Genomic DNA, 528,678 nt, shown 5'->3' on the forward strand with positions numbered 1-528,678 from the left:
CTTCTGGTCCCTCCTACATTCGGAGCCAGAAGCCCAGCGGGGATGTGGACTGGCTGGGCGCTCTCCGGAAGCGGGAGCAGAAGCCCCAGGAGCAGGGAAAGAATGTAGGTTTAGGGGAAGCGGGCAAAGGGGGGCAGGCCGGGGAATGGGCCATTCAAGAACCGGGTTCGGCTGAGAGGCAGCCAGGCAGCCAGGGAGGGACAGCGACTCGGGGACCGGCGGTGAGGAGCTTCAAAGGGGCGGGAGCGTGAACCAGGCCAGGGTCAGCGAGCGGCCGCGGGGCCGGGGCGGAGAGGGCGCGGGAGCACTGGGCGGGGAATGTGGGGGTGTGAGTTGGCCCGCGGACCCGGCGGCCGCACGGGAGGAGTTGCGGGGGGGGGGGGGGGGGGGGAGAGGAACACAGAGAGAGGCCCGGGGGCCGCAAGAGGACTCGGGGGGCAGTGCGGAGGGGGCGCCGGGCTGCGGCCGGGCAGGGGCGCGCGGGGAGCACGGCAGCGGCAGCGGGTGGGGTGCAGGGCGGGGGGAGCGCGCATCGGGGGGCGGGGGGCGGTGTCGGCGCCGGGGGTGGGGGAGCGGGTTGGGCGGCTGCGCCGGCTCCGCTTCAGCCGCTGCCGCTAGGGCGCGGGGGGCGGGGGGCTCGGCGCCGCGAGCTCGGCCATTGTGGGAGCCGCTCCCCTCGGCTCCGCGGCGCTCCCCTCCGCTGCGCTCCAGCCCCGGACGCGCCCGCCGCCGCCGCCGCCGCCTTTGCTGCCGCCGCCGGCCGGTCTCCCCTGCTCGGGCTCCCAGGGTAAGGCGCGGGGCGCGGGGCTGGCTACAGGCTCCCTGCCTGTCCGCGGGGTGCGCGGCGGCGGCGGCGGGGCGCGGTGCTGGATGCGCCGGGCGGCCGCGCCCGAGTTCGGGCGGCCGGCGGCAGCGGGAAGGCGGGTTGACAGGCGTGGGCATCGCGGCCGCCGGGACCTCGCACCTGCAGCCCCAGCGGTCGGGGCGGGGGAGCGCCGAGCGCGCGGAGCGGGGGTCTCCCCGCGTCGGGCGCTGCCCCGGCCAGAGGGAGGCGTGTTCTCCGGGAAGATGGGACGCCGAACCCTCCCCTGCGGACGAGAGAGCTGCGGGAGCGGCCAGGGCCGGGCGGGGAGGACGCTTCCCAGCCTCAGGTCTCCACCACTGGCCCCGGCGCCCGCTCGGCCTTCGGTCGCGCGTCCGCATGGCGCGGCCCCGCTCTTTGTCAGCCGCGCGCGGCGGGCACGCGGACCCACCCGCGGCGCCCCGGGCTCCCGGGCGCGCCCCTCCCCCACCGCGGGGAAGGGGTGGAGGTAGGGTGGGGAGAGGGGCGGGGGGGGGTGGCCGCAGCGGGCCAGCGCCAGGCAGGTGAGGTTCCCGTCGCGCACCTGGCCTACGGCCTTCCGAGTGGTTTGGGGGCGTGGGCGCGCGCTCCTGTGAATCGAGGGTTGATGGAGTGACTCAGGTGACCGAGGGGGGAGGCGAGAGCCCCGAGGTCAAACAGGTGTTTGGGAGGGTCGGCAGACTGACCGGGGTGGAGGCGACGAGGGAAGGTCTCCCCGGGAGGGGTCTGGGACCAGCCTGCCTTTGTAGTAAATGGGCGTCTTGGGGAGGAATGGGCGGTTCTGGGATGAAGCAGGTGGCCTGAGAGGAGGGGCGTTTTCTTGGCCCCTGCCGACGCTAGGGAAGGAAGCGCGGCCTGAATTTCCCCTAGGCGGGGGCAGTAGCTTCAGCCCCCGACCTGGCTGTAAGAGGTAGGAGGCGGGCACCAGAAGTAATTGCGGGGAGGGGGTAGGTGCTGGATAAAAGGCAAAGCTGTGCCAGGACCTGGGTCCTTTCCTTTCTGCCTTCTGTGGCTGGATTCCTTCTTGATGTTCCATGGGAAGAGGGCCCAAATGCTGCTGGCACAGGAGGTGCCCTGGCAGGGCTGTTCCGTCCGCCCGAGGTTGCTTAGAGGCCTTCAGCCCCGTTTAATGTTTCTTTTGTTATCTCTTCACATTCTGTGCTTATGGTGGGGAACCCCGGGAGCCTGTCTCTGCCCCTTGCTGCCTCCATGCTGAGGTTCCCAGAATCCGGGAGGAGCTGTGCCCAGAGACCCATGGTGTCTGGCCATTTAGGCTACCTCACGGTCTCCAGACAGCCCTCATAAAGGAAAGGTGACAGTCTCCTGCCCTCCCTGGACCCTAGAGCCAAAGAGAGAGCTGGTTATCGGGCTGCATTTGGTCCTGCAGGGAGGTGGTAGCTGAAGGCATGCACCATCCAGGCTCTGATGAGGCTGTTGGGGGTAGTGGTCCATGGGTAGCAGATGGTTCTGGGAAGTGAGCTTGGCCTTGCTGAGGGTCGGCTGCCCAGTCTGGCTGGTGGAGCCCAGCTGGCCCCAGGGTGGTTATGTTTCCGTTCAGATCTCTCCACTAGCTAAACTGACCAGAAAAACTGACTTTCTGTGTCACCTCCCCCACCCCCATGCTGTGCCTCTTATTTCCACAACAGCCCTTGGAAAAAGCAAACAAACATTTTATCTAATGCCTCTTATGTGCCATGTGTGGTGCCAGCCAGTTTTATATTTGCATTTCACTATGTTCTTAAGACATCCTCTCAGGTGAAATAATTACCCCATTTTGCAGATGAGGCAGCCGAGTCCCAGAGAGGTGAAGTGACTTGCCCCAGACCACACCAGTTGTAAAGTGGCCAAGCCAGACTTTATCCCCAGGTCTGTCTTACTTCAAGTTCAGTACTTTTTCTATTAGATGTGCCAGAGATGGAATGGGAGAAATTCCTGTCTATTCTAGCTCATGCTTTGTTTCATGCCTGCTAGTGAGAGCGTGCCTTCGCTTTTTTAAAATACTTCCCATCTGCTGCCCCATTTTTATCCTTATAAACATTCCTGTGAGGTAGGTCGAACAGGAATACAGTAATAGATACTGTTCATTAAGTGCTTCTTGGACACCACGCACTGTTCAGTGCTTTACCTCCTTTGTGCCTTGCAAACAACCCTATGAGGTTTAGGTGCTATCGTCACCCCCATTTTATAGATTAGGATGCTGAGGCTCAAAGAGGTTAAATGGCTTCCCCAGGGTAGAACTTAAATCCATGTCTCTGGATCTATGGGTCTTATAAGCTCCAAATGTACCGAGTAACAATAATAGAGGTTACTGGGAATGGGAGCTAACTTTTACGGAGTATTTTCAGATCTGTGAACATCTTCAGGTATATTATGTCAGGGGATTTCTCTAAAGTCTTGTGAATTAGTTTTGCCATGGTTTAGCATCATCCCATTTTCCAGATGAAGCAACTGAGGTTCAGGGGGTAAAGAGGTCAGGTCAGGGGCAGAACTGGGACTAGACCCTCTGCTTCCCAAGTGTCAGTGTACCTTATGTGACCCGTTCCCGTTCCGTCTGTTCACTTGCACTCCTCTCTCCTACAGATCATCTCTCCCTGGGCTCCCAGGCCCAACCCCCCTGCTGCAGCCCCTGCCTGGGCAATGTCTTCCTCAGATGAAGAAACGCTCAGTGAGCGGTCCTGCCGGAGTGAGCGGTCTTGCCGGAGTGAGCGGTCTTACAGGAGTGAGAGGTCAGGGAGCCTGTCTCCATGTCCCCCGGGGGACACCTTACCCTGGAACCTGCCACTGCATGAGCAGAAAAAAGCGGAAGAGCCAGGACTCGGTGCTGGACCCTGCGGAGCGGGCCGTGGTCAGAGTTGCTGGTAAGAGAGGCCCCAGTGAGTGGGGTGGCAGGGTGCAAGGCAAGAGTGGGCCGCTGGCTGGGGGCGATAGGTGGAGGGGTCCTCCTCAGGGTACTCTGACAAGCCAGCTGGAGTCCGCTTCGGCATTCCTGTTGTTGGAAAGATGATGGCATAACCTTAAAGAAAAACTTGACAGGGTAGAATCTGCCACTGCTCCTCCCTGCGTGCTAACAGGAGACCTGTTTCCATTTTTGCATCTTCTCTGCCTCTGTCCCCGTGCAGTTGCCTTCATAGCTAGCTTACGTACCATTCTGGATCTGGACTTGTTTCACTTACTCTTCTATCCAAACGATTTTCCATATTACACTTTAGGCTTTACAGTTACCATTTTTAAAGGCTGCGTAACATTTCATGATTTAAAAAATCCTACTCACTTTCTACTTTTTCACCATAACAGACAATGCTGCAGAGAACATCTTTATGAATAATAACACTTGACTTCTGTTGAGTTATTTCCTTGGGCTGAGTCTTTGGAGAGGGCAGTTTCACTCACAGTGCTTTCTGAAAATGTGGTACCCACTTAGCCTTCCTGCTGGGCAAGGGCTGGGGCCACCTGCCATAGGAGATGTCCGCTTCTCCTTTGCCAAGTAGCCGAGCATGCAGGGCAGTGGTTACGAGGACAGGCTTCGAAGTCAGAGGGATAAGGTGCCGGACGGGTGGCCCTGCTACCGGCCAGCTGTGTGGCTCTAGGCAAGTCTCTTGTCCTGTCTGAGCCTCCCTTTCCTCGGCTTAAGAATGCTTCCCGTACAGAGCTGCCTTGAGGATGAGATGAGATAATGTATGTAAAGCTCTTAGAAGTTTCTGGCTCAGGAAAGGGGAGGGTTGCAGAGTGCTCCCTCTGCTGCTTCCTGCGAGGGCATCCAGGGCTGCCCCCGTGGGTTGTGCTCCACGTTTCCACAGGCAGTGGGGCCAGAGTGCAGATGGAAAGCTAGACGAAGCAGTGCTGGCAGCTAGTTCAGTGACATCACCCAGCTTCATTCCATCACCTAGGCCTGTCCTGCTCCCTCTTTTGTATCTCTAAAGTAGTGCCCCCTGCCCGCCCCTGCTGTGTCACCTTGCACCTGGACCTTCCAACCTCCAACTCACAGTTCTCCTCCTCCAGTCCCGCCCCTCCTCCATGTGACTAACAAGAGTATTTTGTTCTAACATGAGAACCTGATCCTGTTACTCAGCTGCCGATAAGCCTTCTTTGGCTCTTCATTGCCTGTGGAATAGAGGCCCCTCAAAGTCAGGACCCTCTTGAGCTTCACCTTTTGCCATCTCTGCTTCTAAGCACTTGCCACATTGAGCTGCACCTTGACCCTGAGAGGTGTGCATCTTGCAGGATCAGACCTCCATGCTTTAGCTTTCTTCTCTGCAAGGCACTGGGAACCACCTCCCCCTCTTTTAAGTGCCGCCTCCTCTGTCCCCAATGCCCCCCGGAGGTATCCAGAGCTCCCTCCTCCGCTCTGGTATTCATACTTTTCCCTCCCCTGTGTTCCCTTGTACAGTATGGCAATTATCCCCTTGTGGGGGAACCCGCCACTCCCTCAGGACTGTTAGCAATGCTGGACTGTGTCTTGCTCATGTTTTTGCCCCCAGCTGCTTGCATGGGGCCTTGTTCCTGTTTGGAGATCAACCAGCATTGAATGATTGAATGCAAGGAGCATTTCGAGGAGAATATGTGACAGATTGTGATCCAGGAACAGGCAGTGGGATGTAATGGAAAGCTAGACAGGGAGAGGGTTATGTGGGCTCAAATAATGAGGGAAGGGTTTTAGCAGAGGGTGGACTTGCAAGGAGGAGACCTGGCTGGAGAGTTTGCACTCCTTCTGTGGGCAACAGAAAGCCCTTGGAGAAAGGTCTTTGGTCCTTCTCAAGACCTTTGGGCCTGTGGCATCAGCCAGTCCACAGGGTTTCACAGCTGTCTCTAGGATGCAGGAGGGGCTTTACTTGTCTCCAGCCTTGAGAGGCCCCAGCTGAGGGTCCTCGGGATCCACAAAGCTCTCTCCTCCTAAAGGCAGCCTCCTTCTCCTTCCTTATGCCCTCTAGCCCCATCTTCCACCACACATACATACTTATAGGCCCTTTTGTGATGATTTCCCTTTCCGGTCTGCTCCTTGCTCCGAGGGGCCTCACCGGATGTTTTGCCTGCTGTTTAACATCCCAAGTCTGGAATAAAAGTAGAGTGGACTTGAGGGGGCTTAAGGCCCAGGCAGAGTCCCTGAGGATGCTGCTGGGTCAGATGAGCAGAGGGGTGGCGGGCGCTGTGCTGTGTCTCCGGCATCCATGCTGATCTTCTATTCAACCTGATCCTGCCAAATGACTGTCTTGAGGAGGGGGCTGGGCCGGTGAGGCTGAAAATGTGGAGACTGTCATGGTTAAAAATAACTCATGCGCTGCAGTTGGGCGTGTTTCGTTAGCAGCAGAGAAGAGGCGGGACAGCTGCTTCAGGGCCCGGCTGAAATCTTGCTGTGATTTCGGAACGTGGTGGGGACTCTACCAGGGTAATTTAGAAGGCAGCCTGACTTCTGCGGGGATTGCTTCCTGTGAGGTGCAGGAAGGGCATGTCTGGGAGACCTGGGTGCTCTGAGGCTCTCTGAAGTTAGAACTTTCATCCTGGGAGGAAATGAAGTCAGTCTTGCCCTGGAAGCCAGCTGTGGCCTGTGCAATTTTCTCCTCCCCACGGGGTCTGGGTGTGAAGCCAAGTGGGGGTGTCTGCATCAGTCTCACCACATGCAGAGACCTCCCCCTTCCCCTAGCCCATTCTGTGTCCTGTGCTTGGGAGGCCTGATGGGGGAACCTCTGCTGATCACACATGGCACACTGGAGAGGCATGTCAGAGCTGAGACACCTGCTGACCTCAGTCTAAAGTCAAAACAGGTTCTAAGGGCTCCACGTGTACTGTAACCCAATTTTTCCCATCCTCGTCTTTTCCCTTCAGCGTGTCTCTCTCTTCTTTGCCAGCCCTATTCCCAACTCCTTAACCCTAGCCACATTGCAACAGAACAATAGTCCCTTAACAAGAAAGCCTTGTTTCTGTTGATCAGTGTTTTGGTTTACATAGAGATTTCACAATAACTGTGTGTTAGGTAGGACGCGTGTTAGGATCTGAGGCCCAGAGGATTTACATGCCTTGCCTGTAGTCACACACCAGTAACTACAGATCCTCCAACTCCAGATGCATTGCTATTTCCATTTCCTTAGGCAACGTGGGGCAACCAGGCCAGGCTGAATCTTCTGCAGGTGACAATCTAAAAAGCTGAGTTGGTCTCAGATTCACCCGAGAGTCCTTCTGGTCACTTCTGGGAGAGGTCTCAAGATCCTGGCCTGTAGAAAAAGGCAGAGACAGAGATCTTGGAAACGTTGCCTCTTTGAAGCCCCCTGGCTCTCTATTGTCAGTGAACAGGAATAGTGATACCCTTACTTATTGGTGGGGGGCAGCAAGGAATGGGGGTGCTGTGGAAGGCACACCAGCAAAGGAGCATAACACCACAGGAGGGGAAAGAAGGCTGTATCTCTTGGGGCTCTGGGGAGCCTGGGGGGGGGCGGTGGGGGGTGGGGGAAAGCCGGGTACAGGACAGTGTCACAGGCTGTACACTGTACAACTCTAGGGGGCGCCATTCATACTTTCTGTCATTGTGGATTTGTAGATTTATTATGACAAGTTTCCTGCAGATGGCAGTAAAATGTCTGAAAGGAGGGCTCCTGTTTGGGCTAGGGGCTAGGCTGGGTCCAGGAGGAATTCACCATCCACCATCCTTCTAATATCACATCTTCAGGACCCTCCTTGTTCTTGGCAGCGATATCCAAGGATGGCTGAAGATGTGGTCCCCTCTTCATGGAGCTCACTCTAGTTGAGAGGAGGGCAGGGGGAAAAGAAATTACATTCTTGTGTGCGTTGTGAAAGAGGGGAGCGCAGGGACTCAGGGCTAAGGATTGGCCTCCCGGTTAACCAGTAGAAAGCATCCGTAGGATTTGTTCTTGGGGGCCTCTCAGCAGGTGCAGGTGAAATCACATCCCCAACTTCTGCTGCAGTGTGGCCTCCTCCAGGAAGCCTTCCCTGATCCCTGCAGCAAGACAGCAATTGTATCTCTGCCCAGCCCCGGTTTCAGTTGGCCTTGTATTAAAGTTCATTGTTTCTGGGTACGTTTCCCCCACCAAATCTGAGCTCAATGTGTCAGGAGTCCCATCATACCCTTCCTGGTGTTGCCCCAGGATCTCATTCTGAGAGTAAGGGCTTTAGAATCTAGAGGGCTAGCCCTCTAGTAAGGGCTTTAGAATCTAGCCCAGTGAGGGCTGGGCTTGCATGCCGGTGTTTGCCCTGCTTTCAGCGCCTAAGCTCAGCTGCTGGAGTCCCTCAAGGGCTTACTTCTGGGGAGACAGCCTTTGAAAGCACATGCGTGGTCAGAGGAAGAAGCCTGCTTCTCTGTGCCTGTGTGTCTCTGCTCCAGGATGGAAGCTCTGAGAAGGGGCCTCTCTGCTTGTTCATTCATTTGTTCATTCAATAAAAAAAAAAAATGGATTGGGGTCCCTGGGTGGCTCAGTCAGTTGAGGGTCCAACTTCAGCTCAGGTCATGATCTCACAGTTCGTGGGTTTGAGCCCCACATCCAGCTCACTGCTGTCAGCACAGAGCCCACTTTGTTTGTTTTTTTTTTTTTTAATTTTTTTTTTCAACGTTTATTTATTTTTGGGACAGAGAGAGACAGAGCATGAATGGGGGAGGGGCAGAGAGAGAGGGAGACACAGAATCGGAAACAGGCTCCAGGCTCTGAGCCATCAGCCCAGAGCCCGACGCGGGGCTCGAACTCACGGACTGCGAGATCGTGACCTGGCTGAAGTCGGACGCTTAACCGACTGCGCCACCCAGGCACCCCCAGAGCCCACTTTGGATCCTCTCTCTCCCTCTGTCTCTGCCCCTCCCTTGCTCGCACTCTCTCTCACAAATAAACATCAAAAAATAAATACAATAAATAAATAAATTTTAAAAATGGATTTAATCCCGGCTGGGTGCCAGGCACTGTGGAGACAAGTGGATCTGGAATCAGAAGACTTGCGCAAATGACTTCACTTCTTAGAGCCTCAGTTTCCTTATCTATAAAAGGGTGATGATATATGCTTTGAGTAATCATTGAATGAGAGTCGAACGTGTTAGACGAACATGGGTTAACATGCCTGTTACTGCACTTAGCGTGTCATTGTTGTAACTTCTCTGGGCCAACTAGGAGAGGCAGTGGAGTCTCCAGGAAGGCCTGTTTTCCCAGGTGAGCAAGGAAGGGGCTCCAGGCCTCTAAGTTCCGTCCCTTTCTTTTGTTCACACTAGGGCTTTGTCCGAGAGCAGATGGGAGTGTCTTTTCTCTGGCCAACCCATGTTGGGAAGAAGGGAACACAGGGGTGGGAAAGGGTGCCCTAAAAACGATTCCATTGAGAACCCTTATACCAGAGCCACCAACTGTGCTGGCCCCAGGCTTTTCAAACTTTGCCCCCCAGGAGGCTCCTCCCCCTTTCTAGCGTTTCTACTTCTTCCTGGCAGTACCCTCCCAGCCCCATCCCCTTCTGGAGCTTGGCTTCAGTAACGGGAGAGATGAGCCTGAGAGTCCCCTGAAAGTGGGGCAGAATGAATTGTAGCTACACACCACCAGCTCAGCACCAGCTCTCTGAAAGTAAATCTGGGTCACATTAGCTGCAGGGATGGAAAGTGACCACGTGGGCAGAATTTTGTGCAGGCAGCAGAAAAGACAGCCAACCAGTCTTTTCTCTGAGGCTCAGGGTCTTTGTGGGACCCCAGCTGGTGAGGGAAGGTGGTTGCCACATCGCAAGGTGTCGGCTTTGTGCCGTTGGTTTCCCAGCGTGCTTTTCTAGCGACTTCCCAGGTGACACGGAGACAGGTTTGGAATGGCAGTCTGACTCACGCCTTTCTGTTCAGGAGCAGCCAAGGACGGAGGGTAGGAATGTGGAGGAAGGACTGGTTAATTTGGGGGCTGCGGAAGGCTGTCATTTCTCTGTCCCACGGGGTTAGAGACCAGACGCCACCAGAGGAGCTGACTGTGCAGCAGAATCTAGGGCTGCACTGTCTTTTGTCCCAGCGGCCTTCCCCCTGGGAGGAGGACTCTGAGCCTATCTGAGTGTGAGTATTAATAACCCACCATCACCAAGTAGTGCGATCCTGAGCCTGGCCAGTTGCTGCGGCTGGGACCTGCCGTGATTTGGCCCCAGCCTGCCTGTTGCCACCTGTCAGGTAGAAGTGGGCCAGCTTCCTGGCTCTGCCTTGGCGCTCCTGCAGGAGCAGAACCGGCGCTCCTGGCTGGAATCTCTGCCCGAACTTACGATGCTGCTGCAGAGAAGGTCTGGAAGCCCCTGTAACTTGAAAACTCAGTGTGGGTGGAAGTTTCCTCCCTCAACTGTGTCCCACCCCTAGCCCAGAAGCTACCAGGCTTTTAGCCTTGTGGTCCAGGGAAAGGTTCTGTCTGGAGCCTGGGTGGGTGTGTCTCCCAGCATGCCTTTCCCTCCTCATTCTCTACTTACTCATTTCCTCCTGTGCTCACTCTTCCATTCATTCGCTCAAGGGCATGGCTTTGGGAGTCAGCTGGAGTCCCACTTCCAATTCCATCACTTGCCAGTTGGGTGAGCCTGGGAAATTACTAACCTCACTGAACCTCACCTTCTCACAGTTAAAATGGGGGAGCAGGAGTGCCACCACAGAGTCTCGCGGGATGGATTAAATGAGGTTGTGGGGAGTGAGGTGCTTGGCCTAATGCCTGCTATGTAATCAGCACTGGACACACAGTAACTGTTCTCACTGATATCATTCATTCACTTGTACACCAGTTCACTAATTCATGAATGCATCCATTCATTCCTTTGCTGATTCATCGATCATGCACTTATTCATTTACCAAATATTTCTAGAGCCATTTTGTGCTAGGCTCCGAATGGGTTTTGGAACCCCACTCCCTCCCGTGCAGGCAGCTAGGATGCAGCCCGAGCTGTGCGTGTTGCAAGCCCGGAGTTCCGAGAAGTTCTGAAAGGGAAGGCCTTTCTCCTGCTTCTGCCCCCACTGCTAGCTTAGCGCTGTGATAGCATTTGATCTGGGACTTGGAAAAGGAATAGGACTTTGCCAGGACAACCTGAAGAGAAAGGGCATGCCCCTGTTGCCGGTTTCTATTCTTGCTCTCCTTTCTTTGGCCTCAGTAGAAAGAAATGAGAGGAAATGAAGAGAGAACCAGCCGGTAGGAGTTAGGAATTAAAGCATTCAGAGGGTGGTTTGGGGATTTGAACTCGACTCTTTCCAGGAGCTCCTGAGAGCTGATGCCAGCTGGGATCCCCTAGTAAGTAATAGTTGGAGAAGCTGCTATGTAGTGAGTCCTAGATGTGTGTCAGGCATTTCACGTTACCATTCAGTCCTCACAGAGCCCTGGGAACTAGTTGCTATTCTCCCTGTGTTACCGAAGAGAGAAGGTAAGGAACTTCAGCGCTGCTGAATGTGTATGGCGCCCCCTGGAACACAACACGTGCAATGTGGCCTTTGGAATTGTTCACTGCTTCCTTCAGGTTGGCCTAACTCCAACCACCTGCATTCTTCAGAACCTTTCAAACATTTACTAAAGTTGTGAGAATAGTCAAATGAACCCCATCACCCAGATTCAAGAATTAGCAATTCAGGGCCAGTCTTATTTCACTCACACACCCCATTTTGGCCTCCCCAGTTACAGAGATGGAAGTTCCAGTAATAATGTCCTCTTGCCACCTCACTTTTTTTTTTATTAAAATTTTTTTAAAAAACATATTTATTTATTTTTGAGAGAGGGAGAGACAGAGCATGAGTTGGGGAGGGGCAGAGAGAGGACACACAGAATCCGAAGTGGGCTCCAGGCTCCAAGCCATTAGCACAGAGTCTGATGTGGAGCTGGAACCCGTGAACCGCGAGATGATGACCTGAGCTGAAGTTGGACGCTCAACCAACTGAGCCACCCAGGCACCCCGCCACCTCACTTTTAAGCTATTATATTGCTCTTCCCCCAGCAGTAAGTATGTTGGTTTATCTGCTCAGTAGTCCAAACTGAGCTGGAAACAGTCCTACTCCACACATTTCCCAGAGGCATTGTGCAGGATTGTGACTTCCAAATGCCAAGGCCCTAGGGGGTGGTGTGTCCCTTCCAGTGTTGCTTACCTGATCCTCTGGTCCTTCCAGCTTGAGGTTTGTACCCTGCTTCCAGAACATGAAGAACTAGGCTAAAGCATGCCTGTGTTCTCTGTTTGGAAATTTGATTTCTGAGGGTGGTGTCTGTTTTGCCTAAAACACTTCAAACCTTTGGAGCCTGGATTTGAATCAAGACCCTCCCAGTGTAATTGAGAAAGTACCCTGAAAATGGATTTCAAGGATTCGGTCTTAAAAGACTGAACTTGGGATGCAATAGGATTGAAGTCTTTAAACTCATAGAGGGAAGGAATTTTGGTCTTATGAGAGGGGCACGTGCCCCAGGCCTGACCCGACGCTGGTGAGCTGTCCCATGTGAGCAGCCACCACTCTCTAGGGCTTCTGTGGGATTTGTGCTCAATTTCCAGGCTGCCCGTCACAGCCCCTTTAGAGGTTTCTGTTCTGAGGTAGCATTGGATGGGGAGATGTTGTTTCCACTGGAGGGGTTAGCCACACCGCCTAATTTGGGGAACCTCCCAATTCCCCCAGAGTGCAGACTGCCTACAGCCCTGTTTGGTAGGAACCTCAGGATGAACAGGAAGGGAGGTGGGGTGTGGTTGATCGAGTGGGGCTCACATTAGGCTGTTCCTTTAAGAGAGAAAATAAAATGGTTATATTCACAGAAAGCCTGGGAGATAGCAGAGGGGCCAGGAGCTTTTCTAGCTGCTATTGGTATATTCTGAATGCCAGGATTGTGCTTAGTGTCTTATGTGCTTTATTTGACCTTATCCTTAAAAGAACTTTAGGAGGCAGATGGGCATAGTAGATGGAATAGAAACCCAGAGAGTTTGGTAACTTGCTCAAGGTCTCCCAGCCAGTAAGGGGCCACGCCGGGAACGGCACTAGCTCTGCCTAGGGCAACCCACTGCCTCCCCCATTACAAGGAACAGTAGTTTAATAATAGCTAACATCTGCGCAGCACTTCAAGGTTCACAGAGTGCCTTAACTCCCATTATCTCCACTGTGCCTCAGGAAGCCCCGGGCGGGAGAGGCATTCCACGCCCCTTTGGGACAGCTGCCTATCAGGGGTCCAGTTTCTGCTCATTTCCCCCAGTAAGGATTGGAGATTCTTTGGCATTAGCTCTGACAAGCCACGGGAGAAGGCCTAGGGAGAGGCTGAGGTGGAGAGACTTGGCCAGTTGCTATGGTAACCCAGATGGCTGAGTAACCATTTTGAGGGTTGCCATGGTGACGGGCCGCCTGTGGCAGGGATCTTGTCTTCCTGGGTGGCTGGCACCATCCAGACCTCTTAAATGAGTGATGTTACACTTTCTGAACAGAAGAGGGCAGCATGATGGTGGTCAAAGGCTTCCTACCACAGAGGGGACTGGGAAACTGGAGGCAAAGCTTAGTTAAGTATTTCCAGGGGCTGGATGGAAAGGGAGTTTGGGCTCCTGTTTGTAAGGCTGGTGGGATGGGTCTGGAGGCAGCTCTCCTGAGACTAGAACTGGATGATTTTCTTCCAAGATCTTGCCAAAGGATAGGGCTTAGGGCAGCCCCTTCAGTGTCTCGTTCCAGCTACTATTGGGGAATGTAAGAGGTACAGGAGACAGCTTACCCCTGCAAGGAGGAACAGAGCTCTTGCACATACTACTAGCAAAAAATTTATTTATAAAGCATCAATTAACACATGTAAATTAATGCAGCATGAGCCAAGCTGAAGAAGTGCTGGGAGTAAACCTTCTAGATGTTGGAGGAGGAACACTAGCAGAAGGAGAAATAATTTTCCACTTTCCTCTTTCTTCTCTGCACCTGAAACCATTGGCCACCGAGTGGACACTGAATTGGATTCTTAACTGTCTTGAATCACAGATCAAGCCCATACCCTCCACCCCCATATGTCCTCAGTTGAGGCATCCATGCCTTCAGCAAATACTTATTGAACATCTACTAGGTACAAAGCATTGTGTTGGGTCCTATGATGAGGGAAGATGAAATAGATGTTTCCGCCTCAACGAACTTCTGAACCAGGACGTTTAAAGGAGGCAGTGATGCATGCAGACACCCACAGTACATGTGGCTGGAGCGCCAGAAATGAGAGAAAGAAAATGTGGCTGGGATTTTTGAGAACAGCCTCTTCTACCTGGGTTGATTAAAAGTAACTTCATGTCGTTTTGGGTGAGCTTTCAAGATGGGTAGGATTTCATTAGGTGAAATTGGGAAGTGGAGGACATTTCCAGGCAAATGCTCAGAGTTTGATTCTAGGGGAACATGCTGCACACAAGGGTATCATCGGAGATCAGCTGATAAAGGAAAGATGTCAAAATATGGAGGACTTTGAATGCCAGGCAAAAAGGGATACTGTGAGAGACAGGCATATTCTCTTCTTAAATACTCTAGCCTTCTAGCTCATCAGAAGACACAGGCAGCTGAGTATTTTAGGGTCATCTGGTTCACTCATTCATCCATTTAATCAAAATTTTAAACAAATATTTAATGAGTGCCCTGCACGTGCCAGGTCATTTGCTAGATGCAGGTCCTGTGGTGAACACAACCGACAACAGTCCCAGCCCTCAGGGAGCTAATGGTTTAATAAGGATGAAAGACAAGGAACTGATAGCTTCAAGTGTGATGCATATTACCAAAGGGGAGAAGAGGGGGAGGGAGGATCTACTAATCCGGGGGATCAAGGCAGGCTTCTCTGCAGGAGTTTCAGCAGAGGTGTGAGTAGAAGTGAGCCAGACCAAAAGAGGAGAGCAGTGAAGGGTCACAGCCCAGGAGGAGAGCAGGTGGGAAGGCCCTGGGGCGAGAGAGCACATCTTTGAGAAGCTGAAAGAAATTGATAGTGGCTGGACCTTAGGGAGAGGGGCACTTGATGAGGCTTAAGTGGCAGAGGACACGGAGGAAAAATAGGGCTTTATTTGCCTGTATTACCCTTTCTCCCCACTAGATGGCCTTCTGAGTACATCTTGCTGCCTTTGGCTTCCTTATTGCAGCCTCCTTAGAAATGCAACAGCCGTCTGGCCATCAGGAGCAAAGGAAAATCATAGACCAAAAGGAGAAAGCCTCAGAGCTGTCCTGATTGTGTGGTCTGGCCATAAATTTAGACCATTGCTTGGAAAAAACCAGAAACCTCCCCTTCATAGGCTTCCTTCTTCGCCACCCCCCCCCACCCTCCAGCAGCTGCTTTGTTCCTCTATCCTTATAAAATTTTCTCAGTATAAAACAGAAACATCAGCCAAACATGTGGACTTCCCCTTTTCCATTCATTAGAAGAATTCATTACTTCAAAATCTCCTGGGAGCATTTAAATGCAAATCTTGTCAAGAAAGCTACTTGAGTCTGAGAAGCCCTCAGCCGCAACCCAAACCAGAACTTTCTTCCTTGATTACCATGTTTCTTAATAGGAATCTCAACCTCTTGCCCTTGTCCCCCACCCCACCCCCCCCCCCGCAAGTCCCCCAGGCCTTCAACAAAGTCTGATTCCCAGAACAGACTCTCTTTCCCTTCTTGCCCTTGTCTTTTTGCACTTTTGGCAAGCCTCCGTCACAATTCTTGAGGAACCTGCTTACAAAGTGGCACACGTAGCAGTCCTAGGAGGGGATTGAGGGACTTTTCTGTTTACTGTAATGAAAATGAGGCAGATGTCTGGGGGTGAGGGTGGAGGTGTGTGTATGTGTATTTGTGTCTGGGCCTTCTTAGCCCTACTGGAATAAAATAGTATAGGAAATGCAGATGACTCAGCACTGATACAGTCAAGGTCCCCAGAGTTAGCATTTCTGTATTCTCTGCTGTTTATGAAAAATGTGCTTATGCCATCAGTCCCAACTCCTTCACCCTGCATTTTCCACTGAGCCTTAAAAAAAAAAAAAAAAAAAAAAACAACCAAAAAAAACCCTCAACCTTATTCTCCTTCTCTTCTTAAATTGAGCTCATTAAGCAGCTGACACCAAAACGTGGACTAGCTTTTTTTAAGCACAAAGGATTAAACTGGAAGGAAATGAGCCTTTGTCCAACAATCCTCCCTGTCTGCCCTCTTTGGGCTCTTCCCTGTATAATTTCCAGTCCTAGAACTTGGACAGGCCAGCAGAACTTGATGGATGGAGAAAGATATGATTAATGACTTGCTCACCCGATTTCTGATCATGGTATGATGTGGAAACAACCAGTGTGCACCTAATGGTGAAAAGCATCATTTCTTCTTCTTAATGTGCTGAGCACTGGCCAAATACTTGGCACTACTCATAGCCTACAAAGAGGCAGGCCTCACCCCAGGGGGAAGAAGCTCCCTTTTAAAAATCTTGAGCATGGGAACTGAGATGGAAACCCAAGTCCTAGTTTTGCCTGTTCAATGTCCCATGAATTCTTTTTTTCTTTTAACCTGCTAATATGCTGCTTTGTGAGAACCGCCAGCTTGACTTTTTACCCACAACCACTGCCCCACCCCCCTGAAAAAAATCAAGTTAACAGACTTGATGAGGCTGGGGAGGATAATGGCTGGATGAGGGGAGATGGGGGCAGAAAGATCCCCTGCATTTACGAGTTCCTCATTCACAGCTATTGGCCCCCAGTGCAGTCTGTGAACACTGGGAGTGAAGGATACACAGATGAATGGACTGGCAGATGATACTGGGAACTCTCTTCTCAAAACGGTCCCCACTAAATCCCTACCTATATCTACTAGTTTCCTGTCATCGCTTTTCTTTCTCCTGACAGATTACTGGGCTTCCCTTTTCTTCTTCCCTGACCAGTTAGGCTCCAGGATCCCTTTCTTTGTTCCGTAACCATCCCGCTTTCAGTCTCAGGTCCCCACATTTCTCCCTTTCGATCTGGAAGTCTCTCTGTTCTGATGGCTGTCAGCGCAATAATCCTGTGGGGTCTTTTCCCTCTGTAGATCCACCCCACCGTGAGGTCAGAATCCCGTGTTCATTCCTCCCCCGTTGTCATTTCTCAGCCTCTGGCTCATCCTTGGCCTGGTTTACTTCATGGTGCTTGGCGTGCCCTCTCCGTTTCAAGTTCAGTCTCTTCTGTTTCTGGAAAACCCTTTGTTTCTGGGATTCCGTGTGGCCTCAGTGTTCCCTTCGGCCTCACGCTGCAGCCCCGTCCGGGTCCTGCCCCTGTCCTCATGCTGGCCGTGTCTAGCCCCGGATCTCTCTAGGTCTTTCGCTCTCTGCCTTCCCCTCAGTTCTCTAGGCCCGTCTCCAGCAGCTGCACAGGCCCAGCTCGGTCTCCTCCAGCCAGGGGGCTCCCTCCTTTGTCCCAGCGGCGGGTGTAGGTCAGCGCCGAACGGGGTGCCCGCCCGCCCTGTGGCGTCGGCACGGGGTCTCGCGGCCGCGGCGGCCCGCCCGGCCCTTCATTCGGACGCGCGTGGGGCCTCCGGCCCCGCCGCCCCCGGCCCCGCCGGCGGTGGTCCCCTGCCGCCCGCGACCCGCGTGGGCAGCCGGGGGGCCGGGCAGCGTCGGGCCGCTGAGGCGGCGGGAGAGGGGCGGGAACGGGCCGGGCCTGGCGCTCCTGACAGGAGGAGCCGCCGCCGCCGCGCCGGGGCGGGCTGAGGGAGGAGCGGAGCGAGGGGTGGGGAGGCGGAAACGCGAGCCGGGACCGGCGGAGCGCGAGCGGCCGGGTGCGGGCGGGCTGAAGAGCCGAGCGCGACTGCCAGGCCGGGCGAGGCGGGCGAAGAGCGGAGAGCGGACTGCCGGGGCGCCGCCGCCGCCGCCTCCCGCGAGTCGCACAAAGGGCCGAGGCTGGGGCCGCCGCCGCCGCCGCCTCAGCGCGCGGGCCTGGAACCGGCGCCCGCCGGGGCCCGCGGAGAGCGGCGCGGGCGGCCATGGCCGGCTACGTGCCGGGTCAGCAGCCGGCCAACCGCAGCCAGGAGAAGGAGTTCGTGCAGGCGTACGAGGATGTGCTGGAACGCTACAAAGGTGCGGCGGGCGGCGCGGCGGGGCCCCGGGGCTCGTCGGGGGTCGGGGACTCGCGTGGGGGGTGGCGGGTGGGCCGGGGCCCGGGCGGGGTCGCGCCCACCCCGGCGTCGGGGCCGGCCCCGGACCTGCTCATTCTCGGGCCGGCTTATTTGCGGAGTTGAGATAAGCCTGCGGGAGACGGCCCTTTTCCCAGCACGGGTTATATTAGCCGCCCTATTATCTGGAGGGAGGCGAGCCGGGGCGCTGCCTGCGGAGCCCCGGCGCGGCGGGGAGTTTCAGGGGAGGAGGAGGAGTCGGGCGCGAGGAGCCTCCCCGTCCGCTCCCCGTGCGGGGCTCCCGTCGCCGAGGCTCCGCCGGCCGCGAGCCCGCCCGGGGGCCCTCGCCCCCCTTTGTCTCCCTCAGTCTCCGCTCCGTCGCGTGGCGGCCGGGGTCGGTGAATGTGCACTTTTGGGGAGAGGCCTCCTCCCCGTCCAGCCCCGGGGGCTTCGAGCCGGTGGAGGCGGGGGTCTGCCACGGCTCCCCACCCCCCCTCCCCAACGGCTTGCGGTGGCCTCGGATTGCAGCCCGGAGGCGCTCTGGCTGAGCAGTCCCGCACACCAGTGCCTCCTGCAAGGTCTGGGTGTCCGCGAGAAAGTTTTGACAGACGGAGGGGCTGCGGACTGCGGCTCCCCAACTTGTCCCCGGCCGCCCGGGGGTGCCCTTCGCGCGCGAGGAAGGGGTGGGAGGCCTCGGGAGCTGAGGGCCCAACTCCGATCTTTAACATCCCAGGCCGGCGCTTTGTGTGGCAGCTGTGCTTTCACAGACTGGGAGATTTCCCCCAGAAACTACAGAGGCAGCACTTTCTCCTGCTTTATTCAGCGGGGCCCTTGTGACCGGGCCTCTAGTTTCTTTTCTTCGGAAGGAGAGGGAACTTCAGCTCCTATGACTGAATCCAGCATACTTGTTTACGACACCTACCCAGTGAAGGGAAACTAATGCAGAAGCTGTAAAACGCTCCCTCTTTTTCTTCCCTTGTGGCATTAGAGTCCTGCTGGAGAATGCACCAGAAAAGAGAGGCAGAGAGAGACAGAAATGAAATGAAATGCTAAAAGGGACCTGCTGAGGAGGTCTGCTTGTTCCCTTCTGCATCAGCTCCTGTAAGCTGTCCAGGTTTCCCTGCCTGCAGCAAGTTTTCTGTCAGCCCCCTGTGGTCTTTCTTTTTAAGAAATGTGGTTCATTTCAGAGCACAAAGAGGTTAGATTGTGCTGCTGAACTTCATTGAAAAACTGCTGCTAAGTGAATGGTTCCATTAAGTCTCCTTTGCAGGCTTTTGGGCAACCCGGCATTCTTTTTAGGCGGAGGATACTCTGGGCCTGTCTTGGGCTGTGACAGCTTTAAAAACTGGCAGGATTATAACTCGAATAAGTGAAGAAATCTCAGCACCTCACTGGATCGTGTTACTGGTGGCCTCCAGCTGAAAGGAAGTTGGATTCCTAGGAAATGAAACTAGGAAAGAAGGGGGAAGTAGGGCTGGTTCCAGGAGGGGCCTCTTGTGCTCAGTCCTTTTAACTGGCTCACTTAGTTTGCCTTTCCTCTGAAGGATTTTGGTCAGGTGTATAGGAATTTGATCCTTTGCAGGCACAGATCTCTTTCTTGAGGGGAAGAATGAGTCGAAAATGGTTGGCCATAATAAATTAACTCGGGCTGTTTGAGTTGTTGTGCAGGCTGCTCTAGGATAGGTGCAGAATTTCTCTTCCCCCCACTGCACCATTCTCACTGGGAAGTCTGGGTGGATTAGCATCCGGGCCTTTGTTACTTCGCTGTATGGAATTCTTGCATTTTCCAGATTTAGAAATCCCCTTACTGCCTTGATAGAACTCTTTACCTAAGCTGGAAACAGTGACTAGGAGTATAGTTTGGGAGAACAAAGACAGGAATTAGTTTTGGAGAGACTTGGGGAAATAGATATTGATGATGTTGGGGTTCTAGAGTCTCATTGGTTGGCCACCAGATTTAGTCGGAGCTCTCTCTCTGCTGCTGTTAATTGTAGTCACTTCATTCTACAAATGAAACAGGATTTTGGTATTCAGAAGGAGAACTAAAGTTTTCAGCTGCATAAACTGTCCCTGGAAAGGGCAAAGGCTAGAAGGGAAGTGATGCATTTGTATTGTGAAGGGAATAGAGCAGTATGTATTGCAGCTGTATTAGGAATGGTTGTCAGGCATGGATTTTCCATAATTATGCCTGGCAACCATTTCCCTGTATGTTGGTAGTGAGCATGATTTTGGCAGGATTAGATGATTCAGCATGGACATAAACACTCTCTCTCATTTCCTAAGTATCCCAAAGGCTCTTTCAGAGCCTGACTGTCCAGCAAACAGGAGATATTAGATAATAACTCTCAATCCTAACATTTCAGAGTGGGTAGCAACCCACAGAGTCAGGGTATCGTTCTTCATTCTTTCAATCCTTCAACAATTAATAAAATATCTATTACAAGTAACCCAGTGTTAGGCACTGGAAGTGTCAGAATAATGAATAAGATCTGGTTCCTGCCCTTGGTTATTCACATCTAGCAAAGGAAAAGACATATGCAAACAACCAATTATGATTCTATAGGTAGTAGAACAGAGATATGTATAATGCACTGTGGAAGCAAGAGGAGGGATGAATATTTCCACTTGGGTTCATTGGGAGATTTGACAAAGGAGGGTGACACTTGAGTGGGCCTTGAGGGATAAATGGGATTTAGTTAGATGGAGGAGGATGGGGAGGGGAGAAGGCAGGAATAAATATCACATGCAAAGGCTTGAAGGTACAAAGAGAATGGAGGGGTTTGAGGAATGGAATGTGACTAGTTGGGTATGACTCGAATTTTGGGAGCAGATGATACTGTAAAGGACTCAGAGTCAACTTATAAAGATTCTTTTATGGCTTTATTTCATGGGCAGCGGGGGAGTCAGTCATTGAAAGTTTTAAAAAAAGCGACAAGTATGCCAATTTTATTAATTCATAGTGGAGGACATACCAATCCAGTGATTGGAACACTTACATTGCAGTCTGAGGCACCCTTTTCCTTATACCATAGTGCTTATGAAGCTAATCAGATGGTTGCTTGGTACACATGGAAACAAAGGAAAGAGACATGTATTGTTTTGAGGAATATTTCATCCAGATGATTTGGGCCAGTCACAAAGTTTTCCTCTTGGTAGATTGAGGTTGTTGTGAGCACCAAAGGAAACTAAGAATAGTCAGAGAGGGAGGAGAACCAGGATCTGACTCTTCCTGGGATAGGGACAAACTCTACGGAAGTAGCCAGCTACATATGGGCATAGTTTTAGGTTTTAGAGAAGAGGTTTAGAAACAAATACAATCAGGTTTCTGGTGGTTGGTTAAGCAGGAAGGTAATATGTAAGTTGGTTTGCGCAGAATTAGACTTTTGTGTTTTCACAAAGCCTTAAAGAGTCTTTGCATGCCAGGCGCGGCAAAGAATAAAAGAGAATATTCACATTTCAACTTTGGTGACGTGGACTCTCTGGTACTTAAAAACGTCAGAGTTCTCACTAGGTGCCATGGGTTTTAAGAAGCTAGTTAGGACTGATTTTTGTTTACTTGTATCCCAAAAAAGAACTTACAGAACTCACTGTACAGAGAGGAGTGAAGGGTCTGTGTGTTATTTAACGTTCAAAACTAGCAAGGCAGCACAATATAGTAGAAAGAGATAAGGCTTTGAATTTCTTTAGCCTTGTGCTCCAGTCTGGTCCTGTATGACCTTGGAAAAGTTACTTAACCTGTAATCTGTGGGTTTCTCACCGTGAAAATGGGGATGATAATACTAACTCCTTGGGATTCATGAGAATATAAATGAGCTATTGGCATGTATGAGGCCATTCATATTTAGAAAAACTTCCATGGAGATAATACTTTACTTTTTACAACCTAGTTTCATATTTCTTATCTTATTTGATCTTTATAATATTTTGTAAGGAAGGTATTATACACATGGATAAATTTAGGCATAGAGACTTAAATTACTGTCCAAGAGCCAGGATCCAAGACTTCTAGATGAAGGTTTCCTATTGTATCGCAGAAGGAAGTTTTAAAATCAGAGCAGTGACTTGGGTTAAGTGAGATCATTGTGAAGATACTTTACTTATTTAAAGTTTATTTATTTATTTTGAGAGAGAGAGAGAGCATGTGCGCGAAAGTGCAGGGGAAGGACAGAGAGAGAGGAGAGAGAATCCCAAGTAGGCTCCGTGAGATCATGACCTGAGATGAGACCAGGTACCTTTGTGAAAATACTTTATTAATATCATTGTTGTTAGTTTTTAGCCTCTGAGGGGTAGCCCTTAAATGGCATGTATTTCCAGATCTCTCAACTGTGGAGAATTTCTTTTCCTTTTATTATGGGAGAGGTTTATTACTTTGACATTGAGAAAAAAAATTTTTTTAAGTAATTTCTATGCCCAATGTGAGGCTCGAACTCAGGACCCCGAGATCAAGAGTGGTGTGTTCCATGGACTGAGTCAGCCAGGCACTCCCACTTTGAAATTTTTATATAAAAACAATGTAATGCAAAGTGATAAAGTTTTGTTAACACATTGGTTGGAAAATATCTTCTGAGGCTTTAGTATTGTTTAACTAAATGACTCTCTGAAGCAACCTCTTGGTTAAATGTAAACTCAGGTTTTAAGTTCCTTTTTAGAACATAGCCCTTGAATTGGAGTGGATAGCTTCTAGACAGAACAATAGAATAATTGCTACTTCTGGACATGGACACTGTTAAGTCAGAAAGTGAGTCAAGTCTGTCTGCTGGGAAATCACAAACTTTGGCCACATTCATGCTGTTGAAATCATAAAACGTGTGCATGTGCTAACAGTGCTTACGGGAGCTACTGCCTTCGTCTTGGGTTGGGCTTGCTTGGCAAGTGACATAATACACGCCAGGGAAATGCATCTGCTGAGGCCTTATTATTCTGGTATTTTTCAGTGCCAATTTCAGGTTTAGAGATGATGGTAGAAAGAAAGCTGTTCCGAGTGTACATTCCAAGATCAAAGTTCACAAGTAAATAATTATGGGTTGCAAAATGAATTTGTAGCATTTTTTTCAGTGGTCTTGAAAACACCCAGGTTCTCCTTTTACTAAATAAGGTTGGCCCTTTCAGCCTCTGGTAATTATAAGTTGAGCCATGTTGTGATGAGGTTGTGTGGTGTGCTAAAGCTTCTGCTTTTGTTCTTCATGATTTTGATTGGAGTGTGAGCCTCAGTTGTCTTGCTTCTACCCCGGGGTGTTTGCTCATCTCTGGCCTGGAGGAGCCCTTTCAGGTCTGTTAGCTTGGTGTGTAACATCTGAGAATGGTTATTTCAACTTTCATTTGGTTACTTTTAATAAAATACTGTTTTTAATTCCAGAACTTCTCAATTCCTGGAATAAATTACAATGAATCTCTGATTCTTTGTCTCCAGCTTTCAGGGCTTTCCATAATTTGACTTACTCTGCATACCTAATTGTATCGACTATTGTCCAGCACAGCTCTCTGCTCCTTGTGGGTAGGTCTCAGTATTCATTCCCCCTAGATTCTCATATCTGTCCCCATGCCGTTCTGTCCTCTCTTCCTGGAAGGCCCTTTACCTTTATCTTTGATTATTCAAATCTTACCTGTTTTGTTTTGTTTTTAAATTAAAGCTAAGCATGGGACCTGTGTGCTCCATGCAGCTTTTTCCCCTCACTTTTTCAGAAATTCATCTCTCCTTCCTTGATCTTACAATGTCTACCTTACAGTCTCTTAACCTCTATTCTGTTTTGTATTATTTTTGCATTGCCTCATGTCTGTTAGAATCGTTTCCCAATGAAATTTTATGCTCTTTCAGCGTAGGGACTTTTTATAACTTCTTTTGTAAGTGGTTGATTGGCAGGGAGTTTCTCTCAAGAGAGAAGGGGCAATCATATGAGTACTTTCAAGTCATATTTTAAAATAATTTTCTTTTCAAATTATAAAAGTAATATGTATATTTAATGTAGAACATTGTAAAAAATACAGGAAAGTATACAGTTATAAATAATACACCTTCCTTATTTGTGTGTGTGTGTGTGTGTGTGTGTGTGTGTGTGTGTGTAGGGGGAGAATGGAGAGGGAGGCTGACCAACAGATAGATGTGCTCTGGCCAGAGAGAATGCAGTGCTCAAGGACAGGCCATCTGGGATCTGATACCCTCAGCTTGCTGTGGCTCCATAAATTTGTGTGGCAGTGTAAGTCTATTCTCATGGGGCACAAGCATTTATTTTTCTTTCTCTGTTCAAAATTTGCTTTCTTCTGCATAACCATGTGTCAGTCATCAAGGAGGTGCCAGTGATCAGGGATGATTTGCCTATGACGAGTTAATTAATTGGTCAGTCAGTATCTTTCTTTTGGGCAAGGACCTTGCCAGCTGTACTACTTACTGGATTCCCTCTTACCACAGCAAATTTCTATTGTGAATTTTGTTCAGAAAGGTAAACACAATTCCTTTGTGTTGATGAAAAGAATGAACTTGCTTGAAGGGTCTTTTGGAGCTCAGATGGTTTCAACCCTCAGTTGTGTTTTGGATTGAAACATAAAGGAAGGGATTTTTTTTTTTTTTTTTGGCTGTACTTTTTAGTTTGTGAACAATAGTAAATAAGCTCACATTGTACCTACTCGTACCTATAAGCAGATACTGTGTTGGGGAAAGTGGTAGTGGGGAGATGAGGGGCCACTGAGAAACATTAAAAGAATGATATGAGTGTGCCTGGGTGGCTCAGTCAGTTGAGCACCCAACTCTTAGTTTTGGCTCAGGTCATGATCCCAGGGTAATGAGATTGGGCTCCGTGTTGGGCTCTCCGCTGAGTGTGGAGCCTGCTTAGGATTCTTTCTCCCTCTCCCTTTCTTCCCCTGCTTGTGAGCATGCGAGTAGAACACTGTCAAATAAAAATCAATGAATGAATGAATGTATGAATGATATGGAGATTAGGGGTAGAGGGAGAGAAGGTCCTGAATGTTAAGATGAGGGACCATTATGAAATGGATAGGATTAACGTAGCAGTTGTGTAAATGATGGATGAGAGTGGAGCTTTATTCTCGAGGAGGTCACTCTTGTAACTGTGTCATGAGGTTAGATTAAGGGATGTTAAAGAGGAGAGGTGTATATTTGAGAGACATTTGGGGCAGGTACAGGGACTTAAGTTTAGATCCTAACATTGATAACTCTTTTTCTAGAAGATTTTGCCTGGAGAAAAAAAATTAACTATCCCTTATGCTAGGGTTATTCCAAAATAAAGGCCTCTTTTTTTTTTTTTTAATTTTTTTTTTCAACGTTTATTTATTTTTGGGACAGAGAGAGACAGAGCATGAACGGGGGAGGGGCAGAGAGAGAGGGAGACACAGAATCGGAAACAGGCTCCAGGCTCTGAGCCATCAGCCCAGAGCCCGACGCGGGGCTCGAACTCACGGACCGCGAGATCGTGACCTGGCTGAAGTCGGACGCTTAACCGGCTGCGCCACCCAGGCGCCCCAATAAAGGCCTCTTTTATCTTGTATAAAAATCTTTTGAAGATTTTACTCCATTTTGAACTTGTTAGATAGGGCTGTGCATTTGAACCTGTGACTCACAGTTGTGTTGCTGAGTCTTCTTATTTAAATTCACAATGCTGAGTGCCCCAGAATGCCACTTCTACCCATTCTCTGGACAACCTTCATTGTATGCTTCCAGGAATACTGGCCAAGAATTGCACAAGAAATCCTCTTAAATCTCTTCTAAAATCTTCAGTTATATCTTGAACTGCTAATCTCCTAGGGTGTCAGGGGGCTTGTTTGGAGGATCCATTCATTCATTTAATTAATAAACATTTATGGAATATCTACTCCGAACCAGGTAGTAGGCAAAGTGTTGAAGAAACAAAGATATTGTCCTTGCATCTCTGTGGTCTTACAGTCAAATGGGGAAAACCTTTTGGTAAACTGACAGTTACAGTCCATTTCAGGGAGTGCTATCAGGTAGATGCTGGTGTGAGGGAAGTGGAGGGATGTAGCCACTCTGGCCAGGGTGGGAGAGGGCCAGCCAGGGAAAGCATCCAAGAGGAAATGCCTGAGCTGTCACCTAAAAGATTCTGGACTTGGGGCCAGAAGTTCCGGTAAAGGGCATTCTGGGCAGCACGAACAAAAGTGAGTGGATGAAAGAGCTTGAGGAGAGGCAGTATGGGGTATTAGTAAGGTCTGGGTGTAGGATGTGAGGGAAGGAGAAATGGGAGGAGGTGGGAAAGGTGGGAGGGCTTGAAGTGTTGAGGGGCTTTGTCATACTCTATACAGTTTGGGCTTTATCCTGCGGGCTTTTGGGAGCCATTGAAGGATTTGGGGGCAAGGAAGACTATGATTGGATTTACATTTTAGAAATATTTCCCCTCTGGCAGCAGTGTGAAGGAGGACTGCAAAGGGGCAGGGCTAGTGACAGACCAGTTAGGAGGCTGTCATAATAATTTAGGCAGGAAGTGATTAGAGTTTAAGGTTGTGGAAGTAGTAATGTACCCAAGCGGACAAGTCAAGAAATGGGATTAAGGGGTAAAATCCATGGGTTTTGATGACTAACTGAATGTGGTATATGAGGGGAAAGGGAAGCACCTAGGATGACTTGGCAGGTTTCTGTGTTGAGGTTCTGTATGGGTGGGTGGGATCATCAACTAAAAAAGGGAGTATAAGAGGAAAAAGCTTATTTGCGGTGACTTGGCGAAAGTGTTGGTGCAGGGGAAGATATGGAGTTAGTTTCTGTGTGTTGATGTCGAGGTGGTCTTTGGGATGCTGGCAGAGGTGTCCTGCAGGTAAGGGGTGTAGCGCTCACGCATAGATGTGTGATGAGTCAGTCATCAGCAATAGATGAGTCAGTCATCAGCTTATGGAATCCCAGGAATGGACAAGGAGATTGCTGGGAGAGTGTGTACTGTGAGAAGAGGTTTGAGGCAAAAACTCTGGGGAACTGCAAGGGGAGGAGGGGTGGTTTGGGAGCAGAAGAGGAGGATCCCCTGAAGGAAACTGGCCTCCAAAAGAGAGTGCCCAGAGATGCAGGAGGAAGAGAAGTGAATTCCAGAAACAGTCTGTGTTGCACAGTGTCAGATTATGAAGAAGTCAAGCAAGATAAGGACTTTTGGCTCTAGAATATAAAGGTCACCTTTACTGGAGCATTTCCAGTGGGGTTGTGGAAAGTGCAATCCCGAAAGCAAGCAGTGGGTTGGGAAGCAAATGAGGAGTGCAGACATGGAGTCCATGAGCCTTGAAACCTGGACATTGAAGAAACAGGAGGAAGGCATTCTAATTTTTTTTTTTTTTTTTTTTTTTTTTTAGTTTATTTGTCTTTGACAGAGAGAGAGACAGAGCATGAGCAGGGGAGGGACAGAAAGAGAGGGAGACACAGAATCGGAAACAGGCTCTGGGCTGTCAGCACAGAGCCAGACACGGGGCTTGAACTCTCGGACAGTGAGATCATGACTGAGCCAAAGTCGGACGCTCAACTGACTGAGCCACCTGGGCACCCCCATGGAGGAGGGCATTCTAAAGAGGGGGATGTCGGGGGTGGGCAGAGGAGGGAGTTTTGTTTGTTTATCGTGACACAGGAGAGATGCAAACATGTTTAAGTGCTGTTTGGAAAAAATCAGTAGAGAAAGAGAGTTTAGTAAAATTCAAAGAACAGAGAATAATCCATGGGAGGGTGGGTTCAAGAGTAAAAAGAGGAATGTGTCTGCTGAAAAAGATTATAGAGGGAGGAAGGCAAGAATACAGGTGGTTAGCTAGCAGGTGTAGGAACTGGAGGGAATTTTCTCTGATGGAGAAAATTTCTCTTATTCTCTCTTTGAAGTAAGGGATGGAGTGATCTGCTCAGAGGAGGGGCTGTGTGTGTGTGCGTGTGTGTTTGTGTTTGTGTATGTATGTGTACACACTTGCATGTGCACGTTCCTTCCCTCTAGCTGCAGGCGCTCTCAGTAACCTGAGTGTAGATGCTGAGAAGGCAGACAGGAGGATTGGTCCAGGATCAGTTTTCCAGCATAGGAGTGATGGAAGAACAAGTGGTCCTTGTAGAATAAGGGGTCCTTCCAAAAAATGTAACTGCTTGATTATTCATTGTTTGTATTGCTGTCTGGCTGGCTTGTGTTTTGTTCCCCTAGCAAAATGATAAGCTTTTTCAGGGCAGGAATCAAATATGTAACTTTTGCATTCCTTTCTATCATTTAGTAAAGTATAGGCCAGAAATTGATTCATATATATATATACATGTATAAAATATGTATGTGTATGTGTGTGTGTGTACGCACACACACATACACACACACACACACACACATACGAGTTGACTTAATCTCACTTTAGTGGTCAGGGGCATTTTGATTCTTAACACAGAGGCTTTTCTTACCTTTGGTCTTTAATCCTCATCTTACTATCTGGTATGGAGAGAGCGGGGTTCATTGGTTAGAGAGGGAATTCCATGCTTAGCTGTGACATAAATCTCACAGGCTAGCTTCACTTATTCTCCCAGGGTAGTTGAGTTTAGAAACGTTTGTGCTTTCCATGAAGGCTGCAGGATTAGTATTCCCTAGTCTATTTAGACCAGGCTTGTGAAGACCAGGGTTCTTTGTAAGGCTAGACAGAGTGCCTATTGTCTCCACAACATGCAACCTCCTCCTTGTTTATTTTGGCAGGCAGGCAGCGAACGTGATGGATTTGTTCTCATGACTCAGAGTCCTCCCTGCCTTACCTTAACAGGTTCCTTATAATCACTACCTTTCAGATGGTGATAGTGTCCTTCAACATTTATCTGACCTTTATGTCTAAAAAGAGTATTGGTTACCCTTTCCTTTGTCCTCGACTTGCTTGGTTTCTTCACCTTTAGTCTAGAGTGGAGGATATTTCCTAATGTATTAGGTCCAGCTCAGAATTGGCATTATGTGCATCCTTGGGCTGTTAATTGGCCTACTCCCCACAGTGTGCTTGTTTTCTGCTCCTTGTTTTGTAAATTTGGACTCTGTTTCAGATGAATTTGACATGAGTCACTCCAGGGAGTGGAAGGTGTGTCTCCACTAATTCGGAGAATCTTTGATCTTGTTTCAGTCCCTGGTTTGGCTTATCAGGTACAGTTTCTCTCTATGTCCCGCTAGAGGTGTGTATATCTGCTTGTGTCCCTTGCCTCTGGTTTCACTAGTGCAGTGAATGGTCCACTTCGGGGGATGCATGCCACTTTGCATGTATGGATTCTTTCTACTGTCCTTGTCATTGCTGGCAGCAGAAGTGCCTCTAAGAGCCTCTTTGAATGTAGCAGAGTATCTAACACTGAATAGAGTTCATAAACCCTCTGTCTGCCCTGTAGGACTTTACAGTACAGTAAACATTACAAATGACAAAAGACAATAAGGAATGTGTAAGCAGTTGAATAAATAATGGAAGGTCATTCCTCATTTAGCTACCATTTTCACAGTAGAACATATCCCAGAAAGAGACCTAGTCCTAAGGGAAGGGAGACCAACAGAGACAAAATTATCTTCTGTTCCAACTTGGATGGCAGGCGAGCTGCCTTCCATGGCTCCTTGATGCCGGGAAGTTTCTCAGTAATGTCCTGTCTTGTCTCATGCAGGACCTTATTGCTGTGTTACCTTTCTTTGTGGCTGGGATGGGATCCTGACAGGGTCTCACTCTCCAGTGACCTGTAGCTGAAGTGGTAGGCAGGGAGAATATGCAGAAGACTTGTGTTCTCTGGTGCAATTATCTTTTTAACATTAGGAAGTGCATCCCAGACCTACTGCAAACGCTCCAGCCCTCGCAAACACCACAAATGAGCCATAAGCCCTGGGGTCGGGGTTGGGTTCGAAAGAAGCTGGTTTGGGCTGGTCTGGGACACCTCAAGGGTGTAAGTATGTAGGACCCATCCCAGCCTCTGTTGGTTAGTTTCCCAAATGGAAAACAGGGACCAGAGTAGTTTAGGTGCTTTGAGATCCTCACATCTTTCAAAGGACTTGTTCATTGTTTGTATTATTGTTACTGTTAACAAGTATGAAAACAGTATTCATGTAATACTGCCTTTTTAAGGAAGAATGGGGAACTGTCAGGGGCTGGAATTTCCCTCTACTGTCACTGTGAGAGAGAGGGAACATTAGATTCTCATCTCTTAGTCCTCTTCTTTCTGATCATCCTGTGGGTGGCTCCTGGAAAGGGGTGAGGCAGCTGAGGCCCTGGCAAGAATATGTTGTTGAGAAGGGATAAGAGGCAGTATCCAACATAGCTGTAGCACAGGTGGTATGTTAGCAAGAGAAGATAGATGTGGAGGCAGGATTCAGGGGGCTGGTAAAGGCAGAAAATATTTGCTGTCATCATTAGTTGCTTCCCTTTGCCTTTGCCTACATATGTTGTCTCACAGCAGAGCCAGAACCCCTGTGTTCTTTTGCTGTTCCTCCTTCTCCTTTTCTTGATTATATCTCATTTTCTGACTTATAAAGATGTGTAATACCCTTAATAGACTTGTAGTGATGTGGAAAGTTAAATAAAATAGTTCCAGAGATTGAAAAGCTAAGTGGTGATTTGATTACAGTCTTTAAGTGTAACAAGTGTTTTTCTTACAATTCATCATAAACCAAAACTGCCTGGGAGCATTTGTTACTGTGTGTTTTGTTACTTAACTTTTTGTGTGTCTTTGTCTGAACTTCCCAACCTCATTGTGATCTTGTTGAAGGTGTAGGTTGTAACGAATGAGATGCATATGATGCACTTCATGAATTGAACCACTTTGCAAATGGTGGTGGTGGTTATATTTTCTTTGTATTTCCAGCAACTTCAGGCACCCTCATGATGGGTTTTTGCATGTGGTTGTCCCACAGACAGCTGACACTTGCTGTATCCAAAATGGGTGCCATCATCTCCATTCCTTCTTCCAGACCTGCTTCTCCTCCCGTGTTCCCCATCTCCATGACTGCTTTCCCCATCCATCCGATTGTTAAAGCCAGAAACCGGGGCTTCGTGTGTTCCTCTCCCTCATGCTGCCCAGGCAGCGAGTCTTTTATCAAGTCCTGTTGGTTCCATCTCCATCTCTCTCCGTCTGTCACCTCCTCCAGCCTCATCACTAGTACACGAGCCCAGGGCCTTACTACTGTTGTGATTCCTTTTGGCAACTTAACCCTTTTGTCCCCGTTGGTCTTTCTTTCACACTCCTACCTGGAAAAAAAATCTTCAGAAGTACTAAACTAATCATGTCTCATGGTATAAGAGAAAATAGGTGTGGGGGCTGTATTAAGGGGGATGATAAAGACAAAATATTTATTGCTATCATGAACTGCTTCCCTTTGCCTACATATTTTGTCTAAGAGCAGACTTGGAACTCCTCCATTTATTTGTCTTCTTCCTTCCCCTTTTCTTGCGTACATCTCATATTCTGGTTTATAAAGAGAGATGCTGCTTGTAACCCCGCGGTGTTCCCATTGCCTATACAGTAAAGAGCAAACATGCAACAAAAAGTTTAATCCCTGCCTGCTTCTTGCATTTTTCACCTTGTCAGGAAGAAGCTATGTCCAGTTGCCTTACCACGCCAGGCTGGAGAATGTCTCTGTGTGCCAGTGTTGTTTCCCCTGCCTGGAATTTTTCTTTTACCTGTTAACCTCACCTGCCAGCAAATTCCAGTTTACTCTTAAACACAATTCAGACATTGTTACTTTTGGGAAGCCTTTCCTTACCCTTTCTTCCCACATGGTTAATCTCTTTCCTCCCTGCTACAGTCTTCTGATATGCATATCACAGTGGATTGTGGTTTGGTTGGTTTTATGATTATCTCCTCTACACACTTTAAGTTTTGTTCCCGAGCCTTAGCACAGTGCCTAGCACATATAGGTGCTGGAGAAGTATTTGGTGAGTGAAGATTGTGCACCCAGATTTGTTACAAATGGTCACCGCATGAAATCAGTCTACATAATACATAAGAGGATATGGCATTAAATACTAGTAGAAGACATTTCAGCAATTCCTGTTATTGGGGTAATAGCATTAGTTTGTTAGAATGGTGTGCCATTTTTGCTCTTGAAGAATTTCAAGAAATAAAGCAGTCTCATAGATGGTTTAATTCTTCATTTGCTAAAGATAGGAAACTGAACCAGATGTTCTTCGGAGGATCCTTTTAGATCCCTGGCTCTTGAATCTGAATGTATGGCTAGCTTTCATCTAGGAGTCAGTATGAGATGTTTCTGTGCTAAGTGCTTTGTGTATACTAAATATATAATCTATCCTTTTCAAGGGCCAAAGGCCAGTGTGTTACGGCAGATGGAGAATTCCACTGTGCAGACTATAATGTAGTTTTCTCATATGATCTTCTAAGTCCTATCTCATGAACTTTTAGAACTATATATGCCCTTAACCCCCCTTTCCCTTTTGGAATGTTATAGTTCTAATTCACCTTACTCCCGGAACTCCATATTCTACTTTGTTTATTGTCTCTCTACTAGAATGCAGCGTCATTGAGAGCAGAGATTTTTGTTGTTGTTGTTTGTTTATTAACTCTGGTATTCCTAGCACTAAGAAGAGCATCCGACATATAGTAGATACTCAATAAATAATTGTTGAGTGAATGAACTACAAATGATTGGTTCAGCTCACTCTTCTTATTCCTTGTAAGGGAATGAAGTGAGGCATGGAAAGGGGCAATAACTGGCTCAAGGTCACATAACTAGTTAGTGCGAAAGCCATATCTCCTCACCAGGTGAATGGTGTTTTTTCCATGAAATCATGCTTAATTGTAGTTGCATTTGATACTGATGTGCAGTATGGTCATAACTGTAACTGTGAGCAGAGTACGGGAGAGCAAACTAATATGGACTGAGCCCTTACTAAATGCCAGGTGCCTTATCTCATGTAATCATCACAAATAGCATCCTATGGCAGTCTAGTGACATGGGTAGATTTCACAGATGAGGAAACTGAGGCTTAAGGAACCTTAAATAACTTCCCTGAGGATCACACAGATCATAAGTGGCTGAATTGGGTTTTGAACTCAGGCCTGATAAACCCCACTTGGCAATAGGCCTTTTTAACCTTAAGGGGCTGTATAATATTTTGAATTTGTGGTCTGAATTGCTTTAAGATTTGCAAGTCAGACTACTTTTGAACCAGTCTGATTTGAATGGCTCAAGTAGAATTGCAGAAATTGTTTACCTTAAGACAACCCCATCTAACAGTGGGGTTGTGGGAATAGGGAGGAGTCTGTAGGGCTCTTGAGTAAAACAAAACAAAACAAAACAAAACAAAACAAAACAAAACAAAACAAAACAACCCAATTCCGTGCTGTGGGTAGTGCTATATACCCCCACTCAGTTATATCACATATAGTTCAAGTTCAGACTTCCTTTTTAACCCAGGTATCCAGGACCACTATAGGAAGATGATTATGTCACAATCTTGTGCAGTACAGCTGCTTCTGAGTGTGTTTGGTAGTGCTCTTATGCCCCCAGAGCACAAAGACAATGCCTAAAATGTAGGACAGGTAGAGCAGGAGAGGAGTGAACCCAGTTGAAACTAGCTGTCTGTGGTAAGTAGGCAGACCATAATTACCTGTGTTGCTCAGAGACCTGAGCTGATAATGGGGATGGGGAGAGGTCACACCCATTCTTTGGAGAAATGATGGAAGTAAATAACTCTTAGTTTCCAATTTATTCCAGAATCATTTGCTCACCATTCAGAGTCACGGTGGTGATGTGGACTTTTGAGTTGGCACCTTGTCACCCCAATCATCCAAGCATAAGGTTAACTTTTTTTTTTTCTTTTTTTTTTTCATTAGAGAGGTCCCCTTGGAAACCAGCCATTCATTTTCATCTCCCTGTTAGCTTCCTCTCAGGTAGCTTTGTGTAGCCTGCCTTAGAAAGGAGAGTAGGGACAGAACCAGGAGGCGAGAGGAAATTGATAGCAAGGTGGTAGAGAAACAAAGGATTAGTAGATTCCTCTGTCCTTTGGGAGTCTGGCCCTTTCAGGAGCTGATTGCTGAGATGGGAGTAGAGACCTGAGAGGAGGAGAGGTGGTAACGGGAAACAGAATAGTGTGGCACTCCATGGTCCTGGGAGGACCAGCATCATCTGCAGCATCTGGGGGCTTGTTAAAAATGCACAGCGTTAGGCTCCGCCCCAGATGGCTGAGTCAGTTTTCATTTTTGCAAGATTCCCAGATGATTCTGTGCACATGAAAGTTTGAGAAGCGCCAAGTTGGTGATTAAGTGGTTCAGTGCAAGGGACTTTGGAGTCAGACAGACCTGGGATTGGAACCTGGCTTGACTATTTACTAGCTGTGTGACCTTGTGTAAATTATTTAACCTCTCTGTGCTTCAGTTTTTCATCTGCAGAATAGGGGAACTCTCTAACTTGTAGGGCTGTTGGGGAGAGCAAATGAAATACTAGTGCATTTTTCAATTGATGATAGCTTAGATTTAATGAAATTTAGTAATGTCTCTAACATACCAGATACTGAGCCTGGCACAAAGTAAATAATAAGTGTTATTACTAATAAGTTAGTCAGGTTTATAGGAATAAAGAGCCTTTCTCTCTCTCTCTTCTGTCAGTACATTTGTCTGCAATTTTATAAAAGTGTAGTCAGCATGTATATATTCTTTGGTGTTTTGCTTAGCATTATTTAATAATAGCAATTGCAACAGTGGTAGTTAACACATATAGTGCTTAATGTGCCAGGCACTATTTTAAATACTTTATATATAAATTCATTCAGTCCTTAGAGTAACCATGTAAGAGATGTATTATTATCTCTATTTTCAGATGAAGAAATAGAACAGAGAGGTTGACTTGCCCAAGGTCACACAGCCAGTAAATTGCAGAGCTAAGATTTGAATTGAGGTGGTCTGATTCTAGCATCCATGCTCTCTATTTTCATGTCCTGCCATTGTTCTTAAATTTATGTGGTGTAATGGAAATCAGAAGACTTGGGCTGGACACCTGACCGCCACTAGCTTATTTGTACCTTGGTCACATCATTTTACTTCTCTCAGCCACTTTCTGTACTGTAAAAATGGGAGAGTTAGACATGATTTATAAGGTCTCTTCATTGATTCATTCAACACATAGTGATTAAAATAGAAATTTTGGTAGAAAATCGTATCTAGGGAATTGGTTCAAAAGTACTTGTTCAAGCAGGTTGGTGTAGTTAAGAACAAGGGGTTTGAATCTAGGCTCTGCCAATTCCTGGCTTTATGGTGCTTGGCAACTTAACCTTTCAAACACTGATTTCTTCATTAGTAATGGGGAGAATAGTTCATACCTTGCAGGGATGTTGTTAAGTTTAAATAAGATGATGTGAGTTGGCACCTAGCATATGTGAGGCATATGGTGGATCATCAACATACGTGAATTCTCTTTCCTTCTTTCTGTTCATCCAGGGATGGTTAGGAAAGCAGATATATCAGATTCAAACAGAGTTAGAATCTGTCTTGGTCCTAATGTGTTTTTTCCATAATGGTATTCTCACTGTTAGGAGATGAGAAATAGTAGAGAAAGAGGTGTACATATAGCCAGGTCTTGTCATTTAAAAATAACCCACCTTTTGATTTTAAATTAAAATTCATTTAAAAATATGTAGTCTAGGGGCACCTGGGTGGCTTAGTCGGTTGAGCATCCGACTTCAGGTCAGGTCATGATCTCACGGTTCGTGAGTCCGAGCCCTGCATCCGGCTCTGTGTTGACAGCTCGTAGCCTGGAGCCTGCTTTGGATTCTGTGTCTCCCTCTCTCTCTGCCCCTCCCTCGCTTGTACTTGGTCTCTCTCTATCTCTCTCAAAAATAAATAAACATTAAAAAAATTTTTTTAAATAAAAAATAAAAATAGGTAGTTTATAATAGTATAATAATAAAAAAAACATGACATATAATTTTCCTGGGGTTGCCATAACAAAGTACCAAAACCAGGGGGCTTAAACAGTAGAAATGTATTGTCTTACAGTTCTGGAGGCCAGAAGCCTGAAATCAGGGTGTTAGCAGGATTCATTCCTTCTGAGGGCAGTGAGGAAGAGTCTGTTCCAGGCCTCTCTCCTAGCTTCTGGTAGCCTCAGAAGCTCTTTAGCTTGTAGCTGGTGATCTCTGTCTCTCGGCTTTCATCATTTCTGTGTCTCTGTGTCCAAATTTTCCCTTTTTATACGAATCCAGCCTGATATTGGGTTAGAGTCTATCCTGATGACCTCACCTTAGCTGGATCAATTTTAAAGGCCTTGTTCCCAGATAAAGTCACATTCACAGGTCCTAGGGGTTTGGACTTTAACATCTTTTTGGGGACACAATTCAACCTATAAAAACAGAAGTTCAGCTACTTTCTTACCTGAAGAGAGGAGTATACATGAAATTAGCTTTTGCTGGTCTCTTAAGACTTATTACCAGGATTTTCTCAGTAGGGACACAGGAAGAGTTCAGGTTTAATCCTGGTCTTGCTAATTCTGCTCTTTGGTTTTGGCTACATATAGGAAAGAGCTGAGATGGACTCGGTTTTGTAGCTTCCATGGGTGATGTTTCACTTTTATGGGCCGAATGGATATTATTGTTATTAGTAGTAATAATAATAAAGTCCCATTAGTTGAGTTTTTACTGTGTGCCAGGGACTATGTTAAGCACTTTATATACATTATACCATTTAATTTGCAGAATGGCCCCATGAAGTTGATATTATCATCACTTCTTTTACAGAGGGGAAAATTGGGGCTCAGCTGGTGAAATAACTTGCCCAAGGTCACAACTAGGAAATGGTAGAGCAGGCATTTAAATCTAGCTCTGTGAGACTGCAGAGCTCCACCTCTTAACCATGATCTTAAACTTTGCCTTCACTTCCTTGAATACAACTGTCTGGCCCCAGTCTCTTTTTCTCTAAAAACTCCTGGTTCTGGAAGCATGCTGACTGAAGGGGTCAGGGAGGTGACCTTTACTTGCATTCTTGTGAGCTTTTATTGTTTGTGAGTGGGAAAGGGAGTGTGACTTCAGCTGACACTTTTTACCTAGTGGTTTAAGACTTGTCAAGGGGCCCTAGTCAGGTGCGGGACATTACGAGTTCCCTTAAAATAAAAATACTGTCCTAGAACCAAAGAGGAAAAAACATAGTTTGATTATGTTTGTCTAATTCTATTGTTACTACACACATGCTCATTGTAATAAATTTAAGCAGTACAAAAAAAGAGTAAAAGTTCTCTTTTCTAGTATCTATTTCTCTACTTTGTCCGACTGGTCAGGGTAACCAGTGTTGAAGGTTTAGTCTGTATTCTTCCAGCTTTTCCCTTGCTAGTCTTATTTTGGAACTGCCCCCTTCCCTCCTTTACTCCTTCCTATTGGTCATGTCTCCTCTTGTCCCATAACCTTACCTCTTATTTATTTTTGTTGCCATATATCCGGCTTACTTTTGGGTGCCCATTGGTAATTAGGATTTATGCGTTTGCCAGAGCCACCCTCTTTCCTGAAGAGTCTTTCCCCATCTCTCCTAGTGAAATCCTACTTATTTGTGGAGCTCGGCTCAAGTCCTCCTTTTCCCTTTAATCCTTTGTAAACCATACTAACCTGTGATCACTCATTTTGCTTCTGAACTCATAGAGTTAACTTAGAAACTTAGACTACTCATTTGCCCTTTGACCATGTAATGTATCGTCACTGGTATTTTATTATTTGCATTTTAACTTCCCACATATTTGCCCAATTAGATGTGCTCCTGGGGCTCACAGATTATGATTTATTCTTCTCTCTATTCCTTATTTTGCCTAGCACAATGCCCTAATGTTAGCAAGTATTCACTAAATGTTGATGTGGTGAGATCTTAATATTTAACATCCATTTAAAGATCAGGTGCTCAGAGCTGGAAGGCTGAGGAACACTTAACTGATGACATCATCTTGCCTGCCTGTCAGGATGGGGTGTGTGCCACTGAGAGGAGTATCGGCAGATGAAATACTTGTGCAACAGGTTCTATTTCCTCCTCTGGTGAATGGGATTAACACTTCACATCAGGGAAAAGAGATAGTAAGTGTAGGAGGAGGGCTGACAAGGGAATGGAAGGGAGGATGCTACATTGTTAGATATAGGGATATGGCTTTATTAAAAATATAAATAAAAGGATGGTGTAATGCAGAGAGAAGCTTCTTGGAACCAGTAGGCTGATTAGACAAGCAAGCTTCTCTGGTGCAAACCAGTTATTAATTGCCATTTATTTTCTTTGCAATTAAACTGTACCACCCAGCAACTTTCTCATTAGGGTGAGTCTGGAATAAGGGCTTAGTTTAGGATTATGAAATCTAAGAGAGATGCAGGATAGTTACCAGGTTAAAGGATGGGAATATTCCTTTCTCTTGTTTGTCTTATCAGCCCTATACCTTACGGGTTGCCAAGATCCCTCTGCATTTGCTAGTAGGGGTTGATACTGGAGTGATGTAAAACCTCTTATTTCCACACCTGCTACTTCCTTTAGCCTTATCTTGCTTTACTGATGCCCTTCTACCACATACACTAGATTTGTCATCTTTCCCATCTGTGAGGCCAAGGTGTGCAGTGGACCACCCTTCATTAGCTGTCCAGATCTTGATTGTAATCTGCCTTTCTATGCTCCACTCCTCTGCCTTCCCCAAATAGTAGGAAAGTGGAGAAAAGGAAATGGAATGTGATTGTGTTAAGTCCTCTGTGGCCTAGAGGGCAGAATGTTTTGATTGCTTGATTTAGGGGTCTTGGGGTCTCCTAATATGAAGATCTACTCTTTTGTTGATGGAAGGGCATCACTCCATTCTTCATTCTTTTGCTCTGAGTCATATGGACCCAAAGAAAGATTTGTACTGGGGAGTTGGTACTTGTCCCTGAAAGGGAAAAGACCACTCTTTGACTTGATTTTTTTTTTTTCTGTTATAGGATATCTCATTATCCTAAGATCAGAATTAATGGTGTTTTGAACAGAGTATGAATATATGAATATATCATTGTAATACATTTATAATGATTGGGCTTTGGGTCTTAAAAACACTCTTTTTAGGGGTGCTTGGGTGGCTCAGTCGGTTAAATGTCCATCTCTTGATTTTGGGTCAAGATCTCAGCATTCGTGAGTATGGAGCCTGCTTGGGATTTTCTCTCTACCTCTTGCTCTGCCTCTCCCTCACTCTCGCGCCATCTCTCTCTCTCTCAAAATAAATAAACTTAAAAAAAAAAAGAAAACATTAAAAATGCCCCACCCTTTTTTAAGTACATTGTTTTAGGTTAGGTGCCTCCCAGCTCTCTTTGGGATTATTTAGCTGCGGACTAATCTGGAGGGAGTAACAGTGCCAAATGACTTTTTGTAGATCATTAAACATTGTGACGTTACTGAGACTATCTTGGTCGGGAGAGTTTTGGTCCACAGGAATAAGGTGATGTCTACTTCTTTCTCTCCTTTCAGATAAATCCTCCTACGTGTCCCACTCTCTGGCTCTGGAAGGGATGATGGGGTGGTGGGGGGGTGGATTTAGTACATTCATCACATTGTTCAGGTCCTTTCCTGGGTGCGGTCCTGCAGAGCTTCCTCCAAGGGCTGACTCAAGAGTTCTCTTCCATTGTGGTGGTGTTCTTGTTTTTACACGTTGTACCAATTTACAGCCTTGGCATTTTGGGCAGCATCATTTGGAGGTGTTAAGTTGAGAATGAAGAAAGTAGGAATATTTTCAGAAGTTTCTTGAGAGAAAGGTTCCTTTCACTGGCACTAAATCTCTGTAGATGCTATGGCTCAAGGGCTAAAGAATTGTAAGCATATGCTCTTCTTTTTTGTTGTCCCCAGTTCCTCTGAATAACAGTTATTTGTTTGTCTTTCTGTCCTCCATGAAACTGAGCATCTTGAGAGCTGGGATGGAGTCTTACTCATCTTTATGTCCCTGATGTTTAACAGTGCCCAACTCAAAGCGCTTATAAATGTATGTTGAGTTGAATGAATAGTCGAAGGAAGCTTTAAAGGCAGACAGATGCATGCCTAGCATGTTGAGTCTGGAGACATTAGTATAGAGTGGAGATGGATAAAGAGAAGAATTTTTGTGGATAGGACACAGAGAATTTTCATTCTTAGGCAAGAATTTCTGGAGAAATACTTGTCTTGTAGTTTTCCTTCATGTGGGAAATCATTTAGAAGTTATGAATGTTAGTAACATCTGACTAGCTAATGACCTTGGGCAAGACTTCTAGTCACTGTGACCTTTGTAAGTAGGGACTAAAGACACCTACCTGCCTGTGCCTCCCAAATGGAGGGATTCAGCAAAGGGAGGGGCTCAGGATTAGATTGGGAGTGGGGAAAGAAAGCTTTGAGCCCCTGCTAGCCAGGCACTGTAGAAATATAAAGCTGTTATTATGATGATCACTGTTGGCGAACAAGGAAGTCTCAACCTCTTGTGTGCTGTGTAACCCACACCCAGCCAACAACCTCAGATTGGGTGGCTGTAGACTTGAATATTGGGATCACTCACGGCTGTTGCCAAATGCACCTTGTGGTTTCTCTGAGTCCTGTGCAAACATTGCTTTTTGGCTCTTTTCCTTCTGTCCAACAGCAAAGAATAGGAAGTTTGTGGAGATGTGCTTTTTGGTTGGCATTTGAGCATGGGATGCCTTTATTTTTCCCTTTTAACTACTAAATATCCTAACTAGTAAAGAGCTATAACAAGATGGGCCAGGTTTGGACATTCTTACCTAGGGAGTGACTGAAGCCTGAGGGGAACTAGGCTTTGCACAACCCTGTGCCTTGAGAAAGGAGCAGTTGTTTCCCTGAGAAAGGCTTGGATCCTGATCAGCTGATTTCCTGTCTCTACTGGGATGTGATTCCTCCCCTTTCCTTCTGGAAGAAGTGGATATTTTCTCATTTCCTGTTTGGTAGCATATTTTCTGAGTACCAGGAGACACTTGCTGACTATAAATCAGTTAGTTGGGATGTGGGCTGGGAGGGAGGCTGCTTTTGTTTTCAGCAGAGTGGCTTTTGTTTGAAGAATTCAAAGCCTATACATGAAGCCAAGCATCCTCGTCCCCCTGGCAGAGACATAGGACCTAAAGGGTTTGTTTTGAATCCCTTTCCTACCTGACCTGTGGTGATAGAGTCCCATCTCCCACTTGGATAAGAAGACCTTGGTCCCTCATGGGGACTTAGCTGTGGATCCCACTCTTACCACATCCTCTGCTCAGCCCTTTCGGTGCCTGAATCTGCTGGGGAGGCACTGTTGTCTCTGGTGGAAGTGACCCCACCCTTGGAATGGAACCTGGCAGGATGCCCCTTTGAGCCCTGACAGACACAGCCTGGACGGGAATCTGGCTCTCCAGATTTCCTGTCATCCGTCCTTAGGAGCAGACCCTGTAGCTTCCTCTCTGCTGGGTGGGAGCTGGTGGTTCCGGAGCAGCGCCACCTGCGGACCCACACAGCAGCTTCTGTGTTCCTAACCAAGAGCTGCCTGCCCAATCCTGACTGGCCTGTTCCCGATCCATCTGGAGTGAGAGCAGAGGACTAGAAGAGAGGACTGGGGAGGAAGGCATCACGATCCACTTTGCTTGTAGCAGAGCTCTGCTTAGTGTTTGGGGAGCTGGAGTTTAATTTCGCAGCATACTAATTCTTAGATTTTTTTCCTTTTTGGACCTTGGAGAAGTCCTTAAAAATTCTTACAAAATAAGACATTGCTTGGTAGGTTATGAGAAAAGTCACTTTTAGGTTCTGTGGTAACACAACTTTTTCTAGTTTGCCAGGGTTTTACATAGCTGGGTAATTGGTACGTTTAAAGTTCTTGGAGATCATCAGAGAAAGAACAGTCTTATAAATAGAATCAGTGAGCCTGTGCCTAACTTTTAACAGTAAATTTGTCCTTTTGTTGCTGACCGTGTGCCCTTTCTCCTTGCTCAAGGGATTTTCTGGTTTGGGGCTGTTTTACAGTATCAGATAAATTTCCCCTGTAGGGCAGAAAGCAGTATCTTGCAGTGGAAAGGATATAGGCATTGGAATCATGGTTCTGCTACTTACTACCTCTGTGACTTTGGACAGTCACTTAACCTCTCTGAGCTGTGCGTGCTTTTTCTACTTCCCCAGTAGCAAATGTTGGTGATAGTAACTATCTTGCAGGATTTTTGTAAAGGTTAAATGAGTGCATGTAAAGCTTGTTGCTTGGTACATAGTGGGTATGTAATTGGAGTCTTTATTAGAAAGAGTCATAATAGCAATATGATTTTAAAAATTGTGGTAAAATATACATAACAAAATTTACCACTTTAATCATTTTTTCCCCTACTTTAACAATTTTTAAGTGTACAATTCAGTGCCATTAAGTACATTTACACTGTTGTGCAGCCATTACTACCATCCATCTCCAGAACTTTATCTTCCAAACTTAAATTCCATACCCATTAAACAATAACTCCTCATTCCCACCCAGTGCCCCCAGCCCTGGCAACCACAATTCTACTTTCTGTCTCTATGAATTTGACTACTCTAGGTACTTCCTTTTTTTTTTAATTTAAAAAAAAATTTTTAATGTTTATTTATTCTTGAGAGAGAGAGACAGAGCCTGAGCGGGGGAGGGGCAGAGAGAGAGGGAGACACAGAATCCGAAGCAGGCTCCAGGCTCTGAGCTGTCAGCCCAGAGCCTGACGCGGGGCTCGAACTCACGGACCGTGAGATCATGACCTGAGCTGAAGTCGGATGCTTAACTGACTGAGCCACCCAGGCGCCCCTTGGTGCTTCCTATAAATGGAATCATGTAATATTTATTCCTCTTGAAACTGACTTCTTTGTATAATGCCTTCAAGGTTCATCTGTATTGTAGTATGTGTCAGAATTTTATTCCTTTTTAAGGCTGAATAATCTTTTGTATGTGTATACCACATTTTGTTCATTCATTCATTCATTGACGGACATTTGGGTTGCTAACAATGTGATTATTATTTTTCATATTAATATTGTTGGATTGATTCCCTACAGTTAGAGGTCCCTAAGCTGAGATGAAGAGGATGAAGTGAAGAGAGATATCACTGTTTTTGTGTTAATTTCATTTCTCTGGGTTTTGGTTCTGGGACCTATTTTTGGTAGGAGTCTGGTGGATGATGGTACCCATGTTGATAGTAGCCTGACATATGATGGATCCATTGGAGCCCACACAGAGGGTCCAGGCATGGTAGAGCTCTAGGGGGAAAATTGCTTCCTAATCTAATTTTTCCAAGGATAGAGTGCTTTGTAGTGCCTGTGGCTTACCAGCTTTGCCTACCTTCCTCTCTCCTCTGCTCTTACTATGAATGGGATTCTTGCTGTTACAACATATCTAGGTTCTCTCTTTTTTTTAATAAGATTTTATTTTTAAGTAATCTTTACACCCAATGTGGGGCTTGAACTTACAACCCCAAGATCAAGAGTCCCATGCTCTATGGACAGATCCAGCCAGGCACCCCTAGACTCTTAGTTTGTTTTATTTAAAACAATTTTTAAAATTTTTTTAATGTTTATTTTTGAGAGACAGAGACAGAGCATATTTAATTCTATGTTAAGTTAATAAAGATTACATTTAGTCTTATTCAATTATGATTGCATAAGTATGTATGACTAAAGAATTATGTTTATGCTTTGTGAAGGCCACTACAGGAGAGGATCTAAAAATGAATCTAAAAAAATAATCTATTTTAGAGAAACATAGCTTAAATACAAAGGACAGTAGGGGGCACTTGTATGACAGTGGAGTAAAGACATGCACAAGAGTGTTCAGTTTGATTTTTGAACTTTAACGTGTTGGGAAGTTAATATTTTTTTCCTTATGTTTTCTTTATGAAAACTGACAGTTGGATTTGAAATATAAAAATATTTGGCATAATCAACAAGTTTATTTACTCTGTCAACTAAAAATGGACTTTCTTTAAATTTTTAAAATTTATTTTCTTACTTTCAGTTACTCTTTGACAAGATACTAGGTTAAACATTATTTCATTTAATGATTTCAACATATAAAGCTTTAAAAATTTGTCTGAAACAATCTATTGGAAGCCTCAATTTCTGTATCGGCAAATTCTTACTACTATAGATTATGTGATACCTGTCACTCAAGGATCTTGATCAAATAATTTGTTGTACAAAATCAATGAGTGAAAACAAAACCAAAACAAAACGAATGTACTTTAAAAAAAATTTTTTTTTTTCAACGTTTATTTATTTTTGGGACAGAGAGAGACAGAGCATGAACAGGGGAGAGGCAGAGAGAGAGGGAGACACAGAATCGGAAACAGGCTCCAGGCTCTGAGCCATCAGCCCAGAGCCCGACGCGGGGCTCGAACTCACGGACCGCGAGATCGTGACCTGGCTGAAGTCGGACGCTTAACCAACTGCGCCACCCAGGCGCCCCTAAAACGAATGTACTTTATATTGTGTGTCAATAGAGGTACCAACAAACACTTGAGAAATGGCTAAAGGGTTGAATCCTTTGCTCTTCATTTTGTAGCTGGTGTTAGATGAACATAGCTTTCTCTTATTTGAATAATGATGTCGAAAGGTCCTAAAGGCCAAAACAATTAGTTGTGAGCAGTCCTTCTCCTGAATTCTCTATGAGCAGCTTTGATGGGGAATAACAGTATCATTTTCAGACTGGCCCATGCACAAACTACATAATTAGAGGTATTCCATTTTCCACACATACGATATAGCTGGCTCTTAATCAACCCTTGAAAATGGAGCAGAGGGCGTGCTGAATACTTCAGACTCACAGATAAATCCTAAAACTAATTTTAACCAACTGTTCTATCATTACTCCTACTTGAGTTACCAAAAATGTTTGTAGGGGAGAAAATGAACAGATTTTTTCCCTTTTGTTTATCCTTTACCTACCTTTTAAATGTTATCACCCATTACTCTTTACTCTTTATTCCAGCAGAATGAACTAGTACCCTGTGTCTTCCTGCTTCTGTGCTTTGCTCAGGCTGTTTCCTCTGCCTGGATTTTCCTTCCATTTCTACATCTGATTTGTCCCTCCACATCCATCTCAAATACCACTTTTTTTGGTGCAGCATTTCCTAATCTCTTCAGCTGGAAATCATATCATCTTTCTGAATTTATATAATATTATTGAAAGAAATTCACTTAAAAGTAATAGTAATAATAGCTGACAGCTTACATTCATATAGCCTTTTACAAAATGCTTTTCATATATATTAGCTCTTTTGAGCTTCCCGTATAGTTTGTCCCTTCTGCTTTACGTAAAAGCTGAGGAAACTGAGGCTCAAGGAGGTTAAATGACTTGCCTGAGGTCACATGCAGCTGGAACTAAATATAAATCTTATGACCTCAAACCCCATGTTCTTTCTACCAAACAATGCTATCTTATGATTCTTATGTCTTGCCACTGTATGCTATAGTTACTTGTGAAAATATCTTATCTGGTGCACTATTTTGTGCTGTCCTTGTTCTCTGTGACCTTTATATCTCATAGCACAGAGTATTGTGCCCAGTAAGGCATCAGTAAACATTTGAAAGGCTGGTGAGGAGTCAGGGAGATGTTCCTGAATGCATTTACGTAGCACAGTGCCCAGCACATAGATGCCTAATACATATTTGTTGGGTTTAATTGTAAAATGGATGAAAGACCATGTTAATAAGAGCCTATATGGCATTCACTTTATAAATGCTTTGCCTGATATTAACTCATTTAATCCTTTCAACAACTAAATGAGGTAGGTACTGTTTTTATTTCCATTTTATACTTGATGAAACTGAGGAACAGGAAGGCTAAGTGACTTGCCCAAGGCCACACAGGTGGTAGGGAACGGAGTTGGGGTTCATAGTGACAGGCGGTTGGCACTGGAATCCGCATGCACTCCTAACCATTATGCCATAATCAGTTGTTCTGAATATTTTTACACTATTAAGTTCCTCCTGGACTCCTGTCTGTCTTGGGTGTGGCTCAAATAAAGAAAAACAGAAGCAGCGAAGCTTGTGAATGTACTGCAGAGAAGTGGTTCACATCAGAATCACCTGGAGGGCTTGTTAAAACAGAGACTGCTGCGCCCCACCCCCCAGTTTTTGATTCAGTAAGTCTGGGGTAGGGCTTGAGAGTTTGTCATTTCTAACACGTTCCCAGGAGATGCTGCTGCTGGTCTGGGACCACTTGTGTAGAGTATAACAGTTAAGAGCATCGACTGGAGCTAAGCTGCCAGGATTTGAATCTCAGCTCTGCCATTTACCGTGAGCCTGGGCAAGTTTGTAAGCCTGTCTGTGCTTCAGTCCTCATCCGTAAGGTGGCTATGTTGATAGTACCTACATCATAGGATTCTTATGGAGATTGAATGAAATAATACATGTAAAGTGTTTAGAATGGTTATTGGCTTACAGTAAACATGCATTGTTAACTATAATAATGGTGATAAGACATGATTTTATAGTCTAGTAACAAAGACTAGACTTACATTGAATAAATAATAAAAATAGTGTGAGATCAGGTTATTAGTTCATGTGGTTCTGACTCTAAAGTACCTTAGAGGTGAAGTGTGCATATGTTGTGGCGCAGGAGAAGCAGTGGGGGATCAGAAGGAGGAGAGGTACGTGGGACTTGAAGATAATAGAAAGTTGTATAATCAGAATTTTGAAAAATTGGCATTATCAATGGTTTGGGTTTTACAGCCAGAGAATTGGAGGGATTGACAGGGTGAGAGACAGAGAGAGAGAGAGAGACAGAGACAGAGGTAGAGAAAGAGAGAGATGTCTGCACTTTGTTTGCCAAGAACATAACTAACTCCTTTTCTCATTTGTCTGTCTTAGAGTTGGTAGCTGGTCTGACGGTGAAGTTCCTGGCACTTTGCTCTTTGTGGGGAACAGTGACCAAGGAAGTGGTTTGCTATTGGCTTCTGAGACTGGGCTCTGCAGCCTTGATCCTCCACAGCTGATTCACATACTTTTGATTCTTGCTGAGAAAGGCAGTTGTTGGGTTTGGAAGTTTTCAGATTCCAGAGCCAGCTGGACAGCTGACCCTTGGGTAGCTATTTCCCAGACTGCCAGCCCTCTGTCGCCTCATTTCCCTGGGCCCCTTCTTTTTGACTTTGAAGCAATATCCTATATTTAGTAAACTAGCCAGTTAGAGGTTGGAGGAGGTTGGAGGGGGATGTCTCTCTCCCACTTTAGAATTCTGGGTGGATGGAGTATTTGGACCCAGGAACAAGCCATGTCCTGTTAAAAAACTTTAACCCCTTCTTCATCATCAGCCATGTTCATAGGTCAACTTACAGAGCTAAGAATGTACCTCTAGCTCATGGGCAAGGAGCAGTGTTTATTTTTGGGTGTCCTGAAGAAAATATTTGGGAAAGGAGTGGGGAGACGTTCAGACAGCTCCATTTATGGTTGAGCAATGCTTGGTATTCTACAGAAGAGACCATATGGACAGTGAGGAAGAGTTTAGCATTCTGATTGTTCACCTCTTGCCCCCTCCATTCAGGGATGGTTAGGGACACCTCATTAGCCATCAGAGTGGGACAAGTATTTCTTGGACTCACATGAACCTCACGCCCCCCCATCCTGGGCATCTTCTGCTCTCCCAGTCTGCTGAATCACACTACCTAGGAATGGCAGTAGCCAGGTTGCCTCCTGGAGCACCTGGAGCACTCTTGGCATTAATACATTGTTGACTGGTCTTGGTCTCCTAGACACGGCTTGGGTCTCTCCAGGCCTGCTGGAATGATAGGCTGGGTCTTAGCCCCCCCTCCAGCTTGTTCCACAAGGCACTGACCTACTTTTCAGAGACAATTAAGTGTTTGTGAGCAAAAGAAGGCGGTGACCCAAGTGAAGGTGAACCAGAGCTGCATTAAACAAACATTTGGAGTCACTTTTTTTTGTCTCACACAGCAGGGTCCATCTCGAGTTCAAATGGAATGGCTGACCAGGCTGATGTGGAGGCCAAATTCCAGATGCTTATCCGGATAGACATCCTTGAAATCTCAATCCTTCCGTCAGTGTACTTTAATATAAGAAATTACCTGTTGTGATCATTGAACCCTTTGTTTTTGGGTGAGAGGAGAAGGTTTGGAAGGAAGCTGGGGCTCTTAGAGCGAATTACCGTTATAAGCCCACAGCCCCTTTTGGTGGCAATATCGTGGCTCACCCACTGAGAGGATTTTGTCTTTCTTTTTGTAGAGGCTGGGATAATAGGCTGTGTGGGCACCTAGATCTTTAGGGAATGAGCAAGTAGCTTGTTTAGGTTTTCCTGTCCTTGTAAGACAAGCATTAGATTCAGGCTTTACAGTGAAAGGATGTGAACTCACTTTCCTACCTCAGTCTTAGATGTCACCTATCTTTTAGCAAACCCCATTCCTGCCTCCCTGTTGAATGTGATTATGTTTGATTTGTTATGCTTACTGTTGTCCTTTAGCAGTGGGGGAAGGGTCCGAGGCCCTGAGAAGGGCCCATGACTCCTGTCCCACATCAGCTGACTCCAGGACCCTGAGGGAATTGCTAAACTAGCAATTGGGCAGTTTCTTAAACTTTTACTTTCAACAACTCCACACACATGACAACTGCTATAATCTCCCAGTCAATAAGCAGAAGTTACTGATAATGCACCCAGATATCCAGGTCAATCTCAAAGTTCAGGAAGGAAGAAGGGTGGGAGGACTCAATCCTGCCATTCTCTCATTGGAACTCCTGACAGCCTTTGAAGTGAAAGCCCTGTCTGGAGAACTAGGTTACATATCAGAGCACGGCTCAGAAGTCAGCATGGCATCAATTTGGATTGTGTAAATGGCTGTTTCTAGGGGAAGAGTATTTGAGATGATGTGAAATTGTCCCCCCCCCCCCCCCCCCAAAAATCCCAGAGTCTGGTCACAAGCTTCATTCTTCTGCTTCTATTCCTTTATGCCTACAGAACCTGGTCTCTGCCTGTTTTCCAGTCTTTCAGCCTCTGAATGGTGCCTTTGCCTTCCCTACCTGTAGCCTATATGACAACACCTGTCCTGGCATCTCCAAGTCTCTTTTTGCCACACTTTACTTTCCTTTCCTCGAAGCTGGACCCAGGTTCGTTTTCTCTACCCAGCTACCGAGTTCTGCTGCATAGCATTGTGCTGACGGATTTCTTTACAGATTTACGAGCTCCAGCCACAGCTTGACTCTGAACACTGCCCTGAAGTCTTTCTCTTCTCTCCTGGTTGACTCCCGCTCCCTTTCCCTAACAGCATCCATTCCAAACTTTCTCCTCTCCTCAGACTTGCTGCTCCCCACCCTACCTTGTAACTCTCAACAAGTCAAGTAGTCTTGCACTTCCCGTGGCTCTGCCTCTCAGTGCACCTGTCATTTTCCAGTCCTCATTGCATTCTCCCTGTGTCATAGGCAGGCTTCTGGGCATGTACATGGCTTGTATTCTTGTCTTTCCCCACCTAGTGACTCCTTGTAAATATGTTCAGGTTTCCTCCATTCTAGGACAGAAATTCTTTTAAACTGGTCTCTTCTTCTTTCTGCCTTTTTTTTTTTTTAAACCACTAGTCATCTTGACCCCCGTAGCCGGTCTTGACCACCATCCCAACTGAAGTCTCCATCACTCATGGTGATCTACTTGCAGAGTTCCAGAGTCTCCTTCACTTCTCATGCCCTTTGACCTTGTCATAACATTTGATCCCCTATGGCCCTCTTTCTTCCGTGTCCCTCTGTGCACTCTCCCTGGATGAGTTTAGTGACTCTGGTGATTTCATTTATCAACATTGTCTGTATGGTGATGACTCTCAGTATCTCTAAGGGCTTTTCTCCGGGGTCCAGAGTTGTATTTACAAATAACTACTGCCCTTTTCTACTTCAGAGTTTGCAGATATTCTAATTGACATATGCAAAACCAAGGTCATCATCATCCCTCTTCTTTCCCCTGCCCAACCACACCTGCCTCTCTTCTTGTGTACCCTGTCTCCGACACCAGTATCACTCTGCACCTGTTTGCCTGAGCTAAGAAATTTGGGTTTGTTTTTTGTCTTCTTCATTCTCCATGTCTGATTAGACGCTACATTCTGTTTGTTCTAGTTCAGAAACATCTCAACATCCATCCTTTCCCATCCATCCATCCATCCTGGTTGGATCCACTGCCCTATTTTAGATCCTTATCATCTTTGGCATATTGCCAGTGACTTTTGCAGGGTCCAAAGTCATTGCATACTTAAAAAAAATTTTTTTTAGATACATTTTGCAGAACTACTCTCCATGAAAGTTGTACTGTGTGGTTGAGTCTTACACTTTATCTCTTGTTAAGAACTCCAGTGCTCACTGCTTTCTATTCCTTCACAGGGTGAAGTTCAGACTTCTTAGAATGGATATGATTCTCAGTTTCATCCCTTGTTTATACGGTTTCCTGTGCCTTGGATGTTCTTTCTGCTCCATCTGCCTCACAAACTCTTGTTCATACTGTAATCTTTCATTCCAGCTCAAAAGTAACTAACTTTTTATGGTGTTTCAGCTTCTTTCCCCCTACCTCAACCAGGAAAAATTGAACTTATCTTCTCATCTGAGTTCTCATGGTACTTTTTACATCCCTTTGTAATAGTACTTATTTTATATTATCTGTTTAATCATCTGGCTCCTTTACACCATGAGTTTAATGAGGGTAGACTTATGCCTTCTTCATCCTTGTTTCTTTGGTGCCATACACTTGATGGAATTTGGGTTGTATACAAAGTTTCTGCTGTCTCCACGTTTGCAAAGTCTAAAAGAGCTATGCTATATTGGATATTAGTTGTGATAGAATCTCCTCTCCTCTTTTTATTTCATAAAGTATCTGTGTTTACTGTATGAAAATTATGAAGCAATGAAAACTAGAAAATTAAAGTTGCCTAGGGGTGCCTGGCTGGCTCAGTTGATAGAGCATGAGAGTCTTGATCTTAGGGTTGTAAGTTCCAGCCCCACGTTGGGTATAGAGATTACTTAGAAATAGGGGCACCTGCGTGGCTCACTTGGTTAAACATCTGACTCTTGGTTCTGGCACAGGCCGTGATTTCACAGTTCCTGAGATCGAGACCTGCGTCAGGCTCTGCGCTGACAATGCAGAGCCTCATTAGGATTCTCTCTCTCTCTCTTTCTCTCTTTCCCTAGCCCCACTCACGTATTCTCTCTCTCTCTCTCTGTCTCTCAAAATAAATAAACATTAAAAAAAAGATTACTTTAAAATCTTAAAAATTAAAGTCACCTGAAATCTCATCACTTGGATAACCACTGTAAATGTTTTGCCATATTTTCTTTCAGATTTTTTTAAATTTATTCTTTTTTTTGGGACAGAGAGACAGAGCATGAACGCGGGAGGGGCAGAGAGAGAGGGAGACACAGAATCGGAAACAGGCTCCAGGCTCTGAGCCATCAGCCCAGAGCCCGACGCGGGGCTCGAACTCACGGACCGCGAGATCGTGACCTGGCTGAAGTCGGTCGCTTAACCGACTGCGCCACCCAGGCGCCCCTCAGATTTTTTTAATAAATATATATATATGTAACTATATATATATAAATATATTTAAGAATATATATAATATAAAAAATATATATATATATATAAATATATATATATGTAACTAGTTTTCTTTACTCTGTGGTGAATATCAGTGTCAAAAAATATGTATCTATATAACAATTTGTATTGTTAATATTCCATTGCATGGGTGTACTGCCCTTGAGCCGATACCCTATTGTTGGACTTTTAGGTACTTCTGCATTTGATGTTTTAAACAATGAGATGAATATACTTGTATATATATTTTTTCTTTGCACACTTAGCCACATTTCTTTTGTATAAATTCCTAAAAGTGAAATTGCAGAATCAAAATTCATTGCATGCTTTACAACATTTTAGATATATTTTTGCTGAACTACTCTCTGCCAAAGTTGTACCATGTAGTTGAGTTTTTATACTTCATTGAGATTTTTTTTCCTGTGGTAGGTTTTGCGTTGCTGTTGGAGATTTTATGTATTGGAATGATTTAATTAAGGTGGTGTTTTATGAAGACTGATGTTGTGCCACGTGCAACATGGATTGGAATGAGAAGGAGAGAAATCTGTTTTTTGGAGACCATTTCAGCAATTCAGGTGTGAGGTAATGAGGATTAGACAGGAGAGGACAGCTGTTGGATAAAGGAGAAGATGATGAAAGGCGGTGGGAAGAACTGACAGGACTGGATGGTGGGTTGAGTAAAGTGTGCCATTACTCAAAGTGGGAAATTAAAAGGAGGTATCAATTTGGGGAGGGAAGCTGTGGGTCCACTTTTAATAACCTGAGTTCTAGTTGCTGTGGCATGCTCAGGTGGAAATGCCCCGTAGGCGGTTGGCACTGTACCGCAGCAGTCAGAAGAGAGGCAGGGCTCAGTCATCTCAGCCTGTTTAAAGTCCTACACAATAAATAGCCTTTCCAGCATCCTCTCCAGGTGCCTCCTCAGATCTAAGCCAGACAAGACTGTCTTCTTGGAGAGCCTTCACTTGCTGTGTCTGCCGTGTGGCACTCACCCATTGGTCACAGCCCACCTCAGAGCCTTCCAGGAAACCTTCTTTGATCACCCCCACTGGGTATTAGTTCCTAATTTATTAAATGCTAGTGGTCATTTTTTTTCTGTATCTTTCATATTGTACTTTAGTATCCTGTTTGTACATATGCATTATTTTCTTCTACAATATTGGAAGCTTCTCGAGGTTGACAACTAACTTGAGTTGAGTATCATAAACTCCATTTAATCTCCCACATTACCAGCACATAAGGGTCCAAAAATATTTGGTGATTTGTGGAGTAAATGGAACCAGCTTTAATGTAATATTATTAATAAGTTGGATTGTTATCATTCTACACCTAACACCTAATAAAGTGCTAACACTATTTATGGACATTCTTCTACTTATTTTTCTTAAATATGCAGATATATTATGGGAGGTAAAGTGGAAAACAAAAGATGTTAAGTGTTTCCCCTTTCAGAGCCATGTTCTTTGTTTCCTCCAAGATTCTTAAGTGCAGTATATATCCCCTGCCCTTTAGTTTTCAACCCCCTCCACTGTCCTGAAATTGCTGTTGCCAAGGTCATTAAACTTCCTAATTGCCAAATCCAATGGGAATTTTTCAGCCCTAATCTTACATGACCTTTTTTGTGTACTTGAGACTATGAAATGCTCTGTTCTCCTTCCTGTGGCATCTGGGTGGCTCAGTTGGTTAAGTGTCCCACTTTGGCTCTGGTCATGATCTCGTTTGTGGGTTTGAGCCTGGCATTAGGCTCTGTGCCAACAGTGCAGAGCCTGCTTGGGATTCTCTCTCTCTCTGCCCCTCCCTGATTCATGCTTTCTCTCTCTCTCAAAATAAATAAATAAACTTCAAAAGAAAAGTTTTTCCTTCCCTTTTTGTGACTTTATCCTCTCCTGATTTTCTTCCTTCATTTACAAGTTTATTTTCCTTTAAATAAAGATGCTTTCGGGGCGCCTGGGTGGCGCAGTCGGTTAAGCGTCTGACTTCAGCCAGGTCACGATCTCGCGGTCCGTGAGTTCGAGCCCCGTGTCGGGCTCTGGGCTGATGGCTCAGAGCCTGGAGCCTGTTTCTGATTCTGTGTCTCCCTCTCTCTCTGCCCCTCCCCCGTTCATGCTGTGTCTCTCTCTGTCCCAAAAATAAATAAACGTTGAAAAAAAAAAATAAATAAATAAAGATGCTTTCTAGGATTTTGTCTTTGGCCCTCCACATAGTTTTCTTGAGTGATCTTATACTCATATTTTCTTTTTTTTTAATTAAAAAAAAAATGTTTATTTCTGAGAGAGAGAGAGAGAGAGCGAGCGAGCATGAGCAGGGGAGGGGCAGAGAGAGATGGAGACACAGAATCCAAAGCAGGCTCTAGGCTCTGAGCTTTCAGCACAGAGCCCGACGTGGGGCTTGAATTCAACGAGCTGTGAGATCATGACCTGAGCCAAAGACGGGCGCTTAACCCACTGAGCCACCCAGGCGCCTCTTATGCTCCTTTTTCAACTGCTGGGTCAGCTCTCTCTCCTGATCTGCATGCACGTATCTCTGAGTGTTGGAGGACTTCTTTTACATATCTTATAGGTGCCTTTTACTCAGCATGTTGCACAATGAATTGTTCATCCTCACCCCGGCAAATCTGCTTTTTTTCTCTCCCATTCCCAGTCACACAGGTGAGATATTTGGGAATCATTTGAGAATCTTCCCTCACTTGGTGTGTCCACCCAACACTACTCTAGCTCAAACAAAACAGTAATCACATGCTGTATAATTCTACTTGAGATCTCACACTCCTTCCTTTCTTCCCACTCCCAGGACTGTTTTCTTTGTTATGAGTCTATTATTTCTCACTGTGTAACTGTGATAGTGTCCTAACTGGTTTCTTTCCCTTCTGTCTTGCTTCCCTCATTTTCACAGCTGCTAGAATATCCTTTATGAACTTAAAATCTAATGATTAAAAAAAAATAGTCACTCGGCTTCCTATTGCCTTTAGGATGAAATGTGTTTTGTTTTTAGCATGGCATGCAAAGCTTTCATGTCCTGCCATTATTCTTCCAGGGGAAAGAGTACCCTACACTCTAGCTATGTCAAACTATTTTAAGTTCCTTAAATGCATCGTGCTCTCTCATGTTTCTGCTTTGCTTTTTCTGTCTACAGCACTCCTGTCCCCATCAATCCGGTTCTGTCTGGCCCCAAAGTTCCAGTTGCAGCAGCATCTCTTTTGGGAAGCCTTCCTAGGCTTCCATGTGCTTCTTTGCGTCCATGTACCTTTACCAGCATCAGCCGCACTGTATTGCATCTTGGTGCACTTGCTTGTCTCACTCACTAGATCATAAGATGCTTGAGCGGCGGTCCTGAACTCTTCAACTTCACCCTCAGGGGTGTACCGATTTGGCCAGGGCAGGCTTGTTGGCTGTATGAATGATGGAGTGAGTAGGTATGTGGTCAGTGGCGGTGCCGGGATTGGGATTTAGAATCTCGAATTCTTGGCTTTCATTTATTTTTTGACTAGGTAATATGTTCACATAATTGACTGTTCAGAAGGTCCAAAAAGATGAAAGTACAGTGAAAAATCTTTCACTCCAGCCATCCTTTCCCCTTCCCTGAAGACAATATTGTCCGCTTTTTGTGCCTTCCAGAGATGATGTGTGCACTTATTTATTTAAGAAAGTAATTCAGCAAATATTTGTTGAGCCCCTACTACATGCCAGGTACCATGCTAGGCTCTGGGGATAAACAGTGAAGAAAGTAGATAAAAATCCCTGACTTTCTGCAATCTAAATTCTATATATTTTTCTTCCCTCCTTTTTAAACAAACATAAATGAGAGGCTAACGTACACCCTGTTTGACTTTTCTTTGTTTTACTTATTAGATCTTGAAAATTAATCCATTTCAGCACATAAAGACCTTCTCTTTTTCCCTCTTGCTTATTATTCCATTATATGGATGGAATTGCTGAGCCTGCCTCAGATTCTGTCTCTGTCCCTCCCCTGCTCATGCTCTGTCTGTCTCTCTTTCAAATATAAAATAAAACATTCATTTGGCCAGTTACCTACTGATGGACACTCTTTTGTTATAAAATTCTGTAATGAAAAAGCTGTTGTACACTTATCATTTTGCAAATGTATATCTATAGGAAAAATTCTTAGGTGTGGAATTGCTGGGCCAAATAGTATACATACTTATAAATTTGATGGATGGTTTGATCCATGACTTTAATTTTTATTATGAATGTTTCAAGCATGTAGATGAGTATAGATAACACTATAGCAGATGTATATGTACCCACTACTCATTAGTTGTTGGCACCCCTATTGAGGTTTTACCTATTAAGTACTTTTAGCACTTCCTTAACATTGTGATGTTTTTCCACTGGATATTATCCTATTTAAAAACATTTTTTTAAATGTTTATTTATTTTGGGGCTCCTCGGTGGCACAGTCAGTTGAGCTTCCGACTTCGGCTCAGGTCATAATCTCACTGCTCGTGGTTTTGCCCCCTGTGTTGGGCTCTGTGCTGACAGCTCAGAGCCTGGAGCCTGCCTCAGATTCTGTCTCCATCCCTCTGCCCCTCCCCTGCTCTTGCTCTGTCTCTCTTTCAAATATAAAATAAAACATTAAAAGATTTTTTAAAAAATGTTTATTTTTGAGAGAGACAGTGCAAGCGGGGGAGGGGCAGAGAGAATGGCAGATGTAGAATCCAATGCAGGCTCCAGGCTCGGAGCTGTCAGCACAGAGCCTGACAGTGGGTCTCAAACCCAGGAACCAGGAGATCATGACCTGTGCTGAAGTTGGCTGCTTAACTGACGGAGCCACCCAGGCACCCCACACTGAATATTATCTTAGACTCAAGGTAATAAGTTTCTTAAGAACTCTTACCCTGCCATCCTGGAGTCAGCACTATACAGTCTGTCTTGGGCTTTTTTTGTTTGTTTGTTTTTTAATAACCTCATTTTTAGGAAAAGGCAGCTTCAAAGGAAAATTCCATTATGCTATTTTTAGTGTCTACAATCTGAGTTTTCAATAATGTTTATTTTCCCTCCTTCCTCTACTCAAAAGCAACATAGGAATGCTCTGGGAAGTTGGTGGCCTGTCGTCTTGGAAACTTGTTTTATTTGCTGGTGGAAGTGCTCAGGTGAATTGAGCCAGCAAGCACTTTTTCCCCACAGGTTTGTCAGAATAACTAAATACGGTGTTCCTCAGCAGGGGCCTACCTTTGTGTCCTCTGGATCCTGATGGATTTGATGAGAGAAGCTGTTCCTGGAGGAAGGGGATACTGTTGGTCTCTATTACACCTGAATGCCTGTGGCTGTGTCAGGAGACTTTTGTTGAAATAAAAGTCCTTCTCTCCTATCTCTCTGCTGGAGATCCATAACCTTGTTCCAGTAGTAGGTGACTCTTACCTCTGACCTTTTACTTAGGTCCCCCCAATGAGGCTTTTAGGTTACTTTATGATGTTGTAAATGTAGAAGGGAATTTTGGTCTCAGGTAGAGCTAGAATCCAAGGTCATGGAAGACACAGATTTACCTTAAGAGCAGGTATTTTTGCCTTCCCTCCCAATAGGTCAGTGCCTTTCACCTTGTCTGGTCTTGTAATATTACATAACCACTGTAGGGAGGAGAGGACTCATAGGATTCACCCATTTTTCCGCGAACCACACGGCCGAAGAGAAAAGGATCAAGGAGAGAGAACTGATTTGAGGGTGTGTGGCCTAAAGCACAAGGCCTTTTTAAGCTCATTGTCAGACCCCAAATCATAAGTCTGGTCCACACAAAGTACCTCCCCAAGCCTGGGGTAAGCACAGAGTGGGCAGAGTTTCTTGGACCTTTGCTGCCAGACCTGCACTTAGTTCCCTTTAAAGCCTCCCTTGGTCTTGCCATTTCAGTTCTCTCCTTCTAAGCATGAGGTCTGACTTCTTTTGTCTTCTGTTCCTCAGCCCTGCAGAGGCAGCCCTGGCCCTGGGGACAACTCTTTCTTCAGATGGCAAACTCATTTTCTCTCTAGCAGTCCAGAGGGACAAGGTGTAATTCAATCCCTTTCTCCTTCAGACACTGCTGCCAGGGGGAGACAATGAAGAAAGTGATCTTTGTTGCTTCCTGAATAGGACCATGAACCTGGCACCTGCTTTTGTTACTGACTTCTTAAGTCACTGGAGACATTTTTGCTGTCTTCCTGGGCCAGCAGCTGCTTTGGAGTAACAGGAGCAACTGGCCTCAAAGAAAATGGATAGATATATTTATATGAAGAGAGTTACCTTTCATGTTCCTAAACCTCTTGTCTTTAGGGCTGGTCTAGAGAGTGAGCAGTTGGAAGTCAGCTGTACCTTCAGTTGGACCACCTATGACCCTCATCTTCTGTGAATCTGAGCAGACAGATTGATTCCTTTTTTGTCCTGCTCTCCATCTCATTAGACTCTTGAGTTTTGCGTTCCCGGCACCTATAGTGCCTGCTGCGTGGTGAATACACAACAAATGTACACAGAATGAATGGCTGGGTGAATTCCTTAAACTGGCTGCTTAGGTTTTGCTTCCCTGACCCTGACATGAGGGGGCCTTGTGGAAGAAGGACCTCTGTTTTTAGAAGAAAGATTGCTTCAAAGGGATTTTGAAAGTTATTGATTTGTAGAGGAATTTTGGGGGACTGTGTGAACTCCAAGATAGGACTTTCTCTCTCTTCATCGGCCTAGAACTTTCTCCTCAGTTGTAAGGAGACTGCTGGAAGACTTGTCCTGCTGTTTCAGGATTTGTATCCTGGACCTGACTCAGGCCTTCACTCCACCCACCTGAGTTCTGGTGTCCCTGAGCCCACTCAAGGGCAGGGCAGGTGTTCTTTTTTAACTGCCATCCTGTCACTATAGAACCAGAAGCTCTAAGGACCACATCTCATGCTCTGTCCTCTGCACTTCTCGATCTGCCTTCATTCAGTCAAGTTCCACTTAGGTCTGAGGTGTCTGTGCCTTTGTAAGGGCTGTTGGAGACAGCAGGGCTGTTTTTCTCCCTGTCAGCAGCTGGCCAGAGAGGCCCTATTTGACTGCCAGATCCTGAGCCTTTTACATTGTCCATCTTGGTCTGGAACCTAGGGCAGAATTTCTCTTGCCACCTGAGGTAACACCTCACTATTTGCCGTGTGGGACCTATGAGGATAAAAGATGAACAGCCACAAAGAGCATGTAGAGGTATTGGACTGTGGTGCTTTGAAATGCTTTGATTCTGAGGAACGGTTTCTGATCTGCAAGAAGAATACAACTGGAGTCCAGGCTGCCCCCCCACCCTTTCCCCAAAGCCTCAAATTGGAACCATCACTCACTTTATAATTCCAAACATCCTTGTTTTTGTTTAATTTTTATCTGATAAAATGTTATTAAACAATTTCAATGGTGAAACACACAGAGGAAATGACAAACCAGCATGTGTTGTCTTTTAAATGCACTTAGTTCGAGTAGCTATTTTAAAAGTCAGTTTTTCCTGCTGTTAGATTCCTGTCGTCTGGACTGCTTTGCTCCTTCAGGTGGGAGGAGTCTCTGAGTGGGATTTTATAGTGGCGTTAAAGCAAGAGGACCCAGTTCTGCTCGGGCTAATTGATCATTCCTTTACATTCTTATATTCACCTGCACTACGTTGATTGCTTTCAGATCATGACACAGAACAGGTCTTAGAGATCAGTTCAGAGGTTCTTTACCTATGATTCATTGACCCCTCTCCACTTGTAAACAAAAGTTTGTATGTAGATGAATATGTGCCTTTTTCTAGGGAGAGTATCCTTAGTTTTCATCAGGTTCTCACTAGAGTTTGTGACCTAAACAGAAAAGAACAATTAGTGTTTTATAGGAATTTGGGGCTCCTGTCTGCCATAGCTAGTTTGTGGCAAAGTTGGATCTTGAGATAGACTCTGGAATCTAGGTATTTTGACTCTATAACCCAAGTACTCTATTATCCATTCTCTTCCTGGAGAAATAAGTGGAATAATGCTAGGAAACAGACACACATGATCTGAACTGTTGTTTAATGCTTGCCTTTCTCTGTCCACAGCCTTATTTCACAGATGAGGAATCCAAGGACCTGGTCTGTTGGACTAGGTGACCTTAAAGATACTGTGATTCTTACAGTAATGTACCATAGAATCTATATTTCTGTTAGGTTTTTTACTGTATCCCATTGTCTAACCTATGCCCTGTAAACATTAAGGTCCCTTTTAACTGTTGAATCTTGCCCATGAAATTGTTCTTTTGAGAAAAGGAACCATGTATTGTGTTGCCCTTGACTTCTCATAAATACTTAGATCTGCATACAGTGATTGGCTACCTTGTGACTATTGACTGACTGGTAGCATAAGAAGGCACAAAAGCCTAGGTTGGATATTTTTATTATTTAAAAATGTTCCCCTTTCTATTATCTTAGCAGCTGTTAATATTACTTAGCCTGATCTTTTTAAGTGGGAACACTCTCTTTTTTCTTTGTTTTCACAATGCTCCTTATACAGTTTCTTCACCTGCACCCAACCTGCATAATTGGGAGTTTTGTGCAACATTATGTCTGACACACTTTGAGTTCTACCCCAAGGCACTGAATGGCAGCCTGCATGGCAGGTTGTTCAGAAAACCTTCAGGCCTGGGAGAGGGGTGTCTTCTTTATGAGGGGTTGCTCCTCTGTGGTGTCTGACTCAGTTGATTGCCCATGGATTTCTAGAATGCCAAGGCTTTCATGGTAAGATGAGCCAGAGCACCAGAGTGTGACTTTTAGGCAGATTGCTTACCCTGTTTTCTCATATGTAAAATCAGATTTATAGTTATTTTCGTAAAGACATTTTCAAAGATGAACATAATGATGCAGATGAACCATTTTGAATTTCTTACAACGAGATACTATAGAAATTTCAGGTTTTCTCCCCCTTATTACATAATCTATGTAGCTTATCCGAAGAGCCTGTGATTACTTGGGGGGGGGGTCATCTTTTTGAGGCTAATTGAGTAGAAGGAAATTTGCAGCAGCTACTGACATCATTAAAGCAAAACCAAAAACAAATTAGCTGAGTGGAATAGTGCCCTGGAGTGGGAAGCTGTGAGGGTGGTGTTTGAACTTCACTTGTCCCCTAGTTATCTATGGAGAAGGTCCTGCCCCCCGAATTGTGCATTTAGCACTTAGCAAGTGGGCTTTACAGTTTAGCACTTAGGGAGTGGGCCTCACAGTTTCTGCTTTTGTCTTCCTGCCTTGGACTGTGTTGATAAGCAGCGTCTTGCCTGTGTATGGCTGTGTTCCATTCTGTAAACATCACTGCTGTAAGGGGAGTGCAGAGTTGGTTGTTTATTTTGTAAAAACCTGCCCCATTGCCATGTGATATTTGCCCAAGAGCTCCTGTTGTAGTGACATGCTTGTGGTGAGTGTGGCCCTTTAAAGGTTTCGTTCTCAAATGTTAGATGAACCCCTAACCCGTGTCCTAGAGTTTTAACCAGGGGAACGGTAATCCCAGTGGATCCTGGGCTGGAGTCTAGAGAGAAGGTGGCAGATGAGGTGGCAGATGATAGGCAGGGGCCTGTTGTGGTCTCCTTCCTCTTTTGCACAAAGGAGGGGCTGTCCTCTCCTGGGGAGGTATTTCCGCTCACTGCAACAAATGAGGGAGCACAAAGCCCTGTAATGTAATGAGGCTTCTCTGGTGACGTCACTTATAAATGTGGTCAAAGTCCAGTTCTTGGGGGCTAGCAAGCACGGGGGCTTAGAGATCAGTCCGTTCAAACGCTCTCACTTCTCAGCTGTCACTGTGCCATGCTGCCTACTTCTAGCCACTGAACCAACACAGCTGAGCAGGGGCATGAACGCCTACAAGTACCAGAAGTTCCTGGAGGGACTCAACAACCTTAGAGGTACAATGAGGCTTCTGGCTCCCTGCCTTTCTCCTTGCTGAATGTGTGAATACTTACTGTGTTGTGTGTTATGCGGGCGTCTTTCCTTTCCATCAGCTGCTCAGGAGCTTGGAAAACCCTCTTACTCTGAGCTGGCCATATTTTTGTGTGTGTTCCCACAATGACACAGAAAGGCTAGCATTGTAAGTGTGATGGTGGGTGACCAGGAGGGGATCGTTTCTGCTACTTCAGTAGCAGTCTGTTCTCTTGCTTGAATGTTGAATGGACAATGAAGAAATGTCTCCTGCTCTCTTTCTTTTCTTTTCTTTTTTTTTTTTTTTGGTTTGATAATTTACTTATTTATTTTATTTGTATTTTTTTTTTAGTTTCAAGTTTTTATTTAAATTCCAGTTAGTTAACTTATAGGGTAATACTGGTTTCAGGAGTAGAATTTAGTAATTCATCACATACATACAGCACCCTATGCTCATCACATGTGCCCTCCTTAATACCTGTCTCCCCACCAATCTCCCCTCCATCAACCCTCAGTTTATTCTCTATAGTTAAGATTCTGTTTTCTGGTTTGCCTCTCTTTTTTTTCCTCCTATGTTTATCTGTTTTGTTTCTTTTTTAAAAATTTTCATTTATTTATTTTTAAATTTACATCCAAGTTAGTTAGCCTATAGTGCAATAATGATTTCAGGAGTAGATTCCAGTGATTCATCCCCTATGTATAACACCTAGTGCTCATCCCAACAAGCGTCTTCTCCTCTGCTCTCTTGAGTTGAGCAGGGCTCAGGATACTCCCAGGGCAGTGTGGGTGGAGGGCTTTTGCCATCTGGCACTGCAGCCTCACCTAGGTGTAGTTGTCTCTTGGGCCAGGTTTTCCAGTCACCTGTGTGTATAGTGAGTCAGAGTCCCACCTGGAGAGAGCAGGAGTGGGGAGTGGTAGGGGGTGGGGGAGGAGGAATGCAAGTTGGAGGCCAGAGATGCCATGTAAAGGGTAAATCATTGACTTTAAAGGAGGTAACTTTTTTTTAAGTTTATTTATTTATTTTGAGAGAGAGAGAGAGAGAGAGAGAGAGAGAGAGAGAGAAAGCATGAGTGGGGAAGGGGCAGAGAGACAGGGAGAAAGAGAGAATCCCAATCAGGCTCTGCAGTGTCAGTGCAGAACCTGATGTGGGGCTCAAACCCACAAACCGGAAGATCATGCCCTGAGCCAAAGTCGAACGCTTAACCAACTGAGCCATCCAGGCACCCCTAAAGGAGGTAACTTTTTAATAAAATAATATTTAAAGAGAATAATGTCTGCTTTACATGATTGTCCAACTCTTTGCTGACCACAGATGAGAAAAATGCAGGCCTCTTTTTGGCTCTTAAGGAAGAAGATAGATGAAATCTTTTTACTTTCTCTTCTGTAATTCATAGATGATTTTGTTTCCATCTGCTTAGGAAGGTGCTCAAACCATCCCTCTTTCACCAGCAGTCTAGATTCTGGATCCAGAGCAACCATGGGGTGGGTGCAGAGAGAGTAGGAGAGGTAGAGAGAGGAACAGGGATGAGGGAATGGCGGCAGACCTGGACTCCCATCCTGCCAGGGTCTTTCATTATGTGTTGAAGAACTGTTTCTAAGAGAACGTATATGAGAAGAGCTTTGCAGGCTATAAAGAGATATACAACTGTAAAGTACTATTCTACTAATTTCTACCTTTTCTTCCTTTTTGTCTCCCTACCACACCATGTAAACATTTTTTCCCCCAGAACTCCTGAGAGCTTGAGCCAATCCCTTTTGGTTTGGGGCTCTGTAAGCTCATCAGGCATCAGGCAGGTCTTAGCAAGAATGAACCGCGTTAACTGTTGTTTCTCTGTCAAAGGCAATTTTGAGAGGGCAGAGGGAGTGTGGCCTTCTTCATCCAGAATCACGGGGAAGAGGTGTGAGAGGGGGACAGAACCCGTGGAACTTCTCAGGGACTCTCCTTGGGGCTTGTTGGGGCCTGGGTGAAGGGAGGTGCAAGAATGTACCTTTGTGCCATAGCAGAGAAGAGGTTCTCTTGCCCTATTTCCTGTCTTAGAGGGATCCTTCTATATTCTTGGGCATGATACCCACCCAACAGCAAGAGTCCTTTCCCTCCTCTGTTTACAAAACTCATGGAAGGATTATCAACCTTCATTAACTTGCATGTTCCTTCAGTAGAAGAAAAGATTTAGAGTAGAAACTCCTTAGTGTAGTTTTATTCCCTATTATCCTTGACTCCATTCTTCTGATAAAAGGCCAGAGCTTCCTGAAGATGGACAGATGGTGGGTGGAAACTACAGGAGATTTACTTATTTATAGAATTGGAGAATAGAACTTTTCTTTTTTGGTTCCCCTTTGTGTCAAGGGTTTAGATGAGCAGTTAAACCACATGAGGATGGCTGTGGCCTAAGTGAATCAAGTTTAGCAGTGACCTAAGTAGATTCCTGAGTTTCTCAGGAGACCACACCACAAATAACCCTGTCCTCCTCTGCTGTATGTGCTTCAAGAGTAAAGTGCAGAGGCGCCTGGGTGGCGCAGTCGGTTAAGCGTCCGACTTCAGCCAGGTCACGATCTCGCGGTCTGTGAGTTCGAGCCCCGCGTCAGGCTCTGGGCTGATGGCTCAGAGCCTGGAGCCTGTTTCCGATTCTGTGTCTCCCTCTCTCTCTGCCCCTCCCCCATTCATGCTCTGTCTCTCTCTGTCCCAAAAATAAATAAACGTTGAAAAAAAAAATTAAAAAAAAAAAGTAAAGTGCAGATATGACCAATCAGGGCACTTCTTGTTTTCCTCTCATGAAACATGCATGGAGGAAAGAGTCCTTTTTTACTCCCTAAATACGGCTTGCTTTGGTCCTGAGTGTCTTGTAACTCTCCTGACTTTCTCAGTGGGGCTGATGGAACAAGTAGCTCTTGATTTGATCCATTCAGGGATGGTGCACACTAGGAAGGGCTGTTTCTGCTTTTGAAAGAGGTTATGTTAAAACCAGCTTGGCAATCATTTATTTTCTTGACCCACCTAAAAAGTCCCCCCCTCTCCCCCCGCACCCCCCATCCTTTCTGGCAAGGAGTGAGTAAAGTTGCTAGGAATGAACAAGTAACAGACAAGATCCATCTATCCCAGGGAGTGTCCTGTGTGGAGCTGAAATCAGAGAAGAGAAAGGACCACACTTACAGTGGTGGCAGCTCACACTCCACTTTCCCACCCCAGATACTAGGGTTATTTTGGTTCTAGCTCTCCAAGATGAACTCAGAAGCATTTACTACTATGGGCATTAAACACGAGGATATACATATGTATATGTATATATACATATATACATATATATACATGTATATATGTACACACATATATGTATACACACATATATGTATATGTATACACACACACAGAGTTTAGTGTCTGGAATGTGGCCAGAGTTCACCAAATGTTAGTTCTAGACCTTCTTTCCCCTGTCCCTCCTAGAGTCTTTGAGTCAGGGTAAGTCCTTGTGCTTGCTTTGGTTCAGAATGAGCTGGGTCAAGTTATACTCTTGTAGTGCTTGTCACCCATTGACATGATTGGTTCCAGGTCTCTTCCTTGATCTCACTGGAGGACAGTTATCAAGGTTGAGACTGGAAGACAGTAGCATTAGTGATAATAGTAATAACAGTAAGCACTCAGCAAATGTTAGTTATGGACTGGGCCCTGATCTAAGCATTTTACATGTATTAATCCATTTAGCTCCTAAAATACTCACATAACAGGTGGCTTACATTGGTAAACCCAAGGCTTGGCTGGTCTGAGAACATCTGTCCTGCTAAGGCTTTCCTGGGAGTATAGCAGCCAAGATGACTGGTGCTGTCTGGGGACCAAGTGCCATAGGGGGTGGAATACCCACAACTACCCAAGTGTATGTGTGACACTCATGGGCACCTTATTCTCTGGGGGAGTACAGAGTATGGTGCTTTGAAGTAAGGACAATAGATCTTTTCTCTCCACACTAGCCTCCTTGAGCTGTGTCCTGTTTTCTCATCCTACATTCATGTGTATACACTGTGTAATAGTCTTTATAGAGTACAATGTATGAGATACAGCAGTTTGTCTTGTTCATTCACCCACAGAAAGCACCTGATTTAACCTTCCTTCTATCCCAGAACTTGAATCTTTCTCAGGTGAGAGAGATATCTGGAAAGAGGGCATGTGGTTGTTTTGATTTGGTCTTTATACTCATTTCTGGAATGTTGTTATAGGTCTTAGACAATTATTTCTCCAACCCTGGGTGGCCAGGCAGATAGTTAGATACAAGGCATTGCCTTTGTCAAACTGTTCTGTGGGCTGAGTTTCACACACTGTGTCCCCTGATTATGGTGAATGACCACTTCCCTTTTTCATTTCACCTCTATCTTTGTGTATTCCAGAGGAACTGACAGAAAGAGGTCATAGGCTCCCCTTTTCATTGAGTTACCTACTTTGCCTTTCTTGAGATGATTCAGCTTATAGCCATTCTTCCATTTAGTGTTGAAGGGAACCCAGTGGGAGAATAGAGACATTGTAGAAGTCTTTTGAAGTTCTGGTCCCCAATTTCTTGTGACTCCTTGGTGCTTTGACACCAGGATTGGGGCACAGTATATCCCATTGCTGTTGCTGCTTCTGGGCTTTAAGGTTTACTTCTCTGTTCTGCCAAAAACCATAGTTATTAAGTGATTTCTGCCCAGATGGATCTTTTCTGTGGGTATGACGGGTTTTACTATTGGCCCAAGTCCTGCTCTTTGGCAGAGTCCAGGCCTGTGCTGTGGACTGGCAATTGGGGATTAATAGGAAAGCAGATATGTGGTTAAGGTTGAATGATGAGAAGGTGGTTCTCTAGTCTTTGCTAAACAAAATTGGGATAGGTCTGTGAGATAATGACTGATTAAAAAAATTTTTTTTGTTAATGTTTATTTTTTATATTTGAAAGAGAGAGTGTAAGCAGGGGAGTGGCAGAGAAAGAGAGAGGGAGATCGAGGATCCAAAGCGGGCTCTGTGCTGACAGCAGACAGCCCAACGTGAGTCGCAGACTCATGAAGAGATCATGACCTGAGCTGAAATCAGACGCTTAACTGACTGAGCCACCCAGGCACCCTGATAATTACCTATTTAAAAAAAAAAACAAAAACAACACAAGTGTATCTCTGGCTACTTAGGTAGCTTAGTTGGTTGAGTGTCCAACTCTGGATTTCAGCTCAGGTCATGATCCCCCAGGGTCATGGCATTGAGCACCATCTCAGGTTCTGCACTGAGTGTGGAGCCTGCTTAGGATTCTCTCTCTCTCTCTCTCTCTCTCTCTCTCTCTCTCTCTGTCTCTGTCTCTCTCGTCCCCCTCCCCATTTGTGCATGCACGTGCTCTCTCTCTCTCTCTCAAATAAAACCAAAAGACACATAAAAAAAACCCAAAACAAATATACCTCAGTACTCACATACTTTCACCCTTCTTTTCACTCTGCATGTACTGTTTTGTTGCCTTTGCCTGGAATACCATTATCCTTCTCTCTTTATATAAAACATCTCTTCTTTCAGTGCCTAGCTCATTGTTACTTTCCCCCATAGTTCCTTTCCTTTCCTTGCTTTCTCTCTCGTCTCTTTCTTCTTCCTTTTGCATTTTGAGATAGAGTTCTCTTTTCCTCATCAGTGTTGCCATAACACTTTAAACGTACTGATTTTAGAGCATGCTTATAGTTATTAACTATGGTTATTAAACATGTTATGTTATAGTTACAGTTATTAAACATTTGATTTTCCTCCTAGTCTTTACTTCTTTGGCAAGTTTCCTGTAACTTCTGTAAGCCTCAGTTTTCTCATTTGTAAAATAGGGATAATACAACTTACCTCCCAAAATGTTGTGAGGATTACATACAATAGTAAGTGTGACATCTGGCACAGAGTCGGAGCCCAGAAGATGTTTTTTATACTGTTGCTAAAAGTGGGAACTAGACTCCTTTCTTCTTGTATCTTCTTCCCCTGGCACATGTTAAGCATGAAAGGACATTTGAAGAATTGAACTAAACTCATGTATCCAAATGTCCTTCAGTAGTCACCGTAGAGGGTTAAAAAAAAAAAACCCACAATACTCTGACATTGGTGCCTGTGCTGTGTACATTCACAAAACCCTTTTTGTGGTTTCTCTCTTCACCTCTAGATTATTACTCCCTTAAGAAACTACAGTTGTTTTATAGTCCTACTTAATTTTGGTCAAAAAACGATATTATCTAAGACTTAGGCTATTTTGAAACATTAAATCCAATCTCAAAGAATGAAAATATACTGCTCTTGAAGACATTGGAAAGATGGTATTACTAGTCTGGAGGCAGTTCCAAGTGAGGGGTTCCAAGTATGTTTTGGGCAGTGGCAACGTTGAGCAAGTGAACAAGGTGACTACTGACAAGGCACACACTCAGTTTGGTTTCTTAGCTGTGAGGTGTTTGTCAAGCCCTCTTTCTCATTCTCTTACTTTGGACATCCAGTGAGTAGGCCATACTGGAAGACTGTTGTTATTACCATGTCTGGGCATGCAGGAGAAGTCCTCATACCCTGACATGTACCTTTCAGAGATTGACCTTTTTTGGGGGGAATTTTCTTCCCCTCTTCAATGTGGCTAATAAAGAATCTCAGGAAAAAAAAACACTTTTTTTCTTCTGCCATTAAATAGATACACTATTTTGGCCTTGTAGAAAGCATAGAAAAATAAAAACCAAAAATCACAAAAATCCTACAACCTGCAGATTATTGTGTTCATAACTTGTGTTTCCATTCAATCTTTTTCTTTTCTTTTTAAGGTTTTCTTTTTAAGTTATCTCTATACCCAGTGTGGGGCTCAGACTCACAATCCTGAGATCAAGAGTCACCTGCTCTATGCACTGAGCCAGCCAGGTGTCTCCCATTTAATATTTTCCTATCCGTATATACATAACGTTTTGTTTTTATATGTTTGTCATTATTGTAATGTAGTTCTTTTTCTTGCTCTTTATTATTTTGTAAGCATTTTTATGCCTTTACCTGTTTGTTGAAATCATTTCTTAACAGCTTGTGGAATTTCCTCAAATGAAAGGACCATTTATTTAACATTTCCCACTTGTGGGGCATGTGTGTTTCCAATTTTTTACAGCTGTACTATGATAATCCACATCTTTGTAAATAAAATCTGTGCACTTCTGATGATACTTTTAGGATAGGTCTCTAGAAGTAGAATTACTGGTCCTAAAACATATATTCAAAGCTCTGGATGTTGGTTTTTAATTTTATTGCACTTCTAAAAGCTATTCAAGTTACGTGTAACACTTTGAATACCCCTCTGATAGCTCTTGGCCCCTTGTGCTCTAGGGATAGCACTGTCTTCAGGCTTGGTGGCCAACTGGTTCTGATATTTTACTGTGCAGTTAATTTCATCATGGGACAGGTGCCAAGTGTCTCTTTCACTTAGTCAGCAGCTCCCACATGTCATCATCTCATCACTGCACTGTTTTATTCTGAAACTTTTCTCCTAGCAACTCTGGACATTTAAATGGCTTCACTGATCCTCCCAGCCCTAGTACCTTTTCCTCTTGCACTGAGAGATACATCTGTGTTAATCAGGAAACGCAATACCAAGAATGACCTAATCATTGCTCTACAGAAATCCTGCATTGGAACCCCAGATTGGTCCAAGGTTGAGATTCTCTTTTTCTTTTCTTGCTGTTACTGAGCTAGAAAATCAGGCCAGGTTAACTTGATAGAATTAATTGGTTGACAAACTGCTATGTCATCACCCTTGCTTGTGGTAGGTGACTGCCTCAGAGAAATGGAGCTGGTGCCGTGTTTTAAATCAACATATTACAGTCAAGTGCAAATTGGCTTCTGTTACTTGGGACTGACAGGCTTAGGGTAGAATTATAGACTTGATGAGAGTTCAATCTTGTTTCTGACTTGGAGTTTACATCCTGGAGCAGACAATGTGGGCTTTCTAACTGATGATAGACTGGGGTGTTTGGAAATTAGCTTGAGGACTGAGAGAAGGAAGGTACACGTGTGTGCAGGGCGGTCAATAAAAATGTCTGTCTCTACAGCAGCCAGGATAGTGGAAAATGGCTTGAGTCACCAACAGACAGGATTGCATCCTCCACAGTGAGAACTGTCTACCCCTCCCATTCCCAGAGCCCTTAAGCGAACCTATCACAATGGGGTGATTCTCTCCAGTGCAAGGAATCTGGGAATCTGCATATTTCTGGGGTGAGGCCTGTCAACATCTTTTACAGTACTACGCACCTACTTAGACTTTGAGTAAATCCTGTAGTTTTTGGATGCATGATGGTTTTGTACACTATTAAAGTTTATGCCCTCCTTAATTGTGTGTGTGTGTGTGTGTGTGTGTGTGTGTGTATTTAGCTCTTTTAAAAAAAATCTTACTTTTTAAAGTACTTTTTACACCCAGTGTGGAGCTTGAACTCACAACCCTGAGATCAAGTGTTGCATGCTCCACCTAATGAGCCAGCCAGGTGCTCCTCTATTTAGCTTTTTAAAATAATTTTTATTTTTTCTTTTTATCTGAGTTGACACGCAATGTTACATTAGTTTCAGGTGTACAACTTAGTGATTTGACAAATTTATATGTTGTGCTGTGTTCACCACGAGTGTAGCTACCATCAAAAATATGGAATGCTTCATGAATTTGTGTGTCATCCTCAGACAGGGGCCAAGCTAATCTTCTCTGTATTGTTCAAATTTTAGTATATGTGCTGTCAAAGCAAGCACCTTAATTGTGTATTTTTTAGGCTTACTGCATGTTACTGGGCTAGAAAGGGTTATCAGTACAAGTTCACATTGGGGTTGGCTTCTATTGCTGCTGGTTTGAAATGCGTGGGGAATATGAGATTCCATGGCATAATGATCCGTACTCTAGATTTTCAAATGTGTGGGGTAGTTCTGTGTTTTTTGTTATGACAGGAGATGACTGTTACACTATGTCTTGCTCTCAAAGAGTGAGCCTGTATGTTAGCAAAGTATAAATTATCATTTTTCCCTTATCCTTGGTTTTGTGTTTTTTGAAGTAGTTATTAGTATTGTCCCCACCATTCTGCCACAGTTTCTTTTGGCAATTTTCCTGGAGAAACGCCAGGCTATATAGCTCTAATCGTATGTATTATTCATTACAGCAACTGTGGGCATGGACCCTCTGGATGAATATCAGTTGCTAAACAGTATCTTTTGCTCATTATGGAGTGGCAGGAACCTTATAGACTTCCTGGTTTGATACATCTTGAAATCCTTTGATTTGGAAGATGAGTTTTTATAATTTGTTATCAACTAACTGGTTTATTCCCTGATAATGTTCCATGCTTTCTGTCTCTCTCTCTCTGGAAGTGCCCGTATCTTTCCCCTTCCTTCTTTTTCTTCTTCTTCTTTTTTTTTAAATTTTAAACATTTTTATTCATTCATTCATTCATCTATTTTTTAGAGAGAGAGAGAGTGAGCAAGAGAGAGTGGGGGAGAGGGGCAGAGGGAGAGAGAGAGAGGATCTTAAGCAGCCTTCACGCTCAGCATGGAACCTGACTCAGGACTTGATCCCACAATCTGGGATCATAACCTGAGCCAAAATCAAGAGTCAGGTGCTCAATGGACTAAGCCACCCAGGCACCGCTCTTTTTTTTTTTTTTTTTTTTTTAAAGATTTTACACATCGGGCTCTGTGTTGATAGCTTGGAACCTGGAGTCTGCTTCAGATTCTGTGTCTCCCTCTCTCTCTGCCCCTACCCTGCTCACACTCTGTCTCTCAAAAATAAATAAAATTAAAAAAAAAAAAAGTCACATGCTCCATCAACTGAGCCAGCCAGGCGCCTCCTCCGACACTTCCTTCCTTTCATTGAGAACCTTTTGCCTATCCAAGACATTGAGGATACAAAGATTAATGACAATCCCTGTCACTGAGGGATTGTCAGTCTCTTGCATGGTCCAGTGGGATATCTATCCCCTCTATTTATCTGGTGCTATTTATAGAGATATGAACAAAGTACTGTGAGAGCAGAGGTGGAGTGATTACTAGGGGCAGCCTGGTGGGTGATGGGAAGACCTGACAGCATAATTGGTATTTGAGCCGAATCTTGAAGTTGGGTAAGAGTTTGCCAGTTAGGGGAGAAAAGGTATTCTGGAAAGACAACGGGTGTGCAAAGGAATAAACTCGTGGAAGTCTGTTTCCTCTGGGGAAGAATGAGAAGTGTTGTGAAGTAGGAAGCTGGGGAGAATAGGCAGTTGTTTAGGGTGAGAGATGAAGCTGGAATGGAGAGTTGAGTCTGTGTTATAAAGGGCTAAGCAATAATGTAGGCAGTAGACAGCACTAGATATTTTCAAGGCAGAGAAATGATATAAACAATCAGGGGCTTTTTGATAGGAGAGAAGTAGAACTCTGGCAGCAGTATGAGGTCATATAGAGAGGTAGGGCTGCACCTGAAGTGGAGCTGTATGTATCTGATTTTAGTTTGTCCAGGACAAAAGAAGAAGAGAGCAGGCACATGAAATCCTTCTAAAAGGGAGTTTGGTTTTAGAAACAAACGGATTGTATATTGAACTACAGTTGGAGTGGAGACACTTTTCCCGCAGCTCAAGTTGAACATGACCCTGTGTTGTGCAATGGTTTGTGTTTGGGTCGGTATTTCCTGGGACTCGTCAGGTGATGCACTTCGGCATGAGGCCCGTGGTGTAGCCGGGAGAATAGCAGCTCCAAGTGTGTGTCAGTGATAAGAGGGGAGAAGCCCATTTAGCTCTGCGTTGGGCTTCTGTTTCTTTGAAATTCTCTGGGCTGCAGAACCTGGCCCAGGACTCCCATCTTTTCATGACCCTTTACAGATAGCTTGGAGTGTGGACTTCATTATGTGTTGGAGTGTTGGCATTTGATACTGTCCGTGACCTCTCTGCCTATTCAAAATGTTCTTCTCTGTTAGCTTCAGTGAGAGCATTTCTTGGTTTTCCTTTACCTTATTGCTGCTTATGTGCCTTTGCTGAGTCTTTTCTTTTTTCTGACTCTACCTCTGGCAGTTACCTAAGGGGTGAGGCAGTGTGGTGAAGTGGGAAGACCAGGGCCTTGGATCCAGGCTGGTTTGGGTTAAAATCCAAGTTTCTACATTTATTAGCTGAGTGACTTGGGTCAGGCTACTTACTTTCTCTGAGCTTCCATGTTCTCATCTGTAAAACGGGGATAAGAGTGTCTCCCACATAAAATTATGAGGATTACATGGAATGGCACAGGTAAAATTCCTAACACAGCGGGACATGTAAATACACCATACAGACATAGCTGGCATTATGATGCTGCTCCTGACCTTTTTTGTTGTTGTTGTTCCTCTAGCCAGTTCTTCTGGCGTCAGCTTTTCTTTGGAATTGCAAACTCCCACATCTGTCTTCTACTACTTAAAATTTCTCAGTGTGTTTAGGTGTTATTATTTTTTATTATGGTAAAAATACATGTCATACCAAATCTACCCTCTTAACAAATTTTTACAAGTACAGCACAGCATTGTTAACTGTGTGCACATTTGTTGTGCAGCAGATCTCTAGAACTTTTTCATCTTGTGTGACTGAAACGCTGTGCTGGTTGAACAGCAACTCCTTGTCCCGCCCCACACCTCCATTGGCAACCACCAGTTTACTTTCTGCTTCCATGAGTTTAATTGCTTTTATAAGTGGAATCATGCAGTATTTGCCGTTCTGTGTCTGGCTGATTTCACTTAGCCTGATGTCCTCAAGTTTTATCTATATTGTAGCATGACAGGATTTCCTTATTTTTTAAGGCTGAATAATATTCCATTGTATGTATAAAAATCTCAATTTATTGGTCTGTTTTTCAACTGCCTGCAGGACATCTGTACTTGGATATCACTTTGAACTCAGTATTTTCACAACCAAGCCTAGACTTGGCTTTCCTTCTTGTTTCCCCAGTTTTGACAGTTGTGCTCACATTTTTCCACTGTCTTAGATCAGAAACCCTGGAGACATCTCTGGCTCCACTCTTTTCATCAACTCCCATTTTCAGTCTGTCATCGGGTCCTTTTGTTTCTTCAGAATTTCTCTTAAGTTTGTCCCTTTCTTCCCATTCCCTTTGCCATGAGTCTGGTCCAGTCACTCATCACCTCATGCCTCAATTACTGCAACTGCATCATATTTTGTTTTTGGTGCTTTCTGTTACCAAAAGTAGGACAGACCTTTTATTTTTAAATTATTTTTTTAAGCTTACTTACTTTATCTCTACATGCAGTGTGGGGCTCAAACCCACGACCCCGAGATCAAGAGTCGCTTGCCCCTCCAACTGAGCCAGCTAGATGCCCCATGACAGACTTTTGTATTCTGTCCCCACTCCGACTCTTCCAGGCTTATCGCACAGAATTTCCAGAACACACTTTCAGCTGAAGACAGATCCATCTCCTTTAAAAAAAATTTTTTTTAATGTTTATTTAGTTTTGAGAGACAGAGAAATAGAACCTGAGTCGGGGAGGAGCAGAGAGAGAGGGAGACACGGAATCTGAACTGTCTGAGCTGTCAGCATAGACTCTGAGCTATCAGCACAGAGCCCGACGCGGGGCTCGAACCCACGAACCGTGAGATCATGACCTGAGCTGAAGTTGGATGCTTTAACCAACTGAGCCACCCAGGCGCCCCAATCCATCTCCTTATTGTGTACCTTGAAGTGCCTCATTCATTCTCTACTGCGGCCATTTCTTAGGCAGTTTTTACCTAGAATGCCCTTTATACTTCACTGAAACCTATCCATTCCTTCCAGCCTCACCTGAGGCCTTGCTTCGCCATGAAGACTTCTCAGATTATCACTGTTCATGCTGATGTATCACTTTCCTGCATGGTAGTTTTGTCTTCCCATTGAAATTGTAAGCTTTTTGAAAGGAGTGTTTAATAGATGTCCCATTTCTGTAACTCTCATGGTACTTAGCCCATACCTAGCCAGATTTTAGTGCTCAGTACTGAACGCTGATAAGGTGTGGTGACCAAAGTGAGTTATTCTTTCATTTGATAGATATGTATGAGCACTCACCGTGTGTGCTGTGCTAGGCCCTGGGGTCTAGTGATAGACCGCACAGTGAGGAGACTACTTATCCTGTGCACAAGCACACAAAATATTGGTTGGTTGAGTGAATTTGAGGAAACCAGGTCAGACTGTAAGTGAGGACAAGTGACGAGAAGAGGGAGACTTTAGAAAATAGTCATAAATGAAACAATAATGTATTGAATGCCCTCTGATGTTGATTTATTCTGGGTATTAGGGATATACCAGAGAACAGGGCCAAGTCTCCTCCATTGTAGAGCTTATATTCTAACATTTAAAGGTACTTTTAGGGGCGCCTAGGTGACTCCGTCCGTTAAGGATCTGACTTCAGCTCAGGTCATGATCTCGTGGTTCGTGAGTTCAAGCCCTGCATCGGGCTTTCTGCTGTCAGCACAGAGCCCACTTTGGATCCTCTGTCCTAGCTCTCTGTTCCTCCCCTGCTCATGATTGTTCTCGCTCTCTCTTTCAAAAATAAAGGAACATTAAAAAAATTGTTTAAAAAAATAAAGGCATTTTGAAAAGGAACACTTAATATTGAGTGAAGCCCACGTGTAGGAGGTGAGCAGTGAAGGAGTTAATATGCTTGTAGGGCTCTAGGCTTTGTTGAAACAGATGGTTTCTCTTCCCTAGGGAGTGTTTTTAAGGGGGATTAGAGGACAGGGCTGAGTAGGGCCTGAGATCTCTCTCCTTCACTCCCTAGCACACACACACCTGCTGTTCCAGGGCCTGGTGAGCCATGTAACTTGTCTCCCCCCTTGGTGGGCACTTATTTGTAGCTTGTAAGTATGGCTTCAGGGCTGGTTGCATGCTTCTGACCTTTCTTACTTTCCTTTCCTTTTATTTATTGTCCAACATCAGTGAAGTTCCATTTTAATTTAACAGATGTTGGGACTTGTCTGAGTTCCTCTGGTTCATGTCTACTTTTACATAATTGTAATCCTGACCTATATATGTGTTTTTTTTCCAATCCAGTTTTTTTTTGGTGGCAAAATACACATAACGTAAAATTTACCATTGTAATCGTTTCAAAATGTACAGTTCATTGAGATTACATACATCTGTAATGTTGTGCAACCATCACGACTAGTCTAGCTTCAGAACATTTTCACGATTCCAAATGGAAACCCTGTACCTATTAAGCAGTCACTCCCCCATCCCTTCCCCTCCCTCAGCCCCTGGTGACCACTAATCTGCTTTCTGACTTGTCTATTCTAGATCTTTCCTATAAATGGAATCCTATAACATGTGGCCTTTTGTGTCTGGCTTTTTTCACTTAACATATACATGTATGTTTGCATGCCTGTTTCATGTAACATTGTAAGGATTTTTTTAATTTTTTTTATTTTTAGTGTTTCCCTATAGTCATTATAAGTTCAGTTATAATGTTGGTAATGGCTTCACTTAGCCATTCTCTTAGTTGTTGAATGCTTGTGTTGTTTCCAGGTTGTTGCTATATAAAAACTGCTGCAAGGGACATCTCCCTGACTATGCTGTGTTGTCTTTCAGAGGACTCTGTATATTGCACACCAGCTGCAGAAACACCATTGTCCTTGATTAGGATAGTGTGGCCTGTTATCCAACTCTGTGGGAGAACAGTCAAGTAATGAATTTTATATAGAAGTGAGCATTATACTTTGCAACAGAAGAGCTTGATCACCGGGGAATGGCAGGGAAAAGAAAGCTTTTTTTCCCCCTACTGTCTAGAATTCTCTGACACTGCCTCCACCCCCTTGGGTGTAGGAAGGAACTGATTATAGCAGTTGAAGATGAAATGTTTTATTCATTTATTCATTCAGCAAAAATGTGTGTGCCTACTGTAGGCCAGACATTTGAAACTTGCTGGTGGCTTGAGCCTGGCTGAGCAGTGCCTTTTACTCCACCTGCCTTTGATACTGCATGGGAGCAAGATGAGGGCCTGCTTCCTGGGTAGTCAAGAGAATTCAGAGTCCTAAACCACATGGGACCTTATTACCTCATGGTTTAACACCTCAAGGTTTTGTACCATTATAGATAACAATCACAGCTTAATTTGGGCTATTCACTCCAGGGGATTTCAAAGCTGGGCTGAGACTCCTCATACCTGGCTACTCTTGTTTCCCACTGTGACAGAGACCTGGCTGCTAGGAGATATGCCTCTGGGCCTGTGTCCTCATAGTGGTTTTATTCATAATATCCTGGGTAAGGTAGCAAGGGGAGGGGGCTGTTGCCTGGGTATAAAGGCTTTAGGCACTTTAGTATCATAATGCTACTATGCTTATGCAGTGGATGGGGGTGGGAGTGTCAGAGATTCAGAGTTTAGCCCAGATCTATCTGGGGTCAGTGCTGCCGGGGCCTTCCTGACTTCGGGCAGACTGTTTCCCCTCCTTTTTTCCCCCCTTACTGACCTATTTTTAAAAATAGTCTTAATTTCCCTTTCCCTGCTGGGAAAATATTGACTACTTAAGGCCATTCAGGGCCACACTATGCCTCTAAAACACAGTGCTAAGTGGAGAAAGCACTTGAAACAATTGCCAGATCTTAGCAGTTTACTTAGGAAAGTGGGGTGATTTGGGGTGAGAAGCACAGAGGCTAGTGAGAGCACCCAGAGTTAGGCCTCATCTCTGCCCTCATCTGCTACCACTTGTTGCTTTTCTTCCACTGTCAGAACTTGATCTGTTATGTGTCTGTATCTTCAGATGTATTTTTCTGCCTAGTGTGCTTGAAAAACTGTCAAATATTCCCCCTCTCAGGAAGGGCATAGAGGAGAGAGGGCCTAGACCATCAGGCGTAGTAGGGACTCTGTTCTCTCTCTTTCTCCCTAGACCCTGGACCAAGTCGGCCTGGAGTTACTGAGGGGTGGTGTGTTTATGTTTCTGTGGGCTGGTTTTACTGACTGAGACACAAAAGCCCAAAGCACAAGCCATTCCCACAAGCCTAACATTTTCATATTTCTTTCTCTGCCAAAGAATCTTTGGTTAGGGTTAAGAATAACTAGTCTGTCTGTGGAAATACCAAGGCCTTTTGTTTGCCAAAAGAAAAGGGCTTTTGATTAAGGCCTTCTTCACATTTTTTTCTTTTCCTTAAGCTGCTGTGGGAAGACTTGAAAGCCTGTGAAGGTACCGTGTTTGAGGGGTTTGGGGGGAGGAAAGATAGCTAAAGAGAACAGGAGAGACTTAATCAGAGACTTTTGCAGAAGTGGAAAGAAAGAAACAAAGGAAATGATAATATTTCTCCAATTTTTGGTGATTGCTTTTGCTAGCCTTTCCTTCTTCCTGTTTTTTATGAAATACATCCAAAATGAGAGTTCCCCAAGGATCTACACTGCTGATGACCTTGGATCCCACGTTGTCACTTAGTGTGTCAACTTAGCCTTCCCCTTTTGGCCAGAGTTTTTCAACTATAACATGAGGATTGTGATAGTGCCATTTTCATACAGTGGTAATGAGAAGTGAGTGAGGTAATTATGTAAAAAGTACTTAGAACAGTGCCTGGTATATAGTAAGTGCTCAGGAAATATTGACTGTTCTGTAAATATTACTACTACTGTCTACTACAGATGTTGAGTGTAGCTAGCTTTATTTTTCTGATTTCAAATGTTGCTGTGTAAGGCTATCAGTCAGACCTTTGTCTTTTTAGAATAAAAGGAGGTAGAGGTTCTCATCAGGCATGATCTTTTTGTCAGTCAGAGGCAAAGGGAAAGACTTATTCTCTATGTAGACACTTCTTAGAGGTTCAGTGTCTCCATAGTTGAATGTCAACAAGGATTCCATTTCATTAAGAGGAGCTTATATTATTACTCTCTGGCAAAACTGCTCTTATTTGTGGGATGGGCGTGGGTCATGACTCCAAGAGGTCATCTACTTTCTTGGTCTTTGATTGAGGGTAGTGAGGTTTCTCATGCTCCAGGAGAACCTTGAACTGAGTTGTAGAGGAGGTGCCCCTGGTCTTCCAAATACACAGTAGTGAGAGAAGCGGGAAAAGGAAATCTCAGTAGGGAAAGGGGGAGTCCTCAGGGCTGGTCTGGCCCTAGTGACTCTAGTACCAGGCTGGGGGAGTGTCATTAATGGCACGTCCGAGCAAGTGCCCAGCCACTCCATTTCCCTGGCCATCCATGAGAGACCTGCTGCGCTACCCATCTTAAGTCTCTGGGCTGTTTTGTAAGCTTGCCACTTCCTTTCCCGAGTTGCTGGTGTGTGGCTAGAGGGTGACACAGATATTTAAGTTGGTGGTCTCTTTCTTGGCCTTTTCTGTATTGTCTTGAGCTTTTAGGAAGGATTTCCATGTCTGCCCTGTCTTCCCCACAAGGTGAAGTCTCATCTTACCTCTTGCAGGAGATTAGATCCTAATGGCATCATATAAAGTGAAAATCCCAAAGAATCAAAATTGTCTTTGAAAAATACCTTAAATGACCCATAAATCAAAGTATATAAACATGGTTTTGTGTATATGCCAGGACAGAGTTAGAACACTGCATGGAGTAGTTGGCTTGTAGTTAGGGGGCATTTTATGGTAAGAAAATAAGTCTTCTCAAACACTAGAATCATATTCAGTATTCAAGGTGCTGGCAGTGTGAGACCACATGGGAACTGAGACTCACTGATGTCTCAGATTCACATCCTCTCTCTCATATTCACCTTGGTGCATAACCTGACCTTGGCATAAAACCTCACTGAATGGAGCCGTGAGCAAACCTATGTGTGTGTGTTTAAATTACTTCTCTCTCTGTGGTCAAATTTGTATAGTTAAACGCAAGTGCGTTGTGATTCTCCTGTATCCCTTATTTCTTGTTTTTTAAATCTTTGTTTTCTTCTCCTAAACCTGATTTCTAGCTCTCAGCAGTTCTTTTCTCATCCAGAATGCTGATTTGTGTGTTTGCCTTTTGCGTTTATTTGTTTTCAGTGTTCAGGATTCTTTCAAGGAGTCTGGGAGAGAGTGCGAGTGGCTGGGTGTGGGGAGACCTCAAAGAGTCTTCTTTTAAATTCTGTAGTCACAGTTTCGGCTTTCTCCACTAACTTAAGATTTTTATCCTTTTCATATAAGGCCTTTTCTTTCTTTCATTTTCTTCCCTTTTAAGGCCATTTTTCTATAGAAAATTCCTGCTTAGGGTAGGCCAGTTAGAAATGAATTCTCATTATACCCACTAGACTAGACATCACTGGTTTAGCTCTAGAGGTTTAGTTGGTTCGTGGATCAACCCCAAATTTACAAAGGTAGATGAGGAAGAGCCCACCCAGAGAGGTCAAAGGACACTTTCCTCAAGTCACCCAGCTGGTTATTGACAAGCCTAAACTATGACCTGGTTTCTCTGAATCCCAGTGCTTGCCTTTGAAGCCTTGGAGAGGAACGGTCCTTTGAAAGACCCCAGCCTTTGGGGAATTGTGAATTCTTTTGATTAACTTTATTTCAGTTCCTTTCCTTAACAAAAATGCCAAACAATACAAATGTCAAGAGGGTTAGGAATTCTATTTCAAAGATGTATTTGAGAATTACTTGAGAAAGTCTAGAAACTTGGAGGTATGTTATGATTTCCAAGACCAGGAATCACTGTTATTGGCCTGGGGATTTGAGAGAAGGGAAATTGGTGACCATAGTTATAGGAGGACCAGGGTTTGTTTAGGGCATCACCTGGAACCCAAAAGGGTAGTTAAGGTCAACAAACACTTGTTAAATTCCATTCTTTGAAAGGCACAGAACTAGGTGTTGAAAATACAGTCATAGGCATGGCTTTCAAAGGGCTCACACAGTCCTCTGGTCAACTTGAGAAAAGAAGGTAGTGTGTGTATTTGGAGAGCTACCTTAGCAAAGCCGTAATTTCTCTTGTCCTGATTTGGTCATAGAACTGGAGGAGATGGAGTTTCTGTTCATTGGGACCTTGGAAAGCTGAATGCTAGTTTGGTCTCAAATAGGGTAAGGTGGAGTTTTCCTAGTGTCTCAAGAGTCAGTGGTATTTACTCAGTGAAAGAGGTAGTTGGGGAAACATGGAGTTCTTTATACCTTTTCCTCCTTTTCTTTCTAATGTTCTTCCTTCTGGGAGCTCCTGGTAAATAGTAAAGCTAGGTAGTTTCTCATACTTAAGTTTTTTTTTTTTTTTTTTTAACTATTTCTTTTGAGCAGTGGGGACTATCAGAAATAAATAACTGAGAAGAAAAATGATTGTGAAAGATTGCCCTTCCTGCATGTAAATCAAACAGTAATCAGGCTTGAGGGAAGTCTATGCTGTCAGTATTTTCAGACATAGAGACAGAAGGAACTTCTGTCTAGGAGGGCCATATAGTTGTCCTGGTCTTTGTAACCCCACTCCATCCTACTTGTCAGGTTCTTTCAGCTTTTATTGGTTCAAAACATCACATTTAGCAAAGGTCAAAGCTGCAGCCCTTGCTTTCTCAATCCTAAGAAAATGGATTATTTTCAGCCATATGTTTCTTCTGTACCCCAGAAAAAAACCTAAAACAAAACAAAACAAAAAATGAACAACTGAAACCCTCCAATAAAACAAAAACTTCAGCAACCATGATTGGCTTGTAGAGCCTCAGGTGTTGGGCCACCTCATAGGATTTCTTATGCAGGACTTTTCCAGATTGATGACTAATGTACAAAGAACTGCCTCAGGCCCTGCTGTCATCATTTTGCTGTGCAAGGAGGACATCAGAGAAGGGTCCAGGAACCACCCCCCATGTCATTCATAACATTTTTATTGCTGTCTGAGAAGGGGATGGTGGTGGTCATGGTAGGAGCATTTGTGTGTGTAGAGCAAGGTAGGACTCCAAGCCCCATGCCCAGTTTCTAATTGGTATTGGTAATATACCCTTTCAGAGAGTCAGCTCTATGAGGTAACTTTGTGGAAACATCTCAGTTCTGTTCTGTGCACTGTTTGTTTTGCGATCTACCAGCAACTGTAGTGAATGGGAGAGCCTTTGCCTTCTGAAGTGCCCTTAGGCTGTTCCCAGTGACCCTCCAGTCTTAAGAATCAGTTGGGTGAGAATAATGCTGAAATCCTGTAGCTATTCGGCTCAAAAGAAAAGCTGCACTGCCATGGTGATAAAGCTCCCAATTGAATAAGGAAAACGGCAATTTCCAAGAATCTGGGTGGTAGTTATTTTAGTCAAGTTGAGAAATGGGATCACTGAGAAGGATTTCCGCAGTATCTAGGCTGTCAGGGAAACAGTTATTCCCCACTGCCTCCTATTTACAAATTCCAGGAGAGGAGCTTGAGGCCTCAAGGTTGTGTCCCTGTCTTCACTATGACGGTCCACAGAGGCCTTCCACCATACTGCTTTACAATTCACTGTAGTTTTTCCTTTTACAAATACTTTATATCCCATATATATATATATGGAGTGGGATTACAAAGACTATATATATATACATATATGTATGTATATGTATATATATCTTAGTACCTCATAGATGCTGCACATGCATTAACAGTCTTCCTGAAACCTGAAAATACAAGAAATATAAAAATACACACTTTATGAACCTTGGCTTCTGGGAAGCCAACTTGGGATTTCCCTTGTCTATTTGTCCTATCAGACTCCTTGAGAGGGATGGTAAGAACATTTCTCTCTTTTTCCCTCTCTGCAGTTCACCCAAATGGGACAAATTGTTGGATTCAATAACATTATTTTCCAAATGATTCTTAAGGCATGAGGGTCACTGAGATTTATTTTTAAATTCATAATCTTGGGTTGAGGGAAAGCAGTTGTCCTTACTGAATTCCCTTGTGGAGACTTTCAGCTGCCCAGACACCCCCACATCTTTACTAGGCACATTCCAGCAGTCTTAAAGCCCTGGCCCTCAGGAGTGAAATTCTGGTCTGGCGTCTCACTCCTGGAATCCTATCATGAGCCATGGCCATGCGTGGATTAGGTGTCAGATTGAAAAGCTGAAGGAACAGGTGGCATGTGAGCTTAATATAAAACTTCCGGCTTGGTAAAGTGGTTTTGGAGACTTATGCTTATTGAAAGTTTCCTTCTGCTTTCTTGTTTGCTTTAGCCATCTTTTGATGGTCTGCTTAGCTCGCTCCAGAGTTTTCTAGGAGCATCCTGGAAGCCTTCAGAATACAAGGAGTTAAACTGCAGTGAACTTGGAAAATGATTAAACCGTGATTAAGTGATATTTTAACTTCTGTTTACAGAGGAGAAATGGAAATCATCAGGGAAAAAAAGTTGGTAGTTTTGACTGAAGTCGTCTTATCTTTCTTGGCCAGGGCTGCCTGCCGTTTTTAGTTTCATTTTTAGCTGCAAGGTGAACTCCCCCCACACTTCTGTTCTGATGTCCATCTTGGTCTTTGGTCATATTTCTCTCTCTGTCTCTGCCCACACCTCCCTTTCTTCCCACCTTGACCTCTGCCTCTTTCCCTCCCTCCTTCATGTTATTGGTCTAGGAAAGCCAGTTCCACTCAGAACAGAGGTGGAATGGGACTCGGCTGCTCTCCTATGTCTTCTGTTCCTTGAAGGCCTTGAGATGAAGCATCGATAGGAGATTTGGGATATTTGGAAAGCCACTGGATGAGTGGAAAAATCACTAGATAAAGAATTGAAGATGCCGGGGTTGAATCCCAGCATTGCTGCTTATTAGCTGTATGATCTTGGATAAGTTACTTCATCTCTGTAAGTCTCAGTTTCCTCTTCTGTAAAATGGGGAGATAATTCCTGTTTGTAAAAGTAGGATTTAGAGAGGATTAGGGTTATGCATATAAAGATTATTCTCTAATCCTAAGAAAATGAGTTATTTTCACCCAAGAGGTATTTAATTATGTTTGAAAGTGGGAGCTTTGTAGTGTAATCGAAGAGGTCAGAGTTGATGGTAGCTAGTGGACTGCCTTTGGTTAGCTTTTTGCCTACGTAACTACATAATGTTAATTGTATAGTTTATATATTATAACATAAAGTTATACTACTCTTTGCCTTTATTCTAGTCTAGTAAATACAGTGGCAACCCAAAGGAGGGCTAGATAGGCCTTTAGTGTATCCCTTCCCCCAACCCCCTCCCCTCCTCCCTTACCCCAGCCACTCTAAATGAACACATTTAAGTGCAAATTGTTTGCTATATAAATATAGCACCAAGAGTTGCTATGATTGTGTCCCCTCTTCTGACCCAATTGTTATATATGAGTCCATTTTATTGAAAATGTCTGGTTCCCTACTGTGGTACTGATGCAAAGATTTATTTCTCTCAGAAATTATTTGTGGCCAATTTATATAAAAGAAGATGTAAAATAATCTCTGAACGTTTTATTTTGTCTCATTTGAGGCATTTCTCTACCTCATTGAGGTAGAGAAGTGGGTCATAGTTATTCCATCTTTTGTCGTTTACTAAAGTGGAATGAGCCAAGGCCAGTGGGGCCTGGCAGATCACAGGAACTTTGCTGTTCCTCTCAGACCTAGTTAAGCTCGGCTAAGTCTCTAGGTCTTAGAGTACTCAGCTGTTTTGGAAACTAGTTAAAAAGCATAATGTATGGCAATATGAAAGACACTTTGTGGCTTTCTAAATAGTATCTTTTAGCATTTTATTTCTTTTCGGGGGGGGGGTCCTTAAAATCAAGTATCTCCAGTGTGCTAAGTATTTGATAGAACATAAGGAAATTTAAGTATCAGAAAACAGTGGCTCAGATTGCTTCTTACCTTATATGTTCATGAACTGGAAGAGTTAATATTGTTAAGATGGTAGTACTCCCCAAACTGATGTACAGATTCAATGTAGTCCCCACCAAAATCCCTGCTGGCTTTTTTTTTTTTTTTTTTTTTTTGCAGAAATTGACAAATTGACCCTAAAATCCACGTAGAAATGCAAGGGATCTGTAATAGCCAAAATAATCTTGAAAAAGAAGAAAATTGGAAAACTCACATTCCCAATTTGAAAACTTATTATAGTAATCAAGACAGTATGGTATTGGCATAAGAATAGGCATATAGATTGATGGAATAGAATTGAGAATCCAAAAATAACCCTCTACATTTATAATCAATTGATTTTTGACAAAGGTGTTGAGACAGTTCAATGGAAGTAATTGTCTTTTCAGCAAATTATACTGGGACAAGTTCATATCCATATGCAAAAGAATGAAGTTGGACCCCTACCTGACACTATATGCAAAAGCTCAAAATGGCCCACAGATCTATGTGTAAGAGCTAAAACTATAAGAACATTTAGGAGAAAATTTAGGAAAAAAATCTTTGTGACCTTAGATTAAGACATCACTTCTTGAGTATGACACCCAAAGCACAAGCAACAAAAGAAAAGAAAAAAATAGATAAATTGGACTTGATCAAAATTAAAGACTTTAGTGCTTCAAAGGACACTATTTTTTTAAGTTTATTTATTTTGAGAGAGAGAGAGAGAGAGAGAGCACGTGCGTGTGTGTGCGCGCTCAAGTGGGGGAGGGGTAGAGAGAGAAGGAGAGAGAGAAAATCCCAAGCAAGATCCATGCTCAGTGTGGAGTCCAACATGCGGCTCAGTCTCGTGACATGAGATCATGACCGGAGCAGAAATCAAGAGTTGGACACTTAACTGACTGAGCCCAGCTACTGACTGAGCCCACTGAGTTCCAGTGTACTGTCCCCAGTACACTACTTAAAAAGTGAAGAGACACACCACAGAATGGGAGAAAATATTTACAAATCATATATTTAATAAGGGATTTATATTTAAATATATAAAATGAACCAATAGAATCTAACAGTTAAAAACCACACAACTCAAAGATGGGCAAAAGATTTGAATAGACATTTCTCCAAAGAAGATACACAAATGACCAAAAAATACATGAAAAGATGCTCAACATTTTTTCATTAAGGAAATGCAAATCAAAACCATAATGAGAATGCCACTTCATAACAACTAGAATGGCTACTATAATAAAAAAGTGAAGATGTGGAGAAATTGGAACCCTTATACGTTGCTGGTGGGAATGTAAAATGGTTCAGCTGCTTCAGAAAATAACTTAGTGGTTCCTCAAAAAGTTGCATGACCTAGCAATTCCACTAAGTATATATCCAAGAGAAATGAGTATGTATATCCACATAAAACTTGTACAACATATGCTCATAGCAGTATTATTCATAATAGCTCAAAAGAGGAGACAACCCAAATATCTATCAACTGATCAACAGATAAACAAAAAGTGTCATATGTATACAATAGTATAATATTCAGCAACAAAAAGGAATCAAGTATTAATCGATGCTAATATGGATCAAACTTAAAAACATGCTAAGTGAAAGAAGACCATTACAAAAGACCACATATTGTACGATTCTATTATACGGAATAGGCAAGTCCATGGAGACAATAAGTAGGTTAGTGGCTGCTGGGGATGGGAGAGGGTGGAATGGGACATGACTGCTAATGGATATAGGGTTTCTTTGAGGGGTAATGAAATGTTCTAAAATTACATGGTGGTGATGGTTGCACGACTCTGTGAATATGTCAAGATCCATCGAATTATTTGCTGTAAAAGGGTAAACTGAAGGGCGCCTGGGGGGCTCAGTTGGTTAGGTGTCCAACTTCAGCTCAGGTCATGGTCTCATGGTTTGTGAGTTCGAGCCCTGCATCAGGCTCTGTGCTGACAACTCAGAGCCTGGAGCCTGCTTCGGATTCTGTGTCTCCCTCTGTCTCTACCCCTCCCCTGCTCACGCTCTGTCTCGTCTCTGTCTCTGTCTCTCAAAAATAAGCATTAAAAAAATCTTTTTAAAAAGGGTGAATTGTATGGTATGTGAATTAAACTCAATAAAGCTGTTATTTAAAAAATTTAGGGTGATTTGTATGTATGAATAGTATTTTGTCAATTTGTGCTTGTCTCCTTATTCCTGCCATTGTGAATCTTGAAGTTAGAGCATCACTGTCTTGAGCACTGGGTAGGTTACTGTTGCCCCAAAGCCTCAAGATGAGAAATTTAGGTTTGCTATCACTTTATGTGGAATAGTTGATGGCACATTGTATAAGGAACAAAAGCTTTTAAGGCGAATGCCCTGAGGTTGAAGGCTTTCCAGGTTTTAAGTGTGACTCTCGGTGTCCTACGTTCATTCTTATTTATCTTCTCAACTCTGTGTTCCACTGGCATAGATAGCTTATGTTTTGGGTCACAGGCCTCCTTCCAGCTCCACCAAGAACCTCAGTTCTTTCATTTCTTACATTTTTTTCTCCAGGCTGTCGATCTTGCTCTGAGACACTCTTTCCTGGGAGGTGTAGAGACAGCAGCTGGAGGAGCCGCTGGGTGGCGCCCTGTCCTCAGAGGACTGACAAAAATAATGACTTGCCTGGAAGAGGCCTGGGCTTGTGTTGGCAGGAAGAGATGACTCATTTTTCATCAAAGGAATTTCAAAGAAGATATAATGACAGGATGATGTCAGAGGAGCAGGTGGAGACAGGAACCTCGATTGAGGCTGGAGGGAGGTGTTGAATTGTATGGTTGCCTGGGCAGTCAGAATGATTGACTAGCATAGATCACAAGAAACATCACCTGTTTTTTAGTTCCTTTCTCATGAGCCCTGGTGTGGGCAGTGCTGTTCATGAGCCTTTAGAGCATGTGGTCAAGTCTCTGCCTGTCTTGGGTGTACCGTGTTTATAACTGGGTGAGACATCTCATGACATCCTGTGCCAGTCGTGGATTTCTTTCACTCGCAGTGTAGTGTGGTCTTGCACTCTGTGTGTTAGCTCTATGGTTAGCAGTGTCTGTGTCTCGGAATTGAAACTCACATGCTCGTGGAGGCTGGAAGTGTGGCATTTCCCCTGATATTTTAGATACAGGAACTTGCCTAGATATCAGAAGGTCAAATCTCAGAGACTTGACTTTATTGCCAAAAGTACTCTGGTTCCCTCCAGTGTTGTTTTTTGTTTTTGTTTTTTTTTTTCAGTTTCCTCCAGTGTTTTGGCAAGACCTGGATCTTTGCTCTAACCTCAAATTTCTTTTTTTTTTTTTTCCTCTCTTTGAATTGGAGGCCCTCTGTGGTGTGTAGGGATAAAGCTGATAAGTGGGGGAAACTTACAGTCAGGAGAAAGGATAGTAATTTTTGGTATCTCTTCATATTGCAACTCACTAAAGTTGGTTAGGTATTCAGGCTTCCATTTATTTTATTTTATTTTATTAATTATTTTTTAGTAATTAATTAACTCATGACCCTGAGATCAAGAGTCAAATGCCCCTCTCCCACAACTGAGCCAACCAGTCATCCCCAGGCTTCCATTTACATTAAGCTTATAAAAGAGTGTTCCTAGTCACTACTATTATGCCTTAACACTTACCAGAGTCTGCATGATTATGAGATTGGAGGCTAAGCCAGCAGTTTTCAAAAAGATAAGAGAGGGTATTTATCGCTTGTATTCTGTGTCAGGATTCAGGTCTCCCAAGGAATATCTGGGGAGAGATGGCTTAGTAATATCAGTTGCTGTCTTTGTGCTTTATGAATCATTTATCTGGAAGTGGCTTGGAGTACTTTACGGTAGCATTGGACAGAAGATACTGCCTCTCTTTAAGATACACCATAAACAAGAAGAAAAAGTTAAAAAACAAGGCAAAACAAACTCCCCAGAATTGGATGGCATGGGGGAAAACATTATTTGGTGCTGTCTTGAATTGTTGCATCCTTCTGGCTGATTATCTGGCTGTACTCCTAGGTACACTGTGGAACTATAGCTGATCTTTGGAGGAAGGGTAGGAAGGATATGAATCAGGAGGGACTGAATCAGAGGTTTCTTAGAGAAGAGTGCTGGACTTCCCTGGGCCCTAGGTGGCAACATTTCTCCTCTGTGCTAGTTGTACTTCTCCCTGTATCTCTCCATGAAATAACAAATCATTAGAAGAGACTTTTAGCCTGACATGCCAGAAGACCGAGGGGAAAATGCTCCCAAGCATGGGTTTTATTTGGGAGCCCCCTGAGGGTAATCTATGATGAGGCTGTTTCAGAAGTCACCACCTGACTCACTGAGTCAGATGAGTCTGAGTGGAAGCAGCAGTCTTCACCGGAACATGTTCTTTATACCTGCCTATAATGTACAGATCTTCCCTTTCTTTGGTTATGGGTGAAATGCCTTTAATCATAAGGTCAAGCAGTGATAAGGGAGAAATGTTCCGACACAACAATTAACCAGAATGTTAAGGGAATCTATTGTGGGGATTGGGATTCCAAATATCTTTTTGATTTTTCCTTTTTCTTCTTCTTTTTTTTTTTTTTTTTAGTGGGAGGACTCTTTTAAGGGCTCATTGTTACCTATAGGATAAAATCCAAACTCATCTTGTTATTTAAGACCTTTCATAATCCAGCCCGACTTTCTATAAACTTATTTTTATCAAAATTATATTCTTATTTTAAAAGATCAAATATTACTATGAGACTTACAACAAAAATTACCTGGGGCGCTTGGGTGACTCAGTCAGTTGAACGTCTGACTCTTGGTTTCAGCTCGGGTCATGATCCCAGGGTTGTGGAATTGGGCCCTGCATCAGACTCTGTGCGTAGTGTGGAGCTTGCTTGGGATTCTCTCTCTCTTCCTCTACCCTTCTCCCCTACTCTCTATCTTAAAAAAGAAAAAAAAAAGAAAAATCTGTTTTGTCCCTCCCCATTTCTGAGACTGCTTCCAAGTCATGTAGAGGTTTTTTTTTTTTTTTTTTTTAGTATTTTCCACTACATTTCCTTTTTTTTTTTTTTTTTTAAGTTTATTTATTTATTTTGAGAGAGAGAGAGCACGAGCAGCGGAGGGGCAGAGAAAGGGAGAGAATCCCAAGCAGGCCCCATGCTATCAGCTTGGAGCCCTATGCAGGGCTTTATCTCATGGAACTGTGAGATCGTGACCTCAGCTGACATCAAGGGTTGGTGCTTAACTGATTGAGCCACCTAAACACCCCTCTTTCTTTTCTTTTCTTTTTTTAATTTTGTTTGTTTATTTATTTTGAGAGAGAGGGAGCATGAGTGGAGGAGGGAAAGAGAGAGAGAGATACAGTACCGGAAGCAGGCTCTAGGCTCTGAGCTATCAGCACAGAGCCCGACATGAGGCTTGAACCCACGAACCACGAGATCATGACCTGAGCCGAAGTCCTATGCTTAACCCCTGAGCCACCGAGGCCCACCCCCTCTTTCTTTTTCTTTAAAGTAGCTTCCAGCCCAACAGGGTGCTTGAACTCACAACCCCGAGATCAAGAGTCACATGTTCTACTCATTGAGCCAGCCAGGCACACCTCTACTACATTTCTTTCTCTCTCTTTTTTTAAGTTTATTTATTTATTTTGAGAGAGAGAAGGCATGTGTCAGGGAGGGGCAGAGGGAGAGGGAGAAAGAGAATCCCAAGCAGGCTCTGCACTGTTAGCACGGAGCCCAATGTGGGGCTTGAACCCACAAACCATGAGATCATGACCTGAGCCAAAATGGAGAGTTGGATGCTTAATTGACTGAGCCACCCAGGTGCCCCCTACTACATTTTGTAAATATACCCTTGTTTTACTGCTTCTTGATTTTTCATTTTTTGACATTATCTGTTGATAATCAGCTATAGAAAATTAGGATTTAGTTCTTTCATCCCTGCCCTCTTCCCTCTTCTCCCTTTTCTCATTGTCACACATTATTTCCATTGGTATTCAGTGTTTAGATTATTATGGTCATATAAATATTTGCTTAAAGGTGATCCACACAGTATTTTATAATTACATTTCCTTTCTTGACTTTTTTCCCCCTGGAATTAATTGCCTTATTTTATCACTTGTTTTCTGTGGCCCTAACTCCATGCTCTCCCATGGGGACTGTAAGACAGCTCTCAGTATGTTGGAACATATCAAATAATATACATATGTATATATTTTTAATAATCTTTGGAGAAATTCCCCAGGAGCTTTCTTTTCTCCAGTTCTGTTCTCCAACTCAAGCCTTGAGTAAAGTTGTCATTCTGGGACTTTTCCTTCACCATCATACTGGGAAATTCATTTACCTCTCTTCTGTGTTCAATCCCATGTTTCCTGTATCTCATGCTGCCATTTTTCTTGGTTACTCCATTCCTTCATTGGAATATACCTTAGAGTAGTTTCCTAAGAAAAGATACATGAGAAGTAAATATTTTTGAGACTTTGCTTATCTGAAAATGTCTTTATTCTACTTTTCATTTGATTAAGAGTTTGAGTATAGCCTTCTATTTGCAAATGGTGTTCCATCAGAGTTTTGAAGACGATCCTCCCTCTGCCTTCCTGTGCTGCTACTGAGAAGTCCAATGCCATTCTGCTTTCTGAATTTTGTTTGTGACTTATTTTTTTTTCAACAGCTCTTAGGATTTCATTTTTGTCTCTGGTGCTCTGAAATATTGTGATGATGTGCATTGGAGAGGATCTTTTTTAATTTGCTGAGTTGAGTTCTCCCTAGGTCTTTTTCATTTAAAAACACATCTTTCATTTATTAGTTATTTGATAATTTCCACCCTTCCATTTTCTCTTTCTGATACTTCTGTTAGCTAGATATTGAGCTAATTTGATGGCTTCTCTGAATATTTCCTTCCCTGTATTTTCTCTATCTTTGTCTTTTTGTTTTAGTTTATGGTAAAGATCCTCAGCAATATCTTCCAACTCTTCTTTACAATGGTTTATTTCTGCTATTGTATTTTTTATTTCTGAGCATTTAAAAGATCTTCTGAGTGTTCCTTTTTATACTACTTGTTCTTGTTTTATGGCACTATTACTTGTTAGTGCATTCTGAGGATATTAATTACAGTGCCCTCAACCCCCTCAATGTTTTCCTCTGCTTCTAATATTGTCTCTGTTTGTTGCCTTTTTTTTTTTTTTAAGTTTATTTATTTGTGAGAGAGAGTGAGAGAGAGCGAATGCACGCACACAGGGAAGGGGCAGAGAGAGAGAGGGAGAGAGAGAGAGAGAGAGAGAGAGAATCCCAAGCAGGTTGTGTACTGTTAGCACAGAGCCTGATGTGAGGCTTGAACCCACGAACCACGAGATCTTTGTGAGATCATTACTTGAGCCGAAGTCGGACGCTTAACCAACTGAGCTGCCCAGGTGCCCCTGTCTCTGTTTCAAGCTCCTTTTGTTTATTCATTTTGGTCTCTGTCTTTCACCTTAGAGGTGCTCTTAAAATGTCTGATGTTTCTTGGTGATCTTCATATATAAGACTTAGCTCTTAAAAAACTGAATGGAAGCCTAACAAGCTGACTTGTTGACTGGTGTGTTCTTAATGAATTATCAGGTAGGGGAGGTCTTTTTCTCCAGAGAGGAATTGGCCAGTCTTCTGTCTGAGGCCTTTTAAGCCTGGCAGCCAGAGCTCTGGGGTTGCCAGTCTGGACAGTGGGGCAGAGGGGAGAGTCTTGTTCATTATGTCAGATTTCACTGAATACCCTTGTTATTAGTGAAGCACACTTCTGACCTCATGTGGGCCTCACGACTTTGAACGTGTCTTGTATTCAGCCTCATCATGCAGCTTTCTACCCCTTGCCCCCAAGCCTACAGCGACCCCTGATGCATCCAGTTCCCCAGACTTTCTGGAGCCCTGCAGCAGTTTCCCTGGTTTCTTCTTGTTCCCCATTCTTCACAGGCACTTAGCAGAAAGATTAAGCTGAAATTTAAATTAGTGAACGTTGATCTATCCACGCTGTGGTTTTTGAAACTTCTGTTGATATTTTTTATTCTTTTCTGCGGGTTTGTCCTGTTTTTATCCCTTGACTGTCATTTTCCTGAGGCTTCAGAAAGAATGGAGATAAATGTGCATGTTAAGTCTGCCGCATAGAACCTAAAGTTGGCAGAAGTGAATCTTTCAAACTTCTTGCTCGTTCACTCTCAAATGCACAAACTCTGTGCTCTAGTTTTATTTCTTCTTTCTTGTTTTCATTTTCTTGCTCAGGTTATCTTTCCTCCTGGAATGTGTGCTCTTTTTGATTTTAGAATGTTGACATCCTACATGTTCTCCTAAACCCAGTTTATGTGCCTCATACAGGGAAGCCTCCCCCCACCCCCAATTTCTCCAACTGGAAACGACCATTCCATTGACTGCATTCCTAAATTTCTTGTCTGCTGAATTCTCGTGGTCTTGCCACCCTCATGACACAGCATACTGCCTTATGCTATAATTATTTATACACACGCCACTTCCCTGGTTAGATTGTAAGGTCTAAAAGAGTATTATAAGACCGCTTTGTAATTTGTTGTTGTTGTTATGGGTAACAACACAAATCCCAGGCAACTAGATATTTCACAGAACCACAGAAGTTTAGGGCTAGCAAAGAATGTAGAGATCTAGAATGTCACCTCATTTTATGAATGAATAAACAGATCCAGTGTGATTAAATGATCCTTTAGTCATATGATAAACTAGTCAGGACTGGAGATATCACCTCCTTTTCTAGTTCTCAAACTGCTAAATGTAGTGATAAAATCTGATATGTGTTTAATTAAATACTCTCATTAATACAGGGTTAGCCAAAGGACACTTTTTGTTTCACTCTTTTTGAAAATTTTTATACATATCTTTTTGATCTTAGTAATTAGGTAATTTTGTCATAGGTAATATCATAGGTAATTTTTCCTCTCCTTCCTTCCCTCCCTCCCTCTGTCTCTCTTTCTCTCTCTCTCTTTTCTTTTCTTTTTGATAAGTTAGGATCTTCAATATTATAAGTTTAGCTAAAAACTGAGCTGGGTAATAGTTTCATTCCAAGGCATGGAATTATAGGTAAAAGAAAAATGTAGGCAGCTATACTGAAAGTGCCCTGATTTCAAGGAAATTAAAAAAAATTAGTGATACTATGTATCAGGAGTGATTCTTTTTCACCTTTCACCTAACAGTAGAGTAGACCCAATTTAGTTGAGTCCTAGTTAATTGAAGTTTTGCTGTTTGATAATTCATCAAAGATTATTGCTCAAAGTAAATTGTGTCAAAAATTATTTAGCTCTTGATGGTCATTTTCAGAATGTTTGAGATAAGCTTTGGAGATTTAGATGCTCCAGGAATGTCCTTTGGGAGAAAGTTGAACTACAACTATTGTTCATTTAGGATTTGTTGAATATCAGATATGCCAGTCACTAATCAAAAACCCAGATGTCATTCTTTTCCTCATTTCCTCATCACCTACTTTGGGAACTTGAGGATAGACGATGGGCAGTTCTTTAGGCTGCTCCCTTTCTTTGAGATTTGGTTTTCATTGGGGTTTTGCCTTACAAATGAGGCTGAGTGATGGTAGATGGTTTGATACCGAGTCTGGCTTGCAGTCTCCACTGAGCAAGCTGTTGCTGGACAAGCGGTCTATGGTAGATGAGCCATAACCAATCTGTAGGCTGGGTTGGGCTCTGCCTAATGCTCAATACTTTTGGTTTTATCCAAAGTAGAATCTGTTGCCCTGAGATTTTAGAGAGTAGGGATTTATTGTACCCATTGGTATTTCTGCCTTCAGCTGTTTCTGCATTGCCACCTGGCTGCCATTAGAGGGAATTCACTATAGCTCTGAGTCCCTGCAAAGGACTGAGAGGAACTATCCCTGTTTCCAGGATGGAGCATGTGTTCTCTTCCCTTAAAACTGTTACCCAGATTTCCTTTTATGACTTGTTAAGTCAGAGGCAGCTGCTAGGATGCATTGGGGAAGCATTACTCACTGGGCACACATAGTGGCCCTGACTGCTGGTGAGGAGCCTGGGCTGAGCTGAGAGTGAGTCAGCTTTGCAAATGGAAAAATGCAGGGTAGTGGGGGGTAGGGATTATGTGCCAGTGACTGCTTCTTCTGTGTCTGTTCTTTTCTCTGTAAGAACTTACCAGAAAGCTGTGAATACTGGGGATCCAGTTGGGGCAGCCAATACGCCAACCAACTTTGAGGTGATGATGTGTTCATGAAAGGAGAGAGCTGACTACACCTAGCATCCCTGCCTTTTATATTATGTGTGTGTGGGTTTTGAGGCAAGCTTGAGCTTGTGTTATGAAAGTTCTATGTGTGCGAATTTCACTAGAGTAAAAGCAGTCACAGAATCTTTGTCTTCGTTATAAAACTCAGTCTTCTGTATCTGTCTTTGTCCAGTAGGGGTCACTGGGGGTTTAAGCTCTAAATGAGAGAAACTCACTAATCTTATGGTAGACCAATCATATTCCTCGTCTTTATTGTGACATCTTTGTATATTGAGCACTTTTTTAAATAAACATTAGAACAGAAATAAAAAATGCGAACTTGTATTAAGAAATTTGTAAATCTACTGAATATATGAAGAACAGATTATTCCAAATGCTAGGTGAGACAAGAAGCCAAAGCTGAGATGGAATTGGTTTTATAAATAAGGTTGGAAGAGACTTTTTTTGAAAAAGTGAAAGGAGACAAGGAAAGAAAACTGTTTATTAAGCATCTGATGTATACTTACCTACTACAACTCCTAGAAATAGTTTTTTTATTTTTTTATTTTTAATGTTTACTTACTTTTGAGAGAGAGGGAGAGACAGAGTGGGAGTAGGGGAAGGGCAGAGAGAGAGGGAAGAATCGGAAGGAGGCTCCAGGCTCTGAGCTGACAGCACAGAGCCCCACATGAGGGGCTTGAACCCATGGACTGAGATCATGACCTGAGCTGAAGTTGGACGCTTAACCAACTGAGCCACCCAGGCGCCCCCTGAGAAATAGGTATTTTTATACACGTTGTACATTTTAGGAAATATTCAGAAATATTAAGTGGGGCCCCTAGGGTCCCATAATTAGTGTTTTGTGGTACTACTAGAGGAGATCCTGTTAGGCACGTTTATTTGAGTTTGGTCCTTGGACCCTAGTGAGGGTTCATGAGAGCAGGTTTTATTAGAAGATAAGCAGGGCCTGGTGGTAGAAAGACCAAATGATTCTCATGTTGTGGATTAGGATTCAGAGCAGGCTCCAGGGGTCCACAGGTGTAAAGAAGCTGACAAATCTGTCTTTGTGTTCAGGTGACAAGTTTTTTCTCTTTGTCATTTAGGCTACTGCCAGGATCTAGAAAACCATCTCAGAGAGATCTAAAATTAGCCGTTTGTTTGTGTGCATAGCTTGGTTTCCATGGATAAATAGTTTAAGTTGGTCTCTCTTACCTACCTCTTATCTTGGCCCGGACTCTTCTTCTGAGCCTTGAGTATAGCTACCTACTAGCATTCTCAAGGCCGACTTGAGTTCCTGACCCTTTGTCAGCTGCATACCCGTTCTGCCCTCTTGTGTTCCAAGGTGTCTCAGAGAAACTAAAATGGATCACATGTTTCTTAGCCAGACCACACTGCAAGATGTTTGCCATTGAAACTGTTTTTATTTGGAAAAGCATTTTTAAAATGTGTTTAGGCTGGATAGGAGTCAGGTGCTACTCTCCATCATGAATTCACTTGTAATGAGAGATCTTTCTGGACAAAAATAACAATCCTTAGCGAAAGTCGAGAGCAGTCTCCATAGACAGGGCTTCTTTTCCTTGAATCTTCTCCATTTATAGAAGATACTGGCTACCAGAATTTCCAGGAAAAAAAATCTAATCACTCTAGATTTCATTATTACTTTGTTGGGGGGAAATGGTCTGAATCCCAAAGAGAGAGAGATTATTTAAAATAATAATATGGATATTAAGATGGACTAAATATTCTTGTCCTTTCTCGTTTTGAAGCAGTGCCATTGAAATCTAATTTGATTTATTTATTGAGTTGGTGGCTTAGAGCTGCTTAAATACCACATGTTTTGCCTTGACTTATCTCCTCACATTGCCCGTGGAAGGTGGCTCGTTACCCTGCTGGGGCATAAATGCTCTAATAGAGTAACAATAATAACAATGGCTAACATGAATGAGTTCATGTTTAATGTTTTTTTTTAAACAGTTAATAGTGAATGCTTATTGTGTGCCAGATAGTCCATGTGTTTTCTCACTTAATCCCCATTGTAACACCACAAAGAGGTGATTTTATTATCCCTATTTTACAAATGAAGAAACTGAAGATTAAAGAGATTAATTAATTGGTTCATAGACACACAGCCAGAAACTGTAAAGTCAGCATTTGAATCTGGGTTTGGTTAACAGACTGTTAAGTTTAGAGCCCTGTGCAGAGAGAGAGGCATTTTGGTTTTAAGAATGAGTATTCAGGGTGCCTGGGTGACTCAGTTGGTTAAGTGTCTGACTGGCTTAGGTTATTGTCTCATGGTTCGTGAGTTCTAGCCCTGCATCAGGCTGTCTGCTGTCAGCGTGAGCCCACTTCCGATCCTCTGTCCCCCCCCCCCCCCCCCCCCCGCCACTCACCAGATCTCTCTCTCTCAAAAAAAATAAATAAATAAAAATAAACATTAAAAAAAAAGGGGGTGCCTCTGTGACTCAGTTGGTTAAATGTCCAGCTTTGGCTCAGGTCATGATCTCATGGTTTATGAGTTCAAGCCCCACATTGGGCTCTCTGCTTTCTGCACAGAGCCCACTTTGGATCCTCTGTCCCCTTCCTCTGCCCCTCACCTGCTTGTGCGTGCGCTCTCTCTCTCTCTCTCTCTCTCTCTTTCTCAAAAATAAATTTAAAAAACATAAAAAAAAAAAAGAATGAGTTTCCTAGGGACACCTGGCTGGCTCAGTTAGTAGTAGAGCATGTAGACTCTTGATCTTGGAGTTGTAAGCTCCAGCCCCATGTTGGATGTAGAGATTGCTTAAAAGTAAAATCTTTTTTTTTTTTAAGTTTATTTATTTATTTTGAGAGAGAGAGATAGCGTGAGTGGCAGAGGGGCAGAGAGAGAGGGAGAGAGAGAATCCCAAACAGGCTCTATGCTCAGCATGGAGCCCGACATAGGACTCGATCTCAAGATAGTGAGATCAAGATCTGAGCTGATACCAACAGTTGAGCCACCCAAGTACCCCCAAAATAAATTCTTTAAAAATAGTGGCCCACTGTCTTTATGTCCTCCATTAAAAATAAAGAATGAGTTTTCTAGGTGCTACCCCAGAACATCACCCATTTTACTTTTCACCTTTACTTTTTACCTTTACTTTCATTTTTCTTTCTTTTTTTCAAGGGTAAGGGCCTAACTAAATTGCTGAGTTGGACAAGAAGGCCACCCAGAGTTTGGATGTTGGGGCAGAATCCATGTCTGGAGAGATTTCTAGAAGTGGAATTTTTGAATCAGTAAAGTGACTTCTTGCCAGCTTTAAGAAAAAGGAAAACCTGTATTTGTGTTCTTGGAGTTACTTTTTTCCTTAAACCCCCAGGTAGATTTGGAATTCTGTTAAAAGTGGTTCAGTTCCTCTGTTAGTGTATATATCTGCTGGGTCTGTCTGTCTAAAGAAGTATATTGAGTTTTTCCTGCCATAAGATGAATAGTTTTCCAGGCATTTGCTCTCTGGTGTATGTTTTTGCAGCCAAAATAGATTCATTCCCAAGAAATGCTTATATTTTGTGAATCTCCATGGTTTACTGGACCCTGTTTAACTCATTCCAGTATGTTTTGCCTTTATACTCCTGGCTCTCACAGTGCTCTTTGGACCCATTACACAAATAGTTGTTAAGTTAAGAGATTTCATATAGAGAAGCAGAATTCATCTAGCTTCGAAAACTTTAGTGAGAGAGCAAAAATAAGCACAAAACTATATTATAAAATAGAAAGTGCTAAATGTCATGAGAGAGAAACAAAATATAATATAATCTCAAGAGAAGGAGATGTTTACTTCTGACTGGGATGGAGGGAGTCACCAGGGAAAAATCTGTGGCAATATTGGCTTTAAGCTGGTCCATATGAATGGGATTTTGATTAGTGGGGATGAGAAGGAAATACATTCCAGGTTAAATGAGGAAAACACTGTAAAGCCAGAGAGAGTTTTTTGAATTTAATTTGCTGACAGTGGGAAATTGAAAGTTTTAGAATGAAATTACAAATGAACATTTATTGAGCATTTAAGATATACTGGTCATTATGCATGCTTCTGGGATATTAATCTCACAGTGAATATGGACAGGATTGGCAGACTGGGATTAGGCAAATTAGGCAAATTATCAGTTTACTAAAGTTTTATACAGTCTGAACAGTATTCAGAGATCTTTGTGGTCAGATGTGGCTTGTATGCTGCTCCTCCAAATAATGATAATAGTAGCCAATAATTATTGAGCACATACTGTGTGCCAGCCATGATCTAAGCACCTTAAACGCATTAGCTCGCTCTATGAGACAGGTACTGTTAGTGTCATCATTTTACAGATGGGGAAATTGAGGCTGTATGCGGTGAATTAAATAATTTGCCCAAAGGTGCTAATGTGACATATATTGTAAAGTCTGGATTTGAATGTAGGCAGTCTGGCTTCAGACTGAGCTTGTAATTACCACACTACTATAATGGCATCTAGGGTACTGAGCAAAAAATTTGGGAAAATTTCCTACCATTATTGTATTCACTGATACTTGAGTATGTAGAATATTCTTTGTAGGCATTCTGGGCCTTTGCATATTTATTGTTTTCATAATCCTACATTGCTAAACATTAGAGACAGGAGTCACAATGTCTCCTGATTAGCTACTGTGAAGCACATGTCCTCTGCCTATCCGTAGTTAGATACCTACTGGACTCATGGCAGGCGACAGATGACCAGAGCTCGGGGCCAGGCTTTGATGTCTGGATCCTGTCGTTCCCAGAAGCCCAAGGTTTCCATTGACAACAGCCACATACTAATCTCTACCACAGTTTTAATCTCAGGTATATCTGTTGTTTTTTTAAAAAAGTATCCTCTTTGTAAGCATTATTTTTCCAGATTTCAGTCTTTTATTTTTTTTTTAATTTTTATAAAGTTTATTAACTTTTGAGAGAGCGAGAGAGAGAGAGAGCATGTACACATGAGCAGGAGCAGGAGAGGGGTAGAGAAAGGAGAGAGGGAATCCCAAGCAGACTCCGTGCTATCAGCACAGAGCCTGATGTGGAACTCAAACCCACAAACTGTGAGATCATGACCTAAGCTGAAATCAAGAGTCAGATGCTTAACTGACTGAGTTACCCAGTAATCCCCAGATTTCAGTCTATTAAATGGATCTTGAGGCGCCTGGGTGGTTCAGTAGGTTGAGTGTCCAACTCTTGGTTTCAACTCAGGTCATGATCTCACAGTTTGTGGGTTCAAGCCCTGCATTGGGTTCTGCGCTGACAGTGAGGGGCCTGCTTGAGATTCTCTCTCTCTCCCCTCTTTTTCTGGCCTACCCCACTCACGTGCTCTCTTTCAAAATAAATAAATTATAAATGAATGAATGAATGAATGAATGACTAAATGGGTCCTAAGTTATTAGTCTGTATCTGCTCAAGTTCAGAGGCTGTGGATGTCAGTTATTTTGAGACCACGTATAACTCCATGGCAGCTTGAATAACAGTCACAGCGCCCCTTCTCATAGACCTGCTGTCACCTCAGTCGCAGACATGAAAGTGATTCTGGGGTGTTGTCTTGTTTTGAGATTTCTTGTGGGTAATGGCTGTGGGTGACCACCTTAAATTCTTGGGAGTGAAATAATCTTAAAGGGAGGCAGGTCTCAAATCTTAATGAAGGTTAGAGTCTTGCTTTTACAGGGCTTCTTTGGTGGTTTGGGGCCCTGCCCATTGGCTGTAGGGAAGGGATATCCTGGGGGGTGCTAAATATGACTTTAAAAGGCCCATTCTTTGTATAATAAATGATCTCTAAAAAAAACCCCAGTCACTCCCTCCTGCCAGCTTCTAACCACTTCCTATAAATGACAGCACACAGATCCATCTTAGTTTTGCTAAGTGAAAAATTTATTTTATTTTCACAGAGGCAGTTCCCCTTCTCTTCTTTACTCCTTCAGACAAACGTGCATATATAGAAAGCCTGGAAACAAAACTTATTACCTGTCATATGTAGAAAAATGGTTGTATCCAAGGTATAGCATGCCATCTTATGAAGAGTAAATTACCTTGGATACCTTCCATTGTCTTCTCTAATAATAATAGTAAGTTCAGAATATATCTTGATACTTGAATGCTATGGATTTTTTTTTCTTCAAATTTCCTAGGTGTTTTTGAATGGCACAAGCATGTGATCTAAGATAGTTTTGCAGTGAGGCAGAGAAATGGTTTTAACTTCGGGAAATAAAAATATGGTGAAGATATTTATAAGATTGCCAAAAGACAGTTGTATGAGGTGATACAGGCAGCACTAACAGTGTGATGTTCTGTGTTGAAGTTGAGATGCTTTCCTTAGAGCCAGGTCAGGCTATGTACAGTATGTGTAAAGAGGAAGTATTCCAGACATATAAATATCTAAATTGTTTAACTTCAAGTTAGTATAGTTAGTTTGCCAGAACATTTTAGTAAAGGGAGACAGTGTGATAAAATACACTGGTTTGAAATCAGACAGATAAAAGTTCAGATGTCAGTTCACTCTCTTACTTTGTAACTTTGGGCAAAATAATTTGAATTTTCTGAGCCTCAAGTTCTTTTTTATTTTTATCAAAAAATTTATTTAAAAAATTTGAGTACATGTGACATACAATGTTAGGAACCCCCTAACATTTATAAAATTATTTATAAATTTAATTTATAAAATTTGTAAATATACAAAATTTATAAGATTTATTAAATTATTTATAAGATGTCCTCATTTGTGGTATTAAAAATATATAATAATAAAATATTAACTAATACTGATAATATTATCAAGATTAAATGAAGTAACAGATGTGAAGATACTCTCTAGTAGCCACTTAATAAATGTTAGTATATTGCAGTATTAGTATAGTATATTATAATAAATGCCCTTTCATCTTCTTTGGCCATCACAGCTCCAGGGCTTGTCTATAGTAAGGGGTACATCATCATCATCTTTGTGTCCACTGTGTCTAGCATGATGCTCTGTGTTTTTATATTGAATGAATGCAGACACCTGGGTGGCTCAGTCGGTTGAGCAACCGACTCTTGATTTTGGCTCAGGTCATGATCCCAGGGTCGTGGGATTGAGCCCCACATTGGACTCCATGCCGAGCATGGAACCTGCTTGAGATTCTCACTCCTTCCCTCTGCCCATCTCCTCCACTTGCACACATGCTCTCTCTAAAATAATAAAATAAAGTAAAACAAATTGAGTGAATGGATGGATGGATGAAATGCTCTGTTTCACATGAGAGCCCTGCTCCAGAAGAGGCTCTGGCTTAGTTTCCACTGGATTGCGCTATTGGTTTTCCTTCCGTAGCCTTTATTCCTTTCAGCAAACACTAGTACATTTCACATGCCAAGAAAAATTCTCAAAAAAAAAAAAAAAGAAGAAAAAGAAAAATTCTCTTGATCCTAGGTCCCTCTCTCTGCTCTTCTTTACAGTAACATTCCTTGAGTTGTTTTTACTTTGTTGTCACTAATTCTTCTCCCATTCTTTTTTTATATTTAACTTAAAAAATCAGTCTTAATTGAGGTATAATTGACACATTATGTTAGTTGTAGGTGTACAACATAATACTTTGATATTTGCGAGGTGCCTGGGTGGCTCAGTCGGTTAAGTGTCTGACTTTCAGCTCAGGTCATGATCTCACGGTCTGTGAGTTCGAGCCCCGCGTCGGGCTCTGTGCTGCCAGCTCAGAGCCTGGAGCCTGCCTCAGATTCTGTGTCTCCCTCTCTCTCTCTGCCCCTCCCCTGCTTGCGTTCTGTCTCTCTCTCAAAAATAAATAAACATTAAAAAAATTTTTTTGAAAAATTTGATATTTGCATATATTGCAAAATGATCACCACAGTAAGTCTGGTTAACATCTGTCACCCTTGGGAATGCAAGCTGGTGCAGCCACTCTGGAAAACAGTATGGGGGTTCCTCAAAAAACTAAAAATAGAACTACCACACGAGCCAGCAATTGCACGACTAGGCATTTATCCACGGGATACAGGTGTGCTGTTTCGAAGGGACACATGCACCCCCATGTTTATAGCAGCACTAACAACAATAGCCAAAGTATGGAAAGAGCCCAAATGTCCATCAATAGATGAATGGATAAAGAAAATGCGGTGTGTGTATATGGTGTGTGTGTGTATACACACACACACCACACACACACACACACACACACACACACACATACATACAATGGAGTATTACTTGGCAATCGAAAAGAATGAAATCTTGCCGTTTGCAACTACACGGATGGAACTGGAGGGTATTAGGCTAAGTGAAATTAGTCAGAAAAAGACAAAAATCATATGACTTCACTCATATGAGGACATTAAGAGACAAAACAGATGAACATAAGGGAAGGGAAACAAAAATAATATAAAAACAGGGAGGGGGACAAAACAGAAGAGACTCATAAATATAGAGAACAAACTGAGGATTACTGGAGGGGTTGTGGGAGGGGGGATGGGCTAAATGGGTAAGAGGCACTAAGGAATCTACTCCTGAAATCATTGTTGCACTATATGCTAACTCATTTGGATGTAAATTTTAAAAAATAAAAAATAAAATTAAAAATAAAAAAGGATATTGACAAACCAGTACAAAAAAAAAAATCTGTCACCTTATAGAGTTACCAAAAGATTTTTTTTCTTGTGATGAGTACTTTAAAAAAAATTTTTTTTAAAGCTTATTTATGTATTTTGAGAGAGAGAAAGAGCAGGGGAGGGGCACAAAGAGAGGGAGAGAGAGAGAATCCCAAGCAGCCTCCACACTGTCAGTGCAGAGCCTGATGGGGGTCTCAAACTCACAAACTGTGAGATCATGACCTGAGCTGAAACCAAGAGACAGGTGCATGACCAACTGAGCCACCTAGGAGCCCCTCTTGTGATGAGCACTTTTAAGATCTACTCTCTTAGCAACTTTCACATAGGTAATCCATTTTTAGATTTTTAACTATAGTCACCATGCTCTTCATCATATCCCTAAAAATCCCATTCTTTCCTGAATCATTCCAGTCAAGCCATTTCTGGCATCAAAACTGCCCTTGTTAAAGTCATCAGCAACCTCCACATTGCTAAATTCAGTGGTCCATTCTCAATCCTCATCATGACACATTAATAGCTTTGACATGGTTAATTACTGCTTTTTTTCTTTAAGATTTTATTTTTATGTAACTTCTACACCCTACATGGGGCTCGAACCCAGAACATCAAGATCACATGCTCCACCGACTGAGCCAGCCAGGTGCCCCTAATTACTACTTCTTGAAACATTTCTCCTGGCTTCTGGGGCAGCATGCTCTTTGGTTCTCCTAACCCCCTGGCCTCTCTTATATGGTTCTTACTCTTCCCCATCTGATGTAGTGTTTCCAGCACTTAGTCCATTAAGTTGGTCTCTTCTCTGTTCACTCCCCAAGTGATCTCACTCCATTTCCAGGCTTCAAAACTCATTCTGGGTCTTTCCCAAAATCCTAGATTCATATAGTCAACTGCATATTCAAAATTCCACTGGTATGTCTACTGGGCATTTTAAATCTAATGTGTCCAAATGGGAATTCCTGCCTACCCGCACCCCCCCCCCCAAACCAAACAGCTACAATCACCAACAAACCCCAAACCCTCTGCTTCTCTGACAGTCTTTCCCAACTCAGGAAGTAGCAGTTCCATTCTTTCAATTTCTAAGGCCAGGACTCCTGGAGCCATGACTCTATTCTTTCTGTCCTCCCCCTACATCCATTCTATCAGCAAATCCTGATGACTCTTTCTTTATACCTTATCCAGAATGTGACCACATCTCACCAGCTCTAATACCACACTCTGGTCCCAGCTGTTGTTTCTCAGCTACCAGTTTTCACTTGGATTATTGTAATGGTGTTTTAACTAGTTTCCTTGCTCCTGTTCTTGCTTTCCAGTATCTGTTCTCAATAGAATAGCAAGAAGGATTCTTTTAAAACCCTAAGTCATGTCACTGTTTCACACAAAACTTTCCAAAAGTTTCCTACTTCACTTAGAATAAAAGCCAAAGTCTTTACAAATGGCCTACACAGCCATAGGCGACCTGATAATCTCTCTTGCTTCATCTCCTGACACTCTCCCCTTCTCTCTTTGAGCTCCAACCATTATAGTTTTCTCCATGTTCCCTGAACACACCAAACCTACTTTTGCCTCAGGGACTTTGCACTTGCTTTAAAAAAATTTTTTGGCTCCTCTTTTCTCTGGATAGCCATATGACTTGTTTGCTCATATTCTTTTTTAAATTTATTTAAGTTTGGGGCGCCTGGGTGGCGCAGTCTGTTAAGCGTCTGACTTCAGCCAGGTCACGATCTTGCGGTCCGTGAGTTCAAGCCCCGCGTCAGGCTCTGGGCTGATGGCTCAGAGCCTGGAGCCTGTTTCTGATTCTGTGTCTCCCTCTCTCTCTGCCCCTCCCCTGTTCATGCTCTGCCTCTCTCTGTCCCAAAAATAAATAAAATGTTGAAAAAAAAATTTAAATTTATTTAAGTTTATTTATTTTGAGAGAGAGACAGAGGATGAGCAGAGAAGGGGCAGAGGGAGAGAGGGAGAGAGAGAATCCCAAGCAGGCTCCTCACTGACCAGAGCCAAAATCAAGAGTTGGAGGTTTAACTGACTCAGCCACCCAGGAGCTCCTGCTCATAGTCTTTAGGTCTCTGCTTAATGCTCTTATTAGAGAAGCCCTCGCTGAACATAAAACTGTAAACTTGATTCTATTGGCACTCCCTCTCCGCTTCATCTCTTTTAGTATTTGTGTGACAAACATCTCCGTTGTATTTGTGTGACAAACTACTTGATTGTTTTTACTTTTTGTCTTCCCCAACCTGATTGCTGTCCCTATAGTTTTGCTGTTCTAGAATGTCATATGGGTGGAACTCTACGGTATGTAGCTTTTTGCGTTTAGTTTCTTTCACGTAGTATAATGCTTCTGAGATTCATCTGTGCTGTTGTAGTTTGTTCCTTTTTCATTGCCGTGTTGCACTCCATTGTATGGATTTGTTTATTAGTCCACCAGTTGATGGACTTTGGGCTGGTTCCAGATTTTCATTACTTTGAATAAAGCTGCTATTAATGTTCACATACAGGTCTCTGTGTGAACACATGTTTTTACTTTTCCTGGGTAAATCCTAGGCGTGATGTTGCTTGGTCATTTGGTATGTGTACGTTCAACTTTATAAGAAACTGCCCAACCAGAGCTGTTGTGCCCATGTACACCCCCACCAGCAGTGTGTGAGAATTCTAGTTGCTTCACATCCTTGCCAAGACTTGATATGATCAGTCTTTTTAATTTGAGTCATTCTAGTAGATATGTAGTGGTAAAGTGTTTTCAGTTGCTGCTGTAGCCTCCGTATCAAGTTTTCATTTGTAAGCAGGCCTTAGCTTTGTGGAAGGCATTGTTTCCTGCTGTCATTGAGTATCCTCGTATCCCCTCAGGCAGCTAGTGGAAATCAGGTGGGTTTTCCAACTCTGAAAGCACACTGGTTTTTTGTTCTCCTTGTTCATCTTCATCAGGCCTTGATGTCAGATCTAGCTCATGGAGCTTGTTCTGTATGTGATCCTCTCTGTCATGATGTTCAGGTCCCTCGCCTCCCCCTCCCAGGCCATGGGTGTGGAAGCGTTGCCCTCTGACTGGCCAGGGTACTCATGGACGCTTACAATACATCCTTGTGTACTTGGCCCCCTCCCCGCAAGTGGTTCCCTAGTAATTCTGTGACTTTTTTCTTTTGGCTTCATCCTGAAGTCTGGTGTTCCAGCCTGGCCGGGAATGGAAAGTTGAGTGTGACGTCCTCTGACACCCTCCCTTCTTGTAGAGGGGTCTGAGGTTTGTTTGTTTAAGCTGAACAGAGGATGCCAAAGATAGAATTTGAGTCAGCTCAGCACTGGCTTAGGCTCTCCTTTTCACTCTCCTGGTTCCTCCTTCGCTTTCCCCTCCCCCTCTAGCCAGTTGTTTCCTGGGCTTTGTCTGAGATACACTGTACAGTTTTAGCCCCATCTCGTAGTACTGCCTGCTGAAAAACAGTCAGAGGCGACATGGAGGAGAAACCGCCAGGAAGTTTCTGACAACAATGAGCTGCGGGCCTCTGCCTCTGCGCTGATAGTACGGGACAGCAGTAACCTCAGGAGAAAGGCATTCGGAGGCCTGCGCTAGCTGTGGGCTTGTGGCTAACTCTGGAAAGGAGGAAGGTCGAGCGTGGAAATGCCTCTCTTAGATTCGTCCTATTTGCCATCAACCATCTTTATTTTGACTCATGTTCTGGGAATTGCCGGTGTTCTGTACTGGAAGAGATGTGCCAGGGGCAGAGCAGGTAACTTTTGTACTGAAGTATTCTTTAAATCAATCTACTGTGGGGCTTTTGAGGGTGGGGTAAATGACGGAGGGCTTCCCAGTGGCTTTCCTTAAAGGGCCAGTACGTCTTCTCAGCCCGGATGCTATCGGACCTAGTATGTGTATAGATGTACTGAGGAAACAGGGCTGCCCTGGACCTGGACTCTTCCCTGTTCTGTGAGGCTGTCTGCTAGAGGGTGCTGGTTTGATGAAGTGATGTCTGGGCTCCAAGCTGAGGGAAATGGCAATGGTGCTGACTTGGGTCCTTAGAGAATCAAGCTCTTCCTTTCCTTCCTTTCTTAATCTTGAAGTGGCTTTTAGGTCTTTGTTTTTAACCAAAACCATACAGTAATTCTATCACCCTCCTCTGGGTCCTCTAGGTCTGATCTGAGAAAACTTGTGGAATTAGAGAAGTTGCTGGATTTGGTGTGTTTTTGGATGAGAAAAGGCAGTGGAGGAAAGGCCAGTGAGAGGAAGGGGTGAATGGTGTCCCTGCCTAGGTGCTGCCTCTGTTCTCTTTGATATGATTAAAACTGTTCCTTTCCCCTCAGGCAGCTGTATAGTTTACTTGTTCATCTAAGCCATCCTGTTCAATGCAAAGTAGTTAACTGTTCTTTTCCCCAGGGAGTCAGATCCTGATACTTAAAAAAAAAAAAAGCAGACCCCTCTTTCTTCTAGTACTTGCTATTAGTTAAATTATATTCCTTTGGCTTCTAAAAGCCCAGTGCTGGAACAGCCTCACGTTTGCTATTTCTAAGTCTCCATGGTTGAGGATTAATAAAAGTCTAACTTTCCCTGGAGTTCACCCTTGGATTTCAGTGCTTTTACTACTGTCATTGTGATCCACCTGCTACCTTCAAGCCAATGTATTGAGAACTTGTTACTTGGTATCTTACAAGTTAAGGTAGAGATTTAATGACTTATTACTTCGCTTGCTATTAAAAGTTCATGAATGCTTGACAGAATTAGAATTAGATTCAGTCATTCCCCAGTGTCCTTTCCAGTAAGTCCCAGAAATGCTTTTGACTAAATATCCAGATCCCAGCATGTGTCTATATCAGCAAAAACAGACATTCAGAAATATGTTTGCTTGTGTGGTGGTGTTTTTAAAGAGGTAGCCCAACGTAGCTTTCCTGGAATATAAGACTGTATTGGAGTTTAGAAAGAAAGGAAAAGGCAGGCATGAATTATTTGGCCCTATGTACTATTTCAGATGCAGTGAGAAAGTAATTATCATCCAGGCTGAGGCTGCTACTTCCCTTTCCCCATGCACTATGGTAATGACATTTCTAAACCACTAATTGATTGATATTTTTAAAGTTTACCTTCAGTATAAGATTTTCTCTGATACTTACTAGGCAGGCCCCTGTCTTTTAAGTGCTTTCTTTTTTATGTTTTAGTAATGTGAATTTCATAAATAGCCATAAAATGCATTGAAATAAAAAAGAAAAATACAGGGGCACCTGGGTGGCGCAGTCGGTTAAGTGTCCGACTTCAGCCAGGTCACGATCTCGCGGTCCGTGAGTTCGAGCCCCGCGTCGGGCTCTGGGCTGATGGCTCGGAGCCTGGAGCCTGTTTCCGATTCTGTGTCTCCCTCTCTCTCTGCCCCTCCCCCATTCATGCTCTGTCTTTCTCTGTCCCCAAAATAAATAAACGTTGAAAAAAAAAAATTTATAAAAAAAAGAAAAATACATTGTAAAAGCTTTTTATTTCTATGAGACAACTTTGGTTCTAGTACCTCATAGTTAATTGGGAATGTGCTGTGTTCAGTTTATCTGTAAAATTGGAGCAGGGGTTTTCCAATTGGTGACTATGGATACCAAAACTTATGCAGAAATGCTTAAGAGATTCTGTACCCATTTTATTTTAATTTCAATTTTGAGATGTATTTTATCTATTTAAAATATATTTAAATGGATACATTTATCTCAGGGCGCCTGGGTGGCACAGTCAGCTAAGCGTCTGACTTTGGCTCAGGTCATGACCTGGCGGTCCGTGAGTTTGAGCTCCACATTGGGCTCTGTGCTGACGGCTCAGAGCCTGGAGCCTGCTTCCCATTCCATGTCTCCCTCTCTCTCTGCCCCTCCCCCACTCATATTCTCTCTCTCTCTCTCTCTCTCTCTCTCTCTCTCTCTCTCACAAATAAACATTAAAAAAAAGTAACATATATGCTGTAATGTACTACCTTCCAAATAGACATCACCAGAATAAAGTTTCCCCATCATCTATCTCTGTATATATATTTAACTGCTTATAAATTTACAGTTTAATCAAAAAGTGAAGTTAGTATCTAGTATCTTTTCATCTGGTCTTTAAAAAAAAATTTTTTTTTTAATTGGAAGCATTTCACTATTGCAGAACATACTGCAGAATATATGTCCTGTGCCTGATAAATTCTGGGCAAGACTCAGTTGTATGGGCTCAGGTGCTCAGTCCATAGTGAGTGGGAAACACATTGGTAAGTGATGACACTGTAATATTGGCAGAGCATGTACTAAAAGTTTTTGTGCTTCTTGCCCTACATTTCTAGTCATATTTACATTTTGTAAAGAATGTACACAGTTTTAGATATTGAAGGTATTTGGCTTTGAAACAAATATTTCTGCTGTTCTTCAGGCTCTTGTATCAATTTATTTGAGCAATATCATGAGAGTACCAGGCACACTGTGAAACTGTTACTGTTTGTTGCTGTTTGTATGAACCAGTTAAAAAAGGCTTCACTGTATTTCATGACATAGACATAGACTGGATGTTGAGGCTATTATAACTGTAATTAACTGATCTCTAATTTTAATCAAAATTACTCGACTGGTTATTTCATTTAGCTTTAAAATAAGTAACATACATTTGAAGCCATAACATTGATTTATACTATTAAACACTGCTTTTATTTATTTTTTATTTTATTAAAAAAATTTTTTTTTAACGTTTATTCATTTTTGAGAGACAGAGCATGAGCGGGGAAGGGGCAGAGAGAGGGAGACACAGAATCCGAAGCAGGCTCCAGGCTCAGCTGTCAGTACAGAGCCTGACGTGGGGCTTGAACTCACAAACTGCGAGATCCTGATCTGAGCAGAAGTTGAATGCTCAACCGACTGAGCCAACCAGGCGCCCCATTTTTATTTTTTTTTAATACTGCTTTTATATATTCTATATGTTGAGTTGCATATAAGATTTGTTTGAAAACATGTTCTGTGAGTTAAAAACCACTAGGTGGTTTCTTTCTTTCTTTCTTTCTTTCTTTCTTTCTTTCTTTCTTTCTTTCTTTCTTTCTTTCTTTCAGAGAGAAAGAGAGTGCACATGTACAGAGAGAAGCAGAGAGAGAGGGAGACAGAGGATTTGAAGTGGCTCTGCCATGATAGTAGAGAGCCCCTTTCAGGGCTTGAAGTCAGACTCACAAACTGTGAGATTATGACCTGAGGCAAAGTCTGACACTTAACTGACTGTGCCACTCAGGTGCCCCTAAAAACCACTAGGTAATTTCAGGGTTCCTTCTAGTTCCTTGGTTCTAAGACACTGTGTTCTGGTAAACCCTCACTGTGTTTGTATAGATTTCTGATTTCTCCCACTCTTTTTTTTTTTTTCAATTTTTTTTAAGCTTTTATTTATTTTTGAGAGAGAGAGAGAGAGAGAGAATGCTGGAGAGGAACAGAGTGAGAGGGAGACACAGAATCCGAAGCAGGCTCCCAGCTCTGATCTGTCAGCACGGAGCCCAACACGGGGCTCAAAACCACAAACCAGAGATCATGACCTGAGCCGAACGAAGTCGGATGCTTAACCGACTGAGCCACCCAGGTGCCCCTGATTTCTTCCACTCTTAAAGTTGATAACAAGTTCTGTTTTTCTTGTAGAGTTGGAAAGGATCTTACATATTAACCAGTCCAACCTCTTAATCCTACCTTTATTAGAAGTCATTCTTCCTTTGCTTAAAGGTCTTTGATGGTACAACATACAGCCTATGGACTATTCATTGTGTTGGTAACTGGGGAGTTCTTTTTTAATTTGGAAATTGCCTCTTTTTTTTTTTTTTTTCCTTTGTAAAGCTTATTTACTTTATGAGAGACCATGAGCGGGGGAAGGGCACAGAGAGAGGCAGAGAGACCATCCCAAGCAGACTCCACACTGTTAGCACAGAGCTTGATGCAGGACTCGAACTCATGAACCCATGAGATCATGACCTGAGCCAAAATCAAGAGTCGGATGCTTAACAGACTAAGCCATCCAGATGCCCCAGAAGTTGCCTCTTTGTAACTTAGGCCCATTAGTCCAAATTTTGCCTAGCAAAGATCAAGTCTACTTCCTCTTCTAGGTGTCAGACTTACTTAGGTTTGAAGGCTATCTTTGCCAGCCCAGACTCTTTCCTCTTATTTACTATATATTTACTAACTCATTATTCTAGTATTCCCTTTGGACAGTTAACTCAGTTGTTTTTGCTTTGAAAATTTGGAGGCCATGTGTGCATGTGGAGAGGTGAGGGGAGTAGAACAGAAACATGGGGAAGGAATCACTGATCACTGTTCCTTCCTTTTCTTAGTTTTTTTCCTAGATGTTTATGAGTCCCTTGGTGAGCTCTGGTTATATAAGCACATGGCTTTTACAACCACATCCCTAAGTCACCATCTCTTCAGTGGATGTAAACAAGGTACAGGAAGACGTAGTTTATATTGAAGTCATATAATATCTGTAAAACAGCACTTTGCATTCAATTAGTATTTAGATTTTTAAATAGTTTTCGATACACCCTGTCCACACTTAACATTCGCATATATCATCTTGTTATTCCAAAAACTTCCTGTTAAAATAACCTATTTCCCCCAGACTCCTCCCCACTCCTAAAGCCAGAGTTACCTTTCTGAAATACAGAGCTTTGTGTGTCACTCTCCTGCTTAAAATCCATCAGTGCCTCTCCTCTGCTTTTAGAATAAAGTTCAAACTTTTCAGCATGACATGAAAGTGTTGTGGGGCACCTGGCTGGCTCAGTCAGTAGAGCATGCGACTCTTGATCTCCGGGTCATGAGTTTGAGTCCCACGTCGAGAGTAGAGATTACTTTTTTTTTTTTTTTAAGTGTTTTTATAATTTGCTCCCTGCCTATTTCACTAGTTCCATTTCCTGTCTTGGTCTTATAAGCAACTAGTACTCCAGAATCTTTTAAAAACTTGCAGATCTCTACCACAAATGCCCATACCATCTTTTCAGCTGGACTACTTGATACTTGTCCTTCAAGGTAAGTAGTTACTGCCTCTGGAAAGTCTTTTCTCCACTGAAGTAAGACTTCCTTCTCAGTGCTCCAATAGCATTGTGTTAGTGCTTCTTATTCAAACCTGTATCATCTTGCTCTTGTCTGTCTCTCCCCACTAATTAGAGGCTGTTAGACTGTAAGATCTTTAAGAACAGGGACTCTTACTCACCTCAGTTTCTCAAGTGTCTGAGACAAAATAGCTGTCAGCAAATGTTACTTGAACAAATAAAATGAAAAAATTATGATAGCATTAGATATAAGCTGTAGCATGAACTTGTCCTATTCATTTATGTATTTATAGGGCTTGCATTAGCTTGACATGTAATCTAAGGTAGGTGCTCCATATAAAATAATTGAATGATAGAGAGTTGCCCTGTGTTGTAGTTTATTAATAACTCATATTGTTATAGCATAAATGGGAAGAAAGCTTTATGGTTCCTTGAGAAGAACATTTGCCAAAGGACAAATGTGTCCCTCTCTAGGGTCTTGTTTTCTTTATCTGTAAAGTAAAAGGGTTGGACAATCCAGTCTTTTAAGGTTCTTTCCATTTTCAGTATCCCACTGGGATACTAGCTATAATTCCTGGATCTGGACCATGTGAAGTACAACCTAAGATTGTGTCACCTTGTTTTTTTTTTTTTTTTTAAAGGAGCTCCATTACACTGTTGAGTCTATTAAGCTTAAGTTCAGTTATAAAATGGTCAGAGACTGTCCATGGATTGCTGTTAATCTCCCTGCTACACACCACTGTCCCTTTAGTTTTCTTGAACTTCAGCACACGACTTACAGGTTTTCTAGTTACATTTTGTCCTGTGAGACTTGGCGTCAGTGTTGAGGTTGTTTTGAATGTTGATTTCTCCATTTATGACATTAGCTGTGCATCCTCCATTTATATTATCTGAAAATGTGTTAGGCATATAACAGGCACTCAGTAAATAAGTAAATGGTCATATATCAAATATCTTTACTCAGATGACAAAACCATCAGCTGTTTTAATCAAGGTGGAGCCTTTATCTTTTTCTTTCCTTAGCTATTTTTTCCAGATCTGTCCAGTGTAGAAAGACCACTGAACTTGGAGTCAGGAAATCTGAGTTCTAAGTCCTGGCTCTTCTGCTGCCTACTGGGAGATGTTAGGTCACTTATTTCCTCTGGACTTCAAATTTCCATTCTGAGTGAGAAGAATAAAGACTAAAGTCTCTAATTTTCTGTGATTCTGGCAGTGTGATCATCTGGCCTGGACTTGCATATAGCATGGAATTGTGGTTGAGAGTCTGGGTCAGACTGCTTGTGCTATCATTCAAGCTCTGCCACTACTGGCAGATTGACATCAATCTACCTGGGCCTGTGTTTCCTCCTCTGTAAAGTCAGGTTAATAATACTGCATGGTGGTTTCGAGTTAGTTTTTAGAATACACTCTGCACATGGTAAGGACTTTACAATTGTTTTTTCTTTGTTTATTTAAATTTATTTATTTATTAGTAATCTCTGAACCCAAAGTGGGGCTGGAACTCATGAGCCTGAGATCAAGAGTCGCATGTTCTTCTGACTGAGCCAGACTGACACTCCAAGGACTATGTAATTGTTTACTATCATCATGATACTTGTTTCACAAAAGATATCATTGAGGACATAGTAATTTCCTGTAGGCTGCAGGGACAAAATACAAATATTTGTCTTTACAGTGGGAATGAAGACATGTGAAAGAAGCCAATGTGGGAGTATATGAAAAGTTAGTGGCATATTATGAATCATTGTTTTACACATCAGGAGGAAAGCCTTTTGTGTCTGTTTTAATATTCTTAACAGTGGATGATTTTGGCATTTAAAGAAATGTATATTGCTTTGATTTTCTGTGATACTGTAAGAATGCCAGTAGTTGTAAATTCTCTAATATCTTTTAGCCATGTATGGAAATAGTGGCTTGAATCTCTTCCATTCAACATTTTATTTATTTTTAATTTTTATTTTTTCCCCACCCAGCATTTTACACATCTGTAGGTAGCAATCAGACTCACTTTTCCTGACTCTAACATCTCTGAACACACAGTGACCGATGACATGACTAAAAGTTGGGCAAAAAAGAAGGGGAATGGCTGGGGTAATCACTGCTCAGGCCTGTCTCCTCTGAATAATTAAGAGCTGACTGTCTTTTTTTTTTTTTTTTATGTTTATTTACTTATTTTGAGAGAGACCACGAATGCATGCACGGTGGGGAGAGAGACGGAGAGAGAACCACGAATAGGCTCTCTACTGTCCGTGTGGAGCCCAATGCAGGGCTCGATCTCACGAACTGTGAGATCATGACCTGAGCTGAAATCAAGAATTGGGTGCTTAACTGACCAAGGCACCCCAAGAGCTGACTGTCTTAACCAAAGTCTTCCTGCTGTCAGCAGTAGCTTCCCTTTTGAGATTCAGGACCTCCTAGGATCCTGGGAGGGAAGGCAGGTCTCCTGGTAGCTAGACTGACCTTGTCCCCAGGACTCTCTCAGTCCACAGTGCCTTCAGGGGAAATGGGTCTGCTTGGATGCAGGGGGAATGAGGAGAAGGTAGGTTTTGGTTCATCTTTTTCAGAACTTACCCAGTGATGATTATTTTGACTTTTAGAGACTGTGAAATTACTTAGTATTTCTAGAAGTTGCCCCACATATTCATTTAGGATATGCCCTAAATCTCCAGTTGGCTATAGTCAAATATTTTTATTTCTTTATCTTCCCAGGAATATTCCACGTTCTTAAATATACAGCTCCCACACGGCAGTGTAGTTGTTCTGGATTAAGTCCTTCCCACAGACAGCAGGGTATAAGAGGGGGGCATAGCTTTGGAGCTGGACAAATGGCTGTGTAATCTTGGTCAAGTTAGCCTTTTAAAAATATTTTCATTTCTAGGGGTGCCTAGGTGGCTTAGTCGGTTAAACGTCAGGTCGTGATTTCCCTGTTCATGGGTTTGAGCCTCAAGTCAGGCTCTTTGCTAACAGCTCAGAGCCTGGAGCCTGCTTCCGATTCTGTGTCTCTCTATCCCTCTGCCCCTCCCCCGCTCACATTCTCTCTCTCTCTCTCTCTCTCTCAAAAATAAACAAACATTAAAAGATTTTTAAAAAAGAAAAATATTTTCATTTCTGAGATGGAATTGATAATACCATCTTAGAGAATTGTTGGGATTAGATGAAATTATATTTAAAGTTCTTAGCACATCACCTGTGAACTAACAGTTACAGTAGATGCTCAGTTAATTTTAGCTTAGGTTATTGAGTGCCTTCAAAATGTGTGTAAGACCAGGATAGGAGGCAGAAGACTCAAGACTCAGGAAATTTAAGTCAGATAAAGGAAAAGGTTACTAAATACAAATCAGGAAGCATTTATTCCTTTTTCCTCTCTCTTCCCTATTCCTTGTGCCTTTCCCTTCCTAGTTCAAGGTAAATTCTAGGAGGACCCTTCCTGTCCCAAGATTGACTAAGGAGAGTTTAATAAGAGGAACAAACTGAGTAGAATTGTCGCAGGTTATCGGGGTGACTGGGAGCTTAGTCAAGGAGGGATAAGGTCAGCTGTGAGTCTCGTTATTAGTAAGTAGTAACAGGATTATTAGCACTTTGTAGGTGGGAGGGATGCCCAGTAGGGAGTGAAGAAAGCTGTCAGGGCACTGAGGCAGGTCATAGGGCTTGTGTAAACAGAGTGGCCTGCTAGGCAAGCTCAGTCTATTAGTTTTTACTTGCAGTCTTTGGGGCTAATCTCTGCAGACTTGCTTTCCTGGGCGTTGCCCCTCCCCCCCTTGCCTAGAAACAGGATTGGAAGTAGCATTAGCCTGAAGAAGTCATTCTATTTAGGGAGCTGGAGCAGAGGGCCAGTGATTAGGCCCTTATCTGCAGCGGGGCCTTTCTGCGTGGTGTGGGACTGGGATCCTAGTGGCCGTCCTGCCATCGGCGGAGGCTCGGCTTCTCTAACCCCTGGTTGGGTCAGAATTGTGAAGAAGCAATAGATGGGCCGGGCCATCCTAATGAAAAAGCCCTTCATTGTATTTCTTCAACATTCCAGTGTCTGGTACAATTAGCCAAGACTCAGAAAACAAGTTGGACAAACAAGCAAGCAGTCTTCCTCTGATGGATAAAGGGATCTCTGGCACCGCGGAGTTAAGTGTGCTGACTTGCAAAGACAGAGTGGGAGGGTCTGGGAAGAGGAAGGGGACTTTGGGATGACATTCCTGGCTGGATGAGAGGAAAGAATGGAGCAACAGGCAAACAGTGTTTTTGAAGTTGATGAAATCTGCCGGGCTAATCTACCTGAGAGGCTGGCTACAGCTGGGCTACTCTGTAAAGTAGGTGGAATCATTGACGAGAGACTGTGACTCTTCCCTTTGGGCAGCTGTAAGTGTGGGGAAATGAAGCTCCCTTTAGAATCTGGGAATCTGTTGGCAGCAGACAGTGAAGGGATTCGCCGCGTTGTAGTCTCTCCCATTTTGGGACCTTCTCAGTTGGTTAACGCTTCATAGGTACTTCTGCCTGAGGAGAGGCCAGCCCTAGGAGCAGTTTGTTGGGCAATGGATGCACTGTTCCTGACTTGGCAGTAAGCCATTCTACCTTGCCAGCTGTCCTGCAACTCTCTAAGATTCGCCAGGTCACAAGCTTCTGCTCTGCAAATGGAGGGTAACTCAAAGACCAGCCTCTTTCTATGTGCTCAGTCTTAGTGACTTGGCTGGACTTTTTCATATGAAGCTCCCACCTCTGTATGCTGCTGTTGGTCTGAAAACTCTGAGCTGGTGCCACTTTTGAATAGGATGCTGTTTGCCTGAAGACCTGAACCCAGTTTTTGGAATTGCCCTAAGGAGGAGCTTCCTCTCTGACCTCAAGGGGAGGAGGAGGTCATTAGGAAGTGGTGGGTGGAGCCACGTCTCTGTACTTCTGCTGTCTCTCCCTGCTCATCGAATAGCCCTTTGGCTATCTGTCTCTATTCACCCTGAAGTCTTTTTTGAGGAGCTGCAGAGGGTGCACAAGCCACTGTCTGGAGGTTCTTTGGAACACCCTCCTTTTGGGTGGGGTCAGCAGACACGAGAGTGCCATGTGGCCTAGTTACCAAGATGAGCACGAGTTCAACGCCCACCTGGTTTGCCGCATGTGCTGTATGGGTACGTGAAGTTTGTTCTTTGTCTGGGCCTGTGGATCCCAAAGAGCCCTTGCTCTCATTGACTCACAGGAATATATGGGCTTTGAAATCTTGCAGGTGTTACAAACTTCGGGCTTGTTAAAATGTGCAGGGGAATAGACTGTGGTGCCCTACTTCCTGGGGAACTTCTTAAGCTTGTAGTCACTGGCAGTTAAGAGCCTGAGCTTTGGGTGTGGGACTTTTTTATAGAGACTGAATTCATGCTCATGCTTCTTTTTGCCTGTATCAGGAAACCACTTTTAAGTTATGTTACATAGTTCTGAAAGTCCAGGGTATATTTTTAGCAGAAGTTGGTTACGGAGTCCACCTCTGAGCAGACTGGATGGTGGGGGGCGGGGTGGGGGCAGGGTGGGGAGGAGTCATGGCCTGGATTTCCTCTTTGGGGCTGATTGCTAATTCTCCATACACTTAGTCTCTTCTGCCAGTGGCGAGGAGCTAGGAAGACTTGAAGATGGTCTGTGGACAGGACCTAAAGAAGAGTTGGAGGCTAGGAGGAGTGTTGTGTAGGCTGCACTTAGATCTCCCTTGATAAAAGACTAGAGTTCATTTAAATAATATTCTGTGACCTTGAGCAAATGGCCTAGCCTTTTTGGCCACAGGTTTCTTTTGGCTTCCAAACTACAGGGTGCTGGAATGAGATATCAATTCATCACTTCTCAGTAAAATGAAAAAGATAAGGGGAAGGTAGTGTGCTTTTCATGGGCGAAACTCATTTAAAGAACTGTCCTTTACTTTGAAATTGCCCTTCCTACTTTTCTGATGTTAAAATGTCCTTTATTTTATGAATGAATGTTCTTAGGTGGTAGTTTGGTTTTAGATAATGCCTACTTAACAAAAGAAAAGGTTAACAACTTTATGTTAGGTTTTCTGATTTATTTTGGAACATTTATTGGTTGGTGAAATCCAAGTTTGGGAACTCCTGGATTGATCATCAACTTTGATAATCAAACTTTTGATTTTATACTGTCGAGTCTCTAAAGCAGAACAAAATTGTGACCCAAATAGGTTTTCACTAAAATGGAAATCACTGGCTGTTTTATCAAAGGGAGATGACAGAAGAAATCTCAGAAGGGGTGTAGCATAGCTAGGGTTCCGATTCTGTCTCCTGACTGGGAGGCCAGTATTGCTAGATATTTAAGTGCTTTCTGAGAAACAGAGGTGGTATTATAATAATGTTTGGGGCACATGGAGGGGCCGTTTTAGTCTGTTGTTTCCATGTAGTCTAGCCTTTTATCTTTCTGGTATCATTGAGATTTCCTCCCTGAGATCTAGAGGAAAGAGGCTCTGTATCTGAAAGTGCTTAGAGATAAAAGGGCCTCTTTTCTGTAATCAACAGAGAAGTATAAGGAAATCTAGAATCTTTATTGAATGTTTCGAAGCAAAAACGTTATTCTCTCTCATCCTACCTCTTTTAATCCCATGGCTGATAGTTAAAAGAGGGATTTTGGCATCACCTGTTTACTTGGGGTTCTTGCTCTACCACCAAATAGCTATATGAGGTGGGAGAATTGCTTAACCTTTCTATGCCTTGGTTTCTTCATTTGTTAAAAGAGGATTTAAATAGACCCTAACTCAGAGTCATTATGAGGAATACATGATATTCCAGCATTTAGCCCAGTGTAAGCTCTGCAGGTGGTTTTGATATGGCTGGTTCCCAAACTAAGATCTGGGAAGCATTGATCTATCTAGTCCAAACTCCTCACATTATAGATGAAACTCAGGTTCAACGAGGGAAGATGAGTATTCAGTAAGTTAAGAATCATAGGCTAGAGGCCAGCAAATCCAAGTTATAGGCCTGATTCTGCCACTGTGGCACTTTCTCCAAGTTCTTAAGTCTCACAGGACTGGGATTTCTTCATCTTTAAGATATTTTGAGGATTCTTAAACCTCTAATCTCTTTCTATCTGTGAAGTACTTAGTTTTTCTGAATGTGATAATCTAGTGAATTTTCAAGAAACTATCGAGCTTTTCTCCCTCTTCCCTTCTGCTTGTATGCCTCTCCCTCTATCTCTATGGCTCATTTCTCTTGCCACATGCTTAGTCCCAGATTATTTCTGTATCTAACTTCTGTCTTGTATTCTCTGATTGCCAATAGAGCAAAGAATTATTATTCATAAAGTTCCTGTTTGCCTGAGAAATAACATAAAACTTTAATTTTATTTTGAAGTTTCTAGAATTATCACTTCCTTAAACTCCCAAATCTCAATCTTCATTGAGACATAAGCCTGTACCAACCCTTGGTGATAGATTTCTGTCATGAATCCTATTACAGCTTTGGTTTGCACCTCCCTTCTTCCCGTTATTATACAGGACTATATTGTGTTGTCTCCTAATAATTTCATGATGGCAGTAGGTGTGGTGGTTAAAAGTCGGTGATAGATGTGAATTTGAATCTCCATTCTGCTACTTGCTAACTGTGTGACTTCTGGCAAATTATTAATAAGCCTCTTTGAGCCTCACTTTGAACTATAAAAATGAGGATAAATAATGCGTACTTGATAGAGTTGTGAGGAGTAAATCAAATACTAAATGAGACAGGCTTTGCACAGTGCCTGACACAGAGTACACACAATATCTAGGTCAGTCTTATCTCCCAAAGTTGACTTATATATGTCTGAGGATAGGAATCATTTATAATGCTGGTGCCGTTATACATTTTTGGTAAGCACAGTTTAATTGCTTGATCTCCATCTCATCTTTTCTCCTTTCCTCTCCTCTCCTCCCCTCCCCCTCCCACCCTCCCCTCCCCTCTCTTTTCCTCTCCTTTCTTCTCCTTCTCTCCCCTCCCTCCCTCTCTCTCCTTTTCTCCCTCCCTTCCTTTCTTATCGAAGCATAGTTGACAATGTTATGTTAGTTTGAGGTATATGATTCAATAAGTTTATACCTTATGCTGTGCTCACCACAGTGTATCTACCCTCTGTCACCATACATTACTATTACAATATTATTGACTATATTCCCTATGCTGTACCTTTTACCCCTGTGCCTTATTCATCCCATAGCTGGAAGCCTGTATCTCCCACTCCCCTTTACACATTTTGCCCACCCCCACACCCCACTCCCCTTTGGTGACCATCAGTTTGTCCTCTGTATTTGTGGATCTGTTTCTTCAGCCCATTTTCTTTGAGCTTACATTAAGTGGTTCAAAGTCTCCTGGATCCAGATGTGGCAAGAAGAATTTAGGAAAGCTGTAACTGTAGATGGGGCATCTGAATGGAAATCCATGCTCCCTGCTGAAAAGCAGCCTTTTTTCTTTTTTTTTTTTTTTTTAGAGAGAGAGAGAGAGAGAGAGAGAGCACAGAAGGGCAGAGGGAGAGGGAGAGGGAGGGAGGGAGGGAGCGAAGAGAGGGAGAGAAGAGAGAGAGAGAGAGAGAGAGAGAGAGAGAGAGAGAGAGAGAGAGAGAATACCAAGCAGGCTTCATGGCCAGCACTGAGTGTGGAGCCTAATGTGGGGTTGGGGAGGGGGCCTCTTTTGGACAACCACGAGACCATGACCTAAGCTGAAAGCAAGAGTCCGATGTTTAACCCACTGGGCCACCCAGGAGCACCCCTCCACCCCCCGCCTTTTTTGAAAAGTAGCCTTTTAATTATCATTTGGGAATACTTCTGTAGTCTGACTTTGAAAATCCCGTCTTAAAGTGTTCTTGTAGATAATAACCTTGGCGCATAGTGGGCTTTCAGTGTATATTTGTTAAATGAATGAGTATTCTTGAGTATCCATTGTTGTCTTAATTGTTTAAAGAAATTTAAAACATGGTTCTTGACTCCAAAGAGCTAAAGTTCAGATAAATTGGATTTACATATAGAGGCATCTAACAATAGGTTTTATATGCTTGGTGCCAAGTAAATTGAATAAACATAGGCACCTTGAGGCATCTAGAGGTGGCTGGCATAGCCAAAAAGGTATAAAGGAAGAAGTGGGATTTCAGTTGGGTCTTGTAAGGAGGCTCTAACTTAGATGATCCAAAAAGAGTGGAGGGCGGGGGCAGATGGTGAACAAAGACAAGAATGTGCAAAGTGTGTTTGGAAACAATGATATCAGAATGGTTGTAGTGAGGTCTTGTAGGGGAGAGCCTAAAGGAAAAGGTGGAAGAGTAGATTGTAAATTTCTTCAGGTCAGAGGCTACGTCTTTGTCTCCTCCAACCACCTAACATATAGTGAATAAAAACTAGACTCAAATATCAAAGGGTTGTAGCAGACTATGGAGTAAAGGGCCTGGACTTAGTCTTCTGGGAGCCACTAAAAGATTTTGAGTAGAGGGATAATATGGGCAAAGTGGTGATTTAGGAAGATTTGTTGAGAGAGGCTGTCTGCTGTACTTGCCACAGCCTCACCGGCAAACAGTTAGCTTCAAATCTGTATCCTCAATTTTGATTGCTCTTCTGAACTCTAGACCTAGGGTTCCAACTGTCAGCAAGAAGGTCTTGCTAACACTTCATTATTTTTCTTCTCCTTTACCCAACCTGTGCACAGCCAATCTGTGCCTCCTTCTGTTTTCCTAATCTCAAGACACTACTCCTCCCAGTTGCTAGAAACATTATTTGACCAACATTTGTTGACTAGAAACATTGGAATTGTTTTGAAACCTCCCTTTCCTTACCATATCTAGTCACTATTTAAGGGCTATTGTTTCTGCCTCTATTTTATCTTGCAGATCTTGACTGCCCTCCTTTAATACCTGCTGCCTCTGCCCTAATTCATGCTCTTAGATTTCTTTCTTGGTTTGTCATGGTAGACATCTAGCTTGTTCTTGTACCTCTTAGTTGTCTGTCTGCTGCAGTCTGGCCTTCAGTTCAGTGCCAGATTAATCCTTCCAAAACACCCTCTTGTTCAGAAAATCTCAGTGTTACTATTTTATTTACTGAATTAAGTACATACTCCTTCAGTTTTCTGGAGTGATTTAACCTCAGATGACCTTGCTAGCTACCTTTCTCATTATGTTGCTAATTGTAGGCTATGCATAGCTATACTGTTCCCTGAAACATATCCTCTGTACTTACACATGTCCCAATCGCTGCTCCTGCTTTTTCTTCCGTTCGGCATTCTTTTTTTTTTTTTTTTTTAACGTTTATTTATTTTTGAGACAGAGAGAGACAGAGCATAAACGGGGGAGGGGCAGAGAGAGAGGGAGACACAGAATCTGAAACAGGCTCCAGGCTCTGAGCTGTCAGCACAGAGCCTGACACAGGGCTCGAACTCACAGACCATGAGATCATGACCTGAGCCGAAGTCTGACGCTTAACCGACCGAGCCACCCAGGCGCCCCCCTGTTTGGCATTCTTTAACTCCTTTTTGGGTTGCCCAAATCCTAATTGTTATCCAAGGTTTAGTTCAAGCATCATGCCTTCCATGACTCTTCTCCTGCCCCTCTATCAGAATTAGCCAACTCTGTGATTATCAGCATCATGTTGTGTAGCTTGTATATGGTGTGTTATTTGCTTGATAATATTGTTAATTATTTACATATTGGTCTTTGCACTAGGTTGTAAACTTCGTGAGGTCAAGGCACAGGCCTTTTCTGACTATCTACTTCCCTTCTCTGTCAGCTCAGGTATCTCAGTTTGACATTTCCAGGTAGTTGGTGCTTCTTGGGCTTCTTGAACCATTTGTGATTTTTCTGTGGCCCCTGGGGAAACAAGCAAAAGCTATTCTCTTATTTGCTTTTTTAATGATTTATAATGCACTGGGACTATGTTATAGGCTACGTTGGATTAGAACACAGAGCTTTGCACTGCAAATGCAGGCTTTAATTCCAATTTAGGCCTATTGTCAAATTGTTTCTGGCAGAGTAGGACAGATAGACGTGTAAACAGTGATATCTTGTACCAAGCACAAGAGGAAGATCACCTCAACTAGTGTGTATAAGGGATAGGAAAAGCTCCTGGAGGAAGTGATGGTTGAGTTGAATACAGAACAATAAGTAATCAGAGAAAAGGGAACTATATTCCAAGCAGAGGGAACAGTAAATACAGGGGAAGATTACATTCGGCAAGAATGTTCAGGAAGGCTGAAAGAATTTTTATGAAACAGGAGAGAGGAATGAGTGGCAGGCAGGCAGCACATCATAATGGGTCTTAGATGCTGAGACAAAAAGTTTAAATATTATCCTGAATGGAGGCATCAGGCTTTGGAATCCAGTGGAGCTGAGTTCAGATTTGACTTCATTATCTACCTTGTGATCTCTGAAAAATTACTTACCCTCTCTAGGCTTTATTTTTCCAGTAAAATAATATTTAATTTTCAGGGTTGTTGAGCATTAGAAGCAATATATGTAAGGTGTGTAGCACATAAGCAGGTGTTCAATAAATGTTAACTGTTAATATTATTAGGAGCATACAGAGTCATTGAAGGATTTTAAGTCAGACAGTAAAGATTAGTTTTGCCAGAAAGATGGCTGGCAGCATTGAGAAGGATAGTGTCTTAATTTGGGCTGCCATAATAAAACCACACACATGGTAGCTTACACAACACACCTTGATTTCTCACAGTTCTGGAGGCTGGAAGTCCAAGATCAAGGCAACTGCAAATGTGTTGTCTGGTGAGAGCCCTCTTGCTGGTTCATAGACTGCTGTCTTCTCACTGTACCCTCACATGGCGGAGAGAGGACTGTCTGGGGTCCTTTTATAAAGAACCACCTTTTTATAAGGCTCCACCCTCTTGACCTAATCATGTTCCGAAGACCTCACCTCCTGATACTATCACAGTGGGGGGTTAGGATTTCAACATATAAGTTTAGGGGAGGAGATACAAACATTCAGTCCTCAACACATGGATTATAGTAGGGAAACCTGTTAGAAACAGAGGGAAAAGAAAAGTTCAGTTTTAGACAAATTGAATTTGAGATGACCATGAAATGTTTAGGAGGCAATTAGGCATATGGGAGTGGTATTTAGGATGAAAGCGTGAGCTTAAGATATGGATTTGAAAATTATCAGTTATGATTGAAAACATAGGAGTAGATGAAGTCATTCTGGGAGAATGGAGAGAACAGCTCTTCGTAACTTTTTTTAAAAGCTGTGTTTTTGGGGGGCACCTGGGTGGCTCAGTTGGTTAATAAGCATCTGACTTCAGCTCAGGTCATGATCTCGCGGTTTGTGAGTTTGAGCCCCTGTCATGCTCTTTGCTGACAGCTCAGAGCCTGGACCCTCCTTCGGATTCTCCCTCTCTCTCTAGCCCTTCCTCACTTTCGTGCTCTCTCTCTCTCTCTCTCTCTCTCTCTCTCTCTCAAAAATAAACATTAAAGGGGCGCCTGGGTGGTGCAGTCGGTTAGGCGTCCGACTTCAGCCAGGTCACGATCTCGCGGTCCGTGAGTTCGAGCCCCGCGTCAGGCTCTGGGCTCATGGCTCGGAGCCTGGAGGCTGTTTCCGATTCTGTGTCTCCCTCTCTCTCTGCCCCTCCCCCGTTCATGCTCTGTATCTCTCTGTCCCCAAAATAAATAAAAACGTTGAAAAAAAATTAAAAAAAAAAAAAACATTAAAAAAAATAAAAACAAATAAAATCTATGTTTTTCCCCTTCCACCATGCACATAACACCCACCTGTATCTTAAGAATACAGAATGAAGGAAAGAGGGTGAAGGATGAGTAAACATATAAGGAGTGAGCAGAAGAGAAGGAATAACCCAAAGAGGAAGAGGAACACTAGGGTAGAATGGAGTCTGAGATTCATGAGGGAGAGTGGGTTTAAAAGCTGAAGGAGGGGCGCCTGGGTGGCGCAGTCGGTTAAGCGTCCGACTTCAGCCAGGTCACGATCTCGCGGTCCGTGAGTTCGAGCCCCGCGTCAGGCTCTGGGCTGATGGCTCAGAGCCTGGAGCCTGTTTCGGATTCTGTGTGTCTCCCTCTCTCTCTGCCCCTCCCCCGTTCATGCTCTGTCTCTCTCTGTCCCAAAAATAAATAAACGTTGAAAAAAAAAATAAAAAAATAAAAGCTGAAGGAATGATCAGCAGTGTCATTTGAATTGACAGGAAGGTGATTGTGGAGAAAGCAGTTTCAGTGAATTTGTGGGGCTGGAGGCCACACAGGTCACATGGGGGACTAGGAGGAGAGGAAGTGGAGACAACATTGTCATCATACTTGTTCAGGAAGCCAAGGGGAAAGGAAAGAGAGAAGTTAAAGATATACAAGCTAGGGGATAATTGTTGGATTAAGGTTCCTGAGGGAAGAGAAGAGATGGGATCCAGATTTTAGGTGGAAGGACTTGCCTAAGTTACAGGAAGGACATCTCTGCCAGTGAAACAAAAAGAAAGAAAATTAGGGTATATTGGTAGCTCAGTGGACTGTAATGCCCTTAATAAAAGTTGGAAACAAGTATTAAATCCTTCTAATTAACTAATCCCTGAATGATTAATTGGTGCCTCAATATGTACAATCTTAGAATTTCCCAGTGGGCAGTTGGGTTCTTTGTTGTCAGTTCATAGCCTTTGGTGGGGCCAAGTTTATAAGAAGCATCAAAAATGTGGCCTTTTCTTTGATTGACTTGGGTACCTTTGAAAATTGTACCTTTGCTGGGCCTGGAATTAAATTAGGGATTTGTGTGTAGGAAGCCAAACCTAAAACTTATTTTAAAAGTTTCAAAGTCTGAGCTGTTTGGAGCATTTTGAAGGTATAATAGTTAAAGTTGCTCTTTGGCTTCCCTGATGAATTTCCTTGCTAAAAATATTAATGATCTTAAACCCCAGGTACTGCAGTATCCTTGTCTTAATGCTTAAATTGGAAAGAACTTGCATATAATTGATGGGTCTGCAACACAGGATCCTAAAAAAGAATCCTCCAGCTTTGGGGCACTGTTGTTCCATAAAACCCTTTTCTGAGGAGCTTCTGGCTCAGCTCTAAAGCAGGCTAGCTGGTCTTGAAAAGGGCTTGTAATCACGTTGCCCTTAGTAATTATGTTCAGAGTAAGTACTCAGACCTCTCACTCCTGAATTGAAAGTCAGTTTTTTAGCTATTAGAAACATGACTGATATGAGAACATTAGGTCTACCTAGCGCATTATTATCCTGTAAGGACTTGGTAGGTGAATAGAATAGCTTATGGATATAGTAAGATGGAATGAACAGTCTCCATCATGCCCGTTGCATCTTTAGGTCTAAAATAAAGGAGGCAGTGGACTAAAGAGAAATCCTATGAATTCCGCCTCTTTAAAATGTTGATTAGTTTAGGGGCACCTGGGTGGCTCAGTTGGCTGGGTGTCCGACTCTTGATCTTGGCTCGGGTCTTGCTCTTAGGGTGGTGAGTTCAAGCCCCATGTTGGGCTCCGCTCTGGGTGTGAAATCCATTAAAAAAAAAAAGTTGATCAGTTTAAAAGGACATTTGTTAACTTTTCCAACTATGTGTTAACCTGTCACAGCAAACGCATATAGCTTTTATGATAAAATAAATTCTGAAAAGAAAAATAAGAAGGAAAACTTGTGTCTCCAGGGTGAGAATTTTGTAAAATTAGAAACAGGCCACTCTTGGTTAAGAAGGTATTAAGTGTAGTGAAGCAGAATGGGTTTGGTAGTGGTGAAAATGTAGGGGGTGGGGCAGAACTTTCAGTTGGCTTTTTGTTTTCTCATCATGGCTGCATGTTTCAGCACACAGGTGACTCTTACTGCGCTGTTGGCTTTTTTACCTGTTGGACTGTTTTCTTGTAGGTAACTTGGCTGTGATTTCATTCTGTGTGTTTTGTTAGCCAGTCTTCTAATCATATATTGGCCAGTCAAGAAAGTTTTTGTTTTAGGTCACATCCTGCAGAGCTTTAGCTGTTAGCAGCTTTGGGAGATACAAAAAGTAAAGCATGGTCTCCTTCCTTAAGGAGTTAATTATCTCATGGGTGATGTGAGAGTAAGCATATTAAAAGCCAGGACTCTATATGTAAGTGCTGACTGAGTGATTAGCATAGTAAGAACCATAAAAATGTGTAGGACAAAGAGACTGTTGAGCCTGGAGTTGTCAAGAAAGGCTGCCAGAGTAGTTTTCTCAAGCATACATCTGATCATGTCATCTCCTATTTAAAATCTTTCAAAGCTTCCTCTTACCTATCTCTACCAATTTCTTAGTGGTAAAGTTTGAACTCCTTTGTTTGCAAGAACGGTCATGATTTGACCCATGCCATCCTATCTAGTTTTAAATCTCTCCACTACCTAATATACATCCTGTCTTTCAACCATCCTTGATTCTGTGCTCTTCTCTGAACATAAGCTCCCAGTTGTCTCCATGAATTTGCATTACGTGAAACTTCGTGTAGTAGCTTTGTCCCTTCCTTTTAATTCCTGGCTAACTTCTACTCATCTTTTAAGGTTTAGGTAGAGTCATTCATCTGGAAACTTTCACTAATTGCTCATGTTTCCCTCTCCTGTTCAGGTAGCTTAACCATTTCTCTTGTGTTCTTGAGCACTCTGTGCTTAGCTCTGTTATAGCATGTATCAAACTGTACTGAAGTTATTTCTCTTTTCTGCTAGACTTTTTCTTTTCTTTTCTTTTCTTTTCTTTTCTTTTCTTTTCTTTTCTTTTCTTTTCTCTTCTCTTCTCTTCTCTTCTCTTCTCTTCTCTTCTTTTCTTTGTAGGTTCCATGCCCATTGTGGGGCTTGAACTCAGGACCCTGAGATTAGGAGTTGCCTCCACCAACTGAGGCAGCCAGGCGCCCTGTCATCTCTTTTAAAGAATAGGGACAGTGACTTTGGTATCTATTGTCAGAGTCAAACACAGGCTCTTCTAGGGACCTAGGTCCTTAATAAAGACGTATTCAAAGAAGAAATGAGTAAATGAATAAACTAAATTTTAAGGAATAAATAGCATTTGGAGAGGTAGAGAAGGAGAGATTAGCATGTCATGAAGAGAAAATAGTGTGAGCAAAGTGTCAGTGATTTAGATGAGACTACAGTTGTAAGTGGATTCTTTTGTGATTGTTTTTGTTTCAAGTTTTTATTTAAATTCCAGTTAACATATAGTGTAATATTGGTTTCAGGAGTAGAATTTAGTGATTCATCACTTACATATAACACCCGGTGCTCATCCCAACAAGTGCCCTCCTTAATACCCATCACCTATTTAGCTCACCCCCCACCCACTTCTCTCCAGCAACCCTCAGTTTGTTCTCTGTAGTTGAGAGTCTCATGGTTTGCCTCTCTCTGTCTCTCTCCCTTTTTTTCTCTTCCCCTATGTTCATCTGTTTTGTTTCTTAAATTCCACATATGATTGAAATCGTATGGTATTTGTCTTTCTCTGACTGACTTGTTTCATTTAGCATAATACACTCTAGCTCCACCCACATCATTGCAAATGGCAAAATTTCATTCTTTTTGATGGCTCAGTAATATTCCATCGTGTGTGTGTGTGTGTGTGTGTGTGTGTGTGTGTGTGTGTGTGTATGCCATATCTCTATGCATTCATCAGTCAATGGACACTCAGGCTCTTTCCATAATTTGGCTATTGTTGATAATGCTGCCATAAACATTGGGGTGATGTGCCCCTTTGAATCAGTATTTTTGTATCCTTTGTGTAAATCCCTAGTAGTGCAATTGCTGGGTTGTAGGATAGTTCTATTTTTAACTTTTTGAGTTATAAGTGGATTCTGATTCAGTCTGCAGATGACACAGGTTTGGAAAGGATAATGAAGATGTTAGAAAACTGAATCAGCATCTAAAAAGATCAAAATACATTGGAATTACAGTGGTCAAATCTAATAAAGATCTTGGCTTTGAATACTTACAGGACTCTATTAAGTGAAAGCCTACACTTAAAAAAAAAAATTCTAGGGGCGCCTGGGTGGCTCAGTCGGTTAGGCGTCCGACTTCAGCTCAGGTCACGATCTCGCGGTCTGTGAGTTCGAGCCCCACGTCGGGCTCTGGGCTGATGGCTCAGAGCCTAGAGCCTGCTTCCGATTCTGTGTCTCCCTCTCTCTCTGCCCCTCCCCTGTTCATGCTCTGTCTCTCTCTGTCTCAAAAAAAATAAAAAATAAAATGAAAAGTTAAGAAAAAAATTCTAACAGTTCCAAATGAGAGCCAATAGGTAGAGTTTATAGTGAAGCAGATGATGACATTTTATAGAACTATTAAATCAATATGTATTGCCTTAGGAGGTAGTAAATTCTCTATTAAATCTTAAATATCAGGAATATTATAGAAGTATGCAGGATCTGGGCACACCTTTCAACCCCGAATAGATGATTCTTTATTGTTGAAGGGAATCATGTTTCAGCAGGGAATGACACTAGATAACTAATTCTAACTCCTAAGTTCTGTGGTATATAGCAGGAAGAGATCAGTGTTCTTGCAAGGCAGGAAAGGATTTAAAGCTGAAAAGAAGGATGTGAAGTTCAGACCAGAGACAGGGATGAGGTAGCCTTACCAAATGGCTATAAACTTAGAAACGTGAGCAGGTAGTACATTCACCTAGAAGTAGAGAGAGAGTGTTGGCATTATTTGGAATGGTGCCTATGTGACCCTTACTAGGTAGTCAGTTAGAAAGGAAGAACCAGGCAGCGGGGAGGGAAAACCTCACTGATGTTTGTGTGGATTGCTAGTGAACCAGAGTTCTATAATTCTGCCACTTTCTTCTCTGGAATGCTGACTGACTGGGAGCAAAAAATGGAAGAGTTGAGCAATGTGGTAATTCAGGTTTGCAGATTGTCACGGTGAACGTAGTGGTAGAAGGTTAGGCAGATGACAGTTCCTGGGGTATTAATGATGGCAGCTTTGAATTGCTTAACTGTGTTGTCTAGCATAGACTGGAATAATCTTAGATGCTCTTAAAGGGAATGGAGTGATGAAGGTTAGGAATGATTAGAGGTACAGAAGGTTGATAAAGATGACTGTTAAGTAGGTATGTTTGGAGCAGAAATGAGGCCCAGGAATGGCAGCGTGATGGCTGGATATGCACAGGAGATCAAGTAATTTGAGGATGCCACAGGGTGCCTGTGAAGATAATCAGTGTGAACTAAGTTGTTACGGAGGTTAAGGTAGATTTAGCATGTGGAGGGGGACAGGTGGCAGGGAGTGGTCCATGACAGCAAGGATGATTTGAATAAGGTAGTATGGGGATGGCATAGGCTTCAAATAGAAGAAAAAGAACAAGGCTGATGGATCAGTGGGGTGGAAGCACCCTGGGGAATTGGCGGGTGTGGTAGAAAGGGAGTCCTCTGCAGGACCAGGCCTCTGGAACAGTGATTGCCAAGTATTGGCAGTCATGTATTTGTTAAAGAGGTGCACAAAATGGAGAATGAAGGAGAATTTGCCTACAAAGAAGTGGCTCTGTAAGACTTAGGAGAAGGAAGGAGTGGGGGAGATGTGCAGTGTGGGTAAACTGAGCAGCTTTCTGACTTTGCCTGATTGGTAAAGGCTGGTGAGGAAAGTAGGACAGGAGAGGGTGGGGGCAGAGCATTGGTCAGGCAGATCAGTTTGCAGAGAGGGAGATGTGGCCACTGCTAATACAAGGGTCCCAAATGCCAAGGCCACTCCACCTCTTCTGCAGGTGGTATTCACAGCTTTGCCTTTATGGAGGTTGTTTTGGGGGAAGCAGAGAATCACTCACTCCCCAGAGGATTATGATGTTAAAGAGACTTCGCCACAATATGGTTTCTGAGGCATATGGGGCTCTGTCTCATCTGTAAAGCAGCAACATGGTCGGGACAGGGGAGGAAGTCCAGAGAGGCCAAATCTTCCCAACAACAAGACACTTTTCATGGGTCTATGGAAACTATCTTCACAGTCCACGGAGAAGCTGGGGTGTGGATGAAGCCGGGGTATGGGAACTTGTCCGGGCAGCACTAAGCCAGTGCCTTCTCTGTGTTTCCTTTACAGATGAACGGGACCGTGTTCAGAAGAAGACATTCACCAAATGGGTCAATAAGCACCTGATGAAGGTAGGACTCCTTCACAGATGTTGCACTGGCACCTCTGGCTGCTCTTCAGCTGGATTTATCAGTCTTGTCTCTTGGATAGTTCAGATTGCTTGTCATGTGCTCAATGTAGATACACATGTGACTTTTTAAAAATAACTAACATAGTCATAACAGTGTGGAAACTTGTACTGATCGGTTTCTTGGAGACGACAGTAATAAATGCCATTACCTCAGAAGGTTGAGGGTTGAGGTTGAGGGTTGAGGTTGCCGGGGGGTGATTCCTAGATTCAAAGAACACTTTGTTCCTAGCTTTATAAATTATCTTCTAAGCTCCCTTCTTTATTTTTTTTCTAGATTTGACCACTGTGTAAGGATGGGGAAGAGGGGCTTTTATTCTCTAAGTGTACAAATCGTAAATGTTTAGTTTAAGCAATTTTTACATGTGTATATACATTATAACCACCATGCAGTTTAAGATGCAGAGTACTTCCAGAATTGCTGGTGGGAGGGTTGGTGGGGAGGGACAGATTTTATTATTATTTTTAAATAGAGGAGAAACCTAGGCAGAGGCCTGTTATAATTTTTTTTTTTAACGTTTATTTTTGAGACAGAGAGAGACAGAGCATGAACGGGGGAGGGGCAGAGAGAGAGGGAGACACAGAATCGGAAGCAGGCTCCAGGCTCTGAGCCATCAGCCCAGAGCCCGACGCGGGGCTCGAACTCACGGACCACGAGATTGTGACCTGAGCTGAAGTTGGACGATTAGCCGACTGAGCCACCCAGGCACCCCAAGCAGAGGCCTGTTAAAAGCCCACCTCAGGGAGCGCCTGGATGGCTCACTTGATTGAGTGTCTGACTTCAGCTCAGGTCATGATCTCATAGTTTGTGAGTTCGAGCCCCACATCGGGCTTGCTGCTGTCATTGTAGAGCCCGCTTCAGATCCTCTGTCACCGCTTCTCTCTGTCCCTCCCCTGCTCACACTCTCGCTCTCAAAATAAATAAAAACATTAAAAAAAACACACACACACCTCAGGCTACGCAGTGTGACTAATATGGCGGTCAATATTTGAAAACAAAAGTTTTGAATATTGTATAATAATTACTCAAATAATTCAGAAAATTTTGAGTTATATTGATTACTGCTCGGGAAAGGTCACCAGTGACCTCTTAATTGCTGTATCCGGTAGCCTGGTTTTGTCTTTCTCTTATTTGATTTCTCTACAGCATCTGATACTGTTGACTAATTTATTATTTCTTAAAACCCTCTTTTATGTTGGTTTCTCCTATACTGCTTTTTCCTGAATTACCTCTTTCCTCTATGAATGCCTTTTTCATGCTTCTCTGACTGGCCTTTCTTTCTGACTTCTCCATGTTGCTGGTCCCTAGGGACCTAACCTTACCCATTTTCTAGTTTTGTTCTCTGTACTCGTCTTTGGCAGTCTCTTGTGTTAGTCACAGGGATCACTGGTGGCGCGGAATGCAAGAAAGCACAGGAAGAAAAAGAATACAAGGTGATCTCATAGAATCTGGTGTCTGGAGGCAGCTAGGCTTTACGAAAAACTAAACATTATCAGGCAGCTACTCTCTTTTTATGAGGCCTTGTGTTCTTTCACTTTTATTTCTTTCTGTATGCCTCCTGTGTCTCTGCATTTCTCCCATTGCTTGTGTGTAAGCTGTGGTGGTTGTCTCTCAAATGGTGATATAAACCCTTGTGGCTGCAGGATTCTGAAGACAATAGAAAATCTGATCGGCTGGGGTTTCTTTTTCCTCCATGGGTCAGGTGTCCATCTATAGCTCGGTAATCTGTAGCTAGGGAGATGGTTACATAAATTAAACATACCTCCTTAGGGCCACTTGTTTAATGGTAATTGCAGGTGAGGGCAGTTTTCAAACTATAAAGTATGGATAAGGACATAATGAGGGGTACCTGGGTGGCTCAGTCTGTTAAGCGTCTGACTCTTGATTTCAGCTCAAGTCATGATCTCTTGGTTCTCTCTAAGATTAAGCCCCACGTGTGGCTCTATGCTAATAGCGCAGAGCCTGCTCGGCATTCTCTCTCTGCCACTTATGTGTGCACACGCACTCTCTCTCTCTCAAAAAAAAAAAAAAGGACATAATAATAGAGCCATTTCCTGTATTCTTTCCTAAGCCAAAGACCGTGTACTAGACACGTTCATCTGGATGTCACTCAGACATATCTTATATTCAACACATCCCCAAATTGCTGAATATTTTCACTCACGTACCTAGCTGTCCAAATTAGGAACCTAGAATCGTACTATTTTCAGCCTGCCAATCATCCCCTTGTCACCAGCTCCAGTCACTCACTTCCAACTCAGAAAATGCTTGCATCTGACTTTTCCTCTCTATCTCCATGACTTCTGTTCTAGTCTAGGGCCTCTTCAGCTTGCCTTGACCACTGTAATAGTTCCCAATATTGTTTTCTGTAGTAACAATGTTGAGGAAAATAGTTTACTGAGTGCTTCCTGTAAAGCGGACATTCTGTACTAAGTCCCTTACATGCATTATCTCATTTAATCCTCACTGACGATTGCTGTAGACTCTAGTAATTTTCCCATTTTATCAATGAGGAAAATGAGGTTTAGGGAGGTTAACTTGTTCAAGGTCACATCACTAGAAAGAGGCAGAACTGAAATTTTAGAATTCAGGCAGCCTAAAGTCTAGAACTTGTGCTGTTAACATCAGTAATGGCCCCGGCTTCTGCCTACCTTTCCAGCCTCAGAGTGTTGAATTTCCCTCCTACCTCAGGCTCTTGCTGAACCATGTGCCATGCTATTTTATGACTCTGTATCTTTGCTCATGCTGCTTTCTCTGCGTGGAGCCTTCTCCAGCTCTGTTTTGCCTGCATAATACCAATTTAACACCTCCTCAATAAATATTTTCCAGAATCTCCCATATGGAATTGACTACCCTTTTCTTTGTGCCCTCACTGTATTCCTTACATACTTCTGTTACAGTATTTATATACATTCCATATTTTCTGTTTGATTGTAACTTGAAGGCAGATCTTATGTCTTATTTTGTTAGTGTCAGAAGAAAGAAGAAAGGAAGAGACACATGGAGAGAAAATTGCTATTCCCCTCTAATTCCTTCAGTGTGTACCATTTGCCCTCAGTTTGGTGACACAGAACTCTGTCATGATGCAGAACCCTTCCCAAGCTGGTTCCAAGCTGCCCAGCTTCATTTGCAGGCATTCTCGCCTGTGTGGCCTGTGCTTGGTCACATGATACAACTCAGTGCTCCCTAAACACTGTGTGCTTTCACACCTCTTTGCTTATTCATTTCTCTCTCCCAGGAATGCACATCCCAGTGTCCTCTGCCTGGCCATCACCCACTTACCCTTTAAGGCCCAGCTCCAATATCACCTTCCTGAGAATCTGACCTCCAGTCCTTAGACTAAATTAATTGCCACTCTCTGTTCCACACCACTTTGAAGTGATGCCTCGTGTGCTCACTCATTGGTCTCCTCCGTCGGTGCACTCACTGAGGGCTAGGGTTTGTATTGTACTACTTTGTCTACTACGTACTGCACCACAGATGTGAGAAGTACCCAGTATTTGTTGCCCTGAGTAATATTCTAATAGTGCTTTATAGCTTATAAAGCACATTCTTATCTGGCTTGATTCTTATAATAACTGAAGGAAGTAAAGGTTTTTAATCCTCTCGATGCTCACAACTAAGGTAAGTGAGAGTCAGAATGATAAAGTGACTTTCCCAAGATCATACAGCTGGTGGAAGGATGGAGCTAGGGATCACTCACAAGTCTCATGATGAAAATTACTTGTTCTTTCTACTAAATATGCCCCCAATTTATTTTTTCATGCCTCATATCTAACAATCAGAAGAACTGAACTCAGGCTTGTCCCTTAAACTTTGTACTTTGAATACAAATGCACTGGCTCGCTGCTGTTGCTGGTTGGACCTCTGCCTCAGTGCTGTGTGATGACAGGAGGCCCAGGGAGGGAGAAACCAGATGAATACAGCGGAGCATTGTTAGAAATTGGAAGCTGGCCAGAACTTTACTTCAGTCCCCGGCTATTTTTCATCTCTTCTCAGACACCCAGCCAAGGGCATTTCTCATCTAGGGATATTTCAGAGGGAGTCACTGCTAATCAGAATCACTGCTCCATGCTGGCATCCTTTGAACTTTGGTCTGAGAATTACAGATCGAGATTTGCTTTTTGTAGTTCAGGCATCCCTTGCTGTGCTCCCCAAGTACACCCAGATTAACGTGGCCATTGGCAAGTAGATGGATATAAGATCAAAGCAACCAAGCCTCCTAAGTTCTGGATTTAGTTGACCTAGGATCCCTTGGATCCCCAGCTATCTCTGTGGGAAACAGTTTGTTGTGGTTTAAGCAAATTAATTCTTCTTTCTTAGTTGAGAACACTGTTGGTCCAATCTTAAAAGAGATTTGCTAAGGCTGTTAGCATCTTAATATATAAGTAAACTAATTTAGAATGCAAGCCTACAAACCCAAGAGTTCTGAGCATATACTAGAACCATCAAAAGGAAAAATCTAGAGTTTTGTTATTTAAAAAAAATTTTTTTTTCAAGTAGACTCCTCACCCAACGTAGGGCTCGAACTCATGACCTCGAGATGAAGAGTTGCATGCTCTACTGGCCAAGCCAGCCAGGCACCCCCAAATATCCAAAGTTTTAAATGAGCGCGGGTCTTTCACAGGTAAAAAGTCTGGGACAATTATAATCTGTTTTTTAGCATTAGCTTTTAGGCTTTTCCTCAAGGATAAATTTGGCCATGGAATCAATATGGAATTCCCCTTACAGTTTAGAAATCTGAGTTCAGGGGCACCTGGGTGGCTCGGTTGGTTAAGCATCCAACTTTAGCTCAGGTCACAAGCTCCCGGTTCGTGTGTTCGAGCCCCACATCAGGCTCTGTGCTGAGAGCTCAGAGCCCAGAGCCTACTTCAAATTCTGTCTCCCTTGCTCTCTGCCCCTCCCCTACTTGTGCTGTGTCTCTCACTGTCTCTCAAAATGGAATAAATGTTAAAAAAAAAAAAAAAAAGAAGAAATCTATGAATTCAGGGGCGCCTGGGTGGCTCAGTTGGTTGAGCATCTGACTTTGGTTCAGGTCATGATCTCACGGTTCATGGGTTCAAGCTCCGTGTTGGGCTCTGTGCTGACAGCTTGCTCAGAGCCTGGAGCCTGCTTTGGATTCTGTGTCTCGCTCTCTCTGGCCCTCCCCCGCTCACTCTGTGTCTCACTGTCTCTCTCAAAAATTAAATAAAAACATTTAAAAAAAAGTTACTAGGTTCACTTTTACATACCCTGTACCTTTTATAAGTGTAGATGAGAATAAATAACATATTCTTCTCTTTAAAACTTTCTTCTCTGACCTGTTTATCATTCTTCAACATAGTTTGGGTCAAGGAAATTGAGCTGCTTGTGTTTCTTTTAAGTCTTAGAGGAAAGGTTTTTTTGATCAGGGTTTCTGCAGGTGTCAAAGAATACCACATGACAATCCTTGGTTCTCTTTGGGAAAGGAAGAGGTCCTCTTAATATGTCCTTTCTACCCTTCAAGCATCATGGAAGCCTTGTGAAGGGAAAGAGCACTGAACTTGGAGTTGGGAGACAGTGATGGACACTTCCCATATCAGTGATCTTATACAGGGTACCTAACTTGACCAGGCAACACTTTTCTCATCTGCCAGCTGGGAGTGTTAAAATTCCTTTGGGCCAGATTCTGATTCCAAGTACCCAAGTGCAGTTTGTTCCCTTTGCTAAAGCTACTCAGAAATTTGGGGAAGCTGTTTCATTTTCTGTAACTTCAAATTAATTTTCTTTTTTTTTTTTTTTTAATGGGCTCTACACCCAACACGGGGCTTGAAATCATGACCCTGAACCAAGATCATGTATCTCATGCTCTACTGACTGACCCATAACACCCATAACTTCAAGTTAATCTGTAAAGAACTGGGAGAGCAGAGCTTTCCTTAGCTTATTGATGCACAGGAATTGAGGAGGACTGGCCTCGGTGGACTTGATCCCTCAAAACATAGTCATTCCTTAATTTTTAAAAATAGCTATTTTGAGATTTAATTCACGTAGCCTACAATTTACCCATGTTTAAAGTATACAATTCAGTGACTTATAGCATATTCAGAGTTGTGCAACAATCACCACAATCCATTCTAGAACCCTTTCGTCATCCCCAAAAGAAACCCTGTATTCTTCAGTCATCACCCCAGTCCCTCTGTACCATCCCCCAGCCCCAGACAACCACTAATCTACTTTCTGACTCTTTAGATTTGCCTATTCTAGATATCTTTTATAAATGGAATCATACAATATGTGGTCCTTTGCTTTTTGTAACTGGCTTCTTTCACTTAACATAATGTTTTCAGAGTTCATCCACATTATAGCATGTATCAGTATTTAATTGCCAGATAATACTCCACTGTATGGATGTGCAACATTTTGTTTACCAATTTATCAATTGATAGACATTTGGATTATTTCCACTGGCTGTTATGAACAATGAATGCTGTGAACATGCATTCATTTTTTTTTTTTCCTGGACAGATATTTTCAGTTCTCTTGGATATTCACCTGGGAGTAGAATCACTGGGTCATATGGTAACTTGTGTTTAGCTTTTTGAGGAACTGTCAGACTGTTTACCAAAGCGACTGCACCATTTTATATTCCCACCAGCAATGTGTGAGGGTCTGTTTCTCTATATCCTCATCAACAGTTATAATCCATCTTTTTTATTATAATTATCCTCTTGGGTGTGGACTGGTATCTTACTGTAGTTTTGATTTACATTTTCCTTATGGCTAATCATTTTGAGCATCTTTTCATCAGTTTGTTAGCCATTTGTATATATTCTTTGGAGACATTCGCTAATGTTGACAGTGATCTTCACAGGGAATGCAAACAGGCAAAAACCTGAGTAGCTGAAGTTATTCACTCATCTTTTTGTTGACAGAATAGCATGAGTATTAGTTGGAGAAAAAGATACATATTAATGATTCCTGATCAGTCTTGGCTTTGTCTGACTGCCTCTAAAACATCTGATGCTTGGTCCACTGGACTTTTCCTTTTCCTTTTCCTTTTCCTTTTCCTTTTCCTTTTCCTTTTCCTTTTCCAGTCTTATTGAGACAGAGTTGACATACATCACTGTATGAGTGTAATGTGTATAGCACAATGGTTTGAGTTACCTATATTATGAAATGATTAGCAGTAAGTTTAGTTAGTATCCACAATGTCACATGAATACAATAAAAAGAGAAAGCAAAAAAAGAAAAAAAATTTTTTCCTTGTAATGACAATTCTTAGGATTTATTTTTAACAACTTTCATATATATCATACAGCATTGTTAGCTTTTTTTTTTTTTTTTGGCTATTGGACTTTTTCTTTTATCTTTATTTTAAAAGTTTATTTATTTTGAGAGGAAGAGGGAGAGAGTGGGGGATGGGCAGAGAGAGAATCCCAAGCAGGCTGCACACTTAGTGCAGAGCCTGATTTGGGGCTCAGTCTCTTCTTTTTTTTTTTAATTTTTTTTTCTAACGTTTATTTATTTTTGAGACAGAGAGAGACAGAGCATGAATGGGGAAGGGGCAGAGAGAAAGGGAGACACAGAATCGGAAGCAGGCTCCAGGCTCTGAGTGGTCAGCACAGAGCCCGACACGGGGCTCGAACTCCCAGACCACGAGATTGTGACCTGAGCCGAAGTCGGCCGCTCAACCGACTGAGCCACCCAGGTGCCCCTGGGGCTCAGTCTCTTAACTGTGAGATCATGACCTGAGCTGAAATCAAGAAAGAGTTGGTCGCTTAACTACCTGAGCCACCAGGTGCCCTGCTATTGGACTTTTTCTTAAGAGATTTATGGAAAACTTTAGAGGCAACTTGATATGTGCAGAAGAGATAAAGACTTTGGAATGGGGCAGAATTGGAGACCTGGATTTTATTGGCCTGACCGTTTACTAGCTGTGTGATCTTGGGATATGAATTGAACCCTCCAAATCCCATCTCTGTATTTGAAAATTTTCTAACATAGAAGCACTAGTGTTAGCTAGTACTTTATCCATCTGTAGGCAGAGCTGTGCCCAATATGCTTCAGAAACACTATTGTTCTCTGTTATTGAAAATTCTCAGGAAAAAATGCTCCCCTCCCTTCCCCCATTATCTCTGTCTATATCTATCTTTTATAGTTTTTCATAGTTAGTCATTATAACCAAAGACTGAGAGACAAAATAAACTCATTTCACCTAAGTTTTTTGTAAGGTGGTTGAATTTTGCTATTTGCAGGTGTAAAACATAACTGGCATTTTTAGAAGGAGATATTGAGGCCTTGATGTGAAATTAACTTTGTATTTCAAAATACCACCTTTTTCTTTTTAGTACTCATGGTATTTAGTGTCCTTTTGATAATATGATCTCACTTGGTCCTCATTCCTATTATTATTTATTTAAATAATTATTCAGTGCCCATTCTTGATTTTAATACCTTATGCTCAGGTCTTACCTATCAAAAATAAGTCTCTCATTGTCATTTCTCTTTTTAACCCTTAACATCAAGTACTTCATATTTTCCTACTTTATTTATTTATTCATTTTGAACTTCTAATTCTTTTTATTTTTATTTTTATTTGAGAGGGAGAGAGAGAGCAAGCGAGTGGGGGAGAGGAGCAGAGGGAGAGAGAGAGAGAGAGAGAGAGAGAGAGAGAGAGAGAGAGAGAGAATTCCAAGGAGACTCCATGCTTAGTGCAAAGCCCAATACGGAGCTCCATCCCATGACCTTGAGATCGTGACCTGAGTCACCCAGGCACCCCTCACTTTTTTATTTATTTTTTTTAACCCACCATTCATTTATGATCTGATTTCTAGTCTACCACTCTCTAGAAAACGATTCTCACAAAAAACACTGTTATTTGTAAGAAAACTAAAAAACGCTTTCTTGGTCCTTATCCTTGTCCTGGAGCATTTGATACTAGCAATAATCCACCCCTTCCTCGATCACCCTTTCTTGTTTTTTTGCCTACTTCTTTCACTGCCTTTTTCCACCCTGTCCTTTGTTGATTACTTTTCCATCTCCTGCCTTCTAATTTTGGCTATTCCCGCAGGCTCAGTCCTTAGCACTCTGTCTTCTTTCTTGCCCCTAACCCAGAAAGGCCAACATTTCCCATGTCTTTAGCTAGCACCTCTCTGCATATGACTTCTAAACTTAAGTTCTCAGCTGACCCAAATTGAATTCTGGTATTTTCAGCTGCTTCCAGAACATTACCGTTTGTAGCTCCTTTTCTACTCTTTTAATTTCAACATATTTATGGGGCTCCTGGGTGGCTCCCAGTCAGTTAAGTGTCCAACTCTTGATTTCAGCACAGGTCACTGTCTCACAGTTTGTGAGATCGAGCCCCATGTCAGGCTCTGTGCTGGCAGCTTGGAGCCTGATTGGGATTGTCTTTCTCTGTCTCTTTCTGCTCCTCCCCACACCCTCCCCCTCAAATAAATAAATAAACTTTAAATAAAATAAATTCAGTATATTTAAAATTGAACTTACCAAATCCATTCTTTCCAACCCTCATGACCTGCTTATGCAACCATGGTGCACCATGGTTGTGCAAGCTTGAAACCTTGGACCCACTTGATGGAGAGGTCTTGAAATTTTGGAGCCACTGGTGTGCTGGAGCTAGCTTACATGGGCTCATGAGAACTGAATACTAATTCTGTGAGTTGGTTGCTAAGCACAGCCATTATGAAATATTATATAAGCTTACAATGAAATAAGTTATATTTAAAATAATGGTAATAAATACTCAAAACACATCATCTCATAATTATTTTACTACATGTTAATATTTTCTATGCTCTTGAAGTTAATTATGTATGCTGTATCTCTGATGGAAAAGTATATAATGGTGTGCTCTTGTACATTTCTTCCTGACATCACTTTTAGTGATAGTATATTAGTGGCTGGAAATTGGTCATGGTGGGAGTATTTACATGATGGAAATCAACAAATGCTACAAGTCTGAGCTAGATGTGTTATTTTGTTTAGACTTAAAGTGGTGGAGAAAATGTTAATATTGCAGATTAAACCAAAAAGTGTGTTATACCTGTATTCACATTGTGAATAACACAAAAATTAAAGAAATGTTCCTTTGAAATTTGAAAGCTATTACCCAATTCATCATGAACCATTTTCTCCAACTGGGTAATCTACCCATCACCTTCCTACTCCTTTACTCACACAGGTACAAACACGCATCTTGCATGTTTTCACCTCTGTACCTTGTCTTCTGTGGTTTTCCATCTTCTGTCTTTCTATCAAAACATTTTCTAATCCTTCCAGTTCTTTCTCTTCCAGGAAGTCTCCCCAGATATTTCCAGCCTTTATCTTTTTTTTTTTTTTTTTTTTTTTTTATTAAGTAATCTCTGCACTCAACTTGGGGCTTGAACTCATAACCCTCAGATCAAGAATCACATCCTCTACCAACTGAACCATCCAGGCACTCCATAGCCTTTATCTTTTCGGACTCCCATTCTGTTTGGAATGCTAGAATATTACAATTGGAAATGACTATAGTACAGTTTTCCACTCAGATGTGGAAATCCAGTATCCCAGTCTCTGCTTGAAGAATTCAGTGACTAGAAACCCACGACTTCTGAAAGTAGCCCTTTTTATTGTTGTCTAGACAATTATTTATATTGAAAATTAATCTTCCTTATGCTTGCCACTACTAGTCTTCTGATTCTGTGTTGTGTCACCCCATGGAGTTGTCACTGGACTTGTAACAAACCAGAAAACCTATTTCTGCTTCCTGCAGCTATGTGACTTTAACTTCTCAAGGTCTCAGCTTCCTCAGTCCCTTCGTGGATACAAGAATAAACTTCATAGGGCTGTTGTTTGGTTTAAATAAATATAAAATAAGATTATGGCTGATTATAAAGCATAGTAGTTAATGGCAAAGACTAAATTCAGAAAGACCAACCTGAGGCCAGTTTTCCCACTTGTAATCTTGGGCAAGTTATTTAACACTCTGTGCCTCATTTCCTCACGTGTAAAATAGGAATAACACCTGCCTTATCAATGTGAGAGAGAGATGAGATAACGTGTACAGCATTCAGCATGGTGTTTGACATGGACCACATATTTTTCCAAAGTGAGATCTTTTTTCCCATAGTTTCAGTTCTAAAATTGGAATTATTTTTCTCACAAGGAAAATAACCCTCAAATTCACTATTAGAAATATTTGGTAAGAGAGGAGTTAAAATATAGGTACATCCTGTCAAACACTGGGTACCTAGCATTTTTGTTTCCTTTGCACTCTAGAAGGCTTTTCTGATTCTGACTGGACTCCTCCATCTGCATTTGTCATTGTATCACATTTTGGTCCATAATAATTCCTGAGAGGTTTCAGGATGGTTGACTCTCCATCTCCTTGTCCAGTCTTTCTTGAATATTGTTTAGAGTTGGCTAGAGTATGTAGTGGATCTGGCTTCTATTTTAAAAACACACATACATTTCTGGTAAGTGTTACCATTTCATATGTATTGTACTCCAAAACTGAAAATTCCTGAATTTTATTATTGTTTCACATTTCAAATTCTTTAATCTGTGTTTACCTAGAATCAAAAACTCTTGTGTAGATAATAAGAGATTTTAAGACCAAATAAAAATCTGTTTCATTCTCATGCACAGGTCCGCAAGCACATCAATGATCTTTATGAAGATCTGCGGGATGGCCACAACCTAATCTCTCTGCTGGAGGTGCTCTCAGGCATCAAACTGGTGAGCTTCTCTCTTCTTCTCATGAGTGACCTCGCCCAAACATGGCCCTGTTAATGACATACCAGTCCATCGTGTTGAATGCCAGGACAGTGGCCACCACTGCCTGCTCTCTGTTACTTGGGAGAAAGAAGTAGAAGACATTATTGGTGCACTTTGCTTCTAAGTCATACTTACAGTTTTAAAATGATGTAATTTCATCTTAATGTGAATTGATGTGTCATATTCTCATTTCTTGATGGAATCAGGTATCGGTTTTATACCTTTCATATGCATTTTTTTTCTCCTTATTTGTTCTTTATCTACTTGTTGGTACACTATTTCAGGAACAATAGATTCACATTTAAAGATTTTTTTTAGTGGGATGCCTGGGTACCTCAGTCAGTTAAGTGTCCAACTCTTGATTTCGGCTCAGGTCATGAACTCGAAGTTCCTGAGTTTGAGCCCCGCATTGGGCTTTGCACTGACAGTGTGGAACCTGCTTGGAATTCTCTCTCTGCCCCTCCCCTGCTCTTAGGCGTGCACTCTCTTTGTCTCTCTCTCTCTCTCTCTCTCTCTCTCTCTCTCTAAACAAATAAATAAACTTAAAAAAAATAAAGATTCTTTTTAGTAAGGCATATTTTTCTTTCTAGAGTTTTCTTTCTAGTCTATATAGGTGCTCCTATTTTCCCATCTGTTGTGAATTGTTTTATTTTCTGTATTCAGCTAAGGATATGAAGTTTACATTAAAAGCCCTGGTATTTAAGGGTGCCTGGGTGACTCAGTCGATTAAGTGTCCAACTCTTGATTTTGACTCATGTCATGATCTCACGGTTCATGAGTTCAAACCCCGAGTTGGGCTCTGCGCTGACAGCAGGGAACCAGCATGGGATATTCTCTCTCTCTCTCTCTCTCTCTCTCTCTCTCTCTCTGTCCCTTGCCCTCGCCCTCACCCTTTCCCTCTCCCTCGCCTTCGCCCTCTCCCTCTCCCTCTCTCTGCCCCTCCCCTGCCCACATGTGCTCTCCCTCTCTCTTTCTCTCTCAAAGTAAATTAATAAACTTAAAAAAAAATCCTAGGTATATAGAGTTATTTTTTCCAGTCCACCTCACTTTCTTCCTTCTTTGATTCACTGAATCTCAGAGGTTTGGAGAAGTACTGAAGTTGCTATCTGAACACAGTTCTGGATGCAGTACATTTGAATTCCTTGGATAATTAAATATGCCTGCCTACTCCCAAATGTGTTAAGTAAGCATTGCTTGTGGGAAACACCTATGTATCTAAAGACAAATCTGCCTGAGCTTCTTGGCTTATCAAAATAACCCCACTTGTGGGTTCTTTGTTTTCAGGGGGGTGGGGTGGACAGAGAGAGGGAGAGAGAGAATCCCAAGCAGGTTCCATGCTGTCAGCACAGAGCCTGACGTGGGGCTCTGTCTCATGAACCATGAGATCATGACCTAAGCCGAAATCAAGAGTCAGATGCTTGACTGACTGAGACACCCAGGTGCCCCAACATAGTTTTCATTTAGAAAAGTCCAGGGGTAAATACTGGAAACATCTCTGGGGGAAAACATGAACTGAAGTAACTCAAGCATTCATTGCCTTTGGTGAATTCTTAGTCAGCATTTGCTGTTTTTGAAGAAGGGAATTTAGCACATTAGATTTTGCTCCTTAAGTATTATTCACCTTCTTCAAGGATTGGGGCTTGGCTTCCCATGGGCCCTTTGTTTTGGTTTCGCATCTTTTTTGTCTTATGGTAGAATTACTTTTATGATTTTTCCCCCTGAGAGAACCTGAGTGGAGCAGGGGCAGAGGGAGCAAGGGAGAGAGAACCCTAAGCAGGCTCTGCTTCCACTGTGGGGGTACTCAATGTGGGGCTCGATCTCATGACTGTGAGATCATGACCTGAGCCAAAATCAAGAGTCAGATGCTTAAACTGACCGAGCCACCCAGGTGCCCCTACTTTTATAATTTTTAATGGACTTAAATTGACAGATGCTTTTATTAGCACAGCCACTACTGGCGAATTCCACTTCTTATCTGGCCCTCATTTATAAATCTCATAAGTAATCATAATGTCACTTTCACATTGCTGGACTTTAACTCACAAAGTTACATTTTGGGCAATTTGGCTGGGATATTTGATGAACTTGTAGGGATTTTATATTGAAAGTGATTCTTTTTTGGTGACGTTGCTTATAAAACCGTCTGAAAACACTCCAATCTAATTTCTTTGCCTAACCTTTGAAAACGTGCAAGTTGTTTATGGAGATATTCATAGCATATCATCTTTTCACTGAGAACTATCCAGATACCTCTTTCATGATTATTCTCAGAGTCTCCTTCTCCTTTAGTTGATTTACAAAAAGAGAGAATGGGCAGCCATGGAGAATTGAAGATGTGTTTCAGACTAAGTGTTCAATATAACCATGTGATCTGGTCTTGATATGGTTTTGCATGTTTTGGGTTGTGGGAGGGTATTTTCATATTTATTTTCACTTTTTAAAAAAAATGTTGCATTCATTTCCTTCTCATTTTTGTGTTGTGAATTTCCTGTGACTATGTCATGTTTTTGCCTTGGTTGGTGGCCAAAGGAGCCAGCAGGGCTGAAGACCCTCCGTCTCGTGAGCATGCCCTCCTGGCGCCATACAAACAGCGAAGAGCAGGAGGAGGAAGATGAGGATGATGTAGTAGGTCCTCCTGGGATGCCAGGATCCCAGCCAGCACCGCAGGGCCATCAGAGAGTCTGAGGTTCTCGAGGTCTCCAAGTACCTCAGTTACCAATCACCTTCTTCCCTCTGCACCTGGGAATTTCGGTCCCAAAGAAAGTGGTTAAAACTAATTGTGCCTCTTGCCACTGTTAGATGATCCTGGAGTGGGGGTTGTTTTGCTTATCTGAGAGTGGTTGGCACAGAAAGAATAATGGTGTTTGGAGGTGTCAAGTGCCTTTGTGACCTGGAGACCAGTAGCTTTCTTGGTGGCCTTGCTGTGTTGTCTGAGTCTGGATTGCAGAACTGTGGAAAGTTTAGTTGAAGGCATGACAGTTAATTGCTCACGGCTCCACACTTGAGACTAACTCTCTCCACCCTCTGTAGCCTCCAGGTTCTCACCACACACCATGTCATTTGTTTTCAAAACAGCCTGTAGTTTGCAAACCACTCACTGCATGGAGATACGCTGCTTTTGTCAATAATATCTCTAGAGGACAGAGATTTTAACTTGCATGTTCTTAGGGTATTTATTTTTGGTGGGAAGTACCAAGGAATAAAGAGAAGAGTGTGTGAGAAGGGCATTTCCTGTTTGTGGGCCCTAAATTATAGCCCATAATCTTTCTCCAGAAACAGGGATTAAGCAATATCCCTGTTTCCTGTCCTCTTAAAGTCATTTTTCACCTCTTTAGAATCTCCCTTCCCATTGCCTTAGACTCTTCACTTTGATAGGCTCTGTCATCCTCAAAGCCATGTTCACAAGTAGTTTAGCTGAAATGACTGGAAAGAGGTTCTTGCTAGAGGATTTTCCTAAACCTTTGACTTAAGAAGTTATCCTGTGGCCCAGAGGCGCCTCAACATCTCTGTAGATTATCCTCATTTGGGAGTGTTGTTTAGAAGTGTTGGGGGCACCCAGAGAAATGCTTCTCCCCTTATCTTTGCACGCATTTGGTTACTTTTTGTGTTTCAACCTGGGACGATGTTTCCTCTGTACAAGCACCTGGCCGCATAGCTACCTTATTCATCCACCTTTAATTAGTACCACTTTGACATTTACAAATGAGTTGGGTATATATAATCTAGTAAGAGTGATGTTTCAGTCCCAATTTTAGTAAAATAAAAGCAACATTGGAAAATGAGCAGGAGAAAAGGTTCCAGAGACAGATAGCCACCCCTTGCATGCTGTCACTGGGTACACTGATTTTAGCCACATTTGGATGGATAGTAGCTGAGCTATGGACAGGGTACCAGGGGCACGGGATGGAGATGAGCTTCTCTCCAGTGGCTTGTATGACATCTGGGACTGAGAGACTAGCAGAAAATACCTTTCTTTGGAATATCATTGTTGAGTGGCCCTACTCATCAAGGTTTTCATTGTTGTTGGTATTTCTTATTGAGGTCCAAGGTGACTTTTTTAAATGGACACCCATCTGCCTGGAAAATAGGTTTCTTCCTGATTTTTGTCTCTCGTTTTTGAGTTTTTCACTTGTTTATTGAGCATGTATAACTCTTCATTCCCTGGTTTAAAATTGGCTACCTCTAGCTTCTTTTGCCAGGTTTTTAATAAGGTTGGCTCTAATTACTGTGTAGTATGCAATTAGGACTTTCTGCCCTTTCCTTAAAATAGCATTTAACTGTGATTTTAGGAGCCACAGAGCCAGAGACTTTGTTCCCATTAACTGCACATCCAGAATCAGGTTCTGCCGTATATGGCCACAGAAGACCCTGTACAGGAGCTGCGGCACTGATTCGACACTAGTAGTCTACCCACACTGTGTGTTCTCAGGAGGCACAGTGGGAAACCAGCATCATGGAGGCCTCAGAGAGCACGGCGAAACACACACAGGCCTTGCCACTAAGGGGTGCTTTATGTAATGCTCCCCTGGCTGGCTTCAACCACGAGGAATTCTGTGTGGTCTTTCAGTCCCTGAAATGAAAAAGGATGGGGCTCTGCATAGGTAAACTGGTGTAGCTAAAATTACCATCTCTTTTTGTTTGTTTGCAGCCCCGGGAGAAGGGCAGGATGCGTTTTCATAGGCTCCAGAATGTGCAGATTGCCCTGGACTTCCTAAAGCAGCGGCAGGTAAGACACTTCCATGCTTTCCCTATTCTGCCATGGAGTGTTGACATTTGACCCTTACTTAGGAATGTTTTCAGTGTCCCTAGTGAGCCCTTGGTAATTGCTCCATCTGGCCCAGTCTGAGTCTTGTTTGCTAGTGAACGATTTCATTATGGCTGGACAAATCATTTGGTGGTCCTTGCATAGAATCTAAGGCCTTCCTGAATGGGAGAGTGTCAACAGAGAAGAGCAAGATGCTAAAGATGGAAACTTATGGACTCACCTAAGGTGGGGGTCAAAAGGAAGATGGAAAATAAATTGTCAAAGAAGATGGAAAAAAGTACCTGATCCAGCAAGAGGAGAAACCAGAATGCTACATGATCCTGAAGAGTAGATGAGGGGCTGGTCAGGATTGGCCATTGTGTTGGTGCCACATGAGGTCTGAGGCCGACAAGCATTGGTGACTTGAAAACAGTCTGAATAGAGCAGAAGAGCTCTTGGAGTTAGCGGGTTAGAGCAGTTTAGTGGGCCTGGATATAAGAAGGGAAAAAAGTTTTCCACGTGTTTTTACACATAGGAGGAGAAGCCAGTGAAGAGAGGCAGACAGGGATGAGAGTGAGGAGGAGTGCTGACAGTGACAAAATATCAGCCCTGGGAGATGCCACAGAGAGGTTCTAGCCCAGCGTCTTCATTTCCTAGATAAGGAAAGTGAGATCTGGCGGGGTGAAATGACCTGCCCCAGAGCGCACAAGCTAGAGCAGAGCTGGGACTTCCACCCAGGCCTCCTGCCATGGAGTTCAGTGTTCCTGCCACTGTCCATGCTGTTTCTACACACTGCCCCTCCCCCTGCCCCACCCCTGCTTTCTAACGGATGGAAACAAATTCAGGGATTGAGGGTGAGATCCTGAGCACAGCTGGTGTGGTTATCTTTGAAAAAGAAAAGGAAAATGCCGCTTTCTTTGACATACAGGGAAAAGGAAGGAGGAGGGATGAAGATGCAGGGGTGGGGTGGCGGGAAGGAAGATGGAAGAGGGGGTCAGAGAGTTTGTCTGCTTGGAGCCAGTTGAGTGGAAGAGATCGGTCTAGCTGTGGGCGCCAGGCAATCACTCAGGCCAAGCTGGACGTTGAATGGTATGCATATTTTTAGAGTTAGTTCATTTTCATCACTCTTATCAGTATTTCTCATTAACTTGGGAAATTCTTTCTCTGTGCTCCCAGAGCAGTTTACTTTCAATATAACATCTACTACTTTATTATTTCTCTGTTTGCTCTCATGTACTGCAGGCCCCGTGAGGACCGGAAATGGGATCTTCCTCCAGTTTTCTCTTCATCACCTGGCATAATGAATGGTCCTTAATCGACACTTAATAAATATTTGTTGAAATAAATTGACAAATGAAAAGTGGTGGGAGAATTAGAGGCAGTGTTTAGGGTACTGGAGAAAGCAGCATTAGAAATGTCTGTGTGTAGAGCTGGAAGGACCCTGGGGGTTCTTAATAGGCAAGGGAGAATGAGAAGAATCGATTAGCTACAAGTCTAAATAAGGACCAACGGTAGATTTGGTTATTATGATCAGACTAAAGTATGTGCAGATAAGAACAGCGGACTCAGAGAAGGGCAGGGAGAACTCTAGAACAGCTCTTGGTAATGGGGAGGTCTAAGATGTAGTTGTGTAGCTGTCCAAAGTAGAGGAAAAGCGTAAGTCCTCAGAATGGAGAACGTACATGAATTGTGCAGATGGGGTGATATTTGGGTCATTGAGATGAGTGCTAATAAGATCACCACTTTTAGGATTTAGGTGCTAAAGTCATCAAGGGTTAGTAGAGATTGGAAGGTTGTTTGCAAAGTAGACTTCAGAATGGAAGGGGCAAGCTGATGGGAGTGGGGCTGAGGAATGTGGACATGGCTAATACCACATCCTCCCAACTGTGGGTCAGTGATTGGTGATTAGAAAACTGTGTTCTCGATCTAGAAGAGTAGCCTCTCCTACCTGCAGTATACAGAAGAGGAATGGAGATACAGGTGTCTTAGTTGGTTCAGGCTGCTGTAACAAAAATACTATCATGTAGGTGGCTTATAAACAACAGAACTATATTTTTCACAGTTCTGGAGACTGGGAAGTTCAAGAGTAAGGTACCAGCAGATTCAGTGTCTGCGAGATCCTGTTTTCTGGTTCTTAGACCACAGTCTTCTGGCTGTGTCCTCACATGGTGGAGGGGCAGGGGAGCTCTCTGGGTTCTCTTTTATAAGGGTGCCATTCCCATTCATGTGGGTTTCACCCTCGTGACTTAATCACCTCCCAAGGGACCACCTCCAAATACCATCACAATGAGTGTTAGAATTTAACATATGAATTTTGGAGGGACACAAGGATTTCACCTGTGGTACCAGGTCACTGTTGGTGTAGGGGGAGAAGTGAGGTCACCAGAGTTCTTTAGAGACACATAGGTTTCAGTTCAACTGAAGAGATAAAGAGAGGCCAGCTCAAGGGCAGTTTGTCACAGTTGAACGGGAACTCCATGAGGGTCTGACAGAAAAGGCTCTCAGGGGCTGGGCTGCTTTTCCTGGTGCTCTCACAGTTTCAACACTGAAAGTCCCACATCCCGGGAAATCTCTCAGTTTCCAGCATGTGGGATAGCAGCAGATAGGGCCTGTGTGTCTATGCACATTGTGTTATTAGAATGAGATTTTACAGGTAAAAACAGATGCTAGTGGAGGCATGGGCAGGTGTGGATATCTTCAGCAGAGGAGGGAAAATGGAGGTGAGAACAGGCCAAAGAGTAAGGGAGAGGGGCTTGCTATTCCCTCCCATGGGAAAAAAAAGAAAGAAAAAAAATCAGCGCTGTGATGACTTAATAAAAAACAAACTCATGATACCATGTGCTTATAAGGTTGCCTTGCTGATAGGAATGCAAAATGGTACAATCATGGGGGAAGAGAGTTTGGCAGTTTTGTCTAAAGCTAAACATATACCATATGACCCAGCAGTCCCACGCCTGGGAATTTACCCTGTAGAAATGAAAGCATATGCTCATGAATCTAGGAGCTTTATTCATCACTGTCCCAAACTGGAAACAACCCGAATGTTCTTCAGTGGATGAATGGGTAAACACAGCATAGTCTGTTGATACGATGGAATACTACTAAGCAGTAAAAAGGAGCAAACTAGTGATACATGTAATAACAAGGATGGAGATCTCCAGGGCGCTATGCTGAGTGAAAAAAAACCCCAAAAACCCAGTATCAAAAACTTAAATACTGTCTGATTCTATTCATACGACATTTTAGAACAAGTAAGATGGGGAACGGATCAGTGGTTGGCAGGAATTAGAGGTGAAGTCAGGGTGTGACCACAGAGGAGCAGCATGAAATCACCTTGTCAGGGTGACAGAAGTGTTCTATTATTCTGACTGCGGTGGTAATTATGCATCAATACAGACATTCAGACTCATAGAGCTGTACTTGCGTACATATACCACACACAATCAGTTTAGTTGGATATAAGGATGAAAATCTGCAAAAATGAAATCAAAACCAAAAGTCCCAGAGCTCTGAGATCAGCTTCTGTTTGTTTTCCAGGTGAAACTAGTGAATATTCGCAACGATGACATCACGGATGGCAACCCCAAGCTGACCCTGGGCCTGATCTGGACCATTATTTTGCACTTCCAGGTAGGGCCTGTGAAGTTTGGGGTCATTGTTGCTTGGCTTGGATGTTGCCTAGAAGGAACTAGAAGATGTGTAGCCTTCCATGGTTAGCGCCAAGCCTTTCTTCTCTGTGTGTGGCCGTGAACAAGGGTGAGAGTAGAAGTAGCCTGGGGACAGAGCTATTGCGGCCTAAACCCAGAACTTCCTGATCATTGCATGCTGAAATGGGATTTTTCACTGGTTTGTGTGTTGGCCGGTTGTTAGAAGTCTGCTCAGTTGGGTCAAAACTGACTCTATGGGGACTCACAGTATGGGCCGTTTGATGCTTTTAGAAGGGTGGGGTGAAGGGTTGTAATCCTGCTTTGGTGTAGACTTTTCCTCATCTCTAATGATCTTAAAACAAGCCTGGTTAATTATAGCACTGCCTTAGTCAGTTTGGGGTTCTGTAATGAAATACAGGTGACCTTAGAGATATTGCAGATTTGGATCCAGACCACCACAATAAAGCAAGTCAGATGAACTTTTTGGTTTCCTCGTGCATATAAAAAGTTATGTTTATACTGTAGCCTGTAAGTGTGCAATAGCATTGTATTTTTAAAAAGTGTACAGACCTCAATTAAAAAATAGCTTATTGTTGGGGCGCCTGGGTGGCTCAGTCGGTTAAGCGTCCGACTTTGGCTCAGGTCATGATCTCGCGGTCCGTGAGTTCGAGCCCCGCGTTGGGTTCTGTGCTGACTGCTCAGAGCCTGGAGCCTGTTTCAGATTCTGTGTCTCCCTCTCTCTCTGACTCTCCCCCATTCATGCTCTGTCTCAAAAATAAATAAACGTTAAAAAAAATTTTTTTTAAATAGCTTATTGCTAAAAAATGCTATCATCTGAGTTTCAGTGAGCCATAATCACTGATCACAGATCACCATAACAGATACAATAATAATGAAACTTTTGAAATATTGGGAGAATTACCAAAGTGTGACACAGACACAGATGAGCAAATGCTGTTGGAAAAATGACACAGATAGACTTACTGATGCAGGGTTGCCACAAACTTTCAATTTGTAGAAAATGCAGTTTCTGTGAAGTGTAGTAAAGTGAAGCACAATGAAACAAGGTGTGCCTGTACCATAGATTAGGTGGCTTACACAACAAACACCTTGTTCTCATGGTTCTGGAGGCTGGAAGTCTGAGATCAGAGTGTCAGCATGGTCAGGTTCTTGGTGGGGGCCCTATTCCTGGCTGTCTCCTCACATGATCTTTCCTTGGTGCATGGGTACAGAGAAAGAGATCTCATGTCTCTTCATCCTTTTGTAAGCCCCAGCGTGGGGGCTCTGCTTTCATTACCTCATCTGAAACTAATTACCTCTCAAAGGCCCCCACCTCCAAATATATCACGTTGCAGGTAAGGGCTTCAACACGAATTTTGAGGGAGCACTAACATTCAGTCCACAGCAAGCACCTTAGCAGCTGGGTTTGTATATGGGCTGGTAAGCACAAGCTTGTTGCTTCCATCATACTCAAGAGCAGTGGCATCTTGGTAGTGTTCACATGGTCACATAGCCTTGTTGCTGCTCCATTCCTAAGAAGGGAAATCCTTTTCAAGTCTGGATTGCTGTTGGAAAAATACAGCCTTATTTTTATAAAAAGACCATCTTGAATCATTTTAGCTCAGCCAAACAAAGCTGTTTCTCAGACAGCTCCCCCATACACAGTCCCTGTATATGAAGCTGATAGATTAGAGGGAGCATTTTTTGAGCAGGTAAGAAAAGAAGGCTAATATAAATAACTCAAGGAATGGACTCCAGGGACCCAAGTGACTGTGATGTCCTAGTTGGGGCAATAGTGCCACCTGCTGGTTAGAAGCAGAACAGCAGATGTCCCAGCATTCCTCATTACCTGAGAAAATTGAGTTTGGGGCTTATTTCTTGTGGCTCTGGTTTGGAGCCAGTGCTGGCAATCTGGAAAGTGTGGAAGTAACATGTATTTTTGTGCCATCACAGGGTGTCTTTAAGCATGCTTTGGATATAGGGATAACCAGGAACATGAACTTGGCAGGTGTGCCTTAGCAGGGTGGGTGTAAGAACTTTGCTGAGCTTTCATGGAGCAGTAGAGGTATCCCCTTAGAGCCCTTAAGAACAGAGGAGTGTTGTTGTTGTTGTTGCTGTTTTTAGAGAAACTGTTTTGGCCGTTTGTATTTTTGCCACAAACTTGTCCCCACCGTGAGTCCCAGTGTCGGTCTCATAGATGTGAGATAAGAGGACTGTGTCTACACTATGTCTCTATTTATCTTGACTGTAATTCAATCTCTTTTTAAAAGGGAGACTCATAGGCCAAGGAATAAAAACTGAATTGGTTAATCAAAACTTTGCTGGGACAGAAGAGATGGAGATAATGGAACCATTGTTTTCCTGAACAGCTCCATCAGGAAAATGTGTACCTTCTCTTTCTTTAAAAATTAAAAAAAAAATTTTTTTTATGAGAGAGAGAGAGACAGAGCATGAGCAGAGGAAGGGCATAGAGAGGGAGACAACAGAATCTGAAGCAGGCTCTAGGCTCTGAGCTGTCAACACAGAGCCCGATGTAGGGCTTGAACTCAGGAGAACCGTGAGATCATGACCTCAGCCATGACCTAGGCCAAAGTTGGATGCTTAGCCCAACTCAGCCACTCAGATGCCCCTTTCTTTAAAAATTTCTAGGGGCACCTGGGTGGCGCAGTCGGTTAAGCGTCCGACTTCAGCCAGGTCACGATCTCGCGGTCCGTGAGTTCGAGCCCCACGTCAGGCTCTGGGCTGATGGCTCAGAGTCTGGAGCCTGTTTCCGATTCTGTGTCTCCCTCCCTCTCTGCCCCTCCCCCATTCATGCTCTGTCTCTCTCTGTCCCAAAAATAAATAAATGTTGAAAAAAAAATTTCTTATGAAAACCTTCAAATATTGATAAAAGTAGAGAAAACAGTGTGAAGAACTACCATATACCTATCACCTATCCCGACAGTTCTTAACTCATGGCCAGTATTATTTCATCTATATCCTAATCCACTCCTCAAACCCCAGTAGGTTATCTTGAAAGAAATCCCAAACTTCATGTAATTTCATCTGTATGTAGTTCAGCATATATCTCTGAAAGATAAAGATTTCTTAATTTAAAAAAATTTTTTAATGTTTATTCATTTGAGAGAGAGAGAGAGAATGAGTGAATGAATGAATGAATGAGCGAGGGAGGAGCAGAGAGAGAGGAAGACACAGAATCCAAAGCAGCTCCAGGCTCCAAACTGTCAGCATAGAGCCTGTCACAAGGCTTAAACCCACGAACATGCAAGATCATGACCTGAGCCAAAGTTGGACACTTAACTGACTAGGTCCCCCAAGTGCCCCTAAAGACTCTTAATTTAAGCAAACTAGTATAACACTGTAAAACTCAATAATTTCTTAAAATCATCAAGTATCTGATTAGTGTTCAGATTTCTCCAGTTACTTCATTTAAAAAAAAAAAAGTTGATTTCTATGAATCAGAATCCCAACAAAGTCTACATATTGCATTAAATTTTCCCTCCCCCCAACAATCCATTGAGGAAATCTGGTCTTTTGTCCTTTAAGGTTTATAAAGATGTTGATAGCATCTCTGTGACGTCTTCCATCCCTCTGTTGTATTGCTTATCAACTGGTGGTTTAGATCTAGACCTGAGGCTCAATCACGTTCAGATACCTTTAGGGAGGATGTGGAGGGCAAGGATGGTGATGTTGAGTAGTATACGTCTGCTGCTGAACATGTGGGTTCAGCTATTAGCAGCCTGATCATCCAGTCCCTATTACATCTTCACCTAATAGTTTTAGCAACCACTCATCATTGTTGCTAGTTCCACTGTTTCATTAGAAGTTGCAGGGGTGCCTGCAGGGGCTCAGTTGGGTAAGTAGCTGACTCTTGATCTCAGCTCAGGTCTTGATCTTAGAGTCATGAGTTCAAGCCCCTCACTGGGCTCCACGCTGGAGCCTACTTTTTAAAAGTTGCAAAATGGTGCTGCTCAAATTCCTTCATTCCTTTTTGATTATTTAGCTGGATTACTTCTATAAAGAAGAACTTCACCTCAGCAATTACCCTAAGAGATATCTCCTCTAGGAAAGGGCAGATACAAAGATCTCCCTCTGTTTACCAGTTTTCAGCATAATTAATTGGTTCCCTAAGATTCTCCAAAGATAAGAAAATGAAAGTTTTTTCATTTTTTTTCTTAGTATCACTTATGACTCCTGGGTTTTTAAATGTGTTCCAATAAAATACAGCTATCATTCTTCCTAATACTCAACTCCATCTTTGGCCAATGAGAGCTTCCTAAAGTGGACTCTGAGTCTTTTGGCATCATCTCCATAGTCCTTTTTGATAATCTCCTTTGTTTCTTGTGATGAGATGTTCCAGACTCTGTGTATTTCCTGCCCAAGGCCTGAAATTAGCAATTTCTTCCAGAAACTCTCATTCTTTATTGACCACAATCTGAATGCTACTGGGTTGGTCAGTTTTTCTGTGGACAGAGCTAGCTAATAAGTATATTTTCCTTATTTTAAAAAAACCATGAATTTATACCGCTATCTCTCAAACTTAAAATTACAGAGTTATTTTAAAAATTTTATTTATTTATTTTTAGTAATCTCTATACCCAGTGTGGGGCTTGAACTTATGACCCTGAGATCAAGAATCACATGCTCTTCTGACTGAGCCATCCAGGCACCCCCAAATTATAGTTTTATTTTAACTTCTTTGACTTTATATCTTTTTTACTCATGCTGAAAATCTTGATCCTAACAACAGTAACATATTACTTACTCCCTTTTCCATATACCTACATACATGTAGATGTGTGTACAATCACATAAATATATTACATGTATTTGAACCAAAACAGCAATCTTAGTGTTATTATTAACAATATGATTACTGAGAAGTTTGTAATTTTTCAAAAGTTTATTTATTTATTTTGAGAGACAGAGAAAGTGTGAGTGGGGCAGGAGCAGAGATGGAGGGAGGGAGAGAGAAAATCCCAAGCAGGCTCAGCCCTGTCAGCGCAGAGCCCCATGTGGGGCTTGATCATGACCCGAGCTGAAATCAAGAGTCGGATGGTTAGCCAACTGAGCCACCCAGGCACCCTAAGACGTTTGTGATTTCTTTATAGTTTTCATTGTCCTTTGTGTATATCTCCTAAGAATGTACACATAATTATATTTTAAAATCATTTGAAAAAAATTTCTGTGTTGTGAAGCTATTAATTCAGTACACAATTAGGTTCATTGGTTTTTATTTGCCTCCAGATTTTTAGGGATTGCTTTTCCCCTTTCCATTTTATTTTATGTTACATAGACCATCTATGTTGTTCCAAAGGGAAAATTTTAAAGTGCATGTGAGGTGTACTCAGAGAAGTCTAGCCTCCAGACCTGCCCTTTCTGTTGTTTCTTCTCCTTTCATATAGTTTGCTGACTGTTTTAAAACACCTTTTTGGTTGCCATTCTATTGTTTGTTTATTTTAGGAAAATAATTCTGTCCATTTACATTCCCCCCCTTTTTCCTCCTCAGCCTTAGGCAGCCACCAATCTATTTTCAGTCTCTATAGATTTGCCTATTTGGGGCAATTCTCATAAATGGGGTCATAGAATATGTACTCTTTTGCGTCTGGCCTCTTTCACTTAGCATTAAAATTTTGAGGTTCGTCTATATTGAGGCATGTATCAGTATTTCATGCCTTTTCACTGCTGAGTACTGTTCTATTATATATATGCACCACATATTTTATCTGTTCAGCAGTTGATGGACATTTGGGTCGTTTCCACTTTTTGGCTGTTATAAGTTATGTTGATATGAGTATTTGAGTACCAGTCTTTGTGTGAATGTATGTTTTTATTTCCTTTGGATATATACCTTGAAGTGGAATTGCTGGGTTGTATGGTAAGTTGATGGAAAACTTTTTAAGAAACTGCCAAACTATCTTCCAAAGTGGCTATACCATTTTACATTCCATCAGGAAGGTGTGAGGACTCTTACTTCTCCATATCCTCGTCAAGATTTGTTATTGTTTTTCTTTTGATTATAACCATCACAGTGGGTATGAAATTGTATCTTCTTGTGGTTTTAGTTTATAGGAAAGTGTATTTTTTTTTTAAATTTTTTTTTCAACGTTTATTTATTTTTGGGACAGAGAGAGACAGAGCATGAACGGGGGAGGGGCAGAGAGAGAGGGAGACACAGAATCGGAAACAGGCTCCAGGCTCTGAGCCATCAGCCCAGAGCCCGACACGGGGCTCGAACTCACGGACAGCGAGATCGTGACCTGGCTGAAGTCGGACGCTTAACCGACTGCGCCACCCAGGCGCCCCGAAAGTGTATTTTTTTAATGTTTTATTTATTTTTGAGAGAGAGAGAGAGGAGAGGATGAGTGGGGGAGGGGCGGAGAGAGAGGGAGACCCAGAATCCCAAGCAGGCTCCAGGCTCTGAGGTTTCAGCACAGAGTCTGACACGGGGCTTGAACCCACAAGCTGTGAGACCATGAGGTGAGCCGAAGTCGGATGCTTAAACCTACTGAGCCCCCAGGTGCCCCCAGGAAAATGTATTCTTTAACTGAATTCCTCAAACATTTACTGAGGACCAGCTATGAACAAAGTCTTAGGTAGAGTCTGTGGGAGATACAAAGTGAACTAGACACAGACTTAACCCAGGTTCAACTGAATAATTCAGAGAAGCACCATAAAATAGCTTGATAGAGGTTTAAAGAATCAGGGAGGTATGAGCCAGGGAGATGGAACACATATATACTCAATAATTAGCAGCAGTTACTGGTAGCAACTTGTTACAATTATTAACAGACCTTATAATTACCATGGCTTTTGACTTAGCACACTGTTCCCTGCCCTGTTACCTATTTTACCAGAAAATAAAATACTTTTGGTTTCGTCTGTCTTCTGCATGCATATTGGCTACCTGCTATTCCCTGTTTGCTATTTCAGCCTAGCTGAGTAACTACTTTGTTTTGTCGTGGGAAGCTCTGCTGCCAGAGTATTTTCTCAGATGCAAGTAACTACTAATTCCTTTTCTTTGCTATTCTTGATGGCTTGGTGTTTGTCTGTATTAGCTAAGTGTTTGGGAGTGTGGGGAAGTTCCCCTTCTTGTAAAGCTTCTGGTTGGCTGATAAAGGGTTATATAGAGGCTCCATCATCCTTGTCTCAAAGAGAATATGACGTGTCTCTCACTAGTTATGTATTATTGCAGTTTTCTAGTCTTTTATTATTGAGTGTCTATTAGCTGTTCTCACCAAGGACACCTGCTACATAAAGCCAAATAGAAATGTAGAGTAGAGCTATCAAATGTTAGGGGATCAGTAAAATAGTCATTATAATCTCTGTTGTTGGTGCTTATGAAACATTTCCCATACAACCAACTTTCTTGTTCCTTCTGACCTCCCCAAGTAAATACTGTCCTGAAGTTGATGTAGATGGTTCCCGTATATGCTTTTGTGTCTTTATGACAGATGAGGTATTCATAACGGTATGTGGTGGTGTTTATATGTTTTTATAGTTGATATAGATTCTGTCTTCTATATATCCTTTTTTTCCCTTGTTTATTTATTTTTAAGAGAGAGAAAGAGAGAGTACGCATGTGTGCAAGTGGGTTTTGGGCAGAGAGAGAAGGGAGAGAGGATCTGAAGCGGGCTCTGTGCCGAAGGCATTCATTGCTACAGTGAACATGTGTGTACATGTGTCCTTAGGTTTATAGGAAAGTGGGTTTTTTGGATAGGTACCTGGACCGGAATTATTAGGTCATACATACACTTTTCCTTTGTTTTGCCAAATTACTGTCAGAGCAGTATGTGATGCATAGTGTTGTGTTGGATAACACTACTGTTTTAACATTTATTTGCTGTCTGGATCTCTGCAGTAGGATGCCATTTTAACAGTGGATTTTGTCTCTTGTTCTCTTCTTTTCCTGGCTTAGAACAGGTACTCAATAAATATTTGTTAAGCGAATGGATATTTTATTAATTTGATCTTCTCAAAGCTGGGAGGTAGGTAGACCAGATAAATAGACTGTGATGGCTATTTTCCAGTGCTGGCTGTTCAGATGAGCAACTGAAACAGAATCCAACTGACATTTTTGGATTACACTTTCAGATCCTAATAATAGGATTTCCTGTCCCTTGGTTTTGCCCAGACCTGTATTAATGTTAGGATTTATAATTTATCTAAAAGATGAGTTCTGAAAGTCAGAATCTGACAAAATTAGCTTTCTGACTCTCAAATGTTTATTAAATACAAGGGTACGTCTAGAACTCTGAAATAAAAAAAAAATTCAGGGGAGTTAGGGTAAAAAGTGGTTTTAGCTGGTAGATGTGAGCTTTACACTTTTGTGCACTTTATGGCACTTAGTGGTTGGCCTATAGATGAGGCACCATTCATGTTTGTGGAGTGAACGAATGAATGAGCTTGTTCACTCTGGCCGTCTCCATGTAAGAACTGTGGGCAGTGAACAGTTACTTAGAAAAAGCCAAAACAGAAGACCTGAAGAATGTGCCCTAGTCTCTTCCTAGTCGCCCTTAGTCAGCTGCTTTGCCAGAAGGCGGCACCCTATGTTGAGAGCTCAGGTGAGGTGAGAAAAAAGGTGCAGGGTGAAGTCTTAGTGATCAGAGTTGACTTACTTAGTGAAATAGTGGAAGCAGAGCCTCTGTTAAGAAAAACAAACACCTGAACTTTGGGTCTTAGAACATATCTACTTTCTTAAGAGCCTAGTCAAGAAAAAAAGAGTATATTAGGACCCCAGTGGTGGTGATGGTAGAGTGTCTCCTATCTTGTTGCTTAAGTAACAAATGGGAAGAAAAGGGATTTACTGAAGACCAGGAACTAAGCCAAGCACTTTATAAGGCATTACCTCATCGGCCTTCTCTCACCCACTTCCACAGGTGGTAGTATCCACATTTTACAGGTAAGGAAACTGAACCACCTAGCAAGTTAGTTACTTAGCTACTAAGTTACTAGAGCTGGGAATTTGACCTAGGCCTCCTTTACTGAAAGCTCTGCTCCTTCCCTAGGCCAGTTTTCCTCTGGGGCAGAAGGAAATGAAGGCCCGATCTGTCCAACATGGGCAAGACGTTTAAAAAAGAAACGACTCCCATAAATAAATATGCCAAGTTCTGTCAGGCCCCGCTGTCAGCAGCAGTCAGATAAAGCAGCTGTCTCTCTTGCCCCTAAGTTGATCAGTTGCAGGAATTTGGTTTGCTTGTATTTCATGAAAAATATTCAAGCTTCGGCCCTGGGTGTGTACCTGAGAAGTTCCATAGTTTGTTCTGTTTGGTGGAGGAGTGAAGGCTGGTGCTTACTTAGAGAATTATACTATGATGTGAGAGTTTTTTGCTGATTACATGGTCTCCTGTAGTCTGAGTTTCTCTCCCATGCTGGTCTCCTGGTCTCGTTTCTTGCTGTGGATTATGATCACCATAAGATGGTGCTGCAGCTTTGCGCTCAGCTGTAGGAAAAGGCTTGGGGAGAAACACCTATTGCAGTGGAGGCAGATGGGTCTCAGTAAGCAGTTATGTAGGGGCTGCTGCCTTCGGGTTTCTTACTGCTTTCCTTCCGTGCAGGGCATTTTTCAGGAGAGGTGGGTAGCATTTACATAGAACCAGGCAGGCTATTTTCCTCTGCTGTGTGGTCTGGATCCTTTCAGTATAGAATAAACAGCTGCAGCAGGGAAGTACAACCTCTTTCCACTCCATCCAGAGCCCCTTAGGCTGTGGTGTTATCTCATCTGTGAAACACTATACTAAAAATTGGGGTGGGCGAATCCCATTGACATAACAGGGTGATTTTTTAGTCCAACTTTTTAGACCTTTAATTCAGACTTCCTGTCCTGCTGCAACTTGAGTAAAAACCATCTGGGACTCATTTTAGCAACTTCCTCTCTTACTCCCAGTGTTATCTGTTTGGGTCCTTGGCCCATGTGAGTCTAGTGGACAATTCAGAACAGTGGGTATCTTCCTGTTTTATTTAATTGAGGACAGACCCATCCCTGCCACAGTTAGAACATAGCATAACATGGAGTTGAAATTAACAATCTTAAATAGGAGTTCACGGACTGGCTTTGCCACTTATTAGCTGTGTAGCCTGGAGCAAATTAATCAACTTTCTTAAACCTCCATTTCTTTACCTGTAAAATAGTAGTTTTGACTCCATATGGTTACTGTCAGAATTAAATGAGGTAATCCATAGTTTAGCACAGTGCGTGGCATGTAGCAAATGCTGAAAAAAATGTTAGCTGGCGGCATCAGTGATTACTGGTGAACATTTGTGTAACTATTGTTCAGCAGAGGTGGAGCTTCTCTCTTGTATTTGGAAGCCGTATCCTTTTTACAGAGCCTCCTTACACAATACTCAAAAACGATTTCCCAGTGTCTCCTCTGTGTCATTGGCTAACAGAATTAACAGATCTCTCTCTCTCTCTCTCTCTCTCTCTCTCTCTCTCTCTCTCTCTCTCCTGTCTCTCTTTTTGGGAAGGCGAGGAGAGAAATAAATGCTGTAGGAGGCTAGATCTTTAAAGCCTGTGTTTCTTAACTGTGAGGAGTAGGTTCGGGTCTCTCTTCAGATTATAATTTGTTTAAGATAATTTTATTATTTCTGACCTGAAAAATTTGAGCATCTGTCTTCATTGCTTGATATTTTCTTCTGGGTATCTGGCAGAACAATTGAAATCTCTTTCCTTTCAGAGTCTGGGGGGCAGTGATAATGGCAGCGTCCCCAGCCCTGGTTCTTCTTGGCCCTTCCCTGCCAAGGTAGCGGCACGCTGGTTTGCTTTCCCCTCTTCCTCCTCCTCCTCCCTTCACGTTACCTTCTTCCATGGCCTCCCTTCTTTCCCCTCCCTTTTCCCTTTACTCTTACATCCCACCCCCTCCTCCTCACCCTCCCTAGTTTTTCCCCCCCCTCCCCTGGTTTCTAGCTCCTTTTTGCTTTCTGTTTGTGTTTCTGAGGGCAGTGCTCCAATTACCTCATATTTGGAGAGAGGAAGCTGCAGCCAATCCGGTTTCTGTCTGCTTTTAGGTCAAGTGATTTCTGAACTGCAGTGAGATGCTTTGAATTTGTCTTGTTGCAGCTCTGAGCCTGTAAGATGGCTGTCTGAATCGGCAGCGGCTGGGAGAGACAGAGAGGCGGGGAGGGAGGGAGAAAGAATTGGAGGGATTGCCGGCATAGTGCATGTTTTTAAATGTGCATCTAATCCGATGAAGCCAAGGTTGGGATTTCTCTGGGATCCCAGGACCGGCTTAGCTGCGTTTTTGATGAGATTAGGAGAGGAAGGCCATGGGAAATTCACTGGGCTGTGTTAAGGAGCCGAAAGATTCAAGAGCTATTCCGGAGAAGGCTCCCATATCTCCTAAGAAAAGGGTTCGGTTCAAAAGGAAGTGGAGGGGGAAGAAAACCCCTACTCCAGAGGTATCTCATGAGGAGGAACCCTTGGAAGGAACCACACTAATTGAAGAGACAGAAACCCTACCGAAGTTAACAGTGAGTCTCCAAAAGGAGGAAGGAGCAGGAGGGACAGAGCACCCCCCCTCGGACATTTTACTGCCTCGGGACTCAGCCCCCAGCTCAGGGATGGGTGCTCAGGGGATGATCGTGCAGGTGAAGGAGAGATTCCAAGGGGAGATCCAGACTGCTCACCTTTTGTTGGAGAATGAGTCATCAGTTGCCGGAGGGGTCTGGGATTCCCTGCAAGAGGGGAGGACTGTCATCGCTCACCTGCTTGATAACCCAGCGGAAAGGAACTGTGAGAAGTCAGTGAGCCAACTGGTGGAATTTCCGAGGACGGCGTCCTGCAACAGCAGGGCTGTGCTGCTGCCTTTGCAAGGGGAGACTGCAGTGGGGAAAGGAGGTGCTCAGCTTGGACTTCGGAGCGGCACCTTCCCCCCGCCAGACCACCCCACCGATGCAGGGTCTCCAGACCAACTTTCAGGGGTCCAGGGTGTGGGGTCAGGAACCGCGGGTATTTGCAGTGGCCCTCAGACAGGTGCCTGGATTGCAGAGCCTTCTGTCCCTTCATCACTGCCGGACCAGTCGAGAGGTCACAGATGCACAGAACCTGCCCATGTGAGTCGAGTGCCCCCCCAGGGTCCCAAACTGCCTACTTCTCAGAGTGATTTATCCATCAGCGGCAGGACTGTGAGCGTTTTGCCCTCCTCCTCTGGCTACGGCAGTGACGGGCCACACTTACGCGGGATCCAACCTAGAGACACAGAGCCTGAAAAGAGCTCCACATCCTTCTCCGAAGAGGATGGCACCCTTTCTTTGGAGGCAAGTCACACCCCACCATGGGGTCTGGAGGAGGTAGGTGGGCTACGTTCACATTTGGATTCCTGGCCCTCAAACTTATCAAAGTGAAGTGTGCTAAGAAGTGAGGATCCTGGTGCTTCTTCGCGGACTTACCCCCATGTTACGTACCAAGAGTTAGTGACTGGGTTTGGCAAGCGGAGTCTATTTCAGATCTGCCCCTTGATGCTTGAAACCAAGTCTCGTTGTCTCTGGGGAATCCCTGATTCCGGGTAACCACACAGCATAATTGCTCGAGCTATCTGGCGGGGTTATCTTTCAAAGTGCAGTGCTAGGTAGTACTTAACTTTCTCAGGCAGGTCTGTTTATGAGCATCCCTGCTACAGGAAGTTGTAGTGTGGTGGCTGAAGGGAGGCCTAGCTGAATCTCCTAAATGAGTGCAGAAGGCATAGGGAATGTGGCAGGGGTTCGGGCCAAGGCAGCTGACCCCAGTGTGATTGCTCTTCCCTGGAGAGTGATGTTCTTACGAGGGCTGATGTAATCCCACTCCTATGGGGACACTGCTAATGACAACACCCATTCGGTATTTGTATAGGTGGAGAGGGCTGGTCCTCCATGGGTTCCTAATTGCAGCATTAGAGGAAAGGGGCACAGAATTATCTGGAGCTTAACTCAGAGAGGAGGGGTTAGAATAGTTTGAAGGTTCAAGGCTAGAAAAAGTTTGTGTTCTGGGTGGACTTGTTTATGGCTTGAACAAGTTTTTGTTGTTATATTGAAGGCATAGGTGTCCGTGGTGATGGTGGTGGGCACTGTGAATGCTTCTAGGGTCAAGGAGTAAGTAGGAATTCAAGAGATTTGGACACAGTGAGGGGAAGGGGACTAGCAAGACAGTGGGCAGCACAGGATCTTGTATGTAAGTCTGTGATTGTGTAGGTGACTGAAGTTATTAATTCACCAATGACTAAAGAACTTTTGTTGGCATATCAGCTCCCTGTGGTAGAAGAAATAAAAACTTTAGGATCCCAGTGCAGCAAAAGGTGGAAGAAGAAATAGGGCATTTTCCTTGCCCAGGGATGTGGCCTCCGTTCCGTACTGGTGCCCTGCATATCAAACCCAACAGCATGAGGCTGAATAGAGACACAATGTCTTGTGCTTGATCTGTGCTTAAAATGTCCTCTTTGGGGATGAATTTCCTCCATCGATAGGCTCATGTCAGTCCCCTTTGTTATTATGGAGTTTGAGGACTCCCAACAGCTGGAAGGAAGGCCATTGAAAATATTTTTTATGGGGTACCTGGGTGGTTCAGTCGATTAAATCTCTGACTTTGGCTCAGGTCATGATCTTGTGGTTCGTGAGTTTGAGCCCTGCTTCAGGCTCTGCTGACAGCTCGGGTTCTATATCTCCCTCTCTCTCTCTGCCCCTCCCCCACTTGTGCTCTGTCTCTCTGTCTGTCTCTCTCAAAAATAAATAAAACATTTAAAAAAAAAGATGCTTATTATATGGTTGGGCAAGAGTCTAAGGAGACCTTAGGCTTTTCCGTATAAAAGTGTGTGTGGGTTGTGTGTGTGTGGGTGTGTGTGTGTGGGTGTGTGTGAGAGAGAGAGAGAGAGAATGAGGGAGAGAATGAGAAAGAAAGAGAGAAGGTGGGAAGGAAAGCAGTGGAGGCTGCTGAGGTGGAGTGTATGAGTATTTGAGCTCTTTGTATGGAGTGGATATAGAGCAGTTTTGCTATAAACTGCTCTTTTTATACCATTAGTATTAAAGCTGAGGTTTGGAGGCATCATAATGTTTTAGGAAACATGCTTGTAATTGTGACATTTTCAGAAAGTTTCGAGTGTAAAATTTTAAAGAACTCCTAATGAAAATCTATTCTTGATGATGGTCCATAGGCGATCAAGGCACTTCTATTATGGGATCTCCACAGAACAGCTCTGTGCAGAGTCTTAAAGAAAAGATTGGTGGGAGAAACCTTTTCTGTAGTTTGACAGTATTGACAGCAGTGTGATTCTTTTGCTGTTTTCAATATGTGAATCAAATTGGTATGTCATATTTTCTGGGCATCCCATCCCTTCGACCCTTCCAGAGCAGGCACAGCCAGACCACTGAGTTACAGCCCAGGCTGAAAAGTTCAGTGACTGAGCATCAGCTCAGATGGCTGACACATTTCTGAGGCTCCTTGCCCATCGTGTGAAGCAGGGACCACAGACTGATCATCCCGTATCACAGATAAGAAGTACCTTCTCAAGATAAGTGTGAAATCCCTTCAGAATGAAAGTCCTGTAGGCCAGGAGGCCTGAATCCCTCACTGATCTCTACAGGAACTTCTTCAGGGAGCTGCTCCCTTATCAGCGTGCTGTTTACAGGCCTCGAGGACAGCAGCTGCCAGGGAGACAGAAGCAGCGTGTTCTGACACTGCAGGCTTCCTGTAAACTGTGGGTTGGGACCCCAAGTGGGAGCATCTAACAGGAATGTGCATTCCCTCTGCTGAGGGTGATTTCCCTGGGAGGACATAGGGGTCAGAGGAGCAGCTGCTGCTGGTCACACTCCAGCTCCTTCCTAAAGAGGAGACAGCTGGCAGTTCCACAGACTTGATTTTTTTGTTTGCTTTTTCGTGCTTCTTTTGTTTCTAATATGTTAGAGTAGTAACCCTCCTCAGGAAACAGTTCAAGTTCTGGAGTGCTGCCTGTCCTTGGCATAACTTAGGCTTTATCGTCTCTCCTGTTGATTGCCCAAGGTGTATTGACGGACATGGGGCCAGGGTTGGGTTTGTTGTGGCTGGACACAAACTTCGCAGTGGGTTTTATTTCTTTTAGGGATAGAGAGAAATGGGAACGGACTCTGATTCTTGCCAAGTGTGGGGTTTATTTTGTTGTTTTTTGAAATTTTATTTATTTATGAGAGAGAGGGAGAGAGAAAATCCCATGAGATACAGAGAGAGTGAGAGAGGAAGGGAGAGAGAATGTGGAGCTTGAGCTCACAAACCATGAGATGGTGACCTGAACTGAAGTCAGATGCTTAACCGACTGAGCCACTCAGGTGCCCCGAGTGTGGGGTTTAGATAATAGAAGACAAATGGTCTACTTTACTGTTCACCTGTTATAGTTGATACTTCCCTTGTCAGGAAATAGTTAACACAGAAATGGGATGATAGGGACCAGCTAACAAAAATGGTTTTCAGTTTTCAGAATGATAAGTGGACTGGGATTTGGAGCTGGGTCGGAGTGTCAGGCACAAGCCTTCTCTCAGGAGGACTCCCTACTGCCCGCTGCCATCAGTATCCAGAATACCTGGCTTACTGGAACAAGGAAAATTACTGACAATCCCTTCCTCCTCCCTGTCTTGGCTCCCATGCCAGTCTCCTGTCCACACTGTTAGGGGGTTCTGTTGAATGAAGAACATGGCTGTATACCAGTGTCCTTGCCATGAACCCTTAGAGTCCATACAATTTTGAGTGATAGTAAGGTAACACTGTGGGCTAGAAGTGATGAGGAAATTGGTTGGTATATTATTTTCTGGGCTCAGCCTTTTCAGTTTACAAGTATCCCTTTCCCATGTCTCCTCTTTAATTATAGGGAATTGTTTTACTAATATTGGCGAGGAGAAAGCAAAATTAACCAGATGATCCTATTAGACGAATGTAGCAGTTAAAATCACAGTTAAGAAAGGAGCTTTGGTTGGGGCGCCTGGGTGGCTCAGTTGGTTAAGCCTCTGACTTTGGCTCAGGTCATGATCTCACGGTTTGTGAGTTTGAGCCCCCTGTCGGGCTCTGTGCTGACAGCTCAGAGCCTGGAGCCTGCTTCGGATTCTGTGTGTCTCTCTCTCTCTGCCCCTCCCCTGCTCACGCTCTGTCTCTCTCTGTCTCAAAAATAAACAAAACACTAAAAAAATTTTTTTTTTCTTTTTAAGAAAGGAGCTTTGGTTAAGAAAGGACTTTTTTCTTTTTCAAAAATTTATTACTACGGGCGCCCAGGTGACTCAGTCGGTTGAGCATCTGACACTTGATTTTGCCTCAGGTCATGACCTCATGGTGGTGAGATGGAGCCCTGAGTTGGGTTCTGTGCTGGGCGTGGAGCCTGCTTGGGATTCTCCCTTTGTCTCTCTCTCTCTACCCCCTCCCCAAATAATTGTTACAAAGAATCATCATGAGGGGCGCCTGGGTGGCTCAGTCAGTTAAGCGTCGACTTCAGCTCAGGTCATGAACTCATGGTTCATGAGTTCAAGCCCCACATCTGGCTCTGTGCTGACACCTGAGAGCCTGGTACCTGCTTTAGGTTCTGTGTCTCCCTCTCTCTACCCCTCCCCTGCTCATGCTCTTTCTCCCTCTCTCTCAAAAATAAATACACATTTAAAAAAAATTAAAAAAAAAAAGAATCATGAATTTTTAGGTGTAACAGTGGTGGTATGGTTATGTTAAAAAGAGTCCTTATGATTTAGGGACACCTGGCTGCCTCAGTCATTAGAGCATGTGACTTCTGATCTCAGGGTTGTAAGTTCAAGCCCCACGTTGGGTGTAGAGATTACTTAAAAATGATAATAATAAAAAAAGAGTCCTCATGTTTTAGAGCTACTTACTGAAGTATTTATGGAAGAAATGCCATGTGTGTCGGTTTGCTTCATAATATCAGGGGAGCATGAAGTGGGTTGAGTGTAGATGAAATAAGATTAGCTGTGAGTTGAAATGGTGGAAACTGGGTGATGGGTACATAGGAGTTCACTAGACTGTTCAGTTTCTTTGCGCATGTATTTGAAACTTTCCATTTCAAATGGTAAGAAAAATAATGGTAATGGTTGCATAATGCATATTCTGAAAAAGGATTAATATTCAGAATCTATGAAATGTAGTATAAGTAAGGTGGTTAGGAGTGTGGAGCCAGATCGTCTGAATTTGAATTCCAGCTCTACTACCTACTAGCAGTGAACCTTGGGGCAAGTTACTTAACTTCTCTGCGATATAATTTCCTTATTTGTAAATTGAGGATAACAGTAGTATATACTTTGTAGAGTCGTTGTGAGAATTTTATGAGTTAATACAGTGAAGCACAATAAATGGTAGTTGTTAGTAGTAGTATTTAAAGAATCCCTACAAATAAACAAAAAGGTAAACACCCTAGTAGAAAAATAGGGGAAAACCCAGGAATAAACAATTCACTAAAAAGGAAACCCAGATGCCTCATACACGTCTCTGTCACTAGTAGTAACCAACGATATACATATGGAAACAAGATAGTATTTTATACCCATCAGAAAATAAAACTCTGAAAATACCAAGTATAGATGAAGATGTAGAGTGATGGAAAAAATCTCTTCGTGCGTGAAAGTATAAAGTGGAACTACTGTTTGGAGAGCAGTTTACCAGCATTTAGTAGAATTGAAGGATGCGCATATTTTATGACCTAGGGTTTAGACCCTGAATTTGAATGCTGAAAGGTGCACCCCATGACTGTTGCCTAACTCAGGTGCTGGTAATAAACACAGCTGCAGTTAGATCCCTGTAACCAGCCAGGCATCTGTAATGAACAACCACACTATGCCCTCACCTGCTTCTTGGATGGAAGTTTTCAGTCCGATGCTGTCTCTGTAGTGGAATGAGGTCTGCTAGGAACTTCAGGACATGAGAATCAAGTATCTGTTTGCTCCCTACATCCAGTCCTGTTCTCTGAGACTTATATAGACTTACAAAGTCCAAACTCCTCAGTCTGATATTCTAACCCTCCATAATCTATCTGACTTTCTCTCGTGTCAATTTTCCATTTGAACGTACCTTTTTTTTTTTAAGTTTATTTATTTTGAGAGAGAGAGCACACATGTGAGAGCATATGAGTAGGGTAGGGCCATCGAGAGAGAGGAAGAGAGAGAATCTCAAGCAGGCTCCACACTGTCAGCACAGAGCCAGATGTGGGACTTGAACCCACGAACCATGAGATCGTGACCTGAGCTAAAACCAAGAGTCAGATGCTTAATCAACTGAACCACCTACGTCCCCCAAATCTACCTATCTTACCAGGTCAACCCCTTAACTACCTTTTCCGGTTTCGGCTTATTTCAACTTCCAGTCTTTGTTGGCATCTACCTTCTACCTAGAATTCTTTTCTTCTCTCTGTCCCTTCGATAACATCCTTCAAGGATGAGTTTAAATCACACTTCTTTAAGTATGATTTTTAATCCCTCTAACCCAGATGAATTTTCATTCTGCTGAGCCCCTGTATTGGATATTACTATTTACTATGTTATAGTTTTACTATTTACTATTTACTATTTACTATTTACTATGCTACAGTATGCCTTCAGCATAACTTTTTCATGTGACCCTCCCGTCCCCCACATATGGCTACATAGATGGTAAGATTTTTGTTTCCCTCCAGAAATTAGTCTTCAGAAAAGAGGAATTCTCTTTGTTAAGTTTTTCTTGTTATTGGGCCCCCACTGAAAATACAGCTCATGAAATAGGATGAATGAATTTGTGTCACCATCTGCTAGTTTAGTTGGTAATCAACTTTTATAGGAATCAACTGACATAATTGGTTAACCAAAAAAGACCAAAACTTAAGAAGGCTTTCATTACAGACTGTTGTTTTACAGACTATAAACCTCCTAATTTGAAGTGTTGGATGTAATTGTGTATAAGTCTTAATCACATTAAAAACTTTTAAAAAATCACTCACATCATTTATAAAAAACACAGCAAGTGTTCACATTATGGAAACCATAAATAAATACCAATAGAATAAATAAATGAAAAAAAAAAAAAACCTAATCCAGTGTTATGCAACTGGATTCTTGTGGCTGGGGATAGAATTTCCAGTGACAACATGGATTCAAAAAAGTGCTGTTGTGTCTCAGAAATTTGAGTAAGAAATGTAGGTGAAGTTTTCTAGAATATTCACTCAAAAAATAGCTTTAGTTGTTTTTTTTTTAATTAAAGTAGCTTTATTGATGAAAAAGACATTGATGTTAAAGATGCATGTGAAGAGGTTTGATAACATGGTTTTATGAAATGGAAAAGTAGAAAAAGCATTCTAATTTTTAAAAAGTTTTTATTTAAATTCCAGTTAGTTAACATACATTGTAATATTTCACGTGGACAGTAGTGATTGAACACTTCCATACAACTTCCCGGTGTTCATCACAGCAAGTGGCATTAATTCTAAATTAATGCATTAGATATATTACTTAATTTTAAATATGTGTATAGGGGCACCTGGGTGGCTCAGTTGGTTAAGCGTCTGACTTTGGCTCAGGTCATGATCTCGTGGTTCGTGAGTTCGAGCCCTGCCTCGGGCTTGGTGCTGACACCTCAGAGCCTGGACCCTGCTTCAGATTCTGTGTCTCCCTCTCTCTCTCTGCCCCTCCTTCACTCACACTCTGTCTCTGTCTCTCTCTCAAAAATAAACATTAAAAATTAAAATAAATAAATAAATAAGTGTATATATCTAAAAAAATTTCCCGAAGTTTATATATGCAAGAGGACCACAAATCTTCCCTTTCTCCCTTCCTCTCTTCCATCCATCTGTTGTCATTTGGAAAAATTGGGGAGTACCTTATATGGGGTAGCTTTATTTTAGCCAGATAGGGAGTCTGCCACCTAAATTCTTTCAAGGCAAGCATGTCTGTTTTTTTTTCTCCCTCTTTTCAACTGGCTAACTTCTACTTCTGTCTTGAAACTCAGCATAAATGTCATCTCAGAGAGCTTCTTCAGCATGCTCCTTCAGGTTAGTTGCTTATCTGTGTCACAGCATTGATCTGTGTGGCATATTGTCTCCCCTGCTAAACTGCTTGGGCTTGAGGCCCAAGGTTGTGTTTTTGTCTTCAGATACCAAGAACTTCAACACAGCTCCTAGAACATAGTGGTTGTCAAGAAAAATAGAATAAACAATTGATGTTTGACTTTTTTCTTTAAGTTTTTTTTTTTTTTAAGTAATCTCTACCCCCCCCCCCCCCCCCCCCGTGTGAGGCTTAAACTTACAACCCCTAGATCAAGAGTCCCATGCTTTACCAACTGAGCCAGCCAGGTGCCCCGGTGTTTGACTTTTTTATCTTGAGATGAAAGAACTTAAATGCAGCTCCTATTATATAGTGGTTGTCAAGAAATAACAGAATGAATAAATGGTGTTTGACTTTTTTTGTTCTTCTCCATGGTGCCTGGAATAATGTTAAACACAGATGAGATGTTGTTTAATAAATACTTACTGAATTATTAGGAACACCTTAAGTTTCTAGATACACTTCAGAGAAGGAATTAATTGAGCCTCGGAAAGCATGGGTTGAAAGAGACTTCAGGTAGACACGCATAGTCTCTAGGATGGTGTTGAGACTGTCCTCTCTCTCTACATGGCTCATTTTTAAAAACCCAGATGAGGGGGAGAGCTCTCTGACACTGAAGCCAGGTTTCTGTATTTGGAAGATTAAGGTAGAAGCTTCTGCATAGCCCCAAGGACAGCACTGTGTACATCACATGTGAACGTTACATGAAGAGATGGACAGAAGCCCAATGTAATTACTGAGATGGTTGTGATGAGAATCCTATTTTTCTCATCCAGCGCAGTCTAGGAAGGGCCCTAGTCCAAACAGGGTATTTTTCCTTTCCTTGAGGGATCCAGACATTTCCCTGTTTCATTATAGCTGTGTGGGAAATCTGAAGTAAAGCTGTTCAATGAACTATTTTCAGTGCAATATACAAAAATACTGTGATAGGATGCCACCAGAGAGATTGACTGATTGTACTGGGCGTAAAATACCCATTAACTAACTGGGATTTTAAAAAAATAAATAGCCCAAATACTCAGATTTCATCTTGTGTATTCAAATTGTATCCCTTTTCACTTCCACCTGTCCTGTTCCCGGCAGTGTTTTACCTTACTGTGTCTGAAGTGGCTGCAGTGGAAGTGCTGGGATCTGTCAGTGGTGAGTGGTATCTGGCCACTGAAATCAGCACATCCAAGTGTTGGTAAGGAGAACTGGAATAGAATTGGTATCAGGGAGGAGCTGTTGTTACTGCAGTCACAGGATGATAGCTTGGGTACCATGATCCATTGTTGGGCCCTCAGCTTTGCAACTCTGCTTTTTTTTTTTTTTTTTTTTTTTGGTACACTTGTTGACTGAGTTCTAGGGGATTGATTCACAGTGATCATACTGGCTAGAGATTAATTGATGTAAATCAATTAATTTACAGTATCAATTATAACTGCCAAGTGGTACAGTATTTGAATCGACCACTCTGTGCATTTTGTCGCTTTAGGATGTCTGTATCGTGAGCAAATAATAATGGAAGGTTGTCAGCTGAACATGGAGTCAGAGCAAAGAGGCGGTGGGTAGAGGACAGATTTGCAGGCTGATCTTACTAGCTGGCATCATCAAAGTTTGGTAGCCTGATTTCTCCTGTAGAAATACACCTGTCAAAGGGACAGGAATCCTGGATCTGCTGGTTAGGCCACCATTTCACCATCACTGTCTTGGAGGCAGCACTTATGGCTTTCCCTTCTCCAAACTCCTTGAAGGCCACCCATGCTCTTTTGTTCCCATAGCCTTTCTTAGGCATAGTAATATTTAGGAGTCTTCAGCTTTCTTGTGTACTCAATAAAGTATGAAAGTTCTTGGCCCTGTTTTTTTTCCCCTGAATTTTAGAGTATCTTTACCTGATTTAATCTTATCTGCTATGAGTTGAGTTTGTAAATTTAGTATTCAGAGACTTGAAAGTGCCTTATTGTTGATTGTTCCCATGTACTGACGACCAGGGAGGCTACGCCATTCACAGTGCTGCACCTGATGGAGACAGCTAAGAGACAGGTGTTCTGTTGACAAGCTTGTGCCTTCCCTGCCCAAAGCACCTGGCCCCCAAGTTGTTCTGGGCATGGTGTGTTATTATGATGGAAAGGAAATGCACATTCTCTAGGCATATTACCTACATCGCTTTATTTAATCCTTATAATGACTGTATGATAAAGTTATTGTTTTATCTTAAATATAGGGAAGATGGGGTGCAAGAAGCTTTGGTCATTTATTTATGTGAAGTCATGTTCCTGGTAAATACCTCCTTTCCAGTGCTTGTCCCTCTGACTCAAAGGCTTTTTCTTTTTCTTATTGATAAATATTGTTTTGTAGCTTTCATTATAAATGTAAAGTATGTTCAGTATTTAAAGCGTGAATAAAAGAAAAGTAAAAAGAGAATAAAATTATCCATAGTCTCACTCCAGGAGAGACAACCATTGTTGATACGAGCTCAAACTTGTTTGGTTATACTACAGACTGTTTTGAATTCGCTAATGAGTAAGTTTGCTGTCTAAAAAGTAGCCTGTTTCGGGATTCTATGTAGACCTTACCCTAAAATACATTTGTTTATTTTTATTGTTTTATTTTTAAACTAAATAATCATTAATTAAATGTGTTAAATGTCCAGCGTATAACTAACACAACACTAGGTGCAGTGGGTGATATACGGAAGCAACGTGATCGCTGAGTTTCAGAGTTGGAAGTTTTTCTTTCACAACATCCCCACTTCTTCTTGAACATGCCCTGTGTCGAGGAGCTCTCTCTCTCTTGGGGCTGCTCTTGAATTTTAGATAGTTCTGATTGTTAGCTGTGGTACTGGCTCCCCAGGAAACCTATATAGTCTTGGGGAGATAAGATCAAATGTATGAAATAATAGCCAGTAATTCAAGATAGTATTTAGTGTTATGTGGGAGTAAGAATTGGAGGAAGGCCATCATCCATACAAGGAAGAGCAAACAGAACTCTGTTGAGCATAGCCCTATGTCTGGGCTGGGTGCTGTAGTATATAATCTCGGTTATCACAGCAATCCTGAGAAAAGGTAGTAGGTATTATTCCCACTTTACAGATGTTATGACTGAGGTCCAGCTTACAGTTTTTGAAGTTGAGATTCAAACCCAGGTCTGCATGGAACCAAAGGCATGCATTTTCTTCTCTCCCAACTGTCCTCTCTCTAAGTAGTTCCTGTGCTGGATTTTGGGGGTTTTGTAAACTAACATGTTTTCTTCTTATAAAAATGTACATGATGTAGAAAATTTGGGAAAGAGAAATATCACCTATAATGCTACCACTTACGAGATACCTGTGATGATTCGTTTGGTGTCTTTCTCTCCTGTATTTACCCTTATTTACCCTCATGTACATATATGCATTTATCACATACCTTGTGTGCATGTATATGTATGTATATATATGTATGTACATGTGACTATATATTTAGATATTCTGTATATCTTTTAACAAAACCGCTATTAAATTGTTTTGTTTGCGTTCTTTTTCTTTTCATAACATACGGTGATCATTTTCTTTTGTCATTAAGATTTGCCAAAGCATACCTTTTTATAGTGCTACAAACAATTCCACCCTGTGTATGTGCTATTAATTTGTAACCAATCAATCCCTTATTAGAGCTTAAGCTCTATAGCTTTTTGCTGTAACATTTATCATATGTTGGTAAGCATTCTTGTATAAATTTTTTTGGTGTGTGTGTCTCTGATGGTTTCCTATCAAGTATATGTGTATTTTAAGACTTTTGATTCAAAACTTCATCTGGAGGAGTTAGGGCATGTGTATTCTCACTGGTACAATATGTGAGAATGTCCAGTGTTAGGTATTCTCTCCAGTACTAACTAATATCATTACAAAAAACTTTCCCTATTTGATAGGTGAAAAATGACCTCTTGTGGTTTTAATTTGTATCTCTGACTACCAAACAGAGTGAATATCTGTTAGAGTTGTCATTCAAAGTTGTACCAGCCTTCAATCTCCCTCTTCTTCTAAGAGCCATATGCATGAAGAAGAGAAGGCTAGAAGGCTTCTTCTTATTTATGCTAAAGTACCCGTGCCATATCTTTTGGCAGATCTCTGACATCTACATTAGTGGAGAATCAGGGGACATGTCAGCCAAGGAGAAGCTTCTCCTGTGGACCCAGAAGGTGACAGCTGGTTACACAGGGATCAAATGTACCAACTTTTCCTCCTGCTGGAGTGATGGGAAGATGTTCAATGCACTTATTCACCGATACAGGTAAATGCAGTGGGATTTCACTGTGCCTGGAGGAGCTTCTTCTCATCTTGCTTGCAATAAGTTATAATGCCACTTTTTCCCTGAACCAAGGATCAACACTCTGACTCATTTTCTCACTTCAAAAAGGAGTATGTATTGAATTCCTGCTACTCTAGGCACTGGGTACAAACACCAGGGAACAGAACCACAACAGCTCTTGCTTTCATGGAGTTTATTTATTAGGCAGTGAACAAAGAAATGCATTCTGTTATATGGTGGTAAGTGCAGTAGAGGGGTAGAGAGTGATGGGGTTTGTTGTACTTGGGACGGGTGGCTGGAGATGGCCTCTCTGATTAGGGTGCTGGAGCAGAGCTGTAAAGAAGCGAGCCACACAGTCCTCCTAGGGTCAGAGGGCTTCACTTGGAGGAAACAGCAAGTGCAGAGGGTCTGAAGTGGGTGCTTACTTGGAGTGGATGAGGAATAGCAGCTGGCTGGAGTGAGATGAGTGAGGAAGATAGGAATTTTGATGACAAAAATTAAAATTATTGCACTCTTAATGATCATAAACACATCCCAGCTTTCACCCTATACTGGCTTTCCCATAAAATCCAACCAACCTGCTGTTATGGGTTTAGGATGAGGGAGCACTGGGTTCCTGGCATGTAATTAAAAATGGGATTAGTATCTTTCTAAACGTCTTGCTTTCTCTCTCATGTAATTAGTGTGTTCCAGCTCTGGGTACTTCTAAGAGGTTTGCTTTGTGTGAACTTGTGTGATGTATAGGCCTTTCACGTGCCTTGGTGGACTTTTACAGACCTGATCTGGTAGATATGGAAAGGGTACAAATCCAAAGCAACCGTGAGAATTTGGAGCAAGCTTTTGAAGTAGCAGAAAGACTGGGGGTCACCCGCTTACTGGACGCAGAAGGTGAGAGCGGACTGGTGTTGAGTTTGTTTGGCTTATATTCATTGTCCTTCTGCTGGCAGCTCCCTCTGTTCTAAGAAATTTCTTTCCCTTTTTCTCTCAGATGTGGATGTGCCATCTCCAGATGAAAAGTCTGTGATCACTTACGTGTCTTCAATTTATGATGCCTTCCCCAAAGTCCCTGAGGGTGGAGAAGGGATCAGTGCTACGGTAAAAGAAAACTTTCCTAAAATACCTTCTGGCTTTGATATGTTTGGGCGGAATGCATTGATTAGACTTTGTTTCTCAAGCACTCACTGTATGCGGAGCACTTTTATACAGAGCAAACTGAATCCACATCATCTTTATACATGGTCATTGTCTTTGGTCCCTGGGAATGAGTCCAGATATTGCTAATTTTGTAGCATCCAGCATAGACTATTCTAGTGTCAGGAAATTGAATCCCATCTTGAGAGCCCTTGAGGAGCTCTGAAACTGGGACTCCACGCATTAGGCTGAACAGCTGTGTAGGCAGTGAGAGGAAAGGGATTTTATGTGGTTTGGGGTGGCCTGAACTACTGTCTCCTGTGCTTGTCTTGTGTACCGCTAATCAGAAGGTGTGTGATATCTACCTTTTGGCAATAGGAAGTAGACTCCAGGTGGCAAGAATACCAAAGCCGAGTGGACTCCCTCATTCCCTGGATCAAACAGCATACAATACTGATGTCAGATAAATCTTTTCCCCAGAACCCTGTTGAACTAAAGGTAAAGTCACAGACCTAAATTGTCTTTTATAAAGTTCAATGCTGGGATTAAGCCTCAGAGCTCGCTGCTGCTGGCTCCTGGGGTGAGGTGGTATACAAAGTGGGTCAGGTTGCTTGCATGCATCCATTCATTCACCAAATATTAATTTTGCAGGCACTTTATAACCAATATATACACTTCAAAGAAACAGAAATTCTGGCCAAGGAGAGAGAAAAAGGAAGAATTGAGGAATTATATAAATTATTAGAGGTAAGGAAACTTACCCTTTGTTGATTCTTGGGGTTTGCTGGTTTGCCTGATTGTTATTTCTTTGTTAGATTGCCGGCATGCTCTTCCCAACCTGCATTAATAGCAATATTCTCAGGGTGACAAATCAACATCACTTTTAGTCTGGTGTTGAAAATTTATGGTAAGTGGGTACCATCATCCATCTGTATTTTTGAAAGAGGCTTTTGAAAAATGACATTTATTCAGAAACACTGAGTTTTATGAATGAGTTTTCCTGTTTTTCAGAGGGAAGCGAATCCTCTCCCTAAGATGGAAAGGAGAGAGACTTCCATCCATATTTTCACTCCTAGAGAATTTGAAGCTGTAGGTTTGAGCGTTTGGCCTTTCCAGAATGGGAGTTAGTAAGAGGACAGGTGGATTTATGGAAAATGTAGAAGGAATGAAAAAATTTAGAGCAGCTAGTAGTCCCTGTATTTTGGAGATGGTTTCTTTGCTCTTACCTCGAGGTGAGGTACTGCTAAGTGCTCCGTTCTTTTCTCTTATTAGACAACAGGAGAAACTGCTGATGGCTGGGTAAATATGCAAGAAGCCATGTGTCAAGAACACGTAAAAGTGGGCCTGAGGGCACGGCTGTGTTTTCGGACTAAAAGAGTGTCTCTGGGATTTTTCAGGTGTGGATTGAGTTTGGCCGGATTAAACTGCCTCAAGGTTACCACCCAAATGATGTGGAGGAAGAATGGGGAAAGCTCATCATCGAGATGCTGGAGCGAGAGAAGTCGCTTCGCCCAGCTGTGGAGAGGTGGGCTCAGGGCCTGACGGCAACCTGATGTTACCCACCCGGGCCGCTTTGAGCCCAGCACGTGACTACGGTTTTTATCTTATTATAGGCTGGAATTGCTGCTACAGATTGCGAACAAAATCCAGAATGGTGCTTTGAACTGTGAAGAGAAGCTGACACTAGCTAAGAATACACTGCAGGCTGTGAGTGTCTGTGTTGTCTCTCCCCTTCTCACCCTGTGCGCCGATGGTCCAGATTCACGATTGAGAAATCCAGCTGTGTCACTTCCTCACACGCGGCTCCCTCAGTCCTCGTGGGTGGGGCACTGGCATTCTCCCACTCCTATTACTCCTTTTCTGTCTTAGGACGCTGCTCACCTGGAATCGGGACAACCGGTACAGTGCGAGTCAGATGTCATCATGTACATTCAGGAATGTGAGGGTCTCATCAGGCAGCTGCAGGTGGACCTCCAGATCCTACGGGATGAGAATTACTACCAGCTGGAAGAGCTGGCTTTTAGGTGAGGAGCATGGGGCTCAGACAGAGGGCTTGCTTATCGCTGAGGCTTACAGATCAAGAGTCTGGCACTGAATCTTGTAACTTGCGTCTTGGAGGTCCGTGTCTTGGTGGGGATACTACAGGTATGTGGGGCAGGAAAATTCTCATGGTGGAGGACACTTGCCCCTTATTGCAGGCCCTGCCCACTTAGTACCTGTAGGATTCCCTAATCACTGTGGCCTCTTATAACACCCACACATATTTCAGGGTGACCTACTGGGATGCAGTACCACATCTGGGTTAGAACTGCTGCCAATCGAACGCATCATTTTGTAGAGAAAACTAAGACCCATTGAGGGGATGGGCATCACCTAGGTCACACAGTTTGTACAGGACCAAGACTAAGACTCATGTCTTTTGGTCCCTAATCCATGTTTATTCTGTTGTACCATCCAGGAGTTACATAAACAGATACTGGTTTGCCTCCCTCCAATTAACACTGTAATTTGGCATTTGCCTCAACAACTCTGAACGACGAAGATGTTAAAACCACCTTGTGTTCCTATAACACTTCTTTTTTCAAAACACTTTTCCTGATATGATCTCATTTTTATTTTTACCTCATCCTTGTCAAACGGATAGGGAATATTTTATCTTAAAAAAGTGTGTTTCAGGGGCGCCTGGCTGGCATGCAACTCTTGATGTCAGGGTTGTGAGTTCAAGCCCCACATTGGTTGTGGAACCCACTTAAAAAAATGTGTATTATAGATTTAAGTGTCTTCCTTTTTTCTCTTCCTCCATTTCAGGGTTATGCGTCTGCAAGACGAGCTGGTCACCCTGCGTCTAGAGTGCACAAACTTGTATAGGAAGGGCCATTTCACTTCACTTGAATTGGCTCCACCCTCTACTTTAACCACTACTCATCTGAAGGCAGAACCCTTGACCAAGGGAACCCATTCTTCCTCTACCTCCTGGTTCCGAAAACCCATGACTCGGGCTGAACTTGTGTCTATCTCATCCTCTGAGGATGAAGGCAATCTTCGATTTGTGTATGAACTACTGTCTTGGGTAGAAGAAATGCAGGTGGGTGTATGTTCCAAATGCTTATGCAATGTGTTAAGGTTTACTGGACCCAGCAGCTTGTCTAGGAGTGCCAGGATGCTCTGTGCCCCTTGGGTAAACTCTAAATTATTAATGCTGCCTGGAACCCAAGCCCCCTTCTCAAATGTTAAATGGGTAGGGTCAGCTCAAATCCTCAAAAGTCCCACACCGGATAGCGTAGGCTTTTCTGATTGGAAGCCCTTTGGGAATCATTCCCTTCAGTTAACTGTACTCTAAGTGGAGCTCATGGGAGAAATTACAGAGTCTGTAAATCTCAGTTACCTTTTCTGAAACTCCCTCATCAGCAGAGGAGCTTATCCCTCACTCTTTGTTGTTGGTCTTCCCTCTGGAGTTTAAGCAGTGCTGTGCCTCACAGTTCTGAGGGGCTGTGCATGCATGTATTCCAGAATAGTGGTTCAAGTTCGATACTGTCCTTTTTATCCTTCTAATGCGTTTGTTTTACATGAAATTCTTCCCATGCCCTGATGGCCGATTCCCCATGTAGCGACAAATAAAAACATCCAAAGACAAGCTATTTAAACATTACCTGCCACTGGTCAATAGTTGATGCCATGAATGAAGTTTAATATTTTCAGATATTTCTTTCTTATATCCACTCTGATTGTGAAATGCAGAGCTTCATAATGGAAAATGCCTAAACTATAAAGTTAACCTTCAGCCTTTGGAAACACCTTTCTGGTTGGTGAATTCAGGAATCTATCCCGTAATGTGGCAACAAAAGGCTGCCCCTGCTGCAGGAGTTGGAATTTAGTCTCCAGCTCTTTGGGGTGATAATGGCATGTTTTCCTATAAGAAGCCGTGATGGAGATGGCTTAGGTGTCCTCTTGCCCAGTCTCCTACCCTCAGCCCCCTTGCCCAAACATCAGTTCTGAAAATTTTCTTTTTTTGCTGATTCACCAATGAAATACATATCTTTTCTTTTCCAGATGAAACTGGAGCGAGCAGAGTGGGGCAATGACCTGCCTAGTGTGGAGTTGCAGCTGGAGACACAACAGCACATCCACACCAGTGTGGAAGAACTGGGCTCAAGTGTCAAAGAGGCCAGGCTGTATGAGGTGTGTGCATTCAGAATCCATCACGGAGCGGGGTGCGGTGGGGTGGGATGGGTAACGGGGTAGCGTGCACAGTGCAGCTGTCTCTAGGGAGAAGGAGGCTCTGGAAAAGAATGAGAACCATGAGCAGCACTTTCCACCAAATTCCCTTTCCACATCAAGTGTCTCTTTTGCTCTTTGAAATGCCCTTATGAGCAAGGTATTTTTATTAACCCGTTTTTACTAAAAGGAGTAGCAATTCTGAAAGCTAAGGTCAGAATCAGTGCATGGTGGGTGCAGTTTCCAAACAGTCCTGCTCCAGAACCTCATCTTGTTTCCACTTCACCTCCTGCCTGTAGGGCGTGCTGGAATAGAAAAACTACTCAGTCTCTCCCTCACTCATTCTGTCTTCCCATTTGTAATTTCAACTTTCCCCTGCAAAAAAGCAGCCGAGTAGTTTGGGAATCATCAGGCATAAGTTTTGCTAGAAACCTCCCAGAGTTACTGGAAGCACAAAGTCTCTCAGCTGTGTTCACTCCACTAAACCGTCCCTCACTCATGGTTGCCCCAGGCTTTATTTTTTATTTTTATTTTTTAAGTTTTTATTTAAATTCTAGTTAACTAACAGAGTAATATTAGTTTCAGGTATACAGTACAGTGATTCAACACTTCCAAACATCACCTGGTGCTCATCATAAGTGCACTCCTTTTTTTTTTTTTGGGGGGGGGGGAATAAAAATATTTTTTTAATTTCTTCTTTCTTTTTCTTTTAAGTTTGTTTTTTTTTTAAGTTTATGTATTTATTTTGAATGGGGTGGGGAAGGGACAGAGAGAAGAGGGAGAGAGGGAGAATCCCAAGCAGGCCTTGCAGTTGTCAGCACAGAGCCCGATGTGGGGCTCAAGCCCACAGACCATGAGATCATGACCTGAGCCAAAGTTGGACGCTTAGCTGCCCCCACAACAAGACTCCTTAATCCCCATCACCTATTTAACCCGTCCCCCTACCCACCTCCCCTCTGGTAACAATCAATTTGTTCTCTAGCATTAAGAGTCTATTTCTTGGTTTGGCCCATAATTTTTTTTTTTTATTTAAATTCAAGTTAGTTAAAATACAGTGTTTCTCCAGGCTTTAAAACCTGACCCAGAGATCTGTTATCTCAACTCTGTTTCTGGGGTAATCAGTCCCTAACTATGTGCAGACATAGTTGAAAACATACTGTACATATAGTTTACTTACTCTTTCTCTAATACATCTTTATTTCATTTTTTATCAGGGAAAAATGTCCCAGAATTTCCATACCAGTTATGTTGAAACTCTTGGAAAGCTGGAGACACAGTATTGTAAACTGAAGGTGAGTTTTGACTCTTTTGTTCTCTTCATGGACTGTCTAGTTCCTTCCAAACAACTGTCTTCCCTAATTCAGAAAGTCTGCGGTTTGGCCCTGTTTTGGTTTTCTGCTTATTAGGTTATATCATTTACTGTGCGATTGTTCATATGTATTACAACATTTTCTCAATTTTCTTAGTGGATCAGAAATCACTGCCCCAGAAAGTTTAAATTAAGTAGAACCTGTCCCAGTTTCCGTGTCTTACCAAAGCAGTGCCTGTATATGCTTTGAGACACCAGAACAAAAAGTTTGAGGTTGGTAGGAAGGAGACTCTTCTTCTATCTGTTCTTCATTCCCATCTTTCAAGATTGTCCAGAGTAGGACAGGCCTAGGATCATTCTTTATTCAGGGAGCCCCACAGAAGCCTGGTGAGTTGTAACTTCTTGCTAGGATTGACCAGGGCTCTGGGAGTCCTGTGCTAAACTTGTACTAAATTTAAATTTGAGTCCATGAGGAGCACCCAGAGATGAAAAATCAAGGCTAAATTTATTTCCTGCATTATTCTTTGCTTTGATGTCACATGTGCTATCTTCTACAGATGAAAGCCTGGCAGTCTAACCATGTAATCCCTGCTTTGTCTAGGAAACTTCCAGCTTCCGGATGAGGCACCTTCAGAGCCTGCATAAATTTGTCTCCAGAGCTACAGCTGAGTTGATCTGGTTGAATGAGAAGGAGGAGGAGGAACTCGCATATGATTGGAGTGACAACAATCCCAATATCTCAGCCAAAAGAAATTACTTCTCTGTGAGTCTAGCACAACAGACCTGTCATATTTATGTAATAGCAGAAGGAGACAGAGAGAGGCTAATCTTTTGAGAACTTGGATTTCTGGATTTGCATTCTTCTGGGTAGAAATAGGAACCCCCTGCTTAATGCATCTGTGCATGTGAGGAGTGTACATGGAGAGAGGGGAAACCAAGTCCTAGAATGAATTTACTTAGAATGCGTTTAGAAAGGCAGTGTCTTGGACAATGAGAGTATTGGACTGCAAGTCGAGTTGTTTCAGAATAGCTTTGTGTTTAGGATGGTAGGCTTTGGAGTGAGAGACCTGAGTTCCAATTCTTACTTCTCCACTAACTGGCTCTGTGACTTTGGGCCAGTCATTTAATCTCTCTGGACCTCTGTGAAATGGGATTATAGTATCACTTCAAAGACTTGTGTAAAAGATTGACTAAGCTAATATGGGCAAAGCATTTAGTATAGGGCTTACTGTTGTTTAACTGAAGCATACTCTTGGCTTTTCATATATTCTGAATTCTGTTAAATTCATTTAATAATTTTTTGGTCAAATATCTTCATTTGTAAGACGGGAAGGGAAATTGAATATTGGACAACGACAACATTCGTTTGTTCTTTTTCAGTCAATACAATGGGGTTGTTTTCTTTCTAAGTGTATTTCCACATCTCAGCATTTTTAAAGATATTATAAACTCTATGCAAATAGGAAGCTTTCTTAAAAAAAATTTTTAATGTTTATTTTTGAGAGAGGGAGACAGGTAGAGTGTGAGTGGGGGAGGAGCAGAGAGAGAGGGAGACACAGAATCGGAAGCAGGCTCCAGGCCCTGAGGTATCAGCACAGAGCCCGATGCGGGGCTCGAACTCACGAACGGTGAGATCATGACCTGAGCTGAAGTCGGATGCTTAACCGACTGAGCCACCCAGGTGCCCCAAGAAGCTTTTTTATTCACACTTACTTTAGATACTTTTAAATTCCGTTAGATTTAAAGAAATATAAACTTCTGAGGGCCCCTGAGTGGCTCAGTCGGTTAAGCATCCGACTTTGGCTCAGGTCATGATCTCACCGTTCGTGAGTTCGAGCCCCACATCGGGCTCTGTGCTGACAGCTCAGAGTCTGGAGCCTGCTCCGGAGTCTGTGTCTCCTCTCTCTGTCCCTCCCATGCTTGTGCTCTGTCTCTCAATAAGAAATAACCGTTAAAAAAATTTTTTTAATAAAAACTTCTGACTAGAGAATAGCATATGATTCTTCTAAAGTAAAAAAGAGTAAATGCTCTAATGCAGTAAACTGTCTGAGAATGGAAATCAGGCTATGATAAAGATAAAAAGAAAGTGCTTAGAAAGAAGGGATCAAATGTGACAGCAAGGATCAGCACCCAGCTTTATAGAAAAGCTAGCATCTAAATTGGGTCCTGTAGTGTTAACAGAATATAAAACCAGAGGAGGGCACTGTAGGCTGAGGGAATAGTCTGAGCAAAGCCAGGGAGTCACTGATTGGGATCTCAGGGTGTGTCAGGTATGGGACGTGAACCAGCCACTCCTGCCAAGTTATCTCCTTCCTCTGTCTCCATTGCTCACCTGTGTTCCCCTGCTTTTTCAGGTCTGGCCCAGGCCCCATATCCTTTGTAAATCATTGTCCAGTAATTCTAGCATTTTTGCTCTTCGAAATCCTCTGGCATGTGCTATTTATTCCTCTCATTTTGGCACTAACCCTGTGTTGGAGGCTCCTTTAAAGTGGGGGCAGGGAACACAACTTTTTCTTTATTGCTCCTCTCCCCTTAATCGCACTTACTGCATCTAGTTGAATTCAACTTTCAGGAGTTGACAATGCAGCTGGAGGAGAAACAGGATGTGTTTCGGTCTCTACAAGATACAGCAGAGCTGCTGTCACTTGAGAACCACCCAGCCAAGCAGACTGTGGAGGTATGTGACTTGAGAATGTGTGAGGGTCAAGTGCTTAGGGTGGTCATAGTGGAAGCATCCAAATCAGAGACTTCGTTCTGCTGAAACACCTGAACGAAGTGTCAGTGATCATTTGTCTTGGATCTTCTCTCTTTATCCCAGCCCCTGAAAGACTACAAACAAAGGAGAATAGGAGGAGAAACTAGAAGAGAGATTGACTCCTATTGAACCATATCTTTTATTTTATTTATTTATTTTTTTAATTTTTTTAATGTTTATTTATTTTTGAGGCAGAGAGAGACAGAGGATGAATGGGGGAGGGTCAGAGAGAGAGAGGGAGACACAGAATCCGAAACAGGCTCCAGGCTCCGAGCTGTCAGCACAGAGCCCGATGTGGGGCTTGAACTCACAAACCACGAGATCAGACCTGAGCCGAAGTCGGACGCTTAACCGACTGAGCCACCCAGGCGCCCCTGAACCATATATTTTAAATAGGCATGCGGGCAGATCCTGTCTCTTGTTGGTGTGGTGCCTTTGCCCAGAGAAGAGAGAGAGAGTGGGGGAATCTGGGAGGGATTTATTCACGCGCAGGTTTTGCTGATCACTTACAGGTGACCCTTGAACAACATGGGTTTGAACTGCGTAGCCCTCTTATATGCGGATTTGTTTTCTAAATACTGTAGGATACTGTAAATGTATTTTCTTTTCCTTATGATTTTTTTAGTAACATTTTCTATGCTGTAGCTTACTTCGTTGTAAACATATAGTATATATACAGTATATGTACATGTAACATACAAAATATGTGTTTGTTGACTGTTCACGTTATCAGTAAGGCCTCCAGTCAACAGTAAGCTATTACCACTTAAGTTTCTGGGGAGTCAAAAGTCATGTGTGGATTTCCAACTGCACAGGGGTTTGGTGCCCCCATCCCCTCCATTGTTCAAGGGTCAGCTATAGCTGCAATTGAGTGTGGAAGAGGCCTTTTCTATGTAACCTATGTTGGATGAAAGACAAGCCTGTTTCTCATGGGAAGCACTCCGCAGATGCCTGTCAAGCATCTCCATGTATCTTCTGTTGGCCTGTCATTAGCAGAGTTGGACTTGGAAGAGAGCATTGCACATGTATGTTGCTAAACCCCTGCCCTTCTGTGCGTGTGCTTGACTCTTGCAGGCTTACAGCGCTGCCGTCCAGTCCCAGTTGCAGTGGATGAAGCAGCTATGCTTGTGTGTTGAGCAGCATGTAAAAGAGAATACTGCTTATTTTCAGGTATGTGAACTTTGTGTTTGTGTGCGTGTGTGTGTGTGCGTGCACACGTGCGCACGCATGAGCATCAGAGATGAGGAGAATACCCTTTTCCATTCAGGCAAGCAATTGTATGTACCTGTGTGTCCACACAAGCCTGCACATGGAAAAGGTAGGGTGAAAAACACATCTATATCAGTTAAACCACACTTTACTGTGTAAACCATCACTCCCAGAGCACAGCTGCTTAAAACTGTAATCCTTTAGTTAGTTCTTGACTCTGTGGTTTGGTGATTTGGGCTAGGCTCAGTTGAGATGAGAAAAGATGATATTCTTATTTTATGTATTTATTTATTTATTTTTAAATTTACATCCAAGTTAGTTAGCATGTAGTGCAACAATGATTTCAGGAGTAGATTCCTTAATGCCCCTTCCCCATTTAGCCCATCCCGCCTCCCACAACCCATGCAGCAACCCTCTGTTTGTTCTCCATATTTAAGAGCCTCTTCTATTTTGTCCCCCTCCCTGTTTTTGTATTATTTTTGCTTCCCTTCCCTTATGTTCATCTGTTTTGTCTCTTAAAGACCTCATATGAGTGAAGTCATATGATATTTGTTTTTCTCTAATTTTGCTTAGCGTAATACCCTCTAGTTCCATCCATGTAGTTGCAAATGGCAAGATTTCATTCTTTGTGATTGCCGAGTAACACTCGTGTGTGTGTGTGTATGTGTGTGTGTGTGTGTGTGTGTGTGTGTATACATACATACACCACATCCTCTTTATCCATTCATCCATTGATGGACATTTGGGCTCTTTCCATACTTTGGCTATTGTTGGTAGTGATGCTATAAACATTGGGGTGCATGTGCTCCTTCAAAACAGCATACCTGTAACCCTTGGATAAATACCTAGTAGTGCAATTGCTGGGTCGTAGGGTAGTTCTATTTTTAATTTTTTGAGAAGAAAAGATGATTTTCTTATCTTGCTTAGCCTGTGGATGGCTGCAGGCAACTGGCAGGCAGGCTAGGGGCTGGTTGGTTGCAAATGGCATCACTTCCACGTCTGATAGTTGGTGGGGGTGATGGGGTACAAGGCCATGACATCTGTTAGGCTAGCCTAGGCTTCTTCACGTTTGTCCCACAAACGACCAGAGAGAGTGAGCCCCAGTACACAAGCCCTTTTTTCTGCTGTCACATTTATTATATCATTGACCAAAGCAAGTCATGTACCTGGGCCGGCTTCAAGGGAAGACGTAGACCCTCCCTCTTGATGGGTGAAGCTGTAAAATCCCAGGACCATTTTTCTTTCTTCAGTCTATCACAAGATCAAGAACATACTCCTTATTTTCAGATGAGGATGGGAGGAGGAAATAAGCCGTTGCCTCTGTTTGGGTTTGCCCTAAATTAAATAATCTCGCTAATCATTTTGTAATCTTATCAGTGAATTGGACCGTTTGATCACTCAACCTCTAGGCTTTTCATGACACGCTTACCTCACAGCCAAGTGTCCTCACTAGCAGTGTTTCTGAGAAGGCAAAGCTGACTGACTTTTCTCTAGGGTTAAATAGGCTTTGTGGTTGTCATCACTAATATTTTCCCAGATGTGGTGTTTTAAGCCCTCAGTTTCCACTCGTGCGGATTTTGTAATGAAGTGTCATCAATCCAGGAGAGTAATTACAGTGAGATTGCTTTTTCTTGGTTAACATCTGTGTGTCGTGATGTGTTGAGCCTGAGATCCCGTTCCTATCCTCACAGTTCTTCAGTGATGCACGGGACCTGGAGTCATTCTTGAGGAACCTCCAAGACTCCATCAAAAGAAAATATTCCTGTGACCACAATACCAGTTTATCTCGTCTCGAGGACCTGCTCCAGGACTCCATGGTGGGTGTTGCCTCAGAGGGATGATTACTCCTGAGAAACAGAGTAAACCATATCAGCTGCTGCTGTTTATATCCTTGAAAGCTGTAGGGTAATGGGTCAGTGTTATAAAATGTGGCTCACATTCAAATAAAGTTTAATCCCAGTTTGTTCTTATTCTTTTTTTTCTTTTCTGTCCTTAAAGAAGTTGCTGATAAGATTCCTTTGGGTATGCTATTGAAGTAAAGGCCTAGTCCTCTTCCCCTGAACCACTTAGTGCCCACTATGCTTGTCTTTGCATTGTTCCTATTTTAATTCAAAAGTTGGGACCAAAGATGAGGTGTAAAGCATGAAAAATAGTGTTGAAGGGGATTAGGTGACTGACATCAAATTCTTTTTTCACTCTCTCATGCAAAGAGAATTAAAACAAAACCAAACCAATGAACTAGACCTGAGCCAAATTTTTCCTCTGTGGTAATTTTGTTTTGCCAAAATGAGGTATTAGAATATTGATTTTAATTAAGGATGATGTTAAAATCTTATGTAGATGTAATGCAATATTTGTCCAATTTATGTAGCAGTATTAACTTTGAGAAAATGTTTTTGCATCCGGTATTTACTCCAAATCAGTTTTATATTCATTTTCTCCAATGAATTATTCTTTCAGAAATGCTGATAATAAAATCAGAGCAGGAGTGTTTACGTGTATTGAATGCATATTACACAGAGTTGGCAGGACAAGGCCCCAGCTACGTCCCAAATTAAGATAGAAGAGTGTAATAGGGAAATTATTTTTTCTATATGAGAAGCCAGAGGATTCCCACATTTCAGTAGAAAATTATAAATAAGAGAACCAGAGAACCCAAAACATTTTTGTAGGTGAAAGTTGGGTATTTGTGAACATTAGTTGATTATTTATCGATTTATTTTTACACTTTCAGGTATTATTAACCTATGAATGGGTTCACATTCAATGTTTTACCCAGGCCAATAATCTGTTAATTTAATGAACTTGGAATGAAGGATAAAAGCCTGACTTTTTAGATGTTGTCTCTAGAATGTCTCTCTTGGAGGTACTTCAAGTTTGAAGGAGGAATATAATAATCCTTGGCTATTATCTCCTCCCTTCCACAGAGTACCTTCCTGTCTTAGGGTAACTTCTCTGCAATTGTTGTCATATCTTCTCGAGGGTCGCTGCTCTGTTCCCTCCTCTCCAGGTCAGGGGCATCGGGTTGGCGGCGTCATCTGGGCATGAAGTCACCTGGGTCTGCTCCTCAGCTTTTCCTCAGCTTGTCCGTCAGGTTCGGGAGCATCTGTCATGGCTTCTGGTTCTTTTCAGAACTTTTACCACGCTGAGCACTTGGTCTCTGGAGCTTGAGATGTTTGGCTGTGGGTTAGACAGAAATTGACATCTTTATTGCAAGGAAACGGAAATGGGTAGACCAGCTGTCAAGTACGGAACAGTGTGGCTGTCTCCCTGATATATTCCATTCCTCTTTCTTAACTAATAAGTTAAAGTTGTATTTCTTCCAATCATGCTCCCGGGGACAGGCACAGGTAGTTTATTTAAGCATTTCTTTTTCTTTACTTGCATATTCTTAATTCTTTAATGGCATTTCTTAACATTATTAACTCTTTACTCTCATCACATCTACTTCCATCCTAAGAAAGTCCTCTTCTAAGGACTTTATATACCTCAAAATGGGCTTGACACATCCTGGTAATACATGAAAGTTATCTTTTACTCTCTAACACAATTGGTAGTACATTGCTACCAATTTTGTGGACAGGAAGTTCATTAGTTTTTAAGATAATTGGGTTTGCGGAGACTTGAGAGTTTCAATTTTGCATGATACTTCTTTCAAACCATTCAAATTTACATGAGCATGGCACAGCAAGACCCTAAAAGGTAAACCCTGAATCATTTGTCGTGTCTCCACCAACAGCATTGCTTTATAAACTGTTGGTGGAAGAGCTAAGATCTTTCTCTAGAAAGTTTGACTCAATTTAAGAAAGTGAAATATTAGTAGTAGAGCTTGGGAGGTATGATTATTTAAAAATTCTTTAAAGAGCACAATTCTAGCTTCTCCTAAGCAGAAGGCAAGAACTGGCTTCTGCCAGTAAGAAAGCGAATAATAATAATAGCGACAGCAATGTTGTTATTATTGTTTTTAAATTTCCATGCTTTCTGAACCTTATTTGGGGAAATCCCTTGTTAGCTGTGTGTAGCTGTATTTGGCAGCTGGCAGTTCTTTTTTTTGTTTGTTTTTGTGTTTTCATTACTTTTGCATGTGGCTTCATGATTCATTGAAAAGGGCACAGGGAGAAAGCTGAACAATTTGAGTATAAAAGCACTTGGTAGAAGACAAATATCCTCTCCTTTTTTCTTTATCTTTGTGTTTCTAAGATGGCTCCACCAAGGATCCCTACTTAACTGAGAAATGACATTCTCTGAGGGAGTGGAGCACTCAGTTTTCTTTGTTGGCTCAGTCACCCTGAGTAGCAGCATTAATGTCTTTTTTGTGTTTCTTCTCACTTTGTAGGATGAAAAGGAGCAGCTTATACAGTCCAAGAGTTCCGTTGCCAGTCTTGTTGGGAGATCAAAAACCATTGTTCAGCTAAAGCCACGCAGTCCTGACCACGTGCTAAAGAGTACCATTTCTGTGAAGGCCATCTGTGACTATCGGCAGATAGAGGTGAGGAGGTGGAAAGGGTACCTCTGGCTCCAGAAGGAAGGGAGGGAGAAGCAAAACCTTCAGTTTAGGGTGTGATAGAGAAAGGTCTAATGTTACAGATTTTTGATTTTTTCATTAGAACTTAAACATTCTTTTAAAAAAGGAAAAAAAAAAAAGCCCAAACTCTATAATCTTGACCTGCTCCCTGCCTCTGTGATTGGTATCATCATCCACCCGATTTCCTAAGTGATGTCAGAAATGATACTTTGTAGCCCCTGAGCCATATCTTTGGCTTTTCCTCTCTTATACCCCACAAGTAGTAGCCATACCAAATCAATACCAACTTGCAAATAAATATCCCTTAGATTAGATATACTTCTTTCTGTCCCTGCGGCTTCTACCCTGATTTAGACCATAATTTCTTTCACTTGAATAATGGCATCAGCCTCCCCAATCAATGCATTCTCTATTCTTCTACCAGAATGATCTTAAAAAAAAAAAAAAAAAAAGAACAATTCCCTAGTTCTATTTAGATGGCCTAAATTCCTTAATGTGGCTTCAAGGTCCTGAATAATCCTTCTTTACCTTTCCAGGCAAGACTGGGTCATGTCCCTTCCATGCATTCCCTGGTAAATTGCATTTGACATACAGTATTATAACTCTTACCCCCACCAGAATATGAGGAATATCAGCCATGTTTGTTAGTTTACCATCTTACCATTCTTACATCCAGTGGCCCAGCAAAATTCCAGGCACATAATAGGCTCAGTAAATATTTGTAATGCGTAAGAATGAACTTCTCTGGCACTTTTCTGTGTCTCAGTATTTCTCTCTATAAAATAGGGATGAGGATGTTGGTTCCTTGTCTCCCAAGAGAAAGAATTGATGATTCCAAAATGCTTAAGCCTTTTCAAGGGATTTGAGTGGGATGACAAGAAGGGAGGAAGAGGGAAGTATCACAAAAGCAAAGTTGTGATTATTCATGTCCCTTTAACCTTTGCCCTAATGGCTGTAGATGCAGAGAGATTGTTTCTGGAGGTCTTAAGACAGTCTCCTTAGAACTTTCATATACTAGGTTACTTGACCTGTAATAAACATTTAACAAACACTTGCTTCCTTGATTTCTTTGATGTCTCAACCTTTCCTGTGTTGTATATTTATATAAGGTTATCTTTTCATCAAAATCAGGAACCCTCACTAAGGGATGTCAGATCTCCAAAATGATTTTTTTCTTAAGGATTTCATAGCTTTGGGGTCAGGCACCACATCATACAGGTTGTCGGTTTATCCACTAGCAATAACTTACAAGTTTGTCTCTTCAGATCACCATTTGCAAGAATGATGAGTGTGTGTTGGAAGATAATTCGCAGAGGACCAAGTGGAAAGTGATCAGCCCCACAGGGAATGAGGCGATGGTGCCATCGGTCTGTTTCCTTATCCCCTCACCCAATAAGGATGCCATTGAGATGGCCAGCAGGTAACTTGGTTCAGGGGCCACTCTGGACTGCCACATGTGCTGCTTGGCTTGAGTGAATTGATGGAGGGATGAATCTGCATTTGCAATCTTAAACAGAGCAGCCAAGTTTTAAAGTTTCTTTTGGGAAAGACTTACTATTAAGATAGCAAGTCTTGTACTTGCAGCTACATGGTAGGTTTTCAGTAAATGCTTATGTTCAATTCGGTGATCATTCTTGATCATAAACAGTTAACTCTCAGATTGATTTTTGTAGTGACAGTTAATTTTCTTCTTTATATTTTATTAAAGTAACATACATACATATTTTTTTAAGTTTATTCATTTATTTTGAGAAAGAGACAGAGAGAACCAGGGAGGGGCAGAGAGGGAGGGAGAGAGAATCCCAAGCAGGCTCCATGCCATCAGCACAGAGCCTGATGGTGGGGCTCAGACTCACAAACTGTGAGATCATGACCTGAGCCAAAACCAAGAGTCAGACGTTCAAGTAACTGAGCCACCCAGGCGCCCCTACATACATATTTTTAAAAGCTGAATTACACCATGAAGCTTGTAATAAAAACCAACTATTCCCTCCCCCACCCCAGAATTCTAATTTCCTAAGCCTGCTATTTTCAATCCTTTATTTTGACGTCACTGAAATTTTAATGGGTTTTTTGGAGAGGGAGCAGATAAACTAAATGGGTTTAAAGTCTCCTATTTAAGTGAAGTCCTGGCTTCTAATTTTCTATCTTATTCTTATATGTCACATTTCTTAATTTGAAATTCAAGGTAATGTGTGTGTTGAATATGTCTGTGTATGTGAGAGTTTAGAGTCTGTAAGTCTTCCTGAAGTTGAGATTGAATCAGGCACAGGATGCTTTAGAAAAAAACTTCTCCGGTCCTTCACACTGCAGTTCTTTTTTTGTTTTTTGTTTTTAATATGCCAGATAACTTTTTAAGTTGTTCTTAACTTTTAAACATTTTAGCAGTTTTGTGAATATATAGACCCAGTAATGTATTTTTAAGCATTGATATGGATTGTCGTTTTTCAACAATTCCAAATGGGGTTATTTTATCTCTACTTTTCTATATTACTTACCTTCACGGGTGTACCCTCTCTCTGACTTCTCGTGATCATTATATATACAGGTAACATTTATAAGACTGCTAAACATGCTGACATCATATTCATAATACCATTGTAAGTCCAAATTGTTTGACTATGTCAATTAATTTGGTTCTAAAGATTGCTGTGTTGTTAGTATTTGATTACTTGCCTTTCTCTGCTCAGCATATAAATCCAGTTCTGCTAAGACAATCACATTTTTGCCCTGAAAGGTCTCTAATGTGGAGCTCAGGTTTTAGAATAGCCACAGCCAGCTTCTCTATTGTTTCTAGGGTCGAACAGTCTTACCAGAAAGTGATGGCCCTTTGGCATCAGCTACATGTTAACACCAAAAGCCTTATTTCCTGGAACTATCTGCGGAAGGACCTTGACCTTGTAAAGACCTGGAACCTGGAAAAGGTAATTGTGAAAAGCCTTCCCTCAGGCTCACATCCTATTGGCAAGCTTTTTTCAGAAGGAACTTTTTTTCATTACTGTAAGACTCCTGCCCACCCAAAGGGAGTAAAGTGGAGTCAGGGATGTTTCAGAATTAGGGGGTCCTAGGAACGAAAAACAGCAGCCTGAATGGTTAAGGAAATTCCTGATGAAAACAAACAAGATCTCCTGTTTTCTTGGGCAACTAAAGACTTCTTCTCACTCTGCAGCTCTTGTATAAATGTATGTTGTACAGGAATAATGGTGAATTAACCATTAGTCAGGGTTGTGTACAATAGGGCACAGTGGGTGCTTCTGGGGTGCTAGTAATATCATTTCTTGATCTGAATGCCAATGACATGGACAAGTTCTTTTTGTGAAAAAACAAATGCAGTTACGGTATGTGCAGCTGATTTGTCTATATATTAAACATCAATAAAAAGGAAAAAGGGAGAAGGTATTATGTTCCCATTCTGTTGAAATTTCTTTTATTTCCTTCTCTCTGTGTCTCTCTTTAGCTTCGAGCCTCAGCACCAGGGGAGTGCCACCAGGTTATGAAGAACCTCCAGGCCCACTATGAAGACTTTCTGCAGGATAGCCGTGACTCTCTGCTCTTCTCAGTGGCTGATCGTTTGCGCTTGGAAGAGGAGGTGGAGGCTTGTAAAACCCACTTCCAGCACCTGATGAAGTCCATAGAGAATGGTGTGTGCCTTGGCAAGAGGGAGAGGAATGGTGGAATGAGAGCCCTGAAGGGTGCTGCTGGACCCTTCATATAGACTAGAAAGTACCACCTTTTTACCATTTGAATTGCTAAAAACTTGAGATAGGGAAAAACTTATAGAGATGAATTCTGAAAATTAGATCATGGAAGAAGAGGCCTTATTTGTCATTATCAGCCTGTCACATTTTCTTGTGGAGATAACATGTTTAGATCCTTAATGATGAGTGTATAATGCAGGGAATTTAGGATCAGGCAGAAGCTTCCCCCCATGTAAGGCCTTACTTTCATTTGTGGAATATCAGGCCTGTTGCCCTCTGTCTGAGGGTGAATCTATTATTCTCAGGTTTGTTGATTTCTGTTGTGGTGGTTAATGGTATTCTGTACTTGTGCATTCACAGAGGACAAAGAAGAAACTGTGGCCAAGACGTACATTTCAGAGCTGAAGAATATCCGACTACGCCTGGAGGAGTGTGAACAGCGGCTGATCAAACGAATTCAGTCTCCAGCCAGTTCTAGGACTGACAAAGATGCCCGGCAGGATAGTGCATTAAGGATCGCAGAGCAAGAGGTAAGCATCGAGCAAGGTGGGTGCTGCCTGCAGTGCACATGCTTTCATATGGAGCCTAAGACATAAAACAATAGACTCATGGCATTCCTTCTCAAGAGTCCTTCCCTGCAGCCTATAAATGCCTTTACCTGTGGCAAAGAATGATTTCAACTCCCAGTGTGTCGCTGAATGTTGATTAGTTTTCTACACACTTGGGAAGGCAAACTGGCAAATTGTTCTAAGCACTGCATTTGGGCTACATATTTTAAGACTGCGTAGTAGAGATGTTACTGTCTGCTCAAAGTTTTGGAAAACTTTGGAAGTTAAGTGATATAGTACTTAACTATAATGAGTTTCCTGAAAAAGTAAAATGCCATCAAAATGTAGGGCAGTGTTTCTGAAGTAAAAGCAGCAAATATTAATTGTTTTGCTATGTGCTCATAGGTATGTAAAGACAGTAAGCCAAAGTCCTTGCTTTGGGCTTATAGCATAGTTTAAAGAAGAATAAAAGGTTGAAGTCACAATTAGAAACTTGAGTATAAGAGATGTCATAAGATAGTACCTAGGATATTTACAGATTTCTAAGCAAACATTGCTATAGGAAGTTTGAGTATTATTAGACCATTTCTACTTGGGATGGTATGAGAGCTCTTTAAAGAGTATAGGGTGTGCCTGGGTGGCTCAGTCGGTTAAACATCAGACTTCAGCTCAGGTCATGATCTCACCATTCGTGGGTTCGAGCGCTGCATCGGACTCTGTGCCAACAGCTCAGAGCCTGGAGCCTGCTTCAGATTCTGTGTCTCCCTCTCTCTCTGCCCCTACCCTGCTTGTGCTCTGTCTCTGTCTCAAAACTAAATAAGCATTTAAAAATTAAAAAAAAAAAAAAAAAGAATATTAGATTTGACCTGGGAGTCTGAAGGAATGGAAAGGACTGGCTAAATTAGGAGTGATTTTTCTTACCCTTCTCAATTATTCCAAAGCGTAAAGAAGAGGATGAGTGGGCAGTGTAATTTTCAGTGGCCAAGAAGGATCTAATATGCCTGAATGAAGCATATCATATAAACCTGTAATTTTCATATTGAAACTTACTAGTTTTCTGTAGTCACCTGAAATCTGTTTGTCCCAGCAAAATAGAACATTCTAAGAAATGTTAATATTCAGCTCTTCTAAAGGATCTTCCTTTTTTTTTCCATTAACTTTTTATTTTGAAGTAGTTTCATTATACAGAAATTTTCTTTTCTCATATAGCCTTCACCTGGATTCCCCAAATGTTGACATTTTTCTGTATTTGCTTTGTCATTTTTTTTTTTTACATATGTATACATCATAATAATCTTTTTTGGAGTGCCTGGATGACTCAGTCAGTTGAGCATCTGACTTCAGCTCAGGTCATGATCTCGCGGTTCGTGAATTCAAGCTCCGTGTCGGGTTCTGTGCTGACAGCTCAAATCCTGGAGCCTGCTTCAGATTCTGTGTCTCCCTCTCTATCTGCTGCTTCCCCATTTGCGCTGTCTGTCTCTCTCAAAAATAAATAAACATTAAAAAAATTTTTTTATTTTTTTAATTTTTTTTATTTTTTATTTTTTCAACGTTTTATTTATTTTTGGGACAGAGAGAGACAGAGCATGAACGGGGGAGGGGCAGAGAGAGAGGGAGACACAGAATCGGAAACAGGCTCCAGGCTCTGAGCCATCAGCCCAGAGCTTGACGCGGGGCTCGAACTCACGGACCGCGAGATCGTGACCTGGCTGAAGTCGGACGCTTAACTGACTGCGCCACCCAGGCGCCCCTAAAAAAATTTTTTTAAATAATCTTTTTCTTCTTTTTAGAGTGAGTTCTGTACATGATACATTTTTACCCCTAAATACTTTAGTGTGCATTTTCAAAAATCAAGGAGAGTCCCTTATGTAACCAAAGGACAATGATTAAAATCAGGAAATGAACATTCATATAATGCTGTTATCTAAGACTTTATTAAAATGTCATCAGTTGACTTAATAATGCCTTTTTTGGGTATTCTCCACCCCCTCCAAATTTTTAGTATAGGACTCAATCCAGTACCTATCACACATTGTGTTTAGTTGCTGTGTCTCTTTAAATTTCCTTAAACTGAAATAATTTCTCAACTTTTTAATCATCTTTCATGACCCTAACATTTTTTTAAATGTTTATTTTCGAGTGTGCCTGCATGCACGTGCAGGTGGGGGAGGGGCAGAGAGAGAGGGACACAGTATCCAAAGTGGACTCTGCACTGACAGCAGAGATCCCCATGAGGGGCTTAAGTTCATGGAATGTGAGATCATGACCTCATCCAATGTCAGATGCTTAGCCAACTGAGCAAACCCAGGCGCGCCAACCCGACCCCTAACGTTTTGAAGAGTGCAGGTCATTTATTTTGTAGGCTATTCTTTTCTTTGTGTTTATCTGAGGTTTCTTCATGATTAGATATAGGTTACACATTTTTGGCAGGAATACCACAGAAATGATTGTGTGTCCTCAGCACATGATATCAGGAAGCATGTGATGTTGATTTGTCCCATTACTGGTGATAACTTGTATTGCTTGTTGCTCTTTTCCCCTTTGTAATTACTACGCATGTTGTGGGGGGATACTTGGAGACCATGTAAATATCTTGTTTTACATCACACTTTCACCAACTAGTTTTTTAGCAACTAGTGTTGATTCTTGACTGAATTAATTATTAGTATGACTATTGCCAAAAGGTGATTATCTAATTCTGTTGTTCCTTTTACGTTTTAAAATTTCTATTCTATGCCCTCCTCTCTTCCTTTTTTAAAAGTTATTTATTGGGGTGCCTGGGTGGCTTAGTCAGTTGGGCATACAACTTCGGCTCAGGTCATGATCTTGCGTTTGTGAGTTTGAGCCCCACGTTGGGCTCTGTGCTGACAGTTCAAAGCCTGGAGCCTGCTTTGGATTCTGTGTCTCCCTCTCTCTCTGCCCCTCCCTCACTTATGGTCTCTCTCTCTCTCTCTCTCTCTCAAAAATAAATAAACATTAAAAAAAATTTTTAAATAAAGTTATTTATTTATTTGAGAGAGAGAGCAAGTGGGAGAGGGGCAGAAAGAGAGGGAGAGAGAGAATCCCAAGCAGGCTCCCTGCTGTCAGTGTAGAGCCTGATGCGAGGCTCAGTCTCAAAAACTGTGGGATCATGACCTGAGCCAAAACCAAGGATTGGACGCTTAACTGACTAAGCATCCCAGGTGTCCCCTTTCTTCATTCTTTATGTCAGTATGGACTTATGGATTCTTATGTTAATGGTTTGTAAGTTGTTACTGTCTTTATTTTGATGTCAGAATTTCTCAAGGGGCTATTGAGAGCCCCTTCAAGCTGGTATCTATGTCATTTTAACATGTCCCACCATTCTTTGAGTGCTTTCTTATTTCTTAACAAAATGAGATATTTCAGGTTCATCTTGCCTTTGCCAGCCCTAACCCTGGAATCAGGCATTTCTCCAAGGAGTCCTGCTTCCTTTAGGTAGAGAATGCTATTTAGAAACCAAGATCTACATATAAGCATGCTCATTATTATTGGGGTGTCATTGTTTCTAGGCCTGCTCAGCAGATAGAGCTAGAAAAACACATACTTACAAACGCATAATGCACACACACATATAGGCACACCCAATGTTACACACATGCATACTTATATGTATACACATATATGTGTATAAGTGTGTGTATCAATATATTCACATAAATGTATCACAAATGTAGACCAATATATTTATCTATCAATTTTTCTCTCTCACACACAGACATAACTGTGAATTCATATGTATCTGTCTCCATTTGGTCTCATTCTAACTTTTCTCGTTTCCATATTTGTAACTTCCTTCCCTAAGACTGAGAAGCCTACTTTATGTTATTGCTCAGTTCTAGCATGTAGAGATGAGTAGGTTTAGAATTGCTGAGTCAATGCTACTAGAAAAATTCCACAAACCTACTAACTGGAGTTCAGTGTTTATTTATGGTTCCTTTTGTCTTTAGCCTGCACATTTGTCTATAGTCCAAATACTGTGTTCAGGAAATACTTGTGTGTGTTCTTCCCATTCTCCCCCTTCAGTGCTGTTTCACAGTTTATTCAACTAGTCTCCCACATATGGGCATTTAGCTTGTTTGCAGTATTTTGCTATTACTTCTTTGTTCAATTCTGTCTCCATCTTTATTGTGTGTCCTATTCCTGACAGCGTACCCAAGAGGACTTACAGCAACTGAGGTCAGACTTGGATACTGTTTCCACGAAATGCAACAGCTTTCTCCATCAGTCTCCATCTGGTTCGAGTGTCCCAACTCTGCGCTCAGAACTCAATCTGCTGGTGGAGAAAATGGACCATGTGTATGGTCTCTCCACAGTCTATCTGAATAAGTGAGTAGGCTGCAGGTTTGGATCCAGAGGGCAATGCTTTCATTGGAATGAGAAGGGGAAGTGCCTGGAGTGTTTCACGAACAATCCAGAGAGGTTGCAGATCTTGAAGAGCATGTACCCATGAAGAGAGACCTTGGCTTTCACTCCAAGTAACTGGAGTGGGTTCCTTGGGGTGCAGCAAACAAATGTCAGTGATACAGAAAGAGAGATGGATTTGCATTGTTAGGAGTATTTCTCTTTGGTTAGATAGCTCTGAAAAAAAGAAGGGACACTACACAATGAAAATTTTAAATTTTCAGTTAAGCTAAATACAGTCTTTGAAGATTTTCCCTCTATCCATCCATGACCTTGAGGAGTCACAGATCTTAGACTCTTCATAGTGTTGAGTGGGTTTCTGGCCTTATGTCATTTCTCCCATGAGTCCACCACATGTGTGTGTGTCCCAGTGTCACCTAGAACTTTATTTTGAATTGGCTGAAATTGGCAGCACATATATCATGCTTTCTTATTTTTATAAAACCCTGTCATCATCTAGTAATGGTAAAACTGATTTTAGCAGTACATCTTGTGAACCTCTCTATAGTGCTCCAAGTCTGTGGCCAAGCTCTTAAAATGTGTGTGTTAACGAAGGTGACCTTCCCCTCACAGGCTAAAGACAATCGATGTTATAGTGCGTAGCATCCAGGATGCTGAACTCTTGGTCAAAGGTTATGAAATCAAGCTGAGTCAAGAAGAAGCTGTACCAGCAGATCTCTCTGCTCTGGAGTCTCACCGGTCTACGTTACGGGTTGGTTGCTCTGAGTTTCGTAGGAGCTTGACTTAACATATCCATTGCTTTGGGTTAGCAGAGAAATGCAATTTTGGACAGCATGACAGTGATTTAAATTTGCATTTAAACTGGGCAGGATAGCATATTTAATATATTTTAATGTGGATCCAAAGAAGTTGGGACTGAGAAAAATATCTAGCTGGAAAGGGAAATAAATGACTGCCTTTCTGTTTTATTTCCTGTGATTTCCGTAAAATCACAGCTAAATCAGATACAATCAGTAGTTACACTTCTAAATTAGATAGCCAAGTTTCAAACACTAATTCTTTGCACATCTCTGTAATGTACTGCCTGCCCTTGGCCTCCCTGTGTGCATGAGGACTGTGGAGGCATTTCTAGCGCAAACATTATAGAGTTTGGCTTGTGAATCCCAGATACAACGCAGAGCCAGTTATAGGCTATGTCCTTGTTTGCTACCTTAGTCTGAGTCCTTTTTGGCATAGAATATATTTAACCTGTTGCTGTACTTGTCCTTTTATAGCACTGGCTCAGTGACGTGAAGGACAAGAATTCAGTGTTTACAGTCCTGGATGAGGAAATTGCCAAGGCCAAGGCAGTAGCAGAACAACTGAGTCGTCTGACTCCAGAGCGAAGCCTGGATTTGGAGCGCTGTCAGGAGAAAGGCTCCCAGCTGCGGGAACGTTGGCACCGGGTCATTGTCCAGCTCGAGACCCGGTGAGTGGTGACCTCACCCTTTTCTCTTACTAGGATTCAGGGACTAGGTTTTAAACAGAAAGCTGTACATTCTTATTTAAAGGCAGGATGTGATAGAGAAAGGTACAGATTAAATGAATTCTGGACAAGATGAATGACAGAAAATTGGGACCATCAACCCCAAAGCAGACCTGAGGCTGCATTTGGTGAAGCAGTGATGGTCCTGTTAGCGATGCTTCTCCTGTACCAGTTTTTATCTAGTTAAGCCATGACGACAGTGATGTTTTGGGATATAAACTGGAAGGGTGATAATCTTTTCTTAAGGCTAGATCTTGAGTTCTGGTTCTTGTTTTATTAGTTTTGAATCCAACTATGAGCCATTTTTCATAGTGGAGCTTTGCAGAATTTCTTGCTTCCACTTTCATTTGCTAATTCAGTGGTTTTTATTTCTTTTACTTGAAGTCCTGCTTCTGATGTCTGATTTGAATAGGAAAGACAAAATTACCTTACTGAGGTTAGGCTGGATAGGCAAATACAGAGAGGGAGGAGTTATAGTAACTCAAAAGTTTGGATTGATACTCTGTAATTGAATTACTATCCCAAGTCTGGTTGGACTCACAAAAGTGATATAAGAAACTGTTCCTGAAATTAACTGGAAGTTAGTATTTTCACCCATCTTTCCCCAAGAATTTACAGCGATTCCTAAATCATAACTGTGGTACTCCAACGGGTACTCTGTCATCAGGAGACAGAAGTGTACAGCCAGCACTATCTTATTGGCAATCCTGGTGATCCTTGGCAGCCTAGGTAAAAAAAATTGACAAGGATCATCATGGGATGCCAGGCTCCAAAGCAGTGTCCAGGGCTACCATGCAAAACTGGTTTCTACTTACTTTCACCCCACAGGGCACTGTTTACGTGCATAGGTCTCCGTTGGCATTGTACTACTGTTTCCCCAAAATAGATGAATCCTCTGTGATCAAGCCCAACTGGAAGAATGGGATAAGGAGGGAATTGCCCCATTTACTTTATTGTGTTTGTACCAAGGTGTCTAATGGCAGTTTCTTTCCCTATGCTCCTCCAGCCAATCTGAGCTAGAAAGTATTCAGGAAGTTCTGGGAGATTACAGAGCCTGCCATGGAACTCTCATCAAATGGATTGAGGAAACCACTGCCCAGCAGGAAATGATGAAGCCAGGCCAGGCAGAGGATAGCAGAGTGCTGTCGGAGCAGCTTAGCCAGCAGACGGTGGGTATAGCAGTAGCATGGTGAAAGTTGTGTGCAGGGGCGGGGGGTGGGGATGAGTTAGTTCATCATGGAAGGAGGTGAAAAGCTAGCAATTAAGCTTCCCCCAAATAGCAAGGTATTCTGAGACTCCTCTTCTGAAAATAGTTCAAGCAAGATGGTCTCAAGATGATACTGGTTTTGCACTTAGGCCAGACAGACTTGTAAGGTCCCTTTGAAACCTGAGTTTCAGAGACTATATATTGAAACCATAGGTGGACAGATTAAAATTATCTTGCCTCATTTTGTTTCTTGATACTGCATTTGATTTTACTAGGATTAGAACATGGGGCATGGAAAACCAGGAAAGATGTAACTGGACAAAAATTATTCAAAGTGGTTTTTACTTGTTAGTGTTTTGTTGTTTATCTTGTTTAACATCACAGTTTAGAGTATGAAGTCTGGTGTTAAATTGCTTGGATTCCAGTCCTGGCTCACTCACTCACTATAAGACCTTGACCAAATTACTTAACTTCTCAGCATTCTACTTCCTCATCAATAAAATGGATGTAGTCCATTATTTGTTTAACCTATCTCACTCATAAAGTTATTGTTGTTAAGGTTAAATGAAGGGATACATGTAAAATTTGCAGAGCAGGGTTTTTGAAGTGTGGAGTCCAGACTAGAAGCATCAGCATTACTGAGAGCATGTTAGAAATGCAAGTTCTCAGACTTACCCAGACCTACCGAATCAGAAACTCTGGAGGTGGCCTGGCAAGACAGTGATTGCCTCACAGGTGATTCTGATGTCGCTAAGATTTGAAATCTGCCTTAGAACATAATAAATGATCAGCTGTTTTGATGACAATACGGACAATGGTAATGTTGTGATACTTTGGTTTCCAGGATCTGTTTGCAGAAATCGAGAAGAATCAGACAAAGCTGGACCAGTGTCAAAAATTTTCCCAGCAATACTCCACTATTGTAAAGGTAACTCTACCATATCCCCAAAGGCATATAAATAATCTCTAGCAGAGAAAGATCTCCCTTGTCACTGTCGGGTTTGCTTTTGGACAAGTAAGCTTCTGCGGGGGGGGGGGGCTGGCCCAATCCTCCAGTTAATGCACATGTGTACTTTTCATGGCCCTACATTTGAGGATGCTCAGAGTAGTACCAGACATCAGCTCTGATTCAAGGAATCACACTTTAGATGATCCACAGGTTTTTTTAAACTTGCCATGTCAGAAACAGAATGTTTTGGATTTCCTCTCACATGTACTTCTCAGGTCTCGCCTATTTCAGGAGTGTCCCATTTTCCCACTTGCTGAAGCAGAAAACCCAAGAGTTACCCTTAAATCTTCTCTTTACCTTAAAGTTTATGTTCTGTCTGTGAACAGCTTGGCTTCATCTTCCAATATGTCCTTGATCTATCTCTTGTTACCCACCCACCTGTCCCCATTTCCCTGTTTCACATCTGAGTGAGGAATCTTCCTTAGACTCTTCTAATCCTCTGAGCTGATCTCTTGCTCAGCTGCCCCATAGGCTATTTTCCCACGTAGTAGCTAGACCCACCTTTTTAGAGCATACTGCATGTCACCGAATCTCAGACATTGTCAGTTATAAGCCACACCATTATCTTATACACTACCAAAAAAGAAGAAATTCTGCTAATTTTTTTTTTAAATAGATTTTTTTTTAACTTTTTTTTTTTCAACGTTTTTTATTTATTTTTGGGACAGAGAGAGACAGAGCATGAACGGGGGAGGGGCAGAGAGAGAGGGAGACACAGAATCGGAAACAGGCTCCAGGCTCTGAGCCATCAGCCCAGAGCCTGATGCGGGGCTCGAACCCACGGACCGCGAGATCGTGACCTGGCTGAAGTCGGACGCTTAACCGACTGCGCCACCCAGGCGCCCCGAAATTCTGCTAATTTTGCAAATACCATTGATTGTAAGACACATTCTAATTTTAGAGATACTAAAATGTGGGGGAGATGTGCACCTTACAATAGCTCAAGTATGGTAAATTGGATCACGTCAGTCACCTGCTTAAAACTGTCTAGTGACTTCATATCATACTCATAATAAAAATTTAAAGCCGTGTATAGTTTATGAGGCCATGCATGATCTGGTCCCCCTTCCCTATTTCTCTGATAACGTCTCTAAATAAAAATGACCTGAGATTATTATATATTTATTTGTTTATTGTGTTCCTTCCCACTAGAATGTAAGTTCCAAGGGAGCAAGGTTTTTTCTAACGCGTTCTCCACTATGCATATAGCACTCAGAACAATGATAGGTAATAGTAGTTGCTCAACAAATATTCTATGAATGAACCCATTTCTTTAGTTAATAACTAAAGACTTGGTATCACAAAGAATTGAGTTTAAATCCTAGCTTCACCATTTTCTAGGCTTAAAACTTTATGCAAGTACTTAGCCTCTCTGGGTGCCTGTTGCTAAATCTACAAAATGGAATCAGTACTTCACTGAATGGTTATAAAGATTACCTGGGATAGTGTATACATAGGACATTGCCTCAAACTTAAGATACATTCAGTAAATGGTAGCACCTGCTTTTATTATTGTTACCATTTTATTACTACTAATATTGTACTATTATAGTAGTAGTAATAGTAATAATTTTTTTTTTTTTTACTGCTGCTCTAGGCTGCTTAAGGAACTCATTCCGTGTTTTTCTCCTGCCTAGAGTTTTCTAAGTAGACAACAAAAAGCAGGGCATTCCAGTCCAAGGGAACTGCATAGTCAAAGGCACAGAGGAATGGAAATATAATGATTATAGGAGGAAATAGCAAATAATTCTGACATAGCTAGATGGTGTGTGGTACATAAGAAGCAGTGACTGTGGAAAATGAGAAGGGAAAGTTGAGGCCAGCCTATGAAAGGCCTTGTTCAGTTCTCTTGGCTTTACTTTCTATTCTTGTTCCTCAAAATGGGGTGTTAGAATCAGGAGCATCAGTATCATTGGGGAGCTTGTCAGAAATGCAGAATCTTTAACCTGCCAAATCAGGATCTCAGTTTCAACAAGATCCCCAAGGTGATTTATGTGCATGTTGCTATTTGAGAAGCTCTGCTCTAGATCATTAAAAGCTTTCAAACAGAGGAATGAAGTGATCATCATTATGTTTTAGAAAAGCTATTCTGGTGGCAGGATAGAAAAGAAATTGAGAAGAGAGTAAAGGCAGGAGAGTAATAAGAGGCTCCCTGGCACCCATCCATATGTGATAGGAAGGGGTCCTGGAGGAAGACAGCACTCTCAGGATGGCAGAGGCGATGTCAGCATAGCACAGCAACATGAGAAGAGCATCGGTTTAGGATCTCTCTGTTGCTCACCCACTGAGTAATCAGGGAGACGCACTTCCTGTCTCTAGGCCTCAGGTTCCCAATGTATGAGAGGATGAGGATGGTCAGCAAACTATGACCCACAGGCTAAATTGAGCCTGCACACTATCTTTCTGTGGTCCATGAGAAATAGCAAGAAAAACCCCCAAAACCAAAGAAGAAGAATACTTCATGACACATGAAAATTCTATGAACTTCAGCTTTCAAGTGTCCATCCATGATGGTTTATGATAACACCATCACACCCTTTCATTTACTGATTGTCTCCAGTTGTCCTCCTTTACAGTGGCAGAGTTGAGCAGCTAGGACAGAGCGTATGGCCTGATAGTTTCCACCTGGCCCTTTAAGCAAAAAAGTTTGCTAATCACTGGTTTAAGTGATCACCAAAGTGCCTTCCAGCAATGAAATACTATGATTCTGTTGCATGAGTTATGTTGCATGAGTATGTGTAAATGTGGTGAAATGTCTTCCTCTCCCAGGACTATGAATTGCAACTGATGACATACAAGGCATTTGTGGAATCACAGCAGAAATCCCCTGGCAAGCGCCGTCGCATGCTTTCCTCCTCAGATGCCATCACGCAAGAGGTGAAAGGGTGGGGAAAGGACATGCCACTGTCTTCCCTTAAGGAAAGATTTGTTTGTTGGGGCCCTGACAGTTTGATTTAGGGTTCACCTTTCTGTTGAGCATGTGATTTCATGAAAACTTCCTCTCATTTTCAACTATTTAAATATACTTTTCCGGCAGATAATTTATCTAAATTGTTTTTCTGAACCATAGTTCATGGACTTGAGGACTCGCTACACAGCTCTGGTGACCTTAACAACTCAGCATGTAAAATACATCAGTGATGCGCTCCGGCGACTAGAGGAGGAAGAGGTGAGGATGGTTGGGTCCTAAATCATTTTGAAAATAGAATTAAAAATCCTGTGTTTCCTCTTGCAAAATTTAAAGTGCACACACAGCCAATTTTCATTATTCACAGTAGTCATGTTTTGTGAAGTTACTATCACACCACATTAGGGAATACTGCACTCTTACACTTAGGGGAAATACAGGGTTAGGTTCCTGTGAGCCTCTAGTCACACATTTTTGTCAGTGAATAATACATAACCTTGTTTTATGTGTGTTTTTGTTTAAAAATACCTTATTTAATATATTTTGTTGATTCAGGCCAAGAGCACTGTACCTCACACCTAAATGAAGTTTATTTAACATACATTTTCTCTGTAAGGCATTCACAGCCTTCTTTTGCCTAGGAACATGAGATAGCACTTCAGCACTGTGCTTGCGTCCATTTTATTTTATTTTATTTATTTTTAAAATAAATCAATTATTTTTTTAAGTTTATTTATTTTGAGAGAGCGTGAGCATGAGTGGGGGAGGGTCAGAGAGCGAGGGAGAGACAGAATCCCAAGCAGGCTCTGTGCCATCAGTGCAGAGCCTGATGTGGGGCTTGATCTCACAAACTGCAAGATCATGACCTGAGCCGAAATCAAGAGTGGGACGCTTAACCGACTGAGTCACCTAGGTGCCCTGCTTGGGTCCATTTTAAATGGTGAAATCACCAAAAAAATTGTGAAAAAACATGATACTAAATAGACTGTGAAAACAATACTTGTTTATAGTATAAGAGCTGGAATGAGAAGGTACAGTGTCACCCTCAGCTGGGAACATTGGGCATATCTGGAAAAGACTACGAAATTGCTATAAGTATTGACTTTGGAGTTACAAATAAATTCTAGTGAGTAGAACAAATTCACAAATATGGAATTTGAATAATGAGGATTGACTGTATAATGTCCCAACTCTCCCACTTCCAAGTGTCTTCATTATAGATATATTGTAAATATGAAGAAAGGAGATATGAACAAAGATCCTTAATAAAGCATAATTTGTTAATGGGAAATAATTGGAAACATACAAATTCCATACAATGGGATGCTATGAAACTGTTAAAATTATGAAAGAGTTTTATTATATATTGTGTTCTTAAAGTAAGCTAGAGAAAAGAAAATGTTAAGAATATCATGATAAAGAGAAAATACATTTATGTAAGAACTGTATTTATAAAATAAAATGCGTGTATAAGTGGACCCACCCAGTGCAAACCTGTGTTGTTCAAGGGCCAGGTGGACACCAAAATTCTGGGGAATGAGATTAAAGGGATATATGTTATGCACTTCAGATTATGTGAATTTTTTATAATGAGTATATAATCTTATACAAATCTACGTCTTTGCAAAATAAGTTTCTGTATGTTGCTCACTTTTATAAAAGAAACGCTTTGGAAATACTAACTCATACCAATTTTTGCCTATGCAAATTAGCAAAAAACTTCCTTTATGTCATAACTATCTCACTTAATCTCTGTAGACTTCATTCTCTTTACCTGTAAATCTAAGAATCATGAAAAAAAGATGCTATATTTAAAGGATATTTAAATATCAGTAAATAATTATTGAATACGTTATGTTAAAAAAATTGTTCTTTTTTAGAAAGGTGCTAACCTAGATATGTTGAATTTGGCTACTAGTATCACACAGTTAAGCACCTATGAACAATGTTCTAGGCTGGGTAAATTATATTTATCTTGGGGTTATTTTAGCTTCCTACTGATTTAGGTAACTTTTGTGTCTCTATTTTAGGAAATCAGAAGTCAGGCCAGTTTAATAAGACATTGACCAAGATACTGATTTTCTAATTCCTGTTCTAGAAAGTTGTAGAAGAGGAAAAGCAGGAACATGTGGAGAAGGTTAAAGAACTTTTGGGCTGGGTGTCTACCCTAGCAAGGAACACACAAAGCAAAGCTACCTCATCCCAGACCAAAGAATCGACGGACATTGAAAAAGCTATTTTAGAACAGCAGGTGAGTAGAAGAGCCATCTGTCTCTTAATAATATGTAAGAATGCATTAGATGGAATAAAACAAATCACATATGGGCCATCCCAGGAATGATATTCTCAATAAATGTTAACTGCCTAACTTAAAGAAATTTAAGAAGTCATCCTATTTGTACTTTACCTTCTTAATCAACTTTATATAGCTTATTGGTAATAAAAATCTGACCTAAGCTAGGTTTTTCCCTAGGATTTTTAAAAAGTTATTTCAAATAATTTTGATTCTTTGATCTATTGGGTTCTGAGGCTATACTCTTTGTTTCTACCACCTAGGTTCTGGCAGAGGAACTGACAACCAAGAGGGAACAAGTCTCTGAGGCCATTAAAACCTCACAGATCTTCTTGGCCAAGCATGGTCATAAGTGAGTATTAAATGAGAAATTTTGGCACATGTAGGGGACTGAATCTACTTGGCTAAAACTTAAGGTCACAGGGAGACTGGAGAATTTAGGGCTGCAAGAGCCAGATTATGAAGAGCCTCATTGTTCGTGCTGAAGAGTTTGCATTTTACCTTGTTGACTATGGGGAGGAGTCTCTTCTATATGATTGGATTTTGTTGATGAAGATTTCTAGAACAGTTTTACAGAGAATACATTCACAAAGTGGAGGCCCGAGACCAGTAAAGAGGCTGTTGTGATAATATGGGCGAGAAATGTTGAGGGTGGAGAAGGGCAAGAATTCAAAAGTTATTAAGGATGATGAACTTACAGGGTTTGGTGACAAATGAAGATTGTCAGATATAACTTCTAGGTTTCTGGCTTAGGTCTCTGAATGTATGGTGATGTCACTAACCAAGATAGGGAATACACGAGAAGGTGTGGATTGAGGGAGAAGGCAGCTTTATTCTTAGATATTATGAACCTGAAGAGCCCACAGGACATAAGAGTGGAAATACTTAGAATGTATTAGAAGGTACCTCATATGTTAATTTATGCCTTACATAGTTCCACTAAAGTTGTCCAATGGGGAGGTGTGTATGTAAATTTAGAATTAATGAGAGAAGTCTAAAGTGATGCAGATCTGAGTCATCAGCATAGTAGAAACCATGAATGGATTAGTTTACAAGGGTTCAAGGGCGTCTTGGTACTTTTCAGCCTGTAAAGGAAGCCTTATAGAAATAGAGGGAATATTATGAGTAATACTTTAGAACCTATGAGAGAATAGTGTTCCAAAAAGGAGAAAGTGGTCAGAGGTCAAGAAAGACTGAGACTGAGATGTTTCTCTTGAATTTGGCAAGTTGGAAGTTTTTGATGACTGATGAAAAGTTGAGGCATGATGTCAGATTCAGTATGACGGGGAGTACATGAGGTGAGGAAGTTAGTGATAGCAAAATTAGACTACTCTTTCAAGAAGCTTAGCCATAGGAAATGGCGGTAATAATACAGTAAATAATTAGAGTAGAATATACAGTCAAGAAAGACCTCTTCTTGAAAGATCAGAGGAACTTAGCTCTGTTTATGGACTGAGTCTCAAGGACCAAAAGGGAGAAAGAGATTGAATAATAACAGGAGAGGGGTCCCAGAGTTATAGGAGAGGACACAATTTATCAGTGGGTAGAAAGTACAACCCTAGACCAGAGTCAAGACAGCTTTTCCTATGAGGTTTGAGGAAAAGGAGATTAGGAAAGGTGTGGATAGAGGTAAATATGTAAGGAGCGAAGCCAGAAGGTGAGTGAATTCGTGCCCAGTGGTCTGCAATTCCTTTTGAAATAGACTGAAAGGTTGTTTGCTGTGAGGATAGCTCCCTCACAGGGCAAAGGAATTGGGATTGACTGGGGCCTCCAAGAAGGTTGTCAGGAAGCTCTCAGGTCCACTAGAGACTGGAAACCAGTAGGATCTCCTCCATAGGGTCTCCTCCCTCCCCCCACCCCAAGACACACACACACACACACACACACACACACACGCACACGCACACACACACACAGGATATACTTAGCCTGCAGGCAGGAGCAGAGAAGTCCAGTGATTCTATTGATCTGGGGCAGGAGTTTCATCAGATTAGCAAGGACAGAGTGCAAGGCTAATAACGAGGAGCTAATAGAGACTATGGACTGTGGGGTCTGGACTACAAGAAGAAGATACTGAAGATCATAGGGAGGAATGATAGATTAAGAAAAAAGTGGGAGAGTTAAGGAGGGCTTAGGAAATCTCAATAAATTGATGCAAAATTCACCAAATCCAAGATTGCGATTACCTCTAGGGAGAAAGGTAAAAGAACAGGGTTGGTGACAAATGTACATGGGACTTTGAATATATCCGTAATGTCTTATTTCCATGAAAAAGATCTAAAGTAAATCTGGTACGATACTAAAACTTGGCAAAGGTGGATAGTTGGGTAATAGGTAAATGAGAGGTTATTTTCTCTTTTGTCTGTTTAAAGTATTTTATTTTTAGAAGAGAACGTTTTTCCCTAAAAGAGCTTCAATGTTTCATCTTCTAGGCTCTCAGAAAAAGAGAAGGAACAAATATCTGAACAATTAAATGCCCTAAATAAGGCTTACCATGACCTTTGTGATGGTTCAGCAAACCAGCTTCAGCAACTTCAGAGCCAGTTGGCCCAACAGACAGAACAAAAGGTACATTTAGTTTCTCTCTCCAAATAGGAAAGGTACCTTTTGAATGGTATGAAAGCAGCTTTGCTGATTGAGAATCATGTTCACTAGCTTTCCATGACCAATGTGACTTAATTTTTAACCTCACCATAGCAGCCATTTGTCTTGTGTTTCTTTACTGGGGTTCCATGATGTATTGGTCAGTCAAGAACACTAGAAGGCACTTATGGCCAACGCTGTAGACCTGATTTACAGTTTCTGTTTCTGCCATTTTATGGCAGACCGCAATTGAAGAGAATATAAATCCTATATTATATCTGATCACAGGGCAGCAAGATTACTCCTTCATGGCGTTGTCATTCAAAAGTTGACAGCCAGAAGTTCTGAATATTGGGAAGAAAAGGCCATGTACTTCTTCCTCCATATTTTTTTTCATAGCTACTAAATAAGTGAGAAATGTTCATTTTCCAAGCAAACTGGTGGATTGGTTGTACTGACTGAGACGCTGGTTCCCCTCACCCATGGTCATTCCATAGTGTGACATCTTTACCAGTTCCCACTCATGTTCCCTTCCCAGACCATAGGAAAATTGTCAAGTTCCTGCTGGTTGTCCTGAGTTCTTCCTGGATTTTTGTGTGTATATGTAAACTTACCATATTATATACATGTGTCTCTGGGATATATATGTGTTTGCCTGCTTATTTCCTATGTTGTGAAGCAATGGCCAAATTATGTGGGGCAGGTCAAAATTTAAGCTCATGTGGTTGTCAGATTTGGTCTCGATGATGCTCAAAATGATATTCAGACAAAACATGCTTTGACTCTGGTCCTTGGGTATGAAATTGGTGCATCAGGAGCTAGAGTTATAAAGATCACAAGACAGAACCAGCTATGATTTGTTTGAGAGTAGTTTTCCAGAAAGAATATGCTGGTTTAGCATCCTTATGTAAGGTAGCCCACTTCTAATGGCTTATTGCTTCACCATATAAGGGAGTATGTGAAAAGTTTTAACAATTGCTTGCTGAGAACACCCAGTTCTCATTTTGAAAGGTTAAAAAAGGGGGGGAAAAAGAAAGAAAGACAAGCTGCTGAGCACCACTACATTGAGCATGATGTGTCCCCTGTTACTGTTTGTGTGTTTCATGTGAAGTATTGTTCTGATTAACTGACATCCTTGCTTACAAGTTTCACTAACCCTTTGGAGTTTAAGCACAAATGCACAAAAGGGAAAAAGAGGACGACCTGTTTGGGGTTCTTTTTTACAAAAAAACAAACAGTCGCATGCTGGACGCTAACCCCAAGCTTACACTGTGTGTGCGATGCGGCTGAGCTGCTCCGTAAGGCTCTCTCTCTATCTGCCCAAGGCGTGCTGCGACTCTGGTAAGTAGAAGCCTTTTACGTTTCCTTTCCTCCTCTCCGTCTGTCTTTCTCTGCTTGTTTAGGTCAGAATGCCCATGTTTGGTGGGACTGAACTGGATTTCTCTGGATTATTGCCCGGCTCGGTGCTTCTTGCCTGTCCTTCAATCCTGAGAGTATTGGAAGGAACAGCCTATAGTCTTTTCTCTTTGTCTAGCAATTGGCTAGACTCCAGGTTTTTCTTCAATATCAGTATTTGAGGAATCTCACAGAAGAAATTAGAAGTTCTCAAAAGAATTTTTTCCTTTGTCATCTTGTCTGCTTCTGAACAGTCTTTACATGGATTTTATAAAAGGAATTTTTCATGTATCTCAAAGAGTCCTATGCTAGTGTGATTTTCCCTTCAGTCTCTATAGAACAAATACCTGGTAAATGCATATAATATACATTTGCGTCATACAAGTGGAACTACTTTCTAGGTTCAGAACACAGAAGGAGGATGGGGAACAACACATAATATTTTAAGTAGTGGTGAGAATTTTATGTTTTAGTCCATTATTTGAATAAATACAGTGAGATTAGGGATGTGAACCAAATGTGTTCCCTCATTTGCTCTCCATTCTTTGTCTCTTATACTGTGCCACTAATTGAATTTGAAATTCTCAGTGCATGCCTTTAAAATCTGGGGGCAAGTAGTTTAAAGATTTTAAGGATTTCCTTACTGTTTACCAATTTATTCATTAATTCAACAAATGTTTCTTGAACTGCCGGTACTGTTCTTAGACACTGAATGGGCAGGGTACCTGCTCTTACAGAGTTTACTCTCCCTGAGACAGAATGGAATGCACTATTTAGGAGGCAGGGAAGTGATTGGCAGTTGCTTCAACAACATCCTCCATGGATAAATCCTCCATGGATTAGTTCAAGAGTTAAACGAGGATCAGAAAGTAATACTGACTGAAGGGGGCGGACAAAATCATCTATAGGAAACAAAGATAATGAACATAAACAAGAAGAGGTAGAAAGTTGAAAGTAATAAAAGTAAGTGACAAAACACTTGAATGATTTAATCTTTTTTATTTTTTTAAGTTTAATTATTTTGAGACAGAGCAAGCATGAGCAGGAGTGGGGCAGAGAGAGTATCCCAAGCAGTCTCCACGTTGGAGCGTGGAGCCTGACACAGGGTTTGATCTCATGAACCATGAGATCATGACCTGAGCTGAAATCAAGACTTGGACGCTTAACTGACTGAACCACCCAGGCGCCCGTTAAACGATTTAATTTCTGAATACCATCATTCTGTGATAAAAGGCTTTCAAACAGGAAGGAGCCATTTTTAGGCTTTTTGGGAAGGGTAATTTTGGCAATGTGTAGATTTTCCTGCTTTACTGGACGTAGGACCTAACTCCTGAGTGTGATGCAGTCTACTGTGCCTTTCCTTCATGCTCTTCTGTGTCTGTTAGAGGAGGCAATTTAATAGCATGAGACTTAGAGTCAGGCCTTGATTTGACTCTGAATCTCACTTGTTTTGTGACCTTGGACAAGTTACTTAATAACCTCACTGTGCCTCATTTTCTCATCTGGAAACTAAAGATTAAAATAACTGTTTTCATAGGATTGTTGTGAGAAGTAAATATCAGTGCTCAATAAATATATTAAGTGCCCAACAAATTGTAGGTGTATCATGGAGGCTGTACTACCCATTTTAGCCTGGACCAGAAGAAAAGTTCCTAGTGGTTAGAGGCAAAGGTCCCCAGTCTGTTCCTTCCTTGACTTGCTACTTCTGATTCCCAGAACTAATTTAACCAAGAGCCATTACCTTGGGAGATACTTACAGTGGCCACTGCATGAGACTGCCCCAGCTGTGGAACAGCTGCTTGAGTGGTACACGTTGGGCTGTTTACAGAGCTGCACACATGTCATGTGGCCATTGGGCTGCTTGACTCTTCTAATCCTGTGGATTGGTCCTGCCGAACTCATTGGCAGAGGCATCCTACTTCAGGATCTTCTGCACAGGTTACAACACTGAGAAGCTGTTTTATAGGGTTGACTTTTCACTTTTGAGGAACTGGTAGATTTCTGGAAGAACCTTTGTGGTGATTTAGTCTTAGAGCTGACTTTTCACCTTCACCGCTTGCTACTTTGTAGAGCTTGTCACTCAGATATGCTTAATGCCAGCATCTGTCAAGTAATCTGTGAACTTCCAGCCATGTTCAACATTCTGCAGTTTAGAAAAACTCTTTTTTAGTATTAACGGTGCCAGGCTTCAGTGTTTCCTACACATTGGGGCTCATTCCAGGCTGGGTTTTTCTTGTGGTCAGAATTTGATAGACTATAGTTCTTTGAAGGAATGCTTTCACCAGGCATGCTTCTCTGATTCAGTTTTCTTTTTCGTTTTCCTTTTAGGGCTGCAGAGCTGTTGCTGGGGTGATTGACCTAGGCACAGTGGAGATATTTCCCATCTTCAAAGCCATGCAAAAGGGCCTCATTGACCAAGACACAGGCCTTGTGCTCCTGGAATCCCAGGTTATCATGTCTGGCCTCATTGCCCCTGAGACCAGTGAAAAGCTCTCTCTGGAAGAGGGTCTAGCCAGAAACCTCATTAATCCCCAGGTGTACCAGCAGCTGTGGGAGCTACAGGATGCCCTGTCCTTAATAAGCAGGCTTACTGAGAGCAAAGGGCTTCCTTCCGTGGTGGAAGCAATTGAAAAGAAAATAATCAGTGAGAGAATTGGACTAAAAGTGTTGGAAGCTCACCTGGCAACTGGAGGTTTCAGTTTCCCTCCTAACGAGGGCTGCGTCAACCTAGAGGAGGCTTTTCACCAAGGCCTTATTTCTGCAAGGCTTCACTCAGTGTTAGAGTCTTACTTGAAATCATCCAAGAATTTGATAGACCCCAACACAGCTGAGAAAATCAGTTTGCTAGATCTGACGCAGAGATGTATTGTCCACCAGGAATCAGGGTTGAAACTGCTCCCCGTCAAACAACTGGCAGGGGGAATGGTGAGCCTAAAATCAGGCCGGAAGGTTAGTGTTTTTCGTGCAGTTCAGGAAGGCCTAATAGATAGGCAGGTCACTGTCCGGCTGCTGGAAGCTCAGCTTTTTGCTGGTGGCATAGTAGATCCAAGAACAGGACACAGACTTACTGTAGAAGAGGCTGTAAGACATAATTTGATTGACCAAGATATGGCCTGTGCTATTCTCATAAGGCAGCTTCAGACAGGAGGCATCATAGACACCATCACTGGGCATAGGCTGACAATAGATGAAGCAGTGAGCAATGATCTAGTAGCTGCTAAGATTGCTCTTGTGATTCTGGAGTCCCTTTGGTCATTCATGGGGTTGCTGTGGCCTGAATCTGGAGAGATCCTCCCAATCACAGATGCCCTGGAACAAGGTATTGTGTCTACTGAACTAGCTCACAAAATCCTTAGTGGCCGACAACATATTAAAGCTCTGTTTCTGCCAGCAAGCACAGAGGTTTGGTCCTGGAGAAAAGCAGTAGAAGATGGTATGTTGGACAAAGATCTTGTCAATAACTTAAAATCCATTTGCATACCTGATGTGATGCCCCACATGCAATTAGCAGATTATTCAGAACGAAGCAAATTGAACATTAATCCTGGAGCAGTAGGTCTACCACACAGCAGGTGCCAAACTGAGGGCGTAGTAAGCCATGGTGAGAGGCTGTTGTTTCAGCTGATGACTCACAGCTATATTAATGTGCAGGATGGACAGAGGCTGCTCCTGGTAGATGACGAGCTGTTAGAGACACTGACAGCAAGAGGAGAATATCAGGCAAGTCCTCCAGAAGTGTTTGAAATTGGGCATCAGAGGCTAGAAAGTCCCAAGGGATTACAAGAATTGGTGAATGTCAAAACCACAGAAACATTCTGTGATGGACTGAGTGTGAAGCTACGTGAGCTCCAGATTTCTTCTCAGAACAAAGACTATCCCACTCAGGCAGATTGCAATGAAGCAAAAGGCAAAAGGACCACAATGGAAACTGAAGGTTCCTCAGTAGAGAATTCTGAAAGGGAGCTGTTTGTGGGGGAACAAAAAGTGAGAAATCCAAATGTTGATTCTTTGATGGTCCTAGATAAAGTCCAATCAGAGTTAAAAGGACAATTGCTAGGTACCAAAAAGGAAGAACTAACAGGAATGTCTACCAGAGAAAAGGTTAGCAGGGGATTTCTCCTTACAGTACCCACTGAGGAAGCTGAAGCTGTGACCTTGGCAGTAGGCAAAGAGCCTTTCTCTGTCGAGACACCGAAGGAAGAATGGCAGAATTCCAGAAAGGCTTCCTTTCTGTGTCAGACAGAACAAGCAAACACACTTGAAACTGAAATTCCAGGTGAAACTGGGAGGCTACTCCTAAAACCCCAAAGCGAAAAGCCACAATTTCAGATAAAGAAAACTCTAGACTTAGAATCAGAGCGAAAGTCTGAAGATGACATGAATATTCATACTCTAGATAAACAGAAAACCTTAAATAAAACATTTTTGGGTAGGGATGACCATAAACATAATCCAGAAGGACACAACATTGCAGGCGGTAGTACGATGACATTAGAAAAAACAGATGCAGAAGATCATGGTCATGAAACCTCCCTGCCATGCGGTCATCCTTCAGAATTGCTCCCGGAAGCTACCTTAAATACGTTATCTGCACAATTACTAGATGGTGGTATCATTCATGGACAAACAGGTCAGAAGCTCTTATTAAATGAAGCAATAGCCCAAGGTATTGTGCCCAGCCACACTGCCGTCAAACTAATGGGAAAGCTGAATATGTTTCGCGGCTTCTTTGACTCTCAGACCTGCGAGTCTTTGACTACTGAAGAAGTCATCGATGAAGGTCTGATGGATGAGAAACTATTACATAATGTCCTCAGGGCGGACAAAGCTATAAGTGGAGTCTTAGACCCCCGTAGCCACACACTCTGCTCTGTGAGGGAAGCAGTTGCAATGGGACTTCTTGACACACAAACAGCCTTGAGAATTTTAGAGGGGCAGGTGGTGACTGGTGGCATTGTTGACCTGAAACGAAGCAAAAAAGTTTCAGTAACTTTGGCCTCAAATCTTGGCTTGGTGGACAGTGCTGATGAGACAGAGCTTATAAATCTGGAGAAAGCTTCCAAAGGCAGAGATGCTGAGAAAACAGTCAGGGAGAGATTTATTAGCTTACAAATGGAAACAACAGGAATTCTAGACCCTGAGAGCAAAGCTCCTTTAACAGTCATGCAGTCCATTGACAGAGGACTTCTGGAGAGAGAGGAGGCTGTTCAGTTGCTGACCAAGCAGGTGGCGGATGGAGGTATCATTCACCATACATCTGGGATGAGACTTTCTGTTGATAATGCCTTTGAACATGGCATCATTGATGAAGATTTAGCCAAGCAACTCAGAAAAGTTGAGAACTTAAGCCTCCATCGCTTTTATCATCCTGAAACCAAGGAAACTATTTCCCTTTCTGAAGCCATAAAATTAGAACTTGTTAACCCAGACTTGAAAAGAGAAATCCAAGAAATTCAGGCTTTGCCTGGAAGCTTTGTAGATCACATTTCTGGCCAGAGATTGACCTTGGCAGAAGCTGAAAAAGAAGGACTGTTAACTAATGAAGCAATATTGTCTTCAGGAATGATGCATGGGATTGTAGATCCTGAGAATTACAGAATTGTTCCCTATTCAGAATTAGTAAAGAAATGTAAGATTGATATTGAATCTGGACAGAGATATCTAGAAGTAATTCCCTTCTCAGACATTAAAGATGGAGCAAGTGACAAAGTGCTTACATTGTCTCAAGCAACTCAGCTTGGAAAAGTGGACTTTGTATCTACACTGAAGGTTTTGGAAGCTCAAGCAAATACTGGGGGGATCATAGATACTGCCACAGGAAAAAGACTGACATTGGCATCAGCCTTAGAACAGAAATTAGTGGATGAAAACATGGTTAAAATTATTGCATCTCATCAGGTATTAAATGGAGGAATTGTTGACATATTTAATGATCAGAGAGTGACTTTAAAGGAAGCTGTTGAGAAAAGATTGATCAGTCCTGAACTGGCAGCTATGATCCAGATAGATCCTTTAGAGTCCTGCAATTACGGGGCTCAGATTGAAAAGCAAGATGGGATTGAAGTATGTGAAATAGAGAAGGAATTTCTAAGAAAGGAAATGTTAGTTGTATGTAATCAGACTGCTGGAATGAGTTGTGGTAAAGGAGCAAGTGAGAAATTATTTCAGATTGCAAGTCAGACTGTACAAGGAAAGGTTCAAACAAGAGTTTCTGATGGGGGGCAGGCCAAAAAGAGCATGGAAATTTCATTACAGGAAATGGAGTGGAAGGATCAAGATAAAAAGAGAGTTTCTCCAGATGCTGAAGAATCTGTCGGTGTCATAAGTCCTGGCGATCATAAAGGTACATTGTTGGGCCAAGGTTCAGTGACACTCTCTCGCTCAGAAGCTCATGATTTTAAATTCAAAGAGGTGGCTAGTAATGACGTGGAAAAAAACACAAATGAAGAGCAGGAAACAGTAGGAGCCCAAATAGAAATTACTTCCCATATGAAATGGTCTACGTCAGGTCCAGATTCTAAAGAGATAAGGGAAAACCAAGAAAGAATTATTTCAGAAGTACAGGAATCAGATTGTGAAACTTCAGGCAGATTGCTGAGTGAGCAGGTTATGCAGAAATCAATGAATACCAGAGAGAAAAGTAAGAGGAAGGAGAGGGAGATGAATCTAGAAGAAAGTGTTGAAACACACAAACCAGTTCTTTCCAAAGAAAAGTTGAATCAAGAAACCATTGTTACAGCTGACCAGGGATCCACTGTAGAGAATCCACCTGTGGAAATAGCCATTAGTGAAAAAGAAGCTGGTAGAGAGCTGGAATTTTCTATTATTTGTAAAGATGAAAACTCTTCCCCAATGATACCCAAAGGAATTTCTGTAAATCAGGATGCTTTAACATTCTTCAAACCCAATCAAGTCAGTGAAGGAGAAGTAAAAAATTTAAACCTCTGCCTAACTTTAAAAGCAGAAGAAAAATTTTCTCAAATTACTTGTGGGGCCAAGAGTGAACCATTCTCTTCTATGACCCCAGGACCTAAAGGATTACACTATCAGGAATTAGTTGGAAAGACCCAAGTTGCAGGCAGATCCCAAATTTCTGAAACAAACAAGCCTCTCCAGGGAACCATCAGACCAGAGACCAATGATTACCAAGATTCCTGTGTTACTTTTAAAACCAAAGAAACCAAAGATCTGATTCGCTCATCTAATGGATATAAAGAAAGATCATACCAAGAAGTACCTTCTGACTCAACAAGAACTCTTGAACTGGAAGAAAGTACAGTTTCTAGAGTAGACCCAAAAGAAGTCAGCTATCTGGAAGTCTCAGACAAAAAGGACTTTTATCATCAAGACAGCAAAAGTGATAATGAAATCTATGGAATTCTTGCATCTAAAATAGTAACAACTCAGGAAATAACTGGAGAGAAATTTCTAGAAATGTCCAGCCCTACAGTTACAGATGTAGAGGCAGCATCTTTTGAGGGCATAGTGACTCAGGGCAATCCCAGAGTCTTAGTGTCCCTTCTTCCAGAGAAACTCTTCAAAGATGTGTCTCAAAAAGAGAGGACAGGGCAACAAGATGCCGCCATTAGTCCCATTATTGCAGAGACCAGTGAAGAAAATCCAGTGCCGCTCATATACCCTACAATGAAGATGGATGAGAGGACCCCACAAGAAGAGCTCAGAGAAAGCCCTGGCGGTGAACAGACTGCTTTCACGACTACACCTGGTGGAAAGGGACATGAAGGTGTAAACCCTGAGCCCTTCCGAGCAACTAAAGTAAGTTTGCCAATGGTGTGTTTGTATATACGTATTTTATTTTATTTTATTTTATTTTATTTTATTTTACTTTATTTTATTTAAAAAAAAGTTTATTTCTTTATTTTGAGAGAGAGAGCAAGTGAGCAGGGGAGGGGCAGAGAGAGGGAGAGACAGAGAATCCCAAGCAGGCTCCGTGCCATCAGCCCAGAGCCCGATGCAGGGCTTGAATCCACGAACCGTGAGATAATGTCCAGAGCTGAAACCAAGAGTTGGATGCTTAAGCAGTTGAACCGCCCAGGCACCACCCCTGTGTGTGTGTGTGTGTGTGTGTGTGTGTGTGTGTATTTTAGATATAACTAGTTTAATGCTAAAACTCTTGACTGGATATTGAGTTTACATATGTATAATTGTGTGCATCCATAACAGCTTCAGGGACTAGATGATTCTCTAAGGTATAACTTAATTTATCATCATCTGTTTGTTATACAGCTGTTCGAAAATAGGCAGCATGTCTTTCCGAAAATCGTAAGGGTTTTAATTTAGAAACCAACATTGGAACTAATATGAAATATTGGAGCAATGCTATCTGAAGTCAGAATAGCTTTTGGAAGTTTCACTAAAACGATGCTATATTGATAACTATGAGTCTCTCCTCCCCAAAGAAATTAATAAAATCACTCTTTTGTCTGACAGTTGAAGGCAACATGTTTTATTTCATCCCACCCTATGTGTAGTAAAAATTCTATTTTGTCTATTGGTAAGACCCAAACTACTTTTAAAAGCATATTTAAAGGAGGATGTCAGATCTGAGTGAGTTTTCTTTTTGGTTCCACAGAATGTATTCAACCGGCAACTCTGCCTAGAACATGATGAGAAGCTGGTATCTTATCTGTCTCTATTACGAGACATTGAAATGAGGACCAAACAGATTCAACCTCTGGACCTAAACCTGGCAGAGCTACAGGATCTGCTGTGTCAGGCCAAGGTGGGTTGCCAGAGACTTCCCCCAGGCCCACCAGCTTGGGAAAATAGAGACTCTTCAGGAGGAAAAACATGTTCAAAAATACTAACCATTTAAAGGACCAAAAAAAAAAAAAAAAAAAAAAAAAAAAAAAAGATTGAAAAAGTAGAACTGGAGATCTCTGGAGAACACCAGGAAACACTGGTCTCCCAGAAACCAAAGCAGAAGAGACTCGAGGGAGGAGTTATGGAAGGAGGAAATACAGGAGGGGGACTAAGTACAGTGAGGACTGAAAGGGAGATTTAGTGCCAGAGAGTCATTGATGACCTTGATAAGAACAGTGTTAGTAAGATTGCAGGATATAAACAAGGTTGCCATGAGAACAAATGGGAGGTTGGAAGGTGGGAACAATTAATGTAAATCGTTCTTTCCAGAAGTTTGGTATGCAGGTGAGGAGAGAGGTAGGGCACTAGCTGGAGGGGGTACGCTGAAAGAGGAATGTTTTGAGTGGATTTGGGGGCCAAGAGAAAGAACCAATAGAAAAGGAGAACTCGTTAGGGGAGAGAAGTAATAACTGATGGCATGAGATTCCTGAGGACATAATTAGACAGTTTTGAGATGGGGAAACCTGGAGGTTAAGACTTGCCATAGGATTGGAGTCACAACAAGGACAGACTGTAGAAGCTGAGCAGTTCTCTCAATATCCAGAGTATGGTCTTGCATTGGGTGGCTGGAGAGCAGGTGAGGACAGTGCCCAGAACCACCAAGCTTTTCCACAGCTTATTTCTGGCTTTTTTGCTGAGGATCAGAATATTATAGACTGGCTGAGTGGGAAGGCTGGGTTGGGATATTTTATATTTTTTGGTTCTGCCCCCTTGGAATTTGGAGTGGAAGAGTCCTTCTTTCATTTGTCATATATATATATATATATATATATATATATATATATATATTTTAATGTTTATTTTTGAGAGAGAAACAGAGCAGGAGCAGGGGAAAGGACAGGGAGAGAGAGGGAAACAGAATCTGAAACAGGCTTCAGGCTCTGAGCTGTCAGCACAGAGCCTGATGCGGGGCTCAAACTCACAAACTGAGATCATGACCTGAGCCGAAGTCGGTGCTTAACTGACTGAGCCACCCGGGTGCCCCTCATTAGACTTATTTTGTGTCACCTTATATAAGGCTAATGACACTCTTGAAGAGGCATCATCTTGTAGCAGAAGGTGTACTACACTGAGTCAGGAAACCTGAATCCAAGTCCTGAGTCCATTGCTTATCAGCTGGGTGATCTTGGACTAAAATAAAATAAAGTAAAATACAAAAATAATATTTTCAAGTGCTGAGGCATCTCTTCTCTAAATATGGGATAATAATATCTGCTCTGCCTACCTCAAGAATTAGTGATTGTGGGAATCAAACGAATGTACATAAAACCTTTTTCTAAGCTATAAAGCATGTGCAGGCATAAGTGACAGAAAACTATGTCCACAGTTGATTCCTAAATAGCAAGAGTTCTAGCCTTAATTTCGGAGGTAACTCACTTTATCCCCTCAGGTATTAGACAGTGAGCTAAAGGATCTGTCCACCTTGGTGCATCAGCAACTAGAGCGTGTAAATCAGATTATCATCAGCCAGCCTCAAGAAGTTCCTGCTCAACTGTTGAAGGCTCTAGAGAAGGATGCCAAGAATCTCCAAAAGTCCCTCAGCTCTGTGAGTGACACCTGGAGTTCCAGACTATTCCACCTCCAGAGTGCTATGGAAGTCCAGAAGGTAGCTTCTTGTTTTTATTCACAAAGGCTCACAACGTCTGGGATGGCTCAAAGATTTTTATAGTCTAATTTGACATTTATTTCTTAGACTAAAGTGTTAAGTCAGCGTGAACAGCTAGACGGCAGACTTCAAGATCTGAGAGACTGGGTTGGCGATACCAATCTTATTCTGAACAGCAAAGAATATAACGATGACACCAATGCAGACAGCCTGAATCACTGTCTCCAGCGGTATGAGGTAGACTGTCCACCCATTCTCAAGCATGTTTTAGTTGTCCTTTGAATTGCGTCAATTTTATTTTCCTGCCAGGCAAACGAGTATCTATCTATCTTCGAAAGACTGGTTTTCCATTTTAGAAATAAAGTCTGCTGTGTTTAGTCTTTTAGGTTCTCATACCCTTGGAACCTCAGTCATTATGGTTATTTCTCCTTTCAGCTATTCTGTGAGGGAGAGTCTACAGAATGGTCTGTGATTATCAACTTCATCTTGTCTTGATAACTGAGCATCTAGTACCCATCCCTTGTTTCTAATTTTACACACACTAATTTCAGGAGAATTGTTGATCCATGGTTGAGAGCATGGCTTGGCAAACAAAGGGCCAGATAATAAATATTTTAGGCCTTGCTGGTCTTATACAAATGGACCTTTTCTGTAGCAGCCATTCACTTTTGCTGTTGAAACACGAAAGCAGCCGTAGACAGTACGTAAATGAATGGTCATGGATGTGTTACAATAAACTTTATTTACAAAAACAGATGGCAGACATATTTAGCCTGGGGGCTGTTGATTGCCAACCCCTGATCTCGACTGATGCTTTTCTTCTTGTTAAGCTTTAAATTAACTGATTATTTTTATAGGTCAGTGAGAGAAAGGTAAAGACTGAGATATACAAGAACTGAGGTGTTTTGGTTTTTTTTCCTCCCAACATTGTTCTTTGTTTTGGTTATACTCAAGATAATATCAGATATTACTCACAGTGGTTTACCCTCCCTCTGCTATGGATAGCACACTCCTTAAATTATTTCTAAAGTCAGAGCAGAACTAAAGATATCCCCTCCTTTTGTTCCTTTTCCCCAGTCCTAAGAGTTTATCCATGGTCAGGCTTCTTGTTTCCAACCCCATCCCTTTTTGTCTTGCAAGAATTGACCTGCCATCTTTGTTTATACCCTTTTATCCAAATATATCATTAGGGGAGTGAGTTGCAGACTTGCTCTGTTCACTAACAGGAGTATTTAAAAAAAAAAAGTGAAAAAAAAATCCTGTGACATAGTATATGGTATAAAAACACAGAGCGTCTCATGCACTGGCTTCCTCCCCTAGTTATAACTTAAATGCATGCCTTTATGGGAAGACAAACATGGTCTAAGTCTTGTTTTCCTAATGACAGTTTCCCAAATCCATTTGTCACAGGTGAAGAAAGATCCTTAGCTTAATGATAAATAACCCAGAAGTCCTTTCCGCCTGCTCTGCAGGACTGCTGACTACACTCAGTTTCAAAGTGATAGCGATGTAGATATCTTCATTGTCTTTATTGCAGTATTACACGGCTGATGATCACTAACTGTTTGTGGAAATTTTGCATGCTTTTCATTGCCTGAAAACAGATAAATGCTAGTGTTTAGGCAGGTTTTAGTGCTTTAAGGAAGCAATGGAACTGTTATATAAGAAGGTCTCGCTGTAGTCTTTTTTACACTTTTTAAAATGTATAAGCGGGGCGCCTGGGTGGCGCAGTCGGTTAAGCATCCGACTTCAGCCAGGTCACGATCTCGCGGTCCGTGAGTTCGAGCCCCGCGTCGGGCTCTGGGCTGATGGCTCAGAGCCTGGAGCCTGTTTCCGATTCTGTGTCTCCCTCTCTCTCTGCCCCTCCCCCGTTCATGCTCTGTCTCTCTCTGTCCCAAAAATAAATAAACGTTGAAAAAAAAAAAATTTAAAATGTATAAGCAACATCATTTACTGTCAAAATCATGGTTTAGTGAACCACAGACAAACTGAGTACTTTCTCACTTCTGGTCTCCCAGTAACTCACTGCTGGACAAATAAAAATAGATGTTTGAATCTAAGAAAATACAATTAGATCTATCTCAGACCGGAAATTCATGATATATTCTCCAAACATTAAAAAAAAATGTTGTCTCTAGATACCTGGGATGAACAGTAGTATAATTATATTAACATGAATAATTAAAAGCTTACTGCATTTGGAAATCAAAGTCCAGTAAAGGAAACCTAATTGTAAGATATGAGGAGTTTGGAGAGAGCAGAAGTGAGAGAGATTTCCTATGCTGGTTTGGCCCTAGAAATTATCAGTAGTGATTATTAAATTAACCTCTCTTTTTTTTTTTTTTTTAATTTTTTTTTTCAACGTTTATTTATTTTTGGGACAGAGAGAGACAGAGCATGAACGGGGGAGGGGCAGAGAGAGAGGGAGACACAGAATCGGAAACAGGCTCCAGGCTCTGAGCCATCAGCCCAGAGCCCGACGCGGGGCTCGAACTCACGGACCGCGAGATCGTGACCTGGCTGAAGTCGGATGCTTAACCGACTGCGCCACCCAGGCGCCCCAAATTAACCTCTCTTTAATGTTGACTCTGATTAAAACCAACAGATTCTACTTTGATAGAGAATTAGAAGTTTTGTTTTTATTTATTTTATTTCTTTCATTTCCTTTCTTAGGATTTGAAGCAGCCCGTGGCTGACAGGAAATCTCAGCTGGATGCTCTTGCTTTTGATATTCAGTTCTTTATCTCGGAGCATGCCCAGGACTTATCCCCTCAGCAGAACCGACAGATGCTGAGGCTTCTGAATGAACTGCAGAGGTCCTTCCAAGACCTTGCGGAGCAGGCCACAGCTCAGATGGATGCCTTGCAGGGCCGTTTTCAACAAATGGAGCAGGCAGTCCAGGTCAAGGTCAGACTGAACCAGCGGCTGGGCTCACTTTGTCTTTTGGGGTATCCTCTGTCTTTGAGATTTCTGGCCAGACTCCATCCGTCATAATTCTAGGAGCCTGCGTTTGCCAATTTTGAAATTTCACATCCTCCAGGCCAGTTTGGTTCTGGTCTAGGAGGCAGCTATTCTGGCTGTTTTTCTTGCCATGTTTTTGGTTTTATGTGCGTGTGAGAGAATACATGTGTTTACCTGTGTATGCATGTGCAAGTATTTTCTTTTTAGTGAGACTCTACCCTCACTGTGCCTCATTGTTTCTGACTTTCAAATGGAAGTTCAATCTCCAGCCCTAGTTTCTCCTCCTTTCTCCCCCAGGAGTCTTTTGAGGGCCATTAGGAACATTTAGGTACTCTGAGCTCTTGAGAAGAATGGTTTTGAAATGAGTTTTATTCTGGGGCTTTTCAAATGATTGACAGTAATATTCCTTGACCACTTTCAAACAGCTGACAAAGAAATTTTTATCAGAATCATATTAACTTTTTAGCACTTTAAAAATAATTATTATTTTCTAGCACCTTTCTTCACACTGTAATGCCTAGTGCTCATTCAATTATGGAAAACAGTGTGTAGAATCAAGGATGTTACATTTTGAAAACAAACCATCCTACCACACATAACCCTCTTGCAGAACTCAACATAATTGCATTAATGGTGACATCATAACCTAAAAATACCAAAATGATGCTTATGCCATTTTTGCTGTTTGAAAAGTTGGAATTCAGCAAGATGCTATTAGAATGTCATTATCACCAGCAATCTGTCTCAGGGTCGCCTTTATTAAATATCGTGCAAAGTCGAATTGAGCTTTTGAGTTAGGCCTAGAGGAAATTAGGTTGGTCAGTTCCGTATGTCCCCCATTACTGCTTACCTGCTCCAACTGCATTGAAATTGAAATAAAATACTAATGAAACCCTTTAGGTTACTTTCCAAATCTGAAAATTTGCCACATCCTCACTTGGGAACTTATATAGCATGGTGTAGTTTGTGGATAATTAACGCAATAGTATTGGTCTGAGCCAGTTTAAGATATAGCCCGGATCCAGGGTAGACCGCAGAGCTGCAGCAGGTGGTAGAACTGCATGTGAACATTCTCTCTGAGCACATAATTGATTCCACAATGTTTATTAACCTTGTTATTGTCAGAAATGCTCTGCTTCTCTCTATATTTGCCCTGAATGCATGTGTATGTCCGTGTGTTAACTTGTTTGCTTTGCTTTTTTCAGATTCAGTCTGCACCCATCCTAACCCATGAAGATCCCGTTTTACAGCTGAAGAGCTCTTAGGAGTTCTCTTCCAGAGCCCTTCTATTTGTCCTAAAGAGGGGGAGAGAGGGCCAATTTGGGCACCTGTTTGTAAGTGCAGGTGGCTAAAACACCATCAGAAGGTAGAAACTGGTGGAAAATGGTTCCAGAAGGATGGTCAGGAGAACACATCATGCTCAATGGCTCAATTAGGTGCTTCAGTGTCATGCAGCCAAGATGAGATCTGGAGAAAGGATCAGGCACAGAAACATATTCCCTCCCTCCCCCGGGGCCTGGCTTTTCTCTTTGATATCAGTGTAGATACCTAAAGGACTGAGAAAGTTGCTATTCTTGAGCAGTTTCCTTCTCAAAATAGCCAAGCCCCTCATGCCTGGCATGTAATCATTCCATTTAATGGGTGTCTACATCTGTGAGACATTTAATTTATAAAGTCAGCTCAATTATTAAGAAGCTCAGTTAGCTTATGAATTATCCAGTTCCTTGATTTTTTTTCTTCCTAATCCAATCCTTTTAATTTTCCATATTTTAACTTTGTATGTAGCATATCTTCCAGTTCTGGTGGAGGAATTGATTAAAACCACTAATTTACTATTATCACCATGATATGAATATCAATTTGAAGCATCTGGGCTCTCTGTTCTCCATTTCCAGGGATAATCCAGATAACAGCAGTCTGGCAAAGGAACTCCCAACCAAAACCTGGGAGCATTCTCACCTGAAATTATCCAAACTATTGACCTGGATCAACAGACTGTCCAAATGAGGGGAGCTTTCAGAATATGACTTCTGTGCTTTTTCCTATTCTAGTCTCTCACCAACTTTCCATCCTTAAGATATAACATTCCTGTTCCATATTTCAGGGAGTTATCTTCTATTTGTAAAAATGAGAATTATTAATTATCTCTCGGCCCCTTTGCATTTTAATTAGACCCTGCAGAAACAACAAAATACCTGTTACCAGAAACTGGACGATCTTTGCAACTGGCTAGGACAGGCAGAAAGCACATTGGCAGGCCACCAAGGTAGAGCCACCCAGCAGGATCTCTCCGCTTTGCAGAAGAACCAGAGTGACTTAAAGGTCAGTATGAGTTAATTCATTCTTCTCATTCCTTCAACAGATATTTATAAAGGCCTGCTATGTACCAGGCAACATAATGGTAAACCTCCCTGTTCTCTTGAAACTTACAGTCTCATGGGAGAGACAGACATTACACAGATCATCATAAAAACAAGCATGTAGTTATTAACTATGGTATGGATAAAGGAAAAGTTACACAAGAATATATAACAGCCAGACCCAATCTTGTCTAGGATGTCAGAAAAGATTAGTTTGAAAAAGTGTCACCTTAAACTGAGAAGCAAAGGGTATATAGGAGTTAACGCACAGAGGCATGGAAGGAGGAGGAGACTATGCCAAGTACAATGTATTCAAGAACTTAAAGGAAGCTAGTTTGGTTGGACTGCAATGAGCAAAAGGAAGATTAGTGAATGATGGGAGGCAGGATCCACATCCTGCTGGGCCTCAAAGGCCACATTAAGGATAAGGAGTGATGGGGCACCTGGCTGGCTCGGTTGGTAGAGCATGTGACTCTTGATTTTGCGGTAGTGAGTTCAAGCCCACGTTGGCTAATAGAGATTACTTTAAAAAAAGAAGAAGGAGAAGAAGTGATAACCAAGGAAGTATAAGGGAGAAACCAAGCCTTGACTCAGCTGGAATCCTACTGTCAACTCCTCTTTATAGAAGAATGATCTCTTTGAAGATAACTCATTGCAAAATAAACATCATGTTTGTGGGGAGTCTCCTCTTTTGTCTTCATCAAATGTTTGCTTAGAAATTTAAATTTTGCTTAGAAAATTAAATATTAGAAATATTTAATATTTAATTTAAATATTTAATTTAATATTTAATATTTCTAATAAATATTAGAAAATTTCTTAAGTAAAAAAATCTTAGAAATTATTTGCATTGGCTTAGACCTAAACCTTAAAGCAGATTATAGTGAGGGACACACATCTGATGCAGGTCTGTGTCATGCTAGCCATTCCATCTTCGCACTGTTAGCAATCTTAGAAGAAGTAACACTGAAGTCTCTACCATCCCTGTGTTCGTGTGTTAAGGATTTACAGGACGATATTCAGAATCGGGCCACCTCATTTGCCAGTGTTGTCAAAGACATCGAAGGGTTCCTAGAAGAGAACCAGGCCAAGCTGAGCCCCCACGAGTTGACAGCTCTTCGGGAGAAGCTTCATCAGGCTAAGGAACAGTATGAGGCTCTCCAGGAACGGACACGGGTGGCCCAGAAGGAGCTGGAAGAAGTGGTGACTTCAGCCGTACAGCAGGAGACTGAAAAGGTAACCAGACTGCTTTGATACTTGGTATTTTTCAAAAATGAAAATTTTGGTACCTGGCAAATAAGTAAAAGGTATATAATGAAGGGAAACTCATTGCCTTACAGAGAACAGAATTATGAAAAGGGGTTACTTTGGAGTTGGTCTGTGAGTCATATATGTATGTATGTGTGTGTGTATTTACAGTTTATTTGTTTTGAGAGAGAGAGAGCTTGGGAGGGCAGAGAGAGAGAGAATCCCAAGCAGGCTCCTCACTGACAGCATGGAGCCCAATGTGGGGCTCGAATTCATGAACTGTGAGATCCTGACCCAGGCACCCCAGTCAAGATTTATTTGTATAAGAATCATCCTGAAGGACTTTAAGTCAAGTATAGTTGGTGGGAAGTTCATATCACCTACCCCACCCCCCCAGAGAAACAGATTTTTTTTGTTATCTGTGTACTCAGTCCTCCAATTGAAAAATGTTGGAAAGAACTTAGTGAAGAAGGGTAGTACACTGAGGAAGAAAGAGCAAATGGCATATTTCAAACATGAATCTATACTGATGATCCAGCAGCACTAGGGGGAAGTAGGTGGGGGGGTCTTAGTGTGCCACAAGCTATCCCCAGGCTGCCCCTATAGATTCAATGCAAACTGTGGCACTGGTACAAGTCTAGGAGTAGGTAAAGTCTCAAACGGCTTTCTGCACCCCCCTCAGCACCGGCAGATTGAATTAAATCCTTTGCCTGGCCGCGGACTCTGACACTAATGGGGGAGGTGGAGAATATGGAAAGGAGAAATAAGTTACCTGAAGGGGAATTCTGAAATACATGAATGTTTAATAAATTAAAATACTTGAACAGTCAGATAATGGAATTTGAGAGGCAAATTTTAGAACTCAGTGCTCTGTGTGGCAGAAAAAAGGATGGGAGTAGTCTGCATTTCCCTTAGGGAAGGGCAGCAAGTAATGAGTGTGACTGTGCTGTTTCTGACCCTACCAAGCCAGGCTATCATTTCCACACACCTAGAAAGGATTCTGTGAAGCCTTGCTGGGAAGCCAGGATCAAATCCTCTATTAAAGCCCTTTTAAATCCTGAAATTTGCCACCCACCCCTGCCCCCTACTCACTTTTTTTTTTTTGAGCAGTGAGATACAGACAAAATCTAGAGATTGTTGTAAGTAATTGTTTTTCAACAGATTTAGAAGATGCTCATTCTTTTTTGTGGATGCCACGAATGTTTATACGTAGTCTTAGAGCTTCTCTTCTTCTTTAGCATAAAAGTCTCACCTTTTACTTAATTTGTTCTTGTATAGCCGAGTATCTAAGGTCTTCTTACTAAACCTCTTCTATGGCTTTCAGAGTAAAGCAGCAAAGGAACTGGCCGAGAACAGGAGTAAGATTGATGCTCTCTTGGATTGGGTGACTGGGGTGGGATCGACTGGCAGACAGATGGAGCAGCTGTCAGGAGCTGGCCTGGGGAAAGGAGCCATGGACACCACTGATGGCCACAGGGCAGTGAACCAAGCTCTGGAGGAGCTGGACAAGCAGTGCGAGAAGATGAAGGTGAGGATGTTAGCTTGTCCTCACGATGCCAGGGGCTCTCTGCCACCCCAGGCAAGTCACCATAACCTCCTTGCCCGTAAATTCAGTGCGTACTTCTCAGTTCATGCCCTCTTCGATACCTCAGCAGCTTTGACACCGTTGAAATACTGTGTGCCTTGGTTTCCAAAGCAGGACTCTGCCCCAGTAATCCCTTTTCCTTTCCTCTGGCCAACTTGTGAAATACTGATGTGCTTCCGGGTTGTTGCCTAAGCCTATTCTCATCTTTCAGAATATGCTTCCCTTGGGTAATTTCATCCACTCATGACACTTCACTTACTATTTATACTAGTGAATTCCAGTATGTATTTGTCTCCAGCCTTAATGCCTGTGCTGAGCTTCAAACCAGTACATAAATCCATCTGCCTATTTGTAACTTGGAACCACAAACAGCTGAACCTCAAAAACAGAGCTCCTGTTTCCTATAACACCCCTCCCCCAGTCAGATGTGTTCTCCTTCCTCTACTTCCACGTAATTGTCTGAACTAAACATCATCCTGGGCTCCTTTCTCTCTCCTTTCCCATCCTTGCTCTAAAATGCTATATCCCTGATCGAGCCTTTTAGTGGTTGCCTGTTGCCCTCAAGAAACCATTCCTGACTATTTATCTCTATTCCTTTATTCATTATTCAGCAAATATTGAGCACCAGCTATATGTCCGGCACTGGAGTTAAACCAGTGAACCAACCAGATGAACCATCTCCTAGAATATTAACTGGCATGTGCAGGCATGACTGAAAAACAGTATGTTTAGGGAACTCAGAAAACACATAGATTACCTATTTTAGTAGTGATATCTTCATAGCAAAGAAAATTTGGCTTAGCTAGAAATCTTCTATTGAATGGCCTTTGTGAGTCATTGCTGTGTTTTGTATTAGTAAGATTTTTGCCTCTTGCATGCTATTCTATGGTTGGAGATCCATTGTAGGGTGTCCCCCAAAGCTGTGGCAGTCTTTTAACAGCACAGAGCAGAAATGGGTCTGCTGTCACAAGGAATGTCCTGATACTTGTTGCTGGCAGTAGTCAGCCTGACCAAGGGGCATCTCCATCCCAGGAAAGAGACTGCCTTACTCATGGGTGGATGAGATGGGGACATATGGGGGGGTGTACAGACAAGCTATGGTACTGCCCCTTACTATTTACTTGAGAAGGAAATAGTTGTCACCCCAGCTTCCCTGAGGTGATGTTGGAAGCTGACACTGTCAGGTTGCTGATACAGGTTGAAACTGGACAATATTCCAGAAAAAATTAGGCTATTGTCCTGATCCTGGGTAGTTGCATAAACTATAGGTAGGCAGGAACACTGGCTGAACTCCCACTGTTGTCTAATAGACTCAGGAAGAACATTTTAAACAACAAAACAAAACAAACACAGCTCCCTAAAATAACTTAAATCCCATCAAAATAGAAAAAGGTCCACGTGTAACCATGTAGCTATAGCACATACAAATAAGAAATACAAATTACTTATGCTATCCAGAAATACATTTTACTCTCACTAAAATTTAAATTGTTTATTTAATGAATTAATTTTCCAAGAGCTTTTCTAGTTGGGACCGGCTTCATGGATATGTAAGTGACATATTTCACAGCTAAATATTTGCAGTTTTTATAGTGTCATATGTCTGGCTTATCCAACTTACTTTCCCCTTCCACTAATGTGAGTAGTTATCAGCTGGCCATTTGTACCTTCTCTTAGGCTTAGGATGGTTTAGTAAAGACAGCCAGATTCTAGTCTCAGTTTGTCCCTTAACTGTCTGGGTGACCTTAGTCAAGACATATAACATCTTTCTGGTATCCCTTATCCTAATATGTTTAATACAGATATTATATTGTCTGCCTACATTGCAGGTTGTGTCCCAAATCAGTTGAGATAATACATGTGAAATCTCTTTGAAAAATGTAAGATCTTGTATGTGTCAGTTCAGCTGGGATTAGTATATGGCATAATCCTTAGAGAGTGAGACATATTGGTGGTTTTTTGAGCAGCTGGAAAAGTGGCCTATTGAGATCTTTCTCTACTTCCAGCTGTAGATATAACCAAATTTTTGTGGTGTACCTGCTGATTGTCCTTTGCTTGGGGGGATTTTTTGCCAGGCCCATCACCAAGAATTGCTGTCTCAGCAGCAAAATTTCATCCTGGCCACCCAGTCTGCTCAGGCCTTCCTGGATCAGCATGGCCACAACCTCACCCCCGAAGAACGCCAGGTGCTAGAGGACAAGCTCGGAGAGCTAAAGGGCCAATATGCCTCTTCCCTGGCCCGGTCGGAGGCGGAGCTGAAGCAGGTGCAGACACTGCGGGACGAGCTGCAGAAGTTTCTGCAGGACCATGAAGAGTTTGAGAACTGGCTGGAACGGTCTGAGAGAGAGCTGGAGAACATGCATCAAGGAGGCAGCTGCCCCGAAGCCCTTCCCTCCCTGCTGAAGCGGCAGGGCAGCTTCTCGGAGGATGTCATTTCCCACAAAGGAGACTTGCGATTTGTGACCATCTCCGGACAGAAAGTTTTAGACACAGAAAACAGCTTTGAGGAAGGCAGAGAGGCATCAGCAACTGGAATGTTAGTGAAGGGAAAACTGAAGGATGCAACAGAAAGATACACTGCTCTGCATTCAAAGGTACCAAGAAGTTCCTGATGGCCTCTGGGGGAACAATCACAGCAGCCCTCACATAACTATGCATGGTTTCTGGGGCTTAGAATAAGAACCTCAGGACACAGTGAGTGAACTGATTTGTGTATTGACCACAGGCAGAATGTGTTTATGAGCTCTGCAAAAATGCAGAATGTGGAGGCCCATGGGCTAATGCCTGGTCCCAGCAGTATCAGGGGTATCATGTCTCGCTCTGGTAGGGAAGGTGGATGGAGGTGCTCGCTTTCTGTATCCTGATCAGCAGATGTGGGCTCGCAGGAGACATAGTACAAGGAAAACTTGAACCACATACACAGTCTTTATTCCTAGACAGAGCATCTAGGTAAATCCTTACCTTCTTCCCTATCAGAGAATTCCCGTTAGCTCCCAAGATGTATAATCCAGTCAGTTCTTCTAACTTGTATTGTGCATTTTGCCAACATCTCTGACCTCACCAAAAGGAACACTTTTTGTACCTCCTAGTCCCTGCCTTAGCCTGCAACCTGGTGTGCATTTCTTTGGTGGCTTATCATATAACTCACTAAATCTTCACAGGTCTATAATATAGTTGGGGTGAATAGTATGGATCAAACAGCAGAGGCCCCACTTGTAGAAGATGGTTGCTACTTATCTGTCCATGGAGTCCCCAGAACTACCCTCAATTGTAGTTCTAGTGAGATCCCTTTAACAAAGCCAGGCTTTTCTTTGGACTGTGCCTACCTACAAAGCTGCTGCCTCTAGCCTGCCCTTGCATAAATCTGCTTTCCCTTTTTTTCTCCCGCACAGTGTACACGATTGGGCTCTCACCTGAACATGCTTCTAGGCCGGTATCAGCAGTTCCAGAGCACTGCTGACAGCCTGCAGGCCTGGATGCAGGCTTGTGAAGCCAACGTGGAGAAGCTCCTCTCAGATACTGTTGCCTCTGACCCTGGGATCCTACAACAGCAGCTTGCAACAGCAAAGGTAGGCGGGGACACAGGCTGTTCTAGCACATGGGATGGAGCACCTACCACAAGATAAAGCAAATACTCTCATAGGTTAAAGGCAGTGGTTGGGATGCCTCGGACAAGATCTGGTTCCTAAAACAGTTAATTCTAACGTCTGTGGGTATGGATAAACAGCATTATTCTTCATAGCTCCAGCAGCATCATGCTAAGGAGCTCTCGGTTCCTAGAACCAGCTTTGATTACTCAGAGGTTTTACTTTTGGCTTTTTTCATGGACAAGCAGCAGTTGCAGGAAGAATTAGCTGAGCACCAAGTACCTGTAGAAAAGCTCCAAAAAGTAGCCCATGACCTCATGGAAATTGAAGGAGAGCCAGCTCCAGACCGCAAGCATGTGCAAGAAACTACAGGTATGAAGCAGCAATAACAAGAGTGCTCCCTTAATTCTTAGTATGTACCACTGTTCTGTAATACATCACACTATATCGTGCAAGTATCTGTGGTGCCCGCAAGGGGCTGAGGATACAACCGGCAATAGCTCACCCTCGAATGAGCTTTGTCCCTGCACCATTGACCGCCTTTGCAATCTGGTTTCAACTCCTCTCCCCAGGCATTCTGCCTTCTAGCCATGCCCTGCTTCTTTCCTTTCCCAAGTAAACTTGTCATTTCTTCATTACTTGACCCCTGAAGTTTTCCCTATGGTTTAACTGCTAACATGTATTGAGTGCTTAGCATGCGTGATGAAATCTTGCTCAAACTTCTAGCTGTACCTGAGAGGTTTCTTCCTTTGTAAAGTCCTGACTACCACCTCCAACCCCCAAAAGAAATAAAAGATAAGAAATAATTATTCTTCCTTCAGGCTTCTCTAGTACATTACTCTTACCATCAATATAGCACTTAAGATTTTATTTTTATGGTTAATTGTGATGTGCCTTTTGCTGCCTATGCTTGCTTTTATGGTCCTAAGTTTGCAGAAGGCAAGGACTCATCTTAATTGTCTTCAGTCCTCAGCATCCAGCACAATTTCTGGCATTTAGCAGGTGCTCAGTAAACAGTGCGTTGTGAATTTGGCTCAAATATAAATTCACTTGAAGCTTATTCTTTCTTTTTGTTGTAATGTCTGTTGTTACTGTAATTAATATGTGCAATTTAAATACATTCTTTTTAAAAGCACAACACAAAAATCGTGTCCACACTCTTCTTATGGCCCTCATTTTCCAGATTCCATACTCAGCCATTTTCAGAGCCTCTCCAGTAACCTGGCTGAGCGCTCTGCTCTGCTGCAGAAGGCAATTGCCCAATCTCAGAGTGTCCAGGAAAGCCTGGAGAGCTTGTTGGAGTCCATCAGGGAAGTCGAGCAAAACCTGGAAGAGGAGCAGGTGACATCACTGTCATCGGGAGTCATCCAGGAAGCCCTGGCCACTAACATGGTGAGACCAATGCCCCAAGAGTTAGCATAGAGGATGTATTTGCTGTGTTCCAGAATTTCATCACTTTGAAAAAGTATCAGAAGAATTCATTCCCGTGAATCTTCTAATAAGACTTAGCGATGATGATTAATCCACATAAAGATATTTCTACCCAATTTCCAAACCATTGTTAAGCTCGAGGAAAAGCAGTGCTACAGAGTCACTGGTGGAATAGGCTGGAGAACTAAGGGGATGGGTTGTATGGTATCACAGAGGCTCAGTTGCAATCCAACCTTCCTTGAGGAAGGGAGCATGTAATTATGAGAAGTTTATTGGTTTGTGGCTCAGATATCCTAGGATAAGTGAGCCAGGAGCTGACAGACACATTTTTGGTGACAGAAATTGAAGCAAGACATTGCTCGGCAAAAGAGTAGCTTGGAGGCCACCCGTGAGATGGTGACCCGGTTCATGGAGACGGCAGACAGCACCACGGCTGCGGTGCTGCAGGGCAAACTGGCGGAGGTGAGCCAGCGCTTCGAACAACTCTGTCTACAGCAGCAAGAAAAGGAGAGCTCCCTAAAGAAGCTTCTGCCCCAGGCAGAGATGTTTGAACATCTCTCTGATAAGCTGCAGCAGTTCATGGAAAACAAAAGCCGGATGCTAGCCTCTGGAAATCAGCCAGATCAAGATATTGCACATTTCTTCCAGCAGATCCAGGTGAGAATATATCTGCCAAATTGGCAGAACAAAGAGAAAAGAAGGGCAAGGAGGGGACCAGCACTCACTGAGCACATAATACGTCAGTCAGTGTACTAGAAACTTGACCTGCGTTATCTTAAAGAATTATCACAACCACCCTGTAAACTAGATATTGTTTGTCCATTTTTTAAAAACAAAGCTGAGATTTATTTTTCACTCATTCTGCATGTTTAACCCAGATCAGTAGGGCTACTTAGTCCGTCACGGTCATTTTCAGGGATTCAAGTTCACGGGAACTTCATCCTGCCATATGCCTTCATGACTACTGCTGCAACAGAGAGCAATCAATCAAATCCATTCACATTTCATTAATTAAGGCAGGTTCTATACCTGGCTTTCAAGGGGGTGGAGAAATGTATTCCTACCATATATGTAGTTGGTGCAGAGTTGGAAATATTTGGTGAGGAATATCACCTGTCACAGATACAGATACATATGCTGCTGGATTGCTAGGTCATAGCATATGTCTATGCTTAATTTGACCAAGTAGTGGCCACCTTGGCTCCACAGTGGCTGTACTTGCCCACGTTGCCACCTGTAGCACTTCAGCATTCCAGTATCCCCACATTGCTGCCTTGGGTTTATCCAGCTTTTTCCATGTTAAAGTAGGGTCTCTGGGTTTTGTTTCATTTCCTGTCCTTTTTGGATTTTGTTTTGAATAATTGCAAACTTACAGAAAAGTAGAAGGAATGCACAATAAACACCAGCATACTTTTTACCTACATCCTCCTCCCTCCAACAAGATTTCACCATTTTGCATTCCCACCAGCAGTGCATGCAGAATATGTTGTCAGCATTGGAATTTGTGTTAATCTCATTGAGAAAATATGAAGTTTCGATGTGGTTTTAATTTTTATTTCTTCTCTGATGAAGTTAAGTATATTTTTATACATTTAAGGGCTTTTATTTGTAAACTATTGGTCCATGGCCTTTACTGTTTTCTGTCAGGAGTTTGATTTTTGTTTTTCGGGTTTTTTTCTTCTTTCAACTTATAAAAGTTCTGTATTAGGGAGATTAATTCTTTTTATGTGATCTGTTGAAAATCTTTTTTCACAGTTTGTCCTTTGTCTTTTGCTTATATAGTGTTTTTGGCCATGTAAGGGGTTTTTTAATTTTTACACAGTAAACTTTATCACTTTTTACTGAACATGTATTTTTGGTCATAATTTGAAAGCCTTTTGCCACACACAGGTGAAGGAATTCACCCATGAATTCACTTCTAGAACTTGTATGGTTTCTTTCATTATTTTATATTTGAATCTTTTCACATTTTAAGTTTATTCTAAGATACAGTGCATAGTATGAATCCAAGTTGATCTATCTAGTTGTTCCCAATACCATTTCTCTGAAAAGTCCATCTTTTCCTCAGTGATTTGAGAACTCATCTTTATCATATATAGTTTATCCGTATAGGCTCAAGTCTATTTCTGGATTTTCTGTTCTTCTTTGCTGGTCTGTCTGTTCACAAACCATAGCGTACTGTTTTTTATTCTCAGGCTTTATGGTATGTTTTAGTATCTAGTAGGGCTAGTCTCTCCTTTCTTGCTTTCCTTCAGCATTTTTCATATCTATATTTGTATGTTTATTTTTCCATGTGAACTTTAGAATCAACTTTATTAGTCATAAGGGGAAAAGTTAGTAGTTTTATTTGGGTCATATTAAATTTATTCATGCATGCATATATGTACACATATACATACACACATATCTTTATGGATATCTTTCCATTTATTGAAGTATGCTTTTGTGTCTATCAGAAATATTTTAAGGTTTTATTCATAAAGCTTGCTATTTTATTGGATTACATCATTGTTTGATTAATTGTATTGATTCTCTTGGGTTTTTTTTTTTAATTTGTTTTTTAATGTTCTTATTTATTTTTGAGACAGAGACAGAGCATGAGCAGGGGAGGGGCAGAGAGAGAGAGGGAGACACAGAATCCAAAGCAGGCTCCAGGCTCTGAGCTGTCAGCACAAAGCCCGATGTGGGGCTCGAACTCACACACTGTGAGATCATGACCTGAGCTGAAGTCGGATGCCCAACCAACTGAGCCACTAAGGTGCCCCGTTTCTCTTGGGGTTTTATAAATACACTTCATATAATCTGCAAATATAGTTTTACCTCTTCTTTTCAAATTTTTATGCCACAGGTTGTTTTCTCTTACCTTAATCACGTTGGCTAATATCTTCACTACAGAGTTAAATAATAGTTGAGAGAGTATGTTTGTCGTGTTTTACAGAAGAGAGAAGCTATGGAAGCTCAGAGAAGTTTAATAGCTTAAGATCACAAGCCATGATTGATTTTCAGAAGTCTTTTTGACTCCAAAAACCTCCATTCTTTTCACTTCGCCATGCTGCCTCCCAAATCTTTGAACATTTATTTAAAGGAGACAAGACTCCTTTTAAATTCCTAGCCATTCTCAGGTGGATTGGAGAAATCCTCCATATTTATTGCTGTAGTTGATCCAGAGAGCCTCTTTTTTTGTTCTTTTTCTACAGATTAGAGGGAACTTGCCCCAGATTTAATATAGCTATCTTTTTTTTTTTTTAGAGTATACTTATTTATAATGATGAGAGGATTTTTACTACATTTCCTTATTTGCTTAACAGGAACTGAATTTGGAAATGGAAGATCAACAGGAGAACCTTGAGACTCTCGAGCACCTGGTCACTGAACTGAGCTCCTGTGGCTTTTCCCTGGACCTCTCCCAACACCAGGACAGGGTACAGAACCTCAAAAAGGACTTTACAGAGTTACAGAAGACAGTTAAAGAAAGGTGAGTTTTCATATATGTTGGTCAATTCGGGGAGCTAATTTTTTCTTGCTGTTGAATGAAATGCTTTTCTTTTCCTCCTTCAGTAGAAAATATGGCATCGGGCACTCTGCTACTGAGTCCTAGGAGTTGGAAAGTGCCTCTTTCAGGCAAAGCTATTCAATCTACTTGGTCCTTAGTGGTTTTCTTTTACTAAATAATGAATTCCTTCTCAGTGATGGGGCTCAGTTCCCCTCTGTACAATCAAAGGCCTAGGTCACCTAGACCCAAAAGAACAAATTTGGGACAGCAAGTAGGATTGTGGCAGGATTTGAAGTAAAGACAAAAATTAGAAGAAACTTTCCAGATGTAATTAAGGGTTATATTGGTCCTCTCTCTCTCTCTCTCTCTCTCTCTCTCTCTCTCTGTCTCTCTGTGTTTGTTTTGACCACATTTAAGTTGCTGTTTTGGAGGAGTGTCTGGATTCTTCTTTTAAGGCAAACATGGGGATATATGACAAGGGTAGCTGATTTCAGATTGCCTGCTGACTGTTGAAAAGCCATGATTCCATTAGAAAACCTCATGTGGGTTTAGGAGCTTGATAAGACTTCTCTTGGTTTAGCCATATATATAACCTTGATTAGGCAAGTGACTGCCTTGGGAAAGTGACCAGAGAAAAGCAGTTGCTCAAAACAGTACTGTAAGCAGCAGGTTATTTAGTGGAGAGGAGGGGGATAAAGGCCAGGAAGGCTGGTTTTTCCTATGCTCAGGGCCATTTAGCTGTATGAAGAACCAGGATCTCTGGCTTAAAGTCTGCCAGATGTGGCCACTTCCAGAACTTAATTTCGAAATTGAATTATCCTTTCTCCTTGGTTTATTTTATTCATTTGTGTGCGCAAGCTGACTTCTCTGAGCCTCAGTTTCGGCATCTTCCTTGCTAAGGGGCTTAGCATTTGAATTAGGCTTTGAAAGAGTCAACTACCTAAAAAGTGGCAGAGCTGGCCTTGACATCCAAAGCCTACATTCTTTCCATTGTATCATAGCACCTAAATAGCACGCTCCTTTCAGTTTCTCTGGCTTTCACTTTAGCCTGGGGTAAGATTGAGGACTCCTCTCCCCAGAAATGTCCAAACAAGGGCAACAGATTCCTTAGTTTGATGCTCTCTTACATTGTATGTGGTGGTTTAGCCAAAGCTGCTGTGGAAAAGATTATGGGAAGGAAAGGCCCTGTAAGGAAAAGTGCCTTGAGTCCCAGAATGAGTACAGTTTTAGTTCAAGTTGACTTCTTTACAAAGCTTAGTCTGGCAAGTAACAAAATGTCTTCATTGACAGAGAGGAAGATGCATCATCTTGTCAGGAGCAATTGGATGAATTTCGGAAGCTGGTTAGGACCTTCCAGAAATGGCTGAAGGAAACAGAAGGGAATATTCCACCTACAGAGACTTTCATGAGTACTAAAGAGCTGGAAAAGCAGATCGAACACCTGAAGGTAGGTGAACAAAAGGAGCTCCAGGAACCAGACTAGACAGCGGTTTGGAAGCTTGTGTGGACTGATCTCCCCCTGTGGTAGGGAAGTGGTGTGACAAGTCCAAGTTATCCATCTGCATCATCAGAATAGAAATCTCCCCATTTTCTTCATGTGATTCCCACCTACCCCTACCTCAGCACTGAGCACCAAAACATCTCCAATTTAAAAACCAAAACCAGGGTGCCTGGGTGGCCCAGTGGGATGAGCGTCCCAATTCTTGATTTCGGCTCAGGTCATGATCCCAGGATCATGGAATCGAGCCCTGGGTCAAGCTCTGTGCTAAGCATGGAGCCTGCTTAAGATTCTCTCTCTCTGCCCCTCTCCCTAGCACACATGCTCTCAACTCTCTGTCTCTAAATACATACATGCATGTATGTACGTCCACACCAAAACCACAAAAGTAACCTATGGGGAATAACATCTATAAAGTTTCACTGTTTCTCGGAGGCCTCTCATGCTGTGTCAAAAAGACAGCTTGTCAAAGTTTGACAGTTGTCAAAGTGCAGTCCTGGAGAAACTTACACTCTCACTGTGTGTTTGAGAATTGTTATATGTGAGCCAGTGACTAGATATATGGTCAGCAGGTTGAGGAAAGAAGAACTAGCTCCACAATTAAACAAAGGAAAGTTAGAATCAGATGGTTGGAAGGTACCTTCCAGAGTAGGATTAACCTTTCTCCAATCCCCTGCAGAATCCCTTCTTTGATTTAGTCATTCGACCTCTGCTTGCACCTCTAATACATCTCTTCTTTTTGTTGACACCAAGCCAGTCTGCCTCCAACTAGTTCTCATGCATTCTCTTCCTTTTCTTAGTAAAGCAAGATTTGTCTTAGGCCAGATGGCAGGGAAGAGTTTAGTTGCTTTCACAGAGAGAGCCAGGAACATTTGCTATAGGGAATCCCCCAGGGCAGAGGCTTCCTGATTTCTTGGTCCACAGTGCCCTTAGTGTTTCAAGAAATTTTTCACAGTACCTCAAGGCCAAAAAAAGAAACAGGAAAGGAAAAAAACCTAAAAAACCTCAACTTCCTACGTGGTTAGATCAAAATCACGTAATAGTAGTTGTTCACATGGTGCCCAACAGATGTCACTGTGTTGCCCTCAAACATTTAAAATATCTTGTGAGTCAATGCATCGTCTGGGAACTGAGGCTCTTTGGAATCAAGAGTGATTAATAAAAGAATTGAGAGCTGTGAATTGATAAGGCTCAGTTAGGCAGCATGAGCTTGCTAGATGTTCATGGCTCTGTCTTCCTCTGCTGCTCAGCAGCTTAAGGCCAAAAGCAAACTAAGTAGGGGCACCTGGGTGGCTCTGTTGGCTAAGCGTCAGACTTCAGTTCATGAGTTTGAGCCTTGCTTTGGGCTCTCTGCTGTCAGCATAGAGCCCAATTTAGATCCTCTGTCTTCCTCTCTCTCTGCCCTTCCCCTACTGTCTCTCTCAAAAATAAATATAAACATTAAAAAAAAATTTTTTTTTAAGGTAAACTAAGTAGATTGTCAGGGAACTTCAGTTGTGGAGGAAAGGAGTCAAAGCTGGGATAGTGTCCCTGCTTTGGAAGAAGTAAAATTCTGCTTCTGTGGCAGGCAATCCACCTCCAGAGACAACATGACCTAGTTAGAGTAGATGCCATTGTTTCCTAATTGTTTTCCCTGTTAGAGCTCTGACTGCAACCCCAATATAAATTTCCCTTGAAAATGCAAAGTGTAGCCTATGATTCTAGGTATTGCTGTACATCTCCATATGGAGCTCCTCATTTTACCCTCCAATTGCCATTTCCTTTTTATTCTTTACATGCATCCTGTTCCCTTTTTATACCTTTTGTCTTAAAGCTTTCCTCCTTCTACGCAGAATTAAGTGTGTCTCCTCTTGTGCTCTCAGACTTTACTGTCTATATTTCTGTAATAGCATTTATTCCATTATGGTGCAATTGATTATCTGAGCTCGTGGTTATAGGAACTGTGTCATAATCGTGTTTTTTATCCCCAGTGTTAGGCATGATGCCTGGCCTACAGTAAATGTTCAATAAATATTGGATGGATGGATGGATGGATGGATGGATGAAAAGATCCTGAATATTCCAGGATATCATTCTCCCATATGATGACTGGCTAAACCGATCTTGAAGTGGCTGAATACATGAGGATGGTCACTCAATGTTATCAAAACTTTAAGGAATATATTTAGAAGAACAGGTGTCCCAAAGTCACCAGATGTTACATTTAGCTGTCTGTTCTTTTAACAGGATCTTCTAGATGACTGGGCAAGTAAGGGAAGTTTGGTGGAGGAAATCAATTGCAAAGGCACTTCTTTAGAAAATCTCATCATGGAGATCACAGCACCCGATTCCCAGGCCAAGACAGGTGAGTGCAGGTTCTTAAAAATGTAGTGAATAAACATCATTCTTTGCTTTGGCCTTTGGTTATGACCCCTTATTTAATAAAACTCAGAATCAAGGTTGAGTATGAGAACAAAGGGGAGTGTTCCACAAAGCAGTCTTCCCCTTCAACCTGATCTGTTTTCCATTTGCTATCTATCATTGCTCCATTTTGCAGATTTCCTTCTTATGGTGGGAAAAACTAAAGGGACTAGTTAGCCTAAATGAACAGAGAAGGGTTAAAATAAGATTTCCATTTTGACGAATTTTCTCTCTTTTAAACATGTGAATGGACGGTTGTGCATCATCTTTACATTGGAGTCAGTCCTGGAGGGTATTAGCTTGATCTCTTGAGAGAGACACAGCATTTAGGGGTCAGTGTTGGCATACCAAGGACTGCCACACTTCTTGGAAGTGGACACAAAGATTATGCCCAGATGTATGAATAGTCTCTGGCTGCAAATTAAGTCTTTCAAACAAAATCTGTATGAGCTCACAATCACTTTCTGGTTGTTAATTGGGATCTCATAGGTTTTATTACCAAACTGTGTTAGTGCACCTCTATAGTCACTGACATAGTAAGAGAAAAGTTTATTTTTACCTCTTGAGAATGGCTACTTTTCTTTTGGAGTGTAAAGAACTACCCAGAAATGACACCATTTCAGGGAATTCGTGCTTCTTATATTCCAACACATAAAACCTCTAAGTCAGCAACTTATTAGTGTGTGACTATATCAGGAGTCAGCAAGCTTTTTCTTAAAGAACCATATAGTAAATACTTCAGGCTTGTGAGGCATATGGTCTCTGTCACGCTACACATCTCTGCCATTGTAGCACAAAATTAGTCATAGACAATATATAAATAAGTGGGTGTGGCTGTGTTCAAATAAAACTTTATATACAGAAATAGGCAGAGGGCCAGATTTGGCCAGTATAGTTTTTTTCACTTCTGGACTAGACCAGTGGTTGTTCAAATTTTTTATAGCCCTAGAGTCTGTTTAAGAATAATCTCAAATCGAACTCTACTACATAAAGCAATACAAATGGTATATTATTGGCATAAATTTCCCTTATAAATGAATTTATATCATTTATCTATTATGCAATCCATTGGTGAGGATACTGAGACTATCTTAGGGAATATAAAAATTTGGAAAAGGATTTCTGGATGACAGCTTTGTTATCTGATTTATTTCTCAATTTTGTTTGCCTGTATCATATCCAGAAAATGCAACTCACACAGATAAGTAGTTGTAAATGATAACAAATGTTTTAAAAAGTTCACTTTACAGTCTCAGAACACTCATCAATTAAGCTGAACTAGAAGCTTGAAAGTGATGTAATAAATTCTTGTTTCAAAGCTAAATCACCAAGAATTTTAATGAGGACTCACATTCTTTTCTTAAACCTAGAAAGTACCTAAAACTGGCATTGAGGACAAAAATTTGCCTGTAACCTGACATCACCATGATCTGAAGTGTTAAGAATTCTGTTAACAGGATTCCACCCTAATGAAAGCCTGATCTGAATAGATGCACCACAGCCTTCTTTATCATTTTCTTTAATGTAGCACTCATGTCCCATAAATGTTTTTCTTTGTATGAGGGAACATGTGTAGGTTTGACTATTGTAATGTCCTGGCAAAGAGCTACAGCTTTTCCAATCAGTGACGCTCAAAAAAGAAGTATAAATGTATGCAGAGAGGTACAGGAGCTATTTTATTCTCTGCCGAGAACAGCATAAATTGGTTAAGATGTGCTATTCAACATAATTGAACATGCGCGTTTTGTTGCCATTTCTAAGTGGTTAGAAATATATTCTGAATATTACACTTAAAACCAAACATTTACAGAGTCCCTAAAGCACCTCCTTGGGTGCTTTGAAAATCACTAGCCTGAGTGTTTTCACAGTTCTCTTCTATCTCTGAGAAGTCCTGAATATTCCAGTTCCTGACATTTGTGTAGCTCTTTTTGTTTTATAAAGTGCTTTCATATACACTGCCTCATTACCTCTCTCTAGTAACTCCATGAGAGCTAACAGGATAGCTAGTATTACCTTCATATCCTGGAGAAGATACTGAGGTCTATCCATAGACTAAGGCTCACATACCAAGTTGGTGACAGTCTTGGCTTTAATTACTAGTCCAGTTTCTTTTTTGGCCATCACCATACTGCAATGGAATATGATCTTTCTGTTTGATCCATTTTTTTTTCAGTGAAAATACAATCATGTTAACATTTAAAAGTTTTATAATTAACTATTTTTAATGTAACCTTATGTATAACTTTTTCTAGTGAAATCAGTGCATGAGTTTTATTCTGACCTTTTAATGTAACACTGTATCATGAATATTCTTCACATTTCTGTATAATCTTTATAATCACATGATCTGGTATTTATTTAATTTGGGACACTCCTGAAGCACCAGGAATCAACTTGGGGAGAACATAGGTGAAATTGTGGTAATTAGAAACAGAACCAAAGGCAGAATTTATGGGAATGCTTATGAGCTAGATTTATTGGCACTTAGAATTTCCACTTTCTGGTAGGGAAGGGGAGCAGAAAGTCATGAAAGAAAAGACAGAATCTTCCTTTTGAAGCAACATGAGAAGGCTTCATTTTAATATCTTTATTAAAAGAATGCTGCTTTTTATGTCCTCAATTACACTTACTGTTCATTTTTGTTATGTTGGAGGACATTGATGTTAAAGTTGAGCCTTTTGGCTTTATTATAAATCCTCATTGCAGAGTATGGCAGACAGCACAGCTATTCTAAAGACTTCATCATTTTACCAGTACTTGCTTCGCAAAGTTATAGCAGGGTCCAGAGAATACTAGTTGGAGATTGAGGAAGGGAATTCGGGTTTCCTTTAGAAGGGATTAGAAGCCTTCTATCTTCTGCCTACTGCTCAGAAGCCGAAACATCAGAGTTGTTGCCTGGCAGCTAAAATGATTTGTCTCTTTCCATGAGTATGTTGTCTTGTGCTGTGTTAACCTCCTGGTACCTGAGCTCAAAGTGAGTGCCAGAGAACAAATTCAGTGCCTGTATGTATTCCTAACACAAGTTTGTCTTGCCCTGTTTGTCTCCCTGTCCTTCTGCTCAGGTTCCATACTGCCCTCTGTAGGAAGCTCTGTAGGCAGTGTAAACGGATACCACACCTGCAAAGGTGAGAATGCCTCTTTGTTGGATGTGTTAGGACAGAGTTCGCGTTGGCATCTGTGTATGTTTCCGTATGTGTGAAAGAACTGCCAGGATGGGCATGAGGGTTAAAAAAAAATCTGGGGAGAAGCCACTGTGATCCTTCTTTGCTGGATTGCTAAAGGCTAAACAGGTTGGCAGCCAATGAAATAAAGGTACTAGGAAATAAACTGCACCACTAGATAAGAGCAAGAAGGAAAAGACCTGGAAGAAAAACATATGCGAATCTTTGAGTCCTAAAGAAGCCACACTAAAGGTGGTCTAGTCTAGCATTCAACCTTCTGGCCCCATGACTTCTCTGTAGTTTGAAGAAGAGGGAGCAGAAGAATGCCCCAGATCCTTTACTGCCTTCACTTCTGCAGTTCCCAAGTGTATTTAGCATTTCATTTCTATATCTGAGTACCTAATGTCAAAATCTGAAAGCAGATTAATGAAACATTTTTTGCTTTGTATATGTAAGCAAGAAATTTTATGTAATTCAGCAGGAACAGAATCTCTAGTTCACTAGAAGGAGTAGGAGAGACGCTTGATCCTGATGAGTAATTTAGCATGAGGAATTCAGGAGGATGCTTGGAGAGCTATCCCAATCTGATTTCTGTTTCTATGATGCTAGATCTGACGGAGATCCAGTGTGACATGTCAGATGTAAACTTAAAATATGAGAAACTGGGTGGAGTGCTTCGGGAACACCAAGAAAGCCTTCAAGCTGTCCTCAGCAGAATGCAGGAAGTTCAGAAGGAGGCAGGCTCAGTGCTGCAGTGGCTGGAATCAAAAGAGGAAGTCCTGAAAGCCATGGATGCCTCTTCATCTCCAACCAAGCCGGAAACAGTGAGAGCCCAAGCTGAATCTAACAAGGTACTATGTTTACATTAGCTGTATCCCAAACACTAAGAGGAAGGGGCTGTTGTACCGATGGTCCTGCCTGAGCCTGGGACCTGAAAGTGAGACATGCCCACCCACCCAGGCCATGAGGAGCCCTTTCAGATGATTAATATGCCTAATCTCTATTAGAGAACTTTCTTACCTATGAAGTTAGAAATTACTATGAATAAGATTCAGAAACAAAACCAGACCTGTTTACAGAAAGAGAATATCCCTCCTCAGAAGCATCAGCTCACTGAGAATGGGATCTGGTTTTCCATATGATGCTGTAAGCCAAACCATTCTCATCAAAGCCCCTTTCCAACTCCCGGGGGGATTTAAATATAGCTGTAATTACAGTTCATTCTTAAGGTAGACATGTAGAACTAGGAAAAATACCAGAAGAAATAAGACCATATGGAAAATCCTATAAAAAAATTCTTTTTGCCAAAATGTTTTATATTCTAATTGGGCATATCATGCCATCTCCTCCAACTACATAAATGTCCTTGACGTCTTTGTTGTCATCATCATCATCATATCTGACGGTTTTTGTGTATGGGGATTAATAATACCCTTTTACTGAGTTCTACCAATGTGTTGTACATAAAAATCCTGCCACTTAGATTTTCATTTTAAAGTAAAAATTGAAGCAGAAATGTTAGGTATCTTGAAATCACAAAACAAGTCACTGATGGCATCAGAAGTAGAGCCAATAATTGCAACCCAGTCTTCCAGTCCTTTCCTGCACACACACAGATTTCTTTCCTATCCAGAAATCTCATGGCATCCCTGCTGTTCTCTCTTCTAGGCCTTCCTAGCTGAATTGGAACAGAATTCTCCAAAAATCCAAAAAGTAAAGGAAGCCCTGGCTGGGTTGCTGATGACATATCCTAACTCACAAGAAGCAGAAAACTGGAAGGAAATGCAAGAGGAACTCAGTAAGTTATCACAGGGGGATTGAAGATTCACTAAATTGCTTATCTTCAAAGCAGATATAGAATTTCAGCACATCCTATAAAGCAGGACTTATTTTTAGTTAATTTTCAGAAGCAAGCAAGAGGCCCAAATGGGGTTAGAGATTGAGTCTGATTAAGGAAAGGATCTAGAGATTCCACTCGAAGTGTCAGATATTTGGCTTTCTTGGGCAAGTCAATCTGACAATCTTGTGATAAAGAGAGCATTGGTGATAAAAATGAAAAAATGGGAAATAATCTACTCACGGGAAGGATTAGGTGAATTATGCCACATTCATAGTATTAAACTGTAAACGATGGTAGTAATTATTTATTGACATAGAAAAAACATGGGCATAAAAGATGTTTATTATATAGTAAGAGTTAAAAAACAGGCTATAAAATAATCTATGTGTTGTGTAATATATACGTGCATTTGTGTCTGTATGTGTATATGTAGTTCTGTGCAGTTTTATCCCATGTGTAGTTTCATATAGCCGCCACCACAATCAAGTACAGAACTACGTTACTTTAGTTAAAATTAAATGAAGGTTATTTTTAACTTAAAAAACTTTAATGCTGCAGGGGTCATTTCCTGTAGTTGGTTAGGAACATAACTTAGGGATCAGGCCAGTGGCTGGTGAGCGTAAAGGAACACATTCTCTCATTTCCTCTCTACAGATTCCCGATGGGAAAGGGCCACTGAAGTGACCGTGGCCCGGCAAAGGCAGCTGGAGGAATCTGCAAATCATCTGGCCAGCTTCCAGGCTGCAGAATCCCAGCTCCGGCCCTGGCTGATGGAGAAGGAACTGATGATGGGGGTGCTGGGCCCCCTGTCTATTGACCCCAACATGCTGACTGCACAAAAGCAGCAGGTCCAGGTGAGCCACAAAGCTTACTGCTTTAAGCAAAGAAATGGGAGTCATGCGAATCTGGATTTGAATGCTGTTGTCAGCAAGTAGATTTCAAATGACCCTGGACTAGTCACTTAACCTTCCAGTGTCTCAGTTTCCTCGGTTTAAATGAGATGTTTGGGTTTTTTTTGTTTTTTTTTTATAGACATATAAATAAATATTTAATATTTAATAATCAAAGGTCATAAAGATTTACTAGCATAGTTTATTCTAAGGGTTTTTTTTTTATGAAATTTATTGTCAAATTGGTTTCCATACAACACCCAGTGCTCATCCCAAAAAGTGCCCTCTTCAATACCCATCACCCACCTTCTCCTCCCTCCCACCCCCCATCAACCCTCAGTTTGTTCTCAGTTTTTAAGAATCTCTTATGCTTTGGCTCTCTCCCACTCTAACCTCTTTTTTTTTCTTCCCCTCCCCCATGGGTTTCTGTTAAGTTTCTCAGGATCCACATAAGAGTGAAAACATATGGTATCTGTCTTTCTCTGTATGGCTTATTTCACTTAGCATAACACTCTCCAGTTCCATCCCCGTTGCTATAAAGGGCCATATTTCATTCTTTCTCATTGCCACGTAGTACTCCATTTTGTATGTATATAAACCACAATTTCTTTATCCATTCATCAGTTGATGGACATTTAGGCTCTTTCCATAATTTGGCTGTTGTTGAGAGTGCTGCTATAAACTAAATGAAATGTTTGTAAGGGCTTTATCTCATTGCCTGACAGAGGCGCCTGGGTAGCTCAGTTGGTTAAGTGTCCAACTTCAGCTCAGGTCATGATCTCATGGTTTATGAGTTTGTGCCCCGAGTCTGGCTCTGTGCTGACAGCTCAGAGCCTGGATCCTGCTTCAGATTCTGTGTCTCCCTCTCTCTCTGCCCCACCCCCACTTGTGCTGGGTCTGTCTCTCTCTCTCAAAAATGAATAAATGTTTAAAAAATTTTTTTAATGATGAACAGTCAATAACTGTATTATTAATATCATTAACAGAGGCAGTAAGATGAGTGGATGTGACTACATTGTAGAATCGTATTTTACATTTTTTTTTTAGGTGGACACAAAATGAGCAGCAGGCAAAAGTTTATTAGCGTATAAGATTAGAAAGTAAGAATAGTAGGAAAGCTCTCTTGAATGCCCACCGAACCTTATTTTACTTTTAATCCCCAGTGACAATGACCATATTACTTAATGTAATGTCTTATATCTGCTGGTTTCATTTAAAGATTTTTCTGTTACTCAAACCTCAAGAAAAAAAATTATTTAAGTACCTACCATCATAGAAATTTAGGTTGGCCAAGGGGCACCTGGGTGGCTCAGTTGGTTTAGCATCTGACTCTCGATTTTGGCTTGGGTCATGATCTCGGGGTTTTTTGGTTCAAGCCCTGCATTGGCTTCTGTGTTGACAATGAGGAGCCTGCTTGGGATTCTGTCTCTCCCTCTCTGTCTGCCCCTCCTCCATTCTCTCTCTCTCTTGCTCTCTCTCTCTCACACACACACTCTCTCTCTCTCTCTCTCTCTCTTTGTCTCTCTCTCTCTCTCTCCTTCAAAATAAATAAACATTTAAAAAATTGTTTAATAGAAATTTAGATTGACCAAATATGTCATTTCCAATGAAATCATGCTGAGAACATTTCTTCTTCTTCTTCTTCTTCTTCTTCTTCTTCTTCTTCTTCTTCCTCTTCCTCTTCCTCTTCCTCTTCTTCTTCTTCTCCTCCTTCTCCTCCTTCTCCTCCTTCTCCTCCTTCTCCTTCTTCTCCTTCTTCTCTTTCTTCTCCTTCTCCTTCTTCTTCCTGTTCTTTTCCTTCTTCTCCTCCTTCTCCCCTTCTCCTTTTTTTTTGTAAGCACCCAAAAACCTTTTCTTGTTCTACATCCTCTTTCAAATTTGTTCCATTTCTTCTTGCCATCCACCAAGTTCCCTAAATTAAGACCTAAAAGTAGTATTTGAAGGAACCTTTTCTTTTAGCCCCCTATTCCAGTGGTTTTCAGACTATTTGCTATCAACTGTTTACACTCTTAAAAATTATTAAAGACCCCAAAGAGCTTGTGTTTAAATATTGGTATCTATTAATATTTACTGTGTTAAAATACTGAGGAAGCTAAAAATATGTATTTGTTGGGATGCCTGGGTGGCTCAGTCCATTAAGCATCTGATTTTGGCTCAGGTCATGATCTCACAGTTTGTGGGTTCGAGCCCTGCACTGTCAGTGGGGAGCCTGCTTGGTATTCTCTCTCTCTCCTTCTCTCTTTGCCCCTCTCCCCGTGTGTGCTCGCTCTCTCACTCTCAAAAATAAATGAATAAACTTAAAAAATAAAATCTTTAAAATATAAATGTATTTATTAATTTTTTTAAATGTTGGTAAAACCATAACATTAACATAAGTAACATACATATTTTTTATGAAAAAATAACATTATCCAAACATAATAACTTTAGTAAGAGAGATATTGTTTTATGGCTTTATAAATCTCTTTGATGTCTGGCTTAATAGAACATTCTCATAGATTTTCATATCTGCTTCTGCATTTAATTTATTGCAATACCAGATGCCATATAGCCTATATGGAAAACTCCATTGAACATTCATGAAAGAAAAGTTATAAAAGGCAAATAATATCTTACTATTTTTATGAAAATAGTTTTGACCTCGTGTACCCTCTGAAAGGTCCTAGAGACTTCTGAGGACCCCTGGAGCATACTTTGAGAATTACTGTTCTAATCTTTTTCCATTCTAAATGCTACTACCTTAGGTAGGTTAGATCTCAGGTCTAGACCACTGCAACAGCCTACTAATGGGCTTCTTTGTCTAGTGCATCCTCCACACAGTTACCAAATTATCTCCTTAACTCACACATCTAAATATGTGAAAATGCTTTGCTGGCTCATGGCTGCCTATTGAACAACGTCCAAATACCCGCTCAGTGTCGTATATAAGACTTTCCACTATCTGATCCCAGTTTGTCTTGCCAGCCTCATTTCTCACTCTTCCCCCATATATCTAGGTTTTGTGCTGCACCAGGTAACTTCCTTTCCTTGAACATACCATATTCCTACAGCTCTGTGCCTTTGCTAATCCTAGGCCCTCCCCCTGAAATGCCCCTCACCAGTCTGACTCTCTGCTCATTGGGAAAATTCCTTATTTTGTCCTTTGCAAAGCCTTCCTGACTTCCCTCTTCTGCTTTTGTCATCTTCTATCGAATTAATCATCCTTACTTCTTGCTTTCACAGTGCCTTGTTCACATCAGTGTTTATCGTTTTTGCTTTTTTTTTTTTTTACATTCTGTTATGGTTCATTGTTTACACATCTGTTATTCCTTAAAGTCCTGTCTTATTTATTTTTGTACAGTGTGAGTGATGAATACTTTCCATAAATTATCTTATTTAATCCTTAAAACAGCCAAGATGAGTACTTCCTATCCTCATCTTATAGATAAGTAAGCTGAAATTTGGAGAACTTCAAAAACTTGCCTAAGGTTATATATACATCTAGTAAGTAAGAGAGTAAGAATTTGAACCCAAGCAGTACAACTCCAGAGCCCATAATCCTAACTCCTTGCTGAAAGAAATAAGGGATAGAAAAGAGTAAAAAGACATGCTCCTTGCTTTAAAAAAGCTCATTATCTAATCATGCTATGTTGTAATGTACAGATTGTTTATGCTGTTGGAATTCCAAGAAAGAAACTAGGAAAAACAGAGGTATTGAGAGTTGAAATGGCAAGCCCAGCCAGAGGTATAGCTAGCTGGCTCTGGGACCCCAGGTTTTATCTGGCAAAGCTGATGAGTGCCAATCCAGAAAACAAGGCCAACCTTAGTATCTGATGTTGAAACAGAGTATGACAAATAAGGAAAAGAAATAGAATAGGCACAATCAATGACCCTTGCAAAACAAGTTTTTATTAAGCAGTTGTTGTTGTTATAAATGATACTACATTTTCCTAGCAGCCTGGTCCTTGGAGTTTTCTGGTTTATTTTCCAAAGGAGTTGGCACTACTTGGCACAATCTAAAATCAGTTTTTGTTTTGACACTCTTTTTAGATCTGTCTTTTCTCTCTAAACATCTTGATGTCATTTCTATTACAGTTTATGCTGAAGGAATTTGAAACACGCAGGCAACAGCATGAGCAGCTGAACGAGGCGGCTCAGGGCATTCTAACAGGCCCTGGAGATATCTCTCCATCCACCAGCCAAGTACAGAAAGAACTCCAGAGCATCAATCAAAAGTGGATTGAACTGACTGACAAACTCAATTCCCGTTCCAGCCAAATTGACCAAGCTATTATCAAAAGCACCCAGTACCAAGAACTACTCCAGAACTTATCAGAGAAGGTAAAGGCAGTTGGACAGCGACTAAGTAGCCAGTCGGCCATCAGCACCCAGCCTGAGGCCGTGAAGCAGCAACTGGAGGAGACCAGTGAGATTCGATCTGATGTGGAGCAGTTAGACCATGAGATTAAGGAGGCACAGACACTTTGTGATGAGCTCTCAGTACTCATTGGGGAGCAGTACCTCAAGGATGAGCTGAAGAAGCGTTTGGAGACAGTTGCCCTGCCTCTCCAAGGTTTAGAAGACCTTGCAGGTAAGTTAGGGTACAGAACACACTGCTGACATTAGTGGCAAGCCCAAAGATTGACTTTGTAATAGTCCCAAGAATCTAGGGTGACCTGTAAACAGCTTTTGGACTCACACTAGTGTTACCCTATCCCTTTGTCCAGCTCCAGTGAGAAGTGCTATGGTCATCACACACTGGCTGAGCACTAGCAATATGGGAGACTTTATATAGCATAATCCTAGACATAAGAGCACTAATATCAATTTTGTCAGCAGGTAGAGATTCGTGCTCATGGATGTCCTTATAGGTGAAGCCACACACATACTTTAACTAATACTTATTTATACCATGCACATGCATACACACACATATACCATATTACAGAATTAGAATATGTTCTGGACTGCTTATGATGGCCTTGTACCAGAAGAATTTTGTACTCAGTGTGTTGCCTTTCTGTAGAAACATTTATGGCTTTTTATCAGCTTAGAAACAGAAGTTTACTTCTATTACTCAGGTGACCTTACAAGGTTGGCGTGAGGATTAAATCAGATCTAGTGTGTGAAGGAGACTAGCTCTGTGCTGCTTTTGTGGCAGACCCTCAGTTACCATGTTTCCTTCCCCTAAGAATAGACCGTATACTCTCAGCAAACATCTTAAATGCCATGTCCTGATCTGATTGGTTTAAACTTGATTTTCTCATTTCAGCTGACCGCATGAACAGACTCCAGGCAGCTCTTGCCAGCACCCAGCAGTTCCAGCAAATGTTTGATGAGCTGAGAACCTGGTTGGATGACAAACAAAGCCAGCAAGCAAAAAACTGCCCAATTTCTGCAAAATTGGAGCGGCTACAGTCTCAGCTACAGGAGAATGAAGAGTTTCAGAAGAGCCTTAACCAACACAGTGGCTCCTATGAGGTGATTGTGGCCGAGGGAGAATCTCTGCTTCTTTCTGTACCTCCTGGAGAAGAGAAAAAGACTTTACAAAACCAGTTGGTTGAGCTCAAAAGCCACTGGGAAGAGCTTAGTAAAAAAACTGCAGACAGACAATCCAGGCTCAAGGACTGCATGCAGAAAGCTCAGAAATATCAGTGGCATGTGGAGGACCTTGTGCCGTGGATAGAAGATTGTAAGGCCAAGATGTCTGACTTGCAGGTCACTCTGGACCCAGTGCAGCTAGAGTCCAATCTTCTGAGATCAAAGGCTATGCTGAGTGAGGTGGAAAAGCGCCGCTCCCTGCTAGAAATACTGAACAGTGCTGCTGACATTCTGATCAATTCTTCAGAAACAGATGAAGATGACATCCGGGATGAGAAGGCTGGGATCAACCAGAACATGGATTCCATTACAGAGGAACTACAGGCCAAAACAGGGTCTCTTGAAGAAATGACTCAGAGGCTCAAGGAGTTCCAGGAAAGCTTTAAGAATATTGAAAAGAAGGTTGAAGGGGCCAAACACCAACTTGAGATCTTTGATGCTCTAGGCTCTCAAGCCTGTAGCAACAAGAACCTGGAGAAGCTAAGAGCTCAACAGGAAGTGCTGCAGACCCTGGAGCCCCAGGTAGACTATCTGAGGAACTTCACCCAGGGTCTGGTAGAAGATGCCCCAGATGGATCTGATGCTTCCCAACTTCTTCATCAAGCCGAGGTCACCCAGCAAGAGTTCTTGGAAGTAAAGCAAAGAGTGAACAGCGGTTGCATGACAATGGAAAACAAGCTGGAGGGGATTGGTCAGTTTCACTGCCGAGTCCGAGAGATGTTTTCGCAGCTGGCAGACCTGGATGATGAGCTAGATGGCATGGGTGCCATTGGCAGAGACACTGATAGCCTCCAGTCCCAGATTGAGGATGTACGGCTATTCCTCAACAAAATCCAAGCTCTCAGGTTAGACATAGAGGCCTCTGAAGCAGAGTGTCGACAAATGCTGGAGGAAGAGGGGACTCTGGACTTGTTAGGTCTCAAGAGGGAGCTCGAAGCCCTGAACAAGCAATGTGGCAAACTGACAGAGAGGAGCAGAGCTCGCCAGGAGCAGCTGGAGCTGACGCTGGGCCGCGTGGAGGAGTTTTACAGGAAGCTGAAAGCCCTCAATGACATGACCACGGCAGCAGAGGAAGGGGAGGCCCTCCAGTGGGTCGTGGGGACTGAAGTGGACCTCATCAACCAGCAGTTAGCAGATTTTAAGGTAAGCCATGCCCTTGTTTTTTGATCTTTTGCCTTCAGTAATGTGTATTTCTTTTCCTGTAACTCGGAAACCCATTGGATATACATCTTAACTTCTGTTCCTGGGGTCGCTATTCTCGCTTCCATCACCATCAAAGCATACTGTCTGGAGACTTAACAGTCTTTTGGATTCTGGGCAATTGGTTTGAATGTTTTTCTGTTGTCATTTATTTCAGTGTTTATAACCAACTGAGGGTATAGAAAGAAATGTCCAAATGTTACTGCTTACTCGAGGATCTCCTCTTGTGATTTGTAACAGCAGCAAATGTTTCCCTAGGTCCATGTTTTCCACTTGAGGTGTGCGAAGTCATAAGATAAACATGGGGTCATCTTCATAAAGTGTTGATTTTTTTTCCTCCAATTTCAGGAGAAAGTTATTGATGCATTATGAAGTAAAGTACAAAATTCTCATGAGTTATTAAGATAAAACATAACACTTCAAAGAAACTTCCCACTTAGAGCAGGCGGGTAAGACGACACGCCAGGCCCCCAGGAGTATAAGTTCTTTGCCTATAGGAGAGTTTGGAAAGCACTGCCCTGACTGCAAACATGTTTTCACTCTTTGCCTGAGTCAGAATTTCCAGTCCTGAGATTTTGTGAGTCGAAATTAAAGCAACAGGGAAGAGGAAGATGGGAGGAATTGACTCTCAAAAATGCGATTTTGCTAGGTCAGGGACTTGGAGTTCTCAGGACTGTGTGTAGGGTCATGGCTCTCAGGATGGGAGCCTTTCGTCCTGAGTTTCCCCTGTTGTAAATGCCAAAAAGTGCCTTACTCCACTGCTGGAGACCCCTCTGCTGCTTTTCCTTCTTGGTGCACAGAGTGGATATGAAAAGGCTACTTCCAGCACTTTGTTTCCATCACTGGTGTTAATTATTCCCACCTACACAGTCATACTCCTGCAGTCAGAGTTCATTTGTTCTCCAAAGCCCCTGCCTGTCAGGATTTTTTCAAGTACAAATACGTTTGGAGAGGTGGGATTGACACCGGTCAGAGCCCCGCAGTCCTGAGAAAAGTTACAAGATTCGAGCACAGAAGGGTGGCTGTTTTAGAAGGGTCCCCAGCTTAAGGGATGTTCAACTCTGAAGTGGGACATTGGCTGAAGATCTCCTTACAGTGTTTGGAGACAGTGTAGTTTGGAGCAACAAGTCATTGTTTGGGGGATTCTTGAGGACCCAAATAAGGAGAGGATAGGAAGGGAAAATTCAAACCCATGAGCACATACGTTTTCCTCTTAGAAACTCCCGCACCTCCATTCCAGGGGCAGGTGGCCTTTCTTCATCACGTGTGTTTTTCTTGCCTTTGCTGTTGTAAGCGCCCTGAAAGCAGAGACTGTCTTCTACAGGCTCCGGGTTACTTAGAATTAACTATCTGACCAACTAAATGAATTTCTTAGAAACCTGAAGCTCATCCCTTTGATTCAAATAGTTGTATCAAACTAGATTCTGGTTTACATGGGAATTATTTTAAATTTTATTTGCCTAATCTTCTAAACACTACGTTGTGTAGAAGTTTTTCTTTATGAGTGCAGGTTAACATTATTAAAAAGATGATATTGTTCTTTGTGACAGTGATATCCTCAAGGGTATTAGAGACATTGGGGGCTGCTTTGTATTAAATGTTCCTAAATTATTGTGCAGTTTGTGTTGGGTATTGAAGTTCTTGTTTAGTGCCTCTTGGTGCATATGTGTGTAGCTTCCATTTCCCCCCGCTTACCCTGATAGCAGGGCTGTCTTCTCACTGCAGCTACTTCAGTGTTGTCATTGGGTTTGCCTTTTGCTGTCTATCCCTTGCTTCTAATCATCAGTGAGCTAGAAAATGAAGTAAACAAGCCTGTTAAAATTGCATTAAAATACAAGCTAGGATATAAAAAAGAGTCCACAGGCAGGTGTATATAGTGTTTGGATTTGAGGACAACTTTTCACTGTCCTTTTCAGTTAATCCTTAGTTGCTAGAAACTTTCTGAATTTTTTTTTTTCAACGTTTATTTATTTTTGGGACAGAGAGAGACAGAGCATGAACGGGGGAGGGGCAGAGAGAGAGGGAGACACAGAATCAGAAACAGGCTCCAGGCTCTGAGCCATCAGCCCGGAGCCCGACGCGGGGCTCGAACTCATGGACTGCGAGATCATGACCTGGCTGAAGTCGGACGCTTAACCGACTGCGCCACCCAGGCGCCCCGAAACTTTCTGAATTTTGATGTAGCTGGCAGATTTTAAGAAATTACTGGATGCTACCATATTTTATTTGTATCCTAGTATGTAGCTTAGAAATGCTCAGAGTTCAGTATCTGCTTAGCTGTTTATTATTGCATCCTGTTTCACTGATTTCTAACAATAACCCTCCCACCACCAATACTCTGGATGCGAAGGCTGGTCATAGGCAGAGTGTGTGTCTCTGCAGGGGACCAGTGTTGAAATGCAAGACTGGAAGAAGAGAGAGAAAGAGGGTGGCAAAGTTGTGCCCCTGTGTGTATCCTCCTCAAGTTGGGGGCACAAATCAGAAGCCTGGCTCCACATGTCCGCCTTATAAAGTCAAAGGCTTTGGGAAGAGTTTTTGCCTCCTCCCAGCAAAGGCGTTTGGTCAGGAGGGGAGGAGCACGCTCCTGGCTCAGCTCACACTGAGCTCATGGGAAGTGAAACAATGGGAGGGAAAAGCTCTGTGTGTCAGCTCCACGGTCCCCTGAGACTGAGTAAAGGGAAGGTCTTTTTGGACCCATTCTGAGGACTGAGTCATTTTCGTGGTTTGAGTGTTGAGTTCTGGGTTAATGTGCTGTATACCCAGCAGTGAATTAATCTTCCCTCATACCGGCAGCAGGCCTGATTTATAAAGTGTGACTCTGCTTTCAGATTCAAAGTGTTTTTATTTTCCAACGTTTTTTTTTTTTTTTTTTTTTTTTTTTTTTTTTTTTATTTTTGGGACAGAGAGAGACAGAGCATGAACGGGGGAGGGGCAGAGAGAGAGAGGGAGACACAGAATCGGAAACAGGCTCCAGGCTCCGAGCCATCAGCCCAGAGCCCGACGCGGGGCTCGAACTCACGGACCGCGAGATCGTGACCTGGCTGAAGTCGGACGCTTAACCGACTGCGCCACCCAGGCGCCCCCAAAGTGTTTTTAATAAGGAAAAACCAGAGATGAAGATGAACATAAAAAACAGCATTAGCTTTAAGTTTTCAGCTTTTTTTTAATTTTTAAATTTTTTTAATTTTTAATGGAATCACACTCTCAGTACAGAGTCTGCCGAAGAGAAGAGGATATGAGTCTCTGAGACACAAGTGTAGCATCTGCTGGGACTAATTCCACTGTGGATGGGTGGCATAGACCGATGAGTCAGGTCTGGGGACAGCCCTGGCTTACTTGGGACTGTGCAGTAGTGCTGAGAAATGCGTGGAGAGGCAGCTTGTGGGAAAAGTTATTTCCTCCTTAACGTGAAAAACTGAAAGTCATTATTCCTAGAAAAGGCTTTTAACTCAATTGCTTCTGAATAAATGAGAGAATATGGTCCACCAGGGTGGATCTGTCCGATGGGAAGAGAGTTCTCTTCCACTTTAAACAAGCAAAGACCTCAAACCTTCCTGCATTTGGCTTTATTGGGTTCTGCCATTCCAGAAATCTCAAATGAGAATATTGAGTACGTTTTCAGAAAACTGGGAGGAAGAGACTTTGGCTAATATCTTCAGGAAATTCTGTTTTCCTGAACAAGAGAGTCAGTGATTCTTGAGGAAAAGGAATTGTATGTGCATAACAGGACACTAACAAGAAAGGAGGGACCTTTATTTCACTAAAATTTAAGCCAAAGATCTGGTAACTCTGATGATAACAAGAGGCTTTCCTCATTTTGAAATTCCCTGTGCTAGCTTTATAGTGAAGAATTGAGATCGTTATGAGTTCAAGCCAACCCCGTCGTTTTACACACACCCGCCGAGAACCACAGTGGCATCTCCGTCAGGAAGTAGGTGGTGGCTTGGGCACTAAGAGCAGTATCTGGATGCCCTTCATGCACTCCGAGTTTCATATGTATTTATATTTACTGTGTACTCAGGTCAGGCTTCATACTCGGCCCTCTACCACTCACTCAGTGGTAAGAAAGAACAAGTGGGAAAAATGGAAACCTTTGTAGGGTCCATAGCTTTCCCACAAAAGTTCACTTCATTTAATGGTGTGTTGGAAGCACCCAAGCCTGTTGGTCTTCTCCTTCCTTGTCTTCACGGCTGGGCTGGTGGGAAATAGATAAGGCAGCAGGCTTCCTCAGGACTGTTTTCAGTTCTATTTCAGGTTGAGCAGAGCCCAGGGTCAGGAGTTACACATACTTACAGCCTTTGTCTGGAGACCTCAGTATCCCACCAGAACACCAGAACAAGAAAGCCTTGTAAACTTCATTTGATTTTTTTTTTTCCTCATAGAAAGCAAGTTTAAGCTTCGCTCTGAGCACACATGAGAACTCTAAGACAGGCATGGCCTGACATGGAGCTGAAGGGCTGCCAGTTTGCACAAAGACACTTCTTCCTTTCAAACGATTACAAAGACAGTATCAGCCCATCTACAGTTTTGCCAGTTAGATTCACTAGAGAATGAAGCAAATGAGGTCAGCATTATCTACCTGCCCTTGGAGAGAAAGGAAATCACACTTGCTGTGTGACCTGTCTATCACCTAGAGGTTTCAGTGTCTCCAGCTTTGCAGCAGCAAGGTAAGCTGAGTAGGCACCCCCACTCCTGCCTTGTGCTGACCCTTGGCCTGTCTTGGTTTTGTCTTTCTTCCTTAAACAGGGCTACTCCAAGAAGAACTACTAGGGTCCAAGGAAGTAAAGAGAATGCCCCAGAACAGGGTTTCTCAGCCTCTGCACTCTTGACATATGGGACTGGATAATTCGTTGTGGTGGGGGGGCTGTCCTGCACACTGCAGGATGTTTAGCAGCATCCCCGATCTCTACCCGCTAGATGCCAGCAGCAACCCTTCCCATAGACAACCAAAAATGTCTATCCAAACATTGCCAAATGTCCCCTGGAAGGCAAAAATCTCCCTCTGTTGAGCACCGCTGCCTTAGAAGAAAATTACCACCTACACTTGGGAAACTTGGAATTCAGCTGGAAGCAGCGCTGGCTGATTAAGTTAAATATTTATGTTGCAGACAGCCTTCTAATAATCTGATTAAGACTGTGTGGTAGCAGCAATTGCCTCTAAGTCAGCCTTCCTTTAAGCTGGGCCCCGGATTCCTGATTTTTGCTGGGACTAATCTGTGTCTGGTTTAAAATTTCCTAGGCACTTTCCCTGGCATCAGCAGTTTATTTTTCGTGGAGTTGTTGATGCAGGTGTTTGGTTGATGATGCATTTCTAAAGAGAAGAGGAACTTCCTGTGTGGAAATACTTCAGGAAGCTTCCTCATTCAGTGCCTTTAGGGGGAGACTGCAGTCTGTCAGTTGTTCTCAGCTCAGGAGCTCACAGTTTGGCTGCTGATGTTAATAACCCTTGGGAGATCACCTCCCAGACCTACCAAACCCCAAGAATTCCAGTGCTCCCTAATAATCCTCTCCACCCCCACTTAGCAACTGGGTGGGGAGAAGGTAAAGGCGTGTTTAAGGACTTTCGCTTTGCTTCATATTGAACTTTTCCCAGCCCCATTTTAAAGCAGCCCCATTAGTATTTTAAGTATCAGCATCACAAAGCAAAATCCCAGAATTGCAGTCATTACATCATCTTAAAGGAGACTCACACCTCAGCAAAGGCAGTAAAATCAAATGAAAGATCATCAAGAAAGAATCCATTGATGGATTTCACAAAAATTTGTGTGGAAATTTTGATAGCAAGGGAAGACTTTAAAGCAATGTAAGAAAGGACTGAGCAGTTTGATTTGAGTTTACTGAAATTCTTCACATATCATGTCAGCATGTAGCATTTGCAACTAAAGTTCACCATATGATTTTGTACACAAAGGAGGAAAAATATGTTTCCAGGAAAACTAGAATTTACCCCACACAGGCCTTGTATTCATTGTTAAGTATTTGATTAGTGAACACAGGTTGAGATAAGCACAGACTTGCAGAACAGGACTATTTCTCATTGTGTCTAGAAATGAATGGTAAACGGTCTTGGCCTTGGCCTGGTCCTCAGCCTTAGCGTCAGAAAAATCCTGGGCACTTTGAAGCTAGCTGGCTGGCACACGAGACACAGCATAAGCAGGGAGCCTCTAGGAAGTGTGATGAGTTGCTCTGAAGGACACTTTATTGTTAGGATTGTTTGGTTCACCAGGGATGAAATAAGTCCCACAGGGAGTCCTGTCAGGTCACTGCACCAAAGAGCTGTCTCCTGCCAAACAGATTCTTCCCAAGTCTCAGCTGTCCTGTTGGGAAAACCTAGCTATGGGAAGAATGTGCTCCCTCCCCACCTTCCTTAATACTTTGCCACTACCACTACCAAGTGCTTTTCAAATACCAGCCTCTGGTATTGGCGGTGGGAGATTAATGGGATACACTTATTCCTTAGGCCTTCATAAGCTGTTTTCCGGCTACTAGCACTGTGATTTGACATGTGGACCTTTCAGAATTTTGGCCACTCAGGGATAAGAATGAGTGCTACGTGGTAATGGTCCATGGATCCCTTGGTGGGAGGTAGGAGGAAGGGACTCCATATTCCTTTCAGTCCATCATCCTTACTGAGCACTTGCTCTGTGCCAGCCCTTGTGGTGGGACAATGTGTTATGAGAAACAGGCACCAGGGATTGCAGTGGCAGTGACGTGTGGTGCTGAGTACACCTAAAAGACACCTAAGTTGAAGTGAGCTCTAACCTCAACCCCCTATCAATCAGACATTTACAATCCCAGTTGCAGTTAGGAACACTGAGACTGTGAGTTTGTTATAGTGTCTTGTTCAAGCCACACAGCATGTTAGAGCTGGGATTGGAAAGGTTTGTTTGGCACCAAAGGTCATGCTTGACCAATAGTTCTCAAACGGGGGCAGTTTTGCCCCTTAGGGGACATTTGGCCATGTCCAGAGACAGTTTTGACTGTCACAATGGGAGAGGCTTCTGCTAGCATCTAATGGGTGCTAAACATTCTATAATGCAGAGGATAGCCCCTTACAACACAGAATTATTCAGCCCCTTTCTAAAAAGTTGGAGGTTTGATTTTTTCCCCCTCTTCAGATGCCATGACAGGTAAGAGTTAACTGACAACTCCACTGCCTGGCAAAGCTTCATGGTTTTTCTCCTTTTTTTTTTTCCCAAAAGTTAGTTAAGAAATAGTGTTAGTTCTGGGAATGACTATACAGATCTGTTGGAGAAAGTCAGGATCCTGGTGAACTAATTTGAGTCAGTGGCTAAAGAATTCTCTTAATGCTTGACCAGTCCCAGCCCCACCCTGCCGCAAGGCTCCTGCTGTGGAAATCAATCAGCTGTGTATCTCAGGCTGCTTCCTGTAGGGTGTGTTATGGAATGGCATCAGCCCCTGCACCAGCTGGGTGTCCTGATCTCAGTGTGATTTTATCAGACTCTGTCTCTTTTGAGCCTTGCTGTTTGGAACAAAGGATCCTCTGTTAGGAATGCAGAGAGCTCCTCTGATTGGACTGCTAGCGTGTACGTACATGGTTCCCACGGAAAAAACAGACATAAATTATGCTGTAGCCTTCTAGAACTTGGGCTTCCAAGTTGCTTTTCCCTTAGCTTCTGTCTGTATTTACCCTTCTTTCTGTATGTACTTATCCTTCACCCAGTTCAATGTAGGAGCCATCTGATCTGATGGATTAAATGATGGCATCCTTCAGAACTGGTCTGTATCCCTCTAGTCTTTTCCTTTTCCAGCCTTGGAAACCACATATTTGATCCTCACTGTTTTTTCCAGTCTTAATTCCTATATAGACCACCCATCCACTTGTCTCAAACACTCTTTATACATTATGCATATTTCTACCCATACCTGAAGGCTTGGTTCTAGTCCCATGTCTCCACAAAGCCTCCTTCCCAAGTTCACTACTTCTGTTCTCCTAAACCACTTAATATGTGCAACTCATTTGGCCTTTATCCTATACTGCCTAACTTTGGTGTTTTCTCATTATAGGCATTTGTCCCATCTTTGAATAAATTCATTTTTGTGTCTCTCGAAGTAGTTAACATGTTGGTGTGCACATAGTTGGAGATTAGTGAATTCTGACTGATTGGATGAGTGCTCTTTATTTCTCATAAGCCATGTGAGCTCTGGGATTCAAAATGCTGTCAACTTTGCAAGACTTGAGGCAAATCCTTGTGAATCCCAAAAAATTCTAATCCCAGCCTGGATTCTTCACCTCTCCTTCTTGCCTCTGGGCTCCCTTCCTTCTCTACTAGTTAGCATATGTTAAATAGCGGGATTTTATTTCAGACAAAGAAATTTGCTACCAAGCACACTTGAAGAAAGCCAGATTCTGAAATATTGGCTTGCAGTTACCCATCACTTTATAGTCATTGTCATTTACCCAATTAGTTCACAGGGAGAGTCTTCATACTTCATGCAATTTAGTGTAGTGAAGAAAATTGAATCTGAGTTTTAGTCAGAAATATCCTGCTTTGAGTTCTGGCTCTGTCATTTACTAGCTGAGTGACCTTGGGGAAAATTACTTAACCTCTCTGTATAGTTAACTTTATAAAATGTGAGCAGTGGTAAATCATACCTATAGAGTTTTTATGAGAGTTCAATGAAGTGATGTAGATGAAGGTACCAGGCATATATTAAGTGATCAATAAATGACAATCTTTTATTTTTAAAAAATTTATCTAGGTAGACAAATTAGAATATTATGAAATCTTTTTAATAAAAAGTTATGCCTTTTGTTCCTAGGGATAATTATTCTCCAGAAGATTTGCTGTAAGGCCCAGTACCAAATTAGATTAGCTTTTTCTCTTCTGGGAAAAATGAAAATTATGAGGATAAAGTACAATTAGCTCAATGGCAGCAGTGAAACAAGTGGATGGACAAACAGCTTTCCCAAACAGTATTTGTGGGGAACAAGAGTAGAGCTGGTTTCTAACCTTAGAGTAGCAGTATATAGGCAGTATAGGTCATGACTCCTAACACAGCTGTAAATATACTTTATGTACACATACATACGCATATATGTTTGCTTACTTATTCATTAACCTGTTAATTTATTCATTCATATCAAAATCCCACAGCCAGCATGTTTTTCTGAGACCATTTTGACCTTGGCTTATGTGCTCTACAAATCAGTGTTATTTTCATATCATTAACTAGAATTAACCAGAAGCCATTACCAGCTCAGTGACTTCCTCAGTAGCTCAGAGTTGCCCATCAGATCAGCTTTAATGATAACAGGGTCCTTGGCCTAATTAGCTTTTAACATAGACCATGTTATCTTCCCTTGTTGCCATACAATGGCAACTACCAAGTCAGCATCTTTGGAAGCTACGCCTCTTAATATTAATCAATCTTTAATTAAAACATTGAGGTGTGAGGAGAAAAGGTATCAGCTTAATTTCAGAGGAAAGCAGCTTAAAAAACAGAGATATAATTAATCTCTCTGCCAAGTGTATACACCAGATCCAGATAGTTTTACAGAAAAGCTTTAATTCTTCATAGTTTCCGCAGACATGTTTTTAATATTCAGTTATATGTATATATGAGTTAAGGGAAGAAGAAGCTAAGAATTCAAAGAAATTGAACTTCTATGAGGCCTCCTCCAGCTTGAATTCATTGCATCTATCTAAGTGACCCATTTAATATCTCTGTCATCTTGCAGTTCATTCCCAAAAGAAAAGCTCTGATTTGGGTCCAGTTCTTTACATGCAAACCTAATGTGGTTGTTTGTTGATTGATGGTAAGAATTGCTTTAGTAACAAAATGAAAGAGACAGTTTTCATAAATCTCTTCCCTCTGTATTATTTATCCTACCTCTTTTTCTAATATTGGAGAAAGGACCCCTATAGCAAGATTTCTTGACAATTCACCCCCAAGGACCTGTTTCATAGAAATAACCAAGCAATTTTGTGAAGTTGTTCATATGTGAAAGTTGTGAAGTCATGCAAACCTGGAACAGGAAAGACTGCTCTTGGTCCCAAATGAAAGCCTACGTGGTCACTTTCTCAGGAAAGCCTTTCCTAAACCTGCAGGCCACATCGGGCCCCCTTGACTGGTGCTGTCATAGTACTGCTCACTTTTCTTTCAGAGTGCTTCTTACAAGTGAATTAAAATGAATGTCGCCCAACCCCCCTCCCACCCCCGCACCCACCCCCCACCCCCCCCACTGGAATGTAGGCTCCTGACCACATCTTCCTCATCACTCTCTCCTTTAGTGCCTGGCATAATTTAGAGCACATAGTAGACGCCTGTAAATACTGAACAAATGAAGAAGAATCAAGGATACATCTTATGAAATTACTTGCCTTAAGAGGGCAGATGAGAAACCCAAGGGACAAAAAAGTACTGCCTAAAAAGACAGCATCAGAATAGCACAGTGCCATGGAAGCCAAAAGAACAGTCTCAAGAAGAAGGGAGGATGAATACTTTCTCATCACTGCTTATCCTTAATCCCCTAATGTGATCCAGCCCCCATCACAGCACTGAAACTGTTCGCTTAGAAGTAATCGCTGATGTCCTAGTTGCCAAGTCTAACTCATCCTCCTCCTCTGTTATGCGGCATTTAACATCATAGCTTCTTTTCTTTCTTGACATTGTACTCTCTCCATTCTCTTCTCTAGCTGCCATTCTGCTTTCTTTTTTAGTTTGTCCTTGTACTTCCCAAATATGTGGTTCTTAAAATTCTGTCATCTACCCTCTTCCCTTTTTCTACACTGTTAACCCCTAGATGTGCACCCCCTCACTCATCTGTGGGAGAAAGGTTCCAGATCTGTATCTTTATCCCCAAACCTCAATTTTTTGTGTGAAGGGCCTTTCTGGATACCTCCACATAGGTTGCCTTTGAGTACTTTATATTCAATGTACCCTAAATTGAATGTTAACTTCTTCAAATAGTTCTTCCTCTCTGCTTTGTTTTATAGGACTATTATGCCCTCAGTAATTTAAGAGTAGTGCTACGGCATTATCTTATGTTTATTTTCCCCTTAACCTCTACCTTCTATATGGTCAGTTGTGAAGTTCAAATATTCTGCCTCTGTGATTTCTTTCACAGCTCCCTTCCTCATTTTCACAAGTTCAGACCTTTGTTACCTCTTGACTAAATTATAAAGCCCTCCTGATGGCTCTACCTTCAATCTCCTGTATCTACAGTTTATTCTGCACATAGACCAATGCAGTATCATCAGCTACAAGCTCAAACCTTAAGTGCCCAGGTATTCAATACTATGCTACTTTAGACAAGTAAGTTTACCACCTCAAGTTTCATTTATAAAAAATTAAGAATTTGTATTTTTAAAATGAGATAATATTAAGTTATTAAATGGCATTTTAATGAGCATCCAGTCCAAAATTCTTAGGAAACTTTCCACACACCACTCAGTAACTTTCATGATCCCCTGATAAGTTTACATAAGTAAATCTCAATGTCATAAATGTTTTCTGAATAAAGCATAAATCCATGCTTGGCATTCAGGAGCCTTGCTGAACTGGCCTTGAGCTACTTACCACTCTTACCTCTCATTTTTCCCTTTCATACACCCTGTACTTAAGCCATGCTTACCGTGAGTTTGCTTCTTTTGGGGTCTCTGCCTCTAGGCTTTCACTTAGAAATCTTGTCTTCACAATCTCTGCATATTCACATCCTAGTGAGTAAATGTGATTCTCTCCATAAAGCTTAACCTGATTCCCCCTGCCTTCCTTTCTTCCACACTTCTGTCTGGTCTTTTCTAACTTGCAGAGCCCCATGCTTTTGTCATTACTACCTCGATGAGTGGCTAAAAGAGAGATTGATACACTGTCTTTTGGGAAGTCTGCAAGCAGGAAAGAGCTTACCAGGGTCATGAGAGTTCCTGCAGAGTGTGTGGAAAGTTTTCTCATGGGTTTGGCAATACATGCGAGCTCACAGAGCCTCAAAATCCTTAGTATCCCATTGAAAACAAGCTTCACATCATGCTTTATTGCTTAATGAGCCACGCTGTAGCCATCTTTGTATTATAAAAACACCTTAGAATGGTAGTTACTGATGCCCAACAGGTACAGACTAATACTGTGGAGTTTCCACTTGCCACTAAATAAATGCTTGTAAAGTCTAGTGAGCCTAAGATGAAAGGCATTTTGTAGATTTAAAATGTGCAAGATGTAACCAGCCTTCTGTATCCTCCTCTAATCAGAACTAATCCTCTGAGAGAGAGAGGCATATGAAAAGGCACTGAAGAATCTGAGGAAGTATGGATCTGGGGTCTCCAGATTGTCCTAGGAGGCTGGTAGTTTAAGAGTGGAGCAAAGGTGGGCTACCAGGGTGGTTCAGTCCGTTGAGTGACTGACTCCTTCCTGATTTTGGCTCGGGTCATGATCCCAGGATTGAGCCCCACATCGGGCTCCATGTTGAGCATGAAGTCTGCTTAGGATTCTCTCTGTCTACCTCTCTGCCCCTCTCCCCAGCTCGCCCTCTTTCCTCTCTCTCTCTCTCTCTCTCTCAAAAAGAGAAAAAAAGACTAGAGCAAAGGCAAAATGCAAGGTTCAAAACTTGGAAAGAGAGCAGTGTTAGGGTGTGAGGAGACTCCACCCAGCTGTCTTTAATTAGGAAGACAGCAGGAAGGGCCAGGATTGTTCTTTCTTCTAAGTTCACTGAAAGAAAACCTGATACCAAATTTCGTTCTTAGGAATTTCAAAATAAGTAGAGAATTCTTTGAACTCTGTAATCAACTAACTGGAAACTAATTTGAAATTTGGCTTCAGCACATATATTTGTGGTTACAGGAGTAGGGGAAGCATCCAAAGAGGTTCTCTGGAGCTCTCTGTTCTTGTCTTTTAAAAAGTTTACACACAGCAAGTGAAATGAACAGATGCTTTTTTTGTTGGAGCTATCAGGGTAACAAGAGGCTGAAAGCTATATCAGGTATTTATTTCAGTCACTGAGATGGCTATTGGCAGAGTTCCACATACCAAAACTAAAGAGAAACTCATGAACAGATTAAAAAAAAAATAAGACATGGAGGAAAGAGCCCTGTGCTTCCTTGTCTTGATTTCTTCCTAAACACATGCTGACGATAAAAAAAGGAGCAAAGCATTCAGATAGCACTCTCTGGCGTCTTTTTTTTTTTTTTTTTTTTGTAGTTGGGGAGAGAATTGGACAATTTTATGTAATCCTTTCTATAAGAGTGTGTTTGAACTTTGGGGAAATTTATAATAATCTCTAACACTTTAGTCAGAGGGTATAACTTAAGCCAATAAATACCTTAAATTTGAACTTCATAGTTGTTAAAATGCTCTGCTTATTTACATTATAACATGGAGCATTTGATGAGAATAATGAGAATAAGGTAGATAGATAGGTGTGGGGGGGAGGGGATTTAGTAAAGACTGAATTGGTTGGCACCTGACTTGGTGAGGAAACAGGAAAGGAATTTCTGGCCATGAAGTTTGTGATTCCACATCAAGATCATTCTTTATAATGGAATAACCACCCACCCTAGTTGAGAGCCAGAATTCCTCAGATTCTTCCAACCAGAGGGGCCCTGGCACACTAAACAGTCTGTTACGATATCTGAACACTTAAGTGAGTGTATTTGGCCAGGGAGACTTGCTAGTGAAACTGATCTTGCCTTCCCTGGGTTTTTCCAGTTGTACTGAATAATTAACAGAAAAATTAAGACCCAGATTCCCTGAAATGTTAAGTACCAGATCTGTAAGCTGATCAAACCTTAGAATCACAGTGTGTCATAATTAGAAAGGACCTCAAAATTCATCCTGAACAAACTGATAGAGGATTTGTAATTCTGTTTCCCTAAATCCTTGCCAAGTGATTGCTTGAATTTCTGCTCAAATACCTCCAGGGTCAGGAAAGTCCTCACTTTAGCAGACACTCTATTCTTTGAATAGCTGTGAGAAAGCTTTTTGTTGGTTCAAAATCTGCCCTTGGATCTTAGTGTGCCAATTTAAGGAGACATCCAAAACAAGCCTCCTTCCTCCCACATCCCAGCCCTCAGATATTTCACACTGATCATATTGCCTGGAACCTTCTCTAGGCCATCCATTCTTGGTTCTTTCTACTGTTTGTAGAAAGAGGACAAGGTTTCTAGTGTCTTGTAGTATAGGACCAGGAAGACTCAGGATTCTAGGGCAGCTTCTTTAAAACTTTTAAAACTAAAGAAAAGGTTAGGCTATCAAGACACAATCTAGTCTACAGTTTACAGATAGGGAGATAGTCTTTTGGATTTGAGAGGGCAGAATTGATCAGCAGCCTCTTTTAAAGTGAGAAATGAAGTGTAACACATTTTGCCAGTGAACGGTCTATTTTAGTTGCTTAATTTTTTTTTTTTTCAAGTAGCCTCACTCCCAACGTAAGGCTTGAACTCACGACCCTGAGATCAAGGGCCGCATGACTGCTCTACCGACTGAGCCAGGCAGGCGCCCCTTTAGTTGCTTAATTCTGATCACAGGCTTCAGCCCACACCTCATTTTTGCCAAGGACCTCTCTGGCTCCCTGAGTTAAGCCTAAGGCTCAGCTCAGGGTTTCACTGCCAGATCTCCACATGCCAACTATTGGCTTCACTCATTTTTTGTGTCAAGGATAGAAATAACTTTTCCATAAGTTTTACCATCTATATTGACCACATGGTTCAACAGAGATTCAGAAATTTTAATAGACTTTGTTGTTTTTCCTTCATAAAATACGAAAATGACCATCACAAAGGGAGCAGAGTATTGTACTCCTTGAGAAATGCAGCTGTCTCTGTTGGACAGTTTCCTGGGTTGCCCTTTGTACTTAACTGGTTTAACAGTCACCAGGTGATCAGATGGCTTTTGTAAAAGCCAAAAAGCTGTGGACAGGATTGTGGGCCACCTTTCTCCCGTATTTTCCGTTTTGAGACTTGAAATACAGACGCATGCCTTTGAGCTGGCCCCAGGGAGGCTCAGGTTTCCTTGGATGTGCGCCGCAATAAAGGAGCCCAGGTGTTAGGGCGTGGGTCTCTGCTGCCGGCATCTCCACCGCCCCACCTCTGCCCTCCTTCCTCAGTCTTTGCCACCTCTCATGTCTGCGGGCAGATAAATTCTGGTGGGAGGATGGACCAAGACCTGATGTACAGGAGAAGGAAAGAGAAGGTGCCTAGAGTTCATCCAATAACTTGGCCTCTGGGCCTAAGAGAATACGTTCGGACACCCAGAAAGTGCCGGGTTTAAGGCCAGAGTGTTGTTGGGCCCTGCAGGGGCGCGCTAAAGGTGACATTGGAGGGACTAGGACAGCCTTTGGTGATAGAGCTGGAGCCGAGAGCGATGCGTGCCGCCCGCCGCAGCCGGCACGACCCCGCGGGCAGATGGGGCCCCGAGTGGCCCCTGCCAGAACCCGCTGGCTGGGGGAGGCGGGGCGTCCCTTCTAGGTTCGCTCGCCCTTGAGCTGGGCTCGGAGCCCGGCGGGTCCGGACGCGGCGGGGGTGGCAGGGGGGTCGGGCCAGCGGGTGGAGGGCGGGGCTTTCCTTTGTCAGGGGATTTGCGCTGCGCTGCCGAGCCTCGCGCGGGTGCCGCCCCCCTCCTCTCGCCCTCTCGGGGGGGCGGGGCTCTCCCTCGGGCCCTGGGGCGCGGTGGGCGTGGGCTTGGTGAGCCGAGCGGCTGGCGCCGGGGCTCCCAGGCCCTGAACCGCGCGGAAGCCCCGCCCCCGCCGCCTCGGCCCCCAATCCTCTCCGCCGCACCCTCCTCCTCCGCTCGGGTCGCTCCTTCCCTGCCCCCGCCGCGGCTCCGCCTCCGCCCTCCTCCCCTTGGCTCTCCGCGTCGCGCTCCCGGGCTTCCAGGGGGGCTGCCCGGGCGGGGCGGCGCGGCGCGGCGGCGCGGGGAAGGGGGAGGAGAGCCGCTCGCCAGCCCAGCACTTGCAGCGAGCGGCGGGTGAGCGGGCCGCGCGGCGAGGGGGAGGAGGGCTCGCCCCCGCCCGGCCCGAGCGGAGCCTTTTGTTCCCAGCCAGAAGTTTTGCATGCCGGGACCGTGACAGCTGCGGGCGGGGAGAACGGCGGGGCCGCGGGGCCGGCGGTGGCGGAGAATAGAGGCGGCTGCTTGACATGCAGCCCACGGCGCGGCGGCTGCGGGCCGGGGACTGGCGGCGGCGGGGGAGGCGGCGCCCACAGCACGCGGGACTCAGCTGCCGGAGGGACAAACTAACTTCCTGAGCGCGGGACTGGAGGCCGGCGCGGCCCGGAGCCACCTGCCAGCCTGCGGTGAGGCAACCCTGGCCCTCAGGGCGCGCGGCATGGCGCGGGGGAGCGGGCCGCGCTGAGAGAGCCCTTCGACCGGCCCTCGGCCGCCGCTGCAGCCTGCCGGCCTTTCAAAGGCCCGGCGCCGGGCTCCACTCGCCTTGTTTTGCGGCCACAGCGCAGGGCTGTTCTGGGAGCCACAACAATGCCATGATGTTTTGGAGACAGGAAGCCCCAAGCTGGCCCCGAATGAAGGACTTCCTGTGTTTAAAGTTGCAGGAATATCCGCCGACCAGCCCAGTTCAAATGCAAACACCCGAACTAGGGAGGACGAATGGCTAATTCAGACCAGCTGGACTCTCCAGGACTGGAACTGAGGATAAAATGAAAGGAATTCTTAGGAGCTTGGGCCATACTTGAAGACTGGGAAGGCTGTGCCATTGTTACTAAAGGACACAGTCGGTATAAAGCTTCTAACTCTGGGTGAGAAGTGAGTGGAACTAGGTATTGAATAAGACTGGGCAATATCAAATGATTTTTTTTTTTTTTTTTTTTTTTTTTTTTTACTGACTGAATTAGAGCGGTGCTCTTAAAAACACACACAAGAGAAGCCATACAAGGAATTATTTTATATTTGTTGATTAAATTATACTGCTTATCTGTCTGCAACTATGAGGCTGTTAGCCTGTGAGGGAAAAACTGTTCCTCTTAGAAGCTCCCAGAATGGTTTCAGAGTTGGACTTGCAGGCTTTTTTGGAGGACAGATCCAGTTGGTGGTCCTGGGTTGTGAACTGGTAAAAGGATTTTTAACTTCTGCAGAATGCATTTTTGGGTAACCTGTGAAAAACTTTTAAAAGATTGATGTTTCATCTTGATTGAAAAAGTATGGGTAAGCCACTCAGCAGGCCAGACTGTTTAAGGCAGAACCCCACCTGCCTGGGGAAAGGAGAGGAAGAGGATGGCTATATAGAGGATTGTTATGTTCCACAGAGATCTATATATGATACAATGAGAATAAATGAACAAATTGACCAGGGGTCAAAGCTTAATCAGACTTCAAAAAGCACCATGGAAAAGATGGAAGGAAGTACTATATCCAGTAATGGTACCTTAGGAGCAGCATCTAATGTTTTTGAATCGAGAGCACCAGAAGGCAAAAAGCTGGATGAGAGAATAATATTTGATGCACTAAAGTTAACCAGTGATGTGCAGAAGTCAGCACCTGTTCCACCCAGAAGGCGACCAAATGCAGAACGCAAAGATAATGTTAACAGGAGATCATGGAAGTCTTTCATGCCACCCAATTTCCCAGAATTTGCAGAAAGGATGGAAGCTTCTCTCAGTGAGGTTTCAGAAGCCGGTGCTTCAAATCCTTCCTTGCAAGAGAAGAAGGAATCCAGTTCCGCATTGACAGAAAGTTCTGGTCATTTGGACAACAGGGAACCTCAGTCAGAGTCAGTGACTCTGGAACATGTGTCCAAATCCATAGATATTCCAGAAGTGCAGGATTTGAAAAACTTAAGTGGAGAGTGCCAAGACTTCAGATTGCAGCCGCCCAGTGAGCACTCTCCCCGTGAATTCCAGCCTCTAGAACCAGAAGCTGCAGCAGCAAGTGGTAACACAGATGTAATGCAGGAACACAGATTCTCAAGTGCAACCTGGCCCAGAGCCATGAAAAGTTTAGCTAAGGGAGCCTTCATTGAGAAGCAGCACCCCCTTGGGGACACAGCTTGCACTGTGGAAATGCCACCTCTTTCCCCTTGCCTGAGTGAGGAGCTGTTGGATCCAGGATTGCATTTTCTCATAACTCCCAGCCTGAGAGAGAAAACAGAGTCTGAGCTAAAGTTTGAGGAGGATGAGCGATGGATAATGATGGAAGCTGAGGAGGAGTGGGAGGAAGAGAAACTGTCAGAGAGAGGAAAGACTTTTCTAATGGCAGATGAGAAAAAGAACAGCCTGGCAGATATTTTTGAAGAAAAAGAACAAGCAAACACTGTAGCGGTGGCAGAGGATGGAGCGGATTGTTCAGCTGCTGTCATAAGGACTTTTGACCACCTAGCTCTCAGTCAGGTTTGCTCTGATGACCTACAGCCGGCTAAGAAACATTTGGCTTCTGTTCTCAAGGATACACCTCTTGATTACAGTTGTGTTTTCACAGGTGAGAGTGCTGTAGGTGAGCTGACAAATAGAACTGCTCAGGGGCTGGAGGGTCTTATTTCTGATTTAGAATATACTGTTGGTCCTATTGATTCAGAGCAGCTCTCTGACACAGATTCAGTGCAGATGTTTCTTGAACTTGAAAAAGAGTGTTTATGTGAAGAAGGAGTAACTCCTCTAGTTGAACTGGAGAAGCAAGCCTCTTCTGAAGGGCTGGCCCCATCCCAGGATGCAGAAAATTCACTTGTAATTAGTCATTTTCCAGGGACTGACTTAGAAGAGGAACACATAGGCCTTTTAAATGTAAGGGTGAAAGACTCTGATACTGGATTGGATTGTGAATATTTTAATGCCCTGGATTCTTCTCAGGTGCCTAATGCTGTGGAACTTATTGCCCACTCTGATACCGTGGGAGACACTTCCACTGTTAGTGAGGAGGAGCATGACAAAGTGCCTTCTAGCCCCAAGACTGCAGGGGAATTTAAGTTCAGAAACCCAGGAGATCTGGAGTCTCTGGGAAAGCTGGACCCAGGAGGATTGCCCAACTCTGATCATAGGGCTTCTCATCCAGAAGACTTACTAGGCTTTGTAGCTGAGCTGGCCAAAGAAAATGGCAATCTGTCCCAGGTAGACTGCAGTCACACTGAGGGGAATTTTGAGGAGTGTGTTGAGAGGGTCCCCCTCAGTTGTGCTTTTAGCTATGAACTAACAGATGTTACCTCAGTATCTGAAGTAGAGGTGTTATCGCATGATTCATATTTACGAACAGATGAGATTCATTTGGAAAGTGAAAAAGGAGCTATTAATCAAGAAAGTAACAATCTGGCTTCCTTGGGAACCGTGGACCCTTATGAATTGTCCAAGGAGAAAGTTTGGGATGAGGATGGTGAGGTGCAAGAGCTGGGTAATGAAGCCAAGCTTTCGGAGGACCAAGCCCCAGCACATTTTCACAGAGCCTTCACAGGACAGATCTTCCAAGCTCTCCAGAGGAAGTGCACAGAGTCAGATGGTCTGAATCTGCCCCTGCTGGTTGAAGGACCAAGACCTAGCAGAGATGGCTTGGAAACTGTGAATGAGACAAACCCCAAGCTGACTGTGGCATCATCAGAGGGAGGGGAGACAGAAATGAGAGATTCAGATTCACTGCTAAATCTCTTTCTAGAGGAGCAAATTACCAAGGTTAGTAGTACTGAACCAGTTTTGGAGGGATGGACACCCATCCCACAGAAGCCTGTCACCGCTGCCTCAGTGCCCACTGCAGAAGATGGTGCCCTAGGTGCTGCAGCGCTCCTCCCAGAGGCAGGCATCCCAGCTGCTGCAGCGCCTGCCCCACAGGTGGACACACCAGTTGATTCAGTGGCCACCACAGAGGCACATGTCCTAGTTGTTTCAGTGGCCACCACAGAGGAGGACATCCTGGCTGCTCCCCCAGCCGTTGCAGTGGCTACCACGAGAGATGATATTCCAGAGGGATCTGTCACCCCAGCTTCTGCAGTGCCTGCTCCAGAGGAGTCTATTAACCCAGCTGATCGAGTGCCCACCTCGGAGGAGCCTGCCACCCCTGCTGTTAGAGTAACCACCTCAGAGGCGCCCGCAGCCCCAGCTGCTGCAGTGCCCACCCCAGAGGAGCCTGCAGCCCCAGCTGATAGAGTGCCCACCACGGAGGAGCCTGCTGCTCCAGCTGATAGAGTGCCTGCCCTGGGGGATTCTGCCATCTCAGCTGCTGCAGTGTCCACCCTGGAGGAGCCTGCAGCCCCAGCTGCTGCAGTGCCCACCCCAGAGGGTCCTGCCACTCCAGCTGCTGCAGTGCCCACCCCAGAGGAGCCTGCAGGCCCAGCTGCTGCAGTGCCCACCCCGGAGGAGCCTGCAGCCCCAGATGATAGAGTGCCCACCCCAGAGGAGCCTACAGCCCCAGCTGATAGAGTGCCCACCCCAGAGGAGCCTGCAGCCCCAGCTGATAGAGTGCCCACCCTGGAGGAGCCTGCAGCCCCAGCTGCTGCAGTGCCCACCCCAGAGGAGCCTGCCACTCCAGCTGCTGCAGTGCCCACCCCGGAGGAGCCTGCAGCCCCAGATGATAGAGTGCCCACCCCGGAGGAGCCTGCAGGCCCAGCTGCTGCAGTACCCACCCCGGAGGAGCCTGCAGCCCCAACTGATAGAGTGCCCACCCCAGAGGAGCCTGCAGCCCCAGATGATAGAGTGCCCACCCCGGAGGAGCCTATAGCCCTAGCTGATAGAGTGCCCACCCCAGAGGAGCCTGCAGCCCCAGCTGATAGAGTGCCCACCCCAGAGGAGCCTACAGCCCCAGCTGATAGAGTGCCCACCCCGGAGGAGCCTGCAGCCCCAGCTACTGCACTGCCTGCTATGGAGGAAATGTTCCTTGCTGGTGCACCCCTCCTGGGAGATACTGCCCACACTGATTCTGGGCCTATCTCAGAAGAAGGAACTCCTGTTCTAGAAGAGGCTTCCCCTGCTAGAATGTGGATTAAGGGGGACCTTGAGTCCTCAGGATTTGAAATAAAAGAGGTGACTGGCACAGTGCTGCATGGGAAAGTGCCTCTGGCTGCAACTGATGAATTAAATTCAAATGAGGTAATTGTTGCTCATTTTGTTGGGAAAGGATCTGGGGAGTAAAGTGAGATGTGCAAGTTCCCTTGGTAGTGATTAGAAAGGGCACAGATAATCCTTTCTTTGGTTCTCTTTGGGGCACTGGACTATTCTGGTCTTTCTGTTGCATTTATGCACAAAATATGTCTTACTTTCATTTGGTGAAAAACTTTACAATTTGTATTTATAAACTGAGCCCAATAGTTGTTGGTTTGCATTTTGGAAAAGATTATTAGCTGGAACAGATGATTCTGCTTTTGAAGATTACAGTGACCATGTTCTGTCCTAAATCAAGAGGCTGCTCTTTAATAAGTGATGTCAGCAGTGAGGGAGGAGTGGGGGTGAGGGCTTTGGAGAGACACCTGAGATAGTTAGCCACTTGGCAAATTAGTTAGATGTCCTGAGTCTCTAGTTTGCGCATTTGTTAAGGCAGAACCCTGTGAGGATAACCTGATAACCCGTGGAAATCACTGCTGATATCTTCCCCCTTTCTCTCCCACATAGCTGTGCTGGTTAGTTGAAAGAATTCACCAAAACGGTTTGGGTGAAGGTGGTATCTAGATGTGTGAATAACAGCTTTTTAATACAAATGTGTGTTTCTTAAAGCCAGAATAAGGCATAATAAGGTTTATGAAAAATAGAGGTATTTTACCTATCTTGTCAAACTTTGTGTCCTGAAGCAAGTCACTCTTTTTCCTGGACCTCTTGTTTCCTGATCCATGAAGTGGGCTGAATGTCCTCCTGCATTCTGTCTGAGCTCCATGGTTCTGCAATTCTTAATGTCAGAGAACGGAAATGTGTTAGAAACCACCCGGAACAGTGTTCACATCCTTGAGCAGTCCTAGTCAAAGACTTTTAAGATTGGCAGCTTTCTACAGTTCACTGCCCCGGTGTCATTTGGGCAATGGTAAGGAATGAAGGAATTGGAAGTTTCATCTAATCTAATATAGCCAGGGATTACTGAGTACAGAGACAGAGGTGGTTTTGATTTTATACCATCCCTAGGGCCCCAAACCGTGCCTGCCTTGTAATAGGCATTCACTGTGACAGACTGAATGAATGAGTGATATCCATCTGAATATCTGTGGATGCTACAAGAAAGATGGGTTCTCACATCCACCCCATTGCAGAGCCTTTCAGGGCAGCTATGTCGGCTAGAGCACCAGTTAAATCTGCAGCTACCAGCGATGAAAAGTCATTTTGATTGCGGGCCACAAGTGGCCAACTTTGCTACAGATCCCCTGCTTAGCTGAGTGGTGGTGGTGTCCACCTTGGGCTTCACCACCTATTTTGTAAGGTAGCATCCCATCAAGCTTTCAGATTGTTGGACTGATTCCCTTTTCTGAGTTTTACTAAATTCGAAATTGACACTGGGATCCCAATAACTTGTCCAAAGTCACAGGCATTCTTGATTAAACAGAATATTTTTTGTATAAAGCCTACAGCAATAATCAATGAAATACAGGTGTTAAATTTGTAAAGAGCTGATCAAATCTGCCTAAAGGAAAAAAAGTCAGAGAAACCCTTAATATCAGTCTCAGATTCTCATCTACAAAATGAGTAAATGGGGCTAGGTAATTTCTGAGGATTTCCTCCAGCTCCAGGGGGGTAATCATTTATGAAATACTGCCTGATACAAACAACAGGAGAAGACAGTGGTAGCCCAGCTGTACAGTTGTCCATCTTTGAAGTATGGTTACTTTATGGAAGCAAGCAAATGCCTGTATTTGTGTACAAAAGAAATCTAAACCATCACCCCAGCCGGGACATTAACCAATAAGAATGTAGAGAGGCTATTTTGAAAACTTTTATTGAAACAAAACAAATATTATAGTGGTAACATGAGCATACAGATTTTTCTGACCAGTGAAATATTATTGAGAGAAAAAGTTTTTCCAAGATGAGAGATGTATGGATTTCATTTCTTCCCAAATGGTTCCTAGAGGCAACTGAACCTGTCATTTTAATACGTAAACACTTAGAACTCAGTAAGTGATCATACCTGAAATGTAGTTTAAACGCTGTGTGTGTGTATGTGTATATACAAATATACACATGTATACATGGTTAAAATAGATATAAACTTTCTAATAGCATTAACAAGAGAGTTCAGTGGAAGAAGCAAAATGCTAGAACTTATTTACTATCCCTATAGTGGAATTCAGACCCACTGAGAGCAGTCTGTGGTTATTTAAACCCTTTTCTCTTTTGCAGACTTCCTTAGTTTTATTTCCAGAGACTGGTTCAATGGAAGAAAAAAAAATCTTTGGTATAAAACTAGGGGTTCTATAACATTCAAAATTGCCAAGAAAGTCTTTTACAGCAAAAGTTGGGAAGCCTCACAATCTTAGTTCAGTGTTTGAATGCTCAGCTAATCAGCAGAACCTTCCTAAATTTGTTTGCCTTCCCTAATACCATTTCTATACAAGGATTCATTCATTCACTGGATAAATATTTATTGTGTACCTACTCTGTGCCAGGTATTGGGGCTCCTGCAGTGAATAGAATTGGCATAGTCCCTCCCCTTGTGGAACTTCTGCTACAGTAATGGAGGCAAATATTGAGCAAAAAGACACAAATACAGGGTTGCCTGGCTGGTTCAGTCAGAAGAGCATGTGACTCTTGATCTCGGGGTGGTGGGTTTGAGCCCCACACTGAGTGTAGAGATTACCGGGGCGGGGGGGGGACCTTTAAAAAAAGAGACACAAATATGTAGTTAGAAATCACAGCAAATGTTTTGAATGAAAAATAAAGGCTGTAATACATAATAGGGATGTTTCATTTTGATTGTGTCAGGGAAAGGATTTTAAAACTGAAACCTGAAGGATACCTAGAAATTATTTAGGCAGAGAGTCAGAGGGAAAAATATGCCAGGTAAAGGAAATGGAAGCTGGGAAGACTTTGGGATGTTAGGACTCTAAGAAGGCCAAGTGGCTAGCCCACAGTAAGCAAGGGTTCTGGAAGAGGGCCTTGAAGTAAATCTGGGGAGGTAGGAAGAGGCCAGATGATGCAGGGACTAAGAAGTTTTCAAAAGGATCTATACTTTAAAAACCATGAGAAGCTGTTGAGAGATTTTAAGTAGGGGAGCGAAAGGATTTCATTTACATTTTTAAAACATTACTTGCAGCTTGAAGATAGAGCAAACCAGTCTGCGCAGACAGTAAACATTCTCAACGTTGGGGTTTATAAATCTCAGATTTATTTTGTCTTATATTTTATTAGTTTGTCTTATGATTGGCATGAAATATAGAAAACACTGAATGGTTTTCAAAAACAAATCACTCTGGTTGCTGTATGTGGAGTGCATTATAGGAGATCAAGGACAGTAGAAAGGCCTGCTAGGTTACTGCAGTTGGCCAGATGGCTTGAACTGGAGAGATGTCACTGGATTTGAAGATGGTTGGATACAATATATATTTGTGTGTGTGTGTGTGTGTGTGTATACACACATGTATGTATGTATACATATACACACATATATGTATACATACGTGTGTGGGTGTGTTGGATATAGAATCAACAAGACCTGATAATGGCTTTTATGTTGAGAAGGAGGGAGAAGGAAAGGGGTGTTTATCAGGGTTGGCTTCTCGATTCTAGTTTGTACAACTGAGCAGATGGGGGCAGTAGTAAATTGTTGATGTAGATAAAAACAGTTTTTAGGGGAGAGGAAAGGGAGAAGTTTTGAGGTACCGTGATTTCATTCATATGCCAGTATTAAAGTACCTGGATGGGCATACACACACACATTTTAGCCATAAGCATCATGGTTAATATTTAAAGATGTGGGAATGGATGGAATTGCCAAGAAGAGAGCCCAGAACTGACATCCTTCCCTGATCCCCACACCCATAGACTAACATCTCTCTAGAAGAGAAGGAGGAAGAGAATAAAGGAAATTAAAAAAAAAAAAAAAAAGGATCAGGCAGGATAAAAACTAGGAGAATGTGGTATTACCAAAGATAAAACTGTTGTAAGAAGTTCTTTGGGAAATTTTCTGTTTTATGTCCCAGTTGCGTCTTACACTCTTGCAGTAATTTTTGCTAGTGTTCTGCTCTGGGAAATATCTGCCAGCTCTGGTTGGTTAATAACATGGCACAGCCCCATTGAAATACTGAGGAGTAGGAATTTTAATGCATCTAAAAGCACTGATTTTGCAGAACAGCTTTATTTGGGAGTTGAGAGAAGGGAGCAACTGTTTTTAAATTTACTTTAACATTCTGTTAATTTGTGTTCAAAATAAATACTTAGTATTTATTTAGAGGTACTCTCATAGATTTTTAAAACTCTGGAAAAAGATGAAACACCCATTCCCTCTCAAATTAATCCATAGAGTGGAGGTTGAGAAATGGAGGAAGGAATCCCTGATGTTTCTATAGGAAATGTTCATTGACAAAGTAAATGGAATTCCTTAAAAAAGAATTAATTCTATTATATGAAAGAGGTTACTAAGCTATTTAAATATATTTTACTTTTCTATGTCATTTATATGGCTTGTCCAATAGAGCTTCTTGCCAAGATGGAGATACTCTCTATCTGTGTTGCCCAGTACAGTAGGCACTTAGCCACACATGGCTGTTGACCACATGAAATGTGGCTAGTGTGGCTGAGGAACTGAATTTTTAGTTAAATAGCATTATGTAGCTGCTGGCTACCATACTGGAAAGCACAGAAAGAATTTAAATGCCACAGTATGAGACAAGACTTGCTTACTGGATAAAAGGGTGCTCTTCAGTGTGGGCTTGACATCTTCCCTCCTTACCTTTTGTTTTCTGCTTTCTTTGCCTTTCCAACCCCCACACCCTATCGCCAACCACCATTTTGTTGAACCCAAGCAACTTAAAACATGGGAGTTGTTTTTTCCCCCCTCTGCTTTGATTTTTCTGCAGTGAAAAAACATCTTTAGTAGAAAATGGAATCCTAGCACTTGCCTTTTCTGGGAACCCTGTTGTTGGGGAAACAGTCATTTTTAGCTGAACCGCCTTGTAGTGTTGCCTAACAAAATATGGTGTAATCAAATTATAGTATAAAATGAAGCCCACTGGTAATTACCTTTGTAACCTTCCTTTTTTAGTGTTCCCTGGGGCTTTTCCTCCCTGGTGACTCGCTTATCCAGCCATCATAACCCATTCTTTCAAGAATAAGTTTCCTGCTTCAAGTGTGAACTATAGCCTCATATAAGTCAAAATTAATCTTACCCAAATTTATATCTTTCTTTTACATTTTTGTCCTCTTCCATTTTATGTCATTCTTTGGCTTTAATTGACTCACCTATCTCACTGAAACTGAAGGAACATTTTATAGAAGAAAAAAAATAGAAATAAATCCACATTGGATCTATGGGGAATGTGTGGAATGTGGCTGATTTTATCCTCTGGTAATTGAGAAAAATCTGATCTTAGGGACAATTATTTATTTCATTCTTTTCTTTAATACCATTACAGTGTCAAAGTATTATCTTCTCTTTGTTTCCTTTTAGAACTTTCTAAGTCATAATGGATCTTATTAACTGCAGGGGAGAGAAACATGCATTGTTTGTTACACTTATTCACATTGTTTTAAAATTCCATTGTTTAATGGTGAACATGGGTAGACAGTATTATAATTTTAAAAATACTTTCTGTATATCTGCATCTCAGAGTATGAAGTTGGTAAGGACATTTCCCAATATTACTGGCCCGTTTCCCTTTGTAATCTCGGGAATACTGTCTCAAGATTATTAGCAGTGTGTGGTCTGTGGCCCTGGAACTAAGTGGAATTAAGTGACCACAGGGGGATTAAACTGTGAGGTTGGTGTTTTTCACAACATTAATATGTTTTAATTAATTGAATTATGAGTCCTAGTCAGAGAAGAATGTTGCATATATCAGTGGTCAGTTAAAGGTATTCCCCAAGGTATTTTTAATCTTAAATACTAGTCATTTGATATTACTCTTCTCTTTTAGGATTGATAGCACACTTTTATGATATCTTGAGGCTGATTTTTCTCTATCCTCTGTAGCTTTTTGCATTAAAAATTAAGCAAGCAGAAACCAACCAACCATGAGTCATTGGGTTAAAGACCTCTAAGTAGTGCCATAACTCTCTGTAATTGTCCATACGAGGATGTACTGAAATATGAAACCGCATGTTTCCTTGATAGTTCCCTATACAAATGGCTTGTTTTCTCTTTTTATTCCTGCTCCTCCTCTGTTAAATCATAAATCTCCCAAGAATGACCAGTCACTGTGTGGTATAGAGGGTCTGGTTGCTACCTTTAGATTAAAACTTTGGCATGTAATTATCTAGATGTTTCAGAAAGAACAGGTGGATCCTCTTCAGATGAAGCTACAGCAGGTGAATGGACTCGGCCAGGGGTTGATTCAGAGTGCCGGAAAAAACTGTGATGTCCAGGGTTTGGAACATGACATGGAAGAGATCAACGCTCGATGGAACACACTGAACAAAAAGGCGAGTGGCGAGGGGCTAACTCTAGTGCATTGGGAATGGAGGGCTTAGAAAGGCACATCTCGGGGCGCCTGGGTGGCGCAGTCGGTTAAGCGTCCGACTTCAGCCAGGTCACGATCTTGCGATCCGTGAGTTCGAGCCCCGCGTCGGGCTCTGGGCTGATGGCTCAGAGCCTGGAGCCTGTTTCCGATTCTGTGTCTCCCTCTCTCTCTGCCCCTCCCCCGTTCATGCTCTGTCTCTCTCTGTCCCAAAAATAAATAAACGTTGAAAAAAAAAAAAATTTAGAAAGGCACATCTCAATTGTAGGTTTCCCTGCAACCTGAATACAAATACAGATTCAGCAGTTGGAAAATATAATTAGGAAAGGGGGGTCAGTAGTCATTTAAAAAGCTCTCTCCTCTCTCACAACGAGCCCCTGCATCTGTGATACAGGTTGCACAAAGAATTGCACAACTGCAGGAGGCTTTGTTGCATTGTGGGAAGTTTCAAGATGCCTTGGAGCCATTGCTCAGCTGGTTGGCAGACACTGAGGAGCTCATAGCCAATCAGAAACCTCCATCTGCCGAGTATAAAGTGGTGAAAGCACAGATCCAAGAACAGAAGGTAAGTGAGAATGTTGGGACAGTGAACTGTAACAGCCGTAGGGAGTGGCAGACAACACATTGGCTTCTCATTTAGGAGTATATTCAGGAGTTTTAGTAGGAATCCATGAAAAGAAAGGTGAAAGTTGATTTGCATCATCTTACTTCAGTCTACCAATTTACTGTGGCACACATTGGACCGAACAGTAGTTCGGTGTATTTATTCGTGTATTCTACTCCAGTGTTTCATGCACAGCTTTTTCTTACAAGGTTCTTGGAGTTTTCAGGGTCAGCAATATTCTGAATAATGTTGTGTGTCATGTATAAGGTGCTGTCTGTATTTTTGGCTTGGTTTAATTTCCCTTTTAGTGCATTTTTCTCCTGATTCAAACTAAGTTCCCTATTAGTCGCATAATGACTGTCACCCCTCTATTTAAAAATGTAAGAGTGTGAAGTTTATGCTGGTGCTAGGAGCTATGCTGCATCTCACGTTTTTGCCTCTGGATGAAAAAAAAGCTACCATTATTCAACTCAGTTTAGGATTTGGTGGGGTGGGGGTTTGGGGATCTTTTGCTTGTATTTTCTTCCTTATTTCAGATTTCAAAGTGACATTGTGTTATCACTTTTCACTCTCCTTCAACACTGTGTGCACTAGTTGCTCCAGCGGCTCCTTGATGATCGAAAGGCCACAGTAGATATGCTTCAAGCAGAAGGAGGCAGAATAGCCCAGTCTGCTGAGCTGGCTGATAGAGAGAAAATCACTGCACAGTTGGAGGGTCTTGAAAGTAGGTGGACTGGACTACTCAACAAGGCAGCAGCCAGGTAAGGGCAAAGGGGTTTTGAGGAATGGGTCAGACAAGGGTTTTTTTTTGTCCAGTTTTTAACTTGAAGTGCTCTGTAAGGTCCTGGATGAGTCATAGAGAGCTCTGGAAGGTGTGTAATGGCTTTTATCTTGAAGAGGAATACGTTCTTGGAGATGATCCTCATAATCACAGTAGCTCTCAGGAAATGAGCCTCAGCTACTCCATGAATTTCTCAGAACTGGAAGATTCATTGCTCCGTGTTGCTGTTCTGCTGTGATACAATCATGGTTCCAAACCGACAGACACAGACGCCTACAATCCAGCCAAGTTATTTTCTGAGTTTTCGAAACAGATTTTTCCCCTTCATATTTATAAATAATACTTTTGGTACTTGGAATTGAAATTTACCATATTTCTTTTCTGATAGCTTATCCCAATATTAGATGTTTTTGCATCCAGGACCTAGTCTGTGATTCTGTTCAATATATGGACATGATGCATGAATAGGGGCGCCTAGTTGGCTCAGTAGGGAGAGCACACAACTCTTGATCTTGAAGTCGTGGGTTCGAGCCTCACGTTCGTGTGGAGCCTACTTTAAAAACATAAAAATAAGGGTGGCTCAGTCAGTTAAGCATCCGACTTCAGCTCAGGTCATGATCTCACGGTTTGTGAGTTCGAGCCCCACGTCAGGTTCTGTGCTGACAGCTCAGAGCCTAGAGCCTGCTTCGGATTCTATGTCTCCTTTTCTCTCTGCCCCTCCCCCACTGTGCTCTGTCTCTGTCTCTCAAAACTGAATAAATGTAAAAGTTTTTAAAATTTTTTTAATAAAAAATAAAAACATAAAAATAAAATATTAAAAAGAGAGACAGGTGCATGACCAGTCTTCAATAAGTGGCCAAAAATAAGCAGTATACTTTTCTCCTCTGAGGAAGTGCTTTCTCTCTCCATAGCTATACCCCAGCGTCACTTCAGCTTAGTATGTCACATGAAGGTCTTTTAGTTTATGCTGTCCCCAGTTTTAAAAAGAAATGCTCACCAATTATAAATCTCTATGAGAGTAGTATAGGTGATGAGTTATGGTTGTAGCCTTTCAGTTCTGTAGGTAGCCAGCAGAAGTTGTCATAATTCCCTCTTCTACACTGGCCCACAGTGTGCTGATTTCTTATCAGAGTTGCAAAGTATTGTCCCCCATATTTGTGAGAGAAACAAAAATGAAAGAATTCAGTTTATTTTTTTTAAATTACACTTATTTTTATTTACAGATAGCACTGCTTTTTTTTCTTTGTCCATTTTCATTAATAGTACCATTAGCCTTCCAGTTACCTGGGCGTAATCATTAATAGTATCATTAGCCTTCCAGTTACCTGGGTTTAAAACCTTAACCCTATTTTTTACCCTTTCTCCCCCACTCCTTTGTGTCCCACATCTATCAGGATGCTAAATTCTGTCCGTTTTACTTCTCTAGTGTCTTTTCTATTCATCCATTTCTCTAATTCCTACTCACCTGCCTCAGGTCGTGACTTGGGCTCCTCAATGTGAGGTAGTTTCCTAATGAACTAATCACTCATCACTCTATGGCCACTTACCCTCAGGCTTCCCCTTTGCCTTGCTCAGAAATTTAATGACTCCCTGTTGCCTATAAAACAAAATCTAAACTCTTTAACCCAATATTTGAAGCCTTCAGTTATTTGGCCCTAATCTACATTTCTGTTTCCACGTTCCTCCTCCTCATATTATTGGTAAAGTATACCATATACTTAGGTATCTTCTGTCAGTTCCTAATTCTGTGTCTTTACTGATAGTGTTGTGTCTTCCGTGACACAAGAGACAGAAAGCATGCTGTTTATCTTCTTCTATGAAACTTTTCTTTATTCTCCAAGGATGGAATACTTTCATTTTCCTCTTCACTCCTGTAATTCTTTGTACCTTGTATTGTCATTATTTTATATACTTATTTCATAGGCCCCATAAGCTCATTAAAGTGCTGATTTGTTTCTAATGTATCTTTTTATGACTCTTTCCTTCTGCCCACTTCCATCCTCCTAACCTAACACAGTTTCTGGGTCAATATTTTAAAGAGAAATACCAAGAGAAGCTTCATTTGTTCCAGATATCCTAAAGACTTTTATTTAGATTCTTTAATATTGGATTTTTTTATACCGCTGAATTATTTTTGCTCTTTGGTATCCTAAATGCTATTACATTGTTTTTCAAACTTTCAGATTCCAAAAACCAGAGATGAGTCAGAAAAACCTAGAAATCAGGGACAAGTTTTTTTTTAAGTTTATTTATTTTGAGAGAGCACAGAGCCCAACACGGGGCTTGAACTCAGGATCGTGAGATCGTGACCTGAGCCAATATCAAGAGTCAGATGCTCAACCAAATGAGCCATCCAGGGGCCCCCAGTTTTTTTTTAATGATATACTAGTTTAATAATAATCTTTAAGATTATGTGTTTTAGTTGTATTAATTGAAGATGTATTTTGAAGGCTGGCATAAACAAACTATTCTGTACTTCATACTGACATTTAAAAGTAGCATTCAGAGGGATGCCTGGATGGCTCAGTCGGAAGAACATGTGACTCTTGTTCTTGGGGTTGTGAGTTCGAGCCCCACTTTGAGCCTAGAGTTTACTTTGTTTAAAAAAAAAAGCTTCATATTCTTCAACATTAAAAAATAATAAAACTTAAAAAAATTAAAATAGTATCTAGAAATATGTTTTGCTTTATATTTAAACATAATTGAATTTCCAGATCATTAAAATGGTAATTCTTTACGTTTAAATCATTTGTTTCCTTTTTTTTTTTTTTTTTTTTTTTTTTTTTTTTTTTTTTTTTTTTTAGAGCGTGCACACAAGTTAGGGAGGGGCAGAGGGAGAGGGACAGAGCTCCTAAGCAGGTTCCACATTCAGCACAGAGCCTGATGCAGGGCACTATCCCACAACACCAAGATCATGACCTGAGCTGAAGTCAAGAATTGGATGCTCAACCAACTGAGCTACCCAGGCACCTCTAAATCATTTCTTATTAAAATAAATTTGTCCAGGGTACACAGCATAGAACCTGGCACAAAGTGGATGTTCAGTAAAGGTTTGTTGAACTAAAGTGCATCATATACCCAGACCTTTTTAAATGATGTCGCATTTAGTCTGTTCTTAATCATCCAAAGATATCATTATGGCCTTTTATTATTAACCTGTGTGCTAATCCAGTTCTTTGGTGGTTTTTCTTTCTCTTCTCTATCAGGCTTCCTCTCCCCTTTGTAATTAGCTGCCTTTAATCTGCAGCTTAGTATCTTGAAATCTAAGCTTAGTATGGATGTTATATTAATCAGGACTTAAAATTCTAAGTGAGCTGTGAAGTTTACAGTTCTTTTGACTGCCATGTGTGTTGGCAAATTCTGCTACTCTGAGGTCATTTTCTTTGCCTTAAATCTGGATTCAGAGTTATGTTCTGGTGCTTGAAATCGCTGGAGCTGGGGAAATGGGGAAGAAGTTCTAGCTCATAGTCTGCATTTGTTCCTCATATGCTCTCTTAACTCACAGTGAAGGTAGCAGTGACAGGGAGAAAGAGATGAAAACTGATAATTTTTTTGATGCCTTTAAACTTTATTTTGGTCTTATGTTCAGATGATGCATGTGCTCTGTCCCTTAGGAGAAAGAGCATTAGAAGGCCTGATTACAGTCCTCTTTGCACTGTTAACTACTCACTGGGTAAATTGGACAAATCTTTAAGCCTTCAGGGTTAGCTTTCTGTTTTGTCATAGTGAGATAATTATTCTGCCTACTTTACAAGGTTATGAGGCAATGCTTATGAAAAACTTTAAAACCACAAAGTGCTACGTGTATGTGTCGTGTTTACTATTGATACTTAAAATGTACCTGAAGATTGGTCTTTTACTGAATATAGTACTATTATCAGTCTTAATGTGATTTTTTGCCTGAGCAGCTTGTTCTGTATATTTGTGTAGGCAAAAACAGCTGGAAGATATCCTGGTTCTGGCCAAACAATTCCATGAGACAGCTGAGCCTATTTCTGACTTCTTGTCCGTCACGGAGAAAAAGCTTGCTAACTCAGAGCCTGTTGGCACTCAGTCTGCCAAAATCCAGCAGCAGATCATCCGGCACAAGGTAGGGAGGAGTTGTCATAAATTAGAACACAGCACTGCAGTCAGAAATCTCAGAAGTTAACTGCCTATAGCAGTCTAGAAGATATGTTTTGGGGGGGGTGGGGATATTTTAAAGTTTAATTTGAACTATGGTCAAATTATTCATTGACATAGTCACATCCTTGAAGTAAAAATAACAATTGACTAATAGGCTGCCATCAGAAAAAAAACAGCTTTTGTTCTCACTTTTTATATTATTTTTGCCCTTTGGTAGGTGAACTTTTTCTATTATTTAATTTATTAGATCATTTGTTATTCATTGTTTCATGTTTACTTTTCATTTATTTTGTTTCTGTTATTCATTTTTTCCATCTGGATTTCCAGGCTCTGGAGGAAGAAATAGAAAGCCATGCAACAGATGTGCACCAGGCAGTCAAAATTGGGCAGTCTCTCTCCTCCCTGACATGCTCTGCAGAACAGGGTGTGCTGTCAGAGAAGCTAGACTCCTTGCAGGCCCGATACAGTGAGATTCAAGACTGGGGCTGTCGGAAAGCAGCCCTGCTTGAACAGGCACTGTGTAACGCTAGACTGTTCGGGGAGGATGAGGTGGAGGTGCTCAACTGGCTGGCTGAGGTTGAGGACAAGCTCAGTTCAGTGTTCGTAAAGGATTACAGACAGGATGTCCTGCAGAAACAGCATGCTGACCACCTGGTATTCATGTTTTCCATTTTTATTGGTCATGTTACTAAGTTATGTTGTAATTCTGATTCATGTTTCTCTTCATTTCTTTCTCTTTTAATTCCAAACATTTCGACTTCATTTTATACATAAGCACATAGTTATAGACTTGTTGCTAAGGACTAATCTATTTTTTGATGAGTCCATGGAAATACTCGTACTTAACAAACTGAGTCAATAATTCTAGAAGATGATCCAGAGTACAGTCAGGGACGATCTCAGTTCCAACTCATGTTTTACATCATTAGATAATGTATCACTCAGTTTCCATCTGAGAAGTTTTATGAAAGAGAGTGTAATGTGACAAAGCCAGAATACCTAAATATCGCCCTAGGTTTGACCATGTAGCTGTAACTTCTAAAATATTTCTAGAATTTATGTGCCCAAATTCCAAGGATTATTTGTCATCTTAATGGAAAGAACAATTTTCTCTTTTCATCTCATTTTTATGAAATTTCTTTAAGGGTAGTAAAAATAGGCAAAGCAGTTGTTTTGTTGTTTTAAATAATCTAAGATTCTTCTGATTCATTGACTTCAAATATTAAGAATTTTTAACCATGATCCTGATTTAACTCAGCCTGTTCTTGCTGACTTTCTTCTCTTGAACTTTCTGAGTCTTGGTTTTGGACACAGTAGACATTTTTGCTGAATTCTACATCTGCCTTTCTTGGGCTCAGGTTTGGTACCAGTAGATTGGTAAAACTGATTTAATCCTAATCTCTTCTTATCCGGTGCAAGGGATTAGCTTGCCCATAAGTATCAGATTTAATTGTTTTTGAGTAATAAATAGGGTAACCAAAGAGATAAGGAATAACATAACTGAGGTATAAACTAAACTGGTATTTGTCTCTTTACTTTAAACTTGGTCTCCTAAAGGTCTCACCTTTCTTTCCCTTTGTTGTGCTGTAGTTTTAAGATTCATGCTATTCTTTCCTTTCAGGCTCTAAATGAAGAAATCATTAATAGAAAGAAGAATGTAGATCAAGCTATTAAAAATGGTCAGGCTCTTCTAAAACAAACCACAGGTACTTTGAAAAGTGCATCTCTCAGCACCTCTGCAGTCACTCAAGCACATGTCCAGGGAAATAAACATCCTGCACTAGCCACTACTCTTTGTATGTAGAAGAAGTTCAGTATTTATTTACTGGTTGTATTACCATGTGCTCCTGGAGGCTGGCAGCCTGGGGTCCTGTTTCCTGCTAAATCTTTTGAAAACTAAAAGATATTATCTCACATTTGGTTATAGATGATGACTCCCCCTGCTCTCCAGTATGTCCAAGGCCAGCATTCACCAAGAGGTGCTGGGACCATTTAGAAACACTTGAGTTGAATTCAGATCTTAATAATCTCAGAAGTGGCTTCTTTTTATCAGTTGGAAGGTTTATCTCCCACTTCCCATAGTGTGGGATTCTAGGTGAAATTGCTTCCATAGGGAGAGAGCATCTATAAAATTTAAGCTCATTTCGAAGAAAGGGGGATAAAGGAGACTCCCTCATATCCTCTTAAATATAAATAATTATGCACTGTCCCCACAGGTGAAGAGGTATTGCTTATCCAGGAGAAACTGGACGGAATAAAGACTCGCTATGCAGACATCACGGTCACCAGCTCCAAGGCCCTCCGAACTTTAGAGCAAGCCCGGCAGCTGGCCACCAAGTTCCAGTCTACTTATGAGGAACTGACTGGGTGGCTCAGGGAAGTGGAGGAGGAGCTGGCAGCCAGTGGAGGACAGTCTCCCACAGGGGAGCAGATACCCCAGTTTCAGCAAAGACAGAAGGTGAACTGAGTTTCACGCTGTAAAGGGAAAGAATTTTTTTTTACCTCTTCCAATCCCTAAGTTCAAAGGTTTAAGTGTCATCACCAACTGTCTCAACCTTAAATCTAAACCAGAAAGTTCTGCCTGCCTCCTTTCTTGTTTGCTCTTGTTTGCATGGACAGTAAGATTTGACATAAAGGCAGACTTATATAAGAGCACTTGTTATGGTCTGAAGGGGAAAAAAAAAAAAAATACTGAATCCCAGATCCCTGGGAAGTTTTCTTCATGTGTAACATTTTAAAATTGACTTCTGTAACTCATTCTCTAGAGAGTGCTTCAGGATTCTGTTTGATTCTCCTACAGGATCTAGTGCAGTTCTGGATGTGCAGAAATACTATGTAGGTACTTATTGACTTAAAAATGCCCTTGGCTAAAGTACTTTATCATTTCTATTGAAGTAAGGAGAAAAAAGAAAGAGGCAGTATTTGTTCTACCCAGAGATAGTGTGGCCCAAGAAGTGTTGCAGACAGTTCTAAGCAGCAGCTAAGCCTGAAGTCAGGCTGTGGAATGGTTGAAAAATCTAAGACAAGAAAAAAAATAAGTGGAGGAAGGAGGTCAGAGCCCTGCTGGGATGTGTGGTAGAGATAGCACTTTCTACCCAGCACAGCTGCTAATGTGCTTAATTTAGCAAGGAATGGCCTGAAAACTTTTTTTCCCTCCTTAGGAATTAAAGAAGGAGGTCATGGAGCACAGGCTGGTGTTGGACACAGTGAATGAAGTGAGCCGTGCTCTCTTAGAGCTGGTGCCCTGGAGAGCCAGAGAAGGGCTGGATAAACTTGTGTCTGATGCCAATGAACAGTACAAGCTGGTCAGTGACACTGTGGGACAAAGGGTGGATGAAATTGATGCTGCTATTCAGAGATCACAGCAGGTAATGTTTATTAACACCTCTACAGTAATGTTTTAGGCAGCAGGGATGTATGTGTGAAGCACAAAATTATGACCCACATAAATACAGGGTCAGAAATAAGGATAATAAGAGTAAGCTAAATCTGATCCAACAAGTTATTTCAGTGATTGGAAGTGATTGGATAAAGATATGTGAAGATGGGTCTCAGTTTGACCCAAAATATTTTTGTATTTATTATTTATTTTTGAGGGTGGGGGAGGGGCGGAGAGAGAGAAAGAGAGAATCCCAAGCAGGCTCCATGCTGTTCGTGCAGAGCCCAACATGAAGCTTGAACCCACTTGAACCTGCTTGAACTCTGAAATCATGACCTGGCCGAAATTGAGTTGGGACACTTACTTGACTGAGCCACCCAGGCGCCCCGACCCATAATATTTGACCGTTTTGAGCAGACGGGAATATGTGATAGAGTCTGTTTGAGCCCTCTTCTTAGCTACTGATCGGTTAAGAGGCAGATTCTGATAGTAGATAATATCTAGGACCAGAAGGTCCAAATGCATCCCATCTTAGTTTGACATAATCAACTGTTTTAGTATTAGCTGGAAGAGGGGAAGGAACCAAGAACTATAATTACTATCAAATATGCTAACCAAAATAGAGGTATCCAAAATAGAACCTTCTCAGTAAACACAGGTGTCCTATTTCCCTCGATCTTTTTTCCTTCCTGCTTTCTGGAAAAAGTTATTTGCTTTCCTTTGTAGCTGGATACGTACCTATTAATGTGTCATGGTGCAGAGTAAATATAACATGACTTCTTGGGTTCATAGTAATAAGCAAATACTTTGTGAACCACACAGAAGTTTGCTGTGACTCTCAAGTGCATCCCCAACATGTCTTTATTGGTATCCCTACCCTTGACCAGATACTTGGGTATGAGATTTATCATGCTTGGGAAAAGCCTACTTTCCTCTTTAAATATTGGTGTTTGTTGGCACAGTTGAAGAGAAATAATTGGGGGACCTCATTAAACAGTCACATAGAACAAGTTCTTAGTTTTCTTTGTTTCCACAGAACCCTTTAAAGGTTTGGTGTTCTTATGCTTCTTCAACTATGAGAGTACTTTCAAGTTAGCTTGACTCAGCTGTCTGTTGCCATGTTTAACCATGCGTTTAAACGTACGGCTAAAAGTGTATGGGTAGGAAACAGGATTGGCAGATGGGAGAGAGCACAGCCTCATAAAAGCATTGTGATTAGAAGTATAGTCTTAGGAGTGTCAATTTCCATTGTTGTTTCTAGCTGTAGGATCACTAATTGAATTCTATGACTTCTTTATAAAGAAGTTGAAATAGGATCAACTTCTATTTGTTGAAGTATAATCAGTTACAAATTATCTGCATCTTGATTTATGATTTTATGCAATTTTCCCCAGTTTTGGCTTTCCTTTGTAGAAATAAACCATATTAGTAAAAATCCAGGCCTTTCTGTGTTGAGGAAATGGTAATTCTAAGGAACATAATTTGTTCATTTTTCTTTAATATGCCTATTAGTATGAGCAAGCTGCTGATGCAGAACTAGCTTGGGTTGCTGAAACAAAACGAAAACTGATGGCCCTGGGTCCAATTCGCCTAGAACAGGACCAGACCACAGCTCAGCTGCAGGTACAGAAGGTAAGTGTAACACTGACATATCTGCTGTGCCCTGAGCTAGAAGAATCTTCACTGGTTTAGAGTAACTACGAGAGTTTCTGACTGCCACAGGTTGAATAATGCAGTTTCATGATGGTGGCTAGAGATTTAAAATAATTGGTAAGATGAGGAAGAGATTCTTTTGCTTTGTGAAGAGGGAGCAATAGGCCCATTAATCCAGGAAAGAATAGTTAGCAGTTTTCTGGATGATTTTTAGGATAGATGATACTTTTGTAAGCTACTAAAAGATAAGCATGGAAGATGTATGGATAGGCAAAGTGTCAAACTTTATAGAATAGTTTTGATGTGGCTTCATCAGAGTGAGGAGTTTTTCATAAATTGTGTCTAATAACATTTCAGTAACACAGGCTTGGGGTTCTCTTACTTCGTGACCTAACTGTAGTTCACTTTCAAAGGCTTTCTCTATTGACATCATTCGACACAAAGATTCAATGGATGAACTCTTCAGTCATCGTGGTGAAATCTTTGGCACATGTGGGGAGGAACAAAAAGCTATATTACAGGTGAATTGCATTTATTTATTTACCATGTTTATCTTGTCTTGATGGTGGTGAATCAGTACAATTGTGAAATGACAAGGTTTTTCCCCCTCTGTCACTGGTAATGGTATTAAAGTGCAATTTGATGTTCTGGGGGGAGCCATGTCCCTAACCCTATGTGCACAAATGTCCAAACAGTCCTACCAGAAGATGTGAAATACATTGCAGGTTTGTTTTCTTTATAACAGGGGAATTGCTATGTATCTTCAGTCCATAAGGGTCTTTGAGTTACCTCTCTAAGTATCTATGATAGATTTTTCAGACCCATATGCAGATATTCTTTCTTCAGGCCCTTGTAAATGATCATACCCATTTCTAAAAGGATTGGCCAAGAGACTTGTAGATCAGTTTTCCTTGTTCTTGTAAAAGTTATGGTTAACCACTGTTTCCTCCGAAATTTTCATAAATTGAACTACTCATTTTAAACATATGAAGCCTAAGTGTCTGGTTTGTGAAGACACTTTTATCAGAGGAGAAAAGACAAGTCAAAGTTAGTGGGCAGAGGGTCCATTTCAGCCCCTGAGATGTTCTGTCTTGAGCTGACCTGCCGTAATAATGCTATGTCTGAGGTTGTATGTCATCTCTAAGAGGTTATGCTGTGTCGTGCTTGCTCTGTTTGTCTTTGAAACTACTTTCATGTGTTAAGTCTAGAAACAGTACATATATATGATAAGAAAAAATAGAAAATTCAGTTAAGTATAAAGAAAATAAAATCAGTTGTAATTTTGCTCAATTAGTCCATTTCTGGACATAAAAAACTGAAGAAATTCTTTAATTTTTTATGGATATATACCTACATTTTTTCCTTAAAAGAAGGGTTCGTGATAGTAATAAGTTTTATATTTTGTTGTTCATAGGAAAAGACAGAGTCTCTAATACAGCAATATGAAGCCATTAGTCTGCTCAATTCAGAGCGTTACACCCGCCTAGAACGGGCACAGGTCTTGGTGAACCAGTTTTGGGAAACTTACGAGGAGCTCAGCCCCTGGATTGAGGAGACCCGGGCACTGATAGCACAGTTACCTCCTCCAGCCATTGATCATGAGCAGCTCAGGCAGCAGCAAGAGGAAATGAGGGTAAGGAGCAATCCAGGTTTTATGCAATGGCAGAACTCAAAATTGGCTCTACGCTTTATTTTAAAACAACATGTTTTTTAGTGCCTACCAAGTGGAAGTTCTGTGTTATGAAGTTAAGTCTTAATTGGTTAGAATTTTTGCGTGCACGCGCACACACACACACACAATACATACCTGAATTACTTCCTTTGTCCTTAATATGAATCCATTAAAGAAAAAGAGCATGGAGATGTCAGAAACCTGGGTACTGCAGAAATAAAGAACTAAGTAAACATCAAGGGTATTTTTAAATCTTTCCAGATATGGTGGGGCGTCATGAGACTTGGGATATGGTTGGGTGGCTTTTTCCATTTGGGTAAGCCCTAGCTGGAGTGAAGCAATGTCAGAAAGCATTGGCTGCATGGACTTTAGGGAAAAGGGAAATTTGTAGACACTTCAACTAATGCTTTTACCATTAAAGGTAGTTTTTAATGTCTCTCTTATTTGTGGCTAATGGCTTGTGCTTATTCTTTTCTCTGTATTCCTATACATGGATGGATATAAACTGGAAGCAGCCAGCAGTAGAGTCAAGGAGTGGTTGGATTACTAGAAAAGTTGCCATTTGTGCCTTGTCCTGCTTAATGTCCCTCAGTTTGAGGAGGGGGACAGATACTTATTTAACCATGCAAATTATAGTGCATGGAAGTATTTATATGTACAGAAGAGGGGGATTAAGCTTGTATCAACAGGGAGGGGGAGGAGGAGTGAGAGATGATGTGTCTGGGAAGGCTTCCTGGTGTTGGGACGTCTGAACTGGCTTTTGAAAATTAAGAGAATTAGGTAGTGTTAGAACCTAAGACTTAGATCGTTTTTTTTTTCTTTTCCATAAATGGTGCGATGCTGGGACTTGCTGGTTTTTAGCAATTCCATTTTTTCCTCTCAAAGTTGATACGAGCTTGATACAAAAATAATCATTTTATTTTCTTACATAGCAACTCCGGGAATCCATTGCTGAACACAAACCCCATATTGATAAGCTGCTAAAGATAGGCCCACAACTAAAGGAGTTAAACCCTGAAGAGGGGGAAATGGTGGAGGAAAAATACCAGAAAGCAGAAAACCTATATGCCCAAATAAAAGAGGAGGTGCGCCAGCGAGCACTGGCTCTGGACGAGGCTGTTTCCCAGTCGGCTCAGGTATGTGTGTGTCTTTAAGTCCTGTTCCCTTCAACTGCCCTTTAGTCTAAGCACGAGATCTCTGTATCAGGTGTGCCTCTGTGGTCTGGAATGTCTAGACCAACGTGCAGATGATATGTCATCAGTAGATCAGGAACCTGTGCCTATTACATTTTCATTCCAAGGAACATTGGTATACCAACATTATGGCTGGTTGCAGGGGGGAGGGGGGTGTCTCATCTTGGCTGGTATATACTGTCTGTTGACAGTTTTCTTGAAAACTTTTCTATTGTGATGAGTCTTTAGCAGGGATGATTTTGGATAAATTCACCTTGAAGCAACAAATGTGTCAAGAAAAGTGAGATTCCTATCAGCCTCTTACTTTCGAGATTTGGAAGACAGCACATTAGTTTTCTTACTCACGAGGCCACCAGCTAGCTCCTGGTGCAGAGAAAGATGCTTGAGTAGGGAGAAGTAAGAGCCAAAGAGAAACATAAACCACCAGCAGTGGAGTTTAAAGCATGTAACTACATACTTTTCAACTAATATATTGCTGTTAGTGGTATTTTTGTCATGTCTGGGTATTTTATTCCTATGTTTAGTGTCAATATTCTTGGTTAATATTTGTACTTACTCAAGTTTTTCCCCCCACCTTCCGTCCCATCTCTCACTCACATTGTGGAATGTGTTACTTTGTGTTGTTGCTGCCTGCTCCTGTCCTCCCCACATCGTCACATTTCATTGTTGTGTTGACCGCGCCCACCATTACAGATTGCAGAGGTAAGGTACCCACCTCTACTGGGATTAGGGGGTTCTTATGAAGCTGAGAATTGAGAAGATTTACCTTTAAGGAAATTGCCCTTTACTGTCGTGGAAGAAGTTTTATTAGTCTGGTTTATTATGCCAGTCTCACTTGGGGCAAAACCTAAAAGTGAGGGAGCAGCGGGGAGTGATTTTGTCAAGGAAATCCTATGTGTCTCCCCTGTAAGACACTAGAGTTAAGCTCCATTGCAATGAATCCAGAGTTGGTTTTAGAGAACTTCTTAAGGGGGCAAGAATATCTGCATTGCACCCTTTTCCCCCTTCTCTGCTTCAGATTATAAATGAAAATTTTATAATTACAATCATGTTATTCACAGTACCTGAAAAGCGGGAAGGTAAATTGTTCTTTTAGAATAAGGATAGATTTGGCCTTCTTTAATTACCTTTCATCATGCCGACCTTTTCCTTTCTCACTATTACATATAGTGGGTTATTAAATTGCATGCCAGGATACTTTTAATCTCTAAGTCATGTGGCATATTGAGTTCCCCATCCATTTACACAGTTGGTAGAGGGCCTCTAACTTGTTGGTCTAATCTGTTGCATGCAGCTGTCATCTGAAATGTTGACACACTGACTCTCACCAGTTTCATGGTCTTGTCCCTTCCTTGTCACACTAGTTGGGATCAGGGAAGTACTGTGACAGCACTAATGACTTGAGTCAATTTCTGGCATATTACTTGATATCTTTTTTTGTTTTGAAAATAAACGTTTACTTTCTTTTTTTGATGGGCCAGCACTGGTGTGCTATGCCCAAAGCAGTCTCTTAGGCAGACCTAACACTTGACAGCCATCGGGCTAAGCCGAATGCAAGTTACCAGAAAGAGTAGTAGATTCATAACCTGTTATTCCCTAACATTTCCCGCAGAAGTATGATGAAGTAGTATTGCTGTGATGGCTAACGTTCCAACATCTGTTTAGTTCCATGATAAAATCGAGCCTATGTTGGAGACTCTGGAGAATCTCTCCTCTCGCCTGCGTATGCCACCGCTGATCCCTGCCGAAGTGGACAAGATCAGAGAGTGTGTCAGTGACAACAAGAGCGCCACCGTGGAGCTGGAAAAGCTTCAGCCTTCCTTTGAGGCCCTGAAGCGCCGTGGAGAAGAGCTCATTGCACGATCTCAGGGAGCCGACAAGGACTTGGCTGCAAAAGGTGCTTCATGAATCTAATTATTATTAAAGAAAATCAGTAAAGTAAATTCTAGGCTGTGCTTACTCCAGCATCCCACCAGATATACTTCACTGAATGTAAAGGCAGTCCCCAAGTAATTGGAAAGTCATTTAGAATTCAGAACACATCTCCCCATTGAAACAAGATTACAATTGGTAGCTGGATTCCTAGGCCAGGAAACAGATGCTCTTTTAACCCCTAATATGAATTGCAGTGTCCAATGTAGGCGGAGCATAACTATGTTATAGAACACTTTCCATAGGAAACAGTGAGTTTGACACAGAACACTGGAAATAGAGTTCTCATCTCAGCCCCTTTAGAAGTTAGGTCTTTTGCACTTGAGCAGTACCTTTGTATTAGATGATAACACGTTTCCATGCCATCTCTGTGATCTCTTTATGTGGGAGACCACCATAAGCAGAAAATACAAATGTTGAAATAATAATAAAACAAAGGTAAAAAACTATCCTTCAGGTTATAAATTTGTAGAGCTTTTTAAAGGATAATTTCAGGGGAAAATGTGAGAACTGGGTGAAATTTCTGATGAAGTGGATTCAAGTATTCAGAGAAGTCCCATTCATATCTGTTGTTTATTCCCTCAGAAATCCAGGACAAATTGGATCAGATGGTATTCTTCTGGGAGGACATCAAAGCTCGAGCCGAAGAACGAGAAATTAAGTTCCTTGATGTCCTTGAACTAGCAGAGAAGTTCTGGTATGACATGGCGGCTCTCTTGACCACTATCAGAGACACCCAGGACATTGTCCATGACTTGGAAAGCCCAGGCATTGACCCATCTATAATCAAACAACAGGTTGAAGCTGCTGAGGTAAGACAGAAACAAAACCTTGTCTTTTATGTGTTTGTCCTCTAGAAAATCACTTTATCCAAGTATATTGTGTTAACTGCTTACCCAGGCCTACTCCTTAAGAGGTTGTTGTTATTGTTGTTGTTTGTTTAATAGGACTTTTTTCCACTTGAAAAAAATATGTGCTCGTTATAATAAAGATTTCTCTCTTCTTTATACATACAAGTTTCACCGCCTGGATACACTCCTCCAACCTCTGTAATTTTGATATAGGGTAGTTCCATCACTCAAAAGCAATCCTTTTATCAATTTTAAACTTAATTCAAATTAGTAGAATGTGCTTTCTGATTTTAGTTCTTTCCATAGTGTACGTTATTTCTCAGGTAAATTTCTTTTTTCAACTAAATTTCTTTAATGTAGAAAAATAGCAAATAGAAAAGAAAATAAATTCTGGATTCATCATCCAGAGATAACAATTGTTACTTTGACCTACCCTTTTCTAGTCTTTTTGGAGAGCCTAGTTTTTATGAAATGCATTTTTCATCTCATTTTGTCTCTTTAAGTAAAGTCCTGCCTATCTTGATATTTTGTCTTTTATTTCCGCCATTCTCCCCCCTCCTTGCCCCTGTCATTGCCAGTGCATGAACCAGTTTTTAGGATCTGGCACAGAACGGACTTTCTCCACAATTATACAGCCTAGCATTTCTATTATGTTAGTCTCTCAGCTCTGAAGTTGGTGACTTGTACTATATTATTTTAGCCTTGTTGATATACTTCCCCATGATAGACTTCTGGCTGTAGATCATAATCTCCTTGGTGGGGGCACCTGGCTGCATCAGTCGGTTGAGCATCCGACTTCAGCTCAGGTCATGATCTCAAGGTTTTTGAGTTCAGGCACCATGTCAGGTGAGCTCCAGCCCCTCTCTGGGCTCTGCACTCTCTCTCCCTCTTTCTGCACTTTGTGGCATTCTCTCTCCTCCCTCCACTCAAGCATGTTCTCTCTCTCAAAAAAAAAAAAAAAAAAAAAAGAGAAAATCTCTGGCAGCTGGAAGGATAAATGTTCCATAAATTATTAAAGCTCATTAGACCTTTCCCAGACTATTTTTTATGTATTGTTATATATATATAAATATATTCCATATATACATATTGTATGTGAGAGAGAAAGAGAAATAAATTGAGTCTGAAGTTTCACTGTTTATATAAGTGAAATATTAAGGACATTGAAAGGCTTCTGTGAAATTGACAGTTCTGTTCAACATCTGCTGTTGATGGGGGTATAAATTACATTTGCAAAGTTTGGGAAGTTCTGTTCTGCTTTCTGTTTTGGCTTATGATCTGTTCATTTACATGTAGACTATTAAGGAAGAGACAGATGGTCTGCATGAGGAGTTGGAATTTATTCGAATCCTTGGAGCAGATTTGATTTTTGCCTGTGGAGAAACTGAGAAGCCCGAAGTAAAGAAGAGCATTGATGAGGTATATGGAAAACTGGATAAGGAATTCAGATGAAACATTAGTGGACTCACACAGAAGAGGGTTATTAATTAAAGAATCTGTTTTTCCCCCAGCTGAATAATGCATGGGAGAACTTAAACAAAACCTGGAAGGAGAGGCTAGAAAAGCTTGAGGATGCCATGCAAGCTGCTGTGCAGTATCAGGACACTCTTCAGGTGAGAGGCCACACAGTGGCCACCATAGAAATAAGTTCCATGTTCTTTGTCATATTTTGGATCCAGCATCTGAGTGGATCACCTTTACAGGACTGGAGCATTTTCCAAACTAAGACAGTGCTGTTTTGATATTTCCAGCTGAAGCTTTCCACTCCTAGTGAGAAAAATACCTCCAAATTTCTACGATTCTTGCCATGCTCTTCATCATCATATTTATCCTCAGGGTGGCTGTACAGTGAAGCAGGCCTTATTGTGCAAGTCATTGCTTGCCAAAAGGTTCCAAAACCAAGTTACCTTGAAGCACAGCTTGGCACAGTAGTTTCACCACATCCTGAGCTTGCTAGGTGGCCATGACAAATACTCAACTGCTATTCACATTTAGTTTTTCCAGAGTTTAATTTATTTTGGCCATTATCCTGATAACAATGGTTCTGTTCTTAAATCCCCATATCACTGGAATAAAGATCATTATCCCTTACCTCTGACCCCCACCTGAAAACACAGACATCACAAGGTACTTTAATTTTTGTCCACTTATGTCAGCAGAGGTAATGCTAATTCTCTCCCAACTCCTTGTGTTCTTTTGGTTTTTGACTGTTTGTATTTCTGTCTTAGGCTATGTTTGACTGGCTAGATAACACTGTGATTAAGCTCTGCACCATGCCCCCTGTTGGCACGGACCTCAACACTGTTAAAGATCAGTTAAATGAAATGAAGGTTTGTAAATAGGAATGGCTTTTGAAGAAGAGTTGCTTATTTTTTGTTTCTAAAGATTTGGTTTGATGTTAACATTAGTATGTCTTTGATAGGAGTTCAAAGTGGAAGTTTACCAGCAGCAAATTGAGATGGAGAAGCTCAATCACCAGGGTGAGCTGATGTTAAAGAAAGCTACTGATGAGACGGATAGAGACATTATCCGAGAACCGCTGACAGAACTCAAACACCTCTGGGAGAACCTGGGTGAAAAAATTGCCCACAGACAGGTGAGGCAGATGGTAGAGTGCATCAGTGGACAATTAGTTCCTTTTTTCTAATTTCCTGACCAACATTCCCTTTATGTCTTTTTCTGAATAGCACAAACTAGAAGGTGCTCTCCTGGCCCTTGGCCAGTTCCAGCATGCCTTAGAGGAACTGATGAGTTGGCTGACTCACACTGAGGAGTTGTTGGATGCTCAGAGACCAGTAAGCGGAGACCCAAAAGTCATTGAAGTTGAGCTCGCAAAGCACCATGTAAGTGCCCTCAGTTTTCATCTCTAAGCCTGTTGCCTTGAGACCCAATATTGTCACCAGAAGCCTCTGGATATTGTGTGTACCGTTGGGAACCAGGCTTGATGATGTCTGTGGAGCTAAGTTACATTGTTCAACGTCTTTTAGGTTCTAAAAAATGATGTTCTGGCCCATCAAGCCACAGTAGAAACAGTCAACAAAGCTGGCAATGAGCTTCTTGAATCTAGTGCTGGAGATGACGCCAGCAGCCTAAGGAGCCGTTTGGAAACTATGAACCAGTGCTGGGAGTCAGTGTTACAAAAAACAGAGGAGAGAGAACAGCAGCTTCAGTTGACATTGCAGCAGGTGCGTGTATTGTCCAAGTTAGGGAGGTGGAGCTGTGCACATAACATCGGAAGAAAGCCTGTCTGAGTCAGTGAAAGGAAAACAATTTGGAGAATGTCTCACCAACCTTCCTTTCCCCACCCCAGCCCCTGCTCCATGTCTTAAGAAGATGGTTAATTCTGTGCTGGAACTTGTCTGGAAAGAATAGCTTTTGATTGAGTGATTCTTTTCAGATTTGTTTGTAGCCTTGTCTCTTTATTTACTATTCAAAGTTAGTAAATCTTTGCCATAACAAACCTTGCTCACAGATTCAGTTATTTCTTAAATCAAGTGAGGATCCCCCCATGTCCATGTTCAATAGTACTTCAGTCTGTTGATTGATTCATCAGGTTATATCAGACATCTATCATATATTACAGTGAAGTCCAAAGGATTCTGCTAGATTCCAAAAATAAATAAGTATATTGGCCCCGTGCTGATCCAGCAACAGAACAACCCTGTGAGCAACCCAGAATTCCTCCTTCAGGGTAGTTCTTCATGTGGTCATTTAGGAAGTCTACTTTTGAAGCTGAGAATTGACTGCTGACCTTACTGATGTGTCTTTTCTCAAAGGCCCAGGGTTTCCACAGTGAAATTGAAGATTTTCTCTTGGAACTGACTAGAATGGAGACCCAACTCTCTGCATCTAAGCCCACAGGAGGACTTCCTGAAACTGCAAGGGAACAGCTTGATACACATATGGTAATGGAAGCTTCTTGAAGTTGAACATAATCCCCTACTCAGAACTTTCTGAATTCACAGACCTGTATGTATCTAGGAGTCTACAAAGCAGCACATTTTTACTGACAATATAGTATGACCTTAAGGATTACTGCTTTTTACGTGGGCTTTTAAGAGCCCCTACCACAGGCAGCAGTGGTGACAGGGAAGCTTGACTGGAAATACATTGGTGAGCTGTTAAATTTTGAGTTGGTCAGTCAGTTGGCATAAGAATATTGACTTGAAGGTGAGAGCATTAAGACAAATATGTTAACATGGATATGTCTAAGAAAAGAGTGTTAAAGGGACTTATAGAAATCGATAGATACTGTGACAATATTTTTTTCAACGTTTTTTATTTATTTTTGGGACAGAGAGAGACAGAGCATGAACGGGGGAGGGGCAGAGAGAGAGGGAGACACAGAATCGGAAGCAGGGTCCAGGCTCCGAGCCATCAGCCCAGAGCCTGATGCGGGGCTCGAACTCACGGACCGCGAGATCGTGACCTGGCTGAAGTCGGACGCTTAACCGACTGCGCCACCCAGGCGCCCCACGTGACAATATTTTAAGAAAGGGGCTGAGAAAAAAAAGGCAACATAATTTCTAGGCAAATGTTTCAAGTAAAGGAGAAATAAATTATTGGGGTCTACTTTTGTGATCTCTGATCCTTAAGGAAATCTTCTTGATAACAAAATTATTTCAATTTTAGTGAAGAATGGTAGGATTCATTGCTTAGGAATTGAACTGAATCCAAAAGAAAGGGTTTTGATCAAGATGAGACCTTCCTGGACTTTTCCAACTGTGCTTATAAATCTGTGTGTGGGTGGCTTTCAGAGAATTGGCATTACCAATCCCTTTCTTGACTTTTTTTCTTTTTTTGGTAGGAACTCTATTCCCAGCTCAAAGCCAAGGAAGAGACTTATAATCAACTGCTTGACAAGGGCAGGCTCATGCTTCTAAGCCGCGATGATTCTGGGTCTGGCTCAAAGACAGAACAGAGTGTAGCTCTCTTGGAACAGAAGTGGCATGTGGTCAGCAGTAAGATGGAAGAAAGAAAGGTATCACCACAAAATACAGTGTGTGATTATTGGGCTTGAGTAGTTTGCTTGACCATCGCATGTAATTACCATCTAGTTTCTGTGAAGATTTTTCGGAGACCATTATATAGTACCAGAAGTTGCAGAACTGGTTATCGTTTTTGTACAAATCAAGCTATCTTTCCTGATGTTAAATTTCTATTTTGCATCCATATCAAGTTGCATTGATGGTACTGGTTTCTGCCAATATTTGCTTTTGTCGTTCATTCCTTTTTTTGCCTTTACCAGTTGAGACATATAAGGCTGTTAACTGCTGAGTGATGGACTTATAACTCATAGTAATCACTGATCTGTGTTCCTACTGAAAAACAAGGTCATGTTGGAGTCACTGGCTTGGGATTGGGAGGGTGGGAACAGAACATACAGGGAGTTGGGCTAATATTCTCCACAGGAATTTGGCAGTGTGCATATAATTTTACTAAAAAAATCAGAAGAGGGGTAAATTTTGTGACCTTTTCCCACTCTTCTTCAGAAATCAAATTCTCTTCAAAAGAAAAGTGATCAGGGATCAAGGCCTCACAACATTGTCTTTTATGAGTACCAAATTTCGGAGTATTACTCAGCACAGAGTTTCTGTACTGGGCAGATCTAATGTAAAATATGTGTTCAAATCTGTTGGCCATATCCATTCAACAGTTATTAAGCATGTATGTGCCAGGCACTGTGCTAGCTATATAGTGGAAGCAAAGGCATGAACCCTATCATTGTGAAATTTAATGGACAGAAGTATTCACACATATAAATGGATACTTTGAGAGTACCATTAATTTCCTAGAATTTTTTTAGTGTGAGATCTGATAATTCTGTTATATGAAGAATGACCAGAGACACTGAGTGTGGGGCTGTGTTCTAATTCTTTGACAGACTATCATCTAATTTCTGCAGAATGCAGAACTAAGACTAATTAAAGAAACTGAGGCAGATTCTGGCTCCTAATCAAGAAATTTCTATGTTTTCCCATCAGTGGAGCAAGTTGCCTCAAGATATACTTACCCATCATTGGTGGAACTGGTCAAACAAGGGCTTGGTGTCAGGGATAGTTATTTCTGATTTTGCAAGAACTTTACATTTTAGTATCACTCATATTCTGTAGTAAGTGTGTATGGTGTTATATTAAGGAATAAATAGATAAAATGATGTGGAAAGATTTCCTGTTATCTAGGAACTTGCAATATTATTAATTTCTAAGCATTTCTGTAATAAATTTGAGGTAGATTTTATTTTTCTCTTGGTTTGTTTACATTAGGTCTGTACGTTTTTCTAACATTGATAATAGTGTTTTTCTGTGTTACAAGAGTGACTTGAAAATATAAAGAAAAATAAAAACCTATACAGTATATATAACTCAGTTAACAATAACATTTGTAGTGTACATCTTGGGTTTCTATGAATATCTTAGATATATTCATTTTTAGCAACCTGTCATTATTACATGCCTGCCTGCTAAATGGACCAGGGACAGAGGCCATCACCTACGTGTTGTGGGTAGAGCTCTGGAGCTCATAGACTCTGGAATTGGGGTGCATTTTTGGGCAGTGGACATGCCCTGAATGAGCCATTGTTTTTGCCATTCTGATTTAGAGCAGTGTCTAAACATTTGTATCTAGTGTCACATTTTTGCTTAGAATATTATGGCTTTTTTTTTCCCCCTCACCTTTTCTGCTTGTAGCTTAAAAATGAGCTTCAGGGACACCTGGCTGGCTCAATTGGTAGAACACGACTCTTGATCTCAGGGTCATAAGTTGGGCCTAGAGCTTCCTTAAAAAAATAAAAATAAAAAAAGAATGAGCTTCAGCCTCACATTTTCAGATGCCATATTTTCTGAAAACATTTAAATAGAGCAATGTAGTGACCATCATCTTTACAGTAAAGTGCTTTTCATTCAGTTGTTTTTATACTGGAAAAAGTACATCAAAGGGAAGTGAGGCTTTGCCCAGAACTAGTTGCAGACCCTGCAGCTGTCACCGCTGAAGGATCTGTTCCCTTACACTTACTGAATAGCTCTATCCCTATTCTTTAATGTCCCAGGAAGTGGGGAATGGCAGAGAAAGCAACTTTGCTGCAAATTGTGCTCTTTCCTTTTTATACATACTTGTTTTGGTTTCAGACACTAACGTTAAATTGCCCCCTTGTTTGTAAACCGGGCATGTTTGGAGGTTAAGTGAGGCTTCCTCTTTAGAGATCATTTTTTTTAGTGTACAATTCACGCCTTTGTCCTGGAAACTACAATTCCTGAATTTGGCACTTTCTCTTTTGTGTTTTAATTAAAATTCAGTCAAAGCTGGAAGAGGCCCTCAACCTGGCAACAGAATTCCAGAATTCCCTGCAAGAGTTCATCAATTGGCTCACTCTAGCAGAGCAAAATCTCAACATCGCCTCTCCTCCCAGCCTGATTCTAAACACTGTCCTCTCCCAGATAGAGGAGCACAAGGTAACTGTGACATTACAATGTCGCCTGCCTTTTGAGGGGACTAGCTGAGAAAGAAGCTCCTCTATCTTATCTTCAGTTTAAAAAGAGCTATATTTTCCCCTCAGGTGTTTGCTAATGAGGTCAATGCTCATCGAGACCAGATAATTGAACTGGATCAAACCGGGAATCAGTTAAAGTTCCTTAGCCAAAAACAGGATGTTGTTCTGATCAAGAATTTGCTGGTCAGCGTCCAGTCTCGATGGGAGAAGGTTGTCCAGCGGTCTATTGAAAGAGGGCGATCACTGGATGATGCCAGGAAGAGGGCAAAACAAGTAAGTTAGGAAAGAAAGCTACCAATTTCTTGAACAATCTTGGGCTGCATGTGTAGAGCCTCTGGTATGATTTACATGAAAGTGTAGCTTGCATATTCATTCTTACTTTTTATATAATTGCAGTTCCATGAAGCTTGGAAAAAACTGATTGATTGGCTAGAAGATGCAGAGAGTCACCTGGACTCAGAGCTGGAGATATCCAATGACCCGGACAAAATTAAACTCCAGCTTTCTAAGCATAAGGTAAAGCGGTTCATGGCTCTTAGGTCCTGACCTTGGTATTCACTGAAGTTTGCAAAAAATGGAAATCAGAGCTAGTAAAAAAAAAAAAAAAAAAAAAAAAAAATTGGTTAATGTTGAAAATCAAGATGATGAAGCTAGCTGTCTTGTATCTACATAGGGTCTAACCATAAAAATCACTCATTTAAATAACTTCAAACAAAGTGATTGTGGGAGTAACCAGTTAAAACAACAAGCTTTTAGAAATTTTTGTGCACTGCTACATGTAGTATAAACAAAAATTTATAAATTTCTTTTTCTTTCTTTTTTTTTTTTTTTTTAAGTTTATTTATTCTGAGAGAGAGATAGAGACCGGGGTACAGGCAGAGAGAGAGAGGGAGACAGAATCCCAAGCAGGCTCCATGGTGTCAGCACAAAGCCCAATGTAGGTCTCAGTCTCATTAATCGTGCAATCATGACCTGAACCGAAATCAAGAATCAGATGCTTAACCGAGTAGGCCACCCAGGCGCACCCAAAATTTTTAAATTTCTCGAGGATAAGCTGTTGTTAACTCAAGAAGAAGTGACATCCATTACCAACCTGAACACTGAAAAATTTTCTTTGTTCCAAATCAAGACATCATCTTTTAGCGTGGATTCTTTCTGTTCTCTTTGGAAACAGGAATTTCAGAAAACCCTTGGAGGCAAACAGCCTGTGTATGATACCACAATTCGAACTGGCAGAGCCCTGAAAGAAAAGACTTTGCTTCCTGATGACACTCAGAAACTTGACAATTTACTGGGAGAAGTCAGAGACAAATGGGATACTGTTTGTGGCAAGTCTGTGGAGAGGTGAGTACGAATATTTGCTTTGTGGGTCTGTATGTCATCCTGAAACTAACAAAGACTGTTAATTGGATTCCATAAAATGGCAATAAAGCTAATGCATCAGTAACAGGTTTTGTAGCATCTCAATATCTCTGGTTCATTCAATGCAAGTTGTGAAGTTGAATAAAATGTATTAAAATTCTCATTTTAAACTTGAACCTTACCGTATTAGCAAGAAGGCCATAAACTCAAGCCAATAGCAACAGAAGATTAGTAACTACACTTCTCTTTCAGTGACTAAGTTGTGACACGGATGGCTGTGTCAGTGAGTTCTCTCACTGTCAAGCACTGAGCAAAGCCTCTGCACATAGCACCTCGTGTAACCATTGTAATACCTGCCCTTGACAGGGCAATCACTAATGAGCATGTGCCAAAAAGGGGCTACTAATCACTTAATCCACCTGACAACCACTGAGGTGGGCTCTGTTATTCCCATTTTACACATGAGGAAACTATCATAAAGAGGGTTTTTAACTCCCCCAAGGTCACTCAGCTACTAAGCAGCAGAGCTGGGATTTGAAGCTTTTGAGTTTGGTTCCATAAGTTGTACTCCTGTCCCTGGGTGCCCACTATGCTATGCTAAGTATTAGGATATCTTTATATTGTGCTCCACAATTTTTTGGATGAGGTGACTGAGGTTCACAGAGGTGAAGAGAAAGCCCAGGGTCACACAACTCCTGACTCAGACCATGGCTGAAACTGTCCTCCTCCACCTGAGTGGTGTAAGGTAATTAGCACAGAACTTGGGGCATTAGCGTGTATCCATATATATAACCATTGGACTCCTAAGATGCCAGAAGGGTATCTGCACTTGTTTCCTGTACTAAATCCATTCTAGAGAGCAGTTTGGTTCAAAATGTCTAGGCATAGCTCTTTGTCACTGTTTATCTGTTTCGAACCAGCCCAGCATGGAGGGCCCTGTCTCTGTAGAGTGCAAGCAGTGTTCCCTTCAGCAGTCAGAACTGTGAGCCAGTCAAAGAAAAGGGATCCCCCAAAACAGTGAGGTTTGTGTGCTTCTCTCAGGCAGCACAAGTTGGAGGAGGCCCTGCTGTTTTCGGGTCAGTTCATGGATGCTCTGCAGGCCTTGGTCGACTGGCTGTACAAGGTGGAGCCGCAGCTGGCCGAGGACCAGCCCGTGCACGGGGACCTCGACCTGGTCATGAACCTCATGGACGCCCATAAGGTGAGGGGCGGGAGCTGCGCCGCGTGGAGGCAGAGCCCTGGGTTCCTCCGCCTAAGCAGGCCTCCTGCTCCGACTCATCATCGGGAGAAAGGAAGTCTGGAAGAGCCTGTGTCTCTGCTTGTCAGAGAGACCACTCCTCGCTCCGTGTGTATCACTGGGATTCTGCATCAGTCACAAAGGATTCACCAACATTGCTTTGATTTGGATTTGGTGATGTGTACAATTTGTCTTGGGGTTCCCCCCTTCTTGTTTGTACCTCTCAGTTGAGTCACACAATGAATTTAAATTCAGGAGCCCCTCAAGATACCCATTTCCACTGACTCCTACAATGAAAATGAGTTCTTTTCTGAGCTATCCTTGACCCTCGCTAGCCCAGCACCTTGCACAGTGGTATTTAGTGTAACCCACACCTGTCATGTTGACCTCCATTATATCCTCTTGTTTTAGCACAAAGCATTCAGCTTTACTCGAATTTACAACAAACTCTTATTATGTGCATGGCAGAATGTGTTCTTACTTCTCCCACGATTCTGGAAATCTTGCTGTAACGTTACTACTGTTTTACAAGTTAGGAAACTGGGACTCCAGGTAAACAGCTTACCCAGAGCCACACCACTCATCTTGAGAGCCACCTCTTCTGATGGTTCTTTCTTACACATTGTCCTGCCTCCCTGTGCATAAAAGACACACGACTAGCACCTACCAAGGACAACTGGACTGAACGATTCCTTTTCTCTGTGGTTTGACGTCATGGGTTCAGAACATTTCTCAGCAAACTAATTCTTCTGTTTTTCTTTTCTAGGTTTTCCAGAAGGAACTGGGAAAGCGAACAGGAACCGTTCAGGTACTGAAGCGGTCAGGCCGAGAGTTGATTGAGAATAGCCGTGATGACACCACATGGGTGAAAGGGCAGCTCCAGGAATTGAGCACTCGCTGGGACACTGTGTGTAAGCTCTCCGTCTCCAAACAAAGCCGACTGGAGCAGGCCTTAAAACAGGTTAGAGACTTTTTTGGCGACAACCCAAGGGAGAGGATCCTAGCAGATTCATTCGCATTTCTTTATCAGGATCAGTTCCACCCAGTCTCGAATGTAAAACCAAACATTGATCTTCTGAATGTTCTACAAGATTTTAATGTTCACTCAGAGAAAAAAATTAATTTGGTTTTTAAAGATCTACAAATGAAAGATGACCTTTGTGGGGCCTTGATAGGGTCATCAGTGCCTGTGACACACAAAGGCGTTCAGGCCCAACCCTTTCTCTGACATTACCCCAATGTCCAGGACCTTGGCTGCAGAGAGGCTCAATCTGCTGTGCTTTGTTATTTCAGGCGGAAGAGTTTCGGGACACAGTCCACATGCTGTTGGAGTGGCTTTCTGAAGCAGAGCAAACGCTTCGTTTTCGGGGAGCACTTCCTGATGACACGGAGGCCTTGCAGTCTCTCATTGACACCCATAAGGTAATCCAGCCCCAGGGTGCAGTGACCCATGCTACCCACCAGGGTGAGGGCTGCCTCCTGCTTTTGTTTGGGAATTTCCAACCTCACGTGCAAAGGACTGGAACCAGAATGGGTCCAGATTATTGGTTTGGCAGGAATGAAAGGGAAGGGACTAGTGGGTTTTTTGATACCTTAAACATCATTCTTTTGTTTTTACAAAAGTAATATGTATTGGTTGTAAACAAGTGAAAACAGCGTGGTATCATATAAAGAAAAATGTGGGCTGTACCACCCCCTAGAATCCTCACCTGCACACAGCTTCATTTGCCTTTACTCACATTACCAGCGTCAGACACTGGACCTCTTACCAAGTTCTATATAGAATATATATATCCAGAATATAATGCAGTCTTGAGGGCCACAGTCTGTCCTAATAAAGTGGGAAATTAATCAGGAGATTTTGATCTGGGCTTTATATGTGGTATTCTGTTGCAGATTTTTTTTTTCAGTATTTTTTAAATATCCATAGTGTTTTATAGTTGTCATTTGTCTAAGACTGTATTGTTTATATGCATGGAAATGAATAAAAACAGGATTTTTTTTTTTTTTTTTTTGAAGAAAAACTAAGAATAGGAAGAGGGTCATGCCTGGTGTGGGATAGGAGGTACCTTTCTGGGTCCCTATACCTTGTCATCTGTAGCAGAGAAAATCATTGTTTTAATTTATTTGTTGATGCTTATTTATTTATTTTGAGAGAGTGAAAGCATGCTAGCAAGCATGAGTGGGAGAGCGGCAGAGAGAGAATCCCAAGCAGGCTCCACACTGCCAGTGCAGAGCCCAACACAGGACTTGATCTCACAAATTGCGAGATCATGACCTGAGCCAAAATAGAGTCGGATGCTTAACCGACTGAGTCACCCAGGAGCCCTGAGAAAGTCCTTCTTGTGTAAACCCTTCACCTTTTCACGTCTTTCAGAACTGGGAACAAAGTGCCAGAGACACCCAAATGCAGGCTTGAGGTCTGTGTTAACACATAGAGGAGGGAAAAATGCATTGAAATCTTTTCCCCCTCAGTGTAAACTAACAGTGTTGCTAGAGTAGATTTCTCAAGTTTTTGTTTTCAAATCTTTTTTGTTCAAGGAGTTCATGAAGAAAGTGGAAGAAAAGCGAGTGGATGTTAACGCAGCAGTACAAATGGGAGAAGCCATCCTGGCTGTGTGCCATCCTGATTGCATCACTACCATCAAGCACTGGATCACTATCATCCGAGCTCGCTTTGAGGAGGTGGGTTCCTGGTTGCAGAGGGGACAGCACGTGCCCCGTGAAGCGGGTTTCTGGTGAGAAAATGCTACTGAGCTTTCCCCACCCACCCCCAGATAAGGACTCTTTTCACCCACCGTGAATATGTCAGTAAGAATTAAGTTAGCGTTTTAGTCATGACTGTTTTCTTGGTAATGAGCAGCAGTCTGAGAGAATAGCGCTGGTGTAGTGATGGTTTCAGTGATGAATTCCAGTGGACATGGTTTGGTATTTTTCCTTCCTTCCCGAGAAGTCCTGTGTTTAATAGGATATTCATACTAGATTTGCTTCCAGGAGTGCTGATTGCTCATTCCAGCTCTGTCACTAGAGTAAGAGTGAGGCCTCTGGAGTATTCGAGTGTTCTTCCCCCTTAAAGTCATTGTTAGGATCAGATGGAAGAAAAAACTTTGGAAACAAAGGATGTGCTTGACTGAGAGAGGCGATGGATTTTCTTTCTCTCCCTAGGTCCTGACATGGGCTAAGCAGCACCAGCAGCGTCTTGAAACAGCCCTGTCAGAACTGGTGGCTAATGCCGAGCTCTTGGAAGAACTTCTGGCGTGGATCCAGTGGGCTGAGACCACCCTCATTCAGCGGGACCAGGAGCCGATCCCTCAGAACATCGACCGAGTTAAAGCCCTCATTGCCGAACATCAGGTATTGTCACCATGTCATGTGGCCGCGGTGTTTCCTGTGTTGCTCATGGAGCCCGTTTCCTTTGCCCTGTGTATTTGTTTTTAAATGGCTGCTTATCATATTCATACAGATTTAGCAGCTTAAAACAACACACACTTACTCTCTTGCAGTTTCCATGGGGCAGGAGTCTGGGCCTGAGTTAGCTGGGTCTCCTTAGGATCTTACCAGGCCAAAATCTAGATGTCAGCCCCAGCTGCAAGTTCTCACCCAGGCTCATTCAGTTGGCAGAATCTGATTCCTTGTGGTTATAGGACCAGGTCTCCATGTTCTTGCTGGCTGTCAGCCAAGAGTCACCATTAGCTCCCAGAGGCTGCCCTCAGGTCTCAGCCACCTGGCACGCTCATAGCATGGCAGCCTATGTCTTCACAGCCACCAGCAGGAGAGGGTCTCCTAGGTCCTTCTTTGGTATCCTGTGTGGCCTTCATTGCTCTGACTTCCTGGTTTTCCTCACTCAGCTGTGAGCTCCTTGGAGTCAGAAGCCTTGTCTTATCTCTTCAGGTTTCCCATACCTGATGAAGTAAGTGCCTTGCTCAGTTGTTTCTTGAAAGGAGTGAGACCGTGTACAAAGGCATCTGTGAATTGGTCTGTCCATCATGAGCTTGGGCTTTGTGAGTGAAGTTGCCTGATTCTGTCTCAGTCCAAGAAAACTCTTTAACTCTTTTCCCTGTTTGTGTCTGACAGATGTTTATGGAGGAAATGACTCGCAAACAGCCTGATGTGGACCGGGTCACCAAGACGTACAAAAGGAAGAATATAGAGCCTGCTCACGCGCCTTTCATCGAGAAATCCCGCAGCGGCAGCAGTATGTTTCTAGCCTCCTGTGTTAGGGTGTTTCCTTCCTGCTATTTGAAGATGACCACTTTCCAAGTCCCTATCAAAAAACTTCTTTTTGGGGCGCCTGGCTGGCTCAATCAGTAGAACATGTGACTCTTGATCTCAGGGTTGTGAGTTCAAGCCCCACATTGGTTGTGGAGCCTACTTTAAAATCAAATCAAAACAAAAAACTTCCCTATTTTTTCAAAAACTGTATTGGATTTGAACTAAAATGTTTTTTTGAAACTCACTTTTTGTATACCAACATGCAGTAGCTATATTCCATTTTCTTGGACTGGCATAATTTTGAAGTGGTTGAGCAGATTCTACTGCAGTGGCCTTTCCAGTGTTTTGGTCATCAGTGCTAGCTGTTTACGTTTGTCTTGTGTTAATTTAATTAAAAAGATAAATCTGCTCCTCTAGAGCCACTGCTTTTTTTGGTTGAGTTGACATTTCCTCAGTTCCCTGAGGACAGAATTGATTTGAAGATATGAAATAAGTACTTGTTGGCTGGGAGGGAAGATCAATAGTTTTGAAATGAGCAGTCCTAATACATGAATATTGCCCATGTTTTTTTTTCGCATTTACTTACCGGATACCATTTTAAGGGTCTCCTAAGTTAACACATATGGCACTTTCTCTCTGTGAACTGACAAAAGCAGCTTTTCTAATCTCGTAGTTATTTTTCCTTTTAGGGAAGTCCTTGAGTCAGTCCACCCCTCCTCCCATGCCAATCCTTTCACAGTCTGAAGCGAAAAACCCACGAATCAACCAGCTGTCTGCCCGCTGGCAGCAGGTGTGGCTGCTAGCACTGGAGCGGCAGCGGAAGCTGAACGATGCCTTGGATAGACTGGAAGAGGTAAGGCCCTGCCAAGCATCCTTTCCTGGAGGGAGGTGACTTAACCTTCTGAGGCCCTCTTACTATGTGTACCTTGACCTACTTCTCTAGAAGGAGAGGACAGACCAGGGTGAGCCAGTACTGTGTCCTTCAGTCCCCCTAGGAGAAAGCTCATGGGTGAGGAGACCACTCACAACAGAGTAGGTCATACATAGCACCTAGCTGTGGAAGGCAAGCAAGCAAGCGACCAGCCAGTCCATGAGGCTCTGGTCTGTGATGCGACCCTCCTCAGCACCTGGCTGTGGTCAAGAATCAGAAGCAGAACTTGGCTGAGTTACTTCCAGGTGTGCAGCTTATCACACTAACAACCATTATTGGGCCCTTTATGTAAAGGTGTAAGTTACACAATTAGGAAACAAGGGTAACTTTTATGACCTTGTGATTTCTCTGAATATTCACTAATGATGAAGAGCAAATCTATTTTGAAGTATCATTAACACCAACCTAAAAAAATCTAGTACTACACTTCCTAATTTCTAAAACAAACCTCTAATATCTTCTATATTTTTTTTATTTGTGCCTGTCAAAGCAGCTATGCCCGGAAGTGAGTGTTCTGTGTTTTTTGTTGTTATTTCTGTAGGTCAGTTGAGTTTTAAGCATATTTGGTTTTTGGCTTTTTCTTTTTTCCCTATTCCTTCCAACTTTGGAGTTTGAATGACCAGGGGGAGAACGGCTGCCCTGTCTCAGTCATTCTGAGTCTGTCTCACCAACGTAGTCCGAGCAGCTAAACCTCGCCTTGCCCACTGCTCAGGCCTGCTGTCCTCTGCCAAAGCCAAATATTTCACATGGAGGTCAGACGGGCAGTTTGCCCCCTCTGGCACCATTCCAAAGAAACATGCTTGCTGCACGCACGGGTTGGATTCTTAATGCTTCCAGCCAGAACTCAAATTTTCTCATCTCAGAAAATGATGGGAAACATGAGCCTTCCGACCCGGGCCTCAGTGTGACCACAGTTCTTTTCAAAAGCACATAAGTGAGGAGTGCTAAGGACTTCTCTTCTGGGATAGAATCCATTCCCTTACATCTGAGAAGGTGATCCTTCGAAAAGTGCAAAGGGAAAGCAAGGCTGGTTCCACCCATTCTTGTTCCGCGTGCTCCATATTTTCCATGGTGGTTGTTCAGTTACCGTTCCTCTCACTGCTCCGCTATACCACAGCTCATGTAAACAATCACAGCTTTAAGTGAAGGACCCAGATTGTGCCTTCACAAAGAGCACGCGGATGTCATTGTTGATGCCCCTCCGGAAGGCCTGCATGGCTTTACTGAATGTCTGAAAGTTTTGGTATGCTCCGGGCAGATTTGAGAGCCAAAAGAATAAATCGTGTTGACACCTATGATTTCTCTCTAGTTGAAGGAATTTGCCAACTTTGACTTCGATGTCTGGAGGAAAAAGTATATGCGTTGGATGAATCACAAAAAATCTCGGGTGATGGACTTCTTCCGGCGAATTGACAAGGACCAGGACGGGAAGATAACACGTCAGGAGTTTATTGATGGCATTCTAGCATCCAGTGAGTTCACTCATACTTCCAAACATGGGTCACATCTGCATTCCTTGCACTTGGTAGAAGCAAGCGATATTCTGGCTGAAGAGTCTTTCTGAAGTTAAAGCAATAGGGTTAGGGAGGAAGTAATGTACCTGCTTATTATTAAAATTGGCCTATCATTTTGATGGAAACAAGAATTTCATTTTGCTGGGAATAAAAAAAAAAAGGGTCTTGTTGACACAGAGTGGCAAGTAAAACCTGTTTGAGGTGTAGATTAAAGAGCCAACTTTTGTGAACGATGAGGTTCTAAGTAAAGTGTTTGAAATTCAAAATTTTTCATAATACCCGTTTCTGACATCTGTATGCAGCTTACAAAATATATGATCTCAATTATTTTTAGCAAGAGAAATAATTGAGGCATAAAGTAGCTAGGTGACTTGCCAGGGCCACAGAGCACATCTCACAGCTGTGCAACTTTACATGGGTGGCGAAGGAAGGCCTATCTGCAGAGGTGATATTTAAGGGAAGAGAGGCAAAGGGAACAGCAGGTTCCAAGCGCTGAGGTGGGCACGAACTTGGCATGTTCTAGGAATAGAAAGATTAATGTGGTTGGGTTGTCATGATCTAGGGGAGTGGTAAGAGATGAAGTTGGAAAGGTCAAGAGCAGCCAACTCGTGCAGGGCCTGGTAGGCCCTGGGTGAAGAGAGCAGATCTGACCTCTGATCCTAGAGGCAGCAGGACAGTGGGAAACCACCAGAGGTTTTCACCTGAGGGACCATCTGATTCACATTTTAATAAATCACCCTGGCTACTGTAAATATTCACACTTCTTTGGGAAGCAGTTTTTCAAGAGCCTAAGGTAGTTGTCTAAACAGAAAAAAAACTTCATCCTAGTCCACATTGTCACTATTCTGAAATAATCGAAGTATCCAGCAGTAGTGGAGCAGATAAGTAAATTCTCATGGTGGATGGTAGGCCTGTGGGTAGTTGTAATATCACATCTTTCAGTATACCTGAAATATTGCCTTTTTTTCTTTCTTTTCTTTTTTTCTTTTGAGTGGGGGAGGAGGGAGTCTATAATCAAAACACCAAAAACTTAACAGTAAGTAGTCTCTGGGTACTGTATTTTATAACATTATATCTTCTAAGTGGGCATATATTATTTTTGAGCAAAAAGCAAGACATAAATGTTTTTTCTTTCAAGAAGTATTTATATGCCCTCCAGCAAGCCAAGTAAGCACTGTTCGTTAAAATGTTCCAAATGTGATTGCTTTTCTCCAGAGTTTCCTACCACCAAGTTAGAGATGACTGCTGTCGCTGACATTTTTGACCGAGATGGAGATGGCTACATCGATTACTATGAATTCGTGGCTGCTCTGCATCCCAACAAGGATGCTTACCGCCCAACAACCGACGCGGATAAAATTGAAGATGAGGTATGGGAAATAACTGTATTTTGAGCACATGTTTGACCATAGTGGTTGGGTGCAATGACCATATCAGCCCTGTGACTTAACTGTCACAAGATCATTATTTGGAGTCCTGTTTGGCAAATTCCCATTTGGAGGATGATTCCCCAGAGTATCTCTGGCTATTGAGCTCTCTCTTTCAGTCTAGATGACTTTTTACTCAAATGAGTCACATCTGTGGTTCCTCCCATGTTCACAGACTTACCACACCCATTCCAGTTCACAGACACCATGTTGCCTAGAACAAGTCCTCTCTCAGTCAGTCCTGGGCATTCTATGTCAGTATCCAGGAGCATGTGGTCTTCAAATAAAGCATTTAAGGAGTAAAATGTGAAGTAATGTTTAACACGGTGTATACCAACCAACCTTTCTGCCTAGTTAAAAATTTTCTCCATGTTGAAAATCTCATCCATCACATTGAAAATAGCAAATTCATTAGTAACACATGGAGATCTCAGGATTTATTGATCCTAGAAAAGGAGAGGTTAGCGGGGCAGGTCTTGGGTATGGCCTGGAACACCCCAGGACTGACCTCTGGGGACTCTGAGGCTCCTAGGTTTAAATTTAAAACAGTTCATAGTTTGCTGTACTTGGTTTGATTTTGATGCATGCATATTAGCACATTTTTCTGAAGGAACTTGGAAACAAATGTATGACCAACAAATGTGTGACATGTATTAATTTGGAATAAAGGATAAATGCATGTCTCAAAAATCTAAAATATCTAAAACAGACATAACAAATAGCTTTCTGTTTACATGTAAAAATCTTTGTTTCTCTGAAGAGGAAGTCTTGTTTTATCCCTCACACTTTTCTTTTTTTGTTGTTCACAACCAATAGGTCACAAGACAAGTGGCTCAGTGCAAATGTGCAAAAAGGTTTCAGGTGGAGCAGATTGGAGAGAATAAATACCGGGTAAGGAAGAGAAAACTAGTCCTTTGTGGTAGTTGTTCCTCCTATATGGTCCTTCCAGGTGAAAGTAACCTGGCACACAGCTGACCAGATGGTCCCACCTTCCCCATACCAACGCTTGGAGGACCAGAGCCAGTAGGACTTAAGATGTGGTCACTCTCTGTAGGTTCTAGAGGTCAGGTGTCCTGCTGGGCTAAGCTTAGTGCCCTACATAGTCCCATCTGAAAAATACCGTCATATTTAGCTAACAGAGGCTTGTACTTGAGTTCCAGTATAGGAGACATATCGAAGTTCTCTCTTTTGCTGACCAAAGTCTTTAGGGAAATGGAGACACTTGTTCCATAAGATAGGGCAACAATTACCTGAAGACTGACGGATTACCCCAAAGTGCTGAGCATTGTGAGCCTGAGTGGCTCCCGAGTTCAGAGGGGGCTGGCGGAACTCTGTCAAGGTCCCAAAGGATGCTCTGTCTGCTCTGAGCTGATGCACTAAGGGGACACCAGCCTCAGTAGTCTTCCCTGGAAGGCTGTGCTGAGTGTGGACATAATTGACCATGAATGATGCTGTGTTCTAGCTTCTTTGGGGACCTGGCTTGGGGCATAGGAGGGATCTGAAACAGCACTTCTAAATATATTCAGCAGCTTATCTGGATTCTCTGAAGTCCTAAGGAAAATCTAGGATTGGTAAAGAGGGTTCAGATTGTACAGCTTTTTGTACTGAGTTAGAAACAGGGAATCTAGGTTCCATCAGTACATTAAAGTGTCTTCCAAGTACACCAAAACCACCCTGGGCTGCTCTTTAGCTGGCAAGTGTTAGGTGATTGTGCCTTGGATCCAGTCCAGGGCATCTAGTTAATAAAACTTTAAGCAATCTTGTGCTTGCTTATTGCTTTTTATTTTCTTGTTTTTTTAATGCCTTTGAGAGACATGAATTAACAAGAGCAATAGAGTGGAAAAGTTAGGTCTTAAATTAATTTGTAAAACCACGCCCCTGTGGCAGGAGCTCTCGAAGAACATGCTTGAAGACTGGTAACGTGATTGCATGATTTTTGTTCCTTAGTGTTAATTTGACAAAATGTTCTCTGTTTTTTTTTTTTTTTTCTTCCATTTCCTCCATCCTTTACTCTTTTGTCTATAGTTCTTCCTCGGCAATCAGGTACAGTGTGCCTTGCAACATTCTCCTCGGTGGAAATGGTCTGTGTAGCTCGTGCTGCCTGTTCTTTGCTGTGGGGAGAGGACATAATCTGAAGCATGCCTGGGTCACATCTGGTTGTCTTACCAAGTGGAGAAACTGCTAACAGGGCTGATACTGTAAAGCTGTCTTAGCAGCAGGATAGAAGTACGTTATTTTTTAAAGGAGATGAAATTTTCCATTTAAAATTAGATTGGCTAAAAATGGTATTATGCTGGACTGAGTTTGAAGTAATGTGATTCAGGGGAATTTGAAGCTGTGGTATCAATCCAACGTGTTTCCAAAAGCAACCTGGTCTTATACTTCTGTTTTGGAAATCAGAATACCAAACAGCACAGTTCTGATTTATACCAGTCTTTTGACAGTTAACACAAATTTTATAATGTACAATAAATCAAAAAAGTCTTGGGGTACTTAAGTACTGCATCTATTTAAAGACCTTATTAATATTTACTTGTATTTACATGTTTTATAACTATAAGGTGCCTGAGAACTATAGTGTAGCAGTCATGATTGGCCATAGCCTCAAGTGTGCTGATTATGTCCAGCCAGCCAAAATCTCAGGGATCAAATTAGACTTGCAAGAAAAGATTAAATGCTTTTGACTCCGCTTGGTAATTCTAACCATACAGATCTTTTGAGGGCTCTGGGGTCCTGTGCCTTCAAATGGAAGGAAGTTGCATGGGTAAAGTCTGTCTTGTGATATGAAGTCAGAACCACTAAGAGTTTATTTGAGGCCTTCAGTCAATATTAGGTTCTAGGTATTGCAATAGTCATTCACTCCAGTAACATTCTGGGCCAGTGGGAAGAACAGAGGATAGAAAGAAACTGGGTTTAAAATGTCATTGCATGAAAGTGCCAAGTCATACCTAAAAGTTGTACCTGTTTGCTAATAACCTGCACACACAGCCGGCAGGTCCTTGAAGTGACAGTGACCTCCTCCTCTACTGCTCCACTGACAGTAAGGGTCAGATGAGTTAGCTCCAATATTGGAAACAGAGTCCTGGAGTTCATTTTGTGCATGAGGCACCTGAGACCCAAAGGATCCCATGCTGATAGTCACACAGCTAGTGTCAGAGCCACTGCAAGAACCCAGGTCACTGTAAGGGATTTTCCAGTGAAGGGAAGGAAACAAGTTACTGTCACCCCAAGACATTTCTGGGGCCTCTGCCTCACTGCCCAGCTTTGCCAGGTTTGCACAGCTCCCCATTTTTAGAGCTGCTATGGCCCCTTCTACTACTCTGGCCTCAACTCCCCCCAGCCACTTTTGCTGCTGGCTTGGATCAAACCCCCTTTTCCTTACAGCTCAGCAGAAACAAGTTAGAATCTTTCAGAGAGCACTTCAGAAAAAAAAATTAGGACTAAAGAGGAATGAGTCAAGTGAAGTAATTCTAAGCACTGACAGATAAAGTACAGGGCACAGTAATAGAAGGATAAGGTACTTCTTGGAGTCCCTTCCTGACTCACTGTGGAGGATGTAGTGAGTTCCTTACTTCCTCCCTCTCCTCACCAAGCCAGAGAGAACCCCGACTAGTGACTCTGGCGTCACTGCTCTTGGTTGTGGTGGGATTCTCCATTCCTCTTGCGGTGCCTCCCCGTTTCTTCTGCTGGGCCAGCTGATGAGGGAGGCACCCTCAGAGGCCCAAGAGGCAGCTTCCTTCCCAGGACAGGACGTTTATTCCCTCACATCTCTGGGCACCCATTTCAGTGCTTTTTATACTACACCATGCTGTTGCTGTGGTCACTCTGTATAAAATCTTAACAACTGTAGATGAGAGATGTAGTCATTCGAAAATGGAGTCATTTTCAAAGTAAAGGATTGGGGAGGGGGGTAATACTTTTCAGTCACCTTGCTGCCTATATAAACAGTGCACTTGAGCCAGTGCAGAGTAATACAGAGAATTACTGCAAATATATTAATTTTCAGGGAGGTTGGTTATGTGCCTTTCTCAAACATCCTTTCTGGCATTTTCAATTTTTATGCCTTGTTTCTAAGTTGTGGTTCTCCTTTATAAATTTAAAAATGTGAATTAACTAATTAGTCCCTTCACTCCCCCGCCCCCACCCTAACCCCAGCATTCTCCTTGAATTAAATAATTTTAGGAATGCTATTTCTCCAACCAAATGTTTGATTTTTGTTTTGGGATCTCCGCATGATTCTCTTTTGTTGCCTCTTATTTTAGGAAGAGGGTAATTTATTATGCAGTAGGAAACTCCATATGTTAACGGGGCTAAGAAATAGGGATGTTAGGTGAGGAAAAAGGAAAAAATAAATATCAGAAAGTCATACTTGTCTTAATCTCTGAAATTAATTGTTGAATACTATGTAATCATGGTAGATTAAAATTTTATTTTCTTCAGCTAAATTTTTTAGTAAAATTCTATAATCATTTGTTTAGCTGAAGAAACTTTCTGCTTGGTGACCTCACAATTAGAGAATATAGAGGGCTTATTTCTGAAAACCTTGTGTGGAAAATCAGTTTTCCTTCTAAGCTCGTAATAATGATGGCTTTGCAAGGGTTTCCTTAAGGCTTGAAATAGTATTTGCTGTTCTTCATTTACCTTTTGAGCGCACTGTATTCAGAAGTTGACATATACTTTATGTCTACCATTTATGAAAGCAAACTAACGTAACAAAGAATTTTACTACTGGGTTTTAATTTGGGCAGAATGTTTAAAAGAACTGAGGTGAGCTAACATTTGTCCATCCTCTGCCCTGCCCCACAGTAGAGGCATGACTACCAAAAGCTAACTTGATCCCAACAGAAAGACACTGGTCTTTACCTTGATATCTCAGCTGTTCCGTATTTTAAATTCTTTTGTGAAAAATGCCAAATAGTTAAAATTCTCCTGCAGACTGTCAAACTGTCATGTGTCATGTCTGAATACAGTCTGCTCTGGGAAGAAGGCCTCGGCCTCTCTAGGACGCACTCACTCATCACTGTCCCCTTGGTCCTGCAGTTTGGAGACTCTCAGCAGCTGCGGCTGGTCCGCATCCTGCGCAGCACAGTGATGGTCCGAGTTGGTGGAGGATGGATGGCCCTGGATGAATTTTTAGTGAAAAATGATCCCTGCCGAGGTAAGGAACCTTCCTGAGCATAAATTACACATTAGGTACTCCCTCACCGCTGATCTTTATCTTTCATGCTTACACAAAGTGTTGGTAGTGGGTCTGTTTGGGTTTTCCTTTGTTAAGCTACTCCACCAGCACAGACTGGAACTTGAGGGTGCCTGAGTAGACCAAGAAGAGAAAGCAGGAGAGGTGGATGCTGTCAGGGGAGACAGGTTTTGAGATACAGTAACAAGAATTAGGAATTTATTGGCATCTTCCAGTGTTTCGGTTTGAGGTGTTAAATTAACACTAGCCTGGAAAGGAGCCTAATGAAGCCTCTGAAGTTCCTGGTTAGTGCTCCTGATTCCTATGCCGGAAACTCGGGGAGGGTGTTGGGCTCCTCCCGTGCAGGGAAGGACTGCATCTCCCATGGCTAGGAGAGGGGATAATGAACACCTAGCCCTCAGCGCAGATGCTTCTAAGACAGGTGATCACTGAAGCAAGACCCTGGGGTGCTGAACTTGAAAGGGTGGGCATGCCAGCCCAAAGGCAAAAGAAGATGGGAAATTTCATGCGAACGATGGCAGCTGCAGCTACAGGCATGTGAGGGCTGCAACAGAGGAGAGGGGATCAGGTTCCGGTGGCTAAACCCTCTTCAACTGCGGCCTTTCCCTTTTCCTGCTGGCCAAGCTGCATGTGGGTATACAGGAGGCTCCTCCACTGTCTGCCAGTTTGTCTTTCTTGACCAGTTTCTGCGTTTCCTGCTCTGTCTCTGTTTCTTTGTGTTTGTTTATTTTTTTATTCTAGTTCACCATCCTGGGAGTAAAATAAAGCGCTCTGATTCCAGCTCTTCGATTTCCAGTCAGTCTCCCATAGGTTGGCTTTTAAGCTTTGTCCCCCTAACCCACACCCCAGCCCACTGAGAATGGCTTTGCTTCTTAAACTGTGGTGCCTCTTGGCTCTGTGGCATCTGCTGCCTTTACGAATGCTTTGAAATAGCCAAGCCCTAGCTTTTCTAACTGTTATAAGTTGATGGAGCATAGAACCCTTCTGTTGAAACAGTACCCATGGAATTTGTTCAGAGTTTCTGTACATTTAACAAATACTTACATAGCTTTTTAGATGCCACACGCTGTTATAAGCAGTTTACAGATGATAACACATTTACATGGCTATGAGGTGCAGACCAATATTGTCTCCATTTTACAGAATAGGAAACTAAAGCACAGAAAAGTTAAATAACTTACCTGAGGACAGACAAATAATAAATGGCAGAACAGGATTCAGTTCCAAGACAGTCTGGCTCTAAAGTGTGTGCTCCTGATCAAGGTGCCATGTGTCTCAGAGGCTGGCATACCCACCACCTCCCCTTTGTGTGTGTGGATTGCTGGTTCGGCCTGTGTAATTAAATTGGTGAGGCATATTTATAAACCTGGTAGAAATGTTTACAGTACAGTTACATAACTTCTTTGGAAGTGATTTATAGTCCTATTTTGAAGTGTTTAGAGCTAAAGGGTGCAGTTCTCACATGAATTCAGATATGCCCATAAGTAGCTTCTTTTATTTTAACTCATTCTGCAATTACTCCAGTAAACAAAAATAATTTTCATTAATTAAAAAAAAGTTAATTTTAAAAGCACCTATTCTGATAAAAACTTGAAAGTGTTTAATCAGTTTTAGAAGTTACTATGTTGCAAACTAATTTCCTTGATATAAAAGTCCTCTTTCACGGTTTTACATCAGGAGCAGGAGCAATGTATATATAGGATTTTAACCATAACTCAGTAAGACAACATTATTTTTTTTCTAAACCTATTAGTAAGATTTTGGGGTTTTGTTTTTTTTGTTTGGTTCGTGTTTTTTTGGGGGGGTGTCTTGTGTGATTGGACTAAACAAATAAACAGAAGAGATACTGCATGTGACATTTTGGAATCTGGTTGCCTGTTTGCTGCCTGCTTTACTTGCTCTGTTTACAATAACTTTATGCTGATGGCCAAGGGGAACACTGCTTGCTTTGTCCTTACATTAATAGCTAAAAACTGGAACCCCAAGAAAGTTTGGGAGGGCCGTCTAGTACCTGTATTCTGTGGAAAATAGTAGCCTTTTCAGCATCCCTTGGAGAAAACAAGGTAAGGCTTTCCTGTATGCCTCTCCAGAAATGACCTCCTAGCACTCAGTAATCATCTCGATTGGGCTGATTGCAGAGTACAGAACTGCCCAGCAGTCTTAGTTATCATAACTCTACCAGTGACAGGATGAGTATTTCTAATCAAAAAATTGCACTAGGAGGTGAACACTTATGGGCTGTGGTGGATGTAAGAAGTGACTGGGGAGGGTGTGAATATCACAAAGAGGAGAGTTCTTGAAGCTATCTAGGATTCTGTGAAGATTCATGTGGCTTCGAGGAGCACCACTTAGGGTAGATTTTATATTCATTTGTGTTGCATTTCCTTGGCTGTCTAGACCATAGAGAATGTTAGACTGAGGATAGAACAAAATTTATGACAGTATAATACTAACACACACAGTCATTTGTTACCTCCTGCTACATAGCTGCTTAAAAAGGTGAGTGAGAGAGGCGCCTGGGTGCCTCAGTCAGTTGAGCATGACTATGGTTTGTGCTCATGATCTCATAGTTCGTGGATTCGAGCCCTGTGTCAGGCTCCAGGCTGACAGTGCAGAGTCTGCTTGAGATTCTCTCTCTCCCTGCTCCTACCCCACTCACTCTTCTGTCTCTCAAAATAAATTTAAAACAAAAAGTAAGAGGAGCGCCTGGGTGGGTCAGTCAATTAAGCATCAACTCTTGATTTCAGCTCAGGCCATGATCTCCTGGTCATGAGTTTGAGCCCCACCTAGGGCTCTGTGCTGACAGCGCAGAGCCTGCTTGGGATTCTCTCTCTCTCTGTCTCTCTCTGCCTCTCTCTCTGAAAATAAACTTAAAAAAATAAAGTGAGAGAGCTCTCAAACCGCACATTGCTTTAGCCAAACATACAGTGAAAATATTCAACTAGGTAGGTTCCCAACACTGCCAAAATTGGACGTTTCAGTTTCTGAATTCATCCATGGCAAAGGAGATCGTGATGTTTTGGATAGAGATGAAAACAGTGCCCTGCCTAAGAACAGATCTACTTTTAGGGTACTATATATGTTTTTGAGCACTAGACAAATTAGTTCCTCCAAATAAGTGGAGATCTAGAACACTTCATTCATGAAGATTTAAAAGACAATTTGGCTTAGAACTGATTGTTTTCCTTTTCTTTTTATTGTTGTAAAATATACATAACATAAATTTACCATCTTAACTATTTTCGAAGCGTTCAGCAGCATTAAGTACATTCACACTGTTGTGCTACCATCACACATCCACAGAGCTCTTTTTATCTTGTAAAACTGAACTTCCATATCCATTAAACAGGAGCTAAGAACTCAATTGTGACTGGCCAGCCTAAGTCCCTTAGAAAATGGTGGCCCCTTTGGTGTTGAAAAACTAGAATGGTTGCCTTCGGGCCCTGGTCTCCAATATGTGATCTTCAAAAAATTACAGTTAAGTGTTTTTGGAAAACACTGGCTTAAAGCTAAGGCAGGTTTCTTTACTGTAGGTCTCCCTAGAGCTCACAAAATGCTAATCTCATTAAGGCTCTTCCAAAGGGGGAAGGTGTTTATTAAGCTCTTTTTGTAGGAACCCTCTCAGAAAACCTTAGTTTGGGAAATTCTGCTGTAAACAATCGAAGACCATGGAAGGATTTGGGGCCATTTAGAGTTATCAGGTTTTTATTTAGAAATTCAGTTCTAGGGGATGAGATGAGAAATGAGACCAGTTGGAAGCCTGTTATATCCCGTGCATGGTGGAGGAGATAGCCCATGATCCACATAAGTGTAAGGAGGTTTGGGGGTGTGGGAATGCACTGGGGATTTGAGGAGCTTTAGAGGATAGAATCAGGAGGCCAAACTGCCATCAGGAAGGAGAGACCTACACTACCCCCCTGGTTTCTGGCTCTGATCATGCCTAATCAGTCACTGGGTATAAGATTCTGTGATCCAGCAAAGGGTCTGCTCACGGGACGTTTTGGAGTCAGGCACGACTGTATGATGGCAATGAGGTGTCAGGTCGGTGAGCTCATCGCCACCGGGTTCAAAAACTAAGAGGGAGAACAGGACTACAGACAGAAGCAGGGGACATCAGTGTTTGATAATGGGCGGGAAGGAGGAAAAGCAGGAGAGAGAGTGTCCTGGGAGCCAAGGGAAGAGAGTATTTCAAGACAAGAGCAGTTATCCCCCCACATGGAAATTACAACAGCAGAGAGGTGTTTTTACTTGTCAGATTATTAGATTTTTATCTGTACATGTGTATGTGTGCACATGTGAATAACAGCATTAGCCAGAAGGAAGTAATTTCAGTATACTCCTGCATTATTTGGAGAGTGTATGTTGGTATAAAATTTGGGAGATCAGTTGAGAAGTATCAAAAATCTTGTGTGCATCCTTTCTCCCCAGAAAATGCACTTAACAGAAATTTATCCTAAGGAAATCATCGATATGCACAAAAACCTTTTACAAGTAGTTTGTCACGACATTGTATATGATGTTTAAGAAATTGTAAGCAAATTAAAAATATAACTAGTAGGGTTGGTTAAATAAATTGATGTCCATATGATGAAATAAGGCCATGCAGCTAGTTGAAATTATGCAAGACCTGTCAAGCATGGAGGAATGCTCCTGATGTTTTTGTATTAAATTATATATGTACACATACACAGTTGTGCACAGGAATAAAGACACACCATCATTGTAAGTGATGTCCCTTAGGTTGTAAGATGAAGGAATTTTTATTCTCGTTGTACTTCTCTGTATATTTCAACCTTTGTACAGTTTAAAGCTATCAGTAATAACTTGGCAGAGTGATTTAAGTGCTGTGGTGGGGACGGGAGCCTGAGTGAGGTAAGGGACGAGTGGAGAACCGCTAGTGTAGATGAGGATGTGAGGAGCGTGGGGCGGGGAGAGAGCTCAGGTGGAGACGTGGCTTCTAGTCCCAGCCCTACCACGGCTCTCCTTGACCTCAGCCTTGTGAGTGCTTCAGTTCCTTTGTCTGTGACAGGGATGCTAACAGGTCCCTGGTGACAGTCAAGTGCCCTACTGCATGTGATCACATTCTGTAAATTGTGCAGTGCACGAGCAACATGATATCATATCATTACATTTTAAATGTAATGCTGTGGCGCTCACCTGAGGTCCTGCTTCAGAGTCTTCCTCTTGTATCACTCTGTTGTTTTTGTCTGGGGGAGCCAGTGCACAAGTAAACTGTTAAATGTTTACTAGGTTTAAATTACACAACTGAAGTTCTGTACAGCTCAGGGACATAAGCATTTCTTTTGGGGTGAATCCTCAGCTAAGTGATGATTTTTATTCATCACTATTATCTTAGTGCCTTTGTTGTGTGTCCACTGTTACGCTGGGCACTTCAGCAAACACAAAATAAAGAAATGTAAGTCCTGAACCCACAGTTATTAGTGATGAGAACTCTTACTGAAGTTCCCATGTTAGTGCTGAAGGAAATTCTCTTGGAGAATCTTTAGTGTAGACACAGGGGAAAACACTGAAGTCCAGAAAATGCATGAGTAGAGAACCCAGGGACAAGGAATGAGCCTTGAGGGGCACACGCTGTTGGGGCCTGAGGAGGAAGGAAACAGCGTTCATAGGCCATCGAGACAATGGGATCAGCCGGAGGAAACTGAGGCCCAGAGCAGGAAGACCTGGTTGGTAGCTGAGCCTAGATTGTAACTCAGGTTTTGATACCCACATTGGCCCTTTTAACCTGACGCTTTGATATGTTATGTAAACATAATATATTGAGAAGAACTTGATCTAGGAATTTGGTAATACGCTGCTTGGACACCCATGAAACCTGATTTAAAATCTCATTGTACCAAAATTCCTCAGTTCCCTTGAAGACCTGCAGGTTTGGGCAGAAGAGGGAGGTGGGCACAGGTACCTCAGATCTGCTAAACCCATGGTTCCTGGCCAGAGTGAAAAATCTTACTAGAAAAGAATGACAAACATTTTGTTTATAACAGTTCTTTTCCCAAGTTTCACCAGAGGTCCTGTTGTTCAGATCTATCTAGCGTATTCTAAAAAGTGAACAGTTTAGGATAGATGAAGGAGGGAGGAAGTTATTACAGGATAAACCCTTTTGGTGAGAAATAATCTAAGGACATATTCCAGAGGAATTATTTCTTTTAAATTAGCAGTGTCTTTCACATTTAACATTTACGTTGGTCATCCTTGGAATCCTCTGACCGAATCCAAATTTTAAGTTCTGGTTATACAGCTCCAGAAAGCCATGGGACAGCACCTGTTGGCCTTCAGAGCAGTTTCCAGATCGCCTCCCACCTGACATTCCTGCCACTCACCATTGTCCCTTAAGCTTCTTGTCGCTTTCAGTTTTTGATCTCACATTTCTCACTGGCAAGTTTTGTGCATGGTCTCAATCTTTCTCTCTCTCCTCCCACATGTTTACTTCTTAATGATTTTATCCCAGTCTTTTTACCATCCTGAGTTCCTGGACCACTTCCCTGAGGATTGTTAGCAACTGAATTCAAATAAGAGTCTGGACAATGTTGATTGCAATGATCTGTTTTTCTCCACTATCCTGCAAAAATCTGAGCGAAAAGTACACATGTACTATGAGAGAGAAAAGAGGGGTTTTGATCTAATGTCAGAGGTTTGTGCACTGCTGCATCTGCTTTCTTTGACCCGTTACGGTGTGCTTACCCCAGGGGACAGTGACATGGCAAGATCATTACCACAGAATGAGATGCTATCTCTTATATAAAATTCTTTATCATGGCAAACCAATGAGGCTTATTACTTCATTGCTATGGGTAAGAATCATGACAGACTGACAAATCATGAATTTATTTTAAAAGAATCCACAGATAGTACTAAATCTATAACTTATATAGCTGTTATCATGGGGTCAAGCAGCTGTATGACCATCAAAGACTTTTTTTTTTTTTTTTTAAGATTAACTGACATTGTGTGTGTGTGTTCCTTTTTAGCACGAGGTAGAACTAACATCGAACTTAGAGAGAAATTCATCCTGCCTGAGGGGGCATCCCAGGGAATGACCCCTTTCCGATCACGGGGTCGAAGGTCCAAACCATCTTCGCGGGCTGCCTCCCCCACCCGCTCCAGCTCCAGTGCTAGTCAGAGTAACCACAGCTGTACATCCATGCCGTCTTCTCCAGCCACCCCAGCCAGTGGTACCAAGGTATGTACTGACACCTCTCTTATGGCCTTTGTCCCTGTTCCCATATTTACAGAAGTTTGGTGTTAAGTGTAGCCTCTGAACGCCTCCAGCCAGGAGAGGAACATGAAGATATACTGACCAAGCTCTACCTAGACCAGCCTCTCCAGGCCCCAGTAGAGAACAGGACCTTTAAGATTTTACTTTGAAGGACATTATTAAAATATGAACTCAGATCGTTAAGTCAGAAACACTTCTTTCCACATAATCTCCCATCCAGAATTACTAATTTTGGAAATCCAGGCACTCTCTGTGCAGCTGAAGCCAGCGAATAAATTTGGTTGTTTTGATGGGTTACTTATGAAGTATGCTGTTGCCTTTCTGCCTGGTCCCTTTTATCCTGTTAAACTGATGCACGTTTTGTTTTGTTTTCTGTTTCTTTAAAATTCAGTGTCTTCTATTTATTTTTTGTGTTCCCAATTTGCTTCTTTTCTGTTCCATTTTCAATTGTTCCCATCCTTCCCTTTGGATTTCCGTTTCGCAGACTCCACTTCAGTTCCCTCGCTGTTATGACAAACCCTGGTTGGTAAACAGTAAAGCTGGCACCCCTGTCAGGGACAGCCATTATCCTGACCTCCAGCTGCCCAGCCCCGAGGTAGAGTATGGTTTTGCTGACTAAGGACACGGTCACGACGAGGCCCTCGCTAATGCCAAGAACTGGATCGGCTCCTCTTCCTGACACAAGTCCATGCTCTTTTCCATCTGTGTGGTGCTTGCTCTCACAGCCGATTCATCTAGTCAAGTGCTTTTCAGGGGTTTCTAACTCGGATTCACCAAAATTGGAGATAAACAAGAGATGCCTCAAACTGGATTAACAACTTGCTGCCAGTGTTTAGAATGATGTTTTTCCAGGGTGATGAACAATTGTCATTCCTGGTGATTTGTTGATGGATATTATTCATAAAACTCGGGCCTCTCGGAGTCTCCAAACCTCAGATACACAGACGAGTTATGAACACTTGAAATTCAACTACGGTGCATGTTCAGCAGTGTTCTATCTTTGCTAGAACAGAAGAGCGGCTGGCGTCCCCTGCCCTGAGCCATGTCCTCAGGGTGGTTGATACTGCCAAACTGGTGTGAGGGGCGGGTGCTGCCTTCTTCAGCCAAACACTGCATCAGCGAACACTGCTCCAAGGCTCAGATTTTAACTTCTGAATTTAAGTCACACGGATGTGTGACTAGTGGCCTAGTCACTTGGGTGTCTGAAGCCTTGATTTGAATACACATGCTGGCAGTTAAGCATGTTTGAGTGCAGTCATTAAAATGCCCAAAGCATTTGTGGAAGAGCAGTGTTTCAGAAACAAAACATGGGCTAGTGGCTTGTCTGATAGCGGGAAAATTTGCATTCTAGCTCCTGCTGGGAAATACTGGTTCCTTGTGCCTCAAAAGATAGCATTGCCTTCAGTCATGCAAAGCTTCAGCCCCAGAAGGCGAAGGCGGGAGATGTAAGAAGCCAGTGCCTGTGAATGGGCTGCTGCTTTGGGATTCATCCGCTCTGAGCTAAAGCTCCAGTTCAGAAATCTGTCTGGTTTAGAACATGATCTGGGGACCTCCTGCCACCAAAACCCCAGGACTCTACCTGCTTATCTTGCTTTCCTTCTTCCTTAATGGCTCCAGTTTCATGAAAGTCTCAAAAGTTCTAAAATTTTAAATGTATTTATAAAGTACAAAATGCTCACAGGATTCTAATAGATCAGCCTTTTTGTTTCATCTTAAGGTTTTACCTTTTGCTCATTTCGAGGTTTCATCTTTCCTTACCTGTGGGTATTTTCTACAGGCCGCTTCCCAACGTGGACTCCAGCCCAGGGCCTCCAGGGCTGCGGTCTCGCCAGCGGTATGCTCACGAGCAGTAGCTTCTGAAACTGGTGCTCCTCCTCCTGTGTGGGCCAGGAGCGTTTGCGCTTGACCGTTAATCACTTTCTGTCGCTTTTGCTTTTTTTCCCTAAATTAAATATGAGAAACACAGTGAAAACAGGTTGCTTTACTCTTCCATTTGTGTGAACATCTTAAAGGTCCTGGAAAACAGTTTACACAATTTATTTCAAAGAAAAATTAGAATAGTGTTATGGTATGAGTGATATTTAAAAGACTTAAAAATTCTTAATGAGGACTTCCAAATTAAGTCTACTACTGTCTTAAAAAAACAAAACAAAACAAAACACTCAAATGGGAAATGTTTCTCCTGCTGGTAGCAGTAGTAATAACGTGTATCTGTCCAGCTCTTTTTCCATTAGGAAGTGCTTCTACACATGATTTATTCATTCGGCAAGTTTTTATTGAGCCCCTCTTCTGTGCCAGACACTGTTTTAGGTGCTGAGGATGTGACAGTGAACAAAGTCCCTGCTTTCATGGAGCTTACACTTTAATACAGGCGAGACAAACCACAAACAAGGATATCTATCGTATGTCAGGTGGTAATGAGTGATATGCCAGAAAATAAAGCAGGGGAAGAAAATAGAAAGTTAGAGTGTCACTCTAGTAGTGAGGCAAGACCTCTCTGATGGGTCATTCAGCCAATCCGCCCAAAAGAAACAAGGGAGTGAGCCATACAGAAACCGGGTGGGAGGAACAGTGAGGAGACCATGGTGGCTCAGTGGATTGAAAAAGAAAGAGTGTGCTTGTCTGCAGTTTTTCCACTGAGGGAAATGGACTGAAAGATCTTGGTTTGACTGAAGTTCCTGCACCCATCCAGTGAGAGAGGTTGGAGTGATATTGGCATCTCCATATGAAATATTTAGAGCTAGAACACATATTTGAAATTTCTAGCCCCAACACTTCGACACTCAGGATTATTTGGATTTTTTTTGGCCATTTCTGGTGGAAATTTGTCAGGAACTTTCTAGTAGAAATATAGAAGACATTATGACATTTTGAATTGGAACATAAGACCTTTTCTGGGGTGGAATCCTCAAACTATATGACCTAGGACACTTTCAAAAATCTTTGTTTTCCTGGACTTTTAATTTGCTTTTCAATCAGTTAGGTGTAAGGAGGCTTAAATAGACCTTTTCAGATTGAGTTTCAAAAATTTCACCTAGTAAATAGAACTTGTTAAAAAAATTTTTTTTAAGGTTATTCCATCAACAGGGAGCAAGCTGAAACGACCAACCCCAGCCCTTCACTCTAGCCGCACATCCCTCGCTGGTGATACCAGCAATAGTTCTTCCCCAGCCTCCACAGGTGCCAGAACGAATCGGGCAGGTAAGTGCCTGCCCCCATCCATGTGCACTGGGGTGAAAGGGGAAGGGGAGTGGCCAGGCTTAGAACTGGGGGACAGCAGCCTCTGGGTGGTGCTTCACTGCTCCCCAAGGAAAGCAGATAATGAGAGCAGCACACAGATGTGATGTCCAAAGAGAGACCTGCAGATTTTCTGCTGCTCTTTCCTTTCCCTCCTGCCACTGTAGCTGCCTGCAGCCATGCCTTCTGAAAGCAGATGTGTCCACATCTAAAGCCAGGCCCCTGTTCTTGACCAGAAATTACTGTATTTGAGAGAATCTAAAAGGCAGGAGGGACCTCCTGAAGTGGGCTTTTCCTCAGAAGGTCACCCAGTGTTGGGGCTGGCAGTTGGATAGTAATTTTTCCAACATTCTGCATTTATTATAGCATACACTGGCAAGCAGAGAACATCAGGGAAAGATCACATCTGTTCACCTGTTGATATTCCCCATGCGAGTCCAGGAATTGGCCTCATTTCTGGCTTTCTGTTTGCCTGCCCGACCCCCCACCCCTGCTAGCAGGCTCTCCTCTATGCCCAGGTGACTGAGCAGCCCCACTCGGCACTACTCTGGGGGCACAGGAGGTCACTGTGCTGAGAGAAGCTGCTGTCTAATCCTCAGGAGGCAAGCTTCTCAAGCAGAATCACAAAGCCCGAAAAGGTTTCAGTGGCTGCTGTGTAGATGAAAAGATGGGGTCCGGAAAGGCTCTGATCTGCCCAACATCACACAGCATATCTGGTGGTATTTACATCAGAGCCCTAGCCTCTGGTCGCTTGTCCTCACCACCCCCCATGTTGTCTCTATTAAGTCTGCTGCTTTATTCTCAAATTCCAGACCCTAAAAAATCAGCCAGTCGCCCTGGGAGTCGGGCCGGGAGTCGGGCCGGGAGTCGGGCCAGTAGCCGGCGAGGAAGCGATGCCTCTGACTTTGACCTTTTAGAGACGCAGTCTGCTTGTTCAGATACTTCGGAGAGCAGCGCTGCAGGAGGCCAGGGCAGCTCCAGAAGAGGGCTAAACAAGCCTTCCAAAATCCCGACCATGTCTAAGAAGACCACCACTGCCTCCCCCAGGACTCCGGGTCCCAAGCGATAACACTGTACAAGCACCCCCAAGCCTCTATCCACTTTGAAGCCTGCTCCGTACATTGGGTGTATATTTATTCTGAACAGGAGAAGTTATATTGTTAAAAGTGTAAAAGAATAATTGTGTTATGAAGCTGCCTTATTTTTTTTCTTTTTGTAAGTTACTATTTTCATGTGAATATTTATGTAGATAAAATTCGCCTCCTGGTAACCCTGTAATGGATGGGGCCCAGAAATGAAATATTTCAGAAAAACAAGTGAAAAGGTCAAGATGAGAATGTGTATTAAAAAAAAAAAAAATGCCTCTAAATAGGGTTTCTGCGCGGTGCAGGGTTGTAAACCTGCTTTATCTTTTAGGATTATTCCTAAATGCATCTTCTTTATAAACTTGACTTGCTGTCTCAGCAAGATAAATTATATTAAAAAAATAATAAGAATCCTGCAGTGTTTAAGGAACTCTTTTTTTGTAAATCACAGACACCTCAATTAGCAAGAACTGAGGGGAGGGCACTTCTAATTGCTTTTTCCAATGTTTTTAATGCTGTGTGATTTTAGCTGAGGAGAGGGAACCTCCTCTAGATAATGTTTGCACATGATCAGCAGAAGGAGTTCATCGCAATACTCTGAATCCTGTTTCAGTACTGGGTGTTTAAAGGACAATAGCTGCTAGAATTCAGGGGTAAATGTGACTGTTCCGAAGATGTCAGAACATTGGGGTTTTTAAGAGTCCTGGTTTGTAACTTTCTATTCAACCCAGCCACCAATAACTCCTGTGCTCACCAGGACCCAGGCCCTTGGCAAGGGGACACTCCTTGGTGGCACTGTGAATTACAGATTTGTTTATCTGCATTTTTCCTATTTATTTAAATGGTCGATCAACTTCCCACAAACTGAGGAATGAATTCCACGAGCTTATTCTGAAAATGTGGACATAAGACAAACATTTGCTCGTCCTTTAAAGGAGTTCACCAGCACACTTGTTATCAAGTCCCGTTTGCTTCCGTCTTTTTTTGTGCGTAATAAAGTCAACTGACCAAGTGACCATGAAGAGGGGCTGTCTGGGGCTCCCGTTTTTTAGCTGCTGTTCCTCTTCAGCTCCGACCATGTTGCTGTGTAATTATCTCAATTGGTTTTAATTGAGGCAGAAACTGAAGCTCTACCAATGAACTGTTTAAAAACAAGACACACTTTTGTATTAAAATTGCTTGCAGTAACAAATTTGTATTTCCTGATTTTCTTCTCAACTATTATATATAACATGTTACTCTGGGTATGATTGTGTTTTAGATACTTAAACGCATTATTCAGATCAAAACATCTTGGTGGATAAATTAAGGAGCTCATTAACAGATTTTTTTTTCCTGTTTATTTCATCCTTGTTAATTTTAAAGCAACAAAGAAATAATCAGACTATTGTTAATGTAAATCTGTAGCGTATCTGCTCCACTTAGGTGATTACACAAATAGCAATATGTAAGAAAACTTCTGAAGTAGAAATCAAGAGATCCTGGGTTTGAGAGGATGGGGCTGATTTCCCACAGTATGCTGAGATATCTGGTTGAATGACAGAATTTCAGAAGTGGATGCCAAATTGGTCACCAAATCTAGCTCCTTTCTTTTGCAGATGGAGACACCGGGGTGGGAAAGAGGGTTATTTGCCTGAGATCACAGAATTAATAAATGGCAAAAAATGGACCTTGAATCAAATCCTTGATTCCCTACTCAAGACTGGCATTCCTATTTCCTCCAGCCCCTATTTGGCTTTATAATAATTAGAACAGCCAAATATTAATTCTAACAGAAGGAATTAGGCTAAGAAGTAAAGAAGACTTAAGAGGTAGGTAAGGGGTTCAAACTCAGGCTACCAGTGTTTCTGACCATTAGGCCATACTCCTCATGTGATCAAGAATTTGGTGAGATGCATAGGTGTTTGCCAAAGCTGTTTGAGGCCAGATATCTGGATTAAAAACAATCCATCCTAATGGATTCTGAAGGAAGTGCTTACTCTGTTCCCCCTGGAATTAAGTAACTTCAAGCTGCCAGAACTGTGTAGGATAGTGTTTTCACCCAAATTTACTTCCCCTCTAGGCCTCCTGGCAGTGGAAGCATATTTAAAACACTTGACCTCCATCCTTTTCAGATTCTAGACTGTGATCATTTGCTGTTGTTTTTACCAAGTAATTCCGATTTCTCTCAGCCTGTGCAACAAAGGTCACCTAGTAGTGGAATCTATACAAAGTGCATTTCCATTTAACAAACACCCATATGCAAGGCCATGTAGAGAATGTAAGGGTGCCAAAAAATTACAGTTCTGGGATACAGGTGCTAAACACGTGATACAAATTTGGTGTCTGCTGGGTAGCGCTACACAAGTCCCTGGGGTTTTCAATGATGCAGTAACAGCTGACCATTATTGACTGTGATAGGCCTGTGCTAAGTGCTCCGTGTACAAGCCAGCTACTGTGACCCCCATTCACAGATGAGAAACAGCCTGAGAGGTTCAGTAACGTGCCCAAGGTCACAGCATTACCAGGCGGCTGGGAAAGCCCTTGTTTGACACTATCTCTCCAGAAATCTTCCCCCCCTCAGTTCCCTTCCAGGGCCGGAGTTCCAGGATTCCACTCACATCCCCACCCCCACTTCCCAGCTCCTTGTCCTCCACCCATCCAGGCACTTTACCGGGCCCTCGGTGGGAGCACAGCCTTCCTTCTGCGTCCCGTTAAGACTGTATATTCATCAGACTGTCGCCCCCGTTGTGGGGGGCCCTTGGAGGCAGGGAACCGTCGGCTTCATCTCTGGCTCAGGCCAGAGCACAGAGCAGCCCACAGCGGTTGCCGCTGAACTGAATTTCAGGGAGACGCCATTTGGAATGACTGAAACCTGATGTTTAGGTTTATGGGAATTTGAGGCCTGTTGTTTAAAGAACACAGCTATCTCTGCTCACCCTTAATTGAGATCAGTGATTTCTGTTATAAGAATCCGCCCAGCCCTGGGCTGCTTACAGTCTAGCTGGAAGCCCAGTGTTGCACAATACACTACCTGAGGACTCCAGGCTAGATCTGAGGACCCGGAGGATGTGGTGTGAACTCAAAGGGGAGTGCAGAGGGCTGGCCAGAGAAGGACAGTGAGGAGGACAGGAGATTCAGAGACCCTGAACTAGCCTGACACAGGGATACCCCCTTGACCCTGCCCCTGCCCCAGTATGCACTCACCAAGCCCTGGGGATGCAGCCTGCTAAACAGCTTCTCCTCTGCCCTCTACCCCGTCACCAGAAAGGATCATGGTCATTGCCCACCCCATTACTGTACTTGCCTCCATCTGTGGGCCCTGACTCTAATCTTCATCCCTACAATCCATGTTCCCCTCTGCAGCGGACTCTGCCTTGGGCACTTTCAGTGGTGAAGCTGCCACATCCTTAAGGGGCTTATAAGCAGTGCGGAAATTTACCCGTTGGAAAAAAAGCAGACTAGGCATGGGCTTAAAGCACCAACAAATGATTGGTTCGATTTAGAATGTGAGAGAAAAGTCTTGATTTTTTTTAAAGTTTGAAGTGATGATGGGAATTTTTAAAGTTCGGTGGACTTCTTAGTTTCTTTTGAAGTTTCGTATTGAGTCCACACTGGGGCCACCATAACCATCTGTTGTCCGGAGCCCTCATCTAGTCTCCCCGCAAGGTCCTTTGGGTCCGTATCTTGCCAGCCGCTCAAGCCTCACCCTCACCTGGCCATTTGTTTCCCAGGCTTTCCAGGCTCCACTGAACAGCTCACCTGCAGGGGAAGTCCCTTAACTTCCGTGTGCCTCAGTTTCCTCATCTGTTAAAAGAGGGGGTTGAAACGGCATCTACTCAATATGTGCAAGCATTCAAGAAGTGACGCAGACCTTGCCTGGCACATGGTAAGTGCTAAGTGTTACCTGCATTATACTCCCTGGAGTCCTGTGGCCTCGACACCAGCTGTTTCCTCTGCCTGGAAACTGCTCTCCAGCTCTCCCTCTGCCCTTCCTGTCATCCCAGGCCGATTCCGTCCAGCCTTCCGAGCTCAGTCTAGGTGTCACTTCCTCCCAGCTCACCGCCTTAGCCATAAATGAATCAATGTAGTGAGAGGGCGCCCAGGAGGAGCAGAGTGTGCAGAAAGGGGCTGAGTCAATAACGAGTTTCCGTGTAGAGTCTTCTCTCTCTTGCAAGCCTCTGAAAGCCGCGACAATTAAGACGCGTAAAGGGCGGCTCCCGGGCGCTCTGAAAGGGCCCCAGAGCTCCCTGGCCCAGTTGGAGGCGGATGCGCGGCTCCCTCCTGCGGGAGGCGGGATCAGCACTGGGGGATCCCCAGGGCGCACAGCGAGAGCTGGCGGTGACAGTGCGGTCGCCGGAACATGGGGGGATGGGGGGTCTCGCCTGGGGCGCTAGCCAGGAGCACGCGGGAACCAGGTGGGTGGCACGCACGCTGGGAGCAGAGACTGAGCAGGTGTCGCGAAAGAAGCCTCCAATAGCGCGTGCAAAGGGACAGCGGGCAAGGAGCTGGGTGGCCAGCGAGGAACTGAGGTGGCGGCTGACGGCAAAGGAACGCGTCTCACTCTCCGGGCACGACTGGCACCTCGGGGCCTCTCTACCTCTAGACCCTACTGAGGCTTTTCTTCGTGTCGCGTGGAGCGACATTCCGCGCACTAAGGCGGGACTGCGGGGTCACTCCAATGGTGGGACGCAGGCCCCGGATCCCGCCCGGTCGAGAGTGCTGGAGGGCACGCCCTGCGGGAGCGCAGGGCCTCATTTCTCCCGACTGCCCCGCTACCCTCGTGTCCCCAGGCCGAGGCCCCCCGCCCGCCCGACGGTGCCGGCTGGGAGGGGAGCCCAGCACGACCCCGACGACCCGGTAGCTGGACAGGGGACCCCTCGCCGGACCCGGCCACCAACGAACAGCGGACGGCATCTCAGCGTCACCACCACCTGCTGCACCACCCACGCCCCACCGCCCCTTCCCCCTGGCTTCAGTCCGGCGGCCTTGGCCCCGCCCCGGGCCCCCATTGGTCGGGAGCGGAGGGGGCGGGGCCCGACGGCGGCACGCGGGACCCACGGGCGGCGGAGGCGGGCGCGCGGCGCAGACAGCAGCTCCAGCTGGAGAGGCGCCGTCGGCTCTGCGTCGTCCCGAGCGCAGACCGGAGCTCGCCCGCCGCCCCTGCGGCTGAGCGGGCCTCGGCAGCAGCCGACTGACGGCTCGGCCGCCACAGACAGATTGGCCGCCAGCCCCCGGAGGAGCCCCTGCCGCGTCCACGCCGCCCGAGCCCAGCAGGTGCTGGGAAACCGCAGGCTAGCGCCCCGTGCGGCCGACCCCGAGCCCCGCCCGCGGTTCTCCGTCCGCCGTCGGGGCGGCCGCGGCCCCGGTCCCCGCCCGGCCGCGGAGCGGATGCGCGCCCGCTGAGCGCCCGCCCGGCCCGGCCATGGCCGCGCGCCCCGGGCCGCTGTGGCTCGTGGGCCTGGCGCTGTGCGCGCTGAGCGGCGGCGGCCCCGGCCCGCGCGCCCCGGCCGGCTGTCCGGCCCGCCGCCTGGGCCCGCGCGAGCGCCGCGACATGCAGCGCGAGATCCTGGCGGTGCTCGGGCTGCCCGGGCGGCCCCGGCCCCGCGCGCCGTCCGCCGCCGCCCGGCTGCCCGCGTCGGCGCCGCTCTTCATGCTGGACCTGTACCACGCCATGGCCCGCGACGACGACGAGGACGGCGGCCCCCCCGAGCGGCGCCCGGGCCGTGCCGACCTGGTCATGAGCTTCGTCAACATGGGTGAGTGAGGCCGTCGGGGTGGGCGTCCGGGGCCCCGGTGACCATACGACCAGACCACCGGGTGGACGCGCGGGTGCGGACGGGTCCAGGGGACCGCCTTGGCCGGTGCGCGCCCCTTTGATCGCGGCCACGCCCCCACAGAGGGCTGGGAATGCGGAGCTCAGGGCGGCCGAGTCCAAGGGCTGTGGGCCCCGCTCACTCCGACAGACCAGACGCGAATGTGAGTCCCATCGATGTGCGCGTTTGTCCCGCCCCTGGAAACACCCAAGGGTAGGAATCATCTCATGTCGGGTGGACCGGGCAGTGCCAGGAAGACAGTGTGGTCCTGGGGAGACGGATGAGTAAACAGGCCGGGATGCTGCCACAGTGATAAGGGCAGTACTGGAGAAAGGGACAAAGTTCAGCGTGGAAAGCCCCGGTGACATCATCAGAGTGCCCAGAGCTGAGATGAGAGCCCAAGATGTCATGAGTCCACAGCAGCCCGTTCCCTGGCCAGAGCCCCAGCCCCTGTAGGTGAGGGTGTGGCTGTCAGGGCAGCCGGTGGGGAAGGAGTGGACTCTGAGCTCAGTGGGGCCGTCGGCGGTCTTGTCACCCTGAGCGCAGCACCTGGGACGTGGCTTGGCATGCTGTGAAGGTCCAGGCTGTGGAAGGACATGGTGGGCAGCTCGGACGCCCCTCCTTCTCCCACACAAAGCCCAGCCCTTCCTCTCTGCAGAAACTCTGTACAAGTCGTGGAGCCATTTATGGTTCGTTTTCAAAGATGTCTTTCCTATTATTAAATGCTCTTTAGTCTGCAGTCCTGACTATCTGTCCCCTATCCGCTTTGCCTCCTGTCTGTGGGGTCAGGGCTGGAGCAGACACCAGACTGGATCTGGGGGCACAGGGACTACAGCTCAGGCTTAGATGGGAGAAGACCTTTGCCAAGGCCAACAGCCTCCCTTCACCCACAGCGTCACTCTTGACCTTCCCGACAGCCCTGTTACCAGACATGATCTTCATCCCCATCTCCCCGATGAGGACTTTGAGGCTCAGAGAGACAATGTTATGCCCAGCATAGCACAGCCTCTCTGTGGCCCAGTCAGGACAGCAGGTAGCCCTACATCCACCTCCTCAAGGAGCTGATATTTCTTTCTCCTGTCAGGAGGGCAGGCTTTCAGGTTGTAGAGAGCTTCCAGAGGGGTTTAGGCAGAGAAACCCAGGGGATGGAGCAGCGGCAGGTCTTGTGGGGTCTTTAGCCATTTGCTTCCTGCACTGGGGCAGGCAGAGGGGACAGCCAAGGAGGCCTGTGTCCCCCCCCAACCCCGAGCTGTTGGGTGCCTGAGGTGAGGGAACAGCAGGAAGCGGCTGTTAACCTCTGCTGAGAGCCCGGTGCCAGGCACAGGACTTGGGCCAGTGAATGCCACCTTCCTGGTTAGAGGGCAGGGTGGGGGACGTGGGATAACAGAGACCATGTGCAAAACTGAGGCCTGTCCTCAGAACAAGCTGACCTGGGGCTCAGAACCAAGAGGGGCTGTAGATACAGTTATGTTGAGAATGTCCCCAAGGGAGCCATCCGTTAGTGAGTCACTGCCCGGCCAATGTCCTGCTTCCCCAGCATCCCATGGTCAAGGCGCACACGGCCTTGGTAGGAGCTGCTGTTGTGAATCAAGCATCACCCTTAGTTCAGACACATCTGATTCCTCTTGTGCCTCTGCTGTGTGGTCTTAGGCACGTCCCTTGTCCTCTTGGAGCCACAGATCCCTCCTTGTAAAGTGGGGCTCCTAGAGATCAACGCATCGTCAGGGTTGTTGTGTGTTCAGTTGATAGATGGGAGGAACAGAAAATCATGCCTCTGGTCGGTGAACCTGGGCCTGGTTGCTCCTGACTCCGGTCCCTCCCAGCTCCGGTCCCTCCCAGCCTTGGTTGGATGTGTGGGAATGTCCCACACTTCTTTTTTTAACCTTTATTTATTTGTTTTGAGAGGGAGGGGGGGGGGGAGAAGAGGGAGGGGCAGAGAGAGAGGGAGACAGAATCTCAAGCAGGTTCTGAGCTGTCAGCACAGAGCCTGATGCGGGGCTCGAACTCACGAACCATGAGATTGTGACCTGAACCAAAATCAAGAGTTGATGCTTAACTGACTGAGCCACCCCAAGCCCTTTTCATGGGCTCAGAGAGGTTAAATGGCCAGTCCAGGGCCACACAGCGCATCCATGACATCATCCAGGGGCTGTGGATTCCAGATGCCAGCCTCTTCCCACGCCATGTCTGTGTGTTTCACGAAGATCGAAGGCCTCTGACGCTGTGGGATTAACAAGCAGATCTTTGTTCAGTGGAAGCCCGGTCTGTGGGCGGGCCCAGCCAGCTGTCAGAGGGCCTCCTTTATTCTGATGTGCTAATTGCACTAGTACAACTCCTTCAATTTGAGTAGTTTTAACTGGTAATTACCTGGGCTGTGGGGGCGGGGGGATTAGACACCTACCAGGATTCTTTCCTTGTTTGGAGGCCCAGGCCCCAGGCCCCTGAACCACCACCGAGACTAATAGCAGAGTCGCTATGGTGTCAGCACCCACGCCCAGGCTCCCACACCTGTTGCCTCCAGCTCTACCTCCTGTTGGCCTCATCCGGGTCCTGAGAAGCCAGACCTGCTGCCTGCTGGGCCCCTGACCGTCCATGGCAGCCTGTGGGACCCAGAGACCTCTAGCCTCCCACAGGCCTCTGGCCCGTGGGTCAGGCCTCTGTGCCCAGGCAGGTGCTGTAGGAAGCCCGTGTCATGGCTGACAGTGTCTCTGTAGGGAGGCCAGGACTACGGTCAGAGCTGGGGCCCCTGCCTGGCCTGTCAGTGAGTCTCCACCTGTATGCTCTTGGCTGCCCTTGGTCAGGACACGGTAATGGGGTCCGATACCTGTCCTGGGTGTCCCCTGTGCTCACGGAGAGGAGAGGCCTGAGCTGGGAGGCAACACCCAGGTTCTTGTACCGCCTGGGCTCGCCACTGAGTCCTTCCTGTCCCAGGTCACCTCCCTTCCCTCTCTGGGCCTCTTTTCTCATCCAGTCCACAGCGATGGTGTCAGAAAACACGGGGCCTCCCGGCCCTGACCCCGTGGCTCCGTGTTGGAGGCACTTCCTCATGGCACCACCCCGTCCCCTGGGCTAGAGCGTGGGTCTGACTGGCTGCTCCCTGGGCGCCTCAGGCTGGCCCAGCCCACGGGGAGGGAGGAATGAGGCCAGAAAGACCAACTCCGCACGTTGGTCCTGGTCCTTCTCCACCTCGAGCCACTGGGCCAGCAGGTGCCGTGTTCCAGGTTGAGAAACTGAGGCACAAACAGCCCTAAAGGCAGAGGTCTAGCCAGAAATGCATCAAGCCGTCTTCACTTTTGTGGAGACCCTTCTCTGACCAGACTAATTTATTCCCGTGCCTCAGGCAGCCGAGGACAGGGGGTGTTGACCTGAGGCGCTGGATTTGGGAGAGGCAGGGCTGAGTGGGAATGAGGGACCTGGCCCACGTCCTGCTCAGCCCTGTGACCTTGAAGGTACTTCCTTTGGTTCTTTTCTAGGGAACTCTCTCATTTCTCACGAATTCACTCAACAGATAGTCATGTGGTACCTGCTCTGTGCCAGACATAGTTCTTTCTAGTTCCTGGGATAGGACAGTGAGCGAAACAAAGTCCCTCCCCTTGCAGAGCTGGCCTCCTAGTGGGGAGCAAGGAATAAATACTTAAGCCACAAAGATGGTTGTCTAGACCACTGGTCTAGACAGTGACCCCCCCCCCAGGGGGGCTCTGGAGCCCAGGAGCAGATGGAGAGTGGGAGGTCAGACAGGACCTGGGTGGGGGGCTCTAACCTGTGCATCTTGATGCCACCACCGAGTCTCAGTGTGATCTGGGCTCTCCAGGCCACCTCTCAGAGCCTCAGTTTCGTCCTCTGTAAAATGGGAGACACTCGTGTAAAATAGCCCACCCCGAAGGCTGTTCGGGGAGTGTGTAAGATGGCCCCTGGTGAGGACCCTGTGCTCAGAACCTCTGAGTCTGTCTCTTCATCTGCATCACACTTAAGGTCACGTCTTTGTTTTGAAAAGAGGAGAGTGAGGCTCAGAGAAGTTAGGTGGTTTTCCCAAGGCCACCCAGCAGGTCAGCTTCCTGTCTCCTCTGCTCTTCTCCTACATAGACACTGCCTCTCCGCCCAGACCTGGGCCTGGCCCACCATTAGGTACAGTAAGTGTTGCTGAATTCGACGGTCTTTGAATGTATGTTATAAACTGAGAATCCTGTTTTTAAAGTGGTTTTATTGTTTGATTATTACAAAATAAGATATGCTCATGATACCCTTCATACCACATTGAAACCTGTAACATGGGTGCCCCTGGGCATCCTTTTCCCACTAGCCCAGTGCCTCCAGGCAGTCACTTTTTGATTTCTATCACAATGCATTCATGTCACCTCTCTTTGGTCCCCTTATACCCGAAGCCCTACTATATATACTTTTATGTCTAGTCTTTCACTTAATATAATTTTTTTTGAGATTCATCCCTGTTATCTTCCTATCTTTAGTTCTTTAAGTTTTTTTTTTTTTTTAAAGTAATCTCTACATCCAGGTGGAGCTCGAACTCATGATCCCAAGATCAAATCAAGAGTTAGAGCCTCTGGGGGCGCCTGGGTGGCGCAGTCGGTTAGGCGTCCGACTTCAGCCAGGTCACGATCTCGCGGTCCGGGAGTTCGAGCCCCACGTCAGGCTCTGGGCTGATGGCTCAGAGCCTGGAGCCTGTTTCCGATTCTGTGTCTCCCTTTCTCTCTGCCCCTCCCCCGTTCATGCTCTGTCTCTCTCTGTCCCAAAAATAAATAAAACGTTGAAAAAAAAAATTAAAAAAAAAAAAAAAAAAGAGTTAGAGCCTCTGCTAGTGAGCCAGCTGGGCACCCCTGTAGCGCTTGTTTATAATTGAATTGTATTGCATTCTGCAAGTATACCACATTTGTCCATTTTTATTAGTGGATATTGAGTTGTTTCTAGTTTGGGGTTATGAATAAAGGTGCCCAGAACGTGCTCACGTGGATGTATTGAGCCTATATTTTAATCCTGGCTGTCCCACCTGGGAGCTGTGAGATGCTAGACAGGTTCCTATTAAAGTCTCTGAACCTCCTTTCTTTACCTTTAAGAGCAGGTGAATGAGGCCTATTCCCAGCACTGTGAGGGGGAGGCTAGCAGATGCTGGCAACAGCAGGAACAACTAACAGAGAACTCTGTTACATTTCACCTGTGCCTTTGCTCCTTTCATACCCTGTGCATAGAACATCCCTGCCACCACCTCTTAAAGGGGCAGGCAGGAGTTTCCCACCTCCACTCCTCTTCAAGAGACAGGCTCCTTCTCTGATGAAAGTCCCACCCCCCCATCGTGTGTATTTCTCTTAGGATTTGAGTCACTTTCTGCCAGTCTCATTCAGGGCCATGTCTCGCCCCTATTTTACTTCCTGGGAAACCATGAACGACCTGAGAACAGGGACAGATCTGAGTCTTTGGGGCACCCCCACCCCGTGCACCCCACCCCCTGCATGGCAGGCACTCAGGGCAGACTGGCAAGGTTGAGGGAGGACGATCACGGCTGGAGGCAGGGAGCTGAGAGCAGGGGCGGGAGCCTGGGCCTGGTCGGTGCAGCAGAGCAGGGCCGTCCTCACTGTCTTTGTGGAGGCCGACAGCGGGTCCGGCATCTCCCTGGGCGCTTCCTGGGACCTCCAGTGCCCCCAGGGCCCTGCCTGGAAGAAGGTGGCTTCAGCAGGCATTCTCGGGGGGGGGGGGGGCCATTGACAGGAGAACCTCATTGACAGGTGACCCCCCATCGCAGTATCACCACCTGGAGGGAAGCTAGGGCCACTCATTTTACCTCAGCTGCAGGTCTGAAAGTCCACACGAAGGGCCCTCACCTGACGTGCGACCCCTGGCAAGTCTTTGCCCCTCTGGGCCTCAGTTTCCCCATGTCTGCAGGGTTGCCCTGGAGGCCTTTCCAGCTCTGACCAAAGAATGTGCCCACCCCTGCCCACTGATGGGGCTCCTCCAGGGGTGAGGCCCAGGGCAGGGAGGTACACCCAATCCATCTCCTTACGGAAATCCATTCCCTACGGGAGAGAGGGATGTGTCACTGTGACCGCATCTTTCCGGAAAAGTCCCACAGTTCAGTTCTTCCCCCGGGTTTGCACTGGGGAATCGTATCCTTGCTCAATCTCCTCGGATCTATTTTTGGCCTTGACAGACTTGATGTGGGGGAGTGTGCGGGTGTTCCCTTTTAATTTGGGGTCTGAAGCCGTCGGAGGCCTGGACCAGCAATCATGAGTGCAGAACCATTTATGGAAACAGCTCTTGAAAAAAGCCGGTGATGAAAACTGACTAAAAATACCTTAGAAATGGAGCTTTGGCCTCCTCTGGGAAGCACCGAGATTTCTGGGTGGGAGGAAGAAGCCCTTCAGATGCAGACTTGGTAGGTGGTCCATTCTGCAGCCCCTTGGTGGGCCTGCACCGGCCATGGAGACCTGGGTCTTGTTTTAGGCCTGAAGGGGTGGGGGGCCCTCGCCCTTGTCATGAGCAGGACCAGCCAGACAGGACCCACACACCTGCCTCTGGGACCCTGGGGAGCCTGCCCTCCTCCTTAGCAGCCTGGCCATGCAAAGGGGGGCCAGTCCCAAGGCAAAGTGACAACGTGAGTGGCTTCTGATGGAGGCACACCGTGACACGGAGGCCACTCCAGACCGGCAGCACGGCCAACCCAAGGGGCAGCAGCTGCTGGATGCTGAGCCGCTGTCCCGGGGACCTTGGGAAGAACCAGCAGACACATCCCCTGTCTGGGCCCCCAGAACACAAGGAGCTCAGTGGAAGTTCACTGAGAGCTTCCCGTTTGCACCCCACATTGTGCAGTCCTGCCCTCAATTATGCACCATCCAAAAGGGCACATGGAGCAGAGATGGGGACCCCTGGGACTGGGGAAAGGGAGAGGCTGGCAGGCTGATCTGTGTGGGGTCGGAGCAGGACGAGAGGAGAGTGGCCTTTGGACCAGGCGGGATGGGGGCAACTCAGGAGAGAGCGCTCTGGGAAGGGTGTCCAGGGAGGGTGTTTGCAGCCCGAAGGCCGAGGAGGCCATGAGGTTGGGCCAGGTCAGCTCAGGGGGTCCTGGAACCAGAGCCTGGGCTCCTCCCAGGGGCCCTGTGGGGCTGGGGAAGGGTTTGAGGGCAGAAAGGTCAGATTTCTTTTTTTAATAGCTACTCTGAGCTGAAGGAAAAAGATGTTTTTTGGAGTCTTACTATTTGGTCAGAAACAAGACAGATTTAGATCATCCGGATACCTCTAAATTTTGTCTAAGTCACAAAAATACCCAAAGTTTTTGTTGGTGTTGGGCTGGTGGACTCAGGGTGAGGCATCTGGAGATCTAGTCCATGAGTGGTGAGTGCAGAGCCTCAGGCTTAGAATGTATTTGGTGACCGTGGTGGTCAAGGACATCTCCTGCACACAGTGGGTCTTTCCCACAAATGTGGAGAGCAGGGGTCATTTTATCAGAGGCTGTAGGAGAAGACCACAGATCCAGGAGTCCTGTGATTGTTTATTTTCCTGGAGCCACAGTAATGGAGTTAAGAAAGTAAAGTCTTTGCTTTCCCACGAAGAGCTTTGCAGAAAATTAGGTACCTGTGTAAACAGGGCTGGCCTTGTCCATCCCCAGTGGTGGGCCCATGCCTGCCAAACCTCGATGGAGCTGGCTGTCAAGAGCCTCTCTTGGCTGCTGGCTTCCAATCCACCTCACAGGGCCGTGGACTATCATAGCATCAAGAACTGGTGAGTTTTATCAAATTCTTCCCAGGTCACAAAGCCTCTTTGAATCCCTGGACAACACCTTAATCAACAAATCCATTAGTATCACTGGTAATAATACATATTGACACCATGTTGTCCAATTTGATGTGCACAGAAATGGATATCACTTCTGTAGTATTCTTCAAAATCCATAACTTCAGTCTAACGGGAAAGCATCAGGGGCACATGGGTGACTCAGTTGGTTAAGCATCCAACTTCAGCTCAGGCCATGACCTCACAGTTCGTGAATTCAAGCCCTGCATTGGGCTCTCTGCTGCCAGCACAGAGCCTGCTTTGGATCCTGTGTCCCCCTTTCTCTGCAGCTCCCCTGCTCTTGCGTGCTCTGTCTATATCTCTCTCAACAATAAAGATTTTTTTTAAAAGGAAAGAAAATGTCAGATAAACCAAAAGAGCTAGCCAGCACTCTTTAAAAGTGTCAATGTCATGAAAGAAAAGCAGAGTCTTAGCAATTGTTACAAATCAGAGGAGACCCAGGAGACCTAACAATTGAGTGCGATGTGGGACCCTGGGTTGAAGTCAGGTACACTTAAACGATGAATAGTGGAAAACCTGGCAAAAGTCTAGAAAAGACTATAGTTAATAGCACTGCGCGATATCAGTTTTGTGGTTTTGGTAATTATGCTACGGTCTGATTACGTACAATGTTATCATTAGCGGAAGCCGAGTAAAGCGTGTAGGGAAAGTCTCTGTACTATTCCTGCCAAGACTTTTCTCTAAATCTAAATCATCTAAAATTATTTCAAAATAAAGTTAAAGGCATCAAGTGACTCACACGCCCCTCCCTGCGTTTTCCCCAGTCCCATCCTGGTCTTGACATCCATCACAGCTGGTCACATACAGTCGTCTTGTTTGCTGCCCGCCTTCCCTGCAGCCCTATGAGCACCATAACCTCCGTGGGGGCGGGTCACCCTGTCTCACTGCCTGTAGCCTCCCCATGCCGTGCACAGCGCCTGCATCCAATAAGCCCTGTTTCCAAATGTGTCAAGTAAATGAATACATTTTCCTGGATGTCACCAGGAAAAATGAATGGAAAAAGTGAGCGTTTTTAGAAAGCCTCCTGAGCATGTGTAGTCAGGAGTCCTCTCCCACAGGCCCAAAAGTGAAATTATGGGAACGTTAGGAATCCCTGGCCCAGATGTTGCAGATCAGAGAAATAGTTTACTTCCCAGAAAGCTTGCTGCAGGCATCAGTGATCCCCCTCAAGGCCACCACAGAGAGATGATTCCTGGCAGGACATATCTCATGTGGCTGGGGTCCAGCACCCCCTGCCCCTCAGCCTGTCCAAATCTGCCAGGGGACCGGGAAATGAACTTCCCAACCCTGCAAGCAGTAGCAAAAAAAAAAAAAAAAAAAAAAAAAAAAAAAAAAAAAATTACTGGGAAAACCCAAGAAATCACGTTGTACGGACTTGGCCTTTCCCATAAATTCTCTCTGCAGACTATCGACGAGAGCAGGGGTGTGGGAGGCAGCAACAGGCCACTTCCAACTTGATTTTTGTGCCATTCTTTCAACATCAGATGGCGGAGGTCCACCCTGATATAGTGGAAGGAGCCCAGATGGGAGTCAAGACCCTTGGGTTCCCTCTCTCTGTGTGTATAAAAGTGGAAGGACAGTGTGTGCAGTGACCTCTGTCCTTGGAGCTTTGGTGTTCTGGACTATACAGCACATTCATAAAGGGTCAGTTTCTGCTTTTTGCCCGAGCCAGAGTAGCCTCAGTGGTGATTCTGAGGGGCTGCCTCTCTGTGCCTGGGCATCTTTGGGAGATTCCAGATTCCCCAAGGGGAAGTGGAGGCTGGGCAGGAAGGTGCACTATGAAGGAAATGCTCCTGAATAATACGTTAGAGGCACTGCCTGGACCATAATAACCAAGTACCTGCTGCAGTAGCAAACATGGCCTTTTGCAGGTACATTTGACCCTAGATCAAATGACCATTTTTCAGATGTGGATACTGAGGCCAGAGGATCAAGTACCTTGACAGGTCAGGCAGGTGAAAAGGAGGCACCTTAATGCCATCCAAATGTGTTTCAGTTGAATTGACATATTTTTATGTTGTATAATCTTTTATTTAGAAGAAGAAAATTGTATGTCCTCCTCTTCTCCCCCATGGCTCAATTTCACAAACCCACAATGGAAGCTGGGAACTGGGGTCAATGCAGGTACATGAGGCTCTCTCGACCCAGCACACCTGGCCCTCCAGGTCAGCACGGGAGGGAGGCTGCAGGGTGAGGAGCTGGCGGGCTCACGGGTTGTGCCCCGAGTCCCCAGATCCGGCATGAAATCAGCGTCGGGACTGCACACGGAGATTCCCAGTGGCCCCAGGACCCGCCCGTCAGCCACCACTGGGCCTTGGGAGCAGATACATTTATGATGCTCTGAGAGGACACAGGTGAAGGGTGTGACTGAGCCACCCTCCTTCGCTCTCCGTGCCGCACCCTGTGACAGCCAGCAGCCTAGACTTACGTCATCCTGCACGACCGGGATTACACCGCCACATAACAGGGGTGGTCTGTGCAGTCCTCGAGTGGATGGAAGTTGTCACCAAAGCTGTGCGTGTGTGTGAGTGTGAGTGTGTCTGTAGGGGGGAGGGGACATGCGTGTCCATATTCTTGGCGTGCATCGCTCGGTGAGGGTCCAGAACCCTGCCCTCCGCGCTCTCTGCCTGTGTGGGAGGACCCGCATCCGCTCTGGGTCATGCTGCCTCCGCAACAGCCTGGGCCATGGGTGGGCATTTGCCGCGTGTCCGGCACACTGTCAGAGGATGGACGTTCTGTTTCTTCTCCTCCTTGGCTGGGGATGAGAAGCCCGTCTCCTCCTGTCCAAATGTGCGTCCACGGGCCCCACCCAGCCCAGCTGTTTGTCCATCACCAGATCAGGTCCTCACCGTGAGGACGGGAAGTGCTCCCCACATCCGCCTCCGCCACCGGCCCGGTGACTTGTGGTCACTGAGCCCAGTAGCCAGAGAGAGAGAGTTTTTAAAAGACTCACAGACATGTAATTAAAATCTCAGTGTTGGGTTTTGAGGACGGCGCTGGGCGGCTCCCACCCCTGCTTTCCGGAAACACAGATTTGTGGTGTTTGAAAGTGACAAGAGGCTAAAGTAAGACGGTACTAAATATACTGTCCTGGGCACTTCCGGGCAGCTGGGGAGATGTGGGATCGACTCGCCACCCACAGCCTCCTGCCCAGACAGTCCAGCCTCGCCACCAGGCCGCCCTGGCTCCCCCTCCAGCCTGCGCTTCACCTGCCCCTCCACACATACCTTCCTCCCCACCCCAAACCACACTGCGCCCCTGCTGCCCAGAGCCCTGAACCCCAGCGGCCAGAGGCACAGCCCACGCTCCTGGGCCAGAATTCCAGCCCTCCGCAGTCAGGCCACAGCCACTCAGGGCCCGTCCCCCACACTGCTGCTCTGTGGACGCCCCAGCACCCCACACCAGTGCCTCTGGGGTCCCCTCTGCCTAGGATGCCTTCCCTGCCACCTTCTCCACCCGACAAGACTCTGTCCCATCCTTCAAGGCCAGTTCAGATGTCCCCTCCGCCGGGAAGCCTGCTCAGATCCCACCACTCCGTGGGACTGTCCAGCTTCCCCAGGCCCTGACCAGGTCTCTCCAGGAGCTGTCACTCCTACCTTGCTACTCCTTGTTCCTTTCTGAGTCTCCCTCCGGCACTCCTCCTTCCTTCCCTTGTCCCCAAACGGGGCCTGCCATCATTTCACCCTTTGCTGTGTTTTATGGCTGTTGTTTCCCCTGCTGGCACAATCTGTTCCTCAGCCCTGGAGCCCTAGGCCTTTGCTCAGGCTGGCCCCTTTCTTGTGCAGTGTCCTCCTCTCTTGACATATCCGCTCTCACCCCTCAAGCCCCAGCCCGTGTCAGCTGCAAAGGCTCCCCCTCCCCAGGCTTCCATGCATGTACATCGGCAGATTCTGGGCAGCCCCTGCCTCCGAAATGCACTGTTATGTCTCTGCACCCTTGCGTGGCCCTTTTCTGCCTTGGCTCTGATGTCCGTCTTCCCAGAGGAGGGACCTGACGTCTACTTCACCCTCGGGTCCCAGCGCCAGCAGGGAATGGGGATGGCAGGCCGGGTTTGGGGCTCAGGGGCCAGAAGTGAAGGCTGCTCTCGTTGAGCTGGTGTATGCTGGGTCCTCTGCAGACGCCTCACCGTGTAGCCCCACTGAGCCTTCTCAGCACCCAGCGGGCGGAGCCTGGGAGCAAGCCCCTTTGCAGAGGAGGGGGCCGTCACCACCCAGGCTGCCTCGGCCCCCAGCTCCCTCCCAACTCCGCCCACCCCCAGCCCGAGCCCAGAACACGAGCGACCGCCGGTCCCGTTCTGTCTTGCAGTGGAGCGTGACCGTACCCTGGGCCACCAGGAGCCCCACTGGAAGGAGTTCCGCTTTGACCTGACCCAGATCCCAGAGGGGGAGATGGTCACAGCCGCTGAGTTCCGGATTTACAAGATGGCCAGCACCCACCTGCTCAACGGGACCCTGCACGTCAGCATGTTCGAGGTGGTCAGAGAGCAGTCCAACAGGTGCCCGCCCCACGCCCCGCCTCCCGGTCGAACCTCTGTCGGTGTATCGGGCCCAGCCCCGGAGGGGACATGTCCCAGAGGCCAGAAGGGGAGCTCCCTGGAGAGCACACCCCCAGAGACAGAAAGATACTTGACCCCAGGCCTCGTGTCACTGTGGGGAGTGACCCAGAACCAGTCCTGCTGCAAGTCCGTGCCCTGCTGTCCTGGGGCAGGACCTTGGGCAGGTCACTGAGCTCCTGGGCCTCTGTTTCCACATCGCTGCGTGGGCGCAGTAACACCTTTGTGGGGTAGATGCAGTGAGATGAGGAGAGTGAGGCACCCGGCCCGAACCAGGCAGGCGCCCACTCGTGGTCCACAGGAGGGCCCTAGAAACACAGAGGCAGCTGTGCCAGCCCTCGGTTAATTGTTCTTTCGTGTCCACAGGGAGTCTGACTTGTTCTTTTTGGATCTTCAGACGCTCCGAGCTGGGGACGAGGGCTGGCTGGTGTTGGACGTGACAGCAGCCAGTGACCGCTGGTTGTTGAGCCGGAACAAGGACCTGGGGCTCCGCCTCTATGTGGAAACGGACGATGGTGAGGCCTAGGGTTGGGCGGCAGACCTTCTCCCCGGGGGCTCCTCTGGCGCTGCTGGCAGCCGAGAGGGCTGCAGCCCCCTCCCTGGGCCCTGGAGGCCTGGCCTTTCTCAGCCCTGTGCCTGGGGTGACGATCCCTGCCCCGCCGTGGGGGTCAGCAGGGTGCAGGGGCCAGGTTCCCGCAGCAGGGGCCCCCTACCCCAGTGCTCTCCCTCCTCTCCTTGTGCGGAACCCACGCTTGAGCTGCTAAGAGAGAGTCTGTGTTTTCCCTCTCCAGGAGCGACCTTGTAGGCTGGGAGGTCCCCTACTGGGCAGGGCAGGAGGGGAAGCGGTTACACCCTCAGACTTGATCAGAGAGGCCTGGGCTTGAATCCCAGCCCTGCAGTGCTCTCACTCGATGACCTTGCAGGATACTTACCTGCTAAGCCTCCGTTTCCTCATCTGTAGAATGAGGATCACACCTTCATTCGTTCCATAGGTATCTGGGGAAGAGCCTCCGTTATGGCAGGAGGTGGGATGGAGAGGCCGAAGGTGGGCACAAGATTGGCGTATCTGAGCTGCAGGAAGGGGCGGCCGTGGCTGGAGCAGGGGGGACCAGGGCAGATGGGAGAGGAGACTGAGAGCTGGCACGGCGCATTCTTTTTTTTTAAGATTATATTTATTTTTTAACGTTTATTTATTTTTGAGAGAGAGAGCGTGAGCCAGGGAGGGGCACAGGGGGACAGAGGATCCAAAGCAGGCTCTGCACTGATGACAGAGAGATGATGTGGGGCTCAGACTCATGAACTGAGAGATCATGACCTGAGCCAGAGTCGGACGCTTAACCAACTGAACCAGCCGGGGAGGGCCCCCAAGATTTTATTTGTAAGTAACGTCTGCACCCAACGTGGGGCTCGAACTCACAACCCTGAGGTTAAGCGTCGCATGCTTTACCAATTGAGCCCGCCAGGCGCTCCGGGCCCTCTGTGGGTAAACCAGGGCCTGGTGTTGGAGCGTGGGGGGTAGCTCACTGTATTTTATAGCAGTGGAGGATGGCAGGATCTGAAAAGAGCCCCCTGAAAACACCCCCCCTCCCCCCCAAGGAGGACATCACTCCACCCCTCAGTGTGACAACGCTTAGCGACCTGCTTCCCAAAGTACAGTCGGGACGGGGTGGGGGAAGTAAGTTCACAGAGAAAGCTGAGCGTGCTGCCTCGGCAGGTGATCAGGGTTCACGTGAATGTCACGTACCTCCCGTGTCCCCTTGACATGAAGGGATGGGAAGGGCCCTTCATCTCATGGCCTTCCCCCCAAAACCCACACCCCGTCTAACCGTGAGAAAAACCCAGACAAACGGAAACTGAAGGACGTACTGCAGAGTGCCCGTCAGGTCCTTCTCCAAACCGTCATAATTACAAAGCAAATCTGAGCTCGTGTGAGAGCCCAGAGGCGCCTGAGCAGTTGTAGCAGCTGACGGCCATGTGGGATCCGGGCAGGGACCCTGGAAGAGAGAGAGGACATGGGGAAGACCGGCGAGATCCGAATATATCGTGTTAATTTATCATATTGGTTCATCAGTTGTGACAAATCCACGGCCCTAACGTAAATGTTAACATTTCCCAGGGGAAACCGGCTCTGGGTATCCGGGGACTCTGGGCTGTCGGTGTGATTTTTCTGTAAATCTCAACTAGGATAAAATAAAACCTTTCTCCGTATGTATCCAGAACGGCCCGCCCCTGACGTGAGCAAGGAGGGTGGTGTGTGGGGGACAAGAGCGCCGTCACAGAGGCTCAGGAGCCACCCAGCATGCAGGTGGAGTGGGGAGGAGCTTGTTGGTAGCGGCAGAAATGGAGAAAAGTGGGCAGCGGAGGAATCACGGAAAATGTGGAGTGAGCCAGGGGCCCATTTTTAATAGATTTGTGTCTGAGTGAAAGAAGAGGAGGGGGCAGGTCTGAGGCAGCAACCCCAGAGCACTTTCTTTGGCGGTGAGGTCATTGGGAGCCCTGGTAGACGTCCAGATGGCCGGTCACCCAGGACAGGTGAGCGCGGGGGCGGGCAGCGCAGGTGTGGGAAGCGCGGCCGTCTGGGTGGCCTGAGGGCCAGGGGACTGGAGCAGGTCACCCGGGAAGGGGGTGGTGACAGAGAAGGAAGGGGACCACCCAGAGTTGGGGGTGTCCGACAGGGAGAGGTGTGCCCGGACGGGGCCCCGCGAAGGACCTCCCTTGCCCCCAGGGCTTTGGGCTGGACACTGGCGGCCTTGCCTCCAATCCCGAGGACTCAGGGTCTCGTCTTCCCCTCAGGAACGCTGCTGCCTCCGCAGCGGGCGGGGGACGCAGGGTCCGGAATCCCCTTGGGGGAGGGGCGCCTCGTTGTGGGCAGGGACGCCGGGGCCACCCGGTGTGAGCGTCACCGCCCCACGCACCCTCCCTGCTCTGTGACGCGGTGGTGGCGGCCGGCATTGGCCTGTCCCCCGCCGGTCTCAGTCCGGGGCCTGGAGCCGGAGCGCACGATGACCGTCCTCCAGAGGCTCGCGCGGGCGCTCGAGCACCGCATCCCCGCCAGCCGCTGGGGGCCCACGCTGGCCGAGGCCGAGGGCGGTGTGCGCGGCCTGGCCACCAGCGCTCGCGCCCGCGCCAAATTCTACGCGGATCCCGTGGAGGCCGTCAAAGACATCGCGGACAGGGCCAAGATCATGGTCAGCGGCTTCGGGCTCTGCGGGATTCCAGAGAACCTGATTCAGGCGCTGCTCCGCACGTGCGTCAAGGCTTGACCGTGGTCAGCAGCAACGTGGGTTGGACGATTTCGGGCCGGGCCTGTTACTGGAGGCCAAGCAGATCGCCCGCCTCATCTGCTCCTACGTGGGGGAGAACACGCTGTGCGAGCGCCGGTACCTGGCGGGCGAGCTGGAGCTGGAGCTGACGCCCCAGGGCACCCTGGCCGAGCGCATCCGTGCCAGGGGCGCCGGGGTGCCCGCCTTCTACACGCCAATGGCCTACAGGACCCTGGTTCAGGAGGGAGGCGCCCCCATCAGGTCCGTGCCCGACGGCCACATCGCCATCATGAGCCAGCCCCGAGAGGTGAGGGAGTTCCACGGGCACCACTATCTTCTGGAGTAGGCCATCACTGCCGATTTTGCTTTGGTGAAGGGGTGGAAGGCCGACCGCGCCGGGAACATCATCTTCAGAAAAAGCCCCAGGAATTTCAATGTGCCCATGTGCAAAGCTGTGGAAACCTCCGTGGTGGAGGTGGAAGAAATCGTGGATGTGGGGACCTTTGCCCTCGAAGACATCCACGTTCCTAACATTTATGTCGACCGCGTGATTCAGGGAGAAAAACACGAGAAAAGAATTGAGCATCTAGCCCTCAGGAAGGAGCACGATGAAAAAGCCGAGTCTGCAGATGACCCCGGCCCCCGAATTGTCAAGCGGGCAGCTCTTGAATTTGAGGATGGCATGTATGCCAATCTGGGCATAGGAATCCCGCTCCTGGCCAGCAACTACATCAGCCCAGACATGACTGTTCATCTTCACAGTGAACATGGCATCCTGGGCTTGGGGCCGTTCCCACCCAAAGATGAGGTGGATGCAGATCTCATCAACGCGGGCAAGCAGACGGTGAGCATTTTCCCCAGGGGCTGTTTCTTCTCCAGCGATGACTCATTCGCCATGATTCCAGGCGGGCACCTCGACCTCACCATGCTGGGAGCCATGCAGGTCTCCAAATACGGTGACCTGGCTAACTGGATGATACCCGGGAAGAAGGTGAAAGGCATGGGGGGGTGGGGCATGGACTTGGTGTCCAGTCCCAAGACCAGAGTGGTGGTCACCATGGCGCACTGCACCAAGGCCAACGAACCCAAAATCTCAGAGAAGCATACCATGCTGCTGACCGGGAAGCGCTGTGTGGACCGGATCATCACTGACAAGGCCGTGTTCGACGTGCACAAGAAGAAAGGCCTGACGCTGATTGAGCTCTGGGACGGGCTGACCGTGGACGTCGTCACAGAGCACGGGCAGCCCTTCGCTGTGTCACCGAACCTCAGACCCATGCAGCAGGTGGCTGCCTGACCCAGGGAAGGAAGCCCTGGTCAGAGGGTGTGTTTCATTTTCGCCACTGCCTCTCACCCAGAGGGGGTGTCATCACGCCTGTCCGTTCGTCTGACCGGTTCTCCTGGCGTCTCAGACTCGGCTACCGCCAGACAGACTATTCTCTCAAGAGGAATATGGCTTTAATTAAAAACAAAAGGAGATCTTTGGTGTTGCTCTTGCATGTTCTGTGAGTCCTGAGTTAGGTCTGGTTCCGTCGTCGGGCACTCAGACGCCCTCCTCACTGTGATGTTTACGTTAAATTCCTGCAGCTCGGATGATCCCCAGGAAGGAAGGCTTTCACCGAGGAGCCTTCTCTCGGGAATGAGCCACGAAATGTGGGGGGAAGTGATGAGGGAGGAGTAACCACCCCCGTATCCCCAAGGCTCCTTCCAGTGTCAGCCCCTGCAGCTGACCCCCCTCCCGTCCCAGCAGGGTCATTCCTGAGCGGTGCCTCTAACGTGTCCGGTGCATTTGTTTGTGGGAGGTGATGTCATAGATCAAAGTTTAGTCTCTGGACTGATTAGTTCAACCAACTTGGCCCGGGGCCCCAGGTCTAGAGCCCGGCTGTTTAAGGGCTGACCTTTGCCAGCTGAGCAGGACTGGGATGGTTTCACAGTGAATCAGACACCCGCTAATGGAATAGACACGTAGCATCGTGTACGTGTATGTCTGTATCCTGTATGAGAAGTGCACGTGTGTTCCATACGTACGTACGTACAGGTGCCTGTGTGTGTGTGTGTCAGGGTGGCAACACTGAGGTGATGTACAGGAAGTAGAGCAGTTGGCACTGTGTTTTAAGGAGCATAAAAGTCAGTAATCACCTCCTGTCATTTAGTTTAAGAAAATACCGTGGGAGGGGCTCTTAGGTGGCTGAGTTGGTTGAGCATCCGACTCCTGCTCCGGTCATGATCTCAGTTTCAGTTTGTAAGTTTGAGCCCCACGACTGGCTCGCTGCTGTCAGCACAGAGCCCACTGCACAGCCTCTGTTCCCCTCTCTCTCCGTCCCTCCCCCACTCACGTTTCCTCTCTCTCTCCCTCTCTCTCTCTGAAAAATAGAAACATTCAAACAAAGAAAAAGGAAAATTCCACAGGAAATGAGAATGAAGAGATCTACCCCTTTCTCGTCTTTTAATGAAAGCCGGGAAATAACCTAAATGTCTAAAGTTAAGCTAATCTTTAAACGTTATGGTACATTTTCTCAAAGGAATATTATACATTTGAAACGTTCATAGTGGAGACATTTTAACAGCAGTGAACATGTTTATGTGAAAAAGTTGGAAAACATACAGACTTCTTTGTTAAGATGGCCATTGTGTAAAAGTTCAGGTGACATGAAAATATTCCAGAAAGATGAAAATGATGTGTTGGGGTGGGCAGAGGTTTCTGAGTGATATTTCTTCCCCAGAGGTTACCTTACAGTTGCCCTTGTGTTACTTTGACAGTTAAGGAGTCAAGAGGTCATTTGGAAATACAAAGAGGTACAGGAAGTTGGTTTCATTGGTGGAGTCGACATTTCCAGGGATCGTGAGTGTGTTTCTCAGGGCATCCTCATCTCTTAAGCAGCTGCGGGGTCAAATCCCATTTTCAGGGGTGTCCCTCTTCCAAGCCGGAGGTCCCCATCATGTCCAGCCCACAGCCTTTTCTCTCTGTTTTAACCCACACACCCAGGAGTAAGACCTTCAGTGGGTAAGAACTTGGGATCTGACTGAACCGCGGCTCCAGGACTTTGGCCAGATGTCTCTGCCCCACTGAACCCGGGGTCTCGTTTGTGGATGTCAGGGCACAGTTAGTGCCCTGCTCTTGGCAGTGCTGGGCAGAGCAAGCCCTGGCTACGTCCTGGTGGCTGCTCTAATCTGCTGGGTCACAAATCCATCCACACCCCCAGAACGTATGGGGTGGAAGGGAGAACTCGGGCCTCGGAGCACTCAGATGGACATGGGAACCGTGGTTCTGCGAGCCCCCGGCAGAGTGGCTGTGACGTTTCTCAGCGAAGCATGAGGTCCAGGGGGACTGTGGAGACACATGAAGGTCACGCGTGTGAACTAACTCGAAACCTATAAAGTGCTTCACAGATGGCATTGTTCACCGTTATCGCGAGTAATGACCCTGTGTTCGCGACGCCCCCCTCCCTCCATCTCCCTCGGACCTGGGACTCCTGTTTCCAGAGGAGCAAACTGAGGCCCTCTGCCTCTGCACTCCTGGGCCCGAGCAGGCCCTGGCAGGAGGGTCCCCGCTGTCCCACGTGCACAGCCCCTGCCCGCGAGTGATCGCCCTCTCTCCTCTCTCCGTCTCAGGGCACAGCGTGGATCCTGGCCTGGCTGGCCTGCTGGGGCGACGGGCGCCGGGCTCCAAACAGCCTTTCCTGGTCACTTTTTTCAGGGCGAGCCCTGGTCCCGTCCGAGCCCCTCGGGCAGCGAGGCCCCTGAAGAGGAGGCCGCCCAAGAAAACCAACGAGCTGCCACACCCGAACAAACTCCCGGGGATCTTTGGTGAGGTCTGGGAGGGGCCTGGGGCGGGGCCCGGGAGCCACCTGGAGGGGACAGTACCCTCTGGGTCCTCAGTAGGTTCAGGCCGGGGGTCACCCTCCAGCACTGTTCTGTGGACCAGCCTCTGCCCTCTCCGTCCCTGCCACCCAGAAGTGCTTTCTCTGCCCTCCCCTGGCTCCCAGGGCTTTTTCCAGAAGTCTCCATCAGAATCAGGTGCCCCATCCTCCGGGCAGCACAGCCCCTGGGGACCCTGCAGGATGCACAACTGTTTATGCGGAGGTCTCCCCCGCAGACTGAGCCCCTCAGGATCAGGAGTGGGCCTGCCCTGCCCTCCTCTCCTCCACAGGGAGTCCGCCCTTTGGCCTCCGTGAGCCACTTGATCCTGTGGAATGGGGGCGGCAGGAGAGGTGGGATGAGGTCACTACAGAAAAGGAGCCACTGATGGCCCAGGGTCCCCTGGGCTGTTTACTGAAGCATCGGGAGGGCCCACAGGTTGGAACTCAGGGGAGGCTGGGGTGAGTGCAGGGTTCCTCTGTAGCTATCGGACCCACCTGGAGCCATCGAAGTTTCTTGAGCTGGGTCATGACACCAGCAGAGCTGCAGGATGGGCTTAATGAGATCAAATGCGTCTGTTTCACTGCATTCATTTATTCACCAAGTGTGCCCGGTGGGGTGTCCCCCTCCCTGGGAGCTCCCTGTGGAAGCTGCCCAGAGCAGGAACCCCAGAACAGACCTGGCTTCTGTCCCTGCAGATGACGTTCACGGCACCGACGGCCGGCAGGTTTGCCGGCGGCACGAGCTCTACGTCAGCTTCCAGGACCTCGGCTGGCTGGTAATTTCTGACTCCCCTCCTTCTTACGTAACGGTCCCCACCCGGAAATGATAGGTGTATCTCCAGGGGCAGCTAGAATTATGGGTGACTTTAATTTTCTCATGCATTAGGTTCTTCAGTGTTTTCTGAAGGGAATATGTCTTTCTTTTATAGTTAGAAGGTGCTTTTTGGTGAAAACCATGGAAATGGGGATAGTCTGAATCCTCAGCCAGAACATGTCAGGGCTGCAACAGGGAAACCGAGGCTGGGAGGGCAGTGTGTGTGCACGTCTGCTGGGACAGCAGCTCTAGAAGATGCAGTGGGGCGGGTGGGGAGGAATCCGATGCCCAGTGCACGTGAAGGGGACAGAGCTGTGCCCAGCCCTGCCTGCCGAGGGCCTCCCAGTGGACGACAGGCCTCTTGGGGGAGCCTGCCTGCAGGGACCCTAGGCTTGGCTGATGGGGCTGGGGCTGCAGGTGGGTAAGGGGCAGCCCTGAGTCGTCTTGTGCCGTGTGCTGGATTCAGGGGCTGTGTGTGTTTGGGGGGGCATCTGGATGGCACTCACTTTCTCCTCTTTCCCCCCCAGGATTGGGTCATTGCTCCCCAAGGCTACTCGGCCTATTACTGTGAGGGGGAGTGCTCTTTCCCGCTGGACTCGTGCATGAACGCCACCAACCACGCCATCCTGCAGTCCCTGGTCAGTACCGCGTCCATCCTGTCCCCACCCACGGGGAGAGGGCTCGTGCAGCCAGGTGGATGGAAGCGCCTGCTCGGGTCTCAGGGAGCTCTCCCCACCCTTCACTGTAGGCACACGCAGTTAACTTCCCATGTCTGTACAGGAACTGGTCCCTATGTGGCCACGTTCACATGTAGACCCCTAGGCATCTGAATCCACACACACCCGACTTACCCTGACTGTGCACACCCAGATCTGTGCCCTGCACACGCACATGTAAGGCATCATGTACATATGTGGGCACCCAGATTTACAAGACATGCTTGCTTCTGGTCAGACACCACACACATCACCATGTCCCCTGGCATCCTCGGCCTCCTGTCGCACAGACCCCTGTGGGGTGAGTGACAGGCATGTGCATTCAGCCACCTGCTGCAAGGTGTATGTGGAGAGCATTACAGGTGTGGCTTGGGTGAGGGGCTGGGCTTTGCCCCCACCCCCCCTTTTGCTCACCTTCCGGTTGTCTTCTTCCTGATCCTTAGTTCTTTGTGTTTCCCAAAGTAGGTATGCTACCAGTGCTGAGTCTGGGGTAACTTCACATGCTGAAAAATAGTTTCCATGAAGAGCACTGTTGCTGTTGCTTATAGCTAAGTGTTTTACTACAGCTTTGTAGAATTTACAATCTGGGATTGTGATACTCCCAGCTTTGTTTTTCTTTTTCACAGTTGCTTTGGCTATGAGGGGTATTTGTGGTTCTATTCAAATTTTAGGATTGTTCTAGTTGAAAAATGCTGTTGGCATTTTGATAGGGATTGCATTAAATCTGTAGATTGCTTTGAGTAGTGTGGACATTCTACCTATATTGGTTCTCCCAATCAGTAAGTATTGAGTATCTTTCCATGTTTGTTATCTTCGATTCCTTTCATCATTGTTTCATAGTTTTTGGAGTACAGGTCTTTCACTTCGTTGGTTTTTATTCCTAGGTGTCTTATTCTTTTTGGTACAATTGTAAATGTGGTTGCTTTCTTAACTTCTCTTTCCACTGCTTCATTATTAGTGCATAGAAATGCAACAGATTTCTGTACAGTGATTTTGTATTCTGTGACATTACTGATTGTATCAATTCTAGCAGTTTTTGGTGGAGTCCTTAGGGTTTTCTATATATAGTGTCACATCATCTCCAAATAGTGAAAGTTTTTCTTCCTTACCAATTTGGATGCCTTTTAACCTTTTTTCTTGTCTGATTGCTATAGCTAGGACTTCCTGTACTGTGGAATAAAAGTAGTGACTGTGGGCATCCTTGTCTTGTTCCTGACCTAGGGGAAAAGCTCTGTTTTTCAGCATTATGATGTTACCTGTGGGCTTTTCATATATGGCTTTTATTATGTTGAGGTATGTTTCCTCTAAACCTACTTTGTTGAGGGTTTTTTCATGAATAGATGTTGTATTTTGTCAAATGCTTTTCCTCCATCTACTGAAATGATTATATGGTTTTAATCCTCCTATTGATGTATTATATTGATTTACAAATATTGACCTATTGTTGTATCTTGGGAATAAATCCACTTGATCATAGTGAATGATTTTTTAAATATATTATTGGATGCGGTATGCTGTTTTTACATCCATATTCATCAAGAATATTGGCCTATAGTACTCTTGTTGTAACGGGTTTTTTGGTTTTGTTTTTTTAATCTGGTTTTGGAATTGGGGTAATGCTGGCCTCATAGCATGAATTTGGAAATTTTCCTTCCACTCTTAATTTTTGGAATAGTTTGGGAAGAATAGGTATAACTCCTTTTTGAGTTTTTGGTAGAATCCATCTGTGAAGCCATCTGGTCAAGGACTTTTATTGGGAGTTTTTTGGTTACTGACTCAATCTCCTTGCTGGTAACTGGTCTGTCCACATTTTCTATTTTTTCCTGCTTCAGTTTTGGTAGGTTATATGTTTCTAGGACTGTATCCATTTCTTCTAGGTTATGCAATTTGTTGGCATATAATGATCTTTCATAATCTTTTGTATTTCTGTGGTATTGGTTGTATCTCTTCTTTCATTACTGATGTTTTAAAATGTAAGCCCTTTTTTTCCTGAGTCTGACTAAATGTTTATCAATTTTATTGATCTTTCAAAGAACAAACTCCTGATTTCATTGTTCTGTTGTTGTTGTTTTAGTAATGTCTACACCCAACATGGGGTTCAAACTCACAACCCCAAGATCAAAAGTTGCATGCTCTACCAACTGAACCAGCCTGGTTTTTGTCTTGAGTTTCTATTTTATTTCTGCACTAACCTTTAATTCCTTCCTTCTGCTGGTTTTGCTTGTTCTTTTTCTAGCTCCTTTAAGTATATGATTAAGTTATTTGAGGTTCTTTTTTGCTTTTTGAGTAAACTTCTCTGCATTGCTAAAACTTCCCTCTTAGGACAGCTTTTGCTGCATCCCAAAGATTTGGGACTATTGTGTTTCTGCTTTCATTTGTTTCTATGTATTTTTCCTTTTCGATTTCTTGGTTAACCCATTCATTGTTTAGTAGTGTGTTATTTAACCTCCATGTATTTGTGCTCTTTCCAGATTTTTTCTTGTGGGTTTCTAGTTTCAGTGTTGTGTTGAGAAAAGGTGCATGATATGATTTTAATCTTTTTATTTGTTCAGACTTGTTTTGTGGCCTATCTGACCTATTCTGGAAAATGTTCTGTGTGTACTTCTAAAGAATGTGTATTCTGCTGCCTTAGAATGGAATGTTCTGAATACATCTGTCAAAACCATCTGGTCAAATGTGTCATTCAAAGCCAGTTTTCTTGTTGATTTTGTTAGGATGATCTATCCATTGATGTAAGTAGGGTGTTAAAGTCCCCTCTTATTATTGTATTACTATAAACTACTTCATGGTTGTTATTAACTGCTTTATGTATTTGGGTGTTCCCATGTTGGATGCATAAATATTTATAATTGTTATATCTCCTTGTTGGATGGTTCCATTTATGATTACATAGTGTCAAATTTGGCTGTTATAGTCTGTTTTTAAAGTCCATTTTGTCCCATATAAGCATCCTGACTTTATGCTCATGTTCCATTTTACTTTTAGTCTGCATGTCTTTAGATCTGAAATGATTCTCTTATGTAGGCAGATATAGGTGGTCTTTCCAACTGCTGCTTTTTTTAGTATCAGTTCCATTACCCTGGCTTTTGATTGTTTAGTCCAATTACATTCAAAGCAATTATTGACAAGTATGTATGTATTGCCATTTTGTTACTTCCCTTATGGTTGTTTTTGTAGATATTCTCTGTTCCTTTCTTCCCTTGCTCTTCTCTCATGATTAGTTGGCTTTCTTTAGTGATGTATTGGGACATCTTTAATTCTTGTATATCCATTATTGGTTTTTTAGTTATGACTGTTAGGTTTGTATATAACATTTGCTGCATCTAGCAGTCTATATGAAGTTGATGGTCACTTAAGTTTGAGCCCATTATTTATTCCTCCTCTGCCCCCACTATGATTTAGGTATATGGTATCATGCTTTAAATCCTTTTATTTTGTGACTCCCTTGACTGATTTATATAAATACTTATTTTTTACTGCTTTTGTGGTTCCTACTTTTTTTTTTTTAATAATTAAATGTTTATTTTTGAGAGAGAGAGACCGAGCATGAGCAGGGGAGGAGCAGAGAGAGAGAGGGAGACACAGAATCCAATGCAGGCTCCAGGCTCCGAGCTGTCAGCACAGAGCCTGATGCAGGGCTCGAACCCACAGACTGTAAGACCATGACCTGAGCCGAAGTCGGACACTTAACTGACTCTGCCATCCAGGCGCCCTTTAGTGTTTATTTTTGAGAGAGAGAGAGAGAGAGAGCGAGAGCAAGCGCATGAGCGGGGGAGGGGCAGAGAGAGAGGGAGACACAGAATCCAAAGCAGGCTCCAGGCTCTGAGCGGTCAGCACAGAGCCAGACGTGGGGCTCGAACCCACAACTGTGAGATCATGACCTGAGCCAAAGCTGGATGCTTAACCGACTGAGCCACCCAGGCGCCCCTGCTGCTACTTTTCTAATCTTACTTATGGTCTTTTCTTTCTACTCAGACTCCCCTTTAAACTTCTTTTAGGGCTGGTTTAGTGGTCATGAATTCCTTTAACTTTCATTTCCAGGGAAGCTTTCTCTCTATTCGGAATGATAGCCTTGCTGGATAGAGTACTGTGGCTGCAAACTTTTCCTTTCAGCACTTTGAATATATCATGCTACTCTGCAGTTTCTACTGAAAAATCAGCTGAAAGCCTTGTGGGGTTTCTCTTGTATAGAACTTTTTTTTTTTTTTTTCCTCTTGCTACTTTTGAAATTCTCTATCATTGCTTTTTGTCACTTTAATTTCTATATGTCTTAGTGTGGACCTCCTTGGGTTGATTTTGTTCGGGAACCTCTGTACCTCCTGGATCTGGATTTCTGTTTCCTTATTTCTCAAATAAATTTTCTGACCCCTTCTTTTTTCTCATTCTGGGATCCCTATAATACAAATGTTATATGTTTGATGATGTTGCTGAGTTCCCTAAGTGTATTCTCATTTTGCATAACTTTTCTCATCTGGCGAACTTATTTTCCACCACTCTGTCCTCCAGGTCACTGATTCATTTTCTGATTCCTCTGGCCTGCTGTTTATTCCATCCTAGTGTGTTCTAAATTTCACTTACTGTATTTTTTTTTTTTTTTTAAGAGAGAGAGAGTGCGAGTGGGGTAGGGGCAGAGAGAGAGGGACACAGAATCCAAAGTAGGCTCCAGGTTCTGTCAGCAGATGCCAACACAGGATTCAAACTCACAAACTGTGAGTTCAGGACCTGAGCCAAAGTCAGAAGCTTAACCGAGCCACCCAGGCACCCCTCACTTATTGTATGCTCTGTCTCTGTTTGGTTCCTTTTTATCTCTTTAAGGGTCTCACTGATGTCCTCCACTCTCTTTTTTTAAGTAGGCTCCACGCCCAATGTGGGGCTTGAACTCACAACCCTGAAATCAAGAGTCACATGCTCTACCAATTGAGCCAGGTAGGCACCCCTGATGTCATCCACTTTTCTCAAGTACAGTATCTTTATCATTCCTTCAAATTCTTTATCAGGCATATTACTTATCTCTGTCTTCCTTGGGTCTTTTGCCATGATTTTGTCCTGTTCTTTCATCTGGAATATATTTATCGGTCTCCTTATTTTGTCTCTCTGTTCCTGCTACGTCTCCAGCTCTTGAAAGTAGTGGCCTTCTGAAGGCATCCGGTAGTGCCCAGCAGCACAGTGCACCCCCCCCCGTTCGCTGGAAGCTGGTGCTTCAGGGGTGTCTTCTGTGTGTGCCACATACACCCTGCTGCTGTGACGCGTTTTCCTTCAGTCCAGTCATCTGCAATAGTTCTCTGATGTTATGGGCAGTGTTTGGTCCCTGTGGTGTTAGTGGGCTGGTCTGGGGCCACTCTGGGCTTGAGTTGAGTCATACTAGGCGTTCGCAAGATGCTGTAGCACCAAACACAGGGCTCTTTTCCTGTGTTGTCCCTTGAGAAGATTTTGTTGGTGGGCAGGGCCTGTTTATCAGACTGTCTGCCCCCAGTCCACTGCTGGGGTGCAGCCTGACTCATATGTGTAGTTGTCCTTCCCTCTCTCCGGGGAAGGAGTCTCTGAAGAGGTGCTGACCCCCGTCGGGGCTGCTCGCGCACTGCCACGTTTGTGGTCCCACATGGATGGGCTCCAGCCATGGGTGTGTTGGAGGGGGTGGATCTACGATGTGCAGTGTCTACAAGGTTTGCAGGTAGACCTCTGTGAGAGGGGACCAGCTGCCGTGGGGACCAAGGCCCAGCCTGACTGGAGGGGTGGAGCTGCCAAGGCTTGGGGTGCAGGGAGGTGGTGTCAGCAGGATTTGCACGACCGTCCTCTGCAGGAAGGGACCCAGGGTACTGGAGCTGAGAGGGGCATGGCTGGGGGAGGGCAGGGTGGCAAGTCAGGCAGGAGTGTCAGTGCTGTGCTGTTTCCCACAGGTGGCGGGTTTATGCTGGGGGACAGGAGGGAAACAGCACAGGCCTGCTCCCTTGTTCCTGGAGTCCCCCAGTGATCTCTGTCCCTGGGGCCTCTCTATGAGAGGAGTAAACAGCTTCCCCTCCCACATGCCCAGGGGGGTTTTCCAACTGCTGCTTCAGTGCTGTAGCTCTGCCTGCATCTTCTCCGGCAGGGACTCGGTTTCCTCCTGCTCTCCCAGAGCCAGACAGCTTCGTCCAGGTCCTGCTCGGCAGCGTCTGAGAGGGTGGGGGGCCCTGGGCTGCAGGACACAGGGATGGAACAGGTGTCCTCTTCTCTCCTGCCTCCCCACAGCCTTGGGCCTCCTTCGGGCCTGGAAGTGGGGGGCCCTGACCCGGAATTCTGTGTAAACTGCGGCTCGTCCTGCCAGTGCTTGGGAGAAATATTTTTAGGAAGCTGAAAATGGGCCATTCCTCAGGCAGGCTCTCTCCTGGCAGTAAGGCTGTTCAGAGGGCAGCAGGTCAGCACACCCCATCCAAGTTCTGCCACATCTGAGAGCCATGCGACTCTGGGCACCACGCGGGGCCTCCGTGCCCTCCGTCTTGGTCGGCCCAGAACAGTAGTTGCCTTAGAAGTTGTTATCAGGGGTGGCAAGTGCCTTGAGGAGTAACAGCACTGAACACGAGGATGGACCTAGGATTCTAGGTCTCTCCTGTTCTGTGATCGTTCACTGGCTCACAGCTGGGAGGGGAGACAGATGGCAAACAGCTAATGGGGACAAGATATGATCAGGGATGTTACAGGAGCACATGGGAGGAGCGGAGGGGACCCCAGAGGGGTGGTGCGGCAGAGGGACTGGGCACACCATGTGCTGGAGACCAGTGAGCGGGTCGTGGCCTCTGAGGGGAGTGAATGTGGAGGGAGGGAGCCAGCTGGTTCAGGGAAGGGGTGAAGGGGGGCAGGGTGGGGAACATCTACAGGTTAGCGCCAGCCCGGGCTGCAGAGGATGGAGCCGGGGAGGGTGAGCAGCTGGAGACTCCGGGGTCGGTGGGACCTGGGAGTCGTGGGAGAAGGCCGCGGTACTCACACCTGACTGCCGTCCCTCCCCTGGCCAGGTGCACCTGATGAAGCCGGATGCGGTCCCCAAGGCGTGCTGCGCCCCCACGAAGCTGAGCGCCACCTCCGTGCTCTACTATGACAGCAGCAACAATGTCATCCTGCGCAAGCACCGCAACATGGTGGTCAGGGCCTGTGGCTGCCACTGAGGCCCGGCCCCGCTGCTGCAGAGCCTCCCGCCTGGATCAGGCCCCTCTCCAGACGCAGGAAACCCTCAAATGCCATCACAGCTCAGGTGGGGTGGCAGAAAGGACCCCTACTTGCATCCCTGCCAGGGTCTCCCCAGGTCCCTCTGCCCCCTCCCCCCGATGTCTGTAGACTGGCTGGCCTGATGTGCGCAGCAGCCTCCAAGGCATGCTGACTGCACTGTCTTCAGCTCAGACATCCTGTCTTAGGACCTGTCCTTGGCCATCCCCAACCCAGACTGTAGCTGACCCAGGCCTGTCTGAGGAGCATCTGGAGTGTGAGCTTAGCTGGCTGGGCTTTGAGTGGGGAGAAGGGGGTCTATCCCTCTTTATAAGCACCACACTGGGAATTTCCAGGGCACAGAGATGCAGTTGTGCTCAGTAGTGCATTACTGGGCTCCTAACTTGGCCCACTGGCAGCACATTGGAAGAAGAACGAGCTGGATGAGCCTCATGCTAAGACTGAGGGTGACAGGGATGTTTTATGGCATATGTCTTCCCCTCCTTGGGAAAGTGGTATGATGCCCCCACCCCAACCCAGAAGCAAATAACCTTGGGGGCTTCCAGTTTCCTCTGCCTTTTTTCCATGTGAGGCTTAGCACTGACACAAAGTGAACTCAGTTTCCCCACACTAAGGAGCAACCCATTCTACCCACAGCATGGTGCTTGGGCCACCTCGGGCCAGGCACAGGGCAAGGAGGGAACTGTCTGTCTGCTAGAACCAAGGAGTTAAGAACAGGCTTCTCAACAGTCTATACCACATTGTGTGCCCAGAAGCACTGTGCTGTTTCTTGAGGCCTGTGAACCAAAGGTCCCTGTCCCAAGGGAATGGCAGGCAGTAATTAGGCTGACCTGGGTGAAGGTTCCCGAAAATCGTTATTCTCCTCAGAGCAGCTGCCATAGGCAGTTGGGAGTGTTTGTTTGATTTCTGACTTGCTAAGCCTGTAATTTACCTGCTGGAGCAGACAGAGTTCAGCTGCCCGAGCCCTGAAATACTGTGTCATTAAAAGCAGATCCTGGGCCCGCCCAACCCACAGGCACAGCCCAGCTGAAGCGGAACCACCCCTGTGCCCAAAGACGCGCATCTCTGCCATCACTCTGCACCCTGAGGTGGGGCCCCAGGACAGCAGGCGGGGCAGCAGTTGAGGAATCTGGGGCCCTGCTGCAGGACAGCAGCCCCTCCACAGGGACCTGGAAGGGACTGTGGAGCAAGTACAGAGGAAGAGACCCTCCCCGTGTACACAGAGGGCAGGCCCAGACTGTCTGCAAAGTGGGGAGTTCCCTATTAGCCTGGGGCTTTGAGCTCTGGCTGGCAAGGGACTGAATCACAAAGTGGCTGGAATGTCGGGAGACCTGTACTTTGGTTCCAACTCAGCCACTGATGGGTTTGGTGTCAGGATAAGTTCCCTTCCTGATTCAAGCTTCAGTTCCTCATCTGTGACACAAGGATATAAGCCTACTTCCTGCCTGAAACGCTGGCTGTCTCCTCTGTCACAGAGCAAAGACAGCCTGAGTGCCCAGCTGCTGTGTACAAAGGACATGAAACCCGCTACTTTGGGTCCTTAGCAGCTCTCTCCTCCCAGTATCAATGGCAGTGGAGGTTTGAAAACTTTTAACAAATGTCAGTATTTGGTCTCCTCAACACCTAGCACATAACGTGACATGTTTTGGGGATACCAAGAAAGCTTGTAGAATGAATGTTTTAAAGATGCAGACTGCCTTGTCCACTGGGTGTGCCGAAGAGGAATGTAAGTATCATGATCTGAATCCCTTTCTGTGCAATAAAGCTGAAAGTACATGGTCATGGACTTCCTGACAGACTTCTAGAACCTCCAGCCAGCCAACAAATTGAAACCAACCAGAAAAGGCCTTGGAGAAGGGGGAGAATTATGGATGCAAAGTCAATAAAGGGGCAGCCATCTTATTTATATGGTTGCCTGATACCCCAAGTTACGTTCAAGGCTGCACGTTAGAATACATAAGGGTGGTTAGCTCAGGCCCACTGACAGCAAAGTAAGTGCTGCCAGGAAGGGAGGCTGCAGAGGAACAGCCAAGTCTGGGGGCAGGGGTGCAGGGGGAACTGCTCTGTGCGCCTCACACCCAGCGCACCTCCACAATCAGAGCATGGTGCTGGCCCGGACGACAGCTCACCAGGCAAAGCCCTGTTCTTTTGTGTCTCTATGTAAAGAAATGGGTAACATGCTTCAAGAAATGCCCTGCAATTTCACAGGAAAGGAGGCTGTGAATAGGATATGGTGGGTTTTAGAGCCAGTAGACCTGGCATAGAATCCTGGCTCTGCCTCTTGTTAATTTGACCAAATTATGTCACCTCTAAGTTAGAAGTTTTTCCTCTGGAGTATTAGTACTGCCCTTGCAAGGCCATCGTGAGGATTTGGTGTGTCCACAAAGCACTCAGCACCGTGCGTGCATGGGTACTGAATGAATAGCATTTACTAGTGGTCTTACTTTAAATGAATTTATGTATCTGGGCCTCCCCTGTTAAAACCTTCCTGTTAAAACCCCCTCCTTCCAGAACATGTCCAGGAGGTGCTGCTGTGTCTACTTTAAAGCTGAGCTTTTCCTAAAAAATCTAACTTTGGTCATCTCTAGGGATGAGGTAGGGACTTACAAAATCCCCTGCCGGTGGGAGTCCTGGCGTGCAGGGACCTACCGTGACTTGGTGACCTGTGGAGCCGGGGCCTCTGCTGGGGACTGAGGACGGGGCTGTGTTTTGTCCCCATTTCCTCCCAAAGTCCAGAGTCCTACAGCTTCTGGGAAGCTGAAAGGGGAGCTTTCCTGGGGTTTCTCTTCTTACCATGAAGCCTTGAGCAAGCATTTGGACCTTTAAAAAGAAAAAAAAAAAGTTTTTCCTCACTTGTGTGCTAGGGAAATTTTTGAAAATAAAAAACATAATCCCAGCATAATCCCCAAAATGCATAATCCCAGTACACAGAGATAAGCATTGTTAATAATTCCTTCCAGTCTTTTTCTTTGACACATACATGTTTGTCTTTATATAGAACATCTGGGTATTTCATGAAGTCAGGATCATACTCTATGTACTGCTTGGTGATCTGATTTACTCGATCTATGATATATTGAAAATTTGTTATTAAATCTTCTTTGAAAACAGATCTTGCTGTAGCACTCCCTCTGCCCCAGTTCTGCCACAATTCCCTCCCTGGAGGCAGGTCTGGGGCCCCCATGACCCTACCATCGGGAGCACTGGCCCCGCATCAGGAAGGCAGGTGCTCTGGTCAGACAATACCTACGCGATCAGTAGGCTGATGGCATTGGGACCTGGCATCTCACCATTGAGGCTCAGGTCACCACCTACACAAGGGTTACGGGTGGACCCACATGATAAATTTTGGGGAAGCCCCTTACAGAGCACAGAGGGAGCAACTGCCACCTGTCAGGTCCCCATCCACTGGATTCCTGGCCAGTGTGCTAGTCCCACTTTCCTAGGGCAATCAGGGAAGCACAGTGAGGGACAGAACTCCCTCCCCCCAACAACCTCTCCCCTGGTTTCACAGAGTTGTGACCGGTCCTCCCTCCTGGGGCTTCAGGCCAGTCGGTTCCCCCTCCCCACATGTAATCCCTAGAGCCAGCCTTGTTGAGTATTTCAAGTACATCTCTTCTCTCCCAGACATCACACCAGCCCTGAGTGGCTGGCATTTTCCTGGCCTCACTGCTGCCTGTCCTGATAGCCATGACTGATACCAGTTAGAGGGATGCCTAGGTTAGGGAGCGAGGGTCCCTGCTGGGAATACTGCAGGCCATGATTTCAGTGACAGGAGCGGGCGCCAGCCAACCAAAGGGGTACAAGCCAAACCCCACCTGAAGGCAGAAACCAAGGTTGGCCCAGGATGCTAGCTAGCTAGAGAGGGCTAGCCTCCAACCTTCTGCAGAAGCTGTCCTGGGGTCACAGGCCAGCAGGCTTCTCTCCTCCCCTCCAGGCTCAGCCTGACTTCAACCCAAAATGAGAACCAGCCCTGCCCAATGGTTTCTGAGTGTCGAACCTTGATCTAGAGCCACTGGCAGGCGGTAGAGGAGCAGGTGGCAGCCTTGGACATTGTTTCTGATGGCTGATAGTTTCTGGTGACCAGCCTCAGCACATGGGACATGCTGGGAGGTGGCCCGGCTGGCCAAACACTGGTATAGGGTGAGAGGCCACACATGCTACAGACTGTGGCACCAGACTTTGATTTCCACTGGGGCTGGGGTATGGGGAGGATGCAAGTACCATTTTGGCTGATTTCTCGTGTTTCCCCAGCACCACGCACAGCGCCTGGTAAAAGGACTCTGGGCATTCTGCAGTACTACAATTCGGACTATTGGTTCAATGACTGAATAATAAGTGAATGGGTCACCAAGACTGATTTCAGGTGCCCCTTAGACTCACGACTAGGTATGAGGGCAGGAATAGAGCATGGCTTACCTAACTCACTGGCCTCATAGCAGAGGAGAGGACAGAGGCACTTTGGCACCAGCTCTGACCTCTGCTGCCCTACAGTAGTCTGCAAAGGGTATAGTCTTAGGGACCCAGCCCAGGTGGGAGGGAAACAGCAGGGGAGGTGCTCTGCTTTGTCACAGGAAGATGGGCCAGTCACAGCTCTCTGAAAATACCTGGGACCTGGCTGGCAGGCGGCCATACAAGAACTAGGATTTATTTTCCTAGAAGAAATGTCCAGGAGCCACATTGGCAGGACGAGGAGAAGCTGTGGCAGTAAAGGCCCAGAAAAGGCCACATACAGCCTGTCCACAATGAGGAAGGTGACCCCTGTGCTGGCCATGCCTGGGAAAGAGCCAGAGGGAGTCCAGGCCACACCTGCAGAAGAGTCGCTGTGAGCTGAGTCCAAGAAGGGCCACGACACAAACCCCTGCTTGCCGCAAAGGGGACAGACACCCTCAGGTGCTGGTTCCCAGGCTGACAGCTCCCTCCTGGATATGCAGGGGCAGTGCTGAGACTTTGCGGACTCACACGTACTCCCCACAGTTGGCAGTGATCACCTTCTGCTTTGGCTTCCTATCCTTGCTGCCCTGGGTCTTTGTGGGGACAGAAGAGGGGGAGAACCAAGGGAAGGTGAAGAGTAAGGACTGGCTTAGGGATACCTTCCCCATCTACCCACCCCTGCCCGAGCAGAAGCAGCCCTCCCTGGGATCTGCCACAGCCCCTCTCTCCAGCTCTCCCACAGGGCTACGCACCCAGGGCCCAAGTGGGCACCCATCTCAATCTGCTGCAAGACATCCAGGCCTTCTGTGACCTCCCCAAACACTATGTGCTTGCCATCTACCCAATCAGTCTTGTCACATGTCAGGACGAATCGGGAGCTGTTGGTATTTGGGCCAGAGCTGACCATGGAGAGCAGGCCTGGGGGAGAGAAGGAGCACGTCAGGCCCTACCCTTGGCTCGCTGCTGTCAGACGTACATCTGTGCAGACTGTTGACAGCCCTTCAACCAGGCAGGCTCAGACTCTAGGATAATACCATGTGGATGCCTTGTTTGCCACTCAGTTGATAGTGAAATGGTGAGCAAAGTTGCTTAAATCATTTTATACTGGTTTATCCTTTCTTTCACTCATTCAATAAATACTTGTATTGTCTACTTTGTAACTTAGCTCCTGTTGAGCCCTGGGGACATTGGTCCCAGCCCTGGTGCAGCTCATAGTCTAGTGGAAAAGAGTCACTCAAAAGATAACTGTGGATGTATCTCAGGAATGCAAGGCTGGTTTAATATCCAAAAAGCAATATAACACATTAACAGAATAACGCATAAAACCCACACTATTATCGCAATAGACACAGAAAAGGCATCTTACAAAACCCACAACTTCTCATGATAAAAACACTCAACAAACCAGGAATAGAAGGGAACTTCCTCAGTCTGATAAAGAGCACCTACAAAAAAACCACACAGTGAAAGACTAGATGTTTTCCCCCTAACATCAGGAATAAGACCAAAACATCTGCCCTTACCACTTCTATTCAATATCGTACTAGATGTTCCAGCAACTGCAATCTACAAAACAACAAAATGAAATATGCAGATGACATGATCTTGTATAAAGAAAATCCTACAGAATCCACTAAAAAACTATTAGGACTAGTTCAGCAAAGTTGCAGAATACAAGATCAACATACAAAAATCAAATTATTTTATACTCTAGCAATGAACAATCTGAAAATGAAATTAAAATAATTCCATTTATAATAACATCAAAAAGAATAAACCAGAATAAATTCAAAAGAAATATAAACTTATACCCTGATAACTATAAAATGTTACAGAAAGAAATTAAAGAAGATTTAAACAAATGGAAATATATCCCATGTTCATGGACTGGAAAACTTAATACTGCTAAGATGGCAATACACAAATTGTTCTACAGATTCAGTGCAATCTCTGTCAAAATCCAACTGGCTTTTTTGCAAAAATTGAGAACTATTCCCCAAATTCATACAGAAATGTTAGAGACCCAGAATAGCCAAAACAATCTGGAAAAAGAAGAGCAAAGTTGGAGGACTCACACTTGTCAAATTTGAAATGTACTATGGAGCTACAGAATACATGACAATGTAGAACGGGCATAGGACACATATATAGATCAATGAAACAGAACAGAAAGTCCAGAAACAAAATCCTTACATTTATGGTCAATTGATTTTCAAGAGGGATGCCAAGACAATTAAAAGAACAGCCTTTTTTTTTTTCTTTTATTGAGAGAGGACACAAGTGAGCGAGGGCAGGGAGAGAGAGAGAATCCCACAAGAGCAGAGACGGGGGGCGGGGGGGAGAGGGAGAGACAGAGAGAGAGAGAGAGAGAGAGCGAGAGCACGGCTCACCCAAAGCGGAGCTCATGCTCACCTGAAGCAGAACTCAAACTCACAAACCATGAGATCATGACCTGAGCCAAAGTAAGATGCTTAACCAACTGACCCACCCAGGCACCCAAGAACAGCTTTTTCAACAAATGAGGCTAGGACAACTGGACATCCACAGGCGAAAGAATGAAATTAGATCCTTTTTCTCACACTATACACAAAAATGAACTAAAAATGGATCAAACACCCAAATGTAAGAGCTAATCTTTAACACTCTTACAAGAAAATATGGGAGTAAATCTTCACAACCTTAGTTTAGGCAAAACCTTCTGAGTTATGATGCAAAAAATATACTGATGGAAGAGAAGAGAGATAAATTGAACTTCAACAGAATTAAAACTTTTTGTCCTTCGAAGCAAAACAAAGAAAAGTGAAAAGACAACCCACAGAATGACAAAAAATACTTGCAAACCATGTATCTGATAAGAGAACTACAGCTAGAATATTTAAAGAACTCTTGTATTTCAATAAAAAAGAGATAAATAACCCAATTTAACAATGGGTAATGGATCTGAATGGACATTTTCCCATGAAGATTAAAATATGGACAACAGACACATGAAAAGATGCTCAACATCTTGCTTCCATCAGTCAGAAGGCAAATCAAAACCACAATGAGACAGCATTTCACATCACTAGGATAACATAAAGAGAACATAAAAGAAATAATAACCAGTGATTGTGAGGATACAGAGAAACTGGAACCCTCATAGGCTGCTGATGGGAATGTAAAATGGTGCAGCCACTTTAGAAAACAGTCTGACAGTTCCTCAAAATATGAAAAAATAGTTATCCTATGCCCCAGCAATTCCAATTGTAGGTACCTACCCAAGGGAAACGAAAACATAGGTCCACACAAAAACTTATACATGAATGTTCACAACAGCATTATTCATAATAACCAAAATGTATAAACACAAATGTTCATCAACTTATGAATGGATAAACAAATTGTGGTATATGCACACACTGAATATTAATTGACAATAAAAAAAATTAAGTACAGATACATGTTATATCGTAGATGAACTTTTTCGAAAACATGCTAAGTGGAAGCCAGTCACAAAAGGCCACATACTGTGGAATTCTATTTATATGATAGTCCAAAATAATCGAAAGTCGATTAGTGTTTGCCTAGGCCTGGGGGACAAGGAGAAGGAGAATGCTAAAGGGTGTGGGGTTTCCTTTGGGAGGAAAATGTTCTAAAATTATTTGTGGTAATAGCTGCATAACTGAGTACAGTAAAAACCACTGAAATGTATACTTTAAATGGGTGAACTGAATGTATGTGAATTGCATCCCAATAAAACTGTTTGTTTGTTTGTTTGTTTTTTAAAGAAAATCATGCTATGGAACAGCAAAGCCTTGTGGCACGGACATCTGTTCAGCGAATGGAAGCACAAGACGCAATCACCTAAAAGTATATGTGTCTGTGTGTGTGTCTCTCTCTCACATGCACACGCACACACACATGTAACAGTACCATGGAAGGCTTTCTGAAGGAGGTGACATCTGAGTTTAAAAGAGCCAGGTTCGGCAGAGGCTGAGGGAGGGTACCTATAAGCTCATCTGTCTCAGTGAGAAAGCCTCCTTTTCATGGCTAGGGCTCTAGACTGCATGCTCCCTTTGGATGGGGACCATGTCCCACTCCACTCTCAATGATGGAGTTGATCAAGGTGCCTGACACATAACAAAACTGCCCTGTGAACATCAGTTTTAAATATTCAAATATTTACACAATTCTAGAATACAGTGGTGACCAATAAAGACTGGGTCCTGCCCTCATGAGGCTAATATTCTAGAAAGGGAGACAGAAAATAAGTGAAAGAATAAGTAACTTCATAATATAATCTCAGGTATTAAATATATGAAGAAAAATGAAGCTGACTAAAAAGAAGAGATGGCAGGAATGCCCATTCTAGACAGAGAGCAAGGGAGGTCTCTAAGACAAGGTACATGGCACCTGAAGGAAGTGAGGGGTGAACGCTGTAGATGCTAGAAAAGAACATTCTAGGACAGGAAGTAGAATGACCAAGACCCTGAGGGGGAGTAAGCTGTGACTGAGGAACAGCAAGACTGCCTTGAGGACAGAGGGAGGAGCAGCACATTCTGGGAGCTTGGGAAGGTTCCAGGCCTCATGCCAGTGGGTCCTAAGTGATGGGGCCCCATGGGAGGACTCTCAGCCAGACAGTAACAGGACTGGGTTTATGTTTGAAAAGGATGGCTCTGACTACCTTACATATTGGACCAGGAGGGGAAGATGCAGGAGTGGAAACAGGGAGACAAGTGTGAGGACTTGGTGCTGGTGAAGGAAGGGTGAAGCAAGGGCAGACGAGAAAGTGACTTGAAACACGTGGATCTGACCTATGTCAGATGGAGGAGAAGGGTCGAGGAGGGGTCCTAAGCTGAGCAAGCAGTTAGGGAGACGGTGGTGGCATTGCTGGAGACAGGGATGAGGAGAGGAAGGGTCTGGGAGAAAAGAACATGAGAGTCTGTGAGGTCTGAGACATCCAGGGGACGTCCAGGGGAAGGCGACAGGGAGAGAACAGCATGGAGGCTGACATGTGGACAGGATTCATTTACAGATATGACTGGAAACCCTGGAAAACCTGGGACAGGAAGGGATTGGCCAGAGCACTGGTTATAAATAGGGTAAGACTGCCCCCTCGAGGCTACTTGGAAACTCCAAGCTATGTTGCTCGTTGTCAGGAATAATGGGGGTGCTACTGGCATTAGTGGGAAGGGAACAGGGAATCCAGATGTCCTGCCATGTCCCATGTCAGGAAGAATTATTCTTAATCCTTTCAGACTTTCAAATGCCCTGAGAAACATTCATGTATTGGATAAAAATCTGTTTATAATGATTTGAGCTGAGAACCTAACTCCATTTTACATATAAATCCAAAGACTTATCTTTTGCACTGAATTTTTCCAGAAATAGACCTACTACATAAACCAAGGGAACATAATTTTTGGTTTCATTCAGAATTTTACCAGGGGATTTTCACCATGTCAGGAAATCATGTTACTGTGACCCTGCTAACAAAATACACCTATATCAGTCCACACTAACTATTGCTCTAGGCAGAAGTGTATGTTTAAATATTTCACATATTTAGTTGTGTCCAAGCATTTAAATACTGAAATACATACTATTTTATTGTAAATTACTTTCATTTTCTTTCATATTATAATTATTACATAACACTATTTAAAAAAATTTTTTTTAATGTTTATTTTTAGGGGCATCTGGGTGGCTCAGTCAGTTGAATGTCCAACTTTGGCTCAGGTCATGATCTGGCAGTTCATGAGTTTGAGCCCTACATGAGGCTCGCCGCTATCAGCGCAGAGCCCGCTTTGGATCCTCTGCCCACCTCTCTGCCCCTCCCCTGCTTGCACTCTCCCAAAAATAAATATTAAAAAAATATATATATTTATTTTTACTTAAGAGAGAAAGTGAGAACCAGCAGGGGAGGGGCAAAGAGAGATAGAGAAAATCCCAAGCAGGCTCCATCCTGCCAGTGCAGAACCCAACTTGGGGCTCGATCTCATGAACTTCGAGATCATGACCTGAGCCAAATTCAAGAGTCAGACACTCAAACGATGGAGCCACCCAGGAGCCCCACATAACACTTTTTTTTTTTTTCTTTTTACAAACTATGTGTTGGAAGAATATATTAGCTGTGACTTTCATTCCCACCCAGTAAAGAATCAGTTCTAAGAGGTGGGCACGAGGCTAATATGTTAAGAATCATTTAGTGAAGAGTGAGGGTAGAGAAGACAAAAAAGTGTTGAGCTCTGGGTCCCTGCAACCGTTCGGAGGTCAGGAGGGAGGAGACAGGAGAGACTTGAGACGCAGCAGCCAATAAGGATCTGAGTGGTGTGAGAGGTGGACTGCGGTGGAGGCTTTGGGAAGCCACTTGGATCCCCTTCAAGACCAAGACTCTCACTTTCTCACCTCCCAGGAGTGTGAGATGCTAGCAGCCCCAGGAGAAGTTCCACCCCAGTAAATGCCTTTGGTTGAAGAGAGCTGCTCACCCCTTCTGGGAATCAGCCAGAATTCATGACTGTCCATGTGAGGGTTCAGAGGCCTGGTTCCCAGGCCTCAATTCAGGACAACTCAGAAGGGCTATCCAAGCTCCAATGCACCCCCGGGACCAGCTGAGGCCTCTATGTGACTGATGGCATCTCAGTTACACTCTGCCTACTCTGCTCCCCTCATTCCCTTGCAAGAGTTGTCCCTGAGATGACTCTCTGCCTCCTGCATGCAATTCTCCATGAGTCTGTTTCCTAAAAATTCTGACCCAAAACAGCCAAAAACTGAAAAAAAAAAAAAATCAAGTAGTGATAATGTGAATATGTTTTTCAGAGCTGTAGCAATAAAAGCCAAAATAATCACCTGAAAAAAATGAATGTTACCTTTGGCAGGGTAGGAAAATTATGGTGAGGGGGAACAGAAGAACATCACGTTATAACAAACTTCAATGATTTTCTTTAAACTATGTGCAAATTATGACTTTGATAAACATTTTTTGAAAACACTTTTGAGGGGCGCCTGGGTGGCTCAGTCGGTTGAGCGTCCGACTTCGGCTCAGGTCATGATCTCACGGTCTGTGAGTTCGAGCCCCACATCGGGCTCTGTGCTGACAGCTCAGGGCCTGGAGCCTGCTTCAGATTCTGTGTCTCCCTCTCTCTCTGACCGCCCCCCATTCATGCTCTGTCTCTCTCTGTCTCAAAAATAAATAAACATTAAAAAAAATAATAAAAAAAAAGAAATACTGTTTTGTTTTTTGTTTTTTTTAAAAAATTTTTTTTTTCAACGTTTATTTATTTTTGGGACAGAGAGAGACAGAGCATGAACGGGGGAGGGGCAGAGAGAGAGGGAGACACAGAATCGGAAACAGGCTCCAGGCTCTGAGCCATCAGCCCAGAGCCCGATGCGGGGCTCGAACTCACGGACCGCGAGATCGTGACCTGGCTGAAGTCGGACGCTTAACCGACTGCGCCACCCAGGCGCCCCAGAAATACTGTTTTTTAAAAAAAACTTTTGATAAACATATTTAAAATATATGAATATTTAAGAAAATAGGAAGAGGTGCTTGTGGGGGGGGGGGGTGGGGCGCTCAGTCAGTTAAGTGTCTGACTTCGGCCTAGGTCACAATCTCGATGTTCCCGGGTTCCAGCCCTATGTCGTACTCTGTGCTGACAGCTCAGCCTGAAGCCTGTTTCAGATTCTGTGTGTGTGTGTCTCTCTCTCTCTCTGCCTTTCTCCAACTCGCACTCTCCCTCTCTCAAAAATAAACATTAAAAAAAAAAAAGAAAGAAAATAAGAAGCACACAACTGTGAATGTGAATAGTAGTTACCTCAAAGAGATGGGCTGGAGGTAGTGAGGAGAAAAAACTTTAGCTTTTAATTTATAACCCTAAAAATAGTTGTAACTTCCAGGAGAGAAAGCTGGCAGCCATCTCTTTAAGCAAGCAACCAAAGTTGACATCACAAATATTGGAACTGACATCATGCACTTCCTTACACTATACACTGGTAAGGAAACAGCATTCTTCTGCGGTGTTCCTGCCAAAACACATCACACCTACACCTAATCATGAGGAAGTACTAGGCAAAGATTGAGAAATAATCTTAAAAACGGGCCTGTCCTCTTCAAAGTCATCAAGATCAAGAAAGACAATGAAAGGGGCACCTGGGTGGCTCAGTTAAGCACCCAACCCTTGGTTTTGGCTCAGGTCATAATTTCACAGTTTTAGAGTTCAAGCCCCTTATCGGGCTCTGCACTCGTAGTGTGGATTCTGCTTGGGATTCTATCTCCGTCTCTCTCTGCCCCTCCCCTGCTCACACTCACGCTCTCTTTCTCAAAATAAATAAAACTTAAAAAAAAAAAAAAAAGACAAAAAACTGAAACACTGTTCCAAATAGAAGGAAACTAAAGAGACTTCTTTAGTGTGGTGTGTGAATCCTTGCCAGGGAAGAACAATTGCTAAAACTACTATAAAGGACAATACCGGGGTAACTGATGAAATCTGAATATGGGTTGAAAATTAGTAAACAGTGTTGTACTGATGTTAAACTTCCTGATTTTGATGGTCATACTGTGATCATGTAAGGGAACATTTTTTTTTAATTTAATTTAATTTAATTTATTTTAAATATGAAATTTATTGTCAAATTGGTTTCCATACAATACCCAGTGCTCCTCCCAAGAGGTGCCCTCCTCAATGCCCACCACCCACCTTCCTCTCCCTCCAATTCCCCATCAACCCTCAGTTTATTCTCAGTTTTTTGTTTTTTTTTTAATTTTTTTTTTCAACGTTTATTTATTTTTTTTGGGACAGAGAGAGACAGAGCATGAACGGGGGAGGGGCAGAGAGAGAGGGAGACACAGAATCGGAAACAGGCTCCAGGCTCTGAGCCATCAGCCCAGAGCCTGACGCGGGGCTCGAACTCACGGACCGCGAGATCGTGACCTGGCTGAAGTCGGACGCTTAACCGACTGCGCCACCCAGGCGCCCCTATTCTCAGTTTTTAAGAGTCTCCTATGGTTTGGCTCTCTCCCTCTCTAACTTTTTTTTTTCCTTCCCCTCCCCCATAGTCTTCTGTTAAGTTTCTCAGGATCCACATAAGAGTGAAAGGGAACATTCTTATTCTTATATATATATATATATATATATATATATATATATATATATAAGAACATATATATTCTTATATATATATATATTTGGGGCACCTGGGCGGCTCAAGTTGGTTGGGCACTGACTTTGGTTCAGGTTCAAGCCCCATGTTGGGCTCTGTGCTGACAGCTCGGAGCCTGGAGCCTGCTTTGTATTCTGTCTCTTCCTCTCTCTCTGCCCCTCCCCCACTTGTGCTTTGTGTCTCCCTCTCTCAAAAATAAACACAAAAAAATTTTTTTAAGAAAATATATACTCAACTATTTAGGAGTCAAGAGGTATGATGTCTTCAACTTCCTCTCAACTGGGACAGTAGGGGGAAGATACATCTATGTATATCAATTCAATGTAAAGTGTAGAGGGCAAAAAGTAAATTAATGAGTGGACAAAGGATATATGCATTCCTTGTACTATTCTTACAGAACTCTTATTCCATATACCCATAAGTCTACCAATACATTAAAACTACAAAAAAAAAAAATACAATTTATAACTTTCAACTGCCTACTCTTTCTAATAGTCCTAAGCCTTTACAGAACTTCGAAAATGTCTGCTCAGTCTCGTTAGTTACTAAATGTTGGGATCCCAACAGAAGGACTCAGATTAAAAGTGTTAAAGGCTCAGGATTCCAGGAAGCCCCCTCTCCGGCCTGCTCAGCCACCGGCATCCTGCCCAGAGTCCCGCTCACCTGCTGTTATGGGGACAATGTCTGAACGCAGAAGCATCTGGATGCAGCCAGCTGGCTTGTTCCCAATCTTGATGTCCATGTACACCTGAGGATTTGATGAGGCCTTTTTCGCAGCGGGATCCCCCTGGGTGCAGGATAAATCATTAGGCTGGACAGAACTCGACCCCCCAAGTAGGAGAGCAAGTATTCTGAATACACACCAAGAACCCAACAGCCGCAAGCAGGCTACAGCAAGATGCTGGCAGGGAAGGCCCTGGGCCGTGAAAGGGAAGGCCATGGCCGCAGCCCCCGGCCGGACACCCAGTGACAGGACACTTCAGCACCAGCTAACCTGAGCCCCACCTCGCAAGCTCATTCCCTCATCACACTTACCCTCAGACATGCCAGCTCGCTTCACCCTGCCCTGCGGTCACGGAACTTTCCTGGCCCATAGCACATAGCTCTTGGCACATTCAAACACCAGTTCAAGCCCACCCACCACACTCCTGTTACAGCGACCCACACCCTTCTCCTCCATGCCTACCCCTACAGATTCACAGTCTGGCTTCAATGGAAGCAGAAAGGGCTGCTCTCTGGCTTGGGCCTGACTGCTCAGAAGACTGAGGTTAATAAAAGACCTTCCATTTTACTTCTAAGAAGTCTGTGATTTGCTCATGATTAATGAGGAGGTTGGGCCTTGCTTTGTGCTCCAGGTGGACCAGGATGACTAGCTGATAAACACAACATTCAGTACAAACCCTACCATTTGTTTCATAGAGAAAGCTCTTTGTCTCTGACCTATTTGTGGTGTGAACTAATAGGTCAAGATATAGGTATTGAGCTATGAGGCCCAGTACTGGAGTTGTTAAATAACTGTCTATCCAGTGGGGGAGGGCTGGCCACAAACACGAGACACACACAGATCCCAGAGCTACACAGCCTCGGTTCAAATCTAGGCTCCGTCACTTATGAGCTATGTAATGTTGGATAAGTTATTTGATCTCCTTGTGCCTAGTTTTGTCACCAAGAGTTGGAGATAATATTAGCACTTACCTCAAAGGATTATCATTAGTATTAAATATTTGTAAAACAGAACAGTTGCTGGTATAGAGGAAGCAACATTTGAACATTTGTTAAGTAAATAATGTCAAAATAACGCTGTAAATGCAGGATAGAGGGTGCTACAGAATCCCAGAGGCAACAAAAGCCCGGAAGGGACACTGATCTCACTCAACTAGAGGATTCAAAAAAGGTTCCTAGAGAAGGCAGCAACCGAATTCAGCCATGAAAGATGAATGGGGGATGGCGAGACAAAGTAAGTTGGAAAGGGAATTTAGGCAAAGGAACTGCTTAGGTAAAAACACAGACACTTATAGGTACCTACAAATTCTGTCCTAGAATGTAAAATGTACATACAATGTGGAGAGGTGAGCAGGGTCTGAACACGGAGAGCCCTTCTATCCCCCTAAAGGAGCCCAGACTACTCCTCCTATAGATGAGGAGTCCCTAGACTGCTTGAGAGGAGCCACATGGTCAGCTCTATGCCTTAGAAAGCTCCCTCTGGCTGCTCAGGACAGGAGGAATCGGACCCAGGGTGGGAGACCAGCTAGGAAGCTACCATCATTATTCGTAGCAGAGATGACAGAGGCTACAGCAAGCCAATGCAGCAGAAGCAAACAGGAGAGAAGAGATTCAGGCAGGTGTAAAAGAGAATGATAGCAGGATATGGCAGTGCATCAGGTGTGGATTGTGACGAGGAGTCAGAGATGACAGCGAGGTCCCTGGTTTGGGTGACTGTGGAAGATGGCAAAATTTGCTAAGATTGGGTACTTGGGACAACCAGAGAGGAAGGAAAGAGGAAATCCACTTGGGACATGCTTTGTTGATTTATGGTAACTGGGAGACATGCAGGCAGAAACCCGTGAAAGTCAGGAGCAAGGTCAAGGTGAGGACTAGAGACCAGGAAATGAGCAGAACACTGAGTGCTGCAATAAGCTCAGACATGGGACACAGTGGCTGAAACTACAAGGACAACGGGCAGAGAGGAGTGGGGGGCTAAGGGAGGAACTTGGAGAAACACCGCTGCTCAGAGGGTGGACAGAGGAGAGGGAGCCTCCAAGTTATCCCCAGAAATGACGGTCAGGATGGTGTATCGAGAAGCAGGAGAAAGTGCCGAGGCAGGCAGCAACTGGCTAAGGACGGAGGGATTGAGGTCTCTCTGGAATCAGGCCAGGAATAGGAAGAAAGCAAGCCTGGGGCCAAAGTCTCAGCAAGGGAGCAGGAAAGGTCAGGAGGATGGCGGACACTGGTGAGGGGGAGTCCTCACTGTCCTTTCTCATCTCAGACCCCCACCTAGTTCAAGCAATCAAAAATCGGTATCCAAGCATGCATACCATACTTCTCACCTAGAACCCCTCACAGACAAGAAAGCCACGCTTCTCCATTCCATTCACCTGCCGCCACCTACATCAGGAGCGCCCTGGGTGGAAAGCACCAGCCCCTCCTGTGGAAGCACACACCTTCAAACCTCACCTCCTGGGTTTCCACTTTGGAAGGCTCCGTCCGACCCTCCTTCCTCTTTATTCTCTTCAAGAGTCTGCCCAGAAAACTTCTTCAACCAGTCATCACCTGACCACACTGAAAGGAAAAGAACTGAACAGATGTTAAGAAATTCAGGCTATTGGCCAGCTGTTCACTAGCTGTGCCCAGTTCTTCACTTTGTCAGCAGAATGGACACACCATGTGGCTCTCACAGGCAGAAGTTACCTCTCGGACAAGGGAAGCTGTCACTGGGAAACGTCAGGCCTTCAAGTCCAGCTCTCAGCAGAGGCAGATAAGAGTAACAAGGGAGGACTAAGCCGAGCCAAAAGGGAAGTTCCAACCACTGTCAAGGCCGAAAGGGCACAGTGTATGTCTACATCCCGGAGCAAGACTTTCACAGAGACCATGCCTCTAGCTTTGCAGAGAATCTCAAAGTCTATTTCCATGGAGGAGTTGCATTCTCCCCTCCCCTGTACACCACTCTACCCATGTATATACTCCCACCACAGCAGGAAGTAAAACAGGGATAAAAAGGCAACAGAGGCCAAAGTTGAGGATGTGATTGGGAATCTGTGATTGCCCCGCTTGCCTGGTCTGAATGAGCCTTCCTTAACACTCACTAGTTTGGCTAAACGGACACAAATTGTCCACCCAAAGAGTTCAGGTTCATTCTAAAATGACTGCAATACAACTCAGCTGCTTAAACCTTGTAAGGTTAATAAATGACCTTCCATTTTACTTCTAAGAAGTCTGAGATTTGCTCATGATTAATTCTATGCTGGGAGCCCACACCCAGCAATGGCAAGCTAAACACAAAACCAACCATAAAGTGTCCCTGAGCCACTACACATTTCTTTTCTTTCAACACCAACAGGAAGATCTGTGCTGGCATGATCTTTGAATCTGAGCTCAGAACTCTGAAATTATAAGGGTAAATGCAGTTACCATGTATTGAGTCCATTTTTAAAAGTCAAGATCAGCACTAAATGCGAAAGAAATAGTATTGCTGGCTGGTGGGGGACATGTTTGATGAAAAAGTAACAGAAAACATGGGTGTACAGGAATATTATCCAAGAACAACTGACACTTGGGTAGATAGGTTTTTTTTTTAAGTTTATTTACTTATTTTTAAGAGAGAGAGAGGGAGGGAGGGAGGGGCAGAGAGAGAGGGAGAGAGAGAATCCCAAGCACGCTCCCCACTGTCAGCATGGAGCCTGATGCGGGGCTCAAACCCACAAACCATGAGATCATGACCAGAGCTGAAATCAAGAGTCGTGCACTTAACTGACTGAGCCACCCAGGCACCCCAAGATTTTAAAAAAAGTTTTGTTTTGGGCCTTTTCATGAAAACTAAAAAAATATGAAATAGGATTCCTTAATTAGTAACATTTAAGTTATAATTATAGCTATGCTTTGTTCCTAGAAACAAAGATGAATCAAGTACTAATTTTACTTATAGCAATTAAGAAAAAGACTGAATGATAGCATGAAATACCCTTATTTCATATTTAATCATAAAGACTGATTATAAGACAAGAAAGGTTTATCATAAAGATAAAAAAAGGGGAGGGTAGAAACATGTAAGAGTTTTGTTGTAGGCAAAATAACACCCCCCCCCAATGGTGTCCACATCTTATTCTCCAGAACCCGTGAATATGTAATATTATATGGCAAGAAGGAAGGAAGGCTATCGCTCGTTGGTCTGCTGACCTTCAAATAAGGATATTATACTGGATTATTCAGGTGCTCCCAGTGTAATCACAAAGATCCTCTAAATGTGACAAGGGAGGCAGGGGAGTTAGTTTCAGAGTGACTCAGAGTGAGAAAGACTCACCTGGCCACTGCTGGCTTGAAGACAGAAGGGACCAGAAGCCGAGGAATGAGGTCAATCTCTACAAGCTGGAAAGAAACAGACTCTCCCGTAGAGCCTCCACAAGGAATGTAGTCCTGCTCATGCAGTGAGACACATTTTGGACTTAAGACTTCCAGAACTCTAAGATAATGAATTTGTGTTGTTGTTAAGCCACTAAATTTTGGTAATTTGTTACGGCAGCAGTAGGAATTTAAACCACTTTTCTTTGAAGCACTCAGCCTAACAAACCTTACAGGTTTTCTCTGGTTTAACTTTACTTAGAGAGAGCCACTTTTGAGCCATGGCTCAAAAGTTTACACTTTGTTGACTAGAGCCAACCACAGCAGTTTTCCATGAAACCCTGTCTTTTATGCCAGATTCACAAGTTTACCTTGCAATCCTTTTACACTTTATTTGCAGTATATTGCCCTGGACTAGAGGCTGGCAAACTTTCTGTAAACGGCTAGACAGTAAACATTTGTTTGTAATTTTTTTAATGTTTATTTCTTTTTGAGAGAGAGAGAAAACGAGTGGGAAAGAGACAAAGAGAGGGGGACAGAGATCCACCGTGGGCTCTGCACTGATAGCAGAGACCCCTATGTGGGGCTTGAACCCACGAACCATGAGATCATGACCTGAGCTGAAGTCAGACGCTTAACTGACTGAGTCACCCATGTACCCCTAGACAGTAAATATTTCTTTGTGGGTCAAACAGTCTCTACTGAATATGCTTTTTTTCCCTTTTTTTCCAAAACCCATTAAACATATAAAAAACTATTTAGCTCATGGGCCATACAAAAGCAGGCTGCAGGACGGATGTGGCCTGCAGTCTGAATTTGCTGACCCCTGACGTAGATACAAAAGTGTCAGGGAGAGGGGCGCTGGGGAGGCTCAGTCAGTTGAGTGTCTGACTCTTGATTTTGGCTCAGATTATGATCTCATGGTGCATGGGATTGAGCTCCATGTTGGGGTCTGTGCTGACAGCATGAAGCCTGCTTGGAATTCTCTCTCTCCTTCTTCCTGCCCCTCTCATGCTTGCTCACTCACACACGCACGCGCTCTCTCTCTCTCTCTCTCTCTCTCTCTCAAAATAAATAAACACTTAAAAAAAAACCCCACAAGTGACACCTGGGTGGCTCAGTCAGTTAAATGTACGACTTCAGCTCATGTCATGATCTTACAGTTCATGGGTTTGAGCCTCGCATCGGGCTATGTGCTGACAGCTCAGAACCTGGAGCCTGCTTCAGATTCTGTATCTCCTCCCCTCTCTCTCTCTGCTCCTCCCCCACTCATGCTCTGTTTCTTTCTGCTCCCAAAAGTAAACATTAAAAAAATTTTTTTAATAAAAAAACAAAAAAACACCAAAGTGTCAGGGAGAGACTCACCAACAAAGATGGTTGGCATTTATGCAAACATTTAAATAGGAAGGATTTCTGAATAAGAATTCATTTCATAAGTAGCCAGTTCACAGTAAATACTTTCAAATAATGACAACTTTTGCTTCCTAGATAACTTGAGACTGTGGAAACTGGAAACACAATATGCACCTGAGGGTCCCATGTACTGTAAAGTAGCATCAAAAAATAGCTTCAGTAAAAAGCAAAGAGTCTCAGCCATATCATGTTGTCGATTGCCGCTGTAGCATCCTGCTAAGAGAATCTAAGAGTTCATGTGTGTAGTCCAACTCTTCCTGTGGTTAGCACTCAAATAAAAACTCAGTAGCACACACATGGAAAAAAACCCCACACTTTCCCTCCTTCCCTCCCTAGATTATATGCATTTAACAAAGTGTATGTACTAACTGCTTATTAGAGCTGGTGATGTAAGGATGTGTGCTCAGGCACAGAAACCTAAAAACACACAGGAGACAGGAACCAGCAATGCAGGCTCTAGAAGGCAGAGACAGATCTCTGCAGGATCTGTCTTTCACATTCTGACTACATGAGGGGAGCTATGAGCCTGGCTTGGTGAGCCTTCCTTCAACCGGAACTTCTTGTCCCTTGGCAACTGTCACCACCAAACCAGGGTTTTGGGGGTTGAATCATATCCCCCAAAACTTCAGGTCTGCCCAAATTTCAGAATGTGACCCTATTTACAAATAGGGTCTTTGCAAACATAATTAGTCAAGATGAGGCCATACTGCATTAAGGTGGTCCTAAATCCAATCAACGACTTGTATTCTTGTAAGTAGAGGAGACACAGACACATGTGGGGAATAAGGCCATGTGAAGATAGGGGCAAAGACTGGACTGATGCAGTTATAAGCTACAGAATGCCAAGGACTGCCAGGAGCCACCAGAAGCTAGGGAGGGAAGGATTCTTCCCTAGAGCTTTCAGAGGGAGCATGGTCCTGCCAATACCTTGATTTAGATCTGCTAGCCTCCAGAGCAGGTACAGCTGTAAGAATAAATTTCTCTTGTGTTAAGCCAAGTTTGTGGTAGTTTGTTATGGCAGCCCCAGGAATCTACTACATCCACCCAAATGGAGAGTGGCACCTTTTGTAGCCAATGACAATAGGCAACACCAAATACTAAACAAGGAAAATTTCTTACCTCTGCCAATTCAAACTCAACAAGAGCAAATCCTTGGTGCTCTTCACAACAGCAGATCGTTAGTATGTGAGCAATAGAAGGAAGCATGCCATATCCAGACGCCATTTAAAAAAATGAAAATCTAGGGGCGCCTGGGTGGCTGAGTTGGTTAAGCATCCAACATCAGCTCAGGTCATGACCTTGCGGTTCACAAGTTTGAGCCCTGCGCCGTGCTGATGGCTCAGGGCCTGGAGCCTGCTTCAGATTCTGTGTCTCTCTCTCTCTTTCTCTGCCCCTCCCCTGCTCTCACTCGCTCTTGCTCTCAAAAAAAAATAAACATTAAAAAAATTTTTTTTAAATGAAAATCTAATTTTTAGGGTTTCCTTAGTTTAGTCAACAGGGCTTCCAGAAATATTAAGGTTATTTTGTTCATTTGAAATAAACATAGCTGAATAGTGAACTAAATTTTTAAACTTTGTAGTATCCAATTCTACCACAACAGAATTTAAGGCTTAAGTTACTTTCCAAGCATTTTAATAACTTGTTTATAAGACATACAGAAAGTAGACAAAGTTGTTTACCAATTATTCATTCCAACTGAACACCAAAGGAGGACAGAGCACTGACCTCACTACAGCGTTAAGTGATTATTAGTGAAGGAGCCTCATGCTTGTCCTCAGGAAAACATTATGTTAGCTGGCAGAAAGCAAGGGCAACAAGAGTTACTAATTTATAGAATTCAGGGATAGACGAGCCCCCAATGGCCAGTCTTACTGTTTTATTTAAGAAATGAAGAACTCAGAGAGGTATCAACCCAGAATTAGTGGCACAGCTGGTTCTAAAACTCCTATCTTAGAAAATTACAACCAAGGATCAAATAGAAATATGCACCATAACTACGATACCAATTTTTTTTTCTTTAAAAATTTTTTTTTTTCAACGTTTATTTATTTTTGGGACAGAGAGAGACAGAGCATGAACGGGGGAGGGGCAGAGAGAGAGGGAGACACAGAATCGGAAACTGGCTCCAGGCTCCGAGCCATCAGCCCAGAGCCTGACGCGGGGCTCGAACTCCCGGACCGCGAGATCGTGACCTGGCTGAAGTCGGACGCTTAACCGACTGCGCCACCCAGGCGCCCCACTACGATACCAATTTAAGGGAAACTCCCCCAGATGAGCAGAGTCCAAGGCCCTGCCACTGTTGCAGCTGAACTTTCCTGCTGCCTGCTGCTATTTAAAATCACAACGGCCAATAAGGGAGGTCTGGGCAGCAGGTGTGGTGGGGTATAGCTACCCAGCATGGGGGTGTGAAACATTACTCAGACCTTTCAAGATTTTTCTAAAACTAGCTTCCTACTGAATCTTACTATGCAGTTTATATATTAAATGATCAAATATCAAAGCCCCCAAATGGTTCCAGTGTGGAGAAAGCCTTTCTTCAAATCCAACAAACTGTCAATCTAAATTTCAGCCCATAGCCACACCAGCATCCTGGCCTTGTTGTCCTTGGAGCATTCCTTTTCCATCACCAAGATCATAGTCACGTTGACCTAGAGAGACATCCTCCTGAACTTCATTACATATCAACCGTAAACAATGCACATGACTTAAAATTCTTCTCAAATTCTTTTCCTGACATTAGGAATCTGAACAAGAGAGACACTGAAAGAACTCACCTGTTTCATAATCCAGGGAAAACTAATTATCCATGATGTCTCCAAACAGAAATAAAAGTAACACGAAGAACTTTGTTGTCTACCTCCTCTGCCAGCCCACCAGCAAAGAGGAAGTGCCTTCTGAACCAGTGCCCTCCATACTCTTGGTACAGATGCTCTGTTAGCAAGACAGCCACAGGGAGAAGAAGGAGTCCCCAGTCTTTTAGGTATACAAAATGACCGGTGAGGTACACTCTTCCCCTATCCCCCTTCAGACTTACATCTAGCCCTTGGTTACTGTGATAGGTTCACTGCCTCCAGTTTCACAATCTCTTCAATAGTTCCTAGAATGATTCCAAGAAAGTGCAAATCGGATCACATCACTATCCAGCTTAGCTTAATAGTCTCCAAAAGCTCACCAACGCCCACAGGACGGAGCCCAAATTCCTTGACACGGCATATAATAAGACCTTCATAAGGTCTGAGCCTTGCCGACCTATCTAGCCTTCCTCCCTGAACGCAAATCCCAGATGTTGGACTACTTCACCTCTCCGGGCTCTTTTCTTGCTGCTCTCCATTCAGGCCACAGCTTTATTCATGATCTTTCAAACCCAGCTTTGGCCTCTGCGCTTCAGAAAGTTTGCCCTCACCTCTCCTGATGGAGTGAGTGTTCATTCCCCAAAGCCCTCAGCTCGACCCTCATCAACATTGTCTATTTTATGGTCACATCATGAGGCTTGCCAGCCCGCGCGGTAAGGCTGTTCCCAAAACTCCCCAACTATTCGGTGAATTCCTTCCTCTAAGGGGTCAGGGCTGCGGAGTTTATGGAATGAATGGGCTTGAGAGTTTGGAATGCGGTCTGAGGTCACAATAACAGATCTTACCAACTCTCCGAGACCAAGATCATAGAGGGAAAGGGCTCTGGGCAGCGCCAGGACCAGCAGAGCCGTCAAGTCGCGGGCGCTGCTCACAGGCTGAGGGGGCAGAGCCACAAGAGAAACCCACGCTAGCTCGGCAACGAACAACACGGTCTTGTCGGCAGCCATCTTGCTCCCTGGCTCTTCCGCCGGAAGCCGAAACCAGGCCCCGCCCCCGGACCCGACCTCGCGCTCGCTGGCGCAGCCGCTGTGCTCCTGGCCAGTGGCCTGCGGCGGATGTTTGGAGGGCACTCAGAATAGAGATCACAAATACATAGCGGCATTAACTGGGGAAGTCAAGAAATAGAAGAATATACTTTAGATCCGGCCTTTATTTCTAATTATTTTAATGCCAGTGTAACATAAGTGTTATATTCGTCTCAAATGTAAAATATAGTGATTCAATAATTCCAAATATTGCTGTGTGCTCAAGATAAATGTAACCTTGATCCCCTTCACCCGTTTCACTCATCCTTCCACCCATCTCCCCTCTGGTAACCAGATTGTTCTCTATAAAGTCTGTTTTTGGTTTACCTCTTTATTGGTCTTTGTTTCTTAAATTCCGTATGTGAGTGAAATCCTAGGATATTTGTCTTTCTCTGGCTTATTTTGCTTAGCATTATACTCTAGTTCCATCCATGTTGTTGCAGACAGCAAGATTTCCTTCTCTTATGGCTGAATAATATTGCATTGTATATATACACGACATCTTCAGTCGTACATTTGTCGATGGACACTTGGGCTTCCATATTTGGCTATTTTAATAATGTTGCAATAAACATAAAGGTACGTGTATCCCTTTGAATTAGTATTTTCCTACTCTTGGGTAAACACCCAGTAGTGTGATTACTGGATCATAGGGCAGTTCTATTTTTACTTTTGAGGAACCTCCTTACTGTCTTCCATAGTGGCTGGGTTACCACTCACAGTGCATTAAGGGTTCCAACTTCACATCCTTGCCAACACTTCTTGTGTTTTTAAATAGGCTCTATGCCCAACGTGGGGCTCAAACTCATGACCCTAAGTTAAAGAGTTGCATGCTTTACTGACTGAGCCACCCAGGTGCCCCAAGTTGTAGTTCTTTATATATTTTGAATCCTAAGCCTTTTTTAGATGTCATTTACAAACATCTTCTCCCATTCAGATTGTCCTAGTTTTATTTCCTTTGCTGTGCAGATCAGGCCTTAGTTATTTAATTTAAAGTGAAATCAGACCTTCAAGAAAATGGGGAGCCTGCTAAGAAGAATATTCCAAGCAAAATGATACCTTGGGTAAGGCCCTGAGAAAAGACAGCCTGCCAGGTTTCAAGGAAAAGGAGAAAGTGTTCTGGAGGACAGTGAGGGCAAGTAGACTGGTTGACCTTGGCCAGGTGAGAATTGAGGACTAAAGGAACCACAACACACTTAGGACTCCAACACTTGCTTGCTGTTGCCACTCAGACCTAGCCACCAAGCCTTTTCCCAGTGCCAGAGGAAATCTTAGCCGCATAATCAACCGAATGTAGGAAAGGGGACCCACAAACCCCAGCTAACACATCCAAGGAGGAAGGGGCCGGGTTCTGCTGATCTCCCCATACAACCTTCATTCATGTGCCAACCCCAACCTGTACCCAATTCTCCCATGCTAGACTTCTGTTCCCTGTAAGTTAAATGGAGGTCCATTATAAAACTCCTCCCACAACAATGCAACGGGACAGTTCTGTATACCTGGCTAACTCAAAATAGTCTGTTTATAACCATCAGGAAAGGATGATAGGCTATACATACTAAAAGTTACTTCCAGTGATAACTGAATTTAACAGGGTAAAACTGGTCAGAGTGAAACAGGACAGGCAGTTTTATGGAGATTTTTTTCTTTATTGAGAAACTTAAGACTTGGGTACATCAAATAAAACCAATTTCTGGGGGAAAAAAATCAAAACCCACAATAGAAAAAAAAAGTTAACACTGTCTGGGCCATAGCAGAACCCAGAGAATATATTCTTTTAATTGAAAAATTCTAGGTGCTTCATAATTGACCTTTTGATACAAAATGACCTATTAAATTTCCAATTTGTGGTTCTTGGTGTTGAGGTCCATAGGACACGCTAGAAATCTTCAAACCTTGAGCTGAATTCCAGGAGGGGTTATTTGGCTTTTGAATCCTGAAAAGAAAAGCACCAACACAAATAAATACATAATCAGAAAAAGCACAGAGATTCACTGAAATCTCTGGCTTTATAGAAGGTATTGTAGAAAGCGGTGCTTACTGACATGTGGGATGGACGATTGTGTTGGGACTGTCCTGTGCATTGCAGGATGTTTTAGCAGCATCCCTAGCCTCTACCCACTAGATGTGAGTAACACATCTCCAGGTATGACAACCAAAATAGGTCTCTGTTGGCAAATGTCCTCTCAAAGAGGCACCCGTGACTCAGAGTCACCCACTTTGAGGCTATGTACTTACTATACAGCCCCACCCCGCACCCTTCCTGGCCATCCTGTACCAAAGTGATGGTTCACTTGCTTAAATCCCCAATGAAAAGTGTTCAGGCCTTTACCATATACCCTTTTCCCTTGCCTCTGCCTATTTGGTTCTCTCCTTCCTCCACCAGGAGAGGCACCCACCAGTCCCTGTCAGAGGTCCTAGTTAAGCTTCACTCACTCTGCAGATGGGGGCCATGGGCTCCAGGTCCAGGAATTGACTAAAACCACACCCTGTAACTGTAGTCAGGTGTGTCTGCCTCTCCCACCTTACACAGGGCCTGTGTCCGTTGTGTTCTCAGAGCTAAGCAGTGGCTTCACACGCAAGCTCACCTCACCAACCTTAAGCCAAACCAGGGAGATGTTCATAGAAATGAGGCTGTGGGATCAGATTATGACAACACCTTGTATATCCATCTAAACAAAAAAAGTCATTCTTGAAAAAGATCTAACCAGGTGCTCCTTATGGAGAAAACTGCCCTGTTTGCTCCTTATAATTTACAACCTGTTCTCTCTTTTCTCCAAATTAACTCCTTCAGATTACAGAAAATACTCGGGTGACAGCCTGCCCAAGTTATCAGGTTAAATAGCAGAAACATGGCTCTATATGCTGCCCCTAATCTTTTAGGAAGATCTTCACAAGTCAAAACCATTGCAAAAAACAAAAACAGCCAAACATACGGTTTTTCCTTGTCTAAGAGGTAGCAGCAGCAACAGCGCCCACCTTCTGGGCAGCTTCTTTCTTGGCATGATGAGCCTGTAGAACCGCCACAGCTTCATCCACCTGTGAGGAATCTCCAGGTGGTCAGTGACATCTGAGGAGAGGCCCTCCACCCCTCCCTGGTGCCCAGATCCAGTAGTAGGGACTCCTGGTGCTGCCTGCTCTTCCCAATACCCACCCCACAAGCAGCCTTCCGTTTCTCTGCTGAACCAGGATGCCAAGGCCACCCCTCGTCCTCCCAGGCGGAGCAAGTGAAAGCCGAAGGGTCTAGAAACCAGCTCACCTTGGAGCGGAGAGACTCAGGGGACTCCAGCATGTGCAGCAGCTCAGAGTTGTCAATCTCCAGCAGCATTCCTGTGATTTTTCCAGCCAGGTTTGAATGCATGGTTTGGATGAGTGGGAACAAACGTTCTCCTGGGGGAAGAATATTTAATTAAAAACCAGGTTGAATCCCAGTAAAGAATGGACACGGGTATCCAGGATAGTACCAGGTTCTGGCTCCCTCTTCTGCAAACACATGGGTCACTCACCCAACATCTGCTTCTGTTCCTGGGGGGGTGCTGCAGCCAACATGGAGGCGGTCAAGGGCTCCTGCCCCTGCACATGGACCGCAGGCTGGGGTGCCTGGGAATCAGGAGAGGCAGAAGGTTAGCATCAAGGAAAGGACATTTGATGGTCATGAGCCTGACCATTCGCTCTCAAAGCCTACTATGTGAAAGAGAGAGAGGTGGATGTCCTTGCTGCCAAGGAACTAATCGCGGTCTTGGGGAGGAAGGGGTTACATGAGCAACAGCAGGGTACACAGCATAAACAAAAAGCAACTACAATGAAAACAGCATGCAGGGCACCTGACGGTTAAGTGTCTGACTTAAGCTCAGGTCACAATCTCACAGTTCATGGGTTTGAGCCCCGTGTCAGGCTCTTTGCTGACAGTTCAGAGCCTGGAGCTTGTTTTGGATTCTGTGTCTCCCTCTCTCTGTCCCTCCCCTGCTTGTGCTCTCTCTCCCAAAAGTAAACAAAACAAAACAAAACAAAGGAAACAGCATGCTATTAGAAGAGAAAAGAAATGAGTAAGAAAATAAACCTACAAGTCTCAACAATTATCAAGTGATTCCATTTATAATTATATCCCACATCACTTTACTATACCAAATGTTTTTAATGTTTACTTATTTCTTTGGGGGGGGGGGAGGAAGGGAGGGCACATGTGAGTGATCAGGAAAGGGGCAGAGAGAGGGGATCCAAAGCAGGCTCTGTGCTGACAGCAGAGAGCCTGATGTGGAGCTTAAACCCACGAACCGTGAGATTGTGATGTGAGCCGAAGTAGGACACTTAACCGACTGAGCCACCCAGGCACCCCATATCAAATGTTTTTATTCTATCAAATGCTTAAGGACTACCAACATACACTGTCAACGCCAGTCACAACTCTAAAAGTAGGGCCCTGTAGGCAAAAGCTACATAAGCAAAGTTCTGAGGCATCTCCAATTTAGAGAGCATGAAGTAGGAGGAGGCAGCTCAGGGGTCACAAGGCTAAGTGTTAAGTGTGGCTCCTCTAAGCAAATTACTACTGAGTTCTGGGTCTAATCCCCCAACCCCAACTTAACATCTCTGAAACTGAATGTCTCCTCTGTAAAATGAAATTCTTTACTGCCTTAATGTACCAATCTTACAGAGAGGCTAAGCATCAACTCAGCCAGTGGAAATGAGAAGCTCAAAGAGCTAAGCGAGCACACATGTTGTAAAAAGGAAGGCAGAAGCACCAGCTGTTTCTGAGGCTGGGGCATTTCTAAGTAAATTATTATGGGGGGGAAGGCTTTCCAGCCCCTTTCCCTCACAGTAAAGAAAGCCCCTAAAAGGCAGCGTCATCATAGAAAACACAACACCCTGACACAGAGCAGGCATTAATGGCTGTTGAAGGAATCAAAGCAAAGACCTCTTTTCAACCAAATGCAAACAGGGCAGATCCTTTCAGCATTCCGTTTGGTAGACCTCACCTGCAGAGGCTGGATGGCAGGGTGAGGGCTGCGGACACTGGAAGCGTATTTATAAGGTGCGACAGCCCGAGGAGCAGCAGCAGCAACAGCAGCACGAGGTGCTAAGGTCTGCACAGCTGTGGGAACACCTTAGGAAAAGAATAAGTAAAATTAAAGCCAATCAGTCTGGGCAAAGACCCGTCAAATCCCATCTTTCCCCATTCTGTGTGCATCCAATACCACCTCCAGACTGGCAGCTGTCAGTCAGCCCTTGCTGGGCGGCACCAGCCCCACCAAAGTCCATAGCCAAGCGGTCCGGGCACTCAGACCCTACAACAGACCAGCAAATGCACATCAGTGTCGGCAGCAGAGGTCCAACTGGCCACGTCCCACGGAAGGAGCAATTCCAAAGCATGTTCACACAACACATCACACGTGGAGCCACTACTGCTACTTTCGAGGAACAGCCAACAGATAACATACAACTCTTCCCGCCTCTTGGAATACAGGACACATTCTGTAAACAACAGTTTCCTTCAATCTCCCAACCCCACCCAAAAGAATAGGCTGCCTCTGTAGTCATCCAGCTAACAAGCATCTATAATTAACCTTTTTCACATGAGTCACCAATGAGCAAAAAAATCTTAAGTCACCGACATAGCCCTAGAACTCCCATGGTTTCTCTGCTCTTTAAGTACCAACCAGAGCACACAGCTAAGATTACAGAACCAGAACTGGAACATGAGCCCAACGAAGTGACCAACTCTGGGCAGAAGCTAGTCAACCTGACTCCCTCCTCCCCAGGCCACGCTTCTCAAGGCCAGTTTGCTCACCGACTCTCTGAGCAGTAGTAGGGAGGCCACGAGAGGCCGGAGCATTACCAGTTGGAGCCAGATGGCGAAGAGCTGGACGAGGCCCAGACTGGCGTATAGCACTTGGCATTCCTTGGAAGCCTGGTGAAGACAAAAACTGTGCATCACTAATCAAGCATATGGACCACAACCTAGGCTGTGCCTCAGAGGGGGCAAGGAGGAGAGGCGGGGAGACCAGAATAGGTTTATCCTGGGTGACCAAGTCACCGTTCCCCACCACCTACCTTGAGGTCTCCCACCTTGCTGCCAGCGTGGATTAGGCCTCATCTGTGCTAACTGGTTAGGTGTGTAATATGGAGGTCTTCCCTGAGCCTGCAAGAAAGAGCATCCGAGCCCTTTTATTTGAAGGGCCTGAATCCACATGAAAGATCTCATCCTACTGCCAGGCCCAAGGCTAATTAAACAGAAACTCTCTACTCAAAGGCGGGGGTGGGGGGGGGTGGGGGGGGGCGGCAGCCGCAAGGCCAGTTAATGGGGATTCTTTTATTTTAACTCTGTGGGGGGCAGGGAAGGAAGAGGGAGGGAGAAGAGAAATATCTTCATTTTCATGGGTCCTAACTCCAACAGTCTGAACTCCAATATCCAAAACCCCTCTCCCCCACCACCACAGGCTGCCGGAGCAGTTGTCAGGGGGCAGGTTCCAAAGATCCATGAACACAAGCAGACCCACCTGTGGAACTGCTGGCACAAAGTAGCCACCGGCTGCAGGCTGGAACTGATTTAAGATGGCATTGGCAGGAAGTGCTCTCATTCCAGCCACCCGCTGCATATACTGGTTGGTCAGGTGAGCCTTTCTCTCTTCCTTTCTCTGGGCCAGGGCGACGTACAGCGGCTTGGAGCCCACGATGCGTCCATTCATCTCAGTGACCGCTTTGGTCGCCTCTTCAGGAGATGAGAAGCAGACAAAGCCAAACCCTTTGCTTCTCCCATCCTCCAACATTACCTACAAAGGGACCAGCTACTTAAGGAAAAAGTGTTCTATGTTGGGGGACAGCTATTAAGAGTCAAAAACCCTGGGTCCTGCTGCAAGAGTCCCCAAGTGTAGGATAAGGGTTCTCAGCCTTGTGCCACGATGTCCCACAGGCCAATTAAGTCACAACCTCTAAGGACAGGACCTAGGCATTTTCACTTTGTTAGATCTCCGGGTGATCCTAAAGTTTCCAAACACTATGACACAGCTAATGGTTAAACCAGGAACTCAAAAGATGTTTCCTGATACCTGAAGCATAGCTACCTTTGGCTACCCACTAGAAATCTGGGCAGTGTCAAGCTATTTACTTGCAGAACTCATCTGCTCAAGACCTTGGTGCACAAAACCTTCATCATTGCTTATCAAGGTTAGGATATGGTTTTGAATTACCACATGCGGGCAGGAATTACAAAACCAATGACCATCACCATTAATCCAACAGCAGAAAGATGGCCAGCTGGGAGAGACAGCTGGGATTCTCGTCCCAACTCTAATCTCTAAGCTGCGTGACCTTAACATTTACTTGCCCTCTGTGAGCCTCAATGTCCATGATGACCTCTAAGGCAAACTACCACAAAACCACATGTCTACTGGTTCTCTTCCCACATACAGCTAGTCATTCATGGATAGCTCTTTATCCTCACCTGAGAAGGTGACTTATTGCTTTCCCTGGTCTACATCCTCAGAAATAATCGGTAGCAACAGGACGAGGTATGCTTGGCACCATTTTGTGTCTTAGCTCGCTGCCTGGACAGCCTCCTGAGGTGGAGGACATGAGAGTAAGGATGTATATCAACCCAACATCTTTCTACCAATGAGATGGGCCAACACGGTGTATGAAAACATGACACCCTGATCTTGAAAACAGGGGCTGTGAAACTTGAAAGACCCGGTTCTTTTGTTCTTTTCCTGCCAACTTAAGCACTATGCTGATAAGCAAGGAGAGACCATCATTCTTCACACTGATGGAAGGCCAGTGAAGGAAGTGATAAGAGGGATGGGCCAAGGAAACAAGGAACCCGACAGGGTGGACTCTGGTCAACTCTGCTACAACTGATAATGTTCCTTTGACAACGCTCCCAGGTTGTGCACGACTTAAACTAAGGGCCAAGACAGGGTCACACCAAAGTCTTTTTACCAGACCACTTGGCCTCTTTCTCATCCCTGAAAAGACTCTGACACCTGCTGCACCTCTGCTGAGCAGGAACAGCGTGTGCCTCAAGGCTACAACCCAAAACTTTCACACGCCATCCACTCCCATCACACCCCCCCCACGGACCAAGGACGTGCGGCACACCATCCTCTAACGAGTGTACTCATGCTCAAGGACTCCAATTCCTTATCTCCACAAGGGGGTTCATACTCACTCACCCTGCTGTATCAGTTGATAGGACTATCAAAGAACACCAAGCAGACGACACACATGGCAAAATGTGGAAGAGTCATCTTTCCACTCCTCTTTGTGTGCCTTTAGCTTTTATAAGGCCAGGACAGAAGTTCCTAACCCCAGCTCCCAAGTCCTCAAACACCTTCATTCAAGGACAAAGTGTGTGGCAGAGTTGTAGAGACAGGCCCCAAAACAAATGGAAAACAACCCGTCTGGATTTCCTCTGCTCATACTGTTGCACCATCTGTCCCCACACCAGCACAAAGCAGCAAAGAATGGGAAAGATTCAGGTGCTTGAGGGGCGTTGGCAGGAGGGACTGCTCAGATTCACCTCCATACCTCAGTGCCTGAGAGAGATGGTGCCATTTAACCTAATGAAATTCCATTCTCCAGAGCACATACTCAGATGCGTAATATTGGAGGCCAGGAGGAATTATGCTAGATGAATATGATAGCTATTTTCAGCAACGAACACAATTTAGATTCCACTCCTTCAATGAAATAAAAAAAATTACAATTTCTACTTTCGATCTCCAAACCACAGTATAAAATACCTTAGCGCTGGTGATTGATCCAAAAGGAGAAAACTCTTTTCTTAACTTCTCATCATCAATGGTGTCATCCAAGTTCTTAATGTAGAGATTCACTCCCTGAAGCAGAGGGGCCACAGTTAATGCACATCTGTACCCTATAGATGCCCTGAGACACTGGTTCTCAAAATGTGGTCCCCAGACCAGCAGCAACCACCTCCTTGGACGCTTCTTAGAAAAGCAAATTCTCAGACCAGGACCCCAGAAATTCTGGGGCTCAGAAAGCCATGCTTTCACAAGCCCTAAAGGGGACTCTGATGCAGGCTCAGGGTTGAGACTCCTGCCGCAGTTTCTGAAGGGACCCTCAATAAGGGTTTGGAATGCTCTGACCATTGTCCCCAGCAAGGCTCTTGCCACCATTCCAACAAAAGGCAATCATTTAAGTAAAAAGAACCCACATGACTAAGAACAACAGACTGAGGCTTCCGGGAGTGAGTCCCTAAATAATACATCAATCTCTTTTGCCCTTGTTCTAGAATCACTGCTGTATCCGGTAAGTATATCCTTCCAAACCTGGGGATCTTGGGAGAAAGGAGAGGAAGAGGCAGTTTCCCAGTTCCCAAAGAGAAAGGCTGATAAACAGAAAGGCGCTCTTGTCGGGACTGCACAGTAAACCCTCAGTGGGGAGGCTGTGCTGAGACCACCTCTCACCTGATACCGACTAATTCTCTCTTGCTTCAGCTGTTCAAATTTCCGCTTTAACTCGGCCTGCCGTTCCACTTTCTTCTGTGCGCGGCCTACAAAAATGACTTTCCCACTGATTTCTTTTCCATTCATCTCTTCCACGGCCTAAAGAGGAAACACAGGTCTTAAAACCAAGACGTAGAGGCTGGGCCCTTGCCCTGGAGGCTTCAAAGTCCCACCAAACATTCGGAGAGAAGGAAATCTTTCCTACAGGGTTAAAAACTAGTTTAATTCCATTTCTGAAGCCAGCTAAGCAAATCCAAACTTCCTCATGAGTAAAAGGGGGTTACTACTTAAATGGATTATTGGTCCATATGATACAGGAAAAAAAATGGTAGTTTTATAAATACAAGCATGGCAGACATGAGCCAAGGCTGATAATCTGGCTGTAGCTAAGTCTCTCAGGTTCTCTTGTGGGCAGTGAGTGACGTATGTCAAGGGCCAGCACCATGCTTTATCTACAAAAATAGCTGCTGCCCTGTTATCAAGTCAGCAACTCCTGAGGGAAGACGGAGTCCCCTCACTAAGAATGGAAGCAAACATCCATCCTACTCTTTCAACCTACAGGGCCGAACAGCTGAGGTGACAGGCTACATGCCCGGTGCTTTGGGAACAGGTAAATGACGTATTACCATGTGAAGTCCCTCAGGCCAGTAACTGCATCACTACGGTACCCGGGCAATTCCAGTTCTTCTCTATTTACCAGCCAGGCCTGACCACACTCAGGGGCCACTTCCTGAAAATTTCTCCCCGACCCTTGTGGTACTCTCACCTTATTGGCATCCTCGTGTTTTTCGTAACTCACAAAGCCAAAGCCTTTGGATTTCCCACTGGGATCTCTCATCACCTTGACACTTAGGGTCTTACCTATTACCAAAGGACAGAACTATTAGTAACACCATCTCTACTGCAGCTCAAGGAGAGAAGCCTTCTCTAAGTGTCCAAATGAAGCCAATTCTTGCTGAACCCAGATGGGGTCCAGAAAGAGGCGCGGTGCCTGGTCTTCTAGTTCTGACCAAGCTACTGGAAAGGCCCTGGGGCTGGGACAAGGTAGGATAAAGCCAAGAGTCTATTCCTATCTACTCTGTGACCCTGTCACACAAGGTAGTTTACTTCTGGGCCTAGGTGCCCTTGTCTCTTAAACAACTAAGATCCACACGTTTTAGGTCTGGTGAACTGTGGAAGGGGGCACATGGGGCAAAGAAGCCCAACTTACCAAACTGACTAAACAGCTCTTTCAGGCTCTCATCATCCACCTCTTCCCCAAAGTTTTTGATATAAACATTGGTGAACTCCTTGGCTTTGGCTCCAAGCTCGGCTTCCCGCTCTTTTCGAGACTTGAATCTGCCCACAAACCTAAAAAGAAATCATAGGAAACAGTGACTACCCAGAAGAACAAATCAGGTTTCCAGGGGCCCAAAGGAATACAGGTTAAAGACTGACAGGAGAGGTTAAAACACAAGTCCCCATCCAACCACCAAGAGAGCAAGCTCAGAGATGCCCCAACTCCCCAGCAGAAAGAGAGAGGCAGGACTGTCCTGCAAGGATCAGTCCCAGGACTCCTGGCTCAGACCAGGGCTACTCCTACCACATCACACTGCCTTCATGAAGAAACCTGGTGACCATTATTAAAACGTTCATTTCTGTGCATCTATGTAAATGCATAGAAAAGGTCTGGAAGGATACAAACCAAACTGTTAACAGTGGTTAATCCTAGGGGTGAGATTGCTAGAGTGAACTATGAGGTAGCCTTTGCTTTTGCACTTCGCACATTCTGGTGTTTGCACTTAATGGGAAAATGTATCCACACACTGAAAATCTTTAGATCTCTTTCCAGTGATACCTTCGGAAGACTTGCCCATTGGCCACATACACATTATCAATGCAATCCATCCCCTAGTCTGTTCAACACAAAGGACAGAAATGATTTTTGCTTGTTATAGCCAAGACTTATTGTCCCTTCTCTCTCCCTGAATGGCTTAAGACTCTCTTGTCCCCATTCTGCAATAACCATACCAAAGCGAGAAGGTCTACTATTAACAGCGTCTTCTGCAATCAGAGATTTTTTCATTATAACCAAATTAAGCATTACTGTGGAGCCAGCCTTGTATGAGAAGGCCACTGAGTCATAAGTTAGCCAAGTGGAGATCTGGGGACAATTTGGCATCAACTCCTAGCAAATGACCCCACGGACAGACCTGAATCACAGGAAGGCCAAGGTCACATGGCTAGTACACAGCTCCTGGTCAGTCCAGGGCCCTCTCCACTCTGCCGCTGGCCAAGACCCCTGCTCAGAAAGGGCTCAGAGCTGCCTTCTAGCAAGCCCCAGTTGCCGATGCTCATAAAACCCACGGACGAATGATGCTTTTGAGGGAGAGGCGGCAGGCAGGCCATGGCTTGGGCAGGAAGCCCACCTTGGCGAGTCAAAAGGGCTGCCACGGCTCGGGCAGGGAGACTCACCAGCCCTGGAGTGGAGAGGTAGGAGCAGGCCACACTTGGGCCGAGAGAACCAGTAGCCGCCTTGTGTGTGCCAGTTAATACCGAGGTGGGGCCACGGCTGGCTCATGCGATGGCTGTTGCTCCGGACTGGGACACTCACACTTTGCGGTCATTGAGGAGCATGCCGTTCATCTTCTCGATGGCCTTGTCAGCAGCCTCTTGGGTCTCGAAGTGGACAAAGGCATAACCCTTAGAGCCGTTCTCATCACACACCACCTGTCAAAGACAAGGGGGGTGGCCACTTTAGCACCACTGGCATCTCCAGGTATCTGACAACCACATGACCTTCTCCTCAGAGTCTCCTGTGTCCGAGAAGCCGCTAGCCCATCCATAGTCAAAAGATAGGAGACTCCAGCAGATAAGGCTTTTCCTAATAGTGAGCACACTACAAGGGACCTAGTGATATTCCATTTACAAATGGCAGCCACTATTAGGCTGCTTCCAGTCCAAATGTTTTATTTCATTAAAAAAACATTGAGATCTGGGTGCAAAACCACCGTGCCGCAGAAAAAGTGATCAATGGCCAAGCCCACAATACAATTTCAAGTCTAGTAGGGAGTCAGATACCACCACCACACCAGTTGTACTAAATTCTCCACAAAAACAGGTGCAAAGGGAAGGAAGGAAGAGGATGAATTTATACTTCTGAGATGACTAAGTATAGCTGCCTGGAGACCAGAGGCACTGCTCTACTTCTCCCCCAGAAAAGATAAACTCTTCAATGCCCTCCAAAGGTAGAAAACAGAAAGGATATTTCAGGCAGAGGGAAGAATAAACAGAGAAACAAAAGCACCTGCTGGTTATACCGGGTTGTGACACAAGATTATCTACAGGGAACTTTTAGCCTTTGGAGCCATTTCCAGCCAATTACCATCGCCCAATATCCCATCGCCCAATTCCAAGGCTGCTCCCCATTTGGTATTTATCTTGTTTTCATGAGTCAATGATTATTCTACTGAAATCATTTAATCAATGCTTACCTTGCAAGACAGAATGTTTCCAAAAGCAGAAAAAGTATCATAAAGTGCCTTGTTATCTATAGATTTGTCCAGATTCTTGATGAAGACATTTCCCACACCAGATTTTCTCAAAGAGGGATCCCTCTGAGACCACATGATGCGGATTGGCTTTCCCTTAATCACATCAAAGTTCATGGTATCCAAGGCCCGCTCAGCTGCAAGAGAGAAACATATTTCGGTCAAGGATATAAAGCATCACTCCGTGCAGACAACTGCCACCATCCCAGGAACAGAGGACTCCCAAGACTTTTCAAGGTAATCACTGTGATAAAAGGCAACTCTATTAAAATTAAAAGGCATCAGATCCCTCCAGCCTGCGTTGCCAGTGAGGGTAGATGTTCTGGCCAGTTGCTCCCACTTCCTGGCACAAGTCTCCAGCCCTCTGGACCTGCACCCTTGTTGTGTAAAAGGGGTAGGCGAGAGCATCTAAATGGCCTTCTGGCACCAATATCAAGTCACAATTCCATACATTTGACCGAGCTCTATCAGTTATAAAGATCTGCTGCTGACCACCCATGGTGACACAGGTGGAACAGTTGTGATATTATCTATCTATTTCATAAAATGAGCAAACTTATGTCCAGGATGGCTAAACCGTGCAGCTAACTAGTAAGAAACTAATACTAGATTTTCTGATTATTTTTCAGTTAGATATTGCATCAAATTACCAACAAGCTGTCATTTAGTCTACAATCTGTCTGTCTAGGAAACAAGTGACAGAACAAAACCTGGGAACAACTGACTGGGGAGATAGCGCTATCCGTTTCTTGTATCTTCAGCCCACTTTCTTGTATTTTCAATTTCTGACAACAGAAACAGATTCAAAAGGCCTCAAAATGATAAATACTAATGGTCACACATGGAAATATTTTTATTATCAGGATGATAAAGATGAAACCGCATCTTTCTGCCTAAGCACACAGTGCAGTAGACTCTGCACCTAGTGGTTTCAGGGCCTTGTGAAGTCTTAATCTGAGTTCTGTGGAATTCCGGACTTCAAGTGCCCTGGTGCTCAGCCAAGTTTTCCATCCACTGCTTTGGGATGCTTCCTTGGCTTCCCAACAAACCCATGTGTGTACCAAAAAGGACCAGAAGCTAAAACGTACCATCACCTGTCAGCAGGAACGCTTCTCTTATTGGCGACAAGTTCCCAGAGCTGGTGGCCACTTTTCCTGACTTACGCGATGAAACCCCCAGAATCTCCTCCATGAACAGACTGCAGGGGGGGGGTAGTTCTCCTGTCTCAAGGAACCACCTCACTTATAACAGGGACAAAATTCCCTAACCCTGCCTCTCCACAAGCTCAGCTGTCCAGTCAGCCAAGGGAGTATCTCCTTTTCACCCCTTTCCAACCACCCTTCCCACCTTCTCAGGTGGCCTCATTGACTCTGGGAAGGAAAGAGGTCAGAGAAAGGGGAGACTGGGCAGCTCCGACTCAGGAAAAGTCCGGGCACAGAAGCAGTCACTTGTGATGGCTCTCTGCGATCCACAGCCCAGGACCCCAAACTGTGTCTGATTAGCAGCAAAGAAGCCATTTCAACACAGCTCCTCAGTGTCTTTCCAGACAGTGCTGCAGAAGGCAAGTCGGCTTAGCCTAACAAATCTGGCTGCACTTATTTATAGCAGGGAGAGGTCCTGCAGAGGCATGTGTTGGCAGACACACTGACCAATGGCTTCTGCTACTATCTCTAAGTGACAGGACTTTTGTTCACAAAGTGTCAAAAAGGCAGGCAACGGCCAATGTATCCACCACTCCCCCTAAAAAGGCCACACTTGGCCACCTTTGTGCCCTCCCTCTGGCCAGACACAACTCAGAGCACACAGAATTGATGGTATCAGTGCCTCTTGTCTCTCAACAAGTCCAACTCTCTGGTCTCAGCTGCAGCTCGGGCAAGTGACATTCTCTGTGTTTCATGGACAGTGAACAAAGTGTGGACAAAAATAGGGACCCAGAGATCCTTTGCCACAGAATGGCTTGTTTCCCCCAGTAATGGTGTCTACAGTTGTTCCCTTTTAATCTGAAGTCACGTGCAGCCCCTGATTAGGTTTCCTCTGGCCTCCCTCCGGCCACGCCTGCAGCATACCTCTTCACTGTTCCAAGCAAGGGCCCAGTCTGGGCTGGCGGGGCACTGCACTGGCAGTCCCAGCTGAGCCTCCCACCTCCTGCAGTCCCTTTGCCCTCTCTGGAGTCCCATTTTCTTCAAATGGGATGAAGGAAAAGGGTTTAGACAAGGGTAAGGCACTGTTCACAGGTGAGGTGATAATCCCCACCAGCCCAGTCAGTTTCCACAGTGTTTCCCCAGACTACCTGGCTACCCTTTCTCCACACTTCAGGGCTTTGTCCAGAGAGTAAAGGACCCTTCCACCCCAGGAGCAAAGCCGGAGACCCGGGAGCTGGTCTGGCACATGCAGCGCTGGTGGCGCCAATACAAGTCCCTGCTCAAGTAAAACCAACAGAATTGTTCTTCTCACTGCTTCCTACCTTCACTGAAAGGCCCCTTAGCACAAAATCAGACAGACTCAGTCCAGGGTCAAAGTAGGGGAGATGGCAGCAGCTTTAGAACCTAAAATTCTGGCAGGAATTGTGTTTCAGATGTTCTGCCTTTTCGGCAGGCCTGTGAGGGGCAGGAGCCCATACTCACTGACCAGACAAGGTTCCCACTAAAGCAGGACCATGCACACAATGGAATGACAGTGACTTCCTCCAAATCCCGTTTTACAGTCTCCTTGGGTTCCAACCCCACCGCCACCACTGATTAGCCCAAGGTCACCCAGTTAGCAAGCAATGGAAGCGAGATTGAAACTCCGGTCACCTGATGCCAGGATCCTCATTCTCAACCCCTGCATCCTGTGCTCCCCACCTCCATGGGGTAGACTCCTAGGGTCCCCTAGGATCTCACGAATTTGTGGATATAGCGTCTACTCACCGTCAGCCGGCTGCTGGAAGTTGACGTAGGCATAACCCAGGGAGCGGCGGGTGATCATATCGCGGCAGACCCGGATGGACAGCACAGGCCCCGCAGGACTGAACTTTTCGTACAGCATGGCCTCGGTGACGTCCGAGTGCAGGTCACCCACGTAGAGGGAGGCCATGGGGTAGCTGCTGGCCGCAGCGTTCATCTCCCCAGCCCCCACCACCCCGAGCCCCGCCAGGAGAACTTCTTATAGGGACCACACAGGACAAAAGGGGCTCTTCTCGGAGCCGTGGCCCGCGCCGCGGCTCACAGGTGGCAGACTGAAGCTAAGAGACGCCGGAGTAGCTCAGAGACACGGAGGACCGGAAGGAGGAGTTCAGGGACAGCTCGTTTGAGACTGCAAAACCGCAGACAAAAGGCTCTCAAAAACAATATGGCCCTCCCTGGGAGTTTGTAATTTGCAGCTGTCCTAGTCTGAAGCTCCAAATTTCAAAAAAGAAAAAAAAATAACGTATTAAAACGGGGACTCCCCTCCAAATTATAAAAATTCTTCAAGAGGCGACCAAATGGTGCCCACGGCGGCCTCCAGGACACGCGTTTCTCTATAAATATAGGCCTCGGGCTCCCGGCGGTTTAAGATTACAGCAGCCAGGGGAAGAGGGAAACCAAATCTTGGTCGGTGCCGACTCGGCAAGCCCCGGGGGCCGGGCGCGCAGCCGCCTCCCACGCCGGGCCGGCGAAGGGCAGCGCGGACACGTGGTGCGCCCGGGGCCGGCGCGCTGGGGGCGAGGGCGGCGGGCGCGGGGCTGCCACGCGGCGCGGGGGCGGCCGGAGCGGAGGCGCGTGGACGCGGGCGGGCGGCTCACCACCGGACCGACGGACGCCAAGGTGCGGCAGCGGCGGGCGCGGGCAGGCCGGAAGCGTGCAGAAGTGACTTCCCCGCGGGTTCTCCGAGGAGGATGCGCTTTTTCTTTCTCTCTCTCTCTCCCTTTTTTTTTTTTTTTTTTTTTTTTAGATTTTAAAGCGTTTTCGTTTTTTTTACTCTTTTCCTGTTTTTCCTTCAGGCTGCTGGGCCTGAAAGCGACAGAGGCTGCGGCGACCCGGGGCGGAGAGAGGCGGCCGGGGGAGCCACCGCTCCATTTATACCCGCCCGCCCCGGGCGCTGCTGGTCGAAGGGCGCCTCGCGACCTGGGCGCAGTCGTGCCCGCCCACTCGGCCCGGGGGCCCGAGGCGGGGCGGCCACGCGAGAGCGACCCGGCGCGGCCGCGCGGCGCCACAGCGACCCCTGGCGCGCGGAGGACCGTTCCGCTGGGGTCTCCGCCGGACCCAAGGGCGGCTTTCCTGACGGCGCGACTGTATACACCACCTGCCCCTCCGGGAATAGATAGAACGCCTTCAACCCACCCACACACGTAACGTCTAGGATCCGTGTGTTGCTTATTGTAAAATAAAGCTGACATGAAATAAGTATAATTATATAATAAGTGGTTCATTATGTAAATGTTTGGGTGCAAATACAGAAGACATTCTGATGTTTTCAGAATACTAGGACCTAGAGGGAGAGGTACCGAGAACCCGACAGCCACATCTGCAGTAATACCCATGGGTGATGGGATTAAGTGTTGGGAAAGCTTCCAAGGAACAAAATGCAATCATCCCTCTATTTACATGGTGGTGGCATTCCTGGAAATTTAGTTGACATTTAAGGGCGCAAAAATATTTCTGCTTGGGCGGGGGCAGAGAGGGGAATAGATTTGAAATGGGTAAAGGGAATTTAGAGGTACAAACCTCCAGTTACGAAATAAATCACGAGAATGAAATGTACAGCGTAGGAAATACCGTCAATAATATTGTAATAACTTTGTACAGTGACAGAGGGTAACTACATGTACAGTGGTGAGCATTTCATACCATATATAATTGTTGAATCACTGTGCTGTGCACCTGAAACTAATATGTCCACTACCCTTCAGCAAAAATTTTAAAAATAAAAAATACTTTGTTTCCACATAAAAAGGAATCCAGTGTAGACTTCAACAGTTATAAAAAGTTTTTTCATCCACGCGAGAATCTAGTAGGTCATTTGAAAGTCATGTGGTATATGGGACGAGTCTACATTATGTGGGACTGTCCCATGTGTTGCAGGATATACAACATCCCTTCTGCCAAAAATGCCAGGAACCACCCTTCTCATCGCTATGACAAACGAATCCAGAAATTAACAAAGGGCCCACAGACACTCCCATTGAAAATCACTGATTTAAGTAAAGCAATGAAGAAATACACATATTTGTGTATACATTCATCCAAAGCAGTGGTTAATTGGGGCTATTCTTTGCCAACATCAGTTATAGGTGCATATACCATGGTAGACAAGGCAGAGGAAGTCCCTCTCTCATGGAGAGTTAGTCCAGATGGTGTATTATATCAAGAAACATTTATGGAATACTCCTCTAGATAGATCCCCTCCTCAGGGAAGCCACTACCCTGCGGTCTGAAGTAGCCTGCCAACACTGTTAATCATTCTCACACTATCCTGTTTTGTTTTATTTTCAAGACTCTTATTAACTACCTAAAATTACATTGTTCAAATATGTGTTTACCTGCTTGATACCTGTCTTTTCCTCACTGTATATAAATTTCATGAAAGCAGGGACCTAGAACAGTGCCTAATAATGGCACACTCTAAATGCTCAATAAATATTTGTTAAAGAAAGGAATGACTAGTAGGCACTCATGAAAAAAGCCCACACAATCCCTGTCCTCACGCAGCTGGCTGTCCAGCGGCGGGGGGGGGGGGGGGGGGGGGGGGGCTTGCTACTTGTAGGACCTCGAGCAAGCAAGTTTACCTCTGATTCTCAGATTTCCAATCTGTAAGTAAACTAATAACAATATCACTTAGTAGGGTTATTGTGAGAATAAGCTAATACACATATATACACACGAGTCTTTTGTGTAAATGTTATTTTTATCAAGCTACACTTGTGCCGAGAAGAGAGGGGAGTTACCCTCATGAAGACAAGGAGAAAAGCACATGTAAAAGCCCTGAGAAAGAGTGGGTCGGAGCTGAGCCTGCAGGACTGTGGTGCAGTGGGAGGTGGAAAAGACTGCCTGCAGACCGCCTACTCTGGGAGACTTGAAACACTTTGGACTTTATCTGAGATCAAAGAGCAGAACTGAAGAATTTTAACCGGGAAGCGCCTTGGCTCAAATTAAATTTTTAAAAATACCTCTCTGGCCACAGAAAGGAAAAGGAGTAGCGGGTGGGGACAGGGAGACCTGGAAGTTATGGCCACTAAGATAGATAGTGGCTGTGGAGATAGAGAAAGTGGCTTGAATTTTTTAAAAATTTAGTATAATTTGTGATTAATTGGATATGGAAGGAGAAAGTATAGGTGTCACAGATGGTTCCCAAGGTTCTGGGAAGTCAAAGAAATTTCGATTCCCCATATCTAAACACAAGAGCATCACTTAATTGGTCTTAGAGGGGAGATATATGCAAAGTCACCAAAAAAAGCCACCTGGACTCCCGGCCTGCAAAATCCAAAGAGGACTTTTTCCAGATTAAAAGAAGCCTGGGAAGAGGCTGGACAAATTAGCAGGCCAGTCAACCTGCTGAATGAGAGAAGATATTTTCAAATGATATATCCAATAAAGAGTTAATATCCAAAATATGTTAAGAACTTAGATAACCCAACACCAAAAAAACGCCCAAATAATCCCATTAAAGATGGGCAGAAGACCTACATAGATATTTTTCCAAGAAAAAAAAAATAATAATACAGATGGCCAACAGACACATGAGAAGATGTTCAACATACTCATCATCATGGAAATGCAAATCAAAACTGCAATGAGATATCACAGTATAACCATCAGAATGGCTAGAATCAAAAAGACAAGAAATACCAAGTGTTGGCGAAGATGTGGAGAAAAAGGAACCCTGATTCACTGTTGGTGAGAATGTAAATTAGTGCAGCCACTGTAGAAAACAGTAGGGAGTTGCCTCAAAAAAATTAAAAATGGAAAAACCAAATGATCCAGTAATTCCACTATTGGGTATCTACCCAACGAAAAGGAAAACACTAATTCAATAAGACGCATGCACCCCTATGTTTATCATAGCATTATTTACCATAACCAAGTTACACAAGCAACCCAGGTGGCCCTTGATAGATGAATGGATAGAGAAGATGTGGCATATATGTACACAATAGAATATTACTTAGCCATAAAAAAGAATGAGATCTTGCTATTTGGGACAACACGGATGGATCTAGAGGGTGCCATGCTCTGTGAAGTAGGTCAGACAGAGAAAGACAAATATCACATGATTTCACTTATATGTGGAATCTAAAAAACAAAACAAGCGAACAAAAAGCAGAAACACACCCATAAGTACAGAGAATAAACCGATGGTCACCAGATGGTAGGGAAGGGAGGGGGCTGGGCAAAATGGGTGAAAGGGAGTGGGAGGTACAGTCTTCCAGCTATGGAATGAATAAGGCACAGAGATGAAAGGTACAGCATAGGGAATAGAGTCGATTGTGTTATGGTGACAGATGGTAGCTACGTTTGTGGTGAGCATAGCACAATGTATAGATTTGTTGAATCAGTATGTTGCACACCTGAATCTAACGTATCATGTGTGTCAACTATACTTCAAATCAAAACCAAAACCAAACAAACAAACAAAAACTTACCAGGCCAGTGATCTTAGAAAGAGGGCTGAGCACATCAGTCAAATCTGCCTTTGCTGGGACAGGAAAGGGTGCAGTTTTGTTTTGTTTTGTTTTGTTTTTTCCACTGGGGCGGACGCTACTTTTAGGTCTGTACTTGATGGTATGACATATCAAGCAAGAGAAAGAATATGTCCAGGGTTGGGAAGAGGAAGAGGATACAACTTCAAAGTAAGGAGATGCACACAGGGGTAGCTCTCTGCAGCTGAGGGGTTTGCAGTATAGCAGAGATGTAAAAGCTTTACCTTCCTGATTCATCCGTCATTCAACAAACTTTATGAGGCATTCCTAAGAGCCAGGCTCTCTCTGCTCTGGGTGTGCTGGGGACAGAACTATGAGATAAACATTCACAAACCAACCTGTCCTTATTGGGGAGAGAGATAGGAAACAAGTGTATGTATGAGTCTGTGTGTGTGTGCGTGTGCGTGTGTGTGTGTGTGTGTATGCGCATGTAAAATTTGTGAAAACTGCTTTGAATCTAGAAACTTTTTGAAGGTAAGAACAGGGGAAACCCAGCCCCATCCTCCTAGCAGATGGCCAACTCTACCTACAAAAGCTCTCTTCCTCATAAGCAACAAAGGTTCTGCCCCTCAGGAAGGAAGACCCTTCCTTGTGTACAGACAGGATCTTTGAGATCTTAGAGGTTTGTTCCAGGCACCAAGACAAGTTGTGAACTTCGGACATCGGTTGTCACATCTCAGGGCCTCCATATCTGTTTGATGATCTCAGTAAGCCCTTTAATGAAGATGGGCCTAGAATTTGACCACTGGAGAAAAGATGTTTTTCCTTTCCTGTCCTCCCCACATCGAGGAGAGCTGGGAATCTGCATGACCCCTTGCTGGCCTTTACAGTTAGTCAGAAAATGCCAAGAATAAACAACCATTTACTGAGCACTGACTATGTGGAAGACATCATTTTCAAACCTCAAACTAGGACTAAACGTGCATGGCATGGCCAAAGACCAGGGTATTAAAAGCTGGAACTGGCCTGAAAAATAAAACAAAAAACAAAAACAAAAACATCATCTGTGGAGGTCAAGGGTATAAATGAGGAGATTCACAACTGCTGTCTTCATGTTCAGGGCCCCAGGCTGGATGCCGGCTACAAAGATGGATAAGACTTTGTTCTTTCCCTGGAACTGGTCACAATCCTGTGGGAACAAACTGACTTCCAGATCAATTATTACACTCAGTACCTGTGGAGTTAGGTGCCACAGACAGGAGCCCTAGGCACTAAGGGAGTGGTTATCTGTACCAAGACTGAGGATCAAGGAAGGAGGAGGTGGTGATGAATCTGGGTTTAAAGGAAGATAATGTCTTAGAGGGTAGAAATAAAATGGAGGCAGGGAGAGAGCATTCCACAAACAGAAGTCCAGAGGTGGACAGGCCATTTATTAGCTTGGATAAGTCACTTCACATTCCTGGGCCTCAGTTTCCTCATTGATAGAATAGAAAAGACATAACATATGTAAACTTACACACATTGCCAGCCATAAGATAAGCACTTGACAGACAGTGGATTATACAATACTGTGTTATGACAGCATAACATTTTCAAGGTTGCTGTGAGTGGCCAATGAGGCTAGAACTTGTGTGTGTGTGTGTGTGTGTGTGTGTGTGTGTGTGTGTAGTGGGGAAGGAAACTGCAAAGTAGAGTTTGAGATTTTGCAGAGGTCCTTGAATGCCATTCTAGATTGTGGCATTCCCCAGAAGTAATTGACCCAATATTATTATTTGGAAATAATGACATTAACAACAAACCCTGCACAGTGCTTCCTACATGCCAGGCACTATTCCAAACTCTGTAGAGCAACTGGCCAAGATCACAAAGCTGGCAAGAGTGGGTCAAGACTTGAGTTTCTTCTTGCTCTAAATCTCATGCTGGCAAAAATAATAGTAGTAATAATGATGACTAACATTTATTGAGGCTTACACATATCATTTCATTCAATCCTCACAACAGTCATGGAAAGTCGGTACCATCGTCAACTTGGCAGATGGGGGAATTGAGGGTGGTGAGGAAGTTGTGTGACATTCGTGACCTGACCACTGGTAGCTGGTAGAAAACTGGGAGCCAGGTCACTCTTAACTCCTTCAAAAGAACCTACTGTGGGGGGTGTTCTTGATTGACAGCCGTTGCCCCTTTGGCTTCACCATCACGCTCACTCAGGGGCCACAGCCAATGATGGGCATGGTGGAGGAATGCACAGACTGTTCCTGTCTGGCATTAGACTCTTCTAATGGATATCCTCGCTCATGGACTCTCTGCCTGGCCAAGATTTCCTCAAACCTTCACTGAAGTCTGAAGCTCTTCCTTCCCACTGACCTAGCAGGTGTCAGACTTATGTCATGGTCTATAGGCTCTCCATGACTATTTCTGCTCCCATCCCCTTTATCCTTCACAGGCTTTTTCCCAATAAATCTCTCATACACCTAATCCCATCTTGGTGTCTGCTTCTTGGAGGACCCAAACTAACACATCGACCATATGCTCAACAATCCCGCCTCTTGCAGATGGCCCTTGAGGTTGACAATGCAGTTCATACCCACAAATTCATTTTATGTCGACAGAAAGTGTATTTGATCAATCAGGGTCTGAACACCTGGGAACAGGAACCTGTCATGAAAGTCTGATGGCCATAAGCATGGAGAGGGGCACCCAGGAGGGACAGGGATGTCCCAGGATGTTCCAGGGCAGCTCTGCAGGCTGGCAGCTTGGCTTCCTGACCCATGATCTGGTTCTGACACAGAAACAGACCCAGAGAAAAGAGGAGGCTTCAGCGGGCTCCACTCAGAGATGGACCAAATCATCCCTCAAAAATAGCCATCCATCTTTCTCTAATTCATACTCACCATGCTGACTCTTCACTTGAAATTTGATGTCTGGAAAGAATTCATTCATCGAGAAGAGGCGACCTTGGTGGCGCATAGAGTTAAAGCCACATGGATGTCTTATATGAGAAAGAGCCCCAGGGCACCTGAGTGGCTCAGTCAGTTAAGCATCTGGCTCTTGGTTTCAGTTCAGGTCATGATCTCACAGTTCATGAGTTTGAGCCTTGCATCAGGCTCTGTGCTGGCGGCGTGGAGCCTGCTTGGGATTCTCTCTCTGCCCCTCCTTTGCTCTCCCTCTCTCTCAAAATAAATAAATAAACTTTAAAAAAAATTTTAAAAGGAAAGAGTCTCAAATTCCCTGACCTTTAGTGAAAGTCCTCTACATCCCTCCATATCACCTGGGAGCTTCTTAGAAACACAGTATCTCAGGTCCCACCCCTCACCTGCTGAATTAGGATCTGTATTTCATCAAGATTCCCAATAAAATTGGGAAACCCCGGGGCACCTGGGTGGCTCAGTCGGTTGAACGTCCAACATCGGCTCAGGTCACGATCTCACAGTTTGTGAGTTCGAGCCCCGCATCAGGCTCTGTGCTGACAGCTCAGAGCCTGGAGTCTGCTTTGGATCTGTGTCTCCCTCTCTCTCTCTCTCTGCCCCTGTCCTGCTCACGCTCTGTCTCTGTCTCTCAAAAATAAATAAATGTGAAAAAAAATTAAAAAAAAAATTGGGAAACCCCATTCTATTGTGCCCCATCCACTCTGCCCTTCCCTGGTACTAGGTGATTTTGACATCCATACGATGCAATATTATTCAGCAATAAAAAGTACTAGTACATGCTGCAGCATGAATGAGCCTTGAAAATATCATGATAAGTGAAAGGAGCCAGTCACAAAAGATAGCACATTGTAGGATTCCATTTACATGAAATGCCCAGAAGAGGTAAATTGGTAGAGATGGGAAGTAGACTGGTCGTTCCTAGGACTGGGGGTGGGGAGAGGCTGAGGGGAAATGGGGAGTGACTAATAATGGGCAGGGGTTTCATTTTGACAAGATCAAAATGTATTAAAGTTGGTTTTGATGATGGTTGTACAACTCTGTGAATATATTAAAAACAATTGAATTAGGGGCGCCTGGGTGGCGCAGTCGGTTAAGCGTCCGACTTCAGCCAGGTCACGATCTCGCGGTCTGTGAGTTCGAGCCCCGTGTCAGGCTCTGGGCTGATGGCTCGGAGCCTGGAGCCTGTTTCCGATTCTGTGTCTCCCTCTCTCTCTACCCCTCCCCCGTTCATGCTCTGTCTCTCTCTGTCCCAAACATAAATAAACATTGAAAAAAAAAAACAATTGAATTATATGGTTTCAATAAGTAAATTGTATGGTTTGTGAATTACATCTCAATGAAGCTAGCATATATGTAAAAGAGTATCTGCCTCATAGAATCATTGTGAGGACTCAATAAAACCATGTGTGTAAAGCAAGATTAGCTACCATGGAGCAGACACAGACCCTGCCCTTGAGTAGCTCAAGGCTGTCATTTGAAAAAAATGACAAAGGCATAAGAAACAAAACCTCCAAAAATGAATGAAAAATTATTTCTGAATGGGGTACAGATAACATGTCAGGCAAATCATAAGAGAGAAGTAACTTGGCCTATCCATCCATCCATCCATCCATCCCTCCATCCATCTATCCACCCATCATCTGTCCATGCAATAATTACCTGACACCTATTATATGCTGGATACAGGGAACCAAGATGAATTGCATGGGAGACAGGCATGCAAACAAATACATTCCATCACAACATGATAAATGCCTTGGAGAGGACACAGTGGAAGTCCAAGGTGGGGGATGGGGTGGGTAATTAAGTGCCAAGGCCAGAAAACTTCTCTCCAACAGGGAACATCTGGGTCCTTCTTTTTTTCCTGACATAATTTACTTTCTCTTTCAAACTAAAAAGCAATTCTTGCTCGTTGAAACAAGCCAAACTCTAAGTAAGAGAATAAAGATTGTTAACCTTAAAAATAAAACTGTCAGTTATTTTACCAGCAAAAAAGTGAGGTTTGTTCAGAAATAGCAGAAAATTGCTATTTGGAACACTTGGAAAACAGCACATTCAGGAGAGGCTTTCTCTGAACTCTCCTTATCTGCCTAAAGACAAATCCTCCAAGAGGACTCAGTGGTAATCAGTCCTCTCCTGGGGAGTTTTGTCACCCAGAGAGGATTGACTCTTATCACAGAAGAGGAGACTAGAAGTAATGCCACACCCAGACAAACTTTGTCACAAACTATTCTCTCTCTCATCTATTCTTCTAAGGGACGCTTCATCTTTTCTAAAATGCATGTGCTCTCCTCTAAGAGGCCTGCATCCCCCTCCCCTTTGCCTATCAAAATGGCGTTTAAGCCTGAATATTAAGCCATCTCAGAGACTTACTTGTTTTTCCCTGGGTATCTCCTCCAAATGCCTGAGGTTTACCTGTTTACACACTTGTACTCTTCCCTTGTTAACCTGCCTTCTATCACAGGGGTCTCAGCCAAGAAATCAGAAGAGTAGGGGGAAAATCATTTTGCCTCCCTCACAAATGCAATGGAGGGTGAGGGAGAAAGAAACACTCCCAGGTTTCTAGTGTAGGGTAGTGGATAGATGGCAACAGTTCTGTGAAAGATGGGGACTCAAGGATGGAGGGAGGATGCCCAGGGAAGAGCCGGGCATACAAGTCTAGGTGGCCTTCAGAAGAGACGTGACGGGCCAATATTTGTCACCTGGACCAATGCAATAGCTTCTTAGTTGGCCTCCTCCTCAGCTCTTGTTGACTTCCAATCTGCTTTTCACACAGCAACAGGAATCCACTAGAAAATCCTTTCCTCTGCGTAAAACCCTTCAAGGTTTCTCACTGCCATTCAAATAACCTCTAGACTCTTTACTATGGCTTATGAGGCCCATGAGCTTAAGAGCTCACGGATGCCTTTCTCTCCAATCTCATCTCACTTTATGCCTTGCCACCCCTGCTCCAGCCACATTGCCCTTCCTTCGGTTCCTTGAACTCTTCTCATATCAGGGCCTTTGCACTTGCTCTCCGCTCTATTCCCCCAGGTTCTGACTGCCTGGCTCATTCTCATTCTTTAGGCACCCCTTTAAATATCACTTCCCACCAAAAGTCTTTGATGAACATCCTGTCCAGGCAGCGTCGCCACCACTTAACTCTGCCAGCTTCCTTCACAGCTATAGCACTGTCTGTCCGTTCTAGGAGGTCTATCTCACCAGACCATAAACTGCACCCAGTCAAGGGACCATTCTATCCTGTTCACCATTGTATCCCCATTGCCTAGCACAGTATCTGCCTTAGAGTAGGTGCTCCATACATTTTGGTTGAATGAACAAATGACCATATGTTTGTGAGCCATCGGCATGCGCATGACAGAAGGAGCCAGTGGAGGGGAGAAGAGAGAACACCGAAGCCTCATGGAAGGCCCACATGGAAGGGACAGTGAAGGAGACCGACAGTGTCTCCTTGAGAGAGAGAGAGAGAGAGAGCGCCTGTGCGTGAGCTGGGGAGGGGCAGAGAGAGAGAGGGGGAGAGAGAGAATCCCAAGCAGGGATTCTCTGAACTCATGAACCATGAGATCATCACCTGAGCAGGAATCAAGAGTCGGACCAAGAGTTCGAATCAAGAGTCGGATCGAGAGTTCGTTAAAGCCAGGTACCCGCACCCCCACCCCAGGCTTTTTAACTTTTTTTTTTTTTTTACATGGTAGTTTTTAAAGATGAGGGTGACTAGAGGTGTTTACTGCCGAAGGAGATAAGCCCATAGAAGAGACAGAAGATCTCAGAGGGAGTGAAGAATCGTGAGACAAGGTCCCCAAGAGAAGAAGGGGTGGGATCTGAAGCTCCAGTGGAGGACTTAGGCTGGGGCAGAAGAATGTGATTCCCTCAATTGTCCCTCCCCAGGAGGAGAAGAGTGTCTCCAGGCTCATCTGGAAGCACTCCACCCTGGCTTCCTACGTACACTCCAGCCACACTGGCCTTTTGGCCCTGTAGGACCTTTGCATTAGCTGGGACCTCTCCTAGGACTCACTTTCCCTGCACTTTTCTCATTCTCCAGGTCTCAGCTGCATTATCTCCTCCTTAGAGAGGCCACCTTCTGCAGTGGCTGCCTCTGTGATTCTCCTTTATGGCACTCTGCTTGTTATCTTCCCAGAATGCATGAAAATCTAGAATGTACTTCTGTATCTAGAGCACGTGTCTGTGAGGGCAAGAGCCTGGCAGGTCTTAGTCATGCTTAAGTCTTCAATTCCTAGCTCGCAGTTGCCCAAACCAGTAGAACCCAGGCATGGTGCCGTTTTTGGTGTTTTTTTTTTTTTTTTTTTTTTTTCTCAACCTCTCCCCCAACCACATCCAGCCAATCATCAAGTCCTAGATCCTGATCCCAGACTGACCCAGCTGTGCCTTCTACGACAACTGGTCTTAGCCGGGGTCTCCTCTCCGCTCCCCTCTGCTCTGTGAGTTAGCAGTCAGGGTTAATCTTGCTAAAGTGGGAAGCCAGACCTGCCACTCCCCTACTTCGTCCCTTCAGAATCTCAGCATTGCTTTCAGAACCAAGTGTCTTGACAAAGGCTTTCCAAACTGTCTGGCCCTGCTCTTCCCGCCCTCCTTACCCAAAGCCCACCCTCCCAGCCTCCGCCTTCCAGTATAGCGTCAGGCTTTTTACAACCTTCAAGTCTGAAATCGCCTGCTCTAGAAAGCCTGCCTTCCCTTCCTCCGTGGACGCGCGGAAGTGCTGGAAGTGCCTCCTTCCCACCGCAAGGGGGCGCTGGCGGGGGCAGTCTAGTTCACCGTGGTATCTCTGGGGTTTAGCCAGTGGCGGCACCTGCTAGAGCCCTCCTCCTACCCACCCCTCCCCGCTCCCTCATCCAAAAGCTGATGGAGCTGGAAGAGCAGGGGGCAGTTTTGCAAGAGTCTTTTTTTTTTTAATTTTTTATTCATTTTTGAGACAGAGAGAGACAGAGCATGAACGGGGGAGGGTCAGAGAGAGAGGGAGACACAGAATCTGAAACAGGCTCCAGGCTCTGAGCGGTCAGCACAGAGCCCGACGCGGGGCTCGAACTCACGGACCGTGAGATCATGACCTGAGCCAAAGTCGGACGCTCAACCGACTGAGCCACCCAGGCGCCCCTGCAAGAGTCTTAAAAGCGGAGACGTTCTGTTGTTTCACAGAATGTCGGGGTAACGGTTTGGAACAGCAATAGAGAAGGCCACTTCTGGTGGGGGGTGGGAGAATGGGTAGATAACAGGTCCTCAGGGAAGCAATGTCAGGGGAGTCAAGTCTTGCAGAAGGTACAAAGTTTGGGGGCAAGGCAGGCCCTGGAGGGTGGGTCCAGTGGCTAAGGGTGCAGATTTGGGGTCCATAGGTTTACAAGCCACCAACCTACAGGTGACAGAAACCACCTGAACCGCGGGCTGACTGAGGTGTCGTGGGAGCCCTTGTTGTTGGATTGGAGACCACAGGGCCTGACTGGATGTGACCCAGAAGGCCAAACTGCGGTCAGCCCGAACACGCTTGTGAAGCTGGGCTCTCATGGGTGCGCTGAAAAAGCTGTCCAAATTCCCAGCAGTGCTGGTGCTGATACAGAGGTGGGAGGATCACAGAAGAATCCGCTTATCTGGGAAGGCCTTGAATCAGCACAGGGACATTTAAAAAAAAGGAGATTTGGCTTCGGGTGGAGGGTAGGGCTTGTGTGGGGTGTGGGTGGGAAGGCCAAGATCCCCCTCCCTACAGATCCCCGAAGCTCCTCCCTGGATACCAGCAACAACCCCCTCAGCCGTCTCCCTCTGGCACCCTGACATCTACTCTATACGCAGCAGCCAGAATCGTTTTTCAAAAATGTAAATGAGACCGTGTCACTGGCCTCAACAGGCTGAAATCCTGTTACAGGCTTCCCATGGCTCTTAAGATAGGAACTGATAATAGTATTTTCCAAACTGCGGTGGTAAAGGGAATGATTGTAGGTGGGACATGGGGGAATTTAAAAATTTTTTTTAAATTTCAGCGTGTATTAGAAAAAATGTACGTGGTAGGTCAATCCTTGGGTTTCATGAATATTCTTGCTCAGGGTAAGGATACAAAGGGAGCCAATTTGAAGACAATTTTAAAGGGAATAATAGTACAAATGGAATCCCGTGAACAAGGTACCGGAACAGTAGAGACCCCTCTGCGGTCTCATCTGGGCCTCCCTGGCTCTTGCTATATGGCCTGCAAGTCCTTGAAGGTGTCACTCACCAGTCTGCCAGAAATGTTCCGGATGTTCTCCCCCAGCTCACCCCCCAACACTTGTCCTTGGGAACTCTGCTGCAGCGTCACTCTCTGGCAGGGGTTTTCTTGTGGTCAGGGGCCTATCTCACAGGCCCCGCTATTTGCTCTTCGCAGCACTTCCTGCAGCTTGTGAGGATCTATTTTGTGTCTGGGATTCAACCCACAGCCCCGGCTAGAATGCAAGCTTCTTGAAGCTGGGCTGTGTCTTGCTCACCATTGTACTCCCAGCACCTCGCACAGCACCAGCCACATATGAAGCACTCATTTGAATGAATGAGTGAATGCATGAGCAAATGAACAAGCCCAGGGACTTGACCTAGAGGCTTCTGATTGTTCACACCACCCACATTGTGGCTGCCCCCATGGAATTAGAAGGCCTTGGCCCTGGCCTTTGAACAAGGGGCCCCACATTTTCATTTTGTACAAGGTCTCACAAATTATGTGGCTGGCCCTGAACAGAGGGCTCAGGAAAATGGAAAGTGAGGACAATGGGGGTGGCATGGGGGAGGTGGATGACTCCTTCCAGAAGCATGGCTGAGAAGGAAGATCAATGGGGTTGCAGCCTCTCTTTCTTGACCTGGCCCTGGCTCTGCCATCACGGATCATGGACACCAGATCTAGGCCCTCTTACTGAGGGGCCCCAGGACAGAGGTGCAGGTGGGGTCATGGGGTTCTGCCCCAACTTTCCAAGTGTCTCTTCCAAGAGTTTCCAGCTGCTCCTCCCTGGCCTTGGGCTTGGCCTCTTGCTCCTGGCCTCTCCCCACCCCTCAGGGTCTGTTCTTCCCAGACTCCTTAGACCTCTAATGCCAGAACTTTGCTACAGGAATATATACACACACACACACACACACACACACACACACACACACACACTCACACACACGCACTCACACACACACACAGATATGTGTGTGCATATTTATATATATGGATTTAATTTTAAAATTATTGAAATTTTTTAAAGCCTGGAGAATAATGTAACAAACAGCCATGTGCTCATCACCCAAAATAATCAACTGTTAACATGTTTGCTCCAGATATATTTTTTGTATAAAATAAAGAGAACACTACAGATAAAGCCCCTTTGTACACCTCCTGGTTCAATTCCCCTCCTTCCCTTGATTCCCAGGAGCTGTTATTATTAGTCCAATGTGTGTCCTTCTAATCTATTTCTACAAACAAAACAGAGTGTGTGTTCATAGCAGCACTAACTGTAACAGCCAAAATGTGGAAACAACCCAAATGCCCATCCACTGATGAATGGCTCAACGAAATGTGGTATATCCACATAATGGAATATTATTAAGCAATAAAAAGAAATGCAGGGCCACTACATGCTAACTTGGATCAGTCTTGAAAACATAATAAAAGAAACCAGACACGAAAGGCTACATATTGTATGATTCCAAATCTACAGGGTAGGCAAATCCATTGAGACAGAAAAGAGATTTGTAGTTGCCAAAGTGGTTGCTAGATGGGGGGAAAGAGGAGTAAGTAACAAGTGACTGCTTAGTAGGCATGAGACCCCTTCTTGAATGATAAAAGTGTTCTGGAATTAGATGGTGGTGATGGTTGCACAACTCTGTAAATATAATAAACACCACTGAAATGGGGGCATCCGGAAGGCTCAGTCAGAAGACCATATGCCTCTGGATCTCGGGGTCGTGAGGCATCCCCACAGTGGATTTAGAGATTAGTTAAAAATAAATAGGGGCACCTGGGTGGCTCAGTCGGTTAAGAATCTGACTCTTAGTTTCAGCTCAAGTCACGATCTCATGGTTTTGTGAGTTCCAGCCCCACATTGGGCTCCAAGGTGAAAGTACGGAGCCTGCTTGGGATTCTCGGTCTCCCTCTCTCTCTCTGCCCCTCCCCCACTTGCGCTGTCTCTGTGTCTCTCAAAAAAAAAAAAAAAACTTAAAAAATTAAAAAAAAATAAACCTATCTTTAAAAAACCCCACTGAAGGGAGGGGGGATGGGCTAAATGGGTAAGGGGTCTTAAGGAAGACATTTGCTGGGCTGAGCACTGGGTGTTAAATGTAGGGGATGAATCACTGGAATCTACTCCTGAAATCATTGTTTCACTATATGCCAACTAATTTGGATGTAAATTTTAAAAAAATAAAATTTAAAAAATCCCACTGAAATGTACCTTTCAAAATGGTTAAAATGGTGAACTTTGTCATGTGAATTTTATCTCAATAATAAAAAGCCAGAACAGGATTTTAAAATATTTTCCTAGGAGTGCCTGGGTGGCTCAGTTAGTTGAGCATCTCACTCCATCCCCGATATCATCGGCTCAGGTTGTGATCCCAGGGTGATGGGATCAATCCCTGAGTTGGGTTCAGTGCTGAGTATGGAGCCTGCTTAAGATTCTCTCCCTCTCCCCCTCCCAACTCTCCCTCTCTAAAATAAAGATAAAATTCAATAAATAAATAAATAAAAATATTTTCCTGAGTTCTTTCATTCTGTGGATTATTTCTGCACCTTGTTGACCCATCCAACTTTATATGGATACATGTAGGCCTGGTTCTTTTTCTTTTCTTTTCTTTTTTTTTTTTTTTTTTTTTGCTAGTTGCCTTTTATTGGAGCACATGCCATATTTTCTTTTCCTCCTGGTGGACATTACAGTTGATGCAATTTTTCTCTACTAGCTGTGCTGCTATGAACGGACTTGACAATGTCTCCTGGGACACATTTGAGAGAATTTCTTTAGGGTATACAACTGCTGGATGGCAGGGAATACAAATTTTCAAAATATTGTCAAATTGCTCCCTAAGTGGTGGTGTCAATTACGCTCTCATCCACAGCATGTGAATTTCTATGAGTCCTTGCCACCAAAGCCTGTTATTATCAGACTTTGATTTTACCTATCTGATGGCTGTGCAGTTTCAATTTACAATGGTATTTCCTTTTTTTCTAGCTATCTTCTCTTTCATTGTTTCCCCTTTTTCCTTTTCTTTCCTTCTATCCTTGTTTTTCCTTCCTTCCTTCTTTTCCTTTTTTTGGTATTTTCTAGGCTCTTCTTGGACCTTTACACTTCCATGTGGATTTGGAATCAGTTTGACTAGTTCCATGAAAAACCCTATTGGGATTTTTCTTTTCTTTTCTTTTTTTGGAATAGTTCTGAAATCATAAACATATTTGCAGGTTACCTGGATCATTACTATATTGAGTATTCCCATCTATGAACAAATTATATAGTTCCATTTATTTAGGTCTTCTTTTACTTTTTAAAATAGACTTTATTGGGGCACCTGGGTGGCTCGGTCAGTTAAGCATCCAACTTTAGTTCAGGTCATGATCTCATGGTTCGTGGGTTCAACCCCTGCATTGGGCTCTAGCACTGACAGTGCAGAGCCTGCTTGGGATTCTCTCTTTCTCCCTCTGTCTCTGCCCCTCCCCATCTTGTGCTTTCTCAAAATAAGGAAATAAAAAAAAAATAAAATAGAATAAAATAAAATAAAATGAACTTTTTTTCTAGAGCAGTGTTAGGTTCACAGCAAAATTGAGCAGAATGTACGAAATTGTCATAGAACCTTTGCTTCCCCCCCACACCACTGTCAACATCTCCCACATCTGCACATCCCACATTGGAGTAGTACATTTGTTGCATCGAGTAGTCCCTATGTTGACACATCATTGTCATCTAAAGTCCGTGATTCACATTAGGGTCCACTCTTGGTGTTGAATACCTTATGGATTTTAACAAATGTACAATGACATATACCCATTATAGTATCACATAGAATAGTTCCACGGCTGTAAAAATCCTCTGTGTTCTGCCTAGCCTTATCCTCTCCTCCCCCACAACCCCTGGCAACCATTGATCTTCTCACCATCTCCATAGTTTTGCCTTTTCCAGAATGTCACATAGTTGGCATCACACAGTATGTAGCCTTTTCAGATTGGCTTCTTTCACTTAGTAATATGCATTTAAGTTTCCTCTATGTCTTTTCACGGCTTGGTAGATTATTTCTTTTTAGAGCTGAATAATATTCCATTGTCTGGTTCTACCACAATTTTCCATTCATCTACTGAAAGATATCTTGGTTTGTTTCCAAGTTTTGGCAATTATAAATAAAGCCGCTATAAATATCTGTGCGCAGGTTTTGGCACGGACATAAAATTTCAACTTATTCGAGTAAATACCAAGCAGCCTGATTGCTAAATTGTACTGGAAGAATAAGTTTAGATTTGTATTCCTTTACAAAGAAACAGTTGCATGATTTTCTGAGAAAACATCTAGCAAGTTTTTGTTATATATATTCCTGGATGTCTCATAATTTGTGTTGCCATTGGAAATGACATCCTTTTGATTATATTTTCTTGTTTCCTGTTGCTAATCCAATAAGCATTCACAAGAATGCTACTGATTTATGTAGGATCCTCCAGTATTCAGCAATCCTACTAAATATTCTTATTAGTTTAATACTTTGCATGTAGATTCCTTTATTTTCTAGATATAAAATAAATCGTATGCATCTAAGGATGGTGTTACTCTTCTATTTCTTAAACTTCATTTCTTTCTATTATTTTATTACATTAGCTAGAAACTCCAGTAAAATTGTGAGTAGAAAGCATTCTTATCTTGTTTTTTTTTTAATTTTTATTTTTATGGAAATGCTCGAGTTCCGGACTGCAGTATTATGCCTAGATATTTGGCAAATATCCCTATCAGGTTGATGTATTACCCTACACATCTTAATTTCCTAAGATTAGGAAAGAAATATGTTTAATTTTGTCAAATGATTTTTGCACATTTATTAAAGTGATCATATGCTTGTATTCTTCTAATGTATTAAGGCTCAGAATATAGGAATTGTTTTCCTAGTGTTAAACAACCCTTGCATTTTTGGCTAAAGTCTATTCTATATTTCTATAAGGATTCTGTTTTATGTTTTATTATTTAGGGGATTTGCATCTATAATCATAACTAAATTTGTTCTATAATGTTCTCATCTCAGATTGCCCTTGCCTGGGCTTGATGTCAAGGTTATACTAGCATTAGAAAAATGAGTTAAGTGGTTTTCCTTTTTTGCCATCCTCTAAAGGGGTGTGTATAAAACAGGGTGTATGGTTCAGGGTTCTCCAGAGAAACAGAACCAATAGAATGTATGTTTGTATTTAAACACACACACACACACACACACACACACACACACACACAGAGGGAGGGAGAAAGCGAGAGAAACTTATCATAAGGAACTGGCTCACACTTATGGAGGCTGAGAAGTCCCAAGATCTTTGTCAACAAGCTGGAGACCCAGGTGAGCTGATGTGACCCAGTGACCCAGGTCCACTCTGAGTCTGAAGGTCTGAAGGCTGGGAACCAGAGGAACTGATGGTGTTGGTATCAGTCCCAAAGCTAGCAGGCTTGAGCCACAGAAAAATCTGACGCTTCCAATTGAGTCAGAGGGCCAGAAAAGACCAGTGTCCCAGCCCACATAGCAGGCAGGACAAGATCCCTTTTACTCAGTCTTTTTTCTTTTTTTTTCCCTATTCAGCTCTTCAACTGATTGGATGAGGCCCACCAACAATGTAGAGGGCAATTTGCTTATTTGGTCAACCAATTGCAATGTTAATATCATCCAAAAATACTCTTAGTGCCCTTCTTTGTACACCTTCTTTGTACACCCTCTTTGTACACCTTCTTTAAAGTACACCTTCTTTGAAGGTGTGGACAACTCAACTGCAAAACCTACTGAGCCTGTTAAGTTTTTTATGTGTGTTTGTTTGGGTAGGGAGGTTGGGTAATTTATTTTTCATGAGGATGATTTCTTTGGAAACATTCTGCCTACAGGGACCACCATGGGCTAGTCTTTAATGTTTCCCTTTGAGGAAGCCTGATCTTCACTTACACCTTGAAGACTAATAGGATCTAGGAGACAAAAGAAACCAAGAATCGTGGGCTGTTTTATTTTGCAGAAACTACTGGCTTTGGGGCGGTACCTATGAAGTCATTATTTTTAACTGACCACTAGGGGGCAGTAATAGATCAAGAACGGGTACATATATTAAATCAGCTAACATTTGGTAGATTTTTCCTTTTCTGTTCATTAGGACGCTGAGACTTAGGGAAACCAACAAACTTGTCTGAGTCACGTATTCCAATATATAGAAAGTCTGGAATCTTAACTTAGGTCTGACTCCAAAACTTATTGTTTCTGGTATGGGTACAGTAAATAGTTACTCTAATTTCGTTCATATTTTCATTCTTTTGAGAGCAAGACAGAGTGGCTTCAGATTCAGTCTTTGGAGCCAGAGTATTTGGATTAAAATTCTGGCTCCATCACAGACTAGCTACCACCGTAAGAGCATTGTGCCTTAGTTTCCTCATCTGTCCATGGGGATATCAGGATTTACTTCATAAAACTTGCAAAAATGAAATGAGATGAGTCATGAAAAGTGTTTAAAATAGTGTCTGGCACTTAGTATTGATTTGAGCTACTGTTATTTTTTTTTTTTTTAATTTTTTTTTTCAACATTTATTTATTTTTTGGGACAGAGAGAGACAGAGCATGAACGGGGGAGGGGCAGAGAGAGAGGGAGACACAGAATCGGAAACAGGCTCCAGGCTCTGAGCCATCAGCGCAGAGCCCGACGCGGGGCTCGAACTCACAGACCGCGAGATTGTGACCTGGCTGAAGTCGGATGCTTAACCGACTGCGCCACCCAGGCGCCCCGAGCTACTGTTATTATTAACTCGACTAATATTTAGTAAAAGACTACTGTGTTCAATATCACTGCTGTAGGTACTGAGGATACAGCAACAACCCTTCCCACCCACCTTCCACCCCACACACGCACAGGCATCCCTGTCTCTTGCAGCTTACATTCTAGGGAGGGAGATCCACAATTAAAAAAAAAAAACAAAAAAAACCTTTATATTCTTTCAGTATGAGTAATGCAGATGGCCAAAAATAGAGCATGGAAGGGAGGGTAAGAAGTGCCAGGGCTAGAGGGGGGCTGGGAATTGAACATGGGAGAATTGAACACCTGTCAGAGGAGGTGTCACTAAATGACATCCAGCAAAAACCATAGAAAAGGAGGGAGGAACTTCTGGATATCCAGGAGTCATGGTGGATATCCTGGAGCAGAACATTTGGGCAGAGAGAAGAGTGAGGGTGAAGGTCCCGAGACAGGAAGGTGCCCGCCTTCAAAGAATGGCAGAGTCGCCGTGATGTTAATTTTATGTGTCAACTTGGCTAGGCCGTGGTGCCCAGTTCTTTGGTCAAACACCTTCTCGCGGTTGCTGTGAAGGCACTTTCTGGCTGTGATCACTATTTCAGTCGGCGGACTTTGAGTAAAGCAGGTTACCCTCTATGATGTGGGTGGGCCTCATGCAATCAGTAGAGGCCTTAAGAACAAAGACTGAGGTCCTCCTGAGGGAGAAAGCCGTTCTGCCCCCACACTGTAACACAGAAATTCTGCGCAAGTCTCCAGCCTTCGGACTCCAGACTACATCAACTCTTGCCTGAATTTCTATCCTGCTGGCCGGCCCTGTAGATTTCAGACTTCCTGCCCCCATGCGATCGGAGCCAATTCCTTAAAACGAATCTCTCTCCAAATACATAATGTGCATCCTATTGGTTCTGTTTCTCTGAAATAATCAGACTAATGCAGGCCAGGGTAGCACAAGAGGGCGGTGACAGGGAGAGTTCTGTGCAATGGGTCTAGGGTGAGGCATGGGGTGGGGAGCTGACGATGTGGGGCCGTGTGGCCATGGGGAGGGCTGTGGGCTTTTGTGGGCGAGGAAGTCAGCAGAGGGTGCTGAGCAAAAGACTTGCATGTTCAAAGCTGCTGGGGTTGCTGTGAGGAGAACGGGCTGTGGGGTAAAGGCACAGGGGGCCTGTGATGAGGCCACTGCAGGGATGCGGAGGAGAGACAAGACATGCTGATGGCTTGAATTGGATGACACAAGCGCTGGTGGTGAGAAGTGGACAGATTCTGGATTTTTTTTTTTTTTTTAAGTTTAGTTATTTGAGAGAGACAGAGACAGCGTGAGTAGGGGAGGGGCACGGGGTGGGTAGAGACAGAGAATCCCAAGTAGGCTCCGGGCTGCCAGCCCAGAGCTTGATGTGGGGCTCCAACTCACGGACCATGAGATCATGACCCGAGCAGAAACCAAGAGTTGGACACCTAACCGGCTGAGCCACCCAGGCGCCCCTGGGTGTATTTTGAAGGCAGAGCTGAGCTGACAGGATTTGCTGGGTGTGGACTGTGAGGGAATTAGGTGTCAAAGACAACCTCAACCTCGGGGCTTTCAGACAGAGCAGCTAGAAGGGCAGAGCTGTCCTTTCCTGAGACCCGGAGGATTTGGGGAGGAGTGTGTCAGGGAGGGGGCTGAGACTCAGAGGTTTGGTTTTAAGACATGTTAGTTTTGGATGCCTCTTAGAGGTTTGGCCATTGGGTGTCCACATCTGGACTTCGGGGGCTTGGGCTCAGACGCGCACATTTGAGCCCAAGGCTCAGGCTTGGAGCCGCCTGGCCCGCGACCACACAGAGAGGCCGGCAGCGCTCCGCCTGGGACTCGGGCCTGTGTGCTCCCCTCAGCATCTCACCATGGGCTATGTCCTGGAGCCTGCTGTAGCTCCCCACACCGGTCCCACCCAGGGCAGGCGGGTAATACCCACACCTCTTCCAGGCTGTTCTCTGCACTGCGTCCTCACACTGCAGATCACCGTTTCCACAGAAAACAGGAACGAGCCCGGAAAACCCCAAACCCGGTTACCCATTAACCCAGCCCTGAGCGAGGGCCAAGTGGACAGGCCTCATTTTCTCACCAGAGCCGGTTACAGTTAGTCCAGGGGAGGCACGAGGGTTTTAGCTCTTGCGCCAACTTCAGTTAATTCTGTCTGGCTCTGGGTAGTGCTGTCTTAACAACAGGGAAGGGACGTAGCAATTGACTAGCAATGTCTGTCAAGGGAACAGGATCCGGAAGTGGCTGTTCAGGTGTCAGGTATTTGTCATTCCTGGTCCACCTGCAGAGGCTTGTGGGTCTTTACTTAAAGGGGCCCGTTGCAGCACCATGCAGCTTCCTGAGACATTCAGGGTTGAGTCAGATGCTTTCAGTCCTGCCTGAATCAGAGAGAAGAGCCCCCAAAGCCAACACCTGTCACCGTTTCACACATCCCACCAGCTACATAATGAGGGCCTCTCAGCAGTCCTTTGGATCAGAGATTCAGCCATACAAGCAGGATGCGAGGCCCTGGTGAGGACATGGCTGGCAACCACAGCCACAGCTGTCTTCCTTAGTGGTCAGGCGACTTCCATGAACTGGAAAGTCTGTGGGTTTTTTTTTCATCTTCTTTTTTAGTTGAAGCACATCTTTCAACCTCAGGAAGGTGTAGAATTAATTAACTTCTGCTGTCTGAATGAAACTTTCTTCCTTAGAGGGCACCTGATGTGGGTATACAAGTTAACCCTAGGCAGATTTAGAATTAAATATATAGCATACTAAACCAAGAATTAAAACTTTAGGGGGCACCTGGGTGGCTCAGTCGGTTAAGCGTCCGACTTCAGCTCAGGTCATGATCTCACAGTCCGTGAGTTCAAGCCCCGCATCAGGCTCTGTGCTGACAGCTCAGAGCCTGGAGCCTGCTTCGGATTCTGTGTCTCCCTCTCTCTCTGCCCCTCCCCTGCTCATGCTCTGTCTCTCTCTGTCTCAAAAATACATAAAAAACATTAAAAAAATTTTTTTAACTTTAGCATACTATTTCTGTTTAAAGAAGCAATCTACATACATTAAGTTTTTTATATAAATAGACTAAAAATTTTTTTAATGTTTATATTTTTATTTTTATTAAAAAAATTTTTTTTAAGTTTTATTTATTTTTGAGACAGGGAGAGACAGAGCATGAACAGGGGAGGGTCAGAGAGAGGGAGACACAGAATCTGAAACAGGCTCCAGACTCTGAGCTGTCAGCACAGAGCCCGACGTGGGGCTCAAACTCATGGACCGCGAGATCATGACCTGAGCCAAAGTCAGCCACTTAACCGACTGAGCCACACAGGCACCCCTAATGTTTATTTTTAAGTGAAAGAGAGACAGAGTGAGAGCAGGGGAGGGGTAGAGAGAGGGGGAGACACAGAATCCGAAGCAGGCTCCAGGCTCTGAACTGTCAGCACAGAGCCCAATGCAGGGCTTGAACCTACAAACCGTGAGATCATGACCTGAGCCGAAGTCAGACACTTAACTGACTGAGCCACCCAGGCACTCTTATATAAATAGATTTTTAAGAGAAATTAAGTTTTCACCATACTTATAGGTTGGGTTTATTAGATTTACAAGAACGATCTAAATCCTCAGGAAACTTTTGTTTTTATCAGATAAGTGAGATGCGGAAGATCCAGTCATCTATAAATGCACTTTAAAATATTTGAAGACACAAGTTTGTTAAAGGTCCATTTGAAGCATTTGATAAAATCTGCTAGATCTTTTTTTAAATTAATTTTGTTTTTAGGTAGGCTTCACACTCAGCACAGAGCCCAACGTGGGGCTTGAACTCCCCACGTGAGATCAAGACCTGACCTGAGATCAAGAGTCAGACACTTAACCAACTGAGCCACCCAGGTGCTCCAGATCTGTTAGACCTTCAAACAAGATTTCTTTTTTTTTTTAAGTTTATTTATTCATTTTGAAAGGGGGAGGGGCAGAGAGAGAGAGGGAGAGAGAATCCCAAGCAGGCTCCACGCTGTCAATGTGGAGCCCAACTCAGGGCTTGAACTCACAAACAAACATACAAACAAAATCAAGAGTCAGATGCTTAACCGACTGAGCCACCCAGGCACCCCTTGAAACAAGATTTCCAAGCTGAGCTTTAAAGGTTAAGAAAGAACTAGTGTTTTGATTCAGTAATTTTACTGATAGAAATGAATTGTGGACTCTACAAATAAACTTTCTTTAATAAACCACCTTCATGAAACCACCCAAATGACCATCTACAGATGAATGGATCAACAAACTGTGGTATGTCCATACAGTGGAATACTAGTCAGCAGTAACAAAGGGAGGGACAACTGATTCACAGAATTTGATTGATGGATCTCTAAACCATATGCACAGTGAAGAAAGAAGCCAGGCTCCAACAGAAAGCAGATCAGTGTTTGCCAGGGGCTGGCATAGCACAAGGAGAATGACTGCCAATGGGAGCAAGGGAACTTTTGGGGTGATAGAAATGTTCTATACCACAATTTTGATGACCTGAGTGTATACACTGTCAAGACTCATCACATTGTACAGTTAAAATTGGTGAACTTCATTGTATGTAAATTGTACCTCAATACTGTTGCTCTTAGAAAATAATACTATTCTCAAAAAAAGAAAGAAAGAAAGAATATTATTCTCAAGGTCACTAAAACCTCCATATTCAACATGAGGAATGAAGCAAGATCACCTTCTGAGAATTTAATGGGAAGGGGAATGGGTTGTGAGGAGAGAGGCCAAGGAATAATGTGGTTATTGTAGAAAGCTGGAGAACCAGCTGGTGGAGAGGCAGAGTAGGCCCTCATTTGAAATTTCTGATTATGAATGAATCAGACCAATGACTTTTCTAGTTGATTGAATGACTCTTTTCCAACAGGTATAGAATAAGCAGGAAGTTAGTTGTAAACAAGATCCAGGTTTTGCCTGGTATATTATCTATTGCCATATAACCATTAGCACACAATTTCTGTAGGTCAGGAGGCCTGACATGGCCTAGATGGGTCCTCTGCTCAGGGTCTTACAAGGTTGTGATCATGGTGTTGGCTAGGCTCATCTGGAGGCTTGACTGGGGAAAACTCCACTCTCAAACTCATTCAGGTGGTTGGCAGAATTCATTTCCTTGTGCTGCCTGATGGGGCCCTGGCTTTTTGCTGGCTGTCTGTTGGAGACTGCTCCTGTGGCCCCAGAGGCCACTCACTGTGCCTTGCCATGTGGGCTTCTCCAACATGGCTACTGTTGGAGCCATGGCTGACTTTATCAAACCTGCAGAGAGAGTCCCTCTATCCATATGACTAAGACAGTCTTATATAAGATAAGGCAATCATTGGCGGGGGTGCAGCCCATCACCTTTGCCATATGATATAGCTTAAACATGGGGATGACACCCCTCACATTTGCCATATTCTATTGATTAGAACCAAGCCACAGATTCTGCCTGTATCTGTGGAGGGGATTTTACAAGGGTATGGACACCAGGAGGTGGGGGTCATGGGGTCCATTATAAAGTCTGTTCCCATACCTGGTGACTGCAGTGGAGGGAGAGGTGGGACAAGGACTCAGGTTATTTGAAGGGGTGGTTACAGATATGAGGGTCCATGAGCCCTTAGCAAGATAAGGAAGGAAGTGGAACCAGGAGGTGACCAATGGCTGGAAGGGGATGGTGGGGTCAATGATTTGAAGAACTCCTTGAGGTTGGAAGGGTTTTGGGTTTTTTTTTTAAGTTTATTTACTTATTTTGAGAAAGAGAGAGAGAGCCCACAAGCAGGGGAGGGGCAGAGAGAGGGAGACAGAGGATCCAAAGCAGGCTCTTCATTGTCAGCAGAGCCTGATGAGGGGCTCGAGCCCATGAACCATGGGATCATGACTTGAACCAAAATCAAGAGTCAGACGCTTAGTAGACTAAGCCACCCAGGTGCCCCAAGGTTGGAGAGTTTTTGCCATAGGAAGGCTGAGAGGGGGAGCTTGAAGGAGAGCACTTGGAGGCTGGAGAACTGAGTATTTGAAAAAGAGGATTCTCTACAGGAGCCATTTTTGATGATGGTGGGTTCTGTGGGTGTGGGCAGTTGAGGTCACTGGAATCAAAGGGGTCTCCATGGCCTCCCTGCTCCTACCCCTGTCCCCTTGCTGTCTATCCTTCACATGGTGATTCCTAATACATACACCAGATCATGAGTCTCCTGGACACTTAACCCTCCTATGCCTTCCTGACTCAGAGTAAAATCTAACACCCTCTCGTGACTTGTCCCCCACCCCTCTCAGACTTTATCTCCTTCTGCTCTCCCCTTGCTGTCTAACCCTAGCTGCACTGGCCTCTGGGAGTAGTCCTTGACCCTCCCTTTCTAAAACACCCTCTTCTCTGATAGTTTCATGGCTCCCTCCCCCTCCCTTCCCCTCTCCCCCCCTCCTTCCTTCCTCCCCTAGTGTCAGTTCAGATTGCTACCTCTGGCCTTCCCTGTCCATCCTATGTAAAACAGCACCTTTCCCTATCACTCTCTGTTCCCTTATCCACATCATCCTTCTTCCGCATCAAGCATTCCACCTATATATGTATTTGCCTAGGTGTTTATCATCTGTCTGCCTCTGTGAATCTGGGGATCTGTTTTATTTATTGCTGTATCCCAGCACCTAAATGAGTACCTGGCACATAGTCAGTACTCCCTACGTGTTGTTAAGAAAGCAGAGCTGGTTTCTATGTCCCGAGGGGTGGCTGAGTTGATACTGATGGGTCTGAGGCCAAAGCTTTGAGGTGTAAGCCAGGAGCTGTTGTGGAGGCTTGGGTACCTCCTCCTCTGATATGTGGAAGGGGTAGAAGATAGAGCACTTAGTAGGCTGTCGAACTTGGCAGTTAAGAGCTCTGCCACCTAACAGCTGTGTTATCTTGAACAAGTTACTCAGTCTCTCTGAGCTTGTTTCCTCACCTATAAAATGGAGATAATAATAGAAATAAAACCCAGACTGTGGAGTTGTGTAGACAGACTCAGAGCCCACATGTAAAGCACTTAGTACTGGGCAAGTGCTCAGTAATGTTTGGATAATGTTATGTGACTTGTGCACCTGCTTATGATCCAGGACTTTCTGCTACTGTCCAGACAAGCTTTGCCATTTACTATTTTTCTGATGTGGGGGAAAATTATTTTACCTCTTAATGTGACTGGGTTTCTCATCTGCATTACGGAGATAATAATTCCAGTCCTGGCTCCCTTGACCAGATTGTCGAGAGGTGTGAGTGGGATAATACCCTTGGAGGCACTTGAAATGTAACACGCTATACAACATAGGGCATTATTACTTTTCCTTCTTGTTGACTGGTTCCTTTTACGGTTGCTGGAGTTGTTCATTATTTTACAGAGGCTCTAACAGAACATCTGGGTGCCTGGGCTGGGGTGTTACACACTGGACTTCTTTGAACAGAGCAGGGCAATCCAGATCTTGCCCAAAGGCCTGAGTCAACCCTGACTTTAAAATGGCCCTGGGGCTCAGGGCAGGATAGGTTGGCCAGCTAGCTTTCTAAGATTCATGGGCTGAATGATACTCTTGCTTCTTTTTACTCTGACATGAAGTTAAAAAAAAAGTCCTGAGAGCTGGGGTCTTTGGAGACCCAATGCCTGGCCTCTTTTCACCTGTCACTGTGAAATAATTAATGAGGGCCCTCTCAGCAGCCCTATTCATGAGAAACTCAATTTCCACAAACAGAACTTGCAGGCCTATGTGGCCAGCCTTTCACCAAAGCTCCAGGTAGGCTGTGTCCCAGGCAGTCAGGAGAGAAGCAAGCAGGACAGGCAGTCTGGGTCAGGGAAGGTATGAACATCAATAGTGCCTCCTCCCCAGTGGCTGGGGAGCTGGGATGGTGACACTGTGACACACAAGCCCTCCAGGTGACACTGATCATTGGTTGCCTGGAACCCACTGGCAATCAGCCCTCCTAGTCTTACATTATGTTTTCTGTGGGAGTTCTCCAGAAAGTTGGGCCCAGTGCAGACACAATTCCATTTGAGGGTATCCAACCTACCCCTGTGGGATCAGAGAATTGTAGGTGGAGTCCCTATACCTGGTTCCTTAAACTCAAAGTAAATTGACCCCTGGACCATGTGTATGTGTGTGTGTGCACACACAGTAGTCAGTAGCTTACAGTGGCCCTGATTCTCCCATTCGTGTCAAACTCCCAGGCTGGAAGGTAAGGACCAGCTGATAGAGACTATCTGCCAACATCCATTCACATCTATTTCAGAGAACAGGGCTAAAATGCATTTCCCAGCCTCCTTTGCAGTTTGATGTGGCCAACCACCAAAGTTCTCACCAAGTGGATGGACATATATACACATGCTACTCTCAGGACTTGGCTTTAAGACTGGTCATGCCTCTACCAGACTTTCATTCCTCTTCTGCTGGCTTAAACCCCTGGAGACCTAGCATCAACCACGTAGGCACAATGCCCTAGGGGATGGCAGGGAATCAAGATGGAAGGAATCTGGGTTCTAGAATGCCTGCATTGGGCAGAGCTTCTTGCTGACTTGGAACATCCATCAGGCAGTGACACAAAAAATACATATACTTCTAGGGCACCTGGGTGGCCCAGATGGGTGAGTGTCTGATTTTGGCTGAGGTCATGATCTTGAGGTTTGTGAGATCGAGCATTGTGTCAGGCTCTGTGCTGACGGTGTGGCTCTTGCTTGGGATTCTCTCTCTCCCTCTCTGCCCCTCCCTACCTTGCACATGCTCACTCTCTCTCCCTCAAAAAAAAAATATAAACATTTTTTTAAAAAGAAAGAAAGTTCTATCTTCTTTCGTCCACTGTGTTATAGCTGGGCCTCTTTGTTACAGCAGCCAAGGCTTACTCTCACTAGCACAGGGGAGAAAAGCATGATGGGCTGAAGGCTTCTCAGGCTAACATAATAGTCCAGCCCACCAATCCTTTAAGGCCTGCCACTGGATGTCTCAGGCTTTGTATTACAGGACGCAGCTTGGGAACGAAGCAGTGCACTCTATTGGGTAAGACTGAATCAGATAGACCTTCATTTCCACTTTGGCTAGAACATTGATTAGTGTTGTAAAGTTTGGGTGCTTTCACTAACAAATTGAATCTCAACTTCCTCTTCTGTAAAGTGGGGCTAATAATAGTACTTTACTCCCAGGGCTATAGGAGGATTATATGAGATCATGTAAACCAAGGGCTCAAAACTGTTTACTGTTATTAATGCAATCAGCTGGTATCCAGGCCTGATTCTTCCTATCCTCCTTCCCCAGGAAGGAGGGAAGGAAGCTAATGTCTTGAGTTTTCCACAAAGTCAAAAAATACTCAGTGACTCTTAAATGAATTATAAATTTCCAAAGCATCCAACACAAAACGTTTCTTATGGATCTACTATGGGTCAGGGACTAGGAGGCACCTGGAGGACAGAGATGCCCTTGTGGAAATTGATTTCCACTTTGCTTCTCAGAAAGTATCAGTCCTTTCCAGGCTCACAAGCTGGAGTTCAGTTCACCTACTGAATAGAAATTTACGTTGACTAGTAAAGAAATCCCAACTCTTCTTCCCACCTCCTTATTGGATGTCTGGGCCCTGCCACACCCAGGTTAAATCATCATCTTGGGGCGGTGGCATATGTGTGGCTGAGTCAGTTGAGTGTCTGACTCTTGATTTCAGCTCAGGACATGATTTCAGGGTGGTGGGATCAAGCTCCACATCAGGCTCTGTGCTGGGTGTGGAGCCTCCTTGGGATTCTCTCTCTCTCCCTCTGTCCCTCTCCCCCACTCTCCCTTTCCCTGTCTCTCTCTAAAATAAAATAAAATAAAATAAAATAAAATAAAATAAAATAAAATAAAATAAAATAAAATAAAAAGCATCTAGGTGTTACCAATGAATAGGTAGATTTGAACCTGGAAACTCCTTCTCCCAGTCACTACCCCGAGCAGGACTTTCTTTTCTTTTTCTTTCTTTCTTTCTTTCTTTCTTTCTTTCTTTCTTTCTTTCTTTCTTTCTTCCTCTCTCTCTCTTTTTAAGTTTATTCTCTATTTTGAGAGAGTGAGTGAGCATGTGAGCGGGGCAGGGACAGAGAGAAAGAGATTCCCAAGCAGGCTCTGGGCTGTCAGCACAGAGCCTGACCATGAGATCATGATCTGAGCCAAAATCAAGAGTCAGACACTTAACTGACTGAGCCACCCAGCATCCCCCCCACCCCCAAGCAGCACTTTCTTAAAAGGTCTGACTTTGGCATTTGCCTTGGTATTCACCTGGCAGAACCTTCCATGGCTTGTATTGCCTATAAGCTAAAGCCCAAACTCTGCATGGCACCCAAGGTTTTCCCCAATTTGGATCCAGCCTCTTTCCATTAATGACACTAATGACTAAGATTGAGTGTTTCATATGGCACAAGCTCTGGGATGAGGGCTTTATGTGTGTTGCCCCATTTGATTTCCACTAACTTTAGGAGATGGTGACTTGGCTTAGTTGTCTCATTTATAAAATGGGAACGTTCCAAGAAAAGCATCCCCACAGTGTCCGGGGTGTAGGTACAACAGTTAATAGCCATTACTGCATCATCCCTATTTGATTGATGAGGAAGCTGGGGTTTAGGGGTGTTAAGTAACTTGCCCAAAACCACAACCCTGAAAAGTGACAGAGGTGGAGCCTGAACCCAGGAAGTCAGGCTTCAGTGCCCAGGCTAGCCTGCCTTCCCTTCGTTGCTGAAGGCCTGCACTCAACTTAGAACCAACTTGCAGGGCACCTGGTGACGTCTCCAGGCCTTTGCACATAGGTTCCCTGTGCTGGTAGAATGCCTCCTCTGGTAGCTGTCCCCTCCCCCGTGGCCACCCTAGGCAGAGGCAGACAGCCCCTCTGTGTCCCCTCAGCCTTCTCAACAGGCCTCACTCCACTCTCACCTCACCAAACTGAGAAGGAGGTCTCACACCCTCAGGGTGACAGTGTCCCCACACCTCTGGCTCCACCATGCCTGGTCTGGCACAGAGCAGACCTCTGCAAATGCTTGTTAGAATTACCGCAAGCCAAATCCATCAGGGCAAGAGTGGAGACCGATACCTGCTGGCAGGGATGCCTGCCTGCTCTCAGCTGTCAGTGTGCGCTCCAGAGCGAGTGCACTTTTCTTTGGCCAGAGCCTCCTCCCCATTTGCCAGAACTTCCAGTACCTTGGCCCCGTCTCTCACTTTGCTCTCCAGCCTCCCCACAAAGTCAGCCAGCTGGGAGTTCACCCCTACAGGGGCCCGTACCATCCAGCAGCTTGAGTCTGGAAGATTCCTCACCTCCCCAGTTTATTTATTCAACAAATATTTATTGAACACCAAATTAGAGCCAGGTACTGTGCGTGGCACCAGATACAGGGTAGAGAGCAAAGCACACATGGTCTCTGGCCTCACGGAGCTTACATGCTGCCGGGGGAGACGGTCAACCAAGAAGTAAACACACATGATGTGTAATGGCAAGTGCCCCATGAAGGGGAAGAATAAGGGACTTTGAGATAGATGAACTAACTATTCAAGCAGTCAGGGAAGCCTTCTCTGAGGAGGTGGGTTAAAGCCAAGGCTTGAGGGTGTAAAGAGCTCAGCCATGACAAAGGTAGGGGAAGAGCATTCTAGGCAAGGAAACAGCATATGCAAAGTCCTGGAGGTGGGAATAGGTTGAAATGTTGAGAAAAGGAAGGAAAGCCAGGGTGGCAGGAACACAGCGAACAAGATCAGAACTGGCTGGAAATCAGGTTGGGACCAGAAGAGGAAGAGCTTGGATTTTATCTCTGGAATAATAGGGTAATCGAGTAAGGGTTTTATACCAGAGTTGGTATGATATGATTTGCATGTTTAAAGCTCTTTCTGGTTGCCTTGAGAACAGAGTGACAAAGCAAGAGAGAAGCAAGGTGACCTTGTGGAGGGCAGTGATCTGGGGGCGGGTGAAGTGGCCACACCAGGGTGATAGCTGTAGGTTCAGAGAGAAGAGTATTGACTCCAGAGATATTAAGAAGTAGAATCTTTCTGAGGTTTTTAGAAGAACTAAAACAACTTTATTGGATGCCTGCAACAGCCCCAGCAATGGGGTAGGAGTTGGGGACACCAGAAAGGGTTGGGGATAGAAACAAAAGATGCAAGTCCTCAACCCCGGAAACAAATACATAGTCACCAATCCCCCCCACCATCTCTTGGGGGAGAATGAACCCAAGGTCAACTCAGATGCTGGAAGTTCTGGGCCATTTCCATCTCATTCGATGGTGTCAATGGACTCTCCTGGAGTTGGGGACTGGAAACATGGAAATGGGCTTTCCATATTCTCGGGCTATCAAGTTGCCAAACTGCAGGATTGTGGCACTGACATGGTGTCAGGGGAGCAGTGAGCCACCAGCTGGGATAGCCAGGGAGACGAGGAAGGGGAGAAGGGAGTCTCGGAGCAGAAGCAGCCCCTCCCGTCCTCTGTAAGAAAGGACAAGTCGGGCTCTGCCTTCTGTCCCCCTCTCCCCGCTCCTGGGAGCCTGCTGACCACCCTGCCCTACCTGTCGTCTCCCTCAGGAGCACTCTAGGCAGGTGACCCCCTCCTTAAAACGACACCCTCTCTCCCCACTGCTACACATCTCAGATGTATCCAGGAGGACAGAGATCTGATGGACCTAACCCTGAGGACTGAAAGAACACTTCAGCTCTTCATGCCTTCTTGAGGAATTTGCCTTTTTAAAAAGAGATTTCTGGGTCATTTAAATGATCTCTGCCCTCTGCTCTACTTCTCTGAAAGGGCCCTCTCCCCCAGGGTTTTAGCAAACTCTATTTCTGAGCCCAAGGACCTCCTCAATTTAGTCTCTGGGGAGGGTAGTTCCATCAAAGGGTGGGGGTGAAAGAATCTTGCCAGGGGTGACATTTGAAGGAAGTATTTAATAACCAGTGCAAATAAGCACCAAGGAATTGCCAGCTGGAGGACCCCATAGTCTTGGGTCTACCAGGCATTAACCAGCATGGGGTTCTGGGGGAAAAGCCACCCAAAGCTACCTGGGGCAGGGGGCCACTTAGAGGCACTCGGGGGATGTGAATACTTGCCAACAAGCACAGAAGTGGTTCCACATTTTTTACAACTGGTCTGGCAGTACTGGTCCAGCTGAATGTCAGTCCTGGGTCTGCCCCAATCTTGTCCAGTCTCTGCTGTTCCACCAGGAATGGTCACTAGGCCATTTTTTCCCTCTCTTAGGCCCAGGCGGAGCTGGGTAATGAAATGGCCTCTGAGCAGAGCCAGCTGCGCGGAATCCTGGGTGAACAGGATCTCAGGCCCTTGACCCACCGTGTGACCTTGAAGGGCCGAGCCGCCTCTGACTGTCCCTCCTCTCGCCCCTCCTTGCAGTTATTTTTGTCCAGCCTGACGGCCCTTGGCTGTCCCCACAGTCTGGGCTCTGTGAGCCGGATACAAACCAGGCAGCACAAACGTCTGGTGTGGAATCCCAAGAGGGTTCCTCTCTGGGCGCCATCACATGGGAACATGACCTTCCACACTGTGCACCCAATGGGGACCACACATCTGGAGGATGGTGACGGCGCGAGAGGCCGGGAGCTGGGTTCTCTTTGCTCAATCCTGGCTCTTGTCTGGGAACGCTGTCCCAGGCCTGCTGGTGAGAACGCCCTGTTTTGGAGTCTTACTGCTGCCCAGAAATCTCCCAGCTCTGTGCAGGGAAGTGTGGGTCAGCTGGAGGGTAGGTGTCTGCAGTGGGGAAGACGGCCCGAGCAGGCCCTGCTGGGCTCCTAATCCCCAGGCCTTGGCCGTGGTGCACAGGGCAGCTGTCCTGTGGTTCACTGCAGTGGGGTGGGCAGGGGCAGACAGGGGTTCTCCAGAGACAACTTTGTGGCCCCTGCTCAGTTACTGTCTCCGGAAGCGAGGCAGACACTACGTTCTGGCCCTGGGGGCCTGGGAAGGCTGCACCAGTCAGTCACTGCTCTGGCCGGGGGTCTGATCTCTCTAGGCAAGCAATCTGCCCGAGGCCACCGTGCCTTTAGGTGAAAGCTTTGTTCCCAGACCTTAGATTCATGCCTGCTGCCCCCTGTGTGCCCGGGGTGGGGCAGGTAAGAGTCTGGGCAAAGCTAGTGGGGGCCCTCCCACGACTTATCTGTCCAGGTAAGAAATGAGACGAGGCCTCTGAGATCACAACAGCTTCAAGAGAGCTGGGTGGACAAGCTGGGACAGGCAGTGAGGAGGGGAGATGGGCCAGAGGAGGAAGGGGTGCCTCTGATGGGTGAGGAAGATGCCTTCATAGATAGATGAGCCAGGCCAGGAAGCAGGGCAGACGATAGCACTGTTTTTAGAGCTCCTGGAAAAAGAACCCTCCTCACTCCCGGGGAGAAGCCGCCTCAGAAAGCCCCGATTTCAGTGATTTCAGAGACCCAGGAGTGGCAGAGCACAGCTCCTGCTGGCCTCCCAGCAGCCCCTGGGGAAGAAGGCCTGGGGGCAGGAACACCCACATAAGCAGGGGACCCCAGGATGCCAGGGAGCACGGGGGAAGAAGATCGCACGAGGGGTGCCATGTGGCTGCTCCTGGCAGCCCTGATGTTGGGGGCCACGGGGAGGGGGGCAGCGGGCCTCTCCAGGGGGCGGGCCCTCCGGGTAGAAGATGCCCCTCGACTGGGCAGCACATGCCTCCGGGCTGGCAGGACAGTACCAGCGGCTCTGCGCACAGGAGTGGTTCGGAGGGCGGGGATGGGGTAGACCAGAGAGGAGGCGCTGGGGAGGATGGGACCGGGCACTCTTCCCAGGACGGTGAGCTGGCTGCTGGGGGCTGACAGCCCTGGACAGCTATGGAAGAAGGACCAGGGCCAGGCAGGGAAGGCCAGGGGGCCAGCGGGCGTGGGAGAAGGCTCCATCTCAGCTGCGTAGCTGTTGAGGTGTGAGAGAAGACGGATCCGGACAGGGTCTGCACGGCTGCTCGGCCCTTCCAGCACCCCCAGGTACCTGATGACCTCGGTGAGGCACTCCCGAAAACCGATGCTCCGGAAATCAACTGCCAGGGCTCGGGCATCAAAGAATCCTGCAAAGTGAGGCGTGATGAGGGCATGCCAGGCGGGGGACAAGTGCTGATCCTGGGGTCAGGTCTGTGTGACCCTGGGCGTGTCACCTCACCTCTCTGAGCCCTCATCTGTAAAGTGGGAATAATCACCCCTTCCTGGGGTATCTGGGGTATGTTGTGAGGACCAAGTGAGTTCACTGAACTATGAAGCAGGATAAAATGTAGAGTATTGTTTTCATCAAAATTCATGATTAAGGCAGAGAAGAAACTTTGCGACCAAGGTAGTGTCGTTTAAGTGGACGCTTTGCCAGGTGTGACAGGCCTGCGCACGTAGAGGTGTAGAACACCCCTGCCTGCTGGTGGGGGCGGATGTTGGGAGGTGGCGGCAGCAGCGGTCAGAGCTTGGGGACTCCTCAGAGAAGGCAGCATGATGTCACAGTGAAGCCTGAGGTCTTTGGACCTCAACTTCACTTGACTAGCTGCCTGACTGTGGACAAGCCTCTTAATCTTTCTAAGCCTCAATTTCCTTGGCCGCAAAACGGGCATATAGTGACACTTGCTGTGAAGGTGAAATTAAATGCAACGGTGCACAGAAACAGTCAACGAATTCATCATTTACACCTGACCCTTGAACGACATGGGGTTACGGGCACTGATCCTCCCCCAGTGCAGTCGAAAACCTGAGCAAACTTTTGACTCCCCAGAAACTACCTAGAGTGAGGACAGCCAGAGATAACTTTTTACCGTGATAGCAATTTACTGGAAAGACGAACTGCTCACGCGGAGATGATTAGTGTCACATGGAGTCTTAAGCAGATACTCACAACACTTGAGCTCACCGCAAGAGCAACAGGAGGTAGCTAGGAAATTATCACAGTAGCACGGTATGTATAAACTACAGCGACTTTTATGCAATTAAGATTATAATGCATCTTCACATTTATATTTCTCTCCACTGCAAATGGCACCATGTGCAGTCTGTAAGTATTTGTATGAGGAAGTTTTGATAAGTTGTAACGTCAATAATAGATGCATGTCTATTTTACGGTAGCGAATGATAAAACAGACCAGCATCTACATTTATGTCACGCATTCATGACATACCTAACTTTTTCTTATGTTTTCCCAATATTTCTAGGCTATGTGGTGCATCTGCAATTGTTTTTCAAACTGTTGCAAATCTCTAAAAAATTTTCTAACACATTTACTGCGAACACTCTGCATAGAAGAGGACCTGTGCTACTCAAACCTGTGTTGTTCAAGGGTCAAGGGCATATTACTGGCCTGGCCCCTGTGGGCATTTGAGTCTGTCCCCTAGCCTGAAGGGCTGTCAGGAAAGCAGGACCCCGCTCTGGTCCTCAGCTGCTGCCATCAGGCTGGGACCCTCTCTTTGGCTGGTTTCAGTGAGGTCTGACCAGGTGGACTGCCCACAGAGGTATTTAATTCTCACTGCCTTTATACCTGCCCCGCTATCAACCACCTTCTGTGCAAAGACAGAATAGCCTCTGTGAGCACTGGCCTCATGACTATGGCAGCAAATATCCGGTCCCTGGTTCATGGCTGAGGCCCCCACAGAGGGACAGCTCTACGGGAGACGATGTTTGGAGTCAGGCCTCCTTGGGGGCAAGACCTTGTTGCATACTTAACTATGCGACTTTGAGCAAAACCCTTCAGTTTCTGTGTTTGCTGTTCTTTTTCAACTAACATTTTCTGAGTTCTTATTGAGTACTTAATTTGCATTATCTGATTTAATCCTTAGAAAAACCCTGTCATTACTCCCATTTCAGAGATGAGAAAACTGACGAATAGAGAAGCTAAATCGTTTGTCCAACGTAATAGAGCTGGCAAGTCATAGAGCCAACCTCGCAATTCATGGGATTCGAATCAACTCAATTCAGGATTCTAACCCAGAGGCGGTGCTCTAAGCCACATCTCTGTCTTCCCATTAGCCCTTAGCCAGAAAATGGTGATGGCGACAACCCCCAGCCTCAAGATTCTTATAGGAATCGAATGAGATAACAATGGTGAAAGCATTTTGAAACTACAAAATGCTGCCCCAAATATTAGTCACTATTTTTCTTTTAATTGGGTAACCATAAATGTAGTTTGAAGTATCTCCCCCACTGGTTGACCGAAATCAGAAGTTTTCACTGTTGGCCATGCATTCCTTTGGCAGAAGTTCTCAAAGCGACCACCTGCATCAGGGTCATCAGGCATGCTTGCTAAACTTGCAAATTCCTAACCTCCAGGCCAGACCTCCTGGCTCAGAATCTCCGGGGTGTGCCCCAGGGCTGCCTGCCCCTAGATGATCCTGCGCAGTTCACTGAAGCTTGAGAAGCACCAGGCTGGGTCAATTAAAATGCAACTGTCCCCTCCAAAGGTAGCAAGTTAAGGTTTTAGGACTCAGGTTCTTGTGTCAAGGTCTGTGGAGCTTTCCAGCTTTCTCGGTTGTGAAATCACCAAAATATACAGTGAGGCTTAGTCTTTTGAAAGCCACAGTTCCATGACTTCACCGTAATGCACCAGCTCAAAGTAACGGAATGAGTTACAATTGTATGCTACCACAATCCCACGACCGATCTTGAACTGTGAGCATGACATACGATCCCAGCACTGCTGAGGACACACTATTACCCCAGCACTAGCCCAGAAGGCACCCCAGTGAATATCTGTGGCTAAAAATCTCAGGCAGGCCCCACCCAGGGGTTCAACTGGGATCCCAGTGAGAATGAGTTCTTTCAGGCTAATGCTTAAGGAGGGTGGGGGCAAGGGTGGGGAAGCCAGAGGGGGGCTAAGGGTGGGGAAGCCAGTCTGCGTAGAAGAGCTCCTCCAAGGGCTAAGGCCGGAAGGAGTGGAGTTGAGAACAAGGTTGGGACACACGGGGACACTGACATTGGAGAGGGCGATACTGAAAGAAGAGAGACAGGCTTTGTGGCTGCTCCACCTGGACCTGCTTTAGCCCCACCATAGACTGTGAGCTCCATGAGGGCAGGGACCCCATCTGCTTTGCTCACCAGTGGATCCCCAGGGCCTCGCCCCCACATATTTGTTGCTTGAATGACTCATGGGAGAGAAAAGCATCAGTACCTGTCCCACCAGTGGCGTGGAGCATTTTCAAGTGATCCACTGTCATCTGCAGGACCTCGGCCTTCTCCAGCTTGGAGGAGCCCTGTGTGCGCAGAGGACAGAAGTGTGAAGGCTTCCAGCTGACCTCTCTCTCACTTCCCGGCGGCGTCAGCAACCTCACCAGCTCAAGGTCGTCCTCCCACTCCACCACTGCCAGCCTTTCGGCTTCTGCTTTGGCCAAGGCGCCCAGCCAAATAGATTCTCTTCAGGTCTCATTTTCGTCTGCCCGCCCGCTGCACTGTTGAGCGTCCCTCCTGCAATGTCCCCCCTTCCCTTGACTTCCACGACACCCCGTGTTCTTGCTTCTTCTTCCACCTGGCTCTTGCTCGCTAGACACACTCTCCCTGGGAGGTGTCGTATGTGACCTCCATGACTTAGTGCACCGTCACCGGAATGCCACTCCTGCGCGTGCCCATCTGCCTTCTAGACCAGCTTTCCTGGGAATCAACTCCACACCCACCACGCCCGAGATCTAGCTCATCATCTTAGCCCCACAGCGCTTGCTCCTCCTCTATTCTCTCTTGAGCAATGATTCCTAAGCATCCAGCATCACCTGATCTCCCAAGTGAAACCTGAGTGTCAGACTCTCCACGTAAGTTCTTGAGGGCAGGTACCAGGTCTAGGTCTAGCTGGGCCTGTGAAAGTTTGAGTGAACGAACGTCTGTGGAATGACTGACTTCTTCTCAGGAAGAAAGGCACATGACCCATGACCATGCCTTGGAGCACAGGGTAGAGAATCTTCCAGGCAGTCTGATTGGTTTAACTGTCTGGCTTCCACTGTAGTCTTCCTCTTCCACAGGTGCAACGGCAGGGGGCTCGCTCCCCGGGTAGCCTGTTCCACTTTCAAATGGCTCTGGGACTGTCAGTAGCACAGAGGGCTAGGGGGCTTTAGAACGAAACACAGTTCAGTGTTCCCATTCCGTTCTGCTATTTACTTAGCTGTGTGATCTAGTGCGAGCTACTTTACCTCTCTGTGCTTCAATTTCCTTACCCGTGCCATGGGCATAATAATCCCTACCCTTTGGGATCATGGGGTGATGGACACAGAGCCACAACATCTGAGACGCCACAGTAAATACAAATTTCCATTCCCCTTATCCCTGGCCAGTGACAGATATCAGTAAACAAAACCCCAGCACCTCAGGCAGCTGCCACCAATCAGTAAGACATGCCATGAAAAACGGACCTTATCTGCCACCTGCATGCCACCTTCTTCTAGCACAATCGGGAATGTCACACACCTGTTTCTCAAAGGCAGTGGGGACCAAGCGTCGCAGTTCAGAAAGGCTGCTGTTGATGCGGTCCCGGCGCCGTTTCTCTATAATCTAAAAAACAACGACAAGAATTTACTTGCAGCCACTTCACCAGTTTCCAACGTGCTTTGATGGCCACTGACTCATATTTAAAATATTGTGAAGGAGAGAAGTCTAGTCTTACTTTATGGAGGAGGAAACCGAGGCTCGGAGAGGAGCAGTGACTGGCCTAAGGTCACATAAGAAGGAAATGCAAAGCTGGGAGTAGAACTCAGATCTCTTGTCTTGGTCTGTTGGGGTGCTATTCAAAATGCTTAACCACTGTACATCAGGGTACCGAGCAGTCAGAACAGGGACACCAGCCCCCGCATGGGAGCAGTTCCTGGAGGTTCCCGCAGGTCAAGGTCACCTCCTCAGTCGCTGGCTCATGAAGAGGCTTTGCTTCCAGTCCGGAAGACCTTCCATTCACACTCATTCTCACCTCACCAGACTGGTAGCAGAATGCTGACAGCGGGGCAGACATTATGACCCCTATTTTACAGATAAAGATGAGGGCTGGAAGGAAGTGGTTTGCCTAAGTGAGTGGCAGGGCTGGTCTCTGCCACATTCCCGGTCTTGGGACTCCCAGGGCAGAAGCATAGCCGCATCCTGGGAGAGAAGGGGGTGCCGGGATAAGACGGCCAATAGCAAGCCCGGGAGCTTCCTTCTCTATCTCCCTGCCCTACCCCTTGGCACGCAGAGAGGAAATGAAAATTCTGGGCTCAGAGAGGAGAGACAGAAGGCTGGAATAAATAATAAAGCCTAACTGTGTGTCAGGTGTGGTTCTGGGCGCATTATATTAACTCAGTCGTCAAAACAGCCCTTTGAGGTAGGCACTGTCATTTTTTCAGTGACACAGTTGAAGAAATGAGGCACCGAGAGGTTGAGTGGCTTGCCCAAGGCCACTCCACTAGCCACTGGCAGAGCCAGAATTTGCACTCAGGCAGTCTGGGTGATATTTCCGACCAGGGTTCTCTGGGCTGGGCCCCTGGGGACCCAGGGCAAAAATTTGCCGGGCGTCTCCGCGGAGACAGACACTCACCCCTCTGCGTTTCTTCCTAGCTTGCATCTGCGAAGGGCTCGGGGTGGACAGCGGCCTGGCCATCTGGCTGCAGACGAAGAAGAGAAAGGCTGATTTTTCAGAGCTCAGGGACCATCTCCCTGGCCTGGGCTGACCTTGGAGGAGGCGGGGATGTGGGCGGGCAGAGCCCCCTCCCAGGCAGCCATGGTTTCCCAGGCGGCTCAGGGCTCCCAGGCCGGGAAGTGGCGCAGGGCAGGCGTGGGTGGGGGCCCATTGCTCCCCCCGGCCAAGTCCCCCCTGCGCTCGGTTTCCTGCACTAGGGTCGCGCGGCGGCTGGGGCCGCGGGGGACGAGGTGGGGAGGGCTGGGCTCTCGGCCCGACCCCCCTCGGCCTCGCCCCCTGCCCCTCGCCGCGGGCGTCGGGGAACCGCAGCCGGCCTCGGGGCTCCTGCAACCCGATCCCGGGCGGGGCGGGCGAGGGCGCGGGCGGCGGCGGCGGGGCAGGGCCGGCGGGTTGGGTTTCAGAGAGAGCCGCTGGGAAGAGCGTGGAAAGAGCAGATGCCGCCGCTTCCCACGGGCCGGGCGCGCCCGCCGGCCGCCCTCCGCCCCGCCGGCAGCTGCCGCCTCCTCCCACGCAGCGCGGCCCGGGCGAGGGGGAGGGGGCATCTGGGTCACAGGCCCCCTCGGACTCTTGGGATGCCGCGAAGGCCCCGGGCCCGCATCGCGTCGGGCCTCGCTTCGCAGGTCTGGCACAGGATGGATGTTTGCTCGCACCCGGGAGTCCCCGTCACCCGGAAGAGGCTCAGCCCCGGGGGGTCTTTCCTGCCCAGACTGACCAAAATCTTCTGCAGCCCAACTGCTCGACCCCCTAACGGTTTCCTGCTTAGAGGTTCTTCTGGAATGGAGGGGATTCGTAGAGTTACACTGAGGACCATTCATTTGGCCAACACCCTGGAGGCCCCATTCAAGTCCCGCGCTGGCCTAGATGCGCAGTCGGCCAGGTCCCAGCGCTCCAGACGCTCAGCTCCCGGAGTGGCTGGGGAGGCGGAGAGTGTGAGATGCCCTATCAACAGATAACTTTAGACGAGGTGACTCCCGGGCCATTTCAGAATGCAAAATGCCACCCACATGAACAGGCACCCATGCGCTTGCCTCGTCCTCCCTCTCCCCCTCTCCTGTCTCCCCTGGGCCCCCATCTCAGCGAAGGCACCCCATCTCCTAGGTCTACAAGGCTACCTGGCTACCACTTTTTAAAATTTTTTAAAAATATTTTTATTTATTTTTGAGAGACAGAGCGCGAGCTGAGGAAGGGCAGAGAGAGAGGGATACCCAGAATCCAAAGCAGGCTCCAGGCTCCGAGCTTGTCAGCACAGGGCCTGACGTAGGGCTTGAACTGGGAGATCATGACCCAAGCTGAAGTCGGAGGCTTAGCCGCTCAACCGACTGAGCCACTCAGGTGTCCCTTACCACTTTTGATTCTGCTTCTGTCCTCACCCGCTCATCCAAACATGCCCATTCTGTGTCTAAGACACATCTCACCTCTATCCTCCTTATCTCCACCACTGCTCTGAGGATCAAACCTCTATCATCTCTCACCTGGATGGCTGCAAGACCCTACAAACAGGCACAGTGCTCATTTAAACATACTTGCCACTCTCTTAAAACTCCTCAGGCTCTCAAAAATAAATAAACGTTAACATTAAAAATATATATATATATTAAAAAGAGCACATTAAAAAAAATATATACATATATATACATATATGTATGTATACACACACACACACACACACACACACACATATATATATATATATATATATATATATATATATATATTAAAAGGGGCACAGTCAAGTGTCCAACTTCAGCTCAGGTCATGATCTCACAGTTGATGGGTTCAAACCCTGCATTGGGCTCTGTGCTGACAGCTCAGAGCCTGGAGCCTCCTTTGGATTCTGTGTCTCCCTCTCTCTCTGCCCCTCCCCCACTTGTGCTTTGTGTCTTTCTCTCTCTCTCTCAATCTCTCTCTCTCAAAAATAAATAAATATTAAAAAAAAAAAAAAAAAACCAAACCCTCCTCAGGGCCTTCTCAATGCTTTTAGGATCAAGACCACTGTTTTTCAGGTGGCCCAGCTGGCTCCTGTCACCTCCTAGACTCAACTCTCTTTTGTTCTGTGTGCTCCAGCCTGCGGATGCCCTAACTTGTTCCTGTGGTTACACACACTGTTCCCTAGCCTAAAATTCTCTAGTGCACGCTGTCTCCCCACCTCCAAGCCCAAGCCCCTTTGCCTAGTACCTTCTCCCACTGTTCAGATCTCAACTCAGATGTTATCTTCCTGGGGGAGCCTTCTTGACATCTTCCCTCCCACTAGATAGCCCCTGCTCTACCCTCTCCTAGCCTGCTGCATTCACAGCACGTATTGCTCATTTGTTGTTTTTTGTTTATATGATTATTTGATTAATGTCTATCTCTCCACCAAGTGCATAAGTTCCCTGAGGTCACGAACCATGTCTGGCTCATTCACTATTGTAGCCCCAGTACCCAACAGTGCTTGGAACAGGGCAGAGCTCATGGTTGAGCTCCCTCCTCTTGCCCTTGTCCTTGGCATCACTGGGGAACAGAGAAGTGACAGCATAAAAGCTACCTGCTAGGCCTTTGTGGAATGGGCACCTGTGTGGCTCATGAGGAAGGTGCCAGCCCAAGTGACTACCCTCCTGGCATGAGAGGTTAGATCATCTTCGTCAGCTGCTCAAAGAAAGAAGGTTGCAGGAGAGTCCACATCAACATTGATCAAATCCCACTGCTGTGTCCCTGGCTTTGTCCAGCTACGTCTGGAAAAGGGTATCTCCATCCAGACATCTGGATGAGAAGGGCCGGTAAGAGGCCTATGAAGCTCCTGGGAAGGATGGCCCAGCAAGCTGGGTCCAGGGCTCTGATAGCCAGATCCTGAGGTCTGGAGGGCACCTTGTTTACAAAGCTACACTCAGGACAAGCCCCAAGAGTCAAGGGATACTAAAACATGGCCTTTGTCCCCCCCTAGGCTGGATAAGGAGTCTCCAGGGGTATTGGGTTAGCACTGCGCACGTCACTGCCCCTCAGCCTGATCCCTCCTCAGGGACCATCTGTCAGAGGCTGACGCACCCCTTTCAGGGCATGGTGGCTTTGCTATCTCTTTTTCCACTCACTCGGTCACTTGTTCTCTGCAGTATTATCCCTCTTCCCTGACTCCCATATCTCACAGCCAAACTTCACTTCACAGTTGTCTTGGCATTACTACATATCTTTCCCTCCTTCAAGCCTAACAAAAGCCCCATTTTACAGATGAGGATGCTGAGCCTTGGAGACCTAAGGCAGCTTGCCCAGCCTATGCAGCTGCTAAGGAGCAAAGCCAGCATGGGAATCCATGTCTTCTGGCTCCAAATTCAGCATTGTTTTCCCTCTTGATTCCTATTTCCTGTCTGTCTGAATAGCCCTCCAGTCCCCTTATCCTTAAAGCTCCCAAGAGCTCAACCAGAGCTCACTTCCAGGCTGTGATCTGGCCCTGACATTGGGGGGAGGTGTGAGAGTTTCTTGTCTGCGAGTCTGAAAATAAGGCAGATTTTCACAGACCTAGACAAGATCAGCTGACCACCAAGATCTGCTCCATGGGCCTCGAGTGGTCCCTAGCCTGATTTCTGAGGAGGTCTCTTGGGGGGCGGGCAGATTTCAAGGTGGTCTGGCTGCCAGTCCTGACTGCCCTCAACACCCATTCTCAGCTTCCCCCTCGGGAACTCCCCCCGTGGAACCCTTGCAGGTGACCCCACTCATTTTGCATCAGCCAAAGAAAGGCAGGATCACAATGTCCCCCAATGAAGGGATTTCAGGGAGGGCTGAGCCCCCTTGTAAAATAAGGAAACTCTGAGAGGGGAAGGGTCTGTTCCAGGCCACACAGCAAATTAGAGGAAATTCCAGAACTGGAGCCAAGTCTATTGGCTTTTAATCCAGTATTGTCACCCCCCCCCCCGCCATGTGTGTCACTCCCTCACGTGTGTCACGCAGCCAGTACTCCTTGTTCTAGACAGTACTTCCACATTCACTTGTCTCAGGTATTGCACAACAGCCTTGTGAATTAAGTAGTATTGGGGCTATTTCACATTAGGAAAAATAATCATTTGATAGATGGAGTGACAGAGACACAAAGAATTCAGAATCGTGCCTAGTAAGTCTTCAGACTTCTAGTCTTTTCATTAGACCATTCTGCCTCTTGAACATGGCATCTTCCAACTAAATGGCGACCCCTTCGAGAGCAGCACTTGCCAGAAGCTACCTTGGGCCAAATCAGGGAGCTGTGCCCTTTAGATACATTATCTCATCAAAGGCTCACCCTGTGAGGTAGGTTATTAGCATACCGGTGTTGTAAGGGAGAAAATGGAGGTTCAGAAATGCCCAAGTTAATGGTGGTGAGAATCAAACTCAGGTCTATCTAACTTCAAAGGCCACCATGTGCCCTAAATCATGTAGAAAAGATCCACAGACCTTGACTCAGTGCCTGCCATATGACAGGTGCTCACTGAATGTTCACAGAGAGGGTGAGGGGAGAGAGGCTATACTCTCGTGTGTCAGGAGGCTGGGTTCAGATAGGAGTGATTTTCTTATATGGGGCAAGATGCCATCACTAGGCAGATGCCCACAGGGACAACAGAATACACCCTGCTCCTTATTCTCACATCTCTGAGTGGGGGGGGGGGGGATTTGCGCCCTGCCTCTGACCCCAGGGAAGCTGGCTGCCCCAGTCCTGTGGCCCTTGCCACTGTTTATCTGACTTTCTTTGTACATGAAGCTCTTCTTCTCTGAGAGTTCCCCGAGGGCAGAGGCTTAGCAGGATACATCTGGGTCCCCCATGCCCAGCCCAGGGTCTGGGCCACAGCAGGCATCGTTCAACACTCCCTGAATTGAAGCATTGATGTCTGCTGGGGGGAGGGCCCTTTGGTGAGTGCTACAAAGAGGGGTCTATAAGTCAGCCTCTGCCAGATGTCCAACTGCTTTCTCTGCTCTGAGGGGGTCTGCTCCTCTAAGAATCTAGACAGTGTCTAAAAATGGGCTCTGGCTAAAAGCACAAAATGCTGTATAGGAAAAATCTACCCACTGATCCTTTATGCCATTGCCCAAATGCCACCGCCTTCAAGAAGCCCTCCCTGATGCCTCTGGTTATAAGTGACCCCTCCCTGCTTGGGTGCTCTCACAGCCCACAGTCTGTCTCTCCTTCTGTCTTCTATCCTATCCATGGTCTTTGTGTGACCTGGCAGGTCACTGGCCAGGCTGCAAATTCTTAGAAGACAGAGCCGGCTCTCTGGCATCGATTCGTCCCTCTGATTCATGAAGACCCAATGACATTGAATTTGAGACCCCCCCTTCCACCAGCAGCACATGGGGCTGGGCCCTTCCCTGCTGCTAGCAGGCCCGGACTCAGAGAATTGCTTCTCTAAATAGCAGTTTCTGCTAAACAATTTAAGAAAGCTAATAAGTTGCATAGGAAATTATATCATATACCCCAAAACCTAATTAATGTACAGGATGCAAGGGGGTTATCTATTGCCTTACCTCCTGTTATAAGCTATAAATACTTGGAAGCTGGTGGCCTTTTACAAGGATTTGTGATTGAGGTAGGATATCTTGGTCTCAGAAAACTGAAGTCATTGAAATTATGAAATGCCCTCAAAAACATCCCTAAGAAGGAGCTGAATCTTTCTTTCTTTCTTTCTTTCTTTCTTTCTTTCTTTCTTTCTTTCTTTCTTTCTTTCTTTCTTTCTTTCTTCTGAGCATGCTGGAGTGCCAGTGGAGGGGGAGGGAGAGGGAGGGGGGAGAGGGAGAGAGGGAGAGGGGGAGAGGGAGAGGGGGAGAGGGAGAGGCAGAGAGTGAATCTCAAGCAGACTCTACGCCTAGTGTGGAACCCAACTGGGGGCTCAATCTCAGGACGCTGAGATCATGACCTGAGCCAAAATCAAGAGTAGGACACTTAACTGACTGAGCCACCCAGGCGCCCCCTGAGTCCCCCTTTCAAATCTATTTTAGAGAGTCAGGTTTGGATGAGCCAGGAGAGATCAGATAGCCCTCTCTCTTTCCCACTCCATGTCCTCCTTTATTTTTTTGATGAGGAAACAGGCTCAGAAAGAAAAAATAATGGCCCAAGTTCACGTGGTGAGTTGGCGGCAGATTTGGGGCTGGGACCCAGGCCCACAGACTCCCACTCAGTCCCTGCCTCTCTTTCAGGGCTCTGGGTATCACATGTTGGGTGCCTGACATGAATTAAATACTTGCTGTGTGCTAAGCCCTGTGCTAAGCTCATAACATACACTATCTTATTGATTTTCCCAATAAACCTGAGATCGGTTATATTGTTTATAACCATTTTACGGACCAGGAAACTGAAGCTTAGATTGTTCACAGAACTGGGAGAAGTAGCAGAACTGTACAAGTGCAATTTGTTCTACAAGTCTGAAGCAAGTCAGAATATTTAGAGCTGAAATACATTGGCAGCAGGGTGTGCAGTAGAAAGAGTGTTGGAATTGGAGTCTCCGCCCTCTCACTGACAAGTCAGCTATTATTTTCTTCAGTACCAAAGCCTTAATTCCAAAGTCCAATTTGCTCAAGGGAGGGGAGGTTTCCCTTCCCCCTGGAAGCATTTTGTGTACTGCATGAAAAGTGCACCCAAGCTAGGGTAGAATTGAAAAAGTACGGCTATTCTGCCTACTCAGGCAGATTCTGGACCGGGGTGTGTGATACCAATAGTCTATGAAGGTTTCCTAAGATCTTCAGGGAAATCTCCTCCAAGAGCCTCAGCCTGGCACTTCCACGCAAGGAGGATCACCAACTGGGCACGGCATCCCGGAGCTGAACTCCACTTCCATCCCGACACCCTCAGCCCTGAATGGCCCAGAGCGCAGAAGATCCAGGCACTCGTGCGTGTCACGGCCCACGCTGCACAAGTGTCCCCGCCTCCCACCCTCACCCCTACCCCACACACACCTGCAGGCAGTCGCCCACACCTGCATCTCCCCGGGGCCATACGGAAGACGAGTCCTGGGCCCGCTGAACCCGTCCAGGCACTCCCAGTATCCCCATCCCGGCCCTCACCTCAGCTCGCCCTCGCGGCCCACGTCGATGGGTCCGTCGGACTCGCTGTCAGAGCCGCTCGGTTCCCTGGGCCGCTTCATGGCCAGCGCTGGCTCCAGGTCTCCGCGCGGCGGTGCGGGCTACCGGCCGGGAAGTCGGGCCCCGCCCCGGCCCCGCCCCGGCCCCGCCTCAGCCCCGCCCAGCCCCGCCCAGCCCCGCCGCCCTTTCCCAGGGCCCTCTCCTGCGCCGCAGCCCCTGGCGCCCCCGCGCCCCCTCGCCCCCGCGGTGACGCGCAGGCCGAGCCGTGGGAAGGCCCCGGGCGGTCACCGCCCCCTCCGACGGCTGGGAGGTCCGGCTCTGTTCCGCAGTCCTGGCCGCCGCGCGCTGGGTGGCCTTGGGCAGGTGCCCTTGGAGCCCCCCGCCCTCCCCGGGAAGCCAGGGGTCCCCGTCCGTCCCTGGTCTGAGCGGGGGCGCTGCGGGCGCTGCGGGTCTGCCCCAGTTTTTGCAAGCGTCGAGCCCACCGGCTCCTGCCTCCTGGCGTTCTGGAGGAGGCAGACACTTCGGGTTTGGTGAGGTTGGTGGGGTTGTCTGTGGCCTGATCTTCGACAAGAATCTCCCCGCAGCTTTTCCCATAGGGATACAAAGCAAGTGGAATGTGTGTGCTGGAGGAGGGAGGAAAGGCTCTAACATGAGAAGAGGCTGTCATCTCCGCCAAGAATGGCTGAGGTTGTGCCTGCGCCACCGGAGCAGAACAGCTCAGGCCAAGAGAACCAGACTGGATGGTGGGGGTGGTGGGTGTCCCTGGGAATCAGTTTCCAGTTCACCAGAGGCATTACTGGCCTGGGAGGCCAAGAGTGCCAGGAGAGGGCTCATTCTCCAAGCTGTGGCAGGGCCTCAAAAAGGGGGGTGGGGAGGTATTCTCCAGCCTCCCTTCCTGGGTCTCCTCAAGAGCAGGAAGGAGGAGATGGGAAGGTCTTGATGTGGTGGGTCAGACACCAGAGGTCTCTCCCCTTGACCTGCCCACAAGGACACAGAGGAAGCCACCCCTTCACTTGGGAGAATAGGATGTTCATCTGAGAATAACTGTGCTTTCACCCCCACAGCAAAACCTTCTTGGGAACACTTGGTTAGGGTAGTGTGAAATAACATTCCTGTGCCCCCTTCCACACACGTTCACAGACACAACCACGTGGCCAAGTACACAAACGCATACACACTCTGATACACGGGTAGCAGGAGCAGTTTGCACCTGCAGCCTGTGTTTCCTCTTCCTTAGGAGGCCCTGGTGGTCACCCCAGCCACACCTCTGGTCTCTTATTCCAGGTGCCTTCAAGCACTCACATGCCTTCTGTGGACATATACTAGTGGGGTGGAAATCTCAACCGACACAGAAGTTGCACAATCCAAGCACCACTATGCATTCCCTGGAAAGGCAGAAATCAAAGATGCCACCAGATAGCTGCCCTGTGAAATGACTCAGATTGCAAGGCCTGGCAGTGGAGCAGATTTACAGGGGAAGGTCAAGGGCTCTGTTGAGGGCATGTTCATGGGAGATGCCCCAGGTCCTCAAAATGGGATGCACAGTTAAAGAGGGGGTCTGGAGCTCAGAAAAGAGGTCTAAGCTGGATACTTAAATCTGGAAGTCATCATGTAATAGGTGGCACATAAAAGCTACAGGAGTGGACGGATTACCCAGAGAGAAAGTGTGGGTGGAGATAGAGCGAAACAGTTAACAGGGAGCTACTCACAACACCTGAAACTGTTTTGTAAGTACTAACTCATTTCATTCTGGACAGCTCTATAAAGTAGTAGTATTATTATCATCCCCACTTTACAAATGAGAAACGCTGAGAGGACCGGAAGTAAATGGAAGGACTGGAATTCAACAAGAGAATTGGGTTCCAGAACCAAACCATTAGGCTTTATTCCCTTGTATAGCTCTTAAACATCAGGCTCTGTATTCTGGTACTGAGTCTAGAGTTATGCCATCAATATAATAGCCACGAGACACATGTGGCTACTAAGCACTTGCAACGTGGCTGGTCTAAATGACTATGTGTAGTAAGTGTGAAGTACACACCAGAATTGAAAGAGAGAGAGAAAAGAAAGGAAGGAAGGTAGAAGGGAAAGAAGGAAAGAAATCCCACTGATATCTTTAGAGAGGGAGGCAAACCATAAAAGACTCTTAAATGCAGAGAACAGGGGTGCCTGAGTGGCTCAGTCGGTTAAGCGTCCAACCGACTTCAGTTCAGGTCATGATCTCACGGTCTGGTCTGTGGGTTCAAGCCCCGGGTTGGGCTCTGTGCTGACAGCTCGGAGCCTGGAGCCTGCTTCGGATTCTGTGTTTCCCTCTCTTTCTGCCCCCTCCCCCGCTCACGCTCTGTCTCTGTCTCTGTCTCTGTCTCTCTCTCAAAAATAAATAAAAACATTAAAAAAAAGTTAAATACAGAGAACAAACTGAGGGTTGATGGGAGTGGGTTAAAGAGGCATTAAGGAGGGCACTTTTCAGGATGAGCACCGGGTGTCATACTTAAGGGAGAATCACTTCAGGGTTCTACTCCTGAAGCCAAGACTACACTGTATGTGAACTAACTTGAGAATTAAAAAAAAAAAAAATCTCATTGATATCTTTAATATTGACTCACATGTTAAAATGATAATATATATATATATATTGGATTAAATAAAATATTAAAATTAACTTCGCTTCTTTTTCTTTTTTTTAAATTGGCTACTAGAAAAAATGTTGTATATGCAACTCTCATTATATTTCTATTGGGCAGTGCTAATCTAGTGCAGGGTTACTTGACCTTGGCACGACTGGCATTGGAAAACTATGGGGGGGGGGAGTTTGTTCTGTGCATCGCAGGATGTTTAGTAACATCTCTGGCCTCTACTCACTAAATGCCAGTAGTACCTACACCACTTAAAAATGTCCCTAGATAGTACAAAATGTCCCCTAGAGGAGAAACCACTGCTGGCTGAGACCACTGGTCTAAAGAAAGTCCAACATTTGGGCTTTGAGTGGAAGAGAAAGAGCTGCCAAAGGAGACTGGGAAGGAACAGCCAAGGAGGTGGAGGAGAGCCAAGGGGGGTGTTACAGCAGCCAAAAGAGTGTTTCAAGTACTTGGTCATGATCCTTTAAAATGTCAGTCAAGTCACGTCACTCCCTGCTGAGAACCATCCATAGGTTTGCCATCACATTCAGAATAAATGCCAACTGCTTACCATGGCCTCTACATAGGGTGACTATATAATTTAGCATCTAAACCTAGGGCACCCTTGAGAGTGAAAGGAGGCAATAGTAATAACTATGCCGGGCAGCCCAAGGCATGCAGATGTGTATGGTCATCCTAAGCTCTGGCCCCTGCCCTTGCCTTGCTCACTCAGCTACTAGAACCTTCTTGATGCTCCACCAAGATTTCAGGTTTGTTGTTACCACATGGCTTTATGTTTGTTGTTCCCTCTACCTGGAACCCTCTTCCTCCAGATCTTCTTAGATTACCTCACTTTGTTCAGGACTTTACTCAAACATGACATCCTCACAGAGGATCCTCCTGACCTCCTATCTAAAATAGCCACCAATCCCCTAGTCACTCTGTGTCCCCTCCCTCACTTCATCTTACTTTGCAGCATCTATTAATGTCACTGCCATTATATTATGTATGTTGATATATTTGTTTAAGTGATCCCTACACCCAGTGTAGGGCTTGAACTCACAACCCCAAGATCAAGAGTCACATGCTATACTGACGGAGCCAGCCAGGTGCCCTGATATATTTGTTAATTGTCTGTGTCCCCAACCAGAAGATAAACTCATTGAGGGTAGAGATTTGTCCCTTTCGTTCACTGCTGACTCTCCAGCACCCAGCACAGTGTCTGGCATGTAGTAGATGCACAATAAATAAATACTGGATGGCAGAATAAACTCATTTGAGAAGCTTGTCTGTGATGGCAGAGGAAGCTAGGACAATAGCTGGAGGGTGATGTAGAATCCAGGGTTCGTTTGCTTCTGCTTTTGTTTTGTTTTAAGATGGGAAAGAGTAGAGTATGGATCCAGTAGCAAGGACTTTTATGAAAAGGCTTCCAGCTTGACAATGGAGTTCCCGGGGGTGGGGATCATTTTTGTTGTTCATGACTGCGTCCCTTAATACCTAGGAAAGTGCCCAGCTCATAGTGGGCATTCTAAAATAGTTATAAAAGAAATAAATGAAGTAATGATGATGTTGATAACACAATTCTATTGCATTTACCCTATTCCAAGCATCGTACCAAGTATTTTGACATCTGTGAACTCGTTTACACCTCACAGCAGTCTTAGAGGTTACTGCGACTCTCTATTATAATCCCGCTTTTTTGAGACATAAGGAAGTTAAATAACTTCCCCGAGATCACACAGCCAGTAAGCGGTCGAGCTGGGATCTTACCGAGGCAGGCTGGCACCAGCTGGTAACCACTGCATCCTGCATCAGAGTGGGGGAAACCAAGCAGGAGACTCCTGCATCAGGCCAGGCAGTAGGGACTGGTTTCAAGGTGGAAGAAGAAGGAACAAATCCAAGTGATGCTGGATCGTTGTCTGGGTGACTGAGTGAGTAAAGGTGACAGGCACCAATGGGAACACAGGAGAAGGTGAGAAGTTCAGTGTGGCCATACTGTTTGTGAGACCCACGGAATACTGGTAGGAGAACCTGGAAAGAGGCCTGGCCTGGAGTAGACTGGAGACTGGTAGACTGGAAACCATGGGGGTACAGGAGATACCCAGGGCAGTTAGTGCAGAGCAAGAGGGAGGAGACCTGGGATAGAACCCTGGGGAGTAGCAGGGAACTCTGGGAACGCTGGGAAGTCTGGGAAGGGAAACTCTGGGAGGAAGGAGGAAAATCAGAAAGGAATGGAGTGCCAGGGGCCAAGGCCAGAGAAGACCAAGAACAAGCTCTGGGTCACCAGTCCAGGGACTCAAAGAGGAAGATGTGCAGTCACAAGGTCACAGAGGCCCTGGCCTGAATGGGTGGGTCAAGGCAGTGGCCAGATCCGTGGATTGGGAAGTGTCTGTGGGATGCAAAAGCAGTTTTGAAGAAGAGGCAGGTCCATGAGAGAGCCCAGCAGGGCCTCAGGAGGAATTTGCTTGCTGATGGAGGGGAGTCAGGAATAGGCAGAAGGGTGAGCCCCGGGGAGCCTCAGTGCAAAGGGAGGGAGGCAGAGGCGGGACCTCTGCTCTCCCCACTTACCCTGTCCTCCCTACCCCAGAGCTGAGTAAGCCGGGAGATTTCCAGAGGCAGGTATCAGCTCTCGTGATACTTCTCCAATGTCCGGCCCCCACCCTAGGTCACTGCCGTCTCCTCTTGGGGCTGGTATTCAGATTCCTGAATGGACATGGCCAGAGCTCCAGAGAGTTAGGTTGCATGAGACCTCTGCTTGGTCTGGCACCGAGCCTCTGACTGTTGGGTGGTAGCGGTATCTGGGGGGTGGATGGGTGGTGCAGAGATGCTCAGGGCAGCGGTTGGGAGTTACCAGTTGTGCGGAAATTTCTTTTTAAGCTTTTTTATTTACTTTGAGGGGGGAGGGGCAGGGAGAGAGGGAGAGAGAGAATCTCAAGTTCGACGTGGGGCTCAAACTCCCAAACCGTGAGGTCATGACCTGAGCCGAAACCGAGGGTTGGACGCTTAACCAACTGAGCCACATAGGTGCCCAGCGGTGGCAGTCTCTGGGACACAAGGGCAGGACGCAGGTCAGGTTTGCTCACGGTCAGTTCCCCTGTGCCTAGCAATGTCTGGCACTTGGTAGGTGTTTGGTAAGTATTGGCAGAGTGGGAGTGATGGGGAGGTCAGCTGGGGGACTCCTGAAGTCGTCTACCTTCTCTGTGGAGGAGGTGGTACCTGGCCTCTTGGGAAACAGTAGAGTCACAGTGGGCACAACCCGGAGCCAGGGTCTGGGGGGAGATGCCAAGGAGGGAGGGCTGGAGCACCTGGGTGCCACTCAGTCTTCCCTCACCCCTCCACTTGTGTCTGGGGACACTGAGACCCACAGAGGGGCAGAAACATCTGGAGGGCCTCACGGTGAGGCAGCAGGTGAGCCTGGATATTAGAGGCCTTCCTGTGCCTTGGTTTTCTTATCTGTAAAATGGGATGATAACACAGCTGCCCACTCCTTAGGCTTGTTATGAGGATAAAATGAGGTAAGATGCATAAAATACCTGGTGTTTAGGGTGAAAACTTGGAAATGTTAGCATTTGGGATAAGCCTTTGTCTCCATACATTTTCTCTCTGGGAGCTTCATCTGCTTTCATGGCTTTACCTCCTTTAAGCCAACTTTGGTTCCCAAATTTATATCTCTAATGCAGACATTGTTTTCAGAGCTTTGTACCCATGTATCCAACTACCCGGAGTCTTTTTCCTTATACTCGTGTTGGTCTGCCAATGTGCCAAGATCTTGAGGGATGGTGTGCCGGGCCTGCCCAGGGCCTCCCCCAGGCTCTCTGTGCCAAGGACCACTTCCACAGGGCTCCCAGCCCAGATGTCAAGCATCCCCATCAGCACTTTCCTGCTTGCTGTTCCGTCCTGAGAACCATCTGAGCCTCTTTGCCTCACCCCCTCCCTGACCCCTGCTCGTCCCAGGCCCTTCCTGTCCTCCCCTTGCCCTCCCCCCCTGCTCCCCTGGGACCTATCAGTGCTCACTCCCCACCTCCACAGCTGCTGCCACAGCTGGTCGCTGACGGAATGTGCAGCTGCTGAGAGCCACATGTGCGGAACAGGCAGTGCGCAGCTACCCCTGGGGCCAAGCGGGGGTGGGGGTGGGACCATCTGTCTGTGTCTGTTCATCCATCTACACCACACACACACACACACACACACACAGAGTCCTGCTCTCCTTCTCCAGGGAAGGTGGTGGACAGTATTGGTTTGGACCCCTTCTCTGTCCCTGGGCTGCAGAGTCCATGCTCCATCTACAGGGATCCAGTGGTCCCAGCTTGGGGGTCCCTGAGGGCAGACTGGCTGGGCTGGTTTAGCTGTCCTGGTGCCTGTATCCTCCCTGCCCCTGTGTGTAGGCAGCACTACCTCTGCCCCCCGCCTCCCCCTCCCCAAGACTGCCAAAGACCAGAATGGCGGCCTGGGTGATCAGAGCCTCCCTTGCTTTTCCAGACCCTGGGGGGTGGCCCGCAATGGAGGAAGCCAGAGGCCTCAGACACATTCCAGAGCCCCCTGGGCAGCGCCTGAGGCTCCAGAGGAGTCTCAGCCCTGGGGCAGCGCCAGCGGCATCTGTCCTGGTTCCCACACTCTGGCCTCTGGAATCTCCGCGAATTTCTCTTCCATGTGTGCATGATGTCAGCAGGACAAGGACGCTGGGAGTGGAGGGGAGGGGGGTGGACTGAGGACACTTTGCTCCCTGAAGTCAGATGGCTGTGAAGAGTGGAAACAGGGGAGAGTCCACCCAAAAAAGAAGGGGTGACTTGACCTCTTGCTCCCAAGCCTGACTGGGTCCCGACACTGCTCAGTACATTCCTCTCAGAGCCCCCTGCCATCTCTGGGGCCTCAGTTTCCTCATCTGTAAAACAGAAACAAGACTAGCAGCTACCTTCCTAAATGTAATATGAAGGCTATAAAATCTTGACCCTTGGGGGACGCCCTTCATGCTCTAGGCACAGCTCACCCTCTCATCACTTCCCTGACCTCTACCCCACTCCTGCCATTTTTCATATGTTTTAGGACATATAATATACGTTCATACTTCTGAGTCTGTATTCTGTCCATCTTGAAAGACTTTCTCTTTATCTGGAAAATTCCCACTCAGCCTTCAGAACTCAGCACTTGAGTCTGTCTCCAAGAAGCCTGTCCAGCCTCCCTTGGGCACTGCTACTGCCCCTTTGTACTTCTTTGGTGCCCTCTGTGGTAGCCTGATCTTCCTGTACTGCTGTTTACTTCCCCTGACTATGGCCTTCAGGAAGCTGTCCTTTCTGGGGCTGATGGCCACTCTCAGGAGCCCAGGCACAGCACCCACGACATGCGGGTGTCAGAACATAATCAGGACATGGCTGTATGCGTGGCCCTCACCCAGATGCTACCAGATAGAGCTCCCCACATATCCCCACTGGTCTGGTCTTAACAGGAAGAGGGAGTAGCATAGTCCTTACCAGCTGCCAAAGCATTTCTTAAACCCAGAAAACAGCCACAGTTTCCCTTCCCCTACCCAGGTCAGCCAAGTCAAAATCCTACTGTAGAGATGGGGAAAATTGAAGCCCAGAGAAGAGAAATTGGTAGTAAAGAGTATATTAGAATTCAGGGCTCCTACCCTAGTCTAAGGCTCTTAGGCCCTTTTCCCACCCCTAACTCCCTCCTGGAGGTTAGGGCTGGGAAGTGATAATGGGGTCAAGGCAGGGCCCCATTGGTTTGAATTGGATTCCACCATGCTCCCTGGTATTGACAAGGAAACCTCACTCTATTGCACCGTTAGTGATGATGGAGAATTTTAAGACCATCTGGCACAAGCCATCCTGGGGGTAGATGGGTGTGGGCCCTGGGGCCCAGAGAGGGTGTGTCAGTTCAGGTCTTCTAGGAGACATACCCTAAGGTGAATTAGAGGTGCAAGAGACTCATTAGGGAAACCACTTGTAAGGATAAAGGGTGGGAGCAGGGATGAGTAGGAAGATCCTTTTGAGCCTGACACCTGTGAAAGACAGGGAACAGGAAGGAGGACTGGGTAGGAAGAGCCTCACACTTCAGGACAGCTCTGACAAGGCCTTGGTCAGGCCTGGGGTAGAGATTCCCCATTAGGGGAGTCCCACAGCCAGCAGAAATAGCCCGACTCTAGTTTCTCCATTGTGCCCAGTCACTGACTGAGGGCAGCCCCGGGAGACCATGCTGTCTACTTCCTGAAAGTCACGGTGGATCTGAAGTTACAGCCGCTGGAGACTGTTCACTAATGACAGCCCTTGCCGCCGCTTCTCTTGAAGGCACAAACGAATGAGGTACCCTCCTGGCAGCTGCAGAGGGTCCGTGCTTTGCAAGGTCACCCAGCCCAGCAAGCAGGTGACAAGTTCACACTCCTGGGATGTGGCTGCACTGTCCTAACATGGGGGTGAGCTTTAAACCACTTGGATCTTCGCAGGGCTTCCAGGGGATGCTTTGCCAGAGGAATGAAAGAATGACGATTCAGAGGAAGTCAGGTGAAAACATGGTGTTTCAAAGGGAATAGCACTGAATCTAGAGCAACGGCCTGGCATGAAATGTCCTTTCCGCAACTACTAGTGTGTGTCCTCAGACAAGTTCCTTCTCCTCTCTAACACTTGGCTTTCACCCTTGCAAGATATGGAGGAGAATATCTCATTCGTGCTTCCCCTGCCCAGATCCAAAACAGTTGGGCAAAAGGAACAAGTATTTGTATCTCTGTAAAGATGGCTCTTCTTCTTACACAGGTGCCCATTAAAGGCCACTCCTCAAACTTTCCCCTTGGAGTAACCCAAGTGGCAGAATATCATTTGTACGATCTCTGAGGTTCAAGGGGACATAGCTCAAACTAACAATGAAAGCTCAAAAAATTTTTTAAATGTTTATTTGTTTTTGAGAGAGAGAAACAGCACGAGCAGGGGAGGGCAGAGAGAGAGAGGGAGAGAGAGAATCCCAAGCAGGCTCCACGCTGTCAGTACAGAGCCTGATGTGGGGCTCCGTCCCACAAACCGCGAGGTCGTGACCTGATCCGAAATCAAGAGTCAGACATTTAACCAACTGAGTCACCCAGGCACCCCCAAACCTCAAATTTTCTGGTGTGTGTTTCATCTTAAAAATATACAGGAGAGAGTTAGTATAGAGTAGCACTTAAGATACGGACAACTTGAGTTTAAATCAAGCTCTGTGAATTACTGACTATGGACTCTGGGTGAGTTACTTTACCTCTCTGAATCTCAGTTTCCTCCTTTGTAAAACAAGATAATAGCTAGTACCTACTCCATAAGGCTGTTGTGAAGATCAAATTAATTGATTTATATGAAGTGCATAGAAAATCTATTATATTTACTGTTATGATGTGAATCTGTCATTTATTCCTCGAGTTACTTGTTCATAAAAAAATTTTTTTAATGACTTACTGGCAAATAAAACTGACCACCAATAAGGAAAAGGAAAGAAAGGCAAAGAAGTAGAACAGTTAGTTCTCAGGTCTCAGCCCTCAGGTCTTTCCGCTTTGCAGGTTGAAAAGTGAGGGCACAACAGAGGAGATAGAATTATGTGCCTGATTTCTCCATGCCATTGTTCCAAGGCACAGTCACACTTCTTCCGTGTTGTAGGGATTTTGCTCCCAAATCCAGCCCAAGATCCTGTCAGAAAGTGGAGGATTCAGTTAGGGCACCAGAGAGTTCAGTCTGTTTGCTCAAGGCCTGGGCAGGTGGAGATGTTGGACCACCAGCTCTCCCACCACCCCTCTGCACCCTGCCCTTTCCCTCACCTTAGACATGGCCCATCAGCGACAACCAGGATAAACAACTCCGGTACCGCTGGCCTTATGGGCATTATAAAAACTTCACAATGAGACGGAGACATCTCAGAACACAAAATTTCCATGACGTTCCCAAGTAGGTGACCTCAGGACCCCTCAAGGAATCTGCTGGATGGGAGGTGTGAGGAAGGAAGTGGATGAGGAGTCACATTTCTCCTTATCCCTGGTCAGGTGGGAAGGTGGAGAACTTCAGGCTGGAGAATCAAGGAGGTACAGTTGGGCCTAGTCTTGCTTGGAGGCAGTGAAATGGCTAAGATAAACTTGGAGGTCCCCAGTTATACCAGGCTGATGGGTGTAATGGTATGTGGGACTCAACCTCCAGGATGGCCCCCGATTATCTCCACTTCCTGGTGTTGACACCCTTGTGTAGTTCCCTCCCACACTGTATCAGGTTGGTCTGGGTGATCAATAGCACATGGTAGAAGTGATGATATGTCACTTCTGAGGCTGGGTCTTAAAAGACAGTCTTTTAAAGTAAATTTGCCTTGCTCTCTCTTGGATTACTCTGGAAGAAGCCATAGCTATATCATGAGGACACCTGGGCAATCCCATGGCAAGGAACTAAGACTACCTGCCTACAGCCATGTGAGTGATCCACCTTGGAAGCAGATCGTCCAGCCCTTGACAAGTCTTCAGGTGACTTCAGTCCCAGCCAACAGCATGACCACAACCTCCTGAGACACTCTAAGCAAGAACCACCCAGCTAAGCTGATCCTAGATTCCGGCCCCAAAGAGACCGTGAGATAATAATTGTTTGTTGCTCTAATCTGCTAAATTAATTGGCATAATTTGTTACAAAGCAATAGATAACTAATGTGCCATAAGGCTTCCATGCCTTTGGTTTCCTACCCAGATGGGTGATCCTTTGGTGATCTTTTTAGGAAGGATATTCAAAATATTTTACAACCAGTTCCGAAATGACATTGGCTGCAAACAGCTGGCCCAGTCCTAACAGACCTGAATTTGACTGTTCAATTATAGGCACATTTATTGACACCCACTTAGGGCTGGGGGACCCCAAAATGAAGCGGGAGATTCTCCTTTGGGATATGGAAGAAAGAACTATGGGCCTATCTAGGATGCAAGGGAGAAAGTGATCTATCCCTTATGATATCCTGGGTTTTGAGAGAGCCTAGTTGAGGAAGTTGTATTTGGGATGAGTCTTGACAGGACCTCAGCAGAGGGGAAGTCGAGTAGCAGCAGAAATGAGGGCGGTGGACAGAATGGTGGAGAGGTATTGGCCCCGTGTCAAGGGGGCTGTGGAGGGGGCTGAGGAGTAGGGGGAAAGAAATGTGAAGGCTGAGGCAAGAGTCTGAGTCATGCCCTTCCTCCTCCATCTTACACCCTCTCTTATCTCCTCTTCTTCTCCCACCCCATTCCACCCTCCCTTGGTAGTTCCAGATGGGAACACTGAGTCCATTGAGCCAAGAGCACTATCAGGAAAAGCGTGCCTTCTGATGGGTTCAGGCTGTAGAATCTCCCCTCAGGGTGGTCTTCATGTGGGGGAAGGTCTACAGAGAGACACTGGACCTGGATGGAACTGATCTCAGGCCTGCTCACTACATGAAATGCCACTGGCATTTCTTGAGAGGACCAGTTAGTAAATATAATTGTGAGGAAGGAAAAGAAGACAATAGAAATTTATTTTAAAAGTCATCTATTTATTTGAATGGCTTTTATGAGGCAGAAGCTCATGTTGTAAAATTCAGGTATAGGACCAGCATGAGGAATGAGAGGGATCCACACTGACAAGCACACAGCACCCTGTATCACGTGCCTGGGTAAATTCTGTGAGCCCGACAGAGCTGGGGCCCGGGGAGGGCTGATGGCAGACCATAGAGGGGCTGAGCTGAAAACGTATGAGCTGTCTCACCCCCTCCTCAGACAAGGGAACTCACATAGATAACAAAGCGCATGCTCCAACCGTTTAAGGAGGCACTTAGGAGATTTACCATAAAAAACAACCCAAGGAGGTTAGGTTGTAAGGAAGACCAGGGCAGCCCATGTTTGCCAAAGATATAAATAGACCTATAAAGATATAAATAGGGCTTCAGTCAGGTAGATACAAGCATACTATGTATAAGGCTTCACTTTAAATCTTGTTCTATATTGAGGGGGGGAAGGGGACTGAGATGCTTTTTAAGTAGAAACCAGAAGCTAAAGATACACATGCTAATAAAGTACTTGATATGCACACAGTTTAAAACACACAGGGATGAACTAGGTTATCTCTGAGGTCTCTTAAAGATCCTAAACTCTGGGAGCCTGAGTGAAATACCCTTACATGCTCAGTTAGTCGGTTCTGAAGAACCCAGTTCACTGGGCCTGGGCCAGAAGGTGCAGACAGGCGACTCCAGGGCTGGCTTGAGCCTGCAGGATGTGTTTTGTTTGGCTTGTGCAGTGCTTTCCAAATTCAAAAGAGTTGCCAACATTTAAAAGTCCAGATTTTTAGCTTCTCTTGAAAAATGGGGTGGGGATATCTGGCCACACCAGCACACATTCCCATGTGGCAGAAACCGTGTCAGACAACAGCGTATGCACGCTCCCTTTCACTAAAGACTCTGCCTCTCTTCTCTCATTTATGTTTCCTGCCTGGTCCATGGAGGCCCTTGTGACCAGGCCCAGACACCCAGTCCGTGGTGACCTCATGATTTTCTACCTGGTGGAAGCTACAAGCTTAGCCTTGAGGCCTTTATCCTAATTCCATGGTGGACCCATCTTAACAGTGGACCCACGGAGGCATTTTCACCCACAATCCAGGAGTATGGGAGGCAGTAACCCCAGTCTGTAGAACTTTCATTTGTCTGACAGGGACCTCTCTCTAATCCTAAGAAGATGAATAACTGAAAAGTTGCCAGCCATATTTCACTTTCATAAATTCAATCCCAAAGGCTTTGGGGAGATACTTCCTGATCAAGGCCAAGAGTTAGTCATTTCTGGGCCAGACTAGAACACCCAAGCGGAGAAAGGAATCCCAGACTAGATCGGGCTGGGCCAGGGGAGCAGGGAAGAAGGTAGCTTTTCTGGCCATGACCATGAGATGACCAGGACAGCTGCGTGAGGTTGGCAGGTTTTGCAGGTGTTAAGAAAGCTCCACTCATGTCATAGTGTGAATGACACCATTTGGATTCATGCAGTATACAATCTGCCCAACTGTACATGTTAACCCTGGGACTATTAGGGGGAAAAAAGAAATAAGTGGAAATGGTGAGGCAAATGAGGTCCAAAGGGGTGTCCTAGCACAGATTCTACCACTTCTTTCCCAAGACTGCAGGGTGTAGGACTGGGAGGTAGAGGATTATAAGTCAAGATCTTGTTGGCCAGAGTCTGGAAGCTGGCAAGAAAGATAAGTGGCCCCCATGCTGCACATGTGCAAATGCCCATGAGATGATGGGAATGGCCAGAAGCAGTCCCAGGAAACAGGGCTGGCCATAGTATGGGGGGCCCAGGATCCTTAGTTAACAGAGATAACCATCCTGTCCACTGTCCACACACACACACACAAACACACACACACACACATACACACACACACACACACAGAGTTGTCAGCAGATATATCTGACCCATTACACGCTCACATAAACAAACATACATGCAGTTTTTATCCTGTTGTACACACTCAGATGAATGTGTCCAAACACACAATCACAGTGGTTGCTGGTAAGAGCAATCAGCTTGTCACACAGGAAATTTTCAGTCCTTTCCTGCAGGAATCTAGGACAGCACCAACACAGGAGACAAAAATCAACCCCTGAATAAAACCACCAACTCTGGCCTGTAGTGCCATCTTCTGGCAGGATGGGGTATTGTACTTTGCCTCAAAATGGTGAAACCCAGTAGTTTCCCAGGCACGGGATCCAGGGAAGCCACCAGCCCCAGGATGCCATCCCCCCTCCTCCTTGTGTTCTGCCCTAGTGGGGTGAGACCCCGGCGTCCTGAGTTGTACCACGGCATCAGAGAATGAACATTCAGGGCCTTGAATGCCCTCTGGAAAGCAATGCCCAACACCAACAGGGATGTCAAAATAGGGTTTCATCTTTCATGCCAACTTTAACTCACTGGTAGGGGGCGCCTGGAAGGCTGGGTTGAGAAGGCTTCTGAGGCCAAGTCTGGGCATATGGGAGAAGAGTATCACGATGGAACAGTGATGTCTACAGGTGGGACCACTTCCACACTTGCCATTCTTGCAGTGGATTCTGCAACCGTGGTAAGTTCCTAAACCTGCAGGGTCCTAGATTTCTCGTGATGCACAATTCCACCGCGAGGGTATGCGTGTTTGTCGCTCACACCCGCATAGCACAAGACAATTGCCACTCTGACTTTTGCTGGAGTTTTATCTCTTGCTTGATCAGTAACATCTGCGCCAGCTAAAGCCCTCACTGAAACTCTTCATGAAGAACTTGTTCTTGCTTCCACAGAAAGCTTGCAAGTGACCTGTCAGATCAGAGTGCTGAAGTCAACATTGGGCACTTTGCTTTATCCAAAACTAATATTTAGTGAAACCCATCCATCTACCAGCACTTGTCACTTCCCGAGAGGCCCCATGATGGCAATGACAAACTTACAAAGCCATGTTGGTCAGGTGTTGGACAGCCATCTGGGCTCAGCCCTTGCCAGGGGTCCCGCTCCCTGCTCCTCACCCGTCCGTTTAGGAGGGCACGTTCAAGTCAAATTTGCGCATCAACAACACTTCAAATTACAACAGGCCATGGGTCACTTGAAAATAGTCAAAACTTGAAATCTAAAATCCTCAAATGCCAAGAGTCGGTTGCAGTCAACGTCAAGGCACTTAGCTGGGTGGGGCCTGAAATTTTCTGCAACCCTAATGATGCTCATTGATGGACATGGAACCCCCACCCCCATGCTCCCCTTTCTGGCAGTAAAACCAGCATCTAACTCCACTGCTTAGGTGGATGTGAGCTGGTCTCTCCCAGTATGGGGCAAACTGGAGATGTTTGCCTTAGCCCAGGGTCAGATAAATATTTTCAGCTCCTTGTTCTCTGTTGAAAGAAGTCAACTCTGCTGTTGTGTGCAAACGCAGCCATAGACATATGTGAACCAACGGGCATGTCTGTGTTCCAATAGAAGTTTCTTTACAAGAATAGGTGGTGAGCTAGGTGTGGCCCATAATTTGCCAAACCCTTCATTAGCCCAATACAAAGGTCTTCAAGCTGGGTTCCAGGGAAGGGCGGCGGCCGGGGGCGGGGAGGCGGTGGGGATGTCTGGAGGTGCTTCAGGAGTTCTACAAATGTTTGGCTCTAATTTAAATCCCTCTTAGCTATTTAGGAAACTGCAACAAATATGTACCCACTTTGTCATGAAGCTTCTCTGGCCACCTCTATGCTGTCTGGCAGAATGGCTAAAAGCCTGGGTCCCAATAAACAGACATGCGCTTGAGGACCAGTGCGGCCACTTACTAGCTGCGTGACTTTGGGCAGGTTACTGTCTCTAAGTCGAGTGGATGATGGCCATCGTGCTGGTGCAGCCTCCTGGACGCCCCTCTGGCTGAACTGTGGGAAGATGGCGTTGTCACAGTGGAAGATGGCCAGGGCAGCTGAGGCCATGGAAGGTCACTCGGGCTCGGGCCAGTGCTATTTACTGTTATGGAGGTATTTCAATACCTTTATCACCAGTTTGGTGTACTGGTGCACACCAGTTACACCAGTTGAATATCATTGTAATGCCAGATCCACCGCGGGTTTGAACTTCTTGCTGGTTTTGATTTCTTCTGGCATCTTCTGCCACCATCCCCACCATTCTGATTGGGCACTCAGGAAAAGGAGGGGGGAGTTCTGCATTGATCTTAACAGCCTCAGTGCATAGAACAGGGCTTGTTGTTCTGTTCAGTGGCAGTTTCCACTGGGTCTGGGACTTATGTTGGCAAGCACTTCCTGGGAAGTGTTCCATAGGACTTGTCAGGGAGCGGGACTGTTGGCTTACAGGGGTCCAGCATTTCAGGAGCTGTGGCCCCTCTGCCCCAGTGCTGCAGTCCAGTGGGGGCTTTGGTGCTCAGCTGTCTTTTTAATTTGCCTGGTGAGACAATCAAGGATGTCCCTTGCCCCGGAGCTCCTCCTCGCCACTGGAAACAATCAGAACGTGTGTCTGGCTGCTGCCTCGCCTGCCTCCAGGATTCTGGCCTTTGACTGTAGCCACTGAAGGCTGTTTTCCAGGCCTGAGATGCTCATTTAGGGTTTTAATAATAGAATTGGACCCCAGTGTTGCTCACTGCCCGGGGCTATCCATGTCTATTACTGGTGGCTCCAGTGAAATCGCGACTTTTACTACACCTTATCTTTCTGCTTCCAGCATCATATTTTTCTGCTTCCTGAGAGACTTAGAAGAATCTGGGCTGTTTATCACTAGGTTCTGGAAGCAGGACCTCTTGGGTCCCAGAAGCCCTGGGGTTTATCTTAATTAGGCGCCATCTGCTACCTAATATACACGTCTGCCCTGGTCATCCAGCCTGATACTATTCCATGAACCTTGGCTGTGCCCAGCTTTGCAGGCTGCTTATGGCTGTGGCTGGCTCTGTGAGCCCTAGAGGCTCATCCAAGGGGGTGATTCTGATGGGGGGAGGACAGAGGCCCTTTTGTGGTCTAGTCAAGATCAAAGATAACTCCCTCTCTCACTGTCTTTCCTGCAGGCTGTTCTTAGGTCTCACTATCTCCGGGCTTGGAGCAGAGGGAGGAGCTCAAAAACCAGACCCTCTGCCCTGAGGCGTCCTCTGTTGGCCGGAAGAATCCTGCGCCTCCTGTGATAAGGCAGTCATTGGGGGGGTCTGCCCCAAGCACTTAGCAAGGTCTAGACCTACCCCCCACCCCCCAGTTTCCCTGCAGCCCCCGACACAGAGTGAAAATCAGACCCAGCACTTCTCTTCTGGCCCCAACTGTTGCACATTTTAAGAACCACCTCTGTCTTCCCACTTTTTTCTCCATCCTGGATTATCTTTCTGCAACTACTACCCTGCCCTACACTGCCCAGAACGATTACCCATTCGGACTCTGAGCCGAGTCCTCAAAATGACAAAGGTCAGAAGGTCAGGCCCCACGTGGCCCTTCATCCCCTTTTCCAGCCCTCATAAGCCGTCCAACCCTCCTGCACACACCTCCAGGCTCCTGTCCCTATGATGGTTCCTGTGGCTTGCTTCACGGAGTGCTTGCTCACGCTGGGATTCTTCTCGGAGCCAGGCAATCAGTTGCTCACACAGACAGCTGCTCACCCTTTCTGGGTCTTCCTGAGGGACAAGTTCTCAGTGTCCCCACCCTCCCTTCATAGGGAGCCAGGCTCGTCCGCAAAGGAGGAGGCTGACTCATCAAGGAGTGAGAGTTCTCCGCGGGAAGTGGTGACAAAGGAGCTGCAGAGGCTCCTGCAAGGGTGGAGGATCCACTGGGGCACTGCAGGGGGAGGTCACTTCATCCTGGAGTCCCTTGCACAGCATCCCAGTGACAGAGAGCTCAGTACTTCCGCTCGCAGTCCCATAGCTGGAGAATCTTGCTAGTGCACACACTTCAGCTCCTTGCTCTCTAGCTGGTCACTGTCTCAGATCTGACCTTCCCACGTCACCCGGGGTGGGCCTTCCCTCCCACGCAGGCAGGACTACCTCCCCCTTTAGCCCCTGAGCTTTCTTCCTCTGCATTTGGGTCCACAACAGTGAACCCAAAACCCCACCTCTTCTCCCACTGGCGGAGCTGCTTGGCAGCACAGCAGGATGCGATCATTGAGGGAGGAGGGGGGGCTGAGCTGAGGGGGTTGGGAGGCAGGAACAAAAGGAAATTTGGCTGAAAGCAAAAGCAAAGGGAGCACTGGGCAGGCTGCCACCACCGCTCCTCCCTGGGAGAGCTTGCAGTGCCCCCTGCTGGTGGAAGGAGAGCTTGCGCGCAGGTTAAATTGGCTCCTCTCTCCTTCCGCAAACCCTGCCCCTGGCAGCTGACCCCTGGTGCATGACTCAGAGTAGAGGATCACAGGGAGCAGATGGGTCATCTTGTCCAGTGGTTTCCAAACGTGTGGCATTAGAGGTAGGGTTGCTGCAGACAATTGTGCATTTTGCCCATCTGACAAAGGCCTCTGGCCTGAGGAGCCAGTGGGGGCTGAAAAACAGGCTACATGCTGCCGAGCAAGGCAAGGACCCCAGTGTGGGTCTGGGCCAGCCCCCAGGAAGGGCCGTCTTTTTGAAATTCATTCTAGAGACAGTGCTCTTCTCTAATTGAACAAATGTACCATACGGACTAGCAGCGGCCCTATCACAGGGCAATCTTATTAAACCAAGCTTCTTGAGCTGAAGGAGACTTTGAAAACCACCTACAAGATGGGGGAACTGAGGGCCATGAAAGGGAGGGACTTACCCGAAGTCAGACAGCTAATGCCAGGACGGAGCTTAGAAGCCGGATGCCTTCGCTCTCAAAGCCATGTTCCTTGCATCCCACTGAGCTGGTTTTCATCCCAGGCCCCTTCCCTTCTTACCTGGCTCCTCTGACCAGGCCCCACCCTGGCTCCTCTGACCTGCCACCCTTGTTCCCTCAACTTTCTCTGCAACCCAGCTACTCTGCAGTCTTCCTCTCCTTGCCGGAATCATGGCACAGTGTTTGCCCGAAAGAGGGGCTGGTGAGAATTCTGGCTCAGTCCGCATAATTCCCCACCAGTCCCTCACTCGTGGGGATGGGAGCAGTCGTGTAGGACAGAGTGGTGAGGAACTAGAAGGGTCCACTGGACGACATGGTGAAGTATATGACAGGGGGCTGTGCCTGGAGCTGGCGGCTCAGCTACTGTGCAGACGGGGCCTGCTTCGCAGGTGCAGCCTGCTGGGGTGTCTGTGCCACGCCGTAAGGCACATGGGCGGCCACTGTGCCCATCTCCTGAGCCCCAGCCACATGGAACATCTGGTCGTCGAAGAAGATGTGTGGGCGGATCTTCTCAAGGAGGGGGCCCTTGGGCGCTCCCGCAAGGAACAGGGCTTCGTCTGTCTCCAGGCCCCAGCTGCGCAGGGTCTTGAGAGCCCGGGCCCCAGAACTGGCCGCGCTGCGTGCCGTCACCAAGTAGGTGCGGATTGGACACTCCAGCCGCAGGCCCTTGGAGTAGAACTTCTTCTGCAGCCTACCCAGTGCCTCTAGAAAGCCCTTCAAGGGGCCCTACAAGAAGGCAAGGGAACACTGTGAGCTCATCCGTCTCCCAAACATTTGCCCCCTCCCCCCTCCAGCTGGGCTCCTTCCTAAAGCACGAGTGTCTTGTTTGGGACAGGAAAGCTTCTCGGGATCCCCAAATCTCCCACTTCTCCTATGCCTGCTAGGGCCACTGTGTGCATCAAGGGGACTGTAGGTACCTATACTGGTCTGGTCTCCACACTGCTGTGATTGGGGATGTCTGTGTCAGAATAACCATACCAGAGCAACTGTTACTCTGTATGTCCATCCATGTGCCCACCAGGTACATGGGTGTCTGTCCTGCAGCTGTGTAAGTGTGGCCTTCTGTGCTCATCAGCAGGGAGGATATTAAAAATACTTAGTAACTATGGCATGGGCACCCTCCAGTCAGAATGGACTCCAGATGCAAATAACTGGGACAGACAGACCAATGGGTACCTGCTGAATATCGACCCTACCCATTGGGCACAGGTGGCTCAGGGTGTCGTGTTCCAGCTCTCTAGGGTCAGGGAAAGGATTTACTCTCTACTGTGCCTAGAACAACAAAGCTTAATGAGGATGTGTGAATAAAGAACCAGATGCTGATGAAGAGGGAAATCTCAACAGCAGCTGGAGATGAGGGCCTGTGGGCTTCTAATCTAGGAGACCCCTCACTGGCTGGGTGAGCCAGTGAAACAGGGGTCACTGGCAAGCAGTGTTCTCCTGGGACTCTGCCTACCACTTAGTGGTAAAACTGTCCTGCCCTGGATTCCCGGGGATTTCAGAGGAATCCCAAAAGAATGCAAGTTGGATGACTATCCGGGGGCCACAACTACAGAAAGCCTGCTGAGCTCTGGAGAAAGAGGTTCTGGGATTATTGAGTAACGAGATTTTTGTTAAAAGCGCAAATAGGAGCTCCCAGGGGGTCTGAGAATCCCAACACCTCTAACCCCAGGGGGTTTTCACAGGCTCCAGGGCACAGTCTCAGGGAGACTCCAAGCCATGGGAGGGCCCCTGAGCCTCCCGGCCAAGGGATAGATGGCAGGAGGTGGGAAGGCCGGTGTGACCCAAAGCAGGTAGGCTGCTGCAGACCCCACCCTCGTCTGGATCTCCTGCCCCCTGAGGAGCCGTCCAGAGTTTCCTTTTCTCCAGTGAGGTAAATGGGAGCTTCCCGAGGACCTGGGAGACTACTCAGAGGGGTGAGGGAATTTCAGAGAAGGAACAAAGGCTCCAGAGAGAAGATGGCAGCTCTGGGGAGAGGGTGAGGCCTTTGAAGAGAGGAGGGAAGCTTCGGAGAGGGCAGGGGAACTTAGAGAATGGGGGCTTCCAAAGGGGGGTGGGATTGCACTGAGGTAGATGGGGTTCATTGAGGGGAGCCAGGGGTCAGGTGAGAGGGATGAGGGCTGGAGGCCTGGTTGAGGGGACCCAGTTGGATTCTGGGCTGAGCTTGGGGTTTGGTTCTGGGCTCAAAGTTCCAGCCAAGGGCAAGTTCTGGGGACCCTCCTTGCCCCTCTCAGGGGTTCTGGGGAGTGTGTGGAGCACCTGAGCCAAAGGTTTGTTCTCGTGGGCCTTCTCATGCTCGAAGAACCTGTCCAGCCCATGGGCCTTGACGATGCGCTCCGACTCATCGGAGAAGAGCACAGCATCCCCATCGAAGGCCACGCGCAGCTGACTCTGGGATACAGCCACGTCCCTGCTGGGGCTGAAGATGGTGGCGGCTGCAATTCCTGGGCAGAGAGAGGCAAGCGTTGTCTGCTTTCATCTAGGCAATGGGGGGGAAGGGTGCCCTGACACCTGCCTCAGCTGCCTGGGGCCAGGAGACCACTATCTCAGGCTGTTCATGTCCCACTGGCCTCACCCAGGACTCAGAGCAAGGCTAATGAGGGCTCATTTTCAGAATATTTAAAAACTGGCCAATAAAAATGGACAGTGGCTTTTGCTCTGAGTAGGACTTTGAGGGCGCTGGCCCAGGTCAGGGTTTCCTTTTAGTTGCTGCTGTGTGGGAAGGTCTGGGGTGGGGGCAGCAGGAAACAGGGGTCATTCAGAGAACGCAGGGAAGCAGCTGTTTATCAATCAGTAGGGAGAAATTTCAGTTCTTTAATATCTAGTAAGGTCATGCTGGTATGGACCAGCTAAATGTCAGTCCTGACCAGAAGGAAGGGCCCCCCAGGTCACTTTTGTCCTTCTAGGAGCTACTTACAGGCACCTGATGTTGACTCGCTAGGGGCTGGGAAGGAGCCCTAACCTGGGCTTGGCCTCAGTTACCCTCTCCTGTTGATTCTGGCAAAGTCTCTCACCTTCTCTGGACCAAGGTGGAGTTAAGGGTGTCTGAGCTCTGTCTGGAGCTGAGATTCCAGGCTGAAGCCTATAGGCACCCCCAGTCCACTGCCACAGTGACCACCAGGTATGCCCCACTCAGGCCTCCTTAAAGCAACATGGGCGACCATCAAGGGCAGTCCCAATGCTATGTGACTGTGTACATAGAATCTCTGCAAGCCTGGGCTTCTCCAGGGGTCAGGGATGCCTGTGGGAGCCCTGGCCCCAGACCAGAGCAGCACTGGACAGCAGAGAGCCAGCGCTAAGAGGCTGGAGGCCTGGGGATCTGTTCTCTAGCTGCCATCTCTCCAAAGGCTGCTTCAGCCCTGCTCTTGGGAATCTAGGCTCACAGAGGTTGGACTAGGGCAGAGCTCTGTGAGGAGAGAGCAGCGCCAGGCTCCCTTCAGCAGCCTGAGGATGCTCTAAGTAGGACCAGGTCCTGGGCATCAGGCCAGGCACCTTCTCAGCACCTGCAACACTGGAGCCAAGATGAACCAGGACCACCCGACTCTGGGCAGGGCCTCCCTCCTGACCATCCCCTGCTTGCTAGCCTGAGCTCAAATTACAGACATATAGAGACACACATGCAGGCCAGTGCCAAGGCCCCAACCAGAGGGTGTGACATCTGCCTAGGGAAATCACTTCCGGTTTCTGGTTAAAGAAAGCCTCTTGGAGCCCAAAGCATCTCAAAAGAGTGAGGCATCAGTGGGAAAGAGGCCAGGCTTCTAGGCAGGAGACAGCATGAAAGAAGAGGAAAGTGGATATATTGTTGGTTGATAGAGAAACCCACCAGTAGTGTTCAGCCTGAGGAGCCGTCTCAGGCAGGGGGACAGTCCTTCCTCCCCTGTGGGCCCGTTTTCTTCCACGAGCAAGGGGGATATGCACCCTGTCAGGAGGGCCGAGACTGTGGATGCCACCCCAAACTGCCACTTGAGAGAGACACATGGACTCTGGGAAATTCTCTTCGTCAGTACCTGCAGCTGTGTCTCCTAACTTCACCTCGGCACGGCCAGGCCAGCTGCTGCAATGCCAGCCATTTCCCAGACCGCAGTGCTCAGGATGTTCTAGATACTGACCTTCTTCCCCACTGGCCCTGCGAGGGGCGGAGGCTGCTCATGGTCACACAGGAATCAGAACTACTGACCCGGAGGGTTCTTAGAAGAGAGTACAGGTCATAGGAATTAAGGAAGATACTTCCTTTCCAGTTACCATGGTAACCCTTAGCACCTGCTCAGAGCTTTAGGACCAAGCCCCGCACCCCCCGAAACCCCTCTGTCAGACTCCCCCATATTCTCCCTTCCCAGTTTGACTCACCTTCATCAATGGCTTCCCGCACTTTTTCCGCATCAGCTGACAGGTAGAGGTTTGTGTGATAGGCCTTGAGGTAGCAGATGGGGCTATTCCCACCTGTCATGCAGAACCGCTCAATGAACAGGTCTGGGGAGGAGGTAGAAAACACCCAGGTGATGCCCGAGTCAACCCTCAGGGCCTCAGAGTGGTCCCTTGGTGTCCAGTGGGTGCCATATTGGTTCTGAGTGGTGGTGGGGCAGCAGAGGGATTCTCTGAATGATTTTACATCACCATTCCTCTCTCTGAGCCCCTCCATCCTTCATTCATGTAACATGGATGGGCAACCAGGAGTGACTGCCTGGCTCAGGGTAATATCTTCTTGCCAGGTAGTCACAGTACTACAAAAGGTGGGTCCCCAGCCAAGCCTGGCCCTCCTGGCCATAGCTGATTGGATAGGGGCAGACACCTGACCCAAGCTGGGCCAATCAGATCCTCTCCAAGCCTGGGCTGATAGTGACTCCCTGCCCCTGTGTGCGGAGGCTGTAAAAGATTTGGTGGTTGGTTAAGAGGCTGTCTGAGCCCACTGAGTTATTCCATCACTACCCTAGCCCCCATGAGGGACAATCCACAATGGAAGGGCTAACGCTTGGTGCAGCAGGAGCCCTTGAAGGCCATGCTCCAGTACTGTAGATGGTGTCTCCTGTTTACTAGGTGCTTATGTCCTAGGGCACTTAAATATTTTGAATATCATCGCTCCCAGCGATTTGAAGTTAGGATTTTAAAAATGCCACCGAAGTTCTGTTGGTTGCTTAAAACAAGAACTTGTAAACTTATAAAGCTAGCTCTGGAGGATCTATTACTTCCAATCAAGAGTTTGGACTAAGACACAAAGTCCCTTCTCTCTGACAACTGCACCTACTTCACCTAGCAGCCTTGTGAGGCCTGTGAGCCCCACTGCAGACAGAGAAACTGAGGCATGGAGGCAGCAAGTGCCCTGCCCAATGCATAGGCAGGGTGGCCTGTGCAGTGGTGTACCGGAGCTGGCTTGTACCAGCTTGCGAGAGCCTAATGTTAAGCATTCAGGGATTTTTTTTTTTTTTGAGCCAGTTAGATTGTTCAACTGTTGACAACTTGAAATCAGTCATGGTGGGAATATTTATGCCCTAAGATGGCAATCAGAGTTTTTGTTTGTTTGTTTGTTTTGTTTTCTTAAAGACCCAGCTTACCAGCATACCCCTGGGCTCAGGTTCCAGTTGGTATCACCTCCCTCCTGCAGAAGTGTGGCCCTATCCCCAAGCCTTTAGTAAGGGTGTCCCATGGCCAAGCCCCTGATGCTCACCGTAGTGGTTGATACTGTTGATGAGACGGACACCCACTTGAGCGTGGTTGTTGGTCACGAGGACAATGTCAAAGATGTCCTCACTATCGGGGTACAGCTCCCGCAGCCGCCTGTTCACAGCCTCCAGAGCCTGGATGGGAGAGAGGACCCTCTTGCTCAGAGCCCCGGGGACTGATATCTGGAGTTGGTAGCCAGGGCTGGGGAGGAGGGGGGTCAGCTGGGATCTAATGGTGGGAGAGTGGGAGAGGGGAGGTCAGGGACTGGCCAGGGGTGAGAACAGTGGACTTGGACTGTCTCATCCTAACCTCACATCATGCTGGTTGATGGCTGCACAGGGGCGCCTCACTAAAAGGGTGAGTGGAGGCTGAAATCCAGTCCATTTCCACTCACCAAGCTAGTTACCTGGAGCGGGGCTGCATTAGCGCAGAGGATGGGGAGGCTTCTTCCCACAATGGCTCTGTCCCCTTGCCAAGCCAAGTTCCCGTGGGCTGGCATCTGCCCGGGGGTGGTGGGGAGGGGGGTGGCTTTCCTTACTCAAACACCTAGGAGTGCTTTTTCTGATCCCCACAAAAGCACTACATGGCACCCACCTTCACGAAGGGGAAGGCCGGTCCGGGACTGAAAGGCTCGTTCTCATGTTCCAGCTGGTAGCGCACATACTCCTCCACGCCCTGCTCCGTGTAGATGCGCTGCTCCTCGTCCATGCGGAACAAGGCTCGGGAGGACACAGCAATGGTGACGGCATTCTGAGGCTTGGGCTGTGCAGGTGCAGGAGGAGGGCTGTTACTCACACTCCCTGAGGCAGGTCGCACATGCCAGCTTCCCTGGGTACTGGGGACAGGGAGAAGACCCAGGCCCCGTCTCTGCCCTAAGAAGCCTCTGCCTTGGGCAGGGGCAGACCTGGGTCAGGACCCCCTCCATGCGGGACCCAGCCAGGAACTGAGGGAGATGGTGGCTCCCCACCAAGGAGCATGATCTGGTGGGAGGGATATGCCCTCGGGCAGTCTGCAATCTAGTCAGCTATCTGGACACAACGGAAAAATGAATACAGTGTATGTAGCCAGAGTATTGATGCCCAAGATGGTCTCCTGATGGGTTCCATTACCAAATGAGAGCTATATGCCCCTTAGGAAGAAATGGTGCCCAGAAACGTAGCAGTTACATAAGAAAATTTATCTCCAGCCCAGATCTTTCTCCCGAGCTCCAGACTTCTACATCTAACTGCCCAGTTGACCAACAGACACTCAAACTCAACGTGCCCAAAGCTGAATTCCCACCACCCCTTGCACCTCCAAACCTGATCCCCCACCCACCTCCTCATCTCATTCTCAGCACCATCATGGACTCAACACTAAGGTCAGAGCTGAGATGTCAACCTCAGCTCCTCCCTGTTCCTCAATTCCCCCTCCCCCACCAATCAATCAATCAATTAATCAATCACCAAAACCCGTCAACTGTATAGAATCCATCTACTTCTTTGCGTCTTCCCTGCCAAAGTCGAGCCCATCACCATCTCCCACGCCAGGTCATCCATATTGTTGTCAGGGGATGTTTCTCAAGTTCACATCTGATGATGCCCCTCCCCCTTTCAGTGGTACCCACTCTTCTTAAGTTCTGTTCCATAGCCTTGAGTATGGAGTAGAAAGCCCTTTGAGACAGACCCCTATCTCTCTCCACTGTCACCTTCCTGTTATCCCACTTTGTTCAGTCTGACCTTTCTCATGTCCGAACATACCCTTCTGTCTGTCTCTGAGCCTTTGCATGTGATGTCCCCTCTGCCTGATCTGCTCTTTCCTTGACTCCATCTAGCTAACTTCTTTTTTAGTGTTTATTTATTTTTGAGAGAGAGAGAGAGAGAACATGAGAGGGGGAGGGGCAGAGAGAGGGAGACACAGAATCCAAAGCAGGCTCCAGGCTCCAAGCTGTCAGCACAGAGCCCGACACACAAACCAAGCCATCATGACCTCAGCCAAAGTCAAATGCTTAACCTACTGAACCACCCAAGCGCCCCTCCATGTGGCCAATTTCTACCCAACCTGCAGATCTCAAACTGCATGTTGCCTGCAGGAAGTCACTCCTTGCTCCTAGTCCTGGGCTTGCTACCCCTCCCATAGATTTCCTTTTTTAATCAAATTTAGTGCAGCCTTCATTTAACGATTTCCATTTCTAGACAGATATGGGGAGGAAGCAGGAACCATGCTTAAATTCTGAGGGAGCAAGAACCAGGACTATCTTGTTTATTTACTGTATCTAGAGTGCTTAAAACTGTGCCTAGCACACAGCAGGTGCTCGGTAAATTTGCAATGCTCAAGTAATCTGTTTCAACGAGAAACAGTATTTGCCATGACAAACTTAATGCGAACTGGACATTCCAGCGCAGTACCTCGATCTGCTCAGATTGCTTGACATATGGTAGGTGCTCAGAGAATACTTTTTTGGTTGATGCAAATTTTACAACCATTAACTGGTCCTTTGTGCCAGGACCCTGGGCTCTGCCTGGGAATGGCCCTGGTAGTGACTTGGCTCCTACCCTCAGAGTCACGGGCTAGTAGGGAAGAAAAGCAGGTAAACAGAGACACAAGAGGGGGTTAGAATGAGTAATAGAACACAGGTGAAAGCAGAGTTTTGATGACAGGGGTTCACAGTAGGCTGCCACAGGAGAGGAGGTATTTGCATGGAGCCCGGAAGGAGGAGTCAGGTGAAGGGAGGCCTAGGAGGTGAACACGTGCACAGTGCATTCACAAAGGTGAGCAGAGACCAGGGCAGGTGTGGGTGGAGATGAGCCCAGAAGACGGGGCAGGTGCTAGAAGGCCTCTGTCGGGGCCTGGGAGGGCCTCAGAGCTCCCTCACCACCTGCAATGGAATGGGGAAAGGGGCGCCACCACAGACAGCAGCTGGACCCTTTGTAATCCGCGGGGAGGATTAGAATGTGGGTGCTTGCCTGTGGGTGCACACGCACCCAGAGTCCCAGCACATCTGTGTGGCCTGAGCATTCCTGGAACTGTGATTCCCACTTTGTAGATGAGGAAACACAGGTGCAAGGTGAGAGTAACACTCATAAATGGGCCTCAAATTCTGACCTGCTGCTGCCAGCACTGTGGGCCATGTGCTCAACCCCATTGCTTCCCTCTGGAGTCAAGCCTGGGTCCCAATCAGTTGACAACATTGAGCGATTACCATGTGACAGGCACCGTGCTGGAGACATGGCAGGAAACAATACAGGCATGATCCTCGCTCCCATGGAGCTTATGATCTACCCCCAAGGCAGAGATCTGTGCCATCCTTTAGAACAGCATTGTCCAGTAGAACTTCTGTGATAATAGACACGTTCAGTGCTGTCTGTGTGGATACGTGTGACTACGGAGCAACTTGAAATGTGACTAGTGAGACTGGGGAACTGGATTTTTAATTGCATTGAGTTTTAATCAATGTAAATCTCAGTGGCTATGAATGGCTAGTGGCTAATGGAGCTCTAAACCTCAAAGTAGTAACAGAAGACCAAAGAGTTCCCCAAGCTCATGTGGTAAACCTCAGTTTGCATTTGAGTTTTACCCCAACCAAGATGGTGTCTGTGGCCAGCAGGGCCAGGGAAAGGCAGTGACAAGACAGGTGCCTCTTCTCTGGGACTCAACCCAAGTGCCTCTCCCAGTTGCCAAGCACCCCCTGATCATGGGTTGGGTACCTCCCAATCTCCTTGGCAACTGTGAGCTTTCAAGGAAAAAAGGTAAAGTTAAAAGACCAACAGGAAAGCGGTGATAGAGGCCTGGCCAGGGATGGTGAGGGTGGGATCGGGGGAGTGGGGAGACCACTCTTACAAACCCAGGAAACCTGCTGGGCTTCAGGACAGGGCCTGAGCTTGCTCCACCCCCTGGGCTTCCTGCCCCCAGGGACAGGCCCATCACCCCTTCAAGGACAGACAGCCAGCTGCCCTCTCAGCCCCTTCAGGCAGGTTCCCAAGTCAGCCGCTCCAAACCAGGCAGCCAGCCAAGGTCTCGCTCCTCACTTGCTGTCCCACAGTCCCTGCCAGACTACTGCATTCTGGGTCCCCTCTGGCTGAGCTATTCAGACCCCATCCCATCCCAGGAAAAACATCCCAGTTGCCTTTCTTCTCTTATAAATGGGGGAGTAGACTCAGAGAGGGGCAGAGTATTACTCTAGGTCACACAGCAAAGTCAAGGCAGAGGCAGGTATGGAAGATCCCAAGTCTCTGGTCTCTAACTTGGCCTCTGTCCACACAGCAGCACCTCCCCCCATAAACCCCTCCTTGATTGCTCCCAGATGACCCCAACCCCTTCCATGTCAGCCACTTCCTTGGGACCCTTGGCCCACACAGACTTCCCCTTACAGATTTGAGAGAAATGATGAGGGAACACCATGCCCTAAGGTGGAGGTTCCTAAGGGCAGGGCTCTCTTTCTCCTCAGAATGGAGGTCCCCAGGGCAGGACCCTTCTGCCAGCTCCATCTGCTTTGACACTGTACAAGTGGGATAGGTTCTTAGGGCCCAGAGGGCATGAACTGCTGTGAGAGATACAGAGAGAGTGGCCTCTCCAGGCTTTAGGCAGAGCTGAAGGGACAGGTGAAGGGCTGACCAGAGCTGGGGAGAAGCCAAGCACTTGGAGAAGCCCCTGGACCCGGTTGCAGAGGAAGGCCACCCCTTCACGTGTTGTCAGGCATACCTGGGAACAGTTCCTCCAGAATGCAGAAGGAAGTCCAGATTCCAGACCGGGAATTGGGTCAGAGCAACCCTTCTCCCAGACCAGGGATTCAGCCCGAGAACACTGGGCTCCAGGGAGCCACAGTCCTGCCAGTTCTCTCTGCCTTCCACGGGCGCTGGGGGGCCGGTGAGGGGGGGATAATGCAGGAAAGGCGGCCTCGCCCAGCCTGCCAGAGGAGCTCTCATTTAGACTGACAAGATTCTGCCTGTTGGGCCCAAGAGAGGAACGTAGCCAAAAGCTGTTATTTCTAAAAAGTCATGCTGGGAGACGAGCTGCTGGAAGAGAGAGTGACAAGCTAGGTCTGGACTGAGGAGTTCTCTGACCCCATGAGGTGAGGGGCTCCTATGGGCTTTCAGGGCTTAAATATTTCACTCAAGCCCCCGGGAATGAGAATAAGCTCTAATGGGGCCCAGGAGGCCTAAAGCCCCCAAAATAGCCTTTAGGAGGGGAGGCTGCTACAGGAAGGAGCGGGGGGCTGGGAGGCCGCCAGGTCCTGGCCTCCCAGAGGACCATGAGGCATCAGGGGTCATGACTGACAACTGGACCTGAGCTCCCTGGTTCCACGGAGGAGATACATTGGTGAGCTCCACACACGACCCCAGTCCCAGTCTCCATCCCCTGGGCCATGCCATGACATTAGTCAAACTTCCTCCTCAGGCAGGGACCAGCCTCCTCACTGGTCTGCCTGCTGCCAGACTCACCCTCTCCCAGCCGTCTCCCACACAGCCCCAGAATGATCTTGCTAAAATGAAATGGGACCAAGTTAATCCCTTGCTGAAAAATCCTGCAATAGCACCCTAATCGTTGTCATACTTTTTAAAAAGAAGATTAAACTTTTATTTCAATGAACTCCTGGGCAGAACCCCAATATGTAAATCAGATATTACTATAGCTTATGAGTATAAATTTATTTTACTAATTTACTATTTGATTCAAATGTATTACATGCACATGATATATTATAATGTCAACCAATGGGAACGGCACAGTTGTACAGGTGATAAATTTGAAACTGGGGGTTAGGCTGCCAATGCAGACTTACGCTTCATCATCTAGTTATTTGTTTCTGTGTTTGTTGGTTTTTGCACAGTATTGAGAAAGTCCTGAGTCACACCAATAAGCAGTTGCAAATGGTAAAAAAAAAAAAAAAAAAAAAAAAGTATGGTTTTAAACTACAAGTCTCAAGATACTCAGCAATAGTAATTGCCAGCAATTTCAAGATAATCTTCTATTAAGCAGTTCACAGGGAAAGCTTTATTCTGAATTTTGCTAAAAAAGAAAAAAAAAAAAGAACCTGTAGCATAAGTTAATATGTTGGTGGTATCCAAGGTGCTAAGACGTCCACATAACACATTTGAGGGAACTGAGCTTTATTACACATTTTAATTGTTTAAAAGGAAGTTGGAAGGAAAATGAAAATAAATTTGATCTGCATATAAGCAGACCCCCAGAAACATGGGGCCCCAATGGAACCTAGTTTTAAAACCCCTAACCCACTGAATACCCAGGGTCTCTGGCATCGCTCTGATGTATCTCCCAAAGATCCTGCATTCTCCCACTCAAAGACATCCCCAAGCCTTTTGCCCGTCCTGTTTTCCTGTCTGCCTGGGAACTGCTGTCTACTCAGGCTTTAAGGTGAGCTCAGATACCACCTCTACAAAGCCTTCCTTCGTGGGCCGTCACTTGCTCCCCTATGCTCCCTCTCCCCCCCCATCCCAGGCACCTTGTAGGGTCTTTTATCTGAGCTCTCACTATGTCCAGGGTCTCCCTCAGTGCACTGTGAGCTCCTGAGGCAGAGACTCAACCCAGTTCATCTCTCAATCCCCACTGCTGAGCTGGGAGGGCCTAGAGGTGCTGCAGGAAATGACTGTTGACAGGGTGGGCCTCCTGGGGAAGGCCGGAGGGAAGCAGCAGGATGCTTTAAGGTCAGGCAGGTGCTGTTTAGAGGATGCCTCTGGGCCAACCTCCGTTCAGTCCCCTTTCCAAGCTGTGAGATCTGGGAAGCAGGGATGAGCAACGCCAAGGCGAATCTGTCCTATGGGGAGAGGAGCTCTCTCCTCTGTGTGAGTATCAGAGGGCTGGGACCACCATGGGGGGCACGGGGATGTTGGTGACTACTGCGATGGGAGCAGAGTCCGGAGCTGTGCGGCGGAGTCCAGCGTCGGGAGCCCTGAACACAGAGCGAAGATCCCAGTGCAGCTTAGGACGCGGGCAGCGCAGCACCCTGAGCCCAGGGCGCAGGGCCTTGAGCCAGAGTCCGAACGCAGGCGCTCGGGTCCGGGGCCCGGTGCCCAGATCGCAGGGACCTGAGCGCACAGCGAGGAGCCGGGTTTCCAGTGTCAGGTTACCTGAGCCCGGGGCGCTTCCGTAGGCGCCGCAGACCCGTTTTGCCAACAAGTGCTGCTGTCCGCGCGCCCCTGGCCGCCCTCTGTCTGAGGAGCTGGGCCCTGATGACAGCATGGGGGAGGGGGTCCTGGCGTGGAACCCGAGCGCCGGTTAAAACAACAACATCAACACCCGCGCGGAGCTCCCAAAATAAACGTGAGCCAGCGCCAACTGCCCGGCGCATTCTGGTGCTGAGGAGCCGCCTCCCCTCCCGGAGGGCCGCCACGGGCCCCTCTCTAGGGGGCTTACGACCCTCCCCCGGTGACCCTTCCCCAGCCCTCCTCCGTACCCAGGCCCTGATGTTACCGATTTGGGTTTCTTCTTGGGCGCGAGGTTGTCGTAGAAAGTCTTGGTTTCCTCCCATCGCGGGGCCGCCGCGGTCTCTGCCCCTGGCCTGGGCTCGCGGGGCTCGCGGGGCTCGCGTGGGTCCCCGAGTTCCATGATCCGGCTGCGACCCGGCCGGCGGGAGCAGGCGGCGGCGGGGACGCGGCGCTGGCGGGGCTGGGCTGCAGCAGGGAGGCGCGTCCCGGGCGTGAGAAGGGGGCGGGCCGCGGCGGGGAGTGTGCGCGCGCTAGCCCGCGGGGAGGCGGGGGGCCGGAGGGAGGGTGGCTAAATTCGCCCTCCTCGCTGCCCTCGCGTTGCTCTTTGCGGGATGTGTACTGGGTGGCAGCGGAGTCCAGGAATGAATGGCGGCGGGGAGGGGGCTCTAGGGAGGGTTTGGCCTCTGGGACTCCCAGGGGGAGGGGCCCTAAAGCTGGGCTTGCGGGCTGCTGCGGATTCCGGATTTCGGGGATCGTGTTCTTCACTGGTGCTCAAGGGCACCCAGAAAGGAGAGGCCTCACAACTTTTTTCCCAGGATGGTGATCCCCAAAGAAGAAAATGAAAAGCTAGATTCCACCCCACCCCCGTCCACCCTGCCAAAAGCTAACCCGCCTCTTTCCCCTCTGGTGCCAGGGCCCTGGGGATCCGATTGGCGTCCCCTTCTCCCAGACCCTAGTCTATTCTGAGGAGGGAGAGGGGGTGGTGGTGGATGGACAGCTCCGTCCAGGAGCAGGACTCTGCTCCTAGCCGGGCACACAATAGAGGGCCCAGCTGGGCAGCTATTCTCAACCAAGGCGAAAGGGTCTTTAAAGTCCCTGGTAAGACCAGGTCCCCTCAGCCTGGCGGGGGACTCAGGCACGGGAGACACCCGGGGACTCTGAACCCAAGTTCTTTCTGGCCCCTTGAGGGCCAGCAGAGGGCGCGGGTTCACAGGTTCCACCTGCAGAGCTTGGGGTGGTTAGTCACAGGCTATGGAGTGACTGAAAGGAGGAAGAGTAGAAAAGGAGTTTGGGAACCAAAGACGATTGGACCACCACCCTGGAGTTCGAGGGCACTGTCTTCCCTTGGTGCAGAGCCTAGGGTGCAGCCACTTGTGCCACCTATCCCAAGGCACAGGTCAGGAAGCAGACAAGGGGCATCTCTGTGTGAGCCTAGAAGTCAGCACAGGTGTGTGGGAGCAGGAGGAGAACACACTGGCTTAGCCTGGAGGGTGTCTGGCTGGAAGGGGGCACAAAATAAAAGGATATTCCCAGGTCCTGGGGGGAACCAACCAAACCTGTGTGGGAGGAAGGGGAAAATAATCAAAGCTTTTAGGATTGGGGTAAGTACTTTAGACTTGCCCTTCTCCAGACTTGATAGATTGTTTCCACGGATGGCCCCAAACTCTCTCCAGTCTCTCTGCCCTTTGGCAGTGTGGCTTTGACACAGAGACCTAGATGAGCCTTAGCAAGCTGCAGCTGTGTGCCACATAAAGCTAAATGGGGTTAGAAACTCTAAGCAGAATGAGCCGATCAGCAGATAAAGATGGGGAAAGATGTGCAGAGGGCAGCAGGGACCCCATGAAAGAGAAACCATGCTACCCTGATAGGGAGCTGCCACTGGTCCAGATGGTTTCCCAAGCCCCAAATGAGGCCAGACGATACTGTCCATCTCTCAGTCTCCATGAGATGCTCCACACCCCATCAACAAATGCCCCTCAAAAGTTGGCGGCTATTGATTTTGTCTAGCAACCTTTCCCACCTTCTTCTTCTACAGTTGACACTTGTAAGACATGGGTACGAAGTACATGAGTTCACCTAAATGCAGATTTTTTTCAATAAATATAGAGAGAGTACTGTAAATGTGTTTTCTTTATGATTCTTTAAAGCCATGTTTCTCTAGCTTACTCTACTGTAAGAATACTGTGTGTAACGCATATAACATACGAAATATGTGTTATTTGACTGTTTATGTTATTGAGGTTTCCAGCCAACAGTAGGCTATTAGTAGTTAAGTTTTGGAGGAGTCAAAATTTATACGTGTATTGTTGAATGCTTGTTGGTAGAGGGTGGTCAGTGCCTTTAAGCCCCGCATTGTTCAAGGGTCAATTGTACTAATGGGCCCTACCTCCCTGCCTCCTCGGTCACAGGAGTAAGCATGTGAGCTAGACCTGACCAATTGGAAAACCCTATTTCCCTGGACACAGTGATTGAACAAAGAATGGGCATGCGACCACAGCTGCGCCACTCTCCTGCATTCTTATTATATAGGGTTGCTGGGAATTTGGCTTTTTCTTCTCTGGGATTATTAATTTGGGACAATGTGAGCTTAGGAACCCATCTTTCCCCGTGGCAGGTTAAAGCACATGAGAGGAGCCCATCTGGAGTGGACAGTGAGGTCACAGAGACAGAAAGCAGAAGCAGAGAGGGAGAGAGGCTGCAACATGGAGCCTCTGGATCCATCAGTGCTGGAATTCCCAGTTACAGGAGCCAACAAGCCTCCCTTTACACCTGAGCTTGTTTGAATTGGCTTTTGTTCCCCCCAAACCAAAAGCCTCAACTAATCCAGTCCTCTTACTCATACTGACACGAGTAGGCCTCTAAGGATTCTGTCTGACTCCGGCTTCAGTTCCTTTAAGAACTTTCCCTAGATCCCTCTTTGGAAGGGTTGGAACTCAATCCTAGATTCTTCTTTCCACCCTTTTCGGCTTCTGGCCATCGTCTCTGTCTTCTTTGTCACACCTTGACCACTGGCTTCATGCAGGGATTCCCTGGCTCTCTGCATTCCTGCACTTTGGCCAGCACTTCCCCTCAGGGTCCAGCTCTTCTGCAGATGAATAAACTGGGAACACACCCCTTTGCACGTAAATCCAGGATCCCTGCACTTGAACTGCTCTCCTGAGCAGCCTTAACCCAGCATGCCTGGTCCTGTTGGCTGGTCTTTAGCGAGACCTGGGGCAAGAAGCCACCTACTCCATGAAGCCCCCCTTCACCCTTCTCCTGACCCCACGACCCCCCCCCCGCCACACACAGAAAGCACAATAAACAGTAACCTTGACGTTAGAAGACCTGAGTTCACGTTGCAGCCTTACCATTCCCTGAACTTTCATTTCCTTGCCTTTAAAAAAAAAAAAAAAACAAAAGGAAACTTAAACATGTGCTTGGCTCAGCTGACCCGGAATCAAACAGAAAGCTGTTTAGTAACTATGATGGACTGTGTCCACATGAGGGGTCAACTGTTTGAGGCTTGGGAGGGCTTCACTGAGAGAGACATCATTGAGACAGGGAATGGGTGGCCCAGGTAGAGGCAATGGCTTGTGTACAACCACAGAAACATGAGAGAGGCCTTAAGGAAAATGGAGGACAATACGGGATGACTCAAATGCAGGGGGAAGGAGGGGGGTGGGGGAAAAAACAGCCTTCAGAGGTCAGCAGGTGGCAGGCAGATCATGCCGGGCCTTGAGGGACTTTTAAGGAGCTTATCACACTGAGAAAAGAGGGGAGATTTTGAAGAATTGACATGGTCCAGACTTGCACTTTAGGGAAAACATTCTGGTTTCTTAGGGACAGCTGGATGGCACAGCGGGTAAGCCTGAAAGCAGGAGGTAGATCAACTTGGGTCAGAGGTGATGAAGGCCAGAGGGGGAAGTTCTTAAGAGATGGGAACCCAGGACTTGTGCACCCCAAGGTAGGCAGGGACTAAAACTCCCCATCCCCCCAGTGAGGCTTCAGCTGGGAATAGCAGCCCCAAGTTCTCAGGCTCCTGAGTCACCTTCTGGGTTCATGGCTGCCCTGAGGCCAGGTCAACCTCCTTCCTCTGTCCTAATTGCTTCCTGCCAAGGAAGCTGGCCCCCTCCAAGCGTCCTTGAGAAAATCCTTGTTAATGCAATTGAGCGTTTCAGGACAAAGCAGGCACCTCCAGCTGCCACTGCCCCCAACTACCTGCAACAACAAACAGTGCCTCTCTGGCCATTACAGGGCAGGGGAAGGAGGACGAGAGGGAAAATTCTAAGAAAAACACATCAACACTAACTGCATCCCAGGGAGGTCTCAGGGCCTGGGCTGAGCTCCTGTGGATGGTGGAGCAGGTTACACACTACACAACATCCTTGACCAGCAGGGCAGGTGAGACTGAAATCCAGGATTTGTTCCACTTGCCAAGCTGTGTACCATGGCATGACAAGGCTGTATTTGTTCAGAAGAAGGGGTATACTTTTCTCATTAGGCCAAAGGTGCCATCCACTGGCCCAGCTGTATACTTAGGAGGCTGTTTACACTCAGAAGGGGTGGCTTTTCCTAATTTGCTCAAAAGGGCACCATATGGCCTAATTATAATCTTGGTTCTTGGCTTTTCTCTTCACTCCCCACTATCCACTCATTTGGGCTCTGCGCTGCTTTCCATTGGACAGAGGGAGAAACAAAGTCCATTGTTGGCTGCCATTAGCTCCCTTCTGGGGAAACTGCTCTGCTCACAGGCCCACATATCAGTACCTGGTCTGGCTATTGATGAATGGACCAAGGCCTCCCTCTGTAAGCCAAGCTGAGCCAATCAGACCCTTTTGCTTGAAAACTGGAACTAAAGAGATGCAGAGTATTGTCAGCTATTGGTGAGTCTTGATACAGTGTTGGGGCTGCAGCCACTTTTGCAGGGAAACCAAGGAAATCTGAAGAGAAACCGAGGAAAAGAACACAGATACAAATATTGCCAAGAGGAAGAGAGCCTGTGAGGCCCAGAGAGGAGAAGGGAGAGACCTTGTGGCCAGTTCTTTTGAGGCCCAGCCCTTCTTGATTTTTCATCTTCAGGGTCCCTTGTAATCTGCTCCTCCTTTCTTTGAACTAACTCCAGTGGGTCTCTGTTCCACATAAGCAGAATCGTTGCTAGAATAAGGACCTCAGCCCCAAGGGAGTCGTTGAGGCACCCCCAACGATGAGCTCCCCACCCCCCTCCCCGGGGCCTCTTCTCCCCTGTCCCTAACCCCAACCCTATCTTAGCTTAGGGAAGAATAAGAGACCTCAGCATGGTCACACCTTTTATTCACCGTCAGTGAAAAAACACACCATACAGCACAGGGTTGAATAGTGAGGACAGTCACTGCGGGCACAGTCGGGAGCAGCACATGTGGAGAGGACAGGGAGCCACACTAGAAAATGATTTGGGATGCCCCCCTCTGCCACCCAGCTCCCCTATTTCCCCAGGTCTCCACATGCCCACAGCCTCCACAAAGCAGGAAGGGCCATACACCTTGGGAGGCCTGGTCCTGCCCCACCTTCTGGCAAAGGTAAAAGAAAACCTTGAAAATTTCAGAAAGAAAATTCCATGTTTTTCTGAGACTTTTCAATTGCAGAATTTGACTTTTTTTCCCGAAAATGATAAATAAAATACATAAGAAATATATTCTTGCTTCCACAGTGATCTCTAAAGTCAGAACAAAACCTCACCCAGGGTGGATCTTCAGGAAAATGTGTTGATTTTGTAAATTTTTGTGTAAAAACATTTACAGTGTCAGCTTACTACCCTGTGTAGAAACACCACATTATTCTCTCATTCTTTCTCTTTCCTTTCTCTTCCCTCCCCTCCTTCTCTCTCTCTCTCTCTCTCTCTCTCTCTCTCTCTCTCTCTGCAGCATGATGAAATTCTACCTCTAGAAATTGTCAGGAAAAGATTCGGTGCCTTAGCTTATGGGCTTCCTTTTTCTTAACTTTTGATTTGAAGGTAAGTTATATAATCCTGATTATAGCTCAAAGGACTGGAGTGGCCATGTGAAGTAGACCTTGCTGATGATTTCTAGAGATAAGAAATAAGGGGCTCATCAATCAGCCCCAAAGGATGAACGAGGACAGAATGCAGTTAGAAGGTAGATTCTGAAACCTTGTAAATCAGACTTGCTGCAAAAAGAGACAAAACTTCAAAAGGAGAGTTTGAATATACTCTATGTATTGTTTTCACTGTCTATATATTTTTGTGTCTCTACAAGTCATACTTCAATCTCCACTAACCTTGAGCTTTATGGCAAGTCCCTCATACTGGCACAGGGATTGGAGGCCTGCCTCTCTTCTCAGGGCAGGGTCAGTGCTCTACCACAGGAACTCCTGAGCATGCAGCCTGTAGGACATCCAGGAGCATGTGGGAGCAAGACGTGGCCTGCCTGGGCTCCTCCTATCAGCAAGATGGTGTTCCCATTTCCCAGCCTGGTTTTATGTGTTCACATCACTGGGCTGTCTGACAATGTTTGGCCAGACTGGCAAATATCACCCACAGGATACGTTGAGAAGCTTAGAGTGATCAAACATGCTCTCACGGGTAGGACTTACCCACCAACTGGAGAAAGACAAAAACAGTTCTCGTAGGGAGGAATAGGATAGTAAAGACAGTGCAAAGAAAGTGCAGGGTGCTTCCAGGGATCTGAGTCAGGGGCTTCCCAGGACAGCATTGACCTGTTAACAGAGCTGCCCAGAAGCAGACAACAAGATACTTAAAAATGTCAGGAGTTCAACCAAGCTCCTACTTATTTTTGGAAGACCACCACCTCAGAAACTTCTTAGCAGGAAGCATGTACAAGACCAAAACTAACTTAGCCTGCCCTACAGGCAACTTCATATGACTCAGATCCAGACAGAGGAGGAAGGAGAGACTCTGAGGGAAGAAACCCTCTTAGAGCCTTGGGTTCGAGCCTTAGCACTGTGTCACTCCCTGACCGTGTGCTCTTGCACAAGGGATTCCCCCCCCCTTTCTGTGTCTCACTTCCCAAGTCTGGAGAAAGAGAATGAAAATCTCTATTTCCTAGGCTGGAGAATAGAAAGAGATGGAGTAGATGGCAAGCCTTTGAAAGTCACGAAGTTTTGCGATCGTGAGTTAGGTTAGATTCAATATTTGGGGGATGGGAACCCCAGTTTGTAAAAAGCCTTCCACTGGAAGTCTCAGCTAAGCCAGGCTGTTGAATATCTATGCATCTTCAGTGCTGAGTGGTAGCACAAGATACACCTAACGACCAGCTCCTCAGAGCAATGGAACATTCCTTGAGGCATTATTGGATAAAAACTTGCTGGTTACTGCCTGAGGATGTGAATTCCCAGCCTTACCACAGGGCTGGTCATAGGCAGAAGACAGAAAGAGTGTGGCAGCTAAGTGGCCTTGCTACCTCCAAGGGCAGCAAGAAGGAAGGTCCAATAGAGTTTGGGACCAAAGGTCAGCATCCTCAAGCAACCTGCAAAGAAGGGAGGACAGGTGAGCACTCAGAAGAGGCATGCCGCATCTCTTTCCTGGAGATACAATCCCGTACTCCTGACTCGGCAATCACTCCCTGCTCCTACCCTGGGCTGACAGCACCTGTATACGAGATTGTTGTCACCAACAGCTTAAGAGGAAATCTGTCACTGCATATCAAAGCTAATTTCTGATCACAAGTACAGTAGAAAATAAAGTGAAAGGCTTGAAGGAGCAAGATTAATTTTCTGGCAGTCAAAGCATGCAGCTGTATAGCTCACGGATCCAAAATCAGAAAGCAGACATTGGAAAGCAAAGCCAGTGCACCTGGAAGATGATGAATTACCTGGCAGACTGAGGATCTGGGGTTAGAAAAAGCCTTTCAAATGGAGCACATCCCCAACACTTTTTAGGCATTTTGGTCCATAAGTATAGTCTGGCAACCTGAACAGTGGCCAGGTGGTCCTCTTCTTCTAGGTCCTTCTGTTTCTGTGGCAGTGAAAGAAAAAGCCCCTCTTTGAAACTAGACCAAATCCGGAAAGGAACTACCAACATGTGGAAGATACACTAGTCTCACTCTCAGCAAACCTGTCTTTTCTGTTTCTGAAGTCGGCATCCAACCAGAGCAAGCGCATAATAGAGAGTTGCTCACTGAATTGAAAATGGTCATTAAAAAGGAAGCAGCAGAAGCTGCTGACAGTGACACTTCAGGACTTGATCTGATAAGAAAAAGTGTTATTTGGTAAGTTTGCTGGTATTTTCCCTCTTTTTTCTCAGCTCTCCCTCCCCCCACCCTGCAAAATTAGCATTTTCTATATTCATTTAATCATTTTACAAGAAACCAAGTAATATAAAGTATGTTTTAATATCCTAAACTAATAAAATGACTTTAGCTCTTTCAAAGGGTTCTAAAAAAATAAGTATTACATAAATATCAGTGTTTCTTAAAACTTCCATTCACATGGTTCCTAGACTTCCAAACACTTTTTGTTTCATCTCTCTGCAGCTCTGGGTGGAGCTGAGCTGAAAGATTTCATAGTTCCTTTCGAACTAACTAGCCTTTCCATGCCCTCTGCTCAGCTGTGTGTGACGTTTCCATCTGAGACTCTGACCACTGCCTCACCCTCCTTTATGAGCTTCCAGAGGGCATGGAATGTGTTCTGTAAAATACCATAACCTTAGCACCTAGAGGTGCCTGGCATTGAACGGGTGCTCAATAAATGTTAGGTGAAGAAAGGATTGAATGAACGCTCCAAAGGCTGGGGCTGGAGGGGCCAGGTAGAGTCAAGGGGGCAGGGCAGAGACCACCTTTAAGGAATTTACATCCTCAGCAAAGGACAGGTCCACTTTGGCCCTTTAATTGGGATCTGTGGGACCACATCCTGTAAAGCATAATCCCAGGAAGAATAGACTTTCAAAGCAGACCCACAGCCCCCCGTCCTCAACCCTGTCTCTTGGGGTAAAAGCCAACTCTCTATGCCCATGTTCAGGGCCATGACTGGGGGGTGGGGCTAGACCACAGAATACCTGAGGATCTGTCTCTTTTCCAGGGTGAGGTGGTCCCTCAAGGATCTTGACTGAGGGGAGCAAGGGCTTGGGCAGAGGGGTGGGTGAGCCAGAGAGTGAGGCTAGAGTACCCCTCCCCCTGAGAGGTCATCGGGTTGGGAGGTGGCCACGCTCCTCCTGGCCAGGGGCCCTGCCCCTCACCACCCTCTACTTCTGCATGTCGCACTGAAGCAGTAGCACAATGGATGGGTCACTCTTGGCAGCCTCCTTGAACTCCTCCAGTGTAATCTGGTCGTCCTTATCCTGGTCCATCTTCTTGAAGATCTTGTCCACACGCTGCTGGGGCGTGAGACCATCCTGGTTCATACGCATCATGATCACAGTGCCCACCATCTTGTAGATAGCCTGGCAGGGGTGGAGGGGAAAGAGGGGAACTGTGAACACCCACAGTGAACATAGACAATGGCGGTGGGGGGGGGCGGGCAGTGCGGTGAATGAAGGAAGTCAGGGGTGGGCAGAGAGAACACTGGGAGATGGCAAGGATACTGGAAGGTGATGTATGGTCACTAAGACTGAATATTTAATGGTTATCTCATAACCAAAGATGTCTAAAACCCAAGTCTTCTCCTCCAACTTTCTCTCCCCCCAGCATTCCCTTTCTCATTAAAGAGCAAATTCATTCTTTTAGTTGTTCAGACCAAAAACCTTGACGTTCTTGACTCTCCCTCAAGTCCAATCCTTCAGCAAAACTCGTCAGCCCAGATTTTGCATTAGGTCCCATATCCAACCACTTGCACTGCTCCTGACTGGCCCGCAGTGGAAACCTCCTAACTGTTCTCCCTGCTTCTGCTGCCTTCCCATGCCCTTCGTCCATTCTCCACACGGAGAACAGAGAGCTCTAAATGGTTTCCCTCTTGCTCAGAATAAAGTTAAGTCTCTACCCCAGACTGTGAGACCGGGATCCTGGCTGCCTACCTGACCACTTCCACTCTCCCCTCTCTCACTTCTCTCGTACCACCCTGCTCTCCTGGCTACTCCTTGAACGCTGCAAACACGGTCTCACCTCAGAGTCTTTGCATTTACTGTTCCCTCTGCACAGAATACTCTCCCCCACCCCCAGATTAATCTACATGATTAACTCCCTCACCTTATTCAGGTTGCTTCTCACATTTCACCCTATACACACCTCCTCCATCGCGTTAGCTCCCCTTACTTTGTTTTTCTTACGTCCTAACATTTACTGCTTCACATGCACAGGGTTTTTTTCTTGTTGTTTCAAAATATTCTCACTGTAAGGAATGTCCCCCCCCCCCGCAAAAAGCAGTAACTTTGAACAGTGCCTGGCACATGGTAGCACTCAATACATACTTGTTGAAAAAATAATGAGTTAGAAACATAGGCTCTGAAGTCAGATTTCCTAGATTTGAATCATGAACCACTATTTGCTGTTTCCACATCTGTAAAATGGAGTTTCTGCCAGTACCTACTCCATAGGGTTATTGGATGAAGCACTTAGCATAAGGCCAGTCCTTACACTGCACGCCCAACCAATGCTAGTTAGCCACTGGGTCCTGGGAGGCGGGAGGCGGGGGCAGGTGGGGTGCAGCAGGGATGTTCCTGAGGCTCGACAGTAAGGTGACTGGAGATGGCTGGAGAGGACGTGCCCTGAAGCCAGGAGCGCGTCACCCCAGCACACCCTGGCCTCCCGGATCTGCCCCAGCGCACCTCGATGATCTCCAGCATCTCCAGGCGCGTGATGCGCCCGTCGCCGTCCAGGTCGTACATCTCAAAGGCCCAGTTGAGTTTCTGCTCAAAGCTGCCGCGGGAGGTGACGGAAAGGGCACAGATGAACTCCCGGAAATCGATGGTGCCGTCGCCGTTCTTGTCAAAGGTGCGGAATGCGTGCTGCGCAAACTTGGAGGCGTCGCCGTAGGGAAAGAACTGAGGCGCGGACGCGGGCAGTGGTGAAGCCGCAGTCTTGATGTCTCTGCCCGCCCGCGGCTGTCCGGCCCGCCCCCTGGGGTTGCCTAGCCCCGCCCCGGCCATCCGGCCCGCCCCCTGGGGTTGATTGGCCCCGCCCCTGGCCGTCAGCCCGCCTCCTAGGGTTGCCTAGCCCTGCCCCCGGCCATCCGGCCCGCCCCCTGGGGTTGATTGGCCCCGCCCCTGGCCGTCAGCCCGCCTCCTGGGATGGCCTGGCCCCGCCCACCTTGATGTAGAGCTGCTGGAATTCTTCCAGGTTGAGGATGCCGCTGGGGCAGTCCTTCAGGAAGCCTTTGTACCACTGCTTCAGCTCCTGCTCGCTGAATTCGGTGTTCTGAACCAGGTCCTCCAGCACCTCTGGGGCCAGTTTGCTGTTGGTCTTCCCCATGGCAGGGCCTAGAGGACAGGGGCTCCCTCAGTTTGGTTCAGGGCAAGGCCGCCTCACCAGCGGTCCCCAGGTCCCCATAGGACAGGTTCTCTTTCTCCACAACAACCCCTCCCATAACAAGTCCCACATTCTCACAGCCAGGATTCCTCCTTCCACAGCAGGATGGGTCTCCTGCTCTCACCTCCACCCTCCACAGCCTCCCCCACTTCCTACAGCTAGGCTCTATCCTTCACACACTTTCCCACAGGACGCCCTGCCTCCCCCACCCCCTTCCCCTCATCATTCATTTTTCTCCCATAGCGGCCTCTCCCCCCTCCTGGCAGCAGGTTTTCCCTCCTGGCACCCAGGATCACCACCCCCAGGTCTCGGCTCCTGGCCTTCTGGCTGACTGGCGCTGATGCCACAGCCTGCATCCTCCCCTCTCCCGTTTACACCTGGCATAGCCCCCCACACCCCTAGAGTCTTAATCCCTTCTCCTTGCTATTTAGAGCTTTCCACGCTTGGCCCCTACTCGCCTCTGCAGGCTTTTTTCTGCTCAAGGACCTGAGGAAGTTTCCTCATATGTCCCGCCCCCCGGCACCATCTCCCAAGTTCTTCCTCAAGGCTTTCTGGGCCACCCCAGCAGGAAGCTTGTCCCTCCCCTCCTCTGTACAAATAGAAGTCCTAGCTGATAGCATTGATGACCCTGACTAATCCTGTTTTTCATTAGTCACTCATTCCCTGAGCATTTATTGAGGCTGGCTGTGTTAGGTCCCATGCCAGTGATGGGGATAAAGTAGATATGGGCCAACCCTCAATAGCTCATAATTGGGCCAAAGAGGTAGCTGGCTGATTGTCAAGGGCCTTCAATCCATGCCAAGGAGTTTGGCCTTTACCCACAGGGATTTTAAAGCAAGGGCTGAGAAGATAGCATTCAGTCCATCAACACAGAATGCTTACAAATGGTAGGTCCTGAACTAGGCGCTGGGATGAGAAAGTAGGAATGTGTTTTAGAATTTTTCCTTTGGCTACAGCGTGCAAGATGACCTGGGTGGGGGAAGGTACAGAGAAGAGAGGGGCCTGCTGCATGGTTCAGGTGAGAGATGGTGACACTGAGCAGAGGCCGCGGAGTGACATGGATGGACCGAGCCATGTTAGGAGGAGGCGCTGGCAGGACTCGGGTGACTGAATGTGGGGATGAGAGCAACACAGAAGTTGAGGCAGAGGCTCAGATTTGGGGCTGAATGAGTGGAGGTGGTGTTGCTGAGAAGCGGGTTTGGGGAGGATGAAGAGTCATTCCCCCACTGGAACAGGAGCCCCTCATGTAGCCTGTGACAGAGGAGTTTCTGCAGAGGGAGGTACAGGCCCTCCCCAGGATGTATCAGGAGTGAGGCCTTGACAGGCCCTGAAGGCCAGGTAGACATTCTTGGCTGACCTCCATGGGAGGAATATCCCTCCAGGAACTGTTTCCAGGACCTGGCCCTGGAGGTGAGTTTGACCTGCCTGGAGTCTCTTTGGGAAGGCACCAGACTCCGACCCCAGGGTAGCCTATCATGAAGATACTCTGGAAGAGGAAGTTGTCAGGCTAGCAGAAGAAATTCCTCTTCCATAGCCCACTGCATGCCAGTGTGGCTTCTAATCCTTACTGCTAGGGGTGCCCTGAACAACCAGATCTGAGATTGGTCTGTTCCATGTCCCCTCCTTTGCTATGTGGCTTCAAGTTAGTTACAAGATATCTCTGGGCCGCACATGCCTCCAGTGTGCCATGAGAAAGATCAAGCAGGAGTGGGGGTAGCAACATCCTCCCCCGCCTACCACCCCCAGAGGATGAGGAATCCTCTATGCTCCCAGGAGAAGCCAGGGAGGGGGAGGCATGCCATCCTCAGGAACCCCGAACGTGGGGTCCAAAACAGCTGCACTGGGCACAAGGATGCCTCTGGAACACCTATGGGCAGAAGAAGGAGGCAACATCCCCTGCTGACCCCTCGCCAAGTCCAAAGCACACTGCAGGCTCAGGGTGTAGCCAAGCGAGCTAGAGAACCCAGAGGGAGAGGTGTCCAATAGGGGAGGTGGAGCCTTTACCGCGTTCTTCTGGGGGATGTGCCTGAGCGTCTGTGTGAGGGGCTGGGTGTGGGCGGGAGCATGTCAGTGAATGAGACCGCAAATCTGTCAGAGCACACATGTCTGCGTGTGTGCGTCATGATGTCTGTGTGGCTCTGGCCTTCCGTCCCTTGACTCCTTCCTGCCTTGTGCTCCCTTCCCACAATTCTCTATCTCTTGGGGTCACACCTGTTCCCAGCCCCAATTTGGTCCCAGGCCCACTGAGGATTATGCCTCTTCCTTCATTTCTCTTCATTTCCTCTATTGTTCTTGGATTGCCAGTCAAAGCTGGCAGTCCCTTTAAGATATCGCCTTATTTGGGGGCGCCTGGGTGGTGCAGTCAGTTAAGCATCAGACTCTTGATCTCGGCTCAGGTCATGATCTCACAGTTTGTGAGTTCAAGCCCTGCTTCGGGCTCTGTGCTGAGGGTGCAAAGCCTGCTTGGGATTCTGTCTCTCCTTCTCTCTGCCCCTCCTCTGCTTGTACTAGCGCTCTCTCTCTCTCTCTCTCTCTCTCTCTCTCTGTATCTCTCTCTCAAAATAAATAAATAAACCTGAAAAAAAAAGATATCCCTTATTTTAGTGAAAACTGGAACCCAGAGAAAGGAGACAACTGGCTCAGAGTTACACAGCAGGTCAGTGGAAGGGTCCAGGTGAACACCCAGGCTGAATCCATGCCACCTGCCTGGACTACTCTCTCCAATTTATGACTACTCTTGTCCAGTACAGACCTTCCCCACTCCTGCCTGCCTTCTGGGAAAACTTCAGCTCTGATCTCCCTCTTGGCCCCAGTGGGTCCATCTTACTGTGCTCCAGCCCACTGTATCTGACATCTAGGAAATATCCACCCCTCAGGGTGGCCCAACAGCTCCTCTGACTCCCCTCATCTACAACCAGACACCCTCAACCTGTGGCCATCTTCTCTCTCCATCGGCCCTTCCTTCCTTTCCTCCTCCATCCCAGAGTGGAAGTGCAATGTTAATTACCTTTACTTTCCCCTCTTCCTTTTCCCTAGGTCCAACTTGCAATCAAGCCCTGCTGTTCTTTCTTTTGATGCTCTCCTGGAAACTTCACCATGTCCTCTCTCCCCCCGCCCCCCATCATCAAGGCCAGGGGCACAGCTAAAGGGGCTGAGATCCAGCTGAAGCACTGCATGCGAAGCCATGCCCATGGGCTCAGCTGCCTCAGAGGAAGTGTCTTTCTTCTGATTTCTCCGTTCTGAGGCAGCTTCATCTCTGGTTTTGCCCATAAGTATATGATACAGGCTAGAGGTGGATATGCCCATGGGCCCCCTTGTACTCTAGAATCTTCTAGAATCTGGCATCAAGGTGCCCACCTGTCTAGCCTTACTTCCCACTGCTCCCCTCATAACTACATGCTTTTCAGTTAGTTTTCACACAGCCAGGACCTATTTCCCTATTGCATAGTGGCTTTCCCCTCCCCTAATATCCTTTCTTCCCCTCTGGGCTGATGCAGCTATCCTCAGCACTCAGGCCTGGCTGAAGCCTACTTCCCAGCCTGGACAGTGGACAGTCAGCAGCATGCACCCAGCCTTTGAGGGCTGTGGAACTGAGCTCCACAAGTGTGTGGACTCCAGAACTCTCTGACCCTCACCTTGTGCTCTAGAATTCCAGAATGGAACCTGATTTGGGAGAGATCTTCGTATTAAGCCCTGGCCCAAGCCAAAAAATATTCTTAAGTTTTTTGCTCAATGGCAAAGCATTTATCCCCCTCCGCCATATAACCAAGTCCACTTTGGGGCAGATCAGAGTGAGAAAAGCACTTTTCCCATCATTCCGAGTTCTGCCCTCTGGTAGCTGCCTCACACCAGTCCCACTCTGCCCTCTGTGGCTGTGCAGAACCGCCGGCAGAGACCCAAAGGCCATGTCTGGCACAGAGTAGTTCAATGAATGCCCCTTGGTGGATTACACAAGAGGGGCAGAAACCTCGTCTTCCTCCTTGGAATGGCGTCAGTCTCTTTTGTTTATCTCTTTTGTTCTCCTGCCATGGCACCCACTTCAGAGACAGTGGAACCCAGACCCAGGGAAAGGAAGGGTTCACTGAAGGCCAACTACAGCCCACCAGTAGCAAGGCAAAGGCCCTGGGGGCATGTTCTGTCGGGACTGTGGCCCCGCTGAACATCTGCAGGCTCCCCTGCCTACCTCTTGAGGGTTGCCCTCCAGCTGTGAAGGAGCTGGCACTGCCCCGTACACAAAGCTGCTGCCCCTCTGTGCTCACAGGCTTCTTCCAGAGGGCAGAGCTCCAGGTTGTGGGCTTCAAATGGGGAAGTAGCAGTGAGGGTAGGAGGGATTGAGGGAGGCAATAATCCCACACCCTCACCCAGCTTCAAAGGAGCTGGTGCTGAGACGGTTGCCATGGTGACAACAGCTCCCTGGTCAGGAGATTTTTCTCCTTCCTCTCCTCCCTTTGCTCCTCTCCAAGCAGCTGCCATAGCGGCACGTCTTCTCCCTCTCCTCCTTAACGAGGGGCAGGGCATTACAAACAAAACGTGGGCCCTAGTGACCACCTCCACTTTGGAACTGTCCATGCCACGTGGGCTGGTGGTCTGGGAGGGGACTCCGGACAGCTGAGACCGGGCCTTGGCTTGGAGAGTGTGTGGGAGGGGGAGGCCTGGGTAAGAAGCAATGCCCCCTTGGTGAGGACTAACGCCCCCCCAGGCCTCCTCTCTGAAATGCCTAATGGCTCAGGGCAAGAGTGAAATGGTCCCATCTGCCCATAATTAGCCACAGAACCAGAACGTGTCAGGGTTGGAAGGCCGTTCAAGACCATCTCATCAAGTCCACCCTCTGTCCGGCCCCCTTCCCCATTTCAAGAAGGGTCAGAAAGGGAAGTAACTTGGTCAAAGGCAAACAGCAGGTGGGGCAAAGGGAAGATTTAACCCAGCTCTTCTGCCCTCCAGATTCAGGCCACCTTAGGGAAAGGAGTGACAAAGTCCACATGGAGCTTTGGCAGATCCTTGTGGGGCAGCAGGAAGATAGGAGAGAGAGCGACTGAGTGCAAGAAGGCCAGAAAGGATCCAAATTAGAGATGTTTGAGAGGCAGGACTCAGCACCTGTGAAGGGTGAGGGGAAAGGAGAAGGCTGGGACCTTGACAGCAGTGACAGTCAGGTATGGGTAGCCTGCTGGGGGTGGTGCCCCTGGCTCATCCTCCAACCAGGATGAAAGAGGCCAAACATGGGACCACTGCCAAGCCCTGGGACCATGGGAGGTGGCAGTGCTGTTGAGGAAGTGTGAGGAGAAGAACTGGGGGGGGGGGGGGGGGTAGGTGTTCTTCCCTCCCCCAGGTATGCTGTGAGGTCTATCACCTTGAGGGGTGGGAGATGGGGACAGTCTGAGGGGACAACGTGAGGTGGGAGTAGGCTCTCCATGGAGGTGGGGGCTGTCTTTGGGGACAGGGACCTTGTGATGTGAAGTGCAGAGCTAGCTGCTGGTGGGGCCGGGTGGCATGGGTGGGGGCTATCTGTGGAGGTGGGAGGTTGCCATGGTGCTGGGCAACTAACTACCCATAGGCAAAGGGGAAGGGTGATTACTGCCTACTCGAGCACCAGCAACACCACACCCCCAGCGTGGGTGGGTGTGGGTGTGGGTGTGCGGTGTGTGTGTTGGGGGCCAGAGCAGTGGGTGTTCTTACCTGAGCTGGGAGTAAGAAGGCGGCTCTGCCTCCTTCCCTGAGACCCATGGGGCCTGGATTAGGGTGGGAGTCCCTGCCCGGGGGCAGATGCTGCCGCCTATGGAGGAACCAGGGGTCAAGGAGATGAATGAGGGGAACCGGAGAGGAGAATGGGAATGGAGAGTGGAGGGGGAGGGGACAAGGGCCTCTGCCCGGCCCCGCCCGCGTTACCTGAGGCCGCTCGCCGGGTCGCTGGATGGCTCTGAGCCTCGGCGGGCCGCGGGGACCGAGACTGGCTCGCGGGCTGGAGGCCAGGCTCTCCGAGGTCCGCACCGGAGCCGCCTCCCAGCTCTTGTATCACTATGTCTCTCGGAGGCGACACGATTTGCATAAGCCCCGCCTCATCCCGGGCAGATCGGGCGTTGATTGGCTCCGCTGGGGCGGAGTGGCAGGCGGGGTTTCAGGTGGGGACTGGATGGCCAGTGAGGCCCGGCTGCCGGAGCGCGCCCCGCCCTCCCGCGCTGACCTTCTCGTAGTCGGGAGGAAGGGGGAAGGGCTGTGCCCCCGACTGTACCCCGCCCTAGGGTTCAGACTCCGGGCCTCAGTCTGCGGCCAAAGGTGATGATTGAAGTGGATTCGCGCAAACAACCGCACGGTTGCTGTGGAAACGGGAGAGCCACAGCCGAGTCTCTAAGCCTTCCCTTCCAGGGCCCCAGCCGGGGGTGGGGATGGAAGAGGGGATGAGTCACAAGATGCGACCCCCTCCAAGTCCCACCCGAAATTGGAGGAGGGCGACGGGGAGCTGCAGAGAAGCTGACTGGTGGAGGGAAGAGCTGGGGTGGTCGCCCGCCCACGCCTTCGCTTCGCCCCCTCAACACACGCCCTGCGCTGCCAGCGGGGCACTGAGAGGAGGGTGGGCGGGCGCGGAGAACGCAGCGCCGATGGCGAAGCGCCCAACCTCTATCTGGACCCACGCTAGTCCTGGGCTCCCTACAGCCCCTAATTCCGATCCTCTCCAGACAGGCCTTCCTTGTTGCTCACGGACCCCCAAGAGGCCTCTCGGGATCTCCCCCAGAAGGTCCCCCTGCCTACCCCATGCACCTTCCAGTCTCCACCCTCCCATCTTCCCGTCCCGCAGACGGAGCCGGTCCCCAGCCGCCGCCAGTCTCCCAGTCTCCGGCCTCGGATGTTGACACAAACCCGAGGTGGTTTACACTGAGTGAGTCTGGAAGGTTTCAGGGCCCCGGGAACACCTCTTCCCCGCACTTAGGGGTCTCCCCAAAGCCCGGACGGGCTGCCCTGGCTGCCCTGGCAGCTGAGAGCTCCCCACCCAAGGGGGTGGGAAGGAAGCTTTTTATTCCAAACTGGGAGGGGGCTGGCCGGGAGGGGAGCAGGTATCTCTCCCGCTGGGCCACGTGCGGAGGAGGGACTTCTAGGCATCTGTCAGAAATGGGGCGGGGCGTCTGGAGATTGGCCGAATGGGAGCGGGGATGCTGAAGAGCAGCGGGGGAGGGGGGGAAGAGGTGAGGCTTCTGCCGAAAGAGCAAAAGTTGAGGTGCGCCGGCTATAGGGGATGAGGACAGGCCAGCCAAGAATGGAGGCGAGGCTTCAACGACTGGTCCCCAAAATTCCCGGGCCAAGCTCCCGGCGGAAGGAACCCATGGACGTCTCTTTGTGGGAACCCGACCCATTCCTGTGGAACCCCCGTTTTGCTGTCCCTTTCTTACGGCTGCGGACTGTCTTCTCTCTGGGGCCCTAACAGGATGACAGCACTACCTGGGCCTCCAGTTAGCTGGCACATCCCTGGCCCCTTGATTGATGATTCACAGGGACAGGTGTTTGAAAGTCCTGACACTATCACTTCCTGAGCACCTTCACCTGCCCTGGGGACACGGAGACAGGCAAGAACTCATCCCTGCTCACAGATAACCATAATCCAAAGCATGAGGAAGTAGGAAGCAGCAGCATGGGTTGCTGGAAGTGGTATCTGAAACTCTAAAATGGGGCCCTACCTTTGCCAATGATGCTACGTATTACCAAAGTCAAGACCATTCTCTCTCTGGGCTTCCCAGTCTACGGGGAAGTTGTGAGAGCTGGTGCCAGAGGTCCAGGGGAACAGGGGAAGAATTTCAAGTAGAAGAGTGAAGACAGACTGTGTGCAACCCTGGACAGAATTGTGTGGGCATGACTCTGTTTCACTACACTTGTGAGCTCCTTAACAACAACTAACATATACTGATGAGAGCTTACTTTGTGCTAGGCATTGGCACTATGTAAATATGATGTACATTTTGTATCCTAACACTTTATATGTATTACCTAATTTGTTCCTCACAAGAACTCTATGAGGCAGGTACTATTATGACTCCACGTAACAGATGAGGAAATTGAGGCTCAGAGCCCTTAAGTGACTAGCCCAAGCTCACAAAGCTAGTAAAGCTGCAGGGCTGGGATTTGAACCCAAGCAGGCTGGCTCCAGAATACACTCTTAGACAGAAAAAATACTGCCTCTCTTTAAGATCTTTCAAGTCCTTAATGGCAGGGACCTTGGATTGGAATATTCTTTATCTGATCCTCCAAGGCATGAGAAAGGCAAACAAAGCCCAGCCTCCTGGGAGCAGCTTCTGGAACCCTGAAGTGGTTGAGACATAGGGTTCCAAGCTCTCCTGGACTGCAAGAGGGCCAGAATGTGGCTGCACCTGACTCCCCCATCCCCCACCCTGGAATCAGCATGGGATCCAGGAATCCCAGGTAAGCGGAGAAAGGAAGGCAAAGGCAGTCGGTGAAACAGGATATACTGGTCCTTCTCTGGCTGTTTAAACCAGGCAGGACCACTCATGCAGCCTCGCCCATGAATCATCCCGGGCCCTGTGACTGTTCCTGACCTGCCGGTCATAACCCATCTTCCCCTGCTTATAACACTTGAGATCCTGATCTTGATCCTGTCTCTGCCTTTAGGTTTGGTGTTTAAAACAATAATGGTGGCTGTTACCGAGTTGCTTCCCTATGTATTAAATTCCCTGCCAAGTCCTTTATCTGCATCATCTCACATAATCCCACGGATGACCCCTGCCATTAAAGATATCTAACAATCCATTCAAACATGAGCATCACCAATCAAAGTGGATGCTGACCTTAGTGCTAGACCAAAGACTTAGTAGGTCTTCGTTCTGCCAAGAGTTAACACTTTAGTTATTGGATCAAGGGGAATAGTCAGGAGAGAAGCTTAGGGATGGGGGGGGGGGGGCGGGTGGTGGCGCCCAAGGCCTACGATGACCTATTTACCAATCAATTTGGAAGTATTTTGGTGTTTTAACAACCAGTTCAGCTGTACCAGGCATGGGGACTGAACTTCAGCCCTAGCATACTTTATTTCATGGCAGTAGATGGAGGCTCAGAGAGCTTAGACAATTTGCCCATTGTAACACAGCTCATTAGTGACAGAGAGGACTCCAATCTAGGTCTGACTCCAGAACCCACACTCTTAGTACTGACTGACCTGTGTTCCTAGGAATAGAGAGCTGGGGTTTCCACTTTCTGCAGCTAAAGGCTGAGCCAGGGGAATGTGGTTTAACTTCTGGGACTTTGTTGTGGCCTTACTATTCTCAGGCTTGGAGCCTTGGCAACACCTGTTCCATGTTGTTGAAAAGAGCAGGCCGTGCCCCTGCAGAGTGAGGAGGGCAGGCTGTATGGGACAGCGTGCATGTGTGGGAGACCCCAAGAGCGGACACAGAGGGAAACCTCAGTAGGGTTTTGATGAGGACAGAGGTCTGCAGGCAGCGGACACTTCAATTTGCTTCACCAGAGTGCTAGCATTCCTCACATCAGGTACCGACATCAACAAGGATGCCTTTATGATGGATAACACCTTCCTCACTCCCTGGGTTTCCTCAGACTTGGCTCCTGCAGTCTGGTGACAGCTAGAATTCCCCTGGGTCTTAGATATTTCAGTCTTTTTTGTGGCTGGGAGAGAGTGAGATCACCAGCTTTGGGCTCCTTCCTCTCCCTTATTGGCTAAGCGGGACATTTTTTTTTTTCTTTTCCAAAATAGAAATCTATTATCTTTTTTCTTTTCCTGTTAATACATGATGGCTAAACAAATGATACAGAGAGAGTGGAAATTCCTGCCCCCCCCCCCCCCTGGATTCCTCCCTTGAGCATTTCCATGCAGGGGACCTTGCGTTTTTGTCTGCCCTTCATTCCCCTTCTTCTGGAGAAGCCCTATAGCATAGTAGGTTAGATGTGCAGACTCTGGAGCCAGGCTTTCCAGGTTTTCATCCCAGCTCTATCACTCACCAGCTGTGTGACCACAGGCAAATTACTTAGCCTCTCTGTGTGTCAATTTCCTTATCTGTAAAAAAGGGATAATAATAACAGTACCTATGTCAAAGGGCTACTCAGTATTAAAATGAGTTAGTATATGCAAAGTGCTTAGAACAGATTTTGCTTTGGGGAATTACACAGCCCATATTGTGTACAGTCTTGGTGGAATTATCAATCCGAGTACCCTGCCTTCCTGTGGACAGGGTTGGGCATGAGACCCCAGTAGGGTTAAATGGCTACCCCCACCCCCACCCCGCCCAAGCGAATCTGAATCTTGAGTAAAGTGACTCAAGGACACTAGATGGTTACCGTTGGTTTATGCCAGGGCAGTGCTCTGATGACTGTCCACTCATTCCTGCTATCTGAATCCTCGGGAGTGACTCTAGTACAGGTCCACATACAAGACCTACTTCGGCTTTTCCTTTGGTTCTATGAACCACCTACATCCCTCCCCAAAATTTCTTTTCTTTTCTTTTCTTTTCTTTTCTTCTTTCTTTCTTTCTTTCTTTCTTTCTTTCTTTCTTTCTTTCATTATCTAGAGGAGATTTCTACTTGCCTGCAGAAAACATATGAGCTTGGCATATTTCTCTCTGTTACGACTCTTGCTTGCAAGTGACACAGAACCAAACTCACAATGGATTAAGCAAAAAGAACTGTAGTAAGAGAAAACCCAGGAGGAGATTGGACTTTGGGGATGGCTTGATTCAGGGGTTTATACAGTGTGATTAATATCCGACCCCTTTCCAGGGCTTGGCTTTGCTCTCCCATGTTGACTTCATTCTTGAGATCCACATAAAGGCAAGATATCTGCCAACATCTCTGGGCCAACACACTCTCAGGTTGGAGTGCCACAGGAAAAAAGAGAGCTTCTCTTCCCCCAGTGCAGGTAGCCAGCATTCTGGGATGGTTTTCACTGGCCTGGTTTGGGATCCATGCTAAGCTCAGAACAGTCACTGAAAACAGGGGATACAGTGCACTGATTGGCCAAGGCTGAGTCACTTGCTTACCCCTAGATAAGGTCAACTCCTCCCAAAGAGTGTGTACCCAGAGTAGGGAAAGGTGGGTGTTCTTACCAAGGACAGCAGAAATTGTCAAATTATAAAAACACATCCAAGCTCTACTATCAGGGTACTGACAGGAAACAGATGGCGGCACTCAAAGAGATGACTGAAGATAGGTCAGTGAGGGAACTATTTGCACAGATATGGGCAGGGTTGAGAGAAATCAACAAGGTATTATCCAACACTGGGGCTAGCACCCTTGGAGAGCCATTACCACCTCCAGACCCCAAGGGGCAAGGAGAGGGAGCAGAGCTGTTGTTGTAGAAGGGAGTCTTCAAGGGAAGCTATGGTCTTTGGTAAGGAAACACAGCACTGCCAGCACATAGCCTGATAGGGAGAGACTGAGGGTGGGTAGAATAAGCACCTTGACCTCCTTCGTTTTTTTTTTTTTTAATGTTTATTTTTGAAAGAGAGAGAGAGGAGAGACAGAGTGCCAGCAGGAGAGGGACAGAGAGAGGGAGACACAGAATCCGAAGCAGGCTCCAGGCTCTGAGCTGTCAGCATAGAGCCGGACGCAGGGCTCGATCTCACAAGCTGTGAGATCATGACCTGAGCCGAAGTTGGTCGCCCAACTAACTGAGCCACCCAGGCGCCCCAACCTTGATCTCCTTCTATTCCCACATCCCAGAAGTCTCCTACTTATGTCTCCCGTTGGCCAAACCCAACTGGAAGCCAGAGGGCAAAAAAGCCCCACTGATGCAGTCCCCACAGCAGCCTCCTGGAGCGGCACACAGAGGGCAGAGAGTGGAGGCAAGCAGAAAACAAACCTAATAGGAATAGATGATGCCTATACCTATATCTCTCTGTATACACACATTATGTATTTGTATGTAAAGTATCTATATATCTATCCGAGTGCTTAGGCTTTCAAGTTAGACAGCTCTTGGACAAGTCACTTGACCCCTCTGCAGTTCAGTTTCCTAGTCTGTAAGTGGGAATAATAAAAAGAACTACTTGTTGTGTGAGGGTCCAGTGAAGATAGAGTCTTTACTGAAGTGCCAGTCATTCACATAAACATATGAACCATGGCTGTGAAAGTGCTGTATTTGTTGGAGCAAAGGCTAAGCTGCTGTAACAAATACACCCCAACATACAATAACTCAAAGAGAAGTTTATTTCTTGTTTACATAGTGTCTAGGGTCGCTGTCAGGTGGATGGGTGGCTCTCCTTCTTGCAGGGATTTGGGACTGGGGCTCCATCTACCATGTGGTCCCACCATTCCCTGGGATCTCCAGCCAGTGCAAAGGGAAAGAGAGAGTGGAGGAAGCAGACGGTGAGGGTGCCCAGAGAGTTCTAATTGGAGGAAGCCACTACTCCCACCTAGGCTGGAGGGACAGAAGGGAAAATGAAGTCAGCCAGAGCCCATGCTCACTGCACCTGCTGCTGCCATCACCAGAGCCACCACTGCTGCTGCCCTGAAGGAAGCCAGGAACTCACCCTCTTGGCTGATGCTACAGTCTGGAAGTCTGAAGTCACTTGCTGTTGCTGTTGGACACTGAAAGCACAGCAACCAACGTGTGGTTACTCGTGCAGGGAATGGCGGTTATGACCCACAGGAAGAAGCCTACTCCAACTCACTATGGGCAGTCACATGAGAACCTATTTTTTCCTTTCTCCCTCCACCCGAAAGCCCACACGAGAGAAGCAATCACAAGGAAGGGGGTGAGTGCCTAAGAGCTCCCTAACTGCCTTCAGCCGCTGGAGCCTTAAGTCTGCCCTTCACGGGGTGGGGCTGAGAAAGAGCTTTGAGTCAAATGTGAAACGGGAAACTTTAATTGAAATTCAAGAACCAAAAGCGATTGAGATGATGGGCTCAGGATTGGGGTAGGGATGAGTGAGAGGGTGAGAGGAATCAGCTCCCTTGGTCCGGTGCTGATCTTCTTTTTTTTTTTTTTTTTTTTTTCAACTTTTATTTATTTTGGGGACAGAGACAGAGCATGAACGGGGGAGGGGCAGAGAGAGAGGGAGACACAGAATCGGAAACAGGCTCCAGGCTCTGAGCCATCAGCCCAGAGCCTGACGCGGGGCTCGAACTCCCGGACCGCGAGATCGTGACCTGGCTGAAGTCGGACGCTTAACCGACTGCGCCACCCAGGCGCCCCGGTGCTGATCTTCTTAGTGACCTCCTTCTCCTGTCTGCCATTGCCAATCCCTGGCACAGCTCCTTCCTTACCCTGGCTCTGGTTTGCTTAGCCACTGAGCCCAGGGAATGCCTGGTCCTTTGGCAACCTGCATACACACACCCCAGCAGTCCTGGCCAGCTCTTAAGACTTCCAAGGGCCTTTGGGAGTACAGGAGCAGATCAAGGCATTCACGGGCCAGCCTGGCCATTAGAGGAGGTAGACCCACCATAGAGGCCCCATAGCCTCAGTCTGTACTCGTGGAAGACATTTGGCTCAAGTTAGACCAGTGAGATGTTGTCTCCCGGGAATCTGGAATTTTGAATGGAGAGGCACAGAAACCTCAGTGTCTTTACAGCAGAAGCACATTGATCGAAGTGCTCTGGGAGAAAAGTCCTCTGGTTTCCTGCGGGGGGCGCTCTAGGTCTGCCCTTCTGTGAATCGCCTTGGTTGTTCAACCCTGTCTTGGAATCCATGCGCTACTCCATGACCCTTCTAATGTTCATCCCATGCTCTCCTCACTCACCCTCCCTCCCCCCCCCCCCACCCACACATACACCTTTTTAAGTTAGCCAGAGCTGGTTTCTATGGCTTTCAGCCAAATGGCTCAACTAATAAAAGGCCATTTAAGGTCAGAGACGGGAGGTGCAGTGAGAGGCAGATGCCAGCAGACGGCACTGTGCGCTCACTTAGAGAGGCCCCAAAGGTTCTGGAGGCCTTTGAAGGGAAGATGGGTGGAGGAGCCAGGCAGTGGGGGGAAGGCTCTTCCTTGCAGTATTTTATCCTAGCAAGTGTAGGGAGGACACACAAGGAGACGATGATGAGATGGAAAGTCGGGATCTTTGCTGCAATTGTATCTATGTCATTCATCTCACCGTGTGACCTTGGACAAGTCATGTAACCTCTTTGGTTTCCCCATTTGTAAAACTGGGATAAGACTTGAACCTGCTTGATGAGGTTGTTGTGAGGATTAAATAGAACAATGCCTCTTCAGTGCTTAGAACACTGTCTGGCCTATACACTGTTAATACATGTTAGCTATTATTGTTACTCTCATCTCACCGAGCACATAATCAAAGGGCCAGAGATAGAGCCAGAAAATGACAAGGGGCGCACACAAAAAAGGCTACTGGACAGTAGTCACAGACTCCAGATGATTCCAGAGAACGGGAATGTTATCAGGAGGTCCTCGGTGCAGAGGAAGAGGAAGAGAAGGGATGGAAGGACAATTCTGAGGGCAAAGGTTGGTGGAATGATCTGAAAAAGGGAAATGGGGACACTTACCCCTTTGAGGTGAGAGGAAAGGAAATCAGGAGAAACACTGGAAAAACTGGGGACAGATGTGGAAGTCAAGAGGCTTCCTCCCCTTAGGCCTCTAGTCTTCGGGAAGCATGCCATGCACTTAGTTGGGGTGGTGGGGGTGGCTGAGGAGGCTCAGCTTTCTCCACCCTCACAAGCCTGGGCCTTTTTTGTCATGTGAGTCCTACTTTGTCTTCTTTTAGTTTTTACCATTCATCCATTGATCACATATTTATTGGATGCCTATTAAGTACTAAGCTCTGGAAATATAAAAGAGTCTTTATTAGTCTGGGTTCTCAACAGAACCGAAAGAAGATAATAAGTAGATAGATAGATAAGAAGAAGAAATGGCTTATGCAGCTATGAATGCTGAGAAATCCCAAGATCTGCAGTCAGCCAGCTGGGGATTCAGGAGAGCCTATGTCCTACGGTCTGGTCTTTGTCCACATCTGAAGACAGGAGACCAGTGTCCTAACTCAGAGATAGTCAGGCAGAGAGAGCAAATTCTCCCTCAGCTTTTTGTTCTATGTAGGCCTGAATGGATTGGATGCTGCCCACCCACACTGGGGAGGGCAGTCTGCTTTACTGAGGCCACTGATCCAAATGCTAATCTCCCTCAGAAACACCCTCACAGGCACACCCAGAATAATGTCTGGGCACCTCATCGTCCAGTCAAGCTGACGTGTGAAATTAACCATCGTAAAGACCAACATGGCAACTCCTTTCATGCAGTTTATGGTCAGACAGGAGCACCAGACACAACAAGTAAAACAATGACTGAGACAAATGAACAGGGTCTGTGATCAAATAAGCGGGTCCCAAATGGAATGCAGATTGGAGGTTCGGGGGAGCATCTCCAAGAAGATGCCATGTTGAGGCTTGGAAGCGGACAGCCAGGGGAAAGAAGAGGAAGAATATTCTGGTGAGGGAGTGAGGCTCAGGGAAGTGTGAGCTCAGAGAAGACCTTTGTGGCAGAAAAAGAAATGAGTTTGCTGAGAGAAGTGAGTTCACTGGATTTTATCCTCAGTACCATCAGACTGTTTTCTAGCTGGGGATGGGCTACACATCCCGAATTCCATTGTTCAGGGTTACTCAGGCTTTTAGCTAGAGACTGGGGCAGGGGCGGGGGGTGGGGGTGCTGCAAGTAGAGGTGGGAGAATGGGAGTGGTAGAGGGCTGGAATCTGGGCTACAGAGCCAGCAGCCTGTTGGAGAGGGATGACAAGTAAAACTTGGGACAAGGGTCTGCAGACCTGCTCCCATGGCCTTCCATACCAATAACATGGAAGGTAACTGGGAGCTTGACTCCCCGTTCTGGATATTGGGAGCCTCTTGGGTGCTGGGTGGGAAGGTGCCTTTGTATCAGGGTACTTGGTGGGGGCGGGGTGGGGGGAAACCCTAACAGTAGCCAACCCACTGAGAGGGAGGCACTAAACGTATTCCTCTCCTCCTGGCAGACAATGGCTAGCTAGATTGAATTCTGGGTTCAATTCCAGATCTGAGTTCTAGCTTCTGCTCTTGGGTGATTATGTAGGAAGAGAAAGAGCAGGGCTCAAGACAAATCTGATTTGAATCCCAGCTCTGCCCTGTACTCCCTGCTGGGACTTCTCCTTCACTGATGCTTGGTGTCCTCCTCTCTGAAGTAGGATTAATAATGGTCCCGGGCTCATAGGATTTGTTGTCAGCATTAAACGAGGCAAAGCATGAAAAAATACATCGCTCAGTGTCAGGCACATAGCAGGGATTCAACAAATGGAAGCTGCTTCCCTGTGCCTTAGAGAAAGCTCCAGTTTCCAGCTGAGACTAGAGGTGCCCCATCTGGGACCAGGTTGTATGACCTGGGAGGCTCTGCGGCCTAATTCACCCCCTATCTGCAGACAGAGCCTGGTTCCATGGGGTGGAGAATCTGGCTCCAGATCTGGAAAATGGGGAGGTAGCAGTGGAGGGTGGGGGAGAGCAGAAAAAGGCAGATTTTGAAGTGATCCGGAAAATATCACACTGTCTCAAAATTGGAAACTCTGGGGTGACTCATGGGAATCGGCATTTTCTGTACACTGAAGTTCGCGGACTACTGACTTGTCTATCTTATCTATTTTCGGTTCTGAAAGACTCAGGCCAAAGGAGGAGAAGCAAAAAGCAGAAGTGCGTGCGCTTGGGTGAGGAGCACTGGATGGGAAAGAAAGGCCCCCCGCAATAAATTAGATGTACAAAGGGTGGGGTCCCAGGTTTTGACTGCAATGGGAACTGTTTTTCCCCTTCGTTTAAAAAGAACAAACAAAACACTTTTGTCATTTGAATTCTGAAAGGAAAGTTTGCAAGTGGGGAGAGATTTCTAAGTAAATCGCCCAGTTCTGCCCCACCTACAGCCCCCATGATGGCAGGCACTGTGCTACACAGGGCTGCTGAGCAGGTGTGCACCCTTACAACTGGGACAGCTGATGAAATGTTGCCAACTGAACGCCCTAGTTGGCCAAAGGTACACGGTAACTGCACTAAATAGTAAATTATTTATAAACATAAGTTATAATACAGATTCGTTAGTTCATTGGGTACCATCATGAACATCGGTCAATGGTCCTCCTAAAATAGTCACTTCTGAGAAACCCCCATGGCTCTCTCTGCTACTTCGCCCACGTCTCTGCCGACAGCACACGCTGCGTTGCTCATTCTTTATGAAGCGCTCTGTGCTCTAGAGGAATCATCAGTTTATCTTTATCCTCAAATTACTCACATGTTAGAGCTTCTAAATAGTTTACCCTTTCCGCTGGCTTTCTTCTTGGTGCATTATACTTGTATAACTAGTAAGTGGGGAGGGTTTTAACATTTTCTTAGAAGATCCAGAACTTACAGAAAAAAAAATTTTTTTTATTTTAATTTTTATTTATTTTGAGAGAGAGAGAGACAGCACAAGAAGGGGAGGGGCAGAAAGAGGGAAGGAGAGAGAGAATCTTAAGTAGGCTCTGCACTACCAACACAGAGCCTGATGCAGGACTTGAACTCACAAACTGAGATCATGACCTGAGCCAAAATCAAGAGTCAGGCATTTAACCAACTAAGGCACCCAGGCACCCCACAGAAAAATTTTAAAGATGAACATCCAGAAGAAAGAGACAGTGGTGTTTGGGTAAATGTTTCTTTTATTTATTTATTTTTTAATGCTTATTTACTTATTTTTGAGAGAGAGAGAGAGAGAGAGCAGGGGAGGCACAGAGAGAGAGAGGGAGACAGAGGATCCCAAGAGGGCTCTGTGCTGACAACAGAAAGCCTGATGCGGAGCTCGAACTCATGAACCATGAGATCGTGACCTGAGCTGAAGTCAGATGCTTAACTGACTGAGCCACCCAGGCGCACCAAGGGTAAATGTTTCTTTTAAATATCAGAAAGAAAAGCCTTCTGAATCTGAGGGAGAAATTTTTTTAACATATTAATAATTACTAGTAATATAAATGTTGAATTAAAAATCACCCCAATTTTATTAGAAGCTAAAGGCACCCACCTTCTGTGGCCCTTGTACCATTCAGAATGGCAAGCATGTTCGGCCAAAGTTCATGGTTTGTATCAGTCAGGGTTGGAACAAATAAGCAGAAACAGTATGAATAATATAGAAAAAGGAATTCATCAAGGGATTAGAGTTTATGCAACTGTAGGGTTTCCTTAAGGTTGAGGAACCTCAACCTTAAGGTTGAGGGGGGTGGCTTCTCTCAGTTCCTCAATGTCTGGGAAAATCTGACACTGAGGGCTAACATCATCTGGAACCATCTTCACACATACATCAGGTGCTTGATCCTGGTGTCAGTGGGGACCTCAGCTGGGGCTGTTGTTGTGTAGACATGAGACTGAGATCTGGCCAACGAAATATGAGTGGAAGTGATACTATCTCTTCTAGGTCTGGCCCATACAAACTTCTCGTATGATCCTTTCTCTTTTCCATCTGTCAGCTGAATGCGCAGGACTTCAAAGACCTAGAAGAAGGTAAACCCAAAGGCGAAAGAAGTCTGGGATTCTGAGGGACTGTGTAGAGCAAAGCCCTCAAAGCCCTGAACCAGACTGTGACATGAATGAGAGATTACTTCCTATTAAGCCATCTACAGTTAGGAGCTGTGTGTTACAGCAGCTAACATTCATTACCCTGACTAATAACCATCTCTGTTCATTTACTAGTTACAGACGACCAGAGGCTTTCATCTGGTGAGATCCGGTGAGCTGTAAACATCTCTAGTGGTTGAGGTCGGCATCCCCACTATTTCAAGAGCCCTTGGCACGGTCACCGTGTCAAGGGATGGTCTCGTAACTCCTATCAGCTAACACGTGTTTGAAGGAATTTTGATGATCTCATATGCCTCTTTCTGACAATGGTCACAACTCATGAGTTTGTTTTGTTGGTGCTTTTTTAGGGAAAAGGGCAATCTCCATTGTCTTCCATCGCTAAGTTTATAAAAGAGCTGATATCTGGATCAGATATCAGCTGATATCTGGATCTCTTTTGCGCCCATGAACATGGAGAAGTGTTCACCTCCCATCTAAAGGCAGTCCAGGGTACAAATGTCTTCCCCCTTACGAATCCAACAGTAATTCTATGGTGTTACCCCTCTTAATCCCCTCAATAAGGCAGTTGAACAAACCCCTCCTTGAAACACTTTCTTCATTTGCCTCCTATAACACACCTTTCCTATAACTTGCTGGCTTCACCACGGCTCCTTCTGCAGGCTCTTCAGTGGCATACTAATAGGCATCTGAAATCAAACAAGCCCAATTAGAAACTCTTGATTAACCCCTCCAGATCCAGGGCGCCCACACGCATCCACATGTCAATCCATAGCACCACCCTGCACCTAGTGGTCAGGCTGGTCACCCAGGAATCATGCTTTTTGCCTCCTTCTCACACCCCCAAACTCTAATCAATCAACAAATCCTACCAACTCCAGCTTCAAGAGATATACACCAGGATCAATCGACTTCTCACCGTTTCTGCTTTTACTATTCTACTTCCAACCACCGTCATCTTTTGCCTGGAAGACAGAAAAGCCTTGGAATTGGTTTACCTCCTCCGCCCTTCTTTCCACATTGTTTATTCTCCACAAAGAAACCAGAAAGATCTTTAGAAGCAAAAGGCATCCTTTCAATTCCTTAAACATACTAAATTCTTTCCTACCTCAGGGCCTTTGCACTTGTGGGTCTCTTTTCCAGGAACATCCTTCTCATTGAATGGCTATTTCTTATGCTTCAGGTCCAAAACTGCATGTCATATCCCCAGAGAGCACTTATCACCCTGTATGAATTAAGTTCTCCCTCTTGCTATGCTCTGTCACAGCACCCTGTTTATCTTTCAGTAGGACTCGTGACTATATTTCTATTTACGTGTTTATACTGTTGAATCGTCAACCTTCATGAGGTGATAATCTCCATAAGGGCATGTGCTACGGCCTGAATTGTGTCCCCTCCCACCAAAATTCATAAGTTGCTCTAACCCCCAATGTATTTGGAGATATATAGTCTTTAGGAGGTAATTAAGATTAAATGAAGGATGGGGTGCAAATCTAATAGGATTGATGGCGTTAGAAGGGAAAGATCTCTCTCTGTCAATCTCTGTCTCTCTCAGGACATCTGGATGGCTCAGTCGGCTAAACGTCTGACTTCGGCTCGGGTCATGATCTCATGCCTTGTAAGTTCAAGCTCTGCATTGGGGTCTGTGCTGACAGCTTTCTCCCCGCTTCCTCCACACCAAGCATACCTACAGAGAAAAGGCCATGGAAGGACATAGTGAGAAGGTGACTGTCTACAAGCCAGGAAGAGGGCCATCGCTGGGAACTGAATCGGCTGGACCTTTAATCTTAGATTTCCAGGCTCCAGAACTGTGAGAAAATACATTTCTGTTGAAGCCACCCAGTCTGTGGTGTTTTGTTATGGCGGCCCCAGCTGAATAGGACAGGAGGGTTAAAGAACCTGTTTGTTTCCATTTTTTTATCGCTCACACTGAGCTTAGTGACTGGTACATGGTAGGCACGGGAAAATTATTTCCTGAATAAATGAATGGACTCCACACAAGCTACTTGTACGACTGCTTCAGCTGTATATACCACCCTTGTGCCGATCCTCAAACTCCCTAAATATTAGGCCCATGTTACAGGAATTTAAAGAACAGCTTTTCCTTTCCCCTGCCCCTTTACTGATTACTGGAAACATCACTGATAGCTTGCTGCCCACTTCCTCCTCGTTAAGACACTCCACCCAGAACTTAACTAATCAAGACTGGCCCACAAGATGAAACCGTGTGCCTCCCCTGGACTAACTGTAACCAGCTCTGGTGGGAAAACAAGGCCCGTCCCCTTGGCCCTCGCTCAGGGCTGGGTTAATGGGTAACCAGGTTTGGGGTTTTCCAGGCTCGTTCCTGTTTTCTGTGGAAACGGTGATCTGCAATGTGAGGACCCGGTGCAGAGAACAGCCTGGAAGAGGTGTGGGTATTACCCGCCTGCCCCGGGTGGGACCGGCGTGGGGAGCTACAGCAGGCTCCAGGACACAGCTCACGGTGAGGTGCTGAGGGGAGTACACAGGCCCGAGTCCCAGGCAGAGCACTGCTGGCCTCCCTGTGTGGTCAAGGGCCAGGCGGCTCCAGGCTCTGAGCTTCTCAGCCCAAGCCCCTGAAGTCCAGAGGCAGGCACCCAACAGGCAAATCTCTAAGAGGCACATGTCCACTCTCTCCGTTAGGTCCCCCAAGCTTTCACCTCCTCACCATCCCCCTGCTTTGCCCTTGCCCCACAGCCCATTCTCCTTACAGCAGCCCCAGCAGCTTTGAACATGCAAGGATGAGGCCACCCTTTTGCTCAGCACCCTCTGTGGCTTACTCCCCCACGAAAGCCCACAGCCCTCCCCACAGCCACACAGCCCCATATCATCAGCTCCCCACCCCACGCCTCACCCCAGGCCCATTGCACAGAACTCTCCCTGCCACCGCCCTCTTGTGCTACCCTGGCCTGCATTAGTCTGATTATTTCAGAGAAATAGAACCAATAGGATGCACATTATGTATTTGGAGAGAGATTCGTTTTAAGGAATTGGCTCCGATCGCATGGGGGCAGGAACTCTGAAATCTACAGGACAGGCCAGCAGGATGGAAATTCAGGCAAGAGTTGATGTAGTCTGGAGTCCAAAGGCTGGAGACTCGCGCAGAATTTCTGTGTTACAGTGTGGGGGCAGAACGGCCTTCTCCCTCAGGAGGACCTCAGTCTTTGTTCTTAAGACCTCTACTGATTGCATGAGGCCCACCCACATCACAGAGGGTAACCTGCTTTACTCAAAGTCCGCCGACTGAAATAGCGATCACATCCAGAAAGTGCCTTCACAGCAACAGCGAGAAGGTGTTTGACCAAAGAACTGGGCACCACGGCCTAGCCAAGTTGACACATAAAATTAACATCATGGCGACTCTGCCATTCTTTGAAGGCGGGCACCTTCCTGTCTCGGGACCTTCACCCTCACTCTTCTCTCTGCCCGAATGTTCTGCTCCAGGATATCCACCATGACTCCTGGATATCCAGAAGTTCCTCCCTCCTTTTCTATGGGTTTCGCTGGATGTCATTTAGTGACACCTCCTCTGACAGCCCAGTGCTCCCAGGCTCCTATGCTGGCTTCCCTGTATGGAGGTCTCAGGTGAGGCTTGTCTCTAAGGCATAGCTTTCTACTAGTACAATCTCACTGTGAACAATTTTGTTGCTCTGGACTAGAAACTCCTTAATAAAAGGCCCTTATCTAACTTGGACAGTGGCCAGTGCTTTGGCTGTAATCTCTCTGCTTCAAACGCCACCCCTCTTCTATACTGGGCTTTGTGAGGCTGGAGCTGGGACTCTGAGGCCCACGTTCTGCTTTGCTAGCTGGCTCCCTGTTGGGGTCTGCCAACAAGGCCACTACAGACTGCCCTAAGGGGACCTGGGGTTTGTTTAATCAGATGTGGTGGGACGTGCACACACAGAAATGACTGTCATGAAGGAGGATGCTTAGTCACGGTCCCTAGAAACAGGAAGACAAGGCACACCATGCAGGGCCATGTGGGGGAAGCACCAGGGTGGGTCAGGAGGGAGAGGGAGTAAGGGGAAAATGTGGGAGGAGTATTGACTGATTGCAGTTTTCATTGGAAGGGATGGGCAAGGCAGGGTACGTGGGTCTAGAATTGGCTAGTGTGAATAATTTCAGTGGGCTCTGGGGTATTGGGGCTGTCCTTAGTTGTCCTTCAGTTGGCCCTGAGGCAATTAGAGCAGGTGGATAGTGAATAGTGGCCCAGAGTGTGAGAGCCCACTAGAGGATGTGGTTGGCGTTCAAGGCTCCAGACTCATGGTTGGTTTGCATATGAAAGGCACGGTCTAGGGCAAATTGTGTGCTATCTCTAAAGGTCGGTAAGCTAGCCTGGAGAGGGGCAGTCCCTCCAGAGGCAGTAAGGCCCCAAGACACCAAAGCATCAAATAAAAGAAAATAAACAGGCATGATTAATGTAGGCATATCTCATTTTATTGTACTTCACTTTGTTGTGCTTCACAGATATTGTGGGTTTTTGGTTTTGTTTTGTTTGTTTTTTATTTTACAAATGTGGCAATGCTGCATCAACGAAATCTGTTTGCCCCATTTTTCCAACAGCATTTGCTCACTTCACATCTCTGTGTCATATTTGGGTCATTCTCACAATATCTCAAAATTTTCATTATTATATTTGTGATGTATTTGTGACATATTATTATTATATTTGTGGTGGTGATCTGTGATCAGTGATTATGACTCCCTGAAAGGTAAATGATGGTTAGCATATTTTAGCAATGAGGTTTTTTTTTTTCAGTTTATTTTGAGAGACAGAGAGAGAGAGCATGCACACACACAAGCAGGGGAGGGGCAGAGAGAGAGGAGAGAGAGTGAGAATCCCAAGCAGGCTCCAAACTGTCAATGTGGAGCTTGAGCCCGTGAACTGTGAGATCATGACCTGAGCCAAAGTCAAGAGCTGGACGCTTAACCCACTGAGTCACCCAGGTGCCCCAGCAATTAAGTATTTTTTAATTAAGGCATATACTTTGTTTTTAGACTACAGTACAGTGTAAACTAATTGTTTAAAAAAATTTTTTTTTAATGTTTATTTATTTTTGATAGAGCAGGACCAGGGGAGGGGCAGAGAGAGGGGGAGACAGAGGATCTGAAACAGGTTCCACGCTGTCAGTGCAAAGCCCTATGCGGGCCTCGAACCTACAAACTGTGAGATCATGACCTGAGCTGAAGTAGGACACAACCTACTGAGCCACTCCGGTGCCCCTAAACTAACTTTTATATACACTGGGAAGCCAAAAAAGTCCTTTCACTCGTTTTATTATGCTATTTGCTTTATTGCCGTGGTCTGGAACCGAGTCAGCACCGGGCCCAAGGTGTGCCTGTACAGGGAGGGAGTGTGCAAGGACGGGGCTGGAAGAAGAAACTCCCCTGCATTGTTGCCCTGTGAACTTCCCACGGGCTCTCCTGATGGCTTCCACTCTCTGTATCACTCCAGCAACGCTTTGACTCCCTGGTAACAGCAGGGCCTCCCCGCAGCAGCAGCTGAGTCCAGTTTACAATTTCCTGTCACTTGCAGAGCCAGCCCCATTGTGCTGTCTCAGAGATACCAGCACCAGGGAGTCAGTGCCCTGTCCCCAAGAGGTCTGGGTCTCAGCCCCATGGAACCCTCTTCCCGATTCAGAGACACCAGCATCCTCCAAGTAGCGCCCGACCTTTGGAGGCCTGCGTTCCAGCTCTGCTGTGCTTTCCTCCAAACTTCCATGAGGTTCGATTACTCACACCTCTTCTCCGAGCTCCTTCAGCCCTGGGGGTGGTAGCTGCTTCCTGCAATTGCTACCTCTCGGTACCTTGATGGTTTTTTAACTGTTCCTTTAGTGACTTCATTAACAACTTTATACTTAGTTAGCCATGATTTATATTCAGTTCTCTCTGTTCAAATAATTGGTGGGTTCTGTCTCCGGATTGGACTCTGGCTGACTGAGAAAATGTGCCAGAAGGGGATTTTTTTTTTTTTTTGGCATTACTTTGGTTGTGTTTTTGGATAGAACTCAGTGCTAACCTTACCCACAGACAATGGCATGATAGCAATCTGTGGCATGCGAAGACTTCACAATTCAACAAACTATGACCCACAGTCAACTGACTATTGACTATTGACTATAGTCAAATGACTGTTGAAAATGCCAGTGGGGCACCTGGGTGGCTCCGTTGGTTAAGTGTCTGACTCTGGCTCAGGTCATGATTTCACGGTTCATGAGTTCAAGCCCAGCTTGGGCTCTGCGCTGACAGTGTGGAGCCTGCCTGGGATCCTCTCTCTGCCCCTTCCTCACCCACTCCCTCTCTCTCTCTCAATAAACAAACAAACTTTAAAAAAAGAGAAAATACCAGGGGACAAAGTGGCTGTTTCACTTGGTCATTACAGCAGTAATGACAACCACAAGGACCATGGTATAGGAAGAATATTTTTTTTATGTTTATTCTTGAAAGAGACAGACAGATCATGAGCTGGGGAGGGGCAGAGAGAGAGAGAGACAGATCATGAGCTGGGGAGGGGCAGAGAGAGAGAGACAGATCATGAGCTGGGGAGGGGCAGAGAGAGAGAGACAGATCATGAGCTGGGGAGGGGCAGAGAGAGAGAGACAGATCATGAGCTGGGGAGGGGCAGAGAGAGAGAGACAGATCATGAGCTGGGGAGGGGCAGAGAGAGAGAGACAGATCATGAGCTGGGGAGGGGCTGAGAGAGAGAGACAGATCATGAGCTGGGGAGGGGCTGAGAGAGAGAGACAGATCATGAGCTGGGGAGGGGCTGAGAGAGAGAGACAGATCATGAGCTGGGGAGGGGCAGAGAGAGAGAGACAGATCATGAGCTGGGGAGGGGCAGAGAGAGAGAGACAGATCATAAGCTGGGAGGGGCAGAGAGGGAGGGAGAGACAGAATCTGAAGCAAGCTCCAGGCTCCAAGCTGTCAGCACAGAGCCTGACACCAGGCTCGAACTCATGAGCTGTGAGATCATGGCCCAAGCCTAAGTCAGATTCCCAACTAACTGAGTCACCCGGGCGTTGCAGAAGAATTCTTTTGAATGCACCAGAGTGCTTATAGAAAGAAGATGATGAGCTCACATGAATCTTCAGCTGGAATTATGACTGCATTTAAGGAGTAATTAACATATCTTAAAAATGGATGTGTGAATGTCTCAAAAATGGATACAACCATTCCTGCAACTTTGCATCTCCTCATTTGGGGGAGAAGATTAGATGTCTCCATTTGTATGAAGGACGGTTTTATTTTGTTAGGTAGAAAGAGTTGTTTTCATTGTCTTATAGGAAGCTCAAATACATGAAGATGTGTGTGTAGGGATGCTGAATAGCCAAAGGGAGGGATGGCGCCATTCATTAAGCTGTTGTCTATTAACTCCAACTCACCCTTCCATACTCTGCCCTGCGATGCTGGGGCAGGGACCCTGCCAACCACATCTCTGCTTTGTCGAAAGCAGGCTCCCTATGGGCTTTGTCAGTAGGCGATAGGAGGGATAGCAAGGTTGAAGGAAGAAGGAACTGGCTTCTTCTCCTGCATGGCCCAACCTTTATTATCCAGCAAACTTCTTCACCACAGCAACAGCAGATCCCGTGGGGCTTGTGAATCCAGTTTTTGGTTTTCCCAACATTTGGACACTAGCCTTATTGTGTTTCACTCAGAAACCCCAACCACAGCTGACCAGTACCCCTACTCAGAGATCTGAGTTTCAGCTCTGCCCGGCCTCTCCACTAAGCTTGAGTTTTAAACCTTCCCTTTGCTCTCCTAGCCCCGATGGTGGTATTGCTTCCAATAATTGCTTCCTCCCAGATACCTTCTTCTGTTCGGGCCCTGTCAGCTAAACGGTTAATAACTTCATACCTCGGTGACAGTCCTTTAGATGAAATTCTCTCTGCTCAAAGAGTGTGGTTTCTGTATCCTGATCAGACCCTTCCCAATACACATACCTTAGACTGTAGCACTGAAAAAAAATTTGTTGACTAGCAATAACACTTATTGGGTTCTTACGACCTCAGGCTTTGTTCTAAGTGCCCTACAGGCATTATCTCATTTCATCATCAAAGTAATCTTATAGATAGGAACTATTAGCCCTAATAAAAGGAAAAATCAATACTGATACGTAGTTAGTATTAAATGTAATGTACTGCCAGGTAAAGCAGGGCCACTTGATCCAATAAGGAAGTTAGGCCATGGGAGGGGCACCTGGGTGGCTCAGTTGGTGAAACGTCCAACTCTTAATTTTGGCTCAGGTCATGGTCTCACAGTTGGTAGGGTCCAGCCCCATGTTGGGCTCTGCACTGACAGTGTGGAGCCTGCTTGGGATTCTCTCTTCCCCTCTCTCTCTGCCCCTCCCCTGCTCGAGTGCACTCTCTCTCTCTCTCTCTCTCTCTCTCAAAACAAACAAACAAACAAACAAACAAAAGAAGTTAGGCCATGTGAGATTGTATCTTCAGATGAAGTGTTAGCAAACAACTCAGGAAGCAGGAAAGGTTTACTTTGAGGTAGACAATGTACAAGGGCTGAACAGGCCCTGTGAAAACTGACTCCATTCAAAGGCAAAGGTGAGCTTCTAAGGGCAACAGCCCCAGTTTCAGAAGGAAAAGTGATTGGTTGGTTCAAGTAAGTCTTTAGCTTGTCAGCACAAGATTGTTTGGTGTGGAATGGACCTGAGCCCCCATTCCATTTGTGACTTGTTGGAACTTTACTGACCCAAAAAGTCATCGGGTTGAGTCCAAATAGGACAGTTGAGACACAGATCACACGTATGGCAGGCTCATCACCAGGCTCTTCGTTTTGCTGATTCTGATTACTTCTCCCAGAAGCAGTTGCTTTGAGCCCTGACCAATGCCTTCTTGCCTTTTACTAGCAATATAGTCTCAGAGACATGCAGCAGGTAAGCCTATCTGCAGACGCTCAAGACTTAGCAAACATTTCCTTATCATCTCATTTCTACCACGAGGAACCCGAGCTACAGAGCAGTTAAGTAGCCTCCCCTTGGTCACGCAGCTAGTCAGTGAGAGAGCCAGACATTTGTAGGTAAGTCGGTGGCTTATTTTTCACAGGAATCAATTTCCTGATGCCATTTTCGCCTGCAGGTGCTCATGTGGACCAAGCCTTCCTGGTCAGGCAGGTTGACCTCAGAATTGATACATTTAACCACTTTGTTCTACTGCTTCTAAGGAGGAGAGAGAGGGAAAGAGTGGGAGAGAGGAAGAAAGAAACCAAGAATATAGTATTGTTAAGAGCATGGACTCTAGTGCTAAATAGATCTACGTTAAAATCCCAGATTTGACTTACACCACTTACAACTTTCATGAACTAATTAAGTTACTTAGCTTTTTTAAGGCTCGGTTTTCTCATCTATAAAATGGGAAAAACAATACATACCTAAAATGGCCCTCAGTTTAATCTCTTTCAGGTAATTTTTTTAAGCATACCAATTTATGATCCATGACTGCCCCCTAGAGGTAAAATTAAAAATTTGCACTCTACAATTATGCTAAATACAATTCCTGGAAAGCTCTTTTCTTCCCAAACTGTCCAGCAAAAAAGCCAGTAGTGTCTGCAAATCAAATGGTCCAATAACCACTGGTTTGTGGTGTCTCTGATCTCCTTGAATTGCAATATCAGGCTTCTCCAAATGTAATCAGCAAGGCTTGTTGGGGCACCTGGGGGGCTCAGTCGGTTAAGCGTCTGACTCTAGGTTTAGACTCAAGTCATGATCTTAGTTTCATGAGTTCAAACCCCGTGTCTGGCTCTGTGCTGGCAGTGTGGAGCCTGCTTGGGATTCTGTTTCTCCCTTCTCTCTGCCCCTCCCCTGCTCACGCTGCCTCTGTCTCTCTCAAAATAAATACATAAACAAAACAAAACAAAACGGAAGCAGCAAAGCTTGGCCAAGTTGGGTACTGCAGGGCACCAAGGCACCAGAGAAGTGTGACTCCCACGAAAAGTCAGTTACTCACTATCAACAGTAACAACAGCACACACAAGACTTGAGGCAAACCCAGATATCTTTACAAATGAGTTTCCGACATTTCAAAGAAAAGGAAATTATCCCCACCATACACAAACTACTTCGAATAACAATAAAAGGAGGAAGGAAAGGAGGAAAGGAGGGAGGGGCGAAGGAAGGGAGGAAGGAAGGAAAAGACACCTGGATGGCTCATTGTATTAAGTGGCAACTCTTGGTTTCGGCTCAGGTCATCATCTCGTGGTTCGTGAGTTCGAGCCCATCTCATGGTTCATGAGTTGGGCTCCGTCCTAACAGTGCAGAGCCTGCTTGGGATTTTCTCTCTCTCTCTGCCCTTCCCACACACACTCGCTCACACTCTCTTTCAAAATAAATAAACTGAAAAAGAAAGAAAGAAAGAAAGAAAGAAAGAAAGAAAGAAAGAGAAGAAAGCTGACCAATTCATTTTATTAGGTTAAACTAAGTCCACAATCCTTTATCTTAAATTCTTTGGGGCCGGGGAGCTTAGAAAGATAGTGTAATATGTAAGTTGTGTATAACACCCCAGCAAAGTCTGAACCAGCTCCCACAATCAAATATGTTAATATTTTTGCGGTATAACATACTAAGTGGGGTAAATAAATGCTATAAATTGGCTTGCATCAATTCAGATCCGGCTTTGCTGCCAACTGAGTTTGCTGAAAAAGTGCTCTCCCAAAAAAGACACCTATTGTTAGTTCTCAGAACTCTTTGAATTTTAGAATTGCAGGTAAAGATCGTGGGCCTACTAAGGAATGGATGCCAAACAAACCTGGGATGCTAGCATGAGGAAAGAAAATTTAGCCCAAACTTGTTAATATATTTGCAAAACTCCTGAAGTAAAATGCTAGCATATAGAATCCAGCAGTGTATAAAACAAACAAACAAGCATATAGCATGAGTTTTTTCTCTCACATTCCTTGACATCTACTTTCAAAATATATCCAGAATCCCACCACTTTTCACCGCCTCCACGGCTATTCCCCCTGGTCCATGCCATCATCTCTCAACTGCATTTCTGTAACAGCCTGCTACCTGACCTCACTCGCCACAGAAGCCAGAACGGTGCCAGTGAAACACATCAGGTCTTGTCACTCCTCCAAGCAAACCTGGGGTGTCTTCCCACTTTATTCAGGATGAAAGTCAAGATTCTTACAATCACCTCCAAAGCGCCCACGTGATCTGAGCTCCCGGCGGTCTTTCTGGCCTCACCTCCTGCTGCTCTCCCTCAGCTCACACCACTTGAGCCACAATGGCCTTGGAGTTCCTTGAACGGGAGGGGAGACAGGGAGATGTGAGAGCAAGCCCCACGCTAAACACCACGGGCTCTCACTGCTCTTACCTGAAATTCACCAGTTTTTCACGAATAAACACTTCTCAATTTGTTATGT

The 528,678-nt window shown here is 45.1% G+C and overlaps 8 protein-coding genes and 2 non-coding genes across 22 annotated transcripts; 3 read left to right on the forward strand and 7 right to left on the reverse strand.

Annotated features, from left to right (window-relative positions):
- Window positions 1-3,445: 3,445 nt before the first annotated feature.
- MACF1 (microtubule actin crosslinking factor 1) lies at window positions 3,446-335,011 on the forward strand. Its single transcript, XM_043578675.1, is given in 102 exon segments — window positions 3,446-3,654; window positions 3,656-3,699; window positions 130,311-130,372; window positions 142,040-142,129; window positions 144,698-144,793; window positions 146,817-146,894; window positions 150,450-150,542; window positions 174,635-174,801; window positions 175,595-175,707; window positions 175,808-175,914; window positions 176,329-176,448; window positions 176,602-176,697; window positions 177,348-177,475; window positions 177,564-177,657; window positions 177,820-177,974; window positions 178,759-179,035; window positions 180,001-180,129; window positions 181,380-181,457; window positions 182,076-182,237; window positions 184,047-184,151; window positions 185,304-185,399; window positions 187,130-187,255; window positions 189,775-189,927; window positions 191,229-191,383; window positions 192,761-192,887; window positions 193,421-193,604; window positions 194,022-194,191; window positions 198,378-198,556; window positions 199,205-199,343; window positions 199,867-200,060; window positions 201,124-201,286; window positions 202,169-202,252; window positions 205,103-205,210; window positions 205,404-205,502; window positions 207,340-207,492; window positions 207,798-207,886; window positions 209,967-210,102; window positions 213,841-219,288; window positions 220,106-220,255; window positions 221,786-222,001; window positions 222,089-222,238; window positions 224,675-224,908; window positions 227,135-227,284; window positions 228,325-228,558; window positions 229,895-230,098; window positions 232,231-232,749; window positions 233,548-233,724; window positions 233,991-234,114; window positions 234,926-235,134; window positions 235,513-235,830; window positions 238,482-238,648; window positions 239,957-240,113; window positions 242,391-242,508; window positions 245,627-245,689; window positions 246,335-246,576; window positions 247,394-247,523; window positions 248,220-248,419; window positions 252,530-253,025; window positions 253,707-255,178; window positions 282,505-282,666; window positions 283,096-283,266; window positions 283,900-284,066; window positions 288,017-288,176; window positions 288,539-288,865; window positions 289,833-289,917; window positions 290,428-290,669; window positions 291,373-291,579; window positions 293,103-293,222; window positions 293,657-293,764; window positions 294,658-294,876; window positions 295,848-296,051; window positions 297,774-298,005; window positions 298,626-298,852; window positions 300,188-300,310; window positions 300,403-300,504; window positions 301,120-301,221; window positions 301,314-301,487; window positions 301,579-301,734; window positions 301,879-302,076; window positions 302,668-302,796; window positions 303,699-303,872; window positions 306,187-306,342; window positions 306,447-306,653; window positions 306,777-306,896; window positions 307,555-307,724; window positions 308,784-308,943; window positions 309,746-309,940; window positions 310,273-310,401; window positions 311,521-311,664; window positions 312,145-312,333; window positions 313,054-313,174; window positions 313,881-314,044; window positions 315,432-315,594; window positions 316,852-317,006; window positions 317,880-317,954; window positions 319,089-319,106; window positions 322,104-322,221; window positions 323,002-323,070; window positions 329,250-329,461; window positions 329,982-330,092; window positions 332,569-332,698; window positions 333,547-335,011. Coding segments are annotated over 102 exon segments (22,755 nt in total). The 5' UTR covers window positions 3,446-3,478; the 3' UTR covers window positions 333,804-335,011.
- Window positions 69,659-69,765, reverse strand: LOC122482233. The gene has a single exon (XR_006297040.1). It is a non-coding gene; the product is annotated as a U6 spliceosomal RNA (small nuclear RNA).
- Window positions 335,012-339,223: 4,212 nt separating the features above from the next.
- BMP8A (bone morphogenetic protein 8a) lies at window positions 339,224-370,925 on the forward strand. Its single transcript, XM_043578678.1, has 7 exons — window positions 339,224-339,557; window positions 351,717-351,906; window positions 352,330-352,478; window positions 358,839-359,033; window positions 359,783-359,862; window positions 360,428-360,538; window positions 367,606-370,925. Exons 1-7 carry the CDS (start codon window positions 339,224-339,226, stop codon window positions 367,753-367,755), a joined length of 1,209 nt encoding a protein of 402 aa, XP_043434613.1. The 3' UTR covers window positions 367,756-370,925.
- LOC122481540 (succinyl-CoA:3-ketoacid coenzyme A transferase 2, mitochondrial-like) lies at window positions 354,966-356,707 on the forward strand. Its single transcript, XM_043577239.1, is given in 3 exon segments — window positions 354,966-355,218; window positions 355,221-355,247; window positions 355,250-356,707. Coding segments are annotated over 3 exon segments (1,554 nt in total). The 3' UTR covers window positions 356,524-356,707.
- Window positions 357,658-392,273, reverse strand: LOC122482132 (peptidyl-prolyl cis-trans isomerase E-like). 2 transcript variants are annotated; one of them, XM_043578677.1, is made up of 6 exons: window positions 391,491-392,273; window positions 382,049-382,172; window positions 373,000-373,165; window positions 372,623-372,842; window positions 370,463-370,633; window positions 357,658-358,554 (listed from the first exon to the last, which is right to left on the reverse strand). In XM_043578677.1, exons 1-4 carry the CDS (start codon window positions 391,650-391,652, stop codon window positions 372,821-372,823), a joined length of 474 nt encoding a protein of 157 aa, XP_043434612.1. In that variant the 5' UTR covers window positions 391,653-392,273; the 3' UTR covers window positions 357,658-358,554; window positions 370,463-370,633; window positions 372,623-372,820. The 2 variants fall into 2 exon arrangements, with proteins under 2 accessions (XP_043434612.1, XP_043434611.1); XM_043578676.1 differs by lacking the exon at window positions 357,658-358,554 and having other exon boundaries at window positions 364,621-370,633.
- Window positions 392,274-393,358: 1,085 nt separating this feature from the next.
- On the reverse strand, window positions 393,359-408,823 carry PABPC4 (poly(A) binding protein cytoplasmic 4). Of its 10 annotated transcripts, none has more exons than XM_043578681.1 (16): window positions 407,631-408,823; window positions 404,665-404,858; window positions 403,785-403,900; window positions 402,402-402,541; window positions 401,958-402,052; window positions 401,153-401,290; window positions 400,466-400,561; window positions 398,225-398,497; window positions 397,779-397,866; window positions 397,516-397,635; window positions 396,926-397,012; window positions 396,704-396,831; window positions 395,237-395,330; window positions 394,990-395,120; window positions 394,710-394,769; window positions 393,359-393,666 (listed from the first exon to the last, which is right to left on the reverse strand). In XM_043578681.1, exons 1-16 carry the CDS (start codon window positions 407,821-407,823, stop codon window positions 393,649-393,651), a joined length of 1,971 nt encoding a protein of 656 aa, XP_043434616.1. In that variant the 5' UTR covers window positions 407,824-408,823; the 3' UTR covers window positions 393,359-393,648. The 10 variants fall into 10 exon arrangements, with proteins under 10 accessions (XP_043434616.1, XP_043434620.1, XP_043434619.1 ...); XM_043578685.1 differs by having other exon boundaries at window positions 394,667-394,769; window positions 397,564-397,635; window positions 397,794-397,866; window positions 407,631-408,730; XM_043578684.1 differs by having other exon boundaries at window positions 397,564-397,635; window positions 407,631-408,730.
- LOC122482363 lies at window positions 400,071-400,205 on the reverse strand. The gene has a single exon (XR_006297148.1). It is a non-coding gene; the product is annotated as a small nucleolar RNA SNORA55 (small nucleolar RNA).
- Window positions 408,824-439,468: 30,645 nt separating the features above from the next.
- Window positions 439,469-455,864, reverse strand: HEYL (hes related family bHLH transcription factor with YRPW motif like). Its single transcript, XM_043578691.1, has 5 exons — window positions 455,732-455,864; window positions 448,637-448,703; window positions 447,544-447,627; window positions 446,264-446,345; window positions 439,469-443,197 (listed from the first exon to the last, which is right to left on the reverse strand). The coding sequence occupies exons 1-5, from the start codon at window positions 455,809-455,811 to the stop codon at window positions 442,524-442,526; spliced, it is 987 nt and encodes a 328-aa protein (XP_043434626.1). The 5' UTR covers window positions 455,812-455,864; the 3' UTR covers window positions 439,469-442,523.
- An 11,968-nt stretch (window positions 455,865-467,832) lies between these two features.
- On the reverse strand, window positions 467,833-487,964 carry NT5C1A (5'-nucleotidase, cytosolic IA). 3 transcript variants are annotated; one of them, XR_006296992.1, is made up of 7 exons: window positions 487,663-487,964; window positions 480,847-481,014; window positions 480,257-480,386; window positions 478,942-479,064; window positions 476,854-477,038; window positions 474,538-475,320; window positions 467,833-470,629 (listed from the first exon to the last, which is right to left on the reverse strand). XR_006296992.1 is itself a non-coding variant. In XM_043578692.1 (6 exons), the coding sequence occupies exons 1-6, from the start codon at window positions 487,795-487,797 to the stop codon at window positions 474,955-474,957; spliced, it is 1,107 nt and encodes a 368-aa protein (XP_043434627.1). In that variant the 5' UTR covers window positions 487,798-487,964; the 3' UTR covers window positions 467,833-474,954. The 3 variants fall into 3 exon arrangements, 1 of the variants encoding a protein (XP_043434627.1); XR_006296991.1 differs by having other exon boundaries at window positions 473,301-475,320; XM_043578692.1 differs by having other exon boundaries at window positions 467,833-475,320.
- A 4,708-nt stretch (window positions 487,965-492,672) lies between these two features.
- On the reverse strand, window positions 492,673-504,835 carry HPCAL4 (hippocalcin like 4). Its single transcript, XM_043578693.1, has 4 exons — window positions 504,674-504,835; window positions 498,572-498,741; window positions 498,091-498,306; window positions 492,673-496,770 (listed from the first exon to the last, which is right to left on the reverse strand). The coding sequence occupies exons 1-4, from the start codon at window positions 504,831-504,833 to the stop codon at window positions 496,573-496,575; spliced, it is 744 nt and encodes a 247-aa protein (XP_043434628.1). The 5' UTR covers window positions 504,834-504,835; the 3' UTR covers window positions 492,673-496,572.
- Between the last annotated feature and the right edge of the window lie 23,843 nt (window positions 504,836-528,678).

This window comes from Prionailurus bengalensis, chromosome C1, assembly GCF_016509475.1.
Source record: "Prionailurus bengalensis isolate Pbe53 chromosome C1, Fcat_Pben_1.1_paternal_pri, whole genome shotgun sequence".
Lineage (NCBI taxonomy): Eukaryota > Metazoa > Chordata > Mammalia > Carnivora > Felidae > Prionailurus > Prionailurus bengalensis.

Bases quoted from the DNA above. Each gene is read 5' to 3' on its own strand.
- BMP8A (XM_043578678.1), top strand. From the start codon at position 339,224: ATGGCCGCGCGCCCCGGGCCGCTGTGGCTCGTGGGCCTGGCGCTGTGC. The intron at 351,907-352,329 runs GTGCCCGCCCCA...TCGTGTCCACAG, and splicing joins GTCAGAGAGCAGTCCAACAG to GGAGTCTGACTTGTTCTTTT. The intron at 360,539-367,605 runs GTCAGTACCGCG...TCCCCTGGCCAG, and splicing joins ACGCCATCCTGCAGTCCCTG to GTGCACCTGATGAAGCCGGA.
- LOC122482132 (XM_043578677.1), bottom strand. From the start codon at position 391,652: ATGGCTGCCGACAAGACCGTGTTGTTCGTTGCCGAGCTAGCGTGGGTT. The intron at 373,166-382,048 runs GTGAGCGGGACT...TCTCTCCCCCAG, and splicing joins CATTGTCCCCATAACAGCAG to GCCTGCTCTCCATGGTCAGC. The intron at 372,843-372,999 runs GTGCGTAGCCCT...CTGTCCCCACAA, and splicing joins GGTGCCCACTTGGGCCCTGG to AGACCCAGGGCAGCAAGGAT.
- PABPC4 (XM_043578680.1), bottom strand. From the start codon at position 407,823: ATGAACGCTGCGGCCAGCAGCTACCCCATGGCCTCCCTCTACGTGGGT. The intron at 397,867-398,224 runs GTGGGTCTGCTT...TCTTTCTTGCAG, and splicing joins TTGTGCCAGCAGTTCCACAG to GCTCAGGGAAGACCTCCATA. The intron at 397,636-397,778 runs GTAGGTGGTGGG...TGTCTTCACCAG, and splicing joins GCAAGGTGGGAGACCTCAAG to GCTTCCAAGGAATGCCAAGT.
- HEYL (XM_043578691.1), bottom strand. From the start codon at position 455,811: ATGAAGCGGCCCAGGGAACCGAGCGGCTCTGACAGCGAGTCCGACGGA. The intron at 447,628-448,636 runs GTGAGTGTCTGT...GTTGTTTTTTAG, and splicing joins CTAGGAAGAAACGCAGAGGG to ATTATAGAGAAACGGCGCCG. The intron at 446,346-447,543 runs GTGTGTGACATT...CTGCGCACACAG, and splicing joins CCACTGCCTTTGAGAAACAG to GGCTCCTCCAAGCTGGAGAA.
- NT5C1A (XM_043578692.1), bottom strand. From the start codon at position 487,797: ATGGAACTCGGGGACCCACGCGAGCCCCGCGAGCCCCGCGAGCCCAGG. The intron at 480,387-480,846 runs GTGGGTGCCATG...TCTCCCATCCAG, and splicing joins CGGCCTTCCCCTTCGTGAAG to GCTCTGGAGGCTGTGAACAG. The intron at 477,039-478,941 runs GTGAGTCAAACT...CTCTCTGCCCAG, and splicing joins GCGGGAAGCCATTGATGAAG to GAATTGCAGCCGCCACCATC.
- HPCAL4 (XM_043578693.1), bottom strand. From the start codon at position 504,833: ATGCAAATCGTGTCGCCTCCGAGAGACATAGTGATACAAGAGCTGGGA. The intron at 498,742-504,673 runs GTAACGCGGGCG...CCTGTCCTCTAG, and splicing joins GACCCGGCGAGCGGCCTCAG to GCCCTGCCATGGGGAAGACC. The intron at 496,771-498,090 runs GTGCGCTGGGGC...CACCCCTGCCAG, and splicing joins AGATGCTGGAGATCATCGAG to GCTATCTACAAGATGGTGGG.